The sequence below is a fragment of the Eubalaena glacialis genome, chromosome 15 (assembly GCF_028564815.1).
Source record: "Eubalaena glacialis isolate mEubGla1 chromosome 15, mEubGla1.1.hap2.+ XY, whole genome shotgun sequence".
Lineage (NCBI taxonomy): Eukaryota > Metazoa > Chordata > Mammalia > Artiodactyla > Balaenidae > Eubalaena > Eubalaena glacialis.
Window position 1 is genome coordinate 40,875,569 of NC_083730.1, and position 492,518 is coordinate 41,368,086.

At 50.4% G+C, this 492,518-nt stretch overlaps 1 protein-coding gene and 1 pseudogene across 50 annotated transcripts; one reads left to right on the forward strand and one right to left on the reverse strand.

Annotated features, from left to right (window-relative positions):
• Positions 1-85,646: 85,646 nt before the first annotated feature.
• LOC133075118 (large ribosomal subunit protein uL11-like) lies at positions 85,647-89,323 on the reverse strand (annotated as a pseudogene).
• Positions 89,324-194,380: 105,057 nt separating this feature from the next.
• CELF4 (CUGBP Elav-like family member 4) lies at positions 194,381-487,259 on the forward strand. Of its 50 annotated transcripts, none has more exons than XM_061169030.1 (14): positions 194,396-194,681; positions 270,075-270,157; positions 414,792-414,870; positions 458,673-458,801; positions 459,215-459,294; positions 459,731-459,874; positions 460,803-460,950; positions 462,732-462,881; positions 466,605-466,670; positions 468,226-468,309; positions 473,309-473,392; positions 477,956-478,034; positions 478,507-478,678; positions 487,233-487,259. In XM_061169030.1, exons 1-14 carry the CDS (start codon positions 194,396-194,398, stop codon positions 487,257-487,259), a joined length of 1,611 nt encoding a protein of 536 aa, XP_061025013.1. The 50 variants fall into 50 exon arrangements, with proteins under 50 accessions (XP_061025060.1, XP_061025013.1, XP_061025014.1 ...); XM_061169031.1 differs by having other exon boundaries at positions 468,229-468,309; XM_061169033.1 differs by having other exon boundaries at positions 459,731-459,871.
• The last annotated feature ends 5,259 nt before the right edge of the window (positions 487,260-492,518 follow it).

The window sequence follows — 492,518 nt, forward strand, 5'->3', positions numbered from 1 at the left end:
ATTCTATGCATGTAATTTTAGGTTTTTAATATGTATACACAGGGAGGGATAGATTGGGAGTTTGGGATTGACAAGTTCACACTGCTATATTTAAAACAGATAACCAATAAGGACCTACTGTAAAAAAGAAAAATTAAAAATAAGAACTTGGAAAAAGATATATATTCACAGGTTGTTTCATTGCATCTTTGCTGCCATGACCCTCTGTCAGGAAACAGGAGTAAGAAGATAAAATGACCATAACACACGCAAGACAAGGCCATCATCTGATGTGAAAGGGACACGTTTTTCACTCGTTGGAGGGCAGAAGCTTTACTGGTGACAGTCAGTGGCTGTACAGAGGGACACCCCCCACCCACTCCCTGGTTTGCATGCAATGATCAGAACCTTCCTTCTGTGGGACGGTTTGTGCAGGTGCATCAGTAGCCAGGAGTAATGGTCAACATGGCCCCAAGTTTAGGGTGTAATTGCTGGAAGTTCTTTCAACAGCAATAAAAAATGCAATAAAAGTGATAAAGAGGAAACTTATAGATTAGAAGAGACGAAGAAACATGTCAACCAATAACAAAGTGCATACCTTATTTGTATCACCCAACAAACTGGAAATGTACATATATATGTATATTTTAATATAATATTAATATTATATTAATATATTATAATATATTTTATATAGTTTTTATATAAATATATAGTTAAAGAATTAGATTTAATTATAATATATAATTGGAGAAATATTAACACTTACTAGGTACTTGTGCATAAGGAATTTTTGTTAAGTTTATTAAGTTTTAGGTGTGATCATTCGTGGTTATAACTTGTCTATCTTTTTCAAAAGAGCCCTTACATTTTATAGGTACAAACCAAAATACATACAGATGTTAGGATATGATGACGTCTGTATTTCCTTCAGAGTAATCCAAGGAGAGGATAGAAAATAGAGTATGTAAGGATGGGAATGAAACAAGAATGGCCATGCACTGATCATTGTTGGAGCTGGGAGATAACTACATAGGGTTCAATATACAAGTTTCTTGTATATATTTAAATTTTTCCTTTAAAAATGATGACGGTGGGCTTCCCTGGTGGCGCAGTGGTTGAGAATCTGCCTGCCAATACAGGGGACACGGGTTCGAGCCCTGGTCTGGGAAGATCCCACATGCCGCGGAGCAACTAGGCCCTTGAGCCACAACTGCTGAGCCTGCGTGTCTGGAGCTTGTGCTCCGCAACAAGAGAGGCCGCGACAGTGAGAGGCCCGCGCACCACGATGAAAAGTGGCCCCTGCTTGCCGCAACTAGAGAAAGCCCTCGCACAGAAATGAAGACCCAACACAGCCAAAAATAAATATAAATAAATAAAAATTTAAAAGATAGTCGCATTATAAAAAAAAAAAAATGATGATGGTTATGACTTGCAGTCAGCCAATGGCAGAGGTCTTTCTGCAGCTGGGTTGCTAGTTTATGGCCAGGGTTTGAGGTTGCACTGAGGCTGGAGTCCTGGGTTCCATTTGTGGCAAGGGTTGTAAATTCATGATTTATCAGGTAGGGAGCAATCTATAACCAAAGAAAGAGTGCAGGAGAGGTCCGAACAAGAGACTGTATGAGCATGGTTAGGGTGTAACTTTGGGTCTCGGCTTGCGATCAGTCTGTGGTCAGCTTAGCAGGAAGTTGGAATTAAGAAGAAACTGTCTGGATCCAAAGTAAGAAGTCATTCTTTCGGGAGTTGAAGATGGTCTATGCCATCAATTAGGGAAATATCTATTTCCAGAGCTAAAATTCAAATCGGTGGCCAAATGGAGAGGGATTTGTGGGTATTCTCTGTGGCAATGGCAGGGGTTGGACGGTGTGCTAGATCTACTATGACGTCAGCTCAGTGACTGACCCTTGGAAGCCAGTGTGTAGTTGAGGTCGGGCCATCTGTGGCTGACTTGGGGGGTGTTAGTTTGCAGTGGGAGTGAAGGGAGTCTACAGTTCAGTTTCTTGATAGGGTTAGGAGGTGGTTTCACACTCTGCATTGCATGTTGGAATTACCTACAAGGGGAGGGGACATAAAAGTGCTAATGCCTAGATCCCAGCTAAGCCCGCTGATCCCAGCGCCTTGGTCTTAGCGGAAAACCCTGGGTTAGGGTGTCAGAGAGTGATGGGACTAAAGAATCTTTTGTATCTGGAGTTAAGGGTGTTCTGTGACTGGAGTTGCAAGTGTAGGGGGTCAATCTATGGCGTCTTAATAGAGAAAAGATATCTGGGTTCCAGAATGATGCAAGTTCATTTTATAAGCACTGCGTTCTAATCCCAGGGGCCCTGATTCAGGCCACTGAAAAGCACATACACACAATATGGTGCCTTGATTTAAAACAGCACTCCTAATCCACCTCTTTGCCTTATGTGAGAGTCTTTTTACCTGAAACAAGAATGGGTTTCTCCACTAAGAAGACCTGATGCTAAGTGGTCTGGAGCCTCTGACCTTTCAAGGGATCTTGGATAAAATGGTCCATTAGCCATTTGCAGCTACATGGATGGCCCTAGAGATTATCATACTAAGCAAGGTAAGTCAGAAAGACAAAGACAAATACCATATGCTATTACTTACATGTGGAATCTAAAATACAACCCAAATGAACATATCTACAAAATAGGAACAGACTCACAGACATAGAGAACAAACTTGCTGGTGCCAAGGGAGAGGGGGAGGGATGGATTGGGACTTTGGGACTAGCAGATGCAAACTATTATATGTAGAATGGATAAACAACAAAGTCTTACTATGTAGCACAGGGAACTATATTCAGTATTCTGTAATAAACCATAATAGAAAAGAATGTGAAAAACATATATATATATATATATATATATATATATATACACATATATATATAACTGAATCACTTTGCTGTACACCAGAAATTAATACCACATTGTAAATCAACTACACTTCAATTTTTAAAAATGGTCCATTAGGAAACTGAGCCACTGACATTGGCCTCAGTTGATCCATGTGCCAGTCCACTTAGCTAACCCACCTAGCAGGACCTTACCAACAACGCTATGTACATTAAAAGGTATAATGGCAATGGGGTTGAATGGAGAGAAAGGTAACAGTGTTTTAACTTAAATGCTGGACGAAGGCAGAGAGGGAAGATGCATCTCTTAGCTTTTCCTTAATCAGTAAATGCTTCCTTGAAGAAGTGAAATTCTGCTCTGCTCTGGATTCCAGCTAATCAATCCACAATATGGTTAATGTACACCTATTCTTTGTACCTGTGAGGGTCATGGCTCTGTTCAGAAACAGCTTTTGACCTAGCATCAAGGGCTCAGGGTCAGCTGGACAAGGAAGACATTGGAGATGTCTTGGTGGGCATGCAAGGAGATGGCAGGGTCACACCACCACTGGGTTGACTCCTATCAGTTTAAAGGGCTCCAAATGGTCATCTGTCCAGAAGAAGAGCTAGTCATTGTTTCCCTATCAGATAGTCTCTGGTAACCAGAACTGGTCGGAATGCTTCTTATATGAGACCCGCGACCACAAGAAAGTGTTCTATAGTTCCTTTGGGGTGGCCTGCCATCCATTAGAGTCCTGATCTGGGTGCTGGTGATATGAGGGAGCACACAGAAGAGGCAGGTATGGGACGAAAAGTTGCTGAAGGAGGAGTCCAGAGAAGTGAGAGGCAGGATAGGTTGACCGGAGTTGTTGGCAGTGATAGATACTATAGTTGCCTATCAAATGTTATCACTTTTCCTTCCTACAAACAGAACCACGATTTAATTCATGGAGGCAACGTACCCAGTTTCAAAGATCATTTCCTGGTCTATCTTGCTATTTAAGACAATCATGTGATGCAGTTGTAACCAATGAGATATTAGTGAAATTCTTCTGGAGATATACATAAAATATACCTTCTTCCATTACTCATTATTTCCAAGTTCCGAACAATTTTTTTTTTTTTTTTTTTTGCAGCAAGAACAAGAGGCTTGAAATCACCATTTCATGGAAAAGAACATCCTCAGACATGTCCCAGAATTGAATGAATTCTCCTTGGTCATTCTTCTGCAGCTACTGTCAAGGAAAGAGACCTCTTCTATGCTGAAGCCACTGACCTATGTGTATGCTAGAGCCTGAGATGGTGCTATGACCATCTCCTGCTAGTCCAGTTGCCATCTACTTAGCCAGGACATCCAGGAAGCCTGGGCAACAGGAGAAGAGTCACCTCTTACCTCACTGTTTCCCCAAGCACTAGCAATACCAGGAGAAGGATCTGAGTTGTCCATACCCTATCCTTACTCACCTATGAACTTGTGACATCTACACAAGTGGAAAGGAGGAAGGATACACAGATGATCTGCAAGAGTCTCTTTAAGCATGGCAATGGCTGTGGTGAAGGCTATGGTGAGAACTAAGGTATGCTGGGTTCTAGGTTTGGAACAAAACTCATCCATCTTCACTTTGAATTAGTTTAGGTCACAATAAGTCAAGGGACTAGAAAGTATCTCTACCCACAGAGTATGCATCAGTGACTTATGAGAGTCACAAGACCATGAAACAGACCAGAAACCCTGTGTGTACCTTCTGCAGTCAACCAGGAGAGTTCTTGGCTGAGCAAAAACCAGCCTAGAGAATGGGATTAGATCTTGATTGTCTCAGTTTACCAAGATAAGACCTCAGAGAATAACTTTACAACTTTCCCTCCCAAACAAGCAGGAGCTGCAGGCTCTTGACCATGCTAGGTTACTTGCAAACAAGAACTAGGAATGGAGGAAAGCAGGTTGTGAGAGGTGCAGCAAATGGGAACCAAAGTCTGTGTTTTAATGGAATATTACTCAGCCATAAAAAGAAACGAAATTGAGTTATTTGTAGCGAGGTGGATGGACCTAGAGTCTGTCATACAGAGTGAAGTAAGTCAGAAAGAGAAAAACAAATACCATATGCTAACACATATATATGGAATCTAAGAAAAAAAAAAAAAAAAGGTCATGAAGAACCTAGGGGTAAGACAGGAATAAAGACACAGACCTACTAGAGAATGGACTTGGGGATATGGGGAGGGAGAAGGGTAAGCTGTGACGGGGTGAGAGAGTGGCATGGACATATGTACACTACCAAACATAAAATAGATAGCTAGTGGGAAGCAGCCGTATAGCACAGGGAGATCAGCTCGGTGGTTTGTGACCACCTAGAGGGGTGGGATAGGGAGGGTGGGAGGGAAGGAGACGCAAGAGGGAAGAGATATGGGAACATATGTATATGTATGGTTGATTCACTTTGTTATAAAGCAGAAACTAACACACCATTGTAAAGCAATTATACTCCAATAAAGATGTTAAAAAAAAAAAAAAGACCAACCGTGAATAGTTAAGTAAAGGCCATAAAGTCTATATGAGGTTGCAAGAACCAAAGGGCAGGGACCCTGGCAGAGAGCAAGCAAGATAGAAGAATTGATTTCCAGAGGTGGGATCACTTTCTAGCCTATAGTAGGGAAGATACTGTGACAGTTGACTTCAAATGAAAACAACCCAATATAAGTACCATTATTACTTGGAAAATATCATTATTATTACTATTTGTTCATGCAAATGAGGAAGCTGAAGGTCTGCAAGATACACAGTCAGGCAGCCAACACATGGCAGAAGATCAAACCAGGGTTGTGACACCAAAGCCTGAATTATCTTCTTTATTCCTTTGTGGCCCTCATTGCATGGTGTGCCTGTGCATGTGTATGTGTGTGTGTGTGTGTGTGTGTGTGTGTGTGTGTGTGTTGTATTGGGAGGTGGGGATGAGGGGACAAGAAGAAGGCAGAGGGTCAGCCAGAAGAAAATTATGCTAATAATGGATAGTCCTGAATGTCTAGCAGAGAGGTTTTCAGTGGATTTGACAGTAAAGATGATCCATTGTAACTCCTTGAACCAGGGCAGAGACCATAAAAGTGCTGTTTGGGGATGCTTAATCTTGCAGAGAAAATTGAAAGATGAAAGCTTCGGGAGCAGGGCACTTGGGCTTCAAGAATCAAAGTTATCCTCATTCCCCTCCTTGGCCACTGACTCAAGAATAACCAGCTAGTTTCTTTGTCATATTCCCCCTTCAGTCTTGTTGTCTTCTACTTCTGAACTGGAATGAAGGTTAGTGACTATGATTCCTTGTATCGGGATTTGCGCCCCTGAGAGAAGTTTTCTCCATAAAAACACAGCAATTTGTTGAATCTTCACCAGTCCTCATTTCATATGAAAGAGAAATATCACAAGGAACACCCTCCCTAGCTACATTCTGGGGCTGAAGTTAACCTCCCACCTAAAGTGGAAAACCCTGTAAAGAGAGCCAAGCAGAGCAGGCAGCCTTATATCTTAAAAGATGTGACCCTCTTGGATAGAAACTTGGAAGAGGTGGTGTCAGGGGTCTCTTCCAACTCTGTGATATCATGATGATGAGATTCTAATTCTTAAAAATATGTCAGGTTCAGCTTCTGCCTTTAAGCAGACCTGCAATCCTGGAGAAAGCTCAATTCCTGGCGCTTGCCAAGCCGTTCTGCATTCCAGGATCTTGGCACTTGCTGTTTCCTCTTCCTGGATGGCTCTTCCTCTCGTTCTTTGCAAAGCTGGCTCATTCTCTTTCTCCAGGTACTTGCTTTAAATGGCTTTTGCTCACAGAGGGCTTTCTTAACCACCTATATAAGTGGATCACTCTGATTTTTGTTTTTTGTTTTTTTCATTTTGGAACACTGGTTATTTCCTACATGAATCTTACCACACTTTTATAATCTTATACTTTGTTTGCTTGCTAACTCCACAGATATGTTTACTGATGGATTCCCAGCATGTAGCACAGTGTCTGGCACATAGTGGGCACTCAAGGTGTATGGAAGGAAGGATAGATGAATGGATGGATGGATGATGGAGGGATGGGTGATGAAAGCATGGATTGATGATGGATGGAATGAGGGAGGGATGGATAGATGAATAGATGGGTAGATGATGGATGGATGGATGATGAATGGATAGATGGAGAGAGGGAAAGGTGAGAGGGAGATAAGAATGAATGAATTATTAAGTGTGCAATGAAAAAAGAAGGTATCTGAGGTCAAATGGGTTTGGAAAATAAGTTCTCTTTCCTTTTTGGAGATTCACAGTGCACATTCGCAAATTAAAGGGTCTGAAAATTCCCCAGTAAGAAACAACTTGCTTAATTTTATTTAACCCAGCATTTCTTAAATTTATTTTAACTCAAAATACTTCCTTTTCGTGATACTCTTACTTAACATTCTGCCAAAGAGTGTTCTTTAAAACACTAGTTTAGAAAATCTGCTCCTTTATAAACATTGCCATGATGTTGAATAGTAATTATTTTTTAACTCCCTTTTCAGACTGTGAAGTCCCAAAAGATATAGACCAAGACTTACTCATCTTTGTAACACAAATGTATAGCACAGTGCCAGGCACAGAGAAAATACTCAGAAATAATTGAGTAATTGAGAAGGAAGAAAAGAAGAGGAAGCGAGGAAGGGAGGAAGGGAGGCAGGAAGGGAGGGGGAGAGGGAGGGAGTGGTGGAGGGAGGTAGAATGTAGCTGGGTTAGTAAATCACTTCCTGATATGTACCTTCAATTGACTTTGAGGCAAATGATAACATGCTAATAATGACCTTACTGAATCAGAAGTCAGAATTATGTTAACCATCTCAGATAAATTCTAGATTAGTAATTTACCTAGGTTAGGATTAGAGTTAATTCACAATAAACACTTCCTACCACCCTCCCACATGCATGCATGCAGACATAGTGTCCTTATGACAGGCTACCTCCTATTTCTGAAAGATAATTACTATATTTAGAGTGTTAGCAACAATATTATATACTGGTTAAGAGTATAAGTTCTGAAGTCAAATACAGTCTCCATCATTGTCTGAATCTTGCCTACTCTAACAAAAATACCATAGAGTGAGTGGCTTATAAAAAACAGGAATTTATTTCTCAGTTCTGGAGGCTGAGAAGTCCAAGATAAAGGCACTGGCAGATTCAGCCTCTGGTGAGGGCCTGCTTCTGATCATAGATGACCATCTTCTTATGGTGTCCCCACATGGTAGAAGGAGCTAAGGGTTCCTCTGGGTCTTTATTATAAGGGCATTAATCCCATTCATGGGGGCTCCACCCTCATGATTTAATCACCTTCCAAAGGCCTCACCTCCAAATACTGTTACATTGGAGATTAGGTTTCAACACATGAATTTTGAGAAGAGACACAAACATTCAGTTTATAGCAACCATTTACTAACTGTGAATTTTGTCAAAATATTAACCTTTCTAAGGCTCAGTTTCCTCTTATGTAAAATGCAGATAGTAACAGTATATAATCACAGTGCTGCTGTGAATACTAAATTAGATAAATATGTCATGGGCTTAGGATAGTGCCTGGTATGAAACAAGTAATCAGTAAACTACTGCTACCTGTAGGACTCCCTTCCTGATGATGACATCAGGAGACAAGGCATTTCATCTCCCAGGTGAAGAATGCCATGAGAAATGTTAACTCAGAAGAGCAATACTCTGTAAGATTTCAGGCCCACAGAAGGACAATTTCAGGGACTGGGGCTCTTCAAAACTTGCCTCAAGATTCTATCTCCCTTTTCTATACCTTGTGAAATTACACACAAGCCTGTTTCATCTAGTACTTTGTAGATGCTCTCTGCACCAAGGGGCTGGTGGGGAACCACAGAAAAACATACTTTCTCAAGACAAAATTCAACTCACACTGGCTTGTAGAAATGCACCTGGAGCCGGCTTTGTCCCTCTCCTTCCTTGTAATCATGTAGAATTCATTCCTTTTTTTCACACTGCTTTTTGGGTTTCATGAATTATAAACACAGGTACTTTTTATCTGCAGTTTTCTGTGTATACCTAATGATAGAAGAAGTTGGAGGGGCTATAAGAGGCAGGATGGGGTATAGTCTTGACCTTGGATGGGATTAAGGAGGAGTGGGGTAGGGAGGGAGTGTGGTTAAAAAATTAGCACCTACCCAGTGCTCAACACAAATATATAAGAAATACCCTTTGAAATGAATTGAATACAAGTATGCAATAAAATAATTATTATTTTAAATGAGGATTTAGGTTCAGAACAAATACAAGTCCCCTTTTCTGACTTCAGATGTGCCCCATTTATTGCCTATGGAAGAGTTACATGCTCAAAAGGCTGAAAGGAACTCAGATAGTCATATAATCCCCCTGCCCCTAGACAAGATTCACTTCAAATCAGCTCAGATGATATTTACTTCTCTTTTAAATAAAATTTAAACCTATCTAGAAAATCCCAGACTCTTAGAGGTGGAAGGGACTCCTTCCTGAAATCCAACATCATTGACAGATGGCTATATAGGCTTGGAGGGTGGAGGAGGGTGGGTTCAAGAGCTGCAGCCCACATCTTTAATCTTTAGAAAGTTAGTTCTCGTGTCAAGCTGAAATCTGCTTCACTGTAACTTCCATCTGCTCTTCCAGTTCTGCCATTTAGAGCTGGGCAGAGCGGGTCTGCTCACTTCCATTTGATACCCTTTCATTCCTGACCCCCACCTCCCATCATCCCTCCTCTGTGCTAAAAACCTTCCTTCCTTTTGAACCTCCCCCCACATGCTGTGGTTTCTATACCATTTACCATGCCAGTGACCTCCCCGTGAAGCCACATTGGTTATTATGTGTCTTAAAATGCATCTCCTAGAACTGAGTCCAATGCCCCAAATATGTTCAGATAACATAGAGCAGTGAGGCAACCAGTGGTTAAGAACAGCAAGTTTTGCAATGAGATACCCTTGGTTCTACCACGTCTTAACTCTGTATCCTTCTACAAGTTAAACTTTCAGAATCTAAGTTTCTCCATCCATAAAATGAGCATAATAATAAGATTGTCAGCCGGTGTAGTCATGTATAAAAAGCCTTAAGCACAGTTCCTGGCACATGGTTAGTGGAAAATAAACAGTGGTTACAATGAATGTTGGTGTTATTTGCATTATTAGACATGACATCCCATTAATAGTGTAAAATTTTTAACAGCTATTCATGTTGTTAATTCACAAAAGCTGAGTCAGCCAAAACACAAATTTTTGTTTTAGTTGTCATCAAGCAAACATGTCCCCTATTTCCTATTTTTTCAACTTGTAATTCAAATCCAAATTCAGAATTTGTCTGTATTCATGTTTATCTTCTGGCTCATTGGTCCAACATAAGTATCATCTTTTATGGGTGTAAAAGAAAAGACCCTTCCTTGGCTATGAGGTGCAGGACTTGACCACACACAGAATCTAGAAGCTTTTCTACCATAAGCAGGATCCCCATGTATTTGAGATCGTCTTACATTGTTTTCTTTCCCCACCTGGGACTACAGTTTCTAAATTTCCACCATTAGGAATTTAACCTATGGGTTCATTCAACAAGTTAAATGCGTGTTTGTTGAAAGCCTTCTCTATGGCAAGCAGTTTTCTGAACTTGGGCTACACAGTGGATGAGACAGGTAAGAACCCTACTCTCATGGAGGGTACATTCCAGAGGGGGAGATGGACAAGAAAGAAGTACATGCCCCAGATAAGTTCAGGCCAGAAATTTTTCAAGGAAATAAAGCAGATGGCAAGATGGATAGGGATGTGGGTGGGGAGAGGACCACTAGATTGAGTGGTTCCAGAAGGCACTCACTAACTAAAGCGAGGCTAGGAGCTGCCAACCCAACAGACTCACAAGTCAGCATTTCCTTCCCAGTCTCTTTGGTTGCTCATTTTTTACAGACATGAATGACACCAAAATGTATATCATATAAAGGTAGTCAATTGCTCTATCTTCAAAACTTCTAAAAGCCTGGCCCAGATTGTCTACCCACCACAAGCTCCTTGGGCTCATCAGCCTCCTTTGCCATTGCCAGGAATGACAGCAGCTTTGTGTGGTAATCTGGAGCAACACTTGCTCTTTGGAAGTTATGGGAATAATTAAAATGGGAAAACATAGGTTTACTAAATTGGTTCACTTGAGAAACAAATCCTATGGGATCCATAAGGAGCTGGGTACAGTAGGTTTAGTTGGTGGGCAGAATCTGGAAATCATTTCCCTAGAGCTCAGGCCAGGGAGAGTCCCCGCTCACTCCCTGGATCTCCTCTAGCTCAGGGTTCAGAGCACCCCCCTCACTGGACAAGGTGATTTCTCATAAACAGAGACCTCCCTCTTTTCTAATCAAAGGATTAGAGGTACACTGGCAAAGGGCTTAGAATCTACTTATTTTCTCCCAGAGTTCCAGGCAACCTGCCCATTCATAGCAATTTGGCCTGCTTGCTTCCCAAGATGAGCTCTCGCAAGCTAAGTTTGGGATTTTGCTTTTGCCAAACCCTATTGAAATCACATGAGAAAATGAGAAACTTAACCGTGCTAACTAATAAATACACACTGGTCAGAATCTGGGGGCACCCTCCACTAGTTACATGAGTCTGAAGCTGAGGTGAAAAATAATTGGCAGGTGAGCTTGAAGAGGAAAACAAGGCCACAAGTTTGAGAGGATGGTCTTGCTTTTTCTTGTGGAATAAATCTTAAATCAGTGATCTGAGCTCTACCTCACCAGATGCTGGGCCACACACCCACTGTTGCAGAGAGGGGTCTTCTTTCTTAGGTAACGTGGTTGCTCTGTACTCCCCACCTCATCCCAGCACAAACCCCTCACTGGTGCCTTCAACATATATTCTCAGAGTACCGTTTCCCTGGAGTAAAGCTATGTGTTGGCTGTATGGATATATGTATGCAAAGTCATAAAAAACTTTCTGGAAGGATTCACATAAAATGCTAACAGAAGTTACCTCAGCAGAAGGGCCTGAGTTGAGGAAAGGTTTGGTCAAATAGGATTTTGTTTTTAATGTAAGATCTTTATATTTGGAAGGAGACTATTTTCAAGAATTACTTGTGCAATGAAAATTAATTGTGTGAAAAAGAACACACACACACACACACACACAAACACACACCTAGCATCTGGATAGAAGTGAACTGGATAGACTTTAAGGGGAAAGAAAGAACAGCTTCAAATATCCATTCAGCACTAAATATGAGGACACATCAAAGAAATACATAGAATTTCTGGGGAAATTCTACAATCAACTAAGTGGTCATTCTGTGCAAGCTATATGAAAATGACATATCTTCTGAATGAAATTGCTCAAAAAATGTCAGTTAATTCAGTAATAAACCATGTTAAATAATTCAGAATAAAAAAATTGGGGTTCAAAGGGATGGTGGTGAGTATCAAAACCATCTGAATATAGAATTGAGTCTAAATGGTTGTAGGAAATGTGGACGCAAAACAAAATGAAAACATTTTTTAATCGAAAGAATATACATAATATAAAAATAATTAATTATTAATATTCTGGTTCTGAAATTTCCCGGTAACTGCAAAAAAGCAGGAAGTGAATAGAAAGCTAAAAGTATAGGCTGAAGTAAACAGTACTAATTTCCTCATCTGCAGAGCAGGCAATCGGGCTTTCTGCTTCATTTGGGCAAGTTCCTTCAACTTTCTTTGTCTACGTTTCTTGCAGTGAAAACTAAATGGCTAAAAACACATACATTTTTTGCACAGTGCATGGCATATATTAAGAGCTCAGCAAACATTATGTACAATAATAATATCATAATTATTATTATTATTATATTGACTTTGATACTTGTAAAATACAGGTGTAAGTATGTTAAGCTACACAATTTTTAGTAAAATTAAAAACCAGATGCATACTTAACAATTCACAAAAGAAAACAAAAGCAAATAAAATACAATCTAAATATGAATGACAGAAAACCAAAACACAAAGAGAAATAATGAATAAGAAGCATGAAATAAAAGGTAAAAATATGAAAAATGAACACATTGTGTCAGTAAGTTGCTCTTGCCTACATGTATTGAAACCCTGATGTAAACTGGTTTAAACCAGAAAAAAGAACTGCTTAATTTTATGTAACAGGAATGCAAGGTGTAAGGACAGCCGCAGGGCCATTGATTCAGAAGCTCAGGGAAATCTCCAAGAATCCAGGTTCTTCCCATCTCTTTATTCTGCCATCCTTATGAGGACTCCATTTCAGGCAGACAGCAAGATGGTACCCCATGCTCTATGGCAGCTCCAGGTGCAGCATCTAGACATGATGAAGACCCACAGGAGAAAAGAGACTGCCCTTTCTTGTGGCTTCCTTAGAAACAAAGACAGTTTCTCCAGAAAAAACCCCAAACTCATTTCCTTTCTCAGTGTCTCGACCAGAACTGAGTTACCTGCCCATTCCTGAGCCAATCACTGGCACAGGGTGGGATTACATTTGGAGCAATCAGGCCCACCTCAGAGCTAGGGTGGAGTCAGTTTCTCCCCAAACCTGGGGTGAATTCCTGGAAATATCTGGGCTCCATTAGGACAAAGCAAGAGGGAACAGATGCTGGGCAGAGGACAGCAATGTCTACTACAGATATCAGTTTGAGAAAAAATTATCAATCTAATTAACTCCCTCATTAATAGACAAAAGCTTTTTATGTTTGATCAAAATACAAAATACACAACTCAAACAAAGTTAGAAATAAAGGTTAAATGCTTAGTCAAGATGTAGGTACACAAAAGGAAACATGGATAGAAATTGCAAACAAAGCATTAAATAGGCCAGGAGGGGCATTTTAAATTGATTATGGGTGTAACTCACAATTAGGATGCAACAAATGCACATCTTCATCTCACATTATATTATAGCATCATAGAATGTAAAGCACAGTCTCTGAAAATAAGAACACTGAGAGCCATACAGTAATCACAGAAAAATTGGACATGTATCGACCAGGTTTTGGCTGATCATATTGCCAGCGAAGAGTGGAGGGTTCCAAATAATATAATTAATAATGTTTATTTAACATATTTATAATTTAAATGTCTTCTAAGTACTCTAATCTGGGCCTCAAAGAAAAGAAAATTCAATTGATGGCACCAGTTATGATCATTTTAAGCACCCACATGCCCAGGCAGCCAATAACACCCTTGAAGAGCCTCCTTGCTGTTCCTTACAGCCCCTCAGGGCTCCTCATCCCCAGAATTGCTACATCAATACAGAAGACCAAGAAAACTAGAAGAGACCTTTCGTTTAAGTCTTATGGCCAAGAGCAGACTCCAGGCTTTACCAAGGCTTTACCTAGTGCTCATAAAAAGGGAAAGAGAGAACAGATTATTCTTACAAACAGATGCGCCACTCCAGAGGGTGACCCCAGGCTTAGCCACAGGGTCCCTCCAGCTTCTCTCCCTGCTCCACTCTTGCTCTATCCTGGAGATTCACCTTCCTGTCCAACTGTGCTCCAGTGTATCTCCTTAGGCTATGTTTGGCTTCCCCAGGCTTGACCCCTGTTCCAGGCACTGGCTGACCATGGGAAAGTCAATCAGCTTCAGATGGAATCACTCCCTTCAACAACTGGGTGTGCTCTGGTCCCACCAGTGATACCAATCAAACATTTTACCTTTCTATTATGTTTTCAAAACTTTTAGGACTAAATTTCCCATACAGACACGTAGCTAATGCTATATATTACTAATAGAGTATATCTTTTCAAATGTGCATGAAGCACTATGAAAATGCATGCTATATTAACCATAATAAAATCTGAAAAAATTGCTAAGAGGTGACATTTTGCAACTGAATTACAAAGAGGAGAAACAACAAAATACAACCACTTGGAAAATGAAAAAGTATTTCTAAATCATACTACATCTAAAATGTTTAAATGACTATTTAGAAAATTGTAATGAATGGAAAATTATATATAAAAACATCTGTGTTACAACCAAAAATTTTTCAGTGATAATTATGAGGTCTATAAAATTAATTTTACTAAATAAAATTTAAAATGAAGTATGAAAATAAATGAATAAAACATCCAACTTAGTTACCAGATGAAAAATAAACCCAAGAAAAGCAGAAATTTAAAAATCAATGAAAAATAGCGAATTAGAAATGAGAAAACTGATAAATCCTAGAAATAAAGCTTTGAAAAGAAAATCCAAATACCTAAATATCTTGGAAGTATGTTCAAGTAAATAATAAAGAAGACACAACAAAAAATTAGAAATGAGGAAGTAAATATATCCATATGCTTTAAAATAAATTATACCACAATGATGAAATGGGCACAATTTTCTAGGAAAATATAAGTGAATCAAAATTTAATCATGAAGAGAAAAAAGAGCTAAACTGATCAAAAACAATGAGAAAAATCTCAAAATGTAAATTTTATTATCTCCCAAATGGCACAGAAAAATATGTGCGTTCTTTACAACCCTCAAGGAAAAGACAATTTCCATGCTCTATAAGTTATTCCAGAGTTTATTTTTGATGGAATATTTCTAGTTTATTTTCCATAACACTTATACCTAAAGTTGGTAGAGATACACACTTACATACTCACATACTGCATACACACATGCACACCTACAAATACTACTTACTGACAATATAAATGCAAAAATCCTAAACAAAATATCAACACAAATCAAAAATTTAAGTATACTATTGAAAATATACATGATCAGATAAATGTGACTTCAGAAATTTAAGGATTGTGATGATTTTTTAAAATCTATCAATATCATTTCAACTTTTATAGAAAAAATAATATTCCTGATATATATAAGGATACTAAGAATAAAGCTTTCTTCCTTTAAAAAAAATTCTATCTTAAAATAGTAGTGGACATTTGGTTAAACAACGAAACCCTGTAGGAGTCCACATTAGAGTGAACATCAATACAAAGGATACCATATATCACTGCTTTTACATAGTACTTTGGAAGATGTAGCCAATGCAACAAAACAGGAAAAAATAATGAATTATTATATTTAAATAAAGAGGGCAAAAGGAAAACTTAAGAGAAGCAACCAAAATATTTATGGACAAATACAAAACACACACACTCACATACACACACACACTCCACAATGGCTTTCCACAAAAATATCAGCAAATATATGAAATATCTAGCAATAAAGGTAGGAAATAAGTAGCATTTGATGAAGAAAACTGTTATACTTTACTGAGGGCCATAAAAGAGTCTTGAATAAATAAGAAACAAATAGTATTTCTGAACAGGAAGAAATATTTTGTTTGAAATAATATTGTAAGTATATCATTTCCTCCAAAACTAACTCATAAATTTCAGTTCCTTTTAATTAAAATGCCAAAATCCCTTGAAAATGTAATATAAAAATCCATCTCAAAGAATGAACAAGGAAACCCCATGAAAAGAGAGTAATGAATGGAGACTAACACCACCAGATAATAACACTTACTATATTATAAAACTCAGTAACTAAAGCAATGTGGTGCTAGATTCATTGCCAAGTAAATCAAGGGCACAGGGAAGCAGTTCCAGAAATAGACTCTAATACAAATTAAAGTTCAGCATTTGACCAAGATCACATTCAAAATCAGGAAGAAGGAAGAGAATATTTAATAAATGGCTCTTAGACAACTGATTACTGATATTTGAACTGATATTTGAAAAGAAAATGTTAGATTTCTGTCCTATATATATCATATCCCATAAGTATTGACCCATTAATTATAAAATGAAGGGAAGTAAGGGAGGGAGGGGGAAAAGGGGGATAAAACAGAAGAAAATGTATGTTATTTTAAAATGTAATCTAAACCTAAAAACAAAGACACTGTTAAAGGAAAGAATAAGTAAATTTTAATATATAAGAATCAGAAACTTCTTTTGAGAGGAAGGGGGAATCACTACTTAATCTTTAAGCAAAAGCAAATATCTGGTGAAGATATTTGTACCATGTATCAGAGTTCTACAAAGAAATAAGATTAATAGAAAATGAGCAAAGAATATGAGCAGGTAATTTCAAAAGGGAAATAAAAAATAAGCAATAATAAGAAGAAAGTATTTAGTATTTTATGTAGACTAAAATACTACTTTTTCTTTTTGTAAACTCCATTCTTCAATTCTGACAAGGTTACACTGGAAACATATGCCTCCAAATATTGTTAATGGGAGTCTAAATTGGTTCAGACTTTCTGGATACCAATAGTATCAAGATTTGATTTTGATTTTTTTTTTAAATTTACTTGTAGCAATATTTCCGAAGGAAATAATTTGAGACTTGCCCCATGTATAAATGTGCCCACAAATGCTATATTTTTAACTTAAAAATATTAATAAAGAACACCTTTTATGCCTTCCAAATAGGGCTTTGGTAAAATATGTTTCCATAATTTTGACAAAGGTGCTTGTAATAGATTGAGTGAAAAATCCTGATGAGTAACTTTATCATGTATAACATGAATGTGAACTTAAATTCGTAAAACACAGCAAAGGTAGATGAGAGAGAGAGAGACAGAGAGAGTGAGACAGAGAGAAAGAGACTAAACATAACAAATGTTAGCTAAGAGGTGGGAATATAAGTGTGTTCTGTTTTCTTCTTATATAATATCTTCCTGAGTGTTTGCTTTTTAATTTAATAAACATTGCTTTTAATATCAGGAAAAGGGTGTTGTTTTAAAAATAGTCATTGTTTGCATCAGAACTCTTATTTAGGTGGAAATATTTGGATTACTGTCAAATCTCCTTGAATTCTATTTACACTTTCAATGTTGTGCCCACAAATAATCATCACCATCTTTATGCTCAAAAACTCCTTTGTTAAGCCACTCTTCATTTCAGGCGGGTGGTATATACTGGAGACTCAAATATATAATAAATTCACCAACACTGAGGAATTTGAAGTCCTGTTTCGCCTTGCATGTGGAACATGATGCCCCATTGAACTTGTATTTATTTTATTCATTTTTCATTCTCTAGAAATAATCTTAATCTTCCTTAAGAGGATAAATCACAATTGAGGAACAAAGATGACTTGCTTTCAGTGGCAAAAAATGGCTCATCATCAGGCAAAGGCAGTAAGTAGGCCATTTGTTTCTGTGCTTCTGAAAAAGAGAAAGTGCCTCCCCCCATGGTCTTCCTGGGGAGGAGAAAGGAACAGTATTTCAGACACTAGGACCCTTTCTGACACCACAGCTAGGGCCTTAGGAGACAGTCATAAATGGGGGTGAGCCAGTAAAGTAAGAGAACTGTGGCCCAGGGAACTGTGGTCAAAGGGCAAGCTTGACTTGATAGGCCCAGGGAGCAAATCCTTCTCCACACAAGATCCTGGTGAGGATTTCATCCCTGCCCGGGCAAATTTAACAGAGATGTTCATGATCTAATGTATATGTTAATCAGCTCAGGCTGCTAAAGCAAAGTACCTTAGACTGGGTGGCTTATAAAAAACAAATTTATTGCTTACAATTCTGAGGCTGGAAGTTCAAGATCAGGGCACCAACATGTCATGTTCTGGTGAGGGCCCTTTTCCCAATTGCTGACCACTGACTTGTGTTTATATCCTCACATGGCAGAAAGAGTGAGAGAGCTCTCTGGAATCTTTTATAAGGGCACTAATCCCATGCATGAGGACTCCACCCTCATGAGCTAATTACCTCCCAAAGTCCCCAACTTTTAATACCATCACATTGGGAGTTAGGATTTCAGCATATGAATTGGGGGAAAAGAAACATTCAGTCCATTATGCTAAAAAAATCCTGATGTATAACTTTATCATGTATAGCATGAATATGAACTTCAATCTGTAAAAGGAAACATATTTCATCCCATCCAGTAGTGCACCACCAACAAGGACTCTGAAAGAGGACCTTTCAAGAGCATCAAGATGTGGCAGCAAGAAGAAATAGCAGGACTAGGAAAAATAGGAGCTCCCCACACAAGCTTGTCATTTAAGAATGACACCTCCCCCTTTTGGATTTTGTAGGCCCTGGTAATTTAATTTTTCTCAAAACTTGATTATACATTCAAAGAATAAGACAGAAATCACAGTAAAGAGAACTACACAAGCAAAAAGGAAGAACTGGAAATGCTATTGTATCTAAAGGGAGCAATGAGTGGTTGCATTCTCTTTCCATGTGTTTATTATTACAGTTTGTCTCTGCTCTAAATTTAAAAACTGTTTATCTCTCCTCACAACAGCATGTGTCAAAAAAAAAGAAAAGAAAAAGGCTTCAATTGCATTTACCTAACTTGATTTGTCAACATAGAAATCACTTTTTTCTTCTTTCCTTTGTTTTTACTCAAGATATTTGTTTCTCCTACTTGGATCCCAAATGGGAGAAAATAATAATCAATGATTGATTTATTTGTGTGGAAAAAATGATTTGATGCTGTTTCTTGTCGTTGACAGAATGATCTGGGTAGAATTGCATTCCATTGATAAAACTGTGGTGAAATGTTATTCGCTGGATGAATAAAGTTAGAAGTCAAGAGAAATTGCTTTGGCTCACATGATATTTTTTCAGCCGTCAGTCATCTCTTGGCATTTGATCACATCATCGTCTCTGCTCCCATCATATTGACTTCGTTGTCTGTTATTAATTGAAGCATGACTTTTCTTTCAAAACAACAACAAAGTTCACAAACTCTGGAAGATGGAAGAAATTTCACTTTTACTTTTCCTGGCTCCTTGACTGTCTGGTCCTCTCCAGAGTAATTCACCTTCCTTATTGGTTTACTTCAAATATCACAAACAGATATGTTCTGATTTTAAAGACATACATTATAAAAGGACACTTCTTATGACATGACTTTATTCAGGATGTCTTCAAAAGCCCTTATGAAGATACAAACTTCATAACAAAACTCTCTTACTATGAAGTAAGAATACTCCATGGTACTGAGAAATAAAAAACTGATAACATATCACAGCCTAGGTGCATCCCACAAGCATAATGTTGAGTGAAAGAAGCCAGACTCACAAGATACACACTGTATGAGTTGATTTACATAAAGTCCAAAATCAGACAAGACTAGTCACTGATGTTAGAAGTCAGGGGAATGGTTACCATTGGAAGCTGTGACTGGGAGGTGGCAGGTAGGCTACTTCTGCTGGTAAAGTTCTGTTGTTTGATCTACATGTGATTGTAGAGATACATTCACTTTTTTAAAAATCCCATCACGTTACACACTTATGGAAATCTTTTGCATTTTTGTTATATTTTATAAAAATGCACTAATTTTTTAAAAATTTAGTTACTTTTAAATTTTTTTTTTCTTTTTTAGCCCTTCACTGATTAGATGTTAAAGTAAGAGGTAAGGTGACTGTAGGTGATCCCAAGTTTATCTCAGACATTGGTGGGTGAGTGTGAAGAAGTACACAGAGGACATAGGAGAGGATCTTCTTTTGGGGGGAGAAGGGGTTGGTTAAAAGAAGTTGAGTTTGAGGTGCCTGCAAGTCAGGACACCCAGTCTAAACTCAGGGCAACTGAGATGGAGCATATATTCAATTGTCAGTACAATGATGATAACTAGAGGCTATGAGGGAAAGGGATTGCCAGGGAAAAGCAAAATGAGAAGAGGAAGGCTGAGGAAGGGGCAGGAGAAGGTGCCTGTGGTGGGCTACAAATTCCGATCCCCATCCCCGGGAACCTGGGCGGGATGGACCTCCACTCCATTCAATCTCCATGGAGCCAGACCTGCCCCTGGGGCCATCTCACCCAGCAGGAAGTGAGGTGAATCCCAGGGTTAGGCCTTTCCCCGATTTACCATCTTGACCTTAACCTCAACTTTTCACAGTCACACACAAACTCCTTGCACATATTTGATGAATTATCAAAGGCCTCACAAACGTGTCCTGAGTCATAGCAGATTGATAGAATTTTGCAGTGCCAAACAGAAATGAAATGGAAACCACAGGTGAATGCAGTTGCTGTGTGCATGTGTATGTGTGTGTGTGTGTGTATGTGTGTTGGCAAAATGAGGGGACCATAGGTACCATAGGTACAGGAAATTTATATTGAGCTTGGGCAGAGTGATGAGGAGGTGCAGTGGGGACAGTTATTAACAATTCTCTCATTTATAATTCCCTGTCCCCCTTCTCCCAGTTCACTTCAGTAGAGACACCCATAAAATCAATTCTCTTTCATCCTATAGGTACTCAGTAATGTCCGACAACAGGAAGGTCAGCTGCCCCAAGACCCGAACTGTGATTCCCAGCCCTCAAGGTCATCGCTTGCTTGACCCTGCTTGCCTGGATGGGGGGGTGTCTCAGTCACCCCCAAAGCTTAGTCTGGGAGGAGAGCAAACAGTTGTCCACTGGCCTTCCCACGAACTGCATGCAGCACCGCTGGCTGTCAGTGCGCAGACCAACCATACAAACTAAGGACTCGATCAAGGTTTCCATCTTTATCTCTTCTTCTAAGAAATAGGCAACTTCCCTTAGGAACCTTTGGAAAATCTGCATTTCTTTCATTTAACCAGAGAACCATCTCCTCAAAAACAAATGAACCAAGATGAAGTTCATTGACCCTGCCGAGGTGCTCCTGGGGGCTCCCTGGGCCACTGGGTGACTGTGGGCTGACTCGGATCCCCTCATCCACTGGGGCCCTGCAGGGAGAGTCTCCATCACCAGGTCCCAGTCTGAAGGCTCCGTCTCTCCTGAGAATGAGAGAAACTCACTAAATTCGGCCCCTCCTCCTGGGCTGCAGTCTGTGTGAGAGCAGAGCTGTGACAAGGGTGACTCTCCCTGCTCCAGAACCACTGATACAGAGATGAGAGAAAGCAGCACACACACAAAGGCACACGATGACACACCCGGTGACTTTCTAGACCAATCAGACCCCCCACACACAGACACACAAGCACACAGATTATGGGACACACACAAGCACACCCAGCGTCCCACAATAACATCCACACACATTCAGTATATACACGCACACAACCTTCCCAGCAAGACAGCCAAGGACACCCACCCATGTCTGCCCAGTGCTGTGTGCACCTCTCCCCCGCCCCTCCACGTGCATTCCCCGGAGCAGTGCAGTTCCGGCCCAGAGTCAGAGGGAATGGAATTTGAATTGCTGTTCTAATTTCCACTCAAGAGCCGTGGACCTTGGGCAAGTTACCTCACATCATAAGCCTCCACTTCCTCATCAGCAAAATGGGGGTAATAATATGGGTAGGGCTGCTGTGAGGTTTCAATGGGGTAAAGGATTTAACATACTTGGTACCCTGCCTACCGAACAGCTGATGTTCCGCAAACGAGGTGGGTGGGTTTACAAGCCCACACCCTCCTAATCACAGAATCCAAAAAGATCCGAAAACCAAAAGAATTTTCGTAACCTCGCCTGGACTTACAGAAGCTTTTATGATGCTTATTTATCTCGCTTGGCATCAGTATTAGTAGGTTTTGCTGCAGAACTCAGTGTGGGCAGTTAGGATACTGCCCAGTTGCTACCAGGATTTTACTTCTAAACAATATTTATCGCTCTACCTTTCAGAAATCTGAAAAGTCTTGAATTTTGAAACAAATATGGCCCCAAGGGTTTGGATAAGGAATTGCATACCAGTATAGCTATTACTCTCTGCAGTTTCTATAAAAAAAAAAAATAAGAATATAGAATATGTCATAATGAAGATCACAATTGATTAGGTCATAATGTGATAGCACTTGTTACTATCATTACACCCTACTCCCTGCCCCTTTAGCATGTACCTCTAAGCGTGAGCCAAGGTGGAGAGTTCACACGCCACCCTTCTTCCTTCCCCTCAGATCCCCACTTTCTCTTAGCACCGTCCCCAACTCAGGAGGGACTGAAGCAAATCACAACTGCCAGTAGGATGAGTGCCAGGCCATCCACGGGTCTTGCTCGCATACAAATCTTCCTTGGCTAATGCAGCACATGCTGACCTCTCCTGCACAAACACACACACACACACACACACGCACACACGGCTCTGCTGGCCCCACTCCAGGGCTCCATGGTAGGCCGTGTTTCAGAGCTGCTGGGGAGGGAGGAGGAAGCGTCTCTCTCCAGATGCCCCAAGAACACTTGGACAGCAAAGAACAGACATCTCAGATCTCACGTCCTGAAATCCCACACCTGTCTGAGGGCCAAGACCATCAGAAATGACTAGTAGATCACATCAATACCTTATAGTAGCTATAATGGAAAAGAATCTGAAAAGGAACATATATATAGGGATTTCCCTGGTGGCACAGTGGTTAGGAATCCGCCTGCCAACGCAGGTGACACGGGTTCGAGCCCTGGTCCGGGAAGATCCCACATGCCGCGGAGCAGCTAAGCCCGTGCGCCACAACTACAGAGCCTGAGCTCTAGAGCCCGTGAGCCACAACTACTGAGCTCCCATGCTGCAACTACTGAAGCCCGAGCACCTAGAGCCCATGCTCCACAACAAGAGAAGCCACCGCAATGTGAAGCCCGAGCACCGCAATGAAGAGTAGCCCCCGCTCGCCACAGCTAGAGAAAGCCCGCGTGCAGCAATGAAGACCCAACACAGCCAAAAATAATAAATAAAAAAAGAACATATATATACATATATATATATAAAACGGAATCACTTTGCTGTGCACGAAACTAACAAAACATTGTAAATCAACCATACCTCAATTAAATAAAAATAATTTTTTAAAAAATTGCAACCATAGAAGAAAAACAACCAAAAAACCAAAAAGAAAAAAAAATGACTAGTAGATCCTGGGGCTACTGAGAAAAGTACTTGGTTTTCCTTCCTCTTGGAACACTAAGCATACTCAGTGAACGGGTGGTTCTCTCAAAGTCCCTGTCACCCGAGATCACAGGCTGGACCTGGACTTTTCTGCATCTAAGTCCTTGGTCTCAACCTTGCAAGTTCATTAGAATCACCAGGGGAGACTTTGAAAACCCCAGTAGGTAGACCACACCCTAGACCTATTAATCTGGAATCCCTGGGGATGAGACCCAGGAATCAGTATTTTTTTAAGCTCCTCAGATATTTCCAATGTGTGACCAACACAGAAAACACTGTTCACTGGGTTTCTGGGTCAAAGACCACACCTGCACACTGGTGTTACTAAGTCCCACCAGTGATCTTCCCCTAGGTGACCCCAGGAGCCAGGGACTTTGGCCTAGGTCCTGAGAAAGAGGACTCTTCTCTGAGAGATTGTTTCTTATTTATCTGCAATTCAAAATTTAACTGGACATCTGTATTTTTATTTGCTAAATCTGGCAGTGCTGGGCTGGGGGATGGGTATTCACCCTAACTGCCTCCCACTTGTCATGAAAGTTTGTTTATGCAAAAAAGAAGAAAAGCAGTCATGCTATTTCAGATGACATTCATTCCATTTGCCCAATAAATACAACTTACACTTTAAAGAAAATTAACAATTAAAAAAATCAAGCTTATCCATATTTTCTTTTTCTTCCAGAGACATGGTGCTTATATCATGCTGGCCCTTTTACTCCTTGTCACGGGCCCTTCTGAGCTGGAAAGGAGGGAATGAGGGGATGCCTTCCCTTTCTGGGGGTACTGTGTGAAGGTACAACTGAGGGGTCACTGGCAGAAACCCCCTCAGCCACCTCCCGCCTGCTGCTTTTCCCCCAGGGACTCCAGAAGGGCCCTGGGCTCAGGCTCTTGTCTGCCCCAAACTTGGGGAGTTTTACTCAGGGAAACAAGCACAGAGGGAACTGGGTTGCAGCAGAGACCGTGCTAACTGGAGCAAAAGATTTCGCCAACTGGAAATAGTAGCTCTAGGCGAGCTCAGGCTCAAGGAACCCTGGGAAACTCTAGGGTCTGACTCCAGCTTGGCTCCCCCAGAGAAGACAAGGCTGAACCTCCACTGAGGCAAGGTGGAAAAAGCTCAGAATGAATCAATTACCAGCAAATATAAGGCAATCAATGCTTGTGTCTTTTTTCTCCTTTCTCTCTGCGAATTTTAACGTCTTCATAAGAGGAGGAATATTTGCTCCAGAGCCTCAGGACTTGCCGGTCAGGACGATTCAAGCTTCACCACTGAAGAGACTCTAAAAGGGTCGTGGAGGGTGGCCTGGGCCGGGAGCTGTCACCTTACTCTGAGCAGCCTGCTGGGGCTGTGCTGAGCCCTGGTTGGCACTCTTGCCAACCCCTGAGGGTTTTGCGTAATGTCCAGCTTCTTCAAAATGTCATCTTCCCCAGTCTCAGGAGCATCCTAGCCAAGATCACAGCCCTGCCTCTAAAGCCCACAGTGCACTGCTACACATCTCTTACGTAACCTGGTCCCTTCCAGCCACCACCATCTGTGTGCATCAACCCTACCAGATGCATGATGGGGTGTAAGTGCACATCCCACCGTCCTTTTAGCCGCACAGCACCTTGTCTGAAATATTTGGTGGATGAATGAGTGAAAAGAATAAATTAGGAGTGACAGCCACCTCCCCCTTAAATATGCATATTTACTATCTCCTTCATCTTTCAATAGCCTCATAATGACAGAAGGACTGCAATTATTTTTTTGTTTGTTTGGTTGGTTGGTTTTTCTTTTTTCTTAATTTATTATATTTGAAGTATAGTTGATTTACAATGTTCTGTTGATTTCTGCTGTGGAGCAAAGTGATTCAGTCATACTTATATATACATTCTTTTTCATATTCTTTTCCTTTATGGTTTGTCACAGGATATTGAATATAGCTCCCTGTGCTATACAGTAGGACCTTGTTGTTTATCCCTTCTATATATACTAGTTTGCATCTGGTAATCCCAAACTCCCAATCCATCCCTCCTCCACCCCTCTACTCCTTGGCAACCAGAAGTTTGTTCTCTATGTCTGTGCAGGACTGCAATTATTAAGCTCATTTTATAAGATAGAAAACAAGATTTAGATCTATGACTTTCCCCAGTGGGCAGTAACTCATCTATGGCACCAACCTGGTGCCCTCCACCCTGCGGTCCTGCCTAGGTGTTGCTTCCCTGTCACAGCAGCACCTCTTCACCAGGCTACTCAGGCTTGAAGGGCGTGCTGGACACAGATCTCCAAATGCCTGAGAGCCGTCACCAAAAACATGGAGAGCAGATATGGCCTATCTCTTCAATAGTAAAGAAATAATTAATAGTAATAGCCATCTCAAAATATTAGGGAAAAGACAGGAACCTCCATGTAGGTAGTTTGGATAAAATATCCAGACAGAATCCTTTCAAATAAAAATTATTGTCAGCCAGAGCCCATTCTCAAAGCTAGAATGCTTTCTCAAGAAAAGCAAAGTATTGCAAATCAAAGTGTCTCTTTGGGGTGTATTCATTTATTGAGTCATTAACGAAAGAGGTTTTCTGTCCTCACGGAGGCTACATTCTAGCAAGGGGTAGATAGACAATACAAAATAAACATGCAACACGGTGTCAAGTTGTGGTGCGAGCCATGAAGAAAACAAAACAGGGTAGTATGACAGAGGAAGACTGAAGAGCTGCTTTACATTGGTGTCAGGAAAGTTCTCTAAGAGGAGGTGACATCTGACCTGAGACCTGCCTGACAGGAAGGAGGCAGCCCCGTGAAGATGCAGGGGAAGAGCTTCCAGAGGGAGGGACAACCCTGGGGCTTCTGAGAAACAGAAAGGCCAGTGTAGGGAGAGTGGGATGAGCAAGAGGGGAGTGAAATAAGAGGCTGGACCCCATGAAGCCCAACCATGAGATGGCCTTGCAGGCCAGGATAAAGAGTTTAGACCTTTGTCTCAATGTGATAGAAAGACACTGAAGGGTTTGGGCAGAAGAGTGCATGTTTTGATTTACATTCTAAAAATGCCATTGGCTTTGTGAAGAATGGATTTAGGTAAGACGTAGAAGCAAAGAGATGAGTCGTAAGAAGGCTGTTGGAATATTCCCCATTATGAAGATTGTGACCTGTCACTGGTGGAGAAGGAAAAATTCGGAGGGATGTAGAATGTTATTTTATGCAAAGTTAGTAGGATTTCCCAATGAAAGATATCCAGGGAATAAAAGATCAAGGTAAATCAGGATGAGGCTTCTGCTTGGTTTCAGCAACTAGATATATGGTGACACCATTTAGAGTTCAGGAAAAGAAACGTTAACAGAGGAAATCAAGAGTTTCCTTTTTGGGGTTTCCCTGGTGGTGCAGTGGTGAAGAATCCGCCTACCTATGCAAGGGATATGGGTTCAAGCCCTGGTCTGGGAAGATCCCACATGCTGTGGAGCAACTAAGCCCGTGCACCACAACTACTGAGCCTGCGCTCTAGAGCCCATGAGCCACAACTACTGAGCCCGCATGCTGCAACAACAGAAGCCCATGTGCCTAGAGCCCGTGCTCCACAACAACAGAAGCCACTGCAATGAGAAGCCTGTGCACCGCAACGAAGAGTAACCCCCGCTCGCCACAGCTAGAGGAAGCCCGTGTGCAGCAATGAAGACCCAACACAGCCAAAAATAAATTAAATGAAAAAAAAAAAAAGAAAAAAGAGTTTCCTTTTTGGGTGTTTGAGGTCTGAGGTTCATAACTAGACATCCAAGAAGAGGTGACAAAAAGACAGTTGGATACATGTATCTCAAGATGATGGAAAAGGCCAGGCCTACCCATTTGAATATTGGAGTCATTGATAGAGGGTTAGAATTAAGGTGAAGGAATTCCTTGAAAAGAGATAGTGTAATTAAAGAAGAAAAGGGCCCAGGGTGATGCCCAAGGCATATCAACATTGGGGTGGGTCAGAAGAGCCAGCAAAGATGAGCAAGGTGTGGTCAGTGAAGCAGGTGGAAACTTAGGAGAGTAGGGAATCAGAGTGCCAATGGGCCGAAATAATCATGAAAGGCTTCCTGAAGCAAGTGGTATTTAAGCCAAGCCTTGGAGACGGGGTGGAATTTAGATCAGTGTAAAGCAGTTATGGGCATTCCAGGTGGATGTAAAAGTGTGAGCAAAGACTGGGAGTGGGGCTGGGGCAGTGAGGATCAGTGGTGACAGGTGGGAAGAGGGATCATTGCCCATGCGTTGGGGGCCACCAGCAAGGGCCTGACCATGTCTTCCACAGCCCGTTGTCTCCCCCTGGCCTCAGACACCCTAGATGCACTAGGATTCAGGCCTGAGCATCCAGGGTTGTTGCCTCCTCCCTCCCCAACCCCATCAACAAAGGGCCGAGACAGAGCTGTCCAGGACCCAGGTCCCTTCGCCCATTGTGCAGCTGGGACATCTGCTGCCCTGGATCAAACCCCTCTTTACCTGCAGCCTGCTTTATGGGAGGGACACCATGGGAGTCTTTATGCCAAGAATTCAGGAAATTAGCTCTACTTTAACCTCTACTCCCTTCAGCCAACTTCCTGTAAACCCCTCTCTGCCCCAAATTAAGGCGGTTTCTTAATCAAGGTTCATTTCCCAGTCTCTCTGTAAGTGCAGGAGCCTTGTCTTTCCAACTTTCCTCCTCACCTGCTTCTAAAAGTTTGCCCAACAGTCTCAGCTTCTCCAGATTAAACTTACTTTGAGGAAATTTACAACCTACCCAGACAAAGAACCTGGGCTCCAGCCTGGGAAAATCACACTCCATTTCTGCAGGGTCCCCTAACACCTGTCAGCTGATAAAATACTTCTCATCTTCAGACCTGAAAGCAAGAAAGAGTCTAGAGCTGGGCCTGAGATCTGACTCCACAGGAGAGGACCCATTGCCACAGGACACCAGGAGGTGACCACCTTGGTTAAGAGGGAAAGCTTCCTGGATGAAGAGAGAGAGTGGATTGGATAATTTGTGTCCTGGCATCTTCGACCTCACCACAATGTAAGGGAAGCCCCCACAAGTGTGTGCACACACACGTAAATATGCACACATCACACACACACACAAAATCATGTTCACCAATCATGAACTTGTGTATAGAAACCACTCTAGTGATGCTATTAGAGGCCCCTCAGATAAGCCCCCTTGATAATGTCCATGTTTCCACATACACGTGCACACAATTATGCAGTGTTCATTTTCAACCTGGCCTTTGTTTCATAAGGGAGGACAAAGTTTCCTACCAACTGGTATTTACAATGTGTTTGGTGCTGCCAAGAGCTCTTCCTGTCCCCATTGTCACCTGATTTGACTAGGGGCTGATGGGCTGACCCCATGTGTTCTGGACCTCCTGCTTTGGGCCTGCCTCTCTGTCCTGTCCCCTGGCTCTAGCTAGTCATGTGTAACCATTTGTACAAGTTAATGTCTTATTTGTATCTGTTCTTGGGCCTTTTAAATATGCATGTGTGTCCTAAATACTGGCCTGTGGCAGAAACCACATGTCTCAGATTAGGCCAGGAGGCTTGGGGTTCCCCAAGGGTGCAGATTGTTTGTCTTCCACCAGACTGGAGACACCAGGTGATGCCATGCCTTATGCTGGAGGCTGCTCCAAGGCTGGGCCCTTCAATTCTATTTCACCAGGTATTCCGTCAGGCCCACATCAGGGCTGGGCACACAGCAGATGCTCTATAGGAGGCATGAGACTGTCTGAGGTCAGGGGAGTTATGGACCTCCTTCTCCTAGGTACTGGTGTGCTTTCCATTCCCCTTTTCAGCCAGTGCACACAAGGGCCCAGTCCTGTTTGTGCCAACCAGGTCTAGTAACACAGGCGTACATAACCATCTGTCCACATGGGTCCAGTTTCAGAAGCACCAGGAAGACCCTCTGGATGCTCCAGAACTTTGCCCATCTGCTGGTTAATGCCATTTTTTCTTCCATCACTGGAGATAAAACACAGAGGACAAGTCTCTCTCGGAAGATGACACAATGACTCTGACATTATTCCCTCTAACAGGCCAGTGTCTGATTCCAGCACCTCTTTGAGTGAGGGGATGAGTACAGGAGCTCTGGGGGTCTAATTGTGATGATGGTGCAGGGGAAATGACCTCCAGGAAGGAAGACTGAGTAACAGATGGGAGACCCAAACTGGACCCTCATGCTATGTTCTACCTATCCTGGTTCTTGTACTCTTTCTTTATTACCTCTCCGCTGCTCACCACCTTCCCCTCTACCGCCCACCCCAAGTGTAATAAATAGTATCTAGAAGAGGCAAGATTGTGGAGGTGAGCAAGAGCATCCACTCCTCCAGCCAGAGCATCAGCACCCTCTTCTTGGGTGCTCTGGCAGCACTTTTACTACACTGTTATTACAGTAGCTCACAAAGGGCATTGGAGTTGGCTGTTGACCACTGGTACCTCTGATAGATGGCAAGCATCTTGAGTAGCAGCTGGGTCTTATTTCTCTTAATATTCCAAGTACCTAGCACTGAGCCCAACGTGGTAAACACTCCATGAGTACTAATAAAAAACTATGAACACAGGGAGAACTTCTTATAGGTTGGGTTCCCCAGAAAACAGACTCTGAGATGAAGATTGGCAGACAGAAGGTTTATTGGGATGTCCTTGGGACCCACACCTGTGAGTCAGTGGGAGAAGTAGGATTGGGCAGAAGGAGGAGTTGAACTGCAGTACAGTCACTCCAGGGAGTTCTGGAGCTAATATCCCATCTTTATACACCATCATCCACAAATCTCTGCAGGAAGGCTAGCCCAGGGCACCAACACTGCCAGCAGCTGGGGGAAGGAGTCCTTCAGTGCTGAACAGGGGATCTGCAACATCTGCCACAGAAACCTCAATGGAGAGTTGGTATTTAGGGAAAAGATAGAAATGTACTAGCAGAAGTGTTATGGGACCCAAATCAGGACCCCTGTGTGCTAATCCACACATGTTTTTTGACCTTGGACAAGTCATCAAATCTCTCTAGCTATTTGTAAAATCAGGATGTGGAATACATCAGTGGTTATGACTACTGGCTGCTCACTAAAATATCCTGAGAAGTTTTTCAAAGTTATCCAACTCTAGTCCCCACCTCATACCAATTGAATAAGCATATCAAAGGGTAGGAGCCCAGGCATCAGAGTTTTTTGACACTTCATGGTGATTTTAATAGGCAGCTGAGTTGGAGAACCAAAGGATAATACATGGTCCTTGGGGCCCCTTCTGGACTGATGTCTAATATCCATGCACTAGATTGCCAGTGTCTATGCTCTGTAGCCAAGAGCTGGCCCCCTATGTGCATAGAAGAACCAAAGTGACTCGTAGCTGCAGAAGCCCCTCCAAATCCACCCCTTGTGTGGACTGACTGAATTGTGTTCCCCCAAAGTTCATATGTTGAAGTCTAACCAGTACCAGAATGTGACTGTATTTGGTGATGAGGCCTTTAAAGAGGTAATTAAGTTACAATGAGGTCATTAAAATGGACCTTAATCCAATATGACTGGTGTCCTTATAAGAAGAGAAGATTAGGCCATAGACATGTACAGAAGGAAGACCATGTGATGACACAGGGAGAAGATGGTCATCTACAAGCCAAGGAAAGAGACCTTGAAAGAAAACAACCCCAGTGACACCTTGATCTCAGACCTCCCACCTCCAGAACTAGGAGGAAATAAATTTCTGTTGTTTAAACCACCCTTCAACCCCAAATCCTTCTGCCTTCTCTCAATTTCTCTCTCCAATTTATTCCTCCATTTCCTCCAACATCAGAGTTCATAAACATTCTCAAAGGCTCCCTTTCCCTCCAGGTTTAAATACTGATATCACAGGACAGAACTTAGGAAACTTTCATCCCTGTGAAAAATTATCGAAACCTACTCTGCAGATCTGTTCCCCGACATCTTCCTACCCTTTCTGTCTAGTTCATTTGTGAAGACAGAGTTGATCAAAGTCCTTCCAAAACAGCCAGCCCCTTGGGCTCATTCTTGGTAAAATCATGGAGGGAGATGAGTAAGAGGACATTTATATGGAAAGCTAATTTTATGTGGAGTAGTGGTGCTATTCAAAGAGCTTGAGGAAAGCCAGCCTGTGGCCAGTGCCTGAAATTCAACCATCCACAACATCCTTGAGTGTTAGTCAAGGCCTTTGTTATAATGTCAGTGCCAAAGAGATGTGAAAACAAAGCCATTATATGCTGTTTATATTTTAGGGTCAATTTGCTATGAAATTGTGTTCTATGAGCTGGTTTGATTAATGGTTGTTGGAGAAAATTAGGCACTGGCTACTTAAAAGAAAAAGATGAACTTGCAGAAGGCCTGCTGCCCACAGAGGCTGCTGCTCCAAAGTAATGGCCACCATCTCCTTTCTTACTTCACAAAAAGCCCCCCAACAAATAAACAGGGAAATTTCCCAGCATGGGCTTTTATTGAACAGGCATTCCCAAGTTTCTCCAGTTACACTCCAAATGAGGCCAGTTGATTTGTCCAAATAAAAATCTTACGTACAAAGTGTTTAAATAGCAAAGGTGGGTGGGTAGAAGGAACCTCTGGTCCATCTTACACTGTAAGTAAATTCTGGTTTCTAAACAATTCCCACAATGACCTGTAAGTCCTGTGAACCCAGTACTGCATTTCCTGGGGAGAATTTCCCCGAAGAATGTACTCTCCTTACACACTGTTTTGCATAAACAGGAATGAAGTGTGGAAAATAAAAAGTTCCAAACAGGAGATGCAATTATTTTAGGTCCTTTCCTACAGAAAAAGAAAACATAATCCTGCTATAATTTTCTCTTTACTTCCCTCCCTCGTTCTCTCCTCCTCTTCTACCCACTGTTTAATGAGCCCCATAATTTTTCTCCAGAGAACTTTTCCCCATCATATAACACAACCTTGGAAATACACATCAGCTCTACTTGTATGGCCTGAAAAAACAGGAGGGGCTTAAAGAAGTGTATTCACCAAAAAGTAATCAAGGGAGTCTGTGCATCAGATAAGGCTGGGCAGCTTCTGATTTCTTCCCCTCCCCTATTCAGGTAATTCTCACTTTAAGAAAACTCTCTAAGACGGATGCTCAGCATTGCCCTAACATTTGGCCAACACCAAGCCTGAAGAAAGAGTGTTTCAGAGGTCTTTCACAAGATCCTGGGACTCAGGGCTGTTGGCTTTTGTTTAGGGTGGACTAGCTCTTGAGCCAGGGAACTTTCTTACCTGATTCTGGTCACTGCCTTCTTACCTTGTTCCTGTGTGTGAATCACTGGTCTCGATCATCAAGCCAATATCCGGCCACTATAGGATGTGGTTCACCCTGCTCCAGACCCCACAGGATAGCCTGCTGTTCACTAACCCCATGCTTGTTTGCTGAGTTTGCCTAAATTGGCTGACTGTTGGGTCCCTCAATTTTGTGCTGCCCACCCCAAGGTCCCAACTCCGCAGAGAAGTCACAGAGGGAGGTTGTAAAAAGAATGGGATCTGCAGTGAGCTAGCCTGGGGTGGAGTCCTGGTACCATTTACCAACTGAGTTACCCGAGAATGTCATTGCTTCACTCTGACTACTTCCTCATCTATAAGAGGAAGAGCGAAGTTACTTGTCTCAGTAACAGGTTGGCTGTGAGGAAGAAGAGTTAACACACGTAGCAGGCTGAGAACAGTGCCTGGCACATGCAAGCACCGGCCGGCTGTTTGCTTCCTCATAGGCTTCTCCCCATCTTGCGCTTCTTGCCCACTGGGACACTCCTGTTGCTGACCAGCCACCCCCATTAAGCAACAAGTTTTCTGTCTATTGCACTGAACCCCACCCCCACCCTCCCATGTCTGCCTCATGCAACTGGACCAATCTAATTCCAAGGCCTAGCCACAACCTCACCTAAGTCACTATAGATTAAACAGCACTGACTACAAGGCATCTCACCCAAAAACCATTTACTGAGCACATACCATGTGCCAAGCACTATACCGGATGGGACGATACACAATGAAGAACTTGTATTGTCTTCTCAAAGAGCTTGGAGTCTGATACACTCATAGAATGCCTCAAAAATCACAATGGAAGTTTACAGCAAAAAGGAGTCTTGCTTCCCCCTGAAATAGAACCCACTGTATACATTTAGATTCCCCCCAAAGTTGAATGTCTGCAGTTTTCAAGGCCAAGCTCTCTGGGTCAACTGAGATGGGGAGAATTGGGTCACCTATCCCAGCGTCCTATTTAAAGACTGACTTTCTCCATGTTGTAGGGCAAATGGGTCTACAGCGAAGGTACCCTGGAGAGAAATCCCATTGGCATGTCACCAGTTCCTACATATAAAGCCCTTGTTGCCAGCAAGAGATTGTTTATGGAGGCTATACTGGGAGACAGAATCTCATTTTAAAATTAGAAAACTAGTGAAATTGTTGATCCTTGCTTTTTCTCTGATTCATTCCAGCACTGCTATATGTTTGTGTTCCCCCGATTCTTTTTTTTTTTTTTTAAATTTCCACCACCACCTCCCCTTCCTAGCTCTTTTTTTTTTTAAATTTATTTATTTATTTATTTTTGGCTCTGTTGGGTCTTCATTTCTGTGGAGGGCTTTCTCTAGTTGTGGCAAGCGGGGGGCCACTCTTCATCGCGGTGCGCGGGCCTCTCACTGTCGCGGCCTCTCCCGTTGCGGAGCACAGGCTCCAGACGCACAGGCTCAGTAGTTGTGGCTCACGGGCCCAGTTGCTCCGCGGCACATGGGATCCTCCCAGACCAGGGCTCGAACCCGCATCCCCTGCATTGGCAGGCAGATTCTCAACCACTGCGCCACCAGGGAAGCCCCCCCCCCATTCTTAATGTGTTGGTATTTGGAGGTGAGGCCTTTGGAGCCGATTAGGTTACAAGGGTGGACACCTCATTAAGTGGGATTAGTGACCTGATAAAAGAGAACCAAACATTCCTCACTCTCTTCCACCATATGAGGGCACAGCAAAGACAGCTATCTATGAACCAGGAAGCAAGCCCTCGCCAGGCACTTTATCTGTCAGTGCCTTGATCTTGGACTTCCAGGCTTCAGAACTGTGAGGAATAAATTTCTGTTGTTCATAAGCCACCCAGTCTGTGGTATTTCATTATAGCAGCCCAAACGGACTAAGGCAATCACCGTCCCACTCACTCCAGTCCTTAGGAACCCAGCTTGCTCACAGGTGTTCATGCTTATTTTCCTATCAGGAAATAAAAGGTGCTGCAATGAACTTAGCCCCTCTGTGGAGCTGGACCTGAAGGTATTTCTTGTCCCAGGGCCGTCGGCCAGCACTAACCGAGGATTGCCGGCAGTACTAGGGTGAGAAGTACTCAGCCTTCAAAGTGCTCATGGGCCGGTGGGCATGCACACTGGGTGCCTCGGGAGGGGGACCACATATGGAGGTGGGAGGCACAGGGCTGCAACATTTCAGTCAACAGACCCTTACGGTACAGTCTATTCAGTGCAATAATCACGTTCCCCAGAAGACGGCCTAGGAGCCCCGAGGCACAGTGTGGGGAAGCTCCAGAAACCTTCCAGGAAAAACAAATGGGTATATTAGACTCAAAGAGGGCCCCAAAGTGGGCAATGTTTAACCCAAATGATATAATGTTTAAGCCAGGCGAGAAAAACACCACAGGCAGACTTGCAGAGAGCCGCACAGAATGATGGGAATCTTACCACCAGGCGACCGTGCACTCCAAGGATATTTAAGACAGCCCTGTGAGCGGTCTGTGTAAACCAAATGAAAAAGCAGAACCTGAGGTAGCCAGTGCCCCTCAGGAAGCTGGTTTCCCAGGTCTCAGAAACTGCCCTCCACCCCCTCCTCCTCTCTGCCTTCCCCACTTGCTGCTCTGCCCTCAGGGGCTGCGGTCAGGTGGGTTCCCTGCCTGGGTCTACTTCTGCAGGGTGGGGTTTGGGTCCCAGCAGAGGACTGGAGACTTCAGACCTTCAACTCACCCCCCTTCATCTATTAACAGGGCATGAAAGCACGTCTGTCCCCGGGAAGCCCATTTCTGCAGCATCAGCTTCAGAAAGCAGTTTCCCCACTTTCCTAATGCCTTTTCTGAGACACAGAGTAACTCACAGGAATGAGAGCTGAAGCTCTTCCTCCTTTCTGTGATCTGTGTGTCTTCACAGCATCAATGTCACAGAGCCCAGCACAGGGTCCCTTCCAGGTGCCTGGGGCTCCTTCCTACACACATACCATTGACTCCTCCCTACACATCTCCCTCCCTCATCCCTTTTGCTCAGCACTCTTTCATACTTGACAGTCACCCTCATCATGGCACATCACAAGTATGTATTTACTTGCTGGGCACTCCCTGCAGACCACCTCCAAGCCTATGAGCCAATAAATGTTGATTGCTTGTTTCCTTCAATCACTCTTCTCTTCAAGGAGGCTTTCTTCTTGGCCAAACACAATTCAGTCTCATCACCCCAGCCCTCTAGAACCTCACAGGCAGTCTTGAGATGGTTTGGCCCTTTCTCAAGTTGACTCACTGTGTGTGCTTCCCATGGGGTCATGTTCGCAGCACCAGCACAAGGTTGGCACATACCAGGAGTTCAGTGTTTGTGGGATGGATGAATAAGTGAATGAATGAATGAATGTGTCTTTCATGGCAGGCAGCTCTCAAAAGAGTGCAGCTCCATCCCTTTCACTTAGGTCTTGACCTGTCGCCAGCATGGTTCTGCACATAAAGATGTTCACTCACATGTTGGATGATTGCACTTGCAAAAACTATTTGGACAGTTTTCTTTTGAGGGATAACTTTTGTCCTCTCCATCTTTCAATACCTCACCCATCCCTGTCCTAGCCCATTCTCCCCACACTGAGAGGCCAAACCTCCTTCTGACCCATTTTTTTGCCCTCCCACAGCACTGCCTGCTAGTCTGAGCCAACCACACCCTGCCATCCTGATTATTAAACTGCTGGGGATTTGGGGCTATTTCCCCTGCACAGAGGGTCGTTGTCAGGGCAGGCTCACTGTCTCTGCGGCCTCTTCTGAATCCTCGAAAGGAGGGTGTGCTGGGCTCACCATGAACTCTGAACGTTCTGCTTGGCCCGACTTGAATCATAACTCTAATTCACTTCCCAGAAGCCCCTTCATGGGGGCCAATTCTGAAATCTGACAGCAGTGGCCCTTGGCCCTCTGTGACCATAGACCCTCCCTCAGCGAGGGGCTCAGTCCGAACCAAAGACACCTGAAACAGCCCTTTTGTTGTGAAGCTGGATCCTTTTTATGTCGTAACTCTGTTGCCCAAAAGCCATTTGCAATGCGCCTTTTCTAAATCAAATCAGCCTGTAGTGTCTTCAGAAGTGCTCTCCCTTCTACAGACAGATAGAAATCCAGATTCACAGTCACACTCAAGGCTTCGCATGCCACTGGAGCCTGCTGGCCCTTCGTTTCCCCCAACTCCCACCTGTGCCCCAGATAGCCCAGCCCTCCCCCACTGCCCACTCTTGGCCTTGCTGGGCTCTTTACTACCGACAGCCTGTGGGATCTCCACTCCCCGACCTCAAGGCCAAGTGCTCTTCCTATTCTCTCCTTAGGAAACCTCCCAGAGCCCCAAAGTCTCCCTTTAGTCCCCCAGCAGACTTTGTTCCCAAACCACGGTCTATGCCACATTTTCCCATAGGATTGTTCATTCAGGTTTGGGGAATAAATGGAGTCTAACTGTAGCAAGGGAGACCCCGGCCTAAAGCATCCTGTAGGGAACTGATAGGGAAACCACCTTCTCCTCTGACATGAAACCCATCCTCCAGGGTTGGCAAAGTTGGAGACTCTCCCCCAGGGCTCAGGGAGAAGCTAGCTCTTGTACACCAGCACCCACCACTGAGTCAGCTGGTCCTCCAGAAACTCACCTTACCACCATCTCCACAGCCTGGTAGGGCATGCGCAAGTCTTGTTTGCATCCTGCCCAGGCAGGATCACTCCAAGAGTCAGAGATTACATAAGGGAAATAAGCTGCTGTGCACCTGGATGGTCAGGCAAACCAGGATGGTGATGGTGGGAGGCAGCAGAGACCAGGATTGGGAGGCTGCCAGCAACTCCCTCCATGAAGGGGCAAAGTCAAGTGCAATGAGACCCTCACATGCTCCACGGCCAAGACAGAGATGCAAGGCCAGAGAGGCCCTGCCCACTGGACTCCCACCAAGATTCCCATTTCCTGTAGATCCTTCACTTCTCTGCAGTCAATTCTGAAAATTATTGTACCCTGGACACAAAGGACATCCAGGGTGTGACCTTGTCCTATGACCTCAAGGGACCACCATAAACAATGCAATAATCAACAAGCCCAACGTTTATCTGAGAGGAAGCCACATTCATTGAGGCAGGTGGGGGATGTCATATGATAATCTTTTCTTCATTCATTCATTTTCAGTACAGGGAAAACTGCTCTCTCTCCCACTACTCCATCAATAGAGAAGGCTGCTAAATCCAAAGCATTGGGGGACGAACTCTACCATGTGAGTCTGGGTTTGAGAAAGAGAAGTTGAGGGATCTGAGTAAGAAACTGCCCACCAAGAAGTGACAGAGCCAATAGGATGCACTAGTTAGTCTGGTAAAGTGATTCGGGCTGATGTGCTAACGGGCTGGGCCCAAGGAGCCTCCCCTGCTCCTTCCCAGCAGCATCTGTGCGCGTGTGGGGCCATCTGGAGGGCGTCCCCGCCTGATGATGATGGGATTTGATCTGAATAGCAGACGGCAGCACCGGATGGTCTAGACCACAGGCCAGGCCTGCCTGGTGAACAGCTCTGCACAGCCTCCCCTGCAGCAGGGACGCGCAGGGTCAGCTCCAGGGCCAAGGGAGAGACGCCAGGGCAAACCACACAGGGGAGGCCACTTCTCCCCTCCCCTCCCCTCCCATTTTACAGCATGTGCTTTGGGGTTGAAGTGAATCAAGGGCAGCTTGACCAACACAACTGAGAGTCTAAATATCAGCTCAGACATAGGCGAGAGGGCATCACAGGTGCAAGAACTACTTTGACAAAGTTTTTGAGGGGGGAATGATCATGTTGTGTTCTGGGGACAGAGGAGAAATCAGCTGATTTGAATATCAGCTTCTTTTTCATTAGAAGAAAAAAGATTGGGGTTTTTTCCCTGTACTTTTTAAAAAAAGAAATTAAATTGCTCTTCATTGATCTCACACAAAGAAGACCACTCCTTCTCTTAAGGGGTTTAAAATCTATCAGTAAGTAGAAGATAACAAAAATGTATCCTAATTCAGGCCTGAAGGTGAAAACACCACAGCACATGAGGAAGGGCGTGGAGGGCGTACTTTCAAGGAGAGACCGTTTAAGGGAGGTCAGAAAATGCCAGCATTTCAGAGGATCTCGATGTAAGGATCATAACACGAAAACTGTCCCAGGACTTGAGAATGCTGCCCCAGGGTACAGTTCCTCTGGGTTTGGCCCCCGAAGCCCCATGTGCTGCGGAGAAAGCAGGAAAATCGTTTCCAGGTAAGATATGCCCACAGTCGCTGCTTCAGTGATTCTGCAGGTGGGGACTCATATCTTTCCTGTCTCCGTGATTTATAGTAAACGCTGAGGGTGCCTGGAGCCATCTCTCTGCATTGCTAAGTGTGTGGTTCACAGCTCTTTGGGGAGAGACAGAAGAGCTGAGCCAGGCTTCCAGCCCGTGCAGGTGAGTGAGTGGGGGCAATGAGATTTGCAGGGTAAAACCAGAGACAGATTTTCCCCTCCTCCTTCTGTTGTCCCTCTCGAGACCCCACCCCATACTCAGCCTTCCTCATGAGGGGTACAATAGAAATGGGTAACAAAGAAAAGGTTGTGCTCCTACCTTCCTCTGCTGTAAAGAGAGAGGAACAAACCCTGGACCAGCGTCCTAGTAATAGGGGACAGGACCTGCCTGTGTGGGTTGCCCACTGAGACCCTCCCATATCCTAGAGAATAGCACTGCCCGAAGCTGGTTCACATAAGCAGTGGTGCTGAGACTATAGGATTATTTGTCCTTTTCAGAAGTCCACCACCCCTTTAGTGCCTGTCTTCCTGGCCTTCAGGGACGCTCAGTGATATCAGGTCCTAAAGGAAAGAGGGTCTTCTCCATCTGATCCAAATTCCTCCTTTTAGTGTGATCATCCAATGGTCAGCCTGCAGGGAGCTCTCAGAGAGGCATTTGGACATTCAAAGACCTGTGTAATCCCACAGATAGGTGTCATTTCAGATGGCTGCTCTGCATTGACCTTTGGGAGCTTTGGGCAAATTATTGCATCTCTCTCAGCTTATTTCCTCATCTGCAAGATGATTGTCAGAATGACTAACTTTTCAGGTAGTTTAAATGACTGGGATCACACATATAAAGCTCTTAGATCAATGCCTAGGTGCAAAAAATTACATCTTACTTTACATCATTTACAAAATAAAGCCCAGATGGATGAAAAGCTTAATACTTTTTAAAAATAGAAGAAAATATTGGAAAATGTGTTTACGATGTTGAGGATGAGGAAAGTCTACTTTAAAATAGGATACAAAATAAGTCATTAAAGAACAGGGTGATACAAATGAACTAAATCAAAATTAAGCACACTTACAAGACAAAAAGCAAACAATGGATGGGATAAAATATTGTCACCAAGTATAACACAAAATATGTTTTTAAAAGATCTGCAAAAATAATTAAGAAAAAGATATGTATCCATTCATATGTCAACGGGCACTTAGGTTGCTTCCATATCTTGGCTATTGTAAATAATGTTGCTATGAACATTGGAGCACATTTATCTTTTCAAATTAGTGTTTTCATTTTCTTCAGATAATACTCAGGAGTGGAATTGCTGGATCATAAGGTAGCTCTATCTTTAATTTTTTGAGGAACCTCCATACTGTTTTCCACAGTGGCTTCACCAATTTACATTCCCACCAACAGTGTTTTACTGTTACCTTTTCTCCACATCCTTGTCAACATTTGTTATTTGTTGCCTTTTTGATAATAGCATTCTGACAGGTGTGAAGTGATATCTTATTGTAGTTTTGATTTGCATTTCCGTGATGATTAACAACGTTGAGATCTTTTCACGCGCCTATTGGCCATTTGAATGTCTTCTTTAGAAAAATGCCTATTCGGGTCCTCTGACCATTTTTTAATCAGGTTGTTTGTTTTCTTTGATATTGAGTTGTATGAGTTCTTTATATATTTTGGATATTAACCCCTTATTAGACATATTGTTTGCAAATATCTTCTCCCATTTGGCAGGTTGCCTTTTCATTTTCTTGATGGTTTCCTTTGTTGTGTAAAAGCTTTTTAGTTTGATTAGGTTTCATTTGTATATTTTTGCTTTTGTTGCCATTGCCTGAGGAGACAGATCCATAAAAATATTACTAAGACCAATGTCAAAGGGTGTACTATATTTTCTTCTAGGAGTCTTTATGATTTCAGGTCTTACATTTAAGTCTTTAATCCATTTTGAGTTTATCTGAATAGATAAAGAAGATGTGAGATATATATATTATATATATTATATATATATAATATATATATAATATATATATATATATATATATATATATATACACACAATGGAATATTACTCATCCATGAAAAAGAATGAAACCTTGCCATTTGCAACAACATAGATGGACCTGGAGGGTATTATGCTTAGCGAAATAAGTTGGACAGAGAAAGACAAATGTTTTCACTTATATGTGGACTCTAGAAAACAAAACAAACAAATATAACAAAACAGAAACAAGCTCACAGATGCAGAGAACAAACCAGTGGTTACCACAAGGGAGAGGGGTAGAGGAGGGGCAAAACAGATGAAGGGGATTAAGAGGTAGAAACTAGCAGTTATAAAATAAATAAGTCATACAGGGATGTAATATACTACACAGGGACTATAGTCAACATTTTATAATAAGTTTGTACAGTTATAATCTATAAAAATATCAAATCACTATGTTTTACACCTGAAGCTAACATAATATTATAAGTAAAGTATACTAAAATAAATAAATAAGCAAATAAATAAGAAAAAGAAACCTAACTCAATAAAACAATAGGCAACAAACACAACAGGTAATCCACAAAAGACACAATACAAACAGCCAATAAATATATACAGTGGCTCCACTTCAATAGGAAGAAGGAAAGTTCTAATTAAAACACCAACAAAATTCTGCATCCTTTTTACATCTTAGATTGGCAAAATTAAAGTTCAGTAACATAAAAGGATGATGAGGTGGTATGAAAGCACATAATTTGTACACAACTGAGGGAAGTGTAAGTTTGCACAACCACTTTTGGAGAGCAAAATGACAACCCTTGAGAAAATGTTAAGATGTATACATACGATAAGACATCTACAAGGACGTTTAGTACAGCACTGTCTACAGTAAGGGGAAATGTTAAACAACGGCTAAGTTAAATGTGATCACCCCATAATACGGAATAGTATGAAGCTGTTAAAATAAATATGGTACACTTCTATGTTCTGGAATGAAATAATCTCTAAGACACACGTTGAGTGAAAAAGACATATAGGTATATACCATTTATACTAGATTAGATATATGATAGATAGATAGATGATAGATGATACTTACATATACTCTGTGATTTTCCACAGTCACATATATGTACGTAGATGCCTTCTTAAAAATCTTAGCAGGCTGCATACCAAACTTAAAACTGATAAATGCTGGGGAGGAGCTAAGAATGAGAGCAGTCACATGGAAATAATTTTCACTGTAATGTTTTAATTTTTACAAGATCAGACTTCAAAGTCTGATCTAAAGGATACATAATGATAACAGTTAATGTTAATCGGGAGATTATCAGATGCCAGACCTTGTTCTAAGTGGTTTCTACGTACGTTTTCCCTTCTTGTATGTTTCTATATTTTCTATGTTTTCACTTTCATCTTCAGGACAACACGATGAGGAAGCACTGTTCTCATCTTTCCTGTAAGTAAAGACACTGTAGCAATAGGAAGATTAAGTATTGCCTACAGTTCCCACCCCAAAGTAGTTGTACAGCTGGAATTTGCAAACCGACAGCCAATCTGGTTAGTAACCATGCTCTGCATGCCCTATGGCTCCTTCTTGGCTCAGGGCAGAACATCTGTGGCAGCAACCACCTGGGCCCAGGTAGTGGGCAGCCCTTCCCAGCTGAGGGCCTAACTCTCCCCAAAGAAGACCCGGTCTGCCTTCTCACAGCCCAGACACATCATACTGAGAGGATGGCTTGCTAAGGGGCGGACCTTGAAGGGTAAGAAAAATTGGGGAGCCAGTACAGGCATATGGAGTGGGAGATCACACCATATTCAATCCTCCTAAATTGGACATGAATTATTCAAAGAAATTAAAGAAGAAGAAGAAGAAGAAAACCACTCTTGCAGTAAATTGATTCTTTTTTTTTTTTTTTTACATCTTTATTGGAGTATAATTGCTTTACAATGGTGTGTTAGTTTCTGCTTTGAGGTGGAAGGGTAAGCTGGGACAAAGTGAGAGAGTGGCATGGACATATATACACTACCAAATGTAAAACCGATAGCTAGTAAATTGACTCTTATCTGATGATTAGCAAGGGGCAAAATGAGGCATTTGGCACAAGGCAAGAGCAATAAGTGAAACAATTCATTTGAAACAAATCCAACCCTGACTCCAACCTCGGGCCACCAAGTGCCAGGAACTTCACCAGACTGCTGCCCACATGCCAGCCAGAGACGGTTCCCCAAACAAAGTTTGCTAATGAGGGTCTTCTCCCAGGAGCGAGAACCTCTGCAAAAGTGAGTAGAAGGAGGCAGCACACATGCAATTTAACAGCCACCAAGAACTGGTCGAATCAAATACACCCCACGCTCAAAGCTTCCATGACTTGAAACCCCCCAATAGACCCCACAATGGTGGAGGCCATTGCCCCCAACATCTCCATGGAGGTGTACCCAGCTAGGGAACCAGAGGAAGGCCCTGGGCCATTCCTTAGAGAAATATCTGGACAAGTGGTTTTCAGAACCCCTGCATCGGAGTACTAATGGGTAGCACTTATTGGGTGCTTGCTTAGTGCCGTAAGCTCTGCATGTATTACCTAACTTAACTCTCACTGTAATATATAACTATTCATATTACCCCCATCTCACAGATGAAGAAACTGAGGTATTGAGTGGTTGCCCAAGGTTGTGTCAATGTGTAGGTGCCAGAGGAGGGACTTGAACACAGGGACCCTGACACTAGAGTCTGTTATGCTCTAATCATGCAGGATAGTATTAAGGCAGAAATCCTCAGGGTAGAACCAGGGAATCTGTATTTTAAGAAGCCGCTCAGGTGATTCTTATGCACACAAAGTTGGAACTTTAGAATAGCATGTGCCTCAGATAAATGGGTTGCTTCTTTGGGGCTGACTCTGTAATCTAGCTCATCTCACTATGTAGACTGCTTTCCTTCAAGGATCAGTGTTTTCACCTCTTGACATGTCCCCTGCCCCAACCTCCATCCCAGACCCCTTAGCACAGTTCCAGGCATAAAATTCAGTGAATACATTTTAGTCCAGGGAGATGGCTCTGGACCCAGGGTCCAGAAGCTGAAGCTCACACTTCAGTTGTTATGAAATTTGCCTGGGCAGGTCCCTGCAGCTGGTTTAGCCTCCACATTCTCATCTATTCAATGGAGATAATGTCAGAAGTGGATTTTAAGGATAATATTTTTTAATTATCTCTTTTATTGGGTGTTTATTCTGTGATGGGCACTATGCCAGGACCTCTGCTATGCATTGACTCATTCTCAGGAAACTTCAAGGAAAGTACTGTTAAAAGGGACAGGATTTCAGAGACACTGGATTGCTTGGCTAAGCCTGCATAGCCAACAATGATGGAAAAAGCTTTCTTACTCAGGTCCCTTTGATTTCACATCACACACTCTTTCCCACACACCACCCAGTGTGGTCAGCCTTTTCTCAATTCCATGGATATAATGAGAACCAAATGAGATCATAGATATATCAGTAGGGTGGGCTGGGCTATGCTCTGATTAAAAAACAGCTCCAAATCTCAGAGGCTTAAAATAGCAAACGTTTACTTCTTGCTCTGGCCACACATCCATCAGGAGTCATCAGGACGTTTCTGTGTACCATAATCACTCAGGGACCAAGACGGACCAGCCACCATGCTGAGTGTTGCTCAAGGGAAGCAGGGTCAAATTGTGCAAGCACATTGAAAACTTCTGCTCAGTTAATAAGGTGTACATCTCATCTACTCATATTCCATTAACCAAAGCTAGTCTTGACCAGGCCCAACGTCAGTGGGGTAGGAAAGCATGGCAAGGGCAAAGAAGAAACAATAACTGTGAACAAATAATCTACATAGACCATGGATGTAAAGCACGCTTTGGAAGGTACTCAAGTGAAACAGCATGAAGAATGTTTTCTCCCATAGCAGCATGGTGGTGGCCCCCTGGCTCCAAGCTGAGCCTCCACATCTGCAAACCCATGGATAGCTCCTCTGTTATCAGTAATCTAATTATGACTCTTGTTTCTGCTCAATTATTAAAGACAAGGCAGTGAAGAGCCCTGGAAGAGGAGGAAAATCTGTTTTGCAGCAATGACAAACCATATTTCATATGCATAAAGGAGAGAAATAAAAGAGCATTGCTTTTACTCTTATAATTGCAATTTCCTGCTCGTTTCCTTTTCAAATTAGTGGATGTAATTGTTTGGTAATAAAATATCAGCATAATATATTAGAGGCAGAGAACAGACGGGCTTAAGGGACAGTTGCCAAGAACAGAAGGGAGAGAGAAGAGTCAACAGAATCAGAGTGTACAAACCTTGTGGGTCTTTCACAAAATGCGTACTAGACTGTGTCCCAGCCCTCTCCATGCTCTTCCTCCGTGGCTCTTAACTGAGGCAAATGAATGGTCCAGATAAATCAGTATTCTCCAGCTACCTTAAAATTCGAGTCAGTACCAAGTTCAGACCGGAAAGAGAGAGAGAGAGAGAGAGTGGGAGGGAAAGCAGGAGTGAGAGTTCAGCAGTGACAGAGCGACTGTGGGGCAGTCCAGCTTTGGGAACACACTTGGATTTCATACCAGTTCCACCACCAACTGGCTGTGGCGCCTTGGGAAGATTATTAACCTCTCTGAGTCTCCATTCATTCATTGGTAAAGAAGGAGGGGAAAATATCCTGTCTTAAAAGGTAGACGCTCCACAAAGAGTAGCTATTCATATTATTAGAAAATTAGAGCAAGTGGTTTACAACCCTGCAGAGAGGGGAGTGATGGACCACAAGTGTTACTTTTGGCAAATGTCCAAACTAGGGAAGATTTTTCTTTATTGTCTTCAATTCTACCATTAGCTTCCATTTTCTCCACTCTGGGGCACTTCTCCCTTGACTGCACCACTTTTTCAAGGCCTAACCCATGTCCCAGTGTTGCCCTCAGGTCAATGGTACCTGACATTTGCCATGGCATTAACCGGCCAACCAAGATGCTACCAGATAAAGAAACCCTGAAGGAGGCTGTCGTGGAGGAATGAACGGCTGCTGGATGGGGGATGTGCTACCACCTCCCACATTACACTGTCGAAGCAGCCACCACCTTGCATGCCTGCCCTAATTGAGTGTTTGGACCCCACAGGCGAGCCCTAAATTGGGAGCCATGGGAAGTTAGAAATTAAATAACCTCAGAAATGTCCAGACTGCCTAAGGGAGGAGGGGAAGCCAAGTCCACCCATGTGGAGGTTCTGAGCTCTGCTGCTCTCCGATGTGGGCACACCAGGAAGTCACTTGGTGGCATGAGTTCAGAGACCTGGAGGTCCTCCAGCTGCTGACCCAGGGCTCCCAACCTTCAACAGTAGCAATTTGGTTTTTTTATACAAACATTGGTGAGCAGATGCCCCTTGGAAAATATCCTCCATTTACCCTGGAATTTTACTTGCTGATTCCACAGTTTGGGGAGAGTGTGAGCACCCTCCTGAGGAAGGTCGCAGGGAGGGGAAGTTGAAAGCTGATGAAGAACTTCCTCATTCAGCCCTGACCATGTCCCCGGGGAGGTGAGCCATGCCAGAAAATAGGTCTGTGGGAAGCTTTCCCAGCAGGACCAGAAATCAAGAAAATGGCCCTCCGTTCCAGGAATAGAAAGTTAGTATACTCATAAAGAGGAACCTTCTGGCAATAAAGAACTGAGGCTATGGGAAGCTGGGAGTTCTCTGACACTCTATCCCCAAAGCCACTTCAATTTAAAGTGCCCCTAGCAGAGAGTCTTATAACAAATACAGTCATTTTCCTCCAGAAGGAGAAAGTCTGTGTAGCAACTCCTCCAAGGGAGATGCCAGGCCAAGGAATAGAAGGTGGAGAGAAATGCCCAAAGAACAAAGGCTCTTGAAGAGCATCTCTGTTCTGTTGGTACCTCCCTGTAAGGCTTGACTTTGTCTTTCCCAGCACAACCTCTGGTGCCCCATCCCAGTCAGGGTCAAAGCCAGAGATGCCTTGCATCATAAGACCCCAGATGTTCCCACTCAGGTTCTCACTAAATCAACCCACAAATACTTAGAGAAGACCTACTATGTGCCAGGAGATGCACTGGGTACTTATTAAGCACTGTCTAAAAATTCTGGAAGTGCTGGACTCTTCAGGTGTATGGAATGGTGAGTCAGAGACCCTGCCAAAGTCCATGCCAGCATCAAATACAGTTAATACCTGTGCATTTGGGGATCCTGGAGGCCATGACTGAGCACAGCCAGGAAGCCAGCCCTTGGTGAGATGAAGTCCAAAGTGAGACACAGTCAGTTCCCATCTTCTGGTGTTTTCCTGAACTATGGTAGCAGGAAGGCATCTTTACTACTAAATTGACCAGGTATTCACTGTCCTCATACTCAGATGTGTCATTACACTGTCCCCAGTAGTAAGTCTAGTTGGGGGGGTGGGGCGGGGGGGTTATGTGACTCTCATCTCATAGCTACCTGAGAGACTTGACTGTATCTCACAATGCCTGGAATAGAGTCTTGTAATATGGTGCATTGTGCACCATATTAAGTAATATGGTGCATTGTGTCTATATGTATTGAAGGAATTGGGTGTCTAAATGTTTCTGCAAAGCGACTGTTGTTGACCCAAGTTTATCCCTTCTCCCATGTGCTGAGTTTCTCAGGAGGTTTCTAGAATTGGTCAAAAACACATGTAGGTTAAAAGAACAAGGTTTCCATGCATATGATGCTTAATATAAGTGTGTATTTCATCATTTTCAGTGCTTCTCTGCAGGAGCTGCCCGGACCTGGATGCATTTTCTCAGCCAGTCATTCCCAGCCAGGAGAACCCTTGAAGTTTGGCTCATCACCTCAGAGTGCTTAGATCTTGAATTTCAAGTAGGAAAGCAGTAAGATTCCAATAAGGCTAAAATTGAATGCTCTGAAAAAACACACAGTTATGACTCTACCCTGTGTCCCCATTTCCTCCACCCACCCAAACCCTAACCTGAACCACAGTGCTAATCGTCTGTACCATGCAATTGAGACTTCAGGCTACTTGATTGTAATGTCTCTTTTCTTGCTTTTTAACCTTTTTCTCATTTTGTTTTGGCCCCTCATCTAGACTGTAAGGCCCTTGGAGGGGCAAGGATGTGCAACAAGATAGAACAGGACACTTCCTGCTTCATTTTTCAACCCTACTCCTTCATGCAGAATTTACAAAGGAAAAGAAATCGAACATGGTTTTGCAACTTTTGCACCCCTCAGCTCAGTCAAGGATTTAGAGTGGAAAAGGCTATGTTCTCTCCCCAGACCTAACAGAGGGTTCTCCAACAGGGCTACATGCAGGAATTTGAAACTATTTCTGCACTTAAAAGACACAGAGGGCTGCCACCTGACTCACACCTGAGAAGATTAAGGGGACTAGAGGCAGGAGTCTGACACCCACCTGGAAATCTGATGAGTGAGGGCAGAGTTGACCAACGACTCCAGTGGTGAGGGCTGCTTCTCCGCGATTGGCCTTCTCTCTGAGAAGAGAGCAAGATATGCATGAGTGTTTTTCGTGGACCAGATGTGGGCCAGGTGGAGAGAGGCTACCTAGGGCCTTTTTGCATCCTAGCCAATGGAACTGCCTAGAGGAAACAGGGTCCTCAGTAGAAAGAGATTCAAGGTGTACCACTGGATGTCCATGGCAAAAGAAGATGTCACAGTGTCCAACTGAATTAGACAAGGGTCACACACAGGTCAGGGAAACTTCAGAACAAAGGGACCCAGCAGGGAACCTCTGAAGATCACAAGAAAGTACCCTCAAGAGGAAGAATCAGTTCTGTCCATTGGCCAATACCAGAGACCATGATGTCCCCAGCCAAGCCGATACTGTCTGATCCACTCACCACTCCCTCCCATGCCTCCAACCTCGTGAGATTCATTACAGGGCCTCGTGACCAAGTCAGGAAGGGTATGAGTAAGGAACCAGGGAACAGCCGACAGCCAAAGAACTGTGCCTCGTGCCCCACCCAGGCTTCCAGCCCGAAGCAGTTCAAATCAGAGAAGGGAAGTATAGGCAATTCCAAGTTTGGTTCAGAGTTTTGATCATCACATGAGACTATGTATACTATTTATTGGCTCCAGCCTGTGTTTATGGCCTACAACAATAGCATCTAAAAATGAGCAGAAAAGCCATGAGAACTGCCACAGTTCTCATTGAGCATTGGGAAAATTACTCTCCCTAAGGAAGTTTAAAACAATGTCAGAAAACAAAAATAAAGTCGCATGTTGATGATGTCTAAATCATTCATATTCAAAATGCCATGGAACAATGCCAATGTTTCAAAGTTCTGGACAAAAGTCCAACTTTTTAAAATAAAAAACATGGCCCCCAAAATAAGAGAAGTTAGGCACCAAAGAAAGAATTTGATAGTAAAAAGTCAGAAAATAATCATGAGGGCCCACCCCAAGCTTCCAATCCACTCCAATCCACATTCCAAGAGACCACAACACCTGCCCTGTGGATGGTCACAGAAGGATGGCACATATAGCAAACGAGACCAAAATCTGTGTGGGTCATTTAAGGAGATAAACAATAAGCCAGGGAGTGGGTTGGCTGGGAAAGCTAATAAACGCCAAACAACGACAACAAAAAAATCCTCTAGTTTAAACATATTTTTAAAATTATAAAATCCAGCTGTGTTCCTTAATTCAACTGAATCTTTTTGACACCAACAACTTGCTAAGGCTTCAAAGGGCTGCTGAAAAGTAATGAGCACAGTATCTCTAAGTACCAGGGCCTCCTGGGAAGGTATCTGAGTACCAGGCTCCCCTTAATGACATGGTTCTTCTGAAAAGTCAGGGACCACGAGAGACGGTGCCAACTCTCAGGAGTTATGACATGTCCAGGAAGAGTACAGGGTATAGATGTTTGTATCCTGGTCCCTCACCATTCAAATTGCCCCCATAGCAGCCTCACTCTGGCAATGGGGTTCTTATTTTCCAAAATCCAAGGAGGTTGTTTGGAAATGGAAAGGAATGCTCATCATCCATCATCAGAAACCTCTTTTTATCCAGCAGGGTCTGGAAAAGGGGGAAAGTGGACTACAACAAGGAGTGTGTTGAGGAAAGCTGGAGGTTGAAGCCTGGTAGTTGCCCCCTCACTGGCTCCCCAAAACCGCCGATGTGGGCATCCATACAGCTGTTCTCTCACGCCGGACCCTTCCTACAGATGTTGCCCCTCCATCTGCCACAGGGTCCCTCCAGGATCACTGCTTTCAGCACCCCAGACAGTCCTCTCAGCTCTCTTATTTGCATCTTAGTTTTACATTCCAAGAATCTCAGCTTGCTTGAGGATGAAAGGCTTGTATAAAGAATTTTTTCTGACAAAATCATCCTGTGTCAACTTGTGACAGGGGAGGAAATCTCCTTCAAAGACCAAACCAAGCATCCAACCTAGGAAGGAGGCTGTCAAAATTCTCTGCTAGTTCATCTGCTTCAAGGCCACCACCAACAACAGCAGAGCTGACCAGTATTAAATAGTTATTTTTAAGTTTTCTTTTTACCATTTTCAACATTATAAAGACCCAAACTAAAGTCACAGTTAATAGAGTAGTCTCTCCTTACACTTAGCATTAGTTTCAAAGGAGAGTTTCTTTTATAATCCTTCCTCAGATACCAAATCCTCCTCATCCCCCACTTAAGATGTGCTTTACACACAAGAGGAGATGAGTCAGATGCTCAGGGGATTTGTACAGTAAGTCACTAAAACTCAATTTCCCTGATACTCACATGGAAGGAAAAGAAGAAGAAAAGGCAAATGAACAAAAGGAAAAATGAAAGTCTGTTTAACCTAGGAACTTGAAAGAGAAATGCAATCAACCGGCTCTGAAGTTGAGGGAATCAGGAGCTCTACAACCAAATGCAAATAGGCCCTGGGTGGAAAAATTTTGTGGGAGGTGATGGAAAAGTGGAGAGAGGAAGGAAGATGGAGATTTCTTTGGTACTTACCTGTATGGCATCGACTTCAAGTCATCTTTAAGTGGAACTGACGGCATTACAAACACAATAAGCACTTCTAGACAAACTGGAATAGCAATCACTTCAGGAGCTGGGAAGCATTCACAATTTTGCTATTGTCAACGCTTTCAGTGGCTTTAATTTTCAACGGTAAGCACAGCTTCTATACAGTGTTGTCAAAACCGCAATGAAGTCATGTCATGGAATATTAAAGGGCCAGCCCGTGGAATGCCAACACAGAGATTTGAATTTCATGCTCACTCCTAAACATCAAGACAAATATGTCTAATTTCATAAAAACCTGGACAGCCCCAGGGAGGCTGACAATCATATCTATTGTTACCCAAGTTTGCTAGAATAAAACCTGGCCTTCCTGGCTGTGTGGGGCCAGAACGGAGGAGGAAGGAGAGGAGAGAGAGAACAGAGGATTACCAAAAATAAGCCGTAAAAACTGGCCGACATTGTATGGATTTTGTCGACTGGGAGCAGAGCTCTGATTGCCTCCCAGTTGCTACCTAACTTGACCACTTTGGACTCAACTCTCCTAAGTGGTACTGAGAATTCTCTCAAAAGGAATTCTTTGAGCCTAGCAGAGTGATATACTTCACCTCCAAAGAAACATGTACTGGACATTTCCTACCATATGTCAGCCTGTCTTAAACACAATAGGCAATGCTCGGAGTTGTGAAGAGTGACCAAACCAGTTGGGCTATAATGGAGATGGATTTTAGGAACCAGTGGGAGCTTAAGTTTGAGAGGTGGATGGGGACAAAGGTGGGAAACATCTCCACTGGAGACTTTTCAGCAAGTATTAACATGTTAAATGTGGTGTTCCAAGAGGATTCATTCTAAGATTCACAGAGCTCAATTTGCTCCAAAAGAAAGAGCAAAATGCAGGCAAGGACATGGTCCTTTTATGAAGAAGGAACATAATGAAAATGGTTCATAGAATAGGCTCCTCCTACTCTTAACATTCACTTAAAAAGATAGGCCCTTTGTAATCCCTCCTCAGACACCTAACCCCCTGACCCTCGCTGCCACCCACACCCCAGATCCACCTCACATTTGGAAGAAAAATACCAATTATACTAACAATACAAGGGTCAAATGTTGTTTTCAAGCCTTCTTAATCCATTTTTGCATTATGGCATTTTAAGATTTATAGGTGTTTTCACAGCTCTTATCCTGTTAGATTCTCGTATTGATCCCATCAAGAAGGTACCTAATGATACTAATTTGATAATCACCTTTTCCAACCCATTTTAAAGTTGCCAGACATGATGCCCCGAGGATCTATGACTTGTCCAAGGGATTCGCTTAAGTTCCATCTTAGGAGTTCTGACTCCAAAACTAATCATTGTTTCATCTCATTTTCTCCTCAGACTTCAGGTGGGGTTCCTGTGTTTCCTTCCACAAAGCTCACATCCTGATCCATTTAAGATGCCTGCAAAAGAAATCTAGGATTTAAATAATACTTGTTTGTTTTATGAGGACATGGGTCTTGTTTCAGGCATGATGAGGAGGGAAGATCTGAGTGTCCATGGAGAGTGGATGGAGTAATTCTTTCTTCCCACATTTCACAAGAGCACATTCCTCTCCAAAAGCTAGGAAAAAATAGGCATCATGAGTGATAAAATGAAGAAACAATGGGCAAAATGTAGGCAAAGAGGCAGAAAGTCATAGCACCTTTCTATAACCTCCTTCCTATGGCATTTATAGCCAGGACTAAATCATCTAGCCATTGATTAGTTTCATTTTGACCTCTTGTTAAGGGTAAGGACTGTGCATGCTTATGCTATATTTTCTAAAGCAGTGGTTTCCAATTTTTGTAGTGCTCAGACACATATGAGATGGAAGACACTTGTCAAATACACAGATTCCTGGGACATTCAATGCCAGTGAGTCTCATCCAGCAGGTCTGGAACCATGTTTAATGAACATCTTTAGGAAATTAGGTGGTTAGGTCATGGAATGGATATTGGGAAACTTGCAGGAGGCATGAAATATGACTTGAAAGGAGCAGGAAGCAGATCTATGAAGGCCTTCTACTGCATGCCAAGGCATTTGGACTCCATCTTGAAAGCAGTAGCAATCCTAAAAGGATTTTAAGCATGGATGAGGCCATAATTATTTATTAGAAAGATTACTTTGGTTGCAATGTAAAAATTGGATCAGGCAGGTAAAGCTGGAAACAAATAGAACAGTTAAGAATCAAACTCTACCTGAGTCCCTGAACTGGGTCAGCTCTGAAGGAAACAAAAAAATAGGTAGCTCCAAGAAGCAATCAGAAGATCAAGATCCTGTTGATGGACAAGATGAAGGGATGGAGAAGGAGAAGTCAGGAATGACTTCTAGGTTTGTGCTTGGACAACTGGGTGGATAATGATGGATGTTTATTAAGTGCCAACTATGAGCTAGGCTCTATTCCAGTGTGGAGGCACAGCAGGATATGAAAAGTTGCTCAATTTGGAAGTGGTGGATCCAAGATTCAAATGCTAAAACCCACATCAACTGGGTCTAGAGTTCATGCTTCTAGATGGAGATGGAGATAGAGAAAGACAATGAGTGTGAGTTTAGGAGCTGAGTTAGGAAAGGAGGAGAGGAAGAACAGAGAGTGAAAGAGATGTAGAGAGTGGATAGAGAGAGAGGAGGAGACTACAGAGGAAGTGGAATCCTGGAAATCACAAGAGGAAAATATCTACCAAGATCCTGCAGGAAGAAGGACATTAATGCCATATGTTGCAGAAAGCAAGATAAGAACCAAAACAGTCCTTCAGGTTCAGCTACCTGGAGGCCATTGGAAAATTCACACTTAGGTCCATGAATTGGTATGGGGAGATGGCAGGGACTTAGGTGAAAGAAAAGTGATGAGAGAGGTGACAATCCTCACAGCAAAAGGTGATGTCAAGGAAGAGAGAAGGATTATTCTCACACTGAGCTTATGAGGCAGCAAGGCCTTGAAGAGGCTGTTAAGGAGGAGTAGGGAAGGCAGTAAGGATATTTGAGGTGAGTGAGGCAGAAATGAGAGTGATGAGGGTCTGAAATGACAATCTTTAGGGATAAGAAGATATCATGGACCCACAAAGTGGTTGCTGGGAAATGCTGAGGACCTAGTGGGCTGTGGCTCCACCACTGGCCTGGTTGTGGTGGGGTTTTCTCCAGCTGCACCCCTCAGCTTGAGTCTAGGTGTATGGCTGGGTCCACAGCTGAGGATTTTCAGGAAGGTTTTGTGTGGATATACAGTTAGATGGGATAAGAATAAAGTAGATAGGTGTTTTGATCTGAGTGAGTAAGTAAATAGTAAAGAAATGGGTGGCTGGATAGATGGATTACATTCCTGAATGTGACCCCCAGAGTACATGTCCCCATCCGACCATCATGAAGCAAGGAAGAAGGCAAAGCAGGAGTTCACAGCCCACATTCTCACAGGGAATCCAAGAATGAGTTATTGAAAGGTTGTGAAGAGCCTTTAGTGCAGGCAGCTGTGCCCTAGGAAAGCTCACCTCTACAGCCATGCCCTAGATCGCAGCACAGGGCAGCCCACTGAGCCCAGGGTCTTAGGGAGAATCACGTGGCATGGGCAGGCTCTTCCCGAGTCCATTAAGTTGGGGAGCCATTATTTCTGGATGTAGCACTGGCACTGTGTCCTCATTCCCCTTTTTCTCTTTCTCCACATATCCTAATTTCTTTCCTTCAAGGTACAGGTCAAATCATGCCTCCTTAATGAAATTTCTCATGCCCCAAGGCCTGACACATATTTAGTGCTCAATAAATAATAACGACCATGTTTTCACGATCATGATTAGTGTTGTTTCAATGGTACGTGATTTCTTATATCCCCAGCCAGCCTGTGGACTCCCCAGAGGCAATGAACACACCTTCTCATTTCAACATCTCTGCACCCCTGCTCCTGCCCGTGGCAGTTTGCCTGCAGTGGTAGATGACCTTCAGTTTACTCCCAACCCTGAGGGTGACCATGGTTGAAGTCACCTAACCAAACTGTCCAGAAGAAAAGGGTGAGGATAGAAACTCTGGGAGAGGCGACAACAGGGAGCCCCAGTACCTACAGCCAAATCCTGTCCCTACGTTCAGAGAGAAGTGTTCATCTTCTCTCTGAAGACAAACTCACTGTATCACTGAGTGTCATCAGGGAATGGAAGGTACCCAAGCTGGGGTTTTGAAAAGAATTTGATGATGGGACTAGGGGCAGGTTTCAGGAAGCCAACAGTAGATGTCAAGGCATCCAAAGATTCAAATAGCAGGGGCCTGAGGGACCAGGGGAGGGAGGAATTGACATTACCAGAACCCAGGGAGAGCTACAGTACTGGAAGAGGGCCCACATGGCAGGAGCTGCAGGTGTAAAGAAACAGCTACAGCCAGAACTGTTTTCCCAAGTATAAGAGAGCAGGACAGAAACACCCCAACTGCACTCTCCTTGTCACCTCCAGCATCCTGCTTGTGTCTCATCGCTGAACTCAACAGGAAGACAGACAGAGGCTGCAAGGGAGCTTGGGGGAGGTAGTGTGCAGGGCTCAGCATCCAGGGCAACGAGCAGGACAGTAAAGGGCAGAAAAAGGTGGAGTGTAATCATCACAATTAGCAAAGACCAAGAGCCAGATGAGGGAATGTGGACCACATATTCATCAAAGAGTTAATATTCTCTGAAAGGGCTGGACACCTGATTGACAGGAGGTAATGACTATCATTGACTAAGTGTTTGCTTAATAGCTGTTGAAGATACACTAGGAAAACCAAGCAGTGCCCATCCAGGCAGAGTAGGAGCAGTGCTAGCCTGATGTGGAATTTCATGACTCTGTGTCCAATAGCAAATTTAGGGATGATCATGAAACCTTCTTTTCCAGTCTTAGCCTCATATCCAGCAATCACTACCATGCAGCAATGGAATAAATAACTAAAAATAAACCGAAGCCTGGCCTGAGGAAGGGAAGCAGCCCTACCTTCACCAGGCCTGAGACAATGAAACATGAGCAAGTGGGTATCAGTCAGTTAAAAAGAAAAACCCCCTAGAAATTCCAGGGGAGAGAGGTCGTCACACTGGGGTCACTGGTAGCATGAGGTAGGCAGTGACCACAGAGGCCCTGATGGAACTGGGGAGAGACTCTGATGAAACTCACAGACCAGTGGTTATTTTCTTCCTGGAAGGGAAATCAGGCTGGGAAATAAGCAATGATGCTCCGGGGATTAGCAGTGCAGCCCCTGCCAGGAGCAGGTGGTGGTTCAGCGGGCTGGAGAGACTAGAGCCCCATATCCCTTCCCCACAACAACTGTGAGTTTTATTAAGAGATGCCTAGATTCTATGAGAGTGGGGATTATGTGGAACTCATCTCACCACCCATTTGACTCTGCTGATTAAGTTTCTTTCTCTAAGAAATGAGTATTGAAATGAGTATTGGGAGGCTGGTGAGGGAGAAGTCAGTCCCTAAAAGCCTCTTCCCTTGAGTAGCTGGGCCACAAGGACTCTAGGCAAAATTTTCAACTAAGTCACCCATAAAGGTGACATAAATGGGAGGGGAGATGAGAATAGTACCAGACCCTCTTACCTTTTTTAATTATTATTTTGTGATATAATTCATGAAAAAGTGCCCTGAAAAGGTAAATAAATATAAGGTATTATAAGAGCCAAGAAATGTAACTTCGTATGCAAATGAGACATAAAATGAAATTTTCCTCTTTGGATCAAAATATACCTACACAGCCACACATGCAATTATGTATTACTAAGCATCAGAACCCTTCAATGGCACTTCTCATTTGACTCAGAGGAAAAACCAAAGCCTTACAATGGCCTACAAGCCCTCATGATGTGGCCCCCATCATCCCTCTAAACTCATCTCCAGCTGCTCACACAATCTCACTCCAGCCACACTGAACTCCGTGCTATTCCTCCAACATGCCACAGCCTAAAGCTTTAGCATAATAGGCTGTTCCCTCTTCCTAGTTGCTCTTCCTCCAAATACGTGCTCACCTACTTCTTTTCCAAAATCATTTCAATGAAGCCTGTCTTGACCACTCTAATTAAAATTACCTTCACCCCAACCCTCTCAGTCTCTATATCCTTTACCTTTATCTACTTTTCCCTCTTTTAATTCCACAACACATCACATTCAATCATACTATTTAGTTTCCTTATTTGTTATACTTATTGTTTGTTGTCTGTTTTCTTCACTACAATGAAAGCTCTGCAAGGACAATGATCCATACATCGTTCACAAATGCTTAGAACAGTGCCTGGAATATATAGGCACTAAGTAGGCATTTGTTGAATAAATGAAGGAATGAATAAATGCTCTACCATGTGTCAGACCTTAATTATGAGTCTTTATTCCACTCTGCTTGTTCCTAGCATAATTCTTGTCACAAATTAATGCTTCGTAAAGGGTAATTGATGATGTCATTTAGTCAACAAACTTTTATTGAGAGCCTATTTTACCTAAAACATGATGGGAGACACTAAGAAGTATAAGATATCCAAGCTACTCTTACAAAGTTATTATGTAGCTAGGGATGTATTCCCCAATACCCAGTTCTCATCCCCTCCCAGACACCTGGAAAACTGTACTTTTCAACTGTCTTGAATATGGGCAGTTGTGTGACTAATTGGTCAATGAAATTTGAGCAAGAATGATATTGGCCACATCCAGGATGAGTCAGTGAAAAACATCCACTACCCCTGGACACTGACTAAAGTGGTCCTGTACCCCAAGATACAGTTACTAGCTGGAGGAGACCCACTAAGTTTGGATCCTTGAACAAAACAAGAAAACTTTCTAGTGTTGAGCCACTGACATCTGGGAATCTTTTGTTCCTGCACAACCTAGCCCTTCCTGATTATCATGGGGTGCAGGGGGACTCCAAAACACAAGAATGATAAGAACTGAGTAAATAGCTTTCATGAAGCTGGATGTAACAAGTGGCCAGTAAGTGGTCCAGACAATCACTGAGGTGTCCATCAAGAGGCAGGAATGTTGGAGTGCTATTGGGTAGATTGAATGAAAGAACTGAGAGCATGGTAAGGATGAGTCGTATTTAGATAAGAAGAAAAAAAAGAAAGAGAACGTTTTAGTTGGACAAATGGCTTGAAGGAAGGCATGATCATGATGATGATAACAGTGACGGCGGCGCGGGGGGGTGGGGGTGGGGGCGGGGGGCATTGATAGGAGTGTTCATGAAAAACAAAGACAGCTGAGGTAATAGGGACAGGCTGATCAACTCACTAATTAATAAGCGTGACTCACAGAAGTATCAGCATCAGGACAAGCCCAGCAAAGAGAAGAATATTTCCCCTCCCTTCGCCCCCACGCACATTTCACAGGAGCAAATGTACTTAAAATTCAATTTACCCTTTTTTGTTGATTTAGGATGGCTGTTTAATTAGTTTTTAGCATTGCATATTGTTTATGGTCATTGTTTCAATAGAAGTTAAAAGTGAGAACGTTTACTGCTCTTGATTTGTAGACAAAATAACTAACTGTTCCAGATTTCTCTCCTCTCCCCTTGCCACATTTCTGATTTAAAAGTGTCTCTGACCTAGTGAATTGCTTCTAAATCATATCACTGCGGTTTGCTGAACTTCTATTGCATGGAATTTCTCCCCTAAGACAACATCCCTACAGCTGAGAAAACACATCTTCTCTCAGTGTTTCAAGTGAAAGGATGTCTGATAACAAATGTAATAGGCCAAAAGAACATTTGTCCTCTGGAAATGGCATCATCCTCAAAAAGGAAAATTCCACAAAAAGCTTACGCTAAGAATTTCACTTTGGAGTTCACTAAGTCTGGTCCCTGAGCAAACCTCAGACTTGCCCATGAACCAGACCAAACTTGCAGAGGGCTCCAGGCTGAGGCCATTTCTTTTCATTGTGGGTCTATAATTAATAAACAATGGGGATCAACCAGGACCTGTGCTGGGAACCAGGGAATGTGTAAGCAGAAGAGGGTCTGCCCCCACATTCCTCACAGCACTATTTGAGGACACATAATTAATTCTCATGGAAAGGAAGCTAACAGTGCCTTGAGAGCAGCCATGTTACCCAGGCTCCCTTCCTGCTGCCCCAGCATCACAGCCTGCTTGCCCAGGTGCTTTTGGCGGCCAAAAAGAGGAGCCATCTTAGAAAGAACTTCCTGAGAGAATTCAAAACACAGACAACTAATAGGAGTAAAGATTACCTACAGTTCTAAAAATGAGACTGGGAGGAGACTGATACAAACATAGCACATGAAGAAATGGTCTATTTTAGGAATATTCCTATTCGTGGGAATTGCATAAGTGTTGGAGGGATGTACCCTTTGAAAAAGAGTTTTTTTCTCTTGAAGCCCACCAGGATTTCTGCCTTATTGAGCTTTCATTCTTCCAGTCATTTCTAACTTCTCCTCCTATACTGATATAGAACCTCTGCCCTGCGCACATGCGCGCACACACACACACACACACACACACACACACAGCATGAAAGCATAGTTCAGCTCAGCGGTTAGGAGCTTGGATGCTGGAACCAGCCTCCCTGGGTTCAAACTCAGTGTTATGATTCTTTAGATCAGTGACCTTAGTCAAGTTACTCCATCTCCCTTTGCCGTGATGTTTTCATTTGTATAATAGGGCCAGTCATGGTATTTACCACATAAGGCTCTTACAGGGATTGGATGGAGTGATGTGTGGAACATACTCAGAACAGTACCTGCCTTGAACCTGTGTCTTATGTTTTGGTTATGGTTCTTACTGTGTGCCTGTCAATTCAGTGGGTGGTTAGAAGAATCCCTGCAGTATGCTAGCGCTACGGACTACAGAGAGTATTTCATAGAGCCTCCACCCTTGAGGTTGTGATAATCTGGTTGGGAGTACAAGACTGAGAGAGAAGATTCTAGGGTGTGCTTGAGGGTCAGATCAGAGGGCGCAGCTCCTGGCCCTGAGTAGTTGGACTCCACACATGTGCTCAGCTCTGTCCTTCCTTCCTGTATGACTCCTTCCTTGCCTTCCTTCCTGTATGACTCCCTCCTTGCCTCCCAGCTTGCCTGAATGCAGTAGGGCAACCACAGAAGCAAAGTCCACATATATCAGGGTGTCATGATCTCCAGGGGAAACTTGACTTCACCACACATTTCCCTCCCACACTCCTCTGTCCCGAAGCCTGAGGCTTCCTGCTATGGCCTATAGACCCAGCCATGTGGAAAATGGGTTGAGAGGTGCTCCCTTATTAAAGTTCTTCGAGCTTGACTATTAAACAGTCAAGAAACACCTCTCAAAATAGCCTAACTTGCTAAGGCGGCTTTGGGCTTCCAATCTGCCACTGTTTCTCTATAGAGGGAGGGCAACAGCCTGCACAACAGGTCCACTCCCCATCAGAGCCCAGGATGGAGGTGGGAAGAACCACCCGCCATTTTGTCTGCCATCCTTTATTAGAAACTCACAGCCTCTTCATCTTAGCCCAACAAGAACATGCTCTGTCTTTGTTTTCTTTCCACACATAATCTCTCATCCCAGAATACCACAGGGCATTGTGTAAAAATATGATAGTTCCTAAACATTTCAATAATACCATCCCACCCGTGCTCACATATACAACAACTCACAATTCCAGCTGATAACCAGATAACCAGATGCAGGAACAAGGTGGGGCTGAGGAAGGAGTCCTTCCTGAGTCATTTTCTCCCATTACAGGCTCACAATTCAGAGAAAGGAGGTATCAGAGGTGGTTGGGCAATCAAGAAATGCTTCCCAAAGCCCAGAGGAGTTTAGAGATGCTTGAGAAGTGCTTCCAATTAACATGTAAGGCAACAGTTAGAAATGGCAAGAGGATCCCAGATGTGGAAATTGGCAAAGGCAAAGGTGCAAGAGAAATCAATGTGGCACCTGTAGAGGATGTAGTGCTACATTTATAATGACATGACATGCAAATCGGCCGGGGGTGGGGGTACATACATACATACGTGTTTATTTATATTAGAGGACATTTCATACTACAAAATACATCTACACAAATTACCTCATGTGATTTTCACAACTGATCTGTTGGATTAGCAAGATATGATATGATTCTTCATGTCACAGGGAAGAAATTCAAGCAGAGAGAGAGAAGTAATTTGTTTAGTTCATAAGATTAGTAAATATGGAATTTGGATTTCAAGCCACAAGTTCTGATTCTAGGCTCAATGCATTTTCCAGATCCCCTCTTCCCTCTCCTTTCTCTTCTTCTCCTCTCCCTCTTTCTTCCTCTTCCCCTTCCTCACCCTCTCCTGCTCCTCCTTCCTCTTCATTTTCTTCTTCTTTTCCTCCTTTTTCCCCCTCCCCCTCCATCTTCCTTCTCCGCATCACTATGGTTACCTCCATCTTTATCTCCACCTCTATCCTTATCTCTATCTCCCTCTCCCTTTCCCTCTCCTTCTCCCTCTCCTTCTCCCTCTCCTTCTCTCTCTCCCTCTCTCTCTGGCAATCCTGTTTGTACAGAGGTTGATCAGGCACCTAAGATAGGGCTCCTATGTGCCCTCTGAGACTATACCTCCCTTCAGTCTCTCTCAGGAGGCCTGGGTCCCAATCACCCTAACCTTTCCCCATGTGCCATCTCCTTCCTGCTCAAGGGATGGAACATGCATGTACACATTCTCCTACCACTGGGGAGTAGAGTGTACCTGAGGCAGAGAGGAGTCCTTCACAGAAGACCCATCTGCTGAGTCAGGGACATGATGTCCCAGGGTGAAGACAGGAAAAGGAAGAGAGAAAGGGGGGCCCTGGGAAATAACGGGCACGAGAAAGAGGAAGTGCCAGTATGGCAGCTGGGTCACCTGCATTCATGGATCTAAATGCACATAGAGGGCTGTAACAATAAATAAAAATAAACAGAAAAAGAACTGAATCCCTGAGGAGGAAAATGGCAGGCTGCATATGTAAATGTCACTGTCAGATAGTCATTCCTGGCCACTCACCTGGCCCAGGGACCAGACACAGCCCAAGGCTCAGAGAGCTTGGGCATGTGCTCAATGTAGAAAGAGAGAACCTGGTCTCTGAGGTCTCCCCTCGTGCAGTGATCTCTAGAATCTTCCATGGCTTGGAGGACCCCATAGGAATCCTAGATGCTGCTACAGACACCATGTCTCAGACATACACACACGCGCACACACACATCACGTATCCCATCCCACTCACCGACAGGACTCTGTGCTGGGAAACTCTCTTCACCCCAGACCCTCATCTCCTCCTCCACGATGCCCCACTTGGAAAGGCTGACAGTCTCATTCTAATACAGGTGACAATGTGTAAGAAAGGGACTTCTAAGTCTTTGTCCTGGGTCATATATGTATTGATGGAGAGCCATGCCTTAGGCCAAAGAAAAGGACAAAAGTGCTGCACAGGACACACACCTCATTTCCCTCCGGTCCCCAGGCACAGGGAAGTGGAAACTCTTAGAAGCTTTAGCCTTGGCTCAACCTCCATTCGGAGCGCTAGGGACAGGGACAGAGGGTCCTGGCCTCCTTGATTCCCACTCCAATTTGCACTTCAGAGAGCTCAGGGCCTGATGTGCTCTCCAGAGAGGTGAACCATTCCGAAAGAAATAAGAGCTCTCAATTTGTCCCACCCTCCCCTTCCCCCACTGTGTCCACAAGTCCGTTCTCTACAATTGCATCTCTTTTCCTGCCCTGCAAATAGGTTCATCAGTACCATTTTTCTAGATTCCATATACACGCATTAATATACGATATTTGTTTTTCTCTTTCTGACTTACTTCACTCTGTATGACAGACTCTAGGTTCATCCACATCACTACAAATGACCCAGTTTCGTTCCTTTTTATGGCTGAGTAATATTCCATTATATATATATACCACATCTTCTTTATCCATTCATTTGTCAATGGACATCTAGGTTGCTTCCATGTCCTGGTTATTGTAAATAGTGCTTCAATGAACATTGGGGTACATTTACATATATACATTACCATGTGTGAAATAGATAGCTAGTGGGAAGCTGCTGTATAGCACAGGGAGCTCAGCTCAGTGCTCTGTGATGACCTAGAGGAGTGGGATGGGGGAGGGTGGAGAGAGGCTCAAGAGGGAGGGGATATATGTATACATATAGCTGATTCACTTTGTTCTGCAGCAGAACCTAACACAACATTGTAAAGCAATTATACTCCAATAAAAAATAAATCAAAAAATTTAAAAAAAACAAAAGCAAAAAACAAAAAAAAAAAAAGGGAAGAAAGAAAGAATAAGAGCTCTGAGAGGCCTTGCTTCTCTGCTCCGGGGCTACAGGGCCTGGCTCCTGGGAGGCCCTGCCCCTGGAAGGGCCGAGACTTATCCTTTCTCACTCAGCTGCTCCTGGCACCCTCCCCAATCCCTACAAGTGGAATCCCTCAGAGCCCCTCTGAGAAGTTCACAGAACCCTTTGGATTAGTTTCTCTCTCTGTCTTAGGAGAACAAGTCATTCCTCCACGATCTAAATTGCTTTGTGGTTTCACCCTGCTATAACCTCTTTTGAGCATCCAGAAATGCCCAAGTCTAGGCGTTTAAGAAACAAGACATTCTTCTTCTTCTCACATCCCTTCCCCCTTCCAGGCCCAAGCTTCTCCAAATGTGTTTCTTACCCCCAAACATCCCCTCCAAGCTTTTCCTCACTTTTCTCCTCTGTGCCTCTGGGAGAGTACTTGGTGCCTAGCAGTGGATGACTTGTTAGGACAGTGGGGCTGGTGTCTTTCTGGAAAGAGGGGTGGGAGGACAAGGCCCTCCCTCCAAAGGGAACCAGGGTAAGCAAAGGCACTGATGGCAGAAGTGAGTTTATTGTGAAAAGGACCCAGGGCCACTGGGCTCACTGGAGCCAAAGGGTTCAGGCGGGAAGGAGGCATCATGAGAGAATAGAAATTATCAAAACACATTGACCCTCAACTATTTAGACAAAACCTAGCCCTGTATGCTTTGCCTTGGAGCCCTCACCCCATGAGCATTCCATGGGGATGAGCTTAATGGCTGGAGCATTTGTAGTAAGAACCCCAACCCTTGTACCTGATCAAACACTGCTTTAAACTTTAAGCAGGGCCATTCTAGAACACACTTCTCCTTAAGAGTTGTGTGTATATATGAGTCTTATCTGCAAAGAAACTATTAGCTCCTCTAGGACAAGGATCAGATCTCCCCTGGCATTGCTTTTCCTTCTCACCACCCCCTCCATCCCAGGGCAGCACTGGGTGTGCAGTAAGGAGGTCACATGCTGTAACTGTGGGAAAAGCCAGGCTTGGAGATGCAGGCTTGCAAGAAACCTGGACTTTAACCCTGGACCTAATTATCCTGTGACTTTGGGAAAGTCATCTAAATTCTCTGAGCCTTTCCTTTCTCACCTATAAGGTGACACTTGAGCTACTTTACTTCTTTAATGGAAAATCAGCTTGAAAATGCTTTAAATTAAAATATACTATTCAAATCTTAGGTACTACAGACTTGGCATTCACACATTCTATGCTCCATCTTTGACTGCTTGCAAGAGAACCCCAGATCCCATGATATGACAAGAATTAACCATTTTGCTGGGATCTGAATTCCTTCAGGGGCCAATAAAGCTGAGGCATCTGTGTTCCTAGTGGGTAAGGCTAGCTGACTGCCCAGCATCCATCCTTCCCAAGTGCACCCCACACCTCTCTTTAGAAATCCGAAGGAGCAATGGCAGTTTCTATGTGTGTCACCTCTGTCTTCATAACATGTCTTGAATTCCTCCACCTGCCCACCCTGGTCTAACTAATCGCCCTTGGGCTGTTGCAACACCCTCCTAACTAGTTGTCTTACTTTTAGTCTTCATCCCTGATGGTCTGTTCTTAACACAGTGGATGGTATTCTTGAAAATCATAAGACAGATTCTGTCATCCCTTCATTCAAACTCTCCCATGTCTCCCCAGCCTCCCCACCACGTCCAGGGCTGTCTGAGGGTACAGAGTGCTGTGGACAGCTCCTGGATGGTACTGAGTAAATATTGGTAGAATTAATAAATGATCTGTACTGCATTTGTAGAAAGAGGGAATTATACATGACTGTGTTTTTCATGTGTTTGAGATTCACAAAAGCCTCGGGATATAATCTCACAGACGTCAAGACTTTCCCATACTACAATAGTAAATAATCCATACATATTTAATTGTATGTGGAAGTGAAGTGAATGACACCTAAATCCACATTTCCAGACAATGCCCAGAATTGGTGTACAAATAAATCCAGGATTGTGCATTGAAGCATGAGGTTAGCACACATGCAACCCAAGAGAGGCTGGGCTCATGGGACAGAGTGAGATGGTAGGGGTCCTGGACAGGCACAGAGAGCCCTCCTGGAGGTTGTTGGGCAGGACGGTGATCACTGCCCACAGGGGAGAGGAGCTACTCCGGGTGACTTGCTAAGAGAATTCTGTGGAGCATGTTAATTTCTGTGGGACTTCAGAGGCCCCATAACTCTTGGAGATTAATAAGAATCTGGGAAGTATCTGTCTTTGCCGGCTGCTTTCATTTGCGCAGTAATAAAGCTCGCCTTTCTTGTTTAATAAAAACAATGTGGAAACAAATGGTTCTGTGCACAGTGGAACTTTAGAGAAATGAATTCGGTGGAACAGAGGCAAGCATTTCATCATGCTGCTGGCTCCCCAAATCCAAAACAGAAGCCATGTTTCCTCTCTCCCACCCACTCTTGCACACCTCACCCTACATTTTGGTGGTGCATCTGGACCACTCCCTGTTGCAAAGGGCTGGTGTTTCAGATGGAGAGGGACAGGCAAGTCCCCTGCTTCTGCTGGCCTGCACTTATTCCTCAAACAGAGGAATCCAGGGCTTGGCTCCTGAGATCCCAGTGGCTGGAGGGAGGTGGATGGAAGCCCAGTCCAAGGCAGGCAATAAATATGATGAGGAGGCACCAGCTCTCCTGCAAAGGGAAAAAAACAAACGTGCCTGTGAAGAGTGAAGAGTAACGGGCTGAGAAATGGTTTAGAGGTATCACTGGAAAATGGATCACTAATGGGTCCTGGGGAAAAGGTGGTTCACATCGCCCATTTGTTTGTACAACATGCGCCGGCAGATGACACAGGGAAGACAGACAGTCCCCATCCAACTGCCTCCACCAGTAACAAGGACCTGATAAACAAGCCATCGCTCTGACCCCAACAGTGCTTCTGATGTCCCCCACCCCTAGTTCCTCAACTGAGGACACGATCTCCCAGCTTAAACGCACAATAAAAGCAGCAGGCTTTGCTAGAAGGTTATGCTTCCTCTTTAAGGTCCTGTATGACCATGTGAAAAGTGGTACTAAGGCTGGAGTGTATCTAAATGATGCTTTATGATGAGGAGAAAGCCTAGTGGACAGCCTCCCACTGTGGGAGAAACTGAAAAATACAGGATTTTTTAACTTCCTACTATGTGCCCTACCCCACTGGCCACCATCCCCAGGGCGACACATGAATCACAGTAATGAATTAGAACCTCTTTAAACTAGACAAGTAGTGGGTCTGGTCTATCTGCACTAATGAAGATCTGATTTATTAACCATCTTTAAAGAAATGCAGTTTTATTACTTTCAAGTATAAGCATTGATTCATATCAAGTGCCAACAAGTATTGCCAAGTGGAGGTCCTGATGGCCCTGCCTTAACAAAAAGATAAGATTAATTTGTAATTAACGGCATCCATTTGCATGGAAACAATTAATGGGCTAAAGTCCTCATAAAAACAGTGCAATCTATTAACTAGATTAATAATGCCCCTTTACAATCTCAGAAAACTTATTAGTTTTTTCCAGAAAAGGCAAAGGTCAGCTCTTCGGGAGCTTGGGGGCTATGCTGAACCCAGAGAAAACTATAAAAGATGCCCGAGCTTGTTTGCATGGTCCCCAGCTCCCTTATCTCTTTTTCCTTCTCAGTTGCTCTCAGTTGGCATTTATTGAGGGCAACTAAAAGAAATTTAAAGAGAAAAGTATAGGATAATCTTTGACCTCAAGGAGCTTACAGATTGGCTGGGAAGACAAGACACAGACATACTAAAATATTAGGGAGAAATTCAAATGCTTGGTCAAAGCATGAGTAATAAGTAATGAGTAATAAGTTCCAGAAGTGGTTGAACCCATTAGGTGTGCTAGTCCCTGTAAGAATCCCTTGACATGTGTATGTTAATATGTAAGCAACCCTGGGAAGTAAGCATTATAGTTTCCTTTCCCAATGCACAGATGAAGAAACTGAAGTACTGAGTGCTCTATACCTTGTCCACATTCACACAACTGATAAGATATGTTATAACTAGTCCTCAGAAATGGCCCCACAATGAACCATACCCACTGGCATTCACACCCCTGTGTGGACTCATCTTCTTGAAACGGGGCTTGTTCTGTGACTCACTTTTGACCAACAAGAGTCTTGCAGAAGTGGTGGCTTGTGACTTCTGCAGCTAGATCATAAGAAGCCTTACACAGTCTGCCCAGGCCTCTGCAAACACTTCCTCTAGGAGAAGCCAGCCACTATATAACAAGCCCAGCTACCCTGAGACTGACATGCTGTGCGGAAGCCCGAGCTAGCCACATGGAGAGGCTACGTAGGAAAAGAAAGATGCCTAGGAGGTCCTCAGCTATTGTAGCCATGCCCACTAAGGTCCCAGACATATAATTAAAGACTCCACCTTGGAAACAGAGCCCAATTGAGCCTTCAGTTAACACCAGCACCAGCCACCATCTGACTACAACCACAAAAGAGACCCCAAACAAGAACCACCCAGTTGAGCCCAGCCAATCCAGAGAACCAATAAAATATGAGTTTTTTCCCTTATGATTCTCTGCAATAGATAACCAGAACTAGTTGGTAAAATTTGAATGACAGCAGTATAATTCCAGAGTTACAAAGCGTAACCACCATTCCAGACCAGCAGTTCAGTATCATAGACCACTGTGTGATAATTGCATGTGTCTGTCCACCTTATCCCTTAGTTTGGAGAATCCCAAGCAGGGCCGCTCTTTCATTCAGATTCCTGTCCTCTAAGAATGGTATTCAGTCTGTGAGCATGCTTCAGAGACGCAGTAACCCCACTCAGCTTCTGTGGATCAGCACCCATGACACAGGTACTAAAATACATGGCAGAGGGCAACTGCACCTGTCCTAAAACCCATTTTAATGCCCTCCTTGCAGCTGCTGTGAGAGTCTGTCCTGAGTACCGTATTCTGACTTACGTCTCTCTGGTCTGAGTCCCAGACCCTGGTCCCTACTTTTAAGTTCATACTCCCCTCTCCCTAATACCCCGTTACCCCGCTGGATTCATGGGGGTTAGGCTACTGAGTCGGCTGGTACTTAAATTTGCTTTAGAACTAGGCAGGTGTCACTCTGAACTCAGATGAATTTATACAGAGTCTGACCAATCCCTGGACTTTGGTCTATATTGGTCAACCCTCCAACAAAAATGCGTCCTTGCTAAATAAAGCTTTGTATTGTGGCCTATTCTGGCTTTGGTGTCTGCTGGCCCTAACAGCACCAACCAGAGGCTGAGACCCATGTACATTAAGGTGGACAAATAATGACAACAGCTCAAAATGTTATACTGCCTTGGCTGCTACCAAGGAAAGTGCATATTGTCACAGTCTATTACTAATACAATGAAGCTCCTATTATAAAATTCCTGACATCCGTACATGATGGTCTAGATACTTTGATGAATCTCTTTTCAAAATCCCTGGACATCCCACCAGGTCACTTCCTCTGTGTACATATACCAATGGATTGATCTCTGGTGACTGTCTACATCTCCAAGATTTTATTGGGATTCCTTTCTATAGCTTAGAACAAAACCAGGAGTTCAACTGGAGGATGAAGCTGTAACAAAAGAAGGATGTTCTTTAACGTCTCCCTCCCGCTCCCTCTCAGCTGTCCACACCTCCCAGCCCAGAGGGCTCTAAAAGAAAGCTCCAGATGAAAAACCTCCCTCCCGGAGATGCATGCGACAAGCAAGTACACAGTACATGTGGAAGGTGGAAGATGACTTCCTGGAGACATCACTGGCTGAAGGCTCTGGCTAAGTCCCACTGAGGCAAATCACACAGCCAGGGTCAGGAGCCCTGATCTGGAGGTGACACCCTGAGTATAAACTTGGACTCTGTTACTTCCTTACTCTGCAGCTTCAAGCAAGTTCTTTAATGTCTAAGACTAGTTTCCTCCTCCATAAAATAGGGTTAGTAGTGCTTACTGCATAAAATTAAATGAGAAAATATTAATAAAACTCTTACACAAAACATTAAATGGTATCTGTTAGCAATGGTAGCATATATGCGCAGTTTTCATATTTTTGCATTAACTTGTAAGTTTTCAATATTTGGCCACAAATTGTATCTCCAGATTTAATTCAAATGCATAGAGTAAAAAAGTTCTCATATCAGATTTTATTGAATCCTCATAAAATCACTACCACAACTACACATCTCTTAATGATGAAAATGAGATCTGGAGAGGTGCAGTAACTTGTATTATCATCTCAATTTTGCAAGTTAAGGATCTAAGAGCAATGATGTGGCCAAGGTGGCCTAGCCCTCTGAAAAGAGAAGAAAGGTTTGAATCCTATCTTTGAATTTGAAATTTGACTCCAAGCCCATGACCCCCCACCCTGACCTCACTAATGTAACAAGTCACCTCTCCACCAACAGGCACTTGTTGGAGCACCTACTTTCTACCCAGTCCTAGAAGAGATATGAGAAAAAAATTCCCAGGCCCTCTTCTGAACAGTTGATGAAGAAGAGACAAGGGAAATGTCAGCATTATAATGATTGTTTTAATGAATACAGAGAACATTTTTAGATATGTTCCAAGTTTAAGAAGGCCTATAGCAGTTCCAAAATAAGAAGAGAGAGTAAGACCTGGAAGATAGGTATTGGGGATGTATGTCAGGGCCATTCCAGGAAACGATGGGACACTCAAATTAGAGGGTTTCTTTGCAGAGCATTTATTACAGTGGGGCAGGTAGGGTGACAAGGAAGCAAAAGGAGGGCCAGCAAGAGCATCAGTAGAGCTGTGACGGGGCTCAGACTAAAGGGATGAGGAGACGGAGGGGTCAGGGGCACTGAAAGGGAGAGAGGCTTGTGTAGAGCACTGACAGGGGCAATGTGGTCCCAAGGGAGGGAAGGAGGAGAGGAAACACCTTGACTCCACATTAATTCCTTCCTTATTGGCCCAACCAACCAGAAGCCAGAGGGCTCACGTACCTGTTGATGTACAGGGCATCCTTCAGGGCAGAGGGCAAGTGAGCAATGGATCTGGAGGGCCAATGGGAGATATACAGTGTAGAGGGCTCTGAATTGTGATTGGAGACTCATTAGATCAGGAGAAGAAAGTTGAGGGAGCCAGCATTTGAAGGCAGAATGAAGGTGTGAGACCAGTAGAAGGCAGTGGATGGCTTCGTTGGGCTGGGTGGGCTTGGTAGGGGAAGAGTGGGATTTGAGGCTAGGCCAAATGTTCCAAATCATGGATTAGATCATCAGATCATCCAGCATGATGCCCAGCACATAGTAGGATCTCAATAAATCTTTTTGAAGAAATAAAGCAGCACAACCATTAAATACGTGGCTATGAGAATGTGGGGTGCAGCAAAGGAAAGCCCTCCCTAGATCCTACATGGGAAGGGGAGCTAGCGCAGGCAAACAGGGAGAACAGGCTTCATGCCTTTTTCTCTTCCTGGCCTCTCTTTGTGAAATCACTGCCCTACTGCAGAACTCTATGGCATATACCCCATCAGGGCAGACATAGCCTAATGAGGCCCAGCAGAGCCACATTTCCTTCAAAGAGAGTCTAATTCTAGGGTTTTCACCCCACTTTTATCTTGAGCAGTAGCCCAAGACACTTACATTGGGATTACTGGAAGGAGGGTTTCTGGGTGGTAGAGGGCACAGCAGGGCAGAAGAGAGCAAGGAGGGAGCCAAACAAAGAAGCAGGGTCTCTAGACCACAGTCTGAAGGTGGACTGTGCCGGCAGGCTCCTGCCCCGACCTCAGACCTAAGGGCTTCCTCTATCCCTGCTCCAAATTAACACTCAGGGCTGGGACTCTCCACCATCAGTGTAATAACACAGAGAAATCCTACTTCCTTTGTGTTTGAGTCTCCATGGGACCTTGTGCTGATGTGTCCATTAAATATTCATGGAATGAACAGAGTAGAAGGGAAGAAGGCAGGCAGCAAGGGAGGAGGGGATTCTCGAATGGTTATGCACACCAAGCCCATCAGTGAGGATATCCTAACTACCACTCATGTCTCTCCAGGACAACACAGGGTGCTGTTGAAAAGACAGGAAAAGAAGGCTTAGCTCAGTTGGGGGACAAGACTGTGTTAAAAGGCATTCGCCAACTACCACCATTAAATGACAGGCTGAGTAACACGGAACTGGTCAGAAATGTACAAAATGAATGCATGAAAAGTACAGGTCAGGGGAGTGTGAGACTGAGTGGCTCAAAGGATTGCATTCTATTTTGATAGGATGAGCGAATGGAGGAAGGTTCCCCAGGTGAAGGATACAGCCTGGATGAAGGCAAGGAGGTCAGAACAAAGGAGGCCCATGTCCAGAACAGATGCTCTCAATTCACATCTACAAATATTCACACACACACACACACACTCACACACCAGGACTGGCTAAGGTACAAGGGATTGAAGATGAGAAAGACAGAGTCCCTACTGTCCAGAAGCTGCCAGATTGTTACCAGTTCTGAGAATCTAGGAGTGGTGAGAAACTAGCCAGGCCTCTTACCTCAAAGATTCTTTTCAGGGAACACCGGAAGGCTGGTAGCCTGGCTTCTGCTCAGACATCCCCAGATAGGGGTTGACATAGGGTCATCTTGATTCTCTCTTGGACAGTTTTAATTGATAGAAAGTTTATTCTATAATAACTTAAACATCCCAGTTGCTCCCACATAATGTTGTTTTTGTTGTCACAATCATCATCATGATTATGACATGATTATTATTACGAATATGCCTCTTAGTTTCTCCATGCCCGCTTCTCTCTGTGGACTCTCTCAGGACACCAGCAGACTCTGCAAGAATGTTGGGGCCACCATCCTCCTGGGCAGGACCTACTCTGATGGCCCTACTCTTTCTCGGGTGCAGGGACTTCAGATCAGGGAAGCCCCTACTCCCAGCACCCTTGTCCTCTGCCTTGGTCACAGTGGGAAACCCATCGAAGGCTCCAGCCTAGCAGGAGAGCCTATGTTTCCGGGAGCCACGTGGCAAGAACTGTCATGAGAAATGGCAAGAGAAATCTCAGAGCCTCACCCACCACCCGCCCTGTTGACACCACCCTTTGAAATCTGTGGGAAGTAGGAAATTGCTCATCTTCTTTTAATCAAGGACACTTTTTAAGATGCTTAAGTACAATACTAGTTAAAAATGGGCAGTTTTATATAAAGGAAAGGAGAAAAAGTACAGCAGGAATGTAAAGTATATCAGATTGAATTAGTTTTTCTTGTCACAGCATGTAAACAAATCTGTTTAATTAGAACACCTTGTTTTTATTGCCTTCTGAGCAATTTTTCCATGATGAGGAGAAAAATAAGATAGTGAGGAAGGGATTCTGAAATCTCTCAGGGAACCCCAGAGATCTTCTCTGCTTCCCCTAATGGACCAGCTCCTGGGGTGCTCCCCTGCCTTCCCCATAAGTGTCCCTGGCACCCCCTCTTCCCACTCATCCCCTCCCCCAGCTGCCTTCATTTGCAAAGATTACAGCAGATTTTATGCATGGAGGGGAGATGAGGTGTGGTCTCTGACATAACTTGGGACCCCCAAAAACTGGAGAGAGGGAAACCCTCAAAGTCCCCAAGGCTCCAATAGAAGCTGGCAGAAAGGAGCAAGCCCTGGGCTGGAGTCCAGCATCTGATCCTGAATCTGGTGCTGAGCGGGGGCTGTGGGTTCGGTCCCCCTGCTTAGGCCTCTGACTCTGCAGTTACGTAGGGGAGAGACCCCTGCCAGTCCCCACACTCAAGGATTCAGACTTGTGTTTTGGACCTCATGCTACCCTACACACCCGCCTGGTACACAGAGGCCTAAACCAGGGGAGCTGAGAAGGATTTATAGAAAGCAGCTGGTTGCCCCTCAGCCCACTCAGGCCCAGATGACACCCCGGTCTGCCCACCTGCAGTGGTTCTCACCTCCCCTCCCCGATGTGCACACGTCCTCACACACACACCCGTGCTTCTTCCCCCACCCCCATCGTGGCACTCACACCTGCAGGGGTGTGAGTATTTGTATTTTTGGTTTCTGGTTGGTTTCTGAACAAGCAGAAGATTTAAGCTTCTAATCCATCTGTTGGGTGCAAAGCATAATATATTCTGGGAGTGGATTAGGGGACTAAATTTGGGAAATGTGTTGTCAAAATGTGGTTTTGCAATGCAAGCTTATTGATGAGGGTGTCATTTGGAGTCTGAAGGCCTTTTGGAAGTCGCTGTGTGAGGAGGGGCAGGGGCTGGGAGGAGCGACAGGTGTACAGAACTCACCCTCCACAGAACGGTGGAGGTGGAAAATTCCTTCTGGGGTACCCCAATCACCACTTTCTGGACCCTCCCCTGTCTCTGCTCTCCTGTAGCAGGACCCTCTACCTTTCAGGATCCCTCCCCTCCATAGTAGCACCTTCAGGATACTGACATATTTATTCACACTCAGGAGTGACATCTAATAATAAAACATAAATCTCAACTTCCTTCTCGAGTGTGTGCATTTTAATGATGTTCAAATCTTATGTTCTCATAGTAGGAATGCAGGCATCAACCAACATTTAGAGATGATACTGGGAGTGGAGACAGACCGGGAGACCCACTTTCCAGACCCAGACCCAGACACAAGCGCTCACTGGTGGCCTCTCAGTCATGTGACACCTGGGATCAGTTTGGTCATTAGAACACAGATACCCATGGACGTGTTGCCCACGGACGTGGCCAAAAAATGGCTTCAGTCTATCTTGTTCCTGACACTGACCTCCATATCCCTCTCCTGTGCCCCCAGCCTCAGATAGGGGTCATGGTAGTGTGTAGCTTGGGATGCAGAAGTCAACTGCAGACTTGGGAGAACTAAGCAGCAGCCATAGGGTTACAGGGTTAGAGAGTAGGTAGGGCTGAGGGATATAGGCTGGGGGTGGAGTAAGCATCACAGAACCCATCACTCACCTATCTAGGTGGAACTGGACACATCACAGAAAAACAACAAGGTCCTAAGAGAACATCTACGGCAATGTAGCAATCCCCAGCATCCATGACTGGTAACTACCAACCTCCAATAGATTATCCCCAGGGAGGGAGAGCTCACTACCTCTCAGAGAGGCTGACCACCATGCTCCTGGTGTGGAATGATGAGACGGGGGAGAAAAGACTGACCCTTGATACGTCAATAGATCAGAAAGATCAGATTCCAGTCTCACTATAAATTTGATATAAACGGTTAGGATGAAATCTCCCCATCAAACCCACCCTGCCCTTTTCCCAGCTGACTTGAAGATGGGGCTGAAACCTCTTCCGGTTTGTAGGCTTTGCTCATAACTGACCCCTGTCATCCCTCATCTGAGAATTGCCAAGTATTAATCAGTCCACTGTCCTTCTCCAGACAGGGGCTTAGTGCCCTGGAGCATATGAGGAGTACAGTCCTTGGCTTCAGAAAGCTCACAGCCCATGTGGGGCTGAGAGAGAAATTGCTCCTAGGACACAACAAGAGTGATTTCAGTTGGGGTGGGGAACATGCTGTAGGGCAGGATGTGGATGCAAGTTCAGTAAAGTCAAGGACAAAAGTAAGATCCTTTAGTTGGAAGTCACAGACACTGGAGACCCCACCCCTCCCAACACCACTGTCCCCCCCTTGCTTCTGAACAGGACAGCCCTCACCTGACCCATTTCTCATTACAATCTCCAAAGCCATCGACCCTACCTATCCTTTTCTTTCACGGTCAGTCCCAGTTTGTCTCAACATGACCTTGGTGTCTTCAAATAGAGTCTGTCTGTATCGCCTCATGGACTAAGGTCACGGAGCCCAATTCTGCTTTCTCATGGTCCTCTCTGTGCAACGAAGGGAAGCACAGGAAATGGTTCAGGGTTCCATATTTAGAAAATAAATGCCCTGGTGCTGCTGTGCCTTGAGGGGAAGGATAATAGACAACAACAGAGGAAACACGGATGCTAATGATGGGACTGAGACTACCAATGGGACTTGATGCAATCATTTGATAGGAGAGAATCATAACAGTGTAATGAATATCCCTACTGGGGTAAAGAATACCAGGAGTAAAAAGCCGGAAAAGCTTGAGCAGTTCCTTTGGTGGTTTCCATGTCACTATCCTTTCTCCTATTCTCTCCTGCATTATCAGCTTTTCACTCTCTACTGGATGATTACCATCAGCACATAAACATGCCATTATGCCACATGTCTTCCATTAAAATAAAACTCTCTTGACCCAGCTTTTCTCTGACTACTGACCCATTTCTTTGTCTCTGCAACAGACCTCCTCAAAGGATTATCCTCTCTCAAATTCCTTTCCTCACTTTCTCTTAAACCCACTCTTCACAAACACCTCTCAAGCAAAACTTTTCTTATCATGATCCCTAGTGACCTCCACATTGCTGTGTCCACCCATCAATTCCCAATCTTCATCACACTTGCCCTTCCAGCAGCATTGGACAACACCGTCCACCTACTGGGACTCCACACTCTCTCTGCATGTGGAGGGCTTTGGAGCATCGCCTTGGTCCTCTTTTCTAACAACACTCACCCCCTTGCTGATATGACCAGGCCCATGACTTCAAGTACTGATGTGGGCTCATGAATCCCAAATTCATCTCTCATCTAGATTTTGCTCCTGATTTCTAGACGTGTGTCTCTGACTGCCTACGTGACAATCTCCACTTGCATGTCTAAGAACCCTCTCAAAGTCAACATGTCCAAAATTGAACACCCATTTTTTTCCCACCCCAATCCTACTCTACCCACACCATTTCCTGTCTCAGTTACTCAGGCTGTGAAGTCATCCTTGGCTCCTCTTTTTCTGTCACACCCTATATCTAATCTGCCAGTGGATTCTGTGGGCTCGACTTTCAAAACACATGCAAATTCAAGATGTTCACCCCCTCTGTTGTCACCACCCAACCTCAATTAACTATTACGTCCTTCCTTGAGTATTCTCACAGCCTCCCTTACCTTCTTGGAAGTATTCTTAACACAGCAGCCATGTGCTTTAAAACATGTTTCATGGCATTGGACATAAGAACCATGTCACGTGTTCAAAACCTTCCAGGAGCCCCTCACTCCACTAAGACTAAACTGAAGCCCTTGTCATGACCAGCAAGGCCCTCCTCCCTATGACCTCTCCAACCTCAACTCCTTTACTCTTCCCCTCGTTCATGGTCTCCAGTCGCACTGAACTCCATGCTGTTCCTCAAGCACACTCTGCATCCCTTAGGCCCTTTGCTCTGGAGTCCCCTGACTAGAACTTTCTTCCCCTCAATGTCTGCTTGCCTCCCTCCATCTCCTTCTTTCAAGTCTTTGCTCTCGCTTCCTCGAGAAGGCCCACCTGACCAACCTATTTAATCCTGCAACCTGCCCACATAGCATCATGCCCCATTCCCTTACTCTCCTCTACATTCTCTCATAGCATCAACATACTGTATCATTTACTTATTTTCCTGTTGTTTTATGCCTATATCTTCCTCTGCTGAAATGTAATCGCCACATGGCCAAAAATCTTTGTCTGCTTTGTCCTCAAATGTATGGCAAGTGCAATGTGTGGCACACAGGTGTTCAATAAATGTTTGTTAAGTGAGTAAATTTTCCTTTTTCTGCCCAGACACAGCCTGCTTCACTGGTTCCTTCCAACTTAGTTCTCGATGAGTCTTGATCTTTGGGATAACATGCCTGCATTTCTGACAATAACAGTTACAACAGCTATAGTAGCTATGGCTTATGCATTGCTTACAAGATACGTAACCTAACCAATCACATGTGAAGTGCTCACAATACATCAGGCAAGGACAATGACAAGGACCATCTCTTTCCATTTTTCCCATGGTTCAGAAAGGTAGTATGATAAAATGCATTACTGGATCCAGTGTTTCATCCCCACCCCAAATGCAGCATCCATACCACTGAGGTGCCCTTATGAGCCCAGTGTATTCCCTCTCCCCTTAACTTTGAGTGTGGCCATGTGACTTGTTTTGACCAATGATATATGAGTGAAAATGAAAGCAACAAGTTCCAAGTCTAGGCCCTAGAATACCTTGTATGTTTCCTCTTGTCTTCCTGCAATTCTGTAATCCCCAGGGGATTGTGCCCAGGCTGGCCCACTGGTACTAGAGAAAAATAAGAGACGTGGAGCCACTTCAGTGAAACCCAGCCTATATCAGACAGCCTTCCTTGACCCCCAGCTACATGATCAGTAAAAATGGTTGTTTTAAGCCACCGATCTTTGGGGTGGTTTGTTACACAGCAATAGATAAGTGATAGAGCTATTGCTATGTTTCACATTGGCTTTGCAAAGGTGAGTAATCCACCCAAGATCTCAGGGCTGGTGGGTAGTAAAGCCAGGGTCCATCTCAGGCCTTCTGATCCCAGAGCCTACATGCTAACCACCAGGAAACACCAACAACCCCCTTCTTGCCTTCTCTGTTCTGCACTACACGTTGCTTGGACATATTCTGAATTCTTCTCCAAATATATTTACTTATTCATTCACTTGTTCAATAATTCATACTTTCAAAAAGTAAAAGTTGATTATCACACAGTGCCAATAATTTGAAAGTTGCTGGAAATGCTGAAAAAGAACCTGAGCTATGTAAACAGAAATGTACCAGAAAGGGAGAAAACACAGAAAGAGTATAGCTAGAGAGAGATGTGCCCAAGATGAAACTGAGAACAATCACAAAGTAGACAATGCTGGGGACAGTTGTTGTGAAGGTTCCCAGAAAGCAGACCCTGATGTGGCCTGGAGCACCCAGCTTTGGGACAAGGTGCTTGAGATAACGAGACAGTTTCTCTCCTGGGTACTGTGTAGACCCAGCCCTCCTTCCTTACAGATACTCCTTAACCCCCATGACCTTTCACTTCTCTCTCCTCTCTGAATAGGATAAAAGAACCTAATATTATTAGTTACTGCCACTCAGTGTTAAAAATAGACAAGCCATTTTCAGGCTTCATCAAAACAATATCATGATGAGTCACTTATTTTTCAGGATTGTGAATATCCAGAAAATATTAAAACGTTCCCAAGACAGCAAGGCAGCTCTCATCATAAGAACATGTGATTCTTTCTAAGATTTGTGACTTGCCAGGTGCCATATGGCTAATAAGTGGTATAACGATAATGAGTATTTAAGGATGAATGAGACAATGTATAGAGAGAGGAAGCACGTCACTCTTTGACCTTGGGTGAGTTGGTAAACCTTTCTGAATCTCTGTTTCTCTATTAATAAATTGGAAATGAAAGTACCTAGTTCATAAGGTTGTCGTGAAGTTTAGATAAGTTAAAAAATAAAGGGCCCAACAGGTGTTTGTCACTAATCCTTGGGCACTGATGCAGCATCGTGCCATCCATTCAATAAATATTCAGTGAATGTCCACCACATGCCAGGTTCTATGTTATGTCCTGGGAATGCCAAGATACACAACATGGACCCATCCCTTCCCTCCTGGACTCACTGTCTAGTAAAGGGTACAGATAAGTAAAACTGGCAGATCCAGCAGAGTGAGGCACTTGCCCTGGTGGGTTATGTACCAGGTAAAAGGGAACACTGGCCAGTTTGCAGTTTCAAACTTACAGTTCCCAAACCTAGGGCACTTGTAAAAACCTCAGAAGAGATTTCAAATGATAACACAAAGAACATATTCATCAGGGTGTACTCACCCTGTCACAAGATAGGAAAGACATATTCCAAGTCCTCTGATGACACAACCACGGAATGGGGACTTCCAGCCCAAAAGGAAATGGTCCAGCACTATGAAAACTCAATGAAATAGACGGAATTGCATCCAACTGGGATCTCTGCTTGTCCTCATTCTGCATTAATCTTGCCTATGTATTGAATGCTTATTCCACGACCTCACATAATTCTCACAACATTCTCATGAAGTGAGTGCTGATATTTAACCCCTTTTCACAGATGAATGAACTGGTGCTTAGAGACATTTAGTAAAACTTGGAATTGATAGTTAGGAACTTACAGGGCTGCGACTCAAACCCAGGACCCCCTAAGCAGTGAGGGACTTTCTCTCTCTCTTCATGGGCCTGTCTGGTGGGGCAAAAGAGCCTCTTATAGGGAGCTCTTGCAGACCTAAGCCTATTTATGATTGCTCCCTTACCAAGAACCACAAGATCAAATTGGGGTTATAAATTATAAGGGCTGTGGGTGATCTATGCAGTTTGAGTTACTTGAGAAGACTTTGAAATACAGTTAGGACTTCAGTTTGTCCCTGGGTGGAGAAGAAAAGCAATATCCATTCTGTAATTCTTTTGATAAAGATGCATATTCTGTGTACTGAGCTGCAGTTTATTTCTTATTCATCTGTTTCTGTCCTCTTTCTTAGAACATCTTAGATGCATAAAGAAAGAAAACAACTGAGCTGCTTCTATTACTGTAATTACAGCATGATAGGACCATAATTGAAGAGTAAACCACCTCAGGGGCTGGGGAAGGAGGGACAAATGTCAAGGCAGTCATCTGTGCCTGTAGGAGGGCAGGTCGCAGGGCTTGCAAACAAAGAACTAAAGTTCTCATTACACAAGATTCTTATCTGTTCCTTCTAGCAAGCCCAGCACGACCCTGACTTAGGAACTAGTTATTAGTTCATGATTCTATCTGTTCCCAGCCCTCCCAACAAGAATAATTCTCTTTTCAGACCTCCCATAACCCATTAACTATGCTTCTTTGGGACGATTTGGAACTTTCCATTTTGTGTGATGTTTATGTACAAGTGCAAGTTACTACTTCTGCTCGGCTCTCACCTTCATGCAGGCAGGCTCTGTTTTAATGTGTCTTTGGGTCCCTCACAGCAGACTGTGTGCTTCATTAATGTTCATTGAAAGAATGAAGATACAGCTCCATCCCTTGGGGAAAACCTTGCTTTAATCACACTGGCTTCCTTTGAGGATCTGGATGAATGGGAAAAAAGAACTTGGGTCCTGTTCTCAATTTCTACACAAGAATGTCTGTCTGGTCCTTGGAAATGTCTGTTTAAGTCTCAGGAGAGTGGTAACTGCTAAGATCAATTGATGAAGACCCTGGGCAAGACCCTCATCACATATTTAGAATAAAAGCCAAAACTGAAGGATACTAAGCCCAGCAAGCTCCCCTTCCCCTCCCTGCCTTGCTTGCTCCCAGCTTCTCCTCCTCCCTCTGCATCGTCATGGTCCATCCCCAACCTCACCTCAGTATAGGCCCTCATCACTGCATCCTCTGGTATTTCAGAAGCTCCTGACCTCAATCACTCCCCGCTTCCTTCTAACCTGTATAATGTTTCCAGATGAACTTTCTGAAACTCTTACATTAATTATATTGAGAAATGAATAAACACAGTGGTTGAACACAGAGCTTTAGAAATAGCCAGAGTTGGACTCAGTCCCAGCCCTACCATTTACTAAGCCTCAATCATCTCATCTATAAAACGATGATAGTAACAGTACCTGCCTCATTGGCAGTGGTGAGAATTAAATGAAATATTATGTATATTTACCAGAGTACCTGACTCCTCACAAGTCCTCAAGAGATGTTCAGGAACAGAAAAAAATAATTTCCCTATTCCCTAACCTGAAATGGTTCTTAATGCCTACAAGGCACCTCCCTTTGCTTGGCATCCCAGGACCTCCAGAAGGTAAGTGCAATCACCCCTGCAGCTCTGCCCCCTACACAACCCCCACAAGCTCACCTCTGCTTCAGCCAGAATCACACAATTTCTCCATTTAAGGGTGCTGGCTTCTCCCTCTACTACTGATCTAAATCCTGTCATCCTACATCTGGGTAAATATTTGGGAAACGATCTTTAGGAGACCCCTCCTCAGAATGTATCTTAAGATATAGCCCAGACTGATTTGAGAATTCAGTGTTTTATGTATGAGTATGGACGTGGGTACGTGTGTGAACACAAAGGAAAAACAAGGTAAAATTAATCTGTTATTATTGTAATAAGGCCTTTCATACATAAGAGCAAAAGAAAAATACATAAATAAAAAGATTACTAGATTTGACCACACGAAAGCTTAAAAACCTCCCTACATCTAAAAAACACATCAGAAACAAACCTGGAAAACAGAAAGATCAAATGAGAAAAAAGCAGCATAAATGCTAAACAAAAGAGTAATAATTTATAAACAGCTGTTACTAATCAATAAGAGGAAAATACCAATGGAAAAAAATAGGCAACGAATTTAAACTAGCAAATCACTTTTAAAAAAAAAACTCAGATGCTAAAGAAATATATGGGAAAATGCTACCCTTCTAATAATAAGATAAAATCGGAGTAAAGCCCAAAGTTCCACTTTGGTCTCTCAGATAGGAAACTGTCCTTTGCAGCCAGTAACAATCTATATTGGCAAACCTGCAAATAAACAGGGACTCACCCCGGCGGGATGGGCAGCCAGCATGACCTGTCCTAGAACCCACTATGACAAGATATGTAAAAGGTTTTTAAAATATGGATAACTCTTGACCAATAATTCTACCTTTAGCAATTAATCCTAAGAGGATAATCATAGATGAGCACCAAGATCTCTTCATAAAGGCTTTCATCAGTGTTTTTTACAATAGAAAAAAAACACAACAGCTTATATTTCCAACAGTAAGTGATTTAAAAGTAAATCATAGCATAGTCACATGATAGAATGTTCTGTAGCCTTTCAGCATTATATTTTAGAAAAATATTTAATAGTTTAGGAAAACATTCACAAAATATTTTAAGTAAAAAAGTTAAGTAGGATTGCAAATTTGTAATACATTCCCAGGGAAAAAAACTGGGGGAGATGGACCTGGAAATGCTAAGTAATTATCTCGTTGGTAATGGGAGGAATTACCAATAATTATAATTTTGTTTATTATCATTTCTTTTCTGTGTTGGTGAAAAATGAATATAAGCTAAACATAACCAAATGGACCCTACACAGGCTTCAAAGTCAGCTCAAAGTCTTACTTCTTCCATGAGGTCTGTCCTGACTCCCTCTTTCAGCCATAAGTATCCATGTGATACAATCACCCATTTGATCATATGCTTCCTAGTATTGCTGACTAATTATTCCAGATTAGTCTTCTTTAATTAGTATTAGTTCTTCAGCAAGATTTCACTCAAGACCACTCACACCTGGATCTACCTACCTTTTTCAAGATGGCTGCAACAAGTTCTCCCATCTCATGTGCTCTTCTTACAATTGGCATTGATATTCCTCCAGTGAAGAAGTAAGTCATGTCCCCTGCCCTGGAACCTGAGCCAGCCTGTGACGACAGCAGAAGTGATACTAGGTGACTCCTGAAGGCAGAACATACAAGAGGATAGTGCTTCCACCCAGTTTCCTTGAGATGCCCTTTTTTTGGAAACCAGCTGCCATTCTGTGAGGAAGCCTAAGCCACATGGAGAGTCCAAGTGTAGGTGATCAGCTGGCTAAGAGCCTCAGCTGATGTCCCAGTCAACAGCCAGCAACAACCACCAGTATGCAAGTGAGAAAGCCTTTATGATGACTCCAGCCCCTTGCCACCAACTATCTGCCTGCAAATACCTGAGAGACCCTGAACAACAACTGCCTGGCTGAGCCTAGTCAATCCTTGAACTTGCAGAGATGAAAACAATAAAATGATTGCTATATTTTAAGTCATTAAGTTTGGGGGAGATTTGTCACACAACAATTGATAACTGGAACTTACTTATACTTCCTCTTCTCCTTTGCTGCCTCACAGCTCTCCTCTCCAGAACACTTTCAGTCCTAAATCCTTTGGCCCTATAAAAATTAATCCATGTATATTTATTATATAAATGAACGAGTGAATGAATGGGAGTTCTAAATGCCACTGTATTCCTTAGTGTCAAACTTATGCATGCTGATGAGTCAATTCTTAAGAACTTCCTGACATAAGAGAACTAGCAAAGCAAATCCTTTTTATCCTTCTAGAGTCTGAACTTTGTTTGCTTCTGCATAATTCCTTTCAGTTACTCCTCTAGCTACCCAGCATGCACAAAAGTTTCACTCACTAAAAACGAAGAGCTAATAAAACAAGAGGACCAATGAAGAAACTGACAGCACTGAGCTCACACTTTTCTCAGGAAGAAGCCACTTTCTAGAAAAAGGTGGGCTTACTTTATCAACAAACATGTTAGCAGGATATTGCTATCTTCATTCCCCCAGTCAATAGGGAGGCAAGCTATTGACTTCAGAGTCACTAGGAGGAGTCCCAAAGGGCAGAGCCCTCAATCCCATTAAGCCACCATTGCCACAGCCCTAACACATAGCACCACATTCGTGGTGTGGTTTGTAGGGCAAAGGGCCTTCTCTGTGCTAATCTATCATTTCAGATCCCCTCAAGGGGTAAGCACTTTCCTCTCCAGGCTCTTTCATTAAAGAGAAAGCTCCCTGGGAAGGGAGCACATGTTCATGGTGTGACAGAACCAGCAACAGCACTATTGTTATTCTGTCCTAACATCACAGAATGTGTTCCTGGGATTTTGTCCCTGGAATGGAGGGATAACTGTGCACAACTGAGGCAGGGGTTCATGGGTGAGGACGTCCACAGAGAAGAAAAAATGAAAGGAAAATAAGGCTAGGAACTCTGAAATCAAGCCTCTCACGTTTTACAATCTCACCAAAATTGAGTGATGCTGCCAGTGCCTCTCTTTACTTGATGGTAACAGATTAAATTTCGTTAATCTTTTTTCTTTTAATGCTTTTGGGAATCAGTGAAATTGGGATTACCTGGAACTCATGTTGCCCCCTCTTTCACTAGCCCTCAGAGACCTTAACTTGTCCCTTGCTGTTGAGGATGCTGTCAGTGACATGAGGAGTCAGACCTCAGAGTTCCTTTGCCTTAATGCTGCCATCTCACCAGTTGGACCCAATTACTAAGAAAAGCAAGGATGTTGGGACTCAAGGGTGGAAATAGGGGATAGAGGACTTATTGCAAGCACAACCTCACATGAAATGCTCTTGGAAGGCAGTGGGATTGTCTCAGATGTTGAAGAAGAGTTTGATGATTGACTTTTCACATCCTTCCTCTCTAGACACTCTTCAGAGAAGGAAAATGAGGATGATTGGCGCCTTCTTGTATTAATCTTACATTTGAGAGGTCAGTGGTTTGTTTGGCCACTAATATCAGCTTGAGTTGGTATCTCAGTGCACACTGCTCTGGGCCCACCAGAAAGCTGGTGCCATGTTGTAATATACTTGGTAGAACTGACACCAAGTATTTGGTTAGACAGAACTGACCACAGAAAAAGGTACTTTCTTTTCCCTTTTTCCAGAGGTAGATTTTTTTTTTTTTTCCAATTATCTACTTTCCCAGACAAGAAAGTAAAGTTCAAGTTAAGGTTTGTCCCCTAGATTTCCCAACAAATTTCTAAAACCTAGCTCCCTGCTATTGTCACCACTGTCACTATCATCATCCTCACCACGTGCCCACAAGCTCCATCTTTCCCGTCACCCAATCAGGTTGGCTTCATTACTTTCCCCATCTCCATCATTAGTGCCAATTAATCATCACCATTAACATCATCAGAATAATGGCCTTAGCAAACCCCAACTGGGAGAGGCCTGTTCCCACCGCTGCAGGAATTTCCATATTAAGACTTCTGAGCCCGTGAGCTCTGGAATATACTAATAGAGAGAAACCGTATTGGAAAAGACCCCTGGGAGAAGCTGAGGGAAAGCGTGCCCCAGTCACCTCTCAAAATATCCAGCAAGAAACCATCGGGGAGCATGTGCCCGTTCTTTGAACTCCCTCAAAGTACCTTTCATCTGTTCTAAATCCAGGACCGTCTTTGTACAGGGCTTGCTGTTTCTGGATAAATCCTTGGCCGTTGTTCAAGCCCTGGACTGTGTCAGGATGTTCCACAGACCCCAGCAGGACAGCATTGCTAAACGAGCGTTTCCAGCGGGACCCCTTTCTTGTGACACGGATTCCAAATCCCAGCCCAGAGCGTCTGCACTCAGCAGTACAACATGGCAGCGACCGCGTTCTATTCTCATTTCAACTCCTGTCTTCCTGGAGGAGGCCCCCCACACCCACCACAAGACAGTCAGCGGCTGATCATTCTTTCCCGAGGCACTCTATTTTCGGCTTCATATCATATCACAGACTCTCCCTGTGGAGCAAGCTAGCGAAACACTTTTTCCTTGCCTAAGCATTTGCCTTGTATCTGATTCAAATCTCTAACCTGGAAATTGGGAGAGTAAGCCAACAGGACACCAGTAGGAGGGCCTCCTGCTCTGCCCGCAGACTGCACCTCAGTCCAGGGACTTGCTGTGTGACACTGGGCTGATATCCTTCCCTCTCTGAGCTCCCATCTCACTACCCATTGTCAGAGAGTGTTTTGCACCACCTGCTTCCTGGATGTGTCAGAAGACAAACTCTGTTTTCCAAGGCGTATTACCAAATTGTAACAATTTCCCCTGGTATTTTTTTCTTTTTTCTTTTTATTTTTTCTAATTGTCAAATGATTCTTTATTGAAACATTTTCCTTTGTAGTTCTTAACTAGGTGGTCATTCTGCTGTAACACTATTGATGTCATGTATGATGTCATGAAGGCAGCCATCAACACTGCAACCCACAGACTGTGCAGTCATCTCTAATGGCTCCAGAGAGTTCTCTGACTAAAAATTAGTGCTGCATCTGTGAGGCAATGCTGACAGTGTCATCAAAAGTGGTATTTCCACTGAGTTTAATATTTTTCTGCTTTTTTCTGTCTCTGGGTGGTTCCTTGATGACTTTGATGATGATCAGGGCAGAGGCAATGGTACCACCTCCATATGGTTCTGTCTCTTCTGAATGGTTGGTTCCACTGTAACCTTAGACCCAACCAGCCACCTGCTGCCTTGGTGACATCATCATCAACCTTTTCTGGAGACAAGTTCAGGGGGCCGATGACAGACATAGCACTGGCTTCCCCACAGATACAGCTCAGGTACGTGACTTTAATCTCCTCAAGGTCAAACGTGGGCAGCGTGGCAGAGGCAGCTGGGGTAGGATGAACTCAGATGCAGGATAACCGAAGAAAGTTGCACCTTGGCCTCCTCCAAGTCAAGAGCCGAGAGCTCCCTGGTATTTTTACACAGCCTCTATCTCTTCATTGCATTTGCATTTAATGTGTCACATAAGCCACAACCTGTGAGCAAAGCAAAATGGTCTTATTCCCGTTTCACAAATAAGAACACAGATCAAGAGTTGTAGGTACCTCTTTCAAGGTCTTGGCTATCTGGATAGCGGCCACTTTGGGACTGGAACCCAGATGTCCTAACTGCTGGGGCTAAACTCCTTACACTTCCCCCTCACTGCCCTGCATGGAATGAACACGAGTAAGTCACAAAATGAGCCTGAAACCAGCGGAAGGGAGCAAGAAAACTATGAGTGGATTGTGAAATGTGAGTGAATTGTGAAAAGTATCCATTTAAATATACCTCACATGCCTATGGGAACACTTGTCACACTAAAACACAAAGGCCCACAGGCCACTTAGAGTTACAGGCAAGATGTGAGTGCTAAAAGAGGACTTGGGGGTCAGCTCACATTTTATAAAGGAGAAGAGTGATGCCCTGCAAGGTCACTGACTAGTCCAGGCCACTCCAGGACTCAGAAGTTCATCCGATGCCTGTTTCCAAAAGCTTTCCCTTCAGAACATTTCTCCCTCCTTCCATGAGAAGGACGTGACCTCCTCACAGTGGTAGAGGCTCTGGCATTCCACTGCAAGCCAAGGTAGTTGGCCCTCAGCCATGGACACAGGCAGAGAAACTGAACATACAGCCAAGGAACTTCAGAGTCACTAGGAGGAGCATCCTATGAAGCCACCTCCCTGCAGCCTGCCACAGCGCCTGAACTTCCAACATCAGGTATCCAGGTCCATGGATTATGGCATGAAGGACTGCAGTGCAATTGTGAAAATGCCACACAGGATTACTGATGGCCAGAGCAATTTTTAGCCATCACTAGCCTACTATAACTTAATCAAATAAACCTTGGCAGAGGGCAGGGCCCTGAAGAGTTGGAGCACAGCACAGGTGTGTTTTGCCAGAAAGAAGAGGGAATAAGTGGTCCCTGGCCTGAAACTTGGAGTTTGGACTAAGGAAACTCCTCAGTCTGGAGGAGAGCCCTGGATACTTGGGCAGCAAAGGGATACAGGGGAGGGGAGCAGTGATGACATTATGTGGGTAGAGAAATCTTAACTGGGCCAAGTAGTAAAAAACCCACGTAAACTGGCTTAAGCATTAATAAAATAACAAAATTTAAAAATAAAATAAAATGGAATGTATTGGCTTATGAAACCCAAAGGTCCAAAGGTGCACTGGCCTGAGGCTCAGCTGTCTCACTTCTCTGCCTGGCTCTGATTTCCTCTGGGTGGGCTGAGACCTGCTCCAGGAGAGCAAAGAACGCCCATGGACCCCCGTGGCTCCGCAACCCCTGCAGAAAAAGAACTCCACCTACCTGGAGTGCAGAAGTGGACTCTGATTGGCTACCTTAGGCCACATGCCCCTCCTTAACTAATCACTGAGCTCTGATTAGCCAGGTCTAGATCACGTGCTTCCCCAGAGCTGTGTTGGACTGACAGCCTCAACTTTCATTCAGGAGGCCGATTCAGCCTGGGCAGTGCCATCAGCCCTGCCCCTCACGTCCTCAAGCCTATGCCACACGATGAGGGTCCCTGGAGGACACACAAACACACACACACACATACACACTTAGGAGCACCTCTGCCACCAGGACTACCCAGCACTCTTCTGGGAAATGTCACAGTGATGGGATCCAGATGTTCCAGGGTGCAAACTGCTGGAAAGAAACCCAGGACCCCCCCCCCAGTTCTGAGCAGGAAAGTTCCTCGGGAAGGCAACTCTTAAAACCACTATCCGAAGTAGCATTATTCGTTTAATTGTCTTTTGTTTGCTGGCGTTCTTGTCGGGTAGAAATATTAGCTCTGTGAGGTCAGAGACTGAATGTTTCCTTGCTTGTGGAATCCCCAGCACCCAGAATGGGTAGTACCTGGCCCAGGATACGAACTCAGTAAACGTTTAAGCTTGTACCACTGAAGAAACAAGTGTGTCTTTAGGCTGTCCTCTGAGCTTCACCCCTACTCAGTTCGGGCACTGCCGCTGCCCCTCTAGATTCCAGGAGCAGCTTAGGCTGACCACGAACAGACACATCCCTACCCCTGTATCACCGGAGCACAACAGAGACTGATATAGCTCTCACCTCTCCAGATTGCAGGTACAGAGGGGTCCTGCTCTCCCCTTCCCCCTCCAGGGCCTGCTTACACTTGGCAAAGTTAAGCCATGGAGGTCTGCCTAAGTGAGTACACGCCCATAAAGGGGGAACAGCTGAGGGAGCTCCAGGCGAGGTGTTTAGGGCCCGGGTGGTCCAGATCACTGTAGTCTGAGTGGGGCACTAGGAGGCCAAGAGCACCAGGATTCTGGGGCCTGCATGGAAGGAAGTCCCACTGGTGGAGAAGGGAGCAGGAGAACAGGGAGGGGAGGTGGCACGTGGCCTGAGCAAAGCTTTCCTTCTCTCACCCAGACCTGTCATTTCCTGTATCTCTGGGAGGCTATGAGGGGGGTGCTGTCGTCTTCCTTTCTGCACAGATACTTATAATCATGGGTTCCATCGACTCCCCGTCCCTGTGTGGAGACTGCTCGCCATACCAGCTCCAGACCAGGGTTGCCTAGCAACTCAGAGTCCTGAAAAGAAGGAGAGAAAGCAAAGGAGCCAGACAGGAAAGGGCAGAGGGAAGTGGGTCTGGAAGAGGGAAGAGATACCAGGAGCAAACTGCCTTATGCCCAGGCTCTCTAGTCCTTAGGACTGATCTACCCACCTCCAGCTGTCTTCTCACCGGCCATTAGGTGCCTGACATTCTATACCACTGGAGATACTTCTCTTTCAATCCACTCATCTCCCTTGAATTGCAAATCCTGTAGAGAGGCTCTGCCCACTGCACTGTCCCACTTGAGCATGGGAGGAACTTATCAGACCCTCTTGGGGAGAAGGAAAGGGGAAATGTGGAAATGAAGTCTAATCACATCCTAATACGCCCTGTGCTTCCCACCACATTTGATATTAATTCAGTCCATTCCACTCTTCTCCATCCGAAGTCTGCCCACAGGTGCAGGGCCAAGATGTCAGGTTTGGGTGTTTGACAGCCAAATCTGTGGGGCACTCAGTGAGCTGCTTACCTCATGGAGCCTCAGTCCTTTCTAAAATAATCTTCAACCATGAGACTGTTGTCCAAGTAAGGAAAAATAATGCACTTGAGAATAACTGGCACAATATTTGGCACTTAGACAGTACACATATATGCTAGTTTCCCTTCCTGAAGACTGGTCTTAATGCCATGGTCACTGGGACCCTTGCAGTCCATGTAGCCCTTCTACTTTGGTGCAAACTAACCAGACTCTAATTTTGGAGGTAAAATTTAGCTCCAAGCCTGGAGAAATCCCTGGAACCTAATTCTGACTTTAAAGCTGGGAGACTTCAATCCTTACTCTTGGGGAACACATCACTCAGTGGGCAAAGCAGAGTCCCAACAGCGAGGAGTCAGAGAACAACAGACGATGGCACAAGGTTTTGCTCCTGAATTAATCAGGTATTCTGTTGGCTTTATTTTTCCAGCCTGTTGGAGCCATTCTTGCACCTGGCTGCCTTTGATGGGTCATTTCAGTTAACCTGTGGTGGTACTTACAGCTTAGCCTACCTATCATCACGGTGCAGTGGGAGTCAAGGCTGGGACTAAGAATTTGTCTGGAATTGGGTTTGCCATTCTTTGGCTGGTGTTAGACCTCTAGACAAAAACAAAGCTTCATTTCAGACCCTTGGAGCAGCATTTAAGATCAAGATTTGGCTGGCAAATCAAATGATTTTGTAAACTAAAAATCTTGGGTTTATCTATCCTTCTATCCATCCTCCACTTACTAAGTTGGACCCAGTTCTGCACTAAATATAAGGAATACATAAGAAAGAAGAAAATGGCCCCAGCCTGAATTTTCTGCCTAATAAAAGAACCCTAGAAAATAGCCCATCATTCAAATCCAGATACTGTGGTTCCTCTTCTTAGGGCGAGCGTAGTTCAGAGGTGGAGTTGGAAATAGTATGGTCAGGGTGAGAGGGCTCCTGGGGCAGAGGGAACTTTTTGAAGCATCCTATCTCCACACAAACTACCAAAGCAAATTACGAAGCTAATTTGACCTTTTCTAATATCCACATTCCTAGCCCACCCAAACTCTGGAAAAAGGTGTACCTAAGAATGGAGAGAAAAGTGACAGGCAAGCAAGGACCCCAAAGCTTGAAAGATATTAGAGTTGATAGGAAATTGACAGGAGAGGAAAGAATAAGGGACAAGGGTGCCCCCAGTGTCATTTCTATAGCTACCCATTGGGTGTCTGATTACCAGTCTTAAACATCAGCTCAGCCGTGAGTCTTCATCCATTCACTGCTCTCCATTTAAAGCTGTTGCGTCCTCCATGTTCCCAAGGCCTGTGTGTGCATGCATGTCTGTGCGTGCACATGTGAGTGTTGGGAAAGGACATCTGTGTGCCTGCTGAGGAACTGAGGGGCACCTACAGTGCATGCAGGTGGAGTCTGAATTGTGTGTGTATATAAAACCGTGTGGATTCATGATGGAAAACACTCATATCAAAAAACTGATATTAAATAGTAAACTGATAATAAAGAACTGGCTCGAAAGCCAGAAGTCCCTGGAATCTTTGGAAATATCTGACAATTTTGTTTCCTGTGGGGCCTCTGTTCAGTTTTATTCCTGGTACCAGCATGTGCAGCAGAGAGATGGTCTGAGATCAGAGCCCCTTTTCTCTGAGCTGCCCACGGCCTTCCCGGTGATTATTTGAGCATCCCCGCCATGGCTGTGGTTGTATTTCATATTTATCTCAAGTGGGCTGGTCTCCTCTGCAGTGGGTGACCCACTTTCAGGGCAAGACAGAAGACTTGAGCGTCAGACGTTTGGTCTCTCCCTGACGCCTCATGCATTGGGAAGGGTGCTGGCAGGGAAGAGACCCATGGCCACCCCTTTCTGCCCCTCACTTCTGTCCCAACCAGGAGGTTTCTCATTGCCCCCAGGGTGTGGCCTCTCATTCCCACTCCTGGCCTTTGTCTGTGCTGTGCCCTCCACCAGGAACACTCTCTCCTCTCCTGCTCTGCCCCTTCGGACTCTGCATCCTGCCTGGGGCATCTCCCCACCCCACAACTGACACCCCCCAGATCCCCTTGCCCCCACAGCAGCCTCTCTACTGTCTCCCCTCAGACCGTCTGTGCAAACCACTTTGGTTTGCACAGACAAATTGTATTCTGTCTTTTAATCATTTCTAGCTGGATTTTTTCTCTCCTACTGAGGCAGGAGGTTGCAAATGTGCTTCCCTCTTTGACGCCTCCGCCCTTGCTACAGTCTTTGCCTTAGGCCAGGCCCTTAATAAATCCTGCTTCTGTTGAATTAAGTGTAGCAGCCCTGCTGGAAGACTCACAGCTGGATGGTGCGAAATTTACCCGAGCTGAGGACTTTAGTGTTTGCACCAAGCCACTTCTGTGAATCTTATAATCGGAGCCTGACAATTCCTCTTTGAGGAAACCAGGAAAGGGCTTATTACCCCCACGTTACAGATTAAGGAAGGTGAGATTCGGGGAGATTCGTGATTTACTCTAAGGTCATGGAGTCAGGCGAGGGCATCCAGACAGCCAGTCCTGATCCTACAGATCCTACACTCTATTCACTACCGCATGTGGCCTGGGCGTTACCCTGATGCCACGCACATCCTCATCTCAACTGTTTGTTCTCAGCCAGTACCCTCCATGTGATGTCCCTCCGTCTACCTTCTAACTTCCCTTGATCTCCAAAACCCCACCAGCGGTGCTAAATCCTTGGTTGTATTTCTACTCCAGCCACATTGGAAAGAGGTTTAGAAACTTGATCACTATTGTTAACACTATTAAAACTAGTGCTAAAATATGAACACTTCAAAGGGGATGTGAGTTAGAACAGTAATGATCCCTTAATCCACTCCCCTCTCCTGGCCCAACTGGCAGAATTTCAGAAGAAAAAGATGGTTTAGACCCATTCCATCCAATATGGTGGCTATTGAGTACTTGAGAAATAGCTGATTCCAATTGATATATACTTTATTTTTTAACACTATTATTATTTTTTATTTAACATTTACCTAACCACATTTTAAACTTTTTTCCATATAAATGTAAATAAATCTGCTTCACTTTTCAAAATTATGGTAAAGCACACAAAAATTAACATCTTAACCATTTTATTGTATAGCTTCTCATTAAATATATTCACTTTGTTGTGTAACCAATCTCTAGAACTTGTTGATCTTGCAAAACTGAAGCTCTGTACCTATTAGACAACTTCCCATCCAATTGATATATAATTTAAATGTAAATAAACACAAAATTTCAAAAACTTATTTTGAAGAAAAGGATGTAAAACATCTTATTAATAATTTCTTATGACGATATGTTGAAATTAGAATATTTTAGATGTAGTGAATTAAATTAAAATGCATTCATAACATTAACTTCACCTACTTCTTTTTACTTTTATAATATGTCTACTGGTAAATTTTACATTATATTTGTGGCTCACATTATATTTCTATTCAACAGTGCTGGTGTGGATCATACACTTCAAATTTCTAGGACTCTTCAAATAACTCCATGCAGGAAGCCTTATGCTCAGATTGTGTTTGAGGTCCCATTAGATGCAGCAATAAGAATTCAGAACAGTCTTTTGAGAAGATGGTACTTGTTTCCTCCCAAAAGTTGCCCCTAGCAGTCAGCTTCTCTGACCTCCCAGGGTTGATGGTCAGCCCCACCACGGAAACACTCAGCATTCCCAGTTGGGCAAGCCCTGACTGAATTCCCTGAGCCAGGCTCATCGCCTGGGCGGGGCACCTCTCTAGTGCCTTTGTCTTCCTGCACACCCTGGCCCGGCCCCAGAAGGAGGACCCCTAGGTAAAGTCATGCCTTAACATTCTGCACGCTGCCATGGAGTACTGAGAGGCTATGCATGCTCTCTACCGAATCTCCAATGTCTTTTAAGAGGTTGCTGGCTTTGACCAAAGTGAAGATACTAACTCAGGCTGGTTTAGAACAAATTAAGTTGGATCAACAATGAGTAACTGACCACCTGTTGGTAAAATTTGTCTTCCTGTGTAGTACATGTACTGTGCACATAGAAGTAGTTAATATAATCTTGCCCTCATCAAATACATAACAGTTAGAAGACCACTCATTGATAAGCAAAAACTTAAATAATCGCAACTCAAGACAAAAAAAAAACCTCAAGATTACAATGGACAGTTTTTTATCTTAGAGTTTAGAAGTCTTCCAGTTAATTTCCACACCCAACACAGCCTCTGTGGCATGGTGGTGGGAAGGGGAATTGAACACCAGCTGAAGCTTGGAGCCAGATTTACTGGCTGTGGGACCCTTAGCAGAACAGCCTCCCGTCAACCTGAGCCTCGGTTTTCTCTATCATATTTTAAAGGTGAGGTGTGGTTTAGTTGATCTCTTTAACTACTTGCATTTCTGTCCTCCTTGAATGCTGCAATCTACCCTTTAGCATCCCCACAAAGGCCCACAGGCACTGTTTCAAACTTTTTGTAACATAGAGCTCCCTCCTTGAAAAATATCTATGGTTTTTCAGAGATCTTCCTCTCAGGAGCTGCCATTATACTCTCTCTAACTTCCACCTGCAAAGTGGTACCAAATAGATGAATAGATTCTATTTGCTCTAGGTTTCAGAGGAGGCCAGGGCTTGTCAAGATGGAGGAGTGAACAGCTAATCCACGGAGGGGAGGAGATTTCAGTGCAGCCTTGAATAATGGATAATATTGGACCTGCAGAAAGCAAGAGTATAGAATAAACCAATGCAAAAAGAAAGGAAGAAACGAAGGGAGGGTGAATTAACTTCTGGCCTGAAAGAGAGACCCAGGGAGAGAGATGGTTCAGAAAAGGGAAACACACAGGTTTTCAATTGCTCTTTTTAGTCTGCAGAAGATCATCTCTAAGTGAGATAATAATATTTATAACCATTAAATGAAACATCTAACATTTATTGAGTACTTACTATGCGCTAAGCACTTTTATTTCATTAAAACTTCATAACCACCCCCATGAAATAGGAACTAAATGTTTCCCATTTTACAGATTAAAAAATGAGGCACATGGAGGATTTTTTTTTGCACAAATGTTTGTTCTAGCTCCAAATTCTATTATCTTGTGATTCATAAAAAATATCTTTGTTTCTGTTGGCACTGAAAGGCACCTGGAGATTTAGGACAGTAGATGAGGATGAAATGTCTTCAGCAGATATCCCACCCCATAAATACTTCTTCTTGAGGTAAAGAGAGTGCCTCCCCCTTCACCCAACAACACCTTAGTGTGCATGCTGGTGGAGAGAGGGTAGGTTCAGGAGGGTAGGACTTTTGGGATGAAGTCAGTGGTCAATTTCTTGACAAGAAAGACGGGGTTGCCTAGGAAGGCATTCACAGTCCATATTCCATGGGATGGCTCCCACTGGTCTCTGCTCTCATATCCATGTCACCTCTTGATGGCCACATTGCCCTGGAGCTATGGCTTGTCCCCAAAGATTCCACATAAGCCAAAGGAGGCCACCCTCAGAGACCACTGCCTGTCTCAGCTCCAGCAAGAAGCTTTGAATAAAACAAAAAAAGGAAACCACAAACAGCCATTTTCCAGTAGAGCAAAGTCTCAGGGGCCCCCCGAAACATGAATCCACAAAACTAAGAAAGTCTGTAGATCCCAGGCTGCCCCTCACACTGAGGAGGGGGTAGGTAGGGGGTACATAACAATGTCATTTCATATGATTAAAAAAAATTGCATAAGTAGGGCCAAGGAAAATAGAATAAAACATAAACTAAAAATAAATGGTTGAGTCAACTCATCTTTAATGCTTTTCTCTGCAACATCTATTTTGTAAAATGGAGTACGACTTTCATACTCCGACTACAAATTTAACCTTGGCCACAAGTTATGATGTACATTACAATACACTTTTATTATGTTACACAGTATTGTGGTGGTTTTTTTTAATCTATTGCTAAGCCCCTAACAGTATGTCTGTGTCAGTGAAGCCCATCTGTCACAACCACAGTGGAGATATTATTATGTAAATAGTTCTAGGGCCTCCTTTTGGGGGAATTTAATATACTGTCCTAATATCCCAGCCAAGAAAAAAAAATGTTTATGAAGAAAAACTCTCTCTTTTTTTTTTTTTTTGGTTTGTTTGTTTCGTCTGTAGAGAAAGGCAGGCTGAGTTGCTGAGGGTTTTTTTTTTTAATCGTTCAAGTCTCTTTTCTTCTCTCTCTCATTCACAATGTCTTTAAAAGCTAATGCTATGGGTCCTAATAAAATAAAATAAAATACATGAGAGACTTCTTTTAAACACACCAGCAGAAGTGTAGAGCATTAATATCTTGCAGCCTAGTGCATTAGCCATCTTTTCTATATTACAGTCATATTTCAATAAACTAAGTTTTCTTAGCAGGTGCCATCTTGGATTATTTCTTTATTAGACTGAGTTATAAAATATGCAGAATTGTAGGCTGAATTTTTTGTTATTTATTGCGGGTTTTAAAGCTTTGCCAAAATCCATACAACTAAATCGTTCTCCTTAGAGGTGGAGAGGCAACACCTGGAAGGGACCTGCAGGCACTTTTGCTTTCAGGGCTGCCAACCAGGTGGCTTGAGGAATGAGGGCAGGACGGAACAGAGTGTGATCTGCAAACAGAAGATGACAGTTCCCCAGACTTCTTAGTGCATCTTAATTAACCAAGTCAGGATTTTAGGGCAGCACAAAGAAAGGGGCTACCGGGACCTCCCAAGCCCACATCAACCATGTCCCCAATTTTACTCAATCAGGAATCAAAGTTTTGCTGAGCCCTAGCCAAATGGTGAGTACTTTGCAAGAAGCAAGAGAAGCAAATTGCATGTACCCCAAGACCTCAAGGGGCACCCAGTCTAGACAGAGGAAAGCGACACCAGGTAGAGAACTGCTTGGGGGTTGTCTTAGTCTGTTCATGCTGCTGTAACAAAGTACCATTAACTGAGTGGCTTATGAACAACAGAAATGTATTAGTCACAGTCTGGAGGCTAGAAGTCCAAGATCAAGGCACTGGAAAATTCAGTGTCTGCTAAGAGCCTGCTTCCTGGTTCATAGACAGCCATCTCCTTTCTATGTTTTCACATGGTGGAAGGGCAAGAAACTCTCTGGGACCTCTTTCATTTTTCTTTTCCCCTCCAGGCTTATTGAAGTATAATTGACAAATAAAAATTGTATATATTTAAGATGTACAAGATGTTTTTTTGTTTGGTTTTTTTTTTATTTTTTACTTTTGGCCACATTGGGTGTTCGTTGCTGCGCATGGGCTTTCTCCGGTTGCGGCGAGCGAGGGCTATTCCTCACTGCGGTGCACAAGTTTCTCATTGCGGTGGCTTCTCTTGTTGTGGAGCACAGGCTCTATAGCACAGCCTCAGTAGTTGTGGCACACAGGCTTAGCTGCTCCGTGGCATGTGGGATCTTCCTGGACCAGAGCTCGAACCCATGCCCCCTGCATTGGCAGGCATATTCTTAACCACTGCACCACCAGGGAAGCCCACAAGATGTTTTGATATACATATATTATGCAATAATTACCACAATCAGCTAGTTAACATTTCTCTCACTTCACATAGTTACCTTTTGTGTGTGTGTAGGGCGGGGGGCGGGGGAGGGGAGTGGTAAGAACACTCAGGATCAACTCTCTTAGCAAATTTCAACTATACTTTATTATTAACTAGTCACCATACTCTACATTAGATCTCCAGTACTTCATCATCTTACAACTGAAAGTTCATTTCCCTTGACCAACATTTCACCAGTTCCTCTGGGGCCTCTTTTATAAGGGCACTAATCCCATTCACGAGGGCTCCACCCTCATGACCTAATCTCCTCCCAAAGGCTCCACCTTCATATACCATCACATGGGAGATTAGGTTTCAATATAGGAATTTGGGGGGGGCGGGAACACAAACATCCCACCTATAGCAAGGGTAAAGTGGTCACGTGACAGTATGGATGGTTCCGACTAAGGGCCATACGGGTTGAACAGAGGGAGCTGTGGTGCAGGGCTGGCTAATCAAGGGAAGCTTCCCGAGGTGGTGGGGTCTCAGCTGGGCCCAGAAGGAGAAGTAGGCTTTAGCTAGATGGAGAGGAGAGAAGTTGTCACCAGGCGTCACAACACAGGCACACATCTGTACTTGTTCCAGGCAGAGGAAAGGGCATGACGGAGGTCTGGGGGCAGAAAGAACAGAGGAGATGATAAAGGATCAGATGGGGTCAGGGTGGCACTTCCCCATTTCAGCTTGCTGGGATCAAGAGAGGTCTGGAAACCAGGTGAGGCGAACCCATCCAGCATCTGTTTCACAAGGGGCTAAGCTTCCCGGCAGAGAACTCTCTTAAAATAAGCAGAAGTCAGGAAGCCAAGCTTGGCCCAGGAACAGAGAAGTAGCTGTTGTGATCACGCTGGGAGCAGCATGATCCTCATTCCTCACACGCCCCTCCCAGTCCAGCCATCTCTCAGGTCCAAGGGGAAAAGTGGCTATGAAACAGGAAGGAAGGAGACAGGGCACAACCTTTGAAAGAATGACATAGTCCAAGGACATGACATAAACTGATTAGAACCAAATGGATCCAAGATGGCAGACAAGTCGACTTCCACTAGACCTTGAGCCTCAGTATACGCTCACATAAGCAAGCTAAATGACACACCCACAGGCGCCATGACAGTTCCAAGACTGACCATAAGGATCAAAAAATGGGCGGTGGCCCAGTTCCTGGAAATCCTGCCCCTTCCTGAAATAGCTGGAATACTCATCCCACTCATTAGACTATGAAATTACCCACCCCTATAAAAACTGACAACCCCATACCCCGGTGCCTTTCTCACCTTCTGAGATGGCCCACACACTGTCTGTGGAGTGAGTTTCTCTCTAAATAAATCTACTTCTTACCTGTCACTTTGTCTCTCACTGAATTCTTTCTGTGATGAGACATCAAGAACCTGAGCTTCATTGAGCCCTGAAACCAGGTGTGTGATCTCAGTTGGAAGACTGGGTTTTGGCCAGGTTTGAGTCCCAGCCACGTGGGTTCAAGTCCCAATCAGGATTTTGGCCGGGCTCAAGTCCCAGCCACATGGGTTCAAGTCCCAATCTGAGGTACAGAGTTTCAGCTACAAGTCAAAACCAGAAAATGCCACTTCACCAAAAGTGTTGCCAGGCATCACAGCACAGGCTTGTACTTGTGACCCCCATCAAAAGGACACAGAGGGGTAGGGAGGCATCCTCTGACATGTTGACTGCACACAGCTTTAGTCCCTAGTGTCACCTGGGCAATGGATGAGGTGGCCACAGCAGCGGTGGTGCCCAGCGGCAGATTGCAGGGGTGCATGGGACAGGAGAGTGAAGGTGGGCATGGGCCCAGAGCAGAGAAGGCAGCCGTGCCCAGAGGAAGCAGGGGTGCCCAACAATAGTGACAGCAGTGCCCAGTGGGTGGGGCCACTCCCCAGATTTACAGGAAAGTACATATTATGAAATGTAATCCGGGAAGCTAAGTGTCTTGGTAGAAAGATGCTTGTAAGCTTCAGCAAGCGGCTATAGTGAATGTGACTCCATTTACGCACCAGCACCATGCCCTAGGAAGCTTGACGCACACAGATGAGGGGAAAGGAAGGAACACTGGAAGTTGGCTGGTACTGAGGATAGGGATGTGGGACTGAGAGCAGGCCTGCCCGTGGCAGCGTGAAGCCATGTGGGTGACTGGCCATCCTCTGTATAGTCCACTATCTTCAGTCAGGATCCAGCTAAGCACCTCCAGGCAGAGGGACCCTCCCTGCCCTGCCTCCAGACAAAGCTAGTTCAGGTCAGAGCTGGCAAACGGGAGCCCGGGAGAAGTCCCTGTGGCTTAGCTATGCTCGGCACTTGGTTTCTCCATCAGCGTGGACCACGGCAAGAGTGGTCAGGGGGTGACACCATGAAGGCCTCATCTGAGCAAACCAGGAGCGCCTGGTCCCAATAAAGGAAGGAGCCCCACAGGGAGAATGAACTTCCTCTGGTCTCCCTGTGCTAACTGCAGGAGCTCAAGACAGTTGGGGGAGAGGAGAGGGGCTGAGAAGCAGGAAGCAGGGACCTTCCCAGCAGGGCTGAGTCTGGAACTGGCTTTGAGAAGCGAAAAGAATTTGACTTGGGAGTAAGAGGGGACCCACTGGGAGCAGAGGACAAGCAGTGCCTGGTGCCTCCTCGTCACACTTCCCCAAGGCAGTCAGGATCCAAACATGCCAAGTTCCCCTTAAAATCCCAGCCAAGAAACCCCAGCTCGGCCATTTGCTACATCGTGATCTTAGGCTATTTTCACAATCTTTCCGAGCCCCAGTGCCCTCATCTGTAAAAGGGCATAACAACGCTTACCTAGCAGGACTGTTGTGAGGGGTAGATGAGTTATCAAGGGCCACACAGTAGGTGTTCAACAAATGGCAAGCCTCTTCCTGCCTGTAGGTCCACTTTGGTGTTTGGGATTTATGTCCCGTGAACTCATATAAACACACCTGCGGCATCTAATTACATTTCAACCTTCACTGCACACCCCTCCCCAGGGGGGTAGTGAATCCCCTCTCCAGGGACCATCTGTGGAGTTTCCTTGATGTTCAGACACACCCTTCCAGTGTCTGCCCCCAAGGCCCACTGCTCATCAGAGGACACATATAAACTCTCTGGGTCCGTGCAGAGCTTTGAAGAGGCCAAAATTAAAGAGACTGAAAACAGGTGATTTCAAGGAGCCATGTGAACCTAACCCTGAAAGAGGCCAGAAATATCAGGGGAGACCTTCCTCAATTTAGTTTAGATCCCCCACAAACGTGCAAGGCTGCAGGGAGAGCAGCATCCTGACTCTACCATCACTGCCCCCAAGAGGGTCTTGGCAGTGTGGGTGAGAGCAGAGAGCCCAAAGGTGGGAGGGCTCCCCAGGGCAGGAGGGGTTGGGAAAGCCTGGGGTTCCCAGGATGACTTCACCAGCAGTCTGGCTGTGACAGCTCTGGAAGGTAAATTACAGGGGCCCCTCTAGGGCCAGGACCACAACAAGAGCTGAGGTTTGGGCATTGTCCACCCCCTCCCCCAGCCTCTCCCCACTAGCCAGGTCTAGTGGGTCCCCTGAAATCCCCGCCCACTCTCACAGAAGTAAGGCCATGGAAGCGGCCTAGCCTGACCTGGCTGCCCCAAGGACATCTTCACGAGATTTGGGAAAAGAAGGAAGCAGAAGAGGAAAAGGAAGGACCAGGAAAGCAGCCATCTGGAGAAAGAGTAGGATGGCCTTTAAAAGTGAGATTTCCCGGGGAAGAGCTAAACCAGAACCTCTTTTCATCAAATTAGCAGTTAGAACCTTCCAGGTCTTGTGGCAGCTTTGCAGAGATTAATTATCTGTCAGCTGAGAGGCAGAGTGGGGTGGATGCCCCAGGGTGACACCAGGGGATGGGGGACTCTGGAAGAGACTAAGAGGACACCACAGAAGCCATGGAGGCCTGGGAGACAAGCTTTCCCTCCTTCAGGGGCTGAAGGTTGGCCCTGACACCTGACACCATCTGGCACTCCCCCAGGAAGGTCACCGCTGCAGGGACCCCTCCGGTCAGACCCCACCAGGCCTGAGGTTCTGCAGCAAGATGAAAGGCATTGAGGAGAGGATGAGAGCTTTCAACTTTTATCTGAACCCTCTCTATCCAAACTCAGGTATCAGGTAGCAAAGGATGCTAAAATGAGATTTATGAAATATTTTTTTCCCCAAAGTCACCAGGATGGGACTTTAGGTCCTTACTTTACAAATGATGATTTGCCACTCAAGAAGACTCACCAAGACCATGCAGTGACTCTGTCGCCCCAGACCCTGAGTCCCATTTCCATGTTCTTTGCATAAACTCATTCAAGCAGAGGTTAGGGCAGCTTTGGTACAGCCAGTCAGCTCCTCTTGTGCCTGGAACTGTGATGTCCAAGAGCAAACACTTCTTCCCCTGGCTGACCCCATGGTTGCCCCAACTGCTCACCCATTGCCTATGTCCAGAGCTGATTTAGCTGTTTGGACACAAGTGGCTGATTAATAAGAGGAAAAGCAAGCATGGTGGGAGGGGCCTAAGGGGGCAGGCACGTCAACGTGTGGGGCAAGAAGTCCCGGGAAGAGGTAGCTCCATTTGGAAACACCCCCACCAGGATGCAGATGTTCCAGCAGCTGGCTGGGCAGCAGGCCTGGCAGGAAACTGCTCCAGCGCTGACCCCAAAACCCATGCCTCTTCCCCAACCCCCTTCTCAACACTTCTGTCCACTCTTCTCCCTGTCTTCCCTATCCCCTACTCCCTTCTCTCTTCCTACTCTTCCCACCTCTTTTCCTCCCCGTTGCTGCATTTCTCACCCACTCTGTCCTTTACACCTTGTCCCTTTCCCCTTTCCCTCCTTGGCATTTGTTCTCTCTCTCTCTCTCTCTCTCTCCCTCCCTCCCTCTTTCCCTCCTTCTCTCCTTTCCTCCTTCCACATCTGGACTTTCTGGTGCTGAGTAGTTCATCTGGGAAGAACAGCCGACCTGGCAGTGTCAGGGTCTTTTTCTTTTGGCCAAAACCAGGGAGTGCAGACACAAGCAAAATGTGCACAAGAGAAGAGGAGAAATTTCATCTAAGGACACGTTGTCTCATCTAAGGACACATTCCATTCTCATACTCCCTCCATTTGATAGATGGATGGGAAAAGAGAAGATAATCAGCCCATTGAACAGTTGGAACTCATAGGGCACAGACATGAAATCATTTGCCTTTTTCCCAACCCCTGTTTTCAGATCGTCCTTGTCAAATCCCTTTTCCCATCCTCAGTGATAACCCAGGCATATCTCATTGCTGGCTAATCACTTCCAATGATTAAAAAAGTACAAATGAACTGAGCCTTTTTCAGAACTCCATCATACATCCAATAAGGCATCATCTCCTCCCTTCTTCCAACACTGGCCAGGCTCTTGCCTAAAGGACAAAGAGATGATAAAGGGAGCTTGATCTACTCTTAAGACATCTCCTACTCCCCACCCCCACCCCCTGCCACCTCTCATGTGTTGGGGCAAAAAAGGATAGAAAAGATGGAAAGTGACAAGTGTCTTTTACAGGAGTGGTGCTATGGTAGTCCTTTGAATTGATAGGCCATTGCTGCCTGTTGGCTTCTAAACTTCACTTGCTCAATCGTGGTGACCATAGCGAGATCTCTGGAGGCCACTCACAGGGCCTGCCCCTGCACAGTGCCCTCAGGGGGGTGATTCAGATTCCCCTCCACCTATTTACCCTCTCATCGCCCTCTACACCTCTGCCACTGGGCTCCTCTCCCCAGGCAGCCAACCCCTTGTGGATGGACCAGGGAGGTGCTGTAAAGGGGAGGGCATGCACACTGAAGGAAGAACCCAACTTTTACATTTTAGAACATTCTTTGGCTGGGAGATCCAGGATTCTGTGTTCTGGTCCCTCACTAGCTAGCTCTGTGTCAATTGACCTTTGAAGTTAGCAGAGCTGTATTCAGATTCTAGTTCGTAACTTGCTCACTGAGTGACTTTGACCAGTTATCAGCCTCTTTGTATCCCAGTTGCTTCACCTGCAAAATGGGGATAATAATATCTTCCATCCAGTGCTGCCAAATATGATAGAACTTAGCATAGGACTGGCACAAAATCAATGTCCCGTAAGTACTGGGAACAGTATTTTGTCTCTTGGAGCCCTAGTTTCCCTCATATGTAAAATAAAAAGGAGAGTTTTCAGGTCCCAAGTTCCTTTTCAGCTTTCAATTCTCTAGAATGTACACGTTGATCTCCTCTGATGGGGATATTAGCTATGCCTATGCTGGCAGGAACACAAATCTCCTTCCGTGCTTGCCCAAGTATGCACATTGAATGGAGAGGCTGGGGGACTCCGATATCAACAACCCAACCCTTTGCGGATCAGTCAGCATCACTCAGGACTTGAGCTACACACCCAGGCTGGACCCCTCACCAAGCCTAAGAGAAAATAAGGATGGACAATTCAGCATTGTCCATGCCCAGTGCTAGAGATGGGAGAACACACTCTACTCAAAAGGGTCAGGACTGCCATCTGGGGATCTGGAAAATCATAATTTCTTACTGTGATATTTTTGTTTCCAAAGTTACGAACCACACCAACCACACAAGCCATCTCTAGTAGATGGATCAAAATTTTCAATACTATTTCTCCTACTGTACTTTGAGTAATTGAAGAACAGAAAAGGAACTTATTTTGCCAAGGTCACACAGTATCTAGAATTAAAACTCTCTTCATTCTGTAATTAGTCTACTGGCCAAATTGCCTCTAAAGCACTTTTCTCCCTCTCCTAAGCCATCCCTCAGGCTCTGCTAGGAGCAAGGAGAGGAGACCTGAGACCTTGGGGATGCCTGGTACTTTGTTCTCTTTCCAAGCTGATCAGACTCTGAGAGCCACTGAGACTCAGTGAGGGAAGAGCAGAGCTCAGCAGGTTTGGAATGACTCCAGTTCATAGCATTCTCCACTCTCCCTGGGCTCCCAGTAAAGACAAAACCCAACAACCCCAGTACACCAAAAAGAATTCAATAATATATTGGGATTTCCCAAAAACCCATGGAGAACTTGGCCAGGCAAAGGACATGTCAACGGCTCTTTTGATGAGTTCAATGTAAATGAACTAGAAACAGATGGGCTAAGTTTCCCTTCAAATACACATGTGCTGGAGAGTTACAGCTGAGAAAATGCTTAGATCTGTGCATTCCCAGGGACTGGTCAACCCCAAACAGAGTGGGATGTTTTGCTGAGTCTCAAACGCTGGCTTCTTCCCCTGTCCCTAAAAATAACTGAGCTGTCCAGCTGCTGGATGGATATTTTCTCTTTTGGTTTTGTTTCATTTGCTTTTCTCACAAAGCACCAGGGTGATAAATGACTTCAAAACCTGGTAGAATGTTCTAGAGAAATCAGGCATCTGGAAAAGTCAAAAAAAAAAATCTGCCACTCTGCTCACATCATTCCCCTCACTAGGCATCCTGCCCCTTGAACATTACCTGTCATTACTTACCCATCTGTCAATGTCAACCCCAAGATCTACTTCCTCTGAGAAATCTTTGGGGATTATTTTGGTCTTCCTGGACATAGAAATAAATCATGGCAACAACATTTTGAGCACTTAGTACATGCCCACAATATTCTGAGCATTTAGTGAATGTCTAAAATAAGGCCTTTGCCCACAGTGAGTTTTTCTCTAATTAAGAAAGTCCTACAAACTTGTGAAGCAATTAAGAGATAATAACAGGTGGTACAGGGAGGTCAAAATTAATGACACAAGCATTAAGTGGCTTCAGGAATTCAGAGAAGGTGCTGTGTGTATTAAAGAGGTCAGAAATCTTGATAGTAACCAATATCTATTAACAGCTATGTTTGGGGGAGTTTCACAAATGTTTTCTCTTTGGATCTTCACAAAAGCCCTTTAATATAGACAGGGATTGATTTTACAGAAGGGACTCAGGAAGATTAAATGTCTTGTTCACAGTCATATCACAGGTAAGTGGTGAAGTAGGATTAGAGGGCAGACCCATGGCTTCTAACCCAGGCACTCTCGCCTTACATCACACAACGTTTTGCAAAGGTCTGTTAAAGTCAGACAGGTGAGGTTCCCTGATGTAACTACAGCCTTATCCTGGAATCTCCTTATGACTGGAATATCCTGGACATTTCTGAATATGTCCAAAGTTGACCTTCACACTCCCACCTTCCCATTTTGCTAATGAAATGCACTCATCTGGGATTTTCTCCTCTTCTCTGCCATTTTTAAAGATTCAGCCTAAGTCTGTACCTAGGATTTCTCCAGCCTAAAATGTTTTCTCCTTCTTTGGAACAAATAGAACTTACTGGTTGCATTTCTCACTTGTCAACTAATTATGCACTGGGTTGCACATCACTTCTGTTACCTTGGATGTTTATTTAAATAATCTTAGGGTATTGTTTAGCACATCAATGTTTCATCTTCTGCAGAGATTAGTTACCTCTGAGGAGAGCTTTTATGTCTGATACATGCTCCCAGCTGTTTTGAGAGTGTTTCAATGGCCACAATGAGCAACGATGTCTTGATAAAAGTAACAGTCTCCACCCATGATGATGACTCCCAGCTGCAGCCCCAGGTCCCATCCTGCTGTAGGACTGTCCACCTGCATGTTCTACATGCTTCTCAAACTCCTCATGTTGAAAATGCTACTATCTTCCCCTAAAACTAGCTTTCTTCTAGAGATTTCTCTTGCTTCAGAGGCATTGTAATTCTCCCAATCAGACTCCAAAGGTAATCATCAGCTTTGATCCTGACCCTGGACTCCTGTTGATTGTTAATTTGAAGTTTCTTATATGTGTTAAAGGGGGCCCTATCATTCATGTGTTGGATGATCTGGCAGAGATAAAGAACAGACTCCTTGGGGGGAGGGGGGCTGTAAAGTGAAAGGATGAGATACACAGGTGTTGGGCTTCACCCCACAGGCCTGCAAACCCTGTGCTTGCCCAGCTTCAAGACGGAAGAAAGAGCCCGGAGTCAGCAACAGAGACATCAATGGTTTAATGGGTCGGGGAGCTTACACGTCCTGGAGCGACACCCCACTGTGTGCAGCAGATGGTGGGCAGGACATGGCAACAGTCCTCACTCCCAGAGGAAAAGGGAGATTCCCAGTTACAAGGGAATTGATGTCAGGTTGGCTCATCGGTTACCAAAGAAACTAGCAGAGGGGCACGCCCCTCACTGCCCCTTTGATAAGAACAACCACTAGCTGGGGCCTGGGGCAAGTATGTAGGAATGTCAGTCAAGTGAGTAGGGTATACGTGAAGCAGTTCGGCACCCATGGGTAGAGCAGGGGATGTACAGAGAGCAAGAGATCAGCCACTTTGAGTGGCCTGACCACAAAACAGGGAAATAATTAGACAACAACCCAGACCCTGTGTTGTCAGTTCACGTTGCAAGTGCCATGGGAATGACAAGCTTTGGTTGAAGTAAGTCAAAGATGCTTCCTGGAAGAGGATTCAAGTGAGCCTTGGAGGCAAGGAGGGCTGAGTTGGGAGGAGAAGGCTCTGTGGCCTGCCCTGTGGGGAGGGAAGAGAAGATAAATGCATAATCCTGTTCCCAGTCATCAGAAGAGATCCAGAGGAAAGTCAGATGAGACAGGGAAATGCTGAGATCCGGAAGGGGATATGTCCAATGGGGCTGGCTCAGGGAGCTGAGAAAAAGAATACCAGAACCAATGTTCGGAACCTAGACTTCCTCTCCCTTCTCTTTCAGAACAGAACCAGGTGTAGTCTCCCCATGGCAGGATTCTGGGTTTGTTCTTATGTGACCATGGTACATGCTTTCAGCAGCCTCACTGTCAGCAAGAAATTGTACCCAGAATAAGCCTTCCACACCTCCTTTGAGAGCCTCTCTCTCTGCCCCTAGAGTCTAACTCCCAGGGTGCCTTGGGGTGCCCCCAAGAACAAGAAGCTCAGGAGAGCCTCACAGAGGCTGGAGGATGTGGGCAGCTGAAGCCATTGGGTCTCAGCCTTAGTGACTGGGTTACCTCCATGTCCCAAGGCGATTTTTCAAAGGGGCAAAGAGGAAGTCAGCCAGCTTTCGAAGTTCCCCACCTGGGGGAGGCACTGGGGACCATGGTCAGAATCCCACCTTCCCTCTCCTTCCTTACTGTGGTAGCCATGAGAATGCTCATCCTGGACTTAATGGAACATAAATGACTAAGGGCTCCAACTCCTAATATTTTAAATCCATGGACTAATCCTTAAATTAATCCTTAGTTAATCCTTAAACTAATCTAAGGATGCTTCCACCCAATGTTCTCTCCATCTCCTTCACAAAGTCAGATTTGGATCATGGTCTGAAGATTTTTTTTTTTTTTTTGTGGTTGTAATAAAAATGTCATAGGGAAGAAGCTTTTGTATCCTATTACAAGTTAATCACTAAAAGGATGTTGCCTATAAGCTTAAATTATACATAATGGCCCATCTCTGGGAACCCTTCTTCCCAGGTAATGAGCATTAAGCTAAAATACCTTTGTTTAGCTCACAGGAAACATCCTGACTAGGCCCACCTGTGAATGACTGCAGGGAGGAAGAAATTAACACATCTGGCTGACCAGAACCAGGAAATGTTTGACTTTACTACCTCCCCTTTTAGTATAAAAGAAGCCTGAATTCTAACTCAGGCAAGATAGTTCTTTGGGGCATGAGCCTACCATCTTCTCAGTTTGCTGGCTTTCCGAATAAAGTCGTTATTCCTTCCCTCAACAACTCGTCTCTCGATTATTGGTTTGTCGTGCAGCGAGCAGTATGAGTTTAGGCTTGGTAACAAAAACACATAATATGAAATTTACCTTCTTAACAAATTCCTAAGTGTACAGTAGAGAGTTGTTAACTCTAAACACAGTGTTATACAGCAGATCTCTAGAATTTTTTCAACTTGCATAACTGAAACTTTAAACCCATAGAACTCCCCATTTCCCCCTCCCCCCAGCTCCCGGCACCTACCATTCTATTGTTTCTGTGAGTCTGACTACTTTAGATACTTCATATAAGTGGAATCATTAAGTATTTGTCCTTCTGTGACTGGCTTACTTAACGTAGCATAATATTCTTGAGGTTCATCCCTGTTGTTACATAAGAGAGGATTTCCTTCTTTTTTAAAGGTTAAATTATATTCCATTATATGATGTATTTACTGCATTTTCTTTATTCAACCATAAGTGGACATTTAAGTTGCTTCCACATCTTTACTATTGTGAATAATGTTGCAGTGAACATGGGAGTGCAAAATATCTCTTTAAGACCCTGACTTAAATTCCTTTGTATAAATACCCAGAAGTGGAATTGATGGATCATTTGGTAGTTCTATTTTTAATTTTTTGAGAAAAAGCCATACTGTTTTCCTTAGAGTCTGCACCATTCTATTTTCTCACCAATAGTGCCAAGGGTTCCAATTTCTTCAAATCTTAGCCTACACTTGGTTTGGTTTGGTTTAGTTTGCTTTGGTTTGGTTTGGTTTGGTTCCGTTTTATAGTGGCCACCCTAGCAGGTGTGAATTGATATCTCATAGTGGTTTTGATTCACATTTCCCTGATGATTAGTGATGTTGATGATCTTTCCATATACTTGCTGTTCATTTGTATGACTTTTTTAGAGAAGAATCTATTCAAGTCCTTTGCCATATTGTCAGCTGATCTTCAACAAAGGTGCCAAGGTTACACAATGGAGAAAGGATAGTTTCTTCAACAAATGGTTGAGAAAACAGGATATCCACTTGCAAAAGAATGAAATTGGACCCCTACCTTACACAATACACAAAAATCTATTCAAAATGGGCTAAAGACTGAAACATAAGACCTGAAACTGTAAAACTTAAAAGAAAACATAGGCGAAAAGCTTCATGACATTGGTCTTGGCAATGATTTCTTAGATATGACATCAAAAGCTCAGACAACAAAAGCAGAAATAGACAAATCAGACAACATCGAAGCAAAAATTTTCTGCACAGCAAAGGAAACAATCAACAGAACGAATAGGCAACCCACAGAATAGGAGAAAATATTTGCAAACTATGAATCTAATAAGGGGTTACAACTCAATATCAAAAGGACAAGTGACTATTCTAAACCTTCCCTGGTTCCCTCCCTTTTTTATGTCATAGAGGCTGTTCCCTCCTTCACCTCTCCCTGTGCTCAGAGATCAGGCAAGGAAGATAATATCAAGGATTTCATTCTCACAGAGGTGCCAGACACTGAATATGTCTCTAACATCTTCCTCCCAGGGACAACTGCTTTTAAGAGAGTCTTGAGAGAAAAATTATAAACCGAAGTAATAAATCTCTAAGAGGTTGCAGGTGTGGGTAGAGATTTCCGGTACTTTAACAGGTAGGGAAGGGTTTGCTTACCTTCATTTCCAAGGGTCAAAGAAGGCTTCTCAGCATTCTCAACATTCATCAGATCTGCCTGCATCCACAATGGGTAGGTAATATTCCTAATCCAAGAAGATTTCAGAGCATCAATATCACCATTAATAAGGAGTATTTTAAAATCTCATCCAGAGTTTATTCACTGCTTTCAGAGCTCCAAACCCCAAACAGTATGATTCCTCCCACCGCTACAACTGCAGAGACTAATGGAATGTGGAAAGTACTACAGATGAGCCCTGAGGTGACTAACGATTCCAGGCAGTTCTTTTTCTCTTAACATATATCTTCCGGGATACTTTTCTTTGGAGAATAAAATTGTAAAAAGAAAAAACTCTTTAGGAAAATATGTTTATTTTGTTTTTACATAAAATAGTTCTAGGACTTATGGACCTATATAATGCTCAGGAAAAAGAAGAAGGAAGAGGAGAAGAAGGAGGAGGAAGAAGAGAAAAAGAAGGAAGTAGAAGGCAAGTGTTGTTTGTCTCTCAACTCTGTCCCATCTATTTTGTATTGCAAAATTATACCACACATGCAGAAAGGTACTTAAAATATAAGTATACACTTTAATAAATAATTACACTACCCAGGTCAAGATAAAGACATTTCCAGCATCCAGGATCCCCTCCAACTGCCTCTCTCTCTCTCCAACCAAAGGTAACCATTATCATGATCTTTATGACAATCATTTCTTTGCTTTTCTTTATAATCTTATCACCTAATTGGCATTCCTAAACACTACAGTTTAATTTTGCCTGTTTAGAGCCTTATATAAAAGGAATCACAAATATATTCTTTCGTGTTCGGATTCATTTGCTTAATATTAGGCTTGTGAAGTTCATCCAGGTTTTGCAGCAGTAGTTTGCTCACTCTCTTTGCTGAATAGTATGCCACTAGATGAATATACTAAATTTTATGTATCCATCCTACTGGTGATGGGCATTTGGGTTGTTTCCAGCATTGGGTTATTGCAAATTATCTCTTGGCCTGTGTGTGCATGAATTTCTGCTGACTGTACACTTAGGAGTGAAATTGTTAGGTCACAGGATATGGATATCTTCAGCTCTGGGAAGCACAGCCAAACTGATTTCCAACATGGTTGTGTCGATTTACACTCTCACCAGTATTGTATATGAGCTCTCACTACGCCACATCCTTATAAAAATTTTCTATTAATGTTTTTTTTTTTAATCAGCCATTCTGTAGTGATGTAGTGTTACCTCATTGTGGTTTTAATTTGCATTTTCCCTATTATTATTGATTACTAATGAAAGTGGACATGTTGTAAGGTGAACACATGGTCTTTTTGTGGAAAACCTGTTGAAATCTCTTGTCCATTTTTCTGTTGGGTTGTCTTTTTTTTATTATTGATCTCTAGGAGTTTTTTCTTCTGGAGTTGGTTTTATGTATTGCAAACATCTTATCTCATTCTTGGGGTTGCATTTTCACTCTCTTGTGGTTTCTTTTAATAGACAGAAGTTCTAAATTTGAATGTAGGTAAATTATCAGTCTTTTCCATAGAATCAGTGTTGTTTCCTGTTTAAAAACCTTTTCCTCTTCTGAGATTATGAAGATATTCTCTATCTTGTCTTCCGTAAGATTTATTATTTTGCCTTTTACATTTATATACACAATCCATCTGTAATTTTTTTTAATGGTGTTAGGTAGGGGTCAGAATCGTTTTCTTTCTTTTTTAACCTTATAGAGATCTATTTTGTTTTGCAAGCATTTATTGAAAAGACCATTCTTTGCCCACTGCAATATAGTGTAACATTTGTCATAAATCAAGTGCTCATATGTACACGGGTCTGTTTCTAGGCCATTTATTCTGTCTCATTCATCTATTAACCTCTTACTGCAACAATACTGCACCATCTTAATTATTGTAGCTTTAAAAGAAATCTTAAAATTCAATAGAATAAATCTTCTTATTCTTCTTCAAGAGTATCTTGGTTATTCTTAGCATAATTTACATCATGTTTGTCTTTTTTTAGATTTATTCTTAGAATTTCATTTTATATCTTTGATGGTACTATAAACGGTACATTTATATTTTAAATTCTAATTTTCTAATTGTTTATGGCCGGTATTTCAAAATCAATTGGTTTGTGAGTAGTGACCTGTTTATAGAAAGCTCAGTAAACTGATTTGTAAATGCTAATAATTTATCTGTAGATTTGTTTAGGTATTTTTTACATATACAATATAAGCTATGAATAAATACTGACAATTTTATTTCTTGCTTTGCAATTAAAATAATGTTATTTTTCCACTTGTCATGGTGCATAGGTTAGGGTATCTTATACAATGTTGAATAGAAATAATGATAGTGGGCACCTTGGCCTTGGCCATGATCTCAAAAGAAAATCTGCCAACATTTATACATAAAGTATTATTTTTTGTTTGTCATGCTTTCTTTCATATAATTAATAATCATTATTTTTAAGAAAACACTTTATTGAGATAAGCTTGACATCCAGAAAGCTGTATATGTTTAACGTATACAACTTGATGAGTCTGGAGGTAAGTATATACCTGTGAAACTACTGCCACAATCTATGTCATAAACATACACATCACCTCCAAAAGTTTCCTCCTGCCTTCTTAATTATATTAATTTTTTGTGATAAGCATGTTTAACATAGCTCCACAATCTCAGCAAATTTTTAAGTATACAGTACAGTAATGTTAACTGTAAGATCTATGCTTCACAGATCTCTAAGTTGTAAAACTGACACTTTGTACCCTTTGACTAATATTTACCCATTCCTACCTCCCCCGAGCCCCTGGCAACCACTACTCTGCATCCTGCTTCTATGAGTTTGACTATTTTAGATTCCCCATTTAAGTGATAACATGTAGTATTTGCCCTCTGTACTGGCTTATTTCAACCCAGCTGAAAAATGGGCAAAGGAAATAAATACACATTTCTTCAAAAAAGGTATACAAATGACCAATGGGTATATGAAACGATACTCAACTATCACTAATTGGCAAAGAAATGCAAATCAAAATTGCAGGAACTATCACCTCCCACCTGTTAAGATGACTACTTTTTTAAATGATAATAATAAATTAAAATTTTAAAAAATAAAAAAAAATTTTAAATAAATAAAAATAAAAAATAAGTGTTGGCAAGGATGTGGAGAAATTAGAACCCTTGGGCACTGTTAGTGGGAATGTAAACTGTTGCAGTCACAATGGAAAACAATATGGAGATTCCTCAAAAAATTAAAAATAGAACTACCATATGATTCAGCAATTCCACTCCTGGGTATATATTCAAAAAAAAATTAAAATCAGGATCTCGAAGAAATATCTGCATTCCCACGTTCACTGCAACATTACTCACAATGACCAAGACATGGAAGAAACCTAAATGTCCATGACTGGATGAATGGATAAAGAAAATATTACACACACACACACACACACACACACATGAATATTATTCAGCCATAAAAAAGGATATCCTTCCATTTGCAAAAACATAGATGTACCTGGAAGACATTACACTGAGTAAAATAAAGTATTGTTTAAGGTAAGGGTTTTGTACATCTCCTTTATCAAAAAGATTATCCTTTATGACAAGGAAGTTTATATTCCTAGTTTGCTAAAGTTTTATTTTTATCATAAATTTTATCAAACATTTTTCTTATACCTATTGAAATAATCACATAATTTTTCTGCTTTAGTCTGCTAATTTGGTAATATATATTCATTGATTTTCAAATATTAAGCCACTTCTATATTCACAGAATAAACCCAGCTCAGAGGTGACAGGTTATATCTCCCATATATTACTGGGTTTGGTTTGCTTTTTGTTTAGGATTTCTGTCTAAATATTCAGGAGAGATTCTGGCATTTACCTGATACTTTTCCTTTCTTTTTCACAGATTTTGGTATCAAGTTTATGCTGGCCTCATAAACAAGTTGGAAAATATCCCTTTCTTTTCCCTCTGTAGAAGAGTTTGGTTAAACGGGCATTCTTTCTTTCTTAAATGTTTGGTAATTCTTTTTGATGACACTTTCTCTTTCTGAAGTTTTCTTTTTTGGGAAATTACAAAATAAATTCCTTTATAGATAGTTATAGATCAACTTGGATTTCCTATTCTTGTGTTATGTTTAGTAGGTTGTGTTTTTTCTAGAAATTTGTCTATTTCAAATAAATTTTCAAATCATTTGCATAGAGTTTTTATAATACAGTCTCTCTTTTTTCTTATGTTTCCCAAATCCATAGTATTCATTTTTTCATTATTTGTGCTCGTTATCTTTTTTCATGCTTAGTCCAACCAAGAGTTTATCAATTATGTTATTCCTTTCAAAGACTTTTAGTTTCGTTTATCTTTTATATTGTATGCTAGTTTTTACTTCTATATTTTTGTTTCATCTTTACTTCAATCTTTTCCTTTGTGTTTATTTTCAAGCTTTGTTTCTAACATTTGAAATGATTTATTATTAGTTTTCAGCCTTTTTTCTAATACATAAATTTATGGACATAAAGTTTCCCTTTAAGTACTTCTTTTGCCACATTCCACAGCTGGATGTATTTTATGTTTATTATAATCCAATTCCAAATAAATTCTATTTTACTTTGTGACTTCCTCTTTCACCAATGGCTTATTTATTTATTTTTATTTTTTGAATTTTTTTTTTTTTTGTACAGCAGGTTCTTATTAGTTATCCATTTTATACATATTACTGTATACATGTCAATCCCAATCTCCCAATTCATCCCACAACACCCCTCCCCAGCCACTTTCCCACCTTGGTGTCCATACGATTGTTTTCCTCATCTGTGTCTCTATTTCTGCCCTGTAAACCGGTTCATCTGTACCATTTTTCTAGGTTCCACATATATGCATTAATACACGATATTTGTTTTTCTCTTCTGACTTACTTCACTCTGTATAACTGTCTCTAGATCCATCCACGTCTCTACAAATGACCCAATTTCGTTCCTTTTTATGGCTGAGTAATATTTCACTGTATATATGTACCACATCTTCTTTATCCATTCATCTGTCGATGGACATTTACATTGCTTCCATGACCTGGTTATTGTAAATAGTGCTGCAATGAACATTGGGGTGCATGTGTCTTTTTGAATTATGGTTTTCTCAGGGTATATGCCCGGTAGTGGGATTGCTGGGTCGTATGGTAGTTCTATTTTTAGTTTTTTAAGGAACCTCCATGCTGTTCTCCATAGTGGCTGTATCAATTTACATTCCCACCGACAGTGCAAGAGGGTTCTTTTTTCTCTGCACCCTCTCCAGCATTTGTTGTTTGTAGACTTTCTGATGATGCCCATTCTAACTGGTGTGAGGTGATACCTCATTGTAGTTTTGATTTGCATTTCTCTAATTATTAGTGATGTTTAGTAGCTTTTCATGTGCTTCTTGGCCATCTGTATATCTTCTTTGGAGAAATGTCTATTTAGGTCTTCTGCCCATTTTTGGATTGGGTTGTTTGTTTGGTTCTTTTGTTTGTTTGTTTATTTGTTTAATATTGAGCTTCATGAGCTGTTTATATATTTTGGAGATTAATCCTTTGTCCATTGATTCATTTGCAAATATTTCCTCCCATTCTGAGGGTTGTCTTTTCATCTTGTTTGTAGTTTCCTTTGCTTTGCAAAGGCTTTTAAGTTTCATTAGGTCCTATTTGTCTATTTTTGTTTTTATTTCCATTACTCTAGGAGGTGGATCAAAGAAGATGTTGCTGTGATTTATGTCCCAGAGTGTTCTTCCTATGTTTTCCTCTAACAGTTTTATAGTGTCTAGTCTTACATTTAGGTCTTTAATCCATTTTGAGTTTATTTTTGTGTATGGTGTTAGGGAGTGTTCTAATTTCATTTTTTTACATGTAGCTGTCCAGTTTTCCCAGCACCACTTGTTGAAGAGACTGTCTTTTCTCCATTGTATATCTTTGCCTCCTTTGTCATAGATTAGCTGACCATACGTGTGTGGGTTTATCTATGGGCTTTCTATCTTCTTCCATTGATCTATATTTCTGTTTTTGTGCCAGTACCATATTGTCTTGATTCCTGTAGCTTTATAGTATAGTCTGAAGTCAGGGAGTCTGATTCCTCCAGCTCCATTTTTTTCCCTCAATACCGCTTTGGCTATTTGGGGTCTTTTGTGTCTCCATACAAATTTTAAGGTTTTTTCTTCTAGTTCTGTAAAAAATGCCATTGGTAATTTGATAGGGATTGTATTGAATCTGTAGATTGCTTTGAGTAGTATAGTCATTTTCACAATATTGATTCTTCCAATCTGAGAACATGGTATATCTCTCCATCTGTTGGTATCATCTTTAATTTCTTTCATCAGTGTCTTATAGTTTTCTGCATACAGGTCTTTTATCTCCCTAGGTAGGTTTATTCCTAGGTATTTTATTCTTTTTGTTGCAATGGTAAATGGGAGTGTTTCCTTAATTTCTCTTTCAGACTTTTCATCATTACTATATAGGAATGCAAGAGATTTCTGTGCATTAATTTTGTATCCTGCAACTTTACCAAATTCATTGATTAGCTCTAGTAATTTTCAGGTGGCATCTTTAGGATTCTCTATGTATAGTATCATGTCATCTGCAAACAGGACAGTTTTACTTCTTCTTTCCCAATTTGTATTCCTTTTATTTCTCTTTCTTCTCTGATTGCCATGGCTAGGACTTCCAAAACTATGTTGAATAATAGTGGTGAGAGTGGACATCCTTGTCTCATTCCTGATCTTAGAGGAAATGCTTTCAGTTTTTCATGATTGAGAATGATGTTTGCTGTGGGTTTGTCATATATGGCCTTTATTATGTTGAGGTAGGTTCCCTCTATGCCCACTTTCTGGAGAGTTTTTATCATAAATGGGTGTTGAATTTTGTCAAAAGCTTTTTCTGTATCTATTGAGATGATCATATGACTTTTATTCTTCAGTTCGTTAATATGGTGTATCACATTGATTGATTTGCGTATATTGAAGAATCCTTGCATCCCTGGGATAAATCCCACTTGATCATGGTGTATGATCCTTTTAATGTGTTGTTGGATTCTGTTTGTTAGTATTTTGTTGAGGATTTTTGCATCTATATTCATCAGTGATATTGGTCTGTAATTTTCTTTCATTGTAGTATCTTTGTCTGGTTTTGGTATCAGAGTGATGGTGGCCTCATAGAATGAGTTTGGGAGTGTTCCTTTCTCTGCAATATTTTGGAAGAGTTTGAGAAGGATGAGTGTGAGTTCTTCTCTAAATGTTTGACAGAATTCACCTGTGAAGCCTTCTGGTCCTGGACTTCTGTTTGTTAGAAGATTTTTAATCACAGTTTCAATTTCATTACTTGTGATTTGTCTGTTCATATTTTCTATTTCTTCCTGGTTCAGTCTTGGAAGGTTCTACCTTTGTAAGAATTTGTCCATTTCTTCCAGCTTGTCCATTTTATTGGCATAGAGTTGCTTGTAGTAGTCTCTTGCGATGCTTTGTATTTCTGCAGTGTCTGTTGTAACTTCTCCTTTTTCGTTTCTAATTTTATTGATTTGAGTCCTCTCCCTCTTTTTCTTGATGAGTCTAGCTAATGGTTTATCAATTTTGTTTATCTTCTCAAAGAACCAGCTTTTAGTTTTATTGATGTTTGCTATTGTTTTCTTTGTTTCTATTTCATTCATTTCTGCTCTGATCTTTATGATTTCTTTCCTTCTACTAACTTTGGGTTTTGTTAGTCCTTCTTTCTCTAGTTCCTTTAGGTGTAATGTTAGATTGTTTATTTGAGACTTTTCTTGTTTCTTGAGGTAGGCTTGTATTGCTATAAACTTCCCTCTTAGAACTGCTTTTGCTGCATCCCATAGGTTTGGATCATTGTGTTTACATTGTAATTTGTCTCTAGGTATTTTTTGATTTCCTCTTTGATTTCTTCAGTGATCTCTTGGTTATTTAGTAACATATTGTTTAGCCTCCATGTGTTTGTGTGTTTTACATATTTTTTCCCTGTAATTGATTTCTAACCTCATAGCGTTGTGGTCAGAAAAGATGCTTGATATGATTTCAATTTTCTTAATTTTACTGATGCTTGATTTGTGACCCAAGATGTGATCTATCCTGGAGAATGTTCCGTGTGTACTTGAGAAGAAAGTGTAATCTGTTGTTTTTAGATGGAATGTCCTATAAATATCAATTAAATCTATCTGGTCTATTGTGTCATTTAAAGCTTGTGTTTCTTTTTAATTTTCTGTTTGGATGATCTGTCCATTGGTGTAAGTGAGGTGTTAAAATCCCCCACTATTGTTGTGTTAATGTCGATTTCCTCTTTTATAACTGTTAGCAGTTGCCTTATGTATTAAGGTGCTCCTATGTTGGGTGCATATATATTTATAATTGTTATGTCTTCTTCTTGGATTGATCCCTTGATCGTCATGTAGTGTCCTTCCTTGTCTCTTGTAACATTCTTTTTTTTTTAATCTATTTTATCTGATATGAGTATCGCTACTCCAGCTTTCTTTTGATTTCCATTTGCATGGAATATCTTTTTCCATCCCATCACTTTCAGTCTGTGTGTGTCCCTACGTCTGAAATGGGTCTCTTGTAGACAGCATATATATGGGTCTTGCTTTTGTATCCATTCAGTGAGCCTATGTCTTTTGGTTAGAGCATTTAATCCATTCACATTTAAGGTAATTATCGATATGTATATTTGTATTACCATTTTCTTGATTGTTATGGGTTTGTTTTTGTAGGTCCTTTTCTTCTCTTCTGTTTCCCACTTAGAGAAGTTCCTTTATCTGTAGAGCTGGTTTGCTGGTGCTGAATTCTCTTAGGTTTTGCTTGTGTGTAAAGCTTTTGATTTCTCCATCAAATCTGAATGAGATCCTTGCCGGGTAGAGTAATCTTGGTCGTAGGTTCTTCCCTTTCATCACTTTAAATATATCATGACATTCCCTTCTGGCTTGTAGAGTTTCTTCTGAGAAATCAGCTGTTAACCTTATGGGAGTTCCCTTGTATATTATTTGTCGTTTTTCCCTTGTTGCTTTCAATAATTTTTCTTTGTCTTTAATTTTTGTCAATTTGATTACTATGTGTCTCGGTGTGTTTCTCCTTGGGTTTATCCTGCCTGGGATTCTCTGTGCTTCCTGGACTTAGGTGGCTATTTCCTTTCCCATGTTAGGGAAGTTTTCGACTATAATCTCTTCAAATATTTTCTCTGGTCCTTTCTCTCTCTCTTCTCCTTCTGGGACCCCTATAATGCGAATGCTGTTGTATTTAATGTTGTCCCAGAGGTCTCTTAGTCTGTTTTCATTTCTTTTCATTCTCTTTTCTTTATTCTGTCTTCCAGGTCACTTATCCATTCTTCTACCTCAGTTATTCTGCTGTTGATTCCTTCTAGTGTATTTTTCATTTCAGTTATTGTATTGTTCATCTCTGTTTGTTCTTTAATTCTTCTAGGTGTTTGTTCTTTAATTCTTCTAGGTCTTTGTTAAACATTTCTTGCATCTTCTCCATCTTTGCCTCCATTCTTTTTCCAAGGTACTGGATCATCTTCACTATCATTATTCTGGATTCTTTTTCTGGAAGGTTGCCTATCTCCACTTCATTTAGTGTTTTTTCTGGGGTTTTATCTTGTTCCTTCATCTGGTACATAGCCCTCTGTTTTTTTATCTTGTCTATCTTTCTGTGAATGTGGTTTTTGTTCCACAGACTGCAGGATTATAGTTCTTCTTGCTTCTGCTGTCTGCCCTCTGGTGGATGAGGTTATCTAAGAGGCTTGTGCAAGTTTCCTGATGGGAGGTACTTGTGGTGGGTAGAGCTGGGTGCTGCTCTGGTGGGCAGAGCTCAGTAAATTTTAATCCACTTGTCTGTTGATGGATGGGGCTGGGTTCTCTTCCTGTTGGTTGTTTGGCCTGAGGCGACCCAACACTGCAGCCTACCTGGCTCTTTGGTGGGGCTCTTGGCAGACTCTAGGAAGGCTCTCACCAAGGAGTACTTCCCAAAACTTCTGCTGCCAGTGTCCTTGTCCTCACAGTGAGCCACAACCACCCCCCGTCTCTGCAGGAGACCCTCCAACACTAGCAGATAGGCCTGGTTCAGTATCCTATGGGGTCACTGCTCCTTCCCCTGGGTCCCAATGCACACACTACTTTGTGTGTGCCCTCCAAGAGTGGAGTCTCTGTTTCCCCCAGTTCTGTCAAAGTTCTGTAATCAAATCCTGCTAGCCTTCAAAGTCTGATTCTCTAGGAATTCCTCATCCCGTTTCTGGACCCCCAGGTTGGGAAGCCTGACGTGGGGCTCAAAACCTTCACTCCAGTTGGTGGACTTCTGTGGTATAAGTGTTCTCCCGTTTGTGAGTCACCCACTCAGCAGTTATGGGATTTGATTTTATTGTGATTGCACCCCTCCTACCATCTCATTGTGGATTCTCCTTTGTCTTTGGATGCGGGGTATCTTTTTTAGTGAGTTCCAGTGTCTTCCTGACAATGATTGTTCAGTAGTTAGTTGTGATTCCAGTACTCTCACAAGAGGGATTGAGGACACGTCCTTCTATTCTGCCATTCTGAACCAATCTCCTTATATTGTTTTAATTGCTTGAAAATAGTAAGCAATTATTTTAAAGTCTGTGCCTGATATTTTCAGTATATTGATACTCTGTGAGTCTTTATTTGGGCAAGTTCTTATTCATGTTGTCTTTGTCTCCTCATATGTCTGGTTATCTTTGACTGTATGTCAGATAATATATTTGAAAAATTATTTACAGAAATAATTTGAGACCTAATTTGTCATTTTTTTCCTCCATAGGTGACTTTTTACTTGATTTTGCTTTACACTTGAGAACAATAATCTTGGATTGCCTTAATCCAGTTTCAAGTATCAAGAATTTCTGGGCTATCCAGTGACTCCAGCTAGGCTGGAATATTAAGAGGATTCTTTTACTTCTAGTTCATCTGTCCTTTCAAAGTCCCAACCCAAAATGAGGGTGATTTACCAGTGCTTCATCTCTGGATTTTTATCTTCTCCTGAGAAATTCTTTACCACTTTGTTAGCTTTTCAGTGCCTTCAGAGTGCTCCTTTTTGTTGTTATTCATCTTTTCTAGTCCTCAACAGAAGGGTTTGTCCAAATTAATTAGTCCCTCAATTCTGGCACTGTCCCACATCTGACACCTAAGAATCCTATACTGCCTCTGTCTCCAGAGAGACCTCTGCCCATCTCCACCCCTTAGCTAGACACATGTTACTACCAAAGGGAATTGGAAGAGTTGTAGATTGTTATCCAATGACTCAGCTCCAAGTCACCTCTGCCCCAGTCTGGCCTTGGTTTCATGTCTCAGTACTAGTAAATGGGTTACTATCTTATCCTTGTGACCAAATAATACCCACCACAGTTCTGGTAAACACATTCATGTCTTTTTCTTTGCACTTAAAGACATTCCCTGTTCTCTATACCCTCCAGAACTGGATCTCCACCTTGCTCCTTTTCAGGAGGTTCCTAGCCTCCTGCAAGGAGGCTACAGCAGCTCTATGGGCATAAACCAGGACCCTGGAACTTGCCAGTGTTCCTGGGATGCCACCTGCTGGCCAGGTCCTCAGTTGCTGACACTTGATCCCTCCTCCTGTCCTTTCTAGGACTTCCCTGAGGCTGTTTGTCAGGGCATTATCTGGCTGCTCCCAGCACTCACCGTAAGAGTCTTTCCTGAAAAGCTAGCCTTCTGCCTACCCTTGCCCTTAGGTTTATCCATCTAGGGATGTTCTTGCCTTTAGCTGGGCTCCAGCTGAGTCTGTCCAGGCTGCCAAATTCCATCTGTGCACCCAATCCCACCAAGAGGCAACCTGGCCATGACATGAGGTGAAGGACCTGAACCACAATAAGGGAGACTATAAAACATTCATTCATTCATTCATCTACTGATTCATTTCATCTTCATGACCTGGGATCCCAGAGTGAGGGAGGGGGTAGGCACATTTGTAAGTAAGTAAGACATAACATTAAACTTCTAATTACCAATAGTTTAACTACTCAAAAGCTATTGGCTTTAATCTTACCATCAAATTGCCTTTTCAACTTTGACTGTACAGTGATAATACTAGGTCTAGGAGACCAATTTGTCCAGGACTTGGCTAAGAACTATAAAACCTTAAGATAATGCCTATTTAAAATAAACACAGTATTCATTTTTATGTAAAGACTGTTCTGTGGAAGCTTTGTTTTATTTATTCACTGAAATAAAACATTTATTTAGGCAGGCTCTGACCTGGGGATACAGAGAAAAGGGACTGGGGGATTGTCCTTGAGGGGTTCCCAGTCTGTTGCATTGTGCTAAGGGCCATGATGGAGGGTAGCAGGCACAGAAGGGCCTGAGCATCTATGGAATAAGAAGTCCAAGAGAAAAAAAAAAAAAAGTCCAAGAGGACTTCTGAGCATTGACACTGGGCCTATTCTTGGCAGTCAGCAGTCAGCTGGATCCTGCCCGTATCCCCACCTCCTTCTTCTCTTCTGACACTGCTCACTGACTTTACAGATACATTTTTCAAAGTGCAAAAGCAAAATTCAGCTCAGTGGGTCTGAGTGATTGCTTACTCTAAATTAGTGGAGTTTGAGTTAATGAGGTTTAAGAGGGTCATTTTTCTCCTTGTAGTCAAATGAGTCCATGCTCTGCCCATGAGGCCCCTAGAATAAGACCTTGTTTTATTTCCTCAGACACTATCCCACCTGCTCAGTCTCCTCATTTGAAGGTTTAATTATTTCCTATTGGACAAACTGACCTAAAGTCCTCCAAAGTCCCCATCAGGAGGGCTAGCAGGACATATGCTCTAATACCTCTGTTATATATCTCAGTTTGTTTACCAAGGAGTGTAAGCATTTAATAATCTCCAGCTGTATACCTGGTCCTTAGGTATTATAGCTTTTTAAAATAGGGTTCCTATGTCAAGTTTTCTTATAATCTATGTCAGTGAAAAAGAGATATTTTCATGATAACCTAATCAGCGCAGATTTATTTATTCCACAAGTAGTTTTTGAGTATTGAGGATGTGCTGGGCATTGCGCTAGACATCAGAAGCCCTAAGCCACTAGGACAAAAGGACAAGCTAACAGAAGACTACAGTATACACCCCTCCAAAGGGCTCTTCCCACATGGGTCCATATGGTTGCACAACACCCTTCCCACACAAACCTCTGCCATAGCTGGTTGGATTGGATCAGATCTGGGGTGAGCACCTAACTCAGGAAAGACAATCTCTGTGTTGACCGCCAGCCTTTGAAAGGGTGGGCACCCAAATTGTGAGCAAGTAAGCTCACTGGTAATCAGCTGAATATATCATATTTTCTCTGCTGAAAAATTTTTATGGGGAGAAAGAAAGTGGGCCCGTTGATAATAGGACCACAGAAATCACACCAAAAGCAGCCAGTCTGCAAAGCCCTTAAGTCTTGAGTTTGCTCAAATAAGCAGAAGCTACAAGTAAACAAAAATTCCAAAATGAGACAGAATAGTGGAGGAGGTGGTTGGTCATTAATGGAAAGAACAGGAGATTATGAGCTCCTGCTTCTAAGGGGGCACCAAGATAACCTGGACAATAGAGCAGCCTGCTTGGAATCTGAAAGTCCTCCCAGACCCTGAGTATCACAGCCTCAGCATGGCCCCGCTCTCCCACACGATGTAAACCCAAACTCTTGTTGTGAACTGAGCATCTTCCACCTTAAAGAGTCTGAACGATGCAACAGGAGAGTCCCACTCCCCAGAGCTCTGGCCAACTGGTGGGTATTCAGGGAGGCCACCCCATCCGCATCCTGAGGTCTGAGTCTGCCATTCACACAGGCCATGCCCCGATGCAGGCTGCTGATGGAGACGTGGATCATAGTTGTTAGAAACAAATTACTTATGGTGAAGCCAGGTGTTACTCTAGAGGTGCATGGCTGCCTGGGAAGAGGAAAAGGAAGGCCACTCCCTGAACAAGACAGGACTTGGATCCTTCTTAGAAGACAGGTCATCCTTCCTTCATCACCCTCCAACCTCCTCCCACGCTCTGGCCCCCCAGATCTGGGTCAGGACAAGTGGGAGGTGAGAAGGATGAGAGGTGTGAAGTGACAAACCTCAGGTGACAAACGGGGAAAAGGCCACAGGACAGATTGCTCCTCCAGGGGACACTGAAAACTGTGCCAAAACTTTATGCAAACAGAGATCATATTTATGCAAATACCCACAAGGGCTCTACTAGTTGCCAGAGGCAAAAAGGCAAGTTCTGAGGGGAGAGAACTATTGACCTCCCTACCTTCCATACAATCAAAGGATTGGGGCACAAGCCTTCAAATGTTGGGTCTTTAGGAAGCTCAGCCCAAACTACAAACTGATATGACTTCCTTTAGCAGGACCAGAGCTCCCTTTTGGGTGTAGCCATACTCAGTGCATTTAAACCCTGAACCCAGACATACCATGCCTCTTGCTGTCCCTTGCTGGCTCCACCCTGCTCTTTTCTCGGGGAAGTGCCCCATGTGACAAACTCTTCTCCCTTCTCTGCTCTCCACCCACCTTCTCCCTCACCTCAGCACCCTGAGAGGTGACTGATGCTAACTTAGCACACATTTCTTGCTAAGACTGTCAAGCATCATACACATCTGAACAAGTACCTTCAGTGCCTTAATCTATAAGATAAGCGTCTCATAATGAAACTCCAAGAAGAAACATACTTTGTTTTGTTTTGTTTTTGAGGGTTTTTTTAACTTTTTATTTTATATTGGAAGATAGTTGATTAACAATGTTGTGTTAGTTTCAGGTGTACAGCAAGCAGGGGGTGGGGGGATGATTCAGTTATACATATACATGTATTTATTCTTTTTCAAATTCTTTTCCCATTTAGGTTATTATGTAATATTGAGCAGAGTTCCCTGTGCTATACAGATACTTACTTTGGATGGTGAGAGGCAGAGACCTCCCTTAGGCTTCCAAAGTCAACTGCACAAGCAACCTACCCTCACCCGGTCGATGACAATGATGACCCCACCCCATGACAACTCATCCCTTCCTGGGAATCCTCAATTCTGCATGTAAATTTTTATTTCCCAAGTGGTCCTGCACCTGAGGCAACTCCCTTGAAGGAAAAAAAAAGGGGGGCTGAATTCTAAGGAAACAACTTCCCTGGAGGCATGGCTAGGACTGGCTTCTGGAATTCATTTTCCAGCTAAGCACTTTAGAACAGTGTTTCTTGTGGTTATTAGCATGAGTGACAACAGCCTTTTTCTCCCTGAGCCACACAGATTAAGGAAACCTAAGACTACGTTTCTAAAATTGTTTCCATTTCAACCCGCAGAGAATCAATACAAGAGAAGAGCATCGCCTTAAACAGTAATGTTATCCAAACTCAAATTCATTTCTGATGGATTGGTGGCTGGGTTTTCTTAAGGCGAGGCCAGGATAAATATACACATTTCCTGAGATGCTTTCTCTTCCTCAGCGGCAACCCCCCCCCCCAACCTCCCTCCCTTCCTACACATGGAGAGGACAGAGAATGATACACTCACACCCCGTCGTCCCTTCAGGACACAATCTGTATGAGGGAATTGGGAACCTATTTCTAGCAAAGAGGTCCTGGAGCTCTGCTAGGGCCGTCTGTCAGCACTGACTCTGTGACTCAGGGGTCTGCGATCTGTTGGCAGATGCCTAGCACAAGCTGCAGAGAGCCCTGGGCACAGGATGCAGACACAGACACCAGGACCGTCCACAGTCACTGTTCGACCCAGCCCTGTCCCAACTTGTCTGCGCTGCTGGGCTCCCTTAATTTCACCACCACCACCACGCATTCAGGTGGTGCTCAGGACCAAGCATGACCTGAAGCAGGAGGGGTTGAAGCTGCAGATCCACATGTCCAGGCTCAGCATCCAGTCATCTCTGGCCTCAGGTGTCTCCTTGCTGCCCTCCTGCTTCCTGAACGCCTGTCCTCACTTTCTTATTCCTCAGGACTCAGCTCAGGCATCACCTCCCTGAGGAAAGTCTCCTTCCCAAACCCCCTTGTGGGGTGGGGCTTTCTCGTCTGTCTCCCATCATTACACCCAGGCACACCTCCACTAAGATGTTCCATTATTTGATGCGGCCACCTGTGCAAGGTGCATGTCTGCACTGCACATGGCTGTTTATGTACCTCCCACATCATAATACGAACTACCTGACTGCACGGTCCATGCTTACTCAGCAGCGGATCTGAGACAGCACCTGTCACACATTTTTTATTTAAGAAAAGGAAGAAAGGAAGGAAGAAATAGTTGAATGAACCCTAACCCGGACCTGGTACCCAATGAACAAACCTAGCTTCTGCTTTCATTCCTGAGATTGTAGTGAAAACTTCCATATTGTTCAGTTCCTGCCATCAAAAGATGGATTTTTCTGGCCTTTGCCACAGGATTTGGCTGTGTGATTTGCTTTGGCCAATGGAATATTAGCAACTGTGACCCAAGCAGAGGCTTGGAAACACTTGCTCAGTGGAGCTTGCCCTCTCTTGCTAGGAATCCTGGAAACGTCATGTGAATAAGCCTGGGTTCCTATAGAAGGATGAGAGACCTCTTGGAGAGGGAGGCCCAGCTGCCCCCCACCATCCTTGCTATCCTAGCTGAGGCCCTGGACATGTAAGGGAAGCCATTCTAGACCACCCCACCCCAACTACATGCCAAGACCGGAAGAACTTCACAGAATCATACGAAATAATAAATCATTGTTTTATGCCACTAAATGTTAGGGTTGTTTGTTTGCAAAAGCTAACTACCTGATATGGCTCCATTCTCTATGCCAGCTTCAGTAACCCGTTCTCTCCCCCTTGCCCATTTTCCCACCATCCTGACCCCGTTTTACCTCCTTCAACAAGCCAAGGCTTTTCTGACTCAGGACCTTTGTATATGCTGTTCTCTCCACTGGGTTTCTCTCTTCTACGTTCTGAACCTGGCAGACTCCATTTCATCCTCCAAGTCTCGGCTTTCCTGGTCATCCACGCCAAACATTGTTCTCCGTGTTTTAGGTGGTTCTCCAACCACCCTCACCACCAATGATTTGCTCTCTTAGAGCTGTTTCCTTCACAGATTTTTTTTTTCACAATTTGTAGTTATTTCATGCATTTGTTTATTAGTTTTAGTCTGTTCCCCTCCAAGCTCCAAGAGAGAATGTTGCCCGTTCATGCAGCAAATTGCCCCAGGACCCAGCAGTTACTAGCGTGTTCATTAATTATTTGATGACGGAAGTGAAGGCGAGGGGAGAAGAAAGTCACCCCAGTCCTTCCTAGGATGTGGTACTTCTCGGCCCTTGCCATTCCCTTCTAAATACCAAAGGGTGGGTCCCTAGCTAGCAGGTACGCCTTGAGACATGCTTTGCACCTGCATTCATAAGTGTTACCTATCTCGGTACCACACTGCTGATCCAGCCCCTATTACTGAAATGTGGCCTGTGGTTGCTGTACCAGCAGGCACTACGCTTTACTCACAGGCCTGAAACTCCTTCCCGAACTTTCTGTGGGGCAGGTCAGTCCCTCCATTGGCGTCTTTGGATCTTATTCACACTAGATCTTCCTCATCCCAGTTTTCCCAGCCCATGCCTGGCTGTCTTCAAATATGTTACTAACAGAGTGACCCAACAGAAATTACAAACATGATACATAGATAAAACCAGTTTTATACCCAGGAGGGTGAAGGCACTATCGTCATTTCTGACGCACTGGAGTCAGTTCAGGCCAACCAAAAAGCAGCTTGGAAGATCAACACTCAAGCAGAGTTCTAATGGACGACAGAAAAGGTCAATTAATTTAGCCCCACCCCATTCCCAACTGTCATGAGAAATTAGTGAGCCAAGGGAAGGTGTGCGAGTGGTGTGGAAAAGAGGAAACATCAAACCATCACTCAACAAACATGACAGAGGACCTACTGTGGGCCAGCGCTGAGATCTCCAGTTGAAAAAATACAAAAGGAGGCAAATACTAGCATAACGAGGAAGCCAGGGTCATGTACGAAATAATCATCAATTAATCTAAGCCCCGGTGATGCTGTCCTGGATTGTGGAGGGGTACAAGAGGATCGGGCAGAGGCAAATGGCGGGGCGGGGTGAGAGGGTTTGCTGGGAGAAGGAGGTGTGGGTGGTGAATGCACAGAGTGTGGGCTGGGCCCTAATCCAGTACAGGAAGCAGTGGGAGATGGTGCAGACACAGCTCTGGTCCTAAACCCTACATGCCTCCCTCGGGAAAGGGAAAGCTAGGGTCTAGCTCAGAAGAGAGCTACCTCACCCCAGCAACAGGACTTGATAAAACGTTGGTGCATTTTATCAGGCCCATAGAATTACTGGGAAGAGCTCACCTGGGGAGATTCCACCCATAAGAATTATGTCCAGCCACCCTCTTTCCCCTGACTCTCCTGGTTTGGACTCCGTGCAGGTCCAGTCCTGGATGTGGTCCCACTCCACCTGGGCATCTTCTGTCCCAACACTAGTGGGACCCTGCCCTCACCTCTTGGGCTGTATCTGATTTTGTTCATTACTTCTCCAATATGAGTCTTGCTACCTCCAATGCTGTCCTGCTGGACACTTACTGGAGTATAAAGTCATCACAAAGTTCAAGGCTGTCTGCTTTATTATCCTTACAATCACCCAGCTAGAGCAGACTGGAGGGTTGGCACACTTGTCATCATCATGGTGTGTGGGAAGCAGTTGTCGACCCTCTCCGGGCACCGTCATGACGGTCAGTCCAGCACCTTCCTGCGGGAAAACACCAGAGCAATGATAGTGCAGGCTCGAAGGTCAGCTTCTTGGGAGTTTGGCAGAAGTCTAAATATTCCGTTGTTCTGGCTGGGGAGAAAGAGTAAGGGAAGAACTGATTATGAAAGCATCTTAGCATTGGTCTCAGTCCCAGACTCCTCATACGTGGTTGGGAACTGAGCTTAGGAGCAAGGCTTCTGCCCTAGGGTGTGGCCCGAACACAGAGGGATCTCCAGGATAGGAAACTGTCCTCTGGAGGCTGAGGTCCCACTGATGGGGCCCTTTTGTAGAAGCTGTGGGACTGCACATTCAGTCATATCTTGGAGTTTTAGGATATGGTGACAAGTTTGAGCTCAGGGAATTCCAAGGGGCCACTGAGTCACCACATTCCTCTAGGAGGTCTGGTGTCTGGGTTGAAGTGCAGGGTCGGGGTGGGGGGGAAGCATCCTTGGCCTGACCTTTGGCTGGGTGGAGAGATCCACAGCCAGAAAGACTATTGCACGTGGCTGAGGAATATCCAATCCTCTTTCCCAGAAGGTTTACCCTGTGAAAGGTATAATCTAATGAGGGGGTCACAGCACTGATATTTAGTAAAGAAATTAGAGTCGTATGCATTTTCAGTGACATGTTATTATATGATTAGATTTAAAATTTTTCTTCCTGAGGAAATTCTCACTGCTCATCATAGAAAACTAACAACTAATTTTAAGTTCTTGGAAGGCAAGGGTGACATTTTTTTGCTTGATTGTTCCACAGCATCTAACTGCATAATTGGCAAAATAAATAATTGCTGTGTCTGGCTGAATTTGAGTGAGGCTATGTGAACACTGATGAGAGACAGAGAGAGAGACTAGGAACATTGACCAGTGATTGAAAAGTAGCATTTATTGTTAGAATATCCTTTCCTGACCAGATTCAGGTTTGGGATAAACCAAGTTTAGTCCAGAAGAATCACACCAAAACCCCTGAAGTAGTTTGGCTTAGCAGATATGCTCAAGACTATCTATTTATTAATCATTTGTTTAATGATTCAATACATTTATTAAGCACCTACTATGTGTAAGCAGAGAATCATGCCTCCCCACAAAGTTGATGGCGGAATTGGGTGGGAGCTAGAAAATGCATATCCGACGTGGACATTGCTAATGAAAGAAGAGACTCAGGCTGCTAGTCAGGGAAAGAGTAAGGGATTTCTCTTTGCATCACCATCACAGAATCAAACACTCAAGGTTACCTTACATTTAATGCCAGCCTTCTGTTTTCTCCAGTTTCTGCCATCCACCCATTTTCTCCTTCTGCATTATTTACTCTGTACTATTCATTCTGACTTCAGTCATATCAACCTTGTCTGGGCAATTCCAAGAGTAAAAATTTAGTGCAGATCTCAGCTCCTCCTCAGAGCTAACCTCAGCTCCATCTAAACCTGCTTCAGTCTACCATGGGCAACTGTCTATAACACCCGGTCTAGCTCCTAACTATAATTTATCTTTATCATGCTCTATTGTTTCCTGTGGGGAGCTCTAGGTCCCCAGAAACTTCCCTCAAGGGTCAAGGTTTTCTCCTTCTCTTGGTCTCCTTGGATAAGACAGAGTACACAGTTGAAGCTTAAGAAAAAAAATTCTCAAATGAGTAAATCAAAGGGTAAATGAATGGATTATCTATTAGTTATTGTAGATATGGAAAGACCTTGCATTTAGTAACTGAGTCATCTACAGGTTAATTTATACTAAAATGTGAATGGTTGATGATCACAAACAGATATTTCTGCAGGATGACATTTGCATTCAGTCAGGGATCTTCAGAGTATTAGCCCCCCCAAAATATGTTACAGTGAGTCATTAAGTTAGATGAATATAACCTAAGTTCATGGTGCTGTAACCCATTTAACCCATTAACAAGCCCTGGCTCCCCTTTACAATATCATCACTATCACCAGTTGATTCGATAGTGGTATCACAAGCAGAAGTCTGTGTGTTTGGTGAGACTCAAGGTTAGGGGGCATGTGAGTATCCTCAGCCCATGTTAGCAAGCTCTGACTTCCCAAGGTAATGGTAAGCAAGAAAGCAACTACCACCACCCCACCATCACTGCACCCTCACCACCTATACACACACACACACACACACACACACACGCATGCACACACATGCAAACATCCTTAGAAATCTCACAGTTCCCCATTCCTCTCAGCAGAGAGTGGATTTTTAAGATCAATTCCTTTAAGTGTTGTGTGCCTGCCAGCCACCGATGCAAGGAATATATTTAAGATGGAAAACAACCAAATCCTACAAGGAGCAGCAGCAGGACAAGACTGGGTCACCTCAGTGAAAAGTCCTCTCTCCCCTGTGGCTCTGAGCTCAAGAGCTCCCCACAGGCAAAAAAAAAAAACAAAAAAAACACAAGTGAGAGCAGAAGGGAACACAGGAGTAAAACAAAAGTTATATTTATGGAGCTCTGTCGGACAACTCCCTCACCGCCCCCCTGCTGGCTTGACCCCTGGGGTCACCTTCCAGTCTGGGGCTGGATCACCATGTTTCACGATATTCTTTCCCACAGGCCCCAGATGTCATAAGTCAAGTGAACTCAGGTGGGACTCCTGCTGAGCACTCAGCAGCAGGGCATGTGGTGAAGGGGAGGATGCCCAGGGGAGGGAGAAGGAAATTGTGAGAGCTATAGGGCTGACTTCAAATCAGTGACCAAGAGCCCCAAAGAGTTGTGATGTAGTCAACCTTGGCTCCAGCAGACCCTGAGGTCCCCAGCTCAGAGGATGGGGAGGTCCAGCAGCATGGGCTGGATGGCCAGTGTTATCAAATTTGGGTGGGGGCAAAATCCTGGCCTGAGGTGTTTGGTTCATTTAGAGCCAGAAACTGTCCACTAGGTTGGGAGGCAAGGAACTGAGTCCAGGCACAAAGAGTCTAGGCAAAAACTTGCTAGAGAGTCAAGGCCAAACCCAAGAGGCCTGGGTTTCAAGACAGCGTTCTGTCCCTTCCCAAAGAACTGGATGGCAGGGTAGAAAATGGCAGCAGAAAATCCTTCTTGAGGGTTGTATAATTAGGGCTTTCGGGACTGAGTTTCAAAATCAGGTAGATGTGGGCTGAAATCCAGCCTGTTCATTTGAAAAATGAGGAGAATACCTCCCTATGGAACTATTGTAAAGGCTAAATGAGATAATGAATGAAAAGTGATTAATACAAAACCAGGCATATATTTATGGTATCATCATGGTGCTGATGGCAGAGATAGGGCTGCTGGTATTGAAGGAAAAATGTTAACAGTGACATCTAGAGCTACTGAAAACCAAACTATCAATTTCAGATTCTACTGGCTCATGGGACCAGGTGACTAAAAGCTACCCTGCTGGGTCAGGATTAATGCAAAAAGTGAAGAACTGTAAACTGAAAGCTGCTCTCACTCCAGCTATCCACTGCTAGAGCTGGAGGAAGCTGTGCCCAGAGACATAGGCAGCTTATCACTCCTCCCATACGTATCACATTGGCTTGGATTGTAGAGTTAAAAGACACATTAGCAATCAGCTTGCCCATGCAAGGAAAGTGATCTGCACAAGATCACACAGCTGGTTTATAACAGAGCAAGAATCAGAACTGAGGCCTCCTAACCCAGAGCCTAGTATTCTTGCCATTCTGCTAGAGTTCTTCATCCTCGTGATGATCAGGATGCAAGAAAGCATCCCTAACTACCTCCCTCCTTTCCTCACTGCCCCTATCAGCACACAGACCTATTCTTCTAGGCTTGGGTAGCTCTTCTTGTGGGAAACAGACCTGTACCAATGAACAGGCCAAGCATGGAGAAGCTACACACATGCATGAGTCTTCCCTTCATGGATGTGGAGGCCACCTCCTCACTAAGGCACAGGTAAGGGGTGTGGATGCCATAGGGATCACGCCATGGAGAAGAGCCAGCTTTCCCCAAGAATTCAGGTACTGGTCCTGCCCACTTTTCCTCCATATCTTTCTCATTGTCATGAGACACCAACTTCTCTTCCAAACATGAGGCATGAATCAGAACTAAAATTCTGTTTCTTAAATTCACAATTGAAAAACAACAGCATTTACATTAGTTATTTTTGTCTAGGATACAAGGGCAGTCTATGAATATAATACACACAGTTGGAGAGGAGGAGACAATTCATCCCTCATCTCTCTGCCAACCCAAAGGCCAACTGAACCAACTTTGTGACTTTCCATAGTTAAGAACATACCACCAGCCAACTAGAGTGGTTTAACCAATTCTTAGAATATTGAATTCAGGTCTCATCTGAGCTGATTTGGTTTGTTGACTTAAAGTAGTTAAATTGAAATGAATTAATTTAACTCCATGAATTACTGAGTTGAATTGAGTTATTTGAAGTAAAGTAAAATGAAGTGAATCTAGGTTAGTTCATTTTTAGACTCGGAATAACCAAGGTTCTTAACACTGAGTTGATGACCAATGGATACTGGTGTTGACCTTGAGTAACTGATTGTTATGGAAAACTGGCACCCAGACAGGGTCCTGCACAAAGTAATTGCTGGGTCCTGCAAGTAAGGCCCATCTGGGGCCAGGGAATCTAGGTCTGGCTCTGGGTGTTCATCACGCATCATCATGGAACTCCACACACCGAAGGGGGACAGGAAACTAGGGGTGCTTCATGACTGGGGCAAATCCTGTAGCATGCAGACCTTGTTCATACCATAACCTCTAAATTTAATTCAATCTTCTTTGTTAATATAGAATTCAAATGCTGGTCTTAAAATTAAGAACCGCATGGGTGTGGTGTTGCTTAAAAGAAAGACTATGTGGGTCAAAACATACAAACCTAGAGAATATTTTAGATATCCTCTGTGTCTTCTACTCTCCTTCCCTGTAGAATTAAATGTATTTTATACAGTGAATATTCACATCTTCCCCCTTCTCCACCAAGAACACGACTTCTACCAATTCTTTCTTCCGATTCCCATTGTTATGTAAGCTGAGTGTCTTGGAAATAGGCATATATCTTAAAAATAGGCTTATCCAAATAATTTAGCTGTGAATGTGGTATTCAAGCAGTCTCCAACTTAAGAGCGTGCTCTGTTCCAAAAGCTTGAGTGGATGTCAGTGTTCTGATACTCAAAATGCATTTTCCCATAGAAACCATGTTGTGCGTGGTGGTTAGGGCCCCAGGCAGCCCACAGAAGCCTGCCGAAGCCCCATGTAACTAGAGTGCAATAGTGTCCTAATAACACCCTAGACCCCAACATTTTCTATGGGAGAGCACATTTGGAGTTCTAACTGGGGACTCCTCCTCCCCTCCAAATCCCACCTCTGATGGTTGTGGGATTGGTCACAGGATCTCCTCAAGTTCCCAGAGAAATGGATCCTCAAAGCATCTCAAGTTCCAAACACCTCCCCTGGAATTCATCAGTCTTCTGCTTTTCTTCCACATCTTGCCATTCACAGTCAAATGATGTTTTTCCTCACAACACACCAATCCAAAGCAGGGAATCAGACAGATGCTCACCCAGGTTGTCCTGCCTTTAGAGAGGAGAGCAGTGGGGAAAGTCTTCACCTGGGAGGCAGGTAACGTGGCTCGCATTGTGTGCTCTATCAGGCCCTGGGTGGCTGGTGGAGAGAGAGAAGGAGGCCCAAGGAGAGTAGGTGGGAGTGTGCCTAAGACTAACTTCATTGTCTTAAGAAGCACCCTTAGTGCACAGAACTGCACCAAACACATCAAAGAAGGAACAAACTATACATGAGGGTATGAGGTCAAAACAGAAGAAAAACAGATACATGTCCCTTTCAAATGATAATCATCCTTGGGTACATTATTAGGTGAAAAACAGAATAAACAAGAGGAAACAAGACAGAATGAGAGAAGGTGAAGGAAGAGATGCCATGGCTGAGTGAAAGTGAGTGCCCTCTCAGGGGACCAGAGAGCACCCAGCCAGCCAGCATGCCTCTGGGTCCTGCCAGCCCACAGCAGCTCGGGCACTGGGTGGAAATTCCCTCAGGCACGCTAGCAAGGTGATTTCTCCATTGCTCCTGACTGTAGTTATTTGTTTGCTTGTTTGTTTGTTTGTTTCTTCAAGTTTTGATTTTTGGTTTCACTGTTTAGCCTAAAGTCAACTATTCAATAAAATTGATATAAATAATGTTTGGAGAGAGAATCCATTTTTTAATTTTTTCAGAACTATAAGGTAGATAACTCATCCTCACAGCTCTCACTAAATTCTATCTCCAGCTTCCATTGTTGTACTGGAGAAAGGAAAATAATTCCATACCCAAAGTTTTGGGGCTTCCTTTCATGGTTCAGAAGTCCCTTTCCTTTGGTGAGGTAAGCACCACAAGTATTCAGTGGATCTCATCCGTCAGGAGGAACACAAGGGGTGACCGAGCCCACCTGCCACCCCACGCTCTAGTCCTTTGGGCATCATCTCTGCAAAAAATAATGACTTTCACCATCAACAAATGAATGGATAAACAAAATGTGATCTATACATACAATAGAAGATTATTCAGCTGTAAAAAGAAGGAAATTCTGGCACATGCTACAATGTGGTTGAAACTTGTAAACATTATGCTAAGTGAAATAGGCCTCACAAAAAAAATTGTATGATTCCACTTACATGAGATACATAGAGGAGTCAAATTCATAGAGACAGAAAGTAGAATGTGGTTTCCAGGGGCTGGGAGGTGGGGAGGAAGAAGATGGGGAGTTATTGTTTAATGGGTTCAGAGTTTCAGTTTGGGATCATGGGGAAAGTTCTGGAAATGGATAGTGGTGATGGTTGCACAACAATGTGAATGTACTTAATGCCCCTGAACTGTGCACTTAAGAAATGGTTATAATGGCAAATTTTATCTTATGTATATTTTACCACACATACAAGAAATAAATGGGCTTCCAGCCTCTGCTCAAACACTCCATTCTAAAAACATGTATTGAGGGAGGACTACATGCAGTGTGTTGTTCAAGGTTGCAATTTTAAATAAGATGATCAGAGGAGGACTCATCATAAAGGTGAAGTCTGGACAAGGACTCGAAGTGGAAGAAGCCATGGCAATATGTGGATAGAGAGAGAAAAGCCAGTGCAAAGGCCCTGAGGCACTTGATGCCTGGATGTGTGGGGACCAAAGTGATGCTGAGAGAACTTGCATGGGTTTACATGGTTGTGATTGTAATACTGCTAGAATTTCCAAGCAGAGATGTTCTGCAGGTGGTCAATACTGGATTAGAGATGGAGATATCCAATTCAAGTCTCATCCACACGGAAGCAATGAAGCTAATAGCATAGGCTAAGCAGTTAAGCATTCTTTTCATTAAGGCATCACACACTCACCCTCTGTTGTGGCCAGTGATGCAGAGTTTGGGCCAATGTGGTTCAATTTATCCAGAGACTAAACTTCCCTTCTCCTGTCACAGTGTGAATCTAGGCGCTGGAGTGATTCTAGGTGACCAACCACTCTTCAAACAGAATTTTGACAAATGATTTTTTAGTCCACTTTTTAAAAATCCCAGCACTTGCTCTCACCTTCTGGGGGGCCTGGAGCCTCCATTTCATTTTGTTGAATAAAGGACGGAGTGGGTGAATAAACAACATACATGAAACCAAAGAGAATCTGGTGCTGGAATATTAGTTAGGATTCCAGGGACTCTTGGAGGTCTAGTGAGAAGGAGAAATCACAGAAAACTTTTGAGGGATTAGGAATAGTGTGAAAGAACAGGGGCTGCTATGGATGGAGCACATCATGGGGCCAGAACCGAGTGTCTAGAATGGTATAGGGGCCCCTACCAAAAGTGTGTCCTAGGATTTGTGTTCAAAATGCCAGAGTGTATCCATAAACACTTTGGGATTATACCCAAGGGTCCCATCAAATTCTAAGCCTTCTGTTTTTCTTCAGTGCTTTCTTTCTTGTTAGTACTCCCACTGTGAAAGGAGGAATAGGATTTCCAAGAATTCTTGCTACTTTGGTAAACACTTTTGTTATATGAGGTTATATATGGCATCTGGACTTCCAAACCATTTTGAGGGCATTTCAGAACCTTTAATATATTGTATTTCACTCTGTTTCCAAACTATACATCACTGCCCTCACAAAGGCCATGACCTCATCAAAGGAAACAAGAATATCGTATTCATTTCTGTAGCCTATGTTCACAGCACAGCATCTAACTATAACTGGCACTCAGTAAGTATTTATGGAATAAATCAATGACTGCTATTGATGCAACTAGAATAAAGTCTCAGTGTTGAAACGTGTCTTAATACCCCATTCTTCCTGCTATATTTAGAAGGGTTGGTGGGAATGGTTCCATTTTACAGATTAGTGACATAAGCAGTGTGTTAGTTATCTGCTGCTGCATAACGAATTACCCCCAAAATAAGTGGCTTAAAACAATCTGCTTTTATTATTTATTATTATCTCTACTATTTTCCTTTTTCTGTGGATCGGAAATCTGGGCATAGCTTCTGCTTCAGAATCTCTCACCGGCTACAATCCAGGTGTCAGCTAGAGCCACAGTCAACTCAAGGTTCAGAGCGGGCAGGATCTGGCTCCAAGCTCACACAGCAGTTGTCGACATGATTAGGTTCTTTGAGGGCCACTGGACTGAGGGTCTGTCTCAGTTTCCCACTGGCTGTTAACCAGAGGTTACCCTCAGGTTGTTGCCATGTGGGTCTCTCCACCACGACACCTTGCTTCATCATAGCCAGCAAGCCGAGAAGGCAAGAGAGAGAGGACCAGCAAGATGAAAGTCAGTCTGTTATAAATTAATCTCACACGTGGCCTCCCATCACTTTCACAATGTTCTATTTGTTAGAAGCAATTCACTAGGTCCGGCCCACACCAAAGGTGTGAACTCCACCAGGCAGAGGTCACTGAGACCCATTTAGAAGCAGGTGACCACACAGGGCACTGAAGGTACCTCAGTCCTTCAAGATCATGCAGTGGATTGGAGGTCAGGGTCGATGATTGGAGCTTTGAGCTCTCCAATCTCCCCCTCCCCATCCCGAATGGTGCTATGAGGCAGGCCTGTGGGAGTGGGGCAAGTGGATGCGGAGGGACAGGAGCAGGAGAGTGAGGAAAGGGGAGCACCAATCCATTTGCTTAAATTTACACTGGAGCAGAATTTACATTTTTCACGTTATCAACGAGTTAGGCAGAAATGAAAGGTGACTGCAGGTATGGATTTATTACCACTAATGCAAAAGCTGTTCCTAATAATATTTTAAAGCATTTCCATAGAATACATCTGTTCAGTTCAAATTTATAATTGGGGTCTGAAAAAAAGCACAGTGACGATCAGGGAGTGCCAAAGAGCTGAGTTTTCCCAGCCTTTTGTGTGCAGGTTTTTCTGGTCGGGAAGGGAGTTGTTTGGGCTGCTTTTGGTCCAGAAATCATCTCTGGTGAATTCAGCCATTGAAAAGTCCCCCACTCCACCCCTCACTCTATGATGCTGCTCAGCTGTCACCATCCCCTATGCAAGAAAAGAAAGAGCTTGGGAAACAGTGCTGGGCCGGGGGAATGGACTCTCAAATCTGAAAGCTGTGTGAGTGATTAATTTAGATGATTCTGGACCCAAAGACCTTCCCCTCGTCCATCCATAACTCCACTGCCTGAGCCTCCCCCACTGTGTCCTCAGATTTTTCTTCCTGTGGGCTTAGCTCCTCTCCATTCGCAAACCAGGTGTGTGAGTGTGTGTGTGTGTGTGTGTGTGTGTGTGCATGTGTGTGTGTGTGAGAGAGAGAGAGAGGGAGAGGGAGATGGAGGTGGGGGAGCTGAAAATAGCAACATGTTTTTTCTGGGCTTTTTAGAAATAAATGAAGCATGATGAGAACAAAGAGAGGTAAGTGTGGATAACTGAGTTTGAAAGGTGGGGAGAGGCAAGTGGTGAAAGGAAGGAGGAGAGAATTCCACATCTGGTACTTTTTTTCCTCACTCTTCAAATTAGGTCTTCCCATTTGAGGAACAAGAAAACTGAGGCCAAAGAGATAAAGTAGCTTGTGCAAGGTGACATAGTGGTGGATCAAAAACAGGGACTCAGAGCTGCCTGATGTGCCTTGGATGTAATGGCAGCCTGACCACGTCTGGGGGAGCAGCTGGCCTTCCGCCGATAGGGGGTTGCCAGAATGATCCTTCTCCCTCCATCTTAGAAATTATATATATATATATATATATATATATATATATATATATATGCTTCTTGTTTCTGATTGTTCAGACCATTTTAGATGACAAGTGAGCATTCTGGGAGACCATTTCCAGGAGCAGAACACTAGAGCACATCATCACAAAGTCCCCGCGAGTGAGTGGAGCTGGCAGCAGGACCCTTTGTGGTGCTCCAGGCATATCAGCCCCTCAGCCACACAACTGTGCTGTGAACAGAGGCTCCTCAGACCAGAAGGGTGAGTTGAGAGTGAGGCTTAATAGGGACAGAGGGTCTTTGAAGCCCCAGAAGAGGCTTCTGGTTGCTGAGCTATGGAGTTTCCTGGAAAGCTGGCACCTGCCTACCAATGGGGTCTCCCGAGAAGTTTAGGCAAGTCTGTCCATCTAGGGACCCCAGGAGACGAGGCTAGCTTTACCTGAAAGTGGAAGCAGTCTTTACGGCTGATCTTCAATATCTCAAGAAAGGAAGAATTTCAAGGAGGAGAAGTCAACTGTGGACAGTTATGATAGATGAGATAATGCCAACCCCCTCCAAAGCATGTCCTAATATGTCCCTTTACATGGTAAGGGTGGGGGATTAAGCAATTGTTGATGAAATAATGTTGCTAATCAGCTGCCTTTATATAGGGAGATGAGCCTGGATTATTCAGGTGGGACCAATGTCATCACAAGGGTCCTTAAAAGAAGGAAGAGGGAGACAGAGTGTCAGCATCAGAGTGACAGGATGTGGGGACTCAACTGGCCATTGTTGGCTTTGAAGATGAAAGGGAGCCATGAGCCAAAGAATGTGGGTGGCCTCTGGAAGCTGGAAAAGGCAAAAAAGAATGATTCACCTCAACACACTCCAGAAGGAATGCAGCCCTCCCAACACCCTGATTTCAGCCCAGTGAGACCTGTGTCAGATTTCTCACCTCCAGAATTGTAAAACAATGCATTTGTGTTTTAAGCCACTAAGTTTGTGGTTACTTGTGGCAGAAGCCATAGGAAGATGGTAGGAAACAGTGTAAGGTTGTCTAAGTCCAGAGAGAAACTCTGTGGGGTCCAGAGAAGCCGCAGAATTCCTCCCCTGATGTGGGGCTGGGAGGAGTGGGGCAGCACCCAGCCCGGGCAGGGTGCCGCCGGTGGAGTTAGAGGGGAGTCTGAGCAGGCTGGTCTCACTCCTAAGCCATCAAGGGCTGTCAGTGAGACCCCAGACACAGCTCGAGGGGCTCTCAGCCTTCTCCCTGGGAAGCTTTGGAGTCATCGTTTAAAAGAATTCAGGAACCACTTAGCCAGTAACAGCCACCAAGAGGACCCGGCATCTCTGACGTCTTCACCATCTCTCCTGTTTTATTTTCCCTGTAATGATTGACAGTTGAACACTTTAAGGAAAGGGCTCTGTGATTTACTTCATGCAAAACAATGCTAAAGAACAAAACCAAACAGCTCCAATTCCCCAGTCAACCAGCAGGGTTGCCAGAAACCTGGGATAGAGAAACAAGTGTTGGCAACAAGGGAGAAGCAGAATCCTGGTGGAGCCTGAGACAGGGAGAAAGAAAGGGCTTTCAGAGGCTGTGAGAAGGTTGTCCACACAGGCACGGAGCCAGGACCACAGGAAGCATGTGGCTACGTCTCCAGGAGGGACCACTCTGTGCTCAGCTCCAGCCTGGCATGAAGTTGGCACTCAGCAAACGTAAGCTGCTCTTATTGTTATCATTATTACTTAATAAGAAGGAATGTCCTTTAGAGGATGATTATCAGATTACCCACACATTTTTTAAAAAGGCTTGACATTCTGTCATACGATTGTTTTATCTGATTCTTCCATAACCACGTTGACATGATAGGACAGGCGGCATTTTCCCCTCCATTTTATAAATTTTTAAATGTCAAAGTGAAACATGTACTTGTTTTGCATGGACTTCAGGGGTAAGGACCTCAATGGGCATCATTGCCAAGAGGCTACAGGGCAGAGAAGGAGAGTCAGCAGGGGCACGAAGGCACTGGTCTCAGAGCACCTGGGAGACACGCTGTGTGACCTCCAGGACTAGCTAAGGAGACAGAGAGCCCAGAAGCTTGGACTCACTGTCTGCAGACCTCACAGCTGGCCACTGATTGGACCCAGGCTCCCAGCTCTCCACTCAGGCCCCGCACCACCCTGCTCTGAGCTTCCAGCCTGCCCTGTCTTGAGCTGGTTAGGAATGGGGCCATACATAGAGGAATACCACTCACCTGGCAGGGCTCCCATCCTTCCGAGGCTCAGAGCCACACCCTGGCAAGGCTTCCATCTATTTCTGCCTTCTTCTAGTTACCAAAGGAAAAAATACTGATTGTAAACATCACTTTAAAAGCATACCATCCGACAGCCGGCTCAGCTGCAGTACATCAGCCTGAATTGTACTCATTTATGGTGAAGCATTTTATATTAATGTTTTCATTGCTTATCACAGACACTGGCTTTAAAGTGCTTAAGCCAGCTGTACTGAGTTATTTATTAGGCTTTTTTTTCCAAGTTGCCTTTTCCTTAAATAAAGTGTTTGTTTTACTTTCATACATTTAAGAAACCCTCTTGTCTCCTGTCAATCACTTCTGATGGCTGATGTGCATGCATCCCCTACTTCCCCAGGATATCGGATCCTCTGGAAAGAACGTGAACTGGAGCCAGAAATGTTGATGGAAGGACAAGTTTCCAGTGAGATGGAGAGTTTAGTCTCTACAGGGCCATTTAGTTTTCCTTCCTCCATTTCCTTCTTTTTTCCCACAAGCTGGATTCTACCTCCACTGTAACACTGAAGATCTTCAATGGTTGCCTAAAGAAAACTGATTGGACATCTGGACTGTTGATCATCTCCCTCTCCTTGCTTCTCTTCCTGACATTCTGACCACTCCTCTATTCCCTTCATTAACTTCACCTATTCCTCTTCCCTAAATGCAGGTGGTCCAAGGGTCAGACTTCAGGCCTGTCTCCTTCAGAACTAGCAGCCACATAAAGTCAAGTCTAAAGGCACAATGATGAGATACCCCACTTCCTTCACCTTCTGGGGTCTCAGAAGACTGACAATAAGACAGAAAGCTACAGGGTTTGTTGCTAGAGGGTCTGCATTTGTGAGTTGACTAACAAAATTTCCAGGACCCAATCACTCCACACTGAAGCCCATCAGTCAACAAGGCCTACCCATAACCACAGAATTCCAGTCAGCAACATGGTTCCGCACTCTGAAATATGAAGAGATAGCCAAGGATCAGCAGACATTTAAGAAGAACTCCAACAAAAACCAAAACAAAACAAAAATTGGAAATAAGGGACTCAGGAAACAAAGGTGAAGAAGGAAGTAAAAGGATTCCTTTAAAAAACAAACTATAGTTAATATCTTCAGAAAAAATAAGTAGCCATGCAACAAGAACAGAAAGCTACTGTAAAAGAGCAGTCAGAAAATAAAAGTGTATGGATTTTAAATATGGAATAACTATAATGGAAAATTAAATAGACTTCTAAAAGATAAATCTAAGAAATCTCTTAAGAAGTAGACAAAGGACAATGAGATGGAGTGAAGAAAAGAAATAATAAGAAAATTAAAGGAGATCCAATAGCCTTTAATAACCATTTCAATAAGACAACCCAGAGGGAACAAGGAAGGTGATTACAAAAAATAAATCCCAAGAAGGTTTCCAGAACTAAAGGGTATGAAATTTCAGATATAAAAGTTCCATCAAAAGGTCAAACATATGAATGAAAAAAAATGCACACCTACATATCTCGTTGTGAAATTTCAAAACATCTGGGATAAAGAGTAGGAATAAAAACTTTCACAGAAGGAAGAAAAAGAGATCACACACACACACGGCTAGAAATCAGGAAAACATCAGACTCCTCAAAAGCAATACTAGAACCTAAAATACAGCAGAACAATGTATTTCCATCCTAGAATTCTATATCCAGCCAACTGGTAAGTCAAATGTGAAGAGATAATAAAGACATGTTGAGATATGCAAGAGCTCTAAAATTTTACCCCTTGAGTGTTTTCATGAAAACTTCTGGAAGAGGATCTTCACCAAATCAAGGACTGAAACAAAGAGAACACGAGATCCAGGAAAGAGGAGGTCATTAGAGGAGACAGTGCAGCGGAAACTGGGGCAGGAGGGGTGCAGCAGGCCTAGAAGGGGCCAGTCCAAATCGAATAGAGCGAGGGGCTGGGGACCCCAGAGGGATGGTCTCAAGAAAAAAAACAACACCATTCAGTCACCCAATGGGTTTGACAGTGTCTAAGGGATTTTGGTAGCTCTAGCAGGAAGTCTGGGAAAGAATCAATGGTAGGTACATAGAAAACTAGACAAATTATTAAATCTGACCATTTTTAGCTCTTAGGAAAACAAAAAGTTGTTTAAGAAAGGAAGTAATCATACTTGTATTCTTTTGTGACTATTTTCATAAATATACATATGATAATACTAAAAATTCACCTAGAAAATTGCAATATAACTAGGCTGGGAGGTTGGAAAAAAGAGAAGGGGTGGTGTGTAGGCTGAAAGAGAGAAAACCTGAACTTCTGTAGATGGAAGTTAAAAAAATCATGTCCTGAAGATATAGCAATATAATAACATTATTTAGAAATATGAAGGTAAATAGCAGCACTAAGAGCTCCGAAAGTTGAAAATGGTGTTTCTCGGGAGTAAGACTCAGGAGTAAGGAATAGGAGGCAAAGGAACAGCTAGGGTTTTTTTGTAAGTTTTGTCATAAATTTGAATTCTGTAATCATGTACATGTATTAGTTTGCTAGAAAGTAAAAAATTAATTCATGTGTGTAAACTTAACGATACATGCAAAGCTGCGTATTCTAGAAAAGGCAAGAGTCCACTATGAGCAGACGTACAATGGGGAGCAAAAGCAGATGCAGACCCTGCCCTCTTGGAACCTCTTTTTAAATGACATGCTGCCTCTTAACGCTGGACCCTGCACAGAGAGCTCCCTGTCCACTAGTCTGTCTGGAAAATGCTGACTGGATTATAGAGGTTCTTTTCACACCTTCCCTGACTCCCCAAAGCAGCCAGGCCTCTCCCGGGTCCTACTGCCCTTTGTGTAAACCTCCATTGCAGCCACTGTCTCATTGTACCTAGCGTGTGTGTTTGCAGGCCTATCTCTCAACTAGTCATGCAAGGACCTCATTTTACTCTGAGTGTGTCCCTAGTGCCTAACAGTGTCTGACTCTATATCAAAGTCCTGTAAGTGCATGTCAAAGAAAGGCATGCATGGATGGATGAGTGGATGGATGGATGCAGGCATGCATGCATGCATGGACACATGGATGCATGCATAGAGAACAAGGCTGTGTTTCCTAGCTGTCATCTAAAAGAAGGAGCAATACTGGCTGTTTAAATAAACAAGGAAGATGGGGAGAACAGGAAATACGTAGGATACTGACTGTGCCACCCTCCCCGGGCTAGGCATACGGGCTGCACAGAGTAAGCCACTAGAACCTCAGTAATAGCTAAAGAACTATATTTTTGCTTCTGCAATACTTGGGACCCAATGTGCACACAGAAGAGGGTAGAAGAAGGGAAGTGATACAGAAAGGGGAGGAAGAGACCCTAAACACTTTCTGGTAGTGGCACCTGTTTCTGCTTATGTCTTTGAGCAGGAAGCTCATATACCTCTCGGTGCTACTGAATGTTGCTCTCAGCTCACAGTGATCATGAAGGCAGAGGCCAGGACGCCTCCAATAATGATCCTCCATGGCCAGTACCAGGGGCTTGATGAAGGGGTAGAGTTCCTCTCAGGCCCAGCCTGCGGGTGCCATCAGCACTGCTTATACTCATTCTTTCCACAAAGATCCCCAAGCAAGTGGACCAAATGCAGGGATCATGTGCAAGCCCCCTCATACCCCTGCCCCATCCAGCAGAGCCGTTTCCTAAATTGGGAACCTCAACTTCACAATCTGAGTCTAAAGGGCAAGGGACATTCGTCCAAGACTCCAAGAAAACTTCTACAGCCCTACTGATGCCACTATGTCCCCACCAAAAGAATCTTTAGCAATTAAAAATTAAATGAATTTCTCATACATTCATCCAACCCTGGATGGTAGCTGGTCAGCTTTGCGGCATGATTTAAGGGCTCTGAGAAGACCACACTGCCCCAAAATATCTCCCCACTGGCCTGAAATTCTTCATTGCACTTTATAACCATGCCTGAAATTCCACCAATTAGAAACTCATTTACAAGCCCCTCTTGTAAAATGTGCAAGAGTGATTAGCTTTATTTGATGCCACTCCAGAATCTAAAATTAGGACCAATGGTTGGGCTTAATAAAGAAAAATTGATGGGCTTTAGTTTGACTGAAAAAGGCTCTTCTGTCAGTTCTTGCTCTTCAGAATGGGACTGGCAACTCCCCTGAATGACAGACAGATAAGCGATCACTTAAGACAAAATCTCTTTCTGGACAGCTCTAAAGGGGCAGAAAGTTCTTCCTCCCAGTGGATTAAAATTTGCTTCCCGACACTCTCAGCAGTTTGCCCTAGTTCTGCTCTCAACAACACAAAGGGAGTCTAATCAGCATCTCCTTGTCAGATATTCTAAGCCAGGCCTCCTCACCCTAGGAGCTCCCCACGGTCCTTCCTCCATGTCTAACAGCTGGGCAATCTGTGTGCATTGATTTGGCTAAATAAGGCATGACTCCAGGATTCCTTGCCTGCCTACCAGAGACTGGTCTCTAGTTGGGTAGAAGTTGTAGTGTCTGTGCCATGCAATAAGTCTTCTATTCTCTGCTTCCCACTGACAACCTGCTCTGGCTGTGTGGGGCTGGAAGCATCACATGGATGTTACAGTCAGACAAGGCCATGTGCAGGGAAGTCAAATCAAAGAGGAGGGCTCAAGAATGTACTGACACCTGGGCAAGACAGGTACAGGGTGCAGGAGACCCTGAGGATGTGGTCTGATGCCAAGCCAGAGGTTGTTTGCTCTGTATTTCTCCATGAAAGATCTACTCTTGAAGGCTCAAAGCCTGGCCTTCTAAGCCCTCACTAATCGGAGGCTTCGGACAAGTTTCCTAGGCCCTCTGAGCCTCTATTTCTTCATCTATTCAATGAGGACTTTTCTATCTAGCTTCTGCATAGAATCCCATGAGAATCCCATGAGATGAAGGACTTGAGGATACTTTGAAAGCTGTAGAGAAAAGTGCTACACAATGGCCCAGGGTGGAGATCATGGTTGACTTCTGTCTGACTGGGGACAGGCCCAGGTCCTCAGCTGGGAATTAAGGCCAGAAGGAGAGCCAACACTCTGCCGTGAAGCATGTTTCTAATTCAGGCAGGAACTGAGTGTTCCAGAAGCCTAATGATAGATTCATGGCCTCTTGTACCTTTTTCCAAAAAAAACCAATACCTGATGAAACTGTGTGGTTGCGTCTTCTGACATGTTGCATGCAGTTTGGAGGCTGGGGTTCGTCCCTCGGCATTGTCCGTTGCATGGAGGTGCCTCACTGGCCACACAGGTTTATGGGCCACACAGCCAGGTGTGAGTGGAGACATCTGTCTGGGTTCCTCACCAGCCAGTGCTAGAGCAGATCTTTGCTTTTCCAGATATAGAGGATATGAAAGCCAGGGGTGGAGGGAATGTGGAGTTCCTCCAAAGGGAGGGTGGAATCAGAGACTGAAAAGGAAACATGACTGAGTCTGTGATGGACTTTACAAGGCAGCCCTAACTGAAATGTTTTTCTTGACCTAATTCTGGGCACAAATCAAGACAAACCAGCCAGGAAGCCTGTGTCCCTGCTCTTCCCCTAAATGTGGGTGCAACTGGGAGTATCCAGGCCTCACCGTTCTCTCTTGTAACTAAGGGAGCAAGACTGGGTGATCTTTTTTTATAACTTCATTTTGATCCTTACATTCTAATCCCCTCCCACCCCCAAACACGGCTATCTCCTGACATCCTTCAAGACTCAGCCTTAACTTTGCATTCTCAAGAAGGCCTTTCTACTTCCCTTAGGCCAGGCTAAAGCTCCCCAGACACTAGCAAAGCACTTCTAGCCTTCCTTCCCTCTTCTCTCTAAGAGCTCTGTGACCACCTGATCTTTCTATAGCCGATGTGCCTGGCACAGAGTGGGTATGTAATTAATTAAAATTAAAGGAGAGAGAGAGAGAGAGAGAGAGTCCTCTCAGTAAAGGTGGAATCACCAGCCCTCTTAGAATGCAAATGGAGACTAAGAAAGAGTCCACTGCCCTGAGCAAAGGCTTTACTATTGTGATTAACTGCAAATAACCTCAAACTCTTAGCAGCCAAGCATCTTCCATCAAGAGTTGGATTTGACCAAGAGAATGTGTGACTTCCAAGCCTAGGCTTCGAAAGGTCTTGTAAGCTTCTTATCTTGCCACCTTTTGAACCCTGAGACAACCCTGTGAAGAAGCCCCAGCTGGCCTGCTGGAAGTTGAAAGCCCCCAAGGAGAAGAAGCAAGGCACCCCAGCCAACAGGCAGCTAATTCCTGGCCAATAGCCTGCCAACTTCCAGACATGTGAGTGAGAGCATCCCAGCTCATCAAGCCACCAGCCAACCCACCAGATGACTAGAGACACCTGAGAAAATCCAGCAGAGATGAGCTGAACCAACCCAGAACAGACAAACATTGAACTAAATAAAAAGTTGTCATTTTAAACCCCTGCATTTTTGTAATAATTTGTTACAGAGCAAAAATTAACTGATACAAATTTTCCTCTGCTCCTTTTTGTTCAACTTAGCAGATCTAACTCTTGGCTAGTGTCATGGAGGCAAAGGGCATGGACTAAGTTGTATTAGTTGTATCAGGAGTCCAGGAGCCTTTTGAGGCAGACACAGCCCACATCCTAATCCCTGCAACAGAGCTTTAGATTAGGGAAGCCTGTATATGTGGATCTCTGTGACCATGATCAGTCATAATAGATAACAGCTAATAACACATCTATAGTTCTTACTTCATGCCAGACACTTGTAAGGGCTTTACATCTATTATCTCATTTAATTTTCAAAACAACCCTATGAAATGGTACCATTTTATTTCTGCTTTACAGATGATAGCACTGCAGTTCAAAGATGCTAAGTAATTCTCCCAAATTCCCACTCTAGGAAATGGTGAGGCTGGAGTTTGGTCTGATGCAGGCTGATCTCCAGAGTCCTTGCTCTTACTCAGGATGCTAACCTCTGGCAAGAAATGATGGCTGGGACCCAAAAGGACATCTCCCAACAGGGAAGGGAGATGCAAACTGGTGACCCAGGGTCAGTCCTAGAGCTTATGGGGTTTCATGGGGACAAGGTGATTTTGGCACAGAACGTGTGGAAACTGGAAATGCCTCAGGACCCAGTCCCTCTGGAGAAGCCATTTGGGGAAACAGTGGCTCAGCATGTGAGAGTGAGGATCCAAGTATAGGAAACCCCAGAAACGGCTGCGGGTACAAGGATCTGGACCCACAAGGGCATCAGGAGGGTACCAGGGAGGGGCCCACAGACAACACAGGCCCTGTAGACCAGAATGCAGCAAAGACACCACCCCCCAAGTAGGTGTGTCATGGTCAGACGGAGCTTTCAATTTTTTCTCTCCCTGCTTTTGGGAGAATGTGCATGGTCAGGGATAAGAAATAAGGAACTGGACTTCCTGATGATAAGAGAAGTTGAGGTCTTAGATGATTGATCAGGAAAATAAAAACAGAAGTGACCGTATTTGCATCCAAAACACATGAAGTGGTCTCAGTGGCTTCATAAGTATTTCTTGCCTAGAAATGCATGGTTTAGAAAGTGCCTTCAAATATTTTATATGCCTGTTTGCTCCTCATAACCCTGCAAGATGGGTAGGACTGGTGTCATTGTTTCTGCTTTTCAGATGATGGGGCTGTGGCTCAGGGGAAGTGCCTTGCCCAGGGTCATGGAACCCATGGGAGGCAGAGGAGGATGCCAACGCAGGACTTTGCCCTCCAGATCTAGAATTCCCTTCCAGTGGGCCATGGCACCTCTCCCTAATCATGAAAAGTGTGTAACAAATAAAGAGAAGTCATAAATAAGGACAGGAATCCAAGGGAATGCACATGGGTGTCTCATTATCAAAAGAGTGGTCCCAGACCCTAGAGGAGCCCAAAGAAGGTCACCGAATCCCCCACGGAGTCAACAATGGCCTCAAGGAAGAGCTGGGGGCTTGAGCTTGATTTAATTCATTCAAGCAACTCTTTGTTTCACGAATGGTTATTTGAAAAGCTGCTGACAAATTCCATCCAGTTATTTTTTAGCAACAAGTTGCTTGGGGCTGATCTGCAAAATCGTCTGCTACTTGATGTAATCTATTTTTACCCAAACTGTTTTATGTGCTAAACAAATCACGGCCATTTTTTTTATGTTTGCTTGTTTGTTAGCTGATAAACAGAGGCTGTTTTAGGGCAGCAGCCCCAGGTCCCCTACCCTAACACCTGCCCACTTTGGGCCAAGTCCCAGCTGCGGTTATGGCTTTGATGGCTAACACAACTTTCCATGGCTCATTGTTGAACAACTGGAAAAAGACACAAGCGAGAAGAGGACCGGCACCCCATCATCAGAAGTCAGTGGCATCGAGAAATTGCTGAAATGAGAGGAATTATCATTTCTAGAGTTGTCTTTTGATAACAAATTGCTGAGGCCTAACTACCCACAGATTATTCTATCTGAGTTTATCTTGTTGCCACAGATCCGCATGCTGTAATCAATCACACTGCGTATCCATAAAACAGCTTGATAGTACACATGTATTCTCCTCAAAATAAAGTTGTAACATTTACACATAATAACTTATCACGCTGCAGGCTTTGCCTGACGTAGGCTCAGTATCATCTGACGTTTTATTGGATCCCACACAAACTTTTGCCTAATACAGTCGTTCTACCGAGAAAAGTTAATTGAAGTCTTTTGTACCAAAGAAAATTAAAAAGAAGGAGAAGGAACTGAGGCAACCTGCTCTGGGTCTGAAGAGAGGCCAAGGTGGGTAGAGGCTTGAAGGAGAAGGACAAGGTGGGGTTCAAAGCCCAAAGCCAAGCCCATCACCCCACTCACTGGCCGTGCGCTCTTCAGACCTCAGCTGCCTTATCTGTAAAATATTTAGCATCACCAAATGTTAAAATGTAAATTATACAGAGAAAGTCAGGGAGATGGAGGAGGATGAGGAAGAGCTGGGCAGGAACGAGGTATAACGGGCCAGTACGTCATGGGACACAGGTGGCCACACCCACCAACTCATATAGGGTTGGGTGGAGTCAAAACAGTGTGAAAAGTAGTTTGAGGCTTTCTTTGTTGACTGTCATTCTTACTAAAATCTGTATAAATGTTATTCATTTGTTGACTTACTATCTCTATCTCCCCATGGCACCCCACCCCAACCATCAGTTCCATTAAGCAGAAAATTGCCATCTCACACATTGTGGTGTGTGCAGCATCTGGTGTGTAGTAGGCACTCGGTAAACAACTGATGAATGAAGGAAACATAAATGAGTGAATCAATTAGGCCTGGAGTATACTGCCTCTGACACTTCTGAAGAACTGCCACAGGTGTCCTACTCTGGGCAGCCCCTCTGGCCAAAGCCCTGGGCTCGATCTCTCCTTCCACCTCCATCCAAACTCACCTGTGCTGTGCCCACGCTCTCAGCGGTATGACCAACCTAAGAAAGCAAAAGCAAATGGTCATGCTGCTCTTTGTGGACGATTTAAGTGTCCCTCGCTCTCTACCCTGATCAGAGGGCACATGGGATGTGGAAACCACTTTGGGGACACACTTTAAGAAACCCCAGAAACTAGGAAGTGTCATATAAATAAGCAATGCGTTTTATGTTGTAGAAGTACTCAATGAATTGGATGAAATGAACAACTATGCTAGTTGTTTTCAGGGCATCAATATCATCCATGAAGTTTTTGCAACTTACCCCTCAGGCTCTACTTTTAGAAGGCCTGATGGAATAGGTTTGTAATGGAGCCTGGACAGTTATGGTTACTAAAATTTCACAGATGATTTTGATACACTCTGAAAATTGAGAACAGCAGGGCCAGACAGTGACTTATGGCCTTCCCCACCTTCAATTCTAAGTGCAGTTTTTAAATGCCTTTTGGTAGGGGGAGGGGGGGGGAGTGGGAAAGAATGAATGTAGTTTTCTAAGAATTCAGAAAGTCTTGAACAAAACGAGTGACTCAAATAGGGCAAGTTTAACATCTGACCCCTCTAGTTTTAACCATCCACTGAGCATGCCATGATCACTCCCTGCCCCTGTCCTAGGTTTATGGAATTCTTCAACCACCTACACTGTCTTTTGCATCTTCAATGCCCTCTCCAAATCACACCCATTTGTTTGAGGAAATGATGTATATGGTTAATCATGTGAAAATCAGTTGACATTTGGGCAAAAACCTATTTAAACATTGTCTTACTGAGACCTTTAAAATTTGCCTTGGGATGGTCCACTCATATTCACTAATTTATTCACTAAGTGAACAAACATATTTAACCCCATTCTATCAGGAACTGTGCTAGGTGCTGGGTATGGAGCAGTGAACAAGCAGATATGGGGACACAATCCTTGCTTCATGCTTAAGCTTCATAGCTTAAGAGCTATCTGCTACTTCCAGCTTAGCGCTTTGAGAAGTCAATGGTGTAGACAGCTCCCAAGAGTTTAAGGAGACAGAGATCTCATGAAGAATCACAGACATTATCCTGATGATTATCCATGCAATCATCCAGGGTTTCATTCTCATACCCTAGTGGGATGTAAGAGGATGAGATTTCACGTGACTCTCTCTAGGTGGGGCTGCTCGGCCCCTGGCAAAATATAACAAAGGGCAAGTTGAGTTTAACCATAAACTCATGAATAATTGCCTGGGAAATGGGCCTGGTGCCTTGGCTCCTCTGTCTGGGTTGGCTGTACCTTGCTGAATCAAAGATGTAAACCATCACAAGTGCCTGCGGTTGCCTGGTTACCATGGCTGTGAGGTGGGGAAGGAGGCACAGGAGCAGGCTGGGCACAGAATGAAGCAAATGAGCCTGGTATTAGGGTGTTAGGGGTCAGAGTTCTTCCCTCTTCCAGACCAGTCTGTGTCCTTTGCACAAAGCAGCTGGACATGGTTTGTGGTGGCCTGGGCAAACCATGAGGCAGGAATTAGGGACATTGCCCATGACATTCCACACTTATTCACAGCCACTGGGGCCCTAGGTTTTGCTCTCACCCTTCTCAGCACAGGCCGTTCTGTTTCTCTAGAATGATTTGAGCAGCACCAGGATGGCCCTGGCCCTGGGAAATGGTCCAGGTGAGAGGGATTAATCACCACGCAATGTTTAGCCTTTTCATCTCCTAGTTCCTATTGCCAGCAAGTCCCTCCTTTCCTAGCCCAGACCTCTGCTACCCCTGGGGTACACAGGTCCCCCTACTTACCACACTGCACACACCCTTTCCCTTTAGTTAACCGGAAGCCAGCCTAGGACTTTCAAAAAGAGCTCTTATTAGGAAACCCTAGGAGCACAAAGAAGAGAAATAGATGAGTGTAATAATGCTTCACATTTGTATAGCACTTTGCAGTTTGCAAAGCACTTGCACATTCATTACCTCATTTACCCAGCATGAATTCCTTCCCCTGACTTAAGTAAAGCCTAGCCAGGGACTGGCACAGGCTCCACTGGGAGTTTCCTCCATCCCCACCTGACCACCATTGGTGGCGACAATCTGGCAACACTGGTCAGGCGACATCTGGCAACACTGGCAGCCTCCGTGGGTCCTGATGGTCCCCCAAAGTCTGATTCCTGGTCTCAGGTCTGAGTGCTACTTTTTCCCAGAGGTCACTTTCTAAAGCATTTTCACCAACTAGTTGTTAATGGTGGGTCTAACTGAAGTTTCTTGTTTCCAGGACAGCACTGGGTTTGGTGTCTCTCAACTTATGTATGGAGAACTATGATACCAAGCATTCATTGAGCACTTACTGAATGTCAGGCACACTGTTTTTTATGTGAATTAACTCATTTCTTCCTCACAAAAATCATCAGGTAGACAGTATTATTGCCACTTTACAGATGAGAGAGGCTTAGTAAATACAAGCCATATTTGACATTCTAGAGGAAATCAGTTGGGTGAAATGCAGGACACTGAGACTGAAGTCCTTTTCTTTACTGAGTCGTCACCTTAGGGATGTACACGTTCAAGATGCATTTACCAACTTCCTCCCACATGCCTGGTGGGCCACAGGACCCAACAGAGAATCAGTTGTGGCTCTGCCCTGAAGAGCCCACTGGCTAGCTGGTCTCCATCAGCCTCTCCTACTGCTGATGATAAAATGCAATGAGTATTATCCCAGACACCCAAACCTGGTCCAGGGGCCAGAGAAAACTGCCTTGAGGGCATGATGTCCATGAGAAGGGGGAGAGGATGTCCCCAGCAGAAATAAAAGTTTGGAGGTATTAGAGGGCGTGAAACATTTAGGAAATTCAGTACCACTAGTCAAGTAGGGTGGGTGAGTTGTATACTGAGTTAAGGGGCTCGGGCTTTTTCCAGACATCACAAAAGCACTATCGATGGGTTTTAAGCAGGAGAAGGAGCTGGCTATGCCACCTGCAGCATAGGTGATACAGAGGACTTTTACCCTCAAGTTATTTTTTAAATTAAGTTCTTGCTTATCATCTTATTGTCCTATAGTTGTTTCTTTCCAATAAAAGGGAGTTCAGGTAGGGGACTCATTAAATAAGGCTCTGTGGCCACTGGTTGCTAATGAGCTAGCTTTGCCACCCTCTGTTGGGGGAAAGGTAAGATGATTTTCTCCATTCTCTTCCGTCCCATGATCTCTCTCCCCCCATATTACAGGCTTTGGGTCGCTTAAGCTGTTCTGGTCTGACAGATGACAGTAAATTCCAGGCACGTGTCTCTGAATACTCGTAGTTTCCATTTCTTCTGGATTTACCTTTACCTTCAATGTCTATCTGCAATAGGCACCACTGTCCACATATGCTGTCAGAGTTCACAAATTACCCCTCACTGTTCCATGCCCCATTTGTCAGGCGTTAAAGAGCTTGCACAGACCTTTGGGCTGGCTGGCTCTGTGCCAATGCTGCCCTTCAACTCTGATAGGGAACTTCTGGGGGCAGGCCAGGGCCAGGTTTGGAGGAACCCAGACACTGGCACCTCCTTGCCCTTGGGGGGGCATTCTTTATTTGGTTCAGCATGCAATTGAAGCAGACATGGGCATGGAGAAGTGAGGGTAGAGGGGGCCAAGGCTTGCCAGCCAGGCCCACCAAACCAATTCTGGTGATTGACAGGGCTGCAGGTGGCATAGCCAGCTCTTTCTCCTAGCTGGGACTGTCTTATATAGGTCAGAAATGTTCACGTCCCCAGCTCTGAGTACATATATAAGCTTGTCTTTGGCTGTCCCCCTCTTCAGGGTCAAAGTCCTGTTTTATTTCCACAGATGGGAGAGGCCTCAGAAATTGCGTTCTAACCAACCTAGGTTACGGTCTGGGCTTGAGACACCAAGACAATAGACACTGGTTTCCTTGGACCATGACAGGCTAAAGGACTCAGAGAGTGCTGAAGTCCGTACACAATTGTGTGGGGCAGATCTGCCAGTTGCTTTCATCAGACCCCAAAAGGGGTCCACTGTCCCCCCCGCAAAAGGTTAATAAGCCCTGATGTGAAGGGTGCTTGCTGATCTGCATTCATCAATCCTATGGCAACCCTCTGAGCCCAGGGCCAGCCCTCCCTACTGTGGGTCTGCCCGATCACATCCAGTTGACCCAACTAATGCAAACACGGCAATAATTTATTTCAGTTCAAAGAAATGCAAATTGGGTTAATATCCCTTTCTGTGAACCATCACATATTCAATGTAAACTAATTCATTTCCACAGCAGTGAATTTTTCTAGAAACAAATGATACTCTGTTCTGCACAATTCAAACTAGCACATTTTTTAATGCAACAAACATTTATAAACCACCCATCCTTCCCCCCCTTCCCTCCTTCCTAAAAATACCCATTGCAGCACCATCTTCTAGCCTACAGCCTGTCATCCCGAACTGCTGCATTGTATTTTTATAATGGGACTGTTTCAATCCCAGTCATCAAATTACCCTGTTTATTATTATCCCCATTTTACAGATAAAGGAACTAGGACACAAGGAGGTCACCTGCCTGGCCCCTAGTCCCAGGGCAGGGTTATAATGAAGAAACCATGTTTCCAGGTTACCCTAGCCTTGGGAGAGCAGAGGCAGGTGGGCAGGCTTGGTTATGCTTCTGGAAACATCCAGTGTTTAGGAGGAGATGATGCCTGTAGCCTCTGACCAGAGGCCAGGGCAACGCAAGGAAGACCACGGCCAGCCTTGCAGTGATGCCTCCTGAGCCAGCTGCCCTGGACAGATCTGTGTGACTCCATGTGGAAGCAGGAGTCCCGAGAGGGCAGAGAGGAAGCGATGGGGTGAGAGGGAGGCTTCTCAGGGACCAGCAGCTTAGAACCGGCCTGAAGATCTGGAGCCCTAATAGAAAGGGCATTTGCCCAGGAATCCAGGCCCTAGCTGGCGCTGCCTCTCCCTCACTAGCCCTGACATTGCAGGCTAGTCCCACCTCTCTGAACCTCTCTGAACCTCTGTTTCTCAGAGTGAATGATGGCCTGGATTCCATGATATCCAAAGCCCTTTCAGGAGCACCAAAGGGCGCTTTGTGAAAGGACTCCCAAAATTGCCTCCAGTGCCCCCTCCCTGCATAGCGCTGGAGCCCTCTTCAGCCAAGGCCCGGAGGCCAGGCCCTCTGCCACCATGAAGCGTCCCAGACCTCTGTCGTGGGCGGTCAGGCTGCTGTAGGACAGCCAGCTCAGCGGATCATAACACCAGGCAGATTGTGGGTTGACGTCATCCTTTATATATACAAAATTTCATGCACGTGCATACACACACACACACACACACACAATTTTTTTCTGAACATGTAGTTTTCGATTTAAAGAACTAAACTCCAGAGATGGGATTGTTTCTGGCTCCTTTCCAAGACCATGATGGCAGAAGCTGGGGACTTCGTCTTGGTGCCCATCAAAGTGCCACATACAGGTACCACCTCCTCAAGAGCTGTCCGAGCTGTCAATCTGTGGGCTCCAAGGCTACAGCAACTGCTCCACTTATGCGTGTCTCCGCCCTGCGGATGGCCCAGCGCCCAGCCCCTCACACGCTGGGCAGGAGTGGGTGTGGGGACAGAGGCCACGTCAGAACCACAACATCAGCACTCTCCTGAAGCAGGATTTGTTATTAATAAACACGATGCTTCGAGCATTTGCTTACGATTGTTCGATATTTCAGTTTTCAGTAATTTTCTCAGTTAATAATTTATTAAATGGATTATTTGTCATTTCAATTTATTAAAAATTGATAAAGGACTCATTTCTTTTTTCCCAAGCTGGGACACAGAAAGAGATATACAGGCCGGAGTACAAATTAAAGGCGCCCTACTTCCTTCCCCTCCCTGTCCCCTCCCAGTCACCCATACCCAGTGAGCACCCTCGGGTCCCCCCTTCCCAATGGCTCTTCGCCCGCCCCACCCCCTCCCAGCCTCCACACCACCCATCCCCTGGCTTCTTATCTCAGCTCATCTCCCAAACACGCCAGAAGCAGGGCGGCCTTCCGCTGGCCCGGGAAGCTAGAAGGACGCCTTAGGGATCCTCCAGCAATGGAGGACTGCTCATGCCCTGTTCGAGGCAGACAGTGGTGGGACCCGAGACGCCACGATTGGAGCAGGAGGCAGGAGGTGAAAGAACATGCAGGGAGACCTCAACAGTGCTACCTGCTCTCCCTGTGGCCACGCCCACCCTGGCAGGCAGCTGTCTTGTGTTTAGTGCTATTCATTTCTTCGTGGCTTCTATATTCTGATTATATTCTGATCGTGGCCCTGCCTATGTTTACCGAACAAGCATATGAAGGAATTTCAGGAGAAAGACAAAAGCAGGACAGTCTCCTGATCCTTTTCTCTCCTCCTTGTCCTCCTTTTCTGCGTCCACTATACGCCTCTCTTATTCACCCCTCTCTCTCTCTCTTTCCACTCTCTTACCATCTCTACGACCCGCCCTGCTCTCTCCATCCTCCTTCCCTATACCTTTCTTCTCTCTGGACCTTCCTCCCCAAGCACTGAGGATCCGCGGGCTGGTTAAATGCCTTCATTCCCATCTGCAGGCACAGCCTGCGAGGGGTCTCATCAGAGCTTCACCACCAGCTCCCTGAGGTCACTACAGCTCTGACTCGTTTTCCAGGCTGAGAGGTAAGCCCCATGTACCTGGGTCCTAATCTCAGGTCCCACCCAACCACAACAAGAAAAAATGACAGTGCCCTCTGGATCAAAGACAGTACAGATGAAGGCCTGCCCAGCCACAGCAGAACCTCAAGGGCAGAGGAAGAGGAAGAAATCATGGGTGGGCGGGAGGGTGAGCAGAGAAACAGCAGCCACCATAAAGTCACTGTAGCCAAGAAGGTTTGGTCATCATTTTGCCATTTTTGTCTGCCTTCATGGGCTCCTTGAGATCCCATGGGTCACTGTTTTCCAGAGCGCTTTTCCCCAAGATGAGTTTAATGGACTTATAAAAGTCACATTGTGCACAGATTGGGAAGTTTCTGAAGCACCGTGCCGGCTCTCATGCATATACACTCGCAAAGTTCCCACAGCTGATCAGGGAAGGCAATTCAAGGCGCAAAAACATCCTTGGGTAAATTACTTCCTATTAGCATGTCACATATTTCTTAGATACGACTGTAGTTCCAGGAGGTGACAGCAGCAGTTGACAATAAAACTTTGCACTCTTTTTTATTTATATTTTCCCTGCCTTTCTATTTTGTTTGTTGTGTTTTTTCTTTCCCCTCAAAGTTACATAACATCACATCAAACTCCTTGCTCCCAGGGAAACAATGCCTCCTGAGGCTTTTCCTGACTCTCTCGCTGTGGGATTGTCCAACTTGACCTGTAACTTCAAGAGCCAAGGAGGAAACTCAAAGGGGCATTGCCACATCCTGAGGACAGGAGGCTTGGGGTTGAGGCCTGCTCCATCCCCCTCCCATTCCTCCCCAACTCCAGAGCTAGCCACAGCTTCCTGCCTCTCTTCAAATCCATAATTCTCCATGAACAAATACCGAATGCCTTACACCTGAGCAAGATGAGCTGGAAGAGACAAGAGAAGATAGGAGTCCATGGTCTAGTTACTGAGTGAGAAAAGAGAAAAAGAAAGTAAGTATATGAGAGGTGGCAACATGAGATTTATCCAACCAGGCTGCAGAATCTGGGCTGGAGGGAGACAAGGTCAGGCTAAAGGAGGCTGTGACCTAACACTAGGCTTTGAAGGACAGGGACATTCAGAGCAATGGGACTCCACCTCATCTTCTGGAAAATGAGGCTTCCTTTATGCTGTTCTCTGCAAACACAGTGGCACCTGGGCGTTTAAGTACATCTGGATGGAGTATGAGAAAATAACGCTCCAGCGAGCGTTCCCAGTAGGGAATTGATGCTTCTGAGCAAGAATTTCTCTTGTCCCAAGAGTTGAAAATGTCTCTTCAATACAGGGATGGCCCAGTTTGCCAGCCTTTGGGTTGGAAGTGGAATGCACCCATGGATTTTAGTCCATGCTAAAATCCTACACCTCCAGCCCAGACCTCACCACCCTCCCAGGACAGAACTGCCCCAGACTTCAAGGGCATGGCCTCTTGGGAATCCCTCTGTCCTCCAAGCATAGATCTGAGCCTCTTCTGGCCTTTTCACCTTGCAGTAATTCCTTCTTCCCACAGTCTGGAGAATTCAGAATCCCACACTCTCCTTGGGAGAATCCCATACTCACTTTGCCTTCAGCTCTCTGGCCTCTGTTCCCCTTCTGGCTCCAACTCTCCCACCTGCAGGAACCTCATTCTGGTGGTCCTCGTCTCAAGCTCAGAACCAGCCATTGCACTAATGGGAACTCCTCCCCTCCTCCTTCCTGAGAGCAACCATCTCATTCTCCTCAGATCTCAGGTCTAAAAAGTCTCCCAGCTCAAGCTTATGGCTGAAGAAGAGGTTCAGTTTTTCTGCAAGGAATGTTGCAACCCTGTCCCTATAAAAGGATGGGAATCCAGACCCTAAAGAAACATCAGAACCGCAAAATGCAGACAAGGCCCACATCCACTGAGGAGGAAGGTGGGCATGCCCTCAGGGGTACAGGATGAGACAGGGCTTTTTAAAGGAAGCAGCTCTGAATTTTGTAGAAAATGAGGTCGTTTTTTCCATAAGTGGACAAAGAAATAGAGCACTAAGGAACAAGGATTAGGGAAGAAGGGGTGGGATGTCATTTTGTGTAAATGCCACAAAATGGTGAATATAATTATTTTCAACTTTTCAGCCACAAGTTTTGATATTGCACTCATTGAAACAATGGGAAAAGACTATCACTAAAAAATAAAAACACTGTCAGATCAACTCCCTAATTGCGAACTGTCCAATGCCATCTTTTTGATCAGTGTGGAAACATCCTGAATATTTTAGGACTTTTGGACCTTAATTCTCTACCACTTTTAATTCAAAATTGCATCTCCCCCCACCTTCTCCCAGGACTCTTAATTTCTCTTTTCTCTCCACCATTATTTATTTAAGCCTCCTAACTATATTATTTATCTTAACATCATATCTGTATTATTTATTTTACTGTAGCTCCATAACAATATTATTTAAGTCCATAAAATAAAGCTTTTTCCCTTGAACTCTCTGTGCAAAACAAATTGTATTCTACTGAAACATTCTTTGAAATGTCCTTCTTTTCTACCACTGGATAATAATAATAATACTTTGCATTTATATAGTACCTTTTATCCTGGGATTATTTAAGTCTGCAAAAGCAGTCTGTCTGAATCCTCTCTGCAAAAATCAAGTTGTATGAAAATATTCTTTGAAATGCCCTTTATTTTTCACCACTGGCTGGTACAGAAATGCTCTTTGTGCATTACTTTTCACATAGGAATTCCCAGCTGGTTCTCTAATTAATACCCACCTACTTAGAAATGTCCAGGTAAATATTGTCTCCACTTCCTGAGTGGAGAAGACCTCTCCACTCAGGAAGGAAATATGTGTAAATCAGAGGACATCGCACCTCACAGCTCCTCCCTGCCTTTGAGATAGATCCTCACAGCCTTCCTCCTCCCAGCCATCATCTAGTTTTATCAAAGGAACATGGACTGAGCTCTGGAATCAGACTGCCTGGGTTTAAATCCACTTATTCCCCAAGCAGGTCTTGAAGCCCCAGTTTGCTCCTCTGTACTCAGCATCCTCCCCACATCCTATGCTTAGCTCAAGCCTCTCCCACATCCAGAACTGTCCTTCCTATTCCTAGTCACTTGTCCACCCTTCAACACTCAAACTCCAGGTCCACGTCTAGGACAAGCAAGTGGCAGCCCCTAACCTTCTCCAGTAATGGCAGTGGTACCAGCATTTTCATTTTGGACGACCCTTGGCATGTAATGCTCAGACAAAACATCCTAGACCTGGATTATGTGTTATTTTGCAGTTTTTAACTGTCTCTTGTGAGTGAACTTTCATGTACTGATGGATTCACTCAACAAGTATTTATTATCTGTTATGTACTGGGCACTCTTTTGCCTCTAAGGATACAGGTGTGAACAAAACAAAACCCCAGCAATTACAGAGCTGACACTCGTGTGGGAAAATAGATCCACCGTCAGGTCTGCAAGGCTCCATAGACTCAGCTTCTTCTCTCCTGGCTCTCGAAGTGCTGAACCGAGCATGGTGCACACAGCAGGGGAGCAGAAGATAGATTTTACCTGATTTTTTTAAATATTAGTGATAAAGATATAGGAGTCTTTGAAATTATAATGTTAACAGTTTTCCCTAGTTTCAAAAAAAAACATTTTTTAAAAGTTGTCTCCACTATATTTCAAAAACAAAAAAAAAGTTGCCTCCAGCCCCAAACTGGTTATTAAGTCCCTAAGTATCTTTATAATGTTTTATATGGTCAATCTAACTCTTTCCAGAAGTACCTATCACTGTGAAGTGGATCAAGTCTACAACCTTCAGTGGCTCATCTGTCACATGGGGCTGGTGCCTTTGGGCCTTATTGAGAGGAAACAATGAGACAGCTATTCAAGGGCCAGCACCAAGCTTAGCACAAAACAGCAGCTTAATAAACCACAGTATCACATCAAATTACATCCTTTTCCTTCTCGAGGCTCTGGTTCTAACTCCATGTGATGACAGAGACTGAAGAGTTTGGGCTGATGAAAAGGGCCATCTGCTCTCCCCAGCGAGGTCCCTCCTTAACGCTGGAACACAGAGCAGGACTCCTGTCTCTTTTGTGGTTTGTGTCTGAACACCAAGCACTCCACAGCCTTCACTGGAGGCACTACGCCCCATGACACTGGGTTACGGTCTGCTCTTTACACTGTCAAACCTCTTCCACCTTCCTTTGTTCTTTTAATCCCCCTCACCATTTCTTGAATTCTGTGTTTACTCTGTCTTGTGTCCTTGCACTCCTTTGCATTCTTCCCCAGGATGTTTCACCCTAATCAATTTCCAGGTGAATATTGCTCCTTGTCGTACCCATGTCCATCTTTGTGTGCCAACTGGAAGAGGACTGTAGTAGATGCTCAATAAACATTATTTGCATGGAATTTGGTTTGGTGTGGACTATATGAAGTAGTTATAATTACCCCCACGTTAATAGGTCAGAAAGGGAAGCCTGCCCCCTCCCAAGTTCCCCTCACTTGTAGCCCACACTGCCTCCTTTCCCTAATAGAATAGAATCATTCCTCCCCAAAGCTGCACATTGTGTGTTCTTCCTGAGTACCTTCTCTGTGTCTGTAGTTGTGCTGGGCACTGAGGATACACTAAGGAGCAAGCCACAGTCCCCTGTATGCAAACATCACAGTCTAGATGGGGAGACATACAGAAGTAGGCAACCAAAATACTGTGTGGCTATACCATGGGATAAAGCACAGGGTCCCATGGGGCCATGTACCATGGTCTCCTAACCCAGTTATACCAGGTCAAAAGGTTTTCTGACACATGGAGTAAACCAGAGATAGGGGTCAGGGAGATGGTAGACATTCAGGCAGGGGGAACAGTGCAAAGGTCCCTAGGCAAGCAAGCATGTTCAAAGAACTAAAATAGTTCAGTGTCTCTGGATCCAGGGCCAGATCCTGAAGGGCCTTCTAAGCCCCACTAAGGAGTTGGGGCATTTCCCTGAGGTTACCAGAAAGACATTGGAGTCACTGAAATTAATTAATCAGAGAAGTGACATGACTAGAAACAAAGAAAGCTCCCATGAGGGCAGAAATGGATACCAGGAAGAAAGGTAGGTGAGAGATAAGAAAACCCCTTGGAGGATTGATTTAGAAACTATTTGTTTAAATGTTTCTAAAAATGATCTTATATGTAGAAAAATCCTAAATATTCCACACCAAAAAAAAAAAAGCCAATTTGAGATAATAATCAAATTCTGCAAAGTTGTAGGATACAAAATCAACACACTAAAATCAATTGCATTTCTATACACGAACAATGAACAACCCAAAACACAAATTAAGAAAACAATTCCATTTACAATAGCATCAAAAAGTATAAAATACTTAGGAATAAATTTAACTAAGGAGATGATAGATTCATATACTGAAAACTACAGAGTGTTCCTGAAAAAAAATTAAAGAAGGCACAAATAAGCGGAAAGACATCCTATGTTCGTCAACTGCAAGACTTAATGTCGTTAAGAGGTTCATACCACCCAAAGCAAACTACAGATTTAATGCAATCCCTATCAAAATTACAACCGTGTTTTTTTTGCAGAACTAGTCAAATCCACCCAAAAATTCATATGCAATCTCAAGGGAGGCTGAATGGCCAAAAAAATCTTGAGAAAAAATAAAGTTTAAGATCTCATATTTCCTTATTTTAAAACTTACTACAAAGCCACAGTAATCAAAACAATGCAGTACTGGCATAAAGACAGATGTATATACCAATGTAGTCATATACAGAGCTCAGAAATAAATGCTCACATATATGATTAAGTGTTTTTCAACAAATAGAGCTGGGAAAACTGGATATCCACATGCAAAAGAATGAAGTTGGACCCTTACCTTACACTATATAAAAACAACCCAAAATGGATCAAAAACCTAAACAGAAGAGATACTAGAAGAAAATATAGGGAAAAACTTAATGACATTGAATTAGGTAATGGTTATGAAAAGCACAGGCAACAAAAGCAGAAATAAATAAACTGGACTATATCAAAATTTGAAACTGTTCATCAAGGGACATAATCAACTGAGTGTAAAGGCAACTCACAGAACGGGAGAAATATTTGCAAATCATATATCTGATAAGGGATTAATATCCATAATATATAAAGAACTCCTACAACTGGAAAAAAACTTGATTAAAAATAGGCAAAGGGCTTGAATAGACATTTCTTAAAATAAACATCCAAATGGCAAACAAGCACATGAAAAGATGTTCAATATCACTAATCATTAGGGAAATGCAAATCAAAACCACAATGAGATTATCACCTCACACCCATTAGAATGGTCACTTCCAAGAAAAACAAATGCAAGGGTATAGAGAATTTGGAATCTTTGTGCACTATTGTGCAAATGTAAAAAGGTGCAGCTGCTGTGGAAAACATCATGGCAGTTCCTCAAAAAATCAAACATAGAATTACCATGTGATCCAGAAATCCCACTTCTAAGTATATACCAAAAAGAATTGAAAGCAGGATCTTGAAGAAATATTTGTACACCCATGTAAATAGCAGCATTATTCACAATAGTCAAAAGGTAGAGGCAACCCAAGTGTTCTTTGACAGATGAATGGATAAATAAAAGGATAAACAATGGGATGTTATTTAGCCTGAAAAAGAAAAGAAATTCTGACATTTGCTACAACGTGGATGAATCTTGAGGATATAATGCTAAGTGAAATAAGCCAGTCATAAAAAGTCAAATACTGTATGATTCCACTTATATGAGGTACCTAGAGGAGTCAAACTCATAGTGACAGAAAGCAGAAGGGTAATTGTCTGGGGATGGAGAAAGGGGGAAATAGGGAATTGTTTAACAGGTACAGAATTTCAATTTTGCAAGATGAAAAGAGTTAGGGATGTTGGTTGTGCAACAATGTGAATGCATTTAATACTACTGAACTGTACACTTAAAAATGGTTAAGATGGTAAATTTTATGTTATGTGCATTTTACCTCAGTTAAAAAAAATTAATGCACTTGAGAAAAAAAATGTTTCTAAAAGAATGATGCTGCTGTGAAGCTTTGCTTCCAAACTTCAGTTTGGGATCATTTTCTTCTCCATCATAATGTCAGGCACATCGGTATCAGCCTTTCCTCCTTGTCCTCTCAGAGCCATAGGAGTCAACCCAAGTGTTGACAGAAGATTAACATAGCTCAGCTCTGTGGCCAATTGGTCTGGCCAGTCCTTCACCCTTAAATTAGAGTCCCCACAGCTGCACGAGCTCTGGCTTGCCCTGCCCTGCACACCATGGTGGAGAACACATGGGCTGGAATCCTGCACACTGGCTGCATCTGACCAGAGGGAGAGCAAGGCCTAAGCTCAGCATCTTCCACCCCCACCCCCCAGCTTCTCATCTCCATCCCCCAACCCATGGAAGGGAGCCTGGGGAGATGTCAAGAGTGTAGATATCCCTCCACTGGGGCAATGAGGAGTATATATTCTCCCCCAAAGAGCTACTTGGTAAATTATAAATAGCCCCAACCCCTGTTTTCAAAGTTTTATACAGAATTACACAAAGGGCAAGAGAAAGCAAACAGTCTTCTTTATCTCCCCTTCCTGGTTACCCCCATTTCCCTCCACAGGATCTGAGGATGAGTCAAAAACTTAGCACATAGCAAGCATCATATTTTTTAGAAGTCTTGTTTGAAAATAATTGCTCCAAAGTATCACCATGACCTTGCTGTCAATGGGGGTGTGGGATTTTTCGGTGATGAGGTTTTCTTAATCCTAATGGGACTTCACTATCTTTGAAGCCTAAGGACTTCAAGAAACTGAGGACTTGTGTGCAAATAGAAAGCATAACCAATGTGTCCCCAGAGATTTACTCTTCCCAGAGAGGGGACGTGTGTGGAGGGAACTTTTTTTTTTTTAATGAATTTATTTATTTATTTATTTATTTTTGGCTGCATTGGGTCTTCGCTCCTGCGTGCAGGCTTTCTCTAGTTGTGGTGAGCGGGGGCTACTCTTCGTAGTAGTGCGTGGGCTTCTCACTGCCATGGCTTCTCTTGTTGTGGAGCACCAGCTCTAGGCACATGGGCCTCAGTAGTTGTGGCATGTGAGCTCAGTAGCAGTGGCTCGCGGGCTCTAGAGTGCAGGCTCAGTAGTTGCGGCGCACAGGCTTAGTTACTCCGCAGCATGTGGGATCTTCCCAGACCAGGGCTCGAACCCATGTCCCCTGCCTTGGCAGGCGGATTCTTAACCACTGCGCCACCAGGGAAGCCCGTGTGGAGGGAACTTTTGATTGGTCAGCGGCATCCAGGAGCAGTGAGGCCAGAGATGCTGGGTCTCCTCCCCCAACTCACCCTTTTGTATTTGCAGCTGGAGGTTGAGGCTAAGGGTCTGGGTACATCTGCATAAGCACATCAGGGCTTCAGAAGGAAAGAGATGGAAATCCCCAAGCCCTTCTCCTTGAAGCATGGAGTTATTGAAACACACCAGATGGACTAGAGTAGGACTGACCTAGACCGAATGGCAGGAAAGGAGGGCAAGTTCCCTGAAAAAAAAAAAAAAAAGACTAATGGAATAGGGCCCAGACTCCATGCCAGAACTCTGTAAAGGGAGAACAGTTCTGGAAGTGTCACTCGCTTGTCCCTCCTGCTAACTCACTCTCCCTAATGCAGACAAGGGGGATAAAAGGCTTCCCGGGAGTAAGAAAGAAGGGCCGTGAGGCCTGCAGCCCGGGCTTTCTTGCAATGAGGTGTCCCACAGTCTCCCTGATGAAGAAGCATCCTCTCTCCCATGCAGCCATCCACAGCTTGGACAATCTCAAGAGGCCCGCTGCAGTGGCCTTGGAAGCAGGGAAAAATCTAGGTAGACTGATTCTCCAAACTGAGGCTCCAGGAAAAGGCTGAATATTTTATAATAAACATAACCAAAAATTACTATTGAAATCAGTAGAGATTTTCCCACAAAGATGTGCCATCTTTACCTTAGTCTTGGCATCCCCCGTGTCCCACGGCCTGCCCTGAGAACTCGGGGGCCTCAGTTCCAGCAGTGTGGGCTAATGTGTGGGTCTCAAGATCAGAAGTGCCAGTGGGTTTCTTCTGGTGGCATAGCCCCCACCCCACCCCACACCATGGAGGTGGCTCGTGGGCCTTCTATAAAGTGGAATGAAAGCTCCTCTTGGTAGTCCAACACTAGTCAACATATTCCCAGTCTCCACTCCAGAAATCCCATCAAATTCCTTCCACAGCAGATGGAGCATCTCCCTCTGGGGCTGCAGGAGTGGAATATGAGTGGAACATGGCATGCAGCAGAGAGTAAAGACATTGGGCCCTTGGTGACTCTATGCGGCTCTAGGAACAGGAAAACTCATGAGGTGTGGAGCCAGTTTCTGAAACTCAGCAGACCCAGGGCTGGCTGCCAGCATGGGTCACAGGGCCAAGGGGTGGCTTCTGAAGGCTGGGTTCAGAATCAATTAAGCAACAGGGCTATTTACTGACCACTTTAGATGACATAGAAAAAGAAAAAAAATAATCCACCATGAAAATGAAATCCTGTCAGTAACCCCAATAAGCTTGCCCACCAACTAACAAGAACAAGGTAAATTTGAGCTCAATTTACTCAGATGGATAATAAAACTTTCAATTATGGTTGCATTATTTGTTGCTATATGGTTGAAAGATTAGGTGACAATATGCAAAAAATAGTTTCTTCATATTATAATATTTAGTAATGTCATTTTATTTTTTATATGTTTCATTAAATTGTTTTGTGGCTTTATTATCTACCCAGATGCACAGCCCAGAAATACAATTATTCAGATTTAGAAGCAATAAAATTTGGCATGCATTTTCTCGTATTCAGAATTCCTGCATGTTAAAAAGAAATTATAGCGTTCTTCCCACATTGCACTGCTCTGAGGCCCTCACAGACCCATTCATTAACCGAAGACATTACAGAAAGCACACCATTTAGGTTAAAAGGCCCTTCGGATAACAGATATGCATGCACGAAGCAAATATTTCAGTGTAGCCCCGCCTTTTGATTATGACAATAATAGAAGCAAACGGATACGCGTTTGCTGTAATGTGCTGCTCGGTGATGGATCCACTGAGTGGTGAAAACTCTGATTGCAAAGCAGCACACAGAGAAAGCATTATGACAACAAAACCTATCTTCGTAACTATCAGGAAGTGGGAGTTTTACTACTTGGAGAAAAATGAAAGCTTCCTGGGGAATTGTATTTCAGAAGAGTTCTATAATATGTGAATCCTAAACATATTTCAGCTGCCCATTGAGAGGTGGGTGTAGACAGATAAGGGTTGAGGGATGGTGGCCACTCAGCTCAGAAATATTTCTTCCAAGTCACTACCTAGGGCTCAGAAGCCCCCTATTAAAATTCAACTAAGTTCCTTGGGGATATTTGTCCACCACTGGGACACTAACATGTGTTTAACATATGGTTCCTTGAAATCATGGGAACCAAAATGCCACTACGTCAAGAAATATAACACAAGACTATGTCAAGTTGGTTTTGTTCTGGGGACAGCTAATAGTGTTAACTGGGGGGAGGAGTCAAAAGAGAGAAAGAAGGTAACAAAATGTGATCTTACACACAAAATAGAGGAAAAGATAAATTACAAATCGAAAAAATATATTTGCAACACATACCACCAACAAAGGATTAGTATTGAGGATATACAAAGAACTACTATAGATCTGTAAGAAAGGAGCAAACAAGATGATAGAAAGAAAAGGACAGAAGACATAAAGAACCATCTCACAGACGGCAAAACACATATGGCCAATAAACATTTGAGGAAATATCAAGGAAATGCATAACGAGTTGCATCTGATTTCCATTTAAATGGCAAAATTAAGAAAGATGACATTAAATGTTAGAGACAATATGGATCCAGAGGATTGCCAGGGGGAGAGAAAATTGGTTATACCTCACTGGAAAAGAATTTGGCATTATCTTATAAAGTTAAATAGTCATATATCCTACAACCCCCAAATTCTATTTCTGGGTATATACTCAAGAGAAACTGGTACATATGTGTACCCGGAAGGATGTACAAAAGCATTCATAGCAATACTATTCTCGGAAGAAAAAATCTGGAACCATTCCAAATGGATAAGGAAATTCTAGAGTACATCACAATGAAACATTGTAAAGCACTCAAAACTAATGAACGGCAGCTACACACAGCTATGTGGTTGACTCTTGGCAATACCATATTGTTGAAAAATGTTAGTTCCAGGAGACTACAGACGACATGATTTCTTTTTCTGAAAACTTTAAAATAACCAAGCAAGCAATATAGTGTTAGAGATGCACATATGTAATAAAACTATCTTTTAAAGGGGATGACGAGCACAAGATCCATGTGAGTCCAGCAGACTATTAGGGTCTAATAAAATTGGGCACATGGATGGTTGCTGTGTTGTTCTCCGAAGTTTTCTGTATGGTTGAAATATTTCATAATAAATTATTTTAAAAGCAGTACTTTAACATCAGACAGGCCTGCTGTATTTGAGTTTTCGTTCTCTTACCAGCAACCGTAGATGAGACACTTGAACTTTCCAGTTAAAGATCTCAGTTTCCTTATGTGGAAAACTGGAGCAGTAATAATACACACCAATGTGTAAAGGACATCGTACAGGGCTTGGCAATAGCTATTATTTTAAAAAGCAAGTTTCTTTTCTGTTAATAATAATATAATTAATCCAATTCTTTTCCTTCTCCTATACGTAATGTCCTTACATCTACAAAAAAAAAAAAAAAAAAAAACAGGTCAGTCATATCGAGCTTTTTGACCTAACTGATGTAGCACATGCTTTGGGGCAGTGTGTGAGATGTATTTATTTACAGGAAGGCTGGGCAGGTCCAGGCTTGGATGAAACCTAAAGTATGAAAGGTAATAAGTATTGGTGCCCACACATCCATCAGCGTTCCCTAAGAGCTCCAAAGCCTCTACCCGCTGCCTTATCTCTGCTATTTCCTATTTAGGAGTTAACAGATAACAGAGGTTTGTGAGTATTCCTGTGTTTTGAGAGAGGATTCTTAGAAATATAATATCTTTCAGATCCAAAGTCCTGATATAAATAGCAGATTAGATTCTGCCCTAAACCCCCTCAAATCACACCAAGTAGAAATTGCTTGTAAAACAGGACTGGAGCTAGGAATGCAAAAGTCATGTGCCCTGACTTCTGTGCCAATATTCCTGCATTTATAAACACACACACACACACACACACACACACAGAATTTTCTCACCCAACCTCTGCTTCTACATGTAAGTAGAACCATCTAGAACAGGCTGAACATTGTATCCTGATATCCTGTTGTGGTCTGCAGAGTAAAGGTCTTGTGCCTGGAAGTACACATGGTCTCCCTTGAGAGGGACAATCATCCCAGAGTCAATTATCCAAAGAGATGGCAGGTTCCCGAAAGGCAAGCCTCAGGCAGGGAAGACAATCTTGTTTCTCTCAGAGCCTCATTTTATAGTCTCTGTTCTTCAAGGAGTCAAGACGCCTGGGGTGAGCTCCTGGGTAATAGATGCTGAAGTGATGCCCCCCACCACCCCCCGCCATGGAAACAGGCTGGGAGCCAGAATGAGATGAATCCTTTCACATCCAAAGAGCAAGCTGTAGCCTCCACATAGATTCTGTAGTGCAGCATCCTCCCTGGGCTTGTTTCTCTTTGGCTTTCTTCCCAAGGACTCAGTAAAGAATTGTTGGAGCACGCCAGCACCATCCTCCTGTTCCCATGCTTGTCTTGCTAACATGCATTCCTGTGTGAGAATTAGTGGTGGGTTCTCCAATAAGAGCTAATTTTTATGTTTTTAAATTCATAAAGTGAAAACAGGATTATAAAGAATGTTTGAACATGGAATAACATGTCTCCCTATGATTCATGCCCAGAAGTTCTTACCAAACACCCCTTCCTCCAATGGAGAGACTTTTCCCACTACTACCAACTAGATCAGTGAGTTAGCTCTTTCTGTGTAACAAACCACTCCAAAACTTAGTGATCTGAAACACCACTTATTTCGTATTATCTCATGGTTATGTGGGTGGGCAATCTGGGCTAGGCTTAGCAGGGCGGTTCTTCTGCTGGTCTCCCTGGGATCACTTCTGTGTCTGCATAAAGCTCACAGGTGGGATGAGGGCTACTTGGTCTAGGATGGCCTGATTCACATGTCAGGCAGCTGGTGGTGGCTGTCAGCTGGGGCGGGCAGGGCCACTGGGCCACATGTCTCCAGCAGGCTTGCCCTGTTCATTGACAGTGTGTTGGTTGAGGGTTCCAAGAGCAGCAGGAGAAGACAACTTCAATGTGCAATTGCTTCTCAGGTCTCTGTATCACATTTAGTAATGTCCCATTGACTAAAGACAAGCACATGGCCAAGTCCAGAGTCAGCTTAGGAGGGTATAAATACAAGAAGGGAATTATCACGGCCACTTTTTTAAACAATCTTCTATACCAGCCTTAAATAGCCTGGATCTTATTTTATGAGATGGGAAAGAATTTTCCTTGGACACACCACACATCCATACACACTCACATACTTACGTCCACACATGCACACAAAGATTCATTGCATATTCTCACATTAAAGCACATGTATGCACACATCACAGTTACACATGGCCCCAGACATGGACACATGCCCACAAGAGAGAGTTACATGGAGATACACATAAAACTGGTCGTGTGTATACACACAAAAGACCATTTATAAGGCAAGGTTTTTGCTGTACACACTCCGTTTCATTTTAACTTTCAGCTTTTCCTTGAGAAAATCTGCCACGGCAAATTCTCGAGGAGGAATCTGCTGCTACAACCCATCCTTTGATATGAAGGGTTAAGCGATTAAAGATGACCCAGCCTGCCAGCTGCAGGCCCGTCTCTGTGGTCTGATTTCTCAAGATGATACAGCTCACTTCCCAGTGGTGATTGCAAGATTTAAATCTAAGTCAGGAGAGAGAAAAATGCAATTCTTAGTGCAGTGTTAGTTAGAGCACAGCCAGAGACAACATAACCGATGAACAGACAGAGTTTCACAGAATTTTTTAACCATTTCACCGGATGGAAAATAAGGAGATGCATTTTCATAGAGCTTCAGAGCTTCAGGACCTTAAGAGGTCCCCTGGTCTAGAACTCTGAGTATCTAAAATGGATGTGCTCTGCTCTAGAAAAGATAAGGCTTTTTAAATAAAGATCTCTTCATTCTCTACTGAAAGCATATGACTTTGTCCTATGTTTTCATATCTCTATGCATATATTATCAACAATTTATAATTAATAAGTGTTTACATTCATAATTTTTTAAAGTGACAGTATTATGGGAAAATATATTTAAAGTACGATTACATGTATTTTCATTTCTCTCACATTTTTTATGACTATGGGGGGAAAATCTTTTCTTCTACGGGGGCAAAATTTCTAGAGAATGTGTATCTGAAGAGGCAAATGGGGTTTCAAGTATGGAACACTCTTATAAGCTCACCAAGTCTCCGTGTAGACTCCCAGCCCAGGACAGGCCTGTAATTCCACTCTGCAACTCCCCATGTGAACCACCTTTAAAACTGATCCCCCCTACTTAATGTTTTCTGGATCCAGCCAAGTTCAGCCCTGCCCTCTCCCTTGCCCAAGCCCACTTGGCTGATGGATCATACCCAGTGTCTCAGTCTGTTCGGGCTGCTATAACAAAGTACCCTAAACCAGGTGGCTTAAACAACAAACATTTATTTCTTATAGTTCTGGAAGCTGAGAGTCCAAGATCAAAGTGCCAGCGGATTCAGTGTCTGGTGAGGGCCAACTCTCTGCTTCACAGACGGCTGTCTTCTCCCTGCGTCCTTGCATTACAGGAGGGGCAAGGGAGCCTGTGCTCTAGAGCCTGCGAGCCACAACTACTGAACCTGTGTGCCACAACTACTGAAGCCCGCGCACCTAGAGCCCGTGTTGTGCAACAAAAGAAGTCACCGCAGCGAGAAGCCAGTGCACCACAAAGAAGAGTAGCCCCCCACTCGCCACAAATAGAGAAAGCCCAAACACAGCAACAAGGACCCAACGCAGCCAAAAATAAATTTTTTTTAAAAAGTGATAGACTAGGGAACCACAGACCTCCTGAATGATGTACCTCAACATCTCCAGGTTCCTTTACAGCCAGGAGAAGCTCCCATGGTGTGACTGTCTCACACACACGCGCGCACACACACACACACACACACTCAGAGAACGGGTCCTGCTATGACGAACTGATACAGTTGCATGTTTTAACAATGCATTAACCATATATCTATCCCGCAATTTTTTTTTTAAAGAAGGTTTTAAAAAGACTACAACACACTAGCCCAACAATCTATGAAAACGAGAATGGTAAAGCTGGTGATAAATAGAGTTTAAATATGAGTGAGGCAGCACTAACTTCACACAAAAGACAAGGAAAGTCTGACCCCTCACTCAGAGGCTGCCTTCATCCTCAGAAGTGTATTTCCCCTCACATCCCCTCAAATCATTATCTGGCAATCCTGTAGGCCAGGGAGCAGCTGGTTAGAAAACAGAGGTCCAGAGAGAAGAGGTCACAAAGGAGCTGTGCTAGAGGCAAAAGGAAACAGGTCTTGGCTCCTCTCCCACATCTGGAAGGGCACTCCTGGGTCTCCCTGCCTGTCCAAACCTCCATCTCCCCCAGCACTGCCCTCAGGATAAAAGCCATATCCCAAGTTTCCAAAGGCAGGGTCTGAGTCTTAGATGCTTAGATGCTTCCCATCTACCCTCAGAACCTAGCTTGGAGGGGGCTGTACACTGGGCCTTCTCAGGGGGAGGCTGTGGTCAAGCATATGGAAGAGTCCCTCGAATTCTGCCAAATACAATTCCAGGGTGGGGGCAGCCAGCAGAAGCTGCCAGGAAGGGGTGGGCGGGGATCTGCTCAGAGGGTTGGACACACCCCTGCTTGGAGTTTAGAATGAAGCATATGCCTGCCCAGCGCCCCTCAAGCTCCAAGGCTGGGATTTCATACTTCATTCTCTGCACATGAAAATGCTTATTTTGAAGGGAAGAAAAAAGTCAACAGAACAAAAGACATCAGCCCATTGCTAAGCCACGCGAGCTGACTACGTTCCTGCAGCCTGTCTTGGGCCAACCATCCCAGAGAAGACAGGAGTACAAAGCGCCCACCACTTGGAAGCTGACGGAGCAGTTTGGGAAGTCAACACGTTCACGGACATGAATGAACAGTGAGGGTCCCATCAGAGTTCTCAGCCCTTAAATCCTCTCGGGGCTCCCAGTTCAGATCTCTGAAAAGATGTGAGGGCACAAAAGCCAGAAGGGCTTTCGTGGGAGGTTTGAACCTGGGCCTGAGCCTCAAAGAATGAGCAGGTTGGGATGGGGTGTGTGATGAGGTACAGGGGGGCATCACAGGCAGAGGCAAGAGCTACAGCTCAAAGGAATCCAGTTGGAAATGAGACATCAGACGCTGCCTGGCCAGGGTAAAAGGTTTGAATTGAGAGACAGAAAAGATACTGGAGGGTCAGCAGGTTCCAATCACATGGCCCTTGAATGCCATGAGGAAGAAGCTGACCTGTTCATCCACTTGGCAGGGAAAACAACATCAATGGCTCCCCCTTGGTCCTTCGGCATTTAGCGGAAATGGAAAGGAACACAAGTGAGATGGGAAATCGAAGACCGGGATGGTACCAAGGCCTAGTATTGGACCCGAGGCCCTTGCAAATGGTCCCAGGGCAGATCCAGTCTGTCCTGTAGTCACTAGGGCAGTTCTGGAAGCCGGCAGTGTCCTGATGCTGCACTGCGCCTCCCCCAACACTCTGCAAGCTCTTCTCAGATAGCCGTGCTTAGGCAGCTCCAACCTTAACCATGCAGGATCACGAGTGGTGGCAGCACCAACGAGGAGCACCTGGCCGGTCACAGAACCTCAGGTAGGTGTGGGGACAGGCTGCTTGGGTTCACTCAGGGACAGTTGTTTAACTGCTGCCTCGTCTCCCTCTGCCAAGGGTAGGAGATGGGGCTGGATGGAGGTGATGCCCTAAGCTGATGGAGCCAGAAAGTCTTTGATACTGAATACCTCTCTGCAGAGTATAAGAGGGATAAAAGAAAATTAAAATTAAGACAATGAATATAAATCTGGTAAAATAAGTTATTCATTTTTCATTTTTGTTGCATAACAGGAAATATGGTATGTAGCTTGACTGTAAAGACCAGTTGTAGGAGAAAGCACTAATGATCTGGGAGTGATCTGAGGATCACCTGGATGGCCCATGAAGAGTCTCCCCAGTCTACCTGCCCCCATGCCTTCACTCCATTTTTCCATTAGACCCTTACTGATACACGAATGCCCCATTAAAAACTCCACAGGTATTTTTTGGATTAATATGCTTTATTTCAATTTTTATTGAAATATATTTGACATATGTCATTGTGCAAATATAAGGTGTACATGTTGATTTGATACATTTGTATACCATAATACGATGGCCATTGTAGCAGTAGTTAACACCTCTATCATGTCACGTAATTATCATTTCTTTTTTTTTTTTTTTTTTAATTTTTGGCTGCGTTGGGTCTTCATTGCTGCGTGCAGACTTTTTCTAGTTGTGGCGAGTGGGGGCTGCTCTTCGTTGAGGTGCGCGGGCTTGTCATTGCAGTGGCTTCTCTTGCTGCGGAGCATGGGCTCTAGATGCACGGGCTTCAGTAGTTGTGGCACACAGGCTTAGTTGCTCTGCGACATGTGGGATCTTCCCGGACCAGGGCTCGAACCCCTGTCCCCTGCACTGGCAGGCGGATTCTTAACCACTGCGCCACCAGGGAAGTCCTTAATTATCATTTCTTTTTTGTGGTGGGAATAATTAAGATCTAGTCTCTTAGAAGTTTGATGATTATAACACAATATTGTTGTTTATATTGACTATACTGTGCATTAGATCTCTAGGATGTATTTATCTACTAGTTCCAAGTTTGTACCCTTAAACAACACTTCTTTTTACTCCCGCAGCCTGTAGCCCTTAGTAACCACCATTTTACTCTCTGTTTTCAGGAATTTGGTTTTTTTAGATTCCACATATGAGTGATATTATATTATATTATACAATGTCCTCAAGGTGCACCCATCTTGTCACAAATGGCAGGATTTCCTTCTTTCTCGTGACTGAATAATATTTCATATACATCACCATATTCATTCATCTGCTGATGGGCACTTATGTTGTTTCCATATCTTGGCTATTATGAATAATGCTGCAACATTACTGGAGCATGGGGGTACAGATAGCTCTTTGATATCCTGTTTTCATTTCCTTTGGGTATATACCCAGAAGTGGAATTCCTAGATCATATGGTAGATCTATTTTTAAATTTTTGAAGAAACTCCATGTTGTTTTCCATAGTGGCTGCACCAATTTACATTCCCACCAACAGTGTACAAGGGTTCCCTTTCTCTACACCCTCACCAGCACTTTATTTCTCTTGTTTTCTTGATGAGAAACTGCAGCCTGGTTTTACCGGGCTACTTGGGGTTTCCCCAACACTCCCCAACACATCATGCTCCCCGGTCGCCAATCCTTCCACTGGCCACAATGCCTCCTTCCCTTGTCTGCCACGTAGACATCTGCTCCTTCCTGACTCAGATGAAACCTAGCCTGCGCTGCTCCCACAGTGCTGCATCCATCCCTCTTTATCACCTGGCTTATTGTTCTGTGATGATCTGTGTAGATGCCTGTGCCTCCTTTCCCCCACAGAAAGTCTCCGAGAACAGAGGTCATGTTTTATTTTGTATTCCTAATGATTGAGTCCTAAATGTAAATGCTAACACCTTTATCTCCTGCTGGTATTTCTCCTGGGCCAGTTTGTGAAAATGGGCAGGATTTGATGCAAGAGAGTATCAGGAACCAGACAGGAAGTCGTGCCTTGGGGGAACAGACATGCTTCTTTATCTCATCAGTGAGGTAGGTGACCACATACAGTATAAACTGGCAAGGGCTTAGGAAGGGTAGGGTACCCACATGGAGAGACCCTCCCAACCTGACCACTGACGCCCAAAAGAGTAATAATAGTCACAATAAGGTAAAGAGTCTGGTGATATTGACTATCCATTTGCGTGCTTCCTGTGGCCCAGGTGCTACACTAAGCATCTGACACGTCTGATCTCATTCAATCCATACAACAAAACTGGGAGGTAAGTCATACTCATCCCAACTCCATAGGTAAGGATGCTGAGCCTCAGAGCAGACACATAACTTGATGATGGTCATGCAGCTGGCCACTGGAAGAGTCGTGATTCAAACCCACTCATCTACCCCAAAGCTCTTACTTTCCACTGTGCTGTCGAACAAGAAATCAGGCTGAAACTGCAGGTTTCATTTGGTGGGAAAACATGTTTATGCACATTTACACTGTCTTCCTCAAATCCTTTCAGACCATAACAAGGCATTAAATAACTAATTATAAATAGGGATCTTAGTAAATTCACATCCACACACACTTGCCTAAAGCCAATTCTTCCCCTGAGCGAGAGCCTCCCTGTGGGGCGGGAGGTGCAGGTGCCAGACTCCTGAAGGAGATGACGTTAGGGAACAGGCAGGTGGTGGGAGCGGGAGAGGATAGAAGGCTGTGAGTGGAAGCTGCTGGAGAAGGCAGCTCCCAGTCCTGCAGATTCTGTCTTGACAAAGCCCCTCTGCCACCCACAGCTACTGTTGGGATTCAGGACCCTGCTTACCCCCACCCAACTGTCTGCAGTTGCCTCACAAGGATTCCCCTGCTCCTAGCCCCATCCATCCCAAAACAATTCTCTCCTCAACACAGCCTGACCTCACTGAAGCACAGCCCAGATGTGCTCCAACACATTCAGAGACTCCCACTACCTTCTGATTGAAGTCTCAAATCAGCAGCTCAGCTCAAGGACTTTGATAATCAGCCTCCAATCAACCAACCAGATTTGTCCTCCCCGTTACTATTTCAGACACCCCAGGCTTCAGCTTCAGGCCCAGAACACGACTCACTGCATCCCAAATGAGCCTTGCTCTTCCCACTCTTCTTTCCCTTCTCCTAAAACACCACTGTCTTCTCTTAGGCTGCCAACGAACATTTGTGGAGCACCTACTAGGAATCAGGTACAGTGTTGGCTTGTAACATCAGGTTTCTCCTTCAACACTTAGTGCAAAGGCTGACTTCTGCATGAGGTGTTCATCAGTCTCCTGATGAGAAGTAACTTCATCCTTCTCTATGTGCTCAAATATTTATAACACCTGGCCTTGAGCCACAGGCATACATCTGCCTCCCCCAGCCCTGTAAACACCATGGGGGTAGAGAGTATGGCATTGATGGCAACGAGCCCCATCATTGATCATGGTGAGCTTCAGTCCAATCTGTATGGACCAATGGACAATTCCAGAGTTCCTGGGCCATCACTCCCCACTGGCATGTAAAGCACAACAAAGAATATTATTGAAACAATCACCAAAGTATCAAGGTATGAATTATTTGAAGCATCTAATTATTACAAAGACATAATAGAAATCATTCAGTGCCCTGGATAATTCTGATTTACCTAACATTCTTCTTATCACGTACCTACACAATTAAACAGACTATGTGAATCTGTAACACTTAGTGCTATCAGACAGAGTCAATATGCAAGCCACGATGAAGAGGATCAAAAATATACTGTGAATTCCCTCTTGGGCTTAGAATCCAACCTCTAATAGTAAAAATAAAAGTGGATGTCAGGCTTGAGACCCATTTGTTCCATCAGCCAGTTGGAAATCATTTATTAAACACCTGTTGCACCATCCTGCAGCTGGGCTACGAAGTAAATGGACACAGTTCCTCCCTCCAGGTGTTTCTCCTCTGGTCAGGAATACAAGACTTACTCAGATGAAAGAACCAAGCTAAACAACACACAAGCAAGGTGTGAATTATTAACATGAATGCTGAGGAAAAATCAAAGTAAGAGAAAAGTCCAAAAAGTTGAGAGTAATCAGGAAAGATGCATTGGAACCATCTTACTTTCTCAGTAGAGACAAGTAATGAGCCTCAAAAATCCCTGTATCAACCATCTTAAGGTGTCAGGTCCAGATGGTTCTGGTGGAGAAGGAGATCCTCTGTGTAGGGCATCTAATCCTTCAGGCTTTTCACTTATTCACATATTTCCCAATTCATTACTCAATAAATATTTGTTGAGTACTTACCACATGCCAGACCCTGTGCTAATGCCCAGAATATGGTGGTGAACCCCATGGTCTTTATGAACTAGTGGGGTTTGGAATGTACTATAGGAGAGGGTCTTTTTAATTTTGGAACTTTATGCCTTCAAATGTAAGTTGATATTCAAGTGAGTTGAATTCCTAGGCATAGAATGGATGATGATTGGGATGGAAGGGTGGTGGTTCAGAGGCAGGTTGGATGGCAGGAGGAAACCTTACTGAGACCAAATCCATCATAATTTATAGCATTTCAAGGGTTAGAGGTTTGGGGGCAGCCATGGGGACGAAGTAAGGGAAGAAGCTTCTGCCCAAGAAATAGAGGCCACAGAGGGTTCTGCGCCAGGGTCAGCCCCCACCCCCAAGCTGAGACTTGGCATTGCTGGCATGGATGGCAGAGCCAAGAAGTGCAAAAACAATCAAATGGGGCTGCCATCAATGAGGAAGCATCGTGCAATGCCAGCACTTGATTTGGAAAGTATTCATAAGGCTTTCTTGGCTAGGATATTTAAGACAAAAATAGAAATATTCTCATCAATGATTTATAAGATTGCTTTAGCGAGATGGGGCAGAACCCAGTATAACAAAGAGCAGAAAAGCAGCCTCCTAACTTGTCACTGGGATGGAGAACATGGGCCAGAGGAGAGAGAGGCATGAGCGGCTGCTTCTTGTTCCTATCACAGAAATCAGAGCAGGGAAAAACTACCAATTTAGCCAGTCTGAACCTCAGAACCCAAGCCACTTTTTGGAGTCTTCCAACTGCAATTTTATTCTTCTCTGGGGTAGAAGTCTCCAGATGTGATATCTGAAAGGAGCACATGTATTATAGAGAATAATAACAGTATGAATAAATTAGCAGCCAATCAGATAGAAACATTATTCCAAACAGAGAGCATCTCTTCTGGATTCTACCCTTGGAAGAGGTGGAGACGGGGATCAAGGAATGAAACAAGAACAGATTTAGAAAGGGCAGAAAGTGAGAGAAAGCCTTCCCACAATAAGGTAAGGTCATTTCACAGTTATGTGCTGAGTTTATTATAAGCCCATTCCTGGATTCTGTTCAGTTATGCACAAACTGACTCCATCTCCTGGACTCTCCATTGGAAGCATATGGGATGGGAGAGGAAAAGTCACTCATTTCAGACCAGCCCCTCACGCCTGTTCACCAGTCTCCATTCCCTGATACCACCTGCCTCCACCCCATCCTACCTGAAGCTCCCCAGCCAATCGTCCTGAAACTCAAAATCTCATCAAGTCACCACTGTAATGGGGACAACCTTCTGCACCCTATTCCTCAACTACAAGATCAAGATCCTACTCAGACTGACATGTTGGAAGCTCTCCAGTCATATAAGGATTTATTGTGCACACAGGATGCCAGGCTCTGGGGTGGAAAATTGAACAAGAAAGGCACACTTGTGCCCTTGAGGAGCTTACAGTCTACCAGGGCTTGGGGGAGCAGGGAGGAATCAACCAGTAAATTAATCAATTAATAACAATTGTGCAGATGGCTATAAAAGGGAGAGTGAGGATGAGAATTGTACCATCTGAGGCTGAGGGACCCAGCACAGGGTGAAGGGGGAAGTGACAGGAGACAGGCTTAGAAGGAAAAGCAGAGGGAACAGGGTAAGTTATGAGGGTCCTGGAATAACAAGCCTAGGAGTTGGGCTCCATCCCAGACGCAATGGGGAGCCATTGAAGGCTTTTGAGGAGGGAGTTGGCAAGACCAGATCTAGGATTTAGAAAGCCCATTCTGTCTGCAGAATTAAGTGCATGTGGGTCAGAGAAGGCAAAGCCAATGGCAAAAGACCAGTTAGAAGACTACAGCAATAGCGTAAGTGAGCAAGAATGCAGGCCTGGCGGGGAGGAGGTGAAGATGTGGGAGAGCTGGCAGGACTTGGTGGCCAAGGGCATCTGCAGGATGAGGGAGAGGATACAGTCAGGAGTGATTCACATTTTGGCTGAGATGACTGGGTAGATCATGGGGCCAAAATAAGAACCTCAGGTGGGGGGGATATTTTTTCTCATGGGAAGAGAGAACCCCTGAGTCTGAGAGTCTTTTGATGGAAACCTCCAGAAGTTGTAAGGAAGAGGCTGAAGCTCAGGAAGGCAGAGGAGACTGACTGTGCATGTTCGATTGGGACCTTCAGCCTGGGACAGGGAATTAACATCCTGTGTGAGAATGTAGTTCCCTAGGAGACTGCGAAGTCTTAAAAAAGAAAATTCAAGTCTGGGACTGGGGTAACCCAGCATTTAAGGACTGGACAGAGAAAGGGCTCAGTCGGGGGACTAATGAGAAGTAGTAGGTGAACAAAGAGAGAACAGTGTATTTCTTAAAAGAGAAAGAAGATGGTTCAAAGAAGTGATTAGTAGCATTAACAGGAAAACTAAAAACGTAGCCACTGGATTTGGCCAAGGAAGCCACTGATGACATTAATAAGAATAATTTTGGTAAAGTGGGAGAGACAAAAGCCAGTCTGAGCATATTACAGAACAAATGAGAAACAAAGAAGTAGAGAAAGCAAGGGTAGCCACCTATTTCAAGACCTCTGGCACAGGAAAGGAGAGAGATGGGGACATCTTGAGAGAAAGGAGTCATGGCAGGACTTTTTAAAGGAATTGGCCCATTGCTGGAGGTGGTTAGGCAGACCCAAGAGACCTCAGGATACTAGAGGATCGATTCCTCCAAGGCATGTGGCAGTGAATAAGACGACCTCGAAACTCCATGCCAAATCCAAGATTACATGCCTCTCTGGAAAATGAGCCACATCAAAACAATCTTTTTCACAGGGTCTGTTGAGGATAGGGAGCCAAACTTCAGCATCAGCATCAGGATATCAGGATTAGAAGGGAGCACTTTCCTGTGCATCTTGGATATGAGTCAAGGAACATGTATATCTTCCCTTAAAAAAAAAAAAAAAAAACCTGGAGGTCACATGGCTCAGGCTAGAGAAAGGGACTCAGGAGGGAACCCATTCCCTCCCCCTAAGAGAATATCAGCTCCCCCTGGGAGGGAGCCAGGGAAATAGGATCAGGCTGAAAACAGATTGCACAGCAGCAGAGCTGACACGCCCTCCCACCTCTGTGCCTCTTTCCCCAGGGCGGAGGCACTGCCCCCCTAGGCTCCCTGTGAACTGGGAAGCAGACAGTGCCCCGTGCCTCGACCTCCGCCAGCACCCATGGGCCCTGGCCTGGCCAGCTGCTGAGACGGCCTTCCTGGGAGGCAGCATCTCTGCTGCCATGCGGCCTCAGCTCCTGGCCCAGGAATACAGAGGAGTGAGAGAGAGGAGGAAAGACAAACAGACAAGGTGAAAAGGAAGTACAAGGGAGAGACAGAAAGAAACAAAGATGTGCTGAACAATGAAGAAACAGCCATTTATAACTAAAGGGTAAGTGTGTGTGCATGAGAGAGAGAGAAAATGAGAGAGAGCCCTGGGTTGTATATCTGACCCTTGAGCAAGTCACTTTACCTCTTTGGATGTTAATTGCCGGATGTGTAAAATGAGAAAAGTGGATTAGAAGATGCCTAAGGTTCCTTTCAGGTGGAAAATCCTGTGTTTCTCAAATTCTGTATCTGTATATATATAGCACCCCCAGAGGCCAGAAGCATTAGCAGCACAAAGAAAATATAATAAACCCCAATAAGGACGAGGTGCTCACCCATGTGTGTGTCTGACAAACACGTAAACACATGCACACGTGCGCACGCCCACTCTCTCTCTCTCTCTCTCTCTCACACACACACACACACACACACACACACGGCACACACAGGAGGGTGGGCGCTCTGTTTCAGGGTCTGCCTCTCAGTGAAGGACGCGGTTAGAGCACATTAGAGCTTACACATAAAACTCGTCTGATCAATTTACAGTCATGCCTCTTCTACATACTAGGAAATGCTAAATCTCAACTAACCTAAATATTTGAAAAATGAATCATTTTAGATTGTCAAGCTTTCTAAGTAGCTAAGGATTTACTCTTCAAGTGATCACAACTAGTTTTAAAAGCCACCCCAGAGGGACATATTTGGTTTTCTGTATTATAACCAGACTGCCAAACCTGGCTTCACTGTAGATTCCCAATAGCACTGGTTATCCTATTGCCGAGAGCTGTGCCAGGCTGGGCTGGTGTCCCCAGGCACAGCAGCAGGAGGGGACAGACCACAGAAGCCTTCCTGATTTCGGGAGAAGGGTCGGGAGTGGAGACAAGGAAGAGCAGGCATTCTTGCTACACAGCACATGCCTCCCATCCCAGAGCTGGACCTTAAACAGGAAAGGGGGAGGGGGGGAGAAAAAGCACATTTTCAAAGGAAGCTGAAAGCTGGGCACTGGGCAACACCTCCTGTTTGGGTGGCTCTGGGCAACCTGGGGCCACCACTGGGGTGGGTGGGTATAAAAGGAGAGTGGGTTTAGGCAGAAAGATGGGGTTAAACAGATTTCATCAATTCTTTCTCCCTGTCCATCCCACCTGCCTGAGGTGTGGGAGAATTCCAGAAGCTATCTGGTTGCTGTCTGGGGTGGGAAACACAGGAAGAGACCTAGAAGCCAGGGTCTGCCCCCGCCCCCTGGGTGAGGGAGGGTGAGAGGCTGTAGTTGGGTGTAGGAGATGGGGGGACTCGGAGGCTGCCTGTGACCATGACATCCAGCTGGGGCCTGGTGGGCAGGGGAACTTGTCAGCTCCCACTCTAGGACCCCTAGGTTGGAGATCCTCCAGGAGCCCATAAAGGCCCAGACAACAGCACAAGGGCAGCCTGAGGCCCCCTCCCCAGCACAGGTTGTGTAAGTTACCCCCTACCTCAGATGCCATCTTGGCTAGAAGAGAGAGGGAAGAAACCTCCAAAGACGGAGGATTTGCCCATATAAGACTGATTACCCTGAAAGAAAATGACTGACCACTAACACGTTTGAAGCCTTCCTCTTCCCCTGGCGTAAAAGAGCCTGGGCCCTGGGCCGGGAGAGTAAAATGGCAGTTAACGAAAATAAAGGCCACTGCGTGTTTGCCCCTGTCAGTGTCAAGTCCCTGAATGCTGCTGCAAGTGATAGCTGGCAGAGCTGGCTCTGGCCCTGTCCTCACCTGCTACCCCTGCAGCCCCTAAGGATCTTCCCAGCCCTTCCTGGGAGGTCTCACCCCAGGGCTCAGGGCCAGGGACCCGAGGACAGGGGTATTTCCAGCCTGAGAGACAGGGCAGTGCTCAGAGAGGCCAGGGAGATGCACCAGTCAGTGTGGGAGGAGGGAGGGTGTGGGCACTGGGCGCTGGCTGGAGGCCTCTGCCCCGCTCAGAACCTATGAGTTATGGTGGCACAGAGGAGGGAGGGCTGGCTCCTTCCTGAGGCACCAGACAACTTCAGGCCAGCCTCAGACTTAGCTTGTAAGATATGAGGGGCCAGAGAAGGCCTCAGGCTACCCCAGAACTGTTTCCCAACAAAGCCCTCTTGCTGAGAATCTGTTTCCAAGGCAAAGGACTGAAGAACACAATAGCCTGTGAGAATATTCAGGCAAAGGGTGAACCTGGACGGAGGCAGGGAGTATCCCCTGGGCCAGGCTGGGGCAGAGCACCAGCCTGGGACCTGGACAGGTGGGCCCTGGCCCCTGGACCTCCTCCATGGACCCCAGAGCCCAGCGTGACTGCCAATAAGATCACAGCCAGGGGACCCTCTGGTCACAGTGGTCTTCAGAGCTCTCAGCCCCTGGGTCCCTGTGGCCTGACAGCCCAGGAGACCCCTGAATCTACTCATCACAGCCCCTGACAGGCCCCACAACCCATTGTCACCACTGTGCTCTAGACCATGTGAACACACACACACAGACATGCTCACAGACAGACACACAGACACATGCCAAGATGACCAGCACTCTGGATAAAGGGCCTCACTTAGAGTCAGGCCTCCCTCTTGTGGCCCTGGTCATCTTATTATTATTAGATTCTGAGGGGTGTGAAAATATCAATAGCCTCAGGTTCTGCCATCTCTCAGAGGTGGCATGGAACCCGCCTGTTCTTTCACAGTTTAGAAACTGACTTTTATCATCATCATCATCACCATCACCACCATCAGAGCCAAGCGGGGTCAGAGAGATAATCCAAATAGGTGGGTGAGTGACCTCATCAGGAGCTGCAAGGATCAGGCCCTAGGAGAGACGCTCAGGAGAATACAAGTCAAAGTTGGGAAGGGGAGATGTGAATAATGATGAAAGCTCAACTTTATCCGATCTGCACAAAGAGATGATTTGTGAATCAAAATGGTGGACGACAGGTGTGCTGTGCCCGCATAGGACCAAGGGGACCTGGTTCCAACTCAAGGGCTATAAGGATTCAGAGTAGCAGAGACCAGTGCTACCACAGTGGTGGGGACGGCTTTCCAAAAGAGGTAGCACTGAGCAGAGTCACCAAGGCAGGGTAGGACTTGTTATGAAGAGAGCTGACAGCACTGCATGAGTTAAATAAGTGAGCCTAAGTGAGTGGAATCAGCCAACCTGATTTTGAATTTTCACTCTGTCACCTCCTGGCTGTGTGACCCTAGAAAAGACACCTAACCTCTCTGACCTTCAGTAACCTGGTATGTAAAATGCCAGTGCCTCCCTTATAAGGATGCAGAGAGGAGGAACTAAGCCGCTATGGGGGCTGGGCAGTCGTAAGCAGCTGGTAGCACCAGATAAGGGTAAACAAAGGCAAGGAGACTTAAATGAGGACAGTGTGTGCATAAATGCAGAGGCCAGAGGACGATGATGGCTGGGGACTGCCCAGACGGTCACGCCCCAGAAAGGTGGGGCACCCAGGCTGGACGAGGGTGTGGCTGGAGGGGACACCTCTGAGGCCCCATCTCTGAAGAAGCTACAGCCGTGGAGTTGGCAACCCTGCCAAACAAGTTGTCAGACCAGCCCTTCAGGGCTTTCTTCCCACTAGTCCTGACTCTGATGGAAATCAGCAGGCCGGCGGTGCGGGCCTGGGCAGCGCAACAGACAAGGCCCTGGAGACAGCTTAAGTGGACAATAATTGCAGGTTATTATATACCGGGCTGTAGCCAAAAGCCAGGCAGCTATTAAGTGTGATTGGGAGAAATAATCAGGAGAAGGAGGATGGATGTGAGAACCGAGCTGCTCTTTCTGTTCTCAGGGCTGCTCTGAGGCCAGGGCTGTGCAGAGGCAGGATGGAGGTGGGTGGGGGCAGGAGCCCATCTATTAGTATAAGTACCCTACACTCTGGGAAGCAATTCCATCGTTCTTTGCCTCTGATCCTCCCTGCTTCCTACGATGTATGCAGAGCAAGGATTACTGTCCCCATCCCATAATTCAGAGAATAAGGTCCGGAAAGGGGAAGCAGACGACCCAATCATACAGCGAGTTTTTCCTGAGTCCCATCAGAGCCTGGATTGAGCCTCTCTGTTATTTGATGGCCACAGAAGTGACTCCTGGCATGAAGTCCATCAAGACCCAGCTCTGCTCTCAGTGGGGTGGTCATGAGGTTGAGCAGGGACCATCTCAGAACTGGGACTGGGAACAGTCGTTAAGACCCAATGGGGCACAGATCTTTCCGTGTGGATCTCAGTCAGGACAAGAGCAAGGAACTGGGAAATGCAGAGGGGGCAGGTTTATAACAATAAGATTGGTTATTTCTTAGAGCTTTATATATTCATTAGCTCCTTCTCTGGGATAGAAGGAGACCTGGAAGCCCATTTTCTAGATGAGGATACAGAAACCAAAAGCGATTACGTGACTTGTCCCAGGTGGGGCAGTGATGCTGTCAAAGGCAGGGCCAGTGTGACAATTGCTGGTCTGGGAGCTTGCAGACCACATTCAAGATCTGTCTATTGGGGAAGACTTTGGCAGAGGTAACCTTACCCCGTCCTCTGACACCAGGCCAGAAGGATTTGGGATTTTATCCCTTCTGGCCAGAGTTTCCCATTTCATCAATATCAGAGGAGGTTCTTTCTTTCTGGGCCAAGGATGACATGAGGTTGCCCTTGTACGATGTGTGGATCACACATTCCCAACCTCCCACCTCCCACCCCTCAGCTCCTCGAAGCCCACAACTCAGTTTGGATACAAGAAGGAGGCACCTGCATCCCTGACTCACAAACACCATGGACATCTTCAAGGAGATTCCCACAGACCAAACTCTGCCTTCATTATTTCCTGCAGCAAGTTTTACAGAGACAGCCCTGCCCTGACGGGGACACCAAAGTGTGGTGGTGGGCAATGGACCAGCCCCCGACTCCTCCAAACGCAGCACCTCAGCAGACATCCAGGAGAGTCTGCACAAGGCTCAGGGCCATCCTCAGGTTCTGACGACCTGCCCCCTCCCTCCGGGGATTGCCTCTCCCCAGACAGGCCCTCCCTCCCACCCCCGGCCAGGCCTCCCCAGCCCCAGTCTGGAAATGACCCTGCTTTGGGTCACAGGAGAGCAGGAACCTCTAGCAGAGAGGGATCAATTACATTGTGACTCAGCGAGAGGGCACGGAGCCAGGGAGTGAGTCACAGAGCTTGCCCACCCACTCCTTCCCGGGGAGGGGGGTCGGTCATGCAGGCCTGTTGTGGGAGCCTCCCGGGGTCTGGGCACGCAGATGTGTGGATGCAGGTTCCCAGGCAGTGGGGGGTGCTACAGCGTGGGCCCTTCCTAAAGCCTGAATGAGGTGGGCATCACTGAACTGCTGGGCTGGAAGAAACTCATGGGGCCCCTCCCTGACATGGGCTCTGCTCCCCCAAACTCCCTCACAACAACACTGCACCCACAACCACTCTTCTCTCCCCAACACACTGGAAGGACCACTGAGGAGAAACCCCAACTGTCCTATTCCTTAGAAAATCTCCACGTCCTATTACACATAGTCTAAATGCTATTTTCTGCTACAGCTTATATTTATCCCTGGAAAGGAGAGACTTAGTTTACTTTCTAATGAATACACTCATAACAATCACAGCTCACATTTAATGGGCATCTACTATGTGGCAGATACTATATATTTAATACCTCTTTTAGTATTTATTACCTCTTTACGACAATCACATGCAGTGTTATCATGCCCATGTTTCAGATGAGGAAACTGAGGCTGAGAGCACAACTTATATGGCTGGTAACTTATAGATCTGTCTGGTTCCAAAGTTCAGACTCTTTCTATACACAGTGCATGTACTATGCCTATATGTATCCACAGTAACTTAAGTTTTATATACTTATTTTAAAGCAATAAGTACCCAGTTGTGTTTATAGACTGCATTTCTTTAATTTTACTCTGCACAAAATTTATATTAATGTGCCTGTTTAGTAAGAGACCAGAATTTATATACACAGCTTTGCTTATATACTTTGGAAGACTTTAAACTTATTAAAAGAAGGTTGCCATCTGGAAATTATTTGGCAGGAGGAGGATGGTTCTTGAAAACCTACGGCACCTGCTTTAAATATTCCTAGTGGTAGCAAACCTTCATCCTTTGAATGCAGAAATGACCTATGGAAAATGGGCCCAATAATGTGCCCCTCCCCCTCAGCACGTGTGTTGGGCTGGGGGTGGAGGGTGACTTCTTCCTTCTTCATAGATACCCAGTCTTTACCTTCATTGTCCTGCTCTTGTGTCATTGATTATATGCTCTTCTGTGTTAGAAGCAGCAGCAGGTTAGCAGATGGTCAGTGAGTCCCTACCCTGAGTCTTTCCTATGGGCTCAGCCTGCTGCAAACCCCTGCCCCATGGCCACCTGCCACCCCGAACACAAGCCTACAACCTGCCATGGCCTTCACTGCCGGACTTGACTGCCCACATGCCCTCTCCAGCCGCACCACACGCCTCTCCTTCTCTCTCCCCAGGCCATGCAGCCGCAGCCTTCTTGTCAAGCTCTTGTCAGCACCCAGCCGCTGGGTGAGGGAGCAGGAGGGGTCCACATAGGTGGGTGAGTCTGAAGCCCCCAGATAACAACCCTTTGAAGATCCAGCCCAGTGTACATGTCCTGCAGTCTCACCATCCCGAGCCCCCGTCCAGTTGGTGTCTCCCTGTCCCCTCCCAGCCACCTCACTCCATGTCACCTGCATAGCCAGTGGACACTGGGTTTCTTAACCCCAGCACTATCTGAAGGACGGTGTGCCAGCCTGGGAGCCTGGCGGCTTCGGGGAGAATTCAGATGAGAGAGCCCAGGTAGATAGAAGCTGTCCATCTAGCAACATTATCAGAGAAATTGTGGCCACAAGAAAGTGACATTTATGCACAGCATTGGGTGTGTAATAAACACAATGCACTATTCCAGTTTCCAAAGTGAGCCCAGTGTCTGAAAACCTCAGGGCTTATGTACAATAAATTAACATGATTAAAAATAAATTAGTAAACCGTCGCAATTAAAAGGAATTGCTGTGGCAACACCTCTCAGGTAAGAAGGGGCTGCAGAGTGCCAGCAGCCGGTACCCAGGGCAGGCCCCAGGTAGGGGTGCTGATGACCCCTGCACTCCCGGAAGGCTGCCCGCTCCCAGGAGCACCTGGACAAACAGTCGTGCAGCAAGTGAGGGTACCCACTGTAGGGCCCACTTAGGCCCAGCTGGAGGGGGTGCACCGCCTCCTCTTTAGGATGTGGGAGGGGCCTGGGACAGCCCCTCAGCCACCATCCCACAGCCCATGGGTGATGCTCTGACAACACTGGCTGGTCAGACGCTGATCTAAGCGCTTCACCTGCAGCTACTCAGTTACTCCTCACGACAACTGGATGAAGTAGCTGCTATTCCTCTTCCTATTTTACAAACGAGGAAACTGAGCCACAAAGAGATAAAAAAAAAAACCTGTCCAAGGTCCCAGAGTTAGTAAGTGGGAGAAGCATGACTTGAAGCCAGCTTTACCTAAGCGCAGTTGTAAGTACCTGCTTCTGTTGGACTGAGTGCTGCCTGGCCCAGACTGTCTCCTTTTTAAAAAATGTAAATTCTCTGCGAAAGATAAAGAGTAAATTCCTAACCCTTCAGTTCAAATAAGTTAACTTTCTCTACACCTTTTTGTAGCCCATTGTGACCCTCAGTTTCTAGTCTCACCTTAACAATTTTTACATAAGAACCATGAGTCAGCCTCCCAGATATGCCACGGTCTCCCCTTCTAGGATGTGATGTGAGGAAGGAAAGGAGGGTGGAAGAAAGGATCACAGTCTCCATTTTACAGAGAAGGAAGCTGAGACCCAGGAAAGCCATGACTCAGATCCCTCCCACTGAGCTCAGGCTCTCCCAGCCCAACACATGGGATGCAGGATGCAGGATGCCTGGGCTGCAACTCCAGGTCCCTCTATCCCACCTCTCCATTTCCTGCCCACCCTCAGCCAAAATGAGGCAAAGCCCAGATTGGCATGAAAGCCTGGAACAGGAGCCTCGAGGGCACATCCAGGCTGACCCAAACGTCGGAGACTCCCCAAAGCATTTCCCACTGCTGCCCAAGGCCAGGAGCCCCCACGAGACCAAGGCCATATGTCCCTGGGGGCTCAGCCAGCCAGGAAAGAAGTCCAGAGGCCCCGCCCTCACCAGCCCTGGCACTTGTCTGAGCTCCGGGAGAGCGTCCCACCCCCAATTTTCTTCCTCCCTCCAGGGGTTTGCTCCCGCGGCCAGGCCTGCTGTGGGCTCAGGACAGGACAGGGGAGCCCTTCGACCGTGCATTCTGGGCGGCAGGAGGCTGCTAATGTTAACTGAGAGAAGGCAGGCGCTGTTTTCCTCTTCTTTCCCACCTCAATTATTGTTCCTTCCCAAATTATTCAAGGACAGAACCCCTGGGCTTATGAAGAAGATAAAAAACAGACTTCCGAGGCTGCCTTCAAAGCCTCATCTTGCCCACCCCACCCAGCTCCACACAGGAGCCTTTACCTCCTTACCATCACGCAAGAGCCCAGAGCCCCTTGCCCTCTCCAGGCCCAGCAGCTCCACCCTCTGCCTCAACCTCTCTCCTCTCTTCCCAAGCTGACCCACCGCTTCCTGCAGAACCAGATCAGAGCTCTCTCCACCAGCGAGCCTCTCCTGGGTGCCACTGCCCACACAAGCACCGCTTCTTCAGGGTCCCATGGCACAACTCTCTGGCACCCTTCACTCTAGCCTTCGATTGGGTCCTGCCTGTGCGTGATTACTCAGCTCTCTGAGTCAGTCTCTTGGCCCAAACAGCAAGCAAGTGAATCTCCCTCTCTCCAGCCTCCCCTCACTGCCCTCTGCAGGGCTGGGCCGAGCAGTCACTCCAGAAAGATTCTAATTGGAGGTCTGGTCTCTGTTAGGGGAGCCCCATGCAGATGGAAGTTGTTTTCAGCTGGTTCTCAACAAAAGCTTAGAGAACCAGATACCTCTTGCGCTCCTAGCCCTAAGGCCAGGCCATCACCCGGCTCTCTGGCCATCTACCCCTTTCTGCACCCTGCCTTCACAAGGACCCCTTTTTCCTCAAGGCTGCTACCCCCATCACAGATCACCACACACAGTTTGGATTGTTTTCTGTTTTCTCGCATGTGAATGTGGACCTCCTTGGGCCTAGAAGACACTTATCCATCCGTTGCCGTTCGCTGTTCTGGGGCTTTTCACTTGGTGTGACTTTGGTCTCTCTAACAAGACAGCCAGATTCTTCCCAGGTCTGTCCTTTCTCTGCTGCTTCCAGTGGGAGATTGGAAGGGCTAGATCAACACAAGAATGACTAAGTGGTGGTGCTTCTAAGTCAAGCTGCTGTGTGTGTTCTAAACTACTTGTTCTCATCCTGGGCTCGGAACTTCTGGGAGAGAGTCTGCCTGGGGCCCTGCAGCTCCCCATTCTTAGAGTCTATTTGAATGAACACAGCATTGCCCCCCAAAGTCAGATTAGCCACTGGTGTCTAGAAACTCCAACCTGAGCACCTACTGTGTGCCCTTGCCTGTCAAGGGGGGCTGCCGAGGAGAGGCGGGGCCAGATGACTTGGTTCCTGCCCTCCACCAGTTCTCAATCTAGATGGAGAGAAGATTCACAGTCAGGAGAGCCAGTGCCGGTCTGAGGGTATGTGGCCACGGCCAAGGCTGTGGAATGTGGTTCAGTGGGTGCCAGAAGGAGGGGAATAATGGTGGCCAAACTGGAGGGAAGCTGGGCACAAAGAGGGCCTCCTCCCTCCTTGAGGAAGAGGAGGAGGAAAGGAAGTGAGAAGCAGGAGGCAGCGGAGAGGCCTGCACAGGGACACCACCTGAACCAAGATCCCCACCACATGGGGCTCCTTACATCCCCAAAGGTGAATCAGCAACAGAGTGTAAACCCCGAACGAAGAGAGCAACTGAGAAGCAATTGCTCCCAGCTCCCCCTTCCATTTGCCAGCCTTCTCCCTCTCAGTGGATGGAACAATTGTGGCCATGAAGTGGCACTTGGAGAAGAAGTTTTAAATCTGTTTAAATGTCACAGTGAGTAATACTTTGCCCCCATCTTCCCCTAATTACATTTCTCTTTGATGATTTAAGGTTAAAAAAAATTTAACTCAAGTCTTTCTAGACTGTCAAGGGCAAGGAGACCAAAGCACCAACCTAACCATGTTCCTTACTCTTTTCTCAGGGGTCCTACTCCTTTATGGCATTATTTTGAGACACCAGTCTGTGTTATTTTATCCCTAACACTATGCTGTGGCAGAGAGGTGGGAGCTGAACAGATCCCGCTCTGTGCCTTTAAGAGATCATGTATTGGCAGAAGTTGCTTCTGTCCCAGGAAGCTGGGGGGAGGTGGGGTATCTCACCACACACCTTCCAGAGAGCTGAAAGTTGAGGAATGTGCGACCCCCTAAGGGGAGACAGCCCAGATCCAAAATCAGCCACTCTCAGGTGGGAGAGAGGGGAGAGTGAGGAATCTTCCCTACGGAAGAAGGAGCTCTCCAAAACTTCAGGTCCAGGGTCCAGACGTGGAGGGAGAGAGGGAGGGGGCCTTGGTGCAGGGGGAGGAGATGCAGCTCTGGAGGGAGTTGGAGCTACACCGCATGGAGGAGTCTCTGCGGGTATCTGAAATAACCAGATGCCCCCTTTCAGTAACAACTCGACTCTCCCACTCACTCCTGCCCAGGGGTTGCTTTTATCTATGTATTGTCTATTATTATTATTAATGAAACACCTGTGAATAATTTACTTGAACCTGTGGGGAAGGAGTTGAGGTGGGGTCAGAAAGAAGTAGATGTGAACCTCAGCCCCCACGCCTGTGCAGGTCCCTCTTTTCCCAGCCCCCCTCAGGTCACTTTCTTTACTTCCCCTTGTCCTCACTTCACTTTGTGGGGAGGAGGAGGCAGGGAGAAAAAGAGACCTCAAGGAGGAATTACTCTCCTAAACTCCCCTGTTAAGGCAGAAAGTACATTCCACTCCTTTGTGAGATTCTGGGAGTTAGGTGTCAGTGCCACAAGCTGATGCTGGAAGAGATGTTTTGAATAAAGTTATTGGCCTCTGCTGACGTGTCCTGTGGGAAAGGGGAAGAGGAGGTCTCAGCCGAGTGGGTGTACATACACACAGACACACACACACACACACACAGGCAGAGTGTGGATATAAACAGGGTCTAGGTACACATCCACAATGCATCCACACAAGCACCCACAATCCTGACAAGACATATGCACACACCTCCAAGCCACCAGCTCAAACCGTCTGTGTGCCTACCAGGGACGTGCTGCCTTATTACAGCACTTCACAGGCACACCAAGCCTACAGCCACATGGCAAAGAAGCTCTGTGTATGAGTTTCTGTTCCATTCCTTCAACTTGGGCTTTTCTTAGACCATCAGATAACACTGGATAACGTAAGCCCTGAACCGAGTTATGAATCAACTATACTTACACAGGATTCCATCAAGCAAAGGCAGGAGTATCTTAAAATGAAAGGATGAAGTTCCACAGATCTCAGAACTGTACTTGCTGTTTGGTTTGGACACTGAATCCTCGGGGAGAGGTGACCCAGGTGGGCTCGGGGCCTGGGGCAGCGGAACCTCGGGGCCTCCTCGGGCCTCCTCCCGGCGCTGTAGAGCTCGGCGTTGTGGCTGTACCAAACGAGCTTGGTCTCAGTTTTCAGGCAGCTAGGGTCTCATTTCTTTAAATAAAATTTTAAACATGATGTTGTCTAGTAACATCACGTAATCCAAGGGCAAGAAAAGAGAAACCCAAAACACCGGAAAGGGGCCGGTGGGGACCAGGACAGGGTCAAGCCAGCAGCTTTGCCCTGCAACCCGCGAGGGAGCAGGCGCGTTATTTTAATTTGCCCGGAAGCCGAGAAGAGGCTGCCCTAGAAACGCAAAGGTGGTGCAGGTAAATATCATTAAAAGGGGAATCTACTCTCCCAAGCCAAGTTCACAACCAGCGCTCGCCCCCAGAGGCGGGGCTGCTTGAACCCGGCTCCCGCGCCAGCCACTCCCTCTCCCGCGCAGCCGACGTCCTGGCCCCGGCGGGCCTGATGGGGAACCTTACGGAGTCTGGGCTGGGCGGCGGGACCCTTTGCTCTCCCCGCAGACTTGACTCCCAGCCTCGCACTTCTGGAGCGGGAGGTGCTGCAAACGAAGCCCGAGGGGGCAAAGCACGCAGTAGGAGTCTGGGTCCGGCCGCAGCCCGGAGAGCGATTTGGGGGTTTTATTTCTTTGGTGGTGAATTTAGAAAAAAAAATTTTTTTCAATTTGAACCAGTAAAGCAGACAAGGGCAAAATCAAGCCAGTCCCTCGTGCTGGCTCACCGGCCACCGCGCCCAGAACCTGCCTCCTTCCCAGCCGGGCGAGCGGGCCGAGGCGCCCGGCTCCTACCTTCCTCCCGCCAGCCGCGTGCCGGTCCAGCCGCCGCGCTTTGGGGCGGGGAGGCCGTCCGGGACGGAATACCCACGTCCAGCCTTCGCGGGCGGGCTGGGACGAGGGTCGGGCCCCGAATCTCTACGCCCCGTCCCCCAACGCTGCCCAACCGCTCCCCAGACCCGTCCTCCCCAGGTAGCTCGGGTGGCGGTAGATGTCGTGCGGGAGGGCGAAGATTTGGGGCTGCTCTGGCAGGTTGGGGATGCGAGGAGGGAAAAAGCAGAGAAAGAGCGCGCGCGAGAGAGAGCTCTTGTCTAAAGATTTATCCACATAATATATATTTATGTAGCATTTTTTCTCTCGACACTGATCAATGCGCACTCGGATCGCTGGGCGGACTTCCTCCAAGCCGGCTCGCTTTTTCAAGTCTAAATAAAGGGAACCAGATGGGAGAAAAAAAGCGCCCATTCCACCTTCGCCGCCGCCCCGCCCGCCATCCCTGCCTTTGCTTCGCCCGCCTGGCGCTCTAATAGAGCGCAGCTCAGGGGATAACGCCCCCCTACATACCCACACGAAAATGAAAATCAATGTTTTTTTTAAAAAAACAAAAAGTTGCACCTGCTGCTATTACAAAAAGAACCCCCAAAAGGCAAAGGGGAAGCCAGCAGCCCCGTTCCTAACTGGCACCCGCTCCCCGCGGCCGCCGGGCCCGGAATCTCAGCGCCTCCCGAAGAGCCATGCGCCTGGCGCTATTTATAGCCGGGGGCCGTCTCGGACTGTACCACCGCTGCTCGCCGGGGCCGCCGACGGGGGAGGCGCGGCGGGGCCGGCGCCGCCCCACGCCACCCTGCTCCCGGCCGCCGCCCGCCGCCGCGCTGACCCCCCCCCGCCTAAATCTTGCCCTCCCGGCCCCGCGCCCCCAGCTTCCGCGCGCGCACACTCGCCGCCCCCACCCCTGGTCTGACTGGGAACTTGAACCGGTCCAGCCTGTTTAAACGCAAAGGACAGAGATCCTGTCTGTTCAATGTAAAAAAAAAAAAAAAAAAAAATCTGATCAGACCGAAAGAGAGAGAGAGAGAGAGGGAGAGAGGGAGAGAGAGAGAAGAGAGGGAGGGAGAGAGAGGGGGGAGAGGAGAGAGAGCGCGAGCGCGAGCGAGCGAGAGAAGAGAGGAGAAAGAGAGAGAGCAGAGAGCGAGAGGAGAGCGAGGTGTAGAGAAACCGAGGGGGAGAGAACCCGAGTGTGTGTATGCGTGTGCGTGTGTGAGCGCGAGCGAGCTTGCGAGGGAGAGGAGAGAGAGAGTGCGAGCAAGAAAGAATAAAAGGAAAGAAGATTTTCTCTATGTATATAAAGATGGCCACGTTAGCAAACGGACAGGCTGACAACGCGAGCCTCAGTACCAACGGGCTCGGCAGCAGCCCGGGCAGCGCCGGGCATATGAACGGATTAAGCCACAGCCCGGGGAACCCGTCGACCATTCCCATGAAGGACCACGATGCCATCAAGCTGTTCATTGGGCAGATCCCCCGCAACCTGGATGAGAAGGACCTCAAGCCCCTCTTCGAGGAGTTCGGCAAGATCTACGAGCTTACGGTTCTGAAGGACAGGTTCACAGGCATGCACAAAGGTGAGTGCACCTTTCGTTCCCAACTTTGCCGGTGAGAAGGAGCGGGCGGGCGGGCCGATCGGCCGGCGACGAACGAGCGAGCGGGAGACGGCGCGAGAGGGAGCCTCGGGCGGACGCCGAGGAGGGAGGCGCTCCGGCAGCAGAGACCGGGAGTGGGGTGCGTGGGGAGCTGTTCGCCGGGGCAAGGCTGGGTTTTGGGCAAAAAGCTGATAGACGCGGTTTCGTGGGGAGAGAAGCGGGAGCAGAAGAAGAAGAGAGAGAGAGAGAGAGAGGATCGAGGGGAAACGGGGCTTGGATTTTGGGTACAGCGACTTGAAAGATTGGGATGGGGACGTCTGCACCGGCCGAGCCCGGGACGCTGAGCAGACTGGCGGGCTCTCAGCCGGCCGGGGACCAAGGGTGCTGTCCATCGCCGTGGTGCTGAAATACTAAGCGGAGATGGTTTTCTCCTTCTCCGCTCGGGGCCAGAGTAGCAGGAGCGCAGCCGTCTAAAAAGAAGAGAGGTGACAAATTCAAAGATATATTTTTATTTCGCTATCAATTTAACAGTAAACTCTCCCTGTCGAGCTGTGTGCCTGAATAATCCGGTTGTGGTGCGAGTGGTGGAGGAGGGGGTGGGGGGGTGTTAGTTGTTTGAAGGAAAGGGGGACAAAACCTAAGGTAAGAATTAGCAAAGAACCAGCCATCCCCTGGGTGGAGTGGGGGGGGGGGGTCAGGGAAGCCTGGATGATCCCCTCCTCCAGAAAGCAGGGCTTCGAGAAAAAAAATCTGTGTGTGAAAGATATGCATTTTGGAGGGTGTATCCTAAATTATCCCAAACTCACCATGCAGAGAGGTTTATAGTACATCGTTTCTTTCCCTTGAAACAATCATTACTAGTGAGTGCTTGGAGGAGGGGGAAACAGAATGATCAAAGAATTAAAACCCAGCAACTTTTTAGGAAAGTGGTCATGGGAATTGTCTGCAACCTGCCTGTTTTCTCCTTGTTTTATTATCTTTAAGGCAGAGCCCCAAACGTGTTCAGTTGTAGAACGTGTGTGGGTGGCTGGTGGGTGACGAAATTAGCCCAGTGCTTGCTCCCTAACAGTAATGTATAGGATGTGCAGCGGGAATTAATCGGGGCTGGAGCTGTGTAGGCAAGTTAAATGCTTTCTGAGAGAGATTGATCGTCAGTCAGAGAAGGAACACTGGGCTAAGGAAGTTGTAAGGGATGTGTATGGACGTTCCGTTTTTAATAAACAGTAGTGTGGAGAGCTGCTGAAGATGCTGTGTTAGAGCTGGTGGTTTTAAAGATGAAAACACACACACGCACATGCACACCTACCCACACACAGAGGGCAGCCTCATCCTTGGCCACAAATGGGCTATGAACAGAGCTGATCCTCTGGCACATTAGGTGCAGAGCGCGGAGCTGTCTGGTTCTCTAAGCAGCAGTGGTTTTCACTATCACAGCCTCCCTCCTTCTTCAGCCCTCCCTTCATCCGAATACTAAGCAGAGCTCCGAACTCTTCATAGTTGGAGTCCCAGAGAGCAGTTTTTATTGGCTTTAGCATCTTCCAGCTTGCCTGCTGAGGAGTAAATCTTAAAGTTAATGGCATGTTGAGTAGCACAAAAACATAGCAGAATGGAAATATACTGGGTTTGCTGGGGTGGGGTGAGGGTGGGAGCTGTAATGGAGAGAGAAACCAACCTTTATTCAATATGGAGAAAATGTCTGTTCAGAAGAGAAACTGGAAAGGTGGAATGGGGGGGCAGTCTTCGAAATAATATCTGTTTCCCCCTTTTTCACCCTCCTTCTCAAGTCAACCATATCTCTGTAGTTTTTCCCTTTCCAATCAAGCTCCCTAGAAGCTAATCAAGGTTTGTATTAAACCTTTATCATTTTAATATGTCCCCAGATTTTAAAATAGCAATAATGAAAATTAAAAAGCAGAGGTAGGGAAATACTTTGCCCATCTTAATGATAGGTTCTTGTGGGGATTTGAGATTTTAAAGTTTAAAAAAATCAGAATCCACTAGAGGCAAAAAGACAGTTGTGAAGAACTGAGCTTCCTATGAGATCTGGGTTGGAGGACTTTATTTGCTTCTTTATTCCAAATGAAGATAATCTTAAACAATATTCCTTGGTTTCTTCTCACGACCCCTTGCTAGTATCATCACTCTGTTTCTGATGTTTTGGGGGCTCCCTTTTACTATAGCAAAGATGTAGAATTATCATCATTTGCATCAGCGAGGTAGAGAAGGTTAAGATATAGTTGCATCATATGTATCATATCATATATATACATACACATATCTGGCCAGGATTCCTATGACAAGCAAAACTTCATTTTCTAAATAATTCCTCCTCTAAACTGGCTCAGTCAGGGGCAGGCAGGCCCGTTGGCTCTGGAATGCTGGGTGCTTCATTGTCGAAACTCACCCTTCAGAGCCTGAGCATATATTTTTTCCTATGAAACTTCCTGCCTCTCCATCCCTCAGATTTTTATAGGCAAGGTTGGCCCACAACGTCCCTAACAGTGCTTGGAAGCTCTGAGAGAGCTGAATAAATGAGACAGTTTCCGAGGCCTGGTTTATTCAGTCCTAGAAGAGTTTGAACTCCTCCTTCAGTGATACAGACTGATTTATTAGCTAATCCTGATAAAATAAGCTTCCGGCCACCCTAAAAAATTACTTGCTTGCCATTGGTGATTAATTACTGTTAAGTCAAAAGCATGATGAGGCTTGAAGAAAGAGGGTTGCATTTGGCTTCTAGATTTCCCCCAAGTCTAAATTATAACATGAGGCTAGCGATAGAAACGTGCCTTTGTTAAGCCTGGTTTCAGGGTATATTTGTGGCTTTTTCTTTCCCCTTCTTGAATTTCTAACTTCTTATGAATCATACTGGGATAAAATTGAGAGACATGACAGGATACTGGCCTTCATTGTGGATGGAATATGTATGCTATTGGTTAAAAGAAGAAGAAAAAAAAATAAGTAAAAATTAAATTAAGTACATGAGATTTCAGGTGGGTATCCATTTGTTGGCCACCTGCCATTTCTGGTAACTAAAGAAGGAAAGAGTTCTAAGGGTTAATGGAATACCTGCCATGCGTAGAGTGAACCTTAAAAGGCAATTACTCCAGTCAAATTGGGAGTCTGGAGGAGGGAGTAGGTGTGTGTTGTGGAGCAAACCCAGCCGTATCCGAGGAAGGCTGTTGGGCTGGGGAGTCAGCAAATAGCAGTTGTGGACTGGCGTGATTACCGTAAAGGTAAATTCACCCCCTGGAGACCAGAAGGCAAATGGGCAGGGGGAGATCTGGGTGCTAGGCAGAGAGAGAAAGAAAGGAAAAAGCCCAGAACAATTTGAAGAGACAACACCTAAGGAAGAAAACCCAGTTTAATGCAAACTCTCCCGGCTAACTCAGAGTCTCCTTTTCTCCCCCATTAGAAGCACTTTGAGAAAGATTGTTTTTCCAGGCTCCAAAGAAAAAGGCACTGTGCTATTGATTAAAGAAGAGAGAGGCAAACTCCCAGGGTATCAGCAGAAGTGAACTGAGGACGAATTTTGCCCCTTCTTATAGAATTTTTCTGCCTTGGAAAAGGAAACAGGTCATCCACTAGTCTAATTCTTCCCTTCTCTCACTTTTTATTTATTTCTATTTTATTCCTTGTATTTCCTGGAAAACAAAGGCAGTGACTGAAAATACGTACACACACACACAGAGTCACGACTGCTAACACACACACACATACACAGTTAGTGGATCACACATGAACAAGCCACAATCCATTCATAACTTTGGTCTTATCTAGCAGAATAGGAGGCAGCAAAGACTGAGTTACTGGGAGACATAAAGACTAGTGCTCTCTGGATAGCCATATTATAATGCATTATCTTTGAAGTCATTTAAGTCCAATTTAAGTGGTATTTAGTATAATATTTATGAATTAATGTGATCTAAGCATAAGGCTGTCCCCAAAGGTTTAAACAGCCTTTACTACTGATATGTGCTTGTTCCCGGAACCTGCGATGCATTTTAATCTAAACAGCTAAGTCCTCATCACAATCCCTCTTGTTAACCAGTCAGAACAGATCTGTGGCCTGGATAACCTCTCTGCATTGAGATTTTCCCCTGCTGCATGGAGGAAAATCTACTCTAGTGGCATCCCGGGGGCTCCCAACCCAGGAGCCACAGCTTCAGGGACTTCGGCCCCTCATACTTTCATACTACATCCAGAGGGAGGGTGGGGACAGAGTAATGGAACCTTCTGTGCATTGAGCTCCGGAGAGTATATCATTTTGAAATATACTCATCGTCAGATGCACAACCTCTCATTTCAACGGTATCTGAGTAGTAAATTCCTCAAGCCCCTTGATTTGGGGTACAGCTGGGAGAAGGGGAAAGGGCAAGGGTTATGATTATGTTTGGGTGATTTGTGACCATCTTCATAAAATTATGTCTGGTATTTTTGTGTAAGAGGTAACAATTCTCAAAATATCGAGTTTCTGCCACTTGACTTTAGCTGAAAGAGCTCATTGGGTTTTTTTGTTGTTTTGTCTTTTTTTTTTTTTCCTGAGATAGGTGAATTAAAGCTAGTGAGGTTCTATCTGATTTCTGTTTTCAAATGAGTCTAAGACACAGGGAAGCCGAAGTATCAGCATGGGCATCAGCTCAAGTAAGATGAACTTTTAAAAACTACTTGGAAAAATAAAAATTCAGTTCTGTCCAGGGAAAAACACTAGCAGAATGGCTGGACACACACCTATAGCTTTTAAAAGAAAGATTTGCCTTGTGAGACAGAGAGGTGGAAAATGAGATAGCTATAATAAGAAGAAAGACATTTAAAAATAAGTTTCACTAAAGAACATCAGCAATAGTAATTGTTGCAAAGTTAAAATAAACCTAAACAACTGCCCCCATTAAAAAAAAAAAAAAAACCCTCCAAATTCCAGATGTTAATAAGTATTCTATTTAGGAGCAAAGAAAAAAACTATTGGGAAATGATTAATTTATTTAAGACGCTGGTGGTTATTTGCTGGTTGTGCATGGTTTCATTTATCTTTTAAACAGACTTCCCGAGAATCGACACACACATACACACACACACACCACACACAGACATAAATTAATATGCACATGTGCACGTATATGCATCCATGTGCAAGCATGACTAAGCGCATCCCACACATATGGGAACCAGGGCTGGCCTAGATTTTACTGCAATTCAACAGGGAGATGTTAGCACTCTTTCTCCCCCACCCTGCCCCACTCAGCTTTAATGGGGAATTCTAGATTGGGTTGAAAGAACCCCCTTGGCATACTTTCACTCTCTCCACCTGCTCCAGTTGGCTGATGTTTGTGACTTCTCAAACAAAAAACAAAATAAAACAAAAAGAAAAGCTTTTCTTGAATGAAGTCATAGCTTAAAAACAACTCAAAGGAAAACAATTACAAAAATGTATGCCACAGATATGCAAACGTCCCCTCAGTTCATGCGTATGTAAAGCTGATTGCTGGGGGACTTTCCTGATACCCAGTGATCTCACCACTCTCCGGTGACTCGAGCAAAGGCCATCACTGTCATTATTATTATTATCATCATCATCCTCATTATTATAATTTATAGACCAGGATGGGAGAGGAGCTTCTGAGTGATGCCTGAGGAGATATCCAAAACACCCACCCTTGGGTTGAGAAAAGAGCTGGTCTCACTTGCTTCTGATGGATTTAGGAAAAACACTGCACAACTCACACCTTCCAAGTCACCAGAGGGTGGTCAGTTTCCAAACTGACCCAGGAGGGATCTCAGTATAGAAGATTTGGAATGAGTACTCTGTAGAGGAGAGGAAGATGCAGTAGAGAATGAGGCCCAACATCGTAGGCAGAAAAAAGGAAAACCGAAAGTTGGAAGGCCAGAATGCCAGCCGGAAGCTGGGATCACTGGTTGACAGTGGCTGAAACTGCAGCAGCTTCTGAACTTGGAAGGGAAATCCCATGTGACATGCTGAGAGAAGAGCTCGAGGGTGTGAAAATCTGTGTGTGTCTCTGGGTACTGGAGGGTAGGGGGAGGGAAGATGCTGCAGCCTGCGTGGGTGTTGGTGTGAGTGCATGCATGTGTGTGTGTGTGTGTGTGTGTGTGTGTGTGTGCAGGGAAGACATGACAAATTCAAGTGTCGTGGAGATGATGTTAGGGGTAGTTTCATCTTGCAAGGCTATACGTGTGATCAGGGAGATGGTTGATGGAGAAAAGAGGAGAATGACGCTGTCCTTGTGATTATGTACACGCTCCACCTCGGAACTCGCGGCTTGGATTTGTCAATGATCTAAGTTCCAGTGTGGAGGCGTGCTCTTGTTCATCTGCCTGAGAGCCCCACTCAGAAGTCCAGGTTGGGGAGAGGGTTCATCTCCCCCCACGCATCACTCTTCAAAGGCTTGCCCACTTCTGCTCACCTATTGACTCATTTTAGAAATGACCTTCTATCCGAGATCTGAGTGGCCAGCCACAGAGCCCAGCTCTCTGCAGAGATCATTCCCTCTACTCATTGCGTTCCCTACCCCACCTGCTGCCACTTGGCATCCCTGTCCAACTTTTCTTTTGTAGTGCTTTCATGCACACACACACACACACACACACACACACACACACACACACACACACAGGGGAGTTGACCAAGTCAGTCCAGCTAGGCCCTGGCAAGCAAAGGGCTGCATTAGCCTGAATGCACACAGGGGTGGCAGGGACCTGGTGGCCCGCCTTTTGGGCTCTCTACAAGGGAATCACATCCTCTTCCTTTACTTTCACCTTTTCTGCAGCCCCTCAAATACACATATTCTCCAAGAATCACAGAAAGCATCTAATTCAGCCCAAATAGCCTAGGGAAGGGGAACAGAGCCCCCAGCTTAGTTGGAGCCCTTTTATCATGCTCTTCCACCTCCCTCTTTTCTTTTTTCTCCTTACTATTTAAGATGCCCTCGAAAACCCACCGTGGGTCTGAAGAGAAAGATACATGTTCCACTTGGCAACATGAGGGTATGGTTAAAAATGCCAGGGCAAGAGGGCAATAATGGGGTAGAAATGGTGGCAGAGGAATTCCCAGAGTTGATGTGCTTGCCCTAAGGGCTTCCTCCATCTCCACTCATCCAGTTTCCAGTGGCCCCTGGATGGGTATAAAGCCGAAGCCACAGCTCTGCCCACAGAAACCAACAAAGCAGCCAGGTGGGCAGCCCCAGGGTAATTGCCTTCCTTTCTGTGTCCCTCCGGGAGCAGAAGGGGATGTGTTCAGGACCAAGGAGTCACAGGGCTGCTCCCCTTCCACTCGCTCCAACTTTGGTTTCCCTTATCCTCCCTTGTATCTCCCCTCCAGCATAAGCTGACTGACACTCAAACGAAGCAATTCCCAGCAGCTCAGCTCAGGAACAAATCCTACATGGCCATCTGCAAGATGTAAATAAATGCGTGCCCTCGTGGAGACAGACATAGTTCTGGTTCCGTGAGGATGGAACAGCCAAAAATATTGATCAAAGCTCAGGAAAAAAAAAAATTGATAATGAGCTGGCCTCCAACAAGAGTTTAATTGACGGAGACTTCTGAAGGCCGGCTCTGGACAGCGCATAAACTGACCACGATGTTACTTTATTGCAATACACTCTGCTTTAATTAATTAATCACCTTTGTTAAGAGCTGCTCCAGATCAAAGGTTTCTGGATACTTCGCAGATCTTACTAACAAAGCCCCCATGCATTAGACTGTCCTACTGTTCACGGTGAGGCAAGCAACCTTCCTTCCCATTTTCTTTCCTCTTAGCTGTGGCTTCTTCCTCATTGTTAATGATGAATGGATCTTACCTCACAGCCGCTCTGTCCTAGGATGGGGATGGTGAGGGGTGTTGCCCGCTGAGGGCATGGGGCTTCCTCTCAGCAGCTATTTCTAAAATTACACGACTAAGACTTGGTTCACCTTCAAATCTTTCTGACTGAAATGGGGAGTGTCAATAGAATAAAAACAGAGCTCATGGAAATGCAAGAGATGTTTGTATGTGTGTGTGTGTGAGTGTTTGTGTGTGTAGGCACGTGCACAAGCAAGTATGTGCACATCCACATAAATATTATGGGATCGATACATTTCACATCCGCTGCCCACACCTCTTAACTTCTCCCTCCTGTCTCTTGAGCACCTGTGCTACTGTCGTATTTCACTCTGAGAAATGCTCGGAGCTGAAGCGTGCATAGATGACGCTATATTGAACCAAGCCATTGTTTGGATTCAGTTACGGAGTCCGGGTGCGTGTTGAAGGATGGTCCACGCCTGGCATAGGTGGTGCCTAAAGAATCTACTTCTCAAGATATGACAGGAACCTCACTCTCCAGAGTCCCCAAAACCTACAAACTGACAGGTGACTTACTTGAAAGCAACCCTTGGAGTCATTCTAGGCAGATTTGAATGCCATACGTGGCTGTTTGTTCATTATTCTAATTTAATGATGCAGTCACACCTAATTAATCCATGTCTGGTTTATTCATACACTAAGTCTGAGGATCCAAAAGATCTCTCTAGCTAGCTGGCTTCCCTTTACAGGGGCTAGTGAGGGGGCTCCCCCGACAAGCGAGCGCGTCCGGGTCCAAACAGGAACGGATCACCGTAGACAGATTTGATGAAGGCACTGTCCCTGACACCACGGTCCAGCCACGTAGGAATGACAGCAATTACAGAGATGACAGCAATCAGAGACTAGCGATGAGATCTGTGTGTCTGTGTGCACACACGTGAGCACACAATGCGTGCATTCTACCAGGGCAACCTTCAAATAGGCAACGGGCCACACCCCCAGTGTGTACAAAACAACAAGGCCTTATGGAGTGTCAAGCATTCCTATGATTGGGAGTTTCAGTGCAGAAGTTTGTGAGGCTGAGCTGAGTCAAACTCCCCTCTCTGGCCTGGAGAAAGCCGAATGCATTGCTGCCACTGCACACATAAAGAGACTGAGGCTGGGAGCAGCAAAGTCCAGTCTTCAGCGTGGCCCTCAGCGGACCTCCGCATAGCTGCTTCTGGCCATACTGCTCCCAGTGAGTGCTGCCTCTTGCCTGGCAGGTACATTGAGAGAACAAGGCATCAACCTAATAATATCCTTATAAAGCCAAGCCTTCTGTGCTAGTCCTAGGAGACAAGAGGCATCCAAAGATCAAACACTACATCACAGTGTATTTGTAAGCACTCTCTGATACGGCTACCTCCCTATAATGCTCTAATTGACTATTTGATCAGCTCTAAAAGGCCCGGTGTTCAAGACAGACTCACACACATTCACACACTCACACACATACACTCACCACACAAGCACACGCATGCAGTCTCTCTCTTGCACATGGCACTGTACCCACACCAGTTCATCCAACAAAGGTAGATTTGCGCAGGAGATGCTTGAAGGTGAATGGAATCACACACCTAAGATCATACATGCCCTTCCAGTAATGGGCTTATCAATAGCTCTTAAAGAAATGTGACAGCCAGCCCAGAGTCATTCAGTTGTATGGACAAAGGTCAGCATATAGATATCCATTATTAATAATATCAATATCTTGGTTGACCAATATAACCAGAAACTGTATCATGTCACTGCTGATGGGCAAGGCTAGGAGGACTCCTCTGCAATAGCAGGAAATTATGCCCATGTAAAATTAATCATATTGACTGGTTCTAAGAATATACGGAGAGGTGAAGATGTTGAGAGCTCTTGCCGTGGTGGGAAAGGGGGACCTTGTTCCCAGAGGCTCCCTGGTCTTGAACCCTTGGAAAGTGCCCAGGAAGGAGGTGTCTACCAGGGCAACCTTCAAATAGGCAAGAGGCTACACCCCCCCAGTGTGTACAAAACAACAAGGCCTTATGGAGTGTCAAGCATTCCTATGATTGGGAGTTTCAGTGCAGAAGTTTGTGAGGCTGAGCTGAGTCAAACTCCCCTCTCTGGCCTGAAGAAGCCCGAATGCATTGCTGCCACTGCACACATAAAGAGACTGAGGCTGGGAGTAGCAAAGTCCAGTCTGCAGCGTGGCCCTTAACGGACCTCCCCATAGCTGCTTTTGGCCATACTGCTCCCAGTGAGTGCTGCCTCTTGCCTGGCAGGTACACCAAAAAGAACGTTTTCCCTCATCCGGCCTCTGCTTTCCAGCGGGGTGAGGTAGAGGAGAGGTGTTCTCTGAACAGGAAAAGAAAGAAATAGGATCCCCTAACCATTATCCACCCAACATATCCACATCTTTCTGTCAAATCAATACTTGGCTTGGCTTAGTCTCACCGGATGGGGCACAGAGAGCATCCTTGCACCCGCCGTGTGAAGAGGTCTACCTCTGAGGGGTGGTGTGAGCCTGAAGCAGCATCCCCAGTTACATGGCTGGATACTGGCTTCGGGAGGATGTCAGTGTGCACCCTTTGCAGCTTAAAGGTCCCAGGAAGAAAGGCATCCAATCCCATCAATCATGTGACTGGGTTCTTGAGACCAGCGGAGCCAGGGTCCTGTCTTGCCAGCCTTGTTGGTCAGGTTGGTATGGTCTGGACTGTAGAAGGCCATTGCTCACTCAGGCTCACCTCCAGGCACAGTGAGCAGGGAGGAAAGGGAAGGCCATGTGTCCTTGGCCTTGGAATTGTTGTCTGGCATGTCCCTGGCCTCTCATGGCCTTGCCCACTGGAGCCCAGCTCAGGCTGTTCCTGGTCCTCCTTGGCCATGCTGGGCAGCAGCTGATCAGGTGTTCTGAGGGAGAAGTGGACAGCAGAGACTCCAGTGACCGAGGGCTTGGCAGAGAGAGACGGAACAGAGCCGACAGTTTGGATCATTTCTCTTCTCTGTTCCCAGAGCCGGTGCAGGCAGCTGGAAGGGAGACTGCCTTAGAGGCCAGGTCCCCTGGTGGGGTGATGATGGACGATAGGAAAGGAACTGCTAAGGTGCAGGGGAGATGCCTTTGATGTAAAGGAAGGAGAGGAAATGGTCCCTGTGGCTGGGGTGGGAGCACTTGGGCCTCAGCAGACAGGCCACCTGCCTCCCCCTCCTGGCCTCAGGCACACTCAGAGTCCCGCCAGACACTTACACCCAGCCCTTGGGACCAAGGGCCTTGGCCAGTCTCTGTTCCCTCCCCCGTGCTAATGGCCCAGCCTTGTTAGCTGAGGCTACCTTGGACAGTTCCCAGATCTCTGGACTTGCCCACCACCCGGGCCCAGACTAGGCGTGGCCACAGAGGAGTTTGGGGAGGGCGTACCCTCCTCGCCCACAGAGCCACACCACCTCCTCGGCCCCAAAGGCCTGGGTCTAAGGAACTCTAGGAGAACAGCCCAAAGCCCAGAGGCTAGGACCCTCCTGTAGACCCTTTCCCTACCTTAGGGAGGGGCCCCCAAACTGTGCATGTGGAGGGGCTCCCCTCTCCTCCAGCGGTCGCCTGCCCTCTGACCATGAGAGGTAGAACTTTCTACTCTCAAGCAGGGCCCCTGAAGCCGAGGCGCCGCTCCTGCAGCAGTCCTGGCTCGGGGTCCAAACCTCTCCCGCACACCACTCCTTACCCCTACAGGACAAGGGGGGCACTCCTCTTACGCGTGGGAACCGCATGCAGGAGTAGTCTGCGTGGGACCCTGAGCCCAAGCCTGGGGCACCAGCAAAACAGCACCAACATGAAACAAGAGAGGAGACTCAGAAAATCCAGAAAGTATGGTAGTTCAGTATGCATGTGCGTTTGGTTTCATTTCAAAAATGAATAATTCGTGTACGGTTTAGTACGGATTTTATTCTTCATTCCCTATGTTGCGGCACCAGAATCTTTTCCATACTTAGGGGTCTGACATGGGTCCAACTCCAAACTGTTATATCCCTCAGCTTTTGCAAAGGACTCTCCAAATGCCCCAGAAGACACAAACGCACACTCAACCCTGTGCCTGACAACCCGGGCCTGGGTTAGTGATCATTTGGCACACCTGCCACCCAGGTCCAGCTGAGACCCCAGGGCACCAGCTCTAGGGCACCAAAGTTCCGTGGGCCATCGGAGTGAGAGGCACAGAGCAGGAGAGCCACCACTGACTTATTTCCAGGCTTCATTTTCTCTTGCAATTTTTAAAACTCTTTTTCTTGAAAACTGAGACCTCCGCTTTGCTCTCATCTTGATTATTTCAATAAGTAAATTATTAGATTTATTTTAGAGTCAATTCTGTTGTTATTGTGTTGGGCAGGTTTGAAAATCCACTGGAATGAGAAGTAAAGGGTGAGGCCTGGGGCTGGAAGGGACAAGGCAGCCAAACAGGTCCCCAGAGAGAGGAGAGGAATGCAGATAACCGGGCGGTGTCTCGGCGGGGAAAGCGTGCCCGAAGGCGGCAGTGAGCAGCCACTCCACAGACCAGGTCACAGTGGCAGGCAGCTGGACGGGAGGAGAGAGACAGGAGCAGAGGCCCAGGTGGTGGCCACAGAGCTGGAGCTGGGGGCGCCAGACTCCTGCTCCCTTCGGTGCGAGACCCCCGGTCTGTGACTCACACTGTCTCCAAAGCCTTGGTTTGTTTCTCCTGAGTTTCTCAAGTTTCTTAGCAAAACGTTAACCCTGAGTGTTCTGACTTATGTTAGCTGAGCCAGGCTGGCCCACAGCAGAGACCACAGAGCCGGGAGGAGAGGGTCCCCCAAGGCTGGCAGAGGCAGGAGAATCCGGCTGGGGCAAGGGCAGGGGAGTCATCGACCCAGCTGCAGTCTGCATCTAGGGCATACCAGCCCCATGCGGAGAGCAGGGTCCCATGCCTACCCCCACGGGGCAGGGCAGCCTTCTGCAAAGCAGAGAGCAAGTGCAGCATTCCAATCTGATGGGGGAGACCCTCAGGGAAGACCAGGGTGGGGTGGGGCACAAACACGCCTCCCTCAAGAAGGCAGATTCCTGTGTGACTCAGGTGCCCTGAGGGTCACGTTCTCTCCTCGGAAGGTGGGAACCCACCATCACCACCGAGAATAACTGGGTGTGCTAGGAAGCAGCAAACCCACAAATATAAGACTACCCAATGCGAATGTCCTGTGTGGGGAATGAAGGACCCCCCAGCAAAGAGGAGTAATCAGATAGGGGTACCAGCTTCCGGCCCAAGAGGCTTGGCCCCAGGCTCCCAGGGAGAGAGGGTGGCAGAAGCCCGGCTGGGACATGGGAACAAGGCAGAGCAGAGCCCAGAGGCCAGCTTGCTGCCGACCTGCTTGTTTTGTTTCGTTTTGTTCCATTATGTTTCGTTTTTGTCCCATTGCAGTAAAGTCTCGTTCTCAGGCTGGTGGATAAAGGAATTTCTCACTTTGAATAAATCTCGACCTACCACCGGCCCGGCTGAGAGAGAAGAGTTGGGGGCAGGGGTAGGTGGGTGGGTTGCAGATATGTCTGAGGAAGGTGGTGACACACATAGGACCTGCAAGGACAGGCCTCACCTTCTTTGGGGCTGCAGTGTCCTTCAGCTGTCCGAACGGCAGCCCACTTGGGCTGAGAAATTACTCATGGAATATTTCAACCCGTGCCCATGTCCCCCGTCACCTAGTCAGGCATCCAGACTGTCCCCAACGCTTACTCAGCTGAACATCCCGAGCAGTAAACTGGGGGTTTCTAGAAGTGGAAATATCCCCCGGCCCTCTGCCCTTCCTCTGTGCTGGCCCCCAGTTCAGGAGTGGCTGCCGGAAGCCAGACAGTGGGTAAAGCCCGGAACAGCATTTCCTGGGGTGACACTGGTCTTGTGGCTGGAAGAATCTTGGCAGATCCCAGGAAGAACCACTCCCAATGTGGAAAGCACACCCGGGCAAGGGTGCCAGGCTCCCTGGGCAGCCTATTTACTGCATGAGAGCAATTGGGGTGCTTCCTCCATCTCTGGGAGAGAAACCCAGCCCAGAGGAGCAGGAAGAGATGAGGTGACCCTTAGGGCCCCGAACACAGGAGTGTTTGTGGCCGACTCTCTAGGGGAAGGAAAACTCCCCTCGTTCAGGCCTTCCACAGAGCTTGACCCCGCGGCATCTCCTGACCCCTGGGATTTCTCGGGGTGGGGGAGGAAGCAGAACTGGGCTCCGTCATAGAGCTGGAGTCCTCCAGTGCCCCCCCCCCCCGCCTACCCTACACTCCCCCGACGCCCCCAGGCCCCAAACCCCAAGCCCCAGGGCTCTCAGGGCACAACGGTCCCCAACCCAAATGACCTCCCTTTCCTATCCCTTCCAAGTCCTGCCCCTTGCTGACCTGACAAATCAAACTGGGCAGATGCGTCCCTAGCGGCTAATGGACATTAATGAGTTACCGTCACTGGTGACATGTGCCTCGTACAGGGACCTTTTAGAGCCCAGGCCATAACCCAAAGAAACATCTCTCATGGGGGGATTTCTGGCACAAGCCAAGCCAGAGGGAGAGGCCGTGAGGCTGGGAGGCCTCTGGCTGCTCCCTGGGCATGGGCCTGCCTGGCCTAAAGCTGTGTGGCCAGGACATGGACCACCCCCTCCCACGCCACAGGACCAGATGAAGCAGGCAGCGGAGGGGCTCAGACCCTGCCTGTCTCCCAGCAGGGCCGGCGCACCCAGGAGGCTGCCAAGTCAGAGGTCTAATCAAATATTAAACACAGTCAGTAAACTTAAACCAGTGCCGTATCTGAAGCGCCGAGTCCCTTCCTGAGAGCAGCCCAGCTCCAGCTCAGGGACGTTGCCAGCTCAGCTTTGCCTGGGTGCAGGGCTGGGAGCTTCTGGGCCCATGCCCCATTGTGGGCAGGAAAAGGGGAGACACACAGGGTCCATGGCAGGGACGGAGGCTCATGGTTTTTCTCCTCCATTCTGTTATTCATTTCCTCTGATTTTTATCTAATCTCTCCTGATTGTCCTGGTGAAACTTAATAGACAAAGTGAATTTTTATTACATCATCAATATAATCTCCAGCTAATCAGCAGACTTGGGGGCCACCGCAAGCCCTATAGCTCCTCATCTGGCTTCATAAATAGTAGGAACAATCACTGCCAAGCGTGACTCCTCCACCTCCTCCCAAGAGGCTTTCTCCCCACTGCTCCCCTTTCCCAGACCTATTCTTGGGGTTTCTGCCTTCCCACGGATCCCCCCCACCCAGTGGGCCACATTGCCGGTCGATGGAGATATCTTCCCCATTCGTATTTTTAGTTTTCTCCCTCCCAGCTTCAGCTGTTAAAATCACAAATCTGGGGCTCGTGTTTTGAATGCCAAAATAGCCTAATGTCGACTGATTTTGATTCTACTTTCCTCTGTGCTCGGAATATGATATGTCATAAGATATTACATAATCCGATAGATCAAAGTATATACTCTAAATCACATTATATACCAAATTAAGTCATATATTTTACCGTACCTGTATAACCTATATACCAAAGGTGTTTTGGTCATTTAAAGTCAGATCTTGTATCTTATAGACTGTATCATAGATGTTAAATTATATATTTCATTTATATTATAGTATGCCTTTCATTTACATAGCATTTTAATCTGTAAAGTGCTTTCTTGTCTATTACCTCTTTCATCCCTATTGCAACCAGGTACAGTTGATACCTTTTTTATAAAGAAAAATGGAAAAGGGATCATGAAGGAAAATTACAACCTGGTCATATCCTTCCAGGATACAGCAGAACGGCTCAGGGTCAGAACAGATGCCGGCGAGCCAGGGAAGGGGCCTGGGCGAACCAGAGGGGGCAGAGGCCTGGCCGATGGCCAAGTAGGCAGATTCCTAGGGCCTGGCCTGGGCAGCCCCTGGCCAAAGGGCAGCGATGATCTAAGGAATGTATGATTGGTTTGTTTGTTTCCCCACCAACCTGCCCAAAGTTAAAGGTGAAACTGAGTGTATCTTCTTGGGAGGCTAAGCCCATTCATTAACTCAAGGTGTCTGCTCCTCTGCTCTCTGGGGCCACACCACTCTGCTCTGCAGTGGTTTGGATTTGGGGAAACCAGCAATCATCACTTAGAGTCAAATCCTATAAATAAGGTGGGTGACAAGGCTATTGAATCTGACCTTGGGTGTCCACACCCCCGACTGTTTGAGGGAAGGGGGAATCAGCTCCCTGCAGGCAGATCAGAGCCAGCTCTGGGAGGCGCCGGCCACCCTTCTGATTCCTGTGCAAAAGTCTGCTTGTTCACATCTGTCCAGCAGATGAGCTGCATGCATCAGGGAGTCTCGGGGAAGCTCCTTCTCTTTGGGCCTGACAGGGCAAGGGAGGCCTGGATCCTCAGAGGGGCCCCTGGGAGCAGGCAGTGTTTGGCGCTCTGGACACTGCCTGCTTGCAGAGGTGGCTGGTGCACCAGGGATGGAGCTGGACGCCTGGTCCTCGCCCTGCCCGGCCCTCTGGCTCAGAGTCTCAGCTTTCTCCTCTCTCGAATCACGGCAGTGACCCCTGCTCACCCCACCTCTTAGGGTCATTGTGAGGATGGAATGAGCTAAAAGGAGGGAAAACGAGGTATAAAACTTAAAATCTCCAGGGTCATTGTCATGTATTAAGTGCCAGCACCCCCATCAGAACACAGAGAGCTCTGAAAGTCCTGCTCACTCAGAAATAGGATGCTCGGGCTGACATCAGGATGGATGGGAGGGAATATTGACAAAGCACCTACTACACGGCGTACACGTAGGACTCTTGCTTATTTTATCTCATCAAATCCTCGTGACAAAACTGCGACAGAGATGTCACCCTGCCCCTTTGAATGCCACAGGAACGGAAGCTTGAAGAGCAGGAACTCGACGGAGCTTACGCGCTATGGAGACGCAGAGCCAGAATTTGCAACCAAATTTGTCATATTCTCAAGCCCCCCACATTTCCATGACTGCAGCTCCCCTTATGGAAGTAAATAAAAAGATCACCTCTTCCATCGCCGTCATTTTACAGATGGCGATACTGAAGCCCTGTGATATTAAATGCTAACGTTTTCTTAAATCATCCCACACCATATTTTACAGAGGTTCTGAAAACACACACATACACACACACACAAGTACATATACACATTACAGACACACAGAGATAACTCACATAAACACACCCTCTTACAGATACACATATACACAGACACACACACATGTATAGACACACGAAGAAATATATACTCACAGACACACATAGGAACACACTCACATAAGGACACTCAGATACCCACGTACACGAGCACACACACCCAAAAATATAGATATAACACACACACATAAACACATTTCACAGACACACATGTATAGAAACATACCAAGTCACACATAGACACACACAGACATGCACACATAGAGGTACACGCACAGACATAGATGCCTATACTCACACAGAAGCACACACTCACACACCAGACCTCAAGAAGGCTTAATTAACCATAAGGCCACAGGCACAATTTAGCCCCATAACTCTTTAGCAGGAGAAGCAAAACCATCTGGTTTAGAGAAAGGGATGACAAGGGCCCAGCTTGGAGGCAGGGAGGGAGCCCAGTGGCCCCCTCAGCTCACCTTTCAGCCTTAGGCCAGGGCCCAAAAGTCATCTCGCCAGCGCCTGTGTGGCGCGGGAGCCCCATAAAGGTCAAGGCGAAATCCTCATTAGAAATCAACAAATCAACAGAAGGCATTTGCTGAGAATGCTCCCTCTGCAATTGCTCTTCTGCCTCCACCCCCAGGATCCTGGCCAAGTTTCTGCTCAACTGACCAAGACCAAAGGAAGGTCCTGGAGAAATTTGGGGCAGGCCTTCCAAGGACCCCCCAGCCCTGTTCATCTGCCCTGGGCAGGTCTAGTACAGGTAAAGCCAGGCCTGTGACCAGAAGAGGCACCTCCAGGAAAGAGTGACTGGAAGGGATGAGACGACAGGTGTAGGTTTGCAGCCCATCTGTCCTGGAGGCCAGCACTCGGGCTGCCTCCTCTGTGGCTCCTAGCGATGAGGGAGGATGTCTTCCCACATCGAACCTCTGCTGTCCACCCAGGCCTGCTCCTGGCCTGCAGGGCTCCTGTTGGTCTACGGGACCACACTTGTCCCAGGCTTGGCAGACAAAGTGGCCCTGTCCATCTGTATTAAGAAAATACACACACACACACACACACACACACACACACACACACACTCTACATGGAGCAAAGGGTTAGCAATGACGCAATGACAAGGAGCTCATCAGAGAACGGGAAACATATGGTTTTCTTTAGGATAAAAGCCTGAGGGTTTGGGAATGAGTTCACTAAATGTTCACCTCCTGAAGGACGAACAAACCATTTGGAAACTGAGACTTTCCTGGGACAATGGGGTGGGCCTACTGTGCCATGCATGGACCTGGGCCGGGTGTGTTGGATATGAGATGCTCTGGGCTGCCCCGGGAGGTGGTGTGTATGTGTCGCCCCGTCCCACGTGACCATACTGTGCTGATGGGCCGTGAGGGGTGAGGCTCCGTGGGCAGCTCTGGGGACCATGGAGACAGTTATGAACGGCCACGGCGTGGCTAGCTGCTGGCACACGGTGTGTCTGTTCAAGGCATGCTATGTGGATGTGTGTCGTCTCCTTGTGTTTGGCATTACTGTGTCCTGTGAGTCTCCTGCATGCATGTGCACGTATGCTGATGTTGTATGGGTCATGTGTGCGTGTCAGGTACAGGAGAGCAGTGATTTCTGCCCTGGTTCTGGAAAGGGATGGGAGGGAGCAGAGGGGGCTCTTGCTTGTTCCTGCACAGCTGCAAAGCTCCCTCATCCTGGGACCTGCTACCCAGGAGGGTCCCCCCTTTCTCTCAGCCCAGGGGAATCTCATGCCAGAAACGCCTCTGCCCCCATCCTGAAGCTCTGGGTCCGAGCAGAGCTCTGGGATCTGGAGCCCTTGCCTGTAGCTGCTGTGAGAACAGTGTGTGTGTGTGTGTGTGTGTGTGTGTGTATACGCACGCACACCGCCTCCATATAAGCACACTGCAATCTCAGCTGGGGAGGCCCAGGCAAGGAGCCGTGTGGACGTGTATGCTCAGATGTGCTAAGGGGACGCCGGCGTATGGGGGATGTCAGGGGCCCGGGTGGGCCAGTTTCTAAGTTACAGATTGTAAGTCTATGACTAGAATTTCTACCAAGTGCACGTGAAAAACGGCAGAAAAGATGGGTCCAACTCCCTGGGCAGGCACTCCTGCAGTTCCCCGCAAATGTGTGTGAGCGGGGGGTCTCTCGAGGAGCCTCTGGCCAGGGTGTGGAAGAGGGGTGGGAGAAGGTCTGGGGGAGGCAGGGTCCCACACACGTGTTGTATGGGCAGCCTGAGTGGGTGGGACGCTAAGGGAGACTCCTCCAGAGACCTCGCTGCTTTTGTGGATGTGCGGCTGGGCCATCTGTGGCATTTTTCTCACATTCTGCCCACAGCTTCCCCTGGGAGATGGGGAAGAGGAGGTCGGGGCTCCTCAACTTCCGGGTAGCCCTGCGCACCCAGCTCCTCTCGGAGACAACCAAAAGTGTGGGGCTGTGTGTGTGTGTGTGTGTGTGTGTGCACGCGTGACAGACAGAGACAGAGACAGAGAGGGAGCTTGCGGGGAGGGGCAGCAGCTATGGGAAGAGAGAGGGCCCCCTCCCCACTGCCTCCATCTGGGTGGGAGCAGATGGTCCTCAAACTCAACCGGCCCAGAGGCAGGGCTTGGAAGCAGTGTGTCCTGAGGGAGGGACAGCGCAAAGGAGGCCAGAGTGGGGTTCCCGGGAAATGCTCCTGGGCTGAATGCATCTCTGCCCTCCCGGATCTGTCCTCTGTACAGACACCCAGGGTCCCTGAGCCCTGCCTCGCGTCTAGCTGCAGGGGCCCTGTTCCTTTGCTTCATCTCTGGGCCACTTGAGGCTGATCCAGCTCCTGGGGTGCAAACATGAAGGGCAGGCTCTTCCGAAGTCTGACCCCGGCGTGAACTCACTCTGCTCCGAGGCCTGGCAGGAGAAAAGCCGTCCTACCTGCCGCCATGGGTTCTGAGGTCTTGGGCTCATCAGGAGGGAACCACCATGCTGGACTCAAATCCAGGGTCGTCATCTGTGCTCTGCCTGAAACATCCTCAGCAGGTAGCCCCAGGCACACAGAGCCCTTAGGTGAAGTCTGCCTTGTTTTCCCGCAGCCGAGGACGGACCCTGACCCTCCCCTGCCTTTCCTAGGTCCCCTGTGTCCAAATTCCCTGGAAATCTGATGAGAAATGAAGATCCTGGCCTCTGCCTCAGACCTTGGAATTCCCAAGGTCTGGGACTCTGCAGCTGGAGAACAGCTCAGAGATCTCCAATGCCTGGTCCCCAGAGCCGCCCCGTGGCAACCCCCAGCCCCATGGTCAGTACCCAGTCCAGATTGTTACTCCCTCCTGATTCAAAGCTGGACACCCTCCCAGCATCTCCTAACTTCCTGCACCCTGCCTCATGGCCCCCGGGGTGCAGCTTTCTTCCCCAGGGGAATGACCTCCTGCACAGCCAGGACCACAGGATCACACATAAATCCCCCTCCTCAGGCTGCCATCGTAACTGCCAGAAACACACGTCTTTCCCACCAGTAGGAACGGGTCCTGACCTCACAGTCTCACATTTTCCTCTCACACACGTGGGCGCACACACATTCACACACAGATACACTCATCCAGACATACAGATACGCACAGGTGCACTGACAAACACAGAAACACTCACACACACACACAGACACACACACACACAGATACACACATGGGTTACGCTATTCTGTTCCCAGCTCCATGGAGTCATGGCTGTGCTCAGCACATCCCATGGCTTTCCAGGCCCCATTCAGAGGGAGGTGGAGTCTCCAGAGGTGGCCAGGGGCTGTGAGACAGACAGTCCTGAGGTCAAACCCCAGCTGTTCCACAGATAAGATGTGTGACCTTGGGCAAGTCACTTTACTTCATGGGCCAGCCTCAGTTTCCTCGTCTTGCAAATGGGAACATACGAACTGTCTAAATGGGTTTATTTCGAGTATGAAATGCAGTAATCTAGGCAAAGCATTTGGCACAGTGCCTGGAACACGGTAAGCCTGAGATGAATTGTAGCTGTATAACAAGTGAAAAAGAAAAAGAAGTGATAGAATTCCCAGCCCAGACACTCGCCTCTGGCCTTGCTGCTGTTGCGCTTCCTGGGAGATCAGTTCCAACTGCACCTCTGCTCAGCTGTGCCCACCCAGTGCACCTCTTCCCTCTGCCTCCCCCAGACCAAAGCCTGACCCTTTGCAGAGACTGCGCTGAGCATCTCCCAGGAAGCCTATTACAGCAGCAGCTCGAACCTCCCACCCACGGCCTCAGACCCACTGCGCCGACCCCCTGCCAGTGCGTGTCCATCTGGGTCCATCTGGCCTCTCCTTCCCCCGTGAGCTCCCCACAGACACCCCTGCGGGCCTCGGCTGGACACACCTCAGGCACAGATCCATGGTGGCCACCTTCACTCACCTAGAGGGACAGTCACTCTTGCCCTGGCAAAGGCCAGTTGCTTTTTTAATATTAATTTTATTATAATTGTTTTCCACTGTGAGCAGTACCATAGAAAAAATAATCGAGATGGGAAAGGAGAAGAGAAGGTACCCGTAGTCCCACCGCTCAAAGATGCTCCTGTGAATGTCATGGTGATTTTACTTAGGTCTGGCTGGCAGGTCCACTCAGAAGCAACACAGACTGAGCTCGCTTGCCTACAGAGCATCCAGTGTTGAGCTACACCTTGTGTAAGAAGCAGAAGGAAGAGCCACAGCCACCGCACCCCGCCGCACCCCCTAGGAGGCTCACAGGCTCGAGAGGAAATAACACTGGGGAAAATGATGCCCAAAGCACAAATGAAACACAACCTACCCCCACCCACCACCAGCAGACACCACTGTGTGCCCGGGTCATGGAGGGATGTGCAGATCCTGTGGCCAGGGTTTGAAAGTGGGTAGAAGCCCTGGGTTCTTGTCCAGGGACCCCTGGAGTAAGTCATTGGGCTTTTCTAGATTTCCACTTTCTCACTTGGGCATGGAGATAAAATCGGTCACCTCTAAGCATGCTTCCTGTTTCACAGTCTATCACCTATGAGGTGAAGTTCATGCTGGATGTAGAGCCCAGGGTTGCACAATAATGAGGGACTCTTGGAGGCTGGGGACAAGTGTGAGAAGATTTGAGGAGTCGCTCAGAGACCACAATCAGGGGTCAGAGGTAACAAGAAATGATGAGTCCACGGAGGGATTGTAGAGCTTGTGACTGGGACTTGGTCATGAGTTGAAATGGAAACGGGGTGTGATGGTTGGCCCTCACTAGCACCAGGTTCTCCCAAAGAACAAGGGGAGGCGGTGGTGGTGCCGTGGAGAGAGCAATACATCTGGAGTCCAAAGACTTGAGTTTTAATGCTTGAGAGGTGGATGATGACCACAGGCATTTTATTCCCTGAGCTCTGAGCTCCCATCCCGTAAATCGAGAATAACAACACAGATTCCGCGGTTATCATGGCAATTAAGTGAGAATATATAGAAACATCTAGAACAGGCTTGGATAATTAATAAGCATAATAATAAGAGAATAATAAGAGAAATAGTTAACATGCCTTTGTCATTTACCAAGTGCTCAGCACAAAACCAAGCATTCCTTTGTGCTATGTCATTTCATACTCCCACTTCTCCTAGAAGGAAGGTTAAGTTTCCATCTTTATTTTGCAGACAAGGAAACAGAGGCACAGAGAGTTTAAGTAACTTCCCAGGTCACACAGTGAGGAAATGGCAGAGCCAGAATGCCAAGCAGGGCCCCCAAGAGTCACGGGCTTGGTTAAGAGTGCTTGTCCTGGTTGTGGTCAAGTCCCACATCCGGGAATGAGAAAGTCTTCACGTGTAAACACCATGATGGAAGATCAGAAAAGCCAGCTCCTGAAGTTCAGTGGATACACAGTAAGCACTCAATAATGAGTGTTTATTTATTGCTTCTGTTTACAGCTCTATTCCCAAAGTGAATTGTTTAAGTAAGGAGCATTTACCTTTATTACAGTCATTGGTAAATAAAATTATATTTGCATTTCCACAAATATGTATGAGTTTAATTAGTCTTGCAATTCGTACACAAGAGCCGGTCCAGGAAACACATTCATGAGCTCACACTTCTACCCCAGGCAACAAGCCTTCTCAGACAAACACCATCAGGATTAACTCATTCATTCACTCACAAAGAATGATCAAACTTCCATTTCGGCCATGCTGGGGGTAGGATGCCAATTAGATATCCAAGTGGAGACATGAAGAAGGCAGGTGGATTATGATCCTGGAGCTGAGTGAAGATCTGGGCTGGACGTATAAATGTGAGAGGCATTCATGTATCGTGGTACTTAAAGTTATTTATAATAGGACAGATTAAACAAGACTTCATAGATGTGATTATTGTTCCTCCCCAGTGTGGTCTGAGCATCAGTGAGGTCATGGACTGTGTGATACACACCTAGTCAGGCATGCATGAAGCCCGAGGTGGGGTCTTGGGAGTCCCCTCCTCCCCACACCCCTCCCCAATGTCTCAGCAGGGGCTCACCAACGCCAGACACCCCTGGCCCTCACTTTAATGAATGTAGCAAAGGAGACTGCTCCTCCTGCCTCAGTTCCCCCTCATACCATCTCACAGAGCTTATCTTGAATATGTCCTTCCCATGCTCCCGCCTAAATCCCTCCTGCTGTAGTTTCATTCCCTCCAGCTTTTGCCATGGCCACTGCCACTGCCCTTTCTTGGAGTGTCTCTTTCCCAGGATGCCAAAGTTGCATTCCACCCAAGAGGGAGAGCAGGAACTCTCTAGGGTGAGTCAGCCGGATTCACAGCGAAGATGTAGGTCGCCCAGCTCCCTCCTCCCTGCTCTGCAGTGGCTGAGGCCTCCCTGCCCCGCCTGCCCCACCAATCGTGTCCTTGTGGCCTGTACACCCTTGCCCCTCCACCCCCACCAGCCTGATCTCACTAGTGGCTGCTCTGAACCCCTGGAAGAGAAGCATCCTGCAGGGACTTCTGTGTGGCCCCCAGAGCCACCACCAAACACCTGAGACAGACTGCTGGCCCTATTTTCTCTCTTTTAAAGTTAAAAGCTAATAAAAGCAACACACAATGAAATAAGCTGCTGGTGTTTTACTTACAAATTAGAGCTGAAATCATTCCCTAGGCACCTGGGAGTCTCTGAGAGGCTGGACTGGGGTGAAGGAGCCTGCGTGTAGAAGGTCCTCCAGGGCCACAGACCGCCCTCCACTGGCCTGTAACTGCTCCCCCAGGCACCTCAGAGCCAAACCCTCCTTCCTTGTCACCTTCATACATACATCTGGGTCAGAGCCCACTGTCAGGAGGGTGGTCTTCAAAAGCCCCCTATCAAAGAGTGATGGGTAGCTGGATGGGAGGACAGGTGGAGACGAGGAGATGACCCAGTGCATCACTGATCCGGCGATAATAGTAAAAATGTACCCATTGCGAAGCGCTCTAACACGCCAGGCCATGCTACCCCCATGGCCGCATGAGAGCTCTTCATCCTCTCAACCACCCCATGACAACACCAAGTGGGCTGACAGCCATGTGTGGCTATTTCCATGTCCGTTTATTGAAATGTAATTAAAAATTCAGTTCCTCAGTCGCACTAGCCATGTTGCAAGTGTTCAGTAGCCACAACTAGTGGTAATTTATTATGCTAGACAATGCAGACCTAGAAGCTGCCTTGCAGGGCATAAAGTCCTATCAGACGATGCTGCTCTAAAATTCTGCAGGCGGGTAAAGCAGTGAGAGTGTCACACGTGCACGTGCCAACCTGAGCCTGTGTAGAAACGATGTAGGTGGGTGTGGGCTTCACTATACTGTGTGTGTGTGTGTGTGTGTGTGTGTGTCCAAAAGGTGCCTAGCCCTTGTCTACCACCTCAGACCTGCCACCAGAAGGAGTGTTATGAACACGGGCTCTAGAATCAAACTGCCTAGATTCAAATGCTCGCTCTCCCCCTCTCAAGCTGTGTGACCTTTGGCAAGTGGCTTAACTTCTCTGTACCTCAGCCTTCTCTTTATAAAACAAAGATAATAATAGAGCCGTGGCAGAGGGTTGTTAGGAGCATTCCGTGAGATAATACGCACACAGCTCTCAGCATGGCTCCCGGCACATTGTGAGCTATTAATAAATGTTAGCTGTTACTGCCGTTTCCAGGAGGCAGTGTGTTTGCTGTGCTGGGGCAGCCTTGGAGAAGAGTCACGTAAGGGAGCGCGCTGAGAACTCTGATGAGGCACGAGGATCCCCTCATACTCGTGCAGTTCAGGGGCTGGGGAATGAGCTGGTGAGAAGCTGCAGGGGGACGGCCCTGTGAGTGCGGGGACGGGGTGGTGCAGATTAGAAGAGGTGCACACGGAGGATGAGGAGGATAAAAATGGAAAACCAGTTGGGCCTTAGCATGTTCTTTACAGCCTAGACCTTTCTATTTTGCTCTGAAGATGTACTGCTTGGGAGAGAGAGTCATGTACATAACTGTTTTACAATGTCAAAATTGCTTTCTCTCTTCAGTGAAGCAGCAGGACAGTTATTCCCTCATACCTTTCCCTCTAGGATCTAAAGTCTTACCTGGGAGATGAGGCCAACCCACAAGCGACAATTGGAACGAGAAAGAATCAGAGCCAGGGTGGCACCTCAGGGAATTTCTGGTCCAAGGCAGACATTTTAACACAAATCATTTCAACAGGTATCTGTGGAATGCCTGTTCTGTGTAAAGCCAGCTTGTGGGTGCTGCAGGTGATTGAAAAAGAGGAAAGATACGAAAGGATCTCTGCCCTCAAGGAGTTGAGGGCCTGAGAAAGAGGCCCAAGGCCTCAGCCACCAAAGGTGAGATGGACATTCCAAGGTGGGCGAGGTCCTGTGTGGGAAAGATTACAGTCAGGAACTGGCATTTGAAATAGGCTCTGAAGGGTGGCTAAGATCTGACAGAGAACAAAATGAGGTCCAGAGCGGTGGGACAACTTGTCCAACACCACACAGATAGTAAAGACCAGAGCCAGGCATGAGGTCCTTCCCCCGTGGAGAGATGAGGGAAAGGGGACCTACCCCTAAGCGTGTGGTTCAGACAGTGGGGACCTCAGAGATGCACAGAGGGAGAGACCAGAGCCATCCGGCTCTGCCAGGGCTGTCTGTCCTGGAAGCCTTCCTCCCGGAAGGTCCCACCCAGAAGCGGACTGGAGTCTGCATGTGTTTTCAGATGTGGCCAGCAGAGGGCACCAGGACTACTGCACAGCCTCGACCATGGAGTGGCCACCCCGGGCTCTGGATGCAGAGCCTGGGGCCCTCCGGGCACAGGGCACAGATGTCGCACACTCACACACCCACACAGGGTGCAGCCGTTCTGGAACACCAGATAGGTGAGCTGCACAAGCAGCTCACAGGGACATGCTTGGGCGGGCAAGAGAAATCTCACGGCCCTCCCAGAACCAGGCACATCCGTAAAGGTGGCACCTGCAGTTGAATAAAAGAGGTTTCTCCCGAGACGAACCTGAGCCTGGCTGTGGCATAAAGCGGGTGTGCTTTAAGTAGTTTCCACTTGGAGAAGGCAAAGGGAGGGGACTCTCCGCCTGTCGCCACCTCTGGGGTTCATTCCCCAACCTCCCCATAGCCAACCAAGAGGACAGAGAGAGCGCCTGCCAGTTTGTGTGTGTGGAGTCAGGGTGGACAGAGTGGTCTGAAACAGACCGCAAAGACCTGCCATTTTCATGTCCTTTTTCAGAGAGAGGAACCGTGTCCTCTTCTATAAGCCTGACCGGGAACCAGCCTTTCTGCCCGATGATAAAGGCCACAGGCAGTTAGCACTTGGGCTGCCCTTCTGCAGAAGACACCCCCAAGGACCTCCCAGGGACCCCCTCTCATGAGTAGAGGCCCCATTCCCAGCTGAGCAGCCCAGGTCTTCAGAGCATGCACAGGCCCACCTCAGTCCAGCCTGGGTAAAATTCAGAACTCCCAAGGGTGTGGGTCTGAATTCAGCTTTTCTTCTTCTGGCTCTGAGAACCAGCATACGTCTGGTTCGGAAGATGACAGCTTGGAGACTCAGATGACAGTGACGATCGAGGTGGCTAACTGAGTACAGAGCAGGAGATGTGAGGGGAGAAGAGGAAGAGATGGAGGGTGAGGTAGAGGCAGAGGAGAAAGAGCGGGGGGAGAGGGGGGCTGAGTGGCCGGAAGCGCATCGGGAACGCCAGGCTGAGGACCTCCGTCAGCCAGGCCTGCTGGGGGACGGTACCAGGCCCACACGGCTGAGCCGCCCAGAGCCGCATCAGGCCACGTCAGGCCATGTTGGGCCCGTCTGCCTCGGTTGAGTGTATGAGTCTTGTGAAGTCAGCCACCTGGCAAGGTGGGGCTCCGCCTCCATCCCCCGCAACCCACGGCTCCTGCGGCCGAGAGGCATCCTCCTCCGTCACCTCCCTCGGAGCCGCGTGTGCGCCAGCGCACGTGAGAGACGCAGGCCCCGGGGAGTGGGCCCGGGCTTTGTGAGGCAGAGCGCGTGTCTGCGGGTTGTGCAGGGGTGGGAAGGAGCCAGTGCAAAGGCATCAGACTTGCAGGCTGGAGGTCAGGGCCCAGGGCTGCCGTCCTGTCTCACTAATTCACCCCCTGTCTCAGGTGTGTCACCACCTCGCTATGGCTCCGCCTTGGCCTCTGTGAATGCAATCAGTAACCCCTGCCTGGCTAACCTCATACACGTGTTGTGATGCTTAAATTAGGCAGAGATGGATAGGAAGCCACCAGGCCCATACAGGGGCCTGCGATGGACCTGTGGCTGGGATACCAGCCCCAGCTGGGAAGATGGCTGCCGCTCAGGGAGGGGTGAACGGCCAGGAAAGCACACAGAAGTGAGTCAGGCTCCAGGCAAGAAAGAGTCCCCGGTTGCCGGTTGCCGGGCTCCAACCCACCTTTGGCCCTCAAGCCTGTCCCCAGGGCTCCTGAAGATCAGCAGCCTCAGCCCACAGCCATGCTGGCCTGCGCAGTGCTCAGCTTCCCCTGGGGAAGCCTGTTTGCCCCCCACCCCTCCCAACACCCCGCCAGGGAATATCCTCCCACCTCCCCCCATTGCCGCAAACAGCTGTGATTCAGAGAGACAGTCATTTCCAAGGAAACGAAAAAAAAAAAAAAAAATCCAGGCATCAGGGGAAATTTCAACCACAAAGCAAGTAGTTCCAGAGGAGCATTGACGGCACCCAGGACGCAGCTTGGGGCTCCCAGCATTGTCAACACCATTCTTAGAGGAAGGGACATAAACGGGACATACGTGCGGGGCATGGGGAGGGAGATGAATGTGTCCCCCAAGTGGAAATTAAAGTTATCAATAACATTTTGTTGTCATTGTTGTTTAGCCACAGGGCCCTTGCAGCTACCGGAACTGAAAAAGAGCTGAGCAAAAGTTAGCAAGGGCCTTTTCACCAGGGATGAAATCTGGCGCTCGCTTGGGACAATGTGAAGGGATTCAGTCTGGGCCCAGCTCAGCCTGAACGGAGCCCCGTGAGCAGGGCTCGCCTGTGCTGGCTCCTCTGGGTCCCCCTGTGCTGGCGACCGCCTCACCCTCCAGTGGGGCTCAGGGTCGGTTTGGATCCCACACGCAGGACCCTGGTCACTAACTGTCCCTTCGGGGCTCACAGTACATATATACACTCAAATAATTCACTCCTATAAGTTATCTGCCTATGGCCCACGCATGCATGCACACGCACACGCACATGCACGAGCACACACACACACACACACACAGAGGCGTGTGCACCATATCAGGGGACGGGTTCCCTTAACTTTCCCTGTTATTCCCACTATCATTCTGTGCTAACATGATAAAGTGAGTCGGGTCCAGGATCTTGCCACGTGCATCCGTGAGTCACGTGGGGACTGTCTTCTGGTTGGCAAGTCTGCTCCTCGGAGCCTTGGGGCCACCGGTCTTCAGAGAACGGGAACAACTGCCTTCCGAATTTGTTCTGGATGGTGGCATTAGTCTTATTTCTGCAATGACCAACTAGGAAAAACAATGAAAAGACTTACTAAGGTATATACTCTCTTGTAGCTTTGAGTATAAAGAATTGGATTCGGCCTCATCCATATCATACAGAGATGTTATTTCGAATTCTAAGATTGCAGATCATGGGGAGGAAGAATTGCCAGCAGGGGATTCCATACAGGAGAAAGCCTGGGTGCAGGAAGGCAGCCACAGCAGCCAGCCCCGGGGCTGGCCGTCCTTAGTGCAGAGGGCAGTTTCCACCAGCCCTGCTCGGGGACACTGCACCTCTGTCCCCTTATTCCATAGAGTGCTGTGAGCAGCCCGGGCCCCTGCGGCAGTGGAAGGGGCTCTGCAAACACCCAGCTTGTCGGCTCCGTGAGGCTGAAACCATGCAGACAATAGGCCAGTGCGGAAGTGTCTGCATTCATATTCATTCCTCTGCCTTCCCTTCCCTCTCTTCCCCTCCCTCTCCTTCCCCTCTGGCCCTGGGGATGTATTTTGCATCCTTTAAATGATCTTGTTTATTCTATGTGTCGGAATATAGTTATCTGAATATTAATTATGGCTTTAGTGAAGTTCATCGGTTGAATGCAGGAATTGAGAATTCCTCCTTCACTTTCAGCCACCTGCTTTGATTTCTCTGTTTATCTGCTTGACTGAGCTGAAATCAGTTTCCGTAAGTGAAAGTCGGCTGCTTGGAGCAGATGTTAATGCTCAGAAATAGTGTACGGTCTGCTATTAGCATAAGTAGCATGATGCTAATAAATAGAGGTGCGCAGCGCTGGTGGCGGAGGTGGCGGTGGGAACCGAGGGACGATGGCCTACCCAGTGACTGGGCCTGAGCGTTGCCCAGAGGAAGAGTGAGAGGCCCAGCCTGGGTGCTGGCACCTCTCTGCCCGAGCCAGCCCCGCCCTCCCGTCCCCAGCACCCTGTATGCAGCCGACTGGGGGCAGATGATTAATGATGGCGAGGGCTGTAACCAAATTGTAGTGCCATTAGCACCAAGTCACGACTGACAACTAGATACATCATCTCTGAGGTTTCCATCCAGCTAACTAATTTAACTACGTGAATACGGGAAACACTGCACTGATGCCATAATGCAAATATTGCCAAAGCCGGGAGCCCGTCCGTAATGAAAGAGAGAGGAGGAATCCATCAGGACCCAGTGGCTAGGTCCATGGCCCTGGCAGGGTCAGCAGATGTGTCTGTGGGAAAACTCCACCATATGTTCCACCATGGAGCCGGACCCCGAAGGGCAGCTCACAGTGGGGAACTGGCCAATCCAAGCCCCCCAACCCAAGACTGCCCCTACTCCCCTGCCCCCTGGCCGGGAGATGACAGGTTTCCTTCTAAGTCAGAGAATGACAGATTCGATCATGGCAACACCTCTCTCCCTGTCCCCCAGGTTTCTCCCTGTCTCTGCAGCTCCCCACTTTCTCCAGGAGAGGGACTTGCAGGCGCTTTGATGAGAAACAGGTGGGCCTCACTTCTCATAAGAGCCGCTCCTGAGATAGTGAATGCAAATTGTTATTATCTTCTTTTTTGTCATCTTCCTTTTCTTCTTTTTTTTTTTTAACAATGAATCCCATTTGAGATGTGCTGTGTTTGCTCATCAGAAGAGCCTTATAAGGAATCCTTTTAGAAATGAAAGACTCCTCTCCCATGTGTATAGTCGCCCTTTAATTCATCTGGTTTATGAGCTTAGGGTTCCCACATGGCCATGTTTCTTAAAGCCACCCACTGAATTATCAGGTGATTGATTCTCTGGATCAGAAACGCCTCACTCAGGTCATCCCCCCTACTGTAGGGGGCAACGGCTGGGGAGTTTGAGGGGCAGGAAGATCAACTCCGTGATAGAAACCCTCGACTCTGGAGGCAAAAGAACATCTCACAGGCTCTGTGTGAAATATGGCAAATCCGGCCCTATCTCTGGGGTTCCCCGACTCCCATCCAGGGATGAGCCCACGGAATAACGTCTGTGAAAGCAGACATTTTGGAAAACTCAAAGCACTCCACCAATGAGAAAGAGACACTTGTGCATAAGCAAACATGAGGTTCTGCCTCAAAACTGCACCACCAGCCCTGGCTGAAGCTAAGGGCATGGTATCTGGAGTGGCCGAGCCAGCTTGCTGGAAAGCTCCACGCTGGAAATGGCCACCCACACCAGTAAGCTCGGAAGAAAGTGATGGCAACAACAGAGATCATTCTGGGAAATTTAACTTCCATGAGAGAGATACAGATAATGGAGACCGGAAGGACTTTGGCGCCTGAACAATTGTGCAGCATCCCTCTTTCCAAAGGATCACAAAGGCAATAACTTTAGGTAATCAATAATCACCTAAACAGACAATACATGCACGTGGATAGAGCACTTTCTCCTTTGCAAAGTTCTCTCTTCACTTTTCTCTCATACACGGTTTGTAACTGCCCCATGAGTAGTGGAACAGGGATTACCATCCCAATTGACAGATGAGAATACTGAGTCTGAATATTAGTGTCAAGGGAGAAGGAAAGGCTAGGTTCGTTTTTGTCAGAAAATTAACACTCTTGTCACTCAACTTTTTTTTTTTTTTCTGTCTTATTTTCCAGAAATAAAAAAAGTTAAAATCGTGACCAGGTACCCTAATCTGCTTATCTCAAGTGCAAAAGCGTATATTTCCTCTGCGTCCCCCAAAGAGGCTGTTATCATTTCCCTTAAAGGTCTGTTTCTTAATCTGAAAGCTGCTTCAGATGTAAATGGGGTACAGTCTCCCCAAAAGATAGCCTCCACCCCTCCATCCATTATTCCGCACACCCTGGGCAGGGGTTACAAAGGTGACTGAGATTCGGTCCCTGCCCTCAAAATACCTACAAAGAAATCAAGTACAAAACCTCATTTTCCCAAACTGCCACAGGAACACACATTCAAAGTGCCGGGAACGTTCAGAAGAAGAAAGGGCGTCTCCTGAGGGATGACTTGGGGAGCTGCCGCACAGGGTGTCCTTCAATCTTGGACTTGATGAATGGATATGATTGTGAAATGCAGAGATCAGCAGGAGTGCCCTCCACAAGGAGAAAGCGGGTTGAGTAACGGCGGAGAGGAGCAGAGCCTGGCCAGGCCGGGCAACAGGCCCCTGCGTGGACGTGGACGGGGCAGAGGGGAGCTGGCGTAAACGGTCCAGGCTGAGATGCTAGGCCAAGGAAAGCGGGCCGTCATTGATGGGCAGGGACCACACGCTCTGGCCTTGCTCAAGGAGATTTCCCAGGCTTGGCACACCAGAGATGAAGGCCGGAGGCAACTGGGAGAGCCCGAGGGGGCTGGCCTCACGCACTCATCACCCCACAGTAACCAAAGCAGACCAGTGCCCCGCCTTCCCAAACCCCTGCTTCCCTGCACTCAGTGACTCCAGCCACACCAGATCCCGGGGTGCTGGGGCCCAGCTCCCCTCACTCAGGGCTGCATCCTACATCCTGAAAGCCTGATGGAACCGGCCCTCCAGCCTGGGCACAGGAGACCACCAACTAACTCCATGACGGAAATCCTCCATTCCCCAACTTCTCCTGGCAAAGACCCTCTGTTGGTTCCCTCCCACCCCATCAACCCCACCCCGGAGTCCTCCGCTTTCTTAAAGGTTTTGCCTTTAAAACAAACTGCTGTTATTAAATAAATAATTGATTCCCATCCCCATTTTTTATTAATCAAAGGCTAATCAGAGCTGCAGATAGGCATGCGGCAACCAGTGTCAGCCACACGGAGTGCATATAATTCTTGCTAAAAGCAGCGAGGTGCTATTTTTGTTTTCCCTGTGCAGACTCATCAAGGGGACATGTGCAATCTCCATTAGGCTTTGTGAAATACTGAGAAAGAGCTTGGGTTCTGAGACTCAAGGTTGCCAACCTCCGCTAAACAGTCCACACCTTTGAGGGATCTTGGGAGCCTAGAAAATGGCAGCTTGGGGACCCGGCTCCTGAACAGCGGGGACTAGCTGCTGGGAGAGAAGGATCTTCTGAAACATGGGAGGAGTCAGGACTCAGAGAGCCTTCCTGGGCCAAGACTCAGGCTGAAACCTGCCTTGGCCTGAGGTTGAGGGTCCTGGGGCTTCAGTCACAAGCCTGTGACTTCACCCCATTCCTGTCTCCCACAGGTGCCCCCTTAGCTCCTACCTTCCACCCCACCCCTGCCTGCAACAACTCCCTCCCCCCCAGCTGAGAGATACCACTGGCAACATCCAGGTTTACGGCCTGGACCAGATTCTTATCAGTCCTTTTTTTTTTTTTTAATCCTGCTGATTTTTTTCCTTCCTTTTTTTTTTTTCTCTCTCTCTCTCTGTATGTATTGATCCCAAACGAGGAAAAAGTCTATTAATTCTAAACCCAGAGAAGATTAGAGATAGGGCCAAAAGGGCTTCTCAGGACAGAGCCACGCGGGCATTATGTCCTGGGAAGGTGACCACGTCACCAGCAGGAGGAAGGGGAACAAAGGAAGGGAAACAAAGAGTGGCTGCCCCAGAAAGCAATTGTGATCCATCCATCCAGGACGGGAATCCAGGAAGGGGGCGGGGGAAAATGGTGATGGCCATGCCCACCCCCTGCCAGCCCTTCTCCATTCTCAAAGCACCTTGCTGAGCAGGCAGGGATGAGTTTTCATCTCCCCTGGGGCCACAGACACTTGAGCCCTTACCTGGGGAGGCCCACAATCAGGGACAGCACCGGGGTGACAGCCAGGCCCGTCCAATATGGGGAAGCCTGTTTGGGACCAGGGGACTGCTGGAGTGGCACTCGGCAGGGGTACTGAGGAGTCGGATGACCCACCAGAGACCTTAGGCAAGTTCCTTAACCTCTCTCTGCCTCAGTTCCCTCCCCCCATAAAACAGACATAATAATTGTCAAAACCTTAGAGGGTCATGGTGAGAATTATTTGAGATTATCTGTATGAAGACCCTGAGTGTTAGTCTTATTATTAATAAACAGTCATTATTACACCTGCATCCAAAACTCCAGAAAAGAGTCTGGCCCACTGTCCTCTTTGCAAGATGGACAGGGTTCCGGCTGGGGCAGGGGGATGCAGTCTTCAGGGACAATACAACAGTTAAGCCATGAGTCAACTCTGATGTAACCAAAAACGTTTGGATCTGTGCATTGACTGTCATCCATTCTGTGATTGGACCCTATACCGAGAACACACAGGACTGTCCCCAGCAGCCTCCGAGGACCCAGCTGCATGTCTCAGCCCCCTCCAGGCCCCATTCGGCACTGACAGAATCAGAATCCCTGGAGGTGAGGCCCAGGCACCTGCATTTTTCAGCTGGAGACACTAGGCCAAGTCAAATTCCTGCCAAAGCTCCGTGGGCTGTTGTGTGGCAACTGGGTACTGGACCCCTGGAAACAGAATCTAGTTTCCTATTCCACAACCAGTATCATACCACAGTCTCCCTCAAAAGGTCATCCCTGGCTTGTCCAGAAATCTGCCAGCTGCTTGCAAAGAAAATCCAAAGACTCGTGGCTTCCCATGCCTGGAGGAAGGTGAGGCAACCAGCTGTCTCACCTGCTGGGGTCTTTCCTCCCTCCCTCTTCCTTTCCCCTGCCCCCATTCCTCTCCCCACTTCCCGCCATGTGGGAGCAGGTGCTGGGTTCCTTGGATGTGCCATTGTTTATCTGCTTCCCCCGTGGGTGTCCCTCATGCAGTGGGCCAGCTGCGCTGAGTCCAGCCAGGTCTGAACTCCCCAAGGTCAGAGACGGTGTCTTCAAGCTCATGGGCACCTTCACCCATGTTGTCTGGGACAGGGCACTGGACAGACGGGAGCTCTGTTCCTGCTCACCTAGGAGGCTGGAACTGTTACTATCCCCATTTTACAGATGAGGAGGTTGAGGCATAGAGCACTTGAGGAACTTGCCTAGTAAATCTGGGCTTGAGAACTTGGTTCTTAACCCCATACTGCACCTCCTCCACATGGGATGTTCCACCCTAGAGCCTCAGTCCCCTGGAAAAGCAGCAGTTTGGGGCTTAAAAAAGTAAAGGGATGAGCTAAGGGCAGACGGCTCATTTGTTGTTTATTACCTACTTGAAATTATGACACTTAGACTCCAAGTTACCGATTTACAGAATAACGGCAAGAGAGGCAGCTTGGTACAGTGAGGGGAAACATCGAACTAGGAGACTAGGTGTTGAGATTTTAAAATTATTATTATTATAAAAATAACACGCGCATGTGGTAAAAAGTGCAAGGGAGTATACAATGAAGCGTGATTCTCCCTCCCACTCGAGACCCCATCCCACTCGCCAGAAGGAGCGGTTTCCTGTGTATTCTTCCAAAAATATGTCAAGTACAGACACGCACACGCAAACACACCCACGGACACTTTCTGTTGTGGAAATTGGGATATGCTCCCCGCACTGCTGTGCACCTTGATTTCTGACTCTGCAGTATATCCTGACTCTTTCCTGATCGACACTCATGTGGATCCACTCCATTCCATTTAGTAGCTGCACAGTATTCTGTTATCCAGATATTCACTAATTTACATGGCCAGACCTTCACTGAGAGACATTTCGACTGTTTCTAGTTTTGTGTTTTATTTTATTACAAAGCACAAACAGTCGATATCTTTGTGCACACCCACTGCACACGTGTATGATTCCACCTATAAAATAAATTCTTACAAGTGAAATCATTTCTGAGCATCCCACATTTTGATTGATATTTGCTTCCAAAGAGATTGTACCAAGTTAAGCTCTCACTAAATCTTTTTTTTTTTTTTTTTTTTTTTTGGAATTCTTGTTTTCCCAACCTCCTTACTAACATAATGTATAATCAGAAATATTTACTGTTTGCCAAGACTTGGGTTTCAATTCCCGCCCTGACACTAACTAGCTATGATGCCTTCAACAAGTCACTCTGCACTCTGGGCCTCAGGTTCCTCACCTGCAAACTGAAGGTTAGACAAGCTGATCTGTAAGGATCCTTCTCACACTGCCTGCCTGTGATTTTAAGTATCTACCAAGTACCTGCTGTGCGTTGAAACTGTCTGAAACCCATGAGTTCTCCAAGCCCAAAGGAACCTAAAACCCGGTTGGGGAGTGAGTGGAACACACCCAGAGAAGATTTAAGGAGTAACTTGGGACATACTGAAATCAAGTGCAAATTTGTGTGGTTCAGGCTATGGGCTTGTAGAAGGTCATGGGAGAGTGACCAAAGGGGCCATGGCTGGGGCAGATCCTGGAGAAGGCAGAACTGGCATGGAATGAGCAGGAAAATGCCCAGATGCTCTGTTGGACAGGACAATAGGAAACATTTTATCCACCCCCACCCGAGCCTGGAAAGCCAGCCCACGGGTCCTCTCTCCCCCAGGCACCCAACAGTCTGCTTCTTTTCCCACCATGAGCTGAAACCCAGTGAAACATCAGGTTTGTCTCAGAGCATGGTTTGATGTTCCAGTTCAGGGAGGATCCATTCCCATCCCAGCAGTTTCACTAAGTACTGTGTTCTTTGTGGAGACATCGCTTCAGTGTACTGTTCTGGGGGGAAAAAAATTATTACATATAAACCTTGATTAACCCAGATTCTCAGAAAATGGAGGATTCTAATTAATTCTGTTTTCTGGGTAATAGAGGGTAAAAACAAGTTTTCTGGAGGCTTGAGCTTCTCTCCCGCTTTGGTCAGCCCAGGTGGGTGACCCTTCTCTGGTGCGAGATCCAAACCCGCGGGATCCACACCCTCGGCCAGGCTTCCTGTAGCCAGAGAGTCACAGGTTGGATTGATGGTGACAAGCTGATGTCAGGGAACTCGGGTGTCATTTTTTGGCTTTTGATCGGCCCTGCAAAGCACAGGGCTTGTTTTTTTTTTTCTTGATTGTGCTCATTTGCAGGCAATTTGGCTCATCTTCCTGCAGGGGGTGGGGACACTGGGAAGACCATTGCCGCAGGTTGAGGATTCTGCTATACTGACGTTATGCTATTTGGGGCTTATATTCATTACTAGTATTAGTATGGTTTGTTACAGCTGGAGAGGCTCCTGGTCCAACTGGTCACCTTATAGATAAGGAAACTGAGGCCCAGAGAAGCTAGTTTCCCAATTCAGGTGGTGACCACACTCTACAATTCAGGTTCTTTCATGACTTTTAGGTTACACACAGCCCACTGGGGGCAGAGCTGGGGTTCAAACTATATCCATTGGACACCAAAGCGTCTCCCATGAGACCCGGAACCTCCTTCTCCCTGGGCTTTGGAAACTGTTTGTCAGGCAGGGGACCTAGGAGCCTGTATTTTAAAGGGCACTTGACACAAACCTGAGGTAGGCTGTAGATGTGAAAGATACAGCTCTATTACAAGCTGCTTTCAATGGTCCAACTAAAAAAAAAAAATCAGTCTTAAAGAATCATCCTACTTTTCAATGCAAGTGGCTATACCCCCAAGTTACTCCCCTCCCCAAGTGCTGAGGCCAGAGGAGCCTCAAAAATCGGAAACCTTTCCAACTCCTACAGGTCAAAAGCAGATTCACAGCCAGGCAAATGCCAGTCACCTCTCCAGACGGAATACTTACCTCCATAAAATGGTGCTTGTGAGATGAAATAAAACGCACCTCTAACACTCTTAAAGCCTGTCTCACACTGAGGCCAAGAACGGTCCTAGCACTGACCCTGCTACCCTCTGGCCACGCCACGGTTCTCTGCCACTGTTCCTCCAGAGGTAAAAGGAAGATAGAATCATTTCCACCCCACCTACCTCCCAGAGCTGCGGGATAATTGAGGTCAGTGGTGCTCAAACTTTAGTGGTCTTCAGAGTCCTCTGGAGGGCTTGTTATGCACAGATGGCCAGGCCCCTCCCCAGAGTTTCTGACCCAACCAGTGAGTAAGGCCTGAGAATATACATTTCTAATAGATTCCCAGGTGAGGCCCATGGGCCCATACTGAAGGTCTGGGGGGCCACACATTGAGAACCGTGAACAAGGGAACTTGTGAAAGGGATTGCTTCCACTATTTTAAGTTTTGTGAAATGCAGGATCTTTCTTTAAAGTGGAAAAAGTACTACTTACTCCCTCCAACACCACATCTGATAAATTTAAGCTTTCGTGCACGCCATTTGTTTGTCTAGAACGTATGGAAGTTTCAGGAAATATTCTAGAGTCATCAACCAATCACCAAATGAGCCCAGCGGCTCATTCCCTCCCCACCTGTAAGCATGGTCAGCTCAAGAAGAGAAAGGTGAGATACTTGCTCAAGTCCACAACCTGTCTGTTCCTACCCCCTCACCTCCACCTGCACAAACCTGGTCACAGATACACAGAACCCACACCCACCCAAACACGGAAGGTTGCTCCCACTCCGCTCCACACACCCCAGAAACCCAGTGGCCAAGGACTCTGCCACGAACACAGCTGGTTCTCTGTCTAGATGTGGGGGGGCCTCTCCTAACATGGGGCTATTGTCTGAGTTAGAAGGAGCAAACGAAAAATGGAAAGGGCTCCCAGAAGTCCTTGACCCCAAATCCGAAGGGCCTGATGTCGGCTCCTGTTGGTGAAGACGGAAGCTAACGGGCATGAGATCTGAAGGGAGGGACGGCCAACGTCTCAGCCAGCTTGGCAGGACCAGTCCCAGCGGTGCTCAGAGCACACTGGGGGAAGGGAAGCAGAAGCCACCCTGTGGCTGTCTCGGGAGGAAGGGAGAGACAAACAAAAGCAACAGAAGGGTGGTCCGAGGAGGAGTAAGTGGCACCAAGGAGAGAGGAGAGGTTGTAACAAAGAGGAAAAGGAGGGGGGCCGGCAGAGAGAGAAAGGGGGGGGCTGGAGAGCAGGAGTCCCAGGGAGAGGACTGGAGGTGCAGACAAAGAGAGCGGCAACCGACCGCGGGATGGGCCCGTGCGCGAGGCTCGGAGCGCCCCCCTCCCCGGCCCCCCGGGTCTACCCGGCAAGCCGATGAGGTCACTGACATTGACCGCCGGGGGGGCCGTGGCCGGAGCTCTCGCGGGGGAGCGCAGCGTGGGATGCAGCTCCGCACCCCCCAGGGGGCGATGCCCTGCCGGGGGAGCCCCGTCTTTTCTCTGCTCCCTCCCGCCTCCCTGCCCTTAATGGCTTGGTAATTGATTGGCCCCGAGTCCTATTTTCACCGCGGGCGGCCGGCGCCAGAGGTCGGCGAATATCAATATTTCCCGCGGCTGCTCCGCGGTGTGGATCCTGCTGCTCCAGGCCGCCCCGCCGGCCGCCGAGAATTTACCTTTGGTTTAACAAGAAGTGGGAGCTGAGTCAGGGATTAGGGCTTGTCGAGTCAAGTCAACACAAATTTTAAAAGGGGGTGGGGGTGGGGGGAATGGGGAGAGGGGAGAGACATTCGTCAACGCGGTGGGCAATCACGACAGCCTGGGGTTAATTGTGGGAAGGAGGAGGGAGCAGGAGGAGGCAGAGAGAGGCAGGGAAGGGAACAGATGAATGAGGAGGGAGAAAGAAAGGGATTTTAAAAGGCGTGGAATCCTTACTCCTGGGGTTGGCATTCGAAGCCATTTTCCTTCTTCCCACCCACCTTGTCACCCACCCCAGCCACCAACACCACGACCACAGGCACCCCTCAACCTGACCCATTTCCTTACCCCTCCCTCCCCCATAACATTATTTGATCCTACTTTAAGTGGCCTTTTCTCTCCAACCGGAAGAGACTCATTCAAGGCAGAGAGGGCAACCAACATCACGGTGGTATCGCTGTATGCCAGGCACTATGCCGGGTGATCATCAAATATTAGCTCGTCTAACCTCCTCAACAGCCCCAGAAGACAGGCTCCGTGGGTGCGGGGCAGGGTCTGTCTCCTGCCCCAGCCTCAGCCCATCCGCAGCCCCCAGTGCAGCCCGTGTAACTCAGAGCCAGTAAGAATCTGTTGAAAGATGGAATGAAGATACAAATGAATGATAGTAACTGTAGGGCAGCCGTTGTGGACACTCAGCGAGCCTGAGTTGCCCAAAGCCACACACTCTCCTCTCCATCACTCCTCCTCCAGTCTTCACCTCTTCTTGACTGATTAATTGTAGATGATTGATCAGTGGTTCTGTATTAAAGACACTGTAGAGACTCAAGTTTCCCACTGGGATGAAGGACCAGAAGGGATTGGTGGTAAGAAAGTCTGCAAGACAAAGGGTAGGGGAACCAAGAAAGCCCTGTAGGTGGGGTCCCCTTCAGCAGGCCTTGGGGGTCTCGCCATCTCCCCAGGACCCATTTTGCTTGCAGCCTAAGCTGCAGGAGTCAGTTGATGAGCAGCCCATGATGGGCCTGAATTTCCCAGAACCAGGCTGGGCTGGTACCTGCTAGCCAGCTCTCCCAGAAGTTGTAATCCCCCCACAGTCTGTCTCCCCAGCCTGGGTCACCGAACTTCTTACCCTTGGTCAGGACTGCAGGTGTGTAGCTCAGGATCCCAGAGCTGGGGGCAGCCCAGGGATGGGGACATTTGGCAGGCACAGGTGGTAAACAATGGAGCTTCCTCCAGGACATCACCCTGGAGGGGAGGTAGGAGGTGTGAATGGACTTTCTGATATCCCAGAAGAACATCTGGGATTCCTCTGATCCCTACTCCTGGCCCCAAAAGAAACACAGAGGAACATGAGAGTGGATCCTAGTCAACTCTGACCTTTCCTTTTAAGAGATGCCTGACAAATGAGCCTCTTAAGACTTCTCCGGATCCATGAGGTCTTCATGTCTGTTCCTGCTGCCATCCAGACTACTGAAGGGTCCAAACCTGCACATCTGCACGTGTCCCTGGCCACATGGTGAGCTGTCCAGGGAATCAGAAAGAGGGAGCAGTCCTCACCCCCTACATTCTCAGTCTAGCTGTGGAAAACGGATCGGTCCACTGCCAAGCAATTACAGAACAATGCAAGGAGGTGACAAGGAACATTGTCCTTTGGTTCTTCACACTGGAAATCTGCAGTTCAGAGACAGAAGTGCTCCGTGTAGCTGGCCTGACGTGGGATGGTTTTGTGGAGGAGGGTGGACAGGGAAGGGGTGAATACAATGCCGGAAACTTGAGGAGGCTCAAACTGATGGATTAAATCTGGGAGACTGGATGTCACCCGGCTAGGTGGGCTCACAGAGGCTGGAAGGAAGCCAGTGATCTGAAATGTGGCCCCAGGGCCTCTGGTGGGCTCTGCTGCCATGTCAGCAGATGTCCAGTGAGGGTGGGACCACTGAGATGGCCTGGAGCTCTCTCAAACAAACAGTCCTCCACCTGTTGAAAATTCCTGTGCACCTCTTCCTCAGGTCTTCTGTCAACCTCCCTGTTAATGTGAGAGGGATAAGGCATTTTCCAGGCTCACTTCACTGACCCCCTCCAACACACACACACACACACACACACACACACACAAACACACACACACACACATGACTATCTAGTTGGACCTGGCAGTCTCAGTGCAGAGGGGACCAGATTTTCTCCTTGCAATTGATTTCTTCGTCCCAATCTCAGTCCATCTCCCATCTCAGCTCCACCTGGGTCCTGGGCCAGGGCTGGGGGCGCATGGTTCCTGCCATCTTGGAACTCACATCTGGCACAGGCCAGAAGCAGAGAAGAATCTGAGATGGTCAGTGTGCTAAGTGGTAGGTTCTGTATGACAAGGGCAGGGATTTAGCGACAGGAAGGATTGCAGGGGCAGAGGAAGTGGGACTCATTTAGAAAACAATCTAAGAGGTGTCCTTTACGAGGCATCACTATGTGTGCAGGGCACCTGGCTTCTATGATCTCATTCAGTCCTCACATTTCCACCAGGAAGGAGGTACCATTTCCCTTCTCTGCTTACAGATGCAGAAACAGGCTACGGGAGGTTAAGAACAGAGGCTAGTGGCAGAGAATGAGGTTTGACCCAGGGCTGCCAACTCAGGAGCCCCAACTCTTAACCTCACTGGGTGCTGAGTGGTGACAACCTGCTGTAACAAGGTGAGGGGTGGGTAGAGAAGACATCAAAAGTCCCTCTGTGACTTAAAAAAAGGGAAGCTGGATTTTTCTGTGTTCCGGAAGGTACATGAGATGGTGTCCCCTGCTCCCTGTGACTGTCACTCCTCAAGCCCTCCTGCCTGCTTGGCAGGATGAAGGACAGACTTTCACAGGCAGACAGGAGAGGCCAGAGTCACCGCCTGCAAAGGCTCACCCAGCGCTGCTCCTGCTGCCTAGATGGGTGCTCTGATCCTCCGCTGGAGATGTCACGCAGGAGACAGGCAGGCTCTGATCCTCAGAGAGCTGCGGTGCATCTGTGATGACATGTGGGCATCAAGATCTGCATATTTATTATAGATAAGCTGTCAAAATGTATGTTGTCAATTTCACCTTATACTCCAGATTTAATGGTGCGTGTAAAGGACAGAAAATCTTTAACATTAATATTAATATGATTTTAGATTATAAGACCGCATTGTAGATATCAATCAGCCAACCCTTAAGGACATGTCACTCAAGTTGATATAGTTTATAGAAAATTAATGTAATCCATCCTGTATGATCTATTACAGGGGGCATGAAGAGAGAGAAGAATGAGGGTGTGCTTGGGGTGGAGGCTGGTGGGCCACTATTACTCGCCCCCAGTTTTCCACACGTGCTAATTTGTGTTCGTGCCTGAAACATCAGAGGGGGGGAATCTGCATATTTTAGGCTTGGCACGGGCCTCGGATATCAGCCATGCCACCTCCTTCACTTTGCTGTGAGGGAATGAAGGCCCAGCTAGGGGAGTGACAGGGCCACAGTCACTCGGTTAGTTGGTGGCAGAGGTGGACTAGAGCCAAGGCTTTGTGATGGCCAGCCCTGCCTCCCTGCCCACTCTCCACGATGCGCCCCAGGGCTCCAGAAGCTGCAGAGGCCCCAGGGCTCCCTGGTACACGCCCGTCCCCACCCTCCATCCCCAGTTGCAGGAGGCTGCCTGAGCAAATGGTTTCTTCCTCAGTTTCAAAGGATCCCAGGGGTCCCCTGGTCCTTTGAAGGACTCCTCTGCATGACAAGGGGCCTGGAGGTCCATGGAAGTGTGATTGCAGAGGGCCCCAAACCCCCGATGCGTGCCCACTTGCATTCCAACGCCTGAGGCCCTGACATTGACCCTCTACTTGTTCAAATCCTGGACTGAACATCTACTAGGGCCATGGCAGAATGATGGGGACCAAGTGACCACCAAGAAATGTATGATGCCGTAAGACTGTTCCCTCTGAGTGGGAAGGGATAATCCCAAACCCATCTTAGGATCTGGGCTGAAGCCTTTGCCCTAGCCCGCGTTGGTGCCAGGAGCACCAGGCAGGCCCTGAGGTTTTTGAAAAGAGCTTCTAGGTTCCAGGGAGCCGGCCGAGCTAGATGGTGTTGAACAGAGAGAACCACTGGCCACTAGGCTCCCGCTCTGCTCTCAGGTCCTGTCATCCCCCTGACCATCCAGGCCCAGCTCGCTTCAACTATACAGGGAAAAAACCCCAAAGTCTGTCGTCCTCCACCAGCTGGGTCCACAGGTAACCCAGAGGCCTTCTGGACCAGAGAAACCAGATCCAAAGCCTGCTCTCTTAAATGCTCAGCTCTAACACACTGGCTGACCCAACAGTCCTCCCTGGGCCTCCTTTTCTACACCCATAAAATGTCCTCTGAAAGGTGCAAATGCCCACAGCACTCTGGGCTGCTTTCTGCAGCTCTGGGCCTGGACCTCTGCACTGCTGGCCTTGGCCAAGGGCCCAGGATGTGGGCAGAGAGGAGGGGCTGCTCCCGGGAGCTTGGGCCAGGGGCCAGGGCAGCCTATTCTTCTGGGGTCAGGCTCAGCCAATTTGGGTGCCCAGGGAATGGGGGGAGAGAATATAGACCTGGGAAGATGAGGGACAGGCTCCCTAATTTGCAGGCCCCCCTCCCTCCTCAGGGGTCATAAGATCTCTGGAAGCCCTAGTCTTACCCAAGGAGGTGGGGGCAGCAGCATCTTGGTGCCTGAGTATCCACAGGACCTTCTTCGCCGTGGGGTTCTCCTAAGGCCTTGACAGAACACCTGGTCTCCCACCAATCGGCCAGCCCCCTCACTTCGGTCCCCAATTCCTGCTCAGGCCTGCTGGCTCACTATCCCTCTCGAGGGCAGGATTCAGGAAAGTCCTGGCTGGGGTGGTTCATGACCACTGGAGCTTACATACATCCACACTTCTTATCTGAAGTAAGACAAGGCCTGGCGGGGCTCCATAAATCACAGAGGCTCAGAGGGCGGGCGAGGCCCAGGCGAACTGGGGGGACACTTGCGGCTGGAGATCCTCAGTGACTCCTAATGGACCCAGCCAGCCAGACACGCGCTGGGCTGCCCACAGATCTCAGCATCTTATTTACATGCCACTGCAGACTGACGAACACCTGAAGCATTTTTCATTCTGTTCAGACTACAAAAGCTCCTTGGGTACTTCTGTGTTCGTGCTTCAGTACAATGGCAAAATGCTGATAGGAGGGTTTTGTTTTTTTTTTTTTTTCTTTTTTAATCTTCCACTGAAGCCTCCAAGAAAGATGCCCCACGGAAGGGGGAGGAAGGAACAAACAAAGCCAGAGGAGGGCATGGCGGCCCTGAGCCTGCTTCTTTCTCCCGGGAAATACAGCGAGTCTGGCGAGGGTTTCAGTCTGGGAAGGTGTGGCCACCCCTGACCCTGCCAGCTCAGAAACCCGCCAATTTACCCCAACACTCTTTGAGAGGCAGCTTCTCCCCAGTTGCTGTTCTGGGTCCCAGCTGTTAAAGGTTTAAAGCTTGGTGGGTGGGGACAAACCCAAGTGTCCAGGAAGAAAGGAAAATCAGGTGGGATCAGAGGGGTACCCCCTCCTCCCTCCCTGTGGGCAGGCCCTTAGAGGCTGCCCAACTCTTTGTGGGCCCTTAGCACCTCCAGCTAGAACTAACAAGAGACGGGTCTTGGTTCCATCCAACTCCAGGATTCTTCACCTGATGCTCCCAGGGGAGGGAGGATCCATGATCAGTTTTCAGGGATCCCATGCCCCCCCTGAAACTGTATGCAAAATGGCTTGTTTGTGTGCATATGCACGTGGATGCATTCATGCATGTGCATGCACTAGGACATTTTTCTAGGAAGAATGCCTTCAGCATCCATCACATTCTCAAAGGGCAAGGGATGCCTCTGAAGCATTAAGAAACCACTGGGCTGCCCCCAAGCTACTCAGCCATGGAGTCAGGGCCTCATGAGGCAGTGGGCTGCCCGGCGGTACAAGCGCACAAACCAAGGCCCTGCACTTAGTAAATCAAACTCCAGCCCGAACAAGATTGCCTGGGGGTGGAAGGGGTGGGGGGGGCTCTCCAGGCCCCAGCAGCTATCAGGGCTCAGGGGGCTCCCTGCCCTGGAAGGGAGGCCAGGAGGGCGTCCAAGCTGGCTGTGGCTCTGAGCACGTGGGTTCCCGGCATCTCTGGTCCTCTGTCCGCCGTTGCCTGCCCAGAGGTTATTTTCTCTCCCTGACCCTGTCTGTTTATTTCCATGTCACCAATATCTGTTTTTACGTATTCTCGGGCCCGCTTTCCTCCGTTTCCTCCATTAATACTTCTCATTCAGGGGAGGATAAACAGGGTCATAATCACACCATAAAGTGAGCCATGGGCTGCGTGCTGCTTATTGCCCAGGGGTCTGCTAATTGGAATTTATAAAGTTCAATAAAAACTATAATCCAATAAGGCCTGAAATTCTCCTTCATTTATCTTAGGGGTAATATTCTGCCTGCCCGCCCACCCGCCTGCCTGCCAGCCAGCAGTGGGAGGCCAGGGAGCAGCCACCAAGAGGGCCTTCCCCAGGGGCCAGAGAGTCCCGAGAGTGGCCAGCACTGAATCAAAAGCTGGGCGGCCAGGGAAGGGAGAGTGGGGGACTTGATGGGGGCCTGTCCCCACGCAGCCGGCTGTGATGGCCATGCCTTAGAGGCCTGGGAACCCCCAGAGTCCTAGCACTGTCTTGCACCATTACAAACTCTCCCCCAGTTAGAGCCCCCCACCTATGCTGAGCCATTGCCCCACCCCCGCCAAACCCTGCCTCCCCAAAGCCTCCAGCAGACTCAGGTCATCTGCCGCGGGGAATCCCATGTAAGGGTGGTGGGCCCAGACCTGGGATTGAAGGTGCCTCCCCTGGCCCGAGGGGGTCCACAGAGCACGATGTCACCGCACAGTGTACACCCCAACCAGAACTAGAGCTGTGCTCCATCAGGCACCCACGACAAGCCATTCCCCAGACTCCACTATTGAGGGAGGCGAGTGAAGGTTGGGAGGGGGCGCCCACAGCCGAGCTGAGGAGCCATACCCTGGAGACAGTTAGAGGGGTGTGTTGGAAGAGGGGGGTTACCACCCGTCCCAGTTTGCCCCGGACTGAGAGGGTTCCTGGACGTTTGACCTTTTGTGCTCAAACTGCAACAAAAAGACTGAGGAATGGTCCATGCAGTGGGCTGAGTGGCGGGGAAGGTGGGTGGAGCTCACCTCCACTGGGCAGCTCCTGGGAGGACCCAGGCTGCCCCTGCCTGGCAGCCACTCTGGGAGCAATAGAACTTTCCCCCCAAACACCTCCTGCAAAAACCTTGGCGTTTCCCATCACCTCCCAGGAAGCTCTCATTTGCAAAACAAAATGTATGCCCTCCAGCAGGAACACACACACACCCGAATCCCAAACTGCACACAGCTGGCCCCTTGCTGGACACTCTCCGAGTGGGGAGAGGGAGCAGGGCACTCAGCCGGCCAGTGCCAGCCTTCCAATCAGAACAAGCAGGGAGCGACTCAATCTCACAGCTTTCATGGCTTGCTCAGGGCTGGGTAGGAGACAGAGGCCTCCAGAACCAGCTGTCCGCACCAGTCCCCACGCTGGGATGGGGTGTGTGTGCGTGCTGGTGCGCGCGTGTGAGGGGTGTGTGGTACCAGAAGGAGAAGCCACAGTCCCCACAGCCTCTCAGGCCTCTGCGGTCTCAAATGGAGACAATATAGGCCATGTTATTGTCCTAATGCATCTCCCGGGGGAGGGAAAGTTGGTCAACAGGTGGTGTACCAAGCTCTCAGCCAAGGAGGGCAGCAGCAGGAGGCCGCCACCCACGCCCTGCCAGCTGTGGGGTGAGCCACCCTCTCTGAGCCCAAGGCCCTCGTGGCCAGTAGTGTAACGGAAATAGCTAAGGCTTTGGCGCCAGACCTGCCTGGGTTCTAAATCAGCTTTCTGCCATGTCTATGGTGTTTAGCCTTGAGTAAGTTATTCACCAGCTCCACGTCTCAGCTTTTATAAAATGCTGACCGCAATGCCTGGTCCACATGCAGTTAATTCTAGCTACTGTTGAGGGTCATTTATATTTTGTGTGAAATGCCCAGTTGGAGATAAGGGTTAGTCTGTGGCCATGGTCAGGGCTTTTTCTTCCCCAGGCTCCCTTTGCTGGCCGGGAACCAGGTTAGGGTCAGCACGGGGATAGAAGAGCTAGTGAAGACTGGAGTCATCGGGCATCTGACTTGGACTTTGGGGTCAAGAAGGAATTCCAGGGAATTCCCTGGCAGTCCAGTAGTTAGGACTCCAAGCTTTCACCGCCAAGGGCTTGGGTTCAATCCTTGGTTGGGGAACTAAGATCCCCCAAGCCGCTTGGTGTGGCCAAAAAAAAAAAAAGAAGGCATTCCAAGAGGAAGTAATGTCTAAAAGTGGTAGAAGAAAGATCCAGGTGGATGGGGGCAGAGCCCCCCATCAGAGGGAACAGCATGTGCGCAGGCCTGGAAGGGAGGCGAGGAGAAGGCCTGGGGTACCAGGAGGCAGAGCCTGGCGGCCCTGTGCTTAGGATGATGGGAAGTCAGGAAATGAATTTTTTTTTTTTTTTTAGCGGAAGAGGCAGTTTGCCATTTGGAACAGGAAAGGTCTAACACACCCTAACTCCCCTAATCCATCTCCAGCCTCCCCACCCTTTTCCCTTCATAGCCTCGTCATGCATTCACTCATTCACTCCACCAAAGTGTATCTACTGCCTCCAGGTACAGTCCAATCCAGGTGTCAGGGACCGAGTGCCTGCTTTCCTGAGGGATGACGTACACTCATCCAGTCTGGGCCCACCTCTGCTCCGGCTCTCCCTCCGCCCTGGAATTCTTTCCTAACCTCCACCCAGTCCAGTCTTTCAGGGCGCTGCTGAGGTCCACCCCCCGATCTGGAAGTTCTGTCTGTCCTTAGTGGTCATTACCTCTGCCTGTCTTCTTGCTGGAGGAACGACGGAAGCAACATCCCCGGCCTGAGCCAGGCCCAGCCTCCCGCCTGTAAGGGGCTCAGTTCACTGCTGAGGTTCTGATCCGACACCAGCCTTCGTCCCATCCTTAGCTGGGTCTGTTCTGTCTCCCAGGCGGACTGTGAACTCCACGATGAGCGACCCTGCAGCCTCCCTCCGACGCTATGGTCCCTCCGCTAGTTGAGGAGATAAGAGACTCGTGCTCCGGCCCCCACTGGAGGGTGGGCCTAGAAATGCCAGTTCCTCCCAGTTCTGCGCAGGAAGCCTCACTCTGCAAGAGATGGGGAGAAGGGAGAAAGCCCTTGCTGGGATGGGATCCTCCAGGAAGGAGGTCAGGCTGGGGAGAAGTTTGAGGGGCGTGGGGGGCAGAGAGAAGCATGTGGCGGGCGGAGGAAGACTTGTTGCGTCAGAGAATGGTGAAAAGCAGAAAGAATAAAAAGACTAAGGGGAGTCACGGGGGAGGCAAGACGAGTGTGATCTAAACCGCAAATCCGCCTCCTCCAGGCTCTGTCAGGCTTTCACTGTACTGTAAAAACCACTGCCGAACAGCAAGCCTGCTGGATGACAAAGAGAGATAATTGGCTCTCATGCAGATTTAAGCCCAAAGTTATCAAATAATAATAGCACGCAGAAAGAGACACAGGCAAATGGGCCTGGAGTGCCCGCTTCTTCCAAAGGACGAGGATTTGTTAAAAGTATCTAAATTATGCTTCTGCAATGGAACAGGGAAATGGGGCATTTTTTAAAAAAAAAAAAAAGATTTTCTTGTACTGCTTAGATACATTTTTTAAAGTTCTTTTATAATTAGGGCCATAATTTATACAATTTATTTTTAAAATATCCTTTTTTTAATTTCCACCCGGTCCAGTTAAAGATGAACTGAAAAGCCCAGAGTAAATGATTTTTTTAATAAAACCATTTAAAGGAGCCCCAACCTGAAGTGAAATAGATATGTGGATTTTCAGAGGAGAGAGGAAAAAAAATCATATATTGAAAAAATAAATTTCCTAACCCATTTTATACCCCAGATTTTATTACCACCGGAAGGTTTTTAAAATTCTAATTCCCTTTGCTTTCCTTAATCTGTTTATTTACCACAGGGCTTCCTTGGGCCTGGGCTTGGGGCCCAGTGGGTCAGTTTCAGATGAGTGGCCAACCTAGTTTCACTTCCCTGATTCCTCATGTGATTTGTCTGTTCGTGCATCAGCCTTGCTCTTCAAGTGAACTCTGAGCTCCCTGAGGTCAATACCATGCCTGAGGGAGAAAGCTCCCTTTCCCTCTCTTCAGCATCTAGCACAAAGCTATGCATACAGTAGGTGCTCAGTTAATGTTTGTCGATGATGCGCCACACTGTGGAGAAGCCCTAACCCCCCAACCAACTGGAGACCAGAAAACATTGCTACCTTCACAGGCAGCTTTGGTTCCTGTTATAACATCCTCTTCCTGCTTGGGAGTGGGAGCGGGGGTGTTTGTTTCCAGCTCTTAGTCAAAGACCCCTTCAGTTGAGGGGAAGACGAGCAAAAAGCAGATTACCTTGAACACTAGGGCCAGGGAGCATAAGGGCTCCGGCTGTTTGCAATGCGTTGGGATCCAGAAAATGCAGACAGAGGTACCAAGAGGTGCTATAAACTAGACACATTGATGTCACCATCTTTCCAGAAACTTGCCCTCAACATCTCTTCCGTTTGCTGAGCTCAGAGGTGCCCATTCCATACCTGTCAGAAGGCATACACCTACACACACACATACCGCACCCACATGGAAAGGAGAGGGACAGACTCACAGCCTCATGAACCAGTTGGAGGACACACAGGAAAGCTAGTTAGGACTGTTGCCGCTGTAGCAAGACAAGGGGTGGAAAGGCTCCTGAACACCTAAGGGAGGCTCCATGGACGAGGGGGCATTTGAACTTGGCCTGAAAGCACCGGTTGGATAAAAATAAGCATGAGGACTAGGGAGGGTATTCCAAGGGCGGGGATCAGTGTGAGCACAGACGTGGTGGTGAGAATGAGCAGGTATGTCTCAGGAGCAGGAAGAAGAGCTGCATAGGATAGCCTAGTAGGTGAAACAGGAGAGAGAAGGTTGGTCCTGGTTAAGGAGGGCCTGGGGTGAATGTAAGAACAGAGACAATCAAGCTATTCAGTAAGAACGGCCCTCGCCCTGCCCAATGGTTCTGGAAGCCTTTCTTTGGAGTGAGACTGGAGGAAGCCCACACCATGGCCTATCCGTGGACACACTTTTGCTGAACAGCCACGTGACTGCAGAGAAGCCCATAAGGACAAGTCTCAGCCCCGTTCCTGGGCTGCTCCCACCCTGTGCGTGGGGCTGCCCCGCCTCCCAGATGACAGACAGGCCCTGAATGAGAGGGCCTGGCAGGCAGAAGGGAAGGATGGGCCGTGAGAGTTGGCACAGCCAGGGAAGGCTTCTTGGAGGAGGGGAGCCTGGCGCTTACCCTTGGAGGTTGAAGGGATCCATACTGGGGCAGGGAAGGGACGCCTTTGTTCCATCTCCGGTCTCCACAGCAGGACCACACGCAGCCCATCCAATGGTTGGTGGGTGGTGAGGAAGGTGGAAGTTTCGTCCTCTCCTGCTGAACCTCTGGAGAAGGCACTTTTTTCACTTTTGCCCGGGTCCCTGTGCCAGTGAGATCACACCAGACCTCTCCCAGCCTCTGGGACACATGCCTTAGAACTCCCATTACCCCAGCTCCCTGTTCCCACAGGACACACCCCACGGGCCCCGAAGGCCAAGTCCTTCTGTAAGACTCCCAGGGAGAAGGGCATTTCCTGAGAAGGCAACATCAGAGAGGATGAGGGGGTGGAGGAATCAGTGACCTCCTTGAACTAAGCGCCGATGTTGGGGAAATGTCTGGTAAGGTAGCCGGCCCAGAGTGTGGGTCCTATTGATGGGCTAGTAGGTGAACAGTACCTCTCACCATGCTTCCCACATAGTTTCCTGTCTCTTCCAGCCTAGGACACTGGGCTGGAAAGTAGGAACTGTAGCTGAGAGACCAATGGGAAACAATAAAGGTGGCTGAGGAGTTACTTGAAAACAAATCCTTCTTCCAAATGCCACAGGAGGGTGTGAAACACTCTCCCAGCTGTCCCTCGCCTTCCCAGACCCAGGAAGGATGACGGAGCCCAGGGTCCCAGACTGCTGCTTCGTTGCCAAGGAGATGGTAATTACTCTGTGAGTTGGGTAAGGTCTTTCTTTCTTTCTTTCTTTCTTTTTCTTTCCTTCCTTCCTTCTTTCTTTTTCTTTCTTTCTTTTTCTTTCTTTCTTTCTTTCCTTCTTTTTCTTTCCTTCCTTCCTTCCTTCTTTCTTTGTTCCTTCCTTCCTTCCTTCCTTTCTTTCTTTCTCTCTTTCTCTCTTTCTTTCTTTCAGTTTTTAAATTCTGGGCCTGATAAACTCCAGTGGCCTGGCTGCCCTCTCCTCCACCTCGCCTCCAGCCGCTGACTCTGCATTAAAGGTAGCAAGGGCTATACACAGTTGCTTCCAAAATGACAGATGCCCCTGCTTGGGGTAAGCATGGCAGCAGGGAAACCATTTGTCAAAGTATTTATAAAGTGGGTGGAGATGCTGAAGTTGTATTCCCTCCAGGTTAAAAAAAGAAAGAAAGGGAAAAAACGGCAGCGAGCCATGAAGAGAAGAGGACTCCAGCAACTTAGCTCACAGACCCACTCTCCTTTTTTACCAGCTGGAGATATTTATTGAGTGTTAAGTGCTGCGGTGAATGCGGGGATGAAGCAATCTGTGCTCCTGCCCTGAGGGAGCTCACAGTTTGGGGAGACCCACACCTGGGTAGTCAGAGGCAGTGCACGGGGTATGAATGTGTCAAAGGGGTGTGTGAGACCAGGAGGGTCCCAGGCCGAGTTGGAGGAGAGCAAGTGTGGTGTGAGCAGTCTAAGCCTCATGCCCTGAGGAAGGCTCAGGCTGAGCTGGGTCCTGAGAGGATAACATGGGGGTACAAAGCCCTTGGGTTGAGAGTGATAGGCTAGAGCCCTGTGCAGGGCCCCCGGAGGTGGGGAGACTGGTCCCTCGCAGGGAGCTTGGTGCGCCCAGGGAGTCCAGACTCATGCATCAGTCACCTGGCCAGCGCAGAGTGGGACCAGGCCAAGCACGGTGCCTGGCTTGCAAGGGCAACTGCTGCTTGCGTGTTGGAAAGATGGGTGAGTGAGTGACTAGGGAAGCTTGTGCTTCTGGCTCTAAACACGTGGATTTCAGGAAAGGGGAAGGTTGGTGAGCACTTCCTGAAAGAGGCCATCCCCTTTATTTATTCATCATTCACCCATTCAACAGATACTTACACAACAGCACTGCCTGGGGACTGGGACACAGAGGGGAGCCCTCCGTGACCAGGAGGTGGGATGATGGCAGGTAATCGGTGCCCTTGGGCAAAGACCCAGAGGCTGGACTGTTTGCAGAGCCATCCCCAGGGGCCACCCCCCCGACCTCACTCTCAGGCACAGCCTAGGGTCTGCTCTGACCATTCACATGTCTTCCTGGCTGTTTCAGTGCTGTGATGGGAGGGGTCACATGTGCACAGGCCAGGTGGGAGCACCTGGAAAAGGAGAGAGAGACATTTCCAAAGAGAAAACAGATGCCCAGGGAGGAGAAGTTACTGTGGTACCATCCCACAGGGAGGGGCCTTGGCACTGTGAAGTCTACCTGCTCAGACCGCAGGGCCAGCAGGAAAGCTGGGCCAGGGCTAAGGGCAAGCCGATTCTCACTCTCTAAGTATGGAGCCATCGTGAGCATCCAGCTCATCTTGGGGCTTCAGACATCCTCCAGGCAGAGGGCAGGGGAGCTCATGCAGGATTTCCCCTACAGAAATGGGAATACCTCTTTGGCCAGAGCTTGATCTGTGGTTGAAGAAAGTTTTCTGGCGTCACTAAAGAAGCCTGGAGGAGTAGTGAAGCCCCAGAGCTGAGGCACCCCAAGTGCCCGGGAGCCATGCTTGAAAGACGGACCCATGCCAGTTCTGAGGAAGAAAGTCAGTGTCCCTGCAGTGGTTTGCCCAGTTGGCCTAAATAATATTCTGAGAGGTTCGGGCAAGGACATGCCTTGTGTGCACTGAGAATCCCAGGCTGGAATATTCTGCTCACTTGTAGGGGAGGGAGGGCAGGCAGTGCTTGTGTGCTTTAATGTGTTAATTTCCCCCTGGTGCTTTCATTTCTTTTCTTCTTCTTTATCAAGTTAACCATCAACCATTTTAAAGTGTACAATTGGGCAGCATTTAGTACAATCACTGTGTTGTACAACCATCACCTCTATCAAGTTCCAAAACATTTTCATCACCCCAAAAGGAAACCCCATATGCATTAAACAGTTACTCCCCATTCCCACCTCCTCCCGGTCCCTGGCAACCACTGGTCTTCTTTCTGTCTCTATGGATTACATATTCCGGATGTTTCATGTAAATAGAATCATAAAATAAGTGACCTTTTCTGTCTGGCTTTTTTCACTGTGCATAATGTTTTCAAAGTTCATCCACATTGGATGGATCAGAATTTCCTTCCTTTTTCCAGGCTGAATAGTATTTCACTGTATGGTATATCACAGTTTGTGTATCCATTCATCAGCTGATGCAAATGTGGGTTGTTTGTTGAGAATTGTGTTACTGTGGATATATGTGTATAAATATTTATTTGAATGCTTGTGTTCAATTCTGTGGAATATATAGCTGAGAGGAATTGCTGGATCATATGACTAATATCTTCCTATTTTTTGTAAATTTCTAAGCTGACTTGTCTGTTTCAAGGTCTCCACCTTGATCCAGATTAACTCAACACTTAGTATGTGCCTACTGTGTATCATGCCCTCATTGATCTAGGAGCTACCCTGTCTAATAAGTTCTATCCCATTTTACAGATGACAAAGTTAAGGTTCAGATAGATCAGGTCTGAGAGGTGCCAGAAACTTTTGTGCCATTTCCTGGATTTTCCCAAGGTACCACATGGCTCTCCCACATGGCCACTTAGTGCCTAGATGTCCCAGCTTTATGGTGCTCCCTCCAGAGCCCAAAATGTCTAAATATTTAACTCCATGTGAAATCAGTATCCTCTAGATCCTACTATAGACAGTTGCAGGTGCTAATATTTTTTTTTAACTGGAGGGGAAGACATGAAATTGATAACATTCTTCCATCAAATTTATTTTTATATAAGTGAGTTGGGGAAAGATAAGCTGAAGTCCATTTCAATGGCTGATCCCTTAAGCTCTGCCAGAGGGAAGGAGACTAGTATCCCAGAAAAGTCAAGATGGGGCTTTGAGTTGGGAAGACAATATCAGGGCAGGAGCAATGTAGGCAGAAGTCTCAGGAGAGTGCAGTACAGGTTGCAGCAGCAGGAGAGGTGACCCCAGGGGCAGATGAGCTGCAGACTGCAGAGAAGCCTGTTCTCACCCAGAGCACAGAGACTCTAATCTCAGGGTTTGCGTCGGCACATGCACAGTTGAGACGGCTTGACTCCGAGGAAAAGGACCTTCCCCACCTCCCACCTCTGCTTCCCCAGCCAGGAAGAGATGGTTAGCTAAAGGGACCCATCGATGGCAGCGAGGGGGCTCCAAGCCTGCAGCCCACCAGACCACCTGAGCTCACAGAGTGACCTTGAACAGCACACCGCAGATGTGATGGGAGCAGCTGGCTCGTGTCCCCTGCGGCTGCACCTGTGGCATTTGTCAGCCTGGTGAACAGGCATGCCCGACCTATGCATACCTAGTGCCATCCATCAGCCCAGCAGGAGGTGGGGAAAGGAGCAGGGGACCACTCCACTCGACCCCCACCCGGCAAAAGACCTCAGCTGCCAAGTGTGTGATGAGACCACAGCCCAAGTCCTGGACACCTGCCCTGTAATTCTGTCAGGCAATTAGCACAGCAAATGGGCCCAAAGGGGCCTGCCTATAGGGAGCCGCCCTCCTGCCTCCAAATGCTTTCCCCTGCCTCATCCCATGTGCTGGTTCCAGGCTGACAGTGCGCACACAGCACTCACCCCCTCCAGCCCATGCCCCTGGCTCAGCAACCAAAATCTGCATTGGCTCCAAAGCCTCTGATGTCTTAGTCTGGCTTTTGAGGTGCCCTGATCAAGCTCACTCTGTCTCATCTGCCAGGGCAACTTGGAACCAGATTTCAGCCTAATCAGGGAAAAGAAGTGGGAGAAAGGAGAGGCCCCAGTGAGGCCCGCACAGGGACACTGGGGAGGAAGTGGCCACTCTTGGGAGCTGCAGGAGAGAAACCCAGCAGGTGATGACAAAATCTGGGCCTGGACAGGGGCAGGATAGAGAGGAGAAATCCACTTTGGAGATGGCTGCGGGGCACATGAGGATGAAGGAGAAGGCAGCCCTCCCAAGTTTCTAACTTGGGATCCAGGAGAACGGGTCCCGGTGTGGGCAAAATAATGGCCACTCCTTTGCACAGGTTACACATAAGGCACCACAAGCCCTCCAGGCAGCGACGTCCAGCAGATAGTGGTGTGTCTGGGAGATGGACACTAGGCCACTGTGGCTTAAGGGCCACAGGGGAGCCACTGTGATTCCAGGTGAAAACAGGGAAGGGGAGGGACAACCAGGTATGAACCCAGGCTGGCTCTCAATCAGTTGCCTTCTCACCAAGGAGCCAAGATTTAAAGTAATTCCTCCAACGTCGAGACCTAACTAAGGGGGATGAGAGAGACCAATGTCACCAAGGAGGCAAGGCCGAGAAATATATGCTGATCTTAGAGGAAATAGGAAGTCACAGAAGCTTTCAAGGCAAGGAAGTGACAGATCAGAAGCTGGCTTTAGGACGATCGCCGTGCCGGCCTGAGACTGAGACACTGGAGGCCAAGGGACAAATTAGGAGGTTGTCGTAACAGCCCAGACAAGAGGAGATGAGCGAGGAGACAGCAGACAGGAGCTCACAGGGCGAGAGCTGAGACTTCTGTCATTAGGAATAACTTTATAGACCAGTTCTAGACAAATGCAAATGCTCCTCATCTCAGGGGGGGCGGGGGTGAAGGGAAGAGGAGGCCTCCTTCCCACTCTGGGCCCAGCTCTCATTCAGATGAGGGGAGGGGGTCTCATGGGCCTTGGGCAGGGTCCCAGGGGAGCAGAGGTGGCCGCCGCTGTGCTCAACCAGGATCCAGCCGACGCCTTAAGTTCTCCAGCATGGCAGGGGAGGCGAGAAATGGCAGCCCTGGTCAGACCCAGAGCTGCCTTCCTGGTGACTGTGACCTTCTGCAGATTATTTCTTCTCTCTGGCCCCTCACTCCCTTACCTTGAGACGGTCCATTCCTCACTCCTTTTCATCTGTCACTTGGAAACTTAGGGCGCCTGACCCTTCACCTCCCAGAAAGTGATGAGCAGTGGGGTGGAGGATGGGCAGGAACTCAGGTGTTGGAAAAGTGCTCAAGGAGGAAGCAAACTTTTCAGAGTTAGTAGGGCCATAAAATACGAGGCACCAATGTTTTTGCCCATTTCCCATGGAAGCTCCGTGTCGTTCATGTGCGCTGCACGCTGACTGTGCAGTGGGCGTCTGTTGGGGCTGGAGAGTCTGAGTGGTGAAGGCAGGCAGGTGGGAGAGGGAACAAGAACGTTCCAGCCCACCTGTGGCCCCAGCTCAAGTTCAGGGAGGTTGCCAAGCCCACGTGACCACATGAGACTGCTCCCGGCAACACGACCTCCCTCCCCACCCACCTGCCTCCAGGGGATGGCCTGAGTCAAGGTTATAGATGTGTTCTGCGAAGTCACCCCTGGGCCCATGAGGATGGCTTGTCCTGGTTACAGCACGAGTGGGCCCTTCTTGGAGGATCCTGGTGGAGGAAGCTGGTCCTGAGAGAGGGCCTTGTAATGGACCCCTCTGGTGAGCCTGCCATGGGCTTGACCTCGGGGGAACTGGTCTGTCTGTCCATACTTCCCTACACAGTGGGTTTTTTGGTTGGCTGTGTTTTCTCCAAACAAGCTCATACAATTAGTTTCTTCTTGTTTCCTAAATTATTTTTGCCACTGCTAATTATTTCACACTCCATATACAAGAGTTATTGGGGTGGGTAATGGGAAGCAAGGGATCGCTTCGCAGGAGCATTGCAGGCTCCAAGACATGCAGGCAACTTTGATTTGTTTTTCTGCTCAGCTGCCTGCCTGAGAGAAGGAACGGAGAATTCTGAAAGAAGAGGGGGGAGGCATTGGGGTGGGCAGGAGAGGGGGAGACAGATACGGGCTGAAATTTTGGAAGGCGCATCGGGCCCACAGCCAGGGAGGGAACATCTACCAATGGGGCCAAGGCCACCACTCTACTGTCCCAGGTATGTCCCAGGGCAGCTCAGGGAGGGCTGCAATATCCAGAGGATACCCTTGCTCAATGGCATCACAAAAGGGACACATGTGGGGCCTGGCACTGCACTGGGAGCTTCACATGTGTCACAACAGGCCTGTATCAATTCCATTGTACAATTTGGAAAGTAGGGCTCAGAGAGGTTAAGGAACTCACCCGAGATCACACAGCCAAGAAATGGTAGAGCTCAGACAGGAACCCAGATCTGTCTGATGCCAAAGCCTATATGTCTAACTGCCCCGCTCCCCTGCCTGCTTCTGGGGTTCTCTTTTTCCCCAAGGATGCTCCCTGGCGGTGCTTCCCTGGGAAGAGAGCACTTACCTTAGGTGGAAAGGGCTTGGTTCCACAGTCATCCCCACCTGGCCCCCAAAAGCCCACTCTGCCTGAGCTCCATCCAGGACAGATGTGCCCACTGCCACGCCTACCTCAGGGCAGCCACCGTGATGGGTGTGTCCCTTTCACCTTAGCTCTGATGAAGGGAGGTTAGAATTTTACTAAAGAAGATAAACCAGGAATCTAAGTGGGGAGGCAAAACCAGAAAATATAAGAGCTGTTGAAAGGAAGGGTATGTGGACCCCAGACTGCTTCCCTGGTGCTGTGGGTCGTCGGCCTGGCTGGCCTGTCATCAGCCTCAAGGGTCTCAGCCAGGTGGAGCCACTCAGACTTAAACTAGTGAGAGGATCCCACTTCCTGCTAGGACAGCTGGCTCCCTCCTCTCCTTGACCAGAAACCCCCCAGACCCTCCCTCACCTCATCAGGCTCAGCCTGGTGGCCCTTGGCTGCCTGAGGACGGCCGCTCCTGGGGATCCCAGCTGTGGTGATGACCAGCCTCCCTAGTTGTTCAGGCCCGTCCTCTGAGGAGGCCTCTCACAGCAGCCAGATGCTAGGAGCTGGGACCCGCTCTGTAGATGCCAAGTGACAACCACACTTCCATGCAACTCTCTGGTCCCGCCTCTGGGACTGCACATTTTCCACACACACACAAACACACACACATGTGCACGCGCACACACACACACACACACGCACACACACACTGAAAGCAGAACCAGTGGACTAAGTGAAATGCGTGCACAGTACTCACCGGGAAGGTGCTTCATCACTGGCCAGGACTATACGGCCTACAGACTAGAAGCTGACACAGACCAGTGCCCTGACCCCGCACCGGGCACACACGTTCTCATTCAGCCTTTAGCAACCCAGTGAGAGTTAGTCTCCCATTTTACAGGTGAGAAACTGAGGGAGACAGTGGCTAAGAAACCTGCCCCACACCACACAGCTAAGGTGGTAGAGCCATGTGGTGTGCGAGCCCCATCCTTTACTACCTCTCGACACCTGCAAGGAAGGGCCGCGCAGATCACCTCATCCGGCTCCACTGTCCTCCTTACAAATAAGGCCCCGGGCATCAACCCACTTTCATGATTTCCAGCCCAGGGCTCTTTAAAGAGAGAGCTCTTCCAAGAGAGAGCTCTTCCGGGGGCTCCTCTCCCCTTCTCATCCCCCAGTGGGAGTTCTCTATCGTGGCTTCCGCTGGAGAAGAGGGCTGAGCTCTGACCTCACTCATCCACCCTGGATGGGCGGGCAGGGACAGGAGAGTCCAGGGTGAGCATGAAGCCAGGCGCATGGAACAAGGGCCTTGAGGGAGACGACCAGCATCCTAGTAGTACTACTGCCATCTCCAGTGATGCCCACACCACCCACCTAGGTAAGGGAGCTAGGGCAGGAATCGTAGTGTCCATTTGATGGATGGAGAAACTGAGACTCAGAGAGGTGAAGGGACTCACCAAGTCTTGGTGGCGTAAGTGACTTTTGGGGAGTGCCCTATTCTGGGCTCTGGGTCTCAGAAAACAGAAGTTAAGGGATCTGGGAAAGGTGACTTGTGGGCTGGGGTCCTGGCGTGGTGTGTCCCTGGGCACAGGATGCAGAGGGAGCTCTAGCAAGGCAGGGAGCAGCATTTCTGCTGACGCGGCCAGGTTGGTACAGAGTGTCATGACCCCCAGCAGGCTCTGAGGGCCTCCCTGGCTTTATTGGCTGGAGTGCGGGGACCTGGCAAATGGCCAGTGGTCCTAAGATCCCAGCCCTGCCTCTTCCTAGGTGACCATGAACATCTTCCCTGACCTCTCTGAGCTCAGGCTTGTCTTAGGTGAAATTGAAGAGAAGGCATCTGCATCTCAGGGGTGTGGTGATGCACCGGGCAGGACCTGGCTTTGTAAGGCTCCCCCCCCAACTCTGGTGCCCACTCCTTCCCTGGCAGCCGATGCGCAGACTTCAAGGGGGCAGAGAGAAGAATAGACCCCATTGCTGGGTGCCTGGCACAAGCCTCTGGAGTTCAGAATGGGGGTATTGGTGCTACCTAACAGGGTCAGGGATGCTCGGCCTGGTAGAGGTGGGATGGTACCCAGGCCCTGGCTGATGAGTGGGAACTCATCAGGCCGAGATGTGGAAGGAAGCTGTCCTCAGTGAGGCGAGGCCAAGGGAGCTAGGCAAGGGCCAGACCTGTGGGAGTATGAGGGAGGCTAGGGTGGGGAAGGAGTGAATAAACCCTGGAGAGGCGGGGGTTGGGGGGGTGGAGTTCTCTCACTGCAGTGCCCAGCAGTCCAGTGAGGGCCCTGGCCAGGCTCGGGCAGCCAAAAGCAGGTACTGGCCATGTAGGTGGCCTGGCTCCTCCTCCTGGGCCACCGCGCTGTCTTCCGAGACTCCCTGTACCACCTTTCGCTTCGCGAGAGCGCTGATTACACCCTTTCTGAAAAATAAAGAACAGAAGGAAGAAAAGAAGCCGAGCCCTCTCCTCCGAGCCCTCCCTCCCTCCCTCCCACTCTCTGTGCGTCCCCCTCCCTCCCCGTCTCCCACCCGCTCTTGCTCTCCGTTGCTAAGTAGATGGTAGGTTTATTTGCGGCTGTCGGTTCCCAGTAGAAAAATTTCGTCTTGGAGAGCCGCCTGGATGGAAATGGCTTCAGCACCGATTTCATGGAGAAGGTCTGTGCAGTAATTAGTGTTCATGAGGGAGGAATTGAACTGGCAGGCTCCCAAGAAAACTACTCCCCAAAAGTTAGCTTGAGTCCAGAGGGCTACATCCAATCCAATTCCAGAGTGTGCATCTCCATCGCTATATATAGACCCGCAGACGAAAACAGGCAGCGCTGTGGCTCGCGGTTCAGGGGGGAACTGGTCCTGGGAGGCAGAGGCGGCCTGTGCTGCTGAAACCGCGGGGGATGCAGAAACTTGATGGCTACTGCCGCCCGCCCGCTAAGCCCTGTGCATCTCCCCCCTTCCTACCCCGCCACCCCAGCTTGGCCCCTCTCCACCCCAGGTTGGCCGGGACAGACACCTGGTGATGGAGGAAAGAAAAGAAGGAGAGCGGAAGGGAGGAGAGAGCAAGGCTGGGCTAGCCCGTGCTGGCCAACACTGGGGTACCATCTCACTGCAAATGGCCCCTGCCCCGTGGGTCCCCACACAGAGCACGCTCACTCCAGCCACTAGGAATGACATCCCCCTTCCTTCCTCAACCCTCTGTCAAGGCACCCCCGGGGGCATGCCTGCCTCCATGATGGTCCCCTGCTCACCCATGCTGTTGCTGGCTTCCCCAGGCCTCTGCATTCAGAAGCTGGGTCACTGGGTGGCATGCCACCTTTCTCGGCTTCCTCCGTGTCCCTGTGTCCCAAGCTGGGTGTCGCTGAGGTCCGGCAGCCCATCTTCCTCTCCTGTCCTTCCCTCTGTCCCCAGGCCAGTCCGGGAAAAGAGCAGGTGCCCTTGGACACTTAGGAAAAAACTGAGGGCAGCAGGTCCCGGAGGCCTGCCAGGAACTGGGGGCTCTACCTTGTCCACCTGGGCCTTCAGGTTGAGGGAGGAACAGGTAGAAGCCAGATTAAAATCCAGAACTCTGAGTCTGCCTTCTTCATTCCTGGGAAGTTTGCTGCTCTGGCCGGGATTTTACAGACAAGGAAGCCGGGGTCCCCAGGAGACCAGGACCCTCATCTGGCCTCTGATGCAAGTTGCAGCTCCCACCGGATCTTTTCACACTTCCGTGCTGTGTGGCCTCTGCACCCAGGGTCTCCCTCTGCATTCCTGCCGTTCCTGCCTCTGTTCCCCCAAGTCCTGGACCCTCTGCTCTCACTTAGCCTGGCCTCTGGGCCACATTTCTGGTACCACTGGGGGGTCAGCCCTGCATTTCACAGGGTGTGTAAAGCCAGGGCAGGGGCCTCTGCTCGGTCGCAGATGAGGGCCACAGCTGCCCAGGAGGAGGCCCAGCAGCCGTTCCTTTAACCACCCCAATGCCTGGCTTCTCCTTCTGGGCCTCAGCTCATCAAGCTGGCCTTCCTGGCCACAGGGTACAGTTAGCTTAGCCAAGACAAAGCAAAGGTCTAAAGAAAATGTCTAGGAAGCCAAGAGGAAGGGTAAAACCTGAGGATGCAAAGCCTGAGAAATGGGCAGCTACGGAGTCAGACCCATCACGGAGGTGATAAGGTTGGGCCTCAGGTTGGCTCCCCCTGGCCCTGGGTCCCCGCAAAACCCCCTTCTCAGCCCACTCCAGCTGCCCCCCACTCTCCCAGGCGGGGGTGGGGTGCTACATGGACCCGGCCCCCACCCACTCCCGTGAGTCTGTTCTTCCTGTTCCCTTCCACTTGATGCAAAGCCTTGGAGACACCCCTCCATCTGCTGACAGTCTGCTCCCTGCACGCTTTGTCTGGGGCTTTCCACACTGGCCACCAAACACCGGCCCGCTCACCCCTGCTCAGGGCTGCACTGGGCTCCACAGCCCTCTCAGAGGCTTGCCCTCCCAGAGGCCGGGCAGTGGACCTGAGCTGTTTCTCTCACTGACCACGTGTGTGCTCTTGGGATGAGTGCCTCACCTTGACCTACAGACGCGTCCCATTCCTCCTCTGTAAAAGAACAAGGTACACTCCCTGCTCCCTCACCACCCCCCATTCACTCACTGATGAATTCATATGCGCTAGGACCCACTTTGTGCCAGGACTGTGCTGATGCTGGGGGCACAGACTCATGAGATATCAAACCCATTTCACAAAAAGGAAACTGAGGTCCAGAGAGATCTGGTGACTTGCTGGAGGCTGTGGTTTACCTATCAAGAGATTGCCTTCAGTCGGCATCCTAATGCCAAACCAGTGTGCCTCCCTCACCCTGCGCTGCCTGTCACCATGCCAGGCCCTGTGCCAGGGGCAGGGCTTACCAGGGTCCATGGTGGACGGGTCCGCCCTGCCATCAGGGAGCTCACAGGGTCCTTGAGAGAAGTCAGTGAGGAACACGGGTGAGAGTGCCCAGTCCACAGCCATCCCCTCCCCCCGAGGGTGGAGTAGTCCATGCCCACCCTCAGGGGGTGCCCACCCCTCCCCTGCTCTCCCCTCCCAACACTGCCAGGTCCTGCATTGCTCCTGAGTGAGACACCCCCAGCCCTCCTCTCCCCAACCCTCCCAGCCCACATTCCCAGGTCTTAACAATTCCTCTCACAAAAGAAACAATTGACACTGAGGTGCCTCTTTGGGGAAGCATGAAGCCAGCTCTGTCACCCAGGTCCCTGCCAGCTCATTACTGCCTCCTGTCATTAGCATATTAGATACACAAGGTAAACAAAACACACATCCCAGACTTTCAATGCCAGCCATCTGTCACTCTGCCCCCAGCGTGCTGGCCTGTGCCGGGGCAGGAAGCACACACGGGGTCCACGTCTGTGTGAGTGTGTGTGGCAGGGGGTATGTGCAGGTCCCATGCAAGGAAAGCAGACATCACCAGACAGCATAAATGCCAAAGCTATTTTTCACACTGTAGGGAATCTTTAGCATCACATCACAACTGCTGCTACTGAAAATGGTAGCAATAGTAATCCCCTCCATTAATTATATGCCAGGCACTCTGCTGGACACCCACTACTCCAGCAGATAAGTGTCTTTATCCCCATTTCCCGGGTAAGGAGCCTGAGACCCAGGGGGCTACGCAAACTTCTAGCACAAGACAGAGGCTACTGTCGGAACCAGATCCACCTCCCTCCGAGGTCGCAGCCCTCTCCCCGGACTCCAGACATCCTGCTGATGGAAACAATCAGGCCACAGGGGTTAAATGGTTTTCCCAGAGGCACCAGCTGGCTGACGACAGAAACCAGGGGGTCAGATGTCACTGTTATTTCGAGATGGAAAAAAATGGTATATCCTGGAGTAGTCAGGATGGGAATTAAATAAATGGACAGGAGAGAATATGGGGTCCCAGCCATGAGGCCAAAAAAGAAAGGAAGGAAGGAGGAAGGGAGAGAGAGGATGCTGGAAGTGGGGAGGGGAGAAAGGAAAGAAAGAGAGGAACAAGGGAAGAAAGGAAGGGAGGAAGTAAAGAGAGGAAGAGGAAAGGAAAAACAGACAAGGGGGAAAACCAAGGAAAGGTGCTAGGGAAGGTGTCTGGAGGAGCTTTGAAGGAGCTGGCACTCTCAGGGGCTCCAGCCTTCTAAACCACTTGGGGGGCCCCAAACTCACCCTGCTGCCCATACCTCTTCACCTTTGCCCATGCAGAGCCCTTTTCCCAGCACATCCTTCCCTAGAGGCCATGCTGGGTTCAAGACTCAGGCAACCTTGCACTGATTCTTCCCAGGGCAGAGCTGAGTATCCTCCTCCATGAGGGGCAGAGCCCATGATTCAGGTCACAGGCCCTGCAGGCAGCCTGCCCCAGCTCACAGCCCAGCTCCACCATGGACCTGGCCATAAGACCATGGGCAAGTCTTTCATCTTTGGGTGCCTCAGTTTCCTTACCTGTAAAAAGGGGATAATAGTACTATTTTATAGAGTTATTGTATTAAATGAGACAATACATGTAAAACACTCAGAACAATGCCCAACATATAACCCCAAATCCCTAAGTGTTTTCTGTTATCATTTGTGCCACTGATGAGCCCTACACAAACCTCAGCTTAGTGGGTATGCTTGTTGCAGGTATATCACCTGGCCTTGCAAGTGTATTTAGCCAGCATCTTCTTCAAAGCAGCGGGTATGTCTTTCATCCTTTGGCAAATGGTAGACTATCAATAAATGGTTGTAGAATGAATGAATGAGTGAGCCATCTTTCACTCCATCCACAGATGACAGTACCCTGATCCCAGTCACATGGTTTGTCGAGTCTTGAGTACCAGTCAACTGATTAGTTAGTTCAATCTTCTTTCTTGGTGGGTTCTGTGGACATGTGAGTGGGTCTCTGGGAAAAGAAGACATAGAACTGAATGCCAGGCCCTGTCCCACCCCCCCATAGGTCATCCTCCCCATTTGCCAACTGCCTTTCACCACCTTGGGCACTACCTGTAGGTCAGCAATGAAGGAAGGGTGACGGTGCATGGCTCTGCCTCTTCCCAGGATCAGGGACAGCTGACTCTAAAGCAAAAGCCAGAGCCCCCCCGCCCCACTCCTAAACTGTGAACAATATCTCTGCTAGGCTCACGGGCTTAGGAATTGACTCACTGAAGCCAGCATCCCAATCACATTTGCTGACTACTCCCTTGCTGCAGTCCTCAGGTTAAATATTGCTAAATGCCTGTGATTGAACCTATCTTACTGATGTTGGGTGAAGCCCAAAGCCTGGCCAGAAGAGTGGCTTAAGTGGCCGAGATCATGAGGGAAAGGCATCCTCCACCTAGAGCTGGACCATGGCCTGCCTGGACTGAGTGAGATTGTTTTTCTGCTTTTAAAAAGAAAATCACATTTTTCAAACATTGATCCTGTAATATAGGACTCCTGGCTATTGGTCTTTTCAAAATAGTCTGTCTTGGATCCTGAGGTCGGAATTTCTTGATTGGTGTGCTTCTATTTTTTTGTTGTTGTTGTTCTTTAAGTGAATTAGGGCCTGTTAGGAAGGAGCCGGAGAAGAGAGGTGAGATTAATTCACCTCACCTGGAGGGTCCTGGGTGCCCATTTGCAATCAAAGAGGGGTGGCGCACCCTCCCCTCCTAATGCTGAGCAGTTCAACTGATCTTGTGAGGCCCCCATCCCGGGGCTTGGTCGGGGATACGGGAGGAGAGGCACAGCCCCAGGAGCTGCAGTCTAGTTGAGGAGACAGAGTTCCCACAGATGAGAACAGCAGAAAACTGTTCAACTAAGCACTTGTTTCGGACACTTGGATGTGGAAGGGCTCATTGGGAGGAGAGTCAGCACAGGCTGGGAAGCTGGGGAGGGTTCCGATGGTGGGGGAATCTGGTAGAGGACCCAGGTGCGGGGAAGGCGTGCCGGTGGGGGGAAGAGAAGGAGCAAAGGCCCAGGGCTAACAGGGACACCCACTGTGGGGGAGTGTGGTTCAGGGTGACAGACGAAGGGACAAAGGGACTCATCAGCCCCCTGCCTCGTGAGTCTGCTTACCTCTCCCTCCATGGGAGAAAGGAGTCAGAGAGGCTGACCGCCCCACCACACAGCACATCATGGGGATAGAGAGCTGTCTCTGCGGGTATGCTGGGGACAGTTCCAAGCTGGGGTCCCGAGGTTCCAGGGTCATACCAAGGAGGGATTCCTCCACACATCCCTCTTCATGGGGAAGGGGATGCTGTTGGGGGAAATGACACCCCCTCCCCGCCAATTTGGAGCTGTCCAACCACCATGTAAAGCTCCAACAAGGGGAATTCTATGCAACTCAAAAAGCATTCACTGAGCTTCCTCTGTGGGCATAAGACCTGCACACGTCCAGCAAATGCTGGGGCCACTGGGGGCTCAGATCCCGCACCGTGTCCTTCCTGCACACTAAGGAATCAGTCCGAGGCCAGCAGCATGGCTGAAGTAAGCCAGCGAGGCTCTGCATTTCCGGCCAAACAGGCGAGGAGAGAGAGGCGATCGCGGGCAGGCAGGAGTGGAGATGGGCAGGCAGAGGGCAGAGGCAGAGACCAGGGAGGTGCTTTGCTTCTCAGATCAGTTATATGGGCCTTGCTTTCTCAGAGGCTCTGCCTGTTGCCCATCTCCCGCAGTTTAGCCATTGGTGGGGTCACACCAATGAGACCCCAGAGCCCCTCCCACGTGGTGCTCGGTGAGCAGTGATCCCTTCCCAGGGAGTCACGCCCAGCTTCTCAGCAGGTGCACCCTGATCTGAGAAAATTCAAAACAGGAAGATCTGAACTCCCAGGCCAGGTTCGTTAGAAGGGGACACAGTTCGGTTTCTCGGCTCTAGCGTTTATCCTGGTATTTGTATGAGGAACGAATACCCCACATGCATTTCAAATCCAGCCTTGGTGCTCAGATAGAGCCCTCTGTGGAGGAGCCCGAGACCTGACTTTCACACTGGAGACGCCACCGGGGGTAGAGGGAGGCCAGGTGCACGGGATCCAGGGAGGCCCCAGAGACCTCAGCTCTCTCCACCTGGGTCCTTGGAGGAAGAGAATGAGGTCATCCCTGAGCCCCTCACCCCAAATCCCAGCCATGGGGTGGGGGTGTGGAGGGAGGACATCTCCCATCAGGGCCCCCAAGGTCCCCACTCACACTTCCTGACACACTGTCCAGGGCCTTGGGAGGGGATGACAGGAACTGAGCCCCAAACCAGGTCTCTGCTTCACCACCAGGCAAGTCACACAGGCCCCCCTGGTTGTCAGATGCTGATAACACCCCTGTCTACTCTAAGGTGCAAGCATCATGAGCTCACGGGCATGGCAGCACAGTGGCAAGTAAAAGCTCTCTGCGTGAATGAAAGGGAGCAGTTTGTGCCGTCCTGGGGACCAGCAGGCGCTGCCAGCCTAGAGCAGGGGCACAAGGGCAGCCCCTTGGCTGTGGGAACAAAAGCCAGCACGTGTCACGAAGCAGGTTGTACTTGTCTTGTTGGGCTTTAGAAAGGCTGACACTTTCCCTGGGCCCGTCCCCAACCCCTGAGCCTCCTGGGTCCATCAGCGCAGCCACAGACCGAGAACTCTTTGTTGAGAAATGGGAGAGGCCATCAGTATGTCATGTCCACTTTTTGTCCTTTTTCACAGTGCCATAAAGCTGTTGCAGCCGACACCAGACATGAAATTCTCCAGCACTGAGGGTATGAACAAGGGTAACTGGCAGGGACAGACCCTTGGCAAAGGCCCGCCCGCTGGTCCGTCCTCTGAGGTCTGAGCCAATTAGATTCCTGGGTCTGAACTTACGGGGCCCTGCCCAGTGCCCCCAGGAAGAGAAAGAGAGGGCTGGTCCCGTCCCCTGGGGCTTCCCAGTCTAGGTCTGGGGATGTTCCCCAGCCCCATGCTCTTCTGTATCTTGTGGCCGCCAAGGGCAGGAAGGCTGAGACCGACCGTCACAGTGAGCCGGGTCCAATTCCCCACATCACACAACCAGCTTAACTCTGAGAAACTCTTGAACTTGGAGTTCACCTGCAGTTCAAACTCCTCTGGAGTTTCTGGTGTAAAGAGAGTTGACGCAGGAGGGCAGTGCTGAGCCCGAAAGCAGGCTGTGGGCTGAGGGTGGGGTTTCAGCACTGGAGGCCCCTGAAGAAAGGAGCAGGCCAACAGCCCTGATTCACTGGCTGAGGGCACCATCCATCTCCCTCTCCTGCCAGCTGCCCCGTCATCCCCACCCCCCAGGCCTCCTCAGAGGAAGATGGATGGCTCCTTCTACCTCTGCGGGCCTAAGTCGGAGGGCAGACATCCCATCCCAGACCCTCTCCACACATGGCTTCCCCTGAGGTCAGCCATCTCTCCCCAGCCTTGCATCTCACTGTCACCCAGCCAGGGCCAGAGTGGAGTTTAACAACCACTGCATTCAATGACGTCTGTTCCTGGGGGTGGGGGGGGGGGAGGGGACCCTGGAGTTAGCAGCTCCTGTAGTAGAATATTTCCACGTGGGCAAACACACACCGCCCAGAAGACACTGGGGAGGCCACCCTTGCCCACCCAGACCATGGGGGACAGAGGTAGACAAAGATGTGTAGACAAAGGTGTGTCTTCTAACTGCCAAATGAGAGGGACCATTGCTAAGGGCTTTAAGAGATGTTGGGGTTGGTGTAGTCAAGGAAGATTTCCTGGAGGAGGGGAGGCTTAGTCTCTCCTAGGACACGTGGGCTCCAAAGGAAGGAGGCATGGAAGAGGTAGCAGGGGAAAGGGTACTGTTCTGAGGCTTGGATTCCCCCGATGCAGGTGGAGAAGCAAGAGTCAGAGTCATGTTCTGTGGGTGAGCGATCATTGTCCTTCTCTTGTGGAGAGAGGAGAACATCAGCAGGGAACTCCCCAGGGAAAGGGGGAGGGAGGGAGTATAGTCCAGGTAGAAAGGCCTGGAGGGACTGGAATGGCCAGGACGGGTCCTGGGGAGATTCTGGCAGAAGCATCACCCCGTGGCCGGGCACTGGGAAAGAGAGGCAGAGACAGTGGCAGGGCCAGCCCCATGGTTTCTTTCTCTGCCTGTTACCAGGAGCTCACAGATTCTCAAGGCTCTCAGAGATTAGAAGAGGAGACGAGGCTCACCCCTGGGGCAAGCCATGAGCAGTGGTCAAGGGTACAGCCACATACGAATCCACAGAAGGTGAGACCACAAGGCTGAAGGAGGCTCTTAGGGCCTCACTGAAAAGCAGGACCCAAGCGGTGGGTCTTGAGGAGGTGCAAACCTGGAGCAGGCCCAGAGGTGGGGGGACATTCCCAGAGGAAGAGCATATATGTGAAGAACTGCTCTGCAGCTGTCTCTCCCGCATGAGGGAAGGGGGCATCTGCCCCAGAAGGCACTGCGGAGGCCGCCCTCGCCCACCCAGACCATCGGGGACAGAGGCTCGATGGCGGGACACACATGGCCTCGGAACACCAGCAACCCTCTTTCCAGGGAAGCTGGAAGACATCCCCTCTCCCCCTCCCTCTATCCACCCACACACAGTCTGCCTTAATTTCTCTGCAGTGGGGCCCACGTCCGTTTTGTAAACCCTGGGATGAGGAATGATGCCCTGAGGGTGGGGTTTCAGGCCCCATGGCAGGTGGATGGGTGGAGATTCAGGGCAAAGAAAATCACTCCGAACAGGGAGCCTCTCCTTGACCCTTAGGTCTGGCTGATTGGTGGGTTTCCTGCTCCCTTCCTGTTCCCCACCCCCTCCCACACCCAGCTTCCTCTCACTTCCTCCAGGCCAGCCAAGTGCAGGGCCTGAGGATCTGATGTTTTATTAAAGTCCAGATCTTCCTATTCTAGGGCCACCTTCCTCTGGCTAATTCTGTAATTCAATTAGTAGGAAGCCAAGGCCCGGCTGGGGTGGGAGGAGGGAGCGCTTCGGGAGCCATCCTTTCCGCGATGATTACACCCCAGGCTTCAGCCCTGTTCAGAGTTGGGCAGGAAATTGTACTTCCTTCACTTCACAATGACAAGGGCCTTTTATCCCCACACACGGGGGCTTTGTAAATTACTGCCATCTCCGTGCAATTAATTCTGCCGCGCTGTGTTTCTTCCCTAGTGTGGGAGAGGGCACCCGCCCACCTTCTCAGGAATCAACAGAGCACCCCCTGCACCATCAACCCAGGCTGCCCTGCTGGAGGAGGGTGTCTGCCACCCACCCACCTGCGCCCTAGCCAGCGACGCCCACTCTGCCCGCCTCCCCCAGCTGGCTTAACCTCCCCTGGACCCACCCTTCTCCTCCTCCCTCTCCTTCTCTGCCCCCAGTGTTTCCTGATCTCTCTTCAGTGCCCCAAACCCCCAGTCATGGTCCCCCCACCCTCTTCAGTTCCTTGAGCTAGAAGCTTCCATTTCCATGAAGCTTCAGTTCCGTTTAGAAGACTCTGTCTCCACCCTTCACGGAGCTGACAGTCTATTCAGAGACACAAGACATGAAAAGGATCAACTGAAGGATGGGTAAATAAGAACAGTGAGTGGGAAAGGGTCAGGAGGCAGCATGAGGAAATGTGAGGGTGGACCAGTGTCCAGTGCACACGGTAGAACCGGGAGCAGCAGAGGAGAGGCAGGTCAGTGTGGGCCAGAGGGGTCCACCTCGTTCGGGGAGGCCAGGCCATCAGCAGCTGGTGGCAGCACTGTGGTGTGACTTTTCTGCAAGTGTGACATTTCCCTGCCCCCATGCCCACCCCGAAGATCTCCCAAGTCCTGTCCTGCTCCACCAGGCTGCAATTCTATGCCACCAGGTCAGTGCGAGGAAGCGCTGACCCTGAGGCGGGGAGAGTCGGGGGATGACCTCGTGCTGGGAGAACCATCCCAGACACTGGGACAGGACGGGGAAGGCAGGAGCTGAGGGGCGAGGCTGGACCTCACCCAGAGGTTCTCAAGTCACTTCTGCACCTTTTCACCTCGGATCCCGCCATCAGCACCACACAGCCGGTTGGGCCTCAGGAGACCTGGAGGGCGAGACAGGTGTGGGGGGAGGGTGGGCCTCTGTGCTCCATCATGGATTCCATCCCCCCAGACAGCAACTTCTGGGACTCAGGGCCACAGGACCCAGATGAATACCATTTACAGCTTGCTGGGTGGAGAGAATCTACTTCAACTCCCACAGCTCAGAGGAAGCTTTGAGGCAGGGCCATAGCAGGACCCACCCATGATAATTTACCTCATGAAGAACCTGCCAGGAAGCTAATGTCCAGTGATCTTCGTCCGTGCCCTCAGAACGGGCTGTGGGTCCTGCATCCTGTCTGGCTCACCCATTTCCACCCACCCCCTTTTCACTCCATCTTCCCCTCTTAGCGAAGTTTTTTTTTTTTTTCTTTAAAGTTAATTGTATAAATGATACATGATACATGCTGGGTCTAAATGTGTCAAACAAAACAAAAAATGTTAAAGTCATGGGAGACCCCCCCTACCCCCCCTTCCTCCCTCTTTTCAGCTTAATGGGACCCTTGTAGACCTTGTGCTATGGTGTAGGCACAAATTTGGGTGCATATGGGAGCCGGGGAGATGTCTCTGATGTATATACGTGGCGTCTGCTATTTTGCAACTTGCTTCTCCCATCTGACAATGCGTCTTTCTGTGTTGGACATTTAGAACCATTTCATCTTTTTAATTGTTGTAGAGTATTCCACAGTTTAAACATAAAAACATTCTGGCACTGAGAAACCTTTAGATGGTTTTCAATTTTATTGCTATTCCAAACAGCCACGGTGGACCCATGTCTCCTCCTCTGTGAGCACAAGTATACAAGCAGGGTCAGGCTTGGGAAGGGAAGTGTTGGGCCTGAAGGCAGGGAGAGATGTCTGTGCCACCAGCCCCATCCCCGGGGAGGGCGCTCCATTGTCAGACCTTCTCAAGCCTTCAGGTGCAGAGCCCGTACCACCCCCCCTGCCCATCCCCCTCTGCTGCCTTGGGTCAGAATGCGGCTGCTCCCTGAGAGAACCCCATTTCCCAACTAGACTGAGAGTTCCCAAGGGGCCTCAACGGGCGTGTCTCTGGGGACACCTCAGCTCCTTACAGGAGAGGAAGCCTGGCAGATTTAGTGACTGCCGAGCTGAGTCCCCCCTGCACCGCCCTCACAGCTCAAAGCCCCCTCCTCAACTCCTAGGAGAAGTGGTGATGAGAACAGGAAGTCACAGCTAGCTCAGCGAGTGTCCAGTGGGTGAGGCTTGGGAGCGCTCTCTCCCCTGGCCACGCTGGGCGCCCACCCAGGCCCGCTGCCCTCTGCAGCACCCTGTGAAGGCAGACTCCCCTCATGAAGCCCCCCATCCCTGCCAAGCTGCCGCTCCTTCAGGGTTCTGCCCCCAGCAAGGGAGCAGATGTGGTCCCTTCAAGCACACAGAGTCAGCTGTTAATAACTGTGTATTGTGTCTGCCTTTTTAGAAGAGCCACAGTGAGACAGCTCTCTCAGAGTGGACTGTCAGACATGGCACCGGGCTGGCTGAAGAGATGGTTTGAGGAGGCCAGGTGGGTGGGCACCAGTTGGCCCCTGTGTAAGGCTGGTCCCTCCTCATGGAGGCGTTGAGGGGCAGGAGGGGCTCTGCCTCTCTGACCCCGCCCCCCATCCACAAGAGTGACTGCGTTTACACTGCGATTAGAGAGCTCTGCAGAGGTTGTTAATGCTCATTGGCTAGAAAGTCTCCCTGCCAGCCTCTGAAGGGAGTTAGAGATGAGGAAACTGGGATTCAGAGAGAGGCATCAGTAAGTGACCCCTGGCTGAGCACAGCTTCCTGTCTGGAACCACGCATCAGCCTTGTCAGGGGATGATCTGATGGGGGAGAGAGCAGGACGGTGACAGTAACCATACTGTCAAGCCCCGAGCAAATGGGCTCAAGGAGGCCTTGGGGACAAGAGCCCTCCCACCAGGGCAGCCTATCAGCTCTCACCAGCAACCTCTGCCCTCCCACTATGGAAGTACAGTGTGGCTCTGTGTCCTCGGGGCCTTGATCAGCTCCCAGCACCACTGCCATGTCCCCGCACCTCCTGGCACCCCCAAAGTAGCCAAAGTGTTCAGGATTCAATGCTCTTGACAAATATGTGTTGAGCTCCTGCCCCTTTCTGGGCACCGAGAACCAAGCAGGAACAGAACAAAATCAAGTCCCGACCTCATCTGAGCCCGGGGAAACGCTAATCAAGGAACAAACACACAGTATCAACATGTCTGGGTGAGGGGTACCAAAGAGATGCACCAACAGGACGAGGGGTCAGAGAGCAGGCCTGCGTCCTGGTCCTGCGTGTGTGGGATGGGGGGAGGTGCTGCGTTAAATGAGGCCGTCAGGAGAGGCATCTCTGAGGAGGTCACGTGTGAGCGAAACCTCAAGGGAGTGAAGGAGCAGGCCGTGCCGACAGCAGGCCGGGCTCTTTCTGAGCAGAGGTAACCACCAGCGCCAAGGTCCGAGGGCAGAGTATGCCTGGCGGGGCAGCGAGGCTGGAATGAGTTGGATGAGTGAGCAGGGGAGGAATGGAAGAAGGTGACGTCAAGGGGTGGAGATGACAGGCGAAGTCACACAGGGCCTGGGGGTCCCTCAAAGATTCTGGTTCACAACACAGCTGTGAGCGCTCTCAAAAAAAAACTGTGGCCGAAATGCCTGGAAGCTGGACAAAAGCAACAGATTCTTTTTTTTTTTTCCTTTCTGGAGTCCTTTCCTTGTTATCCTGGTCCATGAAAACAATGTGGTCATTTTCTCTCCTTTCTCCTCCTCCTCCCTTTCTTCTCCTTCCTCCCTCCTCCTCCTCCCTCTCCAAACCTGCCCTGACCTTGTCCTGAGCTGGCTTGCACAGCGGCTGCCTCCCAGTTGCAGGCAGGCATGGGCAGAGGACAAGGCCAGTGAGGGGACAGGAGGAAAGAGGCCCTGGGAGAGGCAGGCAGCAGCACGAGGGACGACGTCATGGGGGCCTCTGACTGCTGTTCATTTTAGTCCCCCAGTGTCTCCATCAATAACCGTCTGCCACAACCAGGATGGAGGAGCAGGGAGGGGGGAGGAGGGGTGATCTGGGGTCTGGATGGGGAGGCATGAGATGGAGTGGGACAGAGGCTCCTTGGCACTCATAGCTCCTCCCAGCCTGGGACAGAGTTGGAGGCAGGGAAGGCAGACAGCCATGGGAGCTGAGAACTCTGTCTCCCAGCTTTCTCTCCCTGCTTCCTTCTGCCCGTCTCTACATCTCCCTCACACACACATTCCCTTCCATCTCCTCTCTGAAGCTAGGAGAGGAAGGGAGGCAGGACCAATTTTTACATTGGAAGAAGAGGAAGGGAGTTTTTATTGGGTGATGGAGGAGTCAGGAACTGCAGAGGATGCTGGGAGCACTCTATGTCCAGGGAAACGAACGAGAGGCCAGAAGAGGGCCTGGGCTCCTGGACCTGTCACAGAAACTGGCTCAAGGGCACTCAGGAAATAGTTGATAAATGGCCAGGAGGATGACCACCTGGCCAGCTGTGGGCAGTCAAGAAGGGAGGTTGATTTAAGATGAACTAGACCAGTAGTCAAGGTGGTCTGCCGGGAAGAAATGGATCTTGATCAGATTCTTGAAAGATGGATGGGATTGGTAGATGTGAAAATGGGGAGAGAAGGCGTACCAGGTGAGGAGACTGGGGCGGGGGAGAGCAAAGAAAGGGGGGCAGTGGTGAACACAGATGGTTGGGAGATCAGATCATGGGAGAGAGAGTGAAACAAGGGAGAGAAAGAAGACAGTGATACAGAGGTGGTGGCCAGCGCCCAGGGCGCCTTCTCTGGGGCCATGGTGGCTTTAGGAAGTCTGAGGCCACTATGCCCCTCCAGACGCAAGTCTGCTGCTGGCTGAAGTTGGCTTTTTGACTTTCTCTAAGACCTTAGGGCCGCCCAAGCCACACAGCCACATCTGGAGGCAGAGGAAGAGGCCCTGACACTGAGCAGTTTGAGGGAACTCCCAAAAAGACTCTCCCACCAACAAGTATTCTCTTTGCCTTGTCACCATGCCTGAAGGGCCAGCATTAAAAAGTCACCGCTTGAGTAAGACACAGTGTTCTGTAAAATCCAGATTCCCCGGTGAGGCACTGTCAGAATCATGCAAGGGGAAAACTGGACTGGACCTTGCAGACCACTGGATCAACCTCTCAGTTCACACGTGAGGAGACTGAGGCAGGACAGGAGACTGCTGGAGTCACCCAGGGAATTAGAGGCAGAGCAAGAGTCTCCAAGCCCTCCAGGAGGGGTGTGAAGATATCACTGCAGATGTGACAACCGACTGGGGCAGGGGGCACATGGACAGCCCCATTCATTTTATTAGGACAGCCTGGCCTGGGGTCCTCCTTACAGATGGAGCCTTTGTTTGAAAGGCCGGGAGGGTCCCTGCATCATCCCTCCTAAGGGGCCAGAACAAGAGTTCACGATGGAGTGTAACTAGAGGTGCTGGGGTGAGGGGCGGAAGCTGCCCCTTCTGGGAGGTATTGGGGCTGGAGCTGAAACAGAACAGCATCCGGAGGGAGGCAGGCAGGCACCGGGCACGCGGACAGGAAGAGACCCGCGGGGAGAGGGGGCGTGGCGGGGAGAAGATGCAGAGTGGGGAGACTTCACCGAAGGAGCAAAATAGAAAAGCAACGAGAGAGACGAAAAGCAGACACGGGAAAACGGCGAGGCAGGAAAGCTCGAGTAGAGCGCACGGGAGAGAAAGAGAGGTGGCGAGAGGGACCAAGAGCGGGGAGGGGCTGGAGACCGGAGGGCGGGCGGGAGGGCGCGTGGGCGGCCCGGGGGCGCCCCACTGACCCTTCTCGGCGCTTGCTTCCCTCCCCAGGCTGCGCTTTCCTCACCTACTGCGAGCGTGAGTCAGCGCTGAAGGCCCAGAGCGCGCTGCACGAGCAGAAGACTCTGCCCGGGGTAAGTGGCGCCCGCCGAGGCGCGAGCGACGGGCGCGCCGACAGGGGGCGACTTCGTGAGGCCGAGCCGCGGCGCAGCCGGCGGGGGGCTCGCGGGCCCCGGTGCGCGGCGCCGGCCTTCGCTCGGGAACTCGCGCGTTGCCCCTTGGGCCCCCAGAAGCCTCGAGGCGCTGGGCTGGGAAGCGGGCGCGTGGGCGCCGAGCTCGGACCTCGCCTGGCGGCCTGCGCACTCGGCCGTCCAGGCCCGACGGAATCCGGGCGGGGGACGAACTCGGCCGTGGCCACAAAGCTCGGGCGCGGCTCCTCCCCTGACCCACCGGGGCGCCGCCGATCGGGTTTCTCCCCCGCGCACTACCCGTGCGGGCAGCCCGGGGTGGGGACGCGGGGTGCCCGGGGCCCTGAGACCCCGGAGCTGCCTCCACTGGGCCCGCCGGGCCGCCTGCGGCAAGGCTGCACGAACACCCACCGATCGACGTCGGACCCTCGCCGTTCCTGGGGTGGGGGCCGGGCCGGGCCGGGAGGGAGGGAGTGCCTACCCGCCCGGGCTCGGCGCCGCGAGTGAGATCACCGCGGTTTATTTAAGGAGCCAGCCCTCGCCTTTGATAAACTATCGTGCCTCAGCCCTGGTTTATAGCTTCTGTGCGGGGGAGAAGAGAATTATTTATGGCCCCCCTAACTGGGTGTGATATCAGCCATGGCTATTATCGAGGCTAGTTCATCACCATAAAATAAGAAGTGTTCCCCGGGTCAAGGGTCTGCGCGGTCTCTCCTGTGGGTTCAGAGAGATGGGGGGGGTGCGGAAGGGGGGGAGATATGCAGCTCACCGAGTATCTAAAGATAAATGGAAAGATGTGAGTGTTTGTGGGCATAGTTTAAAGAATTTTAAAATGTACCGTGTTTAAGCTTATACAATGGACACTGCAGGGAAGCACATGTGTTCTGTATATATGCTCACCAATATTTACACATGCGGGTTTACATTCTTACCAAGCAAACCGTATGTAAACACACGTTTCCATTTCTGCCACACAGCGGGAAAGGTTAACCAGGTAGACAGAGAAAAAGCGCAACCCGGGGCGGGAGCAGTCTTCCTTTGCATCAGAGATCCTACTTTACCCGTTTAGGGGTGGGGAGGGCCTTCCTTCCATTAAGATAGCCTTTGTATTGTATTTTGGTATTTGTGATTGCAAAGCACGAGGCTGAGTCATCTTAATAACACACCCGCGGATGCAAATGTATGGAAATCGTGCACCGCACAGGTTTTTGTGTGGAGCCCAGCTCTGGCAAGGTGGCCATTCCCCAGTTGGTTTTTCAGTGGCGCAGCTACATGCACATATATTATAGTAATTACTTTCTGGGTGCCCTCTGTAAGATGGCAGAAATATGCTCCACATCACCCCATGTTATGTGTGAAGCATAAAGCCATATTGTAAGATAATCAAAGGCTTCTGAGAAAGGTTTGTGCTGATTAATAAAGTGTTTGTGGTACTTTGTTTTGGGGGAGATTGTGATAGATATTTTAGAGCCACCCAAATGGAATAGAAAATACCACATTGTTATGGGAGGTCCTTCATCAGCTTGAGAGAGATTGCTGGGGAGTTTTGCGATGGCTAAAAGCCTGGAATTAGATGGGGAAACCGAAAGAGAAGGTGGGAGGGGGAGGCTTGAGATTTTGAAGGGGGAGCGGCTGGGGACTGGGAGAATTTCAGTAGCAAGTGTGGATTGTTCAGGATCTAACATTAACTTGTGGTTGTTTATTTTACATATAATAGAATAGCTAAATGATGGAGTGTATTAGTTCTTTAATAATTTATAGAAATACTTTGATGTTGCAGTAATTACATTAAAGGTCACATATCAAAGGTAATTTGGTTGAGCAGCTGTGATGGTTTCTCAGAAGCAATCAATACCACTGTCCGTGGTGCTGATTTCACCAAGGGGCCTGCCAGATTAAAGAAGGCTTATTACCAGGCAGAAAGGCCCAGGGGAAATCAGGAGCATGTTGGAGCGACGCGCCAGCCCCCCTTCCACCAATAATTAACACTGTTCCCCATAATCTGTGCTAATCCTTCATACTGGGAGATCCAGTGGCATTTTTCTGAAACCACAAAGACAAGTTGGGCAAGTCTGGGAGAAAGGACAAAAAAAAAAAAGAAAACATGAATGTATGTTGCGAGGTGGGAGGGGTGAGGAGAGAGGCCAACAATGGAACTAAAACATAGCCTAGAGTCCCCTTGCGGTGCTTGGAACGCTGTCCTTTCTTCAAAGGCCTCACGGGGAGACTCATGGCCTCAAAGACCTCATCACAATTCTCAGGGCAGGCACAGCCCACAGGGGGAGGGACAGGGAGAAAAGACAGGGTTGCAGCTCCAACTTCCCAGGGCACATTGTCCCCCCACAAACTCACATGGAGATTAATGAAAAACAAAATGACCAGATTTTAAAGTGGAGTCATCTGGATTCCAGAAAGCAGAACTGGTGTTACTATTGTTGGTTGGTTCTCTCCTTTGAGATCAGAGAAAGTGAGACGCAAATGCTGGGAAGTGGCCCAAGCAAAATGCTCCACCCAACCGTATAATGGGTGTTCCCACCAGCTGAGGCGGTGCTCACAGCTGCCTGCTTGGTTAGGGGGCAGAGGGAGACCTCTTCTTGTCTGGGGTGACCACACTAGGTGCCCTGGTGAGTGCACTCTATGTCTGACTAAGGAGAAAAAAATTGAAAAAAGAACCTGGAAACTGGTAACCTCAGCAATTTAGGCACTTTTCCAGACTTCAAAATCCATTAAAATCAATCCATTAAAATTAGCCCTCCACTTTCTCACTGAAGAGAGAAAGAGGGGAGAAGATGGTGCAGGCAGCCCACTCTGTTTCCCAGCAAGTTACAGAGTTAGCATCCTGTTGGCAGCAAGGAACACAATCCCATTGTTGTCATGCGTGAGCACATGCATGCACACACTGCCACCATCAAAAACAGTAACAAAACAACAGAGACAGAACTAGAGACACTGCTCCCACGTGTCCCCATTTAGGGACTGGGGAGGGGAGCTGACATTTCTCTTGGGATAAGTGGAAGCTCAGAAACCAGATCACAGTGGCTGTTTTTACAAGTCAGAGGTCAGTATCCCTCGGAACCAGCCTAACCAAAGTCTCTCAGACGGCTGATGGAGTCATCCCTGGACCAGTGTTACAAATGGATTATTGTTTTTTAATTTGACACGCCTTCAGTAGAATGAGATTACTAAACCACAAAGCCTCATCAGGGTCCCTTAGAGCAGGGTCTTCTGCCGGCATCTCGGCAGAGTGATTCCACTTTTCTAAACTCACCATCTCTCCCTCACACTCTCAATCTCACTCTCTCTCCTGGCCCCTTGCCCTCTCCAGCCCACCTTCTTCCATCCCCAATGTTTGTTCCATCATTTATAGGGTACAGTCAACATGGTTTCTCAATTCATCAGCAAGAATTTCCTGAGTCTGTGCTGGGCACTGTGCTAGGCATCCAGGCAGACACAGAGAAAAGAAAAATGCATCACCATCCCCTCTTGGAGCTGTCCATCAAATTGGAGACAGAAGTCACACACACATCAATGATACAAGACAGCACGTTATCATAAAATGGGTAGAGTAGAAAACAGTTCAATGATAACAGTTAATATTTATTAAGCACTCACTATCTGACAGGCGTGATGCAAGCACGTTACCTCCATTACCCCATTTTATCTTCGCAACCACCCTATAAGGAAGATGTCATGAGTATCCCTCACACATGAAGAGACCCGGGATTAGAGAGATTAAGCAACTTGCTCAAGGTCACACAATTAATAAATGGCCAAGCCAAGACCAGCACCTGATCTGCTGCCAAAATCCACCTCTCCTTTCTAGGGCCACCAGTTGCTTTAGAGGGGACCTGGATAACTATGGGGTGTAGGAGTTGCTCAAAAGTGTGTTCAGGATATGGGCAAGGTGGGAATAGAGAGCTGGGAGGAAGATGGGTGTGTCAGATGAGAGCACTGCTCTGAGAACTAGCCTAGAAGACAAGGCACGCGTGACAGGTCAGGAGCCGTGAGCTAGGCAGGAGAGGTCCACTTGGAGAGCTCCCTGGGGTCTGAGTGTGCACGGGAAGAATCCTGTTCCTTAAAATAGGCCCCTGCTGCTTAGTCCCAGCTCCCCCTGCCTTTGGGACTTTTCAGGGAATTGTCTTCCAGGAAGAGCCCATCTGTTTCCAAAGTTAGGAAGGTAGGACCTCTGGGGAGAGACTCCGATCAGAGAAAACCAGGCTACATGGCCAGCAGTGGCCAGCACTTTGCACCTGTGGCAGCAGAAAAGGCTCCTCACCAGGGCTGATGAGGGGGGAAGAGGTGGGTCCAGTTAGCGGGAGGCCGGGAAGCAGGGAGGAGAGAGAGCTGGCAGGGGGAGAGTTGGAGCTGTATCTGCTTGGTAAACATTACAGTTCCAATTCACTAGTTAAAGATTGGCTTTTGTGCCCTCACTCCAGCAACCTGAGAATACAAAGCAAACGCACGCAGTCCTCCATGGCTGTCTCCCACCCCCAACCCCTCGGTGCAGCCTGGTAGACAAGCAGCATCGCTGCCATCACACCTCCCGACTAAGGTCCCCACCACTCAGGACATGTCATTTCCATGGAAATTCAATGTGACCTTCTTTGAGTTTACCAGGAAAGATGTTAAAATGGAAAATTAAAAAAAAAAAAAAAACTCAGTTGGATTTCTAGCACTGCTGTCTCAGGATGTTCTCCTTTCTCCCCCTGCCTCGCATTTTCATTTTCTTAAGTTCCACCTTCTCTTCCTTTCCTTCTCCTCTTTTCTCTTTATGCCTGTTTCCTCCTCTCTTCTCTCCCTCTGGTCACTTTCTTCTTCCTCTTTTCCCCTCTCACTTCCCATCCTTTCTTCTTTATCCTTCTCACTTGCCTCTCCCGTCCCTCTCCTCTCCTCCTCCTTCCCTCAAACTCTCCCTTTCTCTCCTTCTGCCCACCCCACCTCTACCTTGACACCCACAGGAGGCTCTCGTGGGACCTCCACCAGCTTTACTGGGACTTCCCTGCTGAGGCCCATCTCCCTCCTGACAGCCCCGCCATAGAAGGATCCATCTAATTTTATGTACAACTGTAAAGATGAATGATAAGTAGAAAGGATGCAGGCAAGAACAAGATGAATAAATTATAAAGGGCAAATGATGACAAGACAGGGGTCCCCAGAGACACTGATATGATAACAGAAACTAAAGATGAATTTATGATGGATGTAGTTAGCATGTGTGGAGGCTGTTAATTCTTCAGGGTAGTTTTACAACTTCTAGTGATTGGCACAACCAAAGCGTTTCATTTTAGAGATGTGATGCATTTCCACCTGTCTTTCCTGTAGGCACAGTGTTGGTTTTTGTCTCTAAACGGTGAGTTGCGTCCCATCAGCACGTGTCTCTGCTTCAGATGGTGGGGTCACAAGCCAGATCCCTGCGTAGCTCCAGCTTCCTGGTCCTGTAGTCCTTCTTCCTGAGTGTATTGGTTGGGGAGCTGCTGTAACAAAGTCCCACAAACTGGGTGGCTTAAACAACAGAAATGTTTTGTCTCACAGTTCTGGCGCTAGAAGACCAAGATCAAGGTGTTAGCAGGGCTGGTTCCTTCTGAGGGCTGGGAGGGAGAATCTGTTCCCTCGCTGTCTCTTCACTTCTGGTAGCCTCGGGCATTCCTTGGCTGGTAGACGGTGTTCTTATGTCGTCACATTAACTTCCCTGTGTGCGTGCCTGTTTCTGTGTCCAAATTTCCCCTTTTGACAAAGACATCAGTCATGTGGGATTAGGGCCCAGCCTAATGCCCTCATCTTAACTTGATTACATCTGCAAAGACCCTGTTTCAAATAAGGTCACATTCCCAGGTACCTTGGGTTCGGTCTTTAATATCTTTTGGGGGGAGGGGAGGACCCAATTCAACCCGTAACACTGAAAAATGGGCAGCCCTATGGCTCTTCCATGGCAGGGAGAGGAAAGGCTTCAACAGTGTTTGAGTCACTGGAAAGGGTGAGGGGAGTCCCACCAGCCCTTCCTCTGCATCTCCCCCCCTGTCCTCATGCTCTTTTCTTTGTCTCTTGGGGAAATGAATGACATATCTTCCCTCTTTCCCCATATTCTCTAAAGAGAACTATTCATCTGTCCTTTTAGGGCGCTGGGTCTTAACAGAGAACACTTTTGCCCCCCAGGGGACATTTGGACACTGTCTGGAGATGCTACTGGCATCTAGTAGGTAGAGGTTAGGATGCTTCTAAACGTCCTACAATGCACAGGACAGCTCCACAACAAAGAAATGTCTGGCCCAAAATGTCAGTAGTGCCCAGGAGCCTGTGCTGGGACCGAGGGCAGATGGAAAACGCACAGTGACGCCCTGGGGTGGAGCTTCCCTCTCACTGACCCCCTGCTTCTCATTCACCTGGGGGACAAGCCCCAGGGGTCCTTAGAGTGTCAGAGGTGGGAGGGTTTGTCAAGGGGCACACACTCAAACGGTGTAAGCGCAGAGGGAACCGTGGGCAGTAGGAGAGGGCAAAGCCCCCTTCCAGGCTTAGAGAGCATTTATGGTTGGCCATTCACACACTCCTATCTGCAGGAGGCCTAGTTTCAGCACCAACTTCTAGCTCAGTTTTCTCATTTTACCCGCAGGGAATCTGTGATCCGAGGGAAATGAGTTGAAGTTCGCTTGTGACAGAGCTGGGACCAGAACCCAGACCTCCACAGCCCACCCACAGGTGGGGTTTCTCCAGCCTCTCCCTTTGGAAGAGTCCCCATCCTGACAGGAAGCAGGCCTGGCAGGAACGTGTCCCGCCAAGCAGCCCCTCACCCCCTGCCACAGACCACGCCACAGGCTGCAGCTGAGTGCACGTGGACCCCTCCCGGCTCTCCCAGCAGGAAGGAGCGCTGGGTTCCAGGAGAGAAGGCAGAAATGCTTTAAATCCGGACTCCAGGTGCCAGATGAGCTACATTTGCATCCGAGGCACGCTCAGCCTTTGTCTTTCCTCTTCACACCGGTCCTTAGTCCCACCTCCCTCTGCTTCCATGGAGAGAGTCTTCACTCCCCTTCCCCCTTCCCACAGAAACATCTTGAAGCCCTCCTCCCACCGGGGCTGTGCCCTGTGTCCTAAGTTGTGCTCTCTTCTCTTCCCTGCCCCTGCCCACACTCGCCTGAGTGCGGAGGTGTCCCCATTTTTCTGGCGAGTGACTCTCACACCTTCTCTGTGGCCTCCATGACAGAACCCAGGACCAGCCGTAGCCTGTCCTCAGCAAGACACCCTCACTGATTTGTCTCAAGGACCCAGAGAGCCTTAGGTCCACAGCCACCATCTCTAACTTGGAGGGATAAATAAGAGGCCACGTGAGGTGATGGTCAGAGCCTGGGCTGGAGTCAGGGAACCTGGGCACCAGGTCCCACCTGCCCCCAAACAAACCAGGTACTTTGGGCAAAGCGCTCAGCTCAGAGCCTCCCTGGGCCTCCACCTTCTGGACTGTGGAAGGAGGCGGTGGGCCAGATTGCCTCCGGAGCCCCTTCTAGCTCTGACATTCTTTAAAATTCTAAGAATAATAGACTTGGCATTACTCACATTACTCACATTACTGAAGAAGACAGGGAGAGGAGGGGAGAGTGGGAGGGTGAGGAAGATAAGTGTCTCCTGGCCTCCACGGCCCAACTCCATTTGTGACAAGTATAATTAATAAAGCTCACGTCAGCTCGGTCTCTCCCTGATGCAGACCAGCCAAACTGCCAGCCTCTGAGGGCCGCCTCCAGGACAGGGCTTCAGGGAAGGGCTGGAGCTCCACCTCCCCTTGTCTCCATCCTTGCCCCTGGGCCCCAAGCCTTCCTCCTGCCCTCTGCTTAAGTCTCTTTTTAAAGAAACCAGGCAGACATTTCTCAACTTTCTCCAGCACTTGCTCAGGCACAGTTTGGACCATGATTGCCATCACCCAGATCAACAGCAGCAACATTTACAGATTACCTGCCCCATGCAGAATTCTTTTGAGGGAGGTAGGGTACCTGGCATCAGACAAAAATGAGTGAGACATAGCCCGTTGCTGAAGGTTTGGGAGGCAAGTGTGAAGACAGCTCACGATCCAGAAAATAACTTTAGGTGCCAAAAACTGGTAGTGATGGCAAGTGCCCAGGAATTCATCTGAGAGAGACCTCAGGACAGCCCAGGGTGTCCTGGGGGAGCCCAGCCCACCCCACCGCAGGCTGCTTCCAGGCTTCCCCCCCTTGACATGCTTCCTAGGCTGGCCGAGGTTATCATGGCGACATAAAGATCTGACCGCCTGGAAACTCCTCAGGTTCCGGTCACCCGAGGGACTCGGCTGGGTGCAGACTCCCTCTCCCAGTGGCCACAGATCCACGCAGCTCTCACCCAAGTACGTCGCCTTCCTTCAGCCTCCTCTTCTTTCCATGTCATTCCCTCTGCCCAGAGAGTTTCTCTTCATCCTTGGAGGCTCAAATCCAACTCCACTTCCTCTGTAACGTCTCTCTGGCTCTCAGAGAGCTTTCCGATGCCCCGCGGCGCCCGGTGCAGCCCGTTGATTGCACACTGCTCCGTTAACTCTACTTCTCAGCTCTCAGAGTCCCCACCCCTAGTGCTTCCTGTACCTTCTCCTTTGCCCAGAGCTGATTCAGGGCAGATCTCTTTCTGCCCCTTGACCTCGCCAGCCTTGGCATCACCCAGCGGCGTCCCAGCAGATCCATTCTCAGGGCTCCTCTTCCATCCACATCACCCCCCTGCCCCCTGGAAAGTTTTCAGCTTAGCTCACCCTGCGGGGTTACACTTGGAAAGACAGGAAGGTCTCCCTTTGTGGTTGTGGGCACTTGGAGGAAACGCTGTGTGGAAGGCGCTTTGGCCTGGGCGGTGGCAGCTGGCATGGGCGTGAGTGCCTGGGCGGTGGTGACAGGAGTGAGGGGGCTTCCCAGGCGGCCTCAGTGGACTCGCCCTAGTGAGTCCACGTGAGGCTGTTTGAGGGTTTGCTGACCTCTCGCCAGAGCACGAGGCAGGGAAGCAGGCTGTCTGTGTGAACTCCTGCTCTGGGATGGATGTGTTTTAGGACTGGCAGGGTTTCTTCTAGAGAGTGTGTACGTGGGCTAGGCGAGCGGAGAGCCAGGCATCTGTGTTGTGGGCCTGCATCGTTCCAGAACGGTGGGCTGCCAAGTCCCATCAAAGATGGGCAACCCTGGGTGATGATGGCATAAAGCAGTGTGGTTTTTTGTTCTTCACATCTTCATGAAAATAGTTGTAAAGAGAAAAGGGCTGGAGTTCAGGGCCCCAGTGTACTGTGGCTCCAGTGTGTTTTGATCTAAGGTTATTTGTAGTATGGTCTCGATGTGACCACCAGGTGGCGCCAGGCAGGTGGCCTCCTCTCCCGGTGGCTGAGAGGGGACAAGGCAAGTGTGAGCGTGTTGTGCCCAACTCTGTGCCCAGCGGAACACTCGTTCCACCCTTCAGAGCACTTACAGCCTGCGGGGACGACACCAACCTGCTGGATGACTCGGGACAAGCCTCATGACCTCTCTGGGCCTGTTTCCTGATTCCATAGTGAAAATCTTATGTGTAGGCTATGGATTGTTATCAATCCAGGGATTATTATTATGAATGACAAACAGTGATGTGAGTGTGGTTGACCTCGGGGTCCTTTGCCACAGTTACATCCAGTGACTCCTAGTTCATTCATGAAATAGTAACAGGACAATAAAAATATGAAATGGCCAAAGGTATGATTTGTACTCTAAGTCTCATTACGTTTCAGAAAAGGGAAGGGCTGTGAGTGGATTGACCATAAAGGACCCCATGGAGGGGGAGACAGATCCAGGTGTGTGGCAGGGACAGGAAATTGGAAAGATAGTAAGGAGGGCAGACTTTAGGGAGCCAGGAAAGTCTGAATTTTCCTCCTGGAGTTAGGGGTGAAAATGGGGGGATAGTGGTGGGAGAAGGCACTGCTGCCCTTCAGAACATCCAGCCTGTACAGCTTGCCGGCCCTGGTCAACTCCAGGCAAATGAGTCCCGGACATACGGCTCACTCAGGGCATGGTTTGGGCACCAGCAATCCGCAGCTTCCCTCTTCCCTGGGAAGGTCTTGCCTCTCCCTGCCCATACACCCCAGTCCTCCCAGAGCCTCAGGACTTAGCTCCAAGACCCCATCTTCATCTCGGAAGCTCTCCCAGGCAGCTCTAACCCACAGTGCCCACACCCCCTCGGTCTGAGCATTGGCCTTCCCTTGGTCTGAGCAAGAGGTCTAAACCCTGGCTGAGTGTGGACCTGGGCCCAGTGCATCAGCATCACCAGCTGCCTGTTAGAAGTGCAGAGTCTTAAGCCCCACCCAGACCAGCTGAGCCACATCACACAGACTGTACTCTACCGCATCTTAACAAGATCTCTAGGAGAAACATGTGCACAAAAAAGTTTGGTGACCACTGGCCTAACTTTAGGCTCTGAAAGGTACTTAAGTTGAGTATTCCCAGAAGCAGACTTAAGAAAAGCATTAGAGTGCAAGTGTTTCTTGGTGACCCCAGAAACACGAATAGGAAGTGAAGAAGTGCCACAGGGTGACAACTGCCATTCATCAAGGACTCACTATGGGCCTGACACTTCACAAGTATTCTCTCATTTATTTGTTAAAACAGCATCACATGGGTGCTCTCAAGTAAGCGTTACCAGCATGATTTTATGGACGAGGAGACTGAGGGGAGGGGGCTTGCTCACTAAGGAGCGGTCTGGCTCCAGGGCCCCCTCTTCTTCCACCACATCCTGTGGAGCTAACCCTGTGGAAAACCCAAGCTTCACAAGGGCAGGAATGATGTCACCTTCCTCTGTTCCTGTCACCCCAAGGTCAAGGCCACGCTGCTCCCATAGGAGGCTCTGGCGTGATTGCTAGACCCCCAGAGGGCCACGTGAGGCAGGGCGGTGCCACCACAGGTGTCACCACACGCCAAACCTGACTTTGGATTGGAGAAGTCTTGTTCTGCATGGGAAGCAGGGTCGAATTCCAGCCCCAGTTCTGCCTGGAGCCTGACTATGTGCCCTTGGGGAACCACTTAAACTCTCTGAACCTCAGTTTCAGTGACTACCCTGTCAGTTAGAAATACGTTTGGCTACAGTGGTTTCAACAAATGGAGCTTTGGATTTTTGCATATCACGGAGTCTGGGGTCTGGTGTTGGCTTGGCAGCGTAACAATGTCAGCATCTGAGTCTCTTTCCTCATGGTTATAAAATGGCTGCCCTAGCTCCACGCATCATACCCACAGTCAAGCAGAGTAAGTCCAGCTGTGTCTGTCCATTTTATCAGGAATGCAAAAGATTTCTCAGAGGCACCTCCCCAGTAGAATTCTGCATGGGTCTCATTAGCCAGAACTCCCTGACCACCCTAGCTGCAAGGGAGGCCGAGAAAGGGGATATCTTGCCAAGGATGAGGTATATATCTGCCATGATCAAAACTGTGCTTTGGTCAGTGAGGGGGAAGAGGAGCTGGATAATGGGTTGGAGCCAAGAGAATCTCCCTATTAGCCTCCTAGAGATGGGTGAGGGTCACAGAGGAGCAAGCTGGGCAGAGCAGCAGCCCACCCCACACACCTGCAGTGTTTGCCTTCACCTCAGATCATGACCCGATGCTTATATGAGGAGGCTGATTGGGAAAGAGTTGTTCAGAAAGAGTGTGTTTTAAGAGCTGCTTCTTCAACACAGCACTGCTAACTCAGCATGTTCATCCAACTCTGACATGGTTTCTAATTCCATGAAATTCTTCACGGGGGATGAAGATTTCAGCCCCTTAAGTATCATATTTATCTTCTACATCTTTCTTGAACTTGTATCCTTCTGTGCCTAGGTATGTGGCTTAAACATCAAAGAATCAAAGGCCACTGTGCCACCCGACAGCTGTCCCCACGTCACAGGCATTCCATGGTCACGTCTCCACACTCACTTTGTGGCCTGGTGGGTGCACACCTTCTGAAAATGGCCCCACCGGTTTTCCAGGTGACAACTCGACTTTTCAGAAATGGAAGCAACAGTACTTCTGGCCTGTTTTGTGGGGGTGTGGAGTGAGACACATGTGCTCTATGCCAAGCCTGCCTGAGGAGGGGAGAATTTGCCCTCGTGATTAACTTCAGCTGGGCTGTGCTGAGAGTAGGGAGGGAAGGGGCCAGAGACACCCCAGCTGGCCTGTGCGGCCCTCTGCTCCTCAGGCCCTCCCTCGAGGCTCTACCTGCAGCGGGAGAAAGTCCCATCCAGCCCTCCCCACCCCCCAGGGCATGGGCTGTCCCAAGAGGTAATGAGCCTCCAGCTACAGAAGTGTTCAAGCCGGGTCTGAGTCACCTGGGGGTGCGGGGAGGGGAAGGGAGAGCAACTTGGCAGGTAATTTCCACACCGGACAAATCATTTCTAGGAGGTGAGCCAAGACCCACTGATTATCTCCGTGTTTCAGTTGTGTCTCCATCATAGATAACCCCACAGCGCGCCAGTGCCAACCCAGTCCTAAACCCACTGGCCCGCACTCCCAGCCTCCATCCAAGAGAAAGTCCACTCCAGCCCTCCCAATCTCTCCCTTCTCTGAGGACCCTCAGGACTTAGAGGCCAAACCCACCACCTCACTGGGCAGGCTCAGGCCCCAAATTCAGCCAAGCCAGCTCCACCACTCCGAGCTGTGGGACCTTACCCAAATCACTTCACCTCTCTGTGCCTCGGTGTCCTCCTTTCGACCCTGGGATGCCAGTAGTGCCTTCATCCAGGGACTGATGCATGAAGTGATGCCAGTGAAGCACTGAACACACTGTGCACGCATGGGAACTAAGTGATGGTCTCTCCGCTGCTGTTGCTGCAGCCATATCCCCCACCCCACCCCCACCCTGCCGAGGAGCAGGTCTCCTGGCCTGGCCGCTTCTATCCGTCCCCACCCCTAAATGCCCTGGGCTGGAGGACGACTGGCCCAGGGTGCACAGCAGCAAACCCTCCCAGCCGCATAGCTAACACAGAGCCGGCCACGTAGGGGACCGACATACCTCACTGAGTGGAAGCCAAGTGTGGGAGTGGTGGGAGCATCCCTCGAGACCGCTGGTCCTGCCCCTGCCAAGGCCTGGCTGTGCTTGAAGAGGGGGGTTCGAGATCACCCTTTCCTGTCCCTCAGCCCCCGAGAGGTGTTAGCTAAGTTTGTCCTGACGGTTTGCACAATGAGACTTATATACCTCCCTCTCCACACCCCATTCACCAACCCCCAGCCCTGGAAGCTGGGTGAGGGGAGCCCAGGAGATTTAAAACCCTAACCAGTGAGAGCAGAAACAGAATCGCACCCTGGTACCCACATGGCTTAGGATGGTCCAGGAGGCCCTTCGAGGCAGGGCAACCCAGGGATCTGAAATGAATATGCATTCGGCCTCTCCCAGCAGCTCTGACAGCTGGCATCTGACAGCTGGGGCCGGACCGCTCAGAGCCTGAGAGAAGGTTTTTCATTCAACTGGTAAGTGTTTCCTGAGCAGCCACCAGGAGCCCGGCCCTGTGTTGGTGCTGCTTGGCAGGTGGGCACGAGGAGAGGTCAAGGACCCTGCTGCCCCTGGGGCTTTCCCTCCTGCAGAGGAGAATCGATGTACATGCCAAGCAATTAGAGGACAATGGATTGAGACTTTGGGCTGAAATGTAGAGCTCTGAGTAGTCAGGGAGCACTGCAAGGCCGTGTCTACTGAGCACTTCCATGAGCTGTGGTGCGCTGAGTACCGGGGCGCTGTCCTGGGAAGGACAGGCAGGATTTGGGTGGATGGAGAGTGGCTGGAGACAGCATTCCAATGAGGTGACAGCATATGCAAAGGAGGAGGGAGGGAGGGAGGCTGTGAGGGAGACTGCACTCCTGGAGTTCAGGGCGCTCAGAAAGAGGTTACAGGTCTCGAGTTAGAAAAGGCTTGGGACCCCGGTGGGGAAGGCCTTAACATCCCACTGAGCAGCTTGGTCTCTTTTCTTTGGAAACTTGGGAGCTATTGAAGCTTCCAGAGTAGGAGAGTGACAGCCTCAATCAGCAGAGCTGGCACAGCTCGGGCATGGATTGGCAGAGGCTACTGTCTTGGTGTTGAGAAGGCCTGCTGGAGGAGGGTGGAAAATCGGCTCCCTCTGGATGCGGAAGTTGGTTCAGAACTTGGCTTCCCCCCACACCACTGCTTGGAGGGCTTTTCCCACCTGGAAGAGAGTGCTGGAGAGGTCCTCAAACCACCTGGCTGCACATGGAAGTTTCTGAGACATTCAAATTTGTAACAAGTGCAAAGAATGATAGAGGTTCAATCTCTCTCTCTCACACACACACACACACACACACACACACACACACACACACACACACAGAGGCAGGAGGTCAGGGTGGGGCCTACATATCCACATGTTGCAAACGCTCCCCCAGTGATTTCAGTGCCCATGCAGCTCCGGGAGACCTGGGCGCCCCCGTTCTCTGGCTGGCATTGTTGGGAAGCCTTAATTTCTCCTCTCAGGCTAGAGGAGTTTGATCTATGAATGGGACTCTTCTCCACCATTATGGTTCTTTCCTGAGACCCAGAGAACCTCAGAAAAGTAGAAAAGGCAATGCCTTAGCACTCCCCACCATTTTGCATGGGAGACACAGTAGCCCAAAGAGGGCACATGGCATGTGAAGGTCCATGGACAGTTGGGCACACCTCTGCCCAGATGCTACATTTGGGTCATTTCTCATTTGCAATACAGCCTTTATCTCAAAGAGACTCCGAGATTGATGGATCCAGTCATCTGGTCAACCCACCCCAATTCAGACGAGCTGGGGGGACACCCATTCCCATTAGCATCCATATGACGGAGTTGCTCAGTGCAGTTTTATGACTTTTGAGTAGACAATCCAACAGGGCTTCCAAGTTAATGTCCTGCCAAGCCTGCTTTAATGAACAGATACAAAGTGTGTGTAATTAGCACAGCCATGGTGTGACAGTGGAAACTAGTGAGCCACTTGCAAATGCTGTCGGTCTCTTAGGTAGACAACATATTCCTACAGACAGTAATGCTGTCTACACTCTTTATTTGCTGATCAAAATGTTTTACGCCATAGATTTTGCAAAGACTGACTTCTAAAGTCCAAATTATCTTCCATTCTGACTTGGTGGGCTGGAAATTTACAAAGACTTCAACCAACTCCTTAAGTGTCGAGCATCTCACACAGAAGGAACTTTCAGTGGGTGGGTCACAACCCCTCCAGAAAGCCTCCCCTAATGGAGTGAACCCCCATTCTCTTTCACACTCCTAGGGTGTCGCTGGGGATTGTCCTGCATTATGAACTAGCAACGTAGGCTAGATCCCACCGATGCCCCTCACTCCTCTCAGACCCCATGGAGCTTTGCCACTGTTTTGCGTGCTTTGGCCCACACCCTGCCCAGGTGTTCTGCAAACACTTCCAACCTTGTTAGATCACCGGGCAAAAACCCGATCGGTCACCCATCAGGCAAACCCGCTGTCTGGCCACTGTTTGAGCCTCCCTGCCTCCTGCCCGCAGGTTCTGGGAAGGCAGTGTGTGTCATCTCCCTCTATTCTTATTAAACGACTTATCCCTCTATTCTTATTAAACGACATATCTTATTAAACGACTTATCTGGGGGAACTTAATATTTTCTTTTAAGATAAACTGAGCTAATGCAATGTGCTTGTTTTAATTTGTGAGGTTAACTGATCTAATTATTTGTGGCGTTTAGTTAAATCCTTGTGCCTGGGCTGGCTGCAGGTGTGCGCTTTGAATCCTGCCAACAGGAAATCTCTTAAAAACGAGCTGATCTAACGCAGTGTGGTCTGCTGGTATGAGGGATTTTGTAATAATGCATGAATTTATTAACAGCCAAAGATAAATAGAGGGTGTATTTACATTAAACAAATTCGCAAGGAGCTGTCTGCTGCTTCCCTGCCCCCCTTCCAATGGAAGCGTCCCCCAACTCATATCACTGTGCCATAAGTTGAGTCGAGCAACCTTGGGGGGCCCCATGAAACTACAAGTAGATACTCCACCATAATGACACTAAGTGGGGAGCTGGCCTGGCAGAGGTTAAAGACCTGGAGTTTTAGTTGACCCCGAGAAAGGAGCCACTGGTGTTGCCCAGATCCCTAAGAGCCGTCACAATCTTGCCAGGTGAATAGGTGCCCCTCCCTAAGGTAGGAAAGTGATGTCCCATTGTCTCTGGGCTGGGAGGGTGGTCCTGGAAATCTGTGTTTGGGGCTGAGAGCTACACCTCCCAAGGGGAGTGTGTCCAGGGAGGATGACAAAGGAAGGAGAAGGAAATCCTTCCATCTGAAGCTAATTGATTGGCTGGTGACAAGCAGCCCGAAGGTGAGAGGCAGCCCACTATGCACAGGATGTGTCACGAGGAGCTCCCGGCTTCCCAACCCAACCTCTCCCCTGACCCACCAGGAGCTGCCCCACCCCCTGTGTGGGGCTCCAGAGACCTCTCAGAGGCTGGGCTGGATGCCAACACTGTCCAAAGAGAGTGGAATTCTAACTCCAGAAATTCCACGTTGCTCGAAAATACCGCTAGCCGGTATTGTCTGGAAATCCAGGTTTGGGATGAGGCTAAGCAGCCTCAGCCGCATTTGAAATGCACTTCCCATAACCTGAGGCCCAGATGCCCTGACAGCCCAAGTCACTCAGCACTGACCTGTTTTCATCCAGCATCAAGCTCTCCCTCTTCCACGTGAGTGATCCCGGATGAAATCACACTTGCAAAGGCAGGTGTAAAATAAGCACAGATGTGCAAACTGTGCATGTGCATGCATAGATGCACCCCCGACACTCAACATTCAAAGGTGCACACACATGTACACCGGGGTGCATGGCATATATGTATGCAGGAATATGAGATGCGTGTGTACACATTAGCACACGCAGGAAGATGTACACACACTGGCATCCAGGCACACACCCGCATGTGGGCACTCAAACACATATGTGCACGCATGCTTTTCCTCTGGCTCCTTTGGAATTGAAAGAGAATATAGCTCTACGGGGACAGCTGAAGATAAACTCTTGATTTCTGATTTCCACAGCAGTTTGGACAAGGTCCTCTGAAATGCATTAAAATGCTAATCACAGCATCTGTCTGAACCCTGGCAGCTGTGTGACTTGGGGGGAAATCGACACGGAACAGATTCAGAAGCCTGCGACTCCTCCTTGACTCTCCTTGCTTCGCTCTCTCCTTTGTCTCTCGCTCCTCTCCCTTGCCTGCCCCCTTGGCCTACACCCAGCATCAGCCTCCCTGCCACTTCATCCCCAGCCTTGGCCACCGTGGTCTCGACTCTGCCAGACTGTCGGTCCCAAAGTGTCACGGCTCCCCAGGGCTAACAAACAAAGCCTCTGCCAGGATGGCCAGGGCCATTTTCTCTGCATTAGACAAATGGCCTCCCACCACTTGGGCCCACTGCTCCCCTGGGCCCCCTGGGTGGGGGGGCTCTAGGTCCCCTCAGGGGAGAGCAGAGAAAGTGCCTGAACCATCAAGAATAGATGCTGAAAACGTGCTCTGTTTAACCCAAAGAAGGGCACTCAGGGTGGAGTCTCAGGCACCATGGGAGGCAAGTCAGGGAGAGCTTTCCGATGCCCCTGCTGACACCACATATGCATGGGGGATGGGGGCGCCCACACTCCCGGTGAACGGACAAGCCCTCCCCCACCCATCCCTGACCATTAGCCCAGCTCCTCTCCACAGCTGCCACCTGACACCAGGATCCAGGAGCACCCCAGGATCCAAGAACACCTCACTCCCCACTTCCCATGCAGCATCATATCCTGTGCTCTGCTCTGTTGCTTCCCTTTGCCTGGCATCCTCCTACATTCTAGGCCCTGGTCTACATTCCAGACTCAGCCTAGCCACCACCTTCTCCAGGAAGCCTTCCCCCATCTGGGCAAGGCTGGATAAGATGCCCCCAACCTGTATTCCCAGAAGCTCCTGTGCATGCCTCAATTGCCAGAATGTAACATGACCTCTTGACCAGTCCTTCACCCTGGACCACGTGCTCTTGGAGACAGGGTCTGGGTCCTGCCCATCCCTGTGGACTCAGCGTTGGCACAAGGATTAGCCTGCTAAGTTCTCAGTGGCGGGGAGGACATTGGAATGCATGGGCGGGTGTGCACCTGAATCCTTGGGACAAGGGCCGCTTCGTGGGCCCCTTAGCAGACATCCTAGAGGTGTTTTTCCCTCTCTGCTGGGACCTGAAATGGGCTCTGGTCAGGCCTAGGTGAGCACAGGTCCCACACCAGTTCACACCAGTTCCATGTACACACCCCTCACCCCCACCCCGTGAAGATCAAAGCTCCCAGCATCCCACGGTTCCATTTTTCCTCTTAAGCATCAAACTGTCATTTCACTAAACACCATCTGGAGACTCCTGGCTTCAACCCCTCACTTCTCCCAAACTCTTATTAATGTGACGGGTGTTTATTCCTTCTTCCTCCTCTTCCACTTCCTCTAGAGCATCTCAGCTCTGTGGCCTGCAGACATTCATCTTATCTTTGGGGAGCTCAGCTCTGGTGGGGAGGCGGCCGCTCAGGCTTGGCTTTAAGCAGCTGACAGTGATAAAGAGCAGACAGAGCAAGAGGGAGCTGTGCCAGCCCCTCCCGGAGCCCAGTCCCAGGCGGCCTGGGAGGGGGACGGCGGAAGGCAGGTCGGGGAAGGACCCCGGGTAAACCTGCTCTGCAGTGGCTTCGGCTCTGCCACACTGATCTTCCCAGAACTCTAGGACCCTCCATGACTCCCTGGTGCTGCCAAACAAAGCCCAGATTCCTACCCCAGCCCTTGGCAGTCTGCACCCTCCTGCCTCTCCCCGCATCGGCGTCTGCCTCAGCCCCTGGGCACCCATCTCTGCTGCCAGCTCACTGCTCATCCCTCCCTCCACGCCTGTGCTCATGTTGTGACACTTATCTGAACACACTCATTCGCATTTCTTGCTTGTCTTCGAAGGAGCAGCTCGTGCCTTCCTCCTCCGAGCAGCCTTCCCTGACTCCCCCACCCACATCAACAACCTTCCGCGGCCCTCGCCACATGGATCACACTATTTCATTCATTGCTCTAACTCACATCGTACTCATGAATTGTATCTCCCGGAACAGACACAAGACTCCCCAGATGGCACCCACAGCACCCAGCACAGGACTGGGCACACAGGGGCACACAGTCAACCCCTGCTGTCTTGAATCAAAGTGAAGCTGCAACAGTGACCCCACTGAGATGAGCCCCAGCTCCTCAGTTGCCCGGTTGCCAATGGAGTGCTCGCAGGTGGAGCCCTCCCTCAGTGCCCGTACGGAGACCCACCCATCCCCGTCCCCGCTGTGGCCCAGGCTGGCACTCAGAGGCCAGCCTGCTTCCCCTGGTAAAGCATTAAACTAATGCATGCTGTGTCTCATTAGCGGTGTTCTGTTTGTGCCAGGGCCAGGCAATCTGATGGGTAGTTGATTGGCTATTCTGTTTATTTATGGCAGGAAAAGCATTCTTTATTGAGGACTGGGCATCACATTTCTGTCCCTATGGCACTAAGATCCTCTGGCAATCATGCAGTTATAAATTAAGACTAAATAAATAATATATAATAAGCAATAAAGACTGCACGCCTCCATGTAAAGAGCTCTCCTCGGGCAGGGCACAGCATCTTCCCGCGGCTGGGACTGGAGACCCGGCCTGAGAGACACCACCGTCCCGAGCTCTCAGCCGGGTTCACCGTCGTGGTGAATTTTAGCATCCACATGGCTCAGCCATAACACCTGGGAGTGGGAAGCACACCTGCACTGATAGAGAGCCTTTAATATTCTGCTGCCATTGACCCCCACAAAACCTTGAGGAAGGGAGGGCAGGTACTGTTATCTCCAACTGATAGATGAGGAAACTAGGTAAGACCCATGGAGGTGGAGAGACCTGCCCAGGACCACAGGGAGAGGCAGCCATGCGTAGATCACCATTGTCCTGCCCTGGGCCCCTTGACGTTGCATAGGTGGGTCAGCCTGGGGATGGGAGGTGGAACCTCTTCCAAGGACACAAGGTTGGTGTTGCCATCCTTCCCAGGGTCAACTCAGAGCCCACTCACAGTTACCTGAGGGTGAGGGAGGAGAGCAAACATCCACAGCCCAACTCAGAACCTACCTCTCCTCCCTCATCATCATGCCGGAACCCCCTCCCCTACACCATCTAGAGGATGCAATTGAGTGGGTAAGAGATTGTCACCATCATCCTTGTTGGGCCTGGAGAGGCAGTCGTGAGGGAGGCAGAGGGAGCCAGTCAAGCCATGGCTGAGGACAGGGAATTGTCATGAATCCGTCAAGGGAAGTGCAGGCACCCTGAGGTTTGGGTGCAGAGAGGGGTGCGGGCATGGCGGGGCCTGAACTGAGTGGCTGGAGCGGTCCTGGGGGACTTGGGAGGGTCCACGGAGAGTCCTTGGGGGCCAGTCCACCCATTGGGAGTGCAAGCCGAGCAGGTGGTTATTCCCGGAGCGTATCTGCGGACAGCAGGTGAGGGTCCTCCTCTGGGCTGGTTGCCAACGTGGAGGGGGCTGAGCAAGCTGGGTCCTGAAGTCTGGAGACGACGCTGTTGCCCCGGCTCCATGCTCACCTGCCAGGGCGAGCTGCAGCTGGGCTTCAGTACTCCCCAGCTGTGAGATGCCTCCCCTCGAGGGGCTGGAGTGCCAGGAGCTCGGGAATCCACAAGGGCTGTGATTCTCAGCCAGCCGATCTGCAGAACAGAACACCGGGTCAGCCAGAGCGGTCGTGCTCACCCCAGGCAGAGTCCTGTGTCATGGGGCAGATGTGGGCGAACCACGGACATCTCCTCTGAGGACCCAAGCACAATCAAAAGAGTCTCTCCATGCAGCCCCCGCCAGGGGCCTGCCCACCTGAGTGTATCCTGAAGCTAGAACTCTCAGGAGCAGCGGGGCTGGGCCTTGCTGGGTGGGCTCTAAGAGCTGGAGCTGTGGGCACCGGGGTGGCACCGCAGGCGGGCAGTGTGTGGACTTTCGCTGTAAAAATGCATCTGTGTTTCACTCAACCCGCACCCCTCTCCCAACACCCCCTCCCGGCTCCCCCCCCACTCCTTCCCTGTTCTTCCTCCTCATCCTCGCAAAAACTAATTCTCTCTCACCAGCCAGCGCCCCGTGCTTCTGAGAGGTTTCTGCATGAAACTAATTATGCACTGCTAATTTGGAAGCTCGCAGCTTTCCCGCTAACGTTCATTTGATTTGGGTGGTTCTGCTGAGTGGCATTTCTGTAAATATGCCACGGGGCTGGGGGCCTATGAGGGAGGGTAACTCGAGTTCAGGGTCAAGCGGAGGGGTCTAGGGGCCGGGGTGTGGCCTGGTGTGGTGTGTCCGTGTGGGGCAGGGGACAGGAGGCGCCATCGACATCAACCAGGGGAGGCCTTGTGAGGGACCCGATGGCCCTGCGGGGAGGGAGGGAGGAACCTGATTATAAATTGTCAGTTGTGGTGGAGGCAGATGGGAAAACTGCCACAAAGGTAAAAAAAAGTGCTAGGTTGGCAGGATCACTCATGGGCCTGGGCGCCGTGCAGGGCGGGAGCTGGGACTGCCCTGGTGTCAGGGTGAGCGCTGGGCGAGGCGGGTCTGGAGAGGGTGTCGGGAAACAAGAGCCCATCGCCCTGAGAAGCTCCTTCCAAGGAAAGGTCTCAAGCCCCAGTGGGTGATCCCACTTTGGTCCTGGCAGGTCAAGGAGGGAACAGGTGGGCAGCCCCCGGGGGCAGCAGGACGGTTCCTCTTCTGACCTGCTCTTCCCAAGCCAGCTTCATGGGCAGGTGCCCCGTGCTCAGAGGCTTGGCACTTCGTTTCATGCTCTGCCATCACCAGCTCAAAATTCTTAATAATTTCTGAACAATGGGTTCCAATTTTTCAATTTGCGCCCACAAATTATGTCCCCACTCCTGTCAGAACCATTGAGGACGGACATTCTTGGGGGACTTCTGTGTATTCATTGTGCCTTCTAGAGCAGTAGCGCCCTGAGGACAAGGGCTGGGTCTTCTCCCCACTGTCCATCCGCAAAGTGAAGGCTGGGCTCCCTGAAGCACTCTGCAAAGAACTCCGGCATTGAGCCTGGGTCTTCCACACTGTGTGCCCCAAGTTGGCCAAGATAAGTCACATCGGGCCATCTATTCATGCACACAGTCTTCTCTTCCATCTCCCAGCAGTGCAAACAGGGTGCTCCAGCTCCCACCTCAACATAGAAGAGTGGATGCCAGTGCCTTGCCTCAGCATCGGCTCCAATCCCTGGCAGCCAGGAGCTCACCCAGCTACAGCTTGGAGATTTCGGGGTACGTCCACAGGGGAGGGATTAGCACAGAAGTCAGGATGCCTGTAGGGCCCACGGTTGGCCAACCAGACAGGAAGTCCTCCTGGGAAGCAAGAAGGGGGGTGGAGAGAAGAGATGTGACACCAGGGTCAGCAGTGGGAACCCCAGCTTTCTGCTGGAAGGGAAGTGGACACCCCCAGGAGATCAGCAACCCTCCCTTCTCCTTTTCCCTGCCTAAGATGTCCAGGTAGTGCCAGAGATGCCCTTCTGGGACAGGGGTGGCCAAATGGATACAAGGGCTATGCCCAGATCCCCTCCCACCTCTGCTGGGCTCTGGGGGCTCCATGGAATCAAGCACTCAGTGATAAGTGTGAAACTCATTGCCTGCCCTGCTCTGTTGCCCACTCGCTGTGGACCAAGCATCCATCACTTAACTGGGCCATACTTCCCTCTCCAGTGGAAGGAATCCGGTCCTCCCAAGAGCTGTTTCAGCAGTACCATTGAGACTGCCCCTCAGTTACCCCCCATCCTTCCTTGTCCTTAGTGTGCTCACTGCCAGACATATGTGGGATCTAATTCCAGCCCAGCCAGCCCAACTGTGTGGCTTCGGAGCTAATCTTTTAACTGTTCTGGGCCTCTGGCTCCTTTCCTATAAAATATGCATGATGAAGCCTCCTTTGGCGGGACCCTCAAGAGGAGGTGGTAATGGCAGCCACTGGCGGAGCAGAGGATCCCACTGTGACTCGGTGGCCATTCTGATGTATGATCACGTGGCCTGGCGGGCAGTTCTGGCTTCCTTCCTCCCACCTGCACTAAAATTGAACCCATCCTTGATTACAAAGCTCAAGCCCCACCTTCTCCAGGGGATCCCAGTGAATTCCTCCAGGACTCAACAGTGAATCAGCCTCCATGCCTGTGGGTTAGCTGGCTGCTTCTGTGGGTGGCTCTTGTCTTACAAGTCACTTATCAGCCTACATCTCGTCCTCCAAGTCTCACACTCCCCGGGGCACACAGGAGACAGCCAGGAAGGAGCTGTCGAACAAATGTACATACCTGTGCGTTACACCCTTGGCCTTCCACACACACACCAGGGTATATTATATGGCATTTGTCACTGGCTTTTCCTTCCCCTGTTGGGATCTGAGTGTCATTTTCTAGCAGGCTTGTTCCAGTCCCACAGCCAATCTTGGGAGACCCACTTCCCACACTGCAGCAGTGCAAGACTGTTACTTGACGTAGACTCAAGGTTCCATTAGTTTCCTAGTCTGCCTGTGAGGCAGGCCTCCTGCTGAGTCATACTGACCAGCTGTCTTTGGTAACCAATGCTGAGTAATGGTTCAAATGGTAACCATCATTAGCAAATAATTCCTGTGATAATTACAGTCTAATTTGTGTGTGTGCACATGAATTAGCATGCATCTGTATGCCATTAACACTCTGAATTATCTCCCGAGCGGTGCTTGCCTCAGGCCCTGTGGACGAAGCCAACAGTGAGCGGATCTAGAGCTCATTTTCTTCTAAGAACAAAGGACAGAAAATGGAGTTTTAAGGAAGGGAAAGGGTTTGCCTCAAGCCCACTCTGTGGACTGTGGATTCTCTGTGTGAGTGGAACCTCTGGCCCTCCCAAGGCAGGGAGGCAGAGCAAGTCAGAAGGACCAGGCCTCATCATTGATAGTTGTTCGCCCAGACGAGGTCCTCAGTGGCAGCCTCCTGGGGTCTCTGGGGTAGAACTGAGGGCAAGTCAGGAGGCCCTGGCAGCGTAAGAGCTGGACCGATAGCTGGGCTGTGGAAAGGAGCGTGCTCCACTTTAAATGTATTTGAAGAAGTCCTTATGAAAAAGGAGGGATCTCCTCCTGACTTGAGTTTTCATATCATGGACTTCCTGAGAGCAGAAATTATGGGTGTTAAGGTCTCTACCTGGACCCCCTTGTGTTCAGACATGGCAAGTCCTGGGCACTGGTGATGCTTAGGAAAATTCCTGAAGAAATGCTGGTGACACCTGGGTCAGTTCCATCTACTGCATCTCCCGTGCTCACTGCTGCCTGTCCATTTACCATTTGAACTACTGGGATTTAGTAAGAAGAACCTGGAAATTGTTATTTGATCTTCCTTCTGGTTTTCTGAAAAGTCCTTCAATATGACAAATCATGACTCCAACCCTGCCTTCCAAGGACATGTGTGTTTAAAAGACTGTGTCCCCACAAAAAACACCCAGCCCAGCCCAGGGTTCCTAAGTTGGTTTTAGGGACTGAAGGTGTCCACGGGTGACCAGGATTAATCGGGGTGTACCAGCTGCGGCCAAGGACAGCCTTGTACGAGCGCCAACACCCCCACCAGTCCCTGAGGGGTACAAAGGCCCACAAGCCAGCGCTGACGAAGGTAGTCAGGAGTCCTCCTTCCAGGTTCTGAGGGCAAGGTCACATGGCCCCTGGGGCCCAGAGTAGGATTCACATGTGACACAAACGCCCCACTTCTGTCCGGTCCTCACTCTCCCACTGCCAGGATGTGCAGGAATTCTATAAACATGCAGGAATATGGAAGCGTTAGGCCTCCATGCTAAGGAGAGCACGTAGACTGAAGGACATCAGATCTTACTGAGCCAACGGTGAAGAGAACCCAGGCACCTGGCTGGACGTTCAAGTGCTCTGAGCAAAGATGGGAGAGTTGGTTATACAGACTGTTAGCTCTGGGAAGGAGAGGACTCAGAGCATGTTGGCTTTAGAGAGGGAACTGAGTCGAGGCATTGAGCCAGCATCATGGGGAGACACGGAGACCAGAGGGAATGATATGGAGCCAAAACTTGGTAGACGTCTTGGAGAGAATTCGAAACCCATAAGTGCAAGAAAACACTTCAAAACCCGAGAGTGTGGGCACATGTTCTTAAAAATTCACCAAGAAGCAGATAATCCAGGCGTAGGAAATAGAGTCAGAAAGTGTCCCAGGCTGTATCATCAGTGATGAACCCTGCAAGCAACGTCAGACTTGCAAATAGCCCCAGGCTCTCTGACCAAGAGGAACTTTGCAAGCAATGAAGTTTCTGCAAGTAGAGCCAAGCTCTGCAGACAGCAGTAAGCTTTGTGGCTACTGATGAGCTCAGCTTATGAAGCCAGCATCTGCTAAAGACAATAAGACAGTACCTGGTTCTAAAGCTGGTGAACAACTCTGCAAGCAAGGACTGACTCTGCAAACCCTAGCTCTACAAACTGCTATGGGTTCTGCAAACTTTCGTGAGCTTTGCAAGCAATATCAGGCTCCGCAAACCCCAAGGAACTTTACAAGTGGAAGCCAGCTTTGTGGCTATTAATGAGCTCTGCATGCAAGGCCTGGTTCTGCTAACAACAGACTCTACAAACAGCAACAGGCTCTAAAGCCAGTGACAAGACCTTCCAGAAATGGCTGACTCTACAAGCAGTGGTAGGCTGTGCAAATATCAATTGGCAGAGCTGAGCCCTGCAAGTAATAACAGAGGTGCTGCAAACTGCATCAAGGTCTCCCATGTCTTGGTCTCCAGAAATAGCAGGCTGAAGAAAGCTCTATCCATGCCACAAGAGCTCTATCAAACCTAGTCCTGCAGTGTTTCTTCCATGTGGGGCTCTGGGGGATGATAAGGTCCTCTCTCCAGCAACACTTGGGTGGCCAGTCTCCTCCATGAAGAAGTCTCCTCTAGTGGTGCATCCCTTTTAGAGCAAAGAACACTCCCAGATGTGGGAGTTGCAGTATGCACTTTGAAAACTCAGAGGTGGTGCCAGGGATGGGTGTCAAGGTAGCCAAAGCAGATGCTTAGATATGCACACCCGTGGGAAAGAAGCTAGACCCTAATGGAAGGAAAAGCTGCCTGGGACAGAGAAACCTCGGCCATGGGCACAGAAAGAGGCCACCCCTATTCCATGATCTTAGTGGCCACTGGGAAGGACTCTTGACCAAAAGAATCCTGCTGCCTAGCAAATCTCTGTTTCTGAAATCCCACCATTAGAGCTTACACTGTTCAAGTTAAAGCACAAACCTTGTTGAAATGAAATTAGCACCCACCCACTCTCCCAACACCGTCAGCCCGCAGCCTCAGTGTGAATCATCTCATCGTGTCCTCTCCCTGGTGATAGACGTGCAAGAGCAGCGTTGCAAGGTGTGTGGGAGCGGGCGCACGCCTGGATCCTTGGAACGTCTATGATGCCCGTGAGGGCTGGGCAGGAGTGGCGGGATTGGAGCAAGAAGACAACTCATGGGTCAGGCTTGAAAGCAGAAGAGTCAAAGTTCACAATCCTGCCAGGCCAGAGTCTCAGGAAAGCTGAGATCAGAGAGTGGAATGGCCTTCTTGGCATCTCCCAGGTCTGTGTGTGCTGAGTAGGACAAAGAAAGGAGGGGGAGGGGGACGGGGAGCTGGGAATGGTCTTCTGGCTGCAGGATGTGAGGTCTGCTCCCAGGCCGAGCTCCCAGACATTGTCAATAGCAGGAAGCCTTGCTCGGTTAATTAATGAGTTATTCAGGCTGACCCTTGATCTCTGGAGCAAATCAAGGGCTTTGTGTGCCTCCTATTAACTCCCTGGATTTGCTCAGCAGCTGCCTGGGAAGTGGGTTGGTGAAGCCTCCTCCCCCCTCCTCTCTCCAAGCTCTGCTCACACCCAGAGATCTAACAGGACACTCAGCCGTAGGTCTCAGGGTGCCCCTGGAGGAGGCTTTCAGGAGGGGACACCCCTCAGAAGAGGAGGAAGACCAAGCACATTCAGCACTGGCCCAGGATGCAGATAGGGGCCACCATTGGCCATCTGCTGGAGGCAGCACCACACCAAAGCAGGCTATAGAGGTAACAGCAGCACATAAAGCCAGCTCCTTACCCCTTAAGGAAAGCCACAGATACCCAGAGGCCCTCCCAGTCCCAAGGAGACAGCCCGGCTTCTGCAAGCACCCAGCAATAGAGCCAGCCTCTTTCCACTCAAACTGTACCTTTGGGGTGGGGGCAGGTCTCAAAAGCTCTCTCAGGAGAGATGCCACCCCAGGAGAGATGCTTCCAAGAAGGGCCTGGGAGAGGGAGACCTGTGAGCCAGTTTCACTCTGCAAGCCTCTGAGGATGGGTCACTGTCTCATCCAAGGATGAGGAAAGGAATGGAGAAATGAGATGAAGCCTGCATCCCCAAACATGGAACCCTGGAACTGGAGGAGAGTCCCAAGGCCCGGTCTCAGGCCCTGCCCCTTGCCTGGTGAAAGTGATCGCTGGACGGGCAGCCCAGAGAGGAAGTATGAGTCTCCACCTCCCACCTGGGCATCACTGTGGTTCATCAGGAATGGGCCCCAGAGTGAACATCCACAGGAGGGCACAGTCCTGGTTCTGCTATTCATGACCGCATGTCACCTGATCACCCAGGCCTCAGTTTCCCCAGCTGTAAATGGGGGCTAAGTAGACCCCCCCGGGCTTCCCTGGTGGTGCAGTGGTTAAGAATGCTCCTGCCAATGCAGGGGACACGGGTTCAAGCCCTGGTCCGGGAAGATCCCACATGCCACGGAGTAACTAAGCCCATGCGCCACAACTACTGAGCCTGGCTCTAGAGCCCACGTGCCACAACTACTGAGCCCGTGTGCCACAACTACTGAAGCCCGCATGCCTAGAGCCCGTGCTCCACAACAAGAGAAGCCACCGCAATGAGAAGTCCGCAGCAAAGAGTAGCCCCCGCTCTCCGCAACTAGAGAAAGCCCACACACAGCAACGAATACCCAATGCAGCCAAAAAAAATAAAATAAATAAATTTTAAAAAAAAAGAAGAAGAAGACCCTCCCTGCCTTTGACCCAAGAGAATCCAATCAGAAGATGGCAGTAGAAGCCCTTTGGCAAGATATGGCCCTGTAGGTAAGAAAGTCAAGTTAATCAAGGAGCTGGGTGGCCCTGAGCCCTTTGATTAAGGTTCCTTTAGCAACTGTGTGCTGTCAGAGCGCAGGGCTGGACAAGGCAGGACAAGGCAGGCTGCTAACCCAGGGCCCGCACACAGAGAGGCAGAGCCCCACCCCCTCAGTCCACCCAGGGAGGGCGGGGCCTGGGCTGGAGGAAGCAGGCCCTGTCCCTTCAACAAACCAGCACCAGCTTGGAGTCTTTGTGGAAGAAGAAGGTGAAACGGCCTGGGCTGAGAGGCCAGGAGAACGGGGAGTGAGACGGAGAAAGTGCCGGCCAGAGTGAGGGGAAGCCAGAAAGAAGGCCTGAGCGGTCTGGGCCCACCCCCGCCCAACCCCGCCCAACCCCCTTCTTGAGTTCTTACCAAGAACCGTGATGGAGGGTGAGTTTCAGGACACAGAGATGGAGGTGAGGCCTCACAAGGGAAGGGAAAGACCGAGGGAGGTCCCCTGGAGAAGGATGAGAGGCCCAGGGAAAACTTGAGCTCAGAAAAGCCTCAGGGAAGGTGGGCAGCTGAAGAGGAAGGTGCTGGCACAGGAGCAGTCTGGAGGCCCGGGGTCCCCTCTGCCACAGGTGCCAAGGGTGGTTCCAGACACGCCACAGGCCTTCAGGATGAGAGCAGAAGCTTCAGGGCCCAGAATCAGCCACAGGACTCGCTCATCACGATTCATGGCATTGGAGATACAAGAGGGATCAAGATGTCCAGCCCTTGGGGAGTTTCTGGTCTGGTGGGGGAGACAGACCAAGAGGAAGGAAGGAAGCCACAAGAGCCAGCGGTGGAGAACCCTCCGATCCCCCCATGGGGTCAAGGGAGGCCTCCCCACAGAGCCCTGGGGAGATGGGGCAGCCTTTTCCAGTTAAGTTTATGATCAGCCCTTCTCTGAGGAAGACCCATGACCCTATGACCTGAGATCCTGTGTCTCTCAAGTCTGGGTCTGTGCAAGGATCACCATCTGTCCTCCACCGTCATAACATAGTTGCCAATTCTGAGACTATGCACAGCCCTGATTCCCTGAGATTGGGGCAGAAGCACTCTGGGCTCAGTGCTTCAGCCCCTGTTCCTCAATTACCAGGTTTTGAAAGGGAGGGGTTCTCGGCCCTTGAGGGGGCCCCGCCCCCAGGCTTGTTCCTTCTCAGCCAGGAGAGTGACACTGAGGACAGCCCAGGGGTGGCCCCAGCTTCTGGCTGTGTTTTCCCAGAAGGATAAGGAAACACCAGGATGAAGGGCAAGTGGATCCATGAATAACTCTTGGAACTGAGGAGGAAGAGGTGGAGGAGGAAGGGGGAAGGGAGAAGAATAGGTAGAGAAATTTTTAAAAGAGGGAATCTCACTCACAAGCACCGTTGGAACAAATTAAGTCCTAAGCCTTAAGACAAAAGAAGGGAGGATTCATTTTTGCCCAGATCCCAACTGCTGTGTACCAGGTACACTTCATCCTTTGGAGGGTGTGAGAAGGTAGCCTGAGAAATCCACCACGTCCCATCCACTCCTCCCGCCTCTAAATGCTTTAAATCCATCGAACTAAATGAAAGCAACTGCTGTTTTAAGGAAATAAAAGGCTCTCATATTTAAAAGCCCAGAGATTTTGAGTGGGGACGGGGAGAAATAATACGAATGTAGATTTTTTTTTTTCCTCCCAAAGTACCACTTAGTAATGCAAACCCTGGGTATCCTGGAGAATGCTCTCACCAGCAGGGGTGGAATGGGACATAGGTCCTGTAGGGACCGACACCAGTGGTGGGTGCCTGTGTCCTCCCAGTGTGGCCATAGCAAGGAAGGGGGTCAATGGCTATTAGTTAACTGATGGCTGCTTTCCTCCTTAGGGTACTTAGCACATCCAGAGCCTGTTTCATGAGCCTGGTGAAATGCGAGGGGCTCACTGTCCTGAGACCGTTAAGGGTGCAGGAAGGAGACCTGCAAAGAGCTGCTGTTCCTTGTCCAGCCAGGAAAGGGTCACTGGGGAGTCAGGTGGCCTGCCTGGGACCATTTGAATAGTGAGCCCCCGGGCTCCCGGGCTCCTCTGCAGCCACCTCACCTGCCTCCTGGCACCACGTCCAGGTGTGGTCGGGTTCTGGCACCTGCCAGCACCTTTCACAGTGAGAGGCTGCTTTCTGCCCAGTGGATTTCCTTTTTTGCTTCCTAGCCAACAGATCTTTACAGAGTTGTTTCCAGATCCTGTTTTGTTTCATTTTGTTTTTGCGTGAATTACAACCTCCCCTTTCCTAATATGATTGGTTTGTCTGAGGCAAGTAAATTGGCTTTTGGCTAGAAAAACAGATGAATGGAGAGAAAAGCATGGGGTGGGGGTGGGGGACATGATGTGAGGCTGGCTTGTTGGACAGCTGCCTTCCAAGGGCTCCCCGTCCAACTGCAGGCAAGGCCGAAGGTCAGCCTGAGTGACAGGACCTGGGTTAGACCAGACAGGGGGTGGAAGAAGGACAGGAGGGGGAGAAAATCAGCCCCTGCCTTTGGCGAGTCTATGATTCCTTCTAGGGAAATAAGCTTCTCTATTTTGCCTTATTAATCATCAGGAGAAAAGGTGAGACAGAGGCTCCTCTGGGCATTTTCTTTCAATGACTACCCCTGTCCCCAAGCTGCCATCCATCCAGTGACATCCAGTGCCTTAGGGGCCCTCAGTGGTCCGTCTGCATCCTACCCTCAGCCTGATAACCACCCTATGCTGGCCGACCTCCTCCATATCAATCACCCTACACTGTCCCTCCTCCGTGCTATTGCCCCAAGGGTCCCTCCACCTGAAATGACCTCTCCATCCAAGGATTTCCCAGTTCAAGTGTCAGCCCTTTGTCTTAAATCCTATAGCCCTTAGAGTCTGGACAGCACCTCCAGGCCAAGTGAAGGGTTCTGGCAGGGACTGGTTCTCCTCCAGAGAACAGCACATGGTGCCTCCACCTGGAATCCCCTCCCCATGGCCCCGAGGGCTGACTGGGGCTTAGTTAGAGTAATAGTGTTGAGCTGAGGGTTAGGGAGTACCCCAGACATGCAGTCTGTTTTCTGTGAACGCCCCTTGATGTTCATCTGTTCATCCAGCAAATAGCAATAGCACATGGCATGAAGGTGGTCGGTTTAGTAAAATGAGTCAGTAGGAGGTGCTGGCAACTAAGACCAAAAAGGAATATTATTTCTATAGTCAGAGTAAAGGAGGAAGGGCAGTCCAGGTAGAGGAAGCCTCAAGGTCAATGGCCAGGTGTAGGAAGAGTGTTCAGGAAACAGGAAGGGTATTCGAGGGGAGGTTGGGCCTGGCCTCCTCTGGAGCACCTGGACCGGCCTGGAGGCAGCATGATTCTGCAGGCCGGAGGGGACTTGCGCAGACCGGTGATGTGCCGGCCCTGTCTCAGACTCACTCTAGCTGTGGAGACTAGGAAGGGATGGGAGGCAGTGGGGACCTGGCTTGGGACTGTGTTGGAGTCCCAGCTGTACAGAAGCGAAGGAGATGAATTCTGTAGCCAATTTCAGGGGAGAGATAAGGGAAGTCAGGGTGAGGCCCCAAGTCAAGACAAGTATTAGTCTTCCACTCCTTTACTTACTTAGCAAATATTAATGGAAAACCTACTAATGTGGGGTCTGAGAGAGAAAGGATGTTCTGAAAGCAGTGTCCAATGGACTTGGGGTTAACGGCGGGGCAGGCGCTTGGATGGTGGGGCACCATTGACAGAGACCGTCATGCAGAAAGCCTTCTCTCTGCTTCCAACGCAACACAGGTGACCTTTTAGACCCTCACACCTGTGGCCTTACTGCAGGCAGGAGGCGCTGGGCCCTAGAGCCTCCCAGCCTGTGGGTAAACTACTCACCAAAGGCTGGGCCAGGACAGACACAGTCTCTGGGTCTACCTCAGGGTGCCACACACACGGCCACCAAGAGCCAAGTGGCCTTGGTTAGGCAGGTGACACGTTTCCCATTTGTGTGCAATTCACAGTGCTGACCTCAAGGACTGGCCATGGCAAGTGTGGAGTTCTACCCACAGCCCCTGGCACATGGCCGCCACTTAATAAGCAGTAGCTGTCACTACTCCCACTGCTATGATTACTATTATTATACCCCCGAGCGGGACTAAGGGTGGTGTGCATTCAACTGCCACCATCACTGGTGGAGAGCAGGGCCACAAAAGACGCTCCGTCCCGGGGGAACTTGGCCGGCATCCCCCGGGCTCACCTACTGGCCAGCAAGCAGGTAGTACATGCCACCCAGGGAAGGGGCCAGTGGCAGCCAGGCAGAGTCCTGGGCTCTGGCACAGGCTAGAGGGTGGAGCCTTGCCTGCCGGCCTGCCTGGCAAGAGGAGGGCTCAAATACTGAGGCAGGCGGGTAGACAGAAGGTGCTGGGACACCCCCCCACCTCCAGGTTTGCCTGGAGGAAGCGGGCCTGTGGAGGCCCATGAGGTCCAGGGTACCGGAACCCCACTCCATCGCAGGTCCCACGAAATCAGGGCTATAGCTGGGTACACGGAGGGAGAAGCGGTGATGGTGGGGGAACAGAGCAGCAGCGGGTCTCCTTGGGCTGCTCAGAGCCGTCCCACTTCTCGCCTGATGGCTCCTCAGGGTGTGCTGACTGGGGCGCTAAGTATGCTGTCCTCCCCAAGACCCCTGTCAGGAGCCACTGAGCTGTGAACACACACTCTAACCTGGCCCAGCTTGGATTCCAAGGGAGGGTCCTATGGCGAGGAGTGTAAAAAGAGGTGGGCGAGACCACACGCGTGCACACACAACAAGCATGCACACACCGCCCCACCTCCCTGTATGGGGCTCACATTCCTGGACTACAGGGGGCCCCGCTGGGCCCTCAGGCACCAGAAGGCACATCCCCCCGGGGTTTCTTCAGTGTCCCTCTCCTCCTGAGGTGCCCAGTGGGGTCACCATCCTTCCTCCTTCTTCTGCGGCGGGGCTGGGGCAGCCTGATTCTGCGACTGCCCCTCTGCAGAACCGTGCCACCCTAGAAGGGGTCTTTGGGCCCCCCTCTGCAGTGCCCACCACCTCCCTGTGCCCAGGGCTCCTTCAGATGGAAACTGCAATGAAAGGGCCGCTTTGCGTTGACAAGACTCCTACATTCACCGTGGGTGTGTCTGTGGCAGGTCCACAGGTGAGGGGATGGGGCCCAGAGCACAGAGCTCTGATACGGATCCCCTCCTTCCCACCCTTAAAACCAGGGCCTAGGTTGTGACAGAGGAATGCTTTGTCCCTGGCCAGGAGCATGTGCGTTATTGCACTGGACCCCGGAATGTCCTGAGGAGTGACAGAGACAGGGGTGGGGGAGGGGTAAGGCACTTGGGGCCGCCTCACCTCCCTGCCAGGGTGCCTCGTGGGGTCAGCAAGGCTGTGCAGCCCGGAGGCCCCAGCAGGGAGATTGGGAGGGCAACATTCCAGCCACGGAGATCATCAGGGATCGCCATGGCAACAGGGGTGCAATTAAGGCCCGTTTCAGCTGGGAGCAGCTGTGTGCACTTTATCTGTCTTGAATAAGGAGTAGAGAAAAAACCTGGGGAGGGAAAGGGGGTGGGGAGGCGGACGGGAGGGAAATCGCAGTCCTTTGCAGGCCTCTTCCTGTTCTGAGAGAAAGAGGAGAGGGGACGGGAGGAGAGAGGGAGGGAGAGAGAGAGATGGAGACCAAAAGAGACAGAGCCAGACAGGCAGAGAAGGAAGCACCGCAGGGAAACTGAGAGACTACAGGCAGCACAGACACGGGACGGAGAGCCCTAGAGAGAGACAGAGACAGAGACATCCCACAGACGCGCACACAGACTCACAGACTCACTCAGGAACACAGACACAGGCACGAGAGGGAAAGAGAGAGAGAGAGGGAGAATGAACTCCTAACAGAGAAAGGAACAGACACAGTGCCAGAACCTCCAAGCCTCCTCCCCCCTTCTTATAGGGGAATGTTTTCCAGCCACAGTGGGGCCTCTTGGCTTCCCCTTCCTCCTGACACACACATCCACCCATCCAGCCTCGGAGCCTTTGCTCCTCTCTTGCCCTGGCCTGGCCACTCCAAAGGCCTACACTCCTTGGGTTCCTCCTCCAGGAAGCCCCCGTGCCTTCCCCAAGACTCCCTCTGCAGGCAGAGACTTCAGCTCCCCTTCTGGCCCAGGTTTCCCTGCCAGGGGGCAGGCACAGAGTCCGGCTCAGGACCTGCGTGTGGAGGAAGGAATAGTGGGCAGAGAAAAGAGCCTCACATTAATAAGGGACACATCTTGAGGTTAAGAATTCAGAGTCTTATTTCTTCCCTTCCTGGCTGGGCCACGGATTCCATATTTTGTCTTTGTATCACCCTTTGGCAAAGGCATCTCAGCTCTCCTGCCTGGCTGGGGAAAAGATGGGGCCATGAATGCAGGAGCGGCCCCGTTTGAGGAGGCTTGGTCTCCGGAGGGTGAGCTGAGACAGTCTTGTGACATACTTCATTCCACAGGTTGCAGATGGCTCTTCCCCCAGCTGGCCCCCACTCCTGCCTCAGAGCCTTTGCACTTGCTCTGCCCTCTGCCTGGAACACTCTTCTTCCACATGCTCACTTGGTTCTTTCCCTCATTTCCTTCAGGTTTCTTCTCCAATGTCACCTTATCAGAGAGATCTTCCCTGGCCATTCAATATAAAACAGCTGTCCCCTGGCCCCAGGGCCCACATCCTCTCCCCGTTACTCTGCTTCACCGTTTCCATCCCCACCCAGCCTATCCCATCCTGACCTGCGTGCTGGTCTCCCTCCACTAGACTGTGTGCTTCATGGGGGCAGGGGCCTTGTTCTCTGCTCTATCCCAGGGTCCTGGAACAGGAACTGCCACACAGTGTCGAGGGGCCACTCAGTAAACCCTTCACAGCAGCGGCTGATGGCAGAATTTCTCCCACCCACTTGGAGTCACGCAGGCGGCCTCATAGCAGAGTCGAGATTGAGCTCCCAGTGCCTTGACGTCGCTTCCCCTGGGTTCCATGTAGTCACAGCCCACCCTCTCCCTTTCCTCGTCTGCATGGGCCTGCTGTCCAGGCCACATTGATCTGCTCACTGGTGCTCAGAGGTAACCCATTCTTCCCCAGGTCCTGGGATAATGTCCTTCCTCTTCTCCCACGACCTGAATGTCACCGGCCCAAAGGGGTTCAGGTGCCCCCTTCTCCCTGGAGCCCTGCCCTCCTCCAGCCCCAGAGCTGTGCCTTTCCTGCAGACACCTAGGCTCCTGGCCCAGGTGAGGAGCTGTGGTTGGTGGGCTGGCTCTGTTACTGGCCAGCTGTGACTGAGCCAGTCGCCTCATCTCCCTGACTTTGTTTCTTGGCTGCAAATCGAAGGGGTACAACTCCATCAATAAGGGCTCCCGCTCAGAAAGACCCCCTGGGGTCTTATGCCTGTACCACGCCGGCATCGAGCGGTCGGTGGTTCCATATCTGGGTGACTTCCCCGGGGGCCGAAGCTTGTTGGCCGAGAGGTGGGCAGGGTAGCGTCTGCTGGGCTGTATCGTGGGAAGATGGCCCTGCACATTCTGAAGAGCTGGGACCAGGCCTCCTGCTGGGCGTTCACCCCTGCAGAAGCAGGCCGCTGGGGCTGGGCGCTCCTTGGGAAGCACACAGAGAGGCTGCAGAAAGGGCAGGCTGAGGCTGCCAGGCCCGCTCGGGCAGTGGGGTGGCCGCATCTATTCCTGGCAGTGCCCTTGAAGGCGGTCAGAGTGGCTCGCAGCAGTTCCCACCAGCTTCCCAGATGCTGGAGCACGGCTGGGGGCCGTTGCCTGTTCCCAGAGCCCACGCAGAAGAGGAAGGGCGCAGGGGTGGCTGCCACTCCCGACCTCGCTAGCCAGCAAAGGCCTCTTAACTAGGCACCCCCCTGAGTGAGTGCTGAGAGCAGAGGTGGGAAAAGAAGGAAACCCTCCTGGGGAAACAATGCAGGGCCACATGGGAGGTGGGCCTAGCCAGGGGCTTCAGCCGTGGAGGGGCTGCGCCAGTCAGAGAGGCTTCAGGGTAGGCGGGGGGAGCCTTGCCCCGTTCTCCGCAGAAAGGCCTGTGACCTCCCAGAGGAGAAATAAAGGGTCCTCTAGACCTGCCCAGACCTCAGGCTCCCATCGTCATCACGGCCTTGAGGCCTCTGGCGAGAGGACACTCGTTCCCCCCAGTTGGAGGCAGGAAGCAGATGTGTGGTGATGCCACAGAGATCCTGAAGTTATCTACTGCCAGGTTCTGCACAACTGGTGTTTCAACCACCTCACGGCTCCAGCTAGTTTTAACGTGGGAGGGTGGCCCTGAGAAGACAGGTTCCTGTCAGCAGAATGGGGGCCGGGGGCCCAGGGAGCCTAGAGGGGTCGTGGAGCTGCCTGTGTGGGGAGGTGAGGGGGACGCACACCCAGGGGTGCTGGCCGTCAGCGTGCTCACTTGGGGTGCTCAGTCAGCTCGCATGGCATGCATGAGCAGGGGTGGCACGAGGGGCTGAATACCTGAGTGTGCCCCAGAAAATACAGACAATCAACAAGTCAGGAACACTGGTCCGAACCTGAAATGGAGTAGATGCAAATCAGAAGAGAAGGTCAAAGTCCAGAGGAGTGGAGGGTACAGATACCACTGCCTGCCCCCCCGGGGCCCGCAGGGCACGCAGCTGAGCTTCAAAGAGGGTTCGGTGCCTTCCTGTGGCCAAGGATGTGCAGGGGGGGCCAGGGCTGCTCAGGGGCCCCTGAGGCTGGGGGACAAGCTGCCCAGGGAGGAAAACAAAAGCAGTTACCTGCATTCAGCTACTGGAGAAGAAGACCCAGGTGGGGACAATAGGGCCTAAAGGGAGTCCCAGACACAAGGGAGGCTGGGGTCTGTCCCAGCTCTGACAGTCAGCGCAGGGGACTGCGGGCGAGTCTCTGTCTTTCCCTGGGCAGTGTCTGTAGCAACAGCTGGGGACACTCAGCCCCAACCTGGCTGCCTCTCAGGGCTGCTGAGAGATGCAGTGAGAAAACGCACACAAGGCCCTTCGTAAACCTGGACCATGAGGGTGAGGATTACAATCAGGGTGAATCCTCTCTGTGGCACACCAGGGTACCTGTGAACTGAGATTCCGCATGTCTGGTGAGGGGCTCCTGGGCTCTGGGGCCCCTTGGCAGCTGGCTGCACAGGCAGCCCCCCGTGTCATGTCATTAGCCTCCCAAGAATGGGACCCCACCTTTTTGAGACTGAATCTTGTATTTTACTCCACTGCTAGTGCCAGGGCAGAATTCCGCTGTTTCCTCACTTCTGCAACCGATCACACCCTGCTGGATCACTGATTATATTGAAGGGATGCTTAGTGGTGAATGAATGAGTGAGAGTCGCTTGTGTACTCCCCATGCTCCTCCTCTTTGGTGGAAGCTCCTTGAGGGGAAAAGAAAGTCTGATGTGTCTTGTGCTGATCACAGTTTCTGCAGAGAAAATGCTCAGAGGTGTTGAACTGAATTAATTTTGCCCCTCCCCACCAGCAACCCCGTGTCCTTCCCATGAGTGGTCTAAGCGTAGCAGAGGCACAGCACCTGGAGTCCCCCTGAAGACAGGCTCAGCAGTTTGGGGAGTGGGGATGGGGCTAAGGAGTAGGGAGAGAGGAGGGGTGAAAAGCCAAAGCAATGATGCTAGTGATTAAAGAAATGTCAGTGCGTATGTACTGAGTGCTTGCTGTGTGCCAGGAATTGTGCTGAGTACAGCACATGGATTCTCATCTGATCATCCACTTTGGGGGCTGGGACCATTTTATAGGTGGGGAAACTGTCACCAAAAGGTTAAGGACCTTTAACCAAAGGTACACAGCTCTTAAGTGGCAGAGCTGGGACTCAGACCCAACCCTACGGGATCAGCGGCCCAAGGCTGCTCTGCCCTCCTTCCCACAGGGAGCCTGGGGGTGGGCACCCACACACAGCCTCACTGGGGTGCAACAAGAGGTTTTCTCTTCCCAGTTCTAACTGCCTCCTGTCCACGTCCTCCCAGGGGAGGCGGGGGGGGGGGACCCTGGAGGGCTGGCTTCAGTCACCCAGGCCTGGCCTGGCCCCTCCAGACTGGGGCTGTGCAAGGGGAAGGTGGACGGGAGCCACCCAGCCCACCGAGCTCTCACTGGCCGGGGGAGCCACTCTCCAGACCTGTTTGGTGCCTGCATGTGAACAGTGAGGCGGCAAAAGTGAACGGGTGGCTGCAGTATTTGTACTGTCCCAAACCCCTACACACACACACACACACACACACACCAGCCCAGCCCAGCCCACTGGGACAGACCCTCACAACCCAGCTTGGTCTCTTCCCGGTGAGGCAAACCTTCCGTGTCTGGAAACTTCTCTGGAGCAGCGAGCAAGCATGAGGGGAAGTGGTGCTAGAAAGTCACAGGTCAGAGCCTCCCTTTCCCTTTCTATAAAGTGGAGATATTAATACATGCCTTGAGGTAGGTATTTATGAGGATAAAAGCTGGCGTGCATGTGGTGCCTGGCTCAGACTCTCAAAGGGTAGGTAATAATGAGGAGGAGGAGGAGGAGGAGGAAGATGGTGACGTGGTGACAGTCGAACAGACCACATGAAACTTCCAGGCATCCCTGCTGCCCTGTCTCTTCTTCAGCAAACGTCCTCTTTCAGCTTCTCGGGGGAAGCTCTGTGAAAGATACGAAATAAATCAGACTCGTCCCTCCCTTTTCTTCCTTCTTTCCAGATTCTTGTCCGTGTGTCTCTCTGTCCCCCTGCCCCCCTCTCTGCCTCTGTCTCCCTGTGTCTGTCACCCCGTCGGCAGGTCTGTGTACGGGCCTCTCTCTCTCTGCCCCGCCCCCCCCCCGACTCTTTCCTTTGCTTAATCATCTTAATCATTGTGTCCTTGTAACTCAGCCCCGGCTGTCTGGCGATAGCAGCACCCCACGAGGTGACAACCCTGAGTTACACACACGCGCTTGGATGCCAGCACTGACTGCCAGCCCCCAGACCCCTCCTCAGCAGGCCCCAAGCTCTCCTCAGGGACTCAGCCTCCCAAAACACTGATAAACCCTTCCAGGCTCTATTTCTGTTCCCGGGGGAGGAATGGAGGGGGCAAACCCCCGTCACGCTCCCTGAGGCAGGACAGCTAGCTGGGGCTCAGACCAGCCCCTGGGGCCTCAGTCTCAGGGGTCTGAAGCGGGGGAGGTAAGGAGGCTGCGTCACCCTAGCGTCTCACCCACCCTTTCTCAGCCGGACCTCAGCCGGCCACCTAAGTCAGCCAGCTGGGAGTTGCTGGAGGTTCCCAGGCCCCACCCTCAGGCTTACTGCATTTTCAGCAAGCGCACCAAAGTTAGAATTACGCGGCCCCGGGACGGGCCCCAGCCCAGGCCTGTGCACCCGAATGAAGCCTGGCGGGCTGTGTGTGCCCACTGCAGACCCGCCCCAGCGCATCCCACTCCCAGGCTGTTCCAACAGCGCCCTCTCCTGGAAACTCCCTCTATTTTTTGGAGAGTCAGACTCTGCTTGCTTTGGGGGACCATACCTGGTGTCTCTGAGAAACTCTCTGGGGAGACAAGTCAGGGAAGGCTGAAGGGGCGGGGCCTCATCTGGAGCCTGTGGGCCAGGACACCCCCTCCCCAGCAAGCCAGGGGTGCGGAAACTGCTGCCCCAAACACAGCACTTCCTACTTCCTCCTTTCTCCTCCAATACTTCAGGGTGTGTGTGTGTGTGTGTGTGTGTGTGTGTGTGAGAGAGAGAGAGAGTGTGTGTGTTTCTTCTGGAGAAGGGCAGCTTTGTTTATTTTGGCTGTAACCTTGGCTTTTGGGTAGAGCAGGGCAGTGGGACTCTTTGGAGCCTGGAGCAAAGAATTTAATATTCATAAGTGACCTCACCATAAGTGGTCTCCAGTGCTACAGAAGGACTCAGAGACGATGCCCTACACCTCCCCGCGCTGTGGCCTCTCTCAGAGAGTTCGTCAACAGCTCAAGCAGCAGCTCCTGACTGACCGCCCGTCGTGTCCCCAGACCTGTCCTGGACGCTGGTCTCCTCCATCCCGCCTGCACAGGGGGTCTGTAGGGGTGTGAGGACCCAGAGTGCAGGGTAAACACCATGGGGCTCAGGGCAGTGGGCTCAGCATCTCACCCAGGCTCTCACACATAGTAGGAATTCAGGAAACAAAAGTATAATAGGTCTGGTCTAAGCACTTTATGTATATTAACTCATTTAATTGGCACAGTGGCTCATTTCACAGATGGTGAGGTTGAGGCAGGGAGAAGTTATGTAATTGGTCCCAGGTTGCACCACCAGTAAGCGACGGCTGGGATTCAAAGCCAGGCATTACAGATTAGGAGGAGACTCTCACGGACACACCTGACTGTGTATCATTGGGCCTATATTCAGTTACATAAACCTTTAAATGTTAGCATCTGTTTTAGGGCTCTGCGCTCAGAGCATGCTCATTGAGTGTTTGTGAACTGACAGCTTGCCGGGCACTTTGTGGTGGGCAGTAAATATCTGGTAGATGAAGGTTGGATGAATTAGACCCCAAAGAGATTGAGCTTGTGAGTGTGGGAAGAGGCTCGGCCTCCATGTTGGTGACCCCCATGGGGAGGAAGGAGATGCAGAGGGCCCGGGGTCTGCTCCCCACTCTCCCAGACTCATGAATCCAGGGGCAGGGGAGCCTGGCCCCTCTTCCTGAGGGTTTTGAGGGACAGAGCTTGGCAGCCTCTCTCCAGCCATAAGGGGATTGACGCCTCGTCCTCTGCTCCCCACCCACTCTAGACATCAGTGTGCTGGTGTTGGGATGGGGTAGGGGCAGGGCAGGGGTGCAGTTGGGAGACCCCCTCGCCTCTTTGCTAACTAACCAAGAGCCTGCCTTGTGCGTCTACCTTTAACCAAGCAGAAGGATGACTCCAGTCTTTTCTTCTTCCACTTCTGTAAGCAAAGGAAGGAGAGGAAAGAAATCCCGGGAGGTCGCCAGGCAGATACAGGTGAGGGCTTCACCCCCTGCAAGCCTTACAGTCTGGCACTAATCCACAGGAGACGGGGCCTCACAACCCACCAGGTCTCACAGGGGACCCAGGGTGTCACAGAGAATCGGGGTTCTCGCCCCCTGGTTAGCTCACATTTGGGGAGACTACTCACTGGAAACAGACGTAACCCAGTGTTGGGCCACAGGTGCTTTAGGACCCTGTGTGCTGGGGGAGTCAGGGTGGGCTTATGGACCCGGTAGGATTCTGGAGCATGGAGAAGACATGAAGATAGGTGTAAACTAGCCCAGCACATCAGGAGACAGAGAAGGCAGTGTGGTTGGTAGCAGGCACTGTGCAGGAAAGCGGGAGAGCTTAGCAGAGCAGAGAAGGAGAGATTATGGAGCCTGGCCTGGATGCTCCTTGGAGAAGGCTGAGATTCCAAGTCGCCTCCATTCTTGTGCACGTGGCCCCCAGCCCTCCAGCAGCCTGCGCTACTGGCTGCCCAGCCACTTCCTAACAAACATCCAGAGAAGCACAGCACGATCTGCTTCCTGGTATTTGGAAGTGGGCCCTGTCGACGGAAAGCAGTCTGTCTGGTTTCCTTCCCCCAGAGTCACCACAGGGCCTTCTCACGTTCATGTGTGGTTTGGGTCCAGCCCCATTCAGCAGTATCTGGCACTGTGACGCCATCACCCCACCCACACCCTGAGATATTGACGGGCCATCCCTTCTCCCTTCCTAGAGGGGCTTTTGGCCCACCCAACCACTAATTTGCAAATGGGCCATTTTCTGCTTCAAAGGAAAGATGATTTTTTTCTCTGAGATCTGCAGTTTTCTAATATTCTCAAATGACTAGCCAGAATCAATCTAAGATCAAGAGTTTTGTGCATGTGGAGTGTGGATTCTCAACTTCCATCTTCATTTCTTCATGGCAAGACCCCGTGAGGTGGCGGATGAATGAGGGACGCGAGGCTTGGGGCCCCATGGAGGCCTTGTTACCCGGTTTTTTTATTTGTTCCTTCAGCTGAACTGCTAATGATGATTTTTATCCCTCTTCCACTCCCCCAACTCCAGCCACTTTCCTAAAGCCCCTGTGTAATTCATTCTCCCTTCCCAAGTCTGCAGGCCCAGCAGCATGTCCAGCCCTGTGCCGGGCACTGCGGGGGAGCCCATCACAGGGAGAAGCTCCAAGAGAGAGGGCGCTGTGTGATCAAGGGTCTCTGCAGCTCAGACTTGGAGATCCAGGGGGGTTGGGAGGAGAACGCCTGTGAGTTGCGGTAGTCAGGAGGGCTTCCTGAGAGAGGGGGACTGAACTGGGCCTTAAAGAATAGAAGGTTCCCAGGGCCGCACGTTTAGTGCTGGATGGGGAGGGGATCTGGCTGCCACTCCAGAAACCCTGGGCAAGTAGATGTCCCCTTCTGTCTTATGTGCACCTTCTCCCAAAGAGGGTGACCTTGAGAGAGAGAAGGTGACCACAAGGCAGATGGCCTGGCTCAAGAGGATGGCCCCCTGGCTGGACTGGGCCAGCCCAGCCAAACCACCCTGCTCACTGCACTCCTCCTTCCTAATTGCCCCATTACTGTAAATAATATCTCCCCATCCGAGCAATTAACCTCCTGGTTTTAAAGCTCCCAGTTTGTTTTCTCTGGTTCCGAGGCCCTAACGTTGGAAAACACACGCACAGCCAGCATCTGTCTGTGGTCTCCCTGCAACCAGCCGGGCCATTACTGCTCTTACAGCCCCCGCAGACCTGCTCCCCAGTCCCCCGCCCTTGTTTGTTCCTCATCCTGTTGCTGGGTTCTAGGAGACAGGGAGGAGCCAGCTCCCTGTATAGTGTCTGAAACCTGCAGGAAAACAGGGAGGGGGCTGGGCAACTGGAGCTTCCTCCAGGATCTGCCCCGCCCTGCAGGGCTGGGAGGAGATCTTTAAAACAAATTCCCAAGGCTTCCCTCAGTGGATGTGCCAAGTCACTGGTCCAAGGGAGGAGAGAGAAGGAAAAGATCTCAAGTCAGGAAGGGTTTAGATAGCAGCAGCGTGGTAGTAATGGTAACAACAATCGTAATACACCCACCATCTGGTATTTGTATTCTTTGCACCACTTTACAAATCATCCTCAGGTCCATCAGATCCTTTAACAAGCTCAGGAGGAGATGAGAGGAGAATTCTTATCTCCGTTTCAACAGAGGAACCTAGGCCCAGAGAGACTGCACGGTTTACCCGAGATCCTAGGAGAACAAGCAGATGGATGGCTAGTTGGGTGGGTGGGGAATCAGGTGGATGGGTATTTGGATGGGGTGAGGTAGGTGGTTAGACAGCTGGGTAGTTAGGATGACAGAAAGACTAGATGACTTCAGCCAATAGCCATCTCTCCCCTCCTGGCCACTCAGAACAGTAATCACCTGCCCCATAGGATGCAGTTAGTTGTATTTTGAATTAAGCCAGTGCTATTCACTAATTATTCCCTGCGGGTCTCACCTCCTCCTTGGAAAGGGAAACAGCTTCTCCTCTGTCTGTTCCCTCACCTCCACGTGTGTATTTTTGGAGCTAAAACTCAGGACATCTGGTCCAATAAGGAGGATGAGCTCCTAGACGGTAGGAGACATGAAATCAGGGCTGCCCGGGACTGCAAGGTGAGCTGGGTTGCTGCCCCGCTGGGCTGGGGACAAACTGGGCACCCAGCCATGGCCAGCAGGGCCCACTGGGGCTGAACGGGAGGCAAGGACATACCTGCCCTTCCTCCACGGTTCTCCAGGATGTCCTCAGAGCTCCAGGGGGAGCGCGCAACCCAGCATCCCCCCTCTCCACCTGGTTGTCAGTTCCATCACGTTCCCCCTCGCAGAGGCCCCCCCAGCCAAGGCTGCCTGAAAAACTCCACCGGGAGCATGTACAGGACACCTTGGGTCTAATGCAACATTTAATGGCCAAATCTCCTCAGGCCCCTGCATTAATACAGAACTATCTTACTGGTTCTAACCAGAGTCACACTGCTAATGGCTCCAGGGCTGAGCCTGGGCAAGAAGGAGGGGATGAAGGAGGCACTGGCCACAGATACCTTGCGACGGCCTTGAGAGGTGAAGGTGGGCCATTACCAGGGCCCGAGGTCTGCCTGTGACCTCTGAGGGCCGGGCCCTGCAACGTTCATCTCTACATCCCGGGAGCCTGAGGCAGAGTCGTGTCCACTTCCATGGGCATCAAGGGGCAGGAAGAACGGTACCCTGGCCAGCCAAGTACTTCCGGGCCCCGTCCATACCCCTCTGCCCCTCTCAGGGTAAAACAGAGCAACTCCCCTCTCTGGTGCTCTCTCCAGCCAGACCCCAGCCCAGCTCCGGCTCCGCCTCTGACCAGCTGCTCAACCTTGCACGTGTCCCTTTGCTTCTCCGAGCCTCAGTTTTCTCATCTGTAAAATGAAGGACAGCCTGAAAAGTCCCTGAGGCCCTCTGTAGCTCCAGCATCGGACTGCAGGGCTGCTGGCTCTCAGGTGGAAGCAATTTCCCAGATCACTGAGCCCCACCTGGCCACCATTGTGTGAGGGCCTCCCCTGGGCACTGGCCGTCTGGAAACACTGCCATCCATCTTTGTGAATATCTGGTTAAAACACTCACCTAATCCTAACCTAATCCTTTCAATTTGGGGAGAGAATTGAAGGAAAAACATGCAAGCAGCCTGAAGCCTGAATGCTAACAGATGGGTAAAAAGTATGTATAAATTACACCCGCTGCTGTCAATTCAAGCTCTCCAGATATAGTGATATGAAAGGTGTTTCATTTATAGGGGAAATTAATTGCCAGCTGTATGCCTGGATGGTGTGAAGAAACCACAGCCACACGATGTGTCCCATATATTTTTCCTGGCTGGATTCAATACCTTCTGTGCCAAGGGTGCCCACTCGACTCCAGACCTGCAGGGGGCACTAGGGTAAACATGACCCTAAACCAACTGTCCACAAGTTAGGACGCAGCCAGGGGAGCTTCAGACTTGGTGGGGGCACATGGCATTAGGAGGCAGGGTGCCTCCCTCCCCTCCACAAGACATGACCTCATGTCGGTTTCCTCATCCCTCAGGACAGCTTCTTGAGCTGTGTCTCTTCTATCTGTGAAGAGATGCCTTCTACTCTGTCAGTGCCCTGAGCACAGGACCACATGGCAGTCCTCTCGTACCCCATCCCGCCTTGCCCCATCCCTGGATGGTGTGAAGAAACCACAGCCACACGATGTGCCAAGCACCCCCAAGGTAGACACTTGCTCCTGTGTCAGTGGGCAACATGGCACCTGGAACACCAGTAACATCATTTATTCTGTGACCACCCACCCATTTTTCAGCCAAAGGGCAACACTTGACCTCTCTGGCCTCAGTCTCCACATCTATAAAGTGAGACTGTCTTAGCTCAGGCTGCTGTAATAAAATGTCACAGACTGGATGGCTCGAACTAAAGAAACTTATTTCTCATGGTTATAGAGGTTGAGAAGTCCAGGATCAAGGTGCTGGCAGATTCAGGTCCTGGTGAGAGCCCACTTCTGGGCTTGCAGACAGTCACCTTCACACTTGGCAGAGAAGGACCAAGCTCTGGTCTCTTCCTGTTCTTACAAGGGCACTAATCCCATCATAGGGCCCCACCCTCACGACCTCATCTAAACCTAACCACATACCAAAGGCCCCTCCTCCTAATACCATCACCTTGGGGGTTAGGGCTTCAATGTATGAATTTGGGGGGACACAGACATTCAGTCCATAACAGAGGTGCTCAGCTGGAAGTCCCACAGCTCCTGTCCCACGGCTGTGGGCTACTCCAGATGTTAAGGGTCTTATTATCACTGTACTTTCTGTGGAGATCGGGAGGCCAAGAGGACATCTCTGCAGGAGATGGAAGCAGCAGGATGAGCCTGAATTCCCCTTCACCAGAGATTGTTTACAAGGGAGGAGGTGGGCCTCACAGGAAGGGGCTGCCCTCCTAGGCCTTGCCTTGGTCCCCTGGGACACGGGATGGGGCTGGGCGTGGGGAGGCAGAGTGCTGGCAAAGCCAAGACAGTTTGTACCCCATGCCCCTTGTTTCTGTAGGCCCCCACACACAAGCAACCCCACCGAAAGCACCCTCTGGATCATTTGGTGCAGAGGTCCTTATCCCAGAACCATTTCTGAGAAGGGCAGGCTGAGCTGCTGAGAGGCTTCCCAGCTCTCAGACCACAGTCCCCTCTGCAGACGCTCAGAAACTGTCTCCAGCGCTCTCGCCCTGCCCCCTCACCCCATCCTGTCCAAATAACTGGGGAAAGGCCTCCAGCTTGGGAAATTGCTCTGTGGTTCCTGCTTTCCCCGCCTTCCCCTTCTCTCTTGGGCCGGAGACCGGCCTGCATTGCGAGAGCCGATTAGTGAACACACAGGACCCCGTGCTCGAAGCTGCCTGTGTGCCCCGGGATCTGGAGCCGGCCCCCTAGCCTGCCAGCTGCTCACAGGCCCATGGGGTCTTTCCATTCTGATGAGGGGAAGGGGCGAGTGGGAGGATTTCCTTTGTGCACCCCCCCAATATTTATCAGAACTATTCAGACAATGAGCTAATATTCTATTCAGATTTAAATAATAAATTAATCTGCATTATACTGAGGAGGCCTGAGAGAGACTTAATTATCTGGTGTACTATAGGGTGGAAATGAATGTTGGGGATCGTGCTGGGAATAGACACAGTTACCAGTGATCACACTGATGCAGGCGCTGAGATGCCGGCCCCTGGGCTGAGGTAGGGAAGTGCCCCGCTCTGTCTTGCCCCAGAAACTCCCTCCAGCAGAGGGGGAGGATGCTTCCATTTCTGACCACTCCTCTAGGGAGAACCCGGGACACGGTTCCTCACATCACTTGTCCTCCTGCTCCGGAAGCAGGCAGCAGCTGGGAGATAGGAACAGAAACTGGAGACCCTTTACAGCCGGAAGTGTTTGCCGAGCAAGTACTGGGGTCAGACGACCCCACCTCTGCAGCTGTGGGACCTTAGGCAGGCTGATTAACTTCTCTGAGTCTCAGTTTCCATCCGTAAAATGAGAGTGCTACCACCTGTTTCCAGAGCAGCTGGAGGGTTAGATGGCACCAGGTGTGCAGCTTTTAGCTCAGCGCCAAGGGCAGGAAGCCATCAGGAAATGGGGAGGCACAGACAAGAGTCCCAGTGAGCTGTGTAGGGCGAGTGTGTGGTCCCCCCACCTTAAACAAACTGAACGGTAAGCAGGATGGCAGGGTTGACACTTGTGTTCCTCAGCTAAGCAAGCAAGCGCCAGACCTGTGGTTAATTTTTCTCTCTGGCTGGTCCCTGCTGCTCCCTGGGAGTGGAGCTTTTCACACCCTGAGCCAGCCTGCCCTAGAGAGGACTATTTTCAGCCCAGAAGCTACAGCAACAAAGATGTGAAGTCACTCCTGCTGCCTCCAGCTCACCCCGCCTGCCCTCCCCAGCCCCTGGGATGGTGAGGGCAGAGGTGGAGAGACCAGTCTGGGGGTCCCAGAGCACTGCCCACCTGCCCTCTGTCCCCTGCACTCTGCGACCCTCTGGGCCCATTTCCTCACATCCATTAGTTTTCTCCTCCCCTCCCTGCAGGCTCCCTCAAGGCTGGAGTGGGGCTCTGCCCAGGAGACTGGAAGTTCCTCCTGGGTTCTGTCCCTCGGGGAGACGTACTAGGATGGGCTAGTGGGCCAAGGACCAGGATGTCAGTCGAGCTTCCTCTGCTGGGAGACGCCAGGGAAGTGGGACTTGGTAGGTATGTGATGAGGTGGGGTAAGGGGGGAGGCACCTGAGTGATGAATCACCGCAGAGAACCCAGGCAAGTGGGTGTTGCTGAGATCCTGAGCTGAGAAGAGCTTGATCGTTTGTTAAGTTCAAAACCTGTCAGTTGTCTCATTCAGCTCTGCAAGGAACACTGAGGATCGGAGACCTTCCTACCACAAGGGAGAGAAGCTTAGTGGCCAAGGGAGCAGAAATCAGACAAGAGGTGCAGGAGCTGCCGCTGGGTGTGGAGAGGGGAAGGCGTGGCAGCCTCACCACAACCAGACTAGAACCACTCACAGCGGGGCAGTGACATGTCAGACACAGCGCACAAGCCAGAAGCACCCCCTGAAGCGCGCACACACACCATCCAGGCCCAGGGAACAAGGCAGTGGGCTGAGACTGGTCAGCCGACCAAGCCCTGGGCCTCCTGCGAGATTCGCAATCCCCAGTGGCTTCTAGATGCTCGTGTTGCTCTCTTGGAGAAAGTTCAGCTGGAAAAATTCCCCCTTGTCTCAGCTCAGCTAAAAAGGGGTTTTGTTCACAAGCAACCAGGATGCTGAGGATCTAAGTCCTGAAACGTGGGATGTGCTGAGGGGCAGCACCCCTGAGCCCCCAAAGGAGGGCCGAGGGAAGCCCCGACGGGGGCTGGGGGAGATAGGAACCCTTACAAGAGAGGGTGGGGCCTGCTCTGGACCCTCACCACACCCCCTAGAGTTTCCCCTCCTGTGGACTTGTCATTCTTCCCACCCGGGGTTCCAGAGGAGATGGTCCAAACATCTGGATCCGTACTGCCGCCACCACCGAGCTGCCATCCTCCCCCAGGGATGACAAGAAGCAGCAAAAGAAGACACACTCATTTTCCCTGCTCAGGGCTTCAGCCGGGACGTGAATGTGGGGCTGGGGACCGGGCCGGGGTGTTCGAGGGTGGGCTTACCACCTGCCTCCCAAACCAGGCATGGGGACACTTGGGGAGTTGCGTATAGGGACCAGAGTCTCCTCCCCACCCCCTCCGCTGGGACAGGCTCCTGGCTGTAGGTGTTCATTGATTGTGGCTGGGTCTCCTGCCATCAACAGACCAGCCCCTGCACGTCCAGCCTCTCCACTGCTTATTCAACCCACTGGGGAGGAGAGGCACCAGCATGCCCCCAAGTCCCTGCCGCTCTCCCCATACCTTGCTGGTGTCATGAGGCGGCAGACCTCACTCCCAGAGGCAGGAAGGGCAGGGAGAACAATGGCCAAGCCCCCTGTTTGTCAGCTCTGCCCTTGGGGACCAGAGCCACAGGCAGCCACTCCAGTGAAGAGGATGGGTGACACGCCCTGTCCCCCAGGGGAGCCGCAGGAGTGGCTCAGGGCTTCCAGACCATTGACGGGCTCTGTTGGATGGTCCTTGGAAGTCAAATCCCAGTGGTCACAACAGCAGTTAACAGACTGAAAACGCCCAAAACCAGCCTTCAGAGCTTTCCATGAGCCCTGCAGCCAGAAGTGGAAGCTCCCTCCTCCTCGGAGTAACCCCAGGCCTTGTTGTCTATACCTGTCATTGGGCAGCTAATCATGTATGGCCTTGAAACACAGTTTCTCTCTTTATTCTGAACTCTTTATTATTAATTTGCTTTTTATGGTTTATGGTTTATGTTTCAGAGTTTATGGGTAGCTTCTCTTCTCCCCAAGAAAACTATAAGCTCAGTGAAGTCAGACACCAGGCCTGATTTTTCTGTCTTACCCTTGGCAACGAGGACGCTAAATAACGCCTCCCATATCGTGAAAGCTGAGATTTCTCTATTTAAAACCTTCCGAACTCTCACAGGCATTTCAAGTCCTGAAGGATCTAGCCAGTTTCAAGGACTGGTTTCAACAGAGCAAGCCGTCTTCCAGGGCTCCAGACATGTGCCACCCAGTCAACTTCCATCTGTCCCTTCATCCTCAGAGGGACAGAATCACAAAACCTTAGGGAGAGAATGAAACTTTGAAACTCTGTGGTCCATCCCCATAGCTGCTCTGGGAATCCCCTCCTGGGCCATCTCTCATGCATGGTCACTGGTCTTTGCTTGCACCCACATTCCAACAGGGACTCCACACTTGGCAGGTCGCCCATTCTGCTGTTGGCTTGTGCTTACTAGATGTTCCCAGACAAAGATAGTCATGGCCAAGACATGGCATTTTGAGATTATTTCCAAAAACAATGGCTCTGATGTTACTATTCGTTGCCTACTGTGTGCTCTGTGCTCCACTGGAGACTCTGGGGACAGAGCAAAAGATGGGATCCTGGCCTCAAGCAGCATTCAGTCTAGTTGGGGACCAGACAATAGAAAAAGGATGGCCCCCGCAGAGGAGGAAACACCACCTGCTACACTGTGCTGGCAAGACCAGAGCCCGGGACTGCAGGCAGGCCACCTCTAACTGCTGGGTGGTGTGGAGCAGCTCCTTCCCTAGGCAGCCCCTAGTGTCCTTACCTGCAGAAGGAAGGAGGGGGCCCAGAGGCTCTCTCAAGCCCACCCTGGCTCTCGCGTTCCTGGGGGCACAGTCACTTCTCCGGGGGACATCAGCTCGGGAGGCATTGAACCTGGAGGTGGAAGGGCAGCACCCCACTGGGGCACACTTTACATCACTCCTCACCTCCAATGGCAGTTCATCCAGCTCACTGAGTCCGTGCAAGCTCAGAAATACGTGTACATGGCAGTAGCATTCCTGTGTTGTGTATCCCATGGATTAGGGCAGGAGCCGGACATTAGAAGGAAACTTGGCAGTACTTGCAAGCTCACTTCTAACCAAGAACAAATCAAAAGAGCATAAAATATAAAGAGTATGAAGGTGCTGAGAGGACACAGTAAGAAAATCATCAGAGGTAGGAGGTCAATCCAAGAAGGCTTCCTGCAAGAAAATGTTGAGGAGGGTGTGAAGCAGTAAGCGGGAGGCGCCGGCCACGGGTTTGGGACAGCAGAGCCAGTCTCTCCACAGGGGCCTCACCGAGGTACCCTGGCATGGATCCTGGGAGTGTCCTCTGGGGCTTCCAGGAGACACCCAGGACACTGCCTTGAATGGTACCGCTAACCCTGAAACAGTGTCAGTGGCCCCTCATATTCAGTATGACATGGACACGTGGTCTTTGTATGGACACTTTTATCAAACTATGTGAGTGAGAATATGTTGCATTCTCCCCTGCATTTTCCACTCTAAAAATGCTTGCGTGGCATCTTACAACTCATCTCCATTCCTCTGCTGCTGGGATTTGCTTTGCCTGGTCCACACGCAGCCTTCATTGCACTTTGTTTCTTCTTGTTGTTTATAAAGTTGGGGGACAGTGCCACCTGCCCTGAGTTCTCTTATTTTTGTTCCCTTCTTTCTCTAATTTAGTCTTTTCAAATAAGGGATAGGAGCGCAAATGCCCTCTTTCCCATCTCCCAGCTCCCTCTCTGGGCCCAAGTGGAATGCAGGGGGGGTGGGGGGCTCCTGGGATGGGGCCCGTCAGGGTGAGCTCTGGAGGCTGAGTCCCCATGCCATCAGGTGACCCTCACAACAGCCCCCCACTGAGATGAGGTGCACAGATGAGAGGTGGGGTGCACTGCAGTGCTGGCTGTGCCTCAGCCAGTGTACTGGGGACACAGCAAGAGTGGACCCAAAGGGAAGACCAGGCAGGACCCAAGGCTAAGCCACCTGGTGTCCCAGCCTCCCTGCCCTGGCAGAAATGACAATGGACAGGCATCCTTTGTGCCCCTCAATCCTTGCAATCAGTGGAAAATTAAATGTTCAAGGCAGGGAGACCTATTTCATCCCTTCACAGCTTTTCCCCAGGACGGAAGTCTAGGACTCAGGAGGCCTAATTATGTGAGCACGGACAAGCCTCTTGGGACCTCAGTTTCCTCATCTGTAGATTGGGCATGATGGTGCCTGCCCCAACAGCCTTGCAGATGTGTTAGGAAGATGAGAGAGTTAATAAGATAGCACTTTGAAAAGTATAAAGTACGATGCTCACCTGCCACAGAAATTTAATACTTTAATCTTATTACGGTGACTGGTTTATGGAGGTTTCACGTAACTTAAGGGAGAGAGCAGCTGTGTAATGGAAAGAGAAGGGGACACAAAAATCAGAAGGGGACGATAGCCCACCATGAAGAAAAGTGCTAGTCCTCAGCATAATGACTTTGTAATCAATCAGTTGGCCAGTTCTCATTGGGTGCCTACTGTATGTGAGGGAGTGACTAGATGGTGGGCCGGCCGATGATGAATAAGGAAAGAGCTGTCCCTGGGCAGAGGGGAGTGGAGGGGGCTCCTGGCGCACAGCTCACCATGACACCCAACCGGAATGGGGTCTGGAGTCCTTTCCTCCCTTTACTCATCCCCAGACCCAGGCCGGACCCAGTACCCAGGCCTCCAGCAGCTGAGCCCAGGGACACATGCCCCAGAACCAGGACTGAGGGGGAAGCTGGCAATGGAGGGAGCATGGGGGAGGCGGCCCTGCCCAGAGACACCTGCAGCTAGAAAAAGCTCCCGCCCCCCCTTCAGCCCAAGTGAAAGCTGTTAATGCGAGCACCGTACCAAGATCCCTAGGGTGAGGAGAAGCAGCAAACACCTCCCCTGGGGAGCGGCGGTGCCCAAGAGGGGCGCAGCATGGACAGGACATCTTGGGGTGGGGGGGTCACTTTGGCTCCGCCCCCAGAGGGGGTCACTGGCGGAGGCCAGGAGGCAATAACTGCTATGGAGCCAGGAAAACAGGCCCCCTGACTCCCTGCTCATCACCCCTCCCATCACTCCACCTCCACCTCCGGGATTTGGTCCGCATCTGCCCAGCAGACTCAAGACATATAAACCGTTTCTGCAGCCTTTTGTTTGCACACTAGGCCTTAAACCTTAGTTATCTGGGGTCAGTTTCTTTCTGCACTGGGTTGGATTTCATGCTTGGCTTTAGGTTTTGTTTAAAGCCCCAGCAGGCTTGAGCTCTTGGGCGCTCTGTGCTGTACACCATCCTCCCCGGCTCTGACCTTCCCCTCCCCAGGTGTGTGTGGGATGGAGGTGGGGACCCACTGCAATGCTATTACAGTATTTGCATTTATATGAGACACAGACCCCAAGTCTCCAGTCTCTGGATGCTTTTACAACCCTGTGTATACATAATTTATTTTTGTTGCTATTTAATCAGTCTCCGTGTTGAGATGAAAAGTTTCCAAGGGGCCCCAGGTTATTATGCAACTTTCAATTCCAGCAGCATTGACTGAGTGCACGGGGCCCCCAGCCTCACTCAGCTGCAAAGATGGGGGCAGGGGATTGGGTAGGAGGTCGTGTGGTTTCCCAGGCTCGAGGTGAGGCTGGGGTGGCTGGCGACAGGGTGCAGAGCCGAAGTCCACCTCCTGCGAGGGTCGGACAGGAGGAGAGTGAGCGTCAAGCCACAGTACCTGGGGCAAGATGCTGCCAGAGGAAGAATCCGAGAAAAGGGCACGATCTTCAAAGGAACGAGCCGGCCTGGACTTTTGGTTTCAGAGTCAGGAGACAGAGGGCCTGGGCAGGGAGGGATGCTGGAGGCTAAGTGGGAAACAAACTGCAGGTAGGTGCCTGACTCAGGAGGCAGAGGGAGGGAAGGATGAGGCCAAGTGTGTTGTCTTCAGCAGAGATCAGTCCGAAGAGGAGATGAGGTCGTGCTGGGTTCCTGAAGTAAGACTTAGAGGACAGGCTCCATGCACGGCCAGAGGGGAGCCCAGGCTATCCAAGATCTCCACCTCCGATTACTTGTGGAACGAGGTAGGTTATAGATAAATAACCAAACAAAGGTGCTGTGGTGTGAGCTGAAGTTCTTGCCTCTGCCCTCTAGGGCTGAGGCCCTGGGAAGAAGGCAGTCCTGCGGGGGTGGCACTGCCCGCCTGGAAACTCCAGGACCCTTGACATATAAATGCACACACAGACACACACCAACATACACATAGACACACAGAGATATTCAATGACACAGGCACGAATACACACTCACAGATCTGCGCACATAAACACAGGTATAGACACACACAGACACAAAGACACATAGGCACACATAAAGAGGCACACACACAGACACACACAGACTTATACACACACCTTCCCGCCCTCGGCGGGGAGGGCTGGGGGGTGGGGAGGCTTCTCTCAAGAGAAGGTTGGTTGGAGTGTGAGGAGAGGGAACTGTGAATAAACGTGGTCTCCTGGAAAAGCATCCTGTCGGGAGTCCTAGGTGTCCGCTGGCAGGGTAGAGAGTGACCTTTCCAGCAGACCCTCTTGTCCCACGTAACCCCAATGACAGCAGATCTTCTTCCTTGGGGTGCAGAGTTAAAGTTTGTACCAAGCTGAGATTTTAGGGAATTTCATGATCCTGTTCAGGAAAACCCAAGTAGTGAGTCTTTCCAAAGGCTTATGTGTCCCATCAACTGTACTGTTGGCGAAGCTCTTTTGTCCCAGCTCCTGTGGGGTGACACCCCATAGACATCATCCTTGGAAACACAGTATCCACACCCCAGTGGATACGCTCCCAGAATAGAACCTCTCTGCTCAGCTGCTACCCCCCTACCCCCCACCCTGTGCCTCCCTCCTCACAGTCAAAAGTCTACTTGAGAACAGCCCTGGGGGCCCCTCTCGTTTTACAGATGAGAAGATTGAGACCCAGAGCAGAAATGCGGCATCGCCTTCTCTATCCGACCCTTGCCCCGCCTTGGCTCATCGCCCAAGTGACGACTGGCCAGGTCCAAGCTCCATATCTAAACCGTCCTGCTCCTTCCCCTCGCTCTGCGTTCATGAGGACTCAGTCACTGGCCAAAGCTTTTATTTTCTTCTCATCACCCTGATTATTCCCTGTTTAATTAAAATTTGTTTCAGCTAATAGGCCTTAAATTAGTATTTTCAAATATTGACATCTACAGGACCCTCATTCATTATTTTCGAAAGCTCTGGGGCTAATTGCTTTATCACCCTCCAATTGATTACTCATCCACTGGATGGGTAGCCACTGCCCCCAGCACATGGATGGACATACTCACAGGGAGGCGAGGCCAAACACACAGCAGATGCATGCAGACATGCATGAGCACACACACACACACACACACACACACACACACACACACACACACCGTGGATGCCTTCCCCAGTAGAAGTCAAGCCTTGTTGGTAGAGTGTGTCTGTGCAAAGCTGGGAGACCGCAAGGAAAGCAAAGCGTTGCACGGCAGGTCTTTGGTACCAGGCCAGTCTCTCTTGCTGTCACACTGAGGACTCTGCAGGACTGCGGTTCTCCAGGTCCCCTCCTCTTTGCGACTGTGTGAGGGACTCAGCTCCCCAGAGGGACCCAGCTGGGGACATCGGCAGATCCATCATGGTCTTACACCGTCCACAGAGCAGATGCCCCAGCAGCCCTGGGAGGAGCTGGGTTGGGGAGTTGGACATTGGCCTGTGGGAGCCCCTCTGGAGTGGTCCCCTGTCACTCAACTGCTCGGCCCCCTGTGCTGTTTCCCACCTGTGCTACCGAGACCTTTAGAGAAAAACGGTAATGTGTTCGAAATGTCACCCCAGGACGCCCACCTCCCACCTGGGCCAGTGATCCCACACAGTCGCTTTGGGTGGGACCAGGTGAGACCAGCTTCCAGCTGATGGAAGAAAGAGGCCTCAGCAGAAAAAGGATCTTCCCCAGACCCCCACCAGGATGTGCTCTAGGCTGCTGGGCCTGGGGGCTTCCCTTGGGATGCCCAGCTTCCCTGTCAGTACGTGTCCCTGCCAAGGCTGAGCCTCTGCCCTGCAGAGGGGACAGGACTGGGAGACGGGCACTTGGCTCCATGCGGGCAGGTTTTTTTTTTTTTCCCTTTTCCTCCTTGTAAACAGTCTGGAGTGATTGGGATTAAAGTCTCTGCAAGTTACTGGTATCGCTTTTCAGAAGAGCCAAGTAATCCACGGGGATTAAAGAAGCAGCCGTGCTCATCTCCCACAAATGAATATCTGTCAGAGGCACTGACCTGTTAAAATAATGAATTTAATGTGTAGCAAACCGCACAGGCGGTGATGCAACATGGCCAGGCAAATTGTTTTCCACGTGTCCTAATGACACTTTTAAGGAAACAGGACCCCCATTAGGCTGCCCTGCCTCCAGCCCTCCACACCCTCCAGCCCCCTTCCTCACCTCCCTAAGCTGAGCGGTTCCGTGGCTTTTCTGATGGAGGAAGGAGGTTGGTGCCCTAGAAACCATGAAGCCTGGCCCTGCTCAGCCCACTCAGGAAAGGCAATTATCCCTCTCAATTTACTGCAGGTTTGTTATTGTCTTTGTGGGCCGTCGTGGCTTCCTCTACGGGCTGTCCCACAGCTCAGCCCCCATGTGGTCACCAGTAAGGTCTCGTGTGGCCCTGTGTCCCGCCTTAAGGCTCTGTCACAGGACAGTCTGTCTCCCTCCAGACCCTGATCCTGTCCAGCCCTCAACCTGCCACCAAACCCTAGGACCAGAGCTGGGGCCGAAAAGACAGGCCCCTGGGGCCAGCGCTTTCCATAAAGGGAAACTGAAGCCCAGAGAAGGGACCTGGCTTCCCCTCGAGTGTGCATGGCAGGCAGAGGACCAGTGCCCCCATATTCCACCCCCTACCCAGTTCTCCATCCAGTCCCACTCTTCTGAGGACACTGAAAATGGCAGTCAGGGCTGCCACCTGCCAGCACGCATTACAGCTCTTACGGTGGTAGAATCACGGAGCCAAATTCAGGAGTGGGAGTCCTTGGCCAGGTAGCCGGGATGAGGGAGTGAGAGCCCGAGTCCCCCTCCCCACAGCCAGGACCCATGCTTGGGGGCAGATCTAGCTGGGAGCTGAGGTGCCAGTCCTCTGCTATTGGGGGCAGCCCCTAGCCAGAGTTGGGACCACACTCACTTGAGGGAAGGGGCTGTGTCCTTCTCCTACCCCTGTGTCCGCTGTCTATCACTGCCAACCTGCCTTCTGTCCCTCCAGCCGTTGTCAGCGGTAGAGGAGCCAGCTCTGCCCTCACCTGTGTCCTCTCGGAGTAATGGAGGCCCTACCCCCAGCACCTAACAGAGAGCCAACGTATGGACAAAGGTCCCCTCAACAGGCAGCCCTGTTCTGAGCCCTGTGGCATGCCCATCTTCCACCGTGTCCCCAAGCTGGCGAGGACAGTAGCCCTAGGGCTTTTGCCAAACAACTTTAGCTTTTGCAGATACAAATGGTCTGGCCTGTGCCAGGGGAGCTGGTTCTTGCCCCTAGAACTCTCCCAGGGAACCCACTCTTTTCCTTCGTGAATCTCCATGAGGTTTCTTCCCCACGGACAAGTAACTGTACGGTGCCCGCTCTAATTAGGTAATTATGAACAAGTCGGTGGAAAGGAAATGCACTTTCTTTTTTTCTCCTGTCCTTTATTTTTTTAAAAGAAATCATGTGATTATGAATCATCCAGGTCTCAAGTATGCTAATCTAGGAGGTACCAATAAAGCCAGGGGGCAATTAAATAAAGTTAGGTGGCAAGCTGGGAGGTGAGGCAGGGGGGTTTCTTGAGGTGGCTTCTCTCATAGACCTCCTTAGTCAGCCTGGCTGAGGCACAGGGAGAGGGTTAGAACCCTGGAAGGGCCTTGTCTTTGCTGCAAAGCCAAGATATTAATAGGTGTGTACACAGCTTCCCCATTTTAACCTGAGGGATTCTGCCCATGTCACCAGCCCACGAGGGATAGATGGCATGGTCAGATGATCCATCTTTGCAGTCATGGGCAAAGCATGTTCAGGTGCCAGCCCTGGACTTGGCAGGATGGGAAACCCAGATCACTGGAATAAGTTGTCTCTCTCCTCGGGAGTCCCACATTCACACCTGACAGTTAGGTCCCACGACAAGATGGGGCGAGACCAGATGTCCAAAGAGGAGCATAGGCTTTAAGAGACAGGAGTGTCGGGAACGGAGAGCCAGCCGTGTGGACCACAGTGGTCAGAGGACACTCCTGGAGAGGGCGCGGGGGGACCTGCGCAGCGTGATGGCCAGATGTGGAGGGACAGAGGATGCACTTGGGTCTGAAAGAGCAGAGTGAGGGATGGCACAGAGGGGTCCAGATGATAGCAAGGTCAAGGAGCAAGAGAGGAGCCTCTGGAGCCCAGGGCCCTGGACTTGAGAGCATGAGTGGGGAGTCTGGACCTCCTCTTCTAGCCAGAATGGAGGAGGCGTGAGAAGGGGCAGGGGCTGGAGACAGCAGGAGCTTGGTGGTGGGCTGGGGGCGGAATATCCTAATCACCTGGCTGGGAAGCTGGAGGGGAGGGCAGATGCGACCCTTCATCCACAGCCTCAGGGGAGACAGGCCCCCATTGTGGCCACAGGCATTGCTACCAAGCAGCTGGGAAGACTTACCCCAGCTGCAACAGGACTGCGCAAGCCCTTAGTTAGTAATAGCACGGGCAGTGTTGCTTATACATGCTCACGGATGCTCAGAGTGCCCAAGGCAAGAGGTGCTGGGTTCTGGAGCCAGGCCAGGACCCTCCGAGGTGGGAGACAGGGTCTCGGGTGCAAGACCAGAGCTCTCTGCCCAGGAGGCATGTTTCCCTCTTCAGCTCCCTCTGATGCTGACAAGCCCAGCACCCGTTCTGAGTCCTCTCTGCACCCCTTCCTCCTTGGCAGACTGCTCCTCCTCCATTCCTTCTAGATGCCCCTCCTCCCCAAAGCCTCCCTTGATAACCCCCTGCCCCTTGGAGCAACACCTGTGCACAAGCTGGGTTTTGTCTTAGATCTTGTCACTTTACCCTGTCTAGGCTTTCTAGGAATAACGCCAAGAGCGGCTCATTCCTGGGCTGAGAGTACCAGCAAATCAGAGCCTTGTAGGTGCCACAATATTAGAGAAGAGGGCTAGACCATCCCAAGTCCATGGAAGAGGAAGTTGTCGCACTAGGGCAGGCGCCATGAGTCCTGGAGGGCTTCTCAAAGGAGAAGACTTAGGAGGGTGGAGGAGGGAGACACTCAGAGAAGACGAGGAGGTGGCCTGGCATATGACCAGTCTGGCGTCTGGCCAAGGAGCCGCTCCTTGTTTGGGGTAGACAGGGTAGCACGATGAACCCCAGTGAAAGATCCGTGATGGTCTCAGCCATGGCCAGTTTCCCTGAGCCTCCCAAAGCCATTCTCCTGAAGGTTTTGAGTGGAGAGAAGGAGAAAGGAGGACAGGCAGGCTTCCTCCACTTTTTCAGAGGGCTTGGGGGTGGCTTCAGTAGACCAAGGCCACAACTGTTGCCAGGACTATGGGTACCTCCACGATTTTGATTTCTCACTGCAATAGTTTCACCCCACCTCTCAGCCCTGGGTTTGGGGTGGGGGGACAATAGGCTAGTGACCCAAGGACACACGTGCCCACAACAGGGGGAGAGTAGGAAAGCAGGCATCCCGCTGTCTGCCAAGGATGAATTCAAGGGTGCTGCACTCAGACCCCCCCCTCTGCCAACAACGTTTCTTAACCCCACTGCAGACCCACTTCCAGCCCCACCCCCTTCAGGCAGCCTTCCCAGCCCATGTTGGTCCCACAGGGTCTCCCTTCCCTGTGAAAGCCAGTCCCCCCTGGAGTCAGCACCCCACAAGACTTGAGAAATTCCAGTCAAATCTTTAGTGCCATTTATTTCACCAGGAAGACCCTCACAGCCCAATCAGATGTGGATGAGCCAAGGACAGGGCCCCCCCATGTCTGCTTCCTTTGCCCCCAGCCCACCTTCTAGAGCTCTCAGCACTGCATTGGGGCATTGCACGTGCTTGTCTTGAGCTGATGAGCAAGCTCATGGGTGCGGGAGGAGTGTCCATTCTAACTGGAAGACCTGTGCACTGCTTGGGAGCACCAGCTGTTCCTGTATCCTTTCCAGCCCTACTGAGCATCAGAGAACGTGGCTTGGGAAAACGAGACAGAGGGATGGGTACTGCATGTCCTATGAAGAGCCCGGGAGAGGTTTGGGGGTGGGCTGTGCTCATTGCAGAGGCTAGGAGGAACAGGAGCATTTGTGGGTAATTTCTGTTGGAGAAGTAAAGCAAGGGAGCGTTTTCCATTGAGAAAGGCAGCAATGGGGTGGTCTCTGGCCAGTTTCCTTGGCAAAACATGGCAGGGTATGGGCCATGAACGTCACCAGGGCAACTGTAAAAGGCAGCGTCCCCTAGTCACAGGACTCTCCCTCACCCCACCCATGTGCAGGAACACACACATACACACTCACACACATTCACATACACACTCACATGCACTCACACACATTCACATACACACTCACAGGCTCCCACGCGCAATAATACACATTCAGTCTCACGTTTCTGGGTGCAGCTGCTCCCTCCCCCAGGCTTCAGTCTCCTCTCCCGGTTCCCCCACTCATCCCTGACACTTGCAGGAATGACTTTGCCTTTTGAGCGGTGCACTTAATAAAGGCCGGGGTTTGGAGTCAAAGCTACAAGGAGTGTGAGGGAAGGGGGCACTGGGAGCCAAGAGGCTCCTCCTTTCTCCCTGGTAAACATCCTGTTTGTTTCACTGGAGGCCTGTTGGAGCAGGGAAAAGGCAGTTGTTTTTCTTAATGGGCCACAAGGGTTGCCACTGCCTGGCCATCCCAGGGTGAGGCAGGCTGCCATCCCCTCCCGCCCTGCACTTGCAGATGAAAGTAGGGATGCTGAAAGTGCCTAATGAGGCCAGGAGTCTGGTCCCTGCTCAGGCACTAAACCCTTCTGTGATCTTGAGGGAATCACCTGCCCCCTAGACTCAGTCTCCTCACCTGTCTAATGGATGTAGTAATTTGTTACCAGCAGCATAGTGGCGTCTCTTACAGCAAGAGGGATTTGAGTTAGACACAAAGGACTGGCTTTTGGAAATGAGAGCTCTTAAGGGCAAGGACCCAGGAATATCCCCTCTCTGTGTTTGCTCACACTCTGCTACGTTCGTTCTAAAAAGACACTAACGTGGGTGATCGGAGGGAGGCGTGAGTATTGCCTTCCACGGAGAGAATCAGGCCACACTAATCCACACGGACCGAGGGAGGCTTGAATTCACATCAGATGTTTACAGTTCACATTTCATAGGCTTCACGTGACTGTCCTCGGGTTGTTTGACCATCAGTTTGCTCCAGGAGCGCATTTTCTACACAGAGAGCAAAGGTTGACCTCAATCACCCTCACGCCTCAGACGCAGACTCACGCCTGAGTCTCCAGTCCGTTTATCACTCAGTGGCTCCCACTGAGTCCCCACTGTGCGCTCAGGCCCCGGGACTCTGGAGAAAGGAGCACGTGGCTGCAGCGGCAGGCGGCCAGGTCACTGTCTGGCTGGGGAGACATGACTCACACTCATGACACAAGCGAGAGCAGGGGCAGCCATCCATCAGAGCAGGAGGACTCCAAGTGCCTCCTCCATTGCAGGCAGAGATGCGTATGTGCTGACGTGGTTAAAGAAAAGCTTTGCGGGGCCCGGGGTGGCAGCGACGAGGTCCCCTGTATTTAAGAAGGTGGCAGAGACCCCGTGGCATCTGCAGCCGAACCAGCCAGAGCCCAGGGAGGTAGAGAAGGCAGGCTGAGCAGGAAGAACCAGGGAGCTGGGGGCCCGTGTTCTGGTTACAGCCCTGCCTGTAATGCTTCCTAAGAACTTTAGTTTCCACCTCTGCAAACTAGGGGTATGGGGAGATCCTGCCCCCAACCATGGGCTGGGAGACTCTTGGCAGAATGCGGGCTGGCATGTGCCCTGAGAGGGCTGGGAGGGAGGTGATAGGGTCAGAGGTGGGAGGGTCAAGACTGAAGATCCAGCAGATCCTACAGGAAAGAGCGAGTTGGGGGAAGGGGGAAAATTGGCCAAGGAGACTTGGAATGTCCCAGGCTCAAGCCAAGTCCTTACTCAAGCTGGACCAGAACAGGGCAATCAGACATGACATCAGGCTCTTACTGGGGAAGGCTAGGCCCTACGGTCCCTCACAGGCTTCCAGACAGTTGAGGCTCCCAGGGAGACCAGGAGGCAGGGCCCCAGGAGCTGGGAGGAGCCTCTGATCTGCTGGGGGCACTGCACTTTTCCTAGTGTTGGCAACGCTCCGGGCCTGCAGCTTGTGCTCCGAAAATTCCCTTCATGAGGTTCAGGAAAACCGTTGCTCTGCCTGTTGGCTGAAGCAATCATACCTCTGGGCAGGCCCAGCCCCCAAGCTCAGGGGGCAAGCACTGTGCCCCGTTCTCTGCCAGGAGCTGGGTCATCCTGATGGCGCCCATGCCACCCGGACCCCTGCCCCACTCGCTGAGCAGAGCATCTTCGCAGGCAGAAGGGGGACACAGCGTCCCCCATAGGGCTCCCAGGGCCTGTCCCACCTCCACACTTGGCTCAGGCAGCTCCCTGCACTTCCCTCTCTCGCCACCGGCTCAAGTCCCACCTCCTACACACAGCCTTCCCTGAGGATTCCGTCCACAGGCCGGCAATCCCATTCTCAGCTGCTTCATTCACTCCTCCTAACGGCCCTGTGAGCTAAGTGCTGTCATCCCTTTTACCAGATGAGGAAACTGAGGTGCCAAGAAGTGCAGTAGCTGCCCAGAGTCACGTGGCCGGTGAGGGCTGCACCATCACGGTGAGGCCACACTGCTTCTCACAGCTGCTGCCGGCCATCAGGCACTGGACAAGAATGAGCCCCTGCAGCTCCTTCCGTGCAGAGGGCCAGTTTTCCCCTCGCTGCATGGTCCTCTTCTTTCAGGCAAGATCAGGGCTGGGAAGGCTTCGGTCCTCGTCCCCACCCCCAAGCCTCCCAGCAGGGTGCCAAAAGCTGGTGGATCGATGTGCTGCTGGATTAGGATAGCAGATGGCTCACAGGAGCACGAGATGCAGCTGCCAGAAGCCCGGAGTGGCCGTTTTGTGAGTCCTTCACAGAGGACACCCCTCCCACTGACCCTGTGCTACCACACGGCTCCGTCCCTCCTCCAGATCTTTCTGTGGACTGGCCCTGCCAGAGGTCCGGGGACTTGCGAGGAGAAGCAGACAGGCCAGGAACCCAGCAGAACTGTTGCTCTCTTTGTCCTTAAAAAAATCCCGTAGGGACCCTCCCAGTGTAGAGTGGACCCTGTTGGCCCCTGGGTCCTATACTGTAGGTACCCGAGAGTTTTCCTGAGGGTTTTATTGTCTCCACTCTGCCAGGGAGAGGGCACCCAGCTGACTTCCTGACCAGCGGTCCAGGCCACACAGCCACGTCCGTCCCCTCCTGGCCCTGACCGCACCCTGAGGCAGCTCTTTGGGCCTCTCCGCAGTGGGAGCACCAAGGTCTCTCCCTGCCCCCTGCCCCTGGGAAGGATGGGATAGGGGCTCCACCCATCTGGAAAGGCTTGGCCTCCGCTCTAGCTCCCAGCAGCCCTGAGGCCGGGGCCCTGGTGGGAGGTTTCTCTGGGGTCACAGACCTCAGCCCCAGCCCCTTCTCCCCTGCCTCTTGTCCTGATTCTCAGAGTGCCTGTGGTTCCCCAAGTAGAACATTGCAGAGAGATTAAACCCCTCCCCAGTACATCTTTCTTGAGTTGCAACCACGAAGATAATTCTGGAATCATGTTAAAGAAATGCAGTTTCATCACTTAAATGTGCAATTCATTTGTAAACCCATGTAATCAAACATAGAAAAGTAAAACCAATATTGATTAGCAATTAGCCTATACGTTCCATCACATTGATTGAGCCCCTCCTGGGTGTGAGGCCCCACACCAGGCGTTGAGGAAATAAAGAGGAATAGGGCACTGCCCGCCCTTGAGGACAGAGGGGACCTGCATCCCAGGTGCTCACAGCTGGACCCTGCAGCTTCGTCAAAGGAATCCAGTAGGTCCCTTCCATCCGGCCCCCCTTCCACCCTAGTCTGTGCACCAGCTCCATGCCAGACACCCAATTAGCATGAAAGTCAGCTAAGTCTTCCAGAAAGGAATTGTCAAGTGCACCTAACCTTGGCTCAGGTGGACAGTCTGGCTCTCAGGGGGCCCACACACTCCCCGACAGTAGGCGCCCCGTCGATGATTCGAGAAGCTATGCGCCTTTGGCAAGTTACCAAATGTCTCTGGGCATTAGTTTCTCCTCTAGAAAGAATGTTCAGTGGTCTTCTTTCTGTCTGAGAGATGCTTTGCAACATTTTTTGATTATCCTCACAGCAACCCTATGAGACAGGGATATGTTTTTATTCCACGTTAAATTTTGAAAATGATGAAAATGTATGTGAGGTAAGGGACTCAACTTGGGCCACACAGCGGGGGGACTGGAGCCGAACCCAAACCTTCTGGTTCCTTCTTCATGGCTCTTTCAGGGTTGGGTTAGGTGGTCTCTAAAGCCCCTTTCACTCTGAAAATTCTGTGACTCCAAGGGATTGGGATACAAGCAGAGCCCAAGTCTGGAAAAGCTGGAACTACGTTTGGAGGCTCGGAGGGGGCAGTGGTTCTGAAAAAAGGGAGCAGAGCCACCAAGAGTGACCAGCCAGGATGGCCTAAGTGCTCGGGCTTTAGGACTCCACAAAAATCAGACCTGCCCGAACTTGACCAAGGTTGAAACCTCCGAGCCACACCGTAATTAGATTTTTCGACGATGTTCCCCCTCTGGTTTATTTATCCAGCGGTAATTACCACCAGCGGAGCTAGGCACTGGGGTTCCTGGCCTTCTCCAACCACACGCTTACTCTTCTGCATCCCCACTGTGTGGAGCGGGACAGACGGAGAGGCCGGGCGGGGACACGACTGGGGCCTTTGGTCAAACCGCTTGCCTTGAAGGAGAGATGAGTTTCCGTGATATCCCTAACTGGTGGCGCTTCCAAGAGATCAGACACACCAAGGGTGTGGACAGGTGCCAGCCGTTGAACTGAGGGAACTGAGGGGTTAAGAGGAAGGACTGAGGAACTTGGAGCTCAGTTGGCCCCAGGACATCCTTGAGACCATCCTTCAGATAAACTATCACCCACACGACTCATTATGAGCAGGTGACATTTCTTACCCGCCCCTCTGTGGGTCTGGGCTCTAAGTGGTCTTTGCAGAAAGACTGGGCTGCCCAGAGGGTCTGACGGGACAACCAGGTGGGGTTGCCAGGGTCCGGAGGTGGCCAAGATTAGGATCAGACTGGGCTCTGGGGTCCCTGTAACCCTGGTACCTGTAACTCTCTCCTCCTAGCTTTATCTCTCTCCTGATTTCCCGGTGGGCTTTGGGGCAGGGCATGCTTCTGGGAGAGGGTTCCAGCTACTGGTCAGACAGGCAAGAAGCCCCCGGTGAGGTCACTGTGGGCCCCGCCCTCAGGAAGCCAAAGCGAGTCAGCACCACTTGGCCAACGGCAGGTGTTCACTGGGCCTGTTGTATTTTGCTGGCAGGGCCCTGGGAAGATGTGGGGAAGGACCCTAAACCTGCGGAAAGGGAGATTGCCCACAGGTCAAGTCAGAGAAACAGGGAGGAAGAGGGAAAAGCTGGGGAAGTCCAGCACTGTCTTTGGGCTGCTTGTGGGGAAGGGAACAGCTGGAGGTAGCTCCCACTCCCACTCACCACGAGCCACCCCTGCAGATGGGCTTGTTCACACGTAGACCCGGCTCCCAGCCTCCTCCCTTCGGAGCCCAGGTTCCCTGTCCAGAAAGCTGCAACTGTGCCGGCTCACCAAAGACTATGGGCAGCCTCACGTGACGGAGGCGGATTCTTTATCTCCTATTTCTTTCTTTCTTTCCATCCTTCCTTACTTCCTGCCTTTCTTCCTTTCCCCCGTTAATGTTTTTCTTTACTCTTTCTTCTTCCATACTTTCCCCTTTCCTTTCCTCTCTCTCTCTCCTCTCTTCCCCTCCCTCCCTCTTCCCCTCTCAGCTCCCCAGAGAGACACTGCCGCCCCTAACATTTCCACCTGCCTTGCTTCCAAGCCTCCCTGATTTCAGAACTGTGCATTTCTGCCCCTCAACACACGGCAGATGTGTTGCAACAACAGGGGATGTGCAGAGTGAGGAAGAGCAGGAGGAAGGCTGCAGCCTGTTAACAAGGCCTGGACACTCGAGAGTCCTATAGCCCCTCAGCTGCCTGAAGGCCCGGCCCTGGGTGTGGTGCCTGAGAAGACAGAGGGGCCTCCCAGGCTGGCCCAGCAGTGTGCCCAAGGATCCCCTGGGTCCTCTTTTAAAAGTCTGGTTCCCAGGCCTCAGCCCCAGAGCTCTGACTCAGTGTGTCCGGGATGGGGTTCCAGGATCTGCTTTCTTAAAGAACAGACCAGGTGATACGAAACAGGTCCCAAGATACTTTGAGGAATCTTGGGCTAAGGAGACAAGACATTCACGTGAAAACTGTGTTTGGTCAAGTGTAGATCCACCTCAAGCGAAGGGCTGGGGAATTCCTGGGATAGCAGCTGGAAAGCTGGAAAACCGAGGGTGGGGGGGTATCCTGGAGGTTGATCACTTGAGTTGGGCTCTGAAAGTTGGGAGGATTTGCATGGGTTGTCAGAGAAGGGAGGATTACAGAGCAAATTATTTGAGTCACATACTTCAAATGGCTAGCAATAAATTGGATGGATTGACAGATGGATGGACGGATGATTAGATGGATGGATGGATGGATGGATGACTGGATGGATGGATGGATGGATGGATGTCCTCAGTTGGCCCCGACAGACCTCTGGGCTCTGCATTGCTCTGTTGTATTGGATGTCTGTGGTTTCAGGCCACAGCTCTGAGGGGCATGACACACACCCCCTAACCAGATGTCTCACTTGCCACCACCCTTAGCTGTCCTTCCACGTTCTAGAAGAGCCCAAACCAAGGAATGAAGGTTAAATCTGGCTGTTTCCCCCTCCCTGCCCCACCCTGGGCCCAACATTCAGAGAAGAGTTAAGTGACAGAGCCTCGTTCTCCTGTATGAATTAATAATTGATTCGGTAACAAATCACTAATATTGCAGTAGTCGTGGTGAATAAGATAATGAATGTGTTCTGTCCAGGGAGTGTCGTGTTGTGAGGATTCAGCTGAAATTATTCATAAATGTGCTACTTTTCCTCATCTCCAACTGGTGCTAGTTTAGCTCCTCTTTTTAATCTTCCCAACCTGTCACATTCGATGGTGGAAATCGTCAGGCTCCATACACAGCAGAATATTAAGGGGGAGCTGCCAAGGCATTATGTCAAATTTCAAGAGGTAATAGAAACAAAGTGCTCACAGACCCTTTCCCACTTCTCTTGAAGTTAAAAAATAAGACTTTTTAAAAACTTTCTGGATGGGTTCTTTATCCCATCATTGAGAAGGAGACCCCAGGTCACAGGGTCCAGAGACTTGGGTTGTGGTCCCTACTTTGTCACACACTTGCTGTGTGACTTTGGGCTCGACGCTCAACCCTCCTGGACCAAGTTTCCCATCTCTGAAAGAGAGGTGATTGGGCCTCTCTGCTTTTGTCCTAAGGGTAATGAAAGAACTGCACGGTGATGGGAAAGAAAGTGCTCTAGGCCATGGATGGGTAGGTGGGCTGAATTTTCTCCACTGCTGCCCCCTACTTGTTCATGCTCTTCTCTAAACGTGCCTTCCACGAGCCCACCAGGGAGGGCCCCTCCTTTTCTCCTTCCTTCCCCATCTGACCCATCCAGCCCTCTGGGCTCAGTTCTGCTCCCACCACCTCCCTCATGAAACCTTTCCTGATCCCATCTCTCAAACAAGCTCCTTCTTGCTCTAAGCCCTCCCCAGAGCACTCTGGCCCTTTCTTACCCTGCTCTTCCCTACACACCATCATCCCTAGTAGGCTGCAAGAATCTCAGGAGTGGAAGCGGTCTTTTACATCTTTGAATATATCACTAGTAAGAAAGAAAGAAATGTTTGTAGAATGAATCCATTGCTAGGTGGATGGATAGATGGATGAAAGAATAAGACACTTGAAACTGGCATCATACTGCTTTCAGTCAATGAGCAAGTGTTTGCTGAGCCCCTGCCATATATCTAGTGTTGGTGTTTATCTCTGCTGCATCAGGTTGGAAATCAGAAAAAGTGTCAATGACCCAACACTGAGTGTTCTTGGAACAGGATAACGGTGATCAGACTGGGTTTGAGAGTAGAAATCATAACATGACAGCTGACAGACCCTAGGAGGGGCCTTTTGGAGGCCTTACTGTGGCGCCCCCCCCTACAAAGGAGACCTGGAGTACAGAGGGTGCAGACACTTAGCTCAGCTACACAGCTGGTGGTACAGGGCCAGATCCTGGGCCTCCAGACCATCAGACTGTTGGTCTTCCTTCATAGCAGAGGGTGACACAGAGAGGGAGGAGGATGGGTCCCTTAGCGAGGGGGAATGGGGCTCTGGAAGGCTGCGGGGCTTCAGTGGGAAGGAAGCATTTGTCCCAAGGGGTAGATGCTGATTCTGCCAAGAGATGGAAGGGGTGAAGGGCTCTCTGAGCTCCCTGAACACATCCCAATCAAATCAAACCTTTCGAACACATCCCACAACAGCCTCGCACAGCCTTAACCACAAAGTGAGACACACAGCGCTCCAGAGCAAATGCTGACACACACAGAGACGCTCACTGACACAGGTGAAAACACTACAGACACCCACATAAACAAATGCAGAAAGGCACCCCATGAAACACACAAGTCCACACACTTGGGACACACAGACATGAAGAAACATACATGCTCATCCAAGCCTTCGTTCTGAGTAAGTTATTTAAAACGTAGACATCGCTGGCTCCCGGGGTCAATATGTTGTTTTTAAATTTAAACATGAATTTCCATTTCATTGAGCCTCCAGGGCTAACAAGATGTGCTGTGACAGGAGCAGCTAGCTGGAAAAGGCCTGACTGAGGAGCAAGCCAATAATGTATGTGCACAGCCTGGGCTGGGAGGGGAGGCTCCTTTGCCCAGCCGCCACCTCCTGGGAGGAGCCAGGGGCAGGCAGTGAGTGTCGCTGCTACCACGTAGCACTGAGTTCTGACCTGGTCATGCAATCCATGTTTCCAAAGCTAAGAGATCAGAATGTGATAGAAGCGACATCCATCCATCCATCTTTCCATGCATCCATTCATCCATCCATCCATCCATCTTTTCATAGTCTATGAAAACCCAGACAGACCTGGGATAAGGGCTGTGGAGGTGATGGCAAGAAGATAAATGCTGTCCTTGGCTCCTGGAAATTTCCACTCTGATTGGGATTAGATGTGTGACTCAGTGAACTCCAGCCTGGAGACCTTCTGTGTGCTCCAACCCTCCACTCTGTATTCCAAACAGCACCAGGCACTCCAGTTTATAACCACACCATTAGCAATCTCCCCCACCAGGTTATAAATTCTGTGAAAGAAAGCATCATAGCTGTCTTGTCCAGCAATGGACCCTCAGCACCTCACCCACAGTAGGCGCTCAATGAACGCTTAATGAACTTGTATGAGATTGAAGTTCGCCCTTTCTCATCCCCCAGCACCTGGCTGGCAGCAGTGTGTATGGTTGATCAGTAGAATAAGAGTGAGTGAGTGGAAAAAAAAACGAACACATAGCAAAGAAAGGGGTGCTGAGTGGGCAGGACTTGCTCCTTGGAGGAGGTAGACCGGGAGGGCAGGCGCCCATAAGCCTGGCCACCGGAACGTGCGTGGAGAAACGGTGGCTGAGAGGGGCAGCTGCGGGCGGAGCTCCTGGCTGGGAGTGAGGCACGGTCAAACAGCTGAGCCCACCCCCGAGGGCCATGACCCAGGCATGCAGGGAGCTGTGCCAACCCCGCATCCAGCCCCAGCCTTGTCTTCACCCCAGTCTGGCTGTCCCTCTGGATAAGAGGAGACCCTGAGGAGAGCTCTGCCTCAGTGGTGGCTATTCTCCCGGATTTCAGAGACCTTCAATTTGCTGGACCTAGTGGACGCTGTAGGACTTCACATATCTTACTTCTCCTGAGTGCCAATCAATTCCCAAAGTTTTTCACTCACCGGAGAGTTTAGCGTGAGAAGGAAAGAGCAGTGACGCCCACAGGCAAGTTGCCCCATAGCCTCATCTCCTGGAGAGGGTTTGACCAAAGCTGGCCCTCCAGTCTCCTCCTTCTCAACACACACACACACGACCAGGAACCAGTGGCTAACATGGAATCAGGTTGTACCAAACTCACACAGTCTCACAGCTGCAGTCACGTGTACACACAGACACGCACAGATCTCACATTTTGGGACACTCTCTCTCTTCTAGATTTCTGAACTCAGAATAAATCCCAAGACTCTTTCCTTAAAATTTGGGCAATTTGGTTTCTGTCTCTGGGAAAGCAGCCCCTCTCCCTGTCTCTGGATGTTACAGAAGCAGAAGTCCAAGAACAAGGGGGCTGCACTCCTGCAGGTCAGCTCCTGCCAGGCCATGGGGCCAGCCACTGCCCAGACCCTCCCCTCTCTGCTCACGTAAGGAAACATGCTCATTCACTCAGTCTTGCACACCCTGATTCATGCAGTCACGCCTACACGCATGCACACAAAAGGTGATTGCCAGGCACACAATGGAGCCTTTACGTGCCATAGCCATCCCTCCCCAACACGTCCACAAAATTGTGTGCCCAAAGTGTGTATGGGCCTGTGTGCTGAGACTGTGCCCACCAGCACACACACATGCAGGGGTGCCCACATGTGTACACTAGCACACCGGTGATGTCAGGCCCCATCCTTGGGTCGTCAGCCTGAGATCCCGGCAGCACAGGGAGGGGTGGGCAGGGGGCAGGGCTGCCTACCCACACCTTCCTGCAGGTCCAGACCTTCAGGCGCCCTGGAATGGAGGCCTGGGCCTCTGGCCCTTTAAACATCCATTTAAAGTCTCATCTCTCAAATAATTCAACGGAGGCATCAGCCAAAAGGGCACACTCTCCTTCCCTTGTCTTCAGGAGCAGGAGAGGGAAGGAGACAGGGGAGAGAGGAGATTAATTGGACCTGGAACACGGACCAGGGACTTTGTAAGCCTGGGCTGCCAGGGAAGCAGGGGCGGGGGCATCCACAGCTCACTTTTCTTATCTCCTCCTTCTGTCCTTTACTTGTCACACTCTCCCAAGGATCTCACATGTGTCTTTACAGGGAGGGGCAGCCTCTGTCCGGTCAACACCTGAAAATCTCCCCGAGGCCGCCTCTGCCTCCGATAGCCTTTCTCATCCCCAGTTCTAACAAACAACCAAAACGACTTTCAGGCCGGACCTGAGCAGCTCACACTGCCCAGGGGTGTGCGTGGCCCTGACACACTGTGAGTGAAGGGTGACATCGTAAAGCAAAGTGTGTCTCGGTTGCCCAGAGGGAGCCAGGGAAGGATGGCAGTTAGGCCTGGGCAGGGTAATGCAAGAAACCGTCTGTAAACTGAGTCTCAGTCCCTGCGGTAGGTCTCCGGTGTTGATCCTGAGTGTCCAGTATGTCTGTCGTCCCCAGCAGACCCTCAGCTCCCCCGCCCCACTCCTGTCACCAGCTGTGAACTGCCCACGTGTTGGGAATCAGAAGACTGGGAGGGCATCGCTGCCAGACTCTGTCGACCCGCCCCCTCCACATCTGGCCCCTTCCAGATGCAGCCCCCTCCCTAGGCTTTCTGAACCTCGATGGCAGGGCCAGGGTGGGGTCCCCAGCCCTTATCAGGATATCCTAGAGTGGCCCGGGGTGTAGGAGGGATGAGCGGGCAGGTTTAGCTCAGCGTAAAGAGCTTGCTTAGAGCAGGGCTGTCCCATAGCACAGGCAGCCTCCCGTGCAGGGACCAGCTGCCCCAGCCCAGAAGCATCTCCGAGGGGGCCGTGATGCCCCCGTGATTCCTCCCGACTCCAACACTCTGCGTTGCCTGCAGGACCCAGTTTGCCCCTCAGTGGGAACCAGTGCATCACACCACCTGCCCCTCATCAGCCAGCAGCCCAGGTTCTCAGAGGAGGGAGAGGGACCAACCGCATTCCGGGTTGGTCCAGTCATCTCTGAAAGCCCGTGGGAGTGTTTGTTCGTGTGGGAAATCCCAGGGGACAGCCACACTCCCCAAGACATGAGATAGGCAGGTCAGGCTCTGTGTTTCTCCTGCATGACCTCAGATATCTGAGAAGAGTCAGCAGGCCGGGCCCACCCTGGCCCCCCTGAGCCTTCACTTACAGTCAGTCAACCCATGTGTCCTGAGCACTGGATGCAGGGGGTCCCGTGGTGAATCCGCAGACTACTCCCGCCTACTGTCCAGAGGGGCCCATGTGGGACTAGGTTATGGTTACTGCAGCTACCATGCTTTCATCCCGACCCCCTCAGTTAGTCCCCTGTAGCCAAGAGACCAGAGCTGAGGACAGGGGGCGCAGAGAAGGGGAGAGAGACAACCTCACACACCACAGAGCAGGAAGCAATGGGAGCTTTGCACCAGGAAGACCACGGGATGCCACCAGCAAGGTCGGGTCGGGGAGAGTGTGTGCACCTGAGTTTGGCCCAGGCCTGAATCCAGACTTTCGTACTTATTAGCTGTGATCTGTGAACAAGTGACCTGGGTGTGGTGAGCCCAGGTCACCTCTGTCGCTTCAGTGGGGATACTGATTACACCTGCCTGAAGCTTGTGGAGAGGCCTAGCCCTAAACTACCTATCACATCCCCTCATGCATTGTTGGGACTCAGTAAAGGGGAGCCCCGGACATTCTGAGCCAGGCCCAGGAGAAAGCAGCCTGGAACCTGGGTCTTCCGTACTCTGCCTGCACAGCTAGAAAGCGGAAGGATCAAATAGCGAGGTGTGATGAGGTCTTCAGATTTACCAAGCCTTCTCCTCTCTTATCCACCCACCTGGGGGAAAGAAAAAAACTTGATTTTTCCATGAAGGACATGTATTTAGTCAGGGTGGATGACAAGCACCTGTGTCGGGAGAGGGGCGCACGTGGAAGAGTGAGATTCTCATGCCCTGTGTTCCTGGGAATTTGGGCACTGGGTCCCTTGCACAGCTCTCTGAAAGGTAGGATGTGTCTCAGGATCTTCCTAAGAGGAAGCAGTGGCCTCAACTAAACGAAGGAAGCTTCCAGAAGGATGGGTGCCTTACACATAGTTCTTATCATGCATGGGATAACATTTCAGTGAACAGTCCTGCTTTCTAACAAAAACAAAGGAGCCACATGTCTCCCCGAGCCCCTTAGTCTAAGAGCAGAAGAATCTGGAAAAGAAGAGGAAAGGAGTGAGGTGGGGAGGAGGGAAGGTGGACGGAGCAGGGTCTTTTCCAGATCCCACTTGCTGCCCTCCAGCTGCACCCCAGCCCCTTCCCCTCACCGATGCCTGTGCCGGCCAAGTTTCATACATATTGGGATGTCAGTGTAACCAGGCCTTTTAAAAAAAATCCTTTTCTTTCAAATCAATGTAAAAATATTCTGCGATACAGAGCCGATTTGATTAAAAAGGGAAAAGGTTGCCTGAAATATGCCCCAAAAAATTCAGCTAATGGGAATCTCATTCATTATTTAATCTCCTGCTTATCAGAACAGGACCAAAATGGAATCTAATATGGCATATGCATGGTGTTGTCCTGGAGAGCAGGCAGAAGGTAGGGAGCAGGAGGAGGGAAAGACAGATAAAGACTTGCCATTTCACTTAATATATTAAACTAGGCTGCAGGCTTTGAATCAGATTAATAACTGTAGTGGGCCTGAAAATCCCAATAAATGTGTGCGTGCGTGTATATATAGATAGACACACGCACACACAGACCTATACATTTATCTGGTATCCTCTCTTGTGCATCACACTGTGATTCATATACTGCCGCGTTACTGGACTTCATTAAATACAAATGAAATACACCTCCTCTGGCAGCGGCCGGCAAGACAGAGAGGCCATGGAATGGCCGGGTGGCGCTGTGTCCTGCTCACTTATGCTGTGCTGGCAAAACCTGCCTTGTTGTAAAGAAGGCCTGGAAGGGCCTGGAGCAAATGCCCTGCAGCGCCCTCCCTGGAGTGATGTTGGGGGCCGGGACAACTGTTGAGTCCCCGTGCGCCCAGTTTTAGGTGTGTGGGGTAGCTTCAGGGTGCCTCTAAGCCCCACAGCAACTCTGAAGACAGTATCATCATCCTCGTTGTGCCAGCGAGGAAACTGAGGCACAAAGATGTAAGGAAACTGGCCTTGGTCCAAAGAACAGCGAGTGGCAGATCTATTGCACCCTAAGATTCGTGTCCTTTTCCCTGAGGGGTGTCCACGTGGGGCCTGACGTCCACTCTGTGTGGACGGATGAACCGGAATGCGGACCAGCGGCAGCTCTCCCAGATGTTCATTTTGTTCAGACTGGTGTTTCTCCCCACCCCCCCAGCCATGCCCCCCTCCACTCCCTGGCTCACCGCCTTCCCCCTCCCACCCCACGACACCTTTCCCGGGCTCTCTTCCAGAGGAACACCTTTCACCTCCCCTCCCCCGCCCGCTGAGCACCTGCTGAACACAAGGCCTGGAGGGCCCTGCACTCACAGGGCCGTATTCCATGTGCAACATCACCGGGTTTTCCTTTTCTTCAACCCTGACCCCCAGTGGAGCATTTGAGGGAATATTCTCTCCTTTTAACCTGCTTTGCAGACTGGGTAACAAATGGGTCAGGTGTGTTGGGACAACTTCCCAGCAAACAGCTACCTTCCCAGTTGTCCACCTGTGGATCGTTTGTGATGTAGGTCCTTGGTGGCCCCATGGACCAGGCTCCCCAATGCCCAACATCCCATCCCCCTTCCCTCTCAGTCCCAAAGGGCCCACAGCACATGACGGTCAGCCTAGGCCAGAAGATAGGGACAGATATGGGAGGCAAAGGATTCTTTCTAACAGTAATGGGTGGGTTTTTTCATATTTCTTCTTTTCTATTGAAGTATAGTAGATGTACAATGTTGTGTTAGTTTCAGGTATACAGCAAAGTGATTCAGTTATACATATGTATATAAGGAACGGGTGTTTTTAACGAGCTATATCACGTGGGCCGGGTCCCACCGACCAAATCCGGAAGCTGTGTGGAAACATGCATGGGATTCCTGGGGTGAGGAGGGACGGGCCTCGTCAGACCTGCTAACTTCTTTCCCTCCTTTAATGCCAACCAGGGACATCTCTCCTTTACTCTCATCTTCTTTGAAATTCAGCTTGAGCTGTAGGAGAGTTTAAAAAAAAAAAAAAAAAAAAAACAGAGCAGGGCACCAAACCACCTACAAAACAACTCAGCAAGGCAGTTTCTCCAGCAAACCTGCCTCTTATATCTCCTGTGACAAAGAGATTTATAGCTATTTTTTATTAAAAAAGAGAGAGAGAGAGCTTCAGATAATCAGATCTGAGACACAGAAATGGGAGCATGGGGGTGTTTTGCGTGTAAGTTATTTTAAAATATATGTTAGGGGCGTGATGGATTTTCCCACTCCCGGCTGGAGGGGAGCCAGACCAGCCCCCCCAACCCCACTCTTGACTAAAATGATGGAAATGATGTGTGAAGGAAAGGACAGGAACGGAAGGGGGTCCAGGAAGGCAGGAGCTTGGCTTACACTGCCTCCGCTCTCAGGCTTCACCCCAGCCTCTGCCACAGCCCCGCTCCCTCAGCAGGTAGAGAGAGGGGCTCCTGCTGCTTTCCAGAGGGGGGGACGCAGTCCCGGGCTCTGAACCCAGAAGCAATCTTGGCCGCCCTGCCCCCCAGCCAGGGTTACACTCTTAACCCGGTTTAGATGAAGTAAACGATGGTTATAAAGAGAAAGGCTCATTCTGCATTTTGGAACACAGAGATGGGCATCACTGGCCTTACTGGTAAGATATACACCCCTCTCTCCTGGTTCTCAAGGCCTTCTGGGTCTCCTCGCCTTAGGGCAGAGCCCCCGCCCTGGGCAGTGTAGAGGCAGGAACTGGTGTGCACGCCGCACGGAAAGGATGGGGGCCTGTCCCAGAGAGGGCAGCTTGGTCCTGAGGCTGTGGATCATTGGGCAGGCCTGTGTGCAGAGATCTGAACCAATGAGAGGTGTGTTAAGAGGGGATCGTCTCCATGGAACATGCCCCCACCTGAGGAAATCTCTGCCCCCGCCACCGGGAGCCACAATCCTGTGGGAACTCCAGACAACACTAAAATGACCAGACATTCAACTCTTAGTGAAAATGACCAGATGGTTAGGTGAAGGAAGTATCTGGAAAACAAGTCCTACGAGGAATAGCTGGAGGAACCAGAGATCTAAAGAAAAGGACCCTGGGGAGGTGTGAAACGTGCCTTCAGACACTGTCCCAGCCAGTTAAGAGCGGGGAGCGATCCCCATAGACCAAAGGGCTGGGTGCAGGGGCTGGGGGCCTGGACAAGGAGGGTTTGTTTGGTGGACAAATAGAAAAAATTTCAGAGGGTAGAGCAGAATGAATAAAAATATGGCAATGCTGCAGCAAGAAGAAGCATGGCGTAAGGGATAGGCAATGCTAAACCCCCAAATTAAGTGCTAATGGCGGTGTGTCAGCCACCAGGGCAGACTCACAGGGGAAATACTGGAAGGGCAAGGGCTTTCCAGGTACCTCAGATTGCACTGTTAAGGTCTCCTCATTGGCCTTGGCTGCCAGGTACACACCCTCCAACCTAGTTCTCTGAGCCTTCCCGGGGCACCTCCAAGTCCTCTGTGAGCCCAGAGTGTGTGGGGGAGAGGGCTGGGGGATGAGCAGCCACAACCCAGGCGTGGGAGGGCCCACGGCTCCTGGGCATCCAGGTGCGCCCATGCTCCGTCGGATGAAGCCCGCTCTCCAAGTTTCCTTCCCTGTCTCCCATCTCAGACCACATCCAGCCTCTTTGGCAGCGAATTAAGAATCTGAAAACAAAAACTTAACTCCAGAAGTGGCCTGCTCAAAGGAATCCCGGGTGAGTTATTCGGAAAAGGCGACATCCTCCTCTGCAGGGTGAGGTCCAGAGAGCAGAGAAGTCCCCACCATGTGGCTGGGACCCTCTGCTTCTCCTTGGATAGTGAACTGGCCACGAGCTGGGCAGGAGCATGGCGGGTCCTTATGGTTACCGCCAGGCGTGTGCCGTGGCCTCTCCGAGCTGAGTTGTCCTTGTCTTGTCTATGAAACACGGTCAGTTTCACCTGGTGGTGGGGCTGTCATGGGAGTAACGGAGATGAGGCACGTGGAGGCCTGGCCAAGCCCTGGGAGGGAAAAAAGGACGAGTAGACGGTGGTCAAGATCCCACTTGGGGGGAAGATGTTGGCTCTGAACCATCCTGGCTTCCTGGACAGATGGCCTCACGGCAGGGACAAGACCAGAGCAAGGCCAGCCATTGGTACTAAAGCCGAGGTGGGGGAGTGGCCTCTGGAAACAGGAAGGGAGAATTGGGGCCAAATCTGGGGGAGTCTCTAGCCAAGACCATCACAGAAGAGGGGATGGTGGCCTGTTTCTTGAGGATAGTCCCAGCCCAGAAGATCTATGTGCTTCTTTCCCTGCCACGATGTCTATCTGTCCGTCTGTCTCACACACATGACCCATCACACATCACTTGAATGTGTACTTATGGAAACACTGACATGTGTCACTCACACATCTGCCCAGTGCCACACCTCTACCAGGCGGAACATACAAGATAGCATCCGTCACCTCCGCCTGGGCTGTCACACCCTGTTACAAGCCCCTCCCCTCAGCCCCACACAGGCAGGGCCAGGCCTCTCCCCACTGCACCTTCACGCGCTTGCACAGCAACACAGGCCATCCCAGCAGCACACGACCCCACGGTCCCGGGGTCACACGATGTCACATGCAAACACTGTGACCCGCTCCTCCACTCCAGCCATTTGTCCCCAGCCCTTCTCATGGGCCTCGCTGAACTGGGGGAGGGGTGTGGAGAGCAGCAGGAGAGGGGGTGGCCTCGCCTTCATGGAGGGTGACTCCTTGAGGTATTTTTAAGCCTTCTCCTCATTTGCTAAATGAGGCTTTCGCTCTAGCTCCCTTAGAAACGGCTGCTCCTTTCACGGCGTGGGGTGGGGAGGCAGTGGCCTGACAGATGCTTAAGAAATTATGGGTGAAATTTGCTGACTCAGGCCTGAATTACTTGCTGTCCCGGGACTGTGTTTAGTCCAATAAGCGCTGCTGGCTGGCTCGTCCCTCCTCCCTCACCTTCCTCTTCCTTTTCTGTGCCTCCCCCATTTCTGCCCTTCTCCCCCTCCCTGTCTCTCTCCCCTTGCTCTGGCTGTCTCAGCCCAAGCATCTTTCTCTACCCGCCTCCTTCCCTTCCTGGGTACCCGTCATGCCCCCGTCCCCTGGAGTTGGCAAGCCTGCCCAGAGAGGGGAAAACGCCACCCCACACCAGCCACAGGAAGTGGGGTGGGTGCCTGAGTGTGCGTGGAGGGCGGGGAGGTCAGGACAACGTTGAGGTGGAGGCAAGAGCCGGCGAAGGCGCCACGGAAGGAGGGGCACTTGAGTTCAGCCTGAAAGGGACCTTGAACTTGGTAGGTGATGAAAGGGCACAAGGCTGCCCAGAGAAGGAGCAGCGTCACCGTCCCCGGGGCGGAATGAACTGGGCACGGAGGATAAGGGGTGAGTTCTGTAAAGTTGCGAGGAAGACCATTTTGAATTTTAGAAGTTCCCTTTGACTTGAACTTTGATTTATTTCTATACTTATTTGTTGTCTTTCCTCCTCACCTTTTCCCCACCCAGACCCTGGCTCTTCGCTGACATAAAGAATGACAAAGAGCTTCTACCCTCACTCCATCCCATACCCACACCCCATCTGCCACTTCTGAGCTGCAAAGATTGGGAAGGGGGCTCCTGCTTAGGCCACAAGGAGAGGAGGATCCAGTGGCACCTCAGGGCAGGAGGGGTCAGGGAAGGGGCAGCACGATGGGGCCTGAAGGCGGTGGGTCGCCGGAGGTGGGGAGCCAGGCATACATCCCAAGCAGTTACAGGGGAAGGAGGGTTTAGAAGCAGGAGCAAGCATCCAGGGGGCCCAAATGCCTCTTCTCCCACATTGGCAACCTGAAGGGAGATGGTAATCAAACTTGAATGCAAATTAAAATGGTTCAAATCAAACACTTAAAGACTCCTCTTGGCAAACTCCTTGCTCATTCCCACTAAATCATGAGAAGGGACTGGCCCCCTCCAGGCAGCCCTGCAAATAAAAGAGGAAGGAAGCCCAGAGACAAGGAGTCCAGATGCCCAGGGACTGAATGGGGGAGTCTGAGGCCCAGAGAGGTGCAGGGATTTGTCTCAGGCCACAAGCAAACTGGTGGAATACTCATAGTGAGGTTTTAAGGCCAGGGCATGGCCAGGGAGTGACATACCTGGACAGGCAGGAAGACCTGGGGTCTGGTTCTGCCTCCTTACAGATCACTGAAGGCCCTGGTCAAGGCAACTCTGGGCTTGAAGCACAAAGTTCTCGTCTCTACTGGGCTGGGTGACAGCCTGCGGCACCAGGGAGGTGGGAGTCAGCCCCTTGTGAGTGCAGTGGCTGGGAAGGATTCTGGATTATTTCCTCCTCTATCTCCCCAATCATCTGCAAGCAGCTTAAAGGCTGGGGGCTTTCTGGCCCTTGGCTGGTGCCAGGGAACCCCCAGACCCATGTCACATGGGATCAGGAGCTGAGCCCCGTGTCTCACTGGCTGGGAGGTCTTGGACAAGCACCTGAACTTTCCCTGGCCATGTTGTCTGTGGAACTGGCTCATAGGGCTGTTCTGAGGACTAAATGAGTTAATGCCTGGACAGCACTTGACCCGTGATCAGGGCTAGGTCAACATGAGTTAGTATTAGTTCCTAAGATGGCCCAAGTCACACTGAAAGGTGCTTTTCTGAGGTCTTCCCCAATAAAAGCAAAGCCCACTCTCACTTCCATGATGATGCTATGCCCAACTGGAGCTGAGGATGAGGCCTTCGTAGTCGCTTGCTGAGCTGCCAGACACAGCCCCCACATGAAAGGGTTCAATTTTAAAGGAAAGAATGGCCTGATGGGAGAAGGGAAATTGCCATACGCATCTTTTCCATTTCCATCACTTTCTTTTCTGATTGAAGAAGACCCACCTGGGCCCACCTGCTGGGCCCCCATGAAGCCCAAGCATCCGAGTGGCTGGTCAAATCCCTAGGCAGGGCCCCTCCCACAGCCTCTGGAACCAGTGGAGTCCAGCAGAAACAGCTGCGGATGGGTCCCCACCACCAGCCCCTGCCCGGAGCCAGCTCTGCGTCAAGAGTGCCCAGGACCTGCTGGGATCAAGCTGTTCCAACAATGAAACACAAATCAGCCACCCTCGGCCCTGCCATTTGCCAGAACCAAATTCATGATCCTCTGATAAATAATTCAGGCTTCTCCATCTGTGGAAAAGTTGGATTTGGCCTAATTTCTCTCATAAACAAAGAAAATCATCTGCTCAGAACAGTAAAATAGATCCCAAATTTTTAAAAAAATATAGCCCAGTGAACCTCATGCATTTGGGGTCTGGGATCATGGAATCCAGGTTGCCTCTAGGAATCTAAGCAGACAGGGTGGACCAAGAATTCCAAGTCTGGCCTGAGAAATGGGCTGGGCAAGTGGTTCATTGAAGAAGAAGAGGACATATTTAAGACCAATGGATGCGGCCAACTGCAAATGAGTCTCCATTACTGAAGTCCACCTGATTTGTTTTTCTGAGTATTGCTGAAAGAATGTGAAAGCAACAAACACATTTCTCTGAAGGGTTCTTGGGCCCAGGTATATCAGCAGAGTTCTCTAGAGAAACAGAACCAATAGGAAATATACACATACACACACACACAAACACATACACATATAATCTATGTTAATATAGATTAAAAGTATATATACCTACATAATATATATTAATATATATTAATAGATCTATTTCAAGGGATTGGCTCACGTGACTGTGATAAGTCTGAAGTCCGCGGTGCAGCAGCAGACAGAAGCTCTCAGGTGGGAGCTAGCGCTGCAGTCCTGAGGCAGAATTTCTTCCTCCTCAGGGAAACCTCTGCTTGCTTTTAAGTCCTTTCAACTGGTTGCATGAGGCCCACCCAGATAATGGAGAATATGACTTTACTCAAAGTCAATCCACGTGGATGTTACCCACATCTTCAAAATTCCATCACTACACCGCCTAGATTAGTGTGTGATTGGCTAACTGGGTGCGGGAGCCTTGCCAAGCTGACCCATGAATGAACCACCTCTCCAGGTCTGCCTTGGTGGTTGCTCTTCCTTGGCGTCTCTGCCCCCAACCGGCCTAAACCCGTGAGGCCCACCTGCATGGGTGAGAAGTACCACGTCAGGGAAGGTCTGTGACGGCGCAGACCCCAGGAGGATGTGACTCGGGAGACTAAAGCCAAGGGCTCCGAATCTGTTTGCCTGAGGTCACGCGGCTACCTAGATGGGCAGGTGTGTTCAGATCCCAGGACCACAGTGTTCTCACTGGCCACCTGGACGAAGTACTTGCTCCTGCCTTCGGTCCTGGACAGGGTCGAGCGTCTAGGAAGGCACGGGAAGCGCATGGGCTCCACGTGTGTGGCTCCGTTACACACTAACCCTGGACCAGCAGACAATGACTGGTGGGTCTCGGGCGCCCAGTGTTTCTGTTGTTTGGGGACTTCTTGACCGACAGTCATCCAGCTGTTACTAAAAGCCCCCTCAGCATGCCCATCGTGTTGGCGATCGAGTATTTCCGAAAAAAAACGACCGTGAACTATTCTTCTCTTTATGAATCAGCTCGGGTCCGTGTCGTCTGGCACAGCGCCTGGCATAGAACGGGGCCTCATAGATGCTGACCCAAAAGAGGGTCTCCTGGAGTGAAAGGAGGGGCAGGCCTACCACACGGGGGAGCCATAACGGTTGGTCCTCTCGGCATCCCCCATGGGGGTATGTGTTCACCCCGTTGCACAGGTGAAGAGCACGGGACGGCCCAAGGTGGCCCGGCTTATGGTGGCAGCTGGGTGACTACAAGCACAGTGCTCTGCCCACCAAGCCCACCTCTCCGTGAGTCCGCACACCTTGGAGGCAAAGGCCGGGGACTCCAGGCAGTGTCCACGGGGGAGTTGTTCCTGCCCCTCTCCACCTACCTATCCTTCAGAGGACCCCCGCGGGCCAGGGAGGAGGGGAGATGGAGGGAACTGGCCGCAGCTCTTGGGGAGCCAGCCGCCCCGCTCCTGGACCACAGCAAAAAGCCTCCTCCCACGGATCATGGGCCAGCTTCTTCCTCAAGATGGAAGCAGGTCCACTCCCCACAGCCCCTCACAGTCCAGAGCCAGGCCATGGAGCAGCCCTGTGCGTGGTGCCACGGCCGAGCAGGAAGGATCCCTTCTCAGCAGAAGTCATCGTCCGGAATAGAACGGCTCTCCTGGTCGAGAGGCACCAGCCCATCCTCCCAGGACAGGATCTTCGCTGTCATCCCTGCATGCTTTGGCTAATGTTTCCCAGCTCCACTCCCTTCTGACCTCCAAAATCCAGAACTTTAGAGGAGGAAGCAATTTGGCCGGACTATTATTAAAAGGGAAGGGGAGCCTGGCCTCCTGGGCCGTAAAAGCTCTCCCAGCAGCGGGGGCTGGCAGCTCCCGTCCCTCACCTGGCACACTCGTCCTCCCTGACGCACCTGTCCTTCACACTCTGGATGGGCCCAGGGCCCCTTTACAGCCCTGCTGCCCGGCCCAGGCCTGGGCTGGGAGGGACAGGAGAGAGGACGCAGCCCATAATCAGGACAGAGGGCCAGAAAAGCCCCTGCTTCAAAGAGCAGAGCGACCTTGTGTCGGAACAAAGCACATCCAAGGTTATCGCCCCACCCCAGGGTTGGGGCACAGGATTCCCAGGAGGCGCCGGGCTCAGAGACAGACCTGGGTTCCAGTACGAGCTCAGCCCCACCCCAGCTGAGCCTGCACTTCTTCCCTGATGAAAAGCCAGCGACACCTGCCTCACTGGGTTCTTGCACAGTCATTATTTACGATCAGGCAGTGTCTCCCCACGCTGGGTCCAGTTTCCGGTGCAGCGTGACCTGTGCGGCTCAACAGGAAGTAGCCAGAAGGGGCTCAGAGCCCAGGCCCCACCTCCGTGGATTCCCCAGGGCCCCTCCAGGTACAGTGTACAGATCCCAACCAACGCCTTCAATCTGTAGGTGAGGAAACAGAAGCCTAAAGAAGGCAGGAGATCCTCCCTGAGCTACCCAGCCAGTCCCACCCCCTCCCAGTTTAGACTGGAAACTCCCAGAGGGCAGGGACCATGCTTTGTCCAGCCCGGCACCAGGCCCACCACAGGGTCCTGCAAACCTCCCTGAAGGAATGAAGGGTCCGCCAAGACTCCCTGTGCACGGATGCACCTCAGGCTCCTTGAATGAGGTGAGGGGTTGGGTGCGTCGGCACTGAGGGAGCTCAGAAAGTCAGGGCCATGGCCAGGCGTCCAGCACTGAACAGCCGCTCCGCATCGCGGAGGGGAGAGCCCTGGGCCCTTTAAGGTTTGGGGGGGGTGAGGGTTTGCAGGAAGCTAGGGGTGATGGGGGCAGTGCGGAGGCCTGTGGGCCAAGCTGCAGTGGGTCAGGGCTCCTGCACTCACCTCCCCACCGGTCCCATGAGCCCCAGCATCCAGCTGCCAGCGCAGGCGGGCATAGCAATGGCACAGCCAAAATGAAGACATCCAGACACGAGGCTGCACCTTCTGAGACGGAATCCTGGCTCGTGCTACTTTAATTAAGAAAAACAAAAGACATGAGCAGGGCGAGTGTGCCTGGGAGGTGCCGGGGGAGGTGAAAAGGATGGGTTCTTGGCTTCCTCCAGGAGGGCTGTCTGTAAGGAACACTTGGTGGTTTGGTCGTGCTGTCGGTGACGCTGAAGTCACGTTTTACAACCCGCAAGGCACAGGGAAAGAACCCAAATCCCCTGTCTGAGACTGACGCCAACCATGGCCTCCAAGTGACCCTCGCTCTGTCTGGCCACCGGCCTCATCTCTGCTGCCTCTCACAAGGGCCACTGCATTCCCTCCATCAGGGCTGGTTAAGCACCTACTAAGCTGAGCCCAGTGCAGGAGCTATAGCAGTGAGCCATGCAAGCTCCCTGCCCTTCAGACGTGACTCACCCTTGTTTGTGTCTGTCTGTTTCTAGTCCTTTCAAAGCCTCTTCCCATCTACCATCTTCAGGCATATTCTCAACAGCCAAAATTTACAGATGGGAAAAGGGCAGCACAGCTAGGACAAGAATTTGGGTTCCCATCTTGTAACCACACATTCTTGGAGCCTTGCAGCACATACTGTGTGGTTGCACCCAGGGGGCTGCACAAGGGAATCCGAGGCCAGGTGTCGGGGTGTGTGGGGTGGGGGACAGTGGGGGGAGCAGAGGAGCTTCCAACCTCACATCGAGGCATCCCACGAGTTCACTCAAATATACCTCTGGTCTCCAGGGAAATTTAAGAAGTCAGAGGCCTTGTGCTCATGGTCTGGATGGAGAGAAAGAACTTGCCCTCACACACAATACAGGGTCCATAACCTGGCCTGGAACTGTGAGTTGGGTTTACCTAGACAGGCAAGAACAGGGAGAGGTAGCAGGTGGAACCGTGATGAGCAAAGATTCCATGGAAGAGTGAGAGGCAATTGCTGGGGGTCCGTGAGGCGGCACTGCAACAGGAGAGCAGGATGTGGCATGGGGCTGGGGGCTTTGGTTCCCAGGCTGGCACCACGGGCTGTGGGGAGCACTGAAGGCAGAGCACCCTGATGCCTGCTCCTTCTTCCTCTGGTGGGAGCATCGCCACCACGGGCAGGGGTATCAGAACTGGGTCTGGTACTGGTGTGTGGTCCTTGGAGTCCTCTCACCCCAGCAGGCAGAGCTGGCCCCCACCAATCACTCAGGCTTGGATTGGCCTTCAGTACCCCCAGCAGCTGAAGGAGTCTTCCCCCCAGGCTGGAGACCTCCAGGTGACACAGTCACACTTGGAGATGGGGACCCTAGTGTTCACCCCTCCCTTTCCCGACCTCTCAGGGGGCTTGATATTTTACAAGGGGAGCCCAGAGAGGAGATCCTAATCCCAAAATGATGAGTTGCTAGTGGGGAAACCACTCATTTTGTCGACACATCTCCATCGAGCACCTAGTATGCACCAAGTGTGGGGAACAGTTACGGGAAGGATGCAGAGAAGCCACCATGGGAGTGATCCCCATCCTCTCCCTGCGGCTCGGCTCTGCTGGGAAGAAGAGTAGACATGCCACAGGGGAGGTGCCCCGGTGAGGGCATACTTAGACAGAGAAATAGTGGGCAACTGTGAGGCTGGGGCACCATTTTCCATTATGGAAGAACATTCATCTGGACAGATTTGGGGGATTGGAGTTTGAGGATTATCCAGGAGCAGGAGTAGAGGCCCTGGGAGTTGTGGAGGGTGGAGGGAGGGTCATGCCTTGGGAACGGCGGGGAGGCTGGGAAGAAGGCTGCAGGAGTCATGCTGGGAGCACCCACTCAGCCGCAGGCTAGGAAATGGCCCCAGTGGCCAGAGCAGGGGCAGGTCAGGAGCTCCCTTGTAGGGAAATGGGCCACACACATTTGGGGCCTGGAGGTGGCAACCCTGCTGGGCCGGCACCTCTCGGGGGGCGCTCCAGTCCTCCCATCCCTTAACCCCTCTGCACCCCGACCTCTGTGTGCATTGGAGTGGAGTGGATCCTGGGAGGACACTGGCATAGCGGTATTAAGACATCTGTGTCTCTAATGAAAAGTTACCCTTTGCCGGCCAGGGGAGAGACACAAATCATTATGAATCAATTTAGCTCCGGCCAGCCGTCTGCCCGGGCCTCACGTGGTGGGAGCCAGACCGCCGCAGGGAGAGGCCGCTGCGCTCTCCCTTCCCAGCCCAACCTTGGGACTAGAGGAGCGGCCAGAGAGGGTCCCGGGCTGCCCACAGGCGGGGACGCTGGACTGAGGGCAGCCTGTCGTCGGGATTCCATCCCACAGCCGGCCTGGGATGGACGCCTGCGGTGCCCCCGTGGTATGCCGGGGTCGCAGGCCAGGTCCAGGGGCCAGGCGATGGCCTGTGAACCGGAGGAGAAAGGCGGACAATTCCGCGCCCCTTCGGGATCCACGCCGCCTCTCCTCAGCCCGCGCCCTCCGCCCCGCCCCTCGCGCCTGGTCCCAGGGTGCGGGGCGGCCGTTGCGCAGCGCGCTGGGGCCACGGTCACGGCTGCGTTGGCAACGAGGCCGGCCGCCTCCGGTCCCGAGCATCTGCCGCGGGCCCCTCCTGTGGGCCCGGGAGCCGATCGCCACCCAGAGAGCGCGCCAGTTGTCTAGAGCGCCCCGCGGCCTCCGACAAGCTGGCAATTTGTTGTTGTTTGTCGAGTGCTTTTGTCATGCAAATCCCAGAGCCGGCCGCTGGCGCTACGCTCGGAGGAGGTGGGGTGTTTTAGCCTTTTTTTTTTCCCCTTCCCTTGGCCTTTGCCGTCGCAATTGTTAGTGTCGTTCCAAAACAAAAAAAAAAGGAATATCACTTATTTAATTTTCTTTGCACTGAGCGTGTGTGGCTCCCCAGTGTGTAGCTCACCTTCAGAGGATGCCAAGGCTGGGGTAGGGGGTGCTGGTTAGGAGGTGAAGGAATCCGCCTAGAGGGGCACCCCCATCACCAAGACAGACTCAGACAGTGGGCTGGGGCACCGAATCCCAACTCCAAAAACCAGCGCCCTGGCAGGAAACGCCCTACCTCCCCGCCCCCACCCCCCACAGGCCTCTACTATAGTGGCTTGCGTCTGTGATGAGGACCTCAGGGAGGGCGGGGCCTCGGGCTGCCAGCAAAGCCCTCCCTCCATGGGCAGTGTGCTCCCCCCGGATCTCTGGCAGCCCAAGTCCAGTATTGCCCACACTGACCAGGGCCTGGGTGCCCAGAGCACTGGTTCCTGCAGACCCGGGCCACCTCCTCCACATGTAGCTACACAGCCCCTCCTGATGGTGAAAGTTTGGCCCCAAAAAGTCCCTTTGTGTCAGATTCCCATGTAAGCAGGGAGACAGCTGATTCTCCAAAGGGATTTTTGGTGAATTCTTGGCAAGCCTGATAATCCCTGGAAAGCAAAGAATGTCCCCTTTGTGTAATATTTACATCATCTAAGCTAAGCTAAGACCAGCTAAACTGGTTACCCCTTGACCAGAAGGTACTGGGAGGGCACCAGGGTTTTCCTGAGGGGATCAGAGCTGTTCCCCAACCCTCTGTTCTGTTCCCCCAATCCAGGTGTTCGTTTAACGCATAGTGCCTGAATCAGTCAGCTCAGGCTGTGTAACAGACTACCACAGACTAGGCAGCTGAAACAACAGAAAGTTATCTGGAGGCTGAGAAATCCAAGATCAAGATGCCAACAGGGTTGGTCGCCTGATGAGGGCTCTTTTCCTGGGTTGCAGACAGCTGCCTTCTCACTGTGTCCTCACACAGCAGAGAGAGAGAGAAGCAAACCCTCTGGTGTCTCTTCTTATAAGGGCACTAATCCCATCATGAAGGCCCCTCCCTCATGACCTCATCTAAACCTAATTACTTCCCAAAGGCCCCACCTCCTAATACCATCACAAAGAATGAGGCAGGTGAGGGGTCAGAGAGGGAAGGGGCAGTTTGAGCTGGAGTGGCAGGGAAGTCCCCTCTGAAGAGACTTTAGGCTGAGACCTGATGGGGCCCCAACACAGTCAGTAACACAACAGGCTGCTTCTCTTCTGCCTCTTCCTTCTTCCTCACCTCCTTGAGCCCTACCCTTTTCTTCAATGCTCACCTTCTTCAGGAAGTTCTCTCAGATGTACCAAAACAGAGACCCCAGCTCCATCCAACGGCAGAAGATGCAGTGTAGGGTGTGTGTGTGTGTGTGTGTGTGTGTGTGTCTATGTGTGTGTGCCTGAACACATCACTGTAACACAAGAGTCCCCAACCCCCGGGTCATGGACTGGTACTGGTCCAAGGCCTGTTAGGAACCGGACCACACAACAGGAGGGGAGTGGCCAGTGAGCGAGCAAAGCTTCATCTGCCGCTCCCCACCGCTCCCCATCACGCGCATTATTGCCTGAACCATCCCCACTGCCACCCACCCACCCACCCCGGGCCCCATCCATGGAAAAATTGTCTTCCACGAAACCGGTCCCTGGTGCCAAAAAGGTTGGCGACTGCTGCTGTAACTGACAAAATGCGTCTGAGTTTGTGAATTGCAGAATGGGTTTTTGCACGTTCAGGTTCAGTACTTTGGGGACCAAGAATTCCTGGGAAATGGCCCACTCGGGAGAGTTGCCAGGCCACACTGGGCAACATCTCATCTGCCTGTGAGCACAAAGGAATTTTCCAAGTGCAGGAAATAGCCTGCTGTTTTAAAGAAGGCAGACCCCAGCCTTGCAGTGGGCTCCCCTCTCTTCGCTCAGCTCAGCTGGGTTCTTAGGGGTCAGATTCAACAGGATGTGGGCCAGGCTCCCCCTCTGTCTCTCACAGGCTGTGCACATAAATAGGAGCCTTTCAACAGCACATTCAGTGGTTGCCCCGTATGCAAAGCAGACAGCCCAGTGCAAACCCAGGAGTTAAAATGAGGATGGCTGAGGGTGATGTTCTAAGCACTTTCTTATGCGGCCCGAGTGTGGCTGGGTGGGCAACAGGGATCATGGTCCTGTCATGGTGATGGATCCCCCACTGGACTCAGCTTCCAGCCTGTTCTCAGGGAGAACCTTTCTTTCTCCCGCTTCCCCCACCACAGTGACGAGCAGATCTGAGCCAGTGCAGCTGAATCATCATCACAGAAGTAATTCTAGTTGAAGGGGAGCAGAGAGGCCCATAGCCCCCAGGGTCCCCCAAATTCCGTTCCTGTGACCCAGTTGCAGGCAGCATCACTCATTCCTACCCGCTCTTAACTCCACACACTAAAAGCCGCCCAGGGACCAGTTGTGCCCTGGATCTGGGCTCTCAGTGTGGGGTACAGCAAGCAGAATAATGCAGCTGGAAAGGCTCCCCGCAACTGCCTGCATCCTGTCTGCCCAGCTCTGCCTCTCCCTCCCCGCTCCACCTCACCTGAGTCCTGTCCTCCCTCTGCTCCTCCTCTGACACTCAGGAAACCAGCCCTTCTCCAGCCTTTACTGTGTGCCTGGCCCCATGCAGAGCCCAGGGGGCTCCGGAGAGGAGGACCCACTTCTGGTGCCAGCATTGATTGGGCCACAGCTGGGTTCCTCTCCCTGTGCTGGGAGTCAGGGAAGCCGTGGTCTGGTGGGAGAGGCAGACACACCAGCAGATCCCAGCAATGACAGAAACATTCCAGGGCGCCCAGACTGGAACACAGGACCACTCGTGCACAGAGACCGTGATGGCACAGGGGACTTGTCCAGTGTGACTTGGAGCCGGAAGACCGCCCTGAGTTCAGAGCAAGCAGGACAGACACTATTTTGGGGCTTCAGAGAGGAGAGAGGGACGCCAGAGAGGATTCCTGCAGGCATGGGCATGGGGGCTGCACCTTGAAGAGGGACGACTTGCCCGAGGATGTGTCCGTGTGTCCTGATGGTTAAGGGAAGGTTTGGGGTCCCTGCCCCGCTGCCTCTTTTGGGAAACAAGTGTGAATTAGAGTATAGGGGACTTCTGCCTGCTCCTTAATGCTTTTGTCTCCGGCCACCTATGGCTATGATTTGGGGCCCTCTCCCAAGGTCATCCATTCCCTGCCCTCTCCTCCTCATGTGCCCTGTCCGGTGGCAGCCCATGAGACCAGACATGACTGAGGCGGGCAGCCAGTGCATTCTGGGCAGCTGCGACACCTGACAAAGTTACAAGGACGGGGACGTCAAGGAGGACGGGTGGCCTGCTCCCTCCGGCGGCTGCCCCTCTGCTCCATTCCATTAGGATTGATCAGTCTGGGTCAGGGGTCTGCTGGGCCTGCACCGGGCACCTGGAGCTTTCACAATGACGGATGGCAGTACCGCCACCGCAGCCCCCACCCCTCCCCCACCCCCACTTCCACCTCCCTCCTCTCCATTAGTCCACGTCCAGGTCCCCCTCAAGTGGCTCTGGTTCTGACTGCTCCTTCCTGCCTTCCCTCCTTCCTTCCTTCCATACTTCTGCCCCATCCCCCACCCCCGGCTGAGCCCTGCTCACCAGCGCCTTTGCTGGGCCCGTCCGCCCCAGCACACTGCAGGAGCCCTCACTCACCCAGCAGCGGGAGGGTCCCAGCCAACCAGCCTTGACTTAGCCGGGCCCTGTGTGCCCAGCAGAGGAAAAGAGAGAACAACGGCCCCAGCAGTGGCCCAGAAAGAGTTGCCCTCCAGGTGGGGTAAGAAGACCCACCTGCACAAAACTGTTAAAAAATCAAGCCTAGCCTGGAAGCGCCCAGAGATGGTGTGCATGCCAGGGCTGGGGGGGCAGCCACCAGTGTTTTCCAGTTGTCTCATTCTTGGGGCTCCAGGGGCCATCGGGGTGTCATGGAATGACGAAGAGAAAGAATCCAGTGGAGAAACTGCCTCACCACCCGGGGCACCTCCACACACCATGCTGCGGGCTCCCACACAGCCATACCTGTGGACACGTGCCCCCGGCTCACGCGGAGGGGCAGGCAGAGGCACCTTGGAGGAGATCCTGGGCCAGAGTTGCTGGTTCCTCTGCCCTGAGTGGGGCAGGGCAGGCTCAGGACCCTGAGTCCCGTGTAGAAGCAAAGCTCTATCCCCAGAGCACTCCAGGGGCCCACCCCAAGGGATCCAGGGGGCATGAGGGAGGGTGAGGGCCCCAGACCATGTCCCGACAGTGTCCTCTGCAAGACAGCCATGTGAGACTCTCCAGGTGTGTATGTGTGTTGGGGACCAGCGTGGATTCCCTGCACACTGCCTGGGTGACAGATTGGGTGTGGGTGGGGCCCAGTGTTTTGCTGGTGTACTTGAGGTGATGTCTGTAAATATGTCTGGGCCTGTGTGTGAGGGTGAGAGTCTGTGTGTGAGTGGGTGTGGGTGTGACTGTGGCTGCAGGGTGCGGGTTTATGGGAGGTGACCGTACTTAGCGGAGTGGGGAGTAGACATCTGCTCTCTGCTTTCTGCCGCCTTCCTCCTCCCCCGGGCACCCAGAGGTCCGGCCGTAGTGAGAAAATCACAGCCCAACCCCCGTCCTACACACACTTTTAATCAATTTGGTGCTTTCTTGTCAAGAAGACAAGCTAGTTGCTTCCTGAGGATCAGATGGTGATGGATGAAATATAGGGAATAATTAAATTAGCAGTGTAATGGTGGTGCAAACCTCAATTAAAAAAATATTTCCATTGTCATAAAGTCTAGCCATAAATTTTAGGAGCCCTGCATTCCTGTGGCCTGCCATGCTCAGCAGCTAGACCTGCCGCCTGTGATTGTGGGCTCCCAGCAGGGAGCAGGGCTGGGCAGATTGACGGAGGTTTGAAGCCCGCCCCACCCACACCCTCTTCTCTGTCCCTGTCACATCTGGGCATCTGGCTCCAGCCAGGTGTGTCCCCAGTGCTCACTCGTTGACCCCACTCTCCCTCCACATTTCTTCTCACTTTATACTGACCATCAGGTATCTGGGAGGCCAGCTCCCACTCTATTTCATGTGCATAGGATCCCAAGCCTTTTCTCGAGGGGCTGACTCTGTCCCAGGTGGGGGGTGGGGGGTGGGCGTGCGGTGCGGGGAGCATCAGCAGGAGCCTCAGGAAGTCTATGGAGAGGGAGCCTCATGCCTGTGCACGGCAGGCACCCAGGGAATCCCTGTCCACTGATGAACAGAGGTCACTCTCCGGGGCACTGGGGATGGTTTCCTGGACCAGAGGGGCCAGGATGGAGAGTACTGAGATGCTCTGGGCAGAAGCAGAGGATACAGGGTGGAGGGGTTGGAGAGGGAGAGGGACCCCAGGGGAGGGGGGGGAGCCCACTTGCTTAGGAGGGGCCCTCAGATGTCCTGTTGAGGGCCTGGAAAGGCCCCCACTCCTGCATAGAGGGGATTGGCTGCTCCTCCCTCCCACTAGCTATCATGTGGCCTGTTATGCTAATGAATTCCAGCAACAGGCCAGAAAGGATGTAAGTGGGGAAGGGGAGGGGCCCCAGCCACAGGACCAATGGAGAGGGAACCTGCAGGGTCGCCTCTGGGACCCAGGCACCGCTGCTACATCTGGGGGAGGGAGAGAAGGAAGAGAGGAGCAGAGGGGAGGAGGATAGGGGTAGAGGAAGCAGAGAGGAAGGAGGAGGAGGGAAAAGCAGAGCAGAAAGAGCCAGAGCAGCAGTCAGAGGCCAGTGGGTGGCCCATTCCGTGAGGCAGACAGCATTCCCCACCCCCATCTCTGTACACAGCTTCTGGCACCACTAGGATCAAGCCTGACAAATGTGCTAAGGTTAGCCTGGACACCCTCATCCCCACCTTCCTTTTTTAAGAAGCCCCCATTCCCACATCAGACCATCCCTCCCCTTTCTAACATCTGCCCCAAAGAAAGTACCAACTAACTCACCATAGCCCCCAGGGGGTGTTGCATTAAAGTAGAGACAAGGACAGTGAGTAGGGATGCAGAGCATCATCATAGGATGGGGAAGAGGAGGGTCTGGGGAGAGAGGGCTCTGCTCAGCTGTAGGGTCAGTGCCCCTCCCTTCCCAGGGCTCCCTTTGGGGGATTGGGACGTGGTGGGGGCACAGATCTTTTGGGATGAGAGCTGGAAGGAGCAGAGGGCTGGGATGGAAAGCAGAACATGCTGGTAATCTGCTCAGGATACTGCAAAAATGAGGTCTAGCCCACAAGGAGCTGCCAGGGTACAAGAAGAAACTGGGGCTTCGGTCAGCCCTGGACTTTCCACCAGCCACTTGAGGCCAGAAAAGGCCCCAGTCCAGTGTCCTCAGGTTTCTAGCCAGTCTCTAGATTTGTCCAAAGAGGTTCAGCAGGAGCAGCTGCATTCAGTCCCATGGAGCAGAGACCTGGCTCAGACTTAGGTCTGGCACCAGCGAGGCTGCCAGATCCTGAACCTCCAGAATTGAATGCAAGCATCTGAGTGGTGAGAGGGGACTTGGAGGTTAAGGAAGCAGTTGATTGGCTGTAGTTTTGGGCATCCAGGGCCCAGATCACAGAGACAGAGGCCAGCCAGAGCCTGGGGAGGAGGTTCTGAGGGCCCCTGCCCCACTGCTGCTCAGTGAGGAGCAGGACCTGGCCCAGATGTGTGAGTTCAGCTTCTCTGAGGGGCTCAGCTAACCCAGACCACCCGGCTGCCAGCAAAGTGGAAATTAGTAGGAGGACAGGAAAGGAGGGGTGGCCTCCAAATTTCTGCTGAAGAGTCTTGGGCACAAATAATGCCCAGTACAAGGGACCAGAGGAACTTGTGTTACTGAACCAAAACTTGGGTCCACTCACTCACACGCAGTAAAGCCAATCTACTGACACTGGGTTGTGGCGAAGGAAAGTGCAGCGTTTATTGTAAGACACCAAGCAAGGAGTCCAGGTAGCTAGTGCTCAAAACACCCAAACTCCCCGATCGGTTTCAGCAAAGAATTTTTAAAGGCAAGGTGAGGGAGGGGCGTCCCAGGTTACGTGATCAGCTTGTGAGCAATTCTCTGATTGGTTGATGGTGAGATAACAGGGCAGTGGCAAAGGGCTTAACATTATCAATCCTTAGACTCCATTAGGTCTGGGGGCTACATGCTCATGGTCATCAAGTAGTTAATTTCTTCCATTTGGTGAGGGTTTTAGCACCTGTGAAACAGCTCAGGAACTGTTCATCAGATACTATTATCTAGATGCTCCGGAGTGGAGGTAAAGCTGAGGATATGGGGGAGGAGTATGCCTGGGGAGGGCCCCATAGTGTCCTGCTCTGTTAGACTTGGAGTCATCTCTCTCCCTGAGCTGCTAGAATCTGTGCTTTGGGCGAGAGCCAAAGCAATATCCACATATCCCCAAGTGAGGCCCCAAGGGCTGTGAGCCATGGATGCAGCCCTGGGCACCCCATCTCTCTGATGTCACCAGTTAAACTAAGAGCCGAGAAAGCTCCAGAACCAGATGAGAGGCACGTTTTTCATTTTCCTCTGCTGGTGGTTTCTTCTTCAGGTCACTGCAAGAGAGTGCAGACTTATTCCATCGGAGGCAATAAAACCTTTTTATTGCAAAGAGAATTCACAGAACCCAACTCTGTACCCACCCTGAGGTGTGAGAGCAGAGTGAGCGGTGAGTGTGTAGTCAAGGGTTTCTTCGTGAAACCCTAGAAGGGAAACAATTTAGGAAAAAAGAAACTATTTAGGACCATAACAGTTAAAGATTATTGAGAAAGGGACTGAATTGTACCTAGGTGGTTTTTTCTTTGTAGGCTTGTTTTATAAGACTTTCCAATCTCCTGTTTAATGGCACCATGTTCAAGTTAATTTAATTCAATCAAAAGTTCTATTTTGACTTTTTCTAAGGATAATTAGTGGGAAAGCGTGTGTTCTCTCTTGGTTAATGGTGTCATCATCTACACTGTCTACAGATCAAGATAGTTCAGTGTCATCCATGCTGATTCCACCTCACCCATCCCTTCCTTCTTTGACCATCCAGTCCACTCCCTTCCCCAGGTTTTCCTCTCTGCATCTCTGCCTCCCCTTGCTCCATCTCTCCCTGCAACCCTGCAGCTCCAGCTTGGCTCCCAACCACAGAAGGCCAGCATGCTTAGCTTTCACCCACTCTGCCCCAGAACTGCTTCTCTAGACATAAAAAAATTGCCATTTTCTTGATGCACTCCACGCTGCCCACAGGTAAAGGGAAGGCGTTTAAGGCTCATGGTGGTCCAGCCCAGGAGCTGCTGAAGCCCCTCAGCTCCTGCTCTTCTTCTGGAAACTCTCTCCCTTCAGCCACATCACTTCTCATCCCTCCTGTCATCACCTCTATTTCTTTGCACATTCTGACTTCTCATTCTTGCCGAGAGCCCATCCCTTCCAATGGACACACACATGCCTGGCAAACTCTTGTTTTCTTCTTACTTGCCTCACTCTGATGTTAACCTCCTCTGTGAAGACTTCCCCTTCTTTGAGCTGATTATCCCTTTCTCTAAGCTTCTAGAACCCTTGGTTTATTTCAACACACATCACATGATATTGTCATCCTCTTTGTCCACTTGTCAGTCCCACAGCAGACACTCTTTTGGGGGTTGGGGTGGTTATGCCTGGAACATAGAGGCAGGTAAATTAAAATTGTAGAAAAGTAAGAAAGGGAAATACATTAATTCATGGTCTCCAGAAAAATATGCTCAAAGCATGTACCAAAGGCACATATCACCACCTGGTGGCCATCTTCAGAATTGCAAGTTTAGTTTATTTTGATAAATTAAGTGAAGTAAATCTAAATTTGTGAAGTAACAATAAGTATCACGCTTGAGCGCTATGAGTTTAGAGTCTGAAAGTAACAGCCTGGCCGTTTCACAGGCTTGAACAAAGGTGAAGGGTGTTAACTGACAAAAATGCTTTGGAAAATTGATAAGTGTATGTTGAACCAGGCCACATGTCTGGTCCCTGCCACATACTGTGGAGGAGAAATCTCCCCATGTAGCTAGAGAAACAAGATTCACACATGAAACGATCAGAGAAACATTCAAAACTGCAGGTGGGTGGCACAAGGTGACAGAAAAAACCATTCTGGACAGGACGTCGAGAGGGTTTGATAGCACAGGGCAGGGTTTGAAGAATGAATCAAATCAGAACATAGCCAGTCAACAGGAAGATGTTGTAGGTTGGGGGAGTTGGAAGGGAAGGGGCACATCAATTCAGATGGCTACTGGCCTGTCTGATTATCCGAGGATGTGAACCAGCTAAGGTAGGGGGGAGGCCACTGCACCCAGCTCCCACTTTTCTCTTGATATCCCATCACTGCCCAAACCACCATTGCTGAACCCATTACAAGTGATCATTATTTTCTTAACATAAAAGTCTGATAGAGTCTGACAAATATAACTGTATTTACTGGAACAAATGGAGGGAGGGTTTGGGATGGAGGTTGACCCAGCACATCTGACATGAATGGCTCTGTACTCATGGGTACAGAATGCGGGATAGGAGTCCACTGAGGAAGACAGAGAGAGGAGGCCACCTCTCTGGGGCTGGAGGATGGACCATGGTCCAGGAAGGTACAGGTAAATCAGGAGGAGCTCCTTAGCCACTCCTCCACTCACAAGATGCCCATTACTGTGAGTGGGACAACAGTAGCCCTGTCCAGCCCGTGTCCTGTGATGTTCCCCACTTATTTCTCTTACCAACTTCACTCTGCTCTGTCAGCACCGGCATCCTCTCTGGGCTAAGGCTTCTGCAGCCTCCGTTTCCTTGCACAAGTCCCAACATGGCTCTGAGGACTTCCAGGCACCAGAAAGGGCAAAAGGCCAGTGTCGCATCCTGCCTTGATCATGGACTGAACTTTCTGAACCGAGGTGCATCCCAGCTCTTCCACTGCAGACTCCTCTTTGTCAGGATGGGCCACAGGCCCCCTACAGGCCCCCCTCCACCCTGCCCCACCTGCTCCCTTCCTCCCCACTCCCCACTCCCCATTCCCGGCCCCACTGGCTCCCTCTCCAGAGCTGAGGCCGGCCTGAAGACAGATATTAATGTGCAAATTAGCACAACCCGACTGGGTCCAGATTGCCACTTAGAATTTGCATATTAATAAATGTTTTTGTGACAGCACTTAGCAGCTCAGGAAGGACAGGGAGTCTCCCCTCCCCCCTCCATAAGAGAGATAACCAGACTTGATAAGGCAAACTTGCCCCCTCCCATCCCCCAACCTGCACAACTTCTTCTCATCAATCCTATCATCCTTCTATCTACCTATCTACCTATCTCTCTCACAGGCTGCTCCCCCCCACCGCCCACCCTCATCCCACCCTTCCAACCCCCCACCCCACCCTCCTGCCCTACGCCCAGCGTTGAGCCTCTCAGCCCAGTCTCACAATTAGCTGGAAGAGGCAGGAGACCAGCTCAGAACCCCAGAAGAGCTGTGCAGAGCTGGCGGGGAGCAGTCAGCGTGGCCGGTGTGTCTGGAAGGTCTACCAGAGAAGGAGGAGCCATCTGGGCCCCCAGACAGGACAGGCATGGTGTCCTGAGGGAGAATTCATTCTTTCTGGAGATCCTGAGGGTCCTGCCTTCCTGACCAGCAAGGAGAGGGACTCAGGAGGCAGCAGGAGCCCTGGCTCTGCGCGGGTCTCAGTCATAACTCACACAAGACCTGGGATCTCTTTGGGCCTCTATTTCCTCTTCTGTAAAATAATAGGTTTCTCCCTGACTCCCCACATCACAGGACTATCATGGGAATCAAACGAGATAACGGATGTAGACGCTTTGAAAAGAAAGGAGAGGTTTACAGATGCCACATGACATTTGGCATGGGAGGAAGAAATCCTGGGGCTGTATATTACAGACTTCTGTATTATACATGAACCATCTGGAAATTAAGGATTATGTATAATAGAGTTCTCATCTGGCTGAGGATTGCCACCTTCAAGCATCAAAACTTTTAAACTTTCATTTTAACTACTTGGAGGGAAGTAGTTAAAATGCATTTTAACTCCTTTAATTTAGGAATTAAAACTCATTTTAATTCCTAAAATGCATTCCAGTGTCCTGTTTTCTTATTCAGTATAAAAACATCACCTAAAGTTTTCCTCCTGACTCGAGTTTGTCTTTTGCAGGGTGCTGTTGTCAAAAGTGCCAGAGGGGGTGGGCCGGTCTCTGTGCAGGCAGTGGCCGCCCATGTGTTCTGGTGGTTCTTGCTTCTCCCAGTGGTGGTGGCTCTGGTCCGCCTCTTGGTCCTTCATTAAATCAGTTGCCCATCAGCTTTAGTGATGGAAACCAGAATCACTAGGCTTCACTCAGTTATCCAGGAGTATGTGTGCCAGGCTCCGTTCTGGCACGGGAAATAGTAGTGACTTGACCAGGGTGCCCACATTTCTGGGGAGGGGAGTGGGGAGCAGCTTGTCAGCATTGTTTGTAAACTAGCAGTTAATAGCCCTAGAGTAAGTTTTCTATGAGCAAAGCACACAAGAAGTTTTAATACATGGACCATAAATATTTTACATTTGTCGAATCAATGAAGGGATTAATAAACCTTAGGGGCCTTTATGACCTACTTCCTGCTTCTCTTGTGTTCTGAAGAGTGGAAAGCTTGCTTGCTAGTTGCATTGCAGATGGAAAAGGCATTATACATGCGTGAGCGTGCACATGTGATGTGTGCATTGTGTGCGCGCACGCGTAAATTCACTGGCCTTTGTCCCATTGGAAGGAATAAATAGGACCTCTGGAAGCAGTGAACCTTCTTCTCCCAAGCCCAGGGTACAAGGCAGAGCGGGAGGAGCCCCAGTCTGCAGTTGCCATGCATGAGATGGAGCCTGGCTGGGTTATGGACCGACTGTGGGGGTGGGGAGACCCTGAACCCCCCTGGATCCACGTTTCTCGTTTTCTACAAAGGGCTTCTGCCAAGAGAGACAGACAAGAAGAGTGGTTCAGTGTTCGAAAGCCAGAGTACACCGGCTTGACTGCTGATACCAGCTCTGTGGGCCTGGGCAAGCTGTCTACCCTCTCTGTGTCTTGGCTTTCCCATCTTTGAAATGGGATGGTAACCGTCCTCATCTCATCATTATCAGGCTGTTCTCCATTAACAGATGCCAAGCACTTTTCAGTGTCGGCACATAACAAGCTCTAAGTAAATATTTCCGGGTTTTTTTCACTTTAACTTCCTTAGCGGGTCATTTTAAGGACCACAAGATTTAATGTAAAGAGTGGTCTTTCAGTGCTAGTTATTACCCTTGGGCCACCTCCCAAGCCTGAGGCTCCTGCTCCCAGGGCTTGGAGCAGGTAGAAGCCTCCTTTATAAGCCCCTGGGTTGCCTCTTCCCTCCCCGTCCTTGCCCCCACTGGGCCCATCAATAAATATTCAGTCAGTGTTGATGAGTGATAAAGAGCTCAGGCTGAGACTGGGACAGGGCAGGATCTTGCTGTGAATTCTTTAGATGTAAAAAGTGGGTCAAGCCGGAGGGAGGGTTTGGGGACAAACATGAATGTGAGCCTTAATCCAGGTGGCAGCTGGGGGTCAGCAAATCAGCCATGAGATATCCTGCAAGCTCAGTTAAGAAAAACTCTAGCATCTGAGTCCTGGCCTGGGAAGTGGGAAGAGATGTGGAGGAATAAATGGTGCCACCCCTGTCATCGGCGAGATCCTATTCAAATGGCAGAGGCAAGGCTTTCCTTTACCTCCTGTTAAAGGAGTGCTAGTGTGATGGATGAGTCAGTCCTGACCTAGGGCACCTGCAAGGCTCCCACCTAAGGGAGCCTACTTGCCTTCTGGAACCCCCATATGCTGTGATAATAGCCTTCAGCATTCCTAGAGCTTGGAACCTGGAGCTTGGGGGCCTGAGTTGAGCCCAGACAAAGGGTGAGTTTTCCTTTAAAGCTCCCCTTCTCCAGAAGCCTTACCTGATTTTGTGACATAATCACACAGTAAACTGTCTACAATCTTTACTCCAGCGTGGCCTCCTGAAGACTGGGACTGGACCTTATCCCAGCACCAGTGCAGGGCCCAGCATTAAGTACGCCCTCAATACTGGTTGTTGGATGGATGGATGGATGCATGGGTGCATAGATGCATGCATTCATGGATGTATGGATGGATGGATGACAGAGGGATGGTGGGATGGATGAATGGATGGATAGAGTAAATAGATGGGTGTTGATGGATGAATGACGGATGGATGCATGCATGGGTGCCTAGATGCATGGATGGATGCATGGATAGAAGGATAGATGGATGGATGGATGGATGGATGGTTGGATGGCAGGTGGAGGGGTGCAGGATAGAGTACTTGTAGAATAATGTCAGGAGTAGTAAGGTAGAGAGGAGGATATGGGTGTGGAATTGGGCAAGGACACTGGGTGATGGCTTGGTGGGAACAGTGGGGAGAGGGAACCTACATGCAGACCTGAAACCCAAGGCCCAGGAGCAGAGACCTCAGCACCACAAGGGCACTGGGGAAAGCAGAAGTTTCCCCAAAGGGACAGATACATTGGGGAGTGGGGAGTGGGGAGGGCCCACATTGGGGAGTGGGGAGTGGGGAGTGGGGAGTGGGGAGGGCCCACCCTGTCACCAGTGACTCACCCTTGGGTTCAGAACAAATACAGAACTGGGCAGGAGGGTGGAGGCCACAGCCCCAAGCTGAAAGTAATGTCAAATTCTGGGCTCAGTGGAAAATGTAGACATGAAGTCTGGTCCTGAATCCACGGACATCAGGGACTCATCAACCCTCTGCGTGAGGGTCTAGGGGTGAAGGCCCCAGAACAGAACGGCAGCTTAGCCTCCCTCACTGGGGCTCCTTGAGAGCTTGACATTGAGTCCACCTCTGCTTCTCTTCAACATCATGTACCACGCACACAAGATGGGGAGAGGAAGGAGGGAGCAGCAGGGGCCATGGGATCTCTCAAGCACTCTCTTGGGAGAAGCCTTTCCAGCTCTGCTCATCCCAGCCCAGGCAGAAAGTCCTTCCCTGAGTCTCACCTCCATCCCTCTTGGTACACTTGTAAATGAAGAACAAAAGGGAGTCCGTTGGAGGTCCTAAAAGATGGTGCTCAGAATTTCCTAGAATTTGTCTAGGGCGAGGAGACACTGAAGTACTTTTCTGGCCTCAATGGGGCCCCAGATCTTGCCGGCTCATTCAGGAGCAAAGGACTGTACTTTTTTTTTTTTTCCTCATTGTGATGCCAGAGCTGGCCATTATGGAGGTGATTAAATTTAAAGACACTGCAGTAAGCTCCAACCTACGATAGACAGCCAGCATCATTAACACATAATTGGAAGCTAAGTTTAATGAGGTAAGAGAGGAAAAAATAACCTCCAGTCCGTTTTAGGATGTCCACCGCACCTGCACTTCCGCCGCCCTTCCTCAGCAGCAGCGGCTAACGAAAGTCTGGCCGAGAGGTGTGTCTCCTGGCCAGGACAGGACACCAGGTGATGAGAAGCAGGGTGTCACGATCGGACACAAGGACAGGAAGACCTAGGAGGCTGAGAATGGAGAGCGGGAGGTTAGTTGGGGGGAAGGACAGTGGGAGGACTTTCTGGAGAAGGAGACATGTCAGCCTTGAAGGGTACAAAGGACAAGTTTATACCATGAAATCGGGCGCTCAGGAGGTACTGGCTGCCTGGGGCCGTCTGGCCTTCCTGGACCCCCATGTTGACGTGGGGGCCATGTACCCCCAGCTTCTCCTTCCCCATCAGGCCTGGGCACCCCCCCCCCACTGTGTCCTTGAAGATCTGCTTTCCCAACATCTGTGGGTTTTCATAAGACTCTAAAAAATAAAAGCAGGGCTAACCCCCGAGTGCTATTTCCCTTTAATTTGGGGTTTATAATATATGTGTGTTTATTTCACGGCAATGAATGCTTCCAAGGGACTTGCTCATCGCAAGCGTTGTCTGATTTATTTCCTCTCGACGTTCCAAGAAGGATGTGGTTATTAATAACAATAATGCTGCCCATCTTACAGCACTCTCTGCTTTTCGGAGCATTTTAAAATCCATTATCCTATTTAATAGAATTGTTGACTCTCAGGGAAATTGTAAAGTCTGAGGGGTTTGTCCTTGGCCACCCCTATGGCCTACCAGTGCCCACCTCCCTCCCTGGGCTCCCCCCTTCCCCGACTAGCCGCCCCACCCCTGCGGAGCCGCTGTGAGGCCAGACCCAACGTCCTGTGACCCAAGCAAGGGGTGGCCCAGAATGCCTCCCTCTCCTCTGCCCTTCCTCTATCCCCCACCCCTGTCCAGGGGGATGACTGCTCCTTCCTGGCTGTGGGCAACCTGAGTCCCAGACCAGCCAGGCACCATCTCAGATGGGGGTCCCTCCTCTAACCACAGAAGCATTTGGCTTGAATAACTCAAACCATTTCCCCCTGAGCACACCTGTCTTTTCCTGACAGCCCAGACCCAAGACTTGGGTTATCATCCCATTTGTGTACATTCATTTCATTTTCTCCATTTCTTCTCATGGCTATTTTCTCGGTGCCTCCCCCCTCATTTCTAAAGCCTTCAGAAATGACCCTTCAGCTGGCACCTGCCCCGCCCGACCCTGCATCCTGCGTTAGCACGTGAGAAGCACCCAAGGAGCCGAGAAACACCCCAGGCCAGGGTCCCACATACAGATTCCAGTTGAGTTCATCTGGGATGGGTGTTTCTCTTTTTTCTTTTCTGTTCTTGGAGCTCCTCTGATAGTTCTCAGTGCAGCCGGGGCGGGGGCCCACGGAGGTAGTCCTTTGAGCTGTGTAGACCTCAGAGCCTTAAACAGGGTGGGTGGCTCCTGGAGCTGCCGGAGCCTGTCCCCAGTCGGTCCACCGAGGGGCCGTTGGAGGACGGGCACCCATGCCCACCTGGGTCACTAGACACCAGACCTTTGCCCTCCTGCCTGGACCCCTCTGCCTTCCTGCCTCTCAGGAAGTCTCTCATCCATTCTCCCCCCGAGCCTGGCCCTCCCTACTGCACACCCAGCTGAAAGCCAATACTCAGTATAGAACCCCAGGAGCACCCAAGAGGTAGGGAGGGACCCTGTGCTCTGCTTTCAAATTTCCACATCCACCCCTATGAACTGAACTCCAGGTTAGGACCCTAGTTCTCGCCAGGCCAGAGGGAAGCTGGGTCTGCCCTCCCCCTGCATCCCCGGAGGTGAGCCAGGCCAGCACTACCACCCGCTTTGTGGTGGCTCCAGGGGTCTGACCCATTTTCAACCAAGGCAAGGCTAGACCCCAAGGCTCCTGTTCTCCGGCCCAGAGCCCCAAATTCCCGGGGATGGTGCATCATGGCAGGAGAGAAGTGGAGAGGGGCTCTTTTGCAGCCAAGTCTTCCTCGAGGCCTTCCTGGAATTCTTCAGCACCCAGCACTGGACCCTTGGAAGCCTTGAAGGCCAGAGGAGGCCTGCGCTTTGGCCAGAGGGATAAGAGAAGGCAGGAGCACACCTGTGCAGGGCAGAGTTGCAGGAGGAGGAGGCATGGGTAGGCATGGGTAGTAAGAGGAGACATGGGTACAGCGTTTGCAGAGGTGCCCAGGATGGGCTGCAGAGGGGATGCAGCTGGAAAGAGGATAACCAGGTCAGGAAGGGGCTTGGAGCACAGCACAGAGGAAGGAGGGCTGAGCTGATTCCATGGGGGTCAGGGAGCCATAGAAGCTCCTGAGAGGTAGGTGGCCCCAAGAGGGGACATGATCTGGAGCAGTGGGAGGCTGCCAGGTCAGGAAAGGGCTGGACGGGGGTTGTCCTTGCAGGAAGGGGTGAGGGCTGACGGGGAGCGGGGGAGGCGGAGGCAGCCATGGGTGCACTGCAGAGCCCGCTGGACGCTTCAGGGGCCCTCCTCATTAAGAACCCCATCTCTGCTCCTGACTAACCTGCCCACAAGTCTGCGCTCGGTGAAGGAAATTGATTACTTTCCATTGCAATTAACATCTGGTCCTGGGTCACATCCTTAGGATAATTTGTTACAGGAAAAGCAAAGGAACTAGCTCCCAGGTAATAAAGTTCTTGTGGACCCAGTAAAAGAGACCTTCTCCAGACCATGGGGAGGGGTTGGGCTGGGGCAGGCGGAGCTGGTGACCTGGGAGACTCAGAGGGGGTGGGGAGAGGTCATCAGAAGCAGATGTCTGGGGGTGAAAGAGTACAGGAGCTTGGCTCTGGCCCCAGCTCCAGCCAGGCCGTGGGTGGCAGTCGGTATCGGGTGCTGGTAGGAGCCAGGTCTAGCCTCACGCAGACTTGGGTTTGTGTTCTGCTCCACCACCCAGGGAAGCCACTTCCCTCTCTGTGCCTCAGTTTCCTCTACCTCGTGGGGATGTGAAGGATTAAATGAGCACTTTGTACAGACAGGGCAGGCGGTCAGTGACAGCTGGTTCTGGTTGGGCAATTCGTGTGTCCACCCCATGCCGCCAGCACAGTTCAGTTTGTGGGGGGCGCCACAGGGTGTGTCCCTCCCTCCTCGCTGAGGGGACCAGCCCTGAGGGGACCCAGCTGCCTGCCCCAGGACCGGGGACCGGACCCTGCAGCTTCAGGCTTCATCACCATAATACTCCTTCGTTCTTCAACCCCTTCCCTGCCGAGCACTTTCATAAAAACTCCCAAAGTTACGTTTGCAATTCATTTGTTTGCCAGGCGGGCAGATTTATGGCAGGTATCTGTATAAATATTTATACTCTGCGGCAAGGAGGTTTTGGAGGTCACACACACACACACACACACAGGTCCTCGGGTCCCCCCTCCTCCCTCTCTGGCCAGCTGCAGCTAGTGGATGAGTGACGGCCACTCTGTGCACACACTCGACCTGAAAACACACATCCGAGGCTGGCCAGGCCCACACCACAGTCGTGCCCACCTGCACTGCCTCATCCCGCCGGACTGGCCCTGTGCCACCAGCTCACAACCAGCCACCGGCTCACTCCGTCTCTGTGCCACAAAGGAGGGGCCGCGGCTCGGAGAGACAGGGCTGGACCCAGAGCTCCAGGGCCAGTAAGAAGCAGGGGTGAGGTTTGAGGGCATCGCTGGACAAGGATAACATTTCTCTACTCTGTGCCTTCCTTGCATGGGGGGTTACCCTCTGCAGGAAAAGAAACCAGGCAGGAAGGGACACAATGGCCTTCCTGAGGCTTTTCTATCAGGATTAATTCAAAACAATCCCCCTGAGGCTTTGGGGGCACCTGTGTACACCTGAGGGCAAGACCAGGGAGACCCCAGTTCTGCACACTAGCCTGAGGTGGTCAGCGCTCAGACCTCGGGGCAGGGAGCCCGATGGTGGCCAGAGAGGGTGGAGATCAGAGAGGAGGCCTCCTGCAGGGGAGGGCTAAGATGGGTTAAGATGGTCAATTTTATGTTATGTGCTTCACCACAATTTCTTAATTTTAAAAATAAAATAAAATTCTGCCATTGGGGAACTTAAAACAATAACTTTAAAAAAGAAAGAAAGAAAGAAATTTAGTCTTGTTGAGCCTGCAAAAGGCTGGGCTAGGGGCTGGGGGGGACGGGTGGCAGTGGAGGCCTGCAGGGAACTTCTGGGCTGGGCTGTGGCTGGGAGCTGCTGTCTTGGCAGTGGGAACGGTTGTCTCTCTAGCATGTAAATTGCTGTCGATTTGGGTAAAATGCACACTCCCAGCCCATCACTCACCTCCCACGCTCTCCTCTCGAATTTTTCATTTGACGAGAGCTGATGTATGGCGGCTCATCACTCCCCAGTATTATTGTTCGATTAAAGCAGGCCTTTAACCCGGCAGCTGTAGATCATCCTCCATCAGGGAGCCCACGGGCAGCTCGCCTGAGGCTACGGTGTTGCGAGGGACCTGTCTACTTGGGCCTCTCACGTCCATCAGCAGCCTGGCAGGGGCACTCATGCCTGGACACCCCCGGCCCTCCGCTCCCAGCTGGCACGATGCCCCACCTAGATGGCCTGCCCAGGTCCTCTCTGGCTCGCTGGTGCCCACCCATTCTCACATTTCAGCCTCCTCCGACTGACACCCGCATCCCTTGGAGGCAGGGAGGTGTTGGGACACAGTGGGCTCTGGGGCTGGGCGGCCTTGGGCACGCTACTGACCCTCTCTGTGCCTCAGTTTCCTCATCTGTAAAATGATGATTCTAAGTGCTGCTCTCACAGGATTGTGGTGAAAATCAAATGAGTAAATACTCAGATCTGGTGATCATCGGTAACTAATCATCACTGTTACAGTAACAACATTCTTTGTTGCAACTAAGTTCCTCCAGGAGCAAGAGGCTCTGCTTTGTGGGTGTTTACTTCCCTCACATGGCTCTTCAGTGTCTGGGCCAGGTCCAGGGCTGTTGCAGTCTCCGGTCAGTGAGTGGGTGGAGTGTATGAGGTACACTGAGGCTCTGCCACCACTTACTAGGTGGGGTCCAATCCGGCCTCAGTCTCTCGGGGCCACCGAGGCATCCCCACCTGTAAAATGGAGTCATCTTTTCCCCTGTCTTCCTGGCTTGTTGTGAGATATAAGGAGACAGTGACGCGCCTTAGAGTATCCACTAAAGGGAGAGTAAAGTGTGTCTTGTCGATTGAGTCTCCTTGGTTGAAACCTTCTGATACTCGGGGCTCTTGCTTTCGGCCTCAGCACATCCCCCACCCCAACCCTCAACAGACCGCACCAGTCACTTGCCTAAGCAGGACCCTGGCACAGAGAGAACGCTTCTCTTTCTAAGGCTTTACTGTTTATGCTGCTTTTACCAAGCTCCAACTGCACACTGGAAAAGAAAGAAGTAAAAGAAACGCGTGCTTCCGAGGGTCTGAACAGTGTCTGTCCCCAAGCCAGTCCTGTGACCTCTCTGGCCCCAGAGCCTTGTTCTCTCTGAGCCCCTGAATAGGGTGGATGTCTCAGTCACCCTCGATGCCACCCCCAGGGCCTGGCACTGCTTGAGGACTGCCCCAAGCCCTCCCTGGCTCTGTTCTTATTCCTTCCTGGGCCCGTGAGTGGTCACCCTCACTGGGAGTAGCAGAGGGCCTTGATTGCCCCCTCCCAGCTTCCAAGATCCCAGGTCCTGGTTGCAAGACCAGGCCTCTCTTCCCCTGTCCTCTCAATCCAGCAACAAACCAAGAAAACCCGTACTAGGGTCCGGGCACTGCTCAAGGAGCTTTTCTGCATGCAGATCGTGAGAGGTCTCTAGCTGTTCAGTGTGAGGACTGCATGGGAGGAGGGATCTTTCTATCAGGACAAGCGTGGCCACAGACCTCAAGAAAAGGGGATGTTGGATGAGATGTCCACAAAAAGCCCTCCCCAGGAGGGGCCATACACGTCCTCAGAGGCCAGGGTCCCAGGGCTTCTGGTCAGTAATCAGGCCCCAAAGGATCTGCAGAGCACCCCAGGACGTTGGTATAACTAAGGCCTGGTACCATCAACTTTTCAGCTTTACACTGCCTGTTCCTAGCATGGGCAGTAAGTGTTTGTTGACTGAATTCTTGGTTAATGATCTCTGAGAAATCATGGCAAGTGGGAAAGATGCTGAGGTGGAGCAAGGCAAATGTAAGTCTGATTTCCACCAAAGAGAAGGGTGGTTCCTCAAGCAACAAACCAGTGTGTACATGTCAGCCCTCAGAAAGATTCTAGAAGAGGTGGCATCTGATAGCTTAGACAAATATGTGGTGGACCTTGGAGCTACCGAAGACCACCCAAGAAGCCAGGCCAGACAATTTGTTTCCTTTGCAGACAAGTCAATTTGAGTTGGGGGACACTCAGCCAGTTTTCTCATGAGGAATCTTGTGGGCAATTGACAAAGTATAGTCTGGAATTGGTTGAAGACCTGTTGCTAGGGCATCATGGCAATTAGGAGGGTAACAACCCAGGGAGAGGTCTCCAAGATCAAGCGGTTGCCTCTGGCCTTGGTCTTGCCCTGACCCGCATTGTTATCAATGACTTGGCTGCAGATGTGTCAGTCAGACTGACCAAATTTTCAGGTGGCTTAAAACTGAGAGGAAAGGTATTTCCATTAGATGACAGAATAAGAATGCAAAAATATCTCTGCAGATGAAAGTGATGGGTAGATTCCAACAAAATCAAGTTCAATAGGGAGAAATTCGGGGCCTTTCACTTGGAGCTGACATTCTAACTGCAGACACATGGAAAGGAGAAGGTGCAGCTTCCAGCAGCTTTGGCAGCTCAGTGGGAATCTCCAGTATAACTCGGCTGCCCTGGAACCCGGGTGCACCTGAGACTGTGTTAAGACAAGTGCAGTGTCTGGAAGGAGGAAGTCATGGTCCAACTCTGCTCTGTGCTGTTGAGCCAGGTCTGGGGCCCAGTGAGAGGCTGGTAAACACTGGGTGTGCTCAGAGGCATGAGGTAAGACATGGAAGAATTTACATGTGTGACACATGACATTGTTTAAGGAACCAGCACTGTTAGGCCGAGGGAGGACCAACTGGGAAAAATGGTCATGCAAGGGTAGTTCCACAGAAAAGGCTTTTTTCCTGGGGCTCCAAAGGATGAAATTAGGACCACTTATGGAAACTACTGGTAGTCAGATTTTGGGTAAACACTAAAAGCATGCTGACTTTCTCATTGCTATACAAGGGATGCGTGGCCACTGTGGTGGTGAAGTTACTGTACATAGATGAACTGGACACGTCAGAGTGGGGGTCATTTAATGAGGACTTATGGTCAGGACACGGAGAGGCCAGATGGCCTCAAAGTTCCCTCAAAGTGCATCCGGGTTCCGCAGTTCCTCCTGCATGTGGAGAAATCCCAGGGGCATCTCCACCCTGCCATACACCTTCTAAGTGTAATTGTTCCAATAACATCCAAGACCAAGGTGGATGGGGCTGGTGGGAAGAGTGGAACCCTCCACCTCTGCTTCAGAGCAGCAGAATGAATCCATTAGCATATAACCCGGGGAAGACAGCCCCACCCTGGACAGAGAGAGGCAGCCATCCTCTCCTGCTTCTCCTTGGGCTCAGGAAAGTGGGGTGGCTGGTCCCTCAGAAGGAGGAATGAAAGGGCTGTACACCCAGAGAAGCTTTCTAGGATGGCACCTATTGGGCAGGGAGCTGGGAACCTTAGTGGGCCCTCAACTTGTAGGCTTTGGGAGTTAGTGTCTGGGGGTCTCTCTTGTCTGCTCTCTCTCTCCATCCTTGTCTCTCTTGCTTCAGGAAGTAGGTACTGTCTGCTTTGGAAGAACACTGACTGGGGATCGGGCGAGGGTCCGAGGAGAGAGAGCAAAGGCTTTGCATATTCTCACCCAGAGGCAGGGATGAGGGGAGCTGAGGCTTCCTGCAGTTTGCACAGCCCAAGGCCCCAGGGCACAGAGGAGCTGAGCAAGGGTCTCATGCAAGGGACACAGTGCCCTGGTGCATTCCCTGGGCAGCGTCTCTCAGAATATGCTGTGGTCTGTGGTGGTTGGGTCCCCAGAGAGTGTAAGGCCATGGCTCGGCCTGGCTGGAGCAGAAGGTATGAACAGGGTTAGAGGAAGCAGTCATTCTGGGAAAGTCACTGGGACTGGACCACACAGGACCATGAATGCCAGGCTGGAGAATTTAGAACTAATCCTCTGGCACTGGGGAGCCATAGCTTGTCTTTGAGCAGTTGAGTGGTGGAATCAGGCATAGGTGTGGGGCAACAAGGAGCAAAACTAGGGCAGCGATGGTGAGACTAGAGAGGAAGGGGCAATTCCAGCAAGGAGAGGGAGGGGTCAGGATCCTGCCCTGAGACTTCAGAAAACCCAGGGTAAACACACACTCACACTGTCAGAAAGAGGGGTCACCCCTACATCTCTCTCCCTCTCACATGGAGTCCCCAGAGCCAATCATAGATTCTTCCAGAGGCCCAGAGAGCCAGTCCTCCAGGAGATCAGGGTGAGGAGGCATCTGAGGGTAGGCATGGCCCTTGAGCAATGGCTGGACGAGAGTTTGGGTCCCACCAGACCCTGGGACCCAGCCCAGCCTCCTGTTGTCCCTCATACCCCACGGTGTCCCAGAGAGAGTTACACGTTCACAGATTTGGGTGCTGGGGACCCAGTGGTGGGGTCTGCAGGCCAGGGCGGAGGCTCAGCATTGGAAAGGGCCTGGGGGGCAGGAACTTGCTCACCCCTGTGGCAGCGTCTTTAAACGAGCCTCCCCCCAGCCTGCCCCCTCTCTCCTTAGCGCTGCTCAAACAAGCACCGGGCGCCCGGGAGGCAGATGCCTCTGAGGTTTGCTCGCGCTCCTGTGTGCAGGCCTGTGCACTGAAAGGACCAGCGTGCCCGCCCACACGGGGGCACCCAGGGGTCCACCCAGGTCCTCGCAGCCCTGCGCCTGCTCGCACACAGATGGTGCTCGCCCACCTGCACCACGCAAGGGTCCAGCAGACAGGCAGGCCTGAGCTCACACGCTGGGGGTGGGGCACAGCGGCTTGCTCCCTCCATGCCAGGGTGGCCCCAAACCCTGGGGTCAGGCTGGAAAAATGACTTTGCTGGCTGAAAGTGACGGAGGCTGGCCACCTACACAGAGAAAGAGGAAGTTTGATGGCAGAAAATTGGATTTGAAATCAAACCAGGCCCCTGGGAAGAGGGCCAGTCCGAGGCCGCAGCAGTCAGGACAAGCAGTGGATGGAGAGGCCAGCCAGGAGCCAGGGTGGGGGAGACAGTGCCCTCCGCTCCCCTCCCCGGGGAGCCAGGCCCTGCTGTCTCCCTGTTGGGGGCAAGGATCAAGACCCCAGGGCCAAACAGGCAGAAAGGGCTGAAAGAGACATTTGTGCACCATGAGTACGAGGGCAAAAGGTCAAGAGGAGGGAAACTGGCAGGGAGGCAGAGGAGAGATGGGGGTCACATGGTTGTGTCACCTGCATTGCACACAGGGGCGTGGGCGCGGGGGAAGGTTGTGTTCTCGCCTAACGGATAGATGAATAATGAATGAAATCTATATCCTGGGACATACTGTATCTAGTGTCACCGCACCCAGGTCACAGATGGAGTCTCTGAGACCCAAATGACCCACAGGCTGTGTTAAGTGGGGGCTGGAACCTGGCTCTGAGAACCCCAGGGCCGGCACCCCTCCCACATCACCCAGCCTGTGTCCCTGGGTTTTAAGTGCCCACCCCACTGGCCCACCTCCTCACCAAGGCCACCCTCCCCTGACCCTGCTGGAAGGCTGGCTGGGTTGGGGGGTGTTAATGCAGCCAAACAATTAACTGGAATTGCACAAAGAGGCGGGGGAACTCTGGGCGATGCCACAGTTGGCGTAGGGAGAGATGGATGAACTTTCCCAGTTCGTGGGCGCCACGGAGCTGACAGTAAATATCAGAGGTAATGATATTGACTTTAAGGTATTATGGCTCCAAATGTCACTTGTGCTCTCGTTCTCTTTCTCTCTCTTAAGGAAAAAAAAAGTCTCCCCGACTTGATTTACATTTTTCCTTCCTCTGCTTCCCAGTTCCTAGAGCAGGGAGGATGGAAACAGTCCAGCACTTTGCACCTGGTGGGTACCCAACACCAGAGCTCGTTAGGAGAAAGTGGGATGTGGCTCCCGTGTGCCTTTTGTCCCAAGGGTCTCTTACGGGATAAGGAAGACATCCCCAGAGCATCCTTTCCCTCCCTTCCAGCCTCGCCCCAGCTCAGGAACCCTTTGCAGCCCCCAAGGCTGGGAGAAGCAAGCTCAAGAGGCTGAAACGCCCAGCGCCCAACTCTTTGCAGCGGCCTCTCTCCCCTCCCCATGTTTGTCTCCAGTCAGGCCCCATCATTCCCGCCTCTTTGAGTGTGTAGCTTCCTTCCTGTCCACCTGCCCCATCCTCTCCATCTCTCAGGTCACACCTCCTCCAGGAAGCCCACCACCACCACTACCTGAGTCCCCTCTTCCTCACTTCCTCCTGCAAACACCCTGTGACAGCGCCTCCACCAGTGACACTGGCCCCACAGCCTCTCATGTTTCCTCCCCCAGATCTCATCTCTAAGGCAGCTTAAAGCTTCTGAGAGGCCAGGATCCCAGCTCCTCTATTTCTGGATCCAGCAGAGCTTAGCACTTTCATTTAGTAAATATCTCTTAAATGGGAAACCAGTAAGGAGCCACCCAGAAAAGCTCCACGGGGAATGGGGAGATGAGTGCAAGCAGAAGAAAAGAGGAGGGCAGAGTGAGAGTGGGGCACCAGATCCATCCCAGACAGGGAGGCTCCGGGCATAGTGGGAAGAGCAGAAGCATGTGAAGTAGGCGGGTCTCGGATTCCAACCCAGGTGTTCTGGGACCCCAAGGACGCTATTTCCTTCTTCAAGCTCAGCCTCCTGGTCTTCCATTGGAAATATTGATGCCTCCTCTACTGGCTCCATCTCCATGGGAGCCGAGCTTCAGGTCCCTCTGAGCCAGGAGTGGACCAAGCAAGGGCCCCAGACAAGAGTGTAGGGAAGATGAGATGGGGCAGACTGCAGCCCCCCACCGCCACCTCCACATGAGCTACCCACCTCTGAGCCTCAGTTCACTGTTTGCAAAAAAGGGATAGGGACTTATCCTGCGAGACTTGGGTGAGGTTTTGAGCTAGCAGGTAGAAGTCAGAAGCAGAGGGCCTGGGACACAGCAAAGCTGACATCTGGGCACGACTTGGGCATCATTGTGGATGTGCTTAATAACCAGGATAATATAAAGGCTTGGCTAGGTGGTACTCTGCACTATAAGCGGTCTTCTGGATCCACCCACCGTGGTTCCAGCCAAAGCCCTATTCTGATGAGCACCTCGAGATCTGGTGTGGGGAGAATAGAGACCACCCCCCTCGGCAGGGTCTTCACAGGACTAAGAACTAGCGAACACGGTGATAGCTATTGCCCACCCGAGTCCTCTCCTTCTCAAACATTTCCAGTGACCGGAGCACATGGCCTTTTCAAGATGTTCTATTCCATGGTCAGACAGTTTTAAGGGTTAGAAAGTTCTACTTCAGGCTGAGCTAAAGCCTGCCTCTCTCTAAATTCCGACTGAAACCCCCTCGTCATGTTCACACAGATGACTGTCAAGAGGGAGCCCTCGTTCCTGATCACGCAGTTGACCACCTGGACCCTCAGTGGGATTTTACTATTGTCCCCGTGAAGCACCATTTTTCAAGAGTTAATCTGGTGTTCTGCCGTTGACTTAGTTTGCAGTGTGTCCTATCCCCCTGCAGGGAAAGTGAAGGAATCCTCTCTCCTCTGCTTGCTCAAGACCCCTCCCCAGTCCTTGACTGTCAACCTCAGTCAGAGGGTGGGGGACATGCTACCCCTCCTGATGAGGGTTTCTGCCCCCGGTGGGGTGGGAGAGGGGTGGTCAGGAAGGGTTCCACCCACCCTCTGTGAAGAATTTCACAGAACAAAGGAACCTCCACTGGGCAAGGAGGCTGCTCTGTTTATCCCCTTTCTTCAGTCTCCTCACCCAGAGGGGCCTAGGTTTTAGAGTGGTGCGTTCCTAGAGACACGGTGACAGATGTGGTCCCCACCCTGACAGTCCTCAATATAGACAGATGGGGGACCAAGTGGAGAAGAACAGAGAATGGGGAGGGTGCTGAGCATGAGGCTAGGGGGCCAGCGAAGTGCCCAGCGGTGGGAGGGGGCTGGGCACCATTCAGGGGATGTTCCCAGAGACAGCTTTAGGGCCCAAAGCTCCATTATCTAGAAGCCTCTGTAAGGAACTTGCTTTGAATGACTAAAGATAATCCAGATCACATCCTTCTCCCTATAAGGTGCTTGACAGCTGACAGTTCCCACTTCTACTAGGTTACCCTCTGGTAACACCTGCAGCCCCTCATAAGTCTTAATTCCAGGCTCTTGTATGCTAAGAGCTCTTGTATGTTAAGATTCTGCCTAAAGTAAGAGTTATAAAGCTCTAAGAGAAGGCCTGAGAAAATCTACAGTATGAAAAATGTTTGTACTTCTTTTCTTTTTTCATAACCTGTAACTTATTTTCTTTATGTTGATTTTAGATACCTTGGAAAATGTTTCCTCCTTTCCTATTTCTTGTCTGTGTCCTGGTAGGTGATAAATTTCTGCACATGGTAATATTGCCTGGGTAGGAAGTTCCCTTCCTTTGTTGTGAGGCTCCTAATGGCTTTTTCGAGGCACAAAAACAATGCTCAGCATCTCCCAACCTCACCCAGCCCTGCAGCCTCTTCCCACGAGCACATGCACACCCCTCCAAATGCAGGTCCAGGGCCCTCCTTGAAGGCCCCGCAGCACCTGTGCCCAGTGGGCATCTCTGCTCCTGTGGCCTCCAGCCGGCGCTGGAGTGGTGGGATTCCACCTTGTGCGTGGTGTGTGCCTGGACGGACAAAAAGAAAGGACACAGTTTCAGAGAGAATCAGAGGAGAAGATGGAGGAAGAAACCAGCGGAGTCTAGAGGGGACCTACTGTGTGCCAGGCTCTCCATCTCCTGGGGGACCGTGCACAAATATCACCTCCATCGTCCAGACAGGGAGGCTGCCCAGACCGCTCCTGAGCCCCGAGCCAGTGTGTGCACACGCAGCGAGATCTGTCAGAATGAGACAGGAGGGCCTGGGGAGGCAGGCAAACGGAGAGCCAGGAGGTGATGGACAAGAGTTGGAGGGGAAAGGCTGCGGGAGACACAGGATGGGGCGCGAGGTTCGGAGAACTCAGGGAGGGCTGACGAGGAAAGCAGGGATGTGCGACCCTCAGATAAGTCCAGGGTGAGTTCACTCCGGGGCCGTGGCAGCCCCGCGGTCCTCCCTGTGTCCTGGCAGCAGAGTGCCCAGCAGGGCAGTCTGTACCTGCTCCCTGACCACACCCCTCCTTGCCCTGCCCCTTCCTAAGAGCCCGGAGTCTGGCCGCCCCCAGGTCCTGGGTGAAGGACCCATGGAATTGCCAATCCCAGCCCAGGTGGGCGCGGGGGGGGGGGGCGGGGGGGGGCTGCCTCTCAGGCTTGGCCTCGACCTTCGGCTGCCGTAGGGGAATGGAGCCTCGGCAACCCTGACTTGATTAACATTTAAATGCCATTTGGTGTGAGGAGGAGGAGCGGCAGCAGGACTGGAACAAACAAACCTCGGAGCTGGATTGCGAGGGGGTGTCTGGCCCAAGGAGCCCGCTCCGCGGACTCTGCAGTGAAGACCTTTTCTGGTCCTGGGGCTTACGGTGGCGAGGAGGGCCAGAAGGGGCGTGGCCAGGCCTCTGTCCCCCCTCGGAGCCTCCTGGCTCAGCACTGCCTTAAGTTCTTCGCTCCTTTCACCAGGACTGAGAGACACTGCCCATCAGGCCCACCTGAAAAACAGAGTCTTTGCCTTTGCCGTCCTTTGTCAGACCACAAGTCCAGGTGGGAGTCTGACCGCGGGGCTTCTCTGGTCCTCTGACTTCCGCCCCTGCAGCATCAGGGCCTGGCCTGGCCTTTGTGCCCCCGGACGTCGGGGTGCACGCAGTCCACCCTCTGAAGCTCCCCTTGTCCTCCCCTCACCTGTCCTCCCCGGCAGGTGTCTCAGAGGCGAAGGGAAGGAATCCTCCCCGCTCTCCCTGGCCCCCTCCCCAGCTCTCCCTGGCAGGGGCTGCCACTAGAGCAGCTCTAATGGGCCAGGTTGCTCCCCGGCTGGGCATCTCCGAGGGGAGCCTTAAAGTCAAGACAAGAGTAAAGTCTTTAAAAGCCACTTAAAATGTCCTTGATGAGCAGGAGTGACCCCTCAGGAAGAAAAAAGGCCGGAATAGAGCGCAGAGCTGAGGGGAGCCACAGGGCAAGTCCGCCTCCCCCTCCCCTCCCCACTTGCCGCGAAGGGGTCAACCTGCGGGTGGGGCCCAGCCACCACTCCAGGCCACACCTCCGAGCCCAGTAGGGGAGCAACTGTAAACTAAGCAGGCTAATTTTGTTAGCCCCCAGGGCTTGATTTGCACATCCAGGAGGAGTGCGGTCCTCAGAAGTCATTAACACAAGAGTCTAAATATCTTCCCTAATGGGCGGCCTGCCTTTCCGGTGTTTGCCAGACCTCAGAGCTCTGCCTGCATCTCTGGATGAGCCCGAGCCACTGGGGCAGCTGCAATGGGGTGAGGGGGTCGAGTTCCCCAAAACCCCATTTAGCCATTTCAGGTCTGGTGCATCCCTTAACCCAATAGCCCAAGGCGAGTTCCTGCCCTTTGGGTAGATGAGTTTGCTGAGCCAACTCCAGGGCAGGAATGCAACACTTCCAAAGATCAACGCTCTTGTGGAAACGCAAACGCTCCTGTACAAATGACAGCCATTGTCCTATACGAACGGCCTTCTCAAGCTGAATTTTTCAAGGCCTAGTCTGTGCCCAGCATTGCTGGGAGCGCTGTGAGGGCTGCTAATAATAGCTGGAATTGAGTGAGCCCCTGCGACGCGCCAGCCTGCGTGTGCCTTCACGGAGTCTCACCCCGCCACAAGGAAGGCGGTAACATTCTCACCTGCGATGACCCCACGGAGACCCATGGGTTGGAGCTGAGAGTCAACTCCAGCCCATCTGGCTGCAAAGCCCAGGCAGTTCCCATGCCCTCCTGCTGGTGCTCCCCCAGAACTTACCCACAGATCTGGCCAGAACCCAGACATCAAGCCAGCAGGGAACCTTCCCTCCTCCGGAAGGACATCGTGGTCATTAAGAGCACGGGCTGGAGCTGGGCTGCCACCTCCAGACAGCCTCCACCCTGACTAGCTGCATATCTTTTGGCAAGTGATTTCACCTGTCTGGGCCTCAGTTTCCTCATCTGTCCAATGGGGATGATATCAGTAGTCCCACCCTTGAGTGGGGCTTAGTACACAGTAAGATCTCACTCACAATGTTATTAACAAGAGACCATTTGGAGGTTTCTCCACAGAAGGAAGTCCGGACTCCGCTCAGTGCAGGCTGGTTATCGTGTAGCTGGTGGCGCTGGTGCTGGGGTGAGGTCCCCGGCCCAGCAGTGATGACATGGCACTAGCCTGGAGCCCTCAGGTCTCTGGTGTCCCTGAGGCTCCATCCCTGGGTCAGATGGTGAGGGCCCGGGTGGCGGTGGCTGGAGAGTGGAGAAGGGGCATTGGGCAGACCTGAGCGAGTGTAGCAGGCGGCTCCAGCCTCAAAGGCAATGACTGATGGCTGCACTGGGGTCCAGACGGCCCAGGGCTGCTTAGCTCCAGGCTCAGAGATGGCCACTGACCAGCCCTTCCCAGGCACCCCTGAGAGCCTCCCACGAGGGCCAAGGCTCCAGTGTACCTGACCTTTATCTTTCTCCTTGAGGCTCACCGTCCCTTCAGTCACTCACAGGTCTTTATTGAGTTTCTATTATGTGTCAGGCCACAGGGAACAAGTCAGGCACACTGTGTGCACTCCTGGAGCCTGCGGTCTACCAGGCAACCAGGAGCTGACTGGGCACAGCCTACAAGCACGTGGGTCAGCCCTGGAGGGAGGGCCTGCCCCCCACCTCCGCCCTGCGCCTGAGTGGTCCAGCCAAGATTCACAGCCAGATGTAAAGTACACCTGGGCTCAGGAGAGCACAGACAAGGATAGTTTGGGGGGCCGGTCTCCCTGCCAGGCTCCCCTTGTCCTGCCTCTGCCCTCACCAGTCCTGCTCCAGCCGCGTAGCCCACACTTTCACCCTCCTCACCTTTTCACTTGCTGTTCCCTCACCTGGATGCCCTCGGACCTTCAGCTGCCTGCAGGCCCGAAGCTCAGACCTCAGCTCCTCTGGAAACTTCCTCTGACACCTCCACACCCTCGTCTAAGGCTCCCAATGGGCCTTGCACAAACCTCCGTGGTCCCCTCGGGCATTTCAGGCCATAAAGATGTTGGACCACAAAAGCACACGGGTGACCCAGAGAGACCAGTGGCCGGAGCACAGGGCAGGTGGGAGAATGGGTGGGAGAGGGGGGTAGCTGGGCCTGGGGTCCTGAGGGAGGAGCAGCTTGCAGGCTGGCGAGGGGGAAAGAGGAGAGACAGGAGGGCCTGCGAGGAGGCTGCCGTGGTCACTCGAGCGAGCTGTGTGGAAAGGCTGAGCTCGCAGGGCAGAGACACGTGGTGTGGACACCCACACAGAGAGCCTGGCATGAGCTGGGCCACCGGCCGGTGGAGAGATCTGGATCAGGGTCAGCAAGACCAAGGTCAGAACGTGGCTTAGCTGGAGGCTTGAGTGAGTTGCCAAAGCTCAAGGCCTCCACGCTTCTCTCCTAGAATGATGCCTTTCAGGACCATGGAGAGGATTCGGGTGGAACAGGCATGAAATGTACAGCCATTCCTGGGCCTCAGGGGCCCTCATTGGTGGGGCCCCTCCAGACACTGGGGTTCCCCCGTGTGCCTAGGTCTGGGCTCTGTCTCCTCCACTCCCTTCTCTCTCTGCACCTCTGTCCTTCCTGTGCCTCCTTCCATGTCCATCTCTCTGTTTGAGCCTCTCTCTGGGCCCCTGCTCCACTGGCTCCCCGCCACCCCTTTCTCTTTGCTGCCTCCCTACCCTTTTGTCACTCTCCTTTCAATTACCATAACGCAGAACAGAAGAATATTTTATTATTTGGTGTCTTTATTAAATCAGCTTTTCTGTTCCCTGTTTTTCATTTGTAAAGTGGATGAGTGCCACACTATATTTTCCTATTAAAAAGCAAAAACTGAACACAGTGGCCAGGATGGCCCCAAGGTGGTTTTGCCCACAGGTCTGTGCTCCTCGATAGAAAACGAGAAGGTGAGGGTGTTCTCCTGGGCCACGGGTATGCCGCCTGAATCAGAAAATAAGGAGTCTCAGCACACCCGTGGCAACATTTCCAGAGAGGCCCTGGGACCAGGCCCTGCGCTTAGCCAGGCACCTGTAGCTGAAGGAGACAGAGTCGGTGCACTGAGGGGAAGGCCTGAGCAGGCCCTCTCCCCCCGGAGCCCCAGGCCTGGGCTTCGGCTCATCCTGTAAAGCACCACCATCGCAAGCTCCCCGCAGGCCACAGGGTGAGGAGTCAGGGATGCAGAAGCCAAAAGGTTCCTGCAGCCTCCAGTCTCAGAACCTGGCTCAAAACAGCCCAGGCATTTGCTGAGAGAATAGGTGAATTTTTACCTACTCATGGGCACCAGGATGTTTTCCAGTTTACATTGTGTATAGCCACTCATGGGCCCATGGAAGAAACAGCCTCACGGAGGTGTCTCCCAGCTCCCCCAGATGAGGATGGAACTGTCCAGGTCCCCTGCATCCCCTCCAGCCTGATGCGTCCACCCCTCATTCTGCACCCCATTTCCCCTGCGGTGAACTTGGAGACAAGCTGCATCTGGCAAGGTTAGATTTGTTCTCCCTTACTTGGCGTGACCTTGGTAGACTACTCACCTAGACTCGGTTTGACTGTCTGTAAAATGGGACAATAGTACCACTTCCTCCTACAGCTGTTGGGAGGGGAAGTGAGCTCCTGGTGCCCTGCCTGGAACACAGTAGGTGCTTAGCAAAGTTCAGGTCCTCCCCTAAGAGTCTAAGTCTTAAAACAATAAAATTCCAAACCCACCCCCCTGGTTCCAATCACCGTCCTAAGGAAGGAGCAGGTTCCACCACCCCATGGGTCCATCTGACATCTGCACCTGGAGTCTTAGCATAGTTAAATGCAAGCTCATCACGTCCCCATCCTCTGCGATCCCCCATCACCCACCCTCCTGACGTCCTTATTACTGTCAAAGGCATCGCTGCTATCAAGCCTTTGAGTCCCTTTGGGTGGCTCCTGGTCCCCCCTGCTGCTGACCCATCCCAGTGGTCCTTCCCCCCCTACCCCATTACTGCCAGCCAGCTCCAAGCCCTTTCGGTTCTCCCAGGACCACACCCCATCACCTCAGACCCTTCCCCAGGAGCCAACCTCACTGCTCCACCTCTGTCCCCTGGAGCTGCTCAATCTGGCCCCCTGGGAGTTTCACTCTATCTGTAAAACCATATTCCCAATCAAGTTTACCTTTGGCCCCTTAGCCCCTTGAGAAAGGGTCCTTCCTGATGCCTTCTTGTAACCCCCGGCCCTGGCACAGAGTCACACCAATGGCGTTGTTCTGCCCAGCCCCACCTCTATGCCATAGCCTCTGTCTTTCCCTGCATTTCCAGCTGCCTGCCCTCGGCTGGCTGAGTCCCGCACCCACTCCCGGGAGTCTTGCCTACCTGAGGCTCCAAGTGGCAGCTTCCATCATCTGAGCCAGTTCCCCACCCTCCCCCACCGCTGATCCAACTCCCAGATTCTGACCTGAATTTGGCTGCTGAGAAGGGCAACCAAGGGTGCACCAGCTCAGGGGCCAGACTCCCTGGGCTCCACACCGGATACATTTCTGTTCTGTAGAATGGGCAGGAGGTGATGTGGAGGATGGGTGGAGTGGTGTGTGTAAGCTCTGAGGATGGTCCTGGAACTACATGAACACTCAGAACTGGCAGCCGTCACTGTCACTCTGCCTGGTGGCTTGCTTTGGCGTTCTTGCCCTGGCCTGGCCTTCGCCTGGCCCCTGCACTTCCAGCTACCAGGACCCTGGTGTGGAGCCCAGGATTACAGTTCACAGCTTGACGTTTGAGCTAGAAGGGAGGGTTGCTGGCAGCATCCCACAGCACACGCCCCTTGTTCAAACTGCGCCATTGACTGAGCATTTAGAACCTTGTTGTATGTCCAGTTTTCACTATCCTGACTTCACCTGCTGGCCACTCCTGTGGCCACCTGGAGCTTCACCTGAGCAGTGAAAAGGTCTTCTTGAAAGAGCTTTCTCTAGACACCTGCTCAATCTCAGGGTAAAACCAGCCCCTTCATATCACAGGCAACACATTTCGGCAGCCAGGCAGTGAGGACACAGGAGACCCTTTGGAGACCTGGGCAGGAGGTTGGGGGCAGGTGGAGCCACGCGGGGATCTACTGGGCTGGGGGCACAGGCAGGTGGAGAGGGGAGAGGTGCTGTTTCTTGGAGAGGAGGCCGCACGTCCTAATAATCCTTAGGACTTCCCTGGTGGCGCAGTGGGTGAGAATCCGCCTGCCAATGCAGGTGACACGGGTTCGAGCCTTGGTCTGGGAAGATCCCACATGCCGCGGAGCAACTAAGCCTGTGCGCCACAACTACTGAGCCTGCGCTCTAGAGCCCGTGCTCCACAACAAGAGAAGCCACCGCAATGAGAAGCTGGCGCGCCGCAATGAAGAGTAGCCCCTGCTCGCCGCAACTAGAGAAAGCCTGTGCGCAGCAATGAAGACCCAACGCAACCAAAAATAAATAAATAAATAAATAAATTTCTTAAAAAAAAATCATTAGCAGCCATTCAGCTGTCTGCCACTGGTTTGCAAGATAAATTGCATTAATCAACACGATGCCTTCAGAACTTTTGGGGAGCCGTTTCTTATGCTAATTGGGCCACTTAAAGTAGACTTTCATTGCACCAGGATCTCCGGCTGTCAAGACAGTTACTGGCATGTGCAAGCCCCTCCCTCCCAACCCCCTCTCTCCCCCACCATCACCTTTTCTTTTTTAAATATAAAATTAATGAGAAGAGCTATGCTAATTACCTGACCAAAAATAAAACCTTGAAGGAAGAAGGGGGGAAATGGGTAAGGATGTGACCTATAGGAAGACTCAGGTCACCTTGAAGGCCATAGGGAGGAGCCCTCTGGGTGGGGGCTCCCTGGAGGAAGTGGTAAATCAAAGACCAGGCCTGCAGCTTGCCAGGGTAGAATCCTGACCCATTCCCCTACCCCTGGGTGACCTGCAGGACTCAGGTCAGACACAGCATGAACCCTGGGAATGGGGATCCCAGAATCCTAGGGTCTTGGATGAGAAAAGCCCACAATCCCAGAACCAGACATTTCAAATCTTCTAGACTCTGAGATATCAAAGAATCCTTGAAAAGCCATCTGATTTCAGCCTGTCTCCCTGAAAAGACCAGCAAAATAACCCACTGATCAAGCAATGCCAAGACCATTGCCCACCATCTTGGCGGTCTTAGTGCTGTCTCAGAAGGGGGAAGTATTTATAAGGTTGGGGGTCTGGTTGAAGATTAATCCCTACCTGATTGGGATTGGGGAGGGTTGTCAAAATAAAACCAGAGCCAGACAGTGGTTAAAGCAGTAAAAACAGATTTTATTCAGGGACTGTTGCAGTAGCAGACAAGAGACCTCAGTTGAGAACTGGGCTCAGTTCCAAATACAGTAGGGCAGGGGGGTTTATAGCCAAGGAGAAGGGTCGGGGGATGGGGGCAGTGGATGGAAAATTCCTAAGGGGAGACATCAGGGCTAAGGGGGATTCCTACTTGACAGGGCTCTTGATGAAGGCAGGCCAGGGCGATCAGACATCACCTGGAGGGTGGGGAAGTGAGGAATTTGGTCAGATACGAGGGTGGGGAATTCTCTCTAAACTGACTTGACAGGATTCTTGCTAAAATTGGGTGATGAGGCCTCATAAGGACAGACACCAAGTGTGCCTAGTGGTCTTAGAGGCGCTTGGCTGAAGTTGAGTCAAGGAGCCAGTCCTTGCCGGCCCCGTGGTATGACGGCTTGGAATTGCCTCTGGTTTGCAAGATAAATTGCATTAATCAACATGATGCCTTCCGCCAGGGGAGGGTTTTCAGCAGGTGAGGATGAGGGAACAGCCACTCACAGTTAGGCGAGCAGGTTTGCCCAGGTGAGTGATCTATTGTCCCAAGAAAGGGAGCTTGAGGGATTTACTACTTACAAACGTGGATTTTTCAGGAAGTTCCTGGAACAAACCGTAAAGTTACTTACAACTCTCTCTTCCTGGGTTGAGAAGTCTCTGGAATGGTCACGATTATGTGGATGGCATGGTCCCTGCCCATCCAGCGGTGCAGCTGCAGGCGTTTGTCAGGGTGGGGATACAGTTCTGCCCCGTCGTGTGCCTGGTCCTGGTTGCTAACAGCCCCCGTCCACCCAGCCGGATGCTGAATTCTCTCAAGTCTTGCTCTAACTCAATCCCCAGCATGCTCCTCTCCTACATCCCACTGCCTAGCCCCACCCCCGACTTCAGGACCTCGCTGGGCCCCTCCTCATGGAGGCTGCCGGAGTGGCCCTGCAAACCCAGTCACAGCGACCAAGCCCCCTCCCCTGGCCTTGACACCCAGGGCTGCCTCACCCTGGTCCCTCCTGGCTTCTCCCCACCCGCCTCCACCTCCCCTCTTCTCTCTGGGCCGCGCCTCCCCTCCCCATCCCGGCAGCCCCGCCCCGTGCAGTTTTCTGTCTCTGAGGCTTCGCACCTGCCACCCCTCTGCCCAAATGCCCTTCTCAGCCTGTGCTCCTGGCCAACTCCTGTCTGTCCTCAGGAGTCAGCTGCCCCGCCCACCCGAGAGCAGGTCCTCCGTCACCTGCTGCCTCGTGGCCTCGGCCTCGTGCATCTCTGCCTGCATGATTCATGCCCATATGTGCTTGTGGAGTGAATGGGTACATCTTTCTATTGCCTTTTGGATAAAAAAAGGAATTCTTCCTGAGGCCCACTGTAACCCCTCCTGCTCTACTGTGAGCCCCGCGTCCTCTGCCCGTTGCCTCCTTCCTCCATAAACCCACCATGGAAAGGACCCAGCCCCCTCTGCAGCCGCATCTGCACTCTGACAGACCACCGGGCCTCTGTGCCCAGGATCTGGAGGCATCCTAGTTTCTCCACCACCTCCATCCTGCTCCTGTTAGACCCCTCGGGGGAGGGACAGGACAGGCCCCGTCCTTGATTCGGGTTCAGGGAGAGAGGGCAGGAGTCATCTTAGGAAATGGAATCATGCAGACCCCCGCCCCTTGTCTTGGTGTTTTGTGACGTGGTTTCCATGAAGTGAGGTACCCTCTGACCGTGTCCGGCCTTTCCCTCCTGCCTGTCGCCCACCATGGCACGGAGCTTTTCCCCAGCCTTGTTATTTCCTTGCTCGTCCACCGGGGGAGGGGTGTGTGGGGCAGCGCCGCCAGCACTGTGGGGGGGCAGGGGGTGGGGTTGGGGGTTCCTCCGACTGCAGCTTCTCCCCGCCCAGCCCCGCTCCTCTCAGGGACAGTGGATCTCAGGGCTGTACCACCCCAGAGCCGCCCTGGGTGACTGCCCTCCGGCTTCCTGGAGCAGAGGGTGGGCCTGTGCCTCACATTAGTATGTGGGATAATAAAGCTTCCTTGAAGAAGAGAAGGAAAGGAAGGAGGGGTGAGAAAGGAATAACGAACGAGGGAGCTGGGGACCAGTCCTGGGGTCCTGGATTGTTTTGGATGCTGAGCGAATCCACAAAGGAATTCCACCCCAGACTTTCAAAGGCCCCGGTCCTGTGCCTTGAGCTGCAGATCCAGGCAGAGGGAAAAGGGGCAGGAGATGGCCTTCGTGATGGGGGGCATGGGGGGCTATAGAGTGAGATGGGCCTGTGGCACAGGCCCCTGCTGTGCGTGTGAACAGGGCTCCGCATGTGTGGGGAGCAAGTTGGGAGGACACACCCTAGTGGGAGGAATGACGACTCTGGACGATTTGGGGGTCCCACGTGTGTGTGTGTGTGTGATCTGAGTTTCACATCTCCCAGGTGAAGGACCTGTGACCCTGTCTAGCAGAGGAGGAAACTGAGGCTAAGAGGGGTTAAATGGCAACTGATTTCTGTGCTCTTTCTGCAAAGCTGTCCAAAGAAGGAGAGAAAAGGGGATCAAGACAGAACAGCCCAAGCAAAAGGCAGAGGTAGATGGAGGCAGAGCAGGGAACTGGGGGTCCAGGGCTCTGGGCAAGCGGACAGGGATGGGCAGGCCTGGAGGCCAGGCTGGGAGAGAAGCGCCTGAGCTGACCTCGGGCACCCCCTCCACACCCATGCCAGGCCCGCAACCTCTCTCCTGGGCACCCCTCAGCCACCTGACTGGCTCCTATTTGAGCGGGGAGAGTTAGCATCAGCCGGAAGAAAGGACAAATGGAGCCCTCAGGGAGGGTGGACTGAGCCCTAATCTGAGGCTCTGGGACCAACGCTTGCCCTGGCAGGCCAGGCAGCAACAGGCGAGCCCAGGAGGGTCAGACTCTGCTCTCTGCCCTTCTCCTCCTCCAGGAAGCCCTCCCACCTGCTCCCAGGACCCACTGGGTTCTCCACCACCAGCCACCACCCCACCCTGGAGTCAGACCCTGTGCACCCTCGCACCCCAAATCCTCAGTGGTACCTGTCTGCTCGACTCCTCATACTTCCTGTTGAGCCTCCTCTCCCAGTGGGGCCAGGAAGGCCTGGCAGGTGTGGGCAGGTATGGAGCAGGTGTAGGCAGGTGTGGGGCAGGCGTGGGCAGGTGTAGGGCTGGCTCTGATGCCCCCAGAGTGGTGCTCAGGTGGGAATGAGGCAGGGGCAGGGCCGGGAGGAACCTCCAGCAGAGCATGTGCAGCTGCTCAGTCCTCTCTGTGGGTGAGGAGAACCTGCCCAGGCGGAGGGGGCAGAGCGATCGTCTCCGGGACACTTTCCACGATAAAAGCAGATACTCAGGCACAGAGAGGCTGGTGCAGGGCAGGGGAGGCTCCCCAAAACTCCTTATTAGTAAATGAATAATCGGCATCACGGTCCCCTGATTGATGAGCCCCAGCAGTGTGTCAGCATCTCCCATGTGAGGCCACACATAAAGCTTCCCTGCGTGGCCGCTGTCACCAACCCACTTGGCCAGGGAAGTGGAGACTCCTGGTGCACCCCTAGTGCTCTGGGCTCCCGCTTCTCTTCCCAGCGATGCCTCAGAGCCTGCAGGCTTCTCTGCAGGCCCCACCATGGGGCATCCTAGCGAGTCCCCTGAGGTCTCCTCCAAAGGCTCTTGCTGCGGCTGGGAACTGCTTCCTCAGGCAGTAACCCCTCCATCAGCAGGTCCTAGAGGTCCATCTCCAGGTCACCTCTCCCCACCAGCCCCCATAGCGCTCCCATCCCCCTTCACCCTCCCCCCTCCTTCCCTCCTCTGCATCCTCCACAGCTCAGGTCAGGCATCCCCGTCCTTCACACGCATCAAGGCTCCCCATCAAGACTCCCCAGGGCTGCTGGAATAAGGACTCACTGGGGTGGCATCCCGGGGCCCTGCTGATTCCCCAGCCCAGCCTTCCTGAAGCCCCTCAGCCCTGCCTCCCTCCACCCCACCCCACCTCTCGCTGACCCCAGAGCCTTTGCACAAGCAGCTCCTGTGACCCCAAGTTTTTTCCCACCTTCCGCTGTCCCCCACTGTCTCCCTGTGCTCACCCTCAGTGTCACCACGGAGACAGATGCCTTTTCCAACTGCCCTAGCTAAACTGGACCCCCAACACTTTCCTCTGTCCTGCCCGGCAGCCCTTTTACAATCCATCATCATTCGTACACAGTTCACTTGCATTCCGCCTCCTGCCCTGGGCTGAATGGTCACACAGCAGGTACCCATGGCACTGCGGCCATATGATGATAAAGCAAGTCAATTCCAGGAGGCCGGTTAGGAAACTGACAGCTCTGTCACACCTGTGTCCCACCTGAGTTCATCTCCCGCCTCCTCCCTAGGGCCCAGCGCCCTGTCTTCCCTGGGCCTCCCCATGGAGGCACCTTCCTTCTGACGTACCGTGCTTTGCGCGTGTCTCTTCCCTCGGGGTGTGCATTCAGAAGAGGACTTGGAGAAGGAGACTTGTGACTCATTCAGTAGGTGATGCTCAGATGGCGTGATGTCAGGCGCCGGGCAGGCCAGGTGGAGAAGGTGGGCGCTGTTCTGCACAGGAGGGGAACCCCTCCTTCACCTCCCACGCAGAGGAGGCGACTGTGGGACGTCCCTGCCCCACGCCCCAGGGATGGCATCCCCAGTGGGCCAGGAGGACAGGCACAGCATGCCTCTCCTCAGGAAGGCACCATTTGGAGTAATCAGTTTTTTAATTACTAGTAATTAAATGTGTGTAACCTGCCCAGCTGCCACTCCAGGAACTGGGACAGAACTCCTGGGGGGGGCAGTGGGTCAGGCACATGCTGGGAGGGGCAGGACCTGTCTTCAGCCCAGGCGCTGAGGAGGGTTGGTGGGTGAACGGGAATAAATGTTAACCCCCCCCCACCCAGGTGCCAGAGAAGCCCCCGGGGTGGGGTGGGGGGGCTGGAGAGACCTCAGCCTCAGGGCGGGCTTCCTGCGTTTCTGTCTCAGGATCCCCAGCCTCCTTGGGGCCTCTTTCCATTTTCCCTTCAGCCCGGAGCAGCAGGATGCCTGCCCGAGTCCTGCCCAAAAGGCAGGTGTTCGCAGGGGGTCCCACCCTGCAGTTTCGTCCCTTCCAGCTTCCCAGGAGCCCAGCCACTCCCCAAGGAGTCCTCCTAGTGCTTCCCCAGGCACCACTCCACGGAGCTAAAAGCCCGCCCTATCCTCTAACCAAAGCATTTGCTTAATTTACACATCTGTGAAGCATCCTCCATCTACCCTGTGCGGGCTGCTGCAGCCGTCCCTCCGGGGATCCTCACCGCTCCCACCAGGTTTAGACTGAGGCTGGCGGTGGCCGGGCCTTCCAGGCCACACCTTCCTCTCATGCTCGACTCTGCTCTGCCCTCGGCCCCCTGGCATCTCTGCCTCACTCTCCCGCTCACTTTCTCAGTCCCACCTCCCTCTCTCTGTCTCTCTCTCTCTCTCTCTCTCTCTGTCTGTCTCTCTCTCCTTCATCTCTCTCCTGCTCTGCTCCCCGACTTTATCTCACATTTAGAGTCTTTTGCAGAACAATTAAAACAAGAGAAAGTCAACCACTTTGCTTTCTTGCTTTCATCCCCGTTTTGGGGGGGTGGGGGCAGCCCCTGCTGGGATGCAGGCCTGGACCGGATCCTTATAGGTGCTCTGCGTGCCTGCAGTCCTAGGACTCCAACCCTGTCTTCCGAGGGGCTCACACTCCACAGCCCCTCTCCACCTCCTTGCTTCAATTCTCCCCTCCTCACCCCATGTCCTACATCCTCTACACCTGGCCTTATGCAGACTCTGGGCAAACAGGAAGAGGGTTCCAGTGGGTGGAGTGGAATCTGGGGCTACAGGCACTGACAGGATAGGGAAGGGCACCTCCCCTCTCAGAGCCTTCAAAATGGGGGAAGGACTGCTGCATGCACCCCTTGGGGATGAAATCCAGGAGGCTGCAAGGCCACTTGCAGGCTGGGCTGCCAGGGCGAGTCCCCCTCTCCAGCCATGTGCCCCTCATCTGTCACACGGGAGCAGTGACAGCTCCTGTCTTCAGATTCACGAGTGGCTGTGCGCCTCTGCAAACCCTTTGCCAGAGTGTGACGCGGGGTCAGCGCACGGAGAGCAGACACATCAGAAACTACAGAAAGCTGTGCAAATGTACCTGGCGATGCGGCCCTTGTTAGCTCCAAGGGCAAGAATTTTCATGCCTCACACCAGAGCCTCTCCTTGTCGCAGCAAGGACCAGTTCTTCCAGAGTCTAACTGTAGTTCCTCCTGCTGCAGCCAAGGAATACTGCCATCTTTCCGTACCTGCCTAGAAAGCAGATGGCCCACATTTGGGTCTTAAAAACAGCCCCAGGAGCCACTGTCCTCCACATTACCACTTTTTTCCTCTGCCCCTCAGCACCCCAGGGCTCAGCCACAGCTGAAGTCACTTGTCCTGTGTCCCAGGGGCTGCTTGTAGGGGGTCCTCCAACAGTCTGTCCTTGGCACCAGCTTCCTGGGACCCCATGGGGCAGGCAAGTTGGGGAAATGTGCCCCTTGATGATCTGGCTTTTACCTGGCACTTCCTCTGGGCGCCTGGCCCCGGGCTGGGCACCACCTGCCCTTGCAGGACTCAACCTCTCTGGGGAGATTCAGGAATGAACTATCTCGAGCAGGCAGTTGCTAAACAGTGTGGGTCCGACAGACAGTTCTGAGCAGTGGCTGGTTAGAGAAAGAGCAAAATGGGTGGCAGGGCCAAGGGGTTGGTCTGGGGAGATCTAATGAGCTTCCCGGAGAAGGGCCTCTTAGGTAGAAGTCTTTGAAGGACGGGTAGGAGTTGAGGTGGAGGGACACCATTCTCGGCAAGGGGAACATTCTCAGTGTGGGTAAAGGAGGGAGGGACAAACCATGGTGAGGGGCAGCCTGGCAGGAGTGAAAGGTGAGGGTCTGGGGAGTGGGAGGCTGGATGGGATCTGCTTAACACACATGCAGCCACCAGCTTGTCTGCACACATATTCCAGGGGAGCCAGAGTTTGCAGGGCATGGAGTGTGGGCTGTGCCCAGGGGATCATGGCAGGAGGAGGATGCCGTGTGCAGGATAGCCACCCCGTGTACACGCGCAGGTGCCAGGCCTGCAGTCAGGCGGTCCCTTTCTGCCCCCCTCACACACACACACACACACACACACACACACACACACACAGAGCACAGGCGCGCGCACGCGCGCGCGCTCCCCGCCCCCAAAGGAAGGGGGCAGGCGCGGAGGCTGAACACAAAGCCCAGCCTGGCCCAAACCCACAGCGCTGAACCTTAGGCTGCACCTGGGCGCCATCTGGTGGTTCTGTGGAACTCTGCACCCTCTGAGGTTTCAGGCTTCTTGGAGCCTTTGGGACGTCACACAGAGAAGTGACATCCCTGGCCCTCACACACAGAATTATCAATGGCCGTTCATGACACAGTGGCCCCACCCAAATGCACACAGGGCCTCACAATAAAACTCCAGCAGATACATATGGACACATACAGTCATTCCCATTCACACTTCTTTTTACTCTTGTCACCAAATAAAATTTTTAGGAAGTAAGGACAGAAAGCACTATTCATAGCCCAGCACAAACATAACCACAGCGAATACCTTCTGTGTGTTTCCACTCAGCCTTGGTCTGTTTTCAGCACATTGTTCATTCTCTCCTGTGGTCATACTGCACACGGTTTCAGGCTCTCACATCTAGCTGTGTCCACATGGTTCCAGGACCTCCTCCTTTGATGTGAGCCTTGGGATGCTTCCACAGGCAGCCCCTGCTGGCATGCATGCTCACACAGACACACAGACACCCTGGGGGCCACATGGGGGACAGGACACTCAGTGCCCATCACGTAGTCCATCACATGCTACAACCCAAAGGGCTTCCTCTCGCTAATAGGAATGGTAAAATGAAACACACTCTCTTGCCTTGGTTTTGAATTTTTTTTGAAAAAAAACTTTTATTTTTTTTAAACATCTTTATTGGAGTATAATTGCTTTACAATGCTGTGTTAGTTTCTGCTGTATAACAAAGTGAATCAGCTATACATATACATATATCCCCATATCCCCTCCCTCCTGCGTCTCCCTCCCACCCTCCCTATCCCACCCCTCTAGGTGGTCACAAAGCACTGAGCTGATCTCCCTGTGCTATGTGGCTGCTTCCCACTGGCTATCTATTTTATATTTGGTAGTGTATATATGTCCATGCCACTCTCTCACTTCATCCCAGCTTACCCTTCCCAATCCCGCTGTCCTCAAGTCCATTCTCTACGTCAGCATCTTTGTTCCTGTCCTGACCCTGGGTTCTTCAGAACCATTTCTTTTTTTTTTTAGATTCCATATATGTGTGTTAGCATACAGTATTCGTTTTTCTCTTTCTGACTTACTTCACTCTGTATGACTGACTCTAGGTCCATCCACCTCACTACAAATAACTCCATTTCGTTTCTTTTTATGGCTGAGTAATCTTCCAGAGTCCAGAGGATAGGATTCTATCCTGCATTTTCAAGTCCATGAAACTGGAGCACAGAGAGGTTAAGTGTCTAAGTTAAGGTCACACAGCTAGTCACGGCAGAGCCAGTTGTGCTGTTCCCGTAACATCACACAAACAGAAAGGCTGTAGGGGGCTGCCCATGCCATGTGGTGTGAGGGGCCCCAAGAAGGCTCCACCTCACCCAAAATGTCCCCTGCCTGTCCCAGCATTCAGAATTCCACCATTAGCAATTTCCCTTTGAATTAAGCCATATCCTATATTTATAAAATGCAGTGGTGGTGGTGATGGTGACAGTAATAGAGGTGGTGACACTGGTGATGGTGACAGTTGTGACAGTGGTGATGGTGACAGTGATGGTTTTCAGACATATTTGTCACTAACAAGGGCAGGGGGTCAGGGTAAAATACAGTCAGGCATTGCAGGGGATAAACTTATTTCTACTTCACAACTTTTCTAGAAGAACCGAACCAAGAATTCTGCACTGTGGCCTGGGAGACCCAGAAATGTGTGGAGCAATCTTTCTTCCTGGCAGATTTGGACACGAGCATTCTTCTGTCACTGAGTGAAAAACCCCTTCACTTTGTGACAAGCCACTTGTGCTAAAGACGTGGCGGTGAGGGGCGGGGGGGGGGGTGATGGAAAAACGGCGTCCAGGGATCCCACACCTGAGTTCCAGCCGTCTTGAGGAGTTGGCGTGGGAAGCAGCAGTAACTGAGGGAGTGTCCTAAAAGGGGCACTTTCTCCCTAGGTCCTCTGAGAACAAGGCAGGGTTGAAATCAAATGGAGGGATGAAGGAATGAGTGAAGGAATGAATGAATGCTGTCAGGAGCAGCTTCTTTCTGGCTGCACTTGTTGAATTCAGAGGCAGGGAATGAAACCGGACCCAGCCTCAGGGGAGCCAGGTCTCTGGGGGAACAGGCTGCTGGAGAGGGGCTTTGTGAGGGCACAGAGCTTCCCCAGGGAAGCTCTGAGGCCAGGACATCTCAGGAAGGAGCCTTTCTTAAATCAGGCTCTAATGGTGGGGTGAATCCCGAAGAGGGGGCGTGGGATTCAAGATGCGGGGTGGGGGGTATCCCCATCTCTCTACCACGTCCTCCCCTCTGGACACTGGGGCCCAGGCCAGCTCTGCATGCACCGTCAGCCTCCGGTCCACCAGACCAGGGGCCACTGCATTCCCCTTCCTAATCAGCACTCTGAGCCCCTGAGACCGAGGCGATGCTGCCGGGTGAGTGCAAAGGGATGCAGGGAGAAGGAAGATATCCGACGGGCGGACAGACACCGCCAGGCCAGAGAGCCAGGGGGAGCAGTGATGCAGCCAGGGCCAGGGAGACACAATAAGATGGAGAGAAATGAAGCGGGACTCCGCCCGAAGCCTGGGGTTGCGGGGCCAGTCCAGAGGGTCAGCCGTGGGGGTCAAAGGGTGACAGCTCTGGCATTTCGAAGGGCACCCGGGGGCCAGCGCCTGCCTTGATGAGACCTCGGGAGCTCGATAGACTTTCCAAACCTAATTAGTGTTTAATGGTCTGGAGAGACGCCGCATCCGCCGTCACCAGCCGCACCACGCCGTCCGGCTTCAGATTCTTAATTAACCTTTAAGGAGATGATCCGCTGTGGCCGCCTCCGAGAGGCCATGTCCATCCCCGTTCTCGCGCGCCAGGGCCCACGGCTCTCCAGGCAGAGCGAAGTGCCCCACGCGCGAGTCTGAGGGTGACTCCAGCCCCCCGATTTGAATCAGGCTTTCGAAACTGCTCTGGAGCACTCATCCCACAGAAGCTGCCAACTCAGAACCACCGCAAGTCTAGGGGAGGTAGCGCTGTGCACACTTAGGGTAAAGGAAAGAAGAGCCGCAGATATCTGCCGCGGCCGATAGGGGGCGCGCAACCTGGCAGGGAGCCTCCCACCCCCACCCCAGTGAGGCATGTGACGTCGAGGCAGCCGGAGGGGTGGGGCGCCGTCAGACTAACAGGGACCTGTCCCCTTGTGAGGAGTTGGGCTTTAGCCTCTGGGCAGGGGGAGTCTCTGAGGTATCCCCAGCGGCTCGTGGTTCAGAATCATGCTGCTTCCTGCAAGGAATGTGGGACGACGCAAAAGGAGGGGACAATCCAGTTAGAGGTCCTCCAGTTAGAGGACAATCCAGTTAGAGGCGGTGCCTGGAATAGGGTTGGATTCCAACCTGCGGGTGCAGAAGGTATTGGAGGGTGTGAGCCTGGCCCCTGGGCGGCGGCAGTGATGTTCCTAAAGCCAGACAACCCAGGGAGGGAGTCAGGCTTTGGGCTGGAGGTCACGCGTACCTGTGGGACAGCCAAGGGCCAAAGACCAAGAGAATCCAGAATGCAAAGGGAAAGAGGGTGGGGATGGCGAGGGGGATTTGGGGATTGCCTCCATGGGGCGCAAGTTGAAGAGAAAGGGATGGGCAAAGTCTCTGAGGGGGGAGCAGGGGAGGGGTAAGGGCCCAGCGGCACCTGGGAGAACCCCGCCCCCTCCCCCCCCCCCGCCCCGCAGTTCAGGGGACAGGGACCAACAAGCAGAGGAGGGCACAGTGCAGGCAAGGAGGGGACAGCAGCGTGGAGAGTGAGCCCATGCACTCCAGCACCCCACCCACACACACCTCACCGCCCACACGGCACACGCACACACACACTGACAACCACACACCCACAACACCGGCACCACGCCCTCCCGGTCACCCGCTCCCTCCGCACCCCTGCCTCCTCGCACACGCACTCACGTGTCCACCCCCGCCAAGCCCTTCAGCCCCCACGCACACGCGATCACACTCACGCCTAAGCCTGACACACTCGTGGGCAGTGCCCGTGACCCAGAGACCCTGGCGTGTTCCAGGAGGAGGGCCGTGATCGATGCTTATTAATGAAGCTGCCCCGGAGATGGCTAATTGATGGCGGTGCGCGGCTGTTGTCTGGAATTTAACCTGATTCATCATTTAGCCTGTTGGAGGCTGGAGAGCTGTGTTAATTAATGCCAGGAAAACAGACTTGGATGAGCTGGCGGTGCAGCCTCATATTAGAAAACCGAGAGCAAGGGGCAGAGGGAGGCGGTGGGGGCAGGGGGGAGAGAGAGAGAAGGAATGATTAAATCTAAAGCCCAGAGACAAATTCCAAAAAGCCGATGTCGGTGCTGTTTCTAGGATGACTCAGGTTTGCGCTTGGCTGGCATCGTCAGGCTATGGTGTGGGATTGAGAGCAATTTCCTCTAGATTTGTCATTTATGCGGTGTGGGCTTTGTTTTTTCCTTTATCTTGTGTGGGGACTGTCCCTCCAGGCCCGAGACTGAGCCCTAAGAGACAGGGAGGAGGGCTCCCGGGTTGGGGGAGGGCGGTGGGAAAGGCCCCCTTCTGCTCATGGAGGGGGCTGAGCCTGGCAACAGGGTCCAGGGTCCAGGGTCCAGGGCAGCCTGGTGGGGCAGGTGGTGGAGGAGGACTCAGTGCATCTGACTCAGGGGCAGGCTGAAGGGAGATGGGGAGAAGCAGAAGGGAAGGTGGGCTGTGGGACACATAGACGAGGGTCTCCATCCAGCCCCCCGGGGCCAGGGTGCCCACTCCCCTTCTCGGCTTGTTAGGAGGCTCAGAGTCTAAATGAAGAAGGCAGTGGTTCCACTGTGGCCTGGGAAAGGTCACACCCAGCTGGAGAGCACTGCCGCCCCCCCGCAGGCGCAGAGCCCCACAGCCAAGGGCCCTAGGGAGGCATGAGCGCTCGTGGTGGGATGGAAGAAACAGGTTCTCAGGTCCACGTAGCTGAGGGCAGCCTTGGAAGGTGGGCTTGCCTTGCCCTGTGGAGCTCTGGTACCGGGGCTGGTGAGAGGAAAGGGGAGGGGGTTTCGGGCTGGAAACACATCCTCTCTCGTCACTAGAGCTGGCCAGAGTGGAACTGGGACACCCGTGCAGGCGGCGCTCCCTCTGTGGTGTGGGAGCAGGTACGGAAGAGCCGGCGCCCGAGACGAGGAAGGGACTTCCAGGTGGTGGGTGGCTAGGCCCTGCCAAGTGCGGGGCTGTGGGGCTGGGCGTTTGGGGGATCGGTTCTGCTGCTGTGCTGAGAGCAGAAGTCACCCTGCGTAGCTGGCGTCCAGGAAGGGTGGGCCTGAACGCCTTTCAGCCAGGCCCTTCTGCAGACTGGGTGGTGCACTCCCCCCAGGGAAGGATTGCTGTGCCATCCTCGTGCCAGGGAACAGGGCACAGCGAGGGCAGAGCCGGGGCAGGTGGAGGAGAGGCTTTGGGGGGATGAGGAGCAGGGAGGGGAAAGGCCAGAGAGCATAGCTGTTGTTTGTTTCTTGAGCACTTACTAGGTGCCAGGCACTGTGCTAAGAGCATTACCCGAGCTATCACTCCCACGGGGTTCTCCACACCCCCTCTGAGATGTGACCCTAAGAGGTCAAGTAACTGCCCCACCTCACATGCACAAGTAGGTGGCAGAGATGGGACTGAAATCCAGGCCTCCCAACTAAATCGGGACTCGTTTCATCCAGAATTATCTATCCACTGCTGTTTTAAAAAAAAATCACACACCCCCACCCTGAAGAGGGTTAGCGACCCAGCCTGGCCATGCAGGCTAATGAGCTTCGTTTCCACGGCAGCAGATCTTAATTAGGACCACAAGGGTCCGCCCGCCCTTGCCAGGGCAGCTCTGGCACGTTAGTGGGAGTGGATGAGAAGGACATGGGGCTTGGAGACAAAGAGACAGGCTGCCCTTGGCCGCGTGGATCTGGGAAGCCCTTGACTGCCAGGTAGGGGCTGAGCCCAGCGGCACTATTCCATCTCCAGGATTCCATCTCCTTACCTGCCACAGCCCCGAGAAGCTTCCACCCACGTACATGGGGCCCAATCCCAGCCCCGTGGCAATGGGGGGGACAAGGAAAACTAAAAGGCTGACTGGGGATCCTCCCTTCTGGAAACAAGCAGAAGAGACCTTTGACCGGCCCAGGGAAGGGGGCACCTCCTTTGTTTGTATCCAGTGGGTAAGGGGAAAGCATTCTGTAAACTTAGATGCCAGAGAGCAGAGAGGGTGGAGGTTGGGAGAGGGATGGGAGAGGGAGAGAGGAGAGAAGAGAGAAGGGGAGGGGGCCGCCCCAGGCAGTCCCACCAATAGGCTCCATCAGCGCTGCCGCTGTTGGCTGGACACTGCAGAGCAGAGCATCCTGTTGCATAGCAACTGCCTGGGGCCTTGTTTGTGGGGCTGGACCACAGAGGATGTACGGGCTGCAGAGGCCCCCATGCCCTGCTCCACCCCCGCACCGCGGGCATCAAGCTCCCCACCCCACCTGCCTACAGGTGGGGAGGGGACCAGATGCCAAGATAGTGCTGGCCGTTCCTGATCTAAACGTTCACCCTCGACCAGGCTCCACTGCCCCAAGCCTGCTTGCTCTTTCTAAATGTGGCTCTAGCGGAATGCTGTTCCTGCCAAAAACTGACAGGGGACACCACTGCCCACTGCACAGGCTCAGACCCTCCAGGGGCCACACCAGGGCCCCTGCCTCCACCCGACCTGCCTGCACATCACACTCTGAGACTTTCCTCACACTCTGTGACACCCTGCTGGCTCTTCCCTCAACTCACCTACGTTGTCCGTGGTTATGCCTGCCAGCCAACCCCCTCCACATCCTCCTCACCCCGTGAGTTTGCTCACCGGGCTCATCTGGTGTCAGAGAGGATGGAAGGACATAGCCAAGTCGTGCGGTCAGTGCAAGGTCTGGAGTTGCGAAGGACTCGATAACTGTCACCTGCCACAGTCACTCATGCCTCCCCATCCTCCATCCAGGCACACGGCAGAGGCCATGCAGGTCCACCCACTCTCCTGTCCTGATGGTCATTAAGACAGTCAGGCCTCTGTGCTGCTTCTCAGCCGCCTTCCTTCATCCCCTTGAGGGCCACTTTTGACAGCAGCTGACTGAAGGAATCTAGAGGCCATGACTGGCAGAGTGACAGATGTGACTGGGGGGACCCATACCAAAGCCTCGCTGGAGGGGGGCACAAGGGCTTAGGACTCTGCCCTTCAGACCAATGAGAGGAGGTGAGGATGAAGGGGAAGAAGGGGAAGGATGAGGGTGAGATGCCTCTGTGGGTGATCCAGAGGTGACCTCAAGTGTTTTGCCAAGGGACCGACAGAGGGCCTTGGCTGGCAGGCACCCCCCTTCCACCACTTCAGGGGCAGCTCCGAGCTGGACCATCTAAATGAGGAGAGGGGTGAAGAGCTGACAGGGCCTACATGCCTGACCCAACAAGCATCAGATGGCCTCCTGGATGCGGGGAATGGGAGCAGAACCAGATTTATTAAAAATCTTATCTGGAGGGTTTGCATTTCAATGCGCTGTGGATTTGCATATTTTAACAATAACCTCCAGGTTCTTCCGTCTGGTCTGCGCTCACTGGCTGTCTCTCTAAACCATGATCACTGGTTCAGTAAACCCTTCCTAATCCGAAGGTACAACATCGCCACTTTGCTGGAGGAGGGAGGGTTAAAGGGCCTTTCTCTCTGGACCAGAAATAGGGCTGTTCAGCAGGTGACCACTTCTGGCCTCTGGACACTCCTGCCACCAGACCGTGGCTGAGGCAGGAGGGAACGATGCCAGTGACAGGCACAATAGAGGATTCAGTCATCCATTTGGTCAGTGAGCATTTATTGAACACCTACGGTGTACCGGGTGCCACGCCCGACTCTGGGTGTGCAGTGGGAACAGAACAGGTGTGGACCTTCCCTCGTAAAGAGGAGACAAATATTAAACAAATAAATCCACAACTTGAGAACCATAATGGCTTATCACTGTCCCAAATTGTGGCAAGGCAATGAAGGAAAGAATGGGGAGCTTGAAGGGACCCCTAGTTTACTGCAAGGCCAGGGGGATGCTGAGACCTGAGGGAGGCGTGGGTGGCAGCTGAGCAGAGAAGGGAGCAAGCGCGCTGTACCCACAGCAGTCTCGGGACCTGCCCTCAGGCCCTGGGTGCAGCACCGCCAGCTGGCCTGGCCAGGGTCACCTCGGAGTCTGGCCCGTGGTGGGGGAGTGCCTCCAGCAAAGGCACATGTCACTCTGCCGTCATTGCCGGGGAGTCCTTAAGTCAAAACTTTATGACGACAGCAAACGGGATTCCTTGAATTTCTAACCCCACTCTATGGAGTGAACCTTACACAATTTATTAAGGAGGTGATTAAAACAATATATTTACAACAAGCTACAAATAATGTGCGCTGCTTCTGCCATTCCCCTTCGATCCCTTCTCTCTGGGGGACTGGGGGGGGGCCCGGCAGCAGGGGTTCATCCTTTCCTTCCAAGGTTACTAAGGACCCACTGTGCACAGCCCAGGGAATCCAGCAGGGCCCAGGATTCAGAATCTGCCCTCCTGGGGCTTTAAACAAACAATTTCTCCATTAATTAATTTGTTCATTATGAATTGCTAAGTGCCATGAAGACAAAATCCTGGTGGAGGGCAGGGTCACTGGAGAGCCGCCCACCTGTGGTCCCCATGCTCTCATTAGTGAGTTCTCTTCTCTATCTGTATCAGATGGTTGCATCCTCACCACCAGCCTTTTACACCAAAGTCTGGAAATTCTCAGTCTATCCTCCCAAACTTGCCCAAAGTTCACCTTTAAAAGATAAATCTTGGGACTTCCCTGGTGGCGCAATGGTTAAGAATCCTCCTGCCAAGGCAGGAGACACGGGTTCCATCCCTGGTATGGGAAGATTCCACATGCCGCGGAGCAACTAAGCCCATGCGCCACAACTACTGAGCCCCCGTGCTGCAACTACTGAAGCCCGAGCGCCTAGAGCCCGTGCTCCGCAACAAGACAAGCCATCACAATGAGAAGTCCGCGCACCGCAACGAAGAGTAGCCCCCGCTCTCTGCAACTAGAGAAAGCCTGCACACAGCAACGAAGACCCAACGCAGCCAAAAATAAATACATAAATAAATAAATTTATTAAAAAAAATTTTTTTTTAAAGATAAATCTTTGAGTACCATTCTCTGTTTCAGGAGCTTGTGCACAGTTCCACCTGAAAACACCTGATGGTCAAGGATATGTCTGATGCCTGGAGCTGGTGGATAGAGATAAGCTTGCAGGATGATGGGGACCCAGAAAGGCATCATGGTCAGGGCAAGTTCATGCGCAGGCCCCCTGTGCTGTCACACAGGGCCCCACACTCAGAAGGGTCCCATGCTTAGGGTTTAGTGCTCTGCAGTTGCCACCTTGAAATTCTTAAAATTTTATCTTTGAACTTGTGTTTCATAAGTGAAGTCTGTGGCATGAAGGAGCCCATGTAGGGGGCTTGGGGCCTCTGCTTATGATCGGTTTTGCCTCCCACCGCCTGCCTGATCCATATACATCCTGGTCCCCACGTGCAATCACTCTGCCGTCTAGACCAGCCAGCAACGGCCTGGGTGGGGTTTAGGGAGGATCGGGTGGGGCCCACTTTCCCTGTGGTACCCCAGGCTGGCAGCGCTGTGGCATGTCTGTCTGGTCAACAGAGGCATTGTCTTAGCAGGGGTGAGCATCTTGCCCAGCTGACAAATGCATCCCTGGCACAGCATTTACAATACCCTTGAGGATCACCTGCCCACTGTGGGTTAGGTCAGGGGGTACCATGGGCACAAGTGAAGTCTGGCTTTACTTCCCAGGGCCCACCCTTGGCTGGATTGTACCAGGTCAGTCTGTAGTCAGTGGAAGAAAGAACCCAGCAGTCCTCAGGCCCAGCCTGCCCCCCATGTTGCAGGGCAGGGCTCTGGGTACCTGGGAGGGTCTCCATGCCTGAGGAGACCCTCTCTTTCTTCTTAACCTTCCTGAGTCTGGCTTGCATTTCTCTCCTCTGGCCAGCTCCAGGCACCCTCCAGGCATGAGTCACAAAAACGAATTGTATAATTTTGGTGATTCTGCATAGGCGTTAAATGTTCTGATGTTTGCACTTAAAACTGGCATCACACAAAATAAAGATGAATGGTAGAATCCATGCTAATAATTTAAAATTTATATTTTTCTTTACTTAAAATGACATCCAATAGCAGGTAAAAAAAAATACCATGACAAGTGAAGAAAGATAGAGACCATGAAAGAAAGGGAAAGCTTTATATTTTAGTGCTTTAATGATGCTTTTTTCCTTGCTTTTTGAACAGGGGGCCTTGCAAATTATGTCTCTCTTCCCAGAGCAGCAATGCCACTGAAGATGGGGCACAGATGTCCCAACAGGTCCAGAACGCAGGGTCTGCTGCCTCACCATTTCCATGACCGTCGTGTGTGCTGGGGTGGGGGGCAGACAGCATGAAAGCTGAGTTCTCTGGGGGGCTGAGAAGAAACAGCAGGACAGATGAAGAGTAGGGGCCAGGCTCTGAGGAGTGAGTGGGCGCACAGAGCTAAGAACTGCTCCAGTGCAGACTGCAGGTTTGAACACAAGAAGGATCAGCGTTTCCAGATTACTGCATGGTTTGGGGAGATGCGAGCCCTCCTGGTGAGCAGAAAACGGGGTATCACCAGACACCCACACATCCCAAAAGGAGCCGGAAAGGACCCTCAGCTTTGAGGTTTGGACACCCACCCTGGAAGTACATCTGGGGGCTCAGCTGCCGGCTGGAGAGCACGCTGGCCATCTCCATAGGCCACCCCCAGTAACCCTGCCACCCCAACTGTCCTCCCCCTCCCCCTCCCCAGCCCCGTGCAGGGCATTGGTCCAGACCTTCCTGAGGCATTTCTGGGTCACAGACTGACAAACAACATGGAAGCTGACGTTTGTTGGGAGCACTGCACTCGTTTCCTCCCTCATCTCGGTTAATCCCAACACCCAACCTGAATGAATTGTTTCATGATGTCTGTGATGTCACACAAGTACTACTCAAGCGTGAGCATGGGTGCATGTGTGCATACACACACAAACACACACACACACATACTCCAGGGGAGCTCAGTCCTGAGTTAGGGTCTGGGGGTCTGTGAGTGGGAAATCAGGTCCCTGCTCTTGCTTGAGAAACAAGTGTCTCTCTGTCGCAGTCACGCGCGCACACACGCACGCACACACACACACACACACTGAGAAAGAGAGAGAGTGGTATAGGGCCATGTGTGGCTGGGGGGCTGAGAGATAACCAAGGAAGTCTTATTGGAAGGGCAGGAAGTCTTACTGAGGAAGAGGAGGGTTTGGATGGCCTTTGAGGAGTGACAGGGAACTTCCCAGGCTCTCTCTGAGAGGCAGCTCTGGGTCAGCTCACTGGGGCCCGGTGTGAAGCAGGGGGCTTAGGGTCAAACCGGGGCTGAGAAGACAGGTGGAGGGGGACCCAGCTCCAGGGGGAAGGGCCCCAAGTGATCCTGCGGGCAGCAAGGGCTGTCCCCAGTGAAGCAGGGGCGAGTTCCGGACGCCCCCAGGGCTCACCCTGGCACTGGCTTAGGCAGGTGCCAGGCAGTGAGGGACAGAGGGGGCTCAGCCACCCCCCAAAACCTCCATGCCAGCCCTCAGGAAGGTGATTGCAGCAGAAGGGAACCCAAGTGAAGACAGTCCCTCTCTGGTCTGGTGGCAGAACACATGTGGGCGCTCAGGGACCAGGGGCCCCCTCCGCAGGCTGGGCCTGCTCTGGTGGGGTTTCATTCCAGCCTCAGGGAGCCCCTCGCAGGGCCGGGGAGAAGAGACACACAGACAAGAGAATGGCTCTCACACAGGAACAAGCCCAGGGGCACAGCCCAGGTTGTACCAGGAGGACAAGGAAAGCGGTAACTGGAACCACGAGGGTTAATCAGGGTCAGCTTCCCAGATGCGGAGGGACGGCCCTGCACCCTGTCCCACAGGGGGCAGCAGAGACCTGCAGACCCCTGTGGGAGGGAGACGTGGCCCCCGGAGCAGAGATGGGAGGGGATGTTGGGAGGGGGAGAGGGAGTCAAGAAAGAGCCAGCTGGCCTGTCCATCAGTCTGTCTGTCTGCCCACTGGCCACAGGCCTCTCCTTACGCGGGAAGCCACGCTGGACAGACAGGTGAAGCCTTTGGACCAGATCAATCATTGTATTTATTCTAATTGTATCGTAATCGTCCCCAAGGAACCCAGTTCAAATGAGCTTGACATTATTAAAATTTTAATGCCCAGTTTTCATAGCTGAATGAATATTTAAAGGGTATGTCCCAGCTTAAGTTATGATGATGAAGAAATTAATGGAATGTCTTGTTTAATGCATGGGTATGTGTTGATGCAAAAAGTGGCAGAGATGGGGAGGAGGAGGGGAGGCAGGGCCAGGGCAGAAGGGGCCTGGGAGGGAAGGAGGCCCCGCCACCCACCACTGGCTGCAGCAGGGAGCAGAGGGCCCCAGTCCTAGGCCAGGACCACTCGCTCCCCCTGAGGGGCCCCCGGGGCTGGAAGCAGGAACACAGTCAATGACAAAGGAAGTTAGTGATGTCCCCAGAGGGCTGACCCCAGAAGCCTGAGGGTGGCTTCAGGGAGCTGTTCCTGACCCAGGGAAGGCGGCCCAGCTCAGGCACCTGGAGGCACAACCAGGGCTGAAGGCCACAGGGGAACATGGGGATGCTGATGACCTAGCCCCCAGGCCCAGGCCCAGGCCCAGGCCCTCCCAGAAGGATAATACGGTGGCTGAGAGGGACGGGATGGCTGCACAGAGGAGCAAGGGATGGGTTAAAGGAAAGGCACAAAGAAATGGGCCCCAGCATCCTCGACATTCACCTGCAGGGGATGCCCTGGGGCTCATGTGGCCAAGAGGTCCTGAGGAAAGTTAGAAGACGGGCAAGGAGATGGCAACTGCCCCTCCCACCTTCCTACCAGTATCCTCTCTCCCCTTCTTCACCGTTCCTGCCTCACTGCCCATCTCTGCGGCATGGTCTGCCCTCTGCTCCCCAGGATGTAAGCAGGCCTGGGCGAGGCTAGATGGGGCTGGAGTCTGGAAGAGGGAAGAGAAACACGGGCCGAAGGAGGGAGATCTCCTTTCAGGCCCGAGGCATCTGTATAGAGCCTGCTCTACCTAAGAAATCTTCCCAGCTGAGCCTGACACTTTATTTCTGCTGAGAATTAAGAAAGCACGGGATTTCTTTCTCTCTCCATCTATCCTGGCACCACCCAGACAGCCCTGCAAAGGCTGTATGGACTCTGACCATCCCTAGATAATAACAGGACATGAAATATGACCCCAGGAGCCACAGGTCCATGGGAACCAGGTCAATTCTGCTCCATTGTGGGTGCCCAGACCATGGCTGAGGGCAGGTGGGAGGCTAGATGAGCCCCTGGGTCCCCACTGCCAGGAGCCCAGTGATGGAGGAGGTCTGGGAGCACCGTCCAGGGCTGGCCTGGTCAGGGAGGGCTTGCTGAGGGGTGGGGGGTGGAACTGAGGGGAATCAGGCCTAAGTCCGTGAGCCTGGGGCAGAGCATTCACGAGTGCCCAGGTGTCAAGGACAGTGGGACAGTGGCTGGCTGCCTGAGGGTGACATGCCCCAGGGTGGAAGGCTCCATGCACAGGCAGATTCCATTTGCCTTGTTTAATTTACCATGGAAAATGGGTCCCATTATAACAGAAACAGTTCTACCCCAGCCCTTGTCCATCCATAGGACTCACCCCCTCTGCTCTCCATAGAGATTTGCCGTGGGACTCAGAAACAAGGTGCCAGGGAAGGCATCCTCCCAGGGTCCCTGCCCTTCCTCCCAACATTGCCTCTAAGCATTCGGGGTCTGCCTGGGCCTGCTCTGGCCCCAGGGATGGAGCCTCCTCTGCGGCCTCCTCCTTCCCTCGTCTCCACAGCAGCAGAGCCCAGCTGAGCCTGGTTCACACTCCTCTGCCTGCCCCTCCTCACGCCCCACTCCTTACTGGGGAAGCCTGAATCAGCCCACCACTCACCCCCTTCCCCACACTCTGTTTTGAACTTTCCTGGACCTTTCCTAAGCCTGTCATGTCTGGTTCCCAGAATCTCCCGAACATGTAGGCTGGTGTCAAGAGTCCTGGGTTCATCTTGATCACCGTTTACCACCTGTGTGATCTCAAGCTAGTTTCTTAACCTCTCTGAAACTCCATTTCCTTGGTTAAAGATTATCTATTTGCACACATCCTAGGGAAAGTGATGATAATCCAACAATATAATTTTGTAGCAGCTGTTCGTGTTCCTGTAGGTGTAGCAGTGCGGTGCCCCCCTTGCAACTCAATTCCCAACTTGACTGTACATTCTATATGGAAAAGGGAGAATTCCTGCAGGACCCTTCCCCCTGGAGTACCAGGAAGGCTTCAGGGTCAAGGGCCAAAGGCTGGTGGGGGTATGGGAAAAGAGCTCAGAGGCCAAAGGAACAGATGCGGGAGGAAAGTGCCTGGTCGTGAGGAATGGAATGATGCAAGAGGCGGTGGGGGCCAGATTTGGGGGACCAGGCTGGGGAGGTTGTATTCGATTTGGTGGCCCAATTGCCCCTTGCCAGATGGACATCTTCCCTTGGCCCCCTCCTTTTAGAGCAGCTTTGGGGTCAAATGAGATGAAATATAGGAAGTCCAACCCACCTTATCAATGTTAGCACCGTGCCTACCCCCCACCCTGGCTGCATCCTGGATCTGCCACTCCTCCAAGCTTGGCTTTTCATTGGCAAGAGAGAGAGAATAATCCCTCCCTGGAGCATTATAATAATTACATAAGCAAGAAAGCCATAGAAATATACCCAGGAGAATACAATGGCCAGAACTGGGTCCAGGTCAGCCATGGGGTCTTTCTGGAGTACGAGACTATTGCAGCTTTGGGGGAGACTAGGAGGAAGGGGTGTTCCAAAAGGGAGGGACAGCCTAGGGAAGGGCTGGATGTGGAGTCTCCGAAGACCCAGAACGGGAACCCGAGAGTACAGCCCTTCTCCCACAGCCAGATGCAAGCTCAGCCTTCTGGACCCTTCGCTCAAGGACTGGAAAGGAGGTGGTCTATGGGGGAGCCAGGACCCCCGAAATGAAGCTGGGAATTTCCTTATGTCCCTCTTCCTTCTCCCTGTTAATTGGAGGTTCCCGTAAAACCACACCTTCCTCCGCAGGCAGAGCGTACATACCAAGTACCTTCATTTCCCTCAACTCCATAAGGGGTGCCGAGTGGGGACCTCCTGGCAAACAATGGCACCCGGACCCCCTCTTAGTGGACTGGCCCCCCAGAATCCTATCTTACCCCCGGGCCACCTGTGCTTCCTTTTCGTCTGTTCTGTGCCCTGCCTCCCGCCTCTGTCCTTCCTTGCGTGGCTCTGCCCTTCCCCTGGCCTCATCTTCACCTTGCTGAGTCACGGGCACCCACACTCCCCCACCCATCGTCTTGACGCAACCAAAACTCACTTCGAATCCTAGACCAGAAGGAAGCTTGTGACTGGCTAGTCCAGCCTCCATACACAAGGGGAACTGGCAACGGAAAGTCACCTGGTGAAGGACAAAAGCCCAAAAATAGCCCTGGCGGACCCAGGTTCCCAGGTATATCTTGCCACAAGGTGGCCCCGCCTCAGCTTCTCCATCTATAAAATGGGGGCATTTAGTACCTGCGCTGCCTGCCTCTCAGGGTTTGTTTGTGAGAGAAATGCAAATAGAGTAAGGGATAAGAGAGGTACAGGACAAGCAAAAGCACTGGCAAAGACATAAAATACAATTCCATTTGCGTGATTCCTACCATTTTTATTGTTTGAAATATCCTCAGGGCCTGAGAGCCCACCCTATGCCTCCGGCATCCGGAGGATGAAAAACAGGCTGCGGAGCCCCAGATCCTTGGAGTTCAGAGCCCCCTAGTGGCCTGAATGAGGCATTGAAACGGATCCTCCAGAGAGGCCGGCGGCTAAAAGGCTGGGGGCGTCAGGCCGTGCCTGGTGTCGTCCTGGCACCCAGACACCACGTGAGACAAGTAGCTGTGCCCACTCCACATACACCCCGAGGGGACAGCCTGGCCGCAGTCAGGAGCCCCAGCCCTGAGTTCTGCTCCAACAAGGAGCTGGGTGGTCCAGAGCCTCAGGCACCCCTGGGACCCACAGCCAGCGTCTGCAGGATACTGCAGGGATGGGGTGCAACTCACTGCCATGACCCAACCTGGGCAGGAGTTAGTCTTCGGCCAGAGACCAGCTAGTTTCAGCAAAGCGATCTGTCTCCAGGGTGGGCCAGAGAGGGGACCCCTCAGATTCCAGTATCACAGCAAGTCCTGCTCAAAGTTGGGAGACGGACCACGGGAGGTCCCTCTCAGGATTGGAGGTCTCCAATCCTGAGAAACCCTCCTGAAATCAGGGGACCCTGGGGACCACATTGGGGAGGGGAGGTGGGTGGGGCTTTAGTGAAGACCCGCTCGTTTGCAGCTGCGCGGGTGCGCGGGTGTACGTGTCGGTGGTGTGGTCCGTGTGCTATGTCCCCGTGAATGCCTGCGTGCCTTCGGGCGCAGGTGTGTCTGCGCTAACACTGCCCCCCTGTGCTCTGTTGCAGATGAACCGGCCGATCCAGGTGAAGCCAGCGGACAGCGAGAGCCGAGGAGGTAGTAGCTGCCTGCGCCAGCCCCCTTCACGTGAGGGCCCACTTGTCTCTGCCCCTCCCCCTCCCTCCTTTCCTTCCCTCCCCGCTTCCCTCCCCCTGATGCAGCGTTGCAGCAACTCCCTGCCGCCTCCCCCTGCCCCCTGGGGACCTCATGGCCCCGGGTTGGGACAGGGCTTTGGAGCCCTGGGTGACGGATGTGGGGACAGAGTAAAGACGATGGGGGAGAATTGGGGTCTGCCATATGCTGCGGTTCCTTCCTTCCCATGAGTAAACAAGTAGGATGTCCTGGGCACTCCACTGCCCCCTGTAAGACACCCAAAAGGGTAGGCCCACCTCTGTGTCACCAAGGAAAACCCCACTGGGATGGGACTGGACTAGTTGAAAGGGTGCCAGGCTGGGAGGGAGGAAATGTGTTTCAGTCCTGCCCTGGGAAGGCTCAGGTGAGAGTGGGTGAATCTGAGGGGGGCTGCCCACTGGGGGGTGGAGCTGCTGAAGTCAAGATCCTGGACCTACATACAGATGGACAGGCAGATGTCTGGAAGGGGAGAGAGCCTCACCCCCAGACTCAGGCCTCTGTGCCCCAAGGGGAGGCTCTGTTTCGTCCACCAGCGGGGGCCTCCCCACACCCCACTGCACACAGAGGCTTGACCAGGCCAGGCTCTGGCTCCTCTGCCAAGCACCCACCCTCCAGGCTTCTGGCCCGGGTGTCCGTGCCCACACCATGCCCAAGCCAGTGCCCTCTGCCCTTGGGCTCTCCCTGGCTAGGCCGGAACACTCACTCGCATCTCAGCTCAACCGGGCGGGCGCTGAGGAACTTCTCTCTCCCTCCCCCTCTGCCACCCCCCCAATTTTCCAGGAAATTAAGAGCGAAAAATAGGCAAAAGCTATTTGCAAATTCAGAGTCAAGGTTCTTGTCCTGAGGAAACTGTAGTGTGGCCACAGGTGGCCTGCCCACCCCTGGGACCTGTGGTCCCTCCAGCACAGGCCTCTGCCCTCTGGGCCCCAACAGGGCCTCCACCCTGGCACAAGGCCTCTGTGGCTCTGGGGCCCTCCTGACCCAGGCCTCGAATCCCACCCAACAAGCCCAGCTGCCCAAAGGGGCCCCGTGCCCCAGGGCACAGGCGCGCCTCCCTGTGGCCCTCTGAGAGCTCCCCATCCCGAGGACCCCGATCATGGGGGCGGGTTGGTTGAAGAGTAAAAATGGTTCAGGTGTGAAGGGCTCGTGCTGCAGACTACACCTGGGTCATGCTGCTTGCTCCCGCCCCTCTCCTGGCAGTCCAGTTACTTGGTTTTCTCTGCACACAGAGGCTCCTCAAACACCCAGGGCCAGGCCCCCTGCCCTGGCGGAGAGAGGCGTGCGGTCTGGCCTCACGCAGGTGCCCTCGGTGACACAGGGCAGAGGCAGGGCCTCTCCCAGAGACTGTCTCCGGGAGAAAGCACTGGCAGGACCTGGCCCCCAGGTCACCTGTCAGGCAGTGACTCACCTGCAATGTCCTGTCCGTGTGGCAGGGCCAGGAGGCAGCAGAGACCCCTGGCTTTGGTGGGGAGGGAGCTCGGACGGTAAGTGGCACCTGTGGTCCCAGAGGAGGGGTCCCGGAGGTGGGGGCAGCCAGAGACCTCGGAGGACGTGGCACCTGAGCTGCCTTGAAGGAGGGGATATTCCCCACCTGGAGAAGTCGGGGTGTCATGAAGAAGGCCTAGTTTAATCCAGGACGGGAGCAGGGTGTCGGGAAGCCTGCTGCCAGCGAGGCCGCGCTGCGCTCTAATGCAAACCGTTTCTCCCCTCACTGGCCTTGGAGGCAGTAGCTCTCCGACTTCAAGTTGCTAACCTCATCTCCTTTCTCCCATATATCTCCTGCGCTGACACTTGCCCCAAACCAGATTAATCAGCTTTTTTATTCTTCCTGCAGTAGAAAGGGGGGAAAAGAGAGCCAAACCTAAACATCTATCTATTAATTGCATATTCAATATTAAACAGGGAGATGATCCTGAGTCAGCATCATAACCAAGCTATTTGAAAAAAAAAAGAAAGTTTAAAATAATTTAATATCCATTAAATACTTCTTCAGTGGGGGGAGGGGATGGGGGAGAGGTGAACATTAAAAAAGATGAAAGAAATGGGAAGAGGAGAAGGGTATGGAAGGCAGGGGTGGGAGTGGAAGGGGCGGGGGAGGAACACGATGGGAAAGGAAGAGCCCAGAAAGGTGAAGGGAAAGGGGCAGAAGGAGGAGGGAGGCCTGGGAGAAAGTGGGTTGAGGGGAAGGTGGCAGGGATCTGGGAAGACTTGGGGGCACAGCTGGGAGGAGAAAGGAGGGGCAGGAAGAGGAAGTGGCCCCAGAGGGAGAGGTGGGTCTGCCCCACCCTGGCTCTCCTCATCCCGGATTACACAGGCTAGGTGCTTGGCTGGAGCTCCCCAGGAAGAGTACAGGACGGCAGCTCTTGTTCTGGTCCTGGGTTCTAGTCCCATCTTTGTCCAGAATGAGCTCTGGCCCAGACACTGCTTCTCTGGGCCTCCACCCCCTCACCCAGGGATGGGAGATCTCACTATCCAGGAAAGCTGCTGTTTACAGAGCACCCACTGAGGGCTGGGATTTGATTTGATTTCATTTGATTTGATTTGATTTGGTCACACCACACAGCCTGTGGGACCTTAGTTCCCCAACCAGGGATTGAACCCAGGCCCTCAGCAGTGAGAGCACAGAGTCTTAACCTCCGGACTGCCAGGGAATTCCTGAGGGCTGGGACTTTAAACAAATACGTTTAATCCATACAAAAACTTTGGGAGGTGGAAGTTATTGGCCCCACTTAAAGGTACAAACCAAGGCACAGAGAGGCTAAGTAACTTGTTTCAGGTCACACAGCTAGGTGGTGGCAGAGCCAGAATTCAAAGCCCTGCCTGTCAGTAACCAGCACCCAGGTGCTCTGCATTCCTCTGACTCCTAGGATAGTCTTTCGGACTCAGGGGACAGTGGGAAGGTGCTGCAGGCATTTGTCATACCTCTAGGGCTATTCTCAAGGTAAATGAGGGGAGGGGAACAGAGTCCCAGGTGAGGGAGGCAGGGCCAGGCTAGACGAGGAGCTCCCGGACCTACCCATAAGACGTGAGAGACCAGGGCTGCAGGGGTCAGAGAAGAGAGAACCCACTGTGGCCTGGAGCAAGCAGGGAGGGCTTCCTGGAGGAGGTGAAAACTGGACCAAGAGGTGTAGACTTGGTAGGAGACAGTGAGAGCCCAAAGTGAAAATGGGACCCTGAACACAAGGCCAAGGGGTTGCACTTGTCTCCATCAGAAGCAGGAGCCACTGACCCTGTGAAGGACCAGGCAAAGAGAGGGCATCACAGCTGTAACATCCCTGGGCAGGAAGAGAGGAGACAGCACCTGATACCACCACCAACAGCCAGGGCTGCAGCTAGGTGGGGAAAGAAAACCAAAGGAGAAAGAGCCTCCTCAGACCCAAACCGCTGCAAGGAGGATCCTGTTAACCCCACAGAACTTGCTGGAGCAAGTCGTATATCAACTCAAATTCACCCCCAGATAAGCAAGCCAGTTCATTCACCAGGGGAGTGAGGCAGGCTGGGGATAGAGAGGAACCAGGTGGAGGGCACCCTCCCACCTGCCCTGGCCATCTCAGAGGCAAGGACGCTTTCTTGGGCGTGCACTGTTGTGTCCTTTGCCTCCTAGCAGGCAGACGTACCCGCCCCGAAAGCTGGTTCACGGTCCCCATCTGAACTGGGTCTCCACAGCTGCAGGGGCCCTTCAGCCTCTCCGTTTCACTCTCAGCCTCTGGGTGGGTGCCCGCAGTGTGCTGCCCTGTAGCCCTGACCCCCTCCCCATCCTCCCTGGTCTCAGTCCAAATGAGTGCTACGGCTGAAGACAGGAAAAGCTCCCCCAACAGGCAAGGCTCCTGCAGCCAGAATGCGGGGTTCCTTTCAGGAAGTCAGGCTCTGAGCAGCCTGGCCTCAGGCAGCAAACCTGCTTGGGGGCTCCCTGGGCTGAACCGGATGAGGCCGGGCCTGGGGTCCACCCCACCCTCAAGGGGCTCAAGAGGGTCAGCAAACAAGTGGGAGCCCTTGAGGAGGGAAGGAGTGGCTGAGACCTGGGCCAGTACAGCAGACATCGGCCTGGTCCCATCTCACCCCCACCAGCCCCAGCCACATAGCAGCAGATGTGAGCTGTGCCCTAGGAAGCCACCCTCCATTGGCCCCATCACCAGAAACCACCCCCACCTCTTCCCAGTAGCCAGCTACAGGTCAGAAGTTTCAGCTAATGCAGGCCTCATCCAGGCCCCGGATGAGGGAGGCACTCACACACCTTTCCCACCAACACGCTGTCCGCTCAGCGCTGACAAAGGCACCCACAGACACACACCCAGTTCCACACTCGCGCCTGGTGAAGTGAAACGGAACGTCCCCACCAGGGATCCAGTGACTGGGGGCGGGGCACAGACTAGGGCCGCCCGTTTATATCTCATCTACATGAAATGACAGAAAAAAGCAGCAAGATGTCAGGCTGAGGCGTTGGAGAAGTTAGAAACCAAGACGGCTTGGGAGGGAGTCCTGGGAAAGAGGGGACTCAGGGTTCAAGGGGCCGCCCCCTCAGAGGGAGCAGGGAGGCACCGGGGAGCCCTTCCGAGGGAACAGGAGCAAGGGTGAAAGCAGCCCTCCCGGGTGGCCACCACACTCCCACCCCTCCAGGGACCCAGACTGGAAACCACATGAGCACAGACACGCTCCAGCCTCCAGCAACGTGTGAGACACGTGAGCCCGAGCTAGGGAAGTGGTCATGCCCACCGTGGGGACAGACGAGGGGCTCCCGCGGCCACTCTCTGGCCCATCAGGCGTGTTTTCCTGAGGGGGCCTTGGTCAGGCCCAGGCTAGGGAGGCAAAGGGGCAGCTGAGACTGAACCTGATAGGGGAGCCTGGACGGAGGCCGGATGATCGTGGAAGGAAAGGTGTAGGGTGGACACAGCAGGAGGGCTGAGCTCCGAGTTATAAAGTCCTGTGGTTCCCCCACCCCACCCCGCCCCGCCCCGGGTGGCAGGGCCTGGAGGAGGCTCGGGCGATGTCAAGGGGAGCGGCCCTGAGCTGCAGCCATGGACTGTCCCCCCCCCCACCTCTGCCCGCCCCGACACACACACACGGAAGCTTCTAGAGGGTGACAGAACTTCTTTTGTGTACCCCTCCAAGTCCTGCAGAACCACCTGGGGCTGAAGCCCCCCACCCCCGAGCTTCCACTGCCTGCCTCTCCTCCCTTTGCCGACCTGGGAGCCCATGTCTGCGTCTCTCCACCAGTTCAGTCTCCCCACTCCTGTCTCGGTCTCTCTCTGGCCAGAAGGGCAGGGTGAAGGCATGGAGGGTTGGGGGCAGGTGCCACAGCCCATGAGTCATTCGTTTCCACCGAGGCAGGTGCGGGCCAGTCACTTAGCCAAGCGGCTCCTGCAGCCTCTCGCTGCTCCCTGTCCGTTTAACAGCATCTTCAGGGCGTCCGTAGCCCTCATCACAGCCAGTGCTCACGTGGCAGCGGAGTCCCGCTGGGCCAGCAAATGAGGTTGGACACGACGCATGTGGACGTGGCTCTGAGGCCCTCCCCGAGGCCACATTCCCCACCATAAACCCGGGGCTGACTCCGTCTTCCCAGCCCCTCCACCATCTGTAGCCCCATCAGTTCCTGCGGCTTTTAAAATCCTATTAAGTTCCTCATTTCTCCTCTAAGCATTATTTTATTTCTGAACAGACCCAGACCATGTGCTGTCGCGAGGCCTTCAAGGGTCTGTTGGGGACCGGCTGAGGGGTGTGGGCCTCACCCTGCGGTCCTGGGGCCCCCGAGACCCATGGCCACACTGGTGACCCCCCGATGCTGGGCTTCTCACATCCAGACTTTTCTAGCTATTTAGTCCCATGCTCTAGGTAGGCAATTTCGTGAGCAGATGAAATGGCCCCGCGTTAGGAAAATTCAATATACAGAAGTTTCCATTTTCCAGTCTTGAGAGGCAATAAATGACTCACTTGACAAAAGCTTCTGGGTGAACAGAAACCCCTCAGGGTTCTGCTAGGAAGCCCCTGTCCCAGGCAGGCAGGGGTACAAGAAACATAAGGCTAAAGGGCCGGGGGCCACAGCACATTGAAGATTCATCTGAAATGATACCATGACAGTAAGAAACAAGGTTTTAAAAAACGGTGTTACTCTAGATGACCCCTGACCCGAGGTGCAGTTCAGCGGGAGGGGAGGGGGAAGGTGTAAGGAAAGGCTTGGAGGACAGGTGTGAACCCCTGCAGAAGGTCCTGGGTGAGGTTCCCCTCGGGGCGGGGTGGACAGAGGCTGTGGCCCCAAGAACCGCCCCATTTCTGCCACAGCCAAGCCACCGTCTGGAAGTCAAGTCCCACAGCAAGAGCCCCCCCCCACCCTCTGCTCCAGTCTCTCACCTTTGGGGCCTCAGGAGCATCCCCCCCGGGTCCAGCACATCCTGACCTCTACTTTGGGGCTCCTGGTTTGTACCCTGCTGGAGAGACCTCAGAATGAGGGGAGCCAACCCCACCCCAACTAGAGGGTGCGACCCTGGGCTGAGAAGGGGTCCAGTGACTGAGGCCGCAAGCAGCCACCTAAAGGAGAGGGGTCTGCAGCTCAGAGCAGAAAATGCCCCACCCTCCCCACCCCAAGATCTTTCTGTGTCCCCACAGAGCGCCTGGAAGCAGGCAGTGTGTGGACCCCTGGAAGTGTGTGTGATGGGGATGTGTTTCCTTTCTACACACCCCCCTCCCAGACCCTGCAGACCCCCGTATCCTCAGATTCTCCGTCATCCGGTTCAACATTGTGCTCCCTTCCCGCAGCTGTGTCTGCGCCCAGGGGCCTGGAGCGAGACGTCAAGGTGAACCTTTGGCTGGGGGACAGCTAACTGCCCTGTTGGCCAGGACACAGCACCCCATGGCCTGGAGGGGCCCGAGGAGCCACTGTGTCCACCTTCCCCCGTGAGTCGGCCTCTCACCCAGCTCCTCCCGCTTTTAAAAAACATCAAGAAGAAGAGCAACTCCAGGGCCTCTCTCAGCCTCCATCAGAGCTCAGAAACCCTGTTTTGTCAGCCTGCCCTGCCCTATTCCCACTGGAATTTCTCAAGCTGTAGACTGTAATGTTTTCCCTTGAACACCAGCCCCAAAGCCAATGTCCCGGCAGATCTTCCCTGTACTTGCATCCCTGATTTATTTTGGACTGATGTTTAAGAAAAAGCAGTACAGTGTTCATGTTCGGAAAATTCATGTCAGACCTAAGACAGCACTTCCCCGCTTCCCAGACAGTGGTGGTGCCCAGCCTCGGGCAGGGGCCATCTACTTTTTGGAAGGACTGAGGATTAGACACTTCATCACCAGGCCAAGTGGCCCACCCAAGGCTTGGCTTCTTTGATGGGCAGGAAGTTCTACCACATATCTGACCATAATCTCTCCTACTGTTATTTAAGCACTTCCAAGTTAGGCTCCCTAGATCATGGTGCAAGTTTCCCCTGCCCTGGGGTTTTATTCTCCATAACCCCTGTTCCTTCTGTCTTAAAAGGATCTTTGTCTCCTTTCTTTCCCAAGCTCCTTTTAAAAAGAAATTTTAAAACTCCAGAAAGATCCTCTGGTTGATACAACTGAACCCAAATAGCAGCTTCATGAAGACAGGTCTTTCTGGTTGGGGAAGGAGGTGGCTGGTGGGAAGGGTCCCTAGAGAGGGCCCCGTGGGGCAGACACACATTATAAATACCTCGGTAACTCCTGCCATAAGTGTGAAATTATAATTAACTGCAAACCTGCCAAGCTTAAATGGACTTTAGGTTTTCAGCTGGGGGAAAGGGTGTTGATTGATCTGCATTTTGTTTTTAAGGTTCTTTTAATCCATTCGGCAAGTTAAGTTGAGACTCATGGCTCCTCACCAAAATCCCTCTGGCCCCGGCTAATTTAGCAAAGGACTGTTTCAGGGGAAATGGGATATTAATTATTGCAAATGGGCTCCTGGATGATATTTAAAAGTTGCCTCATGTGTGCCCAGGGTGAAGGGGCTGATGACAGGAAAAGAAATGACAGAGAGAGGGAACCACAGGCCTCTGTCTCCCACTCCGTGCCGCTCCCACGGAGTCCTGTTGCGGGCATTGTGTGGGCAATGCAGGAGGAAGATGCCTGCTTCCTCAGGAGACGGGCAGGATGAGCAAGAGGATGTCACGGGCAGTCCTTCCTGGACCAGGCAGTCCTCAGCGAGGCAGCCCTGACGTGGGCAAGATGTATCCAGTGCCCACCTGGCCCCCGACACATCCCACTTGGAACAGCCTGAGAGCAGTATGGGAGCAGTGAGGCTGTGCAGTGGGAGGCTGGGATGGGAGGCAGGGAGAGACAGCACAGACCAGAGCGATCAGAAAGGGTAACACCTGGGACTCCCCTGGTGATGCAGGGGTTAAGAATCCGCCTGCCAACGCAGGGGACACGGGTTTGAGCCCTGGTCCGGGAAGATCCCACATGCTGCGGAGCAACTAAGCCCGTGCGCTACAACTACTGAGCCTGCGCTCTAAAGCCCGCGAGCCACAACAACTGAGCCCCTGTGCCCCAACTACTGAAGCCCGCGCGCTTAGAGCCGTGCTCCACAACAAGACAAACCACCACAGTAAGAAGCCCGCGCACCGCAACAAAGAGTAGCTCCCGCTAGCCACAACTAGAGGAAGCCCTCACCCAGCAACGAAAACCCACCGCAGCCAAAAATAAATAAATAAATAAATTTATTTATTAAAAAAAAAAAAAAGAAAGAAAGAAAGGGTAACACCTGATTGACCTTCAGAGGGGCGAGGATTTGAGCGAGGAAAGACAGAGTTTCCCAGGTGGGAAAATAACCTGAGTCAAGGAAAGCTTGGAGGATCCCAAGAAGCCAGAATCAGGGGTCTACTGTCAGGGGAGGGCAAGATATGGGAACAGTGATTTCCAGAAGGTGCTGTAAATTGATGCCTTTAGGCAAAGGGAAGCCATCTAAGGCTTTGGGACAGATATAAGTCATGCTTTGGAAACAGTAGCTTAGGGAGACTCAGCCAGATGGGGGAAGGGAGCCGGAGCAGGGGAAAGAGCAGGGCCAATGCTGGCATCACACCCACATGTCCTGCCCTTCCCACAGTGACGTCTCGCCACCTCCTGTTACAAAGGGGATGGTGACAGCCCCTTGGAGCTGCCATAGGTGGAATACAGTTGGTGAGCTGTGGAATCTTCCCTGATGACAGCTGCTGCAGTTATTTTATTCTTCAAGTCCAGTCCATGGGAAATGAGAGGTGACGGGGATGAGGACCTCTGACAAGGTGTGATCAACAAAGTGCAAAGAGAAATCATACTGCCCAGGGCCAGAGCTCTACTGTGCGTATGAATTTACCAGAATGGGGTGGGACAAGGAAGGCTTCCTGGAGGAGGTGATTATTGGAATGACAGGTTTACCAAGACGTAGGATCTGGGCTGTGTCACAGGCAAAGACATGAAAACAGGGACAAGCAAGGCAAGTATGTGGCATCTTAGACTTTTAAAAAAATAATGTAGAAGAATTGGTTTGGCTAAAGAGAGAGTCCACTCCCTGCAGTCAGAAGACCAGATGTGATGCATTGTGGGTCTCACTGCTGCTCGCATTCCAGGGTGTGGACACCTACACCTGTGCAGGCCCAGTGTCTGAATCTGGAGGGGGCATGTATCTTCTCACCCTTCAGTCCAGGTTCACCAGGCCCGGTCTTCCTGATCAGATGTGCCTGTCTGCTCTCCTTCCCCACCCAGCCCAGGACGATGCACAGGGGAACGAGGCAACGCCTGCAGCAGCTGCTGCTAAAGCCAAGCCAGGGCTCTGGAAGGAAGATGGATAGAGCCAGCAGGGCCTTGGTTCTCCCATTAGGTCCTCCAGAGCCTCCAGGAAGAGCACCTCAAGCCCTGCACCAGCCCCGCAAGGTGGATCGAGCAGCACCCCCATTCTCCTCAGAGAGGAGAGGTGACTTGCCCAAGATCACACAGCCAGTAATCAGCCTTCACACCTCAACCCTTCTGGGCAGGACCCATGCCTTGCTGCCTTCTCTCAGGTCTGGCCGGGGTGCTGAGACCCAGAGGAAGTTCTCCCAGTATCAATGCCACCCATCAGAGGCACAAAGGATGAGGCTGGACCACAGCTTTAAGGATGAGCTCTCCAGCTCCTCACTCCCCTCCCCCATGTCCTTTGGGAATGGGGGTGGGTATAGGAGGAATCGGGGCGGGTCTGAAGCTGAACTATCCAAGGTGCAAACCCAGTCAGCAGCAGGATGAGCCTGTCTGTGGCCCTTCTCAGTGTGGAGGGTCAGCTGGGAGGAGTGGGTGGAGAAACCCCACGTCTGCCCGGCAGAGGAGAGCCAGCCTGGGCACTCAGGGCGTTGTCTGTCCGGGCCTGACGAGGAGGAAGGCTTTGCAGAGGCTGGAGGTCAGCAGGGACCAGCCAGCACAGATTTTCTTTTTGATCATATCAGAGACAAACCCATGATCCTGACATCACGGATGCCACATCCCAACAGAGTAACAGGCCCTGGTGACTTAGGAGGTTTAAGGCTTGGACATGAACGGCCAACGGCAAGTGACTCAAAAGTGCAGAGAGATGATCCCTGCCCCTGGAGAGCTGACCATGAAAGTCAGATGCATGGTCAGGAAGGTGTCTTGAAGTCTTTGCCGAGCTTTGGACCCTAGGGAAGCTCACAGTCTGGTGAGGAGATCAGTTTACAGCCTCAAGAGCACCAGATGAGCAGTGGAGACAGCAGGAGCCACGGCCGGCAGAGGAGAGAGCTGTGCAGGTGGAAGCAGTCAGGGAAGGCTTTCTGGAGGAGGCTCCCTACTGGAGGGGATTCAGGCTGAGAAGACGGTGAGACAAGGATGCAGACATAGAGCCTATCCAGGGTAAGATGAGGAAACCAGCTGGCCCAAGGAGAGGGTTCCAAGGAAGGCCCCGCTAAAGAGTTGGAGGTTTTCTGGAAGATGAGGGGAAGTGGTGATTGGTGGAAGCTGGATATGGGAAGACTGGCCACCTGCAGGGGGGGACTGGACAGGGTGTCAAGGAGACCAGGGAGAGACTCTTCCAGCCTCCAGCTGTGAGGGGAGGGGCAGGGGGCATGGGAATTAAACCCTAAGTTCAAGAGCCCTTTTGTCACCATGAAATACAAGCCCCAAAGCCACCTGTGTCCTGACCACTACCTGCTGCCTTGAGACCTCCAGGTACATGCCCACTTTCAGGCACATGGCCACCCTCGGACAGCCCTCTCTGACCCTTCCCAGCTGTCCAGCTCCACGTGGGCAGAGCCCTCGTCAGGGTCCACCCTGCTGGCATGCTTTCTCCAGCTGTTCCTCGCTGGTCTTTCCAGCTCAGAACCCCTTTCCTGCCCTCTGTCTGAGCCGTGAAGTCAAGCAGTGGTTGTTAGTTTCTCGTCTCTCGGCCGAGACTGTGCCCTCGGTGCGGGCAGGCGTGTCCAGCCCTGCACCAGAGGCCAGTCTCCCACTCATCTCGCCAAACAGCAACTTTCTCTACTATCCCAGCTCTCTGCTGGCCTAAAAGCTGCCCCCTCTTGCATCTCCCCACCCCCAGCCCCTCCAAAGCCAGGCCCACAAGCAGGGGGCAGATGTGGGCAGCGGGGTGGGTGCCGCTGACATTGGCATTCTCCTTGCAGTGCGTCTTAATAATTTCATGGCTATTAGCAGAGCCGCAGTGATGGGGGGCAGGGGGCGCAAGGGGAAGATTTATAGAGCGAATTCACTCCAGGTTGGGGTTTTGTCTTCCTCTGTTTTCCTGGCATTTATCATGCATGTTTTAATTTGGATTGGAGAGTTGCTACCATCTGGCCATTATCGCAAAAAAATATTCATTTTCACTGAGTGACACAGGCTCCATTCATCACAGAGCGCGCTGATGGCCCCGTGAGTGTGGGGCTGCGCTTTCTCCTTCATTTGAAATGAACCTTGAGCTATGAGCAGGTCCAGTTCGAGGGGAGCAGAGGCACAGGGCCGGTGACCTCCCAGCCAGGTGGGCAGGGAGCATTTTGGGGGAGGGCCAGGGTGGGAGTGGGGGGAGCCCTCCCTGCCACCATAGTCCTCCCACCTCCCCTCGCCTCCTCTGGGTGTGTGCGGGGGGGCTATTGGCGGCCTCCACAGTCTCCCCCAGGCGTCTGACAATCCCCCACTCGCCCTCATGTACAGGGCAGCCCTCAGGCCAGACCAGAGAGATGGCAAGGGTGGCCCCGTGCTCTGGCATCAGCATCTGCTAAAGGCCCTGATGCTGTCCTGCCAAGGGCAGAACGTGCTTAAGCACCCTCTCCCTACCAGGACATCGCTCTAGTGGTGTCACCTCAGGTCAGGGCTGTGTGAGGAACAGAAGGGCTTCCTGGTTCTCCTCTCATCACGTTATGGTGGCACCATCGGGGCTGGGCCTGTGGGGAGAGACGTGTCTGCCTCCAATTGGGACATTTCTGGAGTGTCACCCTCGTACCCAGGCGCCGCTCATTGCGCAAGCCGTCAGGGGGCAGAAGGCCTCCTGTCAGCAATGGGAACCCAAGCACAACGCTGGACACCCAAGGGGAGGTGTGACAGAGCACCCCTTGATTGAGCTGAGTCCCACTCTAAGCCCGCTCAATAAACAGGCATCCAGATCTGCAAAACGGAGAAAATCATTTTTCATCCATTTTAAATAGTGAGTTTTCAGGGCACCCAGAATTTGTTGGGCCCCTTCTGTATTCCCTGCCTGGTGGGGATCAGACTCCCCACCTCACCCTCCCACCCCCAGCGTTTAACACTCCCAGAGGGGAGCCAACGAGAGTCAGAAACAGCTTCATAGGGGAGATGTGTGCTTTGCCACAGAAAGGCAAAATCGGGCAGGAGGGCTTTCATCTACAGAAGTTCCGTATCCCAGGGGCCCGCTGACTTTCCTGGTCTGTGTCCTGGAAACTGTGGCCAGACTCTGAGCCTGAGGCCCTGACGCCCACCCACCCACCCCCCGCCACTAGGACCCACGTCTGACCAAGACCCAGAGGACGGTGCTGAAGGAATGGGAGCCCAAGGGGAGGACTGTACGAGCTTTGCTGCCTCTTCCCCCATCAGAGAAGAAAGGCGCAGATGTCCTACCCCAGCAGTAGCCCCCCTTCACCTAGACTCTGTAAGCACTGACCGATTGAGCCTTCATTGTGTGCACGCCACACCCATCCAGATGAGCCCAGCCTACATGATTCTTGGCCACAGGCAGTTCATAGTCTAGCGGGGTCTGGGGTAAAAACAATGAGCCCATTAGGAAACCGGAAAAGACCTCTAATACACGAAGGTAACCGCAAGTGAGGGCCATTGGGTATGGTACAAAAAACCAACAGACCTTATCCCCTCCCCTCTGCCTTGGGCCAGGTCCTTCTTGTGGGTGACTGTTTCCCCCTCTTCCAGTTCTGTGACTTACGTAATATCAGGTAATAACATTGCTCCATTGTATAGATGAGGCAACTGAGGCCCACAGGTTTACTAGCTGGGGTCACCAGCTGGTGGGTGGTGCCAGCATCTGGAGAGGAACCCAGGTCCCTCTGATTCCCAGCACAACGCGGTGGGTGTGGAAAAACCTAAAACAACTTTGAGTAGGAGGTGGCATTTCAGCTGGATAGGATAGGAGCAGCAACATTATAGGCAGGGAGACCTGCCTGCCTGTCCTCAACCCCTGGTTTTCTATCCTGGCACTTGTTGAGCTAAATTAGCTTTCCTCCGCGGGATCCCTCCTCCCCGCTTCCGGCAGCCTGGGGTGAGGTCCCCACCCCCTAGGAAGGCGGGGACTGTCGCTAATCGGTGAGAAGGGCCCCTCCCCGCGCCCCCTCCCCAGGAACGCGGCGCCGCCCCCTCCTCCCTTGGAACTCATTCCGTGACACCAGCAGCTCTGAAACATCTGCTCCTCTATCCGGGACCCGCAGTTTGAATAAATTACCCCGACTTGGCGGCAGCCTGTTATTAATGGCTTGAGTTTTATAAGATGCTTTAGTTTAATAACACTGTAGCCCAGCGCTGCACTTCTCCCGGATATTTTTATATTTCGCCTCCTCCTGCCTCCCTCCACCGTCCGCCGCCTCCAGATCTCCGGTCCCAGAGCCACGACCCCATCACCCCCCTCCCCGCGCCCCGCTGGCTCCTCCCCGGGAACCCGGGACCACCAGCCCCCACCTCCGTGCCACTGTCTCAAGCCTCGGAAGAGGGGACCACCACCTGGCTGGTTGCTCCTCCCCCAAGGGAAGCCCACGGGGACGGAGAGGCTGAAGGCAGGGCGATGGGCAGAGACGATGGCCGAGGCTCGTTCTGCGCCCCTCACCCCATAGCCAGGGCTCTGCTGCCTTTGGGGACCTGCAGAAATCTGGTGAGCGAAACTGCCTCTCCCCAGTTGGGCTGGCAGTGTCTGCAGCTTGCTAGGGGCCGAGGCCACAACTTTTATCTTTATTCACTGTCCTTGGCTCTTCATTATTTTGTTGGCTTGTCCATGTGCTCATGCCCCACACACCTCCTACAGGAAGCCCTCCCAGGTTACCGCCCATGGCCCTTTCTGCTCTTCCTACAAGCCCAGACACACCCCTTCTCCACTGCCTTGTCTCTGTCCCTGTCTCTTCTCTCCACAGCCTACCGGCCAGTCTTCTTCAGGAACCCTCTGGGGCCTGGCCAACCCTTCTAGAATTAACAATAGGCACTCAAACGTGTGTGTTGCTTCAACAAGCTTGTGCAGCTGTGTGGGTGAGGCTTCCTGCAAAGAATGGGTGCAATCGCTGAGAGGGAAAAATGTGGGCCAAGGGGAGGGTGGGTTTGTTTGCTGGGGATATAGGATAGAAAGCGTTGAGGCTTAAATAAGTAGCCAGTGTAGTCATGTCCTCAATCAGTTCCCAAAAATGTAGACCACAGTCACGGTCTAGAAGTGCAGAGATGTGGGATCCCTGCAGGCCCATCCCCCCAGCTCAGGAAGCCATGGATACACCTCACCATGAGGCTGCAGGGAGTTGGCCCTGGGATAGGTTTGGGAGCCTGCCACCAGGAGGCCCCCTGAGTGAGTGCTTGGAAGTAGAAAGAGAGGCTGTTCCTGGTTGGGGAGGGTGGGATGGGACAGGCAGGACAAAAGGAGGGCCAGATCCACCAGTCTCTGTCACCATGAGGGTTCTGTGAGCCCCAGGAGCCCAGACGCCGCACTCCAGGGAGGTCTTGGAGGACCCTTCCGTGCCAGGGCCAAATTTAACTGTGTAGTTCCCTGTTCCTGGGGAGCCGGTGGTGACCCAGCCAGCTCTAAAAGGGAAGGTATTGCACCCCCTTCTATCCCCCCACCCCCGCCCGCGCCCAGTTCCAAGGGCTCCAGGGGAACGGCTCTTGCTGCTTCCCATTTGGTCTCATATTCCTTTGGGACTCTGCCTTCTGCTAAGAGCCCCACCATTATAACATAATTACTGCTGAAAATGACCTTTAAAATATATTTTAAATTCAAAATGTCTTTAAACCCTTCACTGAGCACCATTTTTCAATTTCAACGACTATCTTCCCTTTTGGGGGGTAAGTGAGGGGTGGTGGGTGAAGGAAGGAGTCCTCCGCAAGGATTTCGAATGTTAACCTCTTCTACAGAGAAGACTGAGCGGGCTCGGCACTGCCTGGCAGGGGCTCAGCATGGGCAAGAGGAGAGGACAGGCCAGACCCAGACCAGAGCGCTCTGCCCCGCCTGTACTCGCCCACCCTCTGCCCCCAGCCTCCAGCCTAACAGGCTCTCACCTGTTTATTCTGTTTATTCTCACCTCTTATTCTCACCCCCCTGGGGCATGTGAATAAGAGCCGGGGAAGTGCCCTCCTCCACCAGCTTTCTTCCTCATCTGTTCTCCTTCCAGAGGCCATCCACTTGTGATGTTCAGTTCCCTGCCTTCTCAGCACCCTCCAGGGGCCCCCAATTCCTGCAGGATGGCGCCCCTTCCCCGCTCTGCACCCGCACAGCTCCATTTCATGCCCCCTTTGCCCTGACCTGGCTGGTAGCCCTGTCCTCACACAGCCTGTGCTCCTGGCTGCTTCTGACCACTCCATGACAGCACCACGGGGAAGGAGAATGGAGAGGAAGCAAAGCTGGGAGAGGAGGGCCGTTTGCAAGCCCCTGCCCCTGCTCTCCCGAAGGCTTACACAGGCGGGCCTGGGAGAAGGGTCTCACCGGCTGGACCCACCGCACTCCCCCATACTGCTTCTACACACTGTCCTCCACCCCCGCAGCCCCCAGGAAACTCTGCTGTGCCCCGGCCCCAGAATGTCCCCTTGCTTCTGTCCTCGCTAGTCCTGGCCCTTCCTCCCCTGCACCACCTCCAGGAAACCTGGGCTGGGAGTCCTGTGCTACCCAGTGTGGTCTCAGCGCCTTCCGATGTGGTCTCAGCACCTTCCGATGTGGTGCCCGACTTGCATCCTCCCTCCTAGGTGATCACAGGGCAGTCTGCCTGCTGTTCAGCCTGTCCCCACATCAGAAGGGGGCTCCCATAGTCCATGAGCTTGTCCCTGGCTGCTGGTATGAGTGCTAATGGAGGGCTGCCTGGCATGGTGACAGGGTATAGAGGCATTGTGAGGCCTCTGGCCCCCTACATGGAGGGGGTACTTTCGGGGCTCAAGTCCTGCAGATACTGACAGAGCTCCACTCTCCCCATCCACTTCCAGCGGCAGGAGAGGGTAGAAGCAGCAGTGAGGGAGGGGGCTCTGAAGTGGTGGGAGCGTTATGTGGGTAACTCCACAGATCTTTACCAGGAAGGCGTGGCCAATGGGCATCAGACAGTGTATTCTTAGGACTTTTTCTAAAATGTCCATATTCGCTTAGCATCCAACATGCTCGCATGAAAGTCGACACATGTTCCAAAGTCCAAACAAAATGATGTGCATACTATCCAACTCTTTGGATCACCTGAGTTTTTAGATCATCCTTAATTTTGAATGACCTCTGCCTTTGTGGGGGAAACTAGAGCTGCGAAGCTGAGAAGTCATTTCATCTGCTGCCCCTCCTAGATTGAGCTTTGGTGGTGGGTGGCAGCTCCTTGACCTCCCACAAAGGAGCTCAGTGGATGAGGGAGAGAAGAGAGGTGAGAAGGACTCTCGGAGGTCAGAAGAGGGGGCTTGTGGGGTGGGTGAAATGGGATGGCATCTATGACCTGACTGTGAGCCCAAGTCCAGTTCTTGGAATCCTTGCTCTGCCCGAGAGGGTCTTGAGAAAGGTGGATGGGGGGCAGGCGGGCATGAGACCAGTCCGTAATGACGAGGCTGCTACAGAGAGTAAGATGCCAGAGGGATGGAGCGAAAAGCAGCGTTGGGGGTGGGACGCCAGCCACCATCCTGGCCAGGCATCTCGGCCTCCAACTCCTCCCACGATGATACCCTATGTACCTCCACCAGATCGGCATTCCTCAAACTAACCTGCTACTCTATTCCCAAACTCAAGAACCCACAGTGTTTCCCTATTTCCTATTCCCTTTGACTGACCTTCAAGAGCCCCCTCAATCTGGCCCATTGTTCATCCCCTCCAATGGAGGTACAGGGTGGGCGTGGAGTTACTTAGGAATAGCCAGCATGAAGAGTTCTATTGCGATTCACCTTGCAGTATGGCCATCCTAAGAGAAGTATGGTGTCCAGAGTAGAGGAGGTGATGTCTCTACTTTAATAACAAGATCACAGGTCCATCTTACAAATGAGGCATTTGTGATTCAAAAGGACTAAATTACTTGCCCAGAGCCACACAAAAATTAAATGGTAACGACTGGATTGGAATCCAGATGTGCGTGACTCCAAAGTCTTGGCTCTCAGCCCCTTGTCTCTTCATTCTTTCTCCAAATCCTACCCAGACACAAAGTCCAGTTCAAAGCCTCCTTCCTCCAGAAAACCTTCCCTGCTTGCGTCAGCTGTCCCTGACCTCTCCTAGTCTCTGTACAACCTTGATCACATTGTTGTGTGTATGTGTGTGTTTGTTTGTTCATCAACAAGGTCATAAGTTCCTGAAGGTCAGAGAGTAGCCCCAGCCCACACACCCTCCTGCAGGTCCTCCCCAAACCCGGGCCCAGGTGGAGGAAGGTGGAGGAAGGCCCACCCACCTTCCCGCACCGACAGCCCGCCTTTTCCTTTGCCTGCCCAGGCCCAGAGCAGGCAGGAGGTCTGCACAGTGGCAGTGAGGACAGCAGAGCAGGGAGAAGGCCGATGGTGGAAGGTTTGCACGTCAGAGAGACATCCGTGCTCCGTGACGTACAGTAACAAGAGAACGCATTGTTTCCCAGTATCACATTTATAACATCAATTAAATGCTTGCGACTTAAATCATTTTTAATAGAGAAATGGCCACTCAATGAACCATTAGCAGAGTTAGCACTTTCTTGATCCCAGCAGGGTCCGACACAGAGCGATGGTTCAGCCTGGGCTCAGGCTCCCAGCACCTCCCCGGAGGGGCTCCTGGGGCTCGTGGAACGGGAGGAGGGGCAGCATGGAGCAGGAGAGTCTGCTCTCCTGGGAGGCGCAGTCAGGCAAGGCTGAGCTGGGAGAAACCATTTGGTCCAACCTCCTCCCTTGCCTGAAGCAGCCACGGGTGCAATGAGCTGGAGGGAGGACGCCTGTCCTCAGGGCTTTCCTGGAGCCCTCAGCCCATAAGCTTCACTGCTGGGCCAAGCGAGCACTGCTTTCGGGGCTGTGTGGGAGCTGATGGATGGCTTTGGCCTCTGAGAGTGCTGTGCTGGTGCAGCCCTGGGGTGCAGGAGCCAGTGCAACAAGCAATCAGTGAACGGCTGCGATGGCAGGGGCATGGTGGCCCTGCCTCTGCCCCCTTGCCGCGTCAGGTCTGGTGGAGGACAGGGACACGGAATCAGGCAGGGACAAGAGTACATGAGGACACGCAGGCTGTGCAACCCTGGGGTGGCCCCTCACTCTAGCCGAGGCACTTTTCCTCCATCCCCTGCCCGCTCGAGCCTCCCTTCCTTTCCATCTCCCTGCCTCCACCTTGGCCTCCACAGCCCATTCTCCACACAGTGACCCCATCAGAGCCTGTGTCTCTGCTGTGTAACTCTCCAGAGGCTTCTGTTCGTCTCACTCAGGTGGGGGTCCAAGGTCCTTACCTCCCCTGGTCCTGCAGTCCTGCAGCCTCCATGACTCCGCCCCCAGCCTCCCTCACTCCCTGGCTCCAGCTCCCTGGCCTACTGCCTCCTCAAACATCCCTGCTCTGGCCTTTGCAGCACCTCTTCCCTCTCCCCCATAATCGCTTTTCATCACGTCTCAGCTTACCCATCCCTCTCACCCAGGCCTGCCTGACTTGCCAACTGACGTAGCCCCAGCTGCCCCAGCTGCCATCTTGTTTTATTTTATTCATGGCACAGACCACCATCCTGATCTCTTCTCATCCATCGTCCTCCTCTCCCCACTCAAAGGTGAGCTCTGTGCAGGCAGGGACTCTATTTGTTCCTCTCTGTATCTCGGCACCTTGCCCTGTGCCTGGCCCAGAGCAGGGGCCCGGGAATGGACGTGTGGATGCACAGGACAAGAACCACGCAGGCGGTGCTGTGAAAGTGCTGGGGTGTGGGACTCCACCTGGGGCGCAGTTAGTGACAGTCTACAATGCAGGGGTTACATTTACCAGGCCCTGGGCCAGGTGCCAGGGGTCAGAAGTGAAGGGGGAAGGCCCTCCTTCAAGGAAGCTAAAGGAGCTCAGAGGGTGCCCCCAGGCTCAGGTCTCCCCAGGTGGTGGAAGGGAGCAGGCTCCAAGCTCAGGTCCCAAGACAGCCTGACAGCAGCTGGGAGAAGATGTGCCCCAAGTGGGTCTATTTAGAAGTAAGAAGTAGAGGCAAACCACACAGGAATCTTGAGGGGGAGGGTCAAAGGCACAGAAGCCCAGGGCTGGAAATGCAACTCACTGGCCTGGCCAGCTTCCAGAAAATTCTGTGCAATCAACCAGAGAAACATATTTGAGAAAACAGAATTGTGAGAGTAACTTTGAAGCCTTGGTTGCCATGGGAACATATCTGTAAATAACTGCAAACATTAAGTGACACTTGGGAGGGAGTGAGGGAGCTGGAGGCTGCAGCGCTAACCGCGGGAGCCAGCCAAGTCCACCGGTGTCCCAGTCCTCAGCCAGGCTGCCACGCCTCTCCTGCCTCCCAGGGCCTCCGTCCTGGATTCTCTTCCCTCCACCCTCTCACTTGCTCCTCCTGTCTCCATGCACCAGACACTCCACGAGGGAAGCTTCCAAGTGGTCCCCGAGACTCCCTTTCTGTCCCAGGTCTTCTGCCTGGTCCCTGGTCCCCACACCAGACCCCAGGACCCTTGCTCTCAGGAGCTTCCCAGCCTGGAGATGCCTGGGCCCCTGACCATTCCCTCCCCACCCCCTTCAGCCATCTCAATTCTAAGGGATGGCGCGGTAAAACAGCATAAATCAAGGAAGTCTGTGCAACAAGTGCATTTAAGAGACCCAGATGTGTTGCCTTCAGGTACTCTTGGCCTCGCTTGCTGATAAGGAGCCCCCCGTTTTTCTCTTCACTGTGCCTCCTCTGTCCGCCTGGTTGGGCCCTCCCACCAGCCTCTTTGCCCCATGGGGGACCCCTCTCTCCTTGGCCCGGCACTGACCTGGCTGCTCTGGTCCTGCCTAGCAGTTCTTAACCTTTCTGGGTCACAGACTCCTTTGGGAAACTGAGAGAAGATTTTCATTCATCCATTCAATTGTGTGCTAAGTGCTGGGCTGCCCTCCCGGGACTCACAGTTAGGGGAGGGGGCAGACAGTAACAAGAACCCCAATCAAACCCACGGCTCCTGCATGTCAGCCAGTGCTCAAGGTCAGGACAGGGCCTGGCGTGGCCGGAGTGGGACGAGTGAGGACGTAGAAGGAATGGGTAGAGAGCACGGGGAGAGATACCCTGTAGGATCTAGCAGACCGTTTAAAAGGCTTTGGATGTTATTCAGAGTGAAACAGGGAGCACTGGGCAGCTTCGAGCAGAGGAGAAACGTGCTCTGCTTGCTCCGGCTGCTGCGTGGAGACAGACTATAGAGGACGAGGTGGAAGCAGGGGACAGGTCCCTGCAGTGACAAAGGAGAGACGGGCATGGCTCGAACCTGGGTGGTGGGTGTCATGGTGAGAAAAACGACAGTCCTTCTCCCTGGAAGAGGGAGCATGTGTGCATCCTTGGGCTATTTTATACACACTCTCAATGCTGCAGGACCCCAGTTCTCAGCCATAGTCCCCCTAAGGTCTTGTGGCCCTGGGTTCAGAGCCCACCCCCCTGGGCCTCTCACCCTAACCGCACTGGAAATCTCTAATCCTTCGGCCATCTGTGGAGCTAAGGCGAGCCCGTTGTCAGCCAGGCTCCATTCCCAGCTCCTGCAAGAGCCGTTCACCATTGGTGGCAGCACCCCTGCCCAATACCCAGCAGACTCCACGGAGCGCCTGGAGAGGGCAGGGGATGCCTGGATGGGCCAGACAACATTGATGAATCTCCCAGACTGAGGGAAAGGAGCCAGACACGCATCAGTGCGTTATGAATGAAGTTCTAGAACAGGCAAAACCCAACTGTGGTGAAAAAAATCAGAATACTGGGTGTCTTTGAGGAGGTCGGGATGCTGCCCGGAAACGGTCATGAGGGAACGTTCTGGGGAGATAGAAATGTTTTATATCTTGATAGGAGTGTGGGGTACATCAGTGTTTGTATATGTCAAAACATATTAAATTATACACTTAAGATGTATACATTTCACTACTGGTACATTTTATCTTTAAAAAAAAAAAAGGAGACCTAAGAAGGATGGTGTGTCCCAGACAGAACCAGGAGGGGTCAGCTGCCTAAAAGGATGCCCGTCTCTGGGAAAAATGCCCCCTGCCCCCTGCCCCCCACCTCTTGTCAAGTGCTCTGAGGCAGCTGCCGGCAGGAGGAACGCGCGATCTGATAAAGGAATCTGTGTTGAAGTGTTAGAGGTTGACTACAGGGATAATGCGATTTTGCATTTGAAAAGGGAATCCTGAAGACAGCAATGCTTACCCCAAAGAGATGAGCCTAATGGTGGGATTCAAGACCCCTTGGCAGGCAGTGAGTACAGGTCTCCCAGTGCCCTCAGCCACGTCACACCTCGCAGATGATCTGCCCTGTGAACACGATGGGCAAAAGGGAGAGAGAGAGACAGAGAGACAGAGAGAGAGAGCACTTTATAAGCATTCCTCTCCTTCCAGCTGACTTTCCATCGGCCTCCAGGCCCTGTCTGTCTAGCCTTTGATTTCCCCTGCTCTCCTCTTATCTCCCAGTTGCTGTCGATATCGCCCTAATTGATTTCTGGTCCAGGTCAGAGCTCTTGCAGTTTGGTTTCAGCCTGGTGTGTTTCTCACCCTGCTCAGATGAGGCCTGTGGGTCCATGGGAAAAGCCTGGAGGGGAGATTTTGCTCCTTGATTTAGCCCTTGGTTGGCAGCGGGGGCGGGGAGGGCCTCTCCAGCTCACGGGGGACTTAGCCCCAGAGCCCGCAACCCTGCGCAGGCTGAAAGGAGGAAGACTCTTTAAGAAAATGATGCTGGGGACTTCCCTGGTGGTCCAGTGGGTAAGACTCCACGCTCCCAATACAGGGGGCCCGGGGTTCGATCCCTGGTCCAGGAACTAGTTCCTGCACGAATGCCGCAACTGAGTCCACATGTCGCAACTGAAGAGTACGCATGCCGCAACAAAGCCCCGGCGCAGCCAAAATAAATTAATTAATTAAAAAAAGAAAAAGAAAAAGAAAACGATGCTGGACTGTGGGTGGGACCAGAGCCAGGGGCTGTCCCCTGGGTGGGGCATTGGTGTGGGCTGGAGCAGTCAGGGAGGGATTCCAGGGAGGGGTGTTACACAGGCTTTCAAGATGGGGGAGGACCAAGGTCAGCAGGGGGAGGGAGACAGCACGATAGTAGGGTTCCCATGAGTCCCTGTGAGTCAGGACAGGTCCGGAGTTGCCATTGTCCAAGACTAATGATGAATAGTGCCCCCTTTCAACCTAACAAGAGTCCCAGTTTGAGCAATAAATTATATAGTCACCCAATACATTCAAAACAAACAAACCAACAGATAACGGAATGACAAAGCTGAGAGGCAGGTATGCCCGTAGGTGTGCCAAGTGGCTGGAATGAGGGGTCCTGTAGGATGAGAGGAAAAAGGAAGGAGCAAGCAGGGAGGACAGAGATGGGGCTGGAGGCTTCAGAGCACCTTGCAGGGCCTCTCCCCAAGCCAGTGGGTCTCGGCAATCCTACACGCCTCTTTCCAAGGGAAGACAAAGACCCAGAGACGTGACTGCATTGAGCATAGACCACACAGCTCCAGCTTGCTGGTGATGGCCTAGGGTAGAACCCGGGTTCCTCTCCCACACTCCAACACTAGCAGGGATCTACCTGGGAAAAGAGTGACAGCTGGGTGTCCCACTTCTGCTGCTGGGGGTGGAGGACTCCCCAGGCCCAACCTGGGATTTCCAGCTGGGGTGTGGGTACAGATCATAAAATTCTACCCTTTACTAACTGCACAGCTGTGGGTGAGCCTCTTAATCTCTTTATGTGCCTCCGTTTCTTCATCTGTAGAGTAACCGTAACCATAAAAATGTCATTTCTGATGGCTGGTGCATTGTAGGAACTTCAAAAATAGACAATGTCCTTTCCCGGAGCCCCCAGGAGAGCATCCCTGCCCCCAGCTCTGCATGGAGCATTCTCTTACCCATGCCAATATGTGTAGCTTCATCACACCCTCTGTGGGGTCACTGGCATTGAATTCATGGAGTGCCCCTCATTCACCCCCAAAGTATAGTCCTTTCAGCTTATTAGCCACTCCACCCCAAACTGCATTCAAGCTCCTTGAAAAGTTGCAAGTCTGGGCTTAGGCATCATACATGCCTTAGGCACCAGTGACCACTGGATGATGTCCTTGAGGAAAACAGGAGGAGGAGACTGGACCTTCGCAGCCCTCCTCAATCACTGCCTCTAGGACAGAGATTGGAATGGCCCGAGCCGACATCCAGGGCAGACACCTGCTTCCACATGCTCCTGGGGGAAGAGGAGACACAGAGTGAGGAAACGCCTCCCCCGCTGATGTCAAACCAGAGCCCCAGAGATGGCAAGAGAACTGCCCTTCACCCACATGGCTCAGAAAGATGGACACCAACAGGGCTGGTACGGTGCCTTTGGGGGGTGCCTTCCTGCCTGAGACTCGCCAATTATATCTGCTTGGAGAACAAACTGTAAACTGTCTAAGAGAAAACAGAGTTTAACTTCTGCATCTCTCCTATCTTCTCCAGCAAAGAGATTGGACTCAGGATGAGAAATGTGGATAAACACTGTAAAAAGAGAATTAACATCCCAACAAGGCAAGGAGATCAAACCTAGCCCTGTAAATTAGATTGAATCTCCAGGCCAGAGCAAACTGTGAGCCGTGGCCCTGGGAAGAGAGATGAAACAGGCAGACGGGATCTTGGAGCTGCTGGGGGTCGTCTTTGAGGCATCGTAGAGCCTGGAAATAAACAACATTCAAGTTTTCAAAAGGTGAAGAGGCTGGATTCCAAAAACTGGCAGCTTATCAATCTTGAAGACAATCTTTGGCAACGTTCTAGAATGAATTGTCAAACTGGGGGAAAGTGATGGTGAGTTAGGAACCACTATGGTTCACCCAGAACGGGCTGGGTTGGGGGCTGGGCGCCTGTCTTAAGTGGGCACTGCTGGGCCTAACCTGGCATCGTGTCACCTAATGGGGGCAAATGGCAAAGTTGCCCAGGGTCACTCAGAGCTGGGTGAACAGGGAGGGAGGTCCCTGGAGACAACTGTGGCCTTTGTCTTTGTGTCCTTCTGTTGAACATTTTTATCTAGGACGTGGAGGGGTGGGGAGGGGAATTCATAGAAGCTGAATTTTAAATTACTCATGACTCACAGCTGGTCTGGAGGATGAGATGCTAGATCATACATTCAAAACCCAAAGACATCTCCCCAGTGAAGGTCTCATTCCAGATGCAGTGTCGTGTGAGCCGCTGTGCCTCCCCACTGCCTTTGCCACAATAATAGTACCGAGGTTCCAACGGCTTTCTTTCTGAGTTCCCAGAAGCTACACCCCTGTTGGGATGAAGAGTATTGGAAGATTCTGGAAACTGTGTAAAATTGTGTATTTGCGAGTTCTTTGTCGGTTGGCTGGCTGGTTGGTTGATTAGTTTCTATGATCCCTCCCTCCCTGACCCCTCCATACTTCACATGATAATGAGACAAGAATCCTTTGGGGTCCTTTGAGAATCTGAGGGAAGCTATAAACTCTTTCTCTAGGAGAAATACTCATAGATATGAAATGGTGCTGACCACTTCAGGGGGTCCACAGGCCCCTTTTAGCCTGTCAGAGAGCCTCCTAGGAAACCATGGATTTCCAATAACCGGCCCCCACCTCATCTGGCAGGTTCAGCCCCTCAGCCTGACTCAGTCTATTCCTTCCTTCCTGGGAGAGGAGGGGCAATGATCATACAATCCCTTGGTGACTGTTGTGAGTTAAATAGTGTCCCTCCAAAATTCACGTCCACCTGGAACCTCAGAATGTGACCCTTATTTAGAAATAGGGTCTTTGCAGATGTAATCAAGTGCAGATGAGGTCACACTGGATTAGGGTGGGCCCTAGATCCAGTAGGACTGGTGCCCCTAGAAGAAGGAGGAAATTCAAGCACAGAGACACAGAACATACAGAGAGAACACCATGTGATGATGGAGGCAGAGACTGGAGTGATGCCACTGCAAACTAAGGAAAGCTGAGGATTGCCGGCAAACACCAGAAGCTAGGAAGAGGCAAGGAAGGATTCTCCCCTAGACCCTGTAGAGAAATCACAGCCCTGCCGACTTCTAGAATCCAGAGCTGTGAAAGAGTAGATTTCTGTTGCTTTAGGACACCCAGTTTGTATACTCTGTTTTGACCACCCTAGTGTAACTGAAAGTGGGGGCCGGCTGCTCGCGGCTCCAAAGCCATTAAAGAGGCAAGGTTGGTGGAAAGGAAAGCTTGCTTTATTTTGGATGCTGGCAAACAGCGGGGGGGAGGGGATATGGCGGTGAGGGCAGATTCCTGTCCAAAGGCCGACTCCCCGCCCCTGACTATCAGTGGGCAAGGGCTTTTATAGACAGAGGGAGGGGGCTACACGCAGAAACAGCACAGTCAGCTCTGACAGTCACCTTGAAACTGGTCATGCGGTGGCCTGACCAGCGTCATCTTGATTGTTTTAAGTACAGTTAATCTTCAGTTCCAGGGCCAATTTGTTCCCATTTCCTTGAGGCCAATTCTCGGAATTGTGGCAGCTTATGTCATGGCCACAATCTGGCCATCATGTAGTTAACTTCTCTCACCTGGTGTGAGTTTCAATATCTACAAGACAGCTCACAGGATATGGCTCGGGATATTATCTACAGCCCATGAAGAGGAACTAAAGGTCCTTGACTGTGTTTAATGACTATTATTATTTGGTCTCCTTTGACTGTTTTCCTTTGTTTCTGCATTTTCTCACTTCTCTGATTAAACTTATCCTTTGGCTAAATTTTTTCCAGAGACAAAAGGCAGGCGAAGGACAGTGTTCGGGGCAGGGGTGTGGGGTTGTGGGGTCGGTCCTGCTCTGTTTCACTAGGAAACTAGTACAGTGCCCGAAGGAAGCTGGGGCTGCCCTCACCCACCACACTGCATGGGTTTCTGTTGGTCTAGACTGTCCACCTGAGCCACTGCCACCAGGTAGGCCCCGGGTTTGCCAAAGAGAGGGGTACAGGCCACTTGAAGAGACGTTAGCAATCCCAGCACATCCATCTTGATAAGTTTTATTATAGCCTGCCAGTTTAGACTAATGACTCATTTATTGTATAACATACCAGCAGTATATTTTTTAAATTTTTTAAAATTAATTGTCTCAAACAAAGGTGAAATTTATAAAAGTGTTCAGAAACGGTGCACATTATAAAATTGCCTTGCAGCAGGAGATGAAATTATTACTAATATGGGATCAAATTATTACTGTATTGACTTAGCTACTTTATGACTTTGTAATGGATTTCTTCATTATTTTCTCGGGATTGTGGCATCCATGATTGCATTAAAGTCTGTTAATCTATGCAAATGTCATTAGGCACCACTAATAACCAGGCAACTTTCCTCCATTTCAGGGACCGTGCTAAGTACTTGGCCTGCGTGGGTCACTTTCGGGCGGCAGGGAGCAGGCAAGGCAGGCAGCAGGCAGCTCTCCGGGAAGCCCTCTCCAAGCACAGCCCCACCCAAGGCAGAATGGGTGGGTGCTTCCCAAGGGCGGTTTGAGGGTCTTAGGAAGGTCTCCTTGCCCAAGCCATCACACATCTTCCCCCTGCAGTCAGAGGGCCTGACTTGTCACTATAAACCTCCATTCCTTTGGATTAAGGCTTTCGAGGGCCTTGTTAAAATGCTTCTGTCCTAGAGAGAAAACTGCATCCTCTCAATGTCCACCATTATTGCTCTGGAAGTGACAAGGCCTTCAAGGGGAGCACAGGGCCTTTCTGTGTTGGGACAAGAGACTGGACAGTTTTTTATGAGGGTAAAAAATGGGGCTGGATCTAATCATGGGTGCTACCTGAATAGAGTTGGCCAAAAAAGGATGTTTTGGGGGACACCTGTGGACGTAGAGGCCTGGGAGGGATGTCCCCAGTGTGGTGGCCTAGGGGTGGGCAGGGCAGATGAGTAGAGGTAACCACCCTGTGAGCAGTCCTTTATTCAAAGGGATTCTATTTTTTAAAAATTTTTCTTAGAGTATAGTTGATTTACAAAGTTGTGTTCGTTTCTGCTGTACAGCAAGACACATATGTGTATATATACATATATCCACTCTTTTTTAGATTCTTTTCCCATATAGGTCATTACAGAGTATTGAGTAAAGTTCCCTGTGCTATACACGAGATCCTTATTAGTTACCTATTTTATATATAGTAGTGTGTATATGTTAATCCCAATCTCCCAATTTATCCCTCCCCGCCCTGGTAACCATAAGTTTGTTTTCTACATCTGTGACTCTATTTCTGTTTTGTAAGTAAGTTCATTTGTATCATTTTTTTTAGATCAAAGGGATTCTAAATCCCGGTGGCCTCAGGTCTGCCCACAGCTGCAGGCCTAGTTATCCCATCACCCAGGAGAGGTGGTGAGACCAGGCTGACTCTGCACCCCAATCACAGAGCTGATCCCAGCGGGTGGGAACCAAATCCAGGCCCCGGCCACTAAACCCAACGTCGGTTCCCATTTTATCTTTGCTGAAGGTAGACCCTGGTCACGCTGGGTGTGGGATAGAAAGAGATGCGTCTGTGGGCCCAGGCTCCCTTCCTAACCTTTAGTGTTCTCAGACTAAAGCTCCTCATGAATACGTGGGTTACTGTTATTCACTCCAAGAGCGTTTATCAAGCGAGCGTGTGCCACGTGAGGCCCTAAGCTAGGCACGCCCAGCAGCGAAAGACAGCAAGCTCCTTTCTTGGCATCGACAGAATTAAACACCGTCGACTCACGGTTTTATCTGAAAGCTGCTGTGGGACTCAATCCTTCCAGCTCTTCCGGCTGCATCAGAGGATGAGCTTGAGTTTGAGGCTCAGAGAAGGGCAGACACCCGACCCAGTTGGCAGCTTTGGGGGACTCAGGGATAGAAGCGAGTTTTCTAACTGCAGGTCTGGGGTGCTCCCCGTGTCCACCGCACTCCCCTTCCTGGGCAACAGCACTGCAGTCTTGCAGGTGAGATGGCGCCAGGCCTAGGATTCACTCACCGCACGTTCTGCTCCTCGAGCTCCAGCTGCCCTCCTTGGATCAGCATGCCCAGACTTTTCAAGGTTAAGAGCCATTTTTAACATCAAAAATTCATCAGCACGCCCCCTCCCCGACAGATATTTTACTTTGAGTATCCATTGTTTGAGAGAATGCAAAATGGCAATAAGCTACGTCGAAGTCAGCAGTGCTTTTAAATGAATTGCTACTTCTTAAATCACAACAGCATCTATATGCATTTGAAAAATAGGCACATCTACCCAGGAGTGAAGTATTTCTGATGCAGTCAACAGACAAAGCTTGAGTGCTTGGGACCCCAAGTTCAAGTGGCACCACTGCCCTAGGCCGTCTGGCTGCTGTGTGCTGGGAGGAGAAGAAGGAGGGCAGGGGCACGGGGCTGGCAGGGATCACTCCCTGCGGCCACTAAGGGGGCACCTAGGCTGAGTCCTTGTCACCCCTTCCTTCTCCTTCTCCTGTTCCTCTCTCATCAGCCTCTTCAGCCTCCTCTTTCTCACCCTAAGCCCAGGGTTGAGGGGTGGGGGGCCCCTAGCTGGGGCTGCTGTAGCAAATGGGACACTTCCCACTGCCCATACACACCCCTCCCCGTCCCCACTGCGTGTCCTGTTACATTACAGAGCCCCTCCCCTCCCGCTCCGCCCACCCTCTGTGGCCGCCCCAGCTCAGCACCATCATCGCCCTTCTCCCAGCCACCAGCCACCCCCTCCCCCGACCCCTCTGATCCTTGCCCAGCCCTATCCCTTCATGCTGCCTTCCCTGCATCGAATTTTCCACTCTCAGGCCTAAATGCTTATCTGGTCCCTTTGATCATAGGGGACATTTTCTAGCAAAATCAGTCCTGTTGAGGTGACATAAGCCACTACATTTCAAAGACCTCCCGGAAGAGGGCAATGCTGAGTCCAAAGGCATAGAGCCCAAAGGACAGAGTTCCAGGCCCTGGGGCAGACACGTGGGAGTCATTTTCTATCGTGTGCGCCAGAGCTGGCAGAGACACCTGGCTCTGGTCCCACCTATGCCACATACTGCCCCAGTGAGCTTGAGCCTGTTCCTGAGCTTCTCTGAGCCTCAGCTGACTGATCTGTCAGGTGGGGATATGACCATGTTGTATTGCAGCATGGCGGGGAGAAGTGGACAGAATGCTGGAAGTGCCCAGCCAGCGCCAGCCCTTGCGGAAGAGTCTGGCTGTGGCGGACTGAGGAGGACTGGGGGCGGGGCGGGGGGAGGTGCCCCAGCCAACGAGCCGGGGTCTTCACCCTCCTCCACTTCCGGACATGCCTGCTCCAGGCATAGTGGGCCCACAGCACTGTCACTTCCGGCCACACACCTTCCAGACCTGCTGGTGGGAAGGTAGTGTGGCTTTTCCCAACACAATTCTCCAGCAAACAGACACTGGAGTTGAGTAAAATTCTTTGCATTCTCTCCTCTGTGCTCCCATCCCAGGTTTCCTTCCTTATCCCCACCCCTTCCTGCCCATCTCTTCCCAGAAAAGGGAGGCAGACAGCCTGTCCTCAGTGCCCGTGGTCTCAATGGTCATGATGGTCCACCCCGGCAAAGTCTTCATGCTCTGCAATGTAACTCCCCCCCCATCAGCCCCATCCTGCTCTGCCTTCCATAGCTAGGCCATTCCAGCCCCAATTTGGAAACACTTTTGCCCAAGGATCAGATCTACTCCTTACATCTCCCAGTAGTATATACCTTGCACACAGTTTGTTGACTGACTGCGTGACTGACTCGAGGATAATTGAAGGGGTCCAGGGCTGCCCCACAGCTGGCTTTCTGCCTTCCTGCAAACTGAACTTCATGGTCACCAAGTACTGCCAACCTGAAGGCCTTGGAGGGCCGCTCTGAGTGACAAGAGCAGGGTCCTCTGTAGTTTGCAGTGCCAGCCACGCACCAATAGTTAATATGCTGCCACCCTTCTAAATAATTTGTTCCCTAGAGGAAACTGACACTCCCCTCACAATCTCATTAGTCATTAGAAATAATGACATCTTGCAAATCGTGCAGGCCGTTCCAGTTCCCAGAGCCACATGCTCTCCTGAGCTCACCAGAGCCTCGCAACCATCTGGTTGGGGGAGGGGGGCCTTCTGCGTGGTGGATGAAAGCTCGGGAGCCAGACCACCTGGGTTCAAATCTGGGCCCTGCAGTTTTTAGCTCTGGGACGTCCAGAAAGTTACCAAACCTCTCTGTGCCTCAGTTTCCTCATCTGTAAAGTGGGGGTGACAGTGGTACCCACCTCATAAAATTAAAGTGCTCGGAGCAGTGCTTGGCTCATGGCGAGTGCTTCAGATGAGTCAGCCCTCATTGTCCTCTCTGAGGGCATGGGTCCCAACGGAGGGAGTGAATGGATGAAACTCTGCATGTACCATATGGGCCGACACCTGCCATCTAACTGCAGGGGCCAGTCCAGCCTACCCGACTCCAAAAACCAACCTGCTCTGTGGGATCGGAGGGCATGGTCTTGGGCTTTGAGGAGCATGCATCTAGAGGGGAGACAGACAGGAAGGGAGGTCCTCCTTAGGTATCGCGGGGGCTCAGGAGGCAAAACATCAAACAGAAGCTTCAGGTGTCCCCAGGAATCCAGCCCCACTGCAACCTATGTTAACCTCAAACCCATCAGACAAGTGGCTGTTCAGGGGCCTGAGCTGAAAGAGAAGTTGCTTTAAGACAGGTCTTGAGCAGAGCAGGGTTCCTTGTTCCTGAGAGCAGATACCCCAACAGGTGTGGGTGGCCGTGACTAGTTTTCTCACCTTTTACATTTCGAGCCCGTTATCTGAAGTCCTCAGAAACATCTTGGCCATCCATCCATCCATCTATCCATATTTACCTATCACTATTCATGTACCACCGATCATAAATCTATCTGCTTTCTGCAATCATTTTTCTCTCACCTGTGTATCTGTCATCCAACATTTAATCTGGATATCTAGCATCTATTAATAATGTCTGCCATCCGTCCATCTCTGTGTCTATCTGTAGTCCATTATCAGTCATGAGATAATACAGTGAGTGTTATTGTACTTAAACCTGGACCATTTAGTTCCAAGGAGATGGGGGTGGGGTCAGGGGTGACTCCAGGAGGGCTAGGGTGGCTGGAACAAGGATGGATGGGAAGGAAACTGGAGGGCTGATGAAAGAGCCAGGGACCCTCCTCTCACAGCTGGCCTGGCCTGATGGATGGAGGGGAGAGGGGCATGAGAGAGGAGAGAAGAAGAAGAGGGGGAGGACTGCTAAGCCATTAGAGGGGTGGGCTTCATGCTGACCTAGATAATCCCCCCTCAGTCTACCCCCCCAGATTAGTACAGTGTCTTTCCAGGACAACCCCGTGAGGGATGGGGGGATGCCCGGGCTCAGGTGTCAGGGCAGAGAAGGTGGGTGCTACCCTCCACCAGCACCAACACACACAGAATCCTGCAGTCTAAAAGGCTGAGCTTCTGCAGGCAGGCCGAGGGCAGAGATGGGGTGCCCAAGGAGAGATGGCCAGGAGCAGCCTGGAAAAGATCCATCCCAGTCCTTCCCGGCCCTGGCTGTGTGCTGGTATCACCTGAGTAGCTTTTGAAACAAACGAAAACCAAAAACATAGAGGCCTGGACCAATCCATATCTCAGGGGCTAGCTGGGCACACCTGTATTTTAAAAGCCCCCAGGTGAATTTCATAGCATCCAGGGGTGAGAACCACCATCTCACAAGATCCAAGACTCCTGCTGTTATTCTCAGAAGTGTGTCTTGAGGAGGAAGGAGCAGACTTTGGTGCTCTAGGGGCAGGACTTGGGCTCTGGGCAGGGTTGAGCTCTCCAGGGTGCAAAAGAGGAGATATTCTTCTGGGCTGCCTCCATGGGGGCCAGGGAGACTTCTGCCAGGGTGTTCAGAAAGCATCATCCTCACCTTGGGTCATACTGGAGGAGGCTGGCCAGGTGACCTCTGAAGACTCCATCCCCACCCAGGGCCACCAGAAGTCCTTGTCACAGTTGCAGCCTCTGGTTCAGGTGTGACTCCTGCTGTGTTAGACTAGTCAGTTTGACCCTGAGCTGCATGCGCCTCCCCAGGAGGACAGCGGGCAGGCCATTAGAAGCTGGGGTGTCCCTCTCCTCCCTCGTCCCACAAGAAGCTAAGCCCCACCCTCAGTGTTAAAAATGAGCCATGGGTCAGAGGGGCAGGAGGTTTGCCGGGCACTGCATTCTGTCTCTGGCTGTGGCAGGGGATGGAGAGGAAGGGGGTGGACCCATGAACACCACTCTCTTTGTGAGGCTGTGGGAAGATCTGGGGCCAAGGTAAGGGTCAGCCCGTGGCTAGGGTTAGAAGTTGGTCTATGGCCGAGTCATCTGCAGGCGGCGGACAACTGTGCAGCTCTACGGCTCAGCTAACATGAGCCCCCTCCACGGTTAACAGCGACAAGCACTCCAAGTGCGTACTGTTACTTCTTCCTCGGTATCTGTGGCCGCCTCAACTAGATTCTCACCCCGTCAACGAGATGTTCTTAAGGCGTTCCTTGGTCTCTCCTCTTCTTGCCCCTGCTGCCTTGTGGACCACCCTGCCCTTACCCACCCCCTGCAGAAATCTTCTCCCTTTGCTGGAATAAAGCCCGGCTTTGTCTGTCTCCTTGAGAGCTGAGGACAAACTGGCCATAATTTATGCTCCTGCATGATATAAACGAAAAAATGCCCCATTATGCTATAAATTATCCTGTGATGGGTGAAATGCTGGAGACTGTGCCAGACGCCAGCGGAAACCCCATTAGACAACAGGGTTGGGCTGCAGAAGTCCCCATAGAACGCAGGGCCGTCTGTCGTGTGCCACGCGCCTGGGAAGGATAAGGTAGCAGATCTAATGTATAATCAGTTACCTGGAGAGCCGGCCACGTGCCGCAGCCCCAGTGAAAGGTGACTTCTACTTAGTGCCGCCGCGTGCCCCAAGCTCCTTCTGGGAGGCCTGGCGCAGACTCACAGGCACGAGGGTCACGGGCTGAAGGCCAGAGAAGGAGGTAGCGAGGGATGTGGGTATGGCCTCCGGACCCCTCACCCATGCTGCGCCTCCAGGGCTTAGCTCTTGCCTAACTCAGGGCTTCCACGCCTGCCCATCAACTCGAAAAGCACAAGAGAAAAGGGTGCAGGGGCCATTCATGGCGCCCCGGGGTGGTGGCAGTCTTCTGGCTCGGCCTCCCCGGTCATGCTGCCAGCCCCCGAGGGCACAGAGCCACACCTCTGCCCTGGGCAGGTACCAGGGTCTGGAGGGGTGTGGACCGCGAGTGGAGAGGATTCTGCCAGCAGGTCCGATTCTCTGTGTGCTGAGGGGAGAGGACCTTGCAGCCTGGATCCCAGGCAGAGGAAGGCCTGGGGACTCATCAGGACAGAGCTTAACATCTTTGGTCACCCAGGAGACCTCAAGACAGCCGTGCTCCGGGCAGAGGGGCGAGTGAAACTGAGGAGGGGCTGTGAGGCATGTCTGCGGGTCGTCGGGCAGTCAGGAATCACCGGAGCCTGCTCCATCTGAGCTAAGCAGGGCCCTGCCAGGCCCCTCTTCCAGGCTCTGAACAGAAGCCCTGGCCCACGCAGAGCAATGGGGTTATTAGGCCTTTGCCAGCTGTCTGTGCAGACATGGAGGGGTGGAGAGAGAGAGACATGGAGAGTGAAGAGAGAGAGAGATCTCCAGGTAACACTGTCTTCTACCAGGAAGGAGGGTGACCTGAGAGCTCAGCTCCATTCACACCCGCTGCGTCTGAGTCCTGGCTTCCCCAGTGACTGGCTGTGTATTCTTGGGAAAGATATTTTACTTCTCTGAGCCTCAGTTTCCTCATCTGTACGGTGGAAAGAATAAAATATCCGTTATGCTTGCAAAGGGCTTATTTCAGTGCTGGTGTCATGGTAAATATTTGATAAATGAGAACCATTCTGATTATTAGTATTGTGGCAGTTATAACCACCTCATGCAGGAGTAGGTGTGGTCAGAGCTGTGGTCTCCCTCGGGCAGGGGCACCACAGAGCCCTGGGGAGGGAGCCAGTCTGACCAGTGCTGTCTGGGGGCAGCAGAGGCTCTGTGATGTGGGAGCTCGGTCCACCGGCTCTTGTCATGAAGAAGACACCGGGGTGACATTGAGGGGGGTGGGCCTGGGAGTCCAGCTGGACCACAGAAGAATCCCTGGGTGCTATGACTTAGGAGCCAGTCTGAGCCAAGAGAGGACATGGTGGGCAGTGAGTATGGACACAGGCGAGGAGGAGCCTGCATGTAGGGTCTGAGTCCCAGGCTAGGCTTCTGGTGGTCAGAGGTGAGGGTGCAGGCTTGGACCTTGAGGGAATTGTTGAGAATGTGGTGGATGGGGAAGAGGAAGGAGGGAGGGGTGTGTGTGTCACTGTGACTCCTCGTCCCACGTGCCCGTCACACTCCCTGCCTTTGCACATGCCGTGCTCCCTGACCTGGGATGCCTGCCCCGTGCCTTTTCCACCCGGCAAACCCTGAATGTGCAGCCCCTAGGGCCTGGCTCCAGACTTCTAGACACCCCACACCCCCAGAGCTCATCACAGCAGGCTCTGTGCCTGCAGCGTGGCCGCTGCCCACTCATCTCCAGGAGACACTCACTTCCCAGTTTCTGAGGATTCCTGGAGTTCAGTGTCCTGCAGATGCCAAGGACATGATCTTGGAGACAAGAGGAGGAAATGCAGTGCAAACGCAGTGCCCTGCCCTGGGGCAGGCCATGCATGGGGTATTCCTGAGACTTCACAAGACCTATGTTTCTAAGCAGAGGGATGGAGGGATCGGGGGAGTCAGAGCGTGGGCTGCCTGTGCAGCCCCTCAAAAGGCTTGCGCTCAGTGAGATGGGAGCACCTGCGGGGTCTGAGCAGGAGATAGACAGGATCTGCCTTGGGTTGTAGCTGACTCCTGTGGCTGCCCTGTGGAGAGCAGCCAGCAGGGGCCTGGGTGGATGGCGGGAGACAGTGAGGAAGGGACTCTCATGGCCTGGGCCCTACCCCGAAGCATTTGGAAGGCAGAGCTGGCTGAAGGAATGCGAGTGGGGGAGACTGGATGTGCCCTGCATCCTCCCACCCCCGACATCAAACAGAGACCATCTGGAGGGAGCTCGGCAGATCAAGGCCTGGCACGGCCTGCCCTGGGGGCTGGAGCGGCTGAGGGTCCTCATTTGCATCCCCAGTGGAGCGGGAGCCCCATCTCGGCCCTTCTCACCGCCCCATCTCCAGCAGCCTTTAATCTGGTTTGATGTCTCTTCAGCCTTCTTCCCAGGCAGGAAGGCTTTTATCCTTGGGAGACAGCTCCCGCCCAGCTGCACCCCTGGCCCTGGCTCTGGCATAGTGTGAGTTGTGCGGACAAAGGGGGGCATCGCTTGGCTCCTTACTGGCTCACTTCACATAGAGAGCTCTCCCAGGCCTGGCCCGTCTCAGGAGGGCAGTGACACGGTCACATGGCTGCAGAGGGACCCCAATCCAGGCCCTTAACCTTGTTGTGGATGGTGAGGCTGGAAACTCCCGCACCAGCAGGAGAGCAGGCAGTTGTGGGTCCCCAGGCAGGAGAAGAGGGGGTGCAGACCCCTAGCCCTACCCACTGCTCCACTGTTTGAAAGGCAGGTGTGGGACTGCGTGCTGCCCACCTCAGGGCTGGCCAGGAGGGGGAAGAGGAGGCCTCTGGACTCAGGGTGGGGGCTCAGCAACCTAGAAAATGGCACAGATTGCAGTTCAGACAATCAGTTTGACACCTACTTGTCCCTTAGGAGCCAGGGTGCTTGACGGGTCAGGACACAGAGAATTCATGGAAAGGGCACAGAGGGGTCTCAGTGTAACTTCGGGGGAAATGTCTCTTGTGGATTAATCCAGGCAGACCACGTGGAGGATGCTGGGGAGCATCTCAGAGGGCCCCCAAATGCTGCCATTTGGTCAGGGGAGGCAAAGGAAAGCCCAGCTTCTCAGGCTGACCCCTGGCAGATGACCGCTCAGTGTCCCTGGGGTCCTCTCCACACCCCAGGGGCGGGGTGGGCATCCCCATCCCACCAGCTGCCGCTGCTGCGGATGAGCAGTAGTCCTGGCTGTAGCTGGCACAGAGCTGCATTTATTGAGCATTTTACTCTGTGCCAGGCTCTGGGCTAAAATCCTCAGGTACTTTAACTAATTTCATCTCCCAGCAGCCCTATGAGGTAGGTGTGATTACTCTCCCCTTTTACAGATGAGGAACTGGAGGCCCAGGGAGGGTATGTGACTTGCCTAAGGGGGCCCAGTCAACCAGGATTTGACAAAGAGCCTCAGTTACTCTCTGCAAGACGCCCCGGCCCCGCCCCTCCTGTCAAGTCTGTGTGCCTTCGATTCAAGGTCCTTCCTCATCTATGGGTGAAGTTAGGGAGAAGGAACAGGTTTTTCCCCTTAAGACTCACTGCCTGTGGCCCTTCGGGCATGAAATCACTCTCCAGGGAGAGCAGATGGTCCTGGGATCCAGAAGGCGGTCCGGCAAGTCCCCTGGTCCCACAGTAAAGAGGCTAAGAGATGCTGAGGGTCTGGCATGGCCTCTGCCAGCAGCTGAGGGGCAGGTACGTGGGTACCCAGGGCTCTGGGTTCTGGCCCTGCCCTGCCCACCCCCAGGGCCAAAGGCTCAAGAGCAGGAGAGAGTCCTCCGGCTCAGTCACTGTGAGTGTCTGGAAGTTTCTTCTCACTCCCCAAACTGCTGCCCTTGGGCCTCCAGGGCCCTATGAGAGTGTCTCCTACAGGTCTGGCCCTACATCCCCCGCCCAGCCAGGCCCTCCTGATCTCCTAGCAACCCCTCTGCCCGCCCCACCAGCCACAGAACTCAAAACCATTTATTCCCTACCCCGGCCCCTGGCCCCCCGGTTCTCCTCAGCTCAGGTCCCCCCACAAACCCTTCCTCGGCAGCTGGAGGGAAGAGAACAGTAAAAGTCTATTGCGGCCATAAAGGCATTAGCCATCTGAACACTCGTCCACGGCGCCCCAGCAGCCATCTATCCTTAAGCAGGAAATATTGTTTAATGCCGATGGTAATGAGCGAATCAAATTTTGAAAATTAAACCGGAATTTGAGCATTAGCGCCAGGGTGCTGGCATTTGGCAAGTCAAGTGGTGCTGCTGCCACCCACCTCCTCCCCCCTCGGGGGCCCACTCATCCTGCACAGCCAGCAGGATGCTCCCCGCACACACGTCTGGGGGCCCCGAGGCACCACCCTGATATACCCCAAGAGGGGCCTGTCCTCAACTTGCTGTCAGTGTCTTGCTTCTCTCTTTTCTGGGCTCTCCTTTTAAAATGCAAATCCTTCCAGCCAGAGCCCCGTTCTGCCCAGACGTTCTAAGTGAACGAGAGAGGGGAGTTTGTCTCCCACCTGGAGGGGCAGGAGGAAGCATGAAATTCTGGCAACTAGACTCCTCTGCCTTTTCATCTGCACTTGAATCTTCCCGGAGGTGTCCCCCAGTGCTAATAGGCTGGGAAACTGAAACTCAGAATTAGATTGAGGTTCTGGGAAAATGAAGAATACTCCCGAGGTCAGAGGACTGGGAGATGTGTGTGTGTTGGTGGGGGGTATGGCAGGCAAGAGGGAGTTGGGAAAGCAAAGTCCAGCCCCCCCCTGAACCCCCAGGCAGGGACCACTTGGGAGCAAGTGAAAAGAACAGCCAAAAAGGGCCCTCCCATCTCTCAGCCTTTGCTCAAATCCTGTTGTGGGTCTGGAGCCCCTGACCCTGACGCCAGGCCACCTCCGCCTGGAAGCCTTCAGGGTGTTGCTGCTGCCCCCTTCCCCAACTGGCCCCTACAGACCTGCAGTCCAGAGCTATTGCCTGGCTGTCCTCTCTCATGGGGGCTCCGTGGCAGAGGCTCTGGGGCCAAAGACTGGATTCTCCAGGGATCTGAGAGCCAAGCATCCCCCCCACACACACACTTGCCCAAAAAGGAAAACCAGAAGGGCCCCCAAGACTCACCTCAGACTCTCTGATCAGCCAAGTCCCAAGCACACAGTAAGTGCTCAGTCAATGCTTGCTGAAGGAGTGACCAGAGGTGGGATGCCAGGGGCTCTGGTCCATTCCCTCCTCAGGTGGTTGTAAACACGTGCACCTGACAGAACTTGGTACTTTTCCCATCCGTTATTTTATTGGCTTCCCCCCGCCCACAGCTCCTGGGGAGGGGGAGGAAGATAAACTGTGCCCACTCTCCCCGCAGTGAGAGCAGGACATCTGGGCACAGAGAGCTGAGTTGCCCGCTCTGGTTCAGGAAGGGCCGGGACTAGTGTCAACCTTCTGGGGTGTCACACCCCTGCCTCCTGGAACCCCAGGTGCTCCCTCACCCCTGCAGACACAGGCACTCATAGCTTAAAAGAGCAGGAAGGCAGCAGCAAGGGGGTCAGGATTAGGAATTCAAGAGACTCCAGGAACCCGGGTTTAGTCCCGGCCCCAGCTGCCCCAACCTCCTCATCTAAAAAAGGTGGGAGCCTTGGTGTTTTCCAGGGTCCAGCCCAGCTCTGCCATTCTGCGGCCTTGTTCCTGCTGGGGAGGGCACACCAGCTCTGGGGGCCACTCTGTCGCAGCCCTGCTGGCCTTTGTTTTGTTCTGGAACTTGTTTATTGTGGACGGCCTCTGTCCCCATCCGGAAGTCAGCTCCAGTGAGCTGACTCACCTCTCTTGTTTCCTGCTGTAGAAGCAGGGCATGGAACAGTGTCTGGCACAGAGAAGTTGCTCAGCAAACAGTTGTTGAATGACTGCGGGAGCATGAGCCCCTTGATCGGCCCCTGGACCAGGAGGAGCCCATGTGAAAACCCAAAGGCAGGGGAGATTTGGGGTATTTGCCTATCACCCAGCAGGTCACTGGCAGAGCCCGTGACAGCCAAAGCTTTCCTGTGCCAGCCACTGGGCTCAGCCCAGGAAGTCAGAAGTTGAGCTTAATGGAGCCGCCTGCCTGCCCTAAGCTGGGCTCTGTCAAGAGGCAGATACTGGGCTGCAGACCAGCCTCCTGCATCTCTGAGGGAGACTGCTCCCATGCGGTCTCAGCGACCTCCCACTCAGGGATGTCTTCAGCCCATTTTCCCCGACCCTGAGGTCTGTCCTGGCTTCACCTCCCATCAAGGTGGCCTGCGTGGCCCAGTCCCAGCAATACCTGCCTGAACATCTCCTCAGAGGAGCAGGGATAGCCCCACAGCCCTAAAACGGGCTCAGGCTGAGGGTTCATGGGGGAGAGTGAGAGCATCATAGCCCCACCATCAGCCAGGGACCCTGCGTCACTCAGGCAGGAGGGCTGGGGGCAGGGACTGCTCAGCCTGTCCCAGGAAATCGGGGTCTGTGTCCATGACGGAGCGGGTGGGAAGTGGCTGGGGAAATGGAGTCATTCTCTGAGACTCTCGCTAGGTTGGCATAAGATCCAAGACACCAGCCAAATGGTGTCACTGGTCGTCTGACACAGCTTGGGGACAGAGCCTTGGGAAAGTGGCCGGGGGGAGAAGGGCACGGGGGGTGGGGACACAAGGAGAGGTTGTCCATCTCAGCAGAGCAGCCACAGCCTGAGTCCAGTCCAAGTTGTCACTTCAAGTGCTCCTCCCCCAGATGTGGATCCTCTGGCCTCTCCCTCTCTGTGACCTCTGTCCCCTCAAGTCAGGGCAGGGAGCTCCATTTCCTCTTCCTCCTGGATAGAGAACCCCAGGTCATGGTTATCGCTGTTGTTATTACTGCTGGCCAGGCTCCGTCCTGCAGCATCTCCTGGGAGCCTATTGTCCACCACATGAGGAGGGCTGAGTTATTCCCTTTTTAGAGACCGAAAAACCTGAGGGGGCAAACAGGTATGCAGCTGGAAAGCAGCAGAGCTGGGGTGTGAGCCAGTGGGCCTGGGCCGAAGGAGGAGATCCACCCTCAGACTCAAGAGTCCTTCCACTGCCTGGTCTGAAAGACAAGCCTTAGAATCACTCACCCAGTACCAAAGCCAACTGGAAATAAAGAGGATCCTAGAAACAAATAAACCTTTGTGTTGGGTGGGGTCTCAATCCAGATCACCTAGAAGAAGTGAGTCTGGAGCCAGGTTTATTTGGTTTCTGGCAGCCTTCCAGAAAGGTAAGGCTAGTTGTAGTTTCCCTGGGGAAGTCCGGACAGGCAGGAAGAGGGGGAGCCTGGCCCCCTCCACATTGGGAAAGTCCTCAAACAGGAAGGGCTCAGGCCTAGAACGGAGAACTGAGAATTGGCAGTAAGGGGTGATTTCAGGGAGTGGAAGAAGGAATTAGAAAAAACAAACAAACAAACAAACAGACAAAAAAACCCTGGCAAAAGGGAAGTGGCTGGCTAGAAAGGCACGTGGGGATGAATTTTAATGTAATCAGAAAGCTGTCATAATGAAACGAGAGGAATATATTCAGACGTCAGGAGAGAGGCAGGAGCTGCTGTTCCAGCATCTAAATCAGGCTCGGTGCAGGACCGGCCTTCTCTTCCTTTCCTAGTTCCTTCCCGGGAGGAGATGTTTGAGCAGGAGGGTCAGGGATGAGCAGGGGGCAGGTTTTCACTTCTTCGTCTTCCTGGAAATCCCATTTAATTGGAGCCTTTAAAAGGGGCTGGGGGAGGGGGAGCACCTGGCCGACCTGGGGAGCAGAAGAATTTCAAGGCTCTACTGAAGGCTTCAAAACTCGATTCACTTCATGTAAATGCTGCTGTGCTTCTGGGAGTTAAACATAAGCCCTCGGCCCTCTCGCCTCTGTCTCTGCCCTCTCCTTCTGCCTGGCTCTTCCCTCTGCTCTTTGTTTCTAGTTCTTTTTCCTCTGTCTCCGCCATTTCCCCTCCCTTTCTGCTCCGAACCCCATCTCCTCCTGTCCCTCCCCAGTTTCACCCCTTCCACTCCCTCTGTCTTCCTTCCTCTTGGTCTCCCAGTCTCTGCTTCCCCCAGCCCAGAGCTTGGAGTTGGGGATGCCTGGAGATGGGGCGGGGGCGTGCCCAGCCCTGCCAGCCCCTGAGCCGCGAGGCGGAGCGCCCAGGCTAGGGCAGGCTCCGGGCCCAGAGCTTTGGCTGAAGCCCACCCACGTTGGAGGTCCAGGCTGGCGTGCCCTGACGCAGCACTGGTCACAGGAGCTGGCAATGATACCCTGTGGGCATGGAAGGGGCACCTCATCACTGAGAGCTTGCCCAGTGCTGAGTGCTCCAGGTTGGGGGTACCAGCAGGGCGGTGGTCAGGCCTTCCTGACGAGGAGGGCTCTGGGGTGGCTTGTGAAGCAGGGCAGGGCCTGGAGGTTTCCTCTGCTTTGCTCCAGACCCCAGGTCAGCCCCTCATCTCTGTGTGAACTCTCCTGGCCGTGTGAGTGACGGGGGTGCTCTGGAGCAGGAGGTACCAACCACCCTGAATCCAGAAGGACATGGTCCTGGAGTGCCCTTGCATTCTGTGGAAACCATGAACACATGGCCGTTTGCAATTTTGGGGTGGGCATTTCTGCAGCCTTGGCTGTGCGTGTCAGTTATTGAATAGTCAACAAGCATCTAGAGGGTGTCTGCCACCATGGGGACCCTGTTCCAGCAACTATGGCTGCCTAACAACTTAGCCCCAAACAGAGTGGTATAAAACAACCATTTATTATGCTCATGGATTCTGTGGGTCAGGAAATCAGACAGGGCACAGCTTGGAGGGACTGTCTCTGCTCCAGGATGTCTGGACCTCAGCTGGAAGACTCACAGGCTGGGGCCTGGAATCATCTCAGGACTCATTCACTCCATGTCTGGTGGCTGATGCTGGCTGTCAGCTGGAGGCCTGGGTTCCTTTCCCGTGTGGACTCCCGGTATGAGCTAGTTGGGGGTTCTTCACAGCATGGTGGCTGGCTTCCGCAGAGCAACCATCCCCAAAAGAGAGAGCTGAGAGTGGAAGCTGATCCTTTTTATGACCGAGCCTTTGAAGGCAGCTCGTGTCACTTCTGCCATTCTTTATTGGTTAGAGCAGTCAGAGCCCCGCCCAGATTCAAGGGGAGGGAACTTAGGCCCCACCTCCCTGGGAGGAGTGAAAGTCACACTGCAGTAAGAGCTTGTGGGATGGGAAATCTTTTTGCAGTCACAAGCTACTACAAATCCACACAGCCTAATGTGATCCCTGTCACCCTAAGCACACATCTGAGTGTTGTCAACAAACCATTTGGTACTCAACACAAGCGTGGGGGGAGGCTGCTGAGGGAGCCCAGTCTTCAGAAACAGGCCCTCCAAAGTGCCCAGGGCTGAATTTCACAGCATGAATAGGAAGGGGCAAGAGGAGGGAGCACCAGATGTAGGTAAGAACATGTGAAGCAGAAAGGAGATGTGCTCCTGGGACTGGCATAGGGCATTCATTCATTCATTCCATAGCTCAGTCCTGCGGGCCTACTATGTGCCTGCTACCACTGCGCCAGCAGAGGCCTGGCCTCTTGCCTCAGGGAGCATAGATTGAGGGGTGGGGAGCTAGACCGAAACCCACTACTCAGGCAAAGCAGTAAATACTTGTCCTTTGACTTTTGGACCATGGGAAGGGCTGAGACAGAGAATAAAGAAGTGGAAGGAGGGGCTTTGATGAGAAAGCAATATTTAAACTGAGACCTAGCATTAGAGGATTCAACTTTGTGATGTGGAGAACACTCCAGGCATGGAGAACAGCATATGCAAAGGCCCTGTGGCAGACTTGCCAGTTGTAAATTAATTTTGGCATCTGGGGGTGAAAGTTGCTGAGGAAGATAGTTTGTGTCTAAGAGGAGGGAGGAAGAGAACGTAGGGCTGCCCACACGACCTGTGTGTCGGTAGGTGAGCGGCCAGACCAGTGGCCCTGCCCGTCAGTGTGAGGTCTGCTCTCTAGGCAGGAAGAGGCAGAGTCGCTGCAATCCTGCCCCCGCTTAGACCCAACCCCTCCTACCTCCCCTCCCCCTCTGGCCTTGCCCTCCTCTCCCCCTAACCCCCTCACCCCTCGTCCTTCCTCCCCTTGTCCTTCCTCCCCTTCAAGCGGTGCCCCACCCGCCTCCCTCTCCTTGTTTTCCCTCCCCCTCCTGCTGTGAGCCCCCTTCCCGCCCCCTACCCAGCTCCTACCCTTCCCCTCCGTAACCCTTCCACCTCCGGCCGTGCCCTCCCCCCGGGCCCGACCCCGCGCAGCCGGGCCCCCGGCCCGGGTAAGCATCTCCTAATTTTGTTCCAGAAGATAGAAAACTCTTCGTGGGCATGCTCAACAAGCAGCAGTCTGAGGACGATGTGCGCCGCCTCTTTGAGGCCTTCGGGAACATCGAGGAGTGTACCATCCTGCGCGGGCCAGACGGCAACAGCAAGGGTGCGTGGGGGCGGGGCGGGGAGTGGGCGGGGCGAGGCCGCGGGTCTCCTGCCAGCCTGACGGCAGAGTCCCGAGCCGTCTGGCGCTGGCCCCTTCGGGAAAGCGGGATAAGGCTGCTTGGCAGGGGCGAGGCGCTTGGGCCTGCGGGGATGGAAAGGCCGCGATCCAAGTCGCGGGGGACGGCGCCACTTAAGGGTCCTTTGAAGACTCTGGCCGGTCCCGGTCTTTCTCTGCCTCCTTGTGTGGCTCTGAGTTTGTCGGTTCTCTCTCACTCTTTCTGTGTCTCACTCTGCTTTCTTCTGGGAGGCGCCCTCTCCCCTCGGTCCCTCCCGTGCCCCGTCTTTCAGTCCTCGCGCTTCTCTGACCTTCCTCTGGGCCCTGGCGCCGTGGCTCAGCCTCTCCCGTCCCCCCAGGGTGCGCCTTTGTGAAGTACTCCTCCCACGCCGAGGCGCAGGCCGCCATCAACGCTCTGCACGGCAGCCAGACCATGCCGGTGAGTGCGGCCGCCCCTGGGTAGTTGGGAGGCGGGGAGGGAACGGGGCAATGAGGGACAGAGACATCCCGGCCACCCCACGCATCCGCAGGGCCCCGCCAGCCCTTGCGTGCTCGGCCACAGGATGCCAAACGCTTGCGGTGCTCACAGCCTCCCCATGAGAACGGAAGGCACTGCCAATATCCGCATTTCTAAGACAAGGACATTGAGGCCCAGAGATGTTAAGGAAGTGGCCCAAGGTCACCCAGATAGAAAAAAACCTGAGGTGGGGGGGGGGGTTAAGACTCCAGACCCCTGGGCGGAGGGTTGGTGCTTGTCACCGTGCCACCTACCCCGCCCCCATAGCACCCCGTGGAGAGGACTGGGTGGGCCCAGGCCAGGGAGCAGAGGCGAGGCGGTTAGGGCTGGTGGGCCTCACGCACAGTCCTGGCTGCAGGGAGCCTCATCCAGTCTGGTGGTCAAGTTCGCCGACACCGACAAGGAGCGCACAATGCGGCGAATGCAGCAGATGGCTGGCCAGATGGGCATGTTCAACCCCATGGCCATCCCGTTCGGGGCCTACGGCGCCTACGCACAGGCAGTAAGTGAGGGCACAGCGGGGTGGGGCTGGGGGCGGCAGTTCTTCGCAAATCCTAGGAAGCACTGATTGGAACAGGGAGAGAGGTTCAGTGTCCTGCTGACACCACACCACCCCCACCACCACTCATGGAAGGGTGTCCTCAGGCCTTCTGGTTACTCCTGGAAGGGGTCCTTTGAGGTGCCCCCAAGCCCTCCTCCCCTACACCTCCTCTGTAGTCCTCTCAGGCCCCAGCTCAGGCCCCGGCCCATCAACTTCTTTCTTCCACGCACACTGGGGCAGGCTCTGCCAGCATCTCCCATCAGCTGCCTCTCAGACCTGCAGCCCCACACGGGTGGCACTAAAGTAGGCCAGGGTTCTGCTTCTAAAAATGCAAGCTCCCCTCACTTCTTCAGCAGGGTCCAAACTTGGCCACTTTCAGCAACCCCCCCAATCCCCACTCAGCTCTGTGAGAACCTTGGGGGTGCCTGAGGTTTTATTTGTGATTCTCCTGTAGCTTCTACCCTACAGACTCCAAGTTAGGACCATTTTGAACAGATATCCATGCCAACTTAGTTCTACAGAGGCTCATCCAACATGTCTCTAGAGCTTTGGATGTCACATCTCCATAAACGACAGGACTGACTGGCACCCATGGAGCCAGTCCCCTTCCCCCACCTTCTACAACTTTAGAGTGCCAAGGACCTTACTATTACTTTTGAACACAGTTTTCTCTTGGGGGGCGGGAGGGGGGTGGTCTCTAACATCCACTGAGAGCTAGGGCAGTTATGGGGAAGACATCAGGGCTCTGTGGGGGTGGGGGTCGGGAGATGTGTCTGAGCTCCCTGGGGTTCAGGGCCTAGGAGGCTGGTCTCTGGGAGCTGAACCCTTTGGTGGGGAGGGTCGCCCCCCCTGGAAGCGCATGATATTTTTTGCACTCCCTCTGCCCCAGCTGATGCAGCAGCAAGCGGCACTAATGGCGTCAGTCGCACAGGGTGGTTACCTGAACCCCATGGCTGCCTTCGCCGCCGCCCAGATGCAGCAGATGGCGGCCCTCAACATGAATGGCCTGGCGGCCGCACCCATGACCCCAACCTCAGGTAAGTGGGCAGGTACCAACACAGGGCCTGGCCTGGCAGGAAAGCAGCTGGACCCACTTCGGTACCTTTTGTTTGGCCAATTTTGGCTACCAATGGACCATCCTGTGTCAAGAGCACATGGTGTCTGGGCCCAATGCAGGCCTTATCCTTGGGCAATGTGTCTCAAACATGTTCTAATTCCTGAGGACCCATGGGAAGATGGGATGTGGACCCCTTGATGTCCGTGATATGATTTCAGAGTGGTGAGAATTTCACTCAAATTGTTTAGTCATATCAGGACGCAATTCATGTTGATCTCTGGTATAGATATCTGGAAAGAAATTGACATGAACACATCTCCCTTTGAGGTTTGAGAGGGGAAGAGCCCTGCCCATCCTGTGACCCCTGGCCCAAGCACAGAAGGAACCCCATTTTTTCATTTCCCTTTAACCCAACCTAGATTCACTGACTTTTTCCAAGACAACTTTACCACAAGCAAGAGAGAACTGTAAGAGTTACTAAAGGACAGAGGGGTTGGAAACAGCTCCGCTTACAGAGCATGTTTTTAATTGGATCCTGGCTATTATCCAGTTCAATGATTCTCAACCAGGGCAATTTTGCCCCTCCCCCCCAAATATCTGGCAATGTCCTGGACATTTTTGGTTGTCACAACTGAAGGGGGGCGGTGCTACTGTAATCTGGTAGGTGGAGACCAGGGATGCTGCTAAACATCCTACGATGCACAGGACAGCTCCCTACAAGGAAATGTGTGGCTACAGACGCCAGTAGTTTCAAAGTTAAGAATCCCTATCTAGCCCCAAGGGCTGAGTTCTCATTCACCAAGTTTCCTTCGCTATCTGCACTCAGGCCATAGCAGCAGCCTTCCTGACATCCAGGAGCTATTCCTTTCCCAGCTAAAAGCTATAAAAGACCGTGCCATCTCTAGCCCCAACTTGAACACCACCCCAAAGCTCTGATCCCCAATCTAGGGACACTCCTGATGGCCTCAGGTCCTTATCCACAGAGAGACCCTGCTTCCTACATGAAGAGGAAGGCCTTTCCAGCCTCTGGGGCCTCAGTACAATCACCATGCCATCCACACCTTGGTTTCCATCCGCCTGGTGTAGGGAGGGCACAGCATATTGTCATCTGACCCCAACTTTACCCCTGCCACAATGAGCATTACCACTGTCTTAAGAGGAGGAGGCCAGGGTGTCTACTTTTTGTGTGAATAGGGCTGAGTCTGGACTCTGCAAAGGCCTTTCTCCCTCAATGCAAGGGAACACCACAATTAAGACCTCCTCCACCTGAGTATCAAGACTCCCTCATAGGGAGGGAAATCAGCCCCTCAGTGATCCAATTAAGATAGCAGAGAGCAGAGCCATAGCTTAGAAACCCCTTGGTGGCTAGACAAAGACCAGTCCATCCTGACTTAACTGGGGTGAGCACGAATCATTGAAAAAGACTAAAGGAAGACCAACTGTGGTCAAAGTCAAGGGCACTTAGAGGTCTATGTGCTGCAGGTCCAAGGTCAAGCAGTCAGTGGTAAGAGAAGTCTTTGTGGGGTAGGTGAGATTTGGACTCTGCTTTGAAGTATAGATATAGTTGGGATAAGTAGAGTCATTACATACAGGGAGATGATAACCCAAGGCCTGATTCACAGATAGGATTGAGTTGACGTGTGAGGTCCAAGTCTATCCCCAGGTCCTTGGAGCCAGCAGGGTGGAGCTCCATGGTTTGGCCTTCATCACCTTTGTTCTGTTTGCCTCCCCTTCTCCACCCATCTTCACCTCTGGAACCAGGTGGCAGCACCCCTCCGGGCATCACTGCACCAGCCGTGCCTAGCATCCCGTCCCCCATTGGGGTGAACGGCTTCACTGGCCTCCCCCCACAGGCCAATGGGCAACCTGCTGCAGAAGCTGTGTTTGCCAATGGCATTCACCCCTACCCAGGTAAGCACATCTGGTAGCTCTTCCTTCCCCATGCAACACTCCTCAACCATTCTGTCCGTGCCCTTGCTGTTACAACAGGGAATGTGTGGCTCCCTGCCCTCTGTTCCTAGGTGGAACCCCAAATGTGATCAGGGAAAGCCAGCCTCCTGCCTTCCTTCAGGGAGCTCCTGATGGAAGAGAAGACAGATCCCTGGGGGTTTGTCAGTCTGATGGGTGAGAAAAAACCCCATTCCTGGGGCTCCCTCAAGGGAAAGGAGAATAGATGAGTTGTCCAACTCATCTAGAGAGAGGCTAATAACTGCAAATTACTTGAGAGTGAATTTGACCCAAAAGAAGTGAGGGGATAGAAGCTAAAAGAATAATCATATTTAGTATTAAATAGGAAAAGCCTCTTTGGGGAAGGAAGTGGAGGTATATAGATTGGCAATCTGGCTAGTACATACCAGTTCGGTCCCTTGGTGCATACGAAACCGCGGTCAGAACTTTGGACAGTTCCTGGGTCCTACCTTCATGAATTCTGGCACACAAGAAGATCCAGGAAGCCTGTTCCTGATTAACTTTGTTCCTCTAAAATTTAGCAGTTCTCCTGTGGTAAGAGTGTCCAGTTGACTTTAAGCAGCTCACCTCCCTGGGTCTTGAGGACTGGAGCTGGGGAGCTGGGCCCAAAGCCCTAGAGTAGACTGGCAAGAGGCAGTGTAATAGCCAGGAGGAGAATGCTGTCCTTCTTCCTGGAGGGCAGGTGATGAGGTCACAGAGTCCCCATGAGTACTAGTAAGTGCCCAGTCTGTGATAGAGGAAAGGGGGTTGGCCCAGAAGGAGGGCAGGACATGGGCCTATCTCCTGGGAGGTCAAAATCCAGTCAGGAACACAATATGCATCAAGAGAATAATGAGGCAATAAGGCAGAGTAGACTTTGGTCAAGAGTGAGTGTTCTCTGATTTGAGATGCTTAAGGATTCAAATGAAGGGAGAGTTCTTTCATTCTGTAGGCTGAGGAAGCCCAACAGAGCTTCCTGAGGAGGCGCCCAGATCAGACATTAAGTACGGATGAGCAAGGAGCACACTGCTATGGAGGGGCTGTCCTGGCAGGGCCAGGGTGGGTAAGGAGGTTGGCCCAACTAGGACAGAGGAGGTCAGCCTTGGGGGGGCAAAGGAGTGCTTCCCACTCTGGTTGCCCATCAGAATCTACTGTGTGGCTTTGTAAAACCACAGAAGCCCAGAGATTCTGATTTCACTGTCTGGAGTGAGGCCCAGGCATCCATAGAATATAAAAGTTGTACCAGCAGCAGAGTATAAGTTCAGTGTGCCAGAGAGAAATAGAGGAGAATTTCCTGACTTTGAACTTGGAGTTGTTCCTGATCCCATCTCAGTGCTTTTCCCACAACTCACCCCTCAGTGCATAGCGAAGAGACCAGAGGAGCCTAGAGAATGAAGTGACAGGGCCTGGAGGGGGATCTGGAGTGTTGTTTAATGGTGAAGGCTCCAGGCTGGGAGGGGCTTGGCAAGCTGGTGGTGGGAGGGAGCCCACCTATCTCAGGTTCATGGGCTCCCCCTCACTCAGGCTCATGGGCTGGGAGATACAGTCCCCAGCACATCTGGGTGGTTTCACCACCCCCTCCCTCGCCTGCCCACAAGCCCATCTGGGTCTCTGGATTTTGACAAACCTGTTCCTTCCCCACCCCTACCAGCATCTGTGAGCTATTTCCCTCGTGGAATTTGGAAATGTTTATCTCCCCCATTTGTGACAATCTGTCACATCCCATAAACAATCCCCTGCCAGAGCAGTAGGGAGGGACGGAGGGAAGGGAAGAAAAAAAGTAGTACATTAAAAAAATTAATTTACCATCTTTAAATGCAGAGTTTGGAGCTGCTGTAATGAGCGAGATCCTTCAAAGTGCTCATTCTTTGGCAGTTACTAATGAGGTCATTAAGCAGAGAAGTAGAGAGGGGTCTCAGAAATGCTTTTCTCCACTTCCTAGCCCCACGTAGCATCTCTGCTCTCCCCTTTACTCATCGAGATCATGCTGGAAGCACACAGTGTGGCTTTTACTGCCACAAAACACCCCTGAAGGGGGGGCTCTCACAGATGATAAGGACTGGTTGTTTCTTCCCTATGTCACGGTATTTGCTGATCCTGGCACTGTGCTGGGGGAGCTGCCATAGAAGTTGTGCAGGTTATATTTTGCACAGGGCACCAAAACTCTGCCCAGAGAAGAGACATCTTTTGTCTAATTGGCATAAAGGCATTCTGTGGTTGAGCAGCTGGGTAGCCCAAGAGGACAAGCAAGATGTGGCTCTCCCTCCAGGGAGCTCAGGCTGGTGGAAGAGTCAGGCAGAGGGAGCAGGAGGCCACCTGCCAAACACCACCACTACCACTCCCTCACCACTGGGAGCTCCAGGGTCCACCGTGGGGGAAATAGAGGGATAGGGTTTTGTCCTGGACAACCCCAGGCGGGAAGGAGCCTGCATCCTTACCCGTCTTCAGCTCCCCACTCTGGGCAGTGCTCTCCTGGGCCCAGCTCACCTGCCACCATCCACATGATCTCTAAGGACCTCTGCCCCAGGACTTTCCCTTGCCCCCCAGAGACCCAGGAGCTATTGTTCTAGTGTAATGTTACTGAGAGGTTCAGGGAAGAGAGCTCAGAAGGGAATTTGGGAATTCTTCCTGGTCTGCAGGCCCCAAAGCCTGGCACTGCCATTTAGCTTTGCTGGCCTGGGTCACCAGGCAGATAAGCCTGGATGGTTTCCTTTCTGCCTCCCTGTGTTCTCCAGCTTGCCTCAAATATACTGAGGCTGGATCTGTCCCCACCCATCTCCCTGGGCCCCCAAGGCCAGCCCACTCCCACTTCAATCATCACTGCCCTTGGTCACCAAAGGCAGTGCCCACCATTGGTCCATGCTGCAGCCAGGCTTTTGCCCACCACATCTGCAGACACAACAAAGGCAACAGAAGTGAACCAAGAAGTCCAGCTTCTCTGGGTTGCTTGCCAAATTATCAGCCCAAGGGCCCCCGCGCACTGGGCAGTAGATGTCCCGGTCATGAGATCAGGTGTTAGAAGGTCCTTGGTCTTCTTGTTCTTTGGTGTCTGTGGGCACCGTGGGGCAGATCTATTTGTGTGGTCAGTTCTACTAAGGGCATGCCCAGGAATGAAAGACCTCTGTGCCTCATGCAAACTCCCTAAGAATTTGGGAGGGGGGTCCCTCTATTTGAGTAGGCATGGGTGGCCCAGGAAGAATGGCAGGATGAGGCCTCCATGCCCTTTCTTTTGCCTAGCTGGGCTCTGCCCCTGAGTCCTGCTGGGGATAAGTGAGGAGGAAACCACCCTCTTGATAGCCTCTAGTGCCCTTGCCCACTTTCCCACAGCCTTTCTCCAGGGCCAGGTCCCTCAGGTGTTTCCCCACCAAGCCCCTCATGGTCAAGCCCTTCTTTGGTGTCTCCTTCCCTGCCCTTCCCAGCCTGAACCACCCCTCTCACCCCCGACCCAAGCCAACGGCAGCCTGCATCCCCCAGCCAGGGTAAACAGCTTTCCACCCTACTAAGGGACCCAGGATGAGGAAAGAGGAACCCCCATTCAGGGTTCCTGCTTCAGATGCCCTGCCCCAGGACAGAGACCACAGTGCCTGGGAAGGCAGTGCAGCTACAGCATCGTCTCCAGGGGTGTGGTGGGAGAGGAGCTGGTTTGGGTAGGCATCGCTGACCTCTGCCCCCTTGGCTCCCCTGCAGCGCAGAGCCCCACCGCCGCGGACCCCCTGCAGCAGGCCTACGCCGGAGTGCAGCAGTATGCAGGTCGTTAGTATCCACGCGTCCCCACGGTGGTCCCCCGGCTGTATACACCTCCCCGTGCCTGGGCATCGGTGCCCCCTACCCAGCCAGGCCTGGGCCTAGCACTGTGAGGGAGGGGGGAGCAGGGCAGGACTGGCCAGGAGCTGTGGTAGAAGGAGGGAGTGTTATACTGACGGAGACACCCCCACCCCTGCCGGGCTCCCCCCCTCTCTGCAGGTGCCCCTTGGCCTTCAGGCAGAGCTTACTTAACCCTAACCCAACACGGCAGTGGTGGGTGGTCCGAACATGTGATGAGTTGGTGAGCCAGGCTAAGCTTTAACCTTGCTGTGCAGTGACTCATCTTTGAGGCCAGATTTCCCTCCCCCATGGTGCTGCCAGGGCTGGCTTGTCCAGGAGCACCAAGCCTCCCAGCAGCACTGCGGTGAGGCCGGAGCTAGGTGTCACTGGCTCAGAAAGCACAGATGCCTGGGTTTGAGGGAAGGGAAGCAGTTTCCATCCCCCCCCCCAGCCATAAACAGGCAACAGGAGTGGGGCCCGAGCAAGGAGGACAGGGAACAAGGGAGGACAGGCAGCCAGAGGTAGAAAACAGGAGAGGCCAGCAGATGGCCTTGGGTCACTGAATGGGAAGGTGATGAGCTACCGTAGGAAGCCCAAGGCCAGCTGTCAGCCACGCTTCTCTCCCTCCCCTGGGCTGGGCAACACAGAACACACACACACACACACACACACACACACACACCCACCCACCCACAGTCATCCCCGCCCAGCCAGTGTCCTGCTGTCTGGCCTGGTCAGGGTCCCTCCTTGCTGTGTTTAGGAGTCAGCAATGTCTCCCCTGAGGGTGATGGAGCTTCCTGGCACCATGGGGACCTGGATAAAGCGGGCTTCTCACATCTGGAGTCCAGGGGAAGCTCTCTCCTTCACCTGCTGAGCCCCCCTGAGCCCCTTTGGGAGCCAGGCCAGGCTGAGGAGGGGGCTATCCACTCCTGTCCCACCTCTGACCCTTTCCAGTTGAATATAGAAAGCATCAGATTTGTTCAACTCAGTCCTCTGCCCCTGGGGAACCACCCACTGGCAGGATCCCAGAGGCCAGGCTCACACCTAGGGTGGCTCCTGTCTCCCACACAGGCGCCATCTGCGCGAGACTGAGGGTATGTGGCCAGAGTCAGTCGTGGCTCAGAGAAGGGGGAAACCTTGTGGGTTCCAGGTGGTGTGGGGCGATCCTCTCCAGGGCATTCTGATGTTTTTGATTATCCGTCATTGTGGATTATCCACACGTGGGTTGTCCATCGCAGATTAAACTCGCCTCCCCCATGCACACACCAGCGTGCGCGTGCACACACACACACGGCAGCGCACATACACATCTTCTAGTCTTCCCTTTGCCGCTTCTCCTTCATTACTGCTGAAAACTGGCTTTATCTTAAAAATGCATTTTTTCGCCGGTCTGCTTTTACTGCTCAACACTGAAATTTCTCTCTTTCTTCCTGCCTCTCACCCTGTCTCTCTCTGTGTCACTGTCACCGTCTCTTGCTCTTGCCTCTTCTCTTTGGCCCTCCAGCAGCCGCCTACCCTGCTGCCTATGGTCAGATAAGCCAGGCCTTTCCTCAGCCACCTCCAATGATTCCCCAGCAACAGAGAGAAGGTGAGTCTGCCAGCGGGGCTCCTACGCCTCTTCCCCCCTCTCTCCCCAAAGAGGCTGCTCGCCTGGGCCTTTGGCAGGGGTGTTCCGTTGGCAAGGTGACCACATCTGCATTGTGTTGAGGGTGAGAGGAGCTGCGGGACGGTGAGAGGCAGCGCTCTCCAATCCAAGCACGGAGGTGCACTGTCACGGGCAGCTCTGTAAACCCAGGTGAAGGGAGGTCAGGAAGGTGGGGTCCCGGAGGAGGCAGGGTCCAAGAATCTCCCCTCCCTCGATGGGCAGCATTTGTCCAGTGGCAAGGAAGGGGAGAAATACGAATGGTCATGGCTGGGATGGTGGGTGGGAGTGGGGATGCTAGTTCATCAGGGACAGAAGTTGTACTTTCCAGGGGAGAAGGAGAGTCAGCTGGAGCTCCCAGGGCAGGACTCCATGGGCAGGTGAGGGGATGGGGTCCCCCAGTGTAGGCCTAGTGAAAGAAGGGGATCCTGGAAAGCCACATCTGGAGGCCCTGGTGTGAACAGGGCAGCAAGGCCAATGGGCCTCGGGAGGCTGGAACCTCGTAAAGAATCTGAGTCCTCCCATTCCAGAGTCCGGAGCCCCACAGGAGCCGGATAACAAATCCACGCTCGGGGATGCAGGGATGCTCACAGAGCTCAGTTTGATGGGGTCCTATCTCTCCACCCCATGAAAAGGGTCAGCCTGCCAGTGAGGCCACCACACCTGCCCATGTAGCCCACGTGGCCAGAGGGTTCCAGTGGTTTCCATATCGCTGGCTCGTAGCCCCTGCGGCAGACTCTCCCAGAGCTGTGGGATGTGGGCTAGTCCTGGAAAGGACCCCGGGGTCTGCTGGTCCAAAGCCCTGTGGTCAGACAGGCCCTGAACAGGCCCCAGAGCCTGGATGGTTGAAAGGCTGGTCTTTGAAGCAAACCCTTCTGGGTCTGACTCCCAGCTCAGCCCCTCCTCTTTCAGCCTTGGTGTCCTCACCTGTAAAATGAGGACAGTGATGACCATTCCCTAGAGGGGTATGAGGGTCAGACTAGCTCAAGTCTGCCTTCCAAACTCCAGCAATCGCCTGCGGGTTTCCCACCATGCACACAGCCCTCCCCTCACCAGTTTGTCACCCTCTCCAAAGTTGTATGTGAGGCATTATCTTAGTTCACATGCACTGGGCAGCTCCTGAAACCTGTGTCATCACCTCCCTGGGCCCATGAGGATGAAGCTGCAGGAACCCAGAGGGTGCACGGTGAGGCCCCCTGCTCACTCCTGCAGCCATGCTGCAGCTGCTGCAGCTCCGAGTCACGCCTGGGCCCACTGGTGAAGTGGGGGTGGACGATGGCCCATCAGCCTGCCTCTGCCAGATGGTCCCCTCACTGGGCTGTGGCCCTGGAGCCTGCCCTGCCCCCGCCCTCCTCCCTCCATTGATGCCTTCCAGCACCACATCAGTCGGGTCAGGGCCACAAGTGGTGGGTCCAAGAGTCCAGCATTGCCTGTCCCAGGCCCAGAGCAGAGAGCTGTGCCCAATGGCCCTTACTGCTTTTGTCACCCCACTGGCTTCAGGCTGACCTGCCCTCACCTCGTAGTCAGTGCCCTGTATCACTCTGGCCTGTGGCTCAGAGGTCTCTAAATCCTGCTACACACACACACACACACACACACACACACACACAGAGCTGCAGGTCAGCTACCACTGGCCTTAAACACTGTCCCCCCATCTGCTCCCTGCCCCACCCCCTACCTCATACTTTGTACCAACCCATGAGTCTAGCTCTGAACTCTTTCACATACCTTCTCTCCATCTCCGAGCAGCTTCAGCTCCCCCCACCCCCATGCCCTGCTCCCTAGAGCAGACCCTGTGTGGCCAGTCCCCACTCCAGCCTCCCATCGGGCAGGAGGATCTCCCACTGTTGTCCCCATCCTCCCTGACTTGGGTGCGCTGCGGGAGCAGGGCATGGGGAGGGGAGCAGTGAGATGTGAACCTAGATGCCTATAGAAGCACGCTGCATATAAGGGCGAGCTCATGGTGCTGGAAGTGGGGTCTTCAGGGAAATCTTTGGGGTCCTGAGGGATGAGGACTCCCCTCCAGCACGTAGAGATGGAGAGACGGGCATTTGAGGCAGGGAGAACAGCAGGAGCAAAGGAATGGGTGCTGCAAAGTCTGAGGTGAGCCTGGAAATGGGGTGGAGACAGGCTGAGAGTGGGTTGGAGCCAGAGCAAAGCCATGTCCAGTATTGCATGAGGCATGAACAAGAAGGCTGTGCTCCTCCAGCCATACCAGTAGTTAGCCTCTTTCCACCGTGGTCACCTCCCCTTATGTCATGCCATTGAAATACCAGGACACACTGGTTGCTGGGCAGGACCCTTCTTCCAGCTCCCTTGTCTTTGAGCTGAGCCTGAAAACAGATGCCTGAAGACCCTGAGGCTGTCTGCCCACAGACCAGCCCAGGTTACTGTGCCAGGGGCTGCAGTGTGGTCCAAGGCAGTCACTTTCTGTCTCTGGAGCTCCGTTTCACCATTTGTCAGAAGGCTGGGTTGGACCAGATTGATCTCCAAAGTCCTGCGGTTATGCCATCTGGATGCTCTATATATAATCTGGGAATTAGGGTTCCGGGGTAGCCCGAGTAAGACAGTGTGTAGGCTCACTGTTGAGGGGTGAGGGGCAGGGGGCTGGGAGAGCCGTCCCTGTGGGGCTCAGCCACACACAATGCTGATGGGACTGAGCCCAGAGGCTCTACCCTCGAAGGCTCCTTGTCTCTCTAAGGAGAACAGAAATAACATCCACACAAAGCAGCTTGCAGAACTTGAACTTGTAGGGAGGGCCCCAAATTCAAGGCGGGTGTCAGTGTAGGTTGGAGGGGTGGGGGAAGTCTGGAAGAGTTGGGATGGGAGAGGAAGGGAGGCACGTGCTGGGGGAGGGGAGTAGGAGGACAGGGGAAGGCAAATGCCCCTGCCCCTAGAGAGCACCCCCTTCTGGCTGGAGAGAAAGCTTCCCGGACCTACCCGAGAAAGAGCCTCAGACTGCAGAATATGGGCTATGGACTCAGGGAGCCCCAGGAAGGGAGAGGGTGTGGGGAGGATCTGGGTGGGACCCTGGAGGAGGTGTGGATTAGATGAGGCCTTCAAGCTGGTTCCTGCTGCAAGGGGACTCACATCTAGCTGGGAACCATCAAGGGACACATTCACAGAGTGTGAACCAGTGAGAACATGCCACGGTTGGAGGGGAGGGGGTGGGGGCAGGGCCACCAGAGCTTGGGGAATCCGGCCCTGGGACCCCTAGCAGTGGGTGAAGGAGCTCGCTTGCGCCGGTTCTGAAAGCGCCGTCAGCTGGCAGAGCCAGCAGTCCAGGGAGGGGAAGCCGGAGCCCGGGGATGGGCAGATGGTGCAGGGCAGGGACCAGGGCCGAGGAGGTCATTGGTTCAGAGGGAGGCTTTGGTGGTCAGAGGACTCTTAGCTGTCAGCTGTGAACCTCAAGGGGGTGCAGATAGATGGAGGAAGGAAGTTAGGAGAGTGGGAGGGGAGAGGAGAGGAAGAAAAGGGCGGAGAGATTCCAGAGCTGATGATTTGCTCCAGAACCAGATTATCTGGCAGCCTCACGCGTCCCAGAGATCCAGGGTGCTGGCTGTGAAAGCCACACAGCAGCCCACGTCGGTGCCTTACAGTCTTCACTTTTAAGCTCCTGCCTAGTTTCTACCAGCCTCTGATCAGAACCTCGTTCTCATCCAACTCTTAGCAAGTGCAGCTGTTTCCTCTGCATGTCCTCCATAGGCTGGAAACAAACATTGAAATGTCCACACTTTAAAAGGTTATCTGTGGCATACTCTATTTTAGATGGCAGGAAAAAAACGAAGGAGCTTGGAGAGATTTCCCATTCAAAGAGTTAAAATTGAGCATTTTGGTTATTTAAAAAGAAACATGTGAATCTTTAGCTATCTGCAAATTTCAGAAATCCAAAGACCTCAGCGGGGTTCAGGGTTTCTGGGGCACTGAGATGAATGATAGGTAGGTAGAGAGAGAGGAGGGCACAGACTATGGAGGCAGGCAGCCTGGGTCTGGGTTCATATCCTGGCTCCATTGCCTACTAGCTATGTGACTTGGCAGGTGACTTAACTTCTCTGGCCTCAGTTTTCTCTTCTGTGAAGTGGGAATGACAACAGCCTCAGGGCTGCTGTAAGGATTAAGTGAATTAACATTCACATAAAGTGTGCAGAGCAGCCTGGCATGTAATTCATGCTACAGAAGTGGCAGGGCTGTTACTGCTATAATGAAACGGGAAGCCTTTTGTACCATAAGGCTCATGGTACCCTGGCGTGTGGGTATCTCATCACGGATCCTTGCAGTGAAGCCCCTTCTGCTCACCTAGCTTGCTGGAGGAGGTGGGATCAACCTTGGTTTCCACCTCCAAGATCAGGGCTGACTTTAAGGTTCGGGGCAGCAGAGGGTAGGGCCGTGGGGGACCAGATGGGAAGCAGTGGCTGCTGGCCACGAGGAGGATGGGGATTGCAGACCCCAGAGTCCTGCCTGTGGGGGCTGAAGTGAGGCTTCCAGAGGCCCCAGCACCACAGGCACGGCTGCCCCAGGGCAGTTCCCTCCGACAACGTCCCCTGAGCAGAGGCCTGGCAGGTCTCCCTACCCCTGCCTCTTCTCAGCCTCTCCCCTCCATGACTGATCAGGCCTTGGCACGTTCACCCCATTCACTGGTTGACTCCACCCCTGGAGCCCTAGAGTTGCAAGGCACCCTGGTATGGATCCATTTTGCAGAAAAGGTCACTGAGGCGCAGAGAGGTTCAGTGACTTGCCCAAGGGCAGAGCGGAGACCAGAGTTCAGACCCGGGGCTCAGCAGCCCCCCCTTTTCCGTGGCCACTTTTGGATCTTGAATGAGACTCCCCCTCCTAACCTCGCCCCCACCCCTCCCTGCTGCCGCTGCCTAACTCGCTCACCTCTCCTCTGTCTCTCTCTTCCCCCACCCCGCCATCCCTCCTCCCCCGCCCCCCCCCCTCACCGCAGGGCCCGAGGGCTGTAACCTGTTCATCTACCATCTGCCCCAGGAGTTTGGGGACGCTGAGCTGATGCAGATGTTCCTCCCTTTCGGTAATGTCATCTCCTCGAAAGTGTTTGTGGATCGGGCGACTAACCAAAGTAAATGCTTTGGTGGGTAAAGATAACAAACCAACTTCACCTAGGACAGGGTGGTGCTTGCACCAATTTACCGGTGTCCGACTGCGTTTAACCTGCTCCTTCACATCGGCCCCCACCCCCAAGTGCTCCCTGTGCCCGGCCTCCAGCCTCCACCTCTCACCCCTCTTCTCTCTTCTGTTCTTTTCGCTTCTTGGCTTTCTCTGCCCACCCTCCCGCCCCATCCAGCCCCCCTACCCCCTGTCCCCGTCCAAAAGATAGTCTCTCCTCCCAGGCAAAAAGTTCCATTCCCAACGACTGAGAAGGGGAAGGGACCCACCTTGGGCAGGGGTGGAAGGGCAGGGAGAAGAGCCTGGCGACACCCATTCTCCCAGCGCCCCTCTCCTCTCAAGGTCACAGTGGCACCGGGGTAAAAGCCAAGCATGATCCTTGGGGTGGGAGGTCCGCCCAGTCGAGGCCCCTACCCCGCCGGCCCCTTGGCCTCCTCTGTCCATCTCTCTGTCCTGCCCCTGCCCCCCTTCTCTGTCTACCCTGCTCTTTGCTCCCCTCTTGCCATCCAATGAACCCTCCTCCCCCTACCCACCCCCTCAGGCCACCAGAGCCAAATTGTTGAGGAATCAGGAAGAGGAAACTGGTTCCTGCCCTCGGGAAGCCTCAGGTCTGAGCTTAGATGAAAATCACATCTATTCAACAGCAGTGAAATCTGCGAGGCACCAAGTAATGGAGGAAGGAGAAAGGCAGGTGGATGCAAATAGACAAAAAGGAAGGGGAGGAAATTCCAGGCAGGGGGAATAGAATGGATGAGGGCATGGGGGCTGGGATAAGAAGAGTCAAAGGTCAGTGAATGAGGAAGCAGGAGGCTTTGGGGAGAAAGGAGAGTTCAGGGGAGACCAGCTGTGAAGGCGGGCCTGTGCTGGGGAGGGTTTCAACCATTCAGGTGAAGATGCTTCATGTGGTGTGGTAGGTAGTGGAAGATGGTGGGAGTAACAGGATGAAGATACTTCTGGTAAATTCTCCTGGGCAAGGTGTTAGATAGGAGACAAAGGACTTGGGAGGATCTAGGAGTATGGTTGTCATATAAAACACAGGATGCCCGGTTAAATCAGAATTTTGGATAAACGATACATTTTTAGCATACGTATATCCCAAATATTACGTGTAATATGTCCCATGCAATATTGGGGATATACTTATACTAAAAAAGTAATTCATTGTTTATCTGAAATTCCAACTCAACTGGGCATCCTGAGTTTCAGTTTGCTTCCAACCTCCTGGAAACCCACCTCATCCCCACACCTCTCCTCTCCTCTCCTCCTTAGCCCCTCTCCCACCTCTTCTGCCTCCATGGGAGCTTCTTTCTGGGGCCAGACCCACTCATGATTCCCCAAGGATTGAGGAGTCCAGTTCCCAGAGCTGAGTCAGCCAGAAGCTCAGAATCTCCAGGTTGACCCCCAGATTCTGGGGCTGTGAGGACAGAATAGGATCCTGCTTTGGCCAGGGAACCTGGGTCCCCCCCCTTGGGAGTGGGGAAGGGGAGAAGGTACAAAAATGCAGAAGCACCAGGAAGCACATGTTAAGGAGATTCCAGTTTGGAGACCAGCTTTCCAGGACCAGGAAGGGCTTCAGGGTGGAAAGCATGTTCCCCAAGGCAGTCAAGATCTTTGCACATTGTCCTTTCCCCTCTGGCAGCTGCCACTGAAAATCTGTGGCATTTCAGTGGCACAGAGTTGCCCCAGCAGCTCATTTCTCTGGGGGATGGGAAAACAAGGCAAAAGGAAAAGACCAGGTTGCACCCCTCCACTGTTTGACTGCTGTTTCTTCTGACGAATTACATTATGTATGTAAAAACGACAAACTGGAGATCAGCTGCTTTTGCTCTCTAAGTAAGCCTCAGATGTTCCATAAATCAGAAGAAAACTGTGAAGACCCCAGAACATGCTGGGCCCCCGGGCTGGAGCGCGTCTGACTCCCTGGAGTCAGCCCCGGAGTACCCTTGCCATTAGCTCGTTCAAGTTCTCCAGCAAAGACTTTGGCCTGGCTGCTTCTGGGAGTCCACCCCCACCTACCTCTACTCTGGCTCTTTCCTCTCTTCCTGGACAAACGTCTAACGCTGAACATCCACTGGCCTTCAGAAAGGACAGGCTCCCACCAAGCTGGCGGGCCCAGTGGCTCCTCCTTCAGCCTCTTGGGTTCCCTCCCTCACTCTGGCTGCCGAGCCTGTGCAGCTGTCCCCAGCACACACTCATGGGCAAGTTTACTCTCTGGGCCTCAGTGTCCTTATTTGTGGAATGGGGATTTCAGCAGTCAGCTCTCAGCGATGCTGTGAAGGTCACATGAGATGGTCCATGTGAGGGACCTGGTCAGAGCGGACCCTCAGGAGGTGCTAGGGTCCCCTTTATTCCCCAAAGGAAGGGCCGTTTTTCTGCACACGTGGTCCTCTGTTAAAGTGAACTCCTTAAAGTCCCCGCTTGCTCTTTATAAGCATAAACAGAATCTTTCAGAGGCTGTCGTGACCATATATGCAGCACAGATGGTTTCTGCATTGGAAGACGGGCTGGAGGGCCACCAGGAGGGCATCCTACCTGCACAGCCTCCCACGGTCTGGAAGGCAGGAACCTTCTTGGGAGTGGGAGGAATGGGGCAGGGGGCTCTGGGAGAAGGGACACAGCCCTGGAAACCGTGAACATGGGAGATGGTGCCTAGAGCCTTGCCGAGGGGGGGCCAGCAGGGGAGATGTTCCTTGCCCTGACTGCTAGCCAGTTAACAAAACTAGTTCAGGAAGAAAAGTTCCTTGAGCCCGGAATCCTTCCCAACCCTCAGGCTTCCAGAAACTCAATCCGAAGGCTGGGCTTCTTCCCTCCTCCAGGACCCTCTCTCTCCCTTTACGCCTCCACCCTAGACAGCATCTCCAGCCGATTTTATCTGTCTCCCATCTCTTCCCCACTTTGCTCGTATTTGTTCTTTTGTGGGGGGAACTGTCACCCACAGTTCGGCTATCTTGTCCCAGGAGGAAGAGAGGCTTTTAGTTTGCCCACCCTCTTTAATCTGGGGGAGAGCAGTATAACAGATGCACCATTCACACATTTGAAAACTGCTCTGCTGACAGCTTGATTTAGTCATCAGTCAGAGAAGTTGGTGGGGAAGGGATGGGCCAGGAGGGCATGAGAGGGGGAGGTGGAAAGATGACTCACATTGATTTCCAACTACGGATAATCAGAAATCTTTCCTATGTGTTTTCGCACATAGATTAATACATAATACGTAGATGCTGGTTATGTTGCCCTGGGCCCATCTCTGACCAATCTCATCCGAGCTCACATGCTGGCACTCCTGAGTACACTCACATGCGTGTACACACACCCCTCCCCATCTTTGATGACGCATGGCCTCAAGAGAAAATGCACACAAATGCAGGAAGGAGAAAGAGAAAAGAGGCTTGTGGAGGCAGTGTCTGGGGCGGAGGTAAAAGGGCCACCACACGGGGAGAGTAAGGGAGGGGTCACAGGCAGGCCCAAGGTACCACAGACAACCAAGAAAGCAGCTTTCTACTTCAACGGAGTCTGTACACCTCTCCCTTATATATCTAATGGCCATTTGGAGACGAGCACCCCAAATGAAGCGCATTTGCAGGATGGCCTGGGAACTTCGCCAAGCTTAGTTTCATATATTTTGCAGGATCTAAGTCCGTTTTACAGGAGAAAAGGCCTCTAAAGTCAAATAAATTCCAGGAAATACTAGGTTAAACAAAGCCATAAAGAAGAGAGAAGTTGGGGTGGGAGAGGGATGTTTTTATTTGTTAATGTGCCATGAACTGTCCCAGAGGGGCCTGGCTGTAAACTTGCTTGACCACCGAAGGCCCTTTCTCAGGGAGCACCTTTTAGGGCCATTTTTGGGAAATGCTGATGTAGTGTAGTCTATAAGGAGATGCATTCGAAGTACAAAAAGGTGACTTCTAAATCAGCTTTGGGAACCTAATCCATTCCCACGTGGGAACTGCTTGTTTCAGAAGGTGACTGGGAGCCATGGATGGTTCTATAGCCTGTCCTGGGATGTTGGGAGGAGTGAACACGTGAAAAGCACGTCTGCAGTCTGTAGTACACGGAGAAGGCGCTCAGCTAACTTTCGCTAATAGGGTCAATTTGTACTATTATTGTTATACCATTATTAGTGTTACGAGGGATTCACAGGGGACACATCAGTGGGCGCGTGCTTAGTCCGGGGCAAGAGCCCCTGCTCCCAGGGTGGAGTTTTACTAAATAAAAGGATGGTGCAGACGGCTCCTGGAAGCGAGGTGGCGGGTTAATGTGAGCCGGTGTGGACTGGCCCCGGTGGCCACCGGGAGCCTGGCTGGGGGCAGCCTCGGCAGGGACTGAGCGGGAGGAGGGGCGGCGGGGACCCTGCCTCTGACCTGCCCCGCGGCCGGGCGGCGCTCGCGAGGGGGGCGGCCGGAATTGGCGGCGGCGAAGTTCGCTCCGTGGCGCCTCCCCTCCCTCCCCTCGCACTCCTCTCTCTCCCTAGGCCGGCACCCCGTGCCCTCCCGCTGCCAGGCCCCCTCCTGTCAGGGAGGACAGTGTCCAATAAACTCCTCCACCCGCAGGTGTGTCCGCCCTCTCCCACCGCAGGCAGGGGCTGAGGTGCCGGGGCCGGCGCGGGTGGGGGGCGGGCGCCTCTCCGAGCCCCGCCGCGCCGCGGGCGCCCCGCCTGGGGGAGAGGGCGCGCGGGACAGCGGCGCCGCCCAGAGCCGAGGTGGAGCGGGGGCGGCCCGGCCCGGGGCCGCGCGGGTCGGGGAGCCGGGAGCCTCGGCAGCGCCCGCCGCGGGAGGGGCCGCAAGCACGCGGGCTGTGGGGGGCACTAGGCCGGGACGGGGGCCGGGCCCCGAGGGGGAGGAGCCTTGAGCCCCGCCCCCGCCCGGAGGCGCGGCGGGAGCGGGGAGACACCGCCGCCCGCCCCGCCCCGCCCCGCCCCGCCCCGCCCCATCCTCGGCCCCCACGGACCTTCTCCGCACCCGCCCCCTCCCGGCCGGGGCGGCCCCGTGGAAACCCAGGCCCTCGTCCCTCGTGTCTCGCCAGGCTTCGTGAGCTTCGACAACCCGGCCAGCGCGCAGACCGCCATCCAGGCCATGAACGGCTTCCAGATCGGCATGAAGAGGCTCAAGGTGCAGCTGAAGCGGCCCAAAGACGCCAATCGCCCGTACTGAGTGCAGGCGGGAGCGTCCCCCGGGGGAGACCAGGACTCGCACAGGTAACCGGGGTCGGCCGGGGCGCGGGGACGGGGGTTGGGGAGGTTGATACCGGACAGACCCGCCGCCTCCCCTGGCCTCTGTGTGCCGGACGGAGCCTCGCTGTGCCTTGGACCCGCTGCGCCCGGCTCGACCTGCTCCTTGCCCGGTGCCTAGGGGGCAGGCGCAGAGCTGTGGTCACCCCGTCAGAAATGGGTATGACCATCCCCCTGCCGCAGAGCCAAGAGGAGCAGGAGTGAGGGAACCGGTCTGAGAAGGTCTACACCGGCAATTTTGTTTGCCAGAAAACCCTGGGGTGAGCAGATGGCAAGCTCAGGGCTGGGAGAGTTTGGGGGAGGAGTAGCCCCTGTGGGGAGCTAGCTGTAGGCCTGTGCTGGGACCTTCTCCCAGACTCCCTGGCTCTCCCCGCCCCAGCTCTCTTGCCTGAAGGGCTGGTGGCTTTTAGACACTTGACCCCTTCACCCCTTCAGTTCCCCGCAGCTCAGTCTGGAGAGGAGGGACAGGACTTTTCAAAGGGAACTTTACCAAAAAACAAAACAGGATGGGACAGAAGCTGAGGAGGGTGATGGTATGGGACTGGGGCCACTTACCCTGCCCTCTTTACAGAGGCCATGATGAGTGGGCAGGTGTCACCTTTCCCTTCTCTGTCTGGGTCCTGCCTTACAGCTGAAGGCACAGTCGGCCACTCCTCTTCCAGGCCACGTGCTCCCCTGGGTGAAGCAGCTTCCTGGGGAAGGGGGGAGGGAGGAGATGTGCCTGGCCATCAAAAGTCCACCCCCAGCCTGGTTTCTCCCATTGAGGTGCGCTCCTGCCGTCCCAGCTCGTTCACAGTTCAGGGCCAGGCTGCCCAGGCCTCTGCTGCTTCAGCAGTACTGTGTGCCAGGTACTGTTAGGTACTCAGCATGAGTAAGACTAATCAGAATCCTTGTCCTTAGCAGGGGAGGCAGACAACAAACAAGGACATAGGATCAAAGAGTAAATTATATAGTGTGTCAAAATTTTTGGTTACAGTTAAATCAGGTAGTCAGGGTAGGCCTTGTTGAGGAAGTGACATTTGAGCAAAGATTTGAAGAAGGGGCAGCAGGGAGCCACGCCAGGGTTTGGCTGTTCCCTCGGTCCTCGCGCTGAGGGAACAGCCAGTGTACAGGCTCCAAGGTGTGGGCAATGTGGTGTGTTCAAGGACCAGCAGGAGGCCAAGGTGACTGGAGGAAAGCGAGCACGGTGGGGTGTAGTGGAAAAGGAGATCCCAGAGGTGAGGAGGGCCACCTCGTGTAGGACCCACAAGCCATTGCATGGACTTTGGCCTCTCCTCGGAAATGGGGGGCTGCGGGGGAGCCATTGGAGAGCTCTGCACAGAAGAGTGAGGTGATTAACTTGCATTTCAGGAGGCTCGCTGGCTGCCGTGTTGATAGACCGTAGGGCCCAAAGCAGAGGTCTAGCGCCGGGACCGCTCAGTCCAGGGCGACAGCAGTCGATGTGGTGTGAGGGAGTTGGTGCTGTTTGTAAGGAATTAGAGGGGATGTGAGAGAAAGAGGCGTCAAGGATGACGCTTGGCTTTTGGCCCGAGTAACTGGAAGAGCAGAGTTGTCGTGGTCTGAGATGGAGAGGGGTTGGGAGAAGGGTGAGGCACGTGACAGTTACACATCCGAGTGGAGGGTCAGAGTCTGGAGTTTGGGAGGGAGGTCTCCAGCTTCCCAGTCTCCTCTCAAATCCCACCGCTACCAGCAGGACCCCCTTCATCCACCCAGGAACAGCCACACTCACCTTCTCTCGAAGAGGGTGCTTGAGCCTCTACTCGCCGCGAAGGTAGCAGCGTCCACCTCTCATGCTTCCTCAGTTCCTGCTCCTGTCCGTCTTTGGTCTGTGTGAAATGCACATGCACATGTTCATTCAGAGCGTGGGCACTTTCCTGTGCCAGATGCTGGCTCAGTGCCAGGATGCCGAGAGGCATGGTCACCGTGCTGCCCGCGTGGAGCTTCCAGCTCTGTGCTCACACAGACACGGTGGCAGGCAGCCAATGGGTGCATTTCCACAGGAGGGGAGGGACGGTGCAGTGAAAGCAGCCCTTTCGTGACATGGAGCACTTTTTCTTAAACAGGCTTAGCTCTGCCACTAAGGCATGACCTGGGTCAAGGTGCTTCCCCTCTTGGGCTTCCATTTCTTCAGTGATGAAACCCAGGCATTGGAGCCATCAGAGGACTTTTAAGGAGGCGGCATGCTCCAGTGTCATGCCCTGAGATTCTGAGGGGCCCCTGTGGGTGTGTTTTGTGGCTCCCCCCAAAAACAGCCTGTCTTAGCCTCCTAGACCTTGATGCAACTAAAACCCCAAGAAAGGAGAGAACATCTAGGTCAGAGAAATTCCCAGATGAAGGAGTGAGGACGGCAGACTTGTGGTTTGGGACAGAAGGTAAGAAGTGGCCCTCAGGGTAGAACCAGTTAGCAGTCATGATTGGGGTGGGGGCTTGAGAGGGGTGGCTAAAAAAGCAGAGTGGTTCTTCCACCAGGGACTACAAAGGCCAGAAAGATGAGAACCACCAGGGAATACAAAGGCTAGAAAGATGAGAACCACAGACTTTCACACTGCGCTTACCACGCAAGAGACAGTTCTTGTAGGTGACAACTCTAAGACATAACTGTATACTTGTAGCTGCCTATAAGGTAGGTAGTGTTATTATTCCCATTTTACAGATGGAACACAGACAGATTAAGTCACTTGCTAATCAGCTACTGAGCAGTAGAGTCATGGTTTGAAGGGGGGGGTGGTTACTTCCAGAGGCTGAGCTCTTAACCCCTTCAAGTAAGGAGAAGGATAAACCCCACTCTGCTGTCTTCACCCCACCCCTCCTACCCCAGAGTGTCCTGAATATCAGAGGGGACACATCAGGACATCTCATTTCTCTGGAGTCAGCCATCTGACTAGCCCTGCACTAGGCAGTCTTCTAAAAAACTGTGAGCTCGCGTAGCTCCTACAGTAAAGTTGACCTTTCAGCTCCATTCACAGGATTTTAACAAACGGTGCATTCAGGTTCCCAACCCAAGACTGTTAGAGGCTGTAACAGAAGGCAGGTGCCATAGGGCCGGGCTCGGGGAGTGTAGTGGGCGGTGGCTGCTGCCAGTAAGGGAGGGAGGAAGCAGCACGCAAAAGCAACTTAAAAACTGCATGATTTTAGAGGCGAGCAAAGGATGTTTACAGATGATGAGTCCTAGTTGCTCAGAAGGGCGGGGCTAGCCTGAGCAGGGGCCATAGTTAGGTGTGAAGAGGCACGGGGAGGGCGGTCTCAGGGCCAGTGGTAAAGACAGAAGGCAAATAGGTGGCCAGGTCAGAACTGGAGTGAGGGGGTTCTGGGGGAGGACAGGGCCCCTGGCAGGGCAGCCGTGGGGAGGGGGCGTGTGGTTGGGCTTTGGTTCTAGAAAATGAGGCCTGGGTAGGGTGGGGTCTGCGCACCCTGATGGATGGGAGTGTGGCTTCCTGGCTTCATTGCTGCCCCTGCCCCTCATCTTGCGCTAAGATGGGAGTTTCTCCCAGAAATCTTTACGGGGAAACTAAGAGGAAGGAAACAAAGGCAGGGAAAGTGGGCAGAAACACGAACGTGGCCAGGTCCAGGCACACACCCAAGTCCCTTGTTCCACCTCTGGGCCCAAGCTGAGGGCGGGCGCGCAGGCGTCCGGCTCTTTGGAGGGAGAGCCCGCTGAGTGGCGTGTCTGACCCCTGGGAGCCCCGTTTCTTCTGGCCCCTGGGCTTTGGTTCTGAGTGTGCTTCTGCACAGCGTCTGCTCTGAACGTTGCAGGCACGAGTGCTTCGGGTCAGACCTGCCCAGTGCTGGGCTGTGGCTTTGGGCCTGGGCCTTCTCTGGCTAGAGGCCAGCTGTGTTTAGGACCTGGCATCTGAATTGGCTCAGCTTGACCAGAATTTCCTCACCCAGGTCATGAGGTGGGGCTTCCCAGTCCTGATTCAAGCTCCCCTGCGCCGGTCAGTGACTCTGCTGCCACCTCCAGGGCTGTGCTCAGAGAGGCTCTTCCAGAGGGTGGCCGGGCACTGTGCAGGCAGAGGTGCCACTGCTCCCTAATGAGGAAAGTGGCCAGCAGTGCATGGGTAGAACCCCAGGGAGCCTCCTTAGCGGCTGAGCGAGTTTAAGAGAGTGTGTGCTGGGGGCCAAGTGTGTGTGAGAGATGAGTGTGCACGAGAAGGTTCCCTAGATGGAGATTTGGGGAGGGGCTGTGTGATATTCAGGCTTGAATCCCCAGCACTGGGCAGTGCCAGGCACTGAAGGGTGGCTGGAGGAAAGCTGGCAGCCGGCAAAGGAGCACAGTGGAGTGGGGAGGAGCGGGCGTCCCAGGACTGGGTGCAGGTGTCCCTGGGTTGCCGTGGCTGACACCTGACGGCGCTGCCCTCCGCGCCGTGAGGCTTTCGGGATCTTAGTTCCCCCGCCAGGGATTGAAGCCGGGCCCTCGGCAGTGAGGGCACAGTCCTAACCACTGGACCGCCGGGGAATTCCCCCCTCCTCAGTTCTTAGGCCTCTTGCCCACCCCAAGAGCCCGCCAGTTGACTCTCCTGGGTGGTGGGTCTAAGGGCTTTCTTTCTGGAGGGGCTGGAGATGCAGGCGGGCCTTGGTGGGCCCTGGTCTTGGTGAGGGAGATCTGCTGTGGGAAGAGCAGGACGGGCAGGCAGGGCAGGGCTCTGTGGAGGAAGAGGGGCGGGGGGCTCTTCTGAGAAGGTAGAGCTGGAGGCGGGGTTCAGGCTTAAAATAGTCACCTCTCAGCTGTTTTGCATCTTATCCACAGTGACATGTCATGATCTCAGGCTTCCCTTCCACACTCCCTGAAGGAAAACACAAAGCTGAGAGTGGAAGCCGCTGCGTGTAGAAGCCCGGTGCATCGGAAACCCCTGCAGACTCTGCAAGCCTGGTGCACAGACCCGGGTGCTGCAGGGGAGCAGGGACTGGGAAGTGAGCTCAGGGGTAACCGTGAGGAGGGCGTAGGGCTGGGGGCCCCCAGCGCCCTGGGTGGGGGCAGAGGACCCCAAATGGTGAAGCGTGCTCAAGACAACTCAAAACGGAATAATTGGATGATGCTTGACAGAGACGGGAGCTCAGCCTCCACCAGTTAGGGCTCCATCAGTGAAGAAGGCAGGTCGGGGCTTGTGAGATGGGTCAGTCTAGAAAGCTGTATGTGGAGGGGTATAGAGTATGAAGGAATGGAGAAGGGGGAGGTGGAGTGGGGGAGGGCAGCAGGGCACAAGTGACAGCAGCAGAGACTGGTGAAACAGGGCCATAGCCCGCCCCTCTCCAGTGGAGTCTCCTGTTGGCGTATGACCAGCCCTGCAGGGCACCCCGGTCTTCCACGTGGCCATTTCCTGGGTCAGAGCTGCAGAGCCGTCTAAAGGCTTCACGTGCCAGGAAGCAGCCTTGCTTTGGCCACATGGGCCACCTTGAGAGCAAAGCAGAGAGTAAGGCGATCATGAAATAAAATCAGTTGTGCCAGGATGTGTCTGTAGAATTCTGAGAGCGTTGATGTGATTTACTCTAAATCTCAGAACTACAAGTGTTCATTTTCTGAAGGTTCTGAGGAAAGAGGGTTGAGGCAGAGTGGACGGGGAGAGGCTCACGACCTCATGCAGTGGGTGCTCTTTTAGTGGAGATGCCCTTCTCTGGGGATGGCGGCCACGGCGGGACAGGACAGGGCGGGAGGGCTGAGTTGCTGTCTGCGTGGACTGTACTGGGCAGCAGGGTGTTTTGTGGATGGACCCCACGGCTACAGCAGTCGCCTTAATCAGCCTCTGACCCACCCGGCAAATCGGGGCCACCCTGTCAGGCTCCCCCTGCTGGTCCGCAGGCTGAAGCCACAGAGGGCTGGGGAGGCGAGGAGAGCTCGGCACCTGGGGGAGAGAGAAAGAATCAAGGGTGGTCAGAGGCAGGGAGTGTGCTCCCTGATCTGCTTGCCGGCCAAGGTGGTTTGAGGGGCTGTTTTATTTTTTTCTGGCCCCCTCACCAAACTGCCTACACCCTCCCTCCTCTTCCCAGCGCATGATGGATGCCCTTAGTGGCCCTGTGTGAGGTTCTGCTACTGTTCACGGTGTATCATGTGTCTGCACAAACAACCGTGTGTGCGTGTGCGTGTGCGTGAGTGTGTGTGTGTTGACGTGCCCATGTTGTTTGTCTGCCGGCTTCCTCCATCCTTTGAGTTTTTTTCAGTTCTCTTATGATTTGACTGCTGTTCTCTCATTAGAGCTTTTAGATTGATGCTGTGGTCTGGTGCTGTATAAATATTTTTCCTTTTAATTTTGTTTTAACTTCTTCCTTGCCCTTCTTCACCCTCAACCCGACTCTCCCTGTCCCACCCCCCACACTCCCCGACCCAACCCGCCCCTCCTCCTCCTCCCCCCTTGCCCACACTCTCTTGTCCTCTCTCTCTTTCTCTCTCTCTCTACATATATAAATATATATATAAATCTTTTCTTCTTTTGTCATTCAATCAAATTCCAACAGCCCAACCAGGGCCAGTCAAATCCACCACAGTCTCGCGCTGAGCTAGGAATAAAGTTCACGTAATCACATGAGAGTGGAGAAAACAGTCCCCCATCCGTAAGTTCAAATCAACTCAAAGTTCACAGTGTGACATGATGGCGTCATGTAACAAGGCTAAGAATCGGTTGCATGACAATTGCCGTCAAGTTTCGTGGAGGTGCTGTGATTGGAGCGTTTTTCTTGGATGTTGTATCAGTTGATGATTGGCCAGTCATGATCACACGTGCATTTTCTTGACTTTTGTGCTGCCACAATCTTTTTTGCTGTGCTCATTTTCGTTTCGTTCTTGGTGCTTGCAGTGGTTTTACTTTCTGTTGTTTGGTTTTTCTTGTTCAGCGTTTTTTATGCTTCTCTAGATGTCACATAGAGAAAAAAAAACAAAAGAACAAAAAAATAGTAAAAATAAAGATGAATTCCCGAATTATCGGACATGGGATCATTTAACTGTGCAAACCATTATTTTTTTTTCTTAAAAATGAGGAAAACATCTTAAAAGTATCTATGCGTGGTTGATTTACTTGCACTTGAAAATATTGTGATTTTATTTTTTTCTAGAAATTTGGGGGCCTTTTTCAATTGACACTTTCCTAGGTCTGGTCTTTTTCCAGTTAGGCTATTTTAAATCTCACTTCAAAAGGAAAAACAAAAAGAAAAAAACAAAAACAAAATCTCTACAGTAACAGAATAATAAAAAAAAAAAATTCTAAACCAAAAAACTAGAGTTCAAAGCCCGGGGCCTCTGAGAGAGAGCCCGGTAGCAATTGTAAGGTTTGTATTGTAGCCACTTCTGCTAAATTAAATGTGGGGAGGGAGGTGGGGGCCTGGGAGTTGGGAGGGCTTTTTGGTTGGTTTGGAAAAAACAGTACTGACAAAAGCAAAATGCACCTTTTTGTTTACAACTGAAAAAGGGTCCTTGACAAGTGTTTTTTAATTTTATTATTATTTTATTTGGTGTTGTAATTGTTTAGATTGCTGTGTACGGTTTGCTGTTTGTTGAATCAACAGTGTGAAAAACCTGCCAGCATGGATTGATATACGCATGACGTTGTCCCCTCAACTGGGGGCTTTGCAGTTCTAACTCTCTTGATGTAACCAGTCACCCCCATGTATAAGTGGAAGCTGCTTGCTAGAATGGAGACGAGTCTCATTTGTTAATTCACAATGATTAAGCATTTTCCTTCTGATTCTAGTCGGATCATGATTTTTTTTTCCTTGAAATGCAAAACAAAACACCAAAAAGCCACCATTCAAAACAAAATCAAGAATTGTCTGAGTTAATTTAACTTTGATGATTAAATCCGTTCTAACTTCTTTTAGGTTCTCCCCATCCACTTCCTCGAAGTGCTGAATTTCCTCTAAATTCCCTGGCATGTATGAGAAAAATATTATGTGTGTGTGTGTGTGTATGTGTGTATCTATGCATATACATACACACATATCCATGTATATCCACATATGTGCAGGTGAATATATTCTACACATATATCCAGATATACATATATATACATAGCCTCGCAAATAGTGACCTTGGGAAAGAGGTGGTTGGCTTGGAAACTGGGCAAGAATTCTGCAAAATGCATGTCACGGATCTTGGGGGGAGTGGGCCGGGCTGCTAGATTTTTGCTATCTTGTTTGCTAGGCTTCTGTATACATATTGTATCTGGGCTAGATCCCTTAGAGATCAGTTTAATGATGAATTCATATCCCACAGTCCCAAATTCTTCCATTAGATCTAGCCGTCCCCCAATCCAGAACTCTAAAGGAACCCAAATCAAAAACCCTCTCCCAACAACCAAACCTCAGCTACAACCATCACCACTAGACCTCCCAGTGGTTTCTTACTCTGAATAGAAGAGTCGATTTCTTTTTTAATGTATCATGATCATGACTAATTCTCATACTGGTCTCTTCCCCCTCTCCCGCTGTCCCCCAGAGCTCCCGCCCTAACCCCCGAGGCAGGTTCCTTTTGGTGTTTGGATGCATTTTGTGTTTCCTCTCTTGGCTTAATCAGCCCTGATTTTCTTCATTTTAGGGCAGGATGCTGAACGGGCTACATTAAAAAACAAACCTCTCTCTATATATATTTATAAATGAGAACTGTTGGATGACACCTTTGACATATCAGCCAATATCAATCAAGCTGAAGACTCCAGACACTCTCTGTGACTGTCACATTTCTTCAAGGAAAGTATAGCGTCTATGGAGTTCAGAGGGCACGTGTTTGGGGGAAAAATATATATGACATAAAGAAGAAGAAGATGAAGAAAAACGAGAAAAAAAAAAAAGGCAACTTTAAAACAAAATAACTTGAGACAAGGTGGGGAGGCTGCAGGGCTGGGAACTGGGAAGGGCCGCTGCTTCCCGATCCCTGGGGCTTTTCCAGCCCATGGGCGCCTGAGGCAGGCTGGGGCAAGCGGTGTGTCTGGTGGGGCCTGGTCCCCAGGGGGGCGGCTGGGAGGCTGCCACTGATCATCTCTATCTGTCATTCCTTTAGCTATTTAGGGACCAAAGGACCAAACTTTTTATTGCAGATGTGTAGCTCTAGGTCAAATAGAGGGGGAACGGAGGAGAACCTCCTTCCTGCCTCATGGCTGTTCTTGAAACAGCTTAGAGCGATTCTATGAAAAATGTAATTAAAAAAAAAAAAAAACACAAAAAAACACACAAAAAACAAACAAAAAAAGAAAAATAATGCTTCAATGCTTTTAAAATAGCAAGATAATAGTTCTTTGATACTTTGAGAGGCGCTTTGATTACTGTCATTCAAGTCTATGACACTTTCATATGGTTTTCTGTATTATATGTCTGGATGGAGCTGTTAAGATGAACAAATTGGTGGATATTCGGGGAAAGTAACAAAATATGAAAACTCATTAACCGTGAAGTGTGAGAACAGGAGGGGAAAAAAAGGGACTGACGAGGCAAGATAATTGTTGTGAAAAGTCTGTAAATGCTTCTAACTCTTCCCCCTCTTAAAATCATAATAGTTGTACAGAATTTTAAAAAGGAGAAGTTTAAAATACCTATATAATAGAAGAAAAATTAGAGGAAAGCAAAAAAAAAAAAAAAAAAAACACCTATAGAAGTTAGCATTACTGCTAAAATCCCAGATGTTGTAGGACTGTACTTTTGTAGAGTTTAGACTGAGCATCAATCCCTTCTCCCCGCGAGTGCTGTTGGACGCCGTTGACCCCGAGGGCCAGGCCGGACCCGCGCAGACCTGTGGGCCCCTGGCTGCCCACCTCCGGTGGAGGCCGCGCCTCTGGCAGGAAGGCCCGCCGCCGCCGCCGCCGCCGCCGCCGCCACCGCCTCCGCCCTCGCCTCGCTTCGCTCCGGGAGCTGCGCGCGCTCGCCCGCTCTCCGCAAGCCCTCGACACCTCTGCTTCACTCGCCTTCCATGCTTGCTCCAGAGACTTTCCGGGCAAGGGAGACCTGGGAACTTTCATCTTAAAACAACTAAACAACACACACACACACAAAAACCTTAAACAAGAGAGAGAAAAAAAAAAAAAAAACAATCTTTGAAGAATTTCTGAAACTGTTTACAAGGAATTTTGAAAAACAGGGATGTTTAAATGATGCCGGCTCTGTTTTTCTGTAAATAAATTTGCATATTTTGTAGGACTTTTAATTGTAATGATAGAGAAAAAAAACAAGGAAAACTATTTAATGAAAGCACGATATTTATCTTTGGTAAATGACTTTAGAGCAGTTAAAAAAGACATTGCTTAAAAAAACTCAGAATCAGAAAAAAACACTGAATTATTTAAGAACACATATATTTTAAAGTATAACATATTTATTATAATTTATTTGCACCGTTGGGAAGACTTGCTTTGGCTTTCCACCTTGATGCCCTCCTCACTGATGTCCTGTTCATCTGGAGGCTGGGGGGCCCTCGGACCTACCATGTATTTTTCTTTTTTGCTTTAGAAGAACACCTATCTGGTTCCTCTCAGGCCTTCTGCCTTTCCTTTCTTTCTATTTTGTTGGGTAATTATTATTTTTAAAATTTTCTTTTTCTTTTTCTTGGCTCCTCCTTTTAGGATGTCCAGATGTTGTAAAAAAAAAAACAAAAAAACGAAAAAAACAAAACAGCTGCAGTTCAGTACAACTGCTCTTTTCACACTCAACTCCCTAAAACTCCTTGTAACCTTCTGTAACTATTGGATGACGCTTTCTCCAGCTTAGCCCTAAATAAAGCACAGTTTAAAAAAAAAAAAGCCTTTTCCGTGGTGGTCTGTGGTTCATGGAATCTGGCCAGCCGTGCCTCTGGGGTCTAGGGCTGGCCCACTGGAAGCAGCTTTGGTCCTTCCCTCCGTGGAATCTGTCTGCTACCTGGACCCTCTAGAAAAATCTCTCTCGACCGGTGTGTGCCTCTGAAAGTCTCCACTGCAAGCCCATCCCTAGGTTCCTGGGCGGGGATGGCCACAGTGCCCAAACCTGACAAGAAGTCCCCCTTTCCTCCCAGACAGGGGGAAAAGCAAGCCACCAGACTGGAGCTGGGGTGGGGACGAAGTGCTGCGAGGAGCTGGGGAAGCAGGCAGTGGAGGCAGGGCCCGCAGTAAAGGAAGGTGAGGACACAGCCCCAGACTTGCCACCCAGCACTTTGCTCTTGGTCCTGCACTTCCCACTGCATTGACAGTGTGCCTGGGTGGACAAGACCGAGGGTTCTAGATGATCCTCAGAGGCGGGGTTCTGGTGGGAGGAGCTTGGGGTGCCGCCATCTCTGTATCGTGACACAGAGACAGAGGTAGGGAGATGTCCAAACCCTGAATGCCACGGGAGGTTTGAGAGGAAGGTATGGGGCGGGGGTCAGGGGGAGGGTTCCAAAGGAGGAAGAATGTGAAATAGGGCTTGGGGGAGGGTAGGTGGAGAGGAGGGAACAGGTCCTCCTGAGGTGAGAACCCAGACACACGCACCAGCCTCAAGCCTTCGTCAGACTCTGTCCTGGGACAGCCCTTTTTCTCGATTCCATCTCGTCCCCCCTGCCCCAGCCTTCAGCCTTGCAGCTTGGTCTAGGAATGGGCAGGTTCCACCAAGGGTTTCCATCTTGGAAAACCCTTGTGGTGGGGCGGGGAGAAGACGAGAGTCCTAGGACACCCGGGTGTTTGTCTGTCTGTCTGTGCCCTCCCGTGAGAAAGTGGGGAATGGCTCAGCCCCAGCTGTCCTCTCTGCGGGAAGAGTGGTGGCAAGCAGCGCGCAGAGCCCCGGCTACAGGGCAGCACCCGGACCCTGCTTCTGTCCTCTCCTCCCATCTCGCTTCCCAGGGCCAAGGCTCAATCCCATGCTTCCCCCACTAGCCTGTGGAATTGTTAGCCTGGGGAGAAAAGGCCTTTATGCATCAGGACCCGGGGCAGGCCTTCAAGCCTTGGCTTCAAACTTGGAGACAGTTCCAAGATGAGACCTTCCCTCATAAGTATGTGAAAATAACCCACACTTAACCTGCCAGTTCTGGGGAGCTTGTGAGGAGCTGGACTTCTCGGAGGAATTCACTGCAAGGGGTGGTTGTCACACTGGGGGTTGTGCTACACTGTGAGGAACAGAAAGGTGTTTTCTAAGGAGTTCTCTGGGTTTTGAGCCTCAGACTATTCAAAACCGTGGTTTCTTTTGGACATTTGCCGCCGAAAGGCACTGAGTCTGCCAGAGGATGACAGCCTCAACCATACTGCGTCCTGTGGCTCTCTCAGACCCCAGGGAGCCTCACCCAGACCTCCCCTGTGCCTTTGTCACCGCTTCCCCACTGTGCTTCTCTCTGGCACAGCCCTCCTGCCACCTCCACCGCTCTGGCTCAGGGGCGGTAGGGGCCCAGGGAGCTGCCCCCAGGGAGCTGGGCTGTGCAGGGGGTTGGCCACTTTTGCTCTGTTCCAGGCACGGTTGACTGAGAAGAGAGATGAAAACACAAGGCCCAGATGTGAATCCACCAGTTCTATAAAAGAAACCTTCTATTTAAAACCACGCACCAAGTGACTAATGTATGCACAGCGCGTTTAAGAGAGAATGTAATTTATTAGCCTCTGGGGGGAAAGTCATAGGTTCCTTGAAAAGTTGCTGAAAACTCTCAGGTCACTTTGCACACGATTACAGGGAGTGCAGGGATCCCGCAGCTCATCCATCATCCCCTAGTTAAGAACCCCTGGTTTGCAGTGTTATTTAAGAAAACCCAAGACACAATTCTCATTAATTTCTGCTTATATTCTATGGCTTCTAGTTCTCTGCTAGTACAGCCATCCCTTGGAATCTGCAGGGGATTCGTTCCAGGACCCCCGCAGATACAGAAATCTGTAGATGCTCAAAATGGCGCAGTGCAGTCGGGCCTCCGTAACCGTGGGTTCTTCATCTGTGGATATGGAGGGCCGGATATGTTCTACCTGCAGTGTTTGATTCCTTCACAGCTCCCCTATTTTTATTTCTTTTTCATTTTTTAAAATTAAAAAAAAATTTTTTTTTTTTTAAATCTTTTGGCCACGCCGCATGGCATGTGGGATCTTCGTTCCCTGAGCAGGGATCAAACCCATTCCCCCTGCATTGGAAGCGCAGAGTCTTAACCACTGGACCACCAGGGAAGTCCCTCCCCTATTTTTAAAAGACTTTTTATTTATTATTATAAACCTTTTATTTCAAGCATAATGGAAAGTAGAGATACTTGCAAAACAAACCCCTGTGCACACACCACTTAACTTTAACATACATCAACTCATGAATTATTTTGAAGTTATCAAGTCATTTCATTGGTAGATACCTCAGTTTCCCCACAACAGTTTCGATGCTGCATTGACGTGTTCAGGCTCGCTCTGGCCTGTCGGGCAGCTGCACCCTTGCTGTGGCAATTGCGGGGCTTTGTGGCCTCTCCCAGCCTCATCCTGGCGCCTGGTGTGAGCCCAGGCCTCCCTCCAGCCTCTGTTCCAGCAGCACTTTCAAAAGACTTTCAGCTCTTCATCCACCCCTTTGTACTCATATCTTCTCTCTTGCTTTTCTCTTTCTCTCCCTTTCTCCCTCCTTTCTGTTTGATGTTAACGTGAGAAAAGTGTTTCTGAGCTGGATCCCACCCTCTCCTGGACACAGAGCACCAGTACAGTGACACAGAATGTCCCAGAGCTCTCCCGCCCACACGAGTGCCTCCAAGTCGAATATCCATCTTCCAAGTTCTGCTGTCCCTGGGCTGGGCAAATACGCAGCTCCTCCTGGCACGGGGTCTGCAGGGTCAGTGTTTGAATTACACCTGGTTAAAGCCAAATGGACATTCCCCCCCTGGGTAAGGTGGGTAAGCAACATCTGGGCAGTGAGCTCAGGGGCCCAGCCCCACCCAAGGTGACAG

Bases quoted from the DNA above. Each gene is read 5' to 3' on its own strand.
- CELF4 (XM_061169028.1), top strand. From the start codon at position 194,396: ATGTATATAAAGATGGCCACGTTAGCAAACGGACAGGCTGACAACGCG. The intron at 459,295-459,730 runs GTGAGTGCGGCC...TCCTGGCTGCAG, and splicing joins ACGGCAGCCAGACCATGCCG to GGAGCCTCATCCAGTCTGGT. The intron at 478,035-478,506 runs GTGTGTCCGCCC...GTGTCTCGCCAG, and splicing joins ATAAACTCCTCCACCCGCAG to GCTTCGTGAGCTTCGACAAC.